Here is a 512,166-nt window from a genome sequence, read left to right on the forward strand (position 1 = left end):
TCTTAGGAAGGACCTAAGGAACCCCACCAGATTCTCACAGTGAAGATCAGAGAAACCTCCCCCACGCCCATCTCCCAGCAAGAGGAGGGGGAAATAGCCATTTTGAAATATGTCTTAAGCCTTCTGTTTTCCTTAACAAAGGCCTGCTCTCAAGGAAAACTATTTTGCCAGAGCCTACCTGGCCGAGGGAAGGAAAATATTCAACTGTAGCCCCCTCCCGCTTTCCCGTCCCTCCTGAGGTAGGAGTGGGGGAAGAGCTGAGAAACACATGTGAAGGTCACAGGCCAGGGGCACAGGTTAACTGAGACCAAGACCAGTTAGCAGGGTGCTCCCCTCCCTGCCCCTCACACCTCACCACATCAATAGGGCGCCTGTAAAGTAAGAGGGGATTACTCCTGAAAGAACTGCAAGCTTCAGGACCTATTTAAGGAAGAATCTCTAGGGAAACCCAAAGACAAAAGCAAGGACATGAAAGGAAATTTTAGCCTCTGACACCACAGCTGCTGGAAGGAGTAAACACAGCCTGACCCCTAACCAGACAAGTATAAAACCTCACACTGAAGGCCTGTCTACCTCAGTTCCTCTGTCTCATTCATGTCACCTGGCTTTCAGCAAAAAACTACAAGGTATGATGAAAGGTGAAACATACATTCTGAAGAGACAGAGCAAGCATCAGAACCAGACTCGGACATGGCAGAGAGGTTGGAATTACCAGACTGGGAATTTAAAACAACCTTGATAAACAGGCTAAGGGCTCTAGTGGAAAAGGTGGACATCATGCAAGAACACATGGGTAACGTAAGTAGGGAGATGGGAACCCCAAGAAAGAATCAGAAGGAAATGCCAGAAATAAGAAACACTGAAAATAGAAATGAAGAATGCCTTTGATGGGCTCATCTGCAGACTAGACATGGACAAGGAAACAGTCAATGAGGTTTAATAAATGTCAGTAGGGTGGCTTCCCTGGTGGCGCAGTGGTTGAGAGTCTGCCTGCCGATGCAGGGGACACGGGTTCGTGCCCCGGTCCGGGAGGATCCCGCATGCCACGGAGCCGCTGGGCCCGTGAGCCATGGCCACTGAGCCTGCGCATCTGGAGCCTATGCTCCGCAGCAGGAGAGGCCACGGCAGTGAGAGGCCTGCACCGCAAAAAAAATAAAAAAAGAAATGTCAGTAGGAATTTTCCAAATGGAAAAGCAAAGAGAAAAAAAAAAGAATGAAAAGAAGTGGAAGAGAATATGCAAGAACTGTTGAACAATTATAAAAGGTGTATCATTTGAGTAATGGAAATACCAGGAAAGAAACAAAAAGAACAGAAAAAATATTTCAGGTAATAACAGTTGAGAATTTTCCAAAATTAATGACAGACCCCAAACAACAAATCCAGGAAGCTCAGAACACCAAGCATGATAAACACCAAAATATCTACACCTGAACATACATTCAAACTGCAGAAAATCAAACACACCAAAAAAAAAAAATCTTGAAAGCTGGGGTGGGGGGACCTTACCCAGAGAAGAGCAGGATAAAAACACATCCAACTTCCCTTCAGAAACCATGCCAGCAAGAAGAGAGTGGAGCAAAATATTCAAAGTGTTGGGGTGTGGGGGGAAACCCTAGACTTCTGTATTCTTCAAAGCTGGCCTTCAGAATGAAATGGAAATACTTTCTCAGACAAAGTAAACTGTTGCCAGCAGACCTGCCTTGCAAGAAATGTTAACAGTTCTTCAGGAGGAAACAGGATGTAGGTCAGAAACATGGGTCTACATAAGGAAAGGGAGTGCTCTAGAGGAGAAGTAAATGAACATAAAATAACTGAGTGAAACAGACATGCCACACCTCCCCCAGGAAGTCCTCCTGCCCCAGCACAGCCCTGCACCTAACACCCCAGGAGCCCCAGCACAGCCTGCTTCACACAATGGTAGGGGCCTGTCAGCTGTCTCCCCGCAAGGCTGAGAGCCTGTGTCCCCAGAGGCAAGCCCGTGAGGTGCTCAGGGTCCAATGAATGAACAATGGCAAAGCACTCACACCAGAGGCCGGGATGGTGGTTAAATAGTGCATCTCTTTATCAGCAGTTCAGCAAGAAGACTCCAGTGCTGCCACTGTCACAAGGAAGGCTCACCCGCTGGATTCTCTCTGCCCAGGTGTGGTCGCTCCTCAGGTCAAGGGCGGGTGGACAACCTTCCGACACAGGCTGCTCCGTGACCCTGAAGGGTATCAGCCTGGGAGGCAGGGAAATGCCCAGGGGCGCATCACGGAAATGTGCGAAGGCTGACAGGCAGGGCTGGCAATGCCTCCTTAAGCCCGCGGCTCGCGACGCTCGCAGAGCAGGATGCGGCAGGAGTGGGAAGACCCACGAGGAGGGGGGGGGGGTGTCAGGCAGAGCTGGTGTGGGAGCCCCCGGCTCTGCTCCTTCAAACACAGAGGTGCCGGCAGGCACCCCGACTCCTCGTCCCTGCTGACGTTAGCAAACCACTGACACGGCGCCTGTCACGTGCTGGACCCCACGGTGCACAAGGCAACGTCCTGAAGTCAGGAAGCAGGCACCAGGGCATGAGGCAATCGCCCACGCTGGAGCTGGATGAAAGCCAGCACCTGCGCCCCAGGGTGGCCTCATCTCTGCTGTGAGTGCAGCTGCACCACCACAGCCTCTTACAGTCAGCTGGGTCAGATGAGAAACCTAGGCAAAGTGCCTCGTGCAGAGCTGGCATACAGTCAGCGCTCAATAAATGCCAGTACACACCCCCACGGCCCTCCTCTAAGCGCGCTGGTGGCCCCACCGTCAGCCGCCATGACAATCAGCATGGTCTCTCCTGTGCGGCAGGGGTACAGCAACCTTTCCCGGACAGATGCCTCCCGGCCTCGGCACACCACCTTCCAGAGCAGCACAAACGGCCACTGCCATGACCGCTGGTACCGTGTGCAGGCCGAGAGGACACACGACCCAAGGTCACGGCCCTGATCGGGGGCTGGGCCAAGACCTGTGCGCCCTCACTCCCACCCCAGTGCTGTGTGACCCTGTGACTCAGAGAGGGGTCAGCAGACCAGCAGCGGCTACGCCCAGCAGCTCTAGCAACTCAGAGCTGCAGGTGCCAGGGCGGCCTCGACCGCCCGGCCCCTGAGACCCCTGGGCCCATGGACAACTGAGAAGCACTGGTCTGCAACCCCACAGTGAGGAGTCAGAGACGCAAATGTGACGTGACTCCAAGTCCTTCGGGAAATCTGACAGGTGTGGCAGAAGCCTCAGGCAGCTGCCTGCTCCCCGACCCCCAGTGGCCCAGGTGCAGGCCCCTCGCTCTTATTCTCAAGCCCCACCCAGTACGCTGGCTCCCTGCCCAGGGAGGCCGTCCTGTCGGCCCGGCCCCTCGTCTGTCAGCCCTCTCACCTGCTGCTCTCAGCAGTCTGAGTAGGAATTTCTCTCGTGAAGCTCCTGAGACGCCTCATCCGTAAGATGGCATATGCTGCAGGGGACAGAGGAGAGGAGGGGAGAGGCAGTGGGGAGACCACAGGGCGGCAGAGCCCCCACCCCCACCCCAAGCACACACCCAGACCGCCACACAGGGCCGGTGGGCCGGCAGCCCGAGCCTGGGCCCAGGAGCTGAGTCCCGGGAAGAGGCGCTCAGCCCAGAAGGGCCCCTGGCTTGGCCGGGTCCAGGGCTGGAGCTAAGGGAGACCCACGGAGAGGCCAGCAGCGCTCCACCCACCTGCTCCCAGTTAGGACACGAATCAACTCATCTCGAACGCTTACCTTCGTCTCACCTGCTCTATCCGTTCTCGCGTGGCGGCATTTCTCACCTCGCTTGGCACTTGGAAGATACGGGTATGGCTGCAAAACACCATCAGACATTGGGGTTCCCAGGTTCCTTCTCTACTAACCAGTCACCGTGGAACCCCCAGTGTTGGAATCACGGGGGACCATAGCTCTGACCGTGTCGCCACGAGCTTTTGAGCTGCACCTTCACCCTCCTTGTACCAGTAACGTGAAGCGTTCTTTTTACTAACCAAGTACCCCTGAGCCCCCCAGCGATCCTGGGCAGGTAGCAAATGATCCTAAGGAGAGTCAAGGAGACGGAGAGGTTACGCGCCTTTGCTAGAGTTACAGAGCAGGTCTGAATTCCTCTCCAGCTTCGTCACCAGCTCTCTATCATCAGCACTGTGCCACAGTCACTATGGTTTAGAGATCCTTCTAGAACATTCTTTCACAAAGAAGCTGCAGGCTCCTCTTTGCTGCTGTTGTTTTTGCTTTATTTCACTGTTCTGGACTTGCCTTCCTCACCACGGTCCACTTCATGCCCTTCCCAACTCCACACCCCAACAAACCCTCACATACCCTCTACTCCAGGAAAAGCAGCCTGCCCACTGGACCACCGTCCTTGTGCCCACCGGACCACCCCATTCTTGACAGTGCCTTCTGGGTAATGCCTTGCTCTAGGTGCTTTGGGGTTTTCCCCGTGAATTCAGCTTTGATACCGCCTAGGAGGACCCGCAGCCCAAACATGCTCCGGAATATGGCTCATATAAAATGGAGCTGATCAGTGCCCAGAGAGAGAGAGAAGAAAGGACAGAGGGCCTGAGGGGACAGGGGGATGCCTCCAAGAAGAAGGGGACACAGAGGCTGGACGGGGTTGGCCAAGGTGCCAGGCTCCTGCCCGTGTGGAAGGCCCCACCTGGCTCGGGCTCCTGTGTGTCCAGTCCCTGCCCAGACACGGGTCAGCCCAGGTGAACGTCCTGCTAGGAACCCTTCTGAAGCCTAGGCAGCAAAGCCGAGAACCTGTGCAGCCCGGCCCTCTACTGTGCCCTCCTAGTGGTGTCCCCAACACGTCCTTCAGTGCTCACATGCTTCTCCACCCAGGTCACTTGTATCCTTTCAAATGGGGAACTTGGTTTATGTTGTTCTCGCTTCCAGAGGCCCTAGCAAACATCAGGTGGCCAGTACACATCTATCATATAAATGAGCATTCAGTGGTGTTTAATAAAGGGATATGCAGCCCTGACTACGTACTTAATGAAACTAACAGGAGGATACCAAAATCAGTGGATCGGAGGGAGAACCAGGCTGAGTGTACTGGTTTAAAATCTCCACAGAATACCGAGTGGAAAACTTGTATGTACATAACTGACTGATTTCTGTCCCATGTCTCCAAAGCTTTAACCTACTTACACTACACAGCCAAGCTCTAAAAAATACCAGAGGGTGATGCTCATACCGTCCAAACCAGGGAACTGCAACGGCTGGAGCCGGAAGCGCAGCCAGGTCAGAGGCGGACAAGCCTCCCACAGGCAGGGCGGTGGACAGGGGACAGTCACCAATGCTCAGGATTTGGGCGACCTTGGCCGGCTTCCTATCCAAAAAAAACCTTTCCCGGGGAGGCCTCAAATTAGACCATTCCTCTTATGCAATTCTTGAGCACTTGAATCCTCTTTTAAAATGCTAATGCCACTGGAAGGGGTAAACACAGGGAAACTGTACATCCTGAAGCAAAAACAAATATCTTGAGAAATGTATCTTCCTTGATAGGAGAGAGCAAAGCTGGTGATGGGGGCACAGGAAGAAAGCCAAGTCCAGAGATGAGAGAGGGCTCCTTCACAGCGGGGGGAAGCCCAGCGGAATCCCACCATGACTCTACTGGAAAGAGAGACCCAAGTGAACACGCATCCCAGAAGGAGGCAGGGAAGTGCCTGCCGAGGCAGTGAGCCAGGTTCCAGGCCCAGCTCCCCTGCCTGGAGTCTTGCTCTTCAGAGCCAGGAGAGGCCGTGTAGATGGTCTGTGCAGGCTGGGGCTGACAAAGCAGCTACTGTGGAGCGCAGAATTCTAGCCTCGGGGCTGAGAAACCTCCTCTCACCTCCACCCAAGATGAGGGCTTTGGCTTTTGCACTTTACGAGCTTATTTTCTTTTATCTCTTTAAAGTGCAGCCACTTCTGAACAAATCAAGTGCAAAAACAACAGAAATCTGAAATTTATTCAGAAGCATTTAAGAAATGGTAAGCAAGTCCAGTTTTCCAACCCCTCTAGTCATTTTAAAATTTAGCAATGAGCTGGGTTTTCAAGATAGCAAAAATATTCCCTTAAGACCCCAAAGTAAGGGCTTCCCTGGAGGCGCAGGTTCCAGCCCTGGTCTGGGAAGATCCCACATGCCGCGGAACAACTGAACCCATGTGCCACAACTACTGAGCCTGCGCTCTAGGGCCCACGAGCCACAACTACTGAGCCCGGGCGCCACAACTACTGAAGCCTCCACGCCTAGAGCCCATGCTCCGCAACGAGAAGCCACCGCAAAGAGAAATGAGAAGCCCGCACACCGCAACGAAGACTCAACGCAGACCAAAAAAAAAAAAAAAAAAATAGACCCCAAAGTAAGGGTGAAAAACTCAGTCAAAGGAGTCGACGTCTCTAGAGAAGGAGAGCCGTGGGTTGGTGTTGGCCAGTAATCCCGAAGAGGGGGCTTTGTGCTTTCTCTGCTTCCCCCGCCCCACAGCGTGCCCAGCTCAGGGCAGGTGAGATGCTTTACCTCCATCTTATGAACTGGATTCTTGTTCTTTCCTCCAGGACCTCCTGACTCTGGTTTGTTAACAAAGCAGACTTAGAGAGGTGGTGCTTCACCTAGGAAATCCGGGTGGAGTCCAGTGGTTACTGCCCAGCAAGGACCCCACGGCCAGGGTGGAGCCCAGCCTGGACAAGCTCTGCCCACTTGCCCAGGACCCTCTGCGGTAGGACCCGCCTCCCCCTGCCCCACCCCCTGCCCCCAGGATGGGCGGCTCAAAGGTTCCATTACCGCGTCTCTGGTCACATGTACATCTTGGCCATGCGTGGGAGGGCCGCTGGTGGACATCTTCTCCTTTATGTCCTGGGAAGCCTCTTCTTCAGTCTGAAAGGCAAGCAATTTCCCTCAGAAAGTATCACTCTATCTGGCCCCGATTCTCCCTCCTCTTCCTTTTCCCTTTTCTTCTTCCCCATCACGACACACACATGCGTGCCCACACAAACACGCTGTATCACACAGTTCCTGCAGTTAGCTTGTCTACTGCTCCCTTCCTGTGGAATTCCAGGGACTCAGTAAGTCATGGGCCCAAGGTCCTCCTGAGACACCCTGCAGCGGGGGGCCACGCATCCGAAACCCCCTCCCCTCCCGTGTGCCTGACAAGCAGGGCGGGGCTGGTGGTGACGCCAGCCCGTCTCTGGCGAGGGGACGGCCCAGGTCCTTCCGGACATGTGGTGGATCAGACACAGCTCTAGGCAGGTGGTGGTGGGCAATGAGCTTGGGTTTCCTGGTTGTAGGGGGAGGGACGTCCAGCTCCCTGCACCCACTGAGGCCAGCTCTCTACAATCTGTGGTACCCTGAGTCCCAGAGGAATCTCACTCACCTTTCTCAACCAGTGCTGTACTACAGACACAGCCTCGCTCTCCACAACTTCCACGTCCTGCAACAAAGTGGTAAGTCGATGCCCTCAGAATACAGAGAGACCCAACCCCTCCTCCATTATCCACAGTGAGCACTGTGAGATCTTCTCTCCAGAACTGCAGCAGGGGCTCAGAGGGGAAACGACACCTGACACACTTTCCACCTGGCTACCAGCAGCCCCACTTACCGAACTGACTTTTGGTGGGAAGGGGAACCCGGCACCTTTCCGGGCGAGAATGTACATAATCCATGTTGTAATGATCATCTGCGGACTTACGCCAGGCCTCCTTCGTGGCTCCCTTCTTCCACTGAGGCAGGCGGAGGGCTCCTCAGGCCCAAGGCGGTCCTCCGAGGGAGACGCCCACCTGATTGGCTGGCCAATGATGACGTGACAATGGCCTCCTCTAATCCCCAGGGTCAGAGTGGAGGCAGGAAAGAAAGGTGAGGGAGTGTCCACAGTAGTGACGGCCACGGCTCAGAAATGGAGGTGGGACGCGGGCAGTCAGGGTGCGAGCCTGAAGAAGATACAAGGGGGGAGTTACTGAATCGAAGATAGAAATGATGGAGGGGAGGGGCGGCTTATGGCTGGTCACCCACTCCTGAGCACTGCCGAAGCAGAAAGAGGTTTTCTAGTCAAGAGAATAAATTTGTAACGAAATAACCTGGGCCCTCTAGACATTGGTTCAGACCATGCCACAGCATTTCTTATTCTTCCTCTTACAGATGGGGAGAAAGGGCCTGTCCACCCAGAAAACATCAAAGACGGAGGAGCAAAACTCTCAACAGGGACGTTTTACTTTTGCGTCTACTTCGTTTACACAAGTGATTCAAATCACAAAAAATAATCCAAACAATAAGAGGTAAAGGGTAAAAAGTGCAAGTGCATTTCTTGTAAAGCATATTTGCTGATTTTCCCAAGTCACCCATGGTGGGCTGCCTAGGTGGAAGGACAGTTAAAATGTGGAAATGAAAGGCCGATTCTGCTGTGACTTCATAGCTGGGGGCAAACAGCTGACAGGGGCTCAGATAGCCACTGTTCCCGTCTAGAACCTTCACCAGGGAAGGTCCTAAAGCAAATGTTTAGCTGCTCTCGAAAGTAGTTGTAGCCTAACCCTGAGACTATTCTCAAGGCCTCAGAAATGAGGGTTGTAATCCTGTCTCCACCACTAACCTGTTATATGTGATGTTGACCAAATCATTAGTCCCTCTGGTCCTAGTTTCTTTGCCTTCAAAATGAAAGGAAAAGGATAATGTCTCTAGTTTTCTTCCAGCTCTAATAGTCTATAAACGTTCTATTCTGATTCTTCTGAAGAGGATAGAAAACCTTTACCTCACTCTCCCCAACTTCCCTAAAATAGCCACTATATCTCCTCACTCTCAACAAATCATCTCAATTTTACATCGTCTCTAGGCTATGCCAAGGCAACAAGCAAGCGCCCAAATGAAAGCCGAGACTCACTCTCACTCTCAGAACACAAGTTCAGGGTAGCTGTGCTCCATGTGGTGACTTAGAGATACAGGGATGAATCCGTCCTCTGGCTCCACGCTGTCAGGATGTGACCTCTGTGACTGCCAAGCAAAGGAAGAGAACCCATGGAGGAATAAAATCACCTCTTCTGTTCCAGCCCAAAGGCTTCTTCTTAAAGCTTTTTGGCCAGTATTAGTCATATGACCCCAAACCAATGCCAAGGGAGACTGGAAGCTGTAAACCAGAAGATGAAATTACTCATCAAGACCTCTGTTGCTGCTACTATCTCCTAAAAACCGTTTCCAGCCTCACTGATGTAACTGTATTGTTTCAATACTTAACACATCAATATTATTCAAAAATTAAAACTACATGAAAAGACAAACTCAGGGAAGTTCCATCTCCTTCCCTGTCTCTTCAACTTTGCTCTTCAGAAGGATTTTCATAAGTTTCTAGGCTGTGCATCTGTGTTTATGTTTCCAAAATGAAACACATACATAAATCTATTCTCACATTTTATTACTATGTTATGAAATGCATAAGTAAAATATATAAATACATTCACAGCTCAGAAAAAAATTTTAAGCATGTGTGCACACACACATACGTGTTTATATACACACACGCACATACATACACATGTTTAACCACCACCCAGATCAAGATATAGAACATTTCCAGCACCCCAACAGGCCCCCAGACCCACAAGGGGACCGACATTTTGACATCTATCACCAAAAGTGTTTTGCCTAGTATCCCACTGTATTACCATAACACAAATTATCTATCAAATTTACAACTGACGGACATATGTGTTATATCTAAAAGTTTGACGCTTTTTAAAGTAACGCTGCTACGAACATTCTTTTACCTATCTTTTCCTTGACATAAGCACTAAATCTTCTGTACATATACATAACAAAGAGCAGAGCTGCTAGGTCATAGGCTTTACATATATTTAGTACTAGTATATAACAAAGAGTACTGGGGACTTCCCTGGTGGCGCCGTGGATAAGACTCTGCACTCCCAACACAGAGGGTCCAGGTTCGATCCCTGGTCCGGGAACTAGATCCCACATGCGTGCCACAACTAAGAGTTCACATGCCACACGAAGGAGCCTGCCCGCCGCAACTAAGGAGCCAGCGAGCTGCAACTAAGGAGCCCACCTGCTGCAACTAAGACCTGGTGCAACCAAATAAATAAATAAACAAAATATTTAAAGAATAAAAATTAAAACAAATTCTCACAAAATGTTAAAAAAAAAAAAACAAAAACGTACTGCAAGGCGGTTGTACCAACTACTGCCTGTAATAGTTACTTCACGTTTCTGCCAACACTTGTTATTGTCACTCTTTTGAAGTTTAGACAGATGATTGGAGTTACAATGCTAATCAGGAGGCATCGGAGCTATACGGTAACTCCATTTTTGAGGAACTGTCAAAATCTTTCCTAAATGGCAGCATCATTTCACATTCCCTCCATAAACACACGAGAGTTCCAATTTCTCCACATCTTTGCCAACATTGTTAGCATCTGTCACTCTGATACGAGACATTCTAGTGACTATGAAGTAGTATCCCACCGTGGTTTTGATTTGTATTTCCCTAATGATTAATGATGCCACGCATCTTTTCATGGCCGCACCACACGGCATGTGTGGGATCTTAGTTCCCCGACCAGGGATTGAACCTGCGTCCCCTGCACTGGATGACCAGGGAAGTCCCTACATATACTTCAGTTGGTGTAATATCTATTCAATTTTTTAAATTAGGTTTGTCTTTTTGTTGTTGAGTTTTAAGTTCTTTATATATTCTGAATGAAAGTCTTTTATCAAATATATGATTTACAAATGTTTTCTCCCAATCTGTAGCTAGTCTTTTCATTTTCTTAATAGTTTCTCTTTTTTTTTTTTTTTTGAAAGGAAAAAGCTTTTACTTTTGATAAAATCAAATTCTACGTTTTTGATGGAGTATGCTTCTGGTGTCATATCTAAGAACTACAAGGTCATGAGGACTTTTTCCCTATGTTTTTTTCCAGAAGTTTTATAATTTTAACTCTTATATTTAGGCCTATGATCCACTTTGAGCTATTTTTTGTGTGTACAACATGAGGAAGGATCTGAATATATCATTTTGCATATAAATATATAATTATACCAGCATCATTTGTTGAAAAGACTATCCTTTCCTCCCACTAAACTGCCTTGGCAGCTTTGCTGGAAATTCAGTTGACCATAAGAGCTTATTTCTGTATCTCAATTTTGTTCCATTGACCTACATGCCTAGCCTTACACCAGTACCACACTGTCTAGATAATTATAGCTTTATAGTAAATTTTCAGACAAAGTAATATAAGTTCTCTTTTTTTTTTCTGACTATCCTAGGTCCTTTGAATTTCCATGTAGAATTTAAAATTAGCTTGCCAATTACTGTTTTTAAAAATACTGTTGGAATTTCGATAGGCATTGTTTTGAAGGTATAAATCAATTTTTTCTAAGTTGTCTAGTTTGTGGGCACAAAGCTGTTCATAGTATTCCCACAGAGCCTTTTTAATACCATGGGGTCAATGGTAATGTTCCCTCTTTCAATTCTGATTTTGGCAATTTGTGTCTTCTCTCTTTTTTCCTGCTCATCTTAGCTAAATATTTGTGTTTACTATTGTTAATCTCCTTGAAGACCACCTTTTGCTTACATTGCTTTTCCCTATTTTTCTTCCTCAGTTATTTTTTGGTTTTCTATTTCACTGATGTCTAATGCAATCTTCACTTTTACCCCCTTGCGTTTGCTTTGGGAATAAATTCTGCTTCAAGAATGCAATGGAGAAATTCTGCCTGAGTTTCCAAACTGTGGGCCTGCCCTGCAGATCGTGGACTTGCCAGCCTCCACAATCACGAGTCAATTCCTTAAAATAAGTCCCGAAGGTAGAGAGACAGGTAAATAGATGATGTAGGTACAAAGATGACATAACTATCCTATTGACTGTTTCTCTAAAGAAGCCTGAATAATACAGACTTTAGTACCAAGAATAGTTCTAGAAGAACAGAATTCTAAGGATGTTTTCTGAATTTGCTCTGGGGTTTCTGGAATTGGTTCTCCAGAGAGCATTTTCCATGACAAGATGTGATAATAGAGATATTCATAATATAACTATTGGATCCTCCTAATCAAATACTTATGAGAGGTAAGTTTCTAGGTGACTTTGAATTCGATACTTTAGAACATTTCTGTCTTACAAGTATATTAAGTTTGACTGGCTGCTCCTAATTACAGGATACAAAGTGGGGAAAGAAAAGGATGAGCTTAGGGATTCAGAGTCCCACTTTAAGTACTGCATAAATGACCTGAAAGTTTCAATAGCTTCCCTGAAAGAAACCTTTATCTCCTGTCACAGTGTTGAGATTACCTTAAACCAAACCCCCAGTCTCATCCTGCAAGTGGCTAAATTACAACCCAAGTTGAATTTCCAACCTCATGTGTCTGCTGGTACCGTGAAGGTATTGATTGAGAAGTAACGGGACCCTGCAGATTGGAATGGGGACGTATGGGCAGATCCTGATGAAGCTGAGGATACGGAACCCTGACATTCCGCTGAGTCTTCTTTGCCAGCAGAAGCAGTCCTTTCGCCAAGTTTGAAGAGATTAATCCTGCTTTGCCTCAGGAAACTGTAATGGCCGAACCCAAGATATTTGCCTTGCAAGACACCGTTGATTCTCCACAGCACCCATCCCCACTTCCCCTCTTGGCTTTTACATTTATAATTGCACTCAGTGGTCCTTAACAGGTGAGAGATAAAGTGTGTCCCACGAGGAGCTGCACTACGCTCCAAAAGAACAACGTGAATTTTTCCAACTTCTACATACATAAACCTGGGGAAAGTGTGTGGGTGGATATTAAGGGTCTAAGATAATGGTGGAAGAAACCTAAAGTCAGATCTGGACCAATTTATTGATGTGGGTCCGCTGAGCAGATTCTCATTTAATATTACAGCTTGAGGAGTTAGAAAGCATTCTAACAGTTTGTTTGGTTGAAACATGGACCAGCAGGCGACCTGCACTCAATGAACTTGAAACGCCAGAATTGCTTTGGTGTGCTTTAGAGAAAGGTATCCAAAGGTTTAGGGAGGCTGGAATGCTAGGGTGTACTTATCACGTAAGGCATGCTCAGCCATCCTCGGGGATCCAGAGGACACACCTTTCACCATGACTGTGAGGAATAAATCTGAGGGGAGCTCCAGCATCCTCGAAGAGCTCAGAGGTCACACTTCTCTGTAGGTCAGAAATTACAGTGGCAACTCCTGCCACCGGATTGGGGGGATCTAAATGCAATGGGGTACCTGGATCCTGAGTAGCAGGGGCCAAGTGGCAACACTTAATCATCAGAGGCAAGGTGGGCATGATTACTGTACTGGACAGCTGAGTGGAAGCAGTAATAAAAAGTCTGACTTACAGAGACCTATGGTGTTGGCTAGTTGCTCATGGTATCCTTAGATGTGAAATAGATGGGCGGTCCACTAAATTCTTGCTTGATCTATTTAAGTGGGAGAATTTTAGGTCAAGTGAACAGAAGTCGACTTGAATCATAAAAAGGGCCGTGGCCCTTTGACCAATTCTGATTTGAGCCAGTGTACAGACCCAGAACTCCTTGAACAAGGGAGAGGCCAGATCCCCTCGAGGAAGGACCCTCCTACACTACAAAACACGCCTACTGTTAACCTTTCTCCTGGCCCCCGCTCAAAGGGACTGACAGCCTTTTACCAGGGTGACTGTGCCTGGATGGAAAGAAGTTAAACTTTTCAGGGATTACTGGACACTGACTCTGAACTAATACTAATTCCAGGAGACCCAAAAAGTTACTGTGGTCCCTAAGTCAGAGTCACGGCTTATGCAGGTCAGGTGGAGATTCAGCTCACGTCTATTTCACAGTGGGTCCAGTGAGTCCCTGAACCCATTCTGTGGTTATTTCTCTACTTCCAAGACGCAGAATTAAAACAGACATAATGAGCAACTGGAACAATCCCCACACCGCTTCCCTAACCTGCAGAATGAAAGCTATTACGGTAGGACAGGCGAAGTGGAAGGCACGAGAACTGCCTCTACCTAGGAAAACAGTAAACCAAAAGCAACGCCACATTCCTGGAGGAACTGCAGAGATCAATGCCGCCCCGAAAGACCTGAAAGGTGCAGGAGCAGTGACTCCCACCACATCCCCATTCAACTTGCCTATTTGGCCTGTGAAGAAGACAGATGGACCTTGGAGGTTGGCAGTGGATTACTGTCAACTTAACCAGGTGGGGGCTCCAACTCAGTTGCTGTTCCAGATGCAGTTTCACTGCTTGAGCAAATTAACACATTCCCTTGTACCAGATATGTAGAAATTTATCTGGCAAGCACTTTTTTCCCAATGCCTGTTAGTGAAAACCCCCAGAAGTAGCTCTGCCACTTAGGCCTGTGACCCAGTAGTTCAACGGTGCTTGAACTATCAGTGGTACACAGGGATGCTATCTGGAACCTTTGGCAGTGATGACTTAGAATCAGACAGCGCTACCACAGAACGTGTCTACCGAAAACCCATGACGTGAGTGGACCCGTACACTTTGCACCCAAGCTGCTCAGGGTCAACTGCACGTACACACAGCAGTGCCACGGAGCCGGGCAGGGGGTGAGCGTGGTGCCCGCCCACCCAGGGCCCCGCGAAGGGTTACCTTCAGCTTCCGGTTCCCTCGCCCTCAGGGACAGCTGTGACCAGACGCGGGGAGCCCTCTCGCCCAGGAAGACCAGGCTCCTGCACCCTAGAGCCGATGGTCGCTGAAAGACTCTCCACTGGTTACCCTCCTGGGCGTAAGAGCGGGGCCAACAGAGCCAGGTGGTAGAGAGGTGGCCGCTGGTAGCAGTCATGAAACCGGGGCCAGACTAAACGGCCCAGTCGTAACACCACCGATGTCGTAAACCTGGGGTCCAACGTAAACACCCTCAGTTTTAAACCAGGCCCAGACATAAACCCAGGGCCCAGATTCACCACCACCCCCAGTCGTAAACCTGGGGCCCAGACGTAAACCACCCCCAGTCATAAGCCGGGCCCAGACGTAAACCTGGGGCCCAGAGGCAACATCCCTGAGTCATAAACCCGGCCCAGCGGCAAACCTGTGGCCCTGCCCTAAACCTGGGGCCCAGACGTAAACCGCCCCCAGTCGTAAACCCGGCCCAGCAGTAACCCTGGGGCCCTGCCGTAAACCTGGGGCCCAGACGTAAACCGCACCCAGTCGTAAGCCTGAGGCCCAGATGCACACACCCCCCGCACCCCCCGCCCCGAGTCGTAAACCCGGCCCTGCCGTAAACCTGGGGCCCTGACGTAAACCGCCCCCAGTCGTAAGCCGGTCCCAGACGTAAACGTGGAGCCCAGAGGCAAACCTGGGGCCCAGGTGTAACCTCCCCACCCCCACTTAACTCAGAAGCCGGACACCGGCCAAAGCCCCCACCCCGTCCCTGGAGCTGCGCTCCTCTCTTGTGAGGGGACCGCGCCGTTATATCCAGAGCGCCCAGCGACCCCTGGGTCAGACCCATCGCCAGCCCCTCAGGCTACTCCGTTACCCTGAGGAGCCTCTGACAGGACGCCGGGCCATCATGCGACTCCGTGACAGGACGGCCGCCTGATGGGGAATGTGCACCGCCCACAGGTGGGGTCTGCGGTTGGAACCCTCGCTCCTCGGGTACGGTCCCTCCCAACGGGGGCGGGGAGGCGGGTGTTGATGGCGAGACCGCCGCCCTCGCTCCCGACCTGGGCCGCTCGGCCAGGTGCCTGGGAGGCCTCGCAGGGTCCGGGCAGCTCCAGGGGCTGGTCCGCTGCACCGGAAGCCCCGTGACCATTTCATGGTGTCTCTGGTTTTGGGGGTTTGGTTTTTTTGGTGCTGAAGATTTTCTGTGTGTGTGTCATCTAGCTTTTTTCTTACGCTGAATTATGAAATATGTTTAGGAGGATGTTTTTTAATCTGAGATTACAGCACACTTTCTGCTAGTTCTTTTATGATTTTATTTACCTCATAGGTTGTTTCTAGACTCAGAATTATTTTGGTTAAACATATGAATTATCCAAATTTAGGTTTTTCTAGGTGGCTGTACAGCCCTAGTTCCTGAAGTATCAATTGTTTCCCGCTGGTTGGTCCATCTGTTTGCGTCTCAGCTGACTAACAGTTATTTGGGGTGTACACAGAGCAGTGAACTGCTAGGTCGTTTTCTGATTCTGCATTATACGTTTCGAAGGGCTGCTTTCTGCAGTGGCCGCACTGTTTGATATTCCCCGACGCAGTGCATGAAGGGTCCAGTTTCTCCTCATCCTCACGGACACCTTATTCTATACTTATTTCCTTAGATTTTTATCTTTGTTGTTATAGCTGTCTTACTGACGTGGTATGTCATTGTGGCTTTGAATTGCATTTCTCTAATGACTAACCATATTGAGCATCTTTTTCATGTATTTATTGGCCATTTGTACATCTTTGGGTAAGTGCTTATTATAGTCCAAATTTTAACTGGGTCATCTCTCTTTGTTATTGAAGTGTAAGAGTTCTTTATATATTCAGAGTACAAACCCCTTTTACATACGCTATTTGCAAAAAAATAGTCTTCCATTCTGTGATTGTCTTTTCACTTTTTTGATCGTGTCCTTCAAAGCACAGAGGTTTTCAAGTTTAAAGTCCAAATTCCTGTTTTTTTCTTTTGTTACTCACGCTTTGGGTGTCATATCTAGGAATTCATTGCCAAACCTAAAGTCTTGACGATTTACTCCTAAGTTTCTTCCAAAAGTTCAGTAGTTTTAGCTCTTATATTTAGGTTATTGGTCCATTTTAAGATGATTTTTGTACGTCGTTGACGCAGGGGGCCCACTGTCGTTCTTTAGCATGTGGATATCCAGTTATCCCAACACTCTCTCTCAAAGAGACTATTCATACCCGTTGACCGGTATTGCCATACTTGTCAAGAATCAATTGGCCATGGATGTATGGGTTTATTTTTGAAACCTCAATTCTATTTCATTGGACTAGAGTATCTATTCTTATGGCAATACCATATCATTTTTTATTACTGTAGCCAGGCTTTGATTAATTACCAGAGTTCTGGAAGTGTTGATTATGAAAATGTTTGCCATTTTTTTGTTGCTTTTTTGAAGGTGCAAATTTTCAGAGGTCATTATACTCCCATCCTCTTGGATGACAGGTTTGTGTTCGTTTTTGCAAATATGTGCAAAATTGTTCAATAGTCATTATGCATTTCAAACTCCATCATTATAAGAGTATTCATTTCTCTCTCTCTCTCATTTTCTTTTTCCATCCCTAAATAAAAGTTTGTCTGATATTCAAGTAGTAACGTAGTAACTCTGGCTTTTTTTTTTTTTTTTTTTTTTTGGTTGCAGTGATTTGTGATGTGTTTTAACATCATTTTATTTTATTTTAATTTAGAACTTGGAAACTAACTGCAATTGGAGACATCTCATCCTATTTGTAAAACATTTTATTTTGCAGTATAATGTACAGAGAAGAGCAAATATCCTAGAAGTATGCCTTTCAAAGAACTTTCACAATCTTGACACATCTGTGTAAATAGCATCCAGCTCAAGGAAAATAACATTACCCAAACCTCAAAAATCTGCTCACATTTCCCTTCAGTTGTTTCTACCCTTTAAGGGTAACCTTTATCTTGACTTCTAATAGCATAGGTTAGTTTTGTGGGTTTTTTTCTTTTTTTGTGTACTGTATGTAAATTATGTATTTACTCTGTGTTTTCTTTTGTGTGACTTATTTTGCTAAACTTTATGTTTGGATATTTCTCTCATTGCTGTGTGATGTTGTAGACCGTTCATTCACATTCTGAATATTATTCTGTTACGTTAACTATACCATGATTATCCGGTCTTCTGTTGAAGGGCACTTGAGCAGCTGACATTTTATGGATATGAGGAATGGTGCTGCTAGGAACATGCTGGTCTGTCTCATGGTGCATATATGTTTGGGTACATATTTATTAAGTGTAATCTAAGAGTGAGATTACTGTGTATGAGTATGGGTATGTTCAATTTTAGTAGGAGCGGGCAAAGAGTTTTCCAGCAGTATTTCCAGTTCATTCATATGAACTCTATAATACTTAGCATTTTAATCTTTTTATAAACTTTAGCCACTCTGGTGGTCTTATGGGTCATTGTGTTTTTCATTTGCATCGCTCTAATCCAGTTGAGCACCTTTCATGTGCATATCTTCCGTTTGCATACATTTTTTCAATTGCCTTTACAAGTCTTCTGCCCAGTGTACTACTGAATTTTCTGTTTCCCGTAGTGATTTCTAGGAATTCTTTATGTATTGCGGATGTGAGTCTTTTGTTGGTTGTATGTATATATTACAAATGTCTTCTCAGACTTTGGGTGTTACGTTCTAATAAACGAAAGTTCTTAACTTAGAAAAAAAGATTCATTTATCTTTTCCATTCATATAATCCTTATCCACTGAATTGGAGTAATGCTTTTGTCATAAACAGATGGCAGTGCATTGTAGAGCTATTTCTGGGTTCTCTTTTCTATTCTATTAATCTGTCTCCTTTTTTTTGGCATCAATAGCACTCTTCCTTAATTTTTATTTTATCTTTGGTCTTGGTATCTAGTTATGTAAATCCTCCTGCTTTTTTATTCTTTTTCATGATCATCGTAGCTATTCTAGGTCTTTTGCATTTCCATGTATATATTTAGAATCAAATTGGCAGTTACCATAAAAAAAAACTTCTGGAATTCCGATTAGTATTTTATTGATTCTGTAGCTCAACTTGGAGAGAAATGATATATTTTTAAAGAGATTCCCATTCTTAAACATGCCATATCTTTCCATTTTTTTTCATTCTACCAATGTTTTATAGTTTTCAGTGTACAGAGTTTGCATCTCACTAGATTTATCCCTAGATAGTTGATATTTTAGTGCTACTTTCAACTTATTTTCTTATTTCAGTTCCATTCTATTTCAACTGCTTAGTCAATAATAAACAGATTTTTTATATTGTCCATGTATCCAGTAACCTTGTGAAATTCACTTATTAATAATGGTTATTTATAAATTCTTTTGGATTTTCTACATATGCAGTCATGTCATAGGTGAATAATGATCATTTTTCTTCCTTTCCAATTATTATAGTGTTTCTTTTCCTTGTCCTTGTGCCCTAGATAGTATCTTCAGTGAAATGTTGAATGGAAATGGTATAAACAATCTTTGCCTTGTTTCTAAACTTAGAGGGAGGGTGTTCACTATTTCACCACTGAATGGGTACTAGGTTTTGAGCAGATTCCCTTAAGTATAGTTTCCTCTATTCCTAGTTTGCTGAGAGTTTTTGTCCAGAAATGGTGTTGAATTTTACCACTTTTCTTCTGCATCTGTTGAGATGATTGTAAGGGCTTTCTTTTATTCTGTTATTATGGTGAATTACATGGACTGATTTTCAGATGTTAAACCAACTTTGAAATTCTGTGATAAACCTACTTGTTTAGTGCTTATATAAATATACACACATACATATTTTATATATATGTATATATATTCTCATTAGATCTTTTGCATCTGTGATAATAAGAGATAATTAGCCTGTGAGGTTTTTTTGTATTTCCTTATCAGTTATTGGTATCAGTATTATGCTGAACTCATAAAATAAATTTAGCAGTGTTCACTATTTCTCTTCTCTGAAAGAATAAATGCATGATTTATATTATTTCTTCCTTATGTGTGTGGAGGAATTCATCTGTGAATCCATGTATCTGGACCTGGAGTTTTCTTTATCAGATAGTTTTAAATTACAGAATTAACTTCTTTAATATATATATAGGAGTATTCAGATTTGCTCTTCTGCTGCGTAAGTTTTCATATTGTGTTTATCAAGGAATGTATCCATTTTATCGAAGTAGTCGAAATTATTGGCATAAAGTTGTTCACAATACCCTTTTGATATCTTTCTAATATTTGTAGAATTTGATGTGATTCTACTTGTTTATTCCTAAGAATGCTAATTTATGATTTCTGTGTTTTTATCTTCATTAGTTTTGCTAGAGGTTTGTCAATGTTATTAATCTTTTCAAATAACTATCCTTTGTTGATTGTCATGTGTGTGTGTGTTCAATCTCAGTAATGTCTACCCTTATTACTTGTTTCCTTCTATGTTCTTTGGATTTAGTTTATTGTTTTAGTTTTTTGAGATGGTATTATCACTGATTGTCAGCTATTTTTGTTTTCTAATATATGCATTTAGAACTAAAAATTGTCCTCAGAACATTGCTTTAGTTGACAATAATGATATTTTCAATAACAACCAACCCAAAATATTTTCTGACTTACATTGAGGTTTCTCCTTTGACCTTTATGTTATGTAGAATTGTGTTCCTTAACTGAAAAGCTTTTGGTGATATTCTAGTTATTAATTTATAATTTAATTCCACTGTATTCAGAAAACTACTCTGACTTTGGTCTTTTGAAATGAACTGAGGTTGGTGTTCTGGCCCAATGTATAGTTTATTTTGGTAGCACATAAAAGAACAAGTACATGGAAGATGTTGAAGGTCTACATATGTCAGTCACTTGAAGTTAATTGATCATGTTGTTCCCTTCTATATCTTTAGTAATTTTTACCTTACTTGTTTTATAAGTTATTGAGAAAAATATGCTAAAATCTTGAACTGTGATTGTACATTTGTCTATTTTTTCTTTTAATTCTGTCAATTTCGATTTCATAAATTTTGAAAGTATGTATTAAGAACATACGAATTTAGCATTCATGTGGCTTGCTGTTAAACTGCTACTTTATCATCATTACATAGCCCTATTGATCAAAAATATTTCTTACCTTAAAGTTGACTTTAATGTAGCTATAGCAGCTCTCTTTTTGTTAGGACTCTTTATATTTTTTAATTTTATTATTTCCCATCTTTTTATTTACTTATATAATATGCTCCTACAAAGGGTATACAGTTCTGGGTTTTTATCCAGTCTGACAGTATTTATCTATTAATTGGATTATTTAGTTCTTTTTAAGTCAATGTAATTACTAATACATTTTAGATAGTTTTAGGATTAATATCTTATGTTTTTCTATTTATATAATCTGTTCTTTCCTATCCTTTCCTTATTTTATTTTAGATCACATATTTAAATTATTTCATTGTTTACTTAGAGGTTGGCTGTTCCTTTCAGCACTTTAAAGATTTCTCCACTGTCTTCTGTCTTCCATTGTCTACGTGGAAAACGTTGTCATAAGTCTTATTGTTGCTTGTTTGAATTTAATGATTATTTTTTCTGAACATTTTAAGATTTTTCTCTTTATCTTTGGTTTTCAACAGGCTATGATGTGCCTGGTGTGTTTTGCTTTGTATTTATCTTCCTTGTGATTCATTGAGCATCTCGAATCTGTGGGATAGCTTTCACCAGTTTAGGAAATTTCTCATACAAGATCTCCTCCATGCTTCTGCCCACTTTTTTTGCTTCTCTGTCAGGGACTCCACTTATATGTATATTAGACCTTCTGGTTTGTGTCCCACAAACCAGAAGGTCTCTTTTGCTCCATCCCTTTTTTTTTCTTTTCTTTTCTTTTTTGTCTCTGCACTTTGGTTTGGATATTTATTATTATCCTAGCTTCCAGTCACCCAACCCTATCTTCTGTCATGTGTAGTCTGCTCTTAAATATATTTTTCTGCTAAACATTTAGTTGTTCCTTTTAAGATTTTAAGTTTAGCTTTTTAGGCTACCTCCCCCATGCAGTTTCAAAATCAGGCAAATATCTTGAGGAAAAGGCAGGTTGAGTATTTGAAGAGGCTCCTCTTTCTAGCAGGACTTGGTCTCCTTAGTGCCACGAAATTACAGGATAGTTTATTCTGCCTTTTCCAAGTCCTTGGCCTAGCTCTCCAGCTATTCACAGCCCCAATCTCAGGAAAACATCCTATGGGAAAAATTTACCATACATGTGGAGTCCCTTGAGTTTCCAGTCTGTCACACCAGCTCTGTGTGATCCCTAAAGCTTCCTGATTTCTGTTCTTCCAGTAAAGTTCTTCTGAGGGGGCCAAGACTAAATGTAAAGCTGGGCCTGGAATCAATAAATGCCTCCAGAGAAGAAACTCACTGGCAATGGTCAGCTTTCCTCAGAAGGGCTCCATTCTCTCTGGAATTTCAATTCTCTCCTTCATGTTTGCTTACATGATCTCCAAAGTCTTTTAAAATACACTTTTGTAATATATCTGGCTTTTTAAAGTTGGGCTGCTGTCATCCAACCCAGAAGAAAACCTACTCTTATTTTCTCTTCCTCTTACTAAGAAAAGAGCACGCACACACACCAACCTTGAAATACACCCCACACACACAATCACTGTCTCCTGGTATTCATGCCCTCGTCCATTCGCCTCCCACTTTGAATATGGCTGGACTCTGTGTACACAAGGCGAGTTTAAAAGACATTGAAGCCTCTGCTTTGGTCTTTCCAACTGCTTGATTTGGGGGACGTTGGAGGACTTCATGTGGAGAGTCACTGGCCTCCACCAGCAGCCAGAGTCAACTTACCAGTCACGTTGAAAGCAGATATTCCAGCCCCAGGAAAGTCTTCATGTTTGTAGCCCCAGCTAAGAGCTTGGCAGGCACTCCATGAGAGACCCTAACCCAGAACCACCCAGGGAAGCTGCTCCCAAATTCCTGATTGCATAGGTGCAGAGAACAGAACGGTAGTTACAAGCGGTGGGGGGGGGGGGGGGGAGTTGTTCGGTTGGTGGAGTTTCAGTTCTGCAAGATGAGATCTGCTGGATGACAGAGTTGCAGTGCTGTGTTGTGTGCCCAACAGTGTGTTATAGGGTAGATTTCATGTTAAGTGTTCTTAGCACCCAAAAAAGGGACACAAGGAAACTTTTGGAGGTGATGGAGTCACAGGTGTATACATATGTCCAAACTCATCAAATTGTATACATTAAGTATATTACTGAACACAAGTCCATGTGCCCGACACACAGTGAGGCCAAACAATACCAAACCGTTGGAGTTTGGAGCAGAAAAATGTTTATTACAGGGCCATGCAAGAAGATGGATGTCTCATGCCTTAAAAACCCCAAACTCCCTGAAAGCTTTCAGTAAAGCCCTTTTATACAAAGGGTGAGGGAGGGGAGTGGTTAGTTGTTGCAAGCTTCTTGGTGTGAGATCCTTCGTTCCTGAGGTCAGGTCATGGTCAGGTAATGATGTTCCTGTAAATCTCCACCAAAACAAGTGTTATTCTCGGTTCTGACAAGCAAGGGCAAGGTCCCAAGTCACAGCTTTCACCCTCCGAGGTCCAGGTCCTGGCTAAGAGACGGGTGTCCCTGTTCGAGCCAGTTACCCTGTCCGGGAGCATTTGTCCAGCACGCAGTCTGGGTCCTCCCACCAGTGCCCAGCACCAGCTGAAGAGGCAAATCCTAGCTGATGGTGCCCTCAGGGCCAGGTCCCGAGACCCTGCCCAGACGTCATCACTGAGGGAGCCAGGCACCCAGGACCCAACTGGCCCTCAGCAGGCTCTGCAGGCCGTCCAAACGGGGGTTGGCGGGGGCGGGTCCTGTGGACTGCAACCCATGCAGACTTACACTGCTACTAGGTCGCGGAGGCGGGGATGGGGGAGAGGTTCGCTGCTGCCTCAAGGCCTGGGCCCAGCCAGTGGGCGGCCGCGGCCAGGGCTCCGGAGCTCTGCGGGGCACAGGCCCCAGCCTTCTCCCGGGGCTCCATCTCACACGCCGGCCCCAGGGAGAAGGCCACAACCCACCTCTGACCGCACTCTCGCAGCCAGGACCACAACCCCGCCAACCACTGGCCCAGCGGGGCCTCTAAACCCAGCACTGTGGTCTCTCATAATGGTTGCCTGGTAACGGCTGTGCACCACCCCACTGCTATTACAAGTATGTGCACGTTTTTGTACATCAATTATACCTCAGTAAGGTTATTTTAAAAAAGAATTGAGATAATAAGTATTTACTGTTGCTTAAAACCATTAAGTTTAGGAGTAATTTGTTATGAAGCAACAGATATAAATGGATATATATGCATTTTTTGCACCTTTTTTCAATTTAATAATATAGCCTAGAAATTATTCCAAGTGATTTCATAAAGATCTTTCTCATTCTTTTTGTAGTTTTTAATAGTACATTGTGTACCTGATTGAATCTGCCTCTTGTGAACGTGCCTTCCAATATTTTGCTACTGAGATAACACATTAATAACCCTGTGTACGTTTCTGTCGTCATTGTCGTTGGAGGTGGGGCTTCGGGGTAAATCTGTAGAGGTAGGCTTGCTGCTTCCATGTGTGATGTCTGTGTAGTTTTGTCAGATGTTGCTAGATTTCCCTCCACGGGGTTGTACCGTTTTTACTCCCACTGGCAGGATGTGAGCATACCTACTTCACCAGGGCCTCACCAACAGAGTGCTTTAACAAGTTTTTGAACTTTTGCCAACCTGATAGATGAGAAATGGCATCTCTGTGTAGTCTGATTTGCCTTTCTGTAATTATGAGGAAAATTGAGCATGTATTCATTTGTTCAAGAGCCATTTACATTCTTTGCAAAGTCTTCACGTGTTTTACCCATTTATCTATTGAACACTTAGTTTTTACTTTTATTCTTAAAAGTTCTTTATACATTAGGTACATTAGTCCTCTGTTTATGCTATATGTTGCGAATATTTCCTCCCAGTTTATCATTTTCATTTTGACCACGCTTTGCATGGCCTTTTTTTTTTTTTTTGCAGTACGCAGGCCTCTCCCGTTGCGGAGCACAGGCTCCGGACGCGCAGGCTCAGCGGCCATGGTTCACGGGCCCAGCCGCTCTGCGGCATGTGGGATCTTCCCGGACCGGAGCACGAACCCGCGTCCCCTGCATCGGCAGGCGGACTCTCAACCACTGCGCCACCAGGGAAGCCCTGCATGGCCTTTTTGCCATGTAAAAATTTTCCTAGCTTTTACATGGTCAAATTTATTAATTTTTTAATTGCATCTGGATTTTGAGTCATAGTGAATTATATAGGAATTCACCCATGTTTTCATCTAGTGCTTGTGAGAGTACATGTTTTTACATTTATGTCTCCAATTTGTGGGGCGTTTATTAAGAATATAAGTTTTCCTTGTTCATCAGTTATTGATTGCTCAATAATGCTACATTAAAAAATCAACTATAAAATGTTGTGGCATATAAGTGTTTATTCCCTGTCCTTCTGGAGTCAGCTAGGTGTCAGCTAGGTATCTCTCCTGACCCTGGCTAGGCTCGTCCGCGTGTGTGGGGATCAGCTGGTCTACCCTGGCTCCCTGTGCCGGCTGCCTCAAACTGGAGCAGTTAGAGCCGTGTGGCCCCGCTCCATGTCCCGGTAGTCTTCCAGCAGCTACCACGGGTGTGTTCTCGAAGCAATGGCAGAAGCACAGTAGAGCAAGCCTTAAAGCACAGGCTCACTCAAACTTTTGCCTGTGTAACGGCTGCTGAAATCCCAGTGGCCAAAGTAAGATACCTGATCAGGTCCAAAGTCAAAGAGGGAAGGCTAAAAAGCTACACAGCAAAGGATTTGAATACAAGAAGGGGTAGAGAATTGAGGGCATCCACTACATCCTGCAGTCTCCTAGACCTAGTTCATCCTAGATCTTTCCTTAGCATCTCAGGCTTCTTGAAAGTCTTTCTTGCTCACTGTCTCTATTGCCTCATCTCCCCTTCCACTGTATTTTGGCTTCATCTCTTCACTTTTCTGCTAGAACTCTTGTCAACACGGTTGCCAATGGACTCAAAATTGCCAAATCCAACATGCATTTTTGGTCCTCATTTATGGGACAGAACATGTTAGTTGAGCATTCATCTGAGTCCTGATTCTGCAGGCAGATGTCTGTGCCATACTCTTCCAGCTGCCCCTCAGGACCATTCTCCACCCTGTTCTCCCTGCTCTCTTCCACTGTGGGTTACATCAGTGTACTCCTGTACTAGCTGGCTGCGTCTGTGGAATCCTTGTCAGGAGATTGGAGGGAGAAAGGAGAATAAGATCAATGTATTTGTTCCCTTGGTCCCATACCTGCGGTTATCTGGGGCTGGCTATGTCCTTTGTCACTGCTCCTCTCAAGGTGGCCTGCTCTGTGACTCCTTCTCCTTCCCAATTATGGTGACCTCTCCTTCTCCTCTTGCCTCCAGGCCTAGGATGGTGTCAGTCAGCCACTAATTGCCCTCAGCGCCTGCGCTGCCCACGTCGTCTTCCTACGCCCCTCCCACACCTGTGAGGTAGTTCCTTTATAAATAAGCCTTCCTCTCATCACCTGCTTCCTGGTGGAACCCTGGCGGACGCAGCGTGGCGTCATTCACCACCCCCCTCTCCGTCTCACCATAGCCATTTACATATGGACTTGGGTGGCGCTCCTTCTCCTCACCTCATCACACCCAGTGATTTACACTGAGTCAGAGAGGGAGAGGATGGAGACAGTCCCTGATCCCTTTGAGATTCTAGGAACTGAGGTGTCCTCACAGGAAACAAAAACAAGCACATAAAATAGAAGGAGCTGGCACTTCACGAATGCAGTGTGTGGCTCTCTCCAGGCTGTGGAGCTCAGCACTAACATGCATCCTTCCGGTCTACTTGGCAAATAAGATATGGAGTCATTGAAATGTACGGTTTCAAGAAAAGCTAACATGATTTTCACCCCAGCTGGTGAAGACGTGCAGGTGATATTTACATGACCTTTCTGTTATCCTTGACCGTACTGACCACTTCCTCCTTATTGAGACTCTCCACCACCTGGTTCTCCTTCCCTTTCTGACCTATCCTGCTAGGTCTGCTTCTTAGACCCCCTTTTCTCTGCCTGCCCCTTAAACATTGATGTTTCCCAGGATTCTGTTTTTGGCCCCCTGCTCACCCCTCTCGCCATGTTTGCATAAGGAATCTCAACCACTTCCATGATCTAACATGAGGCTCCATTTGTTCTTCCTCTGCAACACATTGACTTAGGGGCGTGTTGGAAAAAGCCAGGGTCAGGTGAGGAACCTGGTGGATCCCAGGGAGAGCTTGGTGTGCAGAGATTCTGAGCCCCAGGGCGTGGGTAATAACAGCCATGGGACTATGCCTAGTCTCTCTGTCCTCCAAGGAACGGAGGGAGAGCTGAACACGTGAGCAGAGTCTTCCCTTGTCCCAAGCCTAGAAGGGTAAGAGATGATCAGGGAACCGAGAGCTTCATCTTGGTGCCTTGAAAGAGGGTTGGAAACTCCATGCTCCAATATTGCTTTCACAAGGAGCCAAAAAATGATCTTTGCAGATATGCAAGGTCCAGAGACTGTATCACCTATGAATCTGTCTGAGAAAAGAACTTGAGGAAAGACTTTACTCTCAAAAAATTTTTTCAAGTCAAAGACTTTAAGATAGAGGATGATGGAAAAGAAACAGTGGTAGGTAATAAACACATACAAATTCTTATATGTGTATATAGATACATTCATAGATATCATTGTATTACATATGTAGTCAAATATATTGAAAATGAACATTGAGAATGTGTAATTTAAGAAATAAAAATTCTTAAAATTTATCTATTGCAAGATAAATTCTAATAATAGCTTAAAATAAATATACTAAGCTATCTCAGCAAAACCTAGATATTAGGTGGGGAGGTAGAAATGTTCAACGATGTCATTTCAGATCAGGAAAGACAAAAGTAGGGATGTGAAAATGTTCTAAAGCCTTATCATGTGCAGGGTATGGGAAGCAGTCAGATAACAGGTGGGGAAGGACATATGGACTTAATAATTAGGAAAGGGAATATAATCATTAATGGAATGGGAAACAATAGGTAATTTAATAAAGGGGTAAAATAGCAGCTGAAAAATAAATAGCAAACCTGCAAAAATAAGGAAAAGGAAAATCAGGAAACCACAAAATAAAAAGAATAAAAAATATTAAATAAATTAGAATGCTATATAGTGTAACAGTTGTTATTCAATGTGAATAAACTGAATGTTCCTTGGAAAAACAGACCCTGTTAGACTGAGTTAAGAGACATATTTATAGGGCTTCCCTGGTGGCGCAGTGGTTAAGAATCCACCTGCCAGTGCAGAGGACAGGGGTTCAAAGCCCTGGTCCGGGAAGATCCCACATCCTGCGGAGCAGCTAAGCCTGTATGCCATAACTGCTGAACCTGCGCTCTAGAGCCTGCGAGCCACAACTACTGAGCCCGCATGCCTAGAGCCTGTGCTCTACAAGAGAAGCCACTGCAATGAGAAGCCCACACATTGCAACAAAGAGTAGCCCCTGCTCACTGCAACTAGAGAAAGCCACGCACAGCAACGAAGAACCAAAAGCAGCCATAAATAAATATATTTTTTTTAAAAAGAAACATATTGGGCTTCCCTGGTGGCGCAGTGGTTGAGAATCCGCCTGCCGATGCAGGGGACACGGGTTCGTGCCCCGGTCTGGGAAGATCCCACATGCCGCAGAGCGGCTGGGCCCGTGAGCCACGGCTGCTGAGCCTGCGCGTCCGGAGCCTGTGCTCCGCAAGGGGAGAGGCCACAGCAGTGAGAGGCCCGCCTACCACAAAAAAAAAAAAAAAAAAGAAAAAAAGAAACATATTTATAAATATGCTATTTAGAAAAGAAAAAAGACAGCATGCTTTAAACAAAGATAAAGGTAAAAGATAAAGGTGGAAGACTTACAGTGTTGGTAAGAAGGCCAACCAGATAACCTAAAAGCTTCCTGCCGCAAGGTCCTAGAATGCTGGATAAAATAAAACAAGCATACTCCTGAATGCATAGCCGAGTTTATAAGAAAGCATGGGTTATTGTCAGTAACCAAAAAAGTGAATTGGAAACCAGAGTCCTAAGCTTGAGCCGATGCCATAGTTGACCTAAATGGGGGTGCCTGTGGACGGGTTGGGGGAGGGTCCAAACCTGTAAGTAAAGAGCTGAGGTTTTAACACTGAGTGGCAAGGTATGAGTTGTATGCCTGCATAAGGCAGAGTGTTGCCCTGACATGCATGTAAATCCAGGACCCCTGAAAGACCACATCCTCTTGGCAAGGAGGCTCATGTCAATCAAGAGCACTTCTCTGGCAATGGGGAACCTATGAGCCATTAGCTACCAACACTCAAAGAAGCTGAGGATGGATGTGCACTTGTCCAGTGTAGGGGATCTGGGTGGGACACTAAAGCACCGCCTGCTGTGCTCCCAAACCTTTAATTGGTGTCCTGGGAGACTTGCACTCAGCAGTCATCAAATTCTGCCATATGCTATCAGGAAGTTCCTGCCTCCTAGGCCAGGATTCATCAGTGGTCAGTGTCCGACTTTCTCAGCCACTCTGTCCCCACCGTTCCACTGAGGCTACCCTCGTCAACATCATCAGCCACCTCCCTCTATGCTGCCCAAACCTCAAGTCACGTCTCTGTACTTACCTGAATTTTCTTCACTCAGTGGCTTTTAGTACCTCTCTTGCGCACCCCTTCTCTTCTCTTTCGACCCTCTTCCTAGGATTCATATGCCACCTCTCTGAGGATGACCCCCCGATCCCTATCTGCAGCCCCACTCTCCCTCTGGGATTCCAGACTCATATATCCGGTTACCTACTTGGCATCTCAAAAACGTTGTCTCATAATCATTTCAGATGTTACAAACTCTTGACTTGCCTCCCCTTCCATATGTCCTCTTCCTTCAGTCTTCTCCTTCTCAGTCACCCAGGTAAAAATGTAGGAGTCATCCTTGACCCCTCTGTCTCCCTCACCACTCACATCGCCTCTTTCAGCAAGCCCGTGAACTCTCCTTGCAGGCATGTCCCAAACTGACTTCTCTGCATCTGGCCTAGGAGCGCCCCGGTCTAACATGCCATCTTCTCAACGCCGACTACGCTAGTGGCCTCTCGCCAGCTGCCCGCTTCCGCTGTTGCTGTCCTGCTCTCACCACAGCAGTCACAGGGCTCATGCCTCCTCCCAGTCTAACAGTCTCCAGTGGCTTCGCGTCACACTAAAATAAAGCCTGACCCTTGTGCTGGTTTACAGAACCCTGGCTTACCACTCCAGCCTTACCTCCTTCTCCTCTTTCCCTGCACACTCAGCATCTCACGGCCTTTTCTGTTCTTCAGACGTACCAACCTCAGTCCTGCTCTACCGGCTCTGCGTTCACTGCACCCTCTACCCGCATGATCTTCCCTGAAGAACTTTACCTGGCTGGTCTATCGGTATCACCAGTGAGACAAGGCTTAAATGTTACTTTGGAGAAGCCTTCCCCAACCACCCAGTTTAAAGCAGCCAACCAGTTGCTCTCTCTGTGTAATGCCCATTACAATTTAATATGGATGGGTTGATTGATTGATGGATTGATTGGCTGGCTCCCTACACCAGAAAGTAGGCTGTGGGAAAGCAGAGACTCTATCTGCTGGCTCCAGGTCATTCTCCTCCCCTCTTCAGCCTGTTCCTTCAAGGTGTGAGCCTTTCAAATCTACCGCCTTTCCCCTCTCCTCGTTGCCGACATCTCCCATGCTCACGACTCCCTTTCATTCATTGATGGCTTTAGCCCCTGCCTCGGCCTTCCTCTCCTTCCAACCCTGCCATCCCCCTCAGTGATGGCTTACCTAGGTGATCTAGCCTCCACCCTGGCCTCTTAGCTCTTCGAGCTCCTCATCTTCAGTGAACTTTTCTCTCACCCTGTCTGAGCCATCCACTCCCACAGTCACGCTATGGACCTGGTCATTGCCAGAAATTCTTCTTCCTTTAAATTATGAACATGTCTTACCAAGATCTCACCACAGGCTCCTATTCTTCGAGCACGGTGGCTCAGCACTGCCCCTCCCCCAAAAAACAGGTGTTGATCAAGACTCCAAACCACTGGACCCATCATCTTATATTTGTGCATATGAGTCTTGTTCTCTTATTTACTTATCAACTTTAGATTCCATGGTTTATTATGGTTATTATTTTATAATCTCCCTAAACGACCTTGTCCCTCTACCTCCATCACATATGATTTTATATATATATTTTTATATTTTTTTCTGAGAAAATCCACTAGTCTGGATAAACCCCAATGTATTATCACAAACCTCAGATTGACACAGAAAACAGCCCAGCAATTCTCAGCAATTCTCAAGTGAGCTCATTTACTCTTCATAGTTTTTCCACCACCATGGCCCCTCAGACTCTTCATCTGATAACCTCGTCTCTCACTTCATAGGAAAACACAAGTCATCAAAGGAGAATCCACCCCACCAATTCCCATGACATCTGGCATCTTCCTCCTTCCTGTCCCAAACAATAAAATAGCTCAGCTTTTCTCAGTGGCTGGTTCATCCGTGTGTCGTCTGGGTCCCCTTTACTGTGGTTGTATCAAGGACCTTGTTACTTTTGTTATCACCTCTCTCTTGTCATTAGTTTCTTCCTCTGTTGGTTCATTCCAGCAGCATAAAAACATACTTTATTTTGTTGTTGTTGAAATGTAAAAACATACTTTAATATCTCCTGACATAAAAGTGAGTAAAGCTCTCCTTGTGACATCATGTCCTCATTGGTAACCATCCCATTTCTCTGTTCCCCTTTGCTACAAGGTGTATTAGCTCTGTCTTTTATTTTCTGTATTCTGATGCTCTTTTTATTCTGGAGGCTTGACGACCCTGGAGGGACTGCCCCTCCCAAGATTAGCCACTTTCCAGAGAGAGCAGATAACTCGCCCATAAGTGCACTTTTCAGATACAGGCCAACCAATCCAGTGCCTACACCACAGCCACCTCCTTTGTCAGACCCTCACACTCCAGGCCATTATTCCTCACCCTAACCACCCCAGGGCCAGGTACCAAACAACCAGTGGCAGCCCCTATGCCCTGTTGAAATTACTCAAATCAGCCCATCCTAAGCCTGCCACCCTGCCTCGCCCATTCCTTCCCCCTGGAGACCACAATAAAGTCTCCTACCCACAGTCTCCCCCAGCCCCCAGCTCCTGACCAGCCCGCTGCTTCCCCCCGTGGCCCGTTACGGCATGCTCTGTCCCCCTGTCCTGGCACTGTAACAGACTATTTTCTTAAAGGCAATTGTCTCTTGATCTGTTGGCCTTACTATATATACACAAATGTCCTATATTTTCAAACACCAGGCTTCTCAAAAGTGTCGTCTGCAGTGTCTCTAACTGCTCGCTTCCCGCGCCTCGCCTCACTCCAGCCTGGTGTCCGTTCCATCGTGCCTCTGGGGCTGCTCTTACAGGGGTTACCAATAACCTCCTCGTCCAGTGAGGCCAAATAGAATACGTGTTTTCCGACTAATCATTCATTCTTTCAGGAAGTTTTTAAGAAGTCCCTCTTTTGTGATAGGCACTCGGGCCCCAACAGTGACCAGTACAGACAGGGCCTAACCCCCAAGGAGCTTACACACTAGTGAGGCAGACACACCATGAGCAAGTGTATCAGATATTAAGGGCACTTAACCGGCAACACTCCTGCTGCCTTCAGATTGGCAACCCAGACTGAGGGCGAACAGGAGCTGTGTGCCTCTCCTTCTCAGGAGGGCCGGCTACCGCCAGCACACCCTCCCAAGGAGCAGCCTGGTCGGCCCTAGCACCACGCACCAGGCCTCTGCAGCCTGGGGAGGCTCCAGTGCAGAGCGGCTGCCTGGCAAGGAGGGACTGTAAAGGCTCTAGCACATCCTCTCCTCGCTGTGCGGGTTCAGAAAGGGTGTGCTTCCCCTCAGGGCCAAATGAAACAAGGGCTCCAGGACAACCTGTCCCAGCAGGAAAGCGCGTCCCCTCTCTCATTGGAATGGCCAGTGGCTGAGCCGCAGAGCCTGTGACTCAACCTAGGGCCTAAGGGGGGCCCTGAGGGACTGCCCAGCGCCCCTGACCCCTGACGTTTGAGCCTGTATGGCACCCCGCACCCCGCCATGTTTCTAAAGGAGGGAACCTGGCAAGACCAGCTTCCTCAGGAAGGTTAAACTGTCTGCCCGCGTTCATCAGTTACTAAATGGGGAGCGGACATTGTAAATGCAGATGGTTTAGGGGCTGGGGCTGAGGCATCGAGGAGAAAGGCATGGTTTCTCAAGAGCAGAGTGATCCGGAGCTGAGATCTCAGGGTCCTGGGGAAAGGACCCTGTCCCCAGCTGGTGAAGAAACCAAAGCATCTTGAAATCCTTCTTTGACAACATGTTTGTAGACAAAGGGCCTGAGACCCCTGACCACAGAGGAAAAGGTTTCAGTGGAAATAGGGGAAAGGGCCCCAAAAGGGGAGGCTGGGGACACAAAAGGAGCTTTGGCTGGTTTATAGATCTGACCCGGCCACACCCTGTACCATGCCATCCACAAGGTGACAAAGGGTCCCTTCCTGCCCCGGAACCAGCCCGGTCTGTCCCGCAACCTAAAGACAAAGGGTCTGGATCCCTGAAATCAGCATTCTTGAAGTTTATAAAGTCCATGAAGTTTTCTTGGCACATGGTCTCTCCCACCTTTTTTTGTCACTGTAATCTACCTGAATTCCCATTAATAGGTGTATGGACATTGCTCAGTAGGACTCCAGAGTCTCAGTCCCCTACACGATCTCACTGGGGGACACAGATAGCCTGGGGCTGGCTTGTGTCCGTCTGAAAGTTAGCCTAAAGAAAAAAGTACTGGGCCAGGACTCAAGACTGAGGCCTCTTCCTGCTTTCTAGGCAATTTATTGCTGCCTTAAAGCCTTTGTGGGACAAAGAGGGTATGGAAGGAGGAAAGGAAAGGAGGGAGGGAGGGAAGGAGGGAGGGATGGTATAGGCAGTGGTGGGGAGGGGGAAGAAGGGACATTGGTTGGTTGGCTCTAAAGGGTCTCACTGCCCACTCCTGTCTCTAAAAAAGAGAGACCACCACCTGTTTTACTTAATCCATAAGGTCACCATGGGCACCAAATGAAATACATGTAAAAGAGTGTTCTAAAGTGTGGAGCACTGGGTTAGCATGAAGTTAGAGACAATTTAAAAATAGATTAAAGGCCCTTAAGTAACACAGTTTAACACAGAGGAGGGCCTCCTGACCTAAACTATTTACTTCTCCTCACTACTTAATTTTTTTAAAACTTAGCTTTGACACAGAGCTGACAGATCTAAACAAAAAGGTTCATTTCTGTCCATATTCTCAGCCATCCAGGGGTCTGTCCCGGCTCACAGCCTGGTGCAGAGGAGTTTGAAGGGTTGGCACTTCTGTGTGAAAATGGGAGACTACAGAACACTTTAAGTATCTGCTTTCAAAAATTAAGACCAGGGTATATATGAAGTACCAAAAAGATTTTCATTAAGGCTCAAAAAGAAAAAGGACCGAGGAAACAGGAAACAGACACTAGAAGAATTGTGACAGTTCATTGAGGCAGAGAAAGCCAGATAGACACTAGGAGGCGCTCTCCCGGCACAGCAGCCCCGGGCCGCGCAGCTTTTTAAATTTGTAGATGGACCTGTTTTTTTTTGTTTGTTTTTTTGTTTTGGCTGGTGGGTTGGCTGTTTTCTTCACTCGGAACCATGAGCATAAATAGACATATCATATTTTGGTATTTGCCCTCCACCTAAAGACTAAATGAAACTAAAAGTAAGCATAGTAGGAGCTGATGGATTACCAGAGTATTGCCGAGACAGAACATAAGGAAGAGAGGCTGTTAAGGAAGAGGAGGGGTGCCGGTGTGGTGGGGGAAGGTGAGCTGATCTCGCAGTCGGTCCCGCAGATCCACCCCAGGGACGGCAGCCCCTCCGAGTGGGAGGAAGCGCGTTCCTCACGGAGCAGGCGCTGCACCGCTGACTTGTACGTGAATGTGGCCGCGGGCCCGTTAGAGCTTGGGACCCGCTTGGACAGGTGGAGTCAGGCCCCAAGACTGTCTTCATCACACAACTGAAGAGTCAGCTGTCTTCTCCCTGTTCTTAAAGATGTCAGGCATTGTGAAGTCTGCAAGTTAAAAACTTTGAGTGGTCCATTCAGCTTTTGCTCAGGGGCTGACTTCTGTCCCTAAAGGCCCCCCCACCCCACCGTCAGCACTGATTCAAACTGCAGCCCATGCCTCCTCCTCACTCCACCTGCCCCCATCCTGCCCTAGTTTCTCCCAAAGCTCTTATCACCTTATTCTACAACATGTGATTTTCTTATTGCGATAATTGCTTGCTGTCTCCCTACCACTAGAATGTAGGCCTAGAAGGGTAGGAGCCTTGCCTACTTGTTCATGATGGATCCCGAGTGAATTGTACAGTGACCCACACATGATCTGCCCTCAGTGCACGTCTGCTCGGTGAATGAAGAGTATTTCCTTCACCTCCAGCCTCAAATCCTTTCACAATCATGTTGAGCCATGAGTTTAAAATCTGGGGTTGATTAAGGACACCAGAAGCCAGAGGTGAGATTAGATGTCATCAGAAAGTACCTCCTAGGTATAAATAAAAGTTAGAAAATGAACTTTTTTAGCAAATGTTTATTTATATCAAAATACAAAACATTTCTGAAGCAGAGTAATGTTACATGAGAAGCAGTTAAATCCTAAACTTCTTTAACTTTAACTTGCAACACTCCCGGCATTCCTTCACTGGCTACACATCTTGTCTCCCATTGTGCCCTTTCTTTTCCCTTTGCTTGTTTGCCCATGTCTGTGTTTGTTTTGCTCTTTAACTCACTATATGAACATGCAGTGTTACTGGCGATGCATTGGTTAGTATCCAGCAAGCCTGGAAATGCCAGCGAGGGGAGCCCGGCCCAGTGAGCTGAGCTGAGGCTAGCCACAGGTCCTCTCCTAACTGAGTCTGGGGTGTCACTCAGCTTTCACCTGGCAAGAGCCTAAGGCCAAAGGTCACTGTCTGTGGTAGGCAGGGCAGGCTTTATTGCTTAGGCCACAGAGCAGGCGTGGCCAAGGGGCACCACTGGCCGGGTCTTCTTTGTGGATTGGGAAGAAGGGGTTGGGCAGCCTGAGGGGGCGGCAGCTGGAACAGGCCCAGGCCCAGGACGAGAGGTCAGGGGACCCTGCAGGAGGAACCCCTTCTCCAAGAAAGCAAGCCGGAGCTGGGAAGGAGAAAGGTTCCTGCCCGTCCTGACAGTCTGGGATTTGGTGGTTGGAGGTGCCTGCCTCTTGGACGGGCCCTTTGTAAATGCTCAGACTTTGGAGATTTTGAAGAAAAAGCACCTGGTCGAGAGTGTAGCTATTTCCATAAACCTCCATTCCCCGACAGAGAGGAAAGGGAAGGAGACAGGAAACGGGGGAGGACACCCTACCCCTCTCATTACAACCAGCCCACTCCCAGAGCCAGCCTGGGTCTCCCCTTCAGGCCCCCAGTTGACGCATTCACTTTGGCATTGTGCACCTGTAGCACACCTACACACATATGCACACACACACCCCAGCCCCCTGACATGCTGCACACACATGCACACACACACAAATGCCTGGTGTCTTTCCAGAGTCTACTCAGGAAGCAGAATGGTGTCCCATCTTCACCATCATCCTCCGCTCCAAGGAGTCTCCTTGGCCCACAGGTCCCCAAGACCCGGCCCCAGGCTTGGCACACACTGGCATTCCCAGGCTTTGAGAAGAGGGTGACAGAACAGGGCACTCACCAGAGACAGGTTGTACAGAGTGTAGAATATGTTCATATAAGGCTTTGGTACAGCACCGATTAAATGTTCTTATCATTTGATTTCTAAGTTGTCTCTTAGAAGAAAAAAAAAGCTTACTGAAAAAATAGTGTTTTTATTTACTTTTGAGTTACATACCTGAAGTTCAAAAAGTAAGCCTCTAGTTGCCATTCAGATTCACACTCAAAGGTGTTCTGTGTGCATCTGTACAATTTGTTGGTTTGTCTTTAATGGTTAACCAAAGTCAGCCAACCAATACCATGAAGTCAGCTGCCCACGATAACTGACTTTTTCCAGTGCATACATACAGAAAAGAGAGAGAGAGTGAGAACACAAAAGCCACCCCTACGTCTCCCACCCCAAACCCCTAGGGGAAAAATCAAATAGAGGACAAAATACAGCAAAATTTAAGGAACCAGTTGGATGAAGGAGGTTCAGTCCAGCTGGCCTCTTCAAGAACAGCACCGTAAAGCACCCTAGCGCAGTTACGTGGTAGGACTCAACATTCGAGAGATGGAAACGAGGTTTGAGGGATCTTCACGAGAAGACCTGGCATGGATGGGGGCAACCCCCAAAGAAAGCTGAAGAAGGAAGAAGCGTTTGCTACGAGAGCAGGACCTCCCATGACCAAACCGAGAGTCATACCCAGATTCCTCAGAAAAGAACTAATGCAAGAGGCCCCGGGCAGACGGAGGCGCAGGGCTGTTGCGGTGTGGTGAGGTGGCCGCGGGACCCCTCCCCGCCCCCCTCTGTGTCTACAAGCCACTGGGTGAAATGGGGAAAAGAAATCCACACACATGCTTCCAGGTGCACGATGGAAGGATCATACCCAGGGTGATAAAGTCTCTCCTGGTGAAAGAGAAAAAGCTGGAGACGAGAGGAACCCGGCATCACTGACATGAAGCCGGTAAGAGTCCCTTCGGAGCAGTGGCTGTGAAAAGGAGGAGCAACTGGTGAGCACACACCCACCTGCGCCCCGACCTCCGGCCCCGCAGGTGGCGGTTCGGAAGTGAAATCTGAACGAGGCACGGAGACCTCTGGAGACTGATGTATACGACTTGGCGAGGGGGGCTTTCAACTGCTATTCTTCCCTAAACCAGCCATTCCGTCTGAAGTCCCAGCAATCAAAAGCCCTGCACACAGCGACCCCTCCCAGGCCCTGGGCACGGCAGCACAGAAGAGACCCCTACATGCCAACACCGGGGCCGGGCCCTCAGGGACAGGGAATGTGCCGTGTGGCTTCTCCTGTTCTCCCACCTTCTGCCTTGACGTTGCGCAAAGCGGGTCAGCGTGAACACCTACAGCAAAGAGGAGCGGAAGGGCCGGAGCGCAGTGGGCAAAGCCCGCTTCCCCAAAAGCTCCTACTCGATGACCGACGGCCGAGGAGAAAGCATACGGCCCACGCTGATCCTTGGGTGAGCAACGCCCAGTGAATGTGTCTACTCCAAACCCTGTTCCATCGAGCGGACAGAGGTAGCGAAACTAAAACAACTCTGTAGATGGCCCCACCACCTACCAACAGGGAGAAGCACCAACATTCAGTATCCCTTCCACCACACGGGGACCGCAGAGTATGGCACAAGCACGTGGGGCGGCGCGCGGCTCCAGCCCCCAAAGACCTAACCAGAGCACCCATCCCACCCGCCTGTCTTATCAGCTGAGGTTCAAGGACAGAAAACTTTGCTTACTGCACATATAGTCAAATCTCAGTCCGTTTTGCCCCACCTGCCTTTGTGAAAGGCTGGTTCTTCAGAGAAACTGGAGATCTCAGCTGGGCTACCTATCCTTTCCCCACCAATGTCTACCCTTTCGTCATCTTTCTGAGGGTCAGGGCCAGGATCACAGACCAGGTAGAGATAAACGTCACATCCCCTCCAAGCTCTGAAATCTCAAGGTAGGGCTGTGTCCCTTGTCTTCACTTTTCTTCCCATAAATGAAGACTCCAGTTGGAGGTGGAGGGAGGGACGGGATGGGAATGCACGGGTCAGTGACTCCTTGATGCTAAGGACCACATCCAGGCTTTCATATGGAAAGAAGCAAGAGTTTGAGAGTAACCCCAGACCCAGCGGGGTACTAACCCTCTGAGGGGCCTGTGATGCCGAGGTGATTTGTTTCGCTGGTTGCGTGGTACCGGAAGTGGGACAGGGTCTGCGGAGAAAGAGAGAGGATCACTCTAAGAGCCAAAAGAACGGTAATGGAAAGCCCTCTTGGTGTGGAGGTTTTGGCAGGTTGGAAAAGGGTGCAAGCTGGGAAGGGACATAGCATGTGCTGCTTTTCCTCTTGATCAACTTCCCTGAAAAACCTTATAAGAAACATCTGGCCATATCCTCCTTTGGCCTCCTGAGAAGACTGCAGGAAGGATTAGTTACCTGCCAAGGATGGACACACAGCCAGTGGGACCCAGTGTTGGAGCTCCCCCGGTATTGCATGGACAGAGCCCATTTCCTTCAGTATCCTTGGGAAATGAGAATGTCTTGAGCAGGAATGCAGGGGACTAAGGACAGTGCCTGACTGAACGCCAGGGCCCCGTAAGTCTACACTATGGTGGGAGAAGGGTCAGGGGTCAGACTCGAACTCCGCCCCTACCTACTCTTCCCATTAATATCCCAAATGTAAAAAAATGCCCTTCCCATGGCTGAGGCATCTGAATTCCTCTAATGACCAGACTCCATAAGACAAAAGCTCTTGGCTAGCACGACACTCTAGTTGGGGAGGAGGGGTTAGTATTGCATTTTTTTAGTTGACCAGCAGGCTGTGGGCAGAGAGAATTCCTCCACAGGTCTCTCCTGGCTGTCTGCACCATTTGGCCCTGCACCAGCTTCAAACACATCTCTCTGAGCTCTTGGCAAGACAACAAAAAAGCTAGCACCCAGAGACGATTGCTGAGGCTGCAGGGTGCGTGGTCCTTGCAGCGTATTTGAGGTCTTGAGTTCTCAGCGAGGTATTCTTCAGGGCACGCAAAGTTTCTTGCTCAAGTGCCACTGAGTGCCTACTCCCCAGAATCTCCAGTTCTGGGTCAGACTCTACTGATACCTTGTTCAGTTCCGGGAGTCCCAGGCCAGGTGCCAGAAGGAGGGTCCAGCGGCCCCATCCTCCCCATTACGCCCCAAGTTCTCCTCCCACTTCTCCTCCTCCACTCAGTGTCCCAGGATTGGACCATTCTGTTTCCAATGCCACCTATTTTCCAATTAAAATAATAACTGGAAAAAGCGTCTATGATGTATTTAGACTGGACACTACACCCACACTGGTTCCAAGAATCTGCAGCAAGAACGACCAGGGTGTTCGCCTCCAAGACCGAGCCCATGCCATCGGCCTCACAGAACTCTCCTGAGATGCCACACCCTGCAGGGGTGCTTGCGTCAAAGTGCTGCAAACCAGGATAGGTACTGCTGTCAGCCCCCAGGTAACCTCGATGAGGGCACCACCCCCAGCAATATGGGGACGGACTCAGAGTCTCCCCCTCTCCACACTCACTGTGCCAAAGCTTTCAGGCCACAGTGTCTCCTCCCAGTAACAAGAGACACTGTGGATCCTGGCTCTCCAGGACTCTCAGATCCAGTAGCTTCCCACAACTCAGCTCACTTGTCCTCTCTGCAGGAGCACTGTTTGTTTTGTTATTTTTTAAACTTTTACGTACACATTTCCATCAGAAAGACCCAAGCAACTCTGAACAGAGAGGGTCTCAAAAGACAAGGCATGGAAGACGGATGGCGAGGGGAGGGGGGCACCAAGGCATGAGCTAGAATCCCAGGTCACCCCAGGTGGTCCTGCTCCACACAACTCTAAGCACAGGTACAAAAATAGAGCCAACTATGACTGCATATAGATATATAGACAAGCTAGAGAGATAGACTTTATATACGTTTTCTGTCCATTTATACATGTGTGCCGAGGGCATGAATGCCCGATCCTCCGGCCCGGCGTTAGTCTCTTGCCCTCTCATTTCCCACTCCCCAGATGTCCCACTACCTGAAGCCCCCCAGTCGTGACTATTGCATTCTGTCCCTGCACCACCCCCCCTACATAAGCTCCCCTCTCTCCTGAAAATAGAACAAATTATATATATTTCTATAATTTTATATACAATCTCCATAAAAAAGACACTAAACATGGTATATTACTAATTTCACCCTCCTACCAAAGTAGGAGTTGCCTCGCAAAGAAAGAGTCAACCAAAAAGAGGATCTCCTAGGCCTGAGGCTACTCAGGCCAATTAGTGTGTCCCTACAAGTCTCTTCTACACAGACACACTCAAATACATACCACAAACACACCACACATACACACCACACCACAAACATACCATACACACCACACAACACACCACATGCATAGGTACACACACATACACACTACACCACACACACCCCACCCCACACCACACACACACACCATACAAACGTCACATACCACATGCATGCGTGCAGGGACTCCTCCCTCCCTCCCTCTCTCTCCCTCTCCTCTCTCTCCCTCTCTCTCCCTCTCTCTCCCTCTCTCTCCCTCTCCCTCGCTCTCTCTCTTTCTTCCTTCCTGAGCCCAGGAAAGGAACATGGACAACACAGCTGGCTGGGGCTAGAGTCCAGGGAGATAGCCTGGTGACCACAGAGAGACAGGTGAGGCAATCCCACCTCTCTGCCCCGGCCTGGACCCTGTCTGCTTACAACAGACCCCTCCTGGTTCGCAGTAGGCAACAGAAATATTCGTTGAGAGTGACCGACAATTTCCCTTCCACAGACTGCAAGACGGCTGTCAGGAGGTCTACTCCCCACACCAGAAACAAGGTCTCTTAGACGCCATAAGCCAAAAGGGACCAAAAAGCCCCTAAGCCCTCATCAACCTATAGGAGGAAAGTCGGCATTTGCCCCTTCCCTCTGCGTATGTGGCACATCATCAGAAGCATGCTCGCAGTGTTTGTAAGGCTGAAAACGCAAATCCCCCTCCCCAGCCCAAACCTTCTCCCCTCTCAGATTCCCTCCCACACCCAACCACTTCCCCATCGTAAACCATGCACAAGGTCAGGATCCCTGGAGCCATGAAGAAGGGGGATAGGAAGGAAAAGGAAGTAACTGGTGTGTATATGGGGCGGAAGGGAGACTGTGGCCTGGGTCCTAAAATAAAGCCAGGGAATCCAGTGCCAGGGAGGGGAGGGATTGGTAGAGCATATTCCTTCAAGCTCCAAAAGAAGAGGCCCAGCAGCCATTCATGTCACCATCAAGTGGGATGGGAAAGACAGATGGCAAAGGACCGGGGACAGGAACTAAGACGTCGTACCGCTTCTCCCGAACCCCCCAGTCCAGCTCTCCCAGCCAGTGATCTGAAGCTAGTAACTGCTTCGTCAGCCTTCTTCAGAAACCCTAACTACCGCTGCTGGTCCACCACGGAGGAGACTGTCCAAGTGATTTTATTAATGGCTGCTGTTCTACCAGAGTATCTAGCAGTCAAGATGCACCAGCTCTTCTAGAAGGTACAGGCAGCCAGCAGTGATGTTTGCACTTATGCCTCACTTTTCCTCATCCTACACAGAAACCCCTGGGGTGTGCGAATGTCTTTGGATAAGAGTCAACCGATTGATTTATTCCTCTAGCTTAAAATGGGTCATAGAAACACTTCTATCCGCTCAGTAACCCAACAAACAAAATATTATACTTGCTCATGAAAAGTTATTTGAAAGCACAGACAGGGGGCCCAGAAATAAAGCACTGGACCAGTATGGATTCACTGTCAGTCAGAGGGGGTGGTAATGGACACCCCTAACCAAACATACAGTTGCTAAAGCGCTGAAGTCCAATCTGGGCATTGATCCTTGGTTTATCAACTTTTAAAATTCTGCCTCTTGATGTGAAAGGAGGCAGATTTGGAGACATCAAAGAGAGGACAGAGGAATGGCTGGTCTGATTTCAGGGTGAACCCTTTCACCCTCCTACGTCCACCGGACTGGTAGCTTTCATCTCACAGAAGAGGAGGAGGTGAGGACGAAAGCTGTAGGAACACAGCCTCTGTGTAGCTCTGTGATCTGGAGCAGTCTTGCCCCCTCAGGAGGAAAAGTGTAACCCAGCCTCAGTCCCTCCTCTCCATCCCCAGCGACAGTGTCTCAGGACCAGTTTCAGATCATGGAAGAGGCCACCTGCCCTTCTCCTTATGAGAACAGATGCAAATCCGTAAGAACAGTTCTTCCTTCTCCACTAACACAGAGCTGGTGGTAGCATGGGGACCTCAAGACAAGTCTCCCAGCTTTGGGCCTGAGGAGTCCCCACAAACTGACATCACAGAGAATACGTCCATGCTTGGTTTGGGCACTCAGTGTCATAGGCTGACTCTAGAGGGAGCAAGGAGGTCCAGCCAAGAAGCAAGACCTCTTCGGGATCCAAGACTCACCCCCAGGCTGCTTTCAATGACTGCATCGCTCCCCCACCACAAAGGTCTTCACTGCCTCCACCCGCAGCCCACCCCACCCCAGGGCAGCCTCTCTCTTTCTCTTCCTGGGACCACCCCCAACCTGTACACAGCACCCTGAATGGTAACTAAGTTACCATGTGCCCAGAGAGAAAGGTAAGCTCGATGTCCCTGGCTTTGGTCTTACTGTCACATCCATCCCCGCCTCCCACTCCAGGGCCGGGCCGACCCGGCTGTCTACTCCCCTTCCGGCCTTACAGACGCACGGCAGAGAGCCGACCTCCTCGCCACACTCCAGCTCTCTAACGCCCTTCCCAAAACACTCCTGGGCCCTCTCCTCAAAGCAACAATGCAGCCCCACGGGGCTCCGAGCCTCCAGCCTCCCTTTATTTTGATATGATAGAAAGGCAGAACTGAGCCATGGAGGCCTGCTTCCCAGAGGGGGTGGGGGATGAACTCAGGGGAGCCCCCAGGCACCTGCCTACCTCTACCTTCCTGCTGTTCCCCAACAATCCCTGTGATGCTCCCCCGAAAGCTCTGTCACATGCAAGCAAAGCAAGCCTCGGATTAACCATGAGCTTTTCCTTCCCTATGTTTCTCTACATAGTAATAAAATGTACTTTATGTACAGTTCCTCCCCCCAGCCCACCCCAATCCCCCAAAAGGCTTTTTCTAATAAAATTGGAAGAAACAGCTCCGGCTATGCACACCTTGGCCCCGAATTCTAATCCTGGTGAGTGACAAAGTCACCCTGATGCTCTGTCAAGTCTGTTTCCTCCCTGAAGCTATCTTGTCAACCTTTAAAAAAAAAAAAAAAAAAAAACCCTAGTCAGGAAATTTCACCTACCTGTGAATCCTACCAGGTTTCCTCTGCATGAAAAGGGCAAAGGAAAACAGCTGAAATCAGTTTAACCTCAAATATTCTAGATCTCAAATCAAAAATAGAGTATTGAAAAATATTAATAATGACTCCAATCCACCCCTGCTTGAGACACCCCCTGCACACGATCATGGGACACGGGCCCCTCCTCAAAGGGGGCGCAGACCCTGCCCGCCCTGTGGGATGAAGCCTCCTTCCCCTGCAGAAAGCGGAGTCTCAGAAGGCCTCTCAGACCCGTGTCTCTGAGGAAAGCTGAGGGAGACAGGCTGCGAGCTCACAGACAAAGTTGACCACCACGTGCTGGGTGGGGTCCACACTCAACCCCACCTGGTCAGCCAGCAAATCAAGAAACAGGAAAGCCACTTTCCTTACTGCTGTTTCTTCCCCAAACAACTTATGGCATCACTTTACCCTTTCCCTGGTCTCCGAGTCACCTAACCTGAGACAGCTGCAGTCTCCCAGCAAGATGCAGGATGAAGGGGCAGATTACTTCTATGCAAGGCTACCAGATCACTCAAGGGGCAGTTTGGAAGACACCTGACCTCCCATGGACTGGAGCGTGAACGTCAGAGGAAGCTTCGGAGTCGTCACTGCAGTTGTTCAAGGGCAGAGTGCAAAGGACACGTGGTCCTTAGAAATGGCCACACCTTACTTACCATGCAGACATCCACAAGCACACCCTCGCGCACATGCACACAATCAGCACGTCAGCGTGCGCCTGTGACATCCCTGTCTCCGTCTCATGGACGGAGGAAACTGTATTCTGCCCGTTTCCATCGCAATCCTTACGGGAAGTACTGAACCAGCTCCCCAAGGTGCAGGAAGGCTGCCGGTCTCCATGCACACTGTCAAAGAAGGAAGCCCACTTGGGAGGAGAAATGAGTCCAAAGCTGTTGAGAGATAGGTTGGCCTTATGTCTGTCCTTCCCCAGCTTTGGGGACACCCAGCACAGCTGCCACCCAGCGGCCAGCAAAAAGCACAGCTCCAACCATTTGGTCTTATCTGCTGAGGTACAGGGCACAGCCAGAGGAAGGAAGGGAGGAAGGAAGGAGGGAGGGAGGGAGGAAGGAAGGAAAGGAAGGAAGGCAGGAAGGAGGGAGGGAGGGAGGAAGGAAGAAAGGAAGGAAGGAAGGAAGGAAGGGAGGAGTCAGCACCTTTGTCACCACTGGGGACGGCTCACGGGCGGGGCCCTGTATACCACTGTAAAGCAGCAGAGCCTTCCCCCATCTCCTCTTCTGTGGTAACCTTGGGGCCTACAGTCCCAGCACGAGGCTCAGAAAGGGTGGCCTAGTTCACCCTGAATACACACACAGCCCTGATGTCCCACACACAGTCCAGCAGGATCTGCTCTGCTCGAGAAACAGCCACCATGAGAGTGCAGACAAAGGCCACAACCGACCCCAGGGCCCAGAGGAGGTGCCCATGCCTCCCCCGTCGGGCACGGTGGCAGAGGTAGTGCTGCCTCAGGAAAGAAGCAGAGTCGCTGCTTCGCTGGAGCTGCCGCCCCGAGGGTGGCTTGGACTTGGACTTGGTGCCCAGTGAAGTGCATTGGCCAGAAGGCGCAGGTTCCACCCAGGGGCTGGGCAGTGGACACGGCGAGGCCACAGATGCTGCCCCTGTCACTTCTTTCTCCACGATGTGTCGCGTTTGGAAAGAAACTGTGGTTTTTGTGACTTCTGAGGCAGAGCCTCAAGGGTGGCATTGGTCCCCACTTGCTGGGCAAGAGAAGGAAGCACGGGGCGGGTCTGCGTGGCAGCAGATTCACCCGTAGGATGGAAGCTCCCAGGGATGTGCAGCCGCCCACTCTCGGGCCACCTCGCCTGGGTCACCGGGCTGAGAGCCACAGAAGTCTCCAGTGCTTTGACTGGGCCAACATCCAAGCAGGTATCTGGGGACAAGGGATGTGCCCAAACCCACCAAGACAGCAGCACCAAGAAGGAAGTACCTGGCGGAACCCGGCAGCTCCCTCGATTCTCGGGTGGCCAGAAGAGCAGGCTTCCACACGAGAGGAGGAGCAAGAGGCCAGACGCACCCCCTCCACACTCAGGCCTTCTGCCCTGTCGAGGGCAGCGTCGTTACCTTACTAGAAGAGAGAGAGACATCTGTAGTCGCTGTAAGATGACCTCGCAGAAGCTTCTGGGTGCTAAGAGTCTGAGTTAGGACAAGAATTCGGCAGGGAAAGGATGTAGCCTGGCTCCTGCCTCCCACCCCGTCCAGCTTGACTCCCGGGCCTCAGCCAGTTCTATATAAACAGACCTGGGGGAATAGGGGGCCTGAGCACCCCCCGGAACCCGGAATCTGAGGCCCCCAGCTTTATCTGATCCCATCCTGTGGGAGCCCAGGTCTGCGGCGGGGTGCACGTGGGGAGCATGCAGAGGAGTGCAGGCGGGCTCCCTGCACGTGGCAATTAATCAATCTGGGGAATTAGCTCCCACAAAAGGAAAGGAGGAATCCAATCAGGGCTTTGGAACGGCGCTCTGGAGGGTGCGGAGCCAGGCTGGGATATAAATAGAGCCGCGGCGCCTGGCGCTCGGCACAGATGGCTCCCGAGTGGGAGGCCCTCGGCCACGGGGCGCCCAGCCTGGCTGGACCAAGGGGCTGACGATGAGTTTGAGTCTCAGCACAGGGCCACCTCCCGGCCCCGCTGCTAAGCAGCTTCTACTTCTGAGCCAAACCATGAAACGAAGAGAGATGCCTGTCTGGCCGTTCACCAGCCACCCTTCTTCACCCAGAACCAAGAAATAAAGGCTGTGTTTAGTTCTGTGGTAACTCACTGCTGAACCCCCCAAGCAGGCAGCAGGAACCATGGCAAGCCCCTCCTTCCACTCTGAATGGGAGAAGGTCAAGACAAATTGGGAATTCAGCTGAGAAGGCATGAAACCCATCTCAGAAGGACTCATTCCCGAGATACAGACACCAGGGCCCCCGCCAGCCCCTCTCACAAAGCCCACAGGCCAGCTGCCCTCTCCCTCCTCCTTCCACTGACCACAGAAGTAAACAGCATTTGCTTCCACGTACATATATATACATAAAGAAACCCACAAACTACACACATACGCATTTGCATCTATATCTATATATATGTAGAGTCTGGAAGATGGCAGGAAGTCCAGCCCTCTTTCAGGAATTGAGAAACTGAACAGAAGCAGACAGCAGTGAGAGCCATTGCTTCGTCTTTTGCACTCCAGAGATATTTGAGGAGGTGGGAAAAATCCATCCAGTGAAGAGGGGAAGGCGGGGGAGGAGGCATATCTCTCCCCGTCCCCAGTTCACTTCCCGAGCTCTACACACAGCCACGCGGCCAGTCTGCCCTCAGCCCTCTCTCCTGGACACGAGGCCAGCAGGCCAGGATGCGGAGGAGACACCCGCTCAGGCCCGAGAGAGAACAAGCAGATCCAGGGTCTGAGCAGCCCCGGAAACTAACGGCCAGGCCACCCCTCCGCTGGCAGGAGAGGACGAAGCCCCGCACACCCATCGCCCGTGCCCACCCTCGCACCCTCGCCCAGGGGACGCTTAAGTTGCGGCATCACAGCAAAGTGGCGTGGCCGGGGTCATCATGCTCCACGCTGCTGAGAATTGCCGTCTGGTCTTCTGGAAGCTGGCGGTGGCACAAGTCTGAGAGTCGGGCAAAGGGGTCGGGCCGGGAATGTCTCTTCTTCCTCCGGAGGCAGACAGCTTCGTCGGGCCACAGGACCTGAGAGTTTGGAAGGTTCTGAGCCTGGGAGGCAGAACCATCTGGGGAGGAGCAGGTGCACACACACAGGAAAAGAGAAGACACTGGTGAAAGGGAGAAGGCAGCCTCTCACACCCCGCCGTCCTCCGCAGGGCACGGTGCCCGGCCTCGAGGGCCACACGCCGCAATCGCCCAAGTGCAGAACACGCGGCAGGGAAAGCACGACGGGCCGGCGCCCGGGGCTGCCCCAAGGCTGTCCCAGTGAGCGCCAGGAAGCAGGGTGGCTGTGGCTGTACTGCCTGCAGATTCACAGATCTAGTCAAGCAACATCTCTTTTTCTTCTTGTATTTAATATTGAATATATTCAGTACCTTTTATCTAATCTTTCTCGTATTTATCGATATTAAAGAAATATTCATACGTCTCTTTTAGTGCCTCCTGGGTGCCAGGCGTCATTCTAGGTACTGGATTGGGACTCAGCACACGTTTCCCCCCACCGCCTCCCCCGGGCAGTGACGGACGTCACACAGATTTTATCCATACGCATTAGAGTCAGGTCTGGCCCATCCCGGACTGCCAGGGCCATCCCGCTGCCTCATGGTCCTTCTGGGGACACAGAGGTAAAGCCCTTGCATTCTAGAAGATTATACTTCAATGTAGCAATGGAAAGGAAGAGACAAACTATAAAGACTTAAAAACTACAGATATAAAACCGTCAGATGCTGCAAGTGCCACCAAGAAAGATAAAATAGGATCACTAGGCAGCAAGTGAGTGAGGCACTGCTTCTACTCTGAAGGAGTAACACCGAGGCGAGTCTTGAATTATGAACCTTCCACAGACCTGGGGGAGAAGTGTTCCGCCAGTGTGAAAGCCCCAGGCTAAAAGCAAACGTGACCTGTTCTGGAGACTGAAGGAAGGCCATCCCGGCCACGCAGAGCGAGCAGAGTCGGTGAGGCAGGAAGGGCAGGCAGAAGCCTGTTCTGATTGCAGCGGGAAGCCTCTGGGGGGTTTTCATCAGCAGTGTGTGTGTACGTGTGCACGCGTGTATGTGTGTGCACACCCCCGTGACTTTCTAAAAATCACTCTGGTCGCTGTGTGTTGAATACACCGCAGGAGCCAGGACAGAGGCAGGAGGGCCAGAGAGGAGGCCGCTGCTCTGGGCCAGGTGAGAGATGCAGTGACTCATAATTTAGCTTTAGCATTTGAGACAGAAAAAAGTGGTCAGATTTTAGGACGTGTTTTAAAAGTTAAGTCAACAGACGTTACCAGATGGACTGGATGTAAGACGTGAAAGGAAGAGGGTCAAGGATGAAGTACCCTGAGCAACTGGGCAGGTAGCAGTGCCTTTTATGAAACTGGGGAACAACCAAGGAGAAGCACAGCTGGATAATCAGTAACTCTATTTTGGACATGGTAAAGGCTTACAGAACATCCAGCTGCGTGTGCAGCAGACACCTGGAAATATGAGACTTGAGCTCATGGACAAGATCTGGGCTAAAGACGGGGGGCACTTGGGAGCTGTGAACATATGACGGGGAACAGGACCACTGCAAGCAGAACAACAGAGAAAACAGGCATTTCGTGGGACTTTTTGCAAAAAAAAAAAAAAAAAGATAATAGATAAATGATAGGTAGGTATGTAGATGGGTCTTAACCTGAATTGAGCTTAAATGGGTTGAAAATTCAGCTTTGGGCTCTAATTTCTCTCCCAAAACCTAAAAAATTCACTTTCTTTCTCTCCACCTCAGTATTCCAACCTGTAAACTAACAGGATAATAGGACCACCTGAAGGCTAAGTGAGAACTAAGGGCTCACTGCCTCCCAAAGTATCAATCACTCTTCCATGACCCAGCCTCTGCAGAAAGTTACACTCTGGTAGATAAGAAAGACTGGCAAGGAAGCTGTGCAGTGGTCTTCTTGGACGGGCTGTCACAGCACTTCTAAAACCACTGGTAAAAAGAGAGCACGTGATAAATATTAAGGAATTTTCTAAGTCTGAAAAAGGGCTGAATTATTTTTGCACTATATTAGAAGCTACCTATCGCTGATGGATAAACATCACACATTTCAGTAGTGGTGTCCTCTTCATGAAATAAGGCAGTTTCACTCTATCTCATGGAGAAAAGTCTGGCCAGACCGCAGAGACTGAGTCCATGCCACAGTGACCCCTTAACACTGAGTAGGACCCCAGAATTTCATGTCCAACCAGAGGCCTGAAATGATAAAGAGGAAATATTTAAGGAGATGGGGATATGCCCAAGGCATATGACAGAATGAGAAAAAAAAGTACTATTTATGTTGTTAAAAAATACAGGGGACTTCCCTGGTAGCGCAGTGGTTGAGAATCTGCCTGCCAATGCAGGGGACACGGGTTCGATCCCTGGTCCAGGAAGATCCCACATGCCGCGGAGCAACTAAGCCTGTTTGCCACAACTACTGAGCCTGCGCTCTAGAGCCCGGGAGCCACAACTACTAAGCCCGTATGCCACAACTACTGAAGCCCGCGTGCCTAGAGTCCGTGCTCCACAACGAGAAGCAACCGCAATGAGAAGCCCGCGCACCGCAACGAAGAGTAGCCCCTGCTCGCCGCAACTAGAGAAAGCCCGCGCACAGCAACGAAGACCCAACGCAGCCAAAAAAAAAACCTGAAACAATGCCATGTACTTTCTAAAGGCATATGCACAGAAAGGTTCTCAACACACATACCCCCAAGAAGGATGGCTCCCAGGTTGGATGAAACAGAACTGGGAGTATGATCAGAGACTTTTAACCTTACTTTTCTCATTTTTTCATAAGAAAATTCTATTTGTGTATTCCTTGACAATTAGTATTAAAGAGAAGCAAAGAACGAGATAAGCTGGAGGAGTCGACTGCGCAGAGAACCCAGGGCCGGGATCCTGAGCCAGACAAGCCCGTAGCGGCAGGTCAGGGTGCGAGGAGAGGAGCAGGGTGCTTCTCGACATTTACCGGATCGTCTCTTTGACTTCGAGGAGCCCTTGGATGACTTTTTGGGCTTCTTTATCCGTTGGTATTTCAGAGCCTCCAGCCTCTCAGGTACAGCAGCATTCCCAGGAGCAGGTGGCTGTGTCCTGGAAGGGACAATTGGAGAGGCACAGGTCAGCTCCCGGACGAGAGAGCTTTGGAAGAGGAGCTGGAAGAAAGCCAAGTAGCTGACCCAGAGGAGACAGAGCACAGCTCTGCGGAGTCCCAGGTGCCCATGACGGCTCCTTGACACCTGCCTTCCTGCTACTCCTGGAAGAGAGAACCCCAATGGAGAGCTCCAGCAGTGGGAGGCCTGCTGAAGGTAGACACCCATCTGTAGAGCCATCAGATGACCTAGGAAAGGGAGAGACAGGCTTTAATGGCGAACCCATCACATGGCACTCAAGCTGGGGCAAGGAAGTCGGAGGAGGAAGCAGCTTTGATGTCTGAAGTTTGTGGATCGTCACAATCAAGACCTTGAAATGAAAGGTAAAGGGGCAGATGAAAGGAGGGGGAGAACGACCCCACCCCACTGACTGTCCTCCTCCGGGAAGGACAAGGCCGGGCCAGATGGGGACCCAATGCCCAGTGACATCATCCCCTCCATCGCCAAGATTCAGGCAGAAGCCCGGCAGCCAATAGCAACTAACAGTTGTCGCCCACCGACATTTCAGCAGCAGACTGGGCTCAGACTCCATCAGTCCTGTGAGAGAGCAGAAGAGGACAGAAGCGGGCTGTGGCGGCGAGAGTGTCCAAACCAGGCGGGCTTGCAAAGCCCCCGACATCCGCAGCAGGTCACCAGTGGGTCCATATTTTAAGACTCGACAGCAAAACCAAGGTTATGGGAGAGGAGACCACCTACGTCAGCGTCTCTTCCTGCCCCGGTTGTCGAGTGGGCGTAGCCATTTGCCTAACAGAGGAACTACACGGTTAGGACAACAGCAACAACTTAACTGGAGCCTGTGCTGCCCAGGTGACAAAGGGGCCCAAAGAGAGCCGAGAGGATGGACTGTCTGGGATAGTCTGCACTTACTGGAGAGAACTGTTCAAGGGTCATAAAAGAAGACAATCTAGAAGACATGGATCAGTGCCAAAAGTAAGCCAAACTTGGACCCTGAGGAGTAAGCGGGGGGAAGAGAGAGACAGGTCGCTCTTTCTTTCCCTCCCGGGCTGGCATTAGCACGCCATCAGGGAAGCAGGGGCGGGGGCGAGTCATCTCCCTCCATCCCCACACCACCCTCACAATCCGTGGTGGGTAAAGTCTGATCGGAAGGAGTAGGACAGCCAAACCTGGGAGGGGTAAAAAGTCCCCAGTGGTGAGCAAGCAATCTAAGGTTTTTTTTAAAAAAAAAAAAAAAGGGTGGGAAGCCTACAGCCGCATCCCCCCACCATCAGATATCTCTGCAGGGACGAGAAAGAAAAACATACAGACTAATTGTAGATAAGCCTCTGGTTCCTGGGGTTTCTTGCACTAACTGACACTGAAGCAACCTACATCTTCTTTGATGGATGCCATCATTCCATCGTCCTTTAGTAGATAAAACATGGAGAAGCTCCTCCCAACTTCAGGTCAGAGTCGTATTAATTTTCAACAGCTCCCTAAGAGCACAGAACTAAGACTCCAGCTACATGCGCACACAGTCTCAGAGAGGAGGAGCCCAGCTCACCACTGGAGGTCGGGTCTTCACCCCGAAGACCTGACTGCCAACTCCCCTCCCCTTCCTCTCTCACAAGCCCCACAGCCTACCCATGGAGACCCTGCACAGCAGCAGCTGGAAGGAAACTTGGGAGGCAGACAAAGGCTGGAGATGGCCAGGGCACGAGGGGGCATGACTTCCCAGAGCTGATGCAACGTCCCCACCCGCCGCTCATCCTGGACTAAGGCTTCTCCGTGCTGCCTAAAAGGAAAAAGACACGAATCCACAGCTCAGCTCATCTGCCTCCCGGTCCCGGCCAGAGTCTTCCAAAAGGCCACACGGATGAATGGTGTACAGTCTGAGGAGGCGCATGACAACCAAGTGGCCCCAGCAAACGACGCAATTCAGGGTGACCCTCTGGGCATGAGAGAAATGGGTACAGGGTGCCCCCGAAAACTCCTAGGGGTTCTCCAAGCCAGCTGAAACTTCCAGGGACAACGTGATTATTACAAGCAACATATTACTACTATTACCACTTTTGTCACCCAGCAGCATTTACTTACCACGCCAGGCACTGATCTATGTTCCCTGCAATAATTTTCTTCAACCCTTACAACATCCCTAAGAGGCAAATACTGTATTGACCCCACTTTTCAGATGGAGACACTGAAAGGCTAGGCAGTTTGTCTTATAATCCAGTTATCACGGGACAAGAGCCAGGACTCTCAACATCAGATAAACTGCGTGTCCAACCTCTTCCTAAGGGAAACGGGTACAGAAGCTACGTGGAAGGAAAACACTGCTTTCGCCTTCACCTGAACAATCGGCCTGCCCTGCACGCACTCGCTGCCAGAGTCACTGACGTTCTCTGCTTCATTGGCAGAGCCGGAGCAGGCAGACCAGAGCGGGGGAGAGCTGGCTGAAGTGATGCCCTCAGGCAGTGATTCCCACGATCCGCTGAGGGAGGGGGGGCGCAATTTTCCCTTGTGAAGCAGCCAAGCTCCAGCTCTTCCAAGACACCTGCTGTCCACCTGTCTTCGCGTTTGGCTTGGGGCTCAGGCTCAGATGCACGACAGGAGAAGGCTCCCCAGGGCACTGGAACACTCTCCCGGTACAGGAGGCAAAAAATAAAAGCAAGGGTCTGGAAGGACGGGAGGTACAGGGGAGGGGGCAAAATGGGTCTTTATACTCAGCTAATTATGTAGGAAAGTCACATGAAACGTGTCCCAGCAGACTGGAATCAAACCACGTCCCTTCTCTGCGAAGGGGGAAGGGGGACCATGTCCCCTATCAACGCCAAGCCCCCCAGGGGACTTCCAGGTAATGGACTTTTGATGCCGATGGCGTTCAGACAGTAGGAGGCTGGGTGAAGCAGCTCCATCCCATCCCTGGAACAAGGGCAGCAGGTAGTCCAGGGCTGACCAGTGGGGTGCCCTCCAGGGAGGTGAGGCCGGAGTTCTCTTTCCAGTCAGCCCCAGTTCTTCCAGAACACACAAGAATTCAGCAAACTTGGACCCCATCCCCCAGAAAGTACAAGCATTACTGCAAGGTGAAGGCCTGAAATTAAGGCCTTAATTTCAGGGGCTTCTCCGGACCGTGTTCCCCATGAACCCCAGTTCTCTGTCCCACAGGTGTTTCTTTGTGGTTCATACCTACCAAAGACAGCCGGAAATTGACCTTAACACTCTCTTTTTCTCTCTCTCACCTGTTATAAAATCCATACAAAATCCAAGTCACAACCAGATAGCCCCAGAGGCCTTAGTGCGTATCTCTGTGCTCACCCAGAGCAATGGAAGAAAGACACAGCCAGGTTCAAAAAGGCAACCCACAGGGCAGGACAGTCGAAATCCTCTGGACTTTTCCTGCCCTCCTGCCCCAAGAGCTGGCCGTCACCCCAGCGGCTGCCGTGCCTGGTGACAGGCAGGGAGTGACGCAGAAGCACTTCCTTCACTTCCACCTCTCCTGAGCGCACACTCTGACGCCTGACTACAGGACTGGGGTGGAGACCGAGGACACCCACTCACCCACGGTGTAGCCAGGACATGGGTGAACCCACCCTCTGTCACAGCACAGCCAGCCAGGAGTCCGGAGATCAGTGCCCACCAGCTGCACCCACAGACAGCCCCCCTCTGGGGGCCAAGTGTGTGGCCTCCGAACTCGGAAGAGGCTTTTACCAACGGGACCTCCTTCCCAAGGTTCACCCAGTCCAAGGGGCCCAGGCACGCTCCCAACCCACCTGCCTCGTGGAGGCCAAGGTCAGTATGAACAGGAAAGGGGATCAGAGGGGACGCAAGAACAGGGCCGCTACTGGTGTCAGACAGGGAACTGAGCGCCCCATCCACAAAGGGACAGGTCCGAGAAGGGAGCTGGGGGGAGGAGGAGAGGGGAGAGGAGGAGGAGCGGGGACAGGGGAGAGCAGAGGAAGTGGGGACAGAGCAAGGACACACGTAGACGAGACGAGTCACACCACCTTCAGCGAGACCCAGCGGGGACACATGCAAAGGCAGTGTGAGGGTGGCGTCCGAGGAGGAGCCTGGCTCCTGCCAGGGCCCAGCAGCTTCCACCCAGAGCTCTCGGCAGGCAGCACGGTGAGGGCCTGACTCCCCAAGGCTGCAGAGCTGGCCGGGCCGGGCGGAAGCCATCCCGCATCGCACCCCTGGTTTCTGGGTTTACCACAGCAGTGAGAGGACACTCAGCCCCCGGGTCTGGCGAGTGGGGACACTGGGGAGGGGGTCACAAAAGAGAACGGGGCCCAGGCCCAGGCACTTTCCTGGAGTGGAGCGAGAGCTGGGCCTGGAGCCATCGCTCCTCTGGGGGCAGCAGGGGGGGTCACAACTGGGGACAGGGAGGACAGCAGGAAGGAGGAGGGCGGTCCCATCACCGTCACCCCGTTGGCCGCTCATAACTACGCTGTCCCTGGTCTCCCCGAGCTCATGGCTGCGGCGTGGCACCCGGCCAGCCTCACACAGTCCCACGACCTCTGGCTGAGGACACTCTCATAGCTGCAGATGGTGAGGAGATGCCACGGCCGTCCCGTCTACGGGAGGCCATCCTTACGACCAGAGGAGACTGGTGGTCCTGAGTTAAGACCGCTAGCCCTCCTGCCATCTCCAGGTGGGGAAGGGATGCAGAGACTTCAACCCGGGAAGCCAGAAGCGCCCAGAGGAGGCTCCCACTCCCGTGTGAGTGCCCGGTGCCTGCATTTGCTCGTTGCCACAAGCACGGGACTGGCATCCACGGCAAAAGGAAGATCTTGTCAGCTGCCGTGAGACTGAGCAGGCCTCAGGTGACCACAAAAACCTCTCAGACAGACTTGGCACCCCTCTGCTGTCAAGTTCCTGAGACCTCCACCTGGAAGAGGAGTAGCCCACATGGAGAGCAGAGCTGCCTTCTGCCTGGGGGCCTGTCCTCTCCTCCGGCGGAGCTCCTCCAAGACCCCTTCCCGGAGCTGTGGCCCAGGGACATCAGGAGTGGCTACTGGAGGGGCCTTGAGAGCAACGTGAGCCCGCGGACAAGGTCCACGCCTCAGTCCTGTGGCAGCCAACAGGCTGCAGAGCAGGCTCAGGAGTGGTGACCTCTCCCTGCCCCTGCCCCTGCCCTCAGAGGACGACAGGTGGCCTGGTCCTGAGAAAGACCCGGCTGGTGAGGAAAGCAGCAGGGCCATAGCCCAGCCCCGCGCTCCTGGGAGGACCGATCATCAGTCGGGTCCCAAGAGGACAGTGAGGGAGCGGCCACCCCAGGGGAAGATCTGCGCCCGGGGGGCTTAGGGAGGAAGGGGGTGTCTATGCCTGCTGCTGGGGCAACCGGGCAGAAAGGGGCCGGTGCTCCGAGACACCACGTGCTAGCCAGGTTTCCATGGTGCAGAGGTGCAAAGCGCTCGTAGGCATTCTAGGCCCCTGAGGGTGCATGCAGGCAGGGCCCCGAGGGCTTCTGTGGGAAGCTCTGGGCAGCAGGATGGCGAGGTGTCTGAGTGCAAAAACTGCAGGGAGGCTCTGGGAGGGGCTCGGAAGCTGCAGCGAGGCAGTGCGAGCGAGGCCCGGCAGCTGTGGCAGCAGCAGGGCGTGGGGACCCAGGAGCCACGGGCCATCGGAGCGGAGGCTGCCGCCCCCACAGAGGGGTGAGGGCTGTGGTCTGGACTGCCCTGTGGAGGAAGCGCTGGCCCTGCGGAAGCCCGTCCGCTGGTCCGCCCCCTGCCCGCCCACCCAGCCGGAGCTCCCTTACCTATTGAGCTGAAGAGAGGCTTGTCTCGACAACACTGCCCAGATAGCTGAGATCAATCAGAAACAAAGCGGTTATCAACATGGGTGCGGGGGAACCACCCACGCACACCCAGAGGGAAGGGAAGGAGCACGGGGACCAGAGAACCGACAAGCGAGGCCAGAGAATGGGGTGAGGAGCAGTAAGGAGAGAGACAGAGACCCAGACGGCACGATGGGACGAAGCAGATGAGGGCTGCACAAAGCACAGACGACAGGGCACAGCCCCCCGCATCTCCTGCACAGACAGCACGCAGCTCTCCTCCACCTCCCGAGCTGCTCCCCACCTGAGCCGGGGTGGGAGGTGAGGCTTGTGCTTCCAGGTACCAGAGTTGGGGGGAGTGAAGGGGGCAAGGGAAGGCGCTGGGCTCCCTCCTCTCGACCTCCTCCCGTCTGCCTACCACCAGGCCAGCCTCCTCTGGACTCTGCTCCCCTGCACAGGCGGCCACATCAAGAAGAGACCAAAGGACGGAACCAGGGCAGGGGGCAGGAGGGATGGGGGACTACGGACGGTGCAGGCTCTTCCCAGCAAGTCGGGCCAACCCAGAGAAGATGGAGAAGGAAGAGAGACGGACAGAAGGACGGACTTGGGGAGGAAGTAGTGGGAGGAGGAGGGAGGACAGCAGAAGAAAGACCAGAGAGAAAGAACACGGGCAGGCGTCCAGGCTGACTGGTACCTGGCACACCAGCTGCTACAGTTTACAGTGGGCTCCCCCAGGCCGGCTGATCGCAGGGGCTTGTCTGTCTGTCTGTCTGTCTGCAGCTCCCTGCGAGGCACACAGGTTGGGGTGGGGGGTGTGGCTCAGGCACAAGGTTCAGAGGCCTGAGATTTTGCTCCCAGCCTCCAGGACACAGCCTCCAGGGAGGCTGGGGGGCCAGGTGGAGGCAGGAGGCGGCACTCGCTAGGCGGCTAAAGGCAGGAGGTTGGGGACGGGAGCCTGGTGGTCCAGGGAAGTCAGGCCCCAGGGCCCTGCTTTCGAGGAGAAGAGGCTGAGGAAAAGGAGGCTGATACAAGGTCTCTGGGCCAAGCCTGGAACCGCCCAAAGCCAGGCTCACGGGGACGTGGTGGGCTCTCCACTCCAGAAGGCCCCAGGGGACCACTCATGGGGACACACCACACACACCCCCGGCCACGTCCTCTCCCCCGGCCCCCGGATGGCCTCCTGAGAGCTCTGGGCTGGGTGGGGAAGATCCCTCATGCCCCTGGCAGGGTACCTGGGCAGGTAAGCCACACCCCCCCCCCAGTGACCACTCCCTGCCACTGCCAAGACCAGCGCTCCTCTCCCGAAGGGATGCTGCAGCGTGTTCCGACCAGCCCTGTCAGTCGGTGGATGGAAGGGCGAGGGCGGGGGAGGAAGGGGGAGGAAGATGACTAGGCGGCAGTGGGCAGGAGAGACGGCTCGCACTCACCCTGCAGTAGGTAACGGTGGCGGCGGGGGCTCCGGTCTGAGCAGCTCCTCCCCCACCCTCCGAGGGGAAGGCGTCTGTCCAAACACACCCAAGCGGTCCGCAGGCCCCGCAGGGCCCGGCGGAGGGGAGGGGTAGCCCGTGGCCAGAGTGGTGAAGCCCACGGTGGGCCGGTAGCCGGGGCTGTCGCTGCGGCTGCTCTGGGACGGGGAGCCTGTGGACGGCGTGGGCTTGTGCGAGAAGCTGACGGCCGCCGGCGGCTGCAGGGTGGTCTCCGACGCCTCGGCGGGCTGCAGGAGGCTGGGGCGCGGCCGGGCCCGCGCGGCAAGCTCGGGAGAGCTGGTGCGCGAGCCGAGGGGGCTCTGGGTCAGAGGCGAGAGCCGGGAGGGCTGTAGCACCACTTGATGTAAACTGGGCTCGGCGCGCCTGGCCTGCCGGGGGCTGGGCCGGGGCCGGGGCTGAGGCTCGTACCACGGGGTGTCCAGGCCCAGCGCGCTGGGGCCGCCGTGCGCCCCCGGCTCGGCCGGCTCGGGGTAAGGCAACACGGGTATGCCCATGCCTTGGCTGGTGTGTCTCAGCTGCCCTTGGCTCACCAGAGGTTGCACAGGCCTGTCCTGCCACTTGGCGGCGGCGGGGGGCACTGGGGCAGGGCCTCTGCCCGGCGCCTTGCCAGCCCAGCCCTTGGGTGCCTCCAAAGACAGGATGCCCGGGTAGGCTGCGGGCACCTGCAGGGAGGAGGGCGGCAGTCCTCGGGGGAGGCCGGCCGCAGGCTGCAGACTCTCGGCCACATCACACGGGTGCAGCTGGTGGGGGAACACCACGGCCGGGGTCTCCAGTCCCCCAAAGGGGAACTCCGGCCGGCCCCAGGGCTCTGGGGAGCGCCCGCCAGTGGGCGTCTGAGTCAAGGGCAGCGTGCTGTTGGAAGCGTTCTCTCCGTTCTCCTCGGGGATGGCGGGGTGGCCGAAAGGCCCCTCGGCGTGCAGAGGTGGCGAGGACATGACAGAGCTCAGGGGGCTGCCCACCTCCGGCATGTAGAAGGGCGGCGGCTCCACCTCCCCAGGGCTACTGCTGCTGAGGTACCCGTAATACTGGCCGTGCTGGAAGGGCCGGGGGGCGGGCGGCCTGGCTTGGCCAGTGGCCTGGAGCCGGCCCTCCAGGCCGCCGGGGCCCTCCAGGCTGCGGGGCTGGAACCGAGGGCTGTATGCTGGTGGTGGCAGGTAGGACTCCTGGCTGGATGACAGAGGGGTCAGCTGGGACTTGAGGGCGGCCACAGACGCGGGCACTAGCGGGTCTTCGTTCTCCTCGTCCGACTGGCGGAACTCAGGGTACATGTCGGTCTCCTCCGCAAAGGGGAAGCCCTCGATGCGCCGAGCCTTCGCAGAGGGCTCCACCTCGGAGGGGTCCATCACAAAGCGGCCGTCGGGGCCCCTGCTGATGAGCTCGATGGGCGTGGTGGCCTCCGCCTCGGCCTCCGCCTTGGCCACGCTGTACTTCTTGCTGCTGATGGCCCTCTTGGTCTTCTTGTACAAGGACAGCTCCTTCTCCCGCACGGGGCTCAGCATCCTCTTGGCTGCCGGCTGGCCCTGGTCGTCGGAGGACTCGGACGGGGCGCGGAGTGTGCGGATGCTCTCGGGGCTGACCTTGCCGGAGGACAAGCTGGGGACAGGGAGAGAGCAGGAGGCGTGAGGAAGCTCAGAGGACACGACTTCTTTCTGTTCTCCCCGCAAAGTACCACACGCGCCTAGGAGGGATGCTGGTGGGTGGCGTGTGCCAGCGTGAAATACTCTGGCCAACTCTCAACTCTCAACTGTCCAGGCGTGCGCTGCCCACTTTCCAAATAGACACCTCGTTTCCACGTTTATTCTGCCTGCTCCTATGTTTGCTACCTCTCTCCAGTCACACCTGCAGCTTCACTCCCAGGTGGCTCAAGGAATGCAAGCTCATTTTAAGAGTAACTTAAGCAAGGCATATTAAGAAGGTACATCTGCTAGGATGGAAAAAAAATCAAAGAAGTAAACAGCTCATCTACTATTTTGGGTCATCGACACTACTGCTCCCCCTGAGAGTGCGGACAACTTAACATTACCATGCAGATCAATTAAGGGAAAACAGCTTAGAAACACTGTCATGGAGCGGAGCGAGCCCTCCACCCTCCACCCCAGATGGCCGTACCCTGTCTCTCTGGGGCTAGACCACTTACGGAGACTCCAGGCTCTTCCTGCAGTGCGTGATGGAGAGTGGAGGGTCTGCAGGGAGAAAGAGGGGAGCCCGCTGAGGCCTGACGCCACACAGCCCTCCCCAGCTGTCAGCAGGGCCCAGAGCAAAGCCCCGCAGGGAAGCAGCGCCCTAGCATCTGGCACGTCTGTGTCCGGGACCACCTGCCCCCACCGGGTCCGCCTCCACCCTTGTTTCGGTCCCAGCCGACTCTCCCACCATCAAAGCAAGTCCCGTCGGCAGCTCTGCCCACGAGGTCTCAGTTTCCCTGTTTTCAAGGCGACACCTACCTTTCTTGCGCTTGAGCTTCCGCTTGCGCTGCCTGTTGACAAAGCAGGCGGCCAGGGTGCTGAACAGGATGGCCGCAGCCAGAAAGCATATGGTGGCCACGATTCCAGCCAGTACCGGCCGAGCCAGGCCGTCGTCGGTCAGGTCCGGCTGCGGGAAGATGTCTGGGGGGACAGGGGGAGAGCACGGGTTAGACCCTCCCTCCCCAGGGCCCCAGGTGGTTCCCCACCTGTGTAGGACAGACATCACTAAGGCTCCGCCCTAAAAACGAAGAGGTGGCGTGGCGGGAAGACGGAGAAGAGGGCGTTTACAGAGCCGAGGAATCGCTACCTTGCTTGTGGAGAGGAAACACCATCTGTTATCTCTTCCCTGTGGGACGCCAGCTCTGTGATGGTCTGCGCCGGCCCAGCACCTCGCCAGCCACCCTCACCTACCGGCACGCTCTACACGGAACCCGTGACTAGCTGACTGGACACTGCAGGGGCCTAAGCATCATGACTCCCACCAGCCCCTCTACAGGACCAGGGCCCAGAGGGTGAAACCCCGCAGCAGCAGCAGTAGGGCTGCTGCTCCAGAACGCAGGTGCCCCTTTCTAACCATCACAGTGGAGGCAGGCAACTTCTGCAGGGGGTCAGCATGTCCTGGTCACCACAGGCACGTGCTGGCACGGATAGGGGCTCAAACAACGTCCTTGTTCTACAGGCAGAAGTGGGCGTCACTTGGTGCCCAGGTTCGTTCGCAGAGCTCAGAGTGACAGCCAGGACTGGACCAGTCCACTGTGTTACATGTCACCCGACAGTCGTGTTCGTAAGTGCTGCTCTACAGGCTCATCAAAGGGGAAGCCTATGTATCTTGATACATTTGGCCAGAATCCATTGCCATGTGGACGACAGTGATGGATTGAAACAATCCAGATCACGCTGACTGGGCGAGTAGAGAATGAGGGCTCAGCCTTTGGAAGTGGGAGGCTTCAAGACAGGGAACGCCGAGGTAGCTGCATCCTCGTTTACCACGGGAACCTCCCGGCTGCCGGGAACCAGACGTCAAGCCACCGAATGCAGAACAGCTCACGAGAGGTACCCCCAAACCCTCAAGTCCTCTCTTCTAGCTTGGCTGCAGCTCTCTTCCCTGGAGGGAAGCCAAGACAGTACGCTTGTCTCTGCTGCTACAGCAGGCACCTCCGTGTAGAAAAAAACAGCCCCACAGTGCCTAGTACACACGACAGAAGTCACAGCCGCTCCCCCCCACCCGGGCTTTCTCGCCCACCCATCCCCTGCCCCCCCCCCGCTGCCCCCGAATCTCTACCAGGCCCGAGCGTGAGCTTCTTGGCCCAGCTCTTGCCCGCTGGCTCCGAGGGTCTCTGCGAGCGCTCCCCGAGGGAGGACGTGAGCCACTGCTGGATCGCTAAAGCAAAACCTCTTCCCAAACCAAGGGAACCACTTCTGGGGGAGGGACCTGCTACATGTGAGGGAGTGTAGCTGGAGAAAGATGTATAGAAATGGGACCAGGGCCAAGAGAAAGAAAGATAAATGGAGAAGATGCTGGGGAGTTGGCTTTATTTAGCCTGAAAATATCTACGGAGAGGAAGGAATGGAGGAAAACAACACGAAACAGCAATTTTCCAAATGAAACACCCTAATTATGAAGCCGCCTTAACGAGAGGCATCAGTAAGTACTGCTGACCTGTTTCTGTCTCTTTGCTCCAATTCGCCCCCCACCCCACAAGAGGATGACACCGGAGGAACAGAAATGTTAGAGCAAAAGGGCTTACGTCCTTTTTGACTATTCTAACAAGAACCTTAACTGGATTTCTTTCTGTGGTTACCTTATAGAAACGGTCATGAACGCAGCTCTTTGGGTGGAGAAATCCTACCCACCTGGCAGGCTTCAGCTGGCGCTCTCCCTCTACTTCCAGCTCAGCCTCTTCCCATAAGAGCTGTTCCACAGACGCCGCCCCTCCCCCAAGTACCTGTGCTGGAGACGCCGGCGATGTTGCTGGGCTCGCTGATCAGATCCTGCATGACAGCCAGGACCCGGAACTCGTACCACATGTCCTACAGCCCCAGGGAGGACACCCCGTCGTCAGCCAAGCGACCTGGACCTGCGACAGCCGCCCACCCTCCCCCCCACCCCGGCTCTGCGACTCGGAGTATCTGCCGATTTCCGTGGGGTAAACACTCCCACCGTGGCCGATTTCAAGCTACCAACGTGAGGTCACTGGAAGCAGAGCTGGGCAGAGATGCCACGCGGGCTCTCAGGAGCCGATCCCAGCTCCAGAGTATGCCAGGAAGGGAGACAGGAAGATAGGTGGGACAGTGAGCATCTGAGAAATAAGCTGCTGCCTCTCCAACCAGAGAGACATCCCGGCTTAAGGGGAGCCCGCTGGGAAAAAATACCGTCTTCTCCTCCAGGGGCTCGGAATTGTTAAAGGAGGGACCCTACTCTGGGCAAGTGGAAGACCAGCGTTCTGGGAAGCCTCTGCCCACGTCAGACTCCAGCAGGGAGCTGAGCCCCCAGCCCACCCTGGCTCGTGTCGGCACCTGGAGACCCCTCAAGCAGGAACAGCGCTCCCCGCGGCCACAGGGCAGGCCCTGCACCTGCGGACCTCAGCTGCAGTGATCTGAGGATCCCAAACCCTGGCGGGAGACCTGGGAGCACAGGAGTGCAGGTGTGGGACGGTATGCAGCGGCCCACACACACCTGAGCTGGGTCGCTCAAAGCTTCCGGTGATTCTAGGAAGTCACGTCACTTCCGGAATTGAGAAAAGCATCAGGAAGAACGCTAGGCACCTCACCTGGGACAGGTCCCTGGCGAAGAAGTCCCCGTCGGTGCCAGGTATGGCGTCATCCAGCGTCTCCCAGCGCTCTCCGACGCGGAACTCCAAGACGTAGCGGTCGATGGGGAAGCTGTGGTTGGCAGGTGGGAGCCAGGACAGGAGCACACCCTGCTGGGTCCGGTTAGCTGTGAGGCACCTCGGTGGGGTAACCAGCACCAGGGGTTCTGGAGTTGTGACAGGGAATGCTGCGGGGGAGGGAGAGGTGATGGCGGGGGTGCCAAGGCTGCTGCAACCCCTCCACCCACACGTCCCCGTGGGGGCGGTGACCCCAGGGCGATGAGGGCCACATCCTCAGGGTGCAGGCATCAATTCAGGACACGTATCCCATGAAGAGCCCTCCTGACCCAAGGGAAGCGGGCAGGGCAGGTGGGCCCGAACCTCCTGACTCCATTTCCAGAGCACTTCTAACGACACACACCAAGGCATCAGGTCCCGTGAAAGGAGAAGAGTCAGGAACTTCAGGGAAGAAGGAAATGTAATTATCTTTTGAATAAGACAGTATCTTTGAAAAGATACTACAGGGACTTCCCTGGCGGTCCAGTGGTTAAGACTTCGCCTTCCAATGCAGGGGGTGTGGGTTCGATCCCTGGTCAGGGAGCTAAGATCCCACATGCCTTGGGGCCAAAAAACCAAAACATAAAAAACAGAAGCAATGATATAACAAATTCAACAAAGACTTTAAAAATCCACATCAGGGCTTCCCTGGTGGCGCGGCGGTTGGCCTGCCGATGCAGGGGACGCGGGTTCGTGCCCCGGTCCGGGAGGATCCCACGTGCCGCGGAGCGGCTGGGCCCGTGAGCCGTGGCCGCTGCGCGTGCGCGTCCGGAGCCTGTGCTCCGCAACGGGAGAGGCCACAGCAGTGAGAGGCCCGCGTACAAAAAAAAAAAAAGGTCCACATCAAATATATCTTAAAAAAGAAAAGAAGATACTACAAAACGTATCTTTCATTCTCTTCCAAGGAAGGAGGAACATCTTCCCTCGGCACTGCTCACTCCATCCGTTCCCCTCTGGCCCGGGTGGAAAAACAGGCCCCAGGGCACGGGGCTCCGGGGCAGCGGGAGCCACAGCAAGGAAATGTGGGACGAGGCTGCTGTGGGGCTGCCTGGTCACAGCCGAGCTCTCTGGCCACAGACAGGGGCCAAATGCAACAGCAGGTGGGCGAGGTGAGCCGCTGGGTCAGGGAGGAAGAGGCGGCCCTACGCCTGCCACCACACGAGGCCGGGGGCCAGAGAAAGGGAGCAGCAGGAGTGCAAAAGGAGGAGGAAGGACCCCCAGACCCCCGGAAGGCCACGGAACGATGCAAACATGGGGCCAACAAGCAACGACGGAACTGAAGCTCTTCCATCCATCTGAGGACACGTCAGGGCAGCCCACAGCACTCAGACGGGGCACGAGGCACCCTGGCCCGGACAAACCCCGCGGGACGGTAGGACAGACCCTTACTGGTAGGTCAGTGTTGGTCGTATAAGGCACTTAGCAAGGCGCCCGCATACAGCGGGCAGGAAAGGTCTGCTCTCCATCCCAGCTCCTCCAGGAGCATCCCGGCCCGGCCTCACCTAAAGTGTTCACAGTGACCACCTCACTGAAGGCGCTGGCGCCCAGCCTGTTCTGGGCCAGGACGCTGAACTGGTATGCTGTCTCGGGCTCCAGGGCATCCACCAGCAGCCAGCTGGGTCCCGGAGGCACAGGCAGGGACAGCCAGTCGTGGGGCCCAAACTGTGCCCGCTTCGTCCTGCCCGAGAGAGAGAGGGTCGGGGACAAGGGCGCGGGGTGGGTTACACCGGAGACTCGAGAGGGCACACAGGTGCTGGAGTTGGGGGCACTGCCCCAGCCTCCCCAGGCTAGAGGTCGGGAGCAGGTCACGACCCCGCAGCTCTGGCTATGCCAGTCCCCATGAAGTCACGTCCCCACTTACTGGTGCCTGTTCCCTGAAAAGGGACCCTTGGCGTTACTGATGCTCGAGATACTGGTCAGATTACCCATTGCATTCTGGGAGAATGTCACCCTGGTCAGAGCCCTAAGAGCGGTGCAGCCCTGGGAGTGAGGACGCTGGCAACAAGGCAGGTGCCAAAGTGGGAGAGTGGGGATGAGCAGGACCGGGAGAGGCCGGCACCCTTGGCCACCCGGCCTCCCAGGGACAGCCTGAGTGGGACCTGCGTGACCCCGAGGGCTCAGTCTGTCCAGGCAGGCTTGAGTCACTGAGGAGGAGCTGGGCACAAGACAGAAATGACCAGTGCTTCCCCACCGCTGAGGCTTTCTGGGTTAGAAGTCACCAAGGAAGGCTGCACTGTGGCTACAGAACGCTGGAACCAGGGGTGAGGGTCGACCCTTGCTCTGCGGCCCACTTGACTCCCTGCCGGCCATGAAGCCAGCGCCCAGGCGCAGTGTCCGGCACCCCCCCGGGAGGACACATCGTCCCGTGGGATTGGCCGCGCAACCCCGCAGCAGCCCAAGGACCCCCGCAGAGGCCAGGCCCCTGCAGGCTAGGGGCTCACGTCTCACGGCTCACAGCTCGAGCCTCTGCCCAGGAATCAGAGCAGAGGCAGCCAAAAGCACAGCAAAGAGAAACCAGCGCAGGAAGGAGGCCTCCCCAGCCCGGTGACCGCCCTGCCCCCGCCGGCACCACAGCAGGCAGCAGAGTGACAGCAAAGCAGAGCCGCGGGCAGCGAGGGAGCCAGTCCACGCCAGACCTTCAGCTCGGGCCTCCCCAAAGGCGGCCACGCGCCCTGCCCTGGCCACGCGGCCACCTGGCAGCGTCCCGCCTGCCCTGGGGAACAGGTGGGGATGGGACGGGGCTCCGTTTCAACTCCGAACCCTCCAAGCTCACCACCCAGGTCCAGTTGGCATCCAGAACTCAGAACGCCTAGGCAGTCAGAGTCTGGGAAGCAGGCCAGGTCCCTCTTAACCTCCCTGCCGCTGAGAAGTATACAGAGGGCTCTCCCTGAATCTCCAGGCACCCCCGACTATGCTTCCTCCTCCCCCCGACCTGGTGAGCCTGGCTGGGGCTACACACCCACATGAGACAGGTCTGGAAAGGAGGAGGTGAGGGCTCACCCTCCCCACTCGAGGATGTCACCCATGATGCAGGTGGCCAGTGCTCGGCTCAGGACAGGGATGTGGGGAGAGAAAACCCTGAGGGGAGGGGTGGACCTCAGCCGAGGCCTCTCTTCCCAGCTTTTCTACACCTCCTGTCTTCAGCCTGCTTCATGCATTATTAAGATGTCTGTCTACCCCGAGGTTTGGGAAGGATCTCAAATCTCTGCACTTCACTAAATGAACGTATAACCAAGTACAAAGACGACAGACACACAGTTCTAGAGAGAAAATACACGTGTGCAGAAAAGGCCAGGAAGGTGAGGGCCACTTCACACTGGTTTCTGGAACCCCTGGTGCAGGGCCAGGATAAAAGTTAGATCTATGCTTGTGGCTGGCTGTCTTACGACGCCCTTGAACATCAGCAGTCTCTTCCAGGCTCCAGAGAACAGAGGAAGCTGGAGGAGCGAGCCAAGGACAGGGAGGGGCCGCGAGATCAGCTGGGGACGCGCAGCCCAGGGTGATGGACCATCCAGGCCCCAGCCCCGTCGTCATCCCAGACACCCCACCCCCCCTGGAGCCTGGTCACCGGGCCACACACCCCACCATCCGGAGAGAGGGAGGGCAGGTGGAGAGAGCCACACCCTTCTCATAACCTGCCCCCTGACCCCTGGGACCGATGGCGTTGGGGGGGATGGGGGCGGATAAGCAGAGAGCAAGGCGTGCGGGGGTGACTCACAGAGGTCCGTACCAAACAGAGAATGTCTGCTCAAATCCTCCATCGTAGCCTGGCTCCCAGGACACGTTGGCAGTTGTCATGGAGACCTGGACCCGGACACTGCCCGGGGCATGGGGGCTGGTGCCTGCAGGCCAAGCAGACACCTCAGGCGGGAGGAACCGAGCCCGCGGAGCCGGGCTGTGACCTCGTGCACCTGGCGAAAGCGGTGCCCCGGGGGGAGAGATGGGGACAAGGACGCTCCGACGAGCTGCACCCAGCCCTGCTGGGTCACGGGGCTGGAGAAGGAAGACCGTCCGGCAGGCAGGCTTGTCCTTCCAGCAAGAGATGCGTGAGCATCAGGAATAAGGGCCGGAGGGAAAGCAGCCCCTGGTCATCAGCCCCGACCAGGCCGGCGCTCTTATGCAGAGCATGGAAGCGCTGCCGACGGCCTCAGGCAAAGCCCAAAAGCCCCCGTCCCACACAGCTCTCTGGCCTGAGACCCAAACACCAACATGAGAGCCGCCCACCAGCCCGGCACGGCAGTCAACACCTCCGGCAGGGGCCTGAGGCCTGGGCCCACCGCTCAGCGCAGTAACGCCAGGCAGGGTGTCCCACCCAGACCAGCCTCGGTCTCAATGAACGGGCGTCGGGGGAACACCAGCTCCCACCTCACACACATGTGTGTTGAGGCACCACTAGGTACTGAGCCTAAAGCTGGTGGTAAGTGCTCAAAAAGCACTGGCTGTTGTTACGACCGTGGCTGTGTGTCCCCAGAGGGGCAGGGAGAACGTCCAGGCCGAGGTCCTGGGCACGAGGTCTCAGGCAGAGGAAGCGGACACACGTGCCCGGCGCCCCAGGTAAGGGCACACGTGTGCCAGGCCCAGCGGACCTGGGAGCAGGGAGCCGCGCACCCAGAGCCCGGCCCGCCTTCCCACAGCCGTACCGATGACGGTCAGGTGGGTGCTGGCAGTGACGCTGGCGACCACATTGGTGGCGGTGCACTCCCACTCCCCGTGGTCTGCCTTGCTCAGCGCGCGGAACTGCAGGCTCCCGCTGGGCAGGGCACTGTGCTTGCTTCTGCTGGGCTTCCCTACCTTGGCCAGACACGGGGCGGGGGGGAGGGCGGGAGGAGGGCCAGGGAAGAAGAGAAGCCACCCACACTCAGGGGTCCAGGAGGGACAGGGGCGGCACCGGGGCCCAGCCCGCAGCCCTCCCTCCCTGCCCCGGCCCCCGCACCAGGAGTCACGGTCGCTACTCGGCCCCCGCCCCGTCGGAACAGCGCCATCCCCAGGCCGTGCCCCTGCCGCGCTCCCCGGGAGCCCCGGAGCCCAGAGGTACCTTCCTCCACGTGATGACAGGGAAGGGGTCCCCAGCGGCGGCGCAGGGGATGAGCAGCTCCCGGCCGGCCTCTTGCCTGTACTCCCAGCCTGGTAGCACCGTAAAGTACGGGGGGTCCTAGGAGAGCACGGCGAGGCCGTGACGCCGGGCGTTTCAGGCGCCCGCCACCCGCATGGAGGCCGCCCACAGCCCCGGTCTCACCTTCAGGACGAGCCTCGCGGGGGAGGACTGGCCCATGGTCCCCAGGGTGTTGTAAGGCACACAGGTGTAAGTGCCAAGAGCCTCCTCTGTGGCCTCCTCGATTCGGATGGAGCCGTCCTCCATCAGGGTCCAGCCCAGGTTCTGCTGGGGCACAGACAGCGCAGGGGAGCTGGGGTCAGGAGCCGGTGCTCGGCCCAGGCCCCTCAGCCGGACCTGGGCTGCTCCTCCGTGCGCAGGCGGGGTGCGGCGTCTCGCGATGCGAGAACAGCCAGGCCCTGCTGGACTCGGCCCACGGGAAACAGGTCCTCGCTCTCCCAAAGTCCTGGGGGGAGGGGAGGGGCCCTGGCGGGAACCAGACCCCCAGAGGTAGCACCTCGGGGCCGGGGGCCTCCCGCGACCGGCACACGGCCCTCCGGCACCTTCTCAACCTGCAGGGGGCGGCCGTCCTTGTTCCACTTGACCACGGTGGCCGGTGGCTCTGCGTCCACGGGGCAGCGGATGTAGCCGTGAATTCCCACAGGCACGTAGATCACGGGGGGCATGTTGAGGACGCGGGCTGGGTCTGCAGGGCCGGGGGTGTGGGGAGGGAAGCGGAGGTGAGAAGGCCGGTGGTGGGGAGCGAGCCACCCCACAGCCCAGGGCCCCCCACTCGGCGCAGTGCCAGGTGTCGGCCCAGCGGGGACCACGAGATGGCAAAGCCCGCCCCCCAGGCTGACCGCCCAGAGGCCGCAGCAGCCGTCCTGCCTGTCCAGCCCTACATCCTTAAGAACACCCGTCTGAATGCACGGAGGCACCTCCGCTCCCGCCCGCCTGCAGCTCCCCCCAAACTCCTCTGCCCGGAGACTCAACAGCCGCCGGGACTCAGAAGACAGCGGCGTCCCTCCCAAGTCTCTGCAGGGCCCCGAGCCCTTCCTCGCCCCACATCCTCTGCGGACGGCGACCAGAGGCGGAACCACAAGGCTGCTTTTCTGCTCCGCCTCGGTTTCCCCTCTGTGCGGGTGGGGTGCAGAGTCAGCCACGGAGCCGCTGGAAGTTTCTCGGGAGAGAAGCAGCAGCCCTGTGACGTGGGTGAGTCATCCTCTCCGAGGCTCCCCGGGTTCCCCCTGAGGGCCACGGAGGAGAAGGATCCAGAACTCCCCGGGAGGCGGTGGGGAGAAATGGGCGGCTCTGTTAGCGTCTGGAGCCCTTCAGAGCAGACGTTACATAAATACCAGGCCGAAGTATATATTTAGACATAGCTTCCTACTTTTGTAGGGTAGATTTTTTTTTTCTTCTCCAAGGTTTTCAAAGGGTTTATGAATGGGAAATACTCTGAACACTGCTTTTTAGCAGAAATAAAGATCCTTGTCCCACCCACCTGAAAATCTCACCCCCCAGGTTCTCTCTGAAGGCAGGAAAGAGGTAAAAAATGACAAGTGGGGGTGGATTATAGTGCCAGAGGGAGACAGGGAAACGCTTCCCTCAGCAGACAGGGCCACAGCCTGGAGGATGGGAGCCTTGGTCCTGGTGGACCATCGTCCTTTGCAGACCACCACTGCCCCCTCCGTGCCCGGGTGACACAGGCAGAGGGGTTCTGCTCCGCAAGGAGCCTGCCCTGCCCTTGGCACCTTCACAGCCTGGGCACACAGTAAGTAACTTATCAAAGCTTTTTCTCTTCTGGGTGGGACAGGGCTGGGGTTCAGGGCCTCACAGCTCTTAAGAACTCGGGACTCACAAGACAGCAGCTGAGAGTCGTCCTCGGCTGTGGACAGCAGAGAGGAGGGCTCTGCCCCCACCAGCAGCATCACTACGTGAGGGCGTGAGGTCGGGACTCGGGGAGCCCACCACCAGGCCCATGCTCAGCCCGCCTCCCGGGGTCACCAGCCGTTCTAATGTCCTCAGCTCAGATGCCACCTCTGGGCCACGCCTCTCCAGAGGGTCACACTCTCACCCGCCCCTCCGTGCTGTGGGAGGGGGTGGTTCTTGCACATGAGCCCTTGTGTGATGGAGAGCCTGTCACCTACCACGTCAAGAGGGGCCTTTATTGTCAAAGTGACGGAGCCATCCTCCAATAAGGAGGATCGGCCCTCGGCACCCATCCTCTCCCCCACTCGAGACCAGCAAGCTGAATGCTGCTGCACAGAAGCCCTCGGTCGCTCCGGCCCAAGAGCAGCCCCTTCCCCTGGGTCTCGGGCAGCCCTGGAAGGCGCAGCAGGGAAGCCGCCAGGCGCCCGGTGCTGGGGAAGGGGATTAGTCTCCCCAGAGAGGATCTGTCCCCCTTGCCCACCCAGCAGGGGAGCAGAGCGGCAGGAGAGCTGCCCCACTGGGTCTGAGCTACCTGCCCTCAGATACTGAGAAAAAAACACCTCGTTCAAGGTGCGGACAGCGGAGCTAGCTGGCCAGCACCGGCACGAGGACGGTGTCCAGAAGGCCCACCTGTCCGAGCCCAACCGGGGCGAGGCTGATGGAATGGATTAGTGGACACGGGCGGCCGTGCGGCCCGGAGAAGAGCCTGGCGGGGGCTCGATTCACCTCCGCTGACCAGCCCAGGCCAGGCCTCCTCCCGCGCTGTCCCACCCCCGCCCCGGCCCCTCCTCCACCCACACTGCCTCCACGCAGCCCTTCAGCCCCCCGTGTGGCCAGCGTGGCCTGAGCCTGCCCCACTCACACTGCACAGTCAGGTACGCTGAGGCTGAGGGCGAGCGCCCCAGGCTGTTGCTGGGGACGCAGGTGTACTTCCCCGCGTCCTCGGGCTTCACCCTGAAGATAATCAGGGTCCCGTCGATCAGGATCCGCACCCTCAGCTTCAGATCGCTGCAGGGACACAGAACACAGGACACAATGGGGCGGGGGGCAGGCGTCTTCCATTCAACGCTGGGACAACGTGCCAGTGAGTCCTCCACACGGCCGAGGAGGGGGACAGGCGCCCGCTGCACACACACTGGCCTCAGCATGAGGGACACACGGACCAGATGCCCCCAACCCCTGCCAGCTCCCAGAGCCCAAGGGCAGCCCCTGTTCGGAAGTTTCACCCCGGGGGGGCCTGGCTGGGCCCCAAGGGAAGGGCAGGCACTCACTTCTGGAAGTAGACGTTCTCGTCCTGCCAGTACCAGGTGTAGGTAAGGTTGCCGGGATAGGCCTCTGCCCGGCAGGTGAGCAGAGCATCCTGGGATATGTTGACGGTGATGTTCTCGGGAGGGGAGACGATGAAGGGAGGCCCTGGGGGGACAGGAACAAGCATGACCTCTCCTGGCGGGGGGGTGGGGGGACCACAGCGCTGGGCTCCCAGGAGGCTCCAACCCTCAGGCAGGGGCACCCCAAGCCCTGGGAGGGGCAGCGGGGGAGGCACCGGTCCAGGAGCTGGCAGCACAGCCAAGCAGTTGTCATGGAGACGCGTCCAGCTGCTGCCTGTGCTCAGGTTCTTCCTCCCCCCACAGGTCCCAGGGATGCAAGGGGTCCGGAGGTGTGGCGTGTGCTCCCAGCCCGCTGTAGACACCCGCCCCACGCACAGCCCCTCTGTAAACCCAGCTTCCGAGCAGCCAGCTAACCCCTACGCAGGCACACACACGCGCACCCCCCCACCCACACACACACTCACATACACACACGCACACGGCCCTCCCTGCCCCTCCTTCTTCTCTGCAGCGGAGCCCAGGCAGCACACGTGCAGGAAGGAGAGGGGTGGAGCTCCAGCAGCCCCTGCGTGTGCGCCTTCCAGACAGGCCCCAGTCGTGGAAGCAGCGGCGTGCAGCCACCACCCCACCCCCTCAAGCAGGACGGAGGCCGCCCCTTCTGGGGGCTTCGGGGCCCCAGGCAAGGCAGGCTGGCATCTCAGGTGCTGACCCCACAGACACCAGCCCCACCAAATGCCCTCCGTGTTATTTGACCCTCTGGGGCTGGACGGAATTCCTATCTTTGTTTACTGATGCCATCATCAGAGGGTGGAGGCCTGAGAGAGGGCTCCTCCCCTGGGGAAGGAGGAGGCCCAGTGGGACGCCCTCCGCACATTCAGAGAAGGCATGGCGCCTCCCACCACCTCACGAGAGGGCTGCCGCAGGCCACCAAGGAGCCCCATGATATGGAGAGGAGCTCCCACCAGCCCCAGCTGAGCCACCCACGCCCTGGGAAGAACCCCACAAGCTCAGTGGAGCCGGAACTCCCTGCCAGAGGCCCAGGGCGTAGAGGCCAGATCGCCCTCACCTTGGACGAGCAGGTGGGTGGTGTGGATGGCCTCCCCCTGGATGCTGTAGGCGCGACAGGTGTAGGCACCTCTGTCCTCCCGACTGACCGACGTCACGGTCAGGCTGCCGTCACTCACCTGGGGCCAGAGAGAGTCAGGCTCAGCTCCCAGCCCTGGGCCGGCCAACTCCACCCCACGCGGCGGTGGCCTGGGGCCCATATGCTCCTGGGGACACGGAAGCAGGCTTCTCCCTCCGAGGGGGGGGCGGGTGCCAGCCGCTCTGCCGGCCGCCTCCAGCCCCACCTGCGCCTCCGAAAGCGTGAACTGTCACGGGGACGGAGGCGCAGGGCAAGGAGGAGTGGGCGCGGCGGCCGCGGCAGACCCACACTCACCTGGTACTTGCCACTGGCGCCTAGCAGCATCCCCTCCTTCAGCCAGGTGACAATGGGCTTAGGGTTCCCAAAAGCTGTGCAGGTCATGGTGACACTGCTGCCCTCCTTGGCCTCGATGTACTGGGGGGGGGTTTCTGTAAAGGTGGGAGGAGCTGCAAGAGACCCAAGGTACGGGGTGGGGGTCAGCCAGCGGCCCTGCACGCAGCGAGGGCCCTGCACTGGGCCACCCCACGAGGCCGGCGCCCTCCAGGAGGTGAGAGGTGACACAGGTGACAGGCTGTGCCTTGTTGGGGGGGGACCTGGAACTCAGAGTCAGTGTGGCTGAACCCCAAGTCTAAACTTTCCCCATTGCATACACCTAATTCCCAATAAAGGACTGTTTGTCCAGCACCCACAGGGAGGCCCCCCCATGCTCAGCACCAGGGGTGCGGCAGTAAACGAGGCACCCGTCACCCCACGATCATCCAGACACCCCTCCTTCTGTAACCCCAGCCCAGCCAGGCCCACGGTTCTGGGACATTTGCCGTCTGAGCCCTGTCAGGCCTAGTGCGGATCACAAGCCAGGTGACAAAGAATGGCCCAGGCTCTGCAGCGACAATGCCCCACCTTCCCCGCAGCTGCCTTGGGGACCAGGCAGACAGCCCAGTCCACGGGTTACTCGCTTCCGAATTCTCGACCACTGTGCCCGACTGTCCCCCAGCACCTGCCTCGGAGTTCTGACTAAACTCCCGTCCGGCATGAACAACACACTCTGTCTGACCTGTCTGAGCTGCCTACAGAAGCCACCTGATCAACCCCAACTCCCTGGGCGATCATTCGGGGTCTTCTGGAGCGGGGGCACTGCTGACACCAGCCTAGGGTCCGCGGCACCGGGCTCACGGCTCCAAGTTCAAGTCCAGCCGACACTCGCTCTGTAACCCTGGGCTCAGCAGCTCTGGGCTCTACCTAAGATCCCACCCTCCACACCAGTGGCAGGAATTAGCGCCGTAAAGTCCGTGAAAGGAGCTGGTAAAACGTAAACATGTGAAACGGTGGTCATTCTGTCATCACTGTCGGCTGCCCAGCGGGAGCCGCCCAGGGCTCCTGAGGCCCCGACGAGAAGCTGTGACCGGGGTCTCCTCGGAGGCTGCCCTGCCCCAGGCCCAGGACACGCTGGGGGTCGCGGCCACCCCCCACCTGCCACCAGCCTCACCTCCCACTGCACACCCCTCAGCTCTGCTCCGACACAACAGCCTTCCCGTCTTCCTACACGTGCCAAGGACTTGCATTCCTGGCGGCTTGGCGTTCGCCATCCCCCCTCCCGGGCTGCACCCACATCTCACCCTTTCGGTGCCTGCTCGCCTTTGCTAAAATGCCACCTCTGCCTCACCTGGTCAGCCGGTCTCGGAAGGCACCTGCTGCATTCCTGTCTCCTCAGACTGTTTAAAGCACTTAACGGCCAAGTCTCCTGAGAGCAGAGATTTCCAAGAATCCCACTATGTGCCCAGCTTTTAGCACAGTTCCTGGCATGTAGTAGAGTCTCAACAAACACTGGTTGAACAGACAGATGAATGCGATGAAAGAGCCACACACGTGCGCGCACACGCACACACACGCGCACGCGCACATGCACACGCAAGAGACCAACACAAATGCAAACTCAAGACCGAAGACAAGACCATGGCGAGACGGCTTTCTTCGACGATCTCCCCACCCCTCCGCTAAGTGTGGCCACAAAGGGGGCACAGGAGTGAGGGCTGGTGACCAGGAAGCAGGCTTCATCACGCACGACACGTCCTTGAGAAAGTCCGCCCTCACCCAACGTCTAATACACCAAAAGTGATGGTAAAAAACTCATTCCAAGTCCTTGCAGAGGGAACCTGTCATCCGAACCCCAGGCCCCTCATGGCCTGGCCGTGCGCTCACCCCAGCAGAGCCCTCCCTCCATGCCTGCCCTTGAACTCCAGCTCACACAGCCGTGGCCTCTGTTACCTCTGTGTCACACATAAAGAAAAGATAATATGGTAAATTACATCCTGAAGTGACAAATTAATTACTAATTACATAATTACTTTACTATTTAGGTGCTAATCCGGAAAGCACTTTGAACGACTTCGAGTTTTCCGGAAAATAATGGTTTGACTCCTGATTATTTACTGGATTAGGTGTGAGCTTACCAGCTGCATTTCTAGGCTTAATTCTTTTTTACAAATGCCCTATAATTAATCGTGCACGTTAGAAATAGACTGGTCTCTCCTCCAAGCAATTCATCAACCTAAAGCAAGGCTTGACTCTGGCTCTCCAGGTATTTTATATGCAATAAAGAAATAATTGGGTTTGTTTCCTCCCAACTGGTCTTCGAGAAAACACAGAAGGAGAATAAGACAATCTGTGATTCTAATTTTTCATTTTCCAAAGGTGATCCCCGTCAGAAATGCCTGACATTAAATATTCTAGTTTGGAAGCAAGGGAATGTTGGTGCTCCAAACTCCTTCCTTCGATAATGGAAGTATTTACGTGGCAAGGAGCCTCAGAACGCAGGAGGAGGAAAGGGGGAGAGAGCTCACCTTGGGAGGTGAGCGCGGTGTCCGCCCTTTGAGAGGGAGGCCCCTGGCGAGGGAAAGCATCCGATGATGAGCCCCAGTGCTAAAGCCTGACCCTTCCTGACGAACAACCTGCCAGGTTGCCTAAATGTGCCGGCTCTCCTTGCTCTAGGCCTCCAGGCATACTGTTCCCTCTGCCTTGGAACACCCTTCCCGCCTCCTGCCCCCCCACACCTGACAGCCTCCTCCTCCCCGAAGGATCTCTGCCCAGGGCTCGTTGCCTCAGAGAAGCCCTCCACCCCTCACGTTCCCAAAGCCCATACTGCAATCCTCTCTGGACCTGACTGCCTCTTGGCGTGTCCTGCAGAGCTGGGTCTGGGTCACACCCACTGCGTTTCCCTATAGCCTGCCAAGTGGATGTTCAGAAATGTGTGTCGAATGGGTGATCATGGGTGTATTCCCAAGGGCTCTCCGACCACCAAAGGCCACCTCTCCCAGCCTGAGGCGCCTCCTGTGCTACCCGACTTCATCTTTTTCTCCCTTAAGGAGGAGGATAACCAGCATCCCGCACACAATGGCCCCGCGCAGCCAACCTTCCAGTCGCGGAGCCAGACATCTTCACCCACAGCGCTTCCCTTAATCTTCACAACAGCCCTACAAACAGGCTCTGTTCTTGGAGACACAAAAGGGAAGCTCAGAGAAGTGACATGGGTGCCAGGGATCAGACAGCTAACGCGGTGGATTCGTGAAATAAGCCGAGTCTCATCGGGCCGCGTTCCGTGCCGGTCCATCCGAGCAATGAGGAATTCCCAGCCATGAACTCCCCCTGGTGCGGACGGAGCCCGGGCTCTAACAGGACACACGACTCCAGACGAAGCTCTGCGTCCCGGCTCGGAGTGTCTGCGCATGCCTGCTGCTCTGCTCGCTGGACCGGACCCAGCAGTGACGTGAGGGGAGGAGGTGGGGCTGCAGGAGGCGTCGGCCCGCCTCGGGAAAGGGCACGAGAAAGCAGGCAGCGTGGGGCTCTTGGCTCGGTGCTCGTCAGTGACGCTGTCAGCGACGCTGTCAGCAGCAGGTTTACCTTCCTAATTATGTTTTGCTTGGGCTAATATTAAGCCGAGTTTTCATTCTGGGCACACACAACAGCTGGCATCGAAAAGGGATGACTCAAAAACTCGCGGGTGGTGGGGACAGCCCAACTAAGATTTAAAATAAGCCTCCAATCGGTCTCTGGGGACTGACCAGCAGGAGCCGCCTGCATCCAGGGGCTCAGGCAGCCTGGACCACTGACCCAGGGCCACCGTCCCTAAGTTTGCTCTCCAGAGACCAGTGCTCTGGCTAAAATACTTTGTTCTTCCAGGGCCCTGTATGGGTTTTCAAGGCGGAAGGAGCACGGCCTGACCCGACCCCACGAGGCAGGGACCCTCGAGGCTCAGAAAAACTTGCAACCCAGGCAAGCGCCCACTGCTCTCTCCCGACCGCGGCACCCAGGGTCACAGACATCACACCCAGAAAGATGCAAGCAGTGGGCGGCGCGTCCAAAGCACACGCACCGTTGACACCTCAGTAACCAGCGCAGCGTCTGCAACACGCGGCGGCCGAACACGTCGGCTCATAAACTGAAGCAAGAGTAACTTATGGTCAGAAAAACAAATCAAAGCAAAAACCCTGCTCCCCTCCACCGTGGGGACCACCTCTCCTTCCACTTTCTCCCGGTTCCGGCGCCCCCTGGCTCCTCCAGAATGTCCCCTCCCAAGGGCACAGGGGACCCTCGGTCCAGGGAAACCCCGCCCCCCTGGGAAGCACGGCACAGCACGAGGTCTGTGGCGCTAAGTACCCGCGGGCATCAGAAGGCTACCCTCCGGACCGGGAGCAGCAGGATCCCCGCCCGGCCCTGGGTTTGCTCTGCTGCTGCCAATCATCCAGCGTCGAGACTGGCGCCCAACGGTTACTGAGGCGAATGGACTAAAGGAAGGCTGTAACGGGGAGATGCCCGGAGACGGTCTTCCTGCGGCTGCTCCCGAGTCCGCCCCGCAGAGCCTCAACCCTACCGGTTTCGCAGGCCGGTTTCCACCTCCCTGCGCCGGGCTCTGACGACCCCGCCCGCGGCAAACGGGTGCCGGGAGCTGCCAGGCCTCTGCGCCCACGGCCCCCAGGGGCTCCAGGACGAGCGAGGGGCCTGGGGACCCCAAACTGGGGGCGTGGGGAGGAGGCGCACACGCACGCACCACATACGCAGGCTCTCACGCAGGCGCACACGCACGCACCACGCACGTCTACCCGCTCACTCGCACGCACGCACCACGCACAGGCCCACGTGCGCGCATGCACGCACGCACCGTGGATGGTGAGGTGCACCCAGCTGCCGTTGTGGAAGGTGTCGTATTGCTGGTCCAGCAGGAGCACCTTGCACTCGTACCAGCCCTGGTCCTCGGCGCGCACCTGCTCCAGCCGCAGGGACGCCTTGTCGTGGAGGCTCGCGCGGCCTGTGAAGAGGGGACAAAGTTAGTCAGGGCCGCACAGAGCACCCTTTTGACCCCAGCCCGCCGCCGGGCAGGCCCAGAGTAGGGCGGCCCCGAGAGCCCCAGCCTCGCTGCCCGCCAGCTGCACCGAGAAAGCCTCAGTCCCCTGCAACTTCCTGTTCTCTTGGGGCCAAGGAAAGGCAGAAGGGATACGGAGCTGGCGGGAAGGGGGCCAGAGAGCCCAGAAGAAGAGGAGCGGGACCCCGCCGCAGCAGGTCCCCGTGGCTGCCACGCCAAGCACCCTGTCTGCCCAGCACTCCTATGGGGGGCAGAGAAGCGGCCGCTGGGGACAGGGTGCCGGCGTCCCCTTCTAGTCCTGTCGTGGAGGCCAGAGAGCAAAGCATTCATCCAGCCAGAGCCCAGGTTCCGAGCTTGGCCGCAGGGCCTGTAGCCCGAGAATGAGGAGCGGCTGGCAGGCAAGCAAAGACCCGAGCCACCTTCCCTAACTCCATTCCCTTCCCCAGAGCAGCCATCGGGGTCCCCCCCTCCGCTCACTCTCCACTCAGGCCCACTCCTCGCCCCAGTGTCACGACCTCCTGTGCTTTCCTCGTCTCCTCGGTAATGGCAATCTGCCTACAAACCAGCCAGTCATAACCAACCAGGGCCGAAGAGACATAGACACAGGAGGGAGAGGGACAGAGAAAAATAGAAGCTGAGAAAAATGCAATGCAGACCTCAGACATCAGAGGTAAAGATAAAAGCTGTGTCCCACCAGTTTCCTCTCTTCCTTTAAACCCCAGCACACGCGCATGCGTACATACACTCAGACATGCATGCAGACACACACGCCCACGTGCAACCCTCGCACAGGCACACACGCCCCTCACTCACACCGCCCCACGCCCTCCTCCCTGGTGGGCAGGCCCTGACAGTGACTCAGTGAGGCCACCGCTGGCAGGAGTCATTGCAGAGCAAGACAGCACTGGGGCCAGGAGGAGGGAGGGAGGCCGCAGGATGAGGCAGCGAGTAGAGCAGGCGCCCAGACACTTCCTCACACTCAGGACGGGATGAGGCCCCAACTTCAGGGCCAGAGGGAGGGAGTGGGCAAAGCCAGACAGAGCAAACCCCGCGGCCGCCATCCATGGCGGCCATGACGCAGCCGCTCCTGCCGAGCCAGCCGCCCTCCCACCGGACTCCTCTCCCACACATCGGGCTCCTGGCCTCCCTTCTCCTCCTCCGGCCTCGGGCCCTGCGGCCCAGCGGGGCTGTGCAGGAAGCTCCGTGTCTGCCCCACCTCCGTGTCCCTCTCCTCACGCCACTTAATTAAAACCTACCAGAGTGCAAAGGATGGGAGGGCAGAGACAGCGACTGGAAAACAGAGATAAGAGGCCCATCGGAAAAGACAAGAGGCCACGAGACACAGGCAGGAGGGACGGTGCAGGGGCCCCGGAGGCAGGCGGGAAGGCCTTACCTGCATACTCAGGGTCCACATGGGGCGGGTAGTAGCCAAACTTGATGAAGATGGGGATGGGCACCCCGAACTTGAACCACTCGACGACATAGGGCGGGGGCTGCCCCGTCACCGGGTGGACCACGTCGCATCGCAGGACCACGCTCTCTCCAGCCCTCGCGGTCACAAACTCGGGCTCCTCTCTCAGGCCGTGGGCACCTATCAGGTCAGCCACACGGGGACACAGGGAAGGAGGTGAAAGGAGATCCTGCCCGGGCCCCCAGAGGCCACCCCTGCCCTGCCAACCCCAAAGAGTGGATCCCGACCACGCCCTCCCCCATGACACCCCCGCCCACTCTGAGGAGCGTGGCCACTGAGAAGGTGGAGGGGCCTTGGCCCCTCTGTGGACAGGGCGTGTCCCGGGCGCTGCAGCAGGTGAACATGGGACGTCTTCCTGCACCAGGATGCTTCCCACTGGAGCCTGGCAGAAGCTGCAGAGCCAGCCCTCCTCCCACGCCCCGCCCCCAGCTCAGCCTGATGTTCACAGCACAAAACAAGAGTGCTCCACGAAGGAGCGGGGAATCCCTAACAGGCTGAGCAGAGGCTGCTCATGGCATCACCAGAGGGAAAACCCCGGGGGCCGGAGCTGGCCTTTCCGCCCCTCCTCCCTGTCCGCTGCGCGCGCCGCAGAACAGAGAGCCGGAGGGGCCTCCAGCCGGCCAGTTTCCACGCCCCAAGCCTATCAGGCTGCGAAGCCCCACAGACACCACCATGAAGACCGCAGTAGGCTAGGGACGCAGGAGGGGGACCCTGGGGCCGCTAACCTCCGCCAGCTAAGGGGAACATCCCCACCTCTGGCAGCGGACAAGGAGCACGGCTGGACGGGGCTCGGCCACCCTCCCGAAAGGGGCTGGAAGGGACGGGAGGTGAGGCGGGAGAGGCTCCCCAGCAGCCCCACCCCCAGCCGCAGAGAGAAGCGGTTAACCCAGGCTCCGCCCCGAGGCCTGCAACCCCACCTCCAGCCCAAAGGCACCTTGTCCAGCTCCCTTCCAAGTAAAAGAGGCCCCTCCCCGCTGCCTTCCCTCCAGTACCCACACTACCCCCCAGACCCCAGCCCCTCCACGCCGCCCCTCCCCTCCAGTCCCGGCTGGACCCCTGCAGGCAGCACCAGGGACAGCAGCTGCTCCGCGGAGGCTCCCAGCCGGGGACGCCCAGGAGGGCAGCCCCCGTCCTCCGCGGGCCTCTGGGCCTGATTCTGACCACACCTCCCAGCCCTGGGGGCTCCTGCCCCGCTCCTCTCGTCCGTCTCTCCTTCGTGTCTCTGTGTCTTTCTGACTCTGTTTGGCTCTGGCTCCTCCTCCGACGTCTGTCTCGCTGTGTCTCTGTCACTTTCTCTCTAGCTCCCCGCTACATGGGTGATTCTGTCTACCTGCCTGTCTCTCCCCACCTCCCTGTCTGTATGTCTCTATCAGACGTGTGTGTGTGTGTGTGTGTGTGTGTGTGTGTGTGTGTGTGTGTGTTGGGGAAACTGTGGGGTTCCGTTCGCCTGTGCCGGGGAAGGGGTTTTGCTTTTCCACTGCCCGGTCTCCGTGGTGCGCTCTGCCTCCATCTCTCTGGGTCTGTGTCTCCGTCTCTCCTTTTCTCCCTCCCGCTCCAGCTCCCTCTCCTACTGCAAATTGCGGAAGGAGGAGGCAACCCTTCCAGAAGCTGATTGGCTACCGGTGACATCACTGTTTTCTAGAGAAAGAGCTAAGATCACAGAGTATTTTTGGAGCAGAGCAGAGTGTTGCCCTCACCTGCCTGAGGCCCCAGCCGGTTTCCCAACCCTCCCAGCCCTGCTTTAGGCGAAGTTTGAATTCCAGCCCCTCAGGGAAAGCGCAGCAGGCACCCCCCACCCCCACCCCAGGGGCACCAGGTGGGGACAGAGCCCGCCTCACAGCACCCGGGCACAAAGGCTGATCCTGACCCCTGCAGGGATGGGCAAGGAGCAGGCCTCCCGAGCAAGCAGGGAAGGCAGCGCGTGTGCACGCGTGTGTGCGTGTGTGTACGTGTGCGCATGCACACGTGAGTGTGTAGACTTTGGAGGAGAAGAGAGGAAATACAGGAACCAGGGTAAGAGGAGGGGGCTCCTCCCAGGGGCCATCACCTGGGGGGCAGAGACCTCCACAGAAGGGGCTCCTTCCCAGGCTCTGGCCCCAGCGCCTGGGGCACGGGGCAGGGTCGCTTGCCCCCCTCCCACAGCGAAGGCTCTGGAGGCTCTGGCGGGGTGAGGGTCTGCACCTGGGCTGCCTCATTCTCACCGCGCAGCAGCAAGGCAGCCTCTTCCACACCGGCCCCCGCCAGCCTGGACTCAGGGCTACGCACCCACCCCACCAAGGCCCACCGGGGCCTCGGCCCCGCCTCCACGGTTCTTCCCAAGGACCCTTCCACCAGCGGCCGGCAGCTGGGAGAGGACACGGTGAGGCCAGCAGTGCAGAGACGGGAAGCAAAGCCAAAAGAGACCCGCTTCCCAGGAAGAAGGCCGGGTGGGGGTGAGGGAGGCCCTGCCTCAGCTCCCACACTCAGACCAGCCCTCCTGGCTTTCTGAGTCCTAAAATATTTATCAGCTTCCCTCATCTCCTCAACACACACCCACACACCCACACATACACACAGCGTGTGCTCTCACTCCATCACCCACGAGCACTTCCCCCTCAGCCTGAGCCTTTCTGAGCCAAGCATGTCTAATAAAACATTTTCTCCAGAGAAGCTCACTGCAAAAAAAAAAAGTAAACATTGCTGGCAGCAGAGACAGGAGAGGGGCTTGATGGAGGAGAGAGATGACCTCAACTCTAGGAGGACACGACCCAAGTCAAAGAGTGAAAGAGTCCAGGGGCAAGAACAGAGACAGAGAGACAGACAGAGAGAGCTCAGAGGCACACAGGACTCAGCATAGGACACAGAGACACAGGCCTTCAGAGGACCCAGAGCCAAGAGGGGACAGAAGAGAGGCCGTTAGTCCAGGAGCAGCGGGCTGCTCACGGCTGGCTCGCTCAGAAGGGAGCAGGAAGGAGGGGGGGAGGGGAAGACAGGGATGGGTGGTGACCTGAGGGGGAGGGCTGCAGGAGGGGGAGGCCCCAGACCCCTCCCCACCACAGAAGCCTGCAGAAGCCGAGGGCCCTGAGGGACAAGGCCGCGAGCCTCAAAGGGACGCTGGTGACCCTGCAGGGGTGGGAGGTGTCTTGGATGCCCCACACCCCTTTCAGAGAAGGCAGGACACAGCTGTACCCGGAGGAGCAGAGCAAATTTGCAACTTGGGGACACACCCTGGTGGGCAGAGAGGGCAGAGGAAGACGCGGTGCCCCTGTGGTCTGGCTGGCCTTTCCGAAAGCCCACTGGGGACAAACCTGCTGCTCTCTGGGCCAGGTGGTGCCCGGCGGGTAGCCGGGTCCAGGGCTGCCACTGGATCCCTCATGAGCACAGGACCACGGGGCATCCAGGGCCTGGCACGCCCCCCCACCAAGCTGGGGCTCTTCCACAGGTGGGGCTGGGGGAGGAGAGGTGCCAGGACCGGAAGGTCTGACTGCGGGGAGAGCCGGCCACCAGGCAAACCCGGCTTCCTCTAGGCTGCCCCTACATACCAGGCCTGTGCTGGGTCGCAGCGCTGGTACTACCATCTCCATTTCACAGGTGAGCAGGCTGGGGGCCCCCTGGCTGGCTCAGCCGCCCGCCGGGCAGCAGGTCGGAGCAAGTTCCAGCTGCCGTGTCTCCCCTCGGCCCCCGCTCACCTGGCCACAGGCCCAGAGACCAAGGACGAAGGCCCCTCCTGTGCCAACCCAAGGAGCAGCCCCCTCCCCTCCGCTGAGTCAGGCCAGCCCCTCCACACCGCACACTCTGGACCGGTTCTCCCAGCCAGAGCTCCGCAGCCCCGGACTCAAGCAGGACAGCGGGTGCACCTGGGTTAGAAGGCAGCTGCCGGCACTGGGCTGAGCCCCCTCCACCTGGGACCCGGGAGCTCCCGACGGGTGTGGCGGCAGCGCCAGCCTCCTCCTCTGCGAGTACAAGTCCTCAGGGAGCCTCCCCTCCCCCACCCACCCCCTCCCCCTCCCCCTCGGGCACCAGGCTCCCAAACCACAGGCCTGTTGTCTAATAATACCAGCGCCAGCCACCACCTCCATCTGCCAGCCTAAAAATAATCCCTGCTGAGTCCAAAAAAGGCACAGCCCCCAACAGTCCCCCAGTCCCTCCCTGATACGCCAGGGGGTTCCAGGAGATTCCAGGGAGCTTGTGATCGGGCTCCACCAGAACAGCACCCACCCCCTACCTGGGGGGTGCAGAGCCAGAGGCTTGCACGAGGAAAGCGGAGGACAGACGTATCACCCAAAGCCGAGAGTGAGATGGAGGAATGGCCGTGTCCACGTCAGGCCGCACCCTGGTTGTCCTTCCCAGAAGGCAGGTGGGACAGAGGGCACCAGGACAGCCTGCCTCGGGCCAGGACCTCCACCCCTGCCCGGGCAGATCCTCGGAGAGGTCCCCACCTTCTGCGGTCTCCCCGGCGCTGTCCTCACGGCCCTTCGGCCCCCGCTCCCCATCAGACTTTCAGGGCCCAAGTCAAAGGTCAGTTGAGCCCACCCTGGCCCTGGCTGGGAACCTTCCCATTTCCTCTCGAGGCCCTGGGGGAGGGGCAGGATCTGCAGGCCCCCTCCTCCGTGGGCTCCCCTCCATCCTAACCCTCCTGACCCAGGCAGCCCAGAGAAGCAGCAACAACGCTATTAGCCGCCTTAATTTGCTCTGGGCTAGATTGTATTCCCAAGAGCCTTTCCCCAGGAGCCACCGGCAGGAAGCAGTCAGCAACCCAACCTCCACTCTGCTCCTGCAGCAGCTCCCCGTGAACAGACCCAGCGACACCCACCCTGCCCGCCTGCCGGGCAGGTGCAGGCCTGGTCCAAGTGCCCGCGAGCCGGGGAAGCCCTCGGGTGAGGCACCAGGGGGACACAAGTAAGCGAGGGAGCGAAGACCGTGTCTGCTCGTAGTGAAGCGTCAGCACTCACTCCCTACTCAGAAGCCAGAAAACAGGACAGCGGCTCCCCTCGTATAGTGTGTGCAAGTTACCCGCCACAGCCTGTGGCCCCAAGCCCGGCGCCTGGACCGGGAGGGAGCTCAGGGGCGGGGCGGGGTAGAGGGTCGGGCTGAGAGCAGCACCCAGTCCCCTCCCTTCCAGGAGGACAGGCAGGCTGGCTGAGACCTCGCTCACAGTCTGGCCCACGAGGAATTGCTCTCCAAAACCTTCATGAGGGCCCCGACTCTGCTCGCCAGTCTTCTGCTTATTCACGCAAGAACAGAAAAGCAGGAATATTCCTAAGAAAAATAGGTCAGCTGCCTCGGGCAGGCTGGGCTCACCCCCACGGGCAGGGCCAGGCTACAAGCTGCCTGTGCGCCCGGCCCCCCAGGCCCCCAGCCCCTCCTGCACTCAGGAGTCTGGGCTACTGGGCAGCCGAGGCCAGAGCCCACCTTACAAGACAGACCCGTCTTCTGCGTCCCCGGGGCTCTGCCCGTGTGTGTCCCCACTGAGGCTTTCTCTCGGGGAGTTCAGGCATCCTTCGAGCAGCCCCTGGGCTGAGCCTCCAACTTGGGGAGCTTCTGGGCGGCCCAGACTCGGGTGTGGAGCAGGGGGCAGGGAAAATCAGGCGTCTGCTCCAAATCTAGCCTTACTGCCACCCACGGCCATCGACACACAGACGGGAGCGACGCCCCACCTCGTTCCTAGAGACTCTGGGTCGCCTGTCTGCTGCATTCACGTGCACACGCAAACACACAGCACGCACACACGCGCGCGTGCAGTCACCTCCAGCAGCCTGCACCGGGGACGGCTCTTTGCACAATTCAGATCCACTCTCACACAAGCTGCTTTACCCATCCTCGGGCGCAGACAGGAGAGAGCTGCTCCCCGAGACCCGAGCCCCGAGCCCAGCCTGAGGAGGCATGGGACGTGCAGGGGGACAGGGAGCCTTTCAGAGAGAAGAGAGTTCGTCCCTCTCGGGCCTCATCCCCTCACGCCCAGGTCCGCCCTCACTCCCTCAGCGCAGCAAGGCTGTGGCAGCCAGGCCCGAGGAAGGGAGATCTGAGGGAGGAGAGCACAGGGCCAGGAGCCAAGACAGAGGGCAGCCAGAGCAAGGCTGGAGTTCAGCATCTCCCGGCCAGGCAGCATCTGCTCCTTGGGTAACCAGATCCCAGCTTTCTGTCTCAGAGCCTCAAACCTGAAACCACCGGCCCTGGGACCCGGCAGCTCCGGGTCCAGCACATGCCGATCTTGGGGCCAGCAGCTGAAAGCTGATTCTTCCCACGCACCCCCTGCTCAGCTTCTCCTGAGTGCAGCCTGGCAGACACACCCCTGCCTCTAGCGTATGTGCTGGGGACACACACACATGCCACTTGGCCACGTCCTGAGCCAAGTCCTGCTCAGCTGAGAGGCTGCCCGTGGGTCTCACTAGCAGCCTCCAGGCCTAAACCTCCTCCCTCCCACCTTTGCTGCCAAAGGGAGGGAGGAGGGTCAGGGCCAGGCCAAGAGTACAGGGCACTGGTCCAGCTGCCAGCAGGATCTGAGTCAGAACCCACTTTATTTGGGGACACTAGTCATGCAGGATTTGTAGTCAACAGGAGGAGGCAGCCTTGGCGGTAAAGGCCCGGGTCCTCCCCCCGGGCTTGCTCAGCAAACATCTGGGATGCAGACTCTAGTAGCCATCTTCTAGGCTCTTCTGCACACCCTCCCCAACCTCTCCACTGCCCCCCGGACACACGTGACTCAAGCCCATCCCTCCCTCTGTCCCAATCCTTTCGCCCCTCTGCTGGAGCAGCTCCTGCTCAGCCGAACCCTAAGGCTGGCACCGCAAAGTCCCTCCCCTCAGGAATCTCCCGGAAGTCACCTCTGCCAGTTGGAGAACAGCTGAGCTCACACAGCGGCATCTGAATGCTGGCAGTATGCAGGCAGCAGCCTCACAGGCCCATCTCCGGCCCCCGGAGGCTGCGCGTGATGAGCTGCTTGCCTCCTGGGCTCCCTGCATCCTTCCCACAAGGCTCCGGCCACCGACAAGACTCCAGTTTTGCAGATCTTTCAAAGGATTTCCGAGCAGCCCTCCACATCTCCCCGGGCAAGGTCCGCCTGGGAAACCAAACTTGGTTCCCGACAGAGGCAGCATCTGAACTTTACCCCAAGGCATTCCCAGCTCCCAGTGCCCTGAATGGCTCAAGGGAAAGAAACTGAGAGGGGCGCCTGGAAGCCCCAGACAGTGAAACCATCATCATCATCACTGACTTACTTACTCCGGAACGCTAATGTTCACAAAAACCCTACAGGCTCAGGCTGTTAGCCCCCCAATGAGGCAAGTGACAATCAGAGAAGAGAAGCAACGTGTCCAAGGTCACAGGCCAGCACGTGGCCGAGCCGGACTTGAGTCCGGGTCCTGTGACTGGACCTAGGTCCTTCACCGCCACACGCAGAGCCCCTTTGGCTAAAAAGACCCCCAAGACCCACAGGGGTGGCAGGCAGGGGTTCATGTCCAGCCACCTCAGACAGAAGAAGGCAAAAGCTTCATAACCAACAACCTTCAATGCTGGGAAGTCCTTCCTTCTGTCTAAACGCTTTGTGTGCTGCTGTACTAAAGCCCATTTTCCTTTCTTCTGTGCTTAAACTTGCAAAAAGTCCATCCACCTCCCCTGAAGTCTCAGGCTTGGAGTCTATTTCAGAGCCTCCCTTCGGAGTCTCTTTTTTATTCAACGATCCCAGCACATCCTTTTGTGCTTTCAGCCACAGTCCCATAGCAGGAACATACCAAAAACTGGAGGGGAGGAAGCTGCGGGCATCGGAAGACTACAAGGGAATGGGGGGGAGGGAGGGGGGCTGAGGCTGGAGACAGTTTCTCAAGCGCAGCTCGAACAACCTCACACCCCACTCCACGAGCTTCTGCGGTCACTCTGGCCTCAGTTTCCCCACCCGACAAAGGGAGAGTTTTAAAACCATCCAGGTCACACACCATTTAACAAAATCACCCTTCCCTTCGCCCTCCTCTGTTTGTATTCACACACACACCCCCAAACAGCGCAGAGACCTATTCCATTCCAGAAACTTTCCCAAATCACCTCCCCTCCCCCTACACAGCCCCAGACACGGTGAGGAGAGGACGCTCCTGCGCGAGCGCGGCAGGACGCGGGGTAGCCCGCTGCGGGTCCTCCCTGCTGCCGCCCACTGCCGGCGGCTCTCCCCGGAAGCCATCCCTCCCGGCCCTAGGAACCTGTCCGCAGCCGGGTCGTGTCTGCGCGCTGGGCACCGTGAGCTCAGAGACCCGGCACCTCCAGTCTCCTCTCCCACCTCCATACAAGGGCCCAGAGTCGGGGTGTCACACAGAGGCGGGCAGGTGGCTCTGCCGTCTCCAGAGCACAAGCCCGCGCGCTCACGAGCGCATCACCCAACGCGCGGGCTTCCCTCTGGCCTCTTTCCAGCTCAGACCGGAAAAACGGAAAGAGGAAAACCTCCCTCCGCCCGGAGACGCGGCAGTGGAGACCCCCTTCCGCCGCCCTCGCCCCCGGCCAGCCGTGCTCGGCTGCGGCGCGCTCCCGGGGAACTTTTGCCCGGCCAGTCTCAGGTGCGGCGGAGCGGGGCGCGGGCAGGGCCAGCCGAAGGCAGCCGCTCCTCGCAGCCGGCTAGGGACCCCGCGCGGAACCAACTCTTCTCCTCTCGTGGGGCTCCGTGCGCCCCGCCCTGCGAGGGGACCCGACCTCCAGCTGCCAAGACGTGTGGTCCGGAGAGACGCGAGCCGGAGCCAAGCCCCACAGCGGCTCTCCTGCGGAGCGGTGGCGCTGCGCGGGGTCCAGCGTGCCGCAGCCGCCCGAGGACCCGCAAACTCCCCGGCGGCAGAGTTCAGAAAGCCGCCGCCGCCCCAGCGCTCGCGGCGGCGGCTGCGCCCGCGAAGGGCACCGGGCGCGGCACCAGCTGTGAAGCCCCGGGGCCAAGGGTGGCGAAGTGGACCGAAGCCCGAGGCGTCCTCTCCCGAGCGCTGGCAGCCCGGGCTCAGGCCCTTCCCGCCGGCCGCGGCCTCGGCCCCCGCCCTCCCCGCGGTGCTCGCAGCGCGCCCGCCGGGAGGGCGCGGGCTCGGCAGGAGGACGGGGCCGAGAGCGCCGGGAGGCGCAGGGGAGGGACGCTGCACTTCAACTCACCTTGAGCCGCAAGACCTCGGGCGCTGATCACACTTGCTATCAAAGTGGCCACATACCAAATCATAGTACTACCGCGCGCCAGCCAGGAGCCTCATCCTATCGCAAAGTGCCCCGCGCCGCCTACGCCCCGTGCCGGTGCTCCCGCGGCTCCTGCGGCTCTTGCAGTCCGGGCGGCCCGCTCCCCATCCCTCCGCGGCCCCGCTCGGCTCGGCGCGTAGCCTCCCGCCCGGCGCAGCGGCACCTGCACTAGAGCCGGAGCGGAGCGCAGCCAGCGCCGAGGAGAAGCCCGGCCGCAACGCCCCAGGCCCGCCCCCGCCGTCCTCCCATTGGGCGTGGCTCGCGAACCCGGAGCCCGATTGGCTGGGACGCCTGCCCGTCGCGGCGAGGGGGGAGAGCCCATTCAAGGTGCGTTGACGTGTGGCCAGCCCAGAGCCGCAGAATCATGCGCATTGCCGGGGAGAAGGCGCTACCGCGTCTCCGCTTGGTTCTGCTCCCTGCTCCCGCCGCCTGGCAAGTTTCTGGGGGAGGGAATGTGGCTGCCGGGCCGGCTAACGGGACCCTGGAGTCTCGGGTACCCTGCAGGTCTGAGGGGTCGGCGCCCCCGCCCACCTAGTGAACCCAGCATCCAGTTTCCATCCAGCAAAAAGGCGTCCCGGGAGGACGGTGCTGATTCAGTGATGGGGAAACCCGGGAACGGCGGCCTGGGGAAGCTGGGAACGTCCTTCGCCGGAGATCTTTTCAAAGGGGTCACGCGCTACCGCCACCACCCCCTTCCCTTCCACACACGGCCACTCTTTTCTCCCCAACGCACCCCCTCCCACCCAAACGTGAGATTGCGTTAAGCTCCATCCAGCCCGAAGGCAGGGGGATGACTAAAATGACCTCTAAAAGTCGCTAAGATTTGGGGTGATTCATTGGCTCAGCTGAGGGAGAGTCACGGGCCCCGTCGGGAACACACGTGTGCACACTGCCACCCCCAGTGCGGGTCATAGTTGCTCATCACCACGAAATCTCGACTTTGAGCAGTGAAAGTGTTTGTTCTTCTCCTAAAAAGGCTGTCTCCTCAAGCACAAGGTTCCTCCCCCCTCCCCACCCGCCTGGGAGCCTGGCCCCATCTCAGCAGCATGAAGCCAAATGGATTTGGGGAGCAGGGTAGGGGTCTGGGATGGAGGGACTCAGGGAAAGTGGACTTCTTATTCCTACAGTAGGGGACAGGGAGGAAACTGGAAGGTGTTCATGTTTCGCAATCTCATCCCCTCCCCCAGTGCAGTTGTATTTGCAGAAGAAATAAACGAGTGTCATGGAAACATATACTACAAACAATCCCCTCACACGGGCGTTCTGAGGCTGCAGTGAAGATGCCTGTTCTTTCAAGGAGTGAGAGCAGTGGTGATAGGGGCACAGCTCCCCAGGATGGGCTGCTGCCACAGAGGGGAGACAGAGGGGCAGCAAAGGGGAGCTCACTGGCTCTAGGACATGAACCTCAAAGAAAAAAAAACAAACAAACAAGAGGGAAACTTGCTTCTAAGAAAACACACACACAGACCATGCATCAAAAGTGGCCTAGGGGCTTCCCTGGTGGCGCAGTTGTTGAGAGTCCGCCTGCTGATGCAGGGGGCACGGGTTCGTGCCCCGGTCCGGGAGGATCCCGTGTGCCAGGGAGCGGCTGGGCCCGTGAGCCATGGCCACTGAGCCTGCGCGTCGCTCCGCAACGGGAGAGGCTGCAGCGGTGAGAGGCCCGCGTACCGAAAAAAAAAAAAAAAAAGTGGCCTGAAGACTGGAGAAACGGCCTTCCCTGGAAGGTGAACCCTCTTAGCTCACCGCCAGCCAGGAGATGGAAAGCTGGGACCCCCTCCCCAGCAGAGCAGCAAATACAGTGGTAAAGTTTAGCATTTGGATATAACCTGGAGAACCAAAATCCTGCCCTGCCCAACTGCTCCAGTCCTGAGACATAACTCTGGTGATGCAGGGACAGTTCTCCCTGAGCCATCACTTTAGGGTCTCTTTCTCTGCCAAGATGCCTTTCTTAGGGATGTGAAATGAGTTGGAAGCTCTGGTCTCCCACTGAAGGGCTGATTCCCAGCCAGCGTGTCCAGGAACTAGAGCTCTGCCCTCAACATATACACGTGACCAGGGTCCTAGGGCTATGAGCCTTAAGGGATCCCTTTGCAGAACTAACGATAACAGGATTCTCTTTCTAAAGCCCCTAAGCAGCCAGCTGGCCTAAAGAGAAATGCTGGGTCTCCCAGGGATGCCCCAGTTTATGCCTTTGTAGGCATCAACACGGCAGAGGGGTGGGAAACATTCTTCTAGGGGCCTGAAGGGTAAGGAAAGGGGTGGAGCCACTCTTACCATCATCTTCACTGTATTTGCTTGGTCATTGACTTTGTCCTACTCAGCATGGTAGTTTCTGCTAGGGAACTAAAACTGTCTGTCAGATTGAAAGGAAAAAAAATAACATACAGAGCTTAAGAGTGTGAGTTCGGCTGGGAAGGGTTTCAAAAGATCTATCTGAAAAGGGGACTAAATTTCTTCTGGATAAATCTACCGGAAATGCAGCAGAACAGGGGAGTAAAGGAGGCAGAGAGAAAAGGGAGGAAAGTTGAGATTCAAAGGGAAAAGTTAGCGTCATCCTCGGACATGTCTCAGTTTGGTTTCAAATCAACTCAAAAGAGATGTACAATATCAGGTCCCAGTGAGGAATGAGACAATTAAGTCTTTCCCTCTTGGCACGTGGCTAATCTCGGGACCCAGGAAGGATGGGACACGTCCAGTAATGGACTCAAGGTGAGCATGGACCCCAGCATCCAAGACGGACGTGAGGGAAGGATGTAAGCCGCTCCTGGGAGCAGCTGCCGGGTGTACCTGGTTAGTCATCAGTGTCTCTAATAACGCAGGTGTGCACATCAGGTAAGGGAGTAGATGTCATCCCTCCTACATTTTGGAAATACAAAATGCTAGTCTTATCAGTTCCTCCATGTAAAACCATCTAGCTACCTACCCACACATGCCCCTGGAGCCCTGAAGGACAGGTGTCTGCGGAAGCTTCAACTCTAGAAGAGGAGGGGGTACTCACTTCCTCCTCACATCCACTGAGCACATGGGACTCAAAACCAGTTGTTCACTCACTGTCATTCTCCCTTCCTCAGTGGTCCCAGACCTCTTTGTAGAATCTAGGTGAGGATGGCCGTCAGAACAGCTGCTTGTGAGGAAGAGAGGCATCTGCAAGTCCAAGTAATTTACCCCAATCAGCACCAGAGAGGGTGTTTAATGTTTCTACAGTCAGGAACTGTATTGGTTATCTTGTCATATTAAAAAAAAAAAAAAACATCCCAAAATGTAGCGACTTAAAGCAACAAGAGTCACTTATTAGCTCACAAATCTGCAATTTGGGCAGGGCATGGTGGGGACAGCTCTTCTCTGCTTCATACAACATCTGACCAACCTGGGGAGGGGAGCTGTGCGCTGTAGGTGCCTCACTCACGCGGTCAGCAAGTGATGCTGGCTGGCAGCCAGGGCTACAGGCAAAGAACTGCAGTTATTCTCCAGGTGGGCTTCTCCGCGAGATGCTTGGGCTTCCTTACAGCATGGTGGCCGGGTTCCAAGAGCTGGCATCCCAGTAGAACCAGGTAGAAGATAGACTTCTCTTTATGTCCTAGCCCTGGAAGACACATAGCACCACTTCCAGTAGAGTCAAAACCCTGCCCCGATTCCAAGGCAGAGAATGTAGATCCCTACCTCTTGATAGGAGCGGTGTCCATATCCCAAAGCTCATGAGATGGGACGTCGTGCTGCAGCCACTGGGGAAATGATACAATTTGCCAGGAAAACAGTCTCCAAAATTCAGCCAAAAATGAACTCTAGAGGAAATCCCTAGAAAGAAAGCATTTGTAGACAGACAGTATCTAGATCTTAGAATTTTCTCGCTTGAATTCAAGCTGCCACCACCAGTCCCAGGCACACAGGGATGTGAGCGTGACCATTACAGAAGCCTAGCCCATTTATGAAGCAACTTCTTTCACCTTGTTTTCTCTCAACATGCCAGAGACCAGTCAGCATGTTTAAAAGAACTTGGAAGGAGAGAAGAAAATAAACAAAGGAAATTGGATTTCCGAAGTATAAATATCTCATCTTAAGATCTGATGCAGGAGAAGTGGGGAAAATCTTTGCAGGATTCTAAACCTTCTTATAATAAGAATTTTCCATCTCAGCTCAAAATGCTCACAGATCTTTGCAGGCACCTGCAGCCTCTGGCCATACGTTGTTTTTCTGGACCTGAATAGCTATTCTAACAGTCCACTTTGTCCTCTCCAAAAATAAATTCCTGGAGACTTTTCTTTTTAAAACTCAAACTTCATTATGATTCTAATTTCCCAGAATATCCAGTATTCTCCTGCTCAAGTTATAGTTTCCCTGAAGGCCACATCTTGGTGAGATGGAGGTGGTGACTGGCCCAGAGACAGATCCAGGCCTTCCTGGCTTAAGACACCTGTTCCCACCACATAGGATCATTTTATGATGTCTCATCCAGATGGGTCCCCAAACATGGGAGGGGGTCTACCAGGACCCCACCTGTTACAGAGCATGATACTGCAGAACCGTGTGTATGGTGGGATACAGCAGAACCGTGTGTATGGTGGGATACAGCAGGTGGGTGCCAGTTCTTGGAATTTTAGCCAAACTGTATTTGTTTCTTGTCTGGCTGAAAAGAGATCAAGTTTTTGCCCAAGGAAGAAAGTAGAGCCATAATTTAGGATGATTCTATCTGAAAACCAGATGATAACCCTCTCAGCCTTACTAACCACGCTCCTCTTCCTTCGTGGCTTTCCAGGCCAGCTCTGAACAGTCTCAGAGAAGACACGTTTCATGTTTTTGGGCCTTAATGTAAGAATGCAGAGGTTCTCTGCTTTGCATCAGATCTGTCCTACAGAGCTCAGGAGCCCTAATGACAGCCCTCCCTGTGAAGTACCCCCAGGAATACGCAGCCGTCACTCTTCAGAAACCCCTCACCTTGCCAAGGGCTGCATCACAGAAAACGTGATTCACAGGACTCCGCCTGAGCCTTCCCTTGCCTGCCCGGAACTAAAGGCCCAGCAGCGAGGCACTGGAGCAGGTGGAAAGCTGTGGCCTCACTTACACGCTCTGGCTTCCAGGTGTCTAAAGGGGCCATCCAGCTGTGGCCCTCGCAAGCTGGGGGTCTGGGTCATTCTTTTGTCTGAGCCATACTCTCTCCATCCACAGAGGGGACAGGAGCAGGTAATGGGGACGAGGGTCTGCAGGAGAGGAATCTGAAAGGACGTATGTGCTATTTCTCTGTCTCCGGTTCTGTGCCCCTGCTACATTACATCGGAGAAAACCTGGGCCCGGCCTCATCCCAAGACTGTTGACTGACCAGGGATTCTAGTATAGTGTGGAAGCTTCTGCAGAGGCACATGGAGCCATGGATTGGAGCTCCTGGCATCACTGAAACTGGCCACAGATTGATGTCAGCGGAGGATCAGGAATTTATGGGAAATCCGCCAAAGAACGAGTCATGCCAACACACAGGAAATGGAGAAATCAAGGAGCAGGGCTCAAGGAGCGTCCAGAAGGAATTCTCCAACCTACAGGCAGCCTCAGAACCAGCTTGCGGTCAGCACTGTGCCAGGCGCCGAGGAGGAGGACAGAAGAGTGACAAGCCGGCATCCCTGCCCCCGGGAGCTTAGCATCCATTTGGAAGGATGAGGCTGAGCGCTTGAGCAACACTTATTGCTCGGTCAGCGGGGGCCTGCGGAGAGACTGTGGTCCAGGCTCGAACCTCCAGAAGGTGGAGACAGGTGAGAGCTGAGTGGAGGGCGTGAGGAATGAGCTAAACCTGCAGTGAAGGAGCAAAGGAGGCAGGATGGGGAACAGGCGCTGCTGCCAGGGAACCTGCTGCTCTGGGAGCCCCGAGGGCAGAGCTGGCCTGCCGCACTCTCTGCTCTCCGTGCCCTGGTGCCTGCCAGGCGGCGGCGTTCAGTGGGCGTGCGTGGGCACGGACCTACAGGTGGGGTGGTGCGGTGACACGGGGACAGCAGAGACTGCACTGGAGGACTGAGGAACCGGCGGGCCAGGAACGGTGAGGAGGAGGAGCAGGCAGATAGGAGAGAGGGAAGCGGGGGGGGGGGGGGGAGGCGGGAAACAGGCTGAAGAGAAGCATCTCTATCGGCTCAAGTAAAACCAAGGGGCCAAGGAGGTGGGGGGGGGAGGGAACGAGGGGCCCAGGCAGTGAAAGGGGAGGGTCTGCGCTTCTGCTTTGGACCCACAGATGGACGGGCGGGGGTGGGGTGCAGCCACAGCTGGAGGGCTCGAGCGGGTCTATTCCTGGCACACATTCAGCCCCCAGCCCTCTCTTTCTCGGGCCCCTCCACACTTGGTTCTCAGCCCCCACACAAAAGGGCCTTGTGCGGGAGTGCTAGGACATGCCCGGGGCATCTTTATTCCGTGCCCCCCCCTCCCCCAGAGCCTTGGCATGAGCATTGCTCTACCAGGTGCAGGAAACAGGAGGGGGGCGCTGGGGACCAGACAGGAGCCAGAGGTCGGGTGCAGATGCAGCCCTGCCTTCCCGTCCCCGGGCTCCTCTGCCCCCAGCGGCTCCACTCTCACCCCCCGCCCCTTTGCCCCTGCCCCCCTCCTTCTTTCACTGCCCCCTCTATCACGAGCCCTCACTGCCCAATTTTCTCTCCTTCTTTTCCTCTCTGTTCCCCCCCTCGCTGGGTTTCAGAGTCGTATGGGGAGCCTGGAGACAGAACCGCATTTATTCTTGGAAAAAGCATCCATGGCAGAGGGTACCACAGCAACAAGTTGCCATGGTTCTTGGACACAAGGTAAATATGGTGTAAAGAACCGGTTGCTGGACCCAGAGTCAGGACACCTGAGTCCCCTCCCTGCCTTGTCTCACCAACAGTGCGTCCTTAAGAAAGTTGTGCGACTTCCCTAAGCCTCGCTGGGAATTCCAGAAACGTCCAACCATGTAATCAGCAGCTGGCACTCACAAATGTGTACTGAGCACCTACTGTGAGCCAAACACCCCGCGAGGTGCAGGATGAGCAAGGCAGACGCATCCTTGTTGTCACAGAACTTACAGCTAACAGCCGATAGGGTTGTTCAGAAGAATACAGAGAGCTACAGGGCCAGCGCAGTGGCCGGTCCGTAGCTGGAGAAGGAGACGTACCAGAAGCCCCTGTGGGACGCAGCTGCTTTGGCGCCGGTTAAAGTTAGAAGATGGTGCTGAACCTCTAACCTTGCTTGCAGCCCAGTGTCTGTTTCTAGGTGGTTAGAAACTAGGAAACAACGTGACAGAGTGAAGATTTATCTGCGCAGGAGAGGATTGCCAGCCCAACCCGGGAAGCACCAGCTATAGGGAGATTCTGGCGTGTGTTCTGAGAAGGGTGTGTTCCCTGGGCTGGGGTGGGAGAAAGACTTAAACGCTGATGAGCGCCTTTCTGGAAAGGAGGAGAAGTCTTCCAGAGCCTCAACTTCTGAGGGCTTTGAAGCTGAGCTCCCTCCCCACTCCCTTTCTAGGAAACCCACTTGGAAAAGCCCATGGCCTTGCGGGGCAGGGGGCGGGGGGCAGCAGTCATGGCTGCCAGGGAAGCCCAGGGCAGGAGGGTTTGTGGGAGAGGCCAGCTGAGGCGCTGAGAAGATCCCATGGGGGACCCAGGACAATGAACCCATAGAAGGAGGGCTGTGCAGAGAGAGGGCGGGGGCGGGGGCGGGGCAGGCTGTCATGACGGCTGCTCTCCTGGCAGCCTCCCAAGGTTAACTGAGGGGCACCAAGACGACGCTGCTCCTTTCCAACAGGACGGGGGCTGGTTTGGAAAGGGCATTTGCTGTGGGAGAAAAGGCCTTTCTGTGCCCGGGGCTGCTGTCCTTTGTGGAGGCTCTCTGAGGCATGAGCCCTGCAAAAAAAGGCGCAGGGCACGGGGCCGGGTGGATGGTCTGCAGTCTCAGCAGCAAATGGTCCTCCCTGGTGGACAAGAAGGGGGTCAATGGCTGGTTCCGCTGCCTTCACTCCCCCGAGAGGTTGTTCTCTCTATGCAGAATTCCAGCGTCTGACTGTCCCCCATGAACGACGGGTATTTACGGGGGGCAGAAAGGGAGAGAAGGGAAGAAGCAGCTGGAAATCGGGCAGCACGTTTAGAGGGTGGGGTCAGGGGTTCACAGCCCAGGAAAATATGTGGACCCGTCCCAGGTCCCTGCCTAGGTTGAAGGCTTTGGCATGATAATGCCAAGGCTTTACCGTGTGGCGTGTTTGTACCACTGGAACCCACCTCTCTCCACAAACGCACACAGTGCACACACACCTTTGCAGGGACTCAACATGAAAAATCACACCCGGGACGCGGGACACGCCTGTGCCCACCTCCATAAGCAGGATCTCTTCTGACAGCCACGCACGTGTCACGTCCACCTCTGTACACGCCTGCGGAGTGCACATCCTCCCGAGCTCTCGCACGGCAGGGGGGTGCCTCAGCCTCCGCCCCCGAGCGTCCCACGTGCACGTTCCTCCCGCCTTCCCAGCCAGGACGCCCAGCATGGCACCCGGTCTTCCTGCCTAAGTCAGGCCCCAAGGAGCCTTGTCCGGTGACGTCCACCTTCCTCAGACTCGCCCTGAGCCCCGCGTCCAGGCGGCTCTGGGCTTCGGCCCAATTCTTGTCTCCGGGGGGGGCCCAGCTCCCCCCACCCCGACCTGTGCAGACACTGGGGAGTGGCCACCAGCAGGTGGCGCCAGCAGGAGCCGCCTGTGACCCCGTCTGGAGGAAAAGCGGCCGCGCAGGGGCCGAGCCCCGTGAGTGGATCTGCCCCGAGCACCAGGCCAGGGAGCGCCGCTGCCGAGGGGCCGGAGGGGAGCACGAAGAGCAGGGGCTCGGGGAAGAGGGGCTGAAGGTCAGGACGGGGATGCGCAGGGCGGCAGCCGAGTGGACGCGCGTGCCCGCGCTGTGTGCGTGTGCCCTGCACCACTGCCGGGCTGCCTGTGCCCGTGGGTGTGGAAGACGCAGGTGTGGACAGGCTTGAGGGCGCAGGTGTGTGTGTGCATCTGCGTGAGCGGCTCGGGGCGGGGGCGGAGCTGAAGCCCAGCGCGCGGGGCTCCTCACCACGCCGCACCGGCAGCACCCCACGCTGCAGTCGTTCAGCCCCGTCCACACTCTCCACACCACACACTCCAGGGACACACGCTCTCACCGCCCACGCGGACAGGTGCTGTGGCACCGCGTTCGGACCTGCCCGCCCACGCGCTTTCACACATACATGTGCCCCTGCGCGGAGCCACGGGGATACGGATAGATGCCTCCTCCAAGACGCTCGCCGGCGCCCGGCACCCGCGTCACGTGTGTGCACACTTGCACATTCCGTGCCGTGTCCGGGAGCTCTCGGTGCCCCCACTCCCAGGAGAGACGGCTCTCCGAGCTACACAGCGTCCCAATTTCTGAGCGACGAGAGGCCCTGGTCTGAGGACTGTGAGAAGAGAGCCAGCGCTGCGGACGGCGCCTCCACCTGCCGGGGACCCCGGGCCGTTCCGGAGGGGGGGACCCTGGGGCTCCCTGATCTGCACCCAGAACAGCACCGGCATCAGAGACGTTCACGTCCCGATCCTTGGACTTTGGGGTCTTCTAAACGGGGGCTGGTGTGAGGATCACACGAGCTGAAGACCGCAAGGCCTCCAGCACCGTGCCTGGCAGGATGGCAAGGTTCTGGGTTCCAGCCCATGACCCTCTAGCCCGGGAGCTCACTAGTCTGTGCAGAGAATATTGATTTGATTGGTAAGAGGGACTGAGAGCTGGTGATCTGTGTTTGAGCTCCAGCCTTGCCAAATTTTAGCTCTGAAACCAGGCAGCTTGCTTACCCCGCTCAGTCTCGGGCTCTCCTGTTACTGACACGAAGCAGCTAACACTCACCGAGCCTCCTACGCACGGGCCCTGTTCCCAGCACTTTCCAAAGAGCAGATCACTGAATCCTCGAGACGCCAGGTGGGACACTCGTTACATCCCCATTCTACACAAGCGGTAGGAGCTGAGGCAGGGCCGGGACCCAGGCAGCTGCCTCCAGAACCCGTGCTCGTAACCGTGATGCTGCACCACCTCCTCCTCAGTGTCCTGTGCACCGGTGACGTCACGGGCATAGTTTGTAGTTTGCAGACCACAAGGCTTGTCACACACGTGAGGGCCAGTTGCTACGCCTCCCAGCCTGGTTCGTGCTCCAAGTAACTCCACGGACGCAAGGACGGGGATCGGTGCCGGACACGGGATGGGCTCGGCGCCACGTGGGCCTGGCACGTCACTCTGAGAAGAGAGGGGGTCCACGCCACAGCCGTGAGCATCTTTCACTGGGCTTGCACTCTCCTCAGGCCATGATGGCCTGGCGCTCAGACGGCTTTATGGAGCATTAAGATCATTCTCAAGTCTCCCGGGAAGTGCCCCTCAATTCTAACTGCGGTCTCCCCAGCTCCCTTCCCGCCAGCAGCCTCAGCCGCAGCCCTAGCGTAGACTGTGTCACCTGCGGTGGCGTATTTGGGAGTTGCTGTGATGGGACAGCCGCTGCTGCAGCCCAGAGCGTCCTAGGAGGGTCTCAGAGCAGAGCCAGGGTGAGCGTGTATCAGGCCCCCCTGCCACCTCAAAAAGCAGGACGTGGAGACTAGGAACTCTGTTTGCAACTCACTTCGGGGAAAGGAGACCCCTGAACAGTCCTTGAACCCCAACCTGACTCATCCTGGAGAAGATTCTCTGATTCTCAGAAATGAATTGCTCCACACACGTGGGGAAAAGCCCCATCTTTTTGGAAGTTCCCTGCCCCCCGACCTCACTTGCTCCACGTAAGACAGACTAGTCACTGGCCGGGGACAGAGGGTCCCTTAAACCCCTCACACCACCCCAACTCCTGCTTTTCCCAACACTCCTTTCCAGAATCTTCCCCAGCCTGGTCCTTCCTGCCTTCCTCTCCTGGCTGATGACCCATCAGGACAGAGTCCTTTTCTTCTGGCCCTCAAGCTGGCAGCATGAACCCAGGCGTTCACTGGGAGTGGCTGTGAGCCTGAAGCTATTAGCAGAGCCACGAAGGTGCACAAGCCTCCCAGCTGTCTTGTTCCCGCCCCTTTCCCATCTCCTATCGTGACCCCCTCCACTCAGTCTGGATCCCCCTCCTGCATAAGAAAGGCACAGATATACAATGGACTATTACTCAGCCATAAAAAGAAACGAAACTGAGTTATTTGTAATGAGGTGGATAGACCTGGAGTCTGTCATACAGAGTGAAGTAAGTCAGAAGGAGAAAAACAAATACCGTATGCTAACACATATATATGGAATCTAAGAAAAAAAAATGTCATGAAGAGATTAGTGGTAGGACGGGAATAAAACACAGACCTACTAGAGCATGAACTTGAGGATATGGGGAGGGGGAAGGGGAAGCTGTGACAAAGTGAGAGAGTGCCATGGACATATACACACTACGTAAGTTAGATAGCTGGTGGGAAGCTGCCGCATAGCACAGGGAGATCAGCTCGGTGGTTTGTGACCACCTAGAGGGGTGGGATAGGGAGGGTGGGAGGGAGGGTGACGCAAGAGGGAAGAGATATGGGAACATATGTATATGTATAACTGATTCACTTTGTTATAAAGGAGAAACTAACACACTATTGTAAAACAGTTATACTCCAATAAAGATGTTAAAAAAAAAAAGAAAGACACAGCAGCTCCTCCTCTAAATTCCAAAGAATGGGGTTCTTCAGGAGCACGCGCTGAACTGGGGAGGCTGGAAACCCTGTGAAGGGGTTGCCGTGAACCCCAGACATCCTGGCTCTAAAGGGTCGTTGTCCCGCCCCCTCTTTATTCGTGGCTTGGACCGCCCCCCGCCAGCACCTTCCCTTCTCTTTCCACCTCCCGCAGGCCCACACGGTGCCCACCCCTCACTTCCTCTCCTGACCGTCCTCGCCCTGAGCTGGAACAAGCTCTTCCAGATGTCCTCCTTCGCCTCTTCTCAGCTCCTAGACTCTGCTTGTCCACAAACAGCTCCTGGTCCACCTGCGTTAGGAGCGCCTGGGGCGTCAGTGAACATCTCAGGTCTGCGCCCGGCCCTCCTGAGAAGCCGGCGAGGCCTGAGGACTGGCCCTGCAGAGCCCCCTGTGGCTGAGGCCCACACTTTGAGGACCTGCTGCCCCAATGTGCAGGAACCAGCCTCCAAGGCCACCCTTACTCACAAGCCTTCACCCCGGACACTTGCATGTCTGTGCTGCACTGGAGAATTGCTGGTGCAGCCCCAGGCTGGGCTGGGACGGTGCACAGCTCCACCCCGACTGTCCACGGTGACTCGACTGTCCCCGTGCACCTGGCCTGTGCCTCCTCGGCTGTAAGATGAGGTGAGGCTTGTTCTCTCACCTTAGAACTATGCTCTAAGGTTCAAACGAGGAAAGAAAAGTGAAAGCTTGTGGAGAAGCTTGAAGTCCTGACTAAATTACATGTGTTTTTATTATTATGTAAGCGATGCATGGGAGGGGGCGACGGGGCATCTGTCAAGGGATCCGTGCCCGTGCCCCGGCAGCAAGGCCAAAGCCAGGAAGCGTGGCCCCCAGCCCTCACCCTGAGCCCATCCCAAGCCCAGCGAGGAAGGAAGGCTCGTTGGCAGGAGGGCTCGAGGCAGAATCACTTGGACCCCCTTGAATGAGTCTCCTTTCCCCGGCGCCCCAGCTGCCCCCAGGCCCCCAGCCAGTCAGGCGCACGCCCGGCCCTCTGCAACTCTAATCACCCTGGCGCCAGCCCTGCAACCAAATTACAATGGATCCTTCACTCGTCCTGGGTCAATGCCATCGACCCGGAACAGGGGGACGATTACAGACTCCCCTCGAGGAAACCAACGGCCCGAGGTCAAGCCCAGCACAGACCTGCCCACCGAAACTGTGCACGTGAGCACAGGCGCCCACAAACACGCACGTGCACTCGGGCACATACGCACACACGCGCGCGCACGTGCCCAGGAAGGCACACGGATGAGCATGTGCCCAGAGGTCACCGGCCGCACGTACGTGTTCAAGTGGAGACACGTACTCTGATGCCCATTCCTGGATACTCTCGCGCCTGTGTGCACAAGTGCCCACAGACACGCACGCACACGTGGGGGCACGCACCTGCCGTTAGCACAAAGAAGAGGCCCTTTGGAGCCACAGAAAGAGCGTCCCGGCCGAGCGGAGAGCAGAGCCCTAGTCCTCCACAGCCCCTCCCGCCCGCTCCCCGGCTGCACACTCAGGGCCCGCAGGCTTGATCCACAGCCACGCGCTCCTGACATGCCCGGGCAGAAGCCTCTGTGGCTGCGTCGGGCTGCGGTGCCCACACCCCTGGGACGTGCCCTGTCCGCTAACCTCAGCGGGCGCTGGAGCAACACCCCGCGACTTCCTCACCCGGCAGCTCCCACTGCAGCTCAGGCGGGCTCCCGCTACACCGCCATGCGAAGAGAAGCCTGGTGCGCGTCTGCACCGGGGCCCCAAACGGCGGGCAGTGAGGTGCCCAGCCACCCAGAAGCCAAAGCACAGGGACAGCCACCAGGGTGCTCCCGTCGGCTGCGGCGTGGGGACCAAGAGAGAACATCAAGTGTAGAGCAGAGAGAAGGCAGGATGGAACCCCACTCGGTACGGCCCGTGCTGAAGCCCAGGGCCTCAGGCTGCGTGGCCCCCTGCCCTCGAGGTCGAGTGCATCCACTCAGCCTCACACCCACACCCAGGCCACTGACCTCACGCCAGGTCCCCCTCTGGGTCGAGTCACAGAAGCACAGAATGTCAGAAATAGAAAAGGCCTGAGTATCATCGGGGACACACACCCCCCATCCTTTCAATGCCCACCTTTCCTTGAGGACTTTCTGGATAAGTGACCGTCCGTTATGTAAACATGTTCACTGGACGCTTGGGAAATGCAGAACCGTCATCCAGTCCCAGGATGAACAGCTCTCAAATTCTCTCCAAATAGAGTCAAAACCTGCCTCCCGACAGCATCCACCACGTACATGACGCAGAAGGAAAGCCATTTTCATCATAAATGGCCAGTTCTACTACTGCGGCTACTTCCAGAGAGGGTCACCGTTTCACAGCCCTTCTGCTCACTGCTCCCAATAGGAGGCGCTGTGCAGAGGCGGACGACCGGGCCCCGGGTGGTCTGCCCCTCGGAAGGACGTGCAGGTGACTTTGACCTCCATCGTGCAAGACGAGACGTTGGAAAAGTCCAAGATGCTTTCAGCATTTGCAGGAAGCCTGACTTGGCTTCCGGCTCTCATTCTGTAGACTGATCTTCCTAAGCGACAGTGGGGGTCCCCCGGGCTCACAGGATCGTAGCAGACGCCGCGTCCAAGGTCTGAGGCGAGCATGCGGGCTGCCGGGCGCACCTGCACGTGGACGCCCAGCCTCGGCCCGGCTGTAGACTCAGGCCCTCAGCCCAGGAAGCAGGATGCCTGAAGTCACCTTCTCCGCTTTGTTTGAACCTCCTCCGCGTGACCCAGCACCCCTCGCTCACGCAGAGCCTTCCCAGCCCCTCCCTCTGGGGCCTGAGGACCCTCAGCCCCGCCCCCGCCCCCGCCCCCGCCCCGCCCCCGCCCAGGCTGTAATTGCTACTCAATCCCTCCGTCACTCCAGGCAAAACAACAGAGGGTCCGTCTGGGGCAGAGAAGCCTGCGGGGGACCCTGGGCCGGCTCTGCCACCCCATGTCACTCCCCTCCCCACCGTCTCTATGGAGAGGTTGGAAGCCGCCCCCCACCCCGATCGATGCCGTGATTCCAGGCGTGAGCCAGACCCCGTCCTCGACACGCACCCACACAGGATCTGGATGCCCCGCGGGTGGAGGTGATGTGCCGGCAGCCTTGGCTGTCGGGGGCCTCAGGGTCGCCTGCCGGAGCTTCCGTGTTTACGCTTCATCTTCTGCATTCGGTCAACAGCAGGCTCTCCATCCGACTGTCCGACCCCCGGAGTCTGCGGTCTGGGGCCAGTGGCAGCTCCAGCCTCCCCGGGCTCGGCTCCCCGGCAGCCTCAGTGCTTCAGCAGCCCGGATTCTGCCCTGGTCTGGGAGGTTCTAGCCGTCCCAGCACTGCGCCTGCCTCTCCCGCCCTCCAAGAGCGCAAGCCCCTGCGACCCCGTAGCACAGCCCTCTCCGCTCGGATCTCTAGAGGGGAGACGTCGTCCTCCTCTGGACCTGCACAAACACGGTGACGCTGGGTCAGGGGCAGCCTGGGAGTCGACTCAGCGTAGCAGGTTCTTGATGAGCGCAGGCTGTTCGTTTACCCTGGCCCGGTGCCCACGCAGACACGCACACATCGAGAGCAGGGGGAGCAGAGTCTCACACGCCCAGCCGCCGGAGCTCAAGGGAGAGAGGCGTGTGGAAGGAAGCGGGCCTTGGGCGGCGGGCAGACGGGCTGGGGCCTGGCTCCAGCGCTCACCGCTGCGGAGCCTGGGCACGCTGCCTGCGCTCTGTCCAGGGCTCGGCTCCTTTGCTTCGCCCCTGCTGCCCCTCCTCTCCTTTGTCTCCAGCATTCATCTGCCCAGACGCTGGGCGGTGTCCTCTCCCCGAGATCCCCTGCATCTCCTCCATCAGTGCCTCGGTTCTACACTAACCTCTCCCATAACCTCTCTGCATGGTCCATACAAAGTGCTCAGTAGACTGAGGGCTTCCCTGGTGGCGCAGTGGTTAAGAATCCACTTGCCGATGCCGGGGACACGGGTTCGAGTCCCGGTCCGGGAAGATCCCACGTGCCGCGGAGCAACTAAGCCTGTGCGCCACAACTACTGAGCCTGCGCTCTAGAGCCCGTGCACCGCAACTACTGAGCCCATGAGCCACAGCTACTGAAGCCCGCACACCTAGAGCCCGTGCTCCGCAACAAGAGAAGCCACCGCAATGAGAAGCCCGCGCACCGCGACCAAGAGTAGCCTCCGCTCGCCACTACTAGAGAAAGCCCGCGCGCAGCAACGAAGATGCAACGCAGCCACAAATAAATACATTTTTAAAAAACCAAAGTGCTCAGTAGATTGAATCCATATGATCCCCATTCCAATATTTCTTCTTTCACACACACACACACACACACACACACACACACACACACACAGAGGAAGAAACTATTTGTCTTAGGTCGAGTTCCCTAGACACAGAACCTGAGATGGGGATTCTTGTGCAAGGGACTTATTGGGGTGGGAGCTCCCAGGAGGAAGCTAAGAGGCTAGGGAGGAAGCCAGGAAAGGTGGGGTTTCATGTGAAGTCGTGCTCTCCCCTGGAGTCCCCAAGCCCCTGCAGGTCACCCAGGCGGGGACACGACCTCCCCAGTGTTTCCCTGCAGGGCAGCTGCGGCAGGTACGGCAGCCAGATAAAGGGCCTGGGAGAAGCGCCTCCTGTGAGAGGTATGGAACAGCAAGTGCACTACGGGATGCCTGGAGAGTAACAGCTGGACAGACGGGGTCAGGCTCCTAGTCCAGTTGCCTTCCTCCCCCGCCAGCTGAGCCAGAGCGGGTGGAGCAGATTCTGGCCAAGATGGCAAGATGGTCACAGCAAAGACTTGGTTGTGCTTGCAGGAATGTGGGGATTAATTAGGCAGCATAGAGCTGCAGGGTGTGACTCCTCTCACCTGCCACAGGCAGACCTGTTGTTTGGGTTGCAGTGAATTTTGAACAGTGTGGTGGGACCCGTGGGCCACCAAAGGGCACAGCAGGTGGAAGAGGCCTTACTTTCCAAGGCCACCTCATCTTAGCATCTTCCCAGGAGGCAAGGGGATGTCTGGCACCCCCTCTTTCTGAGCAGCCTGTAGAGAGCTCTGTTCCATCCATAAGCCGGGGAGGGACAGAAAAACTTAGTGCTGGGAATGCAAGGGCGGCCCTGCAAAGACACAGCAAGCAGGGGCTGTGCGGCCTGAGTCCGTCATTAGTATTCCCTTAGCCCAGAAAGAGAAAGAGCAGAGCTGGCCAGAGCTGGCCTTTCCCAGAGAGAAGACACAGCCCAGGAGCCCGCAGGGTGCCCTGGGCCCTTGGGCTTTGGCCAGGAGGGACAATGCCAGAGTGACCTGATGCCTGGACTTCCCCTTCCAGGGGACTGACGTCAGAGCTGCGTGCTGCCTGCCTTAAGGAATCTCCGATCCTGGCTCGTTTGGTTCCTCACCTCTAAGCCAGGAATCCTGAGTCCCACGCGCCCTACAACAGACTCCCAGGAGGCCAGAGTCACCAGAGCCAGGAGCGCAGCGCTCTGGGGGCCTCCGGTCCCCCTGGCCTCAACCGCACTGCCTTCCCTTCTCCCATCCACCCCCTGCCTGAAAGAAGCAGGTGGTGATTCCTCTCGGAGCAAATTTGCCCCAAGGGCTGTCTGCTCTGGCCAAGAAGAGAAAGTGACAGCAGCAGGTCCCGGAGAATCCGTCTGGAGACTGTGGATGCCGGAGCAGTGACGGCCTCACGTGCCCCTCCGGCCCCGGGTCCCCGGCAGGCACCACTCTGCCTCCCAAGGATGCAAGGCGGACGGTGGCTCCCTGCTCCCAGGGCCACGTCGTACGGGCAACAACAAGGTCGGCTCTGGTCTACAGGGCGGCACGGCGCCGGGCACTGAAGACGGGGTCGTGCTTAACAATAGTTCGAGTCCTTCCCACGTGGTGAGAAACTGCTGGACGTTCAGGTGTAGCCAAGAAGATGGGACTCAGGCTCCAGGGGAGGTGGGGAGGTGGGTGACACAGGTGGGGCGAGGAGGGGCATGGGGGACAGAGCGGGTGCACACGTACGGTCTGGCTGGGTCAGCGCGGCCCTGGCGGTCTCCAGGCGAGAGCCTGCCCTCGCTCCCTCTTGTATCCCCCAAGCCCTCCGGCAAGCGTCACCCACTCACCTCTCCAACCTCTGAATGCCACTTCTGGTGGAAACACCGCACTGGCTCCGCTCCGGAAACTCTTCCTTCTCACTTGAGCCCTTGTCTTGAGCAATAGCTGGAGCTGGGAATGCAGAAGACGGCGTGGGGGGGTGCGGGGTGGATTCTGAGATCATTCCGAGGTCAAGCGCCCCTCCCGCTGTCACGCTGCACAGACCACGGTAACTCAGAAGACAATGCTCAGCCGGGCCACGGAGCCCACACGCCTAAATGCCTCCCCAGCCCCGTGGTGCCCCTGCGTGGGGGACAAAGCCGGCCTGGCGTGGTCTTGAGGTCCGGGCCGCAACCCCCCTGTGGAGGAAGCAAAACCCAGAGCGGCCGGGGTCTCCTTCTCCCTCCGTCTACACTCACTTCACCAGAGCGGACAGGGAAGCAGAGGTCAGAGCACTTCTCCCTAAGGCGCCTGCCAGGAGCCCCCAGGTCAGGACAGGTCCCCAGTGGGAGAGAAAGGAAGTCCAGGGCAGAGGCCACACCTGCAGCGCCTGGGCCCCAAACCGTCCGCGCCCGTGGCGCATGGAAAGCCACCTCCTTCCCGCTTGTGCGTGAAACGCGCGGAGGACTGACTGCGGGAGCCTCCCCGGCGGCCAGCGGGTCCCGTTAGGAAGCCAGATGCGCCGCCTGCCCTCAGGGTCCTCTCACCCTCACCTGAGCTAACGGTGCGGGAAGCCGAATCGTTGATGCAGTGGACGACGTCAAATGGTACTTCCTGGAGGTATCGTCTCCCGCCTAATGTCGTATCCACATAGCTCTGCCTGGTGATTACCGTAGTATCATACGTTAATCATAGGAGAACGAGGCACGCTCACCTGCCTCCCTCCACAGTCCGGGACAAGGCGCCTGCATCCTGAGCTCCACACCTGCCCTCCCGTACCTGTGCCTCCACCCCCCGTGGGGGCCGGCCGCGGGCTCAGCACCCCTTCCTGCAGGTGAAGACAGGGGGTCATCTTCTGTCCGTCTTCCAAGCTGACAACGTCCAAAGGCAGAGTTTGGAGCCCACACATCCCTGCCACCCACTGGCCTGTCTTTCATACCCTCAGGTGGAGAAAAGCTAGCAGGCAAACTAAGATCCAAAAGAGATGAAAGAAAGTTCTGCTGGTTTGCTGGGATCCAGAAGAAGGCAGGAGAGGCTGGAGCCGAGCTTAGCCGGGCCTGGGCCCCCTCGTCCGCCGCTGACTCGGCTCTGCTTTGTCAGGCGCTCACTCGTTCCCTTAGCAAGTAGCTGTTAAGCCTCTGCTAGGCAGGCTCCGCTCCAACCCTGGAACTTCATTCCTGACGGAGGGACCATGTCAGGCCACGGGGACGCAGCATGAGAGGTCCCGGTCCGTGACCCCTCCCGAGGACACTGACCGACGACGCAGGATACCGGGGAGCATTGTGACCTCACGAGCACAAGAGCCAGGGCGGGCAGAGCGGGAAGAGACAGCACGTAGGAACAGCTCCCAGCCCCCCAGGGACGGCTGACTTCCACCAAAGGGCACCGCACGCGCGAGGGAGGGACCTGCGCTTCTCGTCATGGGACCGCCACTTGCCAGCGGCGACGGACACAGCGACTCTGGGGCCACGAGAGCCGTCAGGACACAGAGGCGGTGCGGCCGCAGCAGCACAGGCGAGGAGAGGAGAGTAGAGAGCTGAAATCCGTTAGCAGCAGGAAATCCATAAGTGGGTCTGAGGCCAGGAAAGGGACTTGCAAAGAAAAGTCTATTCGTGGTGTATTTCCTTCTTATCGCAGCAAATGGTCAGCCAAAGAGGCCTTGCTCTGGGTTAAAACCCTGCTGTCCTTTCAAAAGTGCACGCAGACACCCTGCACGGCATCTGCCGTGTGTACGTGGGGGCGGGGGGAACGCACCCCTCCCACTCACAAGCGCAGGGCCTGTGGTGTCTGAGGACTCACACTCCAGTGATGGTAATCCTAGGACTTGTGCCTCGGGATAAACGCCACCCTTTCCTCTTTTAAAGATATTTTTATTTATCATGTAATTATTATACAGCAGCAAACGCAGCTCTTTTTTCCTTTGGTGAATAGTTTTAACGGGTTCCTACCCACATACAGGTCCCTATAACCACGATCCTGATCAGCTCACGTGACAGCTCCGTCACCCCCACCCCTTCGTACTCAAGCCCTCGCCCACCCCGCTGACTCGCTCCCCACCACCCCCGCGTGTGTCTAACAGATGGAAGCACGTGGTCCGAAGCCTTTCCCACTGGCTTTCTCACCAGCACGGCTGGGTGAGTCGCTGACCTGTTTCCTCTACCGGCAGCTCACGCTCCGGCTGTTGAGCGGTGTCCCCGGGGAATGGACCCGAGTTTGCTCCCCTGCCCTTTAGGCCCGCCTCATAAATCCTTCGTTCCTTCCTCACGTCGTGGGCAGAGGAAGAGAAGGGACGCCGTGGCCTTCCCCGTCTCTCCCTGAGTGGGTGCGGGCTGAGGTCCCCCACGGGTGAGCGCGCCCTGTGACTGGGGGTGCACGTCGACCGAACCGTAACGCTGACGAGCGGACGGTGTGGGGCGTTAGGAGGTGCTGGGTGCTTTGGAGCAGGACAAGGGGAGTCAGCACTGCGGGCAGGGGGCGGGCTTAGGGACGGAGAAGGAGACATGTGGGCCAAGACTTGAAGGAGAGAGTGGAGCCCCTTGATTCCTGGAGCCGAGCAGCCTGGCGAGGAGAGCCTTCGAGGAGGGGAGGTCCCGCTGGAGCAAAGCTCCCGACGCACGCACGACGGCTTGGGGGGGGGCAGGTCCTGCAGGCCTGGGGCTCAGCCTCCACCTGGGACTGCGACATCCCCGAAAATCCCGGGGAGTCAAGCCTGGAAGGGCACCGAAGCCTACGGGGGCACGTGCCCACGGAGGGAGCAGCCTCCCTAACCCACCACAGCTACACCCAGCCCCCCAAGCAGCCCCAAGCCAGAGACCCTCGGGTCCTGACCCAAGAGTCTATTCTGCTCCCAGGAAAGTGGCATTCTGGTCAAACTCTGCCCACGCATCTGGGAGCAGGACAGGACATCCGAGTGGCCAGACTCAATTCAACTGGACGGGGACACAGGGGAGCCCCAGAGGGGACCTAGAGGCCCAACCCCTAGCTCCCCTGTTAGGACTGCCCGCAGCCGCTGGGAGCAGTTCTGCTCCACCTTCATCGCAAGCAAGTTGGAAATAAGCATCAATAACCAACAGCTGGCAGAGAGGAGGGGACGTTTTGAGAAGCAGACGAAGTGGGGCGTCCCAAAACCAGGCAAGGAGGTGCAGCCCCTGACCCCGCAGCAAGCCTGGCCCAGAACCCTTGGGAGGCTGCCCCTTGGCCGCACCTCTCAGGACCCAGCCCAGAACGGAGCTGCTGTTTCTCCAGGCTGGAGCTGTGGTGGCCAGCGCACCAGCGCCTTCGCGGTCACGACGGTGCCGCGGACAGGCCTGGCGCGGGACGATGCGGCTCCGGCCTGAGCTCGGGCTCACCCCAGCGGTGGGAGCCGGACGCCTTGCAGGCCACGGGGCCTGGGTTACGGTGTGTCACAGGTATACCGGGAGGCAAGGGCCTGCAGGGCGCAGGTCTCACCAAGCCTCACCCATTCCGTCATGTTCTGTTTCCCTCAGAAGACAAGATCCACTGGGTAGAGAAACTGGTTTAAATTATAGAAGATAAAACACTTGATTAGACATCTCATTTAAATCAGGGGCCAGGGATTCTGCAGGAATATATGGGGTCCTTGGAATATATATTAAATTCCCAACTCTTACCCACACAGGGCTTAGAGACCAAGCCGGGCTGTTAGAGGCACGGAGGCAGCGGAAGGCAGACCCTCCTCCACGTCCACACAGACATCAGTGCTCGGCTCAGACTCCGTTCTGCCAGGAGCAGGGGCAGGACGACGGGAGGCTGGAGGCTGCCGTCTTGCATCTTCTGCCCGTGACACCGTGTTCCGTCCTCGCAGGTCTGCAGAGGAGGAAACCGGAACTCAGGTGAGCCGCGTGAGTTAGAACCCGGCTGGGGCTCTAAGCGTGTCTGTCACTGTCGGCCCGGGGCCCTGGCGGCTGCTCCTCCACCCGAATGCAGAGTGGGGGGACCTCAGGCCAACAAAGAGTCGGGACCAGTGGACTCACCAAGCCAGCCGCCAGCCGGGCCCGTCCCGACCGTGCTCCCGGCTCCAGCTCCGGCGTCTCCGAGTGCAGCTGAGGCCCCTGACCGGCCCGTTAGCACAGACTCCAGCCCCCTCCTCCCCTGCCCCCCTTCTTCAGCCCCAGGCCGGGCAAGCTCCGGGGAGGGCAGGGCCCGGTCATCCCCGGGGACAGAGACCTTTCTCCACGGAGAAATCGTCACCTCTCTCTCGCTCCTGGCACCGAGACCATCTGATTGGGAAGGCTGCATTAACCTCCAGTCAAAACCGCTCTGTAATACGAGCTGTGACAAAATTGTCACATTAGATGGAGCCGAATAAAGTCAGCCGGGCGGCCGGCAGAGCACAATTTTACATCATTTTGACAGCCTGCGTTAAGAAGCTGCAGGCGCCATTGGGAAATTACCTCCAAGCTCAGCCCAAATTACAGCCACTGCGGCACACGCAGCCTTCGTGGGGTGGGAGGCTGCCTGGGGAGGGCTCTTCCTCTCCTGTCCTCCCGCAGCCGGAAGGGGACGAAAACGGCCTTTAGTGCATTTCGGGGTGTTTAAAATGCAAAATTCTACCGGGAAGATGTCAAAGCTCTTCCTGGCTTCATTCAAATGTTCATGAATCGGGCTGCGTCCGTCCAGCAGACAGAAAGGGGCTCCAAGGAGCAAAATGAAGGACTTCCACAGGCAGGGCGGGGGGCGGGGGGGGCAGTTACTAGCAGCACGCCGGTAAGGGGGCAAAGTCACCCTCCCTCAGCGGCCGGGTGGCAGGGGTCTGCCCGGCAGACCGCCTCCCTAGCGAGGACCAGGTCATTCCACATGGGCTGGTTCCAGAGTCCACTCCGGAAAGGCTGGAACTGTGATTAGGTGAGGTCCGAAGTCTCGTTTGGTGACGGGGCTTAAGCACACGACTACACTTCAGGCCCACTGTCCCCTTTCTGACGGGGAGACCGGCTTCCTTCCATCTGACCAGGAGCCCCTGGGCTTGCACTTCTGTATGGTCTCCCAGGTGAGCCATCCGGAAACACACTGGATGAGGGAGGGAGGCAGAGAGGGAGGGAAGGAAGGAAGGCAGGCGAGAGGGAGGGAGGAAACCACCAACAGCCAGGAGCAACCAGATTTATTAATTATTAGAACAGCCTGTGCTTAAAGGTCCAGGGTGGCCTTCTCCAGAAGTAACCATCCTCACAGGCTTCGTGGCAAGTAAGGAAATCTGTGCCTTTTGCATTTTCCCAGTGGGGAGCTCGGATGGCCAGAGACTTCTTGCCCGTGAAAGGAGGAGGTAGTGAGAGCTAGGACCTCAGGGGCCCTGCCCACGCCCAGCCTTGCAGAGGCAGAGGAGGCCTGAGCTCTGCGGGGCTCCACCTCCCACCCCAGGTGTCTCAAGTAGAGTCTGGTGGAGCAGGCTGGGCTGGGAGAGATTGAGGGGGGGAGGATGCAAAAGGGCGTGAGGCTCTGAATATTCATGATACTAATTAAGTAACGGCTAATTGGAAAATGTTGGATTTTATTAAGACCTCACACTTATATCGCTGCAACATAATAACAGCCATCTAATGGGCACTTTGGGTTCCTTCCAGAGTTTCTTTCCTCTCTCCCTGGCAGTGAGCAGACCAGGCCGAGGGGGCCGGCTTCACAGCTGGGCTTGGGGCCCTGGAGCAGGACGTGAGACCAGAGGACCTGGGGGCGCTGCCCACATCATCAGGGGCGGGGCTGCTGAGAAGGCTGGTCTTCCCCCCCACCCCTCGGGGGGTCCTGAGATGGGGGAGGCAGGGAGATACACAGAAGGAAGAGGGCGGGGGGAGGCGTACAGACCTAGTGTGAGCTTTGCACTCAGCAGACAGTGGGTGCTGATGGCCGAACAAAATGGCCTCGGGGTGGGGTCATGCTGGTCACCCTCCCAAGAGCTGGGACCCAGCCACTTCTGGAATCCCGGGAGGACGCTCCTCACAGCCTGTGTCAGCCTGAGGCCCAGAAAACAGCTTGGAATTGGGGGCAAACTCCCGTCTACTAGTTTAATTTCCCTACCCTGCAGACAGAGAGAGACACCCCTCGGAAGGAAACTGCATAAACAGGAGAGAGTGCCCTGGAGCCTCTGGGTGGTGCGACGCTGGGGACAGGGTGCAGTCGCACCTGCTCTACTTGAGACTTTCGGGGACCGGGCAGCGTGTGGAGCAGACCAGCGGGCGCGGTCCCGGAAGCCCCTTCCCGGTTGTTTATGCGGGTATCGCAGCTCAAACGCGCTCCGAGGTCACATCCCACTTGACCGTGGAAAGGACGGAGAGGCAGCCGCAATAAATGTCTAGTGAGACAATCAAAGCTGAGCATCAGAATCAGCGGAAACGGCCACCGACACCCTGATGAACAGGACTGGATTAATCCTCTGCAGAGCAGCCCTGGTCACCAGCGGCCGGCAGCCCCTTCCCTGGCACCGAAGACGCAGTGAGCCGCCCGCGGACCCTGGGATGAGGAGCAGGGAGCGGAGCCATTCCTGAGGCGATTTCATTGCCCTGCATCCTGCCAGGGACCCCGCCCACCACCCAGCCAGGCCGCAGGCCCCTTGGTGACCCTCTTGGGGTGGGAGTTCTGCCCCAGGCAGGGGGGCAGGCCCACTGAGGAGGAGGTGGCCCCTGGCCCCCCTCTCAGGCAAGGCGCTCCTGACCAAGGGACGGAAGTCAGGCAGGACGATGAGCGTCTCAGGGAGGGGACACTCTCTGGGGACTTGTTCGTGGGAAAAGGAAGACCGGAGGCCTGAACTCTGCTAACATCCCAGTGGTTTGCCTTTTTAAAAAACTGGTAAGAAAGGTTTTTTTATTGACAAGAAAACAATGTTTGTTATGTTTAATCAAAAAAGGCAAGTTGGGGGCTTCCCTGGTGGCGCAGTGGTTGAGAATCCGCCTGCCGATGCAGGAGACACGGGTTCGTGCCCTGGTCCGGGAAGATCCCACATGCCGCGGAGCAACTAAGCCCGTGAGCCATGGCCGCTGGGCCTGCGCGTCCGGAGCCTGTGCTCCGCAACGGGAGAGGCCACAACAGTGAGAGGCCCGCATACTGCAAAAAAAAAAAAAAAAAAAAAAAGGCAAGTTGGAGAGCAGCATTTGTTGTGCAGATTGAAAGCAAACAATATATTCGTTTAAGTTTTCTCCCATCGGTTTGCTACTAGGAAGCTCTTCCTTCCCCGTTTTGCGGGAGCACATTACATCTGTCCTGGGAACCTAGATTCAGGCGCACTGTCACCTTTGGCCGCGGCTCACCCACCCTCTAGCACCAAAATGAGCTTGCTGGCGGGGGTGTGGAGGAAGGGAGCCCTCGCGCACTGCTGGTGGGCATGCAAGCTGGTGCAGCCACCGTGGAGAACAGCATGGAGGCTCCTCGGAAAACTGAAAATGAAACTGCCACCTGATCCAGCAATTCCGCTTCTGGGTATCTGTCCAGAGAAAACAGAAACACTAATTGGAAAAAATATGTGCACTCCCATGTTCACTGCAGCACTATTTACAATAGCCAAGACATGGAAGCAATCCGAGTGTCCATCTATGGGTGAATGGATAGAGAAGATGTGGTACATATGTAAATAAAAAGAAGTAAATCTTGCCATCTGCAGCAACATGGGTGGTCCTTGAGGTCATTATGCTCAGTGAAATAAGTCAGACAGAGAAAGACAAACACTGTATGATCTCACTTATATGTGGAATCTAAAAACCAAACAAGTCGGGGGAGGGGGAGGGGCGGCGTGAAATGGGCGAAGGGGGTCAAAAGGTACAAACTTCAGTTATACAATAAATAAGTCATGGGGATGTACAGCGTGGCAACTACAGTAACAAATACTATTTTACATATTTGAAAGTTGCTCAAAGAGTAAAGCTTTAAAGTTCTCATCACAGGAAAGAAGTTTTTTGTAGCAATGCATGGTGACAGCTGTGATCGACTCATTTTGCAGTGTACACAAATATCAAATCACTATGCTGTACACCTGAAACCAATATAATGTTAGAGGTCAATCATACCTGGATAAAATAACTTTAAAAAAGGAAAACAGATGATGGCTAGATGCGTCGATGGATGGATGGGTGTAGGATAGCCATGAATAGAGGTGATGGATGCAGATACGCAAAGCAAGGCAAAGCTCGGGGATTAACAGCTCTGTGCTGTGTGGCGGAAAAGGCGGGCCCGGCTTCAGCGAGAACTCGGGCTGTGCACCCAGCAGCCGGGTGGGTGACACTGGCCCAGAAACGAGGGGGCTTCCGTGCCTGTGAGCAGAGGGCCAGAAAGATGGGTGGGGCAGAGGTCCCAGCAGCCTGGACCTCGCACAGAGGGAGGGACCAGCCCCGGCCCCCAGCAGGGCCTGTGTGTGTCCAGCCCGAGGGGGCACCAGGTCCACATCCACACTGTCCGTTCTCCAGGCCATGACCCAAAGCCGGTGCCTCCACCCACGAGGCCGCCTCCGAGGACTCCGCGGGGAGAAAGGCCGTTGTTTTCCAGACTTCCAGGTCTTCTCCCCTCCGTTCTCTACGTGACCGCGCTTCTCTGGGGGTCCAGGACCCCCGTGGCCCCGCCTCCCCGCAGCCTCGCTCCCGGCCTCCCCGCCCAGACTCTGCTGGGGCCGTGGAGCCGCTCCTGAGACACAGGAAGGTCTGCCCACGGGACAGCTCACCGTGGTCCCCGGGGGGCTCGGGCCCGTGAGTCAGCCACCCCCCCGCCGCGGTGAGGAGACCCCCAGGACAGGTTCCCGCCTCCTCTCTCCCTTGCCCCGCCCTCTCCCTGCGGCAGGCAGGTACTGTGCACCGCGTCCACGCCGGGCTCCAGCTTGAAACAACCCCCAAATGCGCCGGGGGGCGGGTGGGAGCGCGCAAGGCCTCGGCCTGCCCGCCTCTCTGCACCTTCCCCAGGCCCGGGCAGCCTCCTCCAGACCTTCCCGAGCCCCAGCCTTCCGGGAAGGAAAGCGGGGCGGGCAGCAGCCCCAGCTCGTCTCCGGGAAGGGGCTGCAGAGACACTGCTGCCCACCACGCTGTCTTCTGTCTCCCCGGCCTCTCCCTCTGAGGCTTTAGGTGACAGGTTTGGCTGTTCCTCACTCCACCGCCGGGCCACCTCCCTGCCAGCCCCGGTCTCCGCTCCCTGAGTCACCCTGACCCCGGCTGCCCCTGCCGGCAGCCTCCGTCCCCACAGCCGTCTCTGCCTGTGAGCGACAGCTCTGCTACATCACCCTGTGTGGCTCGGGCAGCACTCTGTGTCCCTGAAGACCTTCTCCTGCCTGCAGTGCACGCGTGGCTGCCCCCCGCCCTCTGCAGCTTCCTCCAGACACTGCGGCCATCCTGTTCTCCCACCTCGACCTCCCCCGCCTCGGGACACGTTGTCACAGCAGCCCTGATTCACCAAGCGTACAACCCTGGCAAACTTCTGACCCTTTCTGAGGCTGTTCTCTCTGTAAAACAGCGATGATAGTGCATCTTCCTTAGCCAGCCTCACGAGACGACTGGGAGGTGCAGTAAGATCCTGTGTGGGGGTTTGCTGAGCACCGTTAAAAACGGTTCTTACTCTTCTTATTCGTACAAGACAACACACCCCAAACCTGATTCACCACCAGGCGGGGCCGGGGCAGTTTTAGTGCCTCGGGACTGTCACCTCCCACTTTCCCCACGACTTACCCCAGCAAGCTCACTCCACCCGGGTCTCAACACACGGGAAGAGTATCAGGGCCCTACGTGACTGTGATGCTTAATTTTGTGTCAACTTGACTGGCCACAGGATGCCCAGGTATTCGGACAATGTTATTTTGGGTGTGTCCGTGAGATTTTCGGAATGAGATGAACGTGTGAATCTGCAGACTGAGAAAAGCAGATTGCCCTCTCCCGTGTGGGTGGGCCTCACCCAATCAGCTGAAGGTGTGAGTAGAATAAAAGGGCTGACACTCCCGCAAGTCAGAGGCAGCTCCTCCTGCCTGACAGCCTTGAGCCGGGACAGCAGTCTTTTCCTGTCTTCGGACTCAAACTGAAACATCCGCTCTTCCTGGGTCTTGAAGCTGCCGGCCTTCAGACTGGACCTCACACCACCTTCTCTCCCGGGTCCAGCTTGCTGGCTGCAGCTCTTGGGACTCGTCAGCCTCCATAATTGCATAAGCCAGTTCCTTATGATAAACATCTTCCTATACACGTGTCCTGTGTATAGTGGCCCCTGTTAGGCAGTGTGTAGGAGTGCAAATGCATTGGGGGATTTTTGGTTATCAGAACGACTTGGGAGATGAGGTGCTACTAACAATTAACAGGCTAAACGCCACCTAACACCCACGCCCGGCTCACCCCAAATGCCCGCAGCGCTCCTTTTAGAAACTCTGGATCAATGCCCACCGGTCTCTCCAAGCTCGTGCCCTCTGCCAAAGCCACACTGGCCTCCTTTCTGCATCCCAGATGCAGACACGGCCAGATCATTGCTGCCCAGGGGTTTTGCCCTCGGCACCTCCTCGGCCTGGAGCTGCCTCCCCGTCCCCTGACGGTTGCGTGGCTGCTTCTTTCTCGTCCTTCGGGTACCACCACCCAGTGCTAGGTGGTCGGTCCACCCAGACACGCTCCAGTCCCCCATTCTACTCGCCAGAGCCCTCAGAGCTGACCGCGGCTGTCGCACCCCGCTTCACCGCTGCCCATCTACTCGCACGGGGGCGGGATCATCCTGTCACCCAGCCCCATGTTCCCAGAGCAGCGGGAGCTCAGTGAGTGTTGATTAGACCTAGATCGGGCGTTCACAGTGAGCCAGACGCTGTGCTGGGCACGGAAAGTGCAAAGTAGAGCAAGCCCTCTCCCCTGACGCGGCGGTCCTGGGGGAAGGCCCAGCTCCTGCATGTTCACCGAGGTGTTGGTACGACCAGGTTTTGGCCCCAGTCCACGGGACTGCTGGCGCCGCTTTACTCTAAACTGCTTGACCTCAGATACCCCTCCACTTCCTCGGGGTCCACCAGCCTTGCCCCCAGGCCCTCCAGAAGTTGACTCACAGGGTGCCAACCACCCACCAGGGCCCACTTGCCCCAGGGACCCCCTCACACCTGCCAGTCCAGAGCTGCCCCTCGGAAAATCCCTCGAGGGCCAGCTGTTGACCCAGGAAGCAGCCTCGGCACACGGTTCCCACAGCCCCTGCTCTGTGCAGACCTGATTTCTCTCAGTCTTCCTCCAACTCAGGTTTCCGGAACCCCAGCCTGCCTTGTGCATAAAAACCTGCTCAGGTCCAGACCAGCAGACCACCTGCCCAGGACGGGGTGACGACTGACCTTTGACCTGGTCGTCACTGGCCCCCTGCACTTGGGGTCGGCGGAGTCTCGGGGGTGCGTTGGCAAACCTCTTACCCGACAGCACCTCTAGAAGCCAAATTCCAGGGCTGTGCGCAGACAACGGCAGCTGAAACAGGACAGATGTTGTGAGAGACCTCAGCGCTGCCGGCGACGCTGGCCAGCTCCTCAGCCAGACGCCCTCCCCACCCCGCGCCCCGCTGCCTGTAGTTCAGCGCTGCCTCCGGAAGCTTTTTCTTAAAAACGTAAATGTTATTCTTAATGTACAAACCGGGAGACGTGGAACAGCAGTATTACCAGGTTCTCATTGTATCATAAGAACAGATCAAACAGGAGCCAGAAAAGCGCACGGGAAAGGAAGGGGGAGGAGGTCCTGAGACAAAGGCTTTTGTTTCAGAATTTCGCCTCGGGTCACCCCTTGGAGCCGGTCTCCCGGGAAGGGAGCGCCCCAGGCAGGTGGGGATCAGCAGGTGTCCCCGGGGCACAGCCTGCTCTCCAGTGACAGCAGCCCTGCATTCCCACCCCAGGGGTGCTGATCTGACCTCTGCCCTGTCCCTACAGTGGGAAAAGTCACCTGTTTGCCTTAGGTTGGTTGAAATTATTCTGGAAGTGTAAGAGGAGAAAAGCAAAAGGGGAAATCAGAAAACACAGCCACTGCTTTCTCCCAGGGCATCTGTTTGTGCAGGTGGGAATGACCTTCTTCGAGACAGAGTTTCCAAGTGTCCTCAGGATTTGAGATTTCTGTCCATTCAAAATAATATCAAATCTATAAATGCCCCATTTTCCTTCAAACTGAATAAGTTACGTTATGATATAACAGCAGCGCACTCTAATAAATAACATAATTTGCAATATAGATTGTAGTCAGACTTTCTAATAGTATGTCTTTTCATTGGATCTATAAATTTGTAACAAGCATATCTAACATATTTGTTGAAACCACCTGACAGCTGGGAAACAGAGGCCTCACCTGGGCCTCCAACCGGAAGGAGCTCCTGGCTGAGTCCTGCAGGACAGCCCTGGTCTAGGCAGGGCTGGCCCTCTGCCCGCAGCCCAGCTGCCAACCCCACGCCTTGCTCTTCACCCCGGAACTGAGGGAGGGATCCTTCCCACAGGCGTTTCAACCCCCAATTTAACCGTGAGGAGTCTTCGGCCTTCTCTGGGTCACTAGCCCGCTGTGTTGAGGTATTTGGGACCAGTCTCCCCACTTCAGTGCTGTCTGATAGGACTTGGTGCCGTGGTGGACGCGGTCAACATGGTGACCTCTTGCCAGCCACAGGTGGTCTTTCCTCAGGGTAACACAACTGGAGAACTGAGGCTTTAATTCTATTTAATCGCAGTTCATTTTAAAAATAATTTTTACTGGAGTCTAGTTGATTTACAATGCTGTATTAGTTTCTGCTGTGCAACAACGTGAATCCGTCATACAAATACGTATATCCACTCCTTTTTTAGATTCTTTTCCCATATACGTCATTACAGAGTATTGAGTAGAGCTCCCTGTGCAGTACAATAAGTTTCAATCCATTGGATTGGTCAAAAGGTTAGTTCGTTTTTTTCCATAAGGTGGCTCTAGTAGCGCTTTGCTGTCTTTAACTTCATTCAAAACAATTTTGCTAGACTGTATTGTGACAGCTGTCATATCAGTGTGCACTTTTAAAAGACTTATTAAAATTAGTGAATTTTTCTGTAGCCATTTTAATATTGAAGTTGGAAGAAAAGCAACATTTTTGGCACATTATGCTTTATTATTTCAAGAAAGGTAAAAATGCAACTGAAACACACAAAAAAGATTTGCGCAGTGTATGGAGAAGGTGCTGTGACTGATGGAACGTGTCAAAAGTGGTTTGCGAAGTTTCGCGCTGGAGATTTCTCGCTGGACGGTGCTCCGCGGTCGGGTAGACCAGTTGAAGTTGATAGCGATCAGTGTTATACCACGCGGGAGAGAGCCGACATACTCAAAATATCCAAATCGAGCGTTGAAAATCATTTGCACCAGCTTGGTGATGTGAATTGTTCGGATGTTTGGGTTCCACTTAAGTTAAGCGAAAAAAACCTCTTGACCCTATTTCCGTATGCGATTCTCTACTTAAACGTAGCAAAAACGTTCTGTTTTCAAAACCAATTGTGACGGGTGATGAAAAGTGGATACTGTACAACAATGTGGAACAGGAGAGATCGTGGGGCAAGCGAAATGAACCACCACCAACCACAGCAAAGGCCGGTCTTCATCCAAAGAAGGTGGTATCGTGTATATGGTGGGATTGGAAGGGAGTCCTCTATTACGAGCTCCTTACAGAAAACCAAACAATTAATTCCAGCAAGTACTAACTTGTTGGAACAGTTAGACCAACTGAAAGCAGCACTCAACGGAAAGCTTCCGGAATTAGTTAACAGAATACACATAATCTTCCATCAGGATAACGAAAGACCACATGTTTCTTTGATGACCAGACAAAAAGTGCTACAGCTTGGCTGGGAAGTTCTGATTCATCTGCCAGGATGAATATTCACCAGACATTGCACTTTTGGATTTCCATTTATTTCAGTCTTTGCAAAATTCTCTTAATGGAAAAAATTTCAATTCCCTGGAAGACTGTAAAAGGCATATGGAACAGTTCTTTGCTCAAAAAGATAAAAAGTTTTGGGAAGGTGGAATTATGAAGTTGCCTGAAAAATGGCAGAAGGTAGTAGAACAAAACAGTGAATATGTTGTTCCATAAAGTTCTTGGTGAAAGGAAAAATGTGTCTTTTATTTTTACTTAAAAACCGAAGGCACTTTTTGGCCAGCCCAATATTTTATATACAGTAGTGTGTATATGTCAATCCCAACCTCCCAATGTATCCCTCCCCCAATCATAGTTATTTTAAATTTAAAGAGCCAGATGTGGCTTGCCCCAGACACCACTGTCAGCCTGGCGTTGTCTGGCTCCAATCAATGGCCAGCCCATCCTTCCCTGTCGGTTACAAGACCACTGACATTGGAACTTATGTTTAAACCCCTATTTAGTCCAAGAAGAGATGCCTTACTTTCGTCGTAGTTGCGAAGCAGATTTATATCTTTAGTTTTTCATTATACCTTTAACCTGCTGGATGACCTGTGTCTCTGCAGTTTAGAGGGTAAGTTCTGCCTCTGCCCCAGGAGTTGCTCCCCCAGGGGTGCCTGAGAAGCTGAGACAAACCGCCTGACAGGAAGGGAGACAATAAAGTTACATCATGAAGACCCTCAACATCGAGAAGGAATTTAGACACGATGCCCTAAGATAAGAAAAATTGTTGACAATTTCAGAGCTGAAAGGGACAAAGGGGGCAGGCATTTAGGGAAAACCTGGTAGATTGAAAGCCTAGCAGAGCTGAATGCGAGTCCTTTAACCAGCTATGAATAAGTGACTTAACCTTTCTGAGCCTCAATTTCTTTGTCTGTAAAAAGGGGATAATTCTCACCTGTACTTGTCAGGGCTCTCCAGAGAAACAGAACCAACAGGTGTGTATGGAGAGAAGTTTATTTTAAGGAACTGGCTCACATGATTATGCAGGCTGGAAGTTGCAACACCTGCAGGCTGGAGGCCCAGGGGAGCAACGTTGCAGCTCAAGTCCAAAGTCTGTCTGCTGCAGAATTCCTTTGCTCAGGGGATGTCAGGCTTTTGTTGCATTTGGGCCTTCAGCTGATTGGAGGAGGCCCACCCACATCGTGGAGGACACTCTGCTTTATGCTAAGTCCACCGATTTAAACGTTAATCTCATCCAAAGCTACCCTCGTGGAACGATCGGACACACTGCAGAACTACGTCTGACTTGCACCTGCACACCTTGGCCCAGCCAGGTGGACACGCAAAGCTGCCCGTCACTGCCCTGTAGTGAGGGTCACAGTCGCTCATGTATTTGGCAGTGTTTTATCGGATGCTGGAAGAACGCCGTCATGGGGGGAAGAGCGTCCGTGGTCTGGAGGCCGCGTGCGGAACTGAGTGAGAGGGTGCACGGGGTCCTCGCTGGCAGCGGGTACGTCAGTGCGGAGACAGCTGGGCTCTCGGGGCCCTGGATGCGTGTGGAGCGGGGGAGAAGTGAGCGTGGGTGGCGCCTCAGGACACGAGAGGACGCCGAAGACACACCCCAGAGGTGGTCCTGTGGCTGGGTCCCGGGGGCCGCAGGCACTAAAGCCGGAACTTCCATTTGCTCACAGGGGCAGGAAGCCCACCCCGGGCCGGCCTCCTCGCCTAAGCAGGTCACTGTGGCTGCGTCGGCACGTGCTGTGTGCTCACTGGAACCTCTTCCCTCAGCTTCCACGCAGTCCCTGCTTCGCACCGCTCAGGTGTCTGCTAAACATAAATAAGCGTCTGGGGAAACGTCCCTCATCACTCTGCATCTAAGCTCCGCGCCTGAGGCCCGACCTCGGGTTTTTTTTTTTTTTTTTGTAAAGCAAGTGCCTGACAGGCTGTGACTGCAAGGCATCCAATGCTGAGCAGCAGGGGTAGGGGTCATCTCACGTCAACACATGGCCAGACCCCCCCGCCAGGCCCCTTTGCTTTAGAGACCCTGGTTGATTTCAGTGACTGCCGGCTTGGGCCACTTGTTTTCTCTCTTTGCGCTTTACATCCCGGCTCCGCTGTTTGAAATTCACCACTAAAGCCTGAGCCTGTGAGACCCCGGGCCCCCACCCTCGACCCCAGTGAAAGCAGAGCGCCGGGCCCTGCTCGCTCACTCACGCCCCACCCCACAGCCCCTCCCAACTCGCCGCGTGGCCCCAGGTGTGCCGTGTAATTTCCAGGACGCCATGGTTGCTGCTGAGGGCACCTTGCAATCAACAAGAACAACAGGGCCTGTCCTGCCACAGTGCTGGCTACAGAGAGGCCAAGACCAGCAGGCCACAACCACACACAACACAACCACACACACAACGACCACACGCGCAGCAACCACCCACACACCACCACCCACAGAACAACCACACATGCAACGACCATACACAACCACACACATAATCACACAACCACACACTAAGATCACACACACAACCACCACACACGCCCCATCTCTAACCACCCCCCCGGCCTTGCCCTCCCCCTGGTTTCCCTCGTCACTTCCAGGCAGCTTGTGTACCTGCTCCCCGCCCGGCTTCCCAATAGCAGCACGGCTCCAAGAGGGGAGAACATCCCTGTCTCCACCGTGTCTCTGATGCCCAGAGCCGCATCTGGCACGTATCAGAGACACCGATAACCGGCTGAGTGAACAAGTTAGTGGACAGATGAAACTGTGAGGAGGACGGGGGAGGCCAGAGCCAACGCTCCGGCCCATCCCGCCCCCCCCCCCCCCCAGGCTGCGGTGGACCTTCCCAGTGTCACTCGAGGCCCTGGGCGAGCCCGGCCTCCCAGCACCGCTGGGTCTCCCGGCAGAGCAGACGTGGACATTGGGAGCTTTGTCTCCAGGAGCGAAGTGCGAGGTGCTCTCACGTCCTGGCCTCCAGACGGCGGGTCCTGACCCAGAAGGAGGGGCAGGGACGCCCCCTGGTGCCCGGCTCCCCCGGGACTCCCTTCAGGGACAGTCACCGCCCTCCTCCCCCCAGCAGACCCATCCCCACGACCCCGTGGGAGGAAGAGGCCTGTGAGACGGGCTGGGGGGCCTCCACCTCCCTCCTTTCTCCCATCCAAAGGGAAGTAGCTTCCCACAGGAGTGATTTTAAAGAAAAAAAAAAAAACTTACTTCATCAGCAGTATTTCCAGATAAAAAGTGCCAGGCACGTAGGAGGAACTTATTATACATGTTTGAAAGGAAAGGATAAGGACACTTTGCCAGCCTCCGGGTGGGGTGGGGAGCCCGGTGACCACGCCAGACCACAGCTGAGAACCACGGCGGGCTCTCAGCGTGGCATCGCGGCGCCTCCCTCAACGTGCTCCTTGCCGCCCACCTGTGAGGACGGGGTTGCTGTCTGCACACGGGACCTCCAACAGGAAACCGGTGCGGCGCCCCCGGGGCTGAGAAGGCGTAATTGCGGCTTCTGCGGACCATTCACCACCGACAGCGCGAGCTCTGGGCACTGGCTGGGAGGGCTCTCTTCCAAAGCGGGGAGTCCGCCGCGGTGCCGGCCGAGGCAAGGCCCCGGGTCAGCCGTGGGGGGCAGGCCAGCCATCCCGCCCCTCTGGGCGGGGCCGAGGCAGGCCGTGGCCACCCCTAGAGCCCCGCACGGTGCACACTCGCCGCCGAAACAGAGGCCACCGTGGAGGCCCCTGGGGACCGAGGGCCTGGGCCAGAGTCAGAGGACCCGCTTCCGGTTTCGGCTCTGCCTTGACCTCGGCGTGTGCCCCGCGCACGGGTTTTCATCTGTCTTCCGGAAGGGGGCGGCGACACATCCCGAGGCTCGGGAGGACTGGGGGAGGGTTTCGCGAGGTGCTGCGTGCGAAGGCTGAGCACAGGGCCGGGCCAGTCCGCGGCCCCCTCTGGCCCTGCCCCGAAGGCCCTGCCTCACTGAGCGCCGTGCCTCTGTGACCCGGCTGGGTGTCTTCCCCCAGCTCTGTCTCTGAGTCTCTGGCCATGAATCTCACCCTTCACACGTCACCTAATGAAAACAAGAGGCCTTGTGCAGGAGGAGCTCAGGAAGCTGTGTCCGCTGTGGGCGGACCCCCCGCCAGGCCGCTTTGCTTTAGAGACCCTGGTTGATTTCAGTGACTGCCAGCTTGGGCCACTTGTTGTCTCTCTTTGCGCTTTACATCTCGGCTCTGCTGTTTGAAATTCACCACTAAAGCCTGAGCCTGTGAGACCCCAGGCCCCCACCCTCGACCCCAGTGAAAGCAGAGCGCCGGGCCCTGCTCGCTCACTCACGCCCCACCCCACAGCCCCTCACAACTCGCCGCGTGGCCCCAGGTGTGCCGTGTAATTTCCAGGACGCCATGGTTGCTGCTGAGGGCACCTTGCAATCAACAAGAACAACAGGGCCTGTCCTCCGGAGGGAGCAGGACGGGGCCGGGCGGGCACGCACTGGGGAGGAGGCCGGGGGTCTCCAGATGCTCTCCAGGTCTGCGCGTTTGTTTGCTTGCCTGGTGAGCCGTCGAAGCAGGGGCTGAGGGGACACGGGGACACTGGTGGTGACGTCCCAAGACACCACGCTTGCACTTGACATCTCCTCTTGTCCCAGAGCCCAGAAGATCCTGGTCGGATGTGACACCTCTACCAGGAAAGGCTTTGTGACAAGGCCGGTCTGCTGTCTGGAGGCCTGTGCTGGCATCATTAGTACCTTCCCCGGGCGACCAGCCATCTCAGCTTGCCGGGGACCAAAGTGTTCCCAGGACGTGGGACCTGGGTGAGTGTGACACCCAAGACATCCCTGAGCACTGCAGTGGGCTGGTCCCCATCCTCCCCGTCCCAGAGAGACCCCCCGCCACCAGTCATTCCAAACCAGCCTTCCTACTCAAGCCCTCCAGCCTGTACCTCCATCCACCCCTGCCTGCAGGAGAGAGACAGGTGGGCAAGGCTGTGCCCGTCTGTGTCTTGGGCGCTTGCAGGGCAGGACTAGTCTTTCTAGAAGCTGAGCTGGGTTAAGGACTGAAGGTGGACTCCAGAGGTGGGTGAGAAACCAGAGGCCTGAGCCATTTTATTAATGAAAAACCACCCACTTTGTTTACAAAGCTGGGCCCAGCCCTTCAAAGTCTCCCCCTCGGGCCTGCAGGTTCCTACTTCCTGGCTGTACTTGAGAAGGCGGTGACATGCTGCTAACAGATCTGACGAAAACATGTGTAACTTAGACACAGCAGCAAGGCGGTGGTCTCCCCCCTGGGCCTGCGTCCCGGGGGTCTCCTCTGTCCCCTCACCAAAGGAGCTGAGGGCCAGGACCAGGGCTTAGCGGCCAGGGCCAGAGCCTTGGGTCTAAGGATCTAAGACGTTTCCTACTTTCAGAGCATTTACGCCTTTCTAACTGCGACAGTCCTTACCTCACCTCATTTTTTTTCCAGAAGAGTCTTGTTTGTTTATTTTTCCAGCTTCACTGAGACGTGATTGGCAGAGAACATTGTGTAAATCAGCTCATCACTTCGTACACCTTGAACACATCGCCCCTTGACCGCGCCGGGCCTCCTGAGCTCCAGCCCCCTTGCGAGCTGCACCAGGTCCAGCCTGTCTGTTTGCGGCTCAACAAGCGTCGTCCAACAAGCCCACCAGGCTCCGCGGCGGCCCAGGCAGGGGAGGAGAGTCACTGCCACATCCTGATGGGTAAAGCCACAGGCTCCAGTGACCTGAGACACGGCCCAGATGTCCCCGCCCCCAGGGGCCTCACTTTATCAATCTCAGCCAGGCCTGAAGCCAGAGGAAATACCTTTCAGGACAGACTGTACTTGCAGAGCTGTCGGCGAGAGCTCTGTGGGTCTCTAAATGCTGCGCTCCTTCAGACAGATACCAAAATATAACAGAGGTGTCAGCTTTTTAAAACTGCATCTTTTATAGTTTTCTCAAGTTAAAGGAGCAACGTCATGTCCTCTGGGTGATTGCCTGCGAAGCCCACACACGCGCACACACACCAGTGCTGAGGTTCTTCCCACAGCCCTTCTAAGTTATCAGCACTGATGGAGAGACAGATGTTGGAGAGGCAAGTGCAAAGGACAAGGACCCCCCCCAATCAATTGCTGTGACCTTCTTTGAATCATCATGAGAGAACAATTCTTATTGCAAACAGGAAGCGTAACTCTTTTTTTTTTTTTTTTGCAGTACACGGGCCTCTCACTGTTGTGGCCTCTCCCGCTGCGGAGCACAGGCTCCGGACGCGCAGGCGCAGCGGCCGTGGCTCACGGGCCCAGCCGCTCCGTGGCATGTGGGATCTTCCCGGACCGGGTCACGAACCCGCATCCCCTGCATCGGCAGGCGGACTCTCAACCACTGCGCCACCAGGGAAGCCCAGGAAGCGTAACCCTTGATGGCAAACCGAAGGATCTGGTCTGTGGGACTCGAGCCACACAGTCCCTAGCATCGTCCGTTGCGATTTCTCTGCACGCAGGCCACCGAGAAGGGCGCTCACGGGAACTTGACATGTGTCACTTTGTCACTTACTTTTTTAAAAAAAGCCTTGAAACATAGGTATTAACACCTGTTTTAACAGATGTTTTAACAGGTATTAACACCTGTTTTACAGATGACGGGGTAGTGGCTTAGAGAGGTTGCGGGGAGATTAGAGGTGTAGGCCCTGCGGAAAGGCTGAAGACGGAGATTGCTTTCAAAAATACAAACGCTGCTTGAAGCTTCTACAGCTTCTCACGCACTGAGACTGAGTCCCGAGGCTGCGTGTGGCTGGCGAGGCCCCGCCCCAAGCCCGTCCATGCCACCCTCCTGTCACCCTGCCGCACCTGGCTGGCGCCTGCTCGGGGCCACCCACCCCCCCCAAGGTGACTGAGAGAATGAGGAAGGGTCTAAGGATCACGCGTCCACCCTGGGCGGTGCCGGCCATGCAGGCCCTCAGCCCGGAGAACAGGCTGGACGCGGCTGCCATCCTTCCCACAGCAATCCCCAGGCCGTACAGAGCGGCGCCCAAGCTCAGATATTCCTCAGAGAGGCCCCCCGCCCCTAGTACTTGCTAAGTCATGATTGTATTTTTTACCTGTTTGTTGGTTCATATTTGTCATCACCCTCTTGGCTCAATGAGCACAGGAACTGTACCTGACTGAGGTCCATGGTACCTACTAGGTACTAAATAAATATGAATTACATAAATAGTGGAATGACTGAACGAAACAGCAAGGTGTGCTTAGATTAACTAGGTCACCTATCGGATTCCAAGAGCATCTCCGATTAGGGTAAAAGACTGATGAGGTGGACGGAATGGCCCCAAGCAGACCGTCCGGACCTTCTCTTTGTGCTCAGTGTCACACTCTGAGTTTCCAGAACAGCCCTCCTTGCTCACGATTATGTCCCCAGCGGGGACCACAGTCCTTAACACACGGTAGGGACTTAATACATTTTTGTTAAATGAACAAACGTTTCTGGCAAGCGTGGTTTCAAAGCAGTCACATTTCTGCGTTTAAGCCAGAGTCCTATCTCCTGGATCAAATATTAACAGAAAATCATATTTTCTGGAAATTATCAGAACGATCCCTAGAAAATTCAGGGTCTGAGCATCCAAACATCAGGATGTTAAATGAGTAGATCTTGCTGTCCTGGTCTCTTTACAAATAACAGTAATACAATGCACACAGTAAATGCAAATAATCTCCAACCAAAGCCAGTCTCCACCATTTTCCATCATATGCCCTTTGGAGAAGCATCTTCCCTGAGCCTCAGTTTACACACCTATAAATGCAGGTAGTAAGAATGCCTACCACTTAGGGGACCTCTGAGGACTAGACTAGGTTTCTCCCGGTACATGTAAGCAGCTACTATTATGATTGCTTGCACAGAAGGCATCACTTCAGAAGGAAGCCGTATACAGCTCTGAGAAAATATTGTAGAAAAGTTTTCCTGACATCATTCTATACACAGAAAAAAGTCAGGCAATTCCTTGAAATGTGCTGCCCTAATGAGAGTATTCTCTCCTGAGGCCACTTCTCTGGCAATCAACAATCCAGTTTGAGGTGGATTCTGATTGAAATTACCAAAAAAAAAAAAAAAAATTGGCAACAAGAATGTATATTGCAAAACAAAATGTGTTGCTTTTAAAGTGATTTTGGAGCCTCAGTAATTAGTCTAGCAAGTTCCAAAGATACATTCTGTAGCTGTCATTCAGTATTTGTTTCCTTTGGTTATCTGCCTTTCTTTTAAAATGAATACATAAATAAAAATAAGCTGGGGAAACATGTGTTCTGAAGCTGCCTGGGATGGCAGGGCCCCGGCCCTGGCAGGCTCTGTTTTAGGAGGAGCCCCCTTGGATCCCACACTCTTGTCTTCCTGGCAGGCTGCTCTTGGGTCACTTCTCAGCTCTGGTGGATGCTGAAACAAGACAGATGCTGCTGTACAAAATCACTTGAGAACATACCAGAGCCTGTTGCTTCCAGCACTTGGAAAATCTTGACATTCAAATATGCAAATATTTTATGGCACGAAGCGAAAAAAAGGAGAGAGAAGGAGCTGGAAAGTCACATTTGAAATGAAACATACTCGAGATGTAAGCAAACTAGAATTTACACTCTGGATTATAATTAAACTGGTGCTATTATCAGAGAAGACCTCGGAATCGGCCACGATCCGCCCAGGGGGTCTCCTGTGTCTGCGAAGCCACCCAGTGGGTCCTCAGCCCCTCCAGGATGGCCGGCACGGCACACACGGAGCCGGGTGCCCCTCCTTCTCCGCCGGGCCCCAGCCCTGTTGGCTCAAAGGGCAGCCGGCAAGTGAGAACACTGTCTTCCTCCATTTTCAACAGTGTGATATTTATGTTTATTTTAAAAAGCAGGATGTCTTCAAGGATGTGGATTAAAACTCTGTCACGCATCCAAGTCCTCATAAACTCTAAGTGCTCTTCTAGGAGCTGTGGAGATACACACGGTGGATCTTACCCTCAAACGGTGGCGTGCAAAGAAAAACAAACCGCAAGTCCCAAACCGATCTGGTCACACCATTAACAGCTGAGCTAATTAGAACAGTCTCGTGACTTTTTTTTTTTTTTTTTTTTTTTGCGCAGTACACGGGCCTCTCACTGCCGTGGCCTCTCTCGTTGCAGAGCACGGGCTCCGGACACGCAGGCCCAGCGGCCATGGCTCACGGGCCCAGCCACTCTGTGGCACGTGGAATCCTCCCGGACCGGGGCACGAACCCGCGCCCCCTCTCATGATTTCCTCGCTTATGTGAAGTTGGCATGTTGCTTAAGAGAATGGACCCTGGTTCTCATCTGTAAACAGGGATAACAGCTCCCATCTCACAGGGTCACCATAAAGTTGAAATGTAACTTTGTAAGTAATGCATTTGCCGTAGAGTAAATTCTGGTTTTGAGACAGGCTGGGCCCTGGGCCCTTTGCTGCAGGACCTGCACCTGGACAAACATCTCCTCGAGCAACAGATACAAGGAAACTATAAGGGACTAAAAATAACTGCAGGCCTGCACAGGGGGGCAAATGATCAACAAGATACAAAAAGGCCACAAACCAACAGCCACTTCTGAGGCGCTGGGGGCAAGAGCAGGGTTCCCGTGTGCGATCCCTGCACTCAGCACCGCCAAGGGGGCGGGCAGACCACCTAAGCCCCGCCTCTGACGGGCCCTTGGATCCATCCCCACCCTCACCCCATTTAAGGGAGCAGCCCGCCCTCCTTGGGAGCAGTAAGGGTACCTGTTACTTGTTCTCACTCCCGCCTGCTGCAGCAGGAGCCCCCAGTAAAGCCCTGCCTGAATCTCCTGTCTGGCCTGTGGTCAATTGCTATTGATTGATGAGTCCAAGGACCAAGGTCATTAACAGTTTCAGTCCCTCTTTCTTAGGATTTCTTCTCCTTTGTCACAGAAGCCGCAGAATTCAGCTAGATGAGAGAAATGAGAGCTTGTGGCTGGGAACCTGCAACACTGACCCCCTGGGTGCCATGTTCCAGACACCCGAGGTAGCTGTGAAGGTCTAGGCTCAGATCCTGTCATGGGACTAGTCACTTAACTGAAACACCCCCCTCGGCACTTTTTGTATATAATTTGCCGTCCTCTGATGCCAACTGTGCTTTCAGTGCCTCACCATCACCAGGTGGTGTGTATTTAGCAAATAGCAGTAATTTTTATTATCGATCTAGCAGAGCAGTAAGAGGTAAACTCTACCACCTGACTTCCCCTCCCCCATAAATCACATGAAGATATCCAGAAATGAGTTTCATTGTGGGTTTTTCTGAAGCGTTAAAATTTTTATTTTATATACAGAGTTAGTATTGTTTCTGAGGAAGGTAGGTATGCTTGATGACCCATTCAAGAAGTTCACACTTAGTCCAACCTCATGAAGCTGATGTCCTTCGCGTACTCGCAGAAACACAGGTGGCGTATATTGAGGCCATATTCCCGGATCACACCGTGCCGGTTTGAGCGAGAACCCCGGCCGAATTTTCCCAGATGGCTCCAGTAGAGCTGCTGGTGACCCATGTTGCTTTCTCAGCTGCAATGAGGCAAAAGCTCATTGCGGTTTTCTTGGTTTTGTTTTTTAAATAACTTTATTTATTTATTTTTGGCTGCGTTGGGTCCTCATTGCTAACCGCAGGCTTTCTCTGGTTGCGGCGAGCGGGGGCTACTCTTCATTGCGGTGCGCGGGCCTCTCATTGCGGTGGCTTCTCTTGTTGCGGATCACGGGCTCTAGGCACGTGGGCTTCAGTAGTTGTGGCACACGGGCTCAGTAGCTGTGGCTCACAGGCTCTAGAGCGCAGGCTCAGTAATTGTGGTGCACGGGCTTAGTTGCTCCACAGCATGTGGGATCTTCCGGGACCAGGGCTTGAACCCCTTCGCCCTGCATTGGCAGGCAGATTCTTAACCACTGTGCCACCAGGGAAGCCCCTCATTGTGTTTTAACTTTATCAGTAACACTTATTTGACAGATACTGAAATTTATTGATTTAATTAATTCGCCTGGTTCCTCTGGCATTTGCTCCATTTTTTTTTTTTTTTTTTTTTTTTTTTTTGCGGTACGCCGGCCTCTCCCCGCCGCGGCCTCTCCCGTCGTGGAGCACAGGCTCCGGATGCGCAGGCGCAGCGGCCATGGCTCACGGGCCCAGCCGCTCTGCGGCACGTGGGATCCTCCCGGACCGGGGCACGAACCCGCGCCCCCCGCATCGGCAGGCGGACCCCCAACCACTGCACCACCAGGGAAGCCCTGCTCCATATTTTTAAATACTGAGACAAGCTATTTACCAGGCACTACGCTAAGCCCACAAAATAAATGAGAGGAACATTCTTCAGTTTGATTGGATAAAGGGAGGCTGATTTATCAACAGGCTCGGCTCCAGTAAAAGACATTATTGGGAAGGGCATGGTGAAAGAAACCTCGTCATAGAGAAACACACCGTATCAATAATCTACTGCTGTTTAACAAACCACTCCGAGAAAGAAACGGTGGCTGAAAACAATAAACATTTATCCTTCCGCACAGACTGTGGAACCCAGGAGGAAGCCGACAGCAGCTCTGCCGGATGCTCCCGGCTCAGGGAGTCTCCTGAGGCTGCAGGCAGGTATCAGCCGGGGCTGCGTCACCTACAGGCTTGACCGGGGCTGGAGGACCCACCTCCCGGCGGCTCAGTCACACTCCAGGAAGTTCCCCTGGTTTTCGGCAGGAGCTCGTCCCTGGTAGACCCCTCCCCGGGGCTGCTGGGCTGCCTCCTGACGAGGCAGACGGCTTCCCACGGCTTCTCCCTTCTGTGCCTCTACAGCTTCCGGCGGGGCACCCAGGTGTGGACGGCGACCTCGAAGGCTGTGGGTCCCAGCAGGTGAGGGTCATAGGGGGCCATGCTGGAGACTGGCCAGCACATGGATGATTGGAGAGAGAGAATGGACTTTAGGCCACGGAGGGGGACAGGGGACAGCTATTCTAACCAAAGGCAAGGAGAGGGAGGAACAAAGGCACCCACTTCGTTGGATGGGATAGGGATAGAGATCAGAGAGCACGCAGAAGGCACCAGTGTTCCTCCCCTGTTAGGAAGGTGGGTGGTGGTCTGGCCACCGGGAGCCTAACCCGGCCACAGGGAGTGAAGGCAAGACAGAGGCCAGGGAGGGGTCAGAGGCAGTGGGTGGGCTGATGCTGCCTTGGGGGAGGGGTGGCGAGCAGAGAGAGGGGGTGCTGGGGGGGGAGCGTGTGAGCAATGCAGCCAAAGCTCTGGGACACAAAGGGGCGGCGGGCAGGCCTGGGGAGGGATACGCCATCCTCCTGGACGCTCAGCTGCCATGCTCTTTCCATCAAAGGAAACCATCCAACCGGTGCTCGAAGCCCACCCCCGGCTGGGGCTCCGGTCTTCTCTCGTTCCACAGTCCAGGCCTCACAGGCTTTCTTTCCTCATGTGGTCCTAGGGCAATCCCAAGAAAGAAGCATTTATAAAGACCTCAGGGCTTCCCTGGTGGCGCAGCGGTCGGGAGTCCGCCTGCCGATGCAGGGGACGCGGGTTCGTGCCCCGGTCCGGGAGGGTCCCACATGCCGCGGAGCACCTGGGCCCGTGAGCCGTGGCCGCTGCGCCTGCGCGTCCGGAGCCTGTGCTCCGCAACGGGAGAGGCCACAGCGGTGAGAGGCCCGCGTACCGCCAAAATAAATAAATAAATAAAGACCTCGAACTAGGAATTTTCACCAGGACATCAGCCTCCATGAGGCCCACCAGCTTGGACACTGAAACTGGGTCTGGCTGGGATTTTTTTCCCTTTAGTGATTTATGTGGTCGGTGTTGTAACTGAGCAATTACCATGAGTTACATTTAAAAGCTTGACCCTGTGAGGCTCCACACGAATCGGGTAAGTGTGTTTCCTGAGGCTCTGTGTCCTCGCCTGGGACGCATCCCCTGGGAGTGCTTCCAGACTGGCAGGCCAGGTCCGGAAGGCTGGGCACAGGACTAGCCAGGCGGCCTGCAAGCACTGAGCGGCCCTGTGGCCCCGGCCCAAAGTTATGCCCCTGGAGGCTGCACCCAAGCCCGCAAGCAGAGGTGGCAGCATCTCGGCTGCACCTTTGAGAGGCTGCCAGAGAGGAAGCTGGCCTCCCGGAGGGAAGGCAGGCAAGGAAGGTGCAGGGAAACTGTCCAGCAGTGCTTCACTCGCTGTCTGGGCCACCGCACAGAGTGGCTGTGACCCCGGCCCCCAGCTCCGTGGGGGCAGTGAGTCAGAGCTCAGAGATCATGGCTTGTGATGACCCCATTTACCCCGGTGAGTAATAAAATCAGGGCCCATCTGCTCAGGTGCTTTGTCCCTCGAGGGAGGACCAGAGGCAGGACAGGCCGACGGAGAGATGGAAGGGCAGCCGGGACCTTGTCGCCCAGGAAATGACGCATCTGACAGGAGAAGCCAGCAGAGACCGACCTCGGAACTCCTGGTGGAGAGCTTCTCCACCAGCTCCCACACTCTTCAGGGCTCGACGTAGGTGAAGTAGGTGTCGGGATCCCTGCCAGGATGCAAAAAATCTGGCCAAGACCACATTCTGCAAACGGAACTGCCAGAAGAAGAGCTGAGACACAGATCCCCAGTTCCCAAGGGCAGAGAAAAGAGCATCTTCCCGAGCCCTCAGTTCAGCACAAGGACGTTCACCATCCCCATCTTATTTGCCTGGGAGAGCCCCGCACCTCACCCACACGGTCATGGTAGACCCCCAGGAGGGGCTTAGCTTCTGGGTCCCTCCCCTCCAGCAATGCCCCACGGCAGAGCCCCCGCTCCACTTCCTCGAAGAGGCTGCCGTGGTCAGGCCCTCGCGCCTCTGTCCTCTAAGTCTTTGAAAATAATTTAGGATACAAGGGAAGGAGCGTTTCCTGAGGGAACAGCCAGGAACAGATTAACCAAATTATATCAGTGTGCAAACCCACTTACCTTAATGTATGCATGATATAAATGCTTAATGTCTCGTGTTACTTTTTTAAAGTTTGCTCTTTTTGTCCTGTGGATGGCTGCCCATATCAAGATGTCTGTCTTTAGACTTCTGATTCCTCAAAGACAAGTCTTTGTCTGGAATAATGATTGTTATTTTAAAACATGAAAAAGTACATGATTCTGAGTGGTTTTCACCAACATGGAGAACAGGGCCCTCAGGAAGAAAGCAGGACTGGCCCCCTACTCACCATTGCTCCCCCACTACCCCCTGCTCCTCAAGTTAAGAGAACCTTGAGGGGAGGCCTTTGAGATCTGACAATGTATCGAGCAGAAAGGTTGAGGGGAGTGGGTCCTGCTGCCCGGAGACCATTAAGCTGCTGATGGAACCCCTGGAGGTTAGGGGTGGGAGGGTGTGACCATGGTAAAATGTTCCCAATAATCAGGAACAGACGGTTCGTAAAAGCAGACTAGAGAAGACATTTGTCAGGGACACATGATTAAGTGTTAGAAGAAGTACGATCCTGAAACTGGGGTGGACAGAGAGCCAGAAGCCACTAAAGCCAAGTTACCCCCGTCACCAAGGGCAAGGAGAGTAGCAGCAGGTTTTGCAGTTTGCGTCCCCAAAGGAGCGGTGTGTCCTCCCCTGTTAGTTCCAGGCACGTGGTCGGGGCTCATGAGACACTTGTGCACAACTGGACTGGAGGATTCAAAAATAAAGGGGTCTAAAGCCAGAAACATCCACTCCTCCCACCCGTGTCAGACTGACTCGGGCTTCGGCCCGAGGTGTGCACGGCAGGCTGGCCCCCGTGCCCAAGTCTCACACCTTCCAGGGGGAGCTCACGCCCGGCTCTGCATTTCTCCTTGACTGCGCTGTTCCCTGGTATTTTTAGCTTGGCTTCTTAGCAGTTCCTCAGATGCTTCAAGATGCTCACGGGTACGTCTCGAGAACTACATAGTACCAAACCGGGGAGCTCTCCCAAGACCCGCCCACCGCATCTTTATTTCCACAGTCCCACCTACGAAGGTCTCTGTCTTGTTCTCCTGCCAGTTTTCCTCTCTGACGGGCTTGGGTGCCAGAAGCCCAGGCTGGATCTACCCTATAAATCAACCTGAACTTGGGCATGAAATAAAAGAGAAAGCTTTTAAAGATATTACTTTTCTGTCATTAGGCAAAGAGTCAGTTCTCCAATGGGCTGACAACCTTCGTTTGACTTTCAGGGGCTAAGCAGATGGCTTGTGAGCAAGGAAGCTCTCCTATGTCCACTTCAACAAGGGAAGCAAGGCCACGGGAGGGCAGACTTGGCTATCTGACACCCAGTGAAAAATACATAAGGGTATGTATAAGGCGGGACCCCCTTTCTCTCTTTACTGAAAAGGTTTAGGAAAGATGGCACCAAACCAATGAAAGTTAGACGGAAAGACTTCTACTGATGTTAGGATGGCACATGCTGTCTCAGAGATTTAGAGGCGTCTGGATCACCTTCCGCATACCAAGCTTAAAAACACTTTCCCTTATAAGAAGCTTAGGAAGAGGAGAGCTGACTTTAAAGCAATTGCATCTAAAGGCGAGGGCAGGGTGAACTACAGGTGAGTTGGGGTAGGGGGAGAACACTGAGGAAGCCCTTGGTCACCTCTGGATTTCAGGTTCCTCTTCTGGTCAAGGAGTCAAGGTGAAGATCGTGAAGACCTCTTCAGCCTCTAACACTGCATCATTCTGGAGATCTCACCCAGCTTGAAAAGAATTTGATTCTAAATGGTGAGTCCTGGGGTTTATAAGTTTCCACCACTGGTAACTGGCAAGTCAGTTCCTCAGTCATTCGTAGTGGAATCTTGGATGCGTCTGATGCCACAAAGAAGAGAGAATGGTGGCCAGGCAGAATCCAGCTCTCAGAAAACCCGCACGCACAGGGGCTGCGGGGCCAGTAGTCTTCTAATTAAATGAAGACCTTTTCACTTGGCCGGGGTTAGCGAGGAGGATGGGGGCTGCGGAGACTGAGGCAAGAAACTAGGGGAGGAGAGCCAAGACCTTCCTTTGAGAAAGCTGCCCCCTTTGGGGACTTGGAGGGGAGGGGAGGGGACCAAGGAAGAGAAAAGATTATGTCAGAGGAGAACATGCAATATTTATTCCTGCTCCTGGACAAATCGCAGGTGACCCTATCATGACACCCCCGCCCGGATGGTCACCGCGCACTTAGACACGGGGCAGGTGACAGAGAGGGCGGACCCACCACTCCTGCTCTCAGCAGCAGTCACTCGGGCTAGAAGCGTGGCAGGGTCTTAAGACAACTGTTCTCTAGCCAAGCCTTTGTGCCAAGTGCCGGCTCTGCGTTGCCCTCATCATCTGGAAAACCCACCTCTGTGTTCTTGGAGCAGATCCATCGGTCCTGGCTGAGCGGACAGCCTGGTCAGAGAGCACAGTGGTTGGCTTCTACACAGGCGTCTGCCCTGACTTACGAGAACTCCCACTCTTCCCCTCTGTGAAATCATAGGCGTCCAACAGGCAAATGTGCCCTCCCTGTGGCCCCTTCTCCTTCCTCTGGTCAAGCCTTCTCTTGCTGAAGTTAAGGAAGAAGAACTGCTAAGCTCGTAAGCCATCTGGCTGGCCCCCGAGGTCACGTGATGGGGTAAGTACCTCTCGATGAGCTGCTGGCCCCCGAGGTCACGTGATGGGGTAAGTACCTCTCGATGAGCTGCTCCCTGCTGACGGAGGCTGCTCTCACCACATGCTCTTTGCTCATCTTCGTCATCTTAGACTAAGTTGCCACAGAAAAGACATCCCCGCCTCTCGCCACCTGGAACAGACATGTTGCTTCTGTCTGTTTTATTGGTTGCTGTCTTATTCCCTTCCTTGCTGAAAAAAAAAATCTTTCCTCCCTTGCTGGTGTCTTAATTCCCCTCTCCTTTGACTGTAATTTCGGCAGCTCTGCTATTTAGCTCCGTGGTGTCATAGCAGACAGTTGGTGGGGAAGGAACTGTGCTAAGTGACAGAACGTCAAAATCCAGCACTGGCTCTGGGTGGTTAGAAAGGCTTCTTCAAAGCTCGCTGCCATTTCATAGCTGTGCAGGGACTTCCCTTTGGCGAGAGAAGAGAAAGCAGCCTTAATCCACTACTTTCCACTCCTACACGTCTAACACCCCCCCAGGCGGTGTCCAGTGGGCCTTTACTGCCCGCAGGACGTGGCCGTGACCATATTCCTCCCCTGGTGGAAGGAGACATGGCCGCGGCGGGGGGGAGGTGGAGGGTATGGGGGTTTGCGTGTGGCCGTCCTGCTCCAGAGCCCAGAGGGCCCAGCACTGCACTTTGGAACTTGGAGAGGCTGCCTTCTCCTCTGTAGCCTCAACCTTCTGACCCATAGCTGAGCTCACAGAACCGTCCAAAAACCACTGCCTTGGTCCACACACCAAAAAGACTCAGGATGTGGTAGAAAAAAAAATGAGCCTGGAGTCAGCGTTGCAGCCCGACTCTGTCGCTGCTGACGGACGGCGGGCAAGATGCAAAGTGAGAGCCAAATGATGAGCGGTGTCGGCCTTCCAGTCACACACACCTGCTAGAGGATTCTAAAGAGAAATATTAGAGCTTCTGCTGTGCAGGTCTGTAAGGAAGTTGGCCTGGGACTTTAAGACCCCTATGTTTTGACAGTTCACAATTCCAATTCTTTACTAAACTCATAAACCCGGAAACTGGGGTTATAATCATCAGCAATTAGAAAACCCGTCATTTATTGAACACCTACTGTGTATGACCCTGCTCTTTCCGTTGAAAGGCTTGAAATGCAGACGGGCTATATTTTTTTAAAGTCACTGAAATACACGCTGAGGGACAAACGACAGCCTTGTGAAAGCAAATGGTCCCCCTGGGTCCCGAGGAGGAAGCAATTACCCAGAATGCCCCAGTGACACGTCTGCCCAGCCCAGCCCCCCTATACAACCTTCACCAATTTCCATCTCAGCCAGGAGAAGCCAAGCACGATGGATGATTGGGAGGATGTTTTAAACTCCAGGTTTTCCGTCTCAAGAACACAGCGGGTGGTCCCAGGCCCTGCCTTCCATGACAGCGTCTCTCTCGCCAGCCCTGCGGTTTGGGGGCAGAGCTAACAGGAGGTGCCCATGATGGCCCCTGGAGAAGGGGCACTGCTTGGAGCTGTGTTCATCCTTCTCGGATGGGGAACACCCGCCAACGGGAGACATGGCACCGTTTGGATCTAATCTGTCACCTGGCCAGGACCCAATTCTTTGCATTTCCCTGGGTTCGTAAACTGTCAAGAACTGTCCTCCGCATTTCAGAGGTGAGGAAACTGCAGCTCGGGGTGCAGGATGGCGTTCGCCCGGGTTTCAAATCCATTAGAGCGGCGCCTGCTGACAGTGCTGCGTGGTGAGGCCCAGTGTCCGGGCAGACTCTGAGATGAGCCCCCCCCCACCCCCCACCCCCGGCAGCCCTGCTGTCATCCCCCGCCCCCTGCCGCCCGAGAGTGGGACGGAGCCCAAGCACATCAGCCACACTGAGCTGAGGCGGCGGCTTGCAGGGGAGAGACCTCTCCCTAGGGAGCCAGTTACTCTTTTGCTGCTTGGTTTGTGTTTTTGGAATAAATCACTGGTGTAATAATAGAAATGAAGGCGCCGGAGTGAAACGTCGTGACAGAAGAGCTCCCACTGGTATCTTGATCAGTTGTGGGTTTCTTGCCCTGACGTTCTCCTGCTCGTAGAGGGGTCCTGCCCAACAAGGAGGGGCAAGCTCCCTTCTTCCCCTCCAGCCCCGTCTCCCACCAGGGAGGGGTGGGCTCTCTCCCCACCGCTAACCTGCCGTCTCAGGAGGAGGTCTTGACGCCCACGGACCGTATTTGTTCCTGTTTGGGTTTCTAGAGTGGTCTAGGGGGAGAGGGCAGTTCTGGGGCTGGAAGGGACTTGAGAGACCATCGTGTCCAATTTCCCATGGGGTCAGGGTCAGTGACTTGCCCCGGGTCCACACCTGTATCTGACTTTCCTGCTGGGGGGAAATTTCCACCATGACACCCTCCCCTCGGTGAGGAGAGGAGAGATTTCCAGTGAGTTCCAGGCAGCTGGACACGTGCCTGGCGCTGTCCCTGTTGCGCTTTCCCTTCCCTCACGCCCTCCCCCTGGTCGACGCCCAGTGGCCCAGCCAAACACCACCTTCTCTGGGAGCTTCCTGCTCCCCAGGTTGACTTGACTATCTCTCTTTTTTGTTTCTAAACGCCTTTTGCCTGTGTCCGTTATGGCCACGCATGGGTCATCACGCTGCAGTGAAGCCCTTGATCTACCTGGTGGCTGCCTCACTCGCCCGAGCACTGCTCGAGGGCAGAGACCCGGCTGTAGCGTGGTGGTGCCCAGCGCACTTGCTGAGCGTGTGCGGAAGAGCTCACGCGGCCAGCAGGAGTCTGGCCTGCAGAGGGGTGGGCGCCCCTCCCGGGGCAGGAGCGAGGCTTGGAGAGCGCGTCTCTCCGAGCAGCTGCTCCCGGAGCAGCACGTGGGGAGGAGCTGGGGGGCGAGCTCGGGAGACCATGCGAGTCCAAGTGTAAGGAAGTGATGGCATCGCCAGGAAAGCCACGAGCCCCCCGGAAGCGGGAGAGACCAAGGAGACGGGAGGCGCCGAGGCTGCAGCAGAGACCGTGGGACTTGCACAGAGCACTGATTCCTGCAGAGTCAGGAGGCTTATCCAGACTGAAACCCCAAAGGGTCCAGCGCCCCCCGCGCTCCGCCGCCGAGGCCGACAGGCCAGGCAGACCTCAGGACTCCCGTGACACTTGGTGCCAGGCACGGGGTGCCTGAAAGGGGTCGAGGTTACACGGGGTTGCCCCTCCCCCCCCAGAGCGCTGCCGCCACGGCGTGCTGGATGGGACGGCCTCTGCGGTGGCGGGAACGCCCAGGCATCCGATGACCCGAGCGTAGTCGTGTTCTCCCGCCGACGAGCAGGAGCTCCTACACAAACCGATTCGTCTCGCCTCACCTGGACTCCCAAGCGTCTACCCTGAAGCTCCCTGCCCCTCTGGCTCCCCACGGAGCGTCATCCGGGGCCCCAACCCTCCGTCCTGTCCCCTCCCCCCACCCCGAGGGGACAAACTCTGCATCGTAAATGCCTTGTGGTCACAGACTCGGCAAAGTTTTGCTTGTGGCAGAAATTCACAGGAGGACCAAGACCCAATATCGAGCTAGAGGATGGACAGGAGAGAGCCCCTAGCGTGGGGGACGTGTCCGGAGTGGTGGCCTGGGACCGACAGCTGGAGCGGACAGGGACAAGCCCGCTTGTCTTCTGCCCCTTCCTTCCGCTCCTGTGGGGGGCGGGCACTTTGATAAGCCCCCGTCCGGGCCCCTCCCCTTCTCCCTGGCACAGTGGCAGGAGCGGCCGGTTGAGCCCTCGTCTGAGAAGCCACCTTCCCCCTGGAAGAGCCCACCTCAGCCCACCTCAGATGCCTTTTCACTCTGATCTTCTGTATCAGCAGCTCAGTCTATACGCTGATGGCTGTTGCCCGGGCCTTCGATGGCAAGAGGCTGCGGCCCACACGTGCCAAGTGAGGAGGAAGTTTCCCAGGAGCGCTTTCTGCTGCTCTGAGGCCAGTGGAGGCCAGGGCGTGCGTGAGGAGCTGGGCTTTGGGAGAAGGACGGGGCTGCTGGGGCCAGAGACCGACGCTTCACGGGTGCCAGGCCCCTCCCACCGGCAGGTACAAGAACCAGGATCTTGGTGACTTGGCTCCCAGTCGGATGGTTAAGTCGCCCTGATTGTAGGGCCCTTGTGTCTGTGGGGGCTGTTCTGGATGCATTCTGCATCCAGAATTCAGACAGGCCCGAAGCCCAGGCCTGCCAAGGAAAAATGGCCTTTGCTCTTCCCAAGGTCATAATAAACGCTGGGAAACAGAAGGAAAGCTGTGCGTGAGTGGCTCACACTGGCCGAACAGGCCGGCTCATGGCAACGGTGCCCAGAGCAGTCAGGCAGTGGGGGTGGTCGGGGCAGGAGGGAGCCCACGGACACCAGGATGGAGGCAGCATCTCGGCGGGAGCCCCAGCAGAGCCCTGGGCCCCTCGGGTGGGTGTCCTCAGCTCTGATCTTACAGGGGCGCTGGGGCTGCCGGGTGGTCCGCTGGTCTGGGATCTGGGATCGCCCTGCAGGCTCTGGCCGATGCCTCCTAGAGGTTAACGTGGTGACATCCCTAACTTTGTACCTTTGCGCCTCATGTCAACCATCCCGTGTTTGCATCCTGGCAGCCACTTGAGTCCTATCCTTGTTCTTCTCACTGGTCAAGGATTCTTGCTTCTCCTTTGGGATAAAGAAAAGTTGGCAGGCCTTCCCTGGTGGCACAGTGGATAAGACTCTGCGCTCCCAATACAGGGGGCCTGGGTTCGATTCCTGGTCAGGGAACTAGATCTCTCGTGCACGTGGCAACTGAGAGTTCACGTGCCACATCTAAGGAGCCTGCAAGCCACAACTAAGGAGCCTGCGAGCCGCAACTAAGACCCGGTACAACCATAAATAAATAAACAAATATTAAAAGCTTATTAAAAAACAAAGGAAAGAAAAGAAAAGTTGGAAAAGAATTAGACTCTCTTTCAAGGCATATGTTTGGTGTCGCCCTGGCCTGAGATGGAGCATTTGACGAACCCTCCAAAGGTCTAGAATCTTGATTATTTATGAAAATGGTATCTTGATCATTCTACACTGAATGTTCACACTTCCCCAACTTCTCGTTTCTAAGACTCCGAACCCAAGACAGAAGGGGTACCATCTAGGTCTCCTCAGAAGCCAATCAGGCATTTTCAAGATATGCGCACTTTGGTACCTTCTCAAAGGCGGTTGCCGACAATAAAACGGCCTCTTTCGTTAAATATTGATTGTGTTTTGGGGGCAACTTGCATCACTGTGTCACCCAACTTCGTGTGCCACTGTGACCACAGTGCACTGTCAACCTGGTCCCCTTGGTCAGCATTTCTGCCTTGTCTTTGGAACAGAGGCGAGAAACTGATGAAAAGTTCCCTCCTTCGTTTAGGGCAGATGCTTGGTGCCACCCTGCCCGCCTCCGCTGCTACAGTCTGGGCCCCACGACCCCTATGGGCAGGAATTCCATGCTCTTCTTACGGGTGAGGAGACCCCACCTCAGAGAGGTGGGGTCGCCTGAGCAGAGCTAGGGAGTCCAAACTGGGTTCATAGCCAGGTACCTTAACTGGACAGCCTGCCAGCCTCTCCCATCAGGGCCGCCCCCAAACCCCTCACTTTTCTGGTGCGGGCATATCACTGCTTCACCTGTCCGGGGCCCTGGCAGTGTCCACCCTGGGCTCCGCCCCTCATTCTCAGAAAAGACCCCAACCTCCTCACATTACCATTGGAAAATTAAAGAAACAAATAAAAAAACCTTTGATTCGGAATCAGAAGCTCATCAGCTTAAGAAACGCTGCTTTTTAAAGTGCCGCTGAATCACTCACCTTTTCAACAAGCCTCCCCCTCCAGCCTGCAAGCTGGGCAGGTGAGGCGGGGAACAGAGCAGCCACGAGGAAGCTTCAGCCCTGAGTCAGCGATGACTCCCAGGCCTTCTCCTCCGTGGATTAATCACCTCCGATTACGGCTCCTGACTGGGCGCGAGTCACTCACGGCGTCACCTCCTTTGTCTGACCCTCGCCTCCCTGCCATCCGGCTGCTTGTTTGTCCAAGATGCTGGAGCGCGCTGTACTTGCTGGCACCCCCAAAAGGAAGCCCTACAGACAAGTGACTCAGGAATCAGGACCCACCAGCCTCTCTCTCACCGTCTGCTCTCAACACCGTGCGCCTCTGGGGCAAGAAGAGGGGCCGTGACATTGCTCCCCCCAGAGCCTGCAGGTGACTAACGCCTTTGCCTGCGGATCGGATGGTACCCTGTGCTTCTCCCCAGCAGTGACAAATAAAGCCATCATTTCCCCATCATCCTCTGCGAGGATGCCAACAGCCCACTCGGCCTGGGGGAGTTCCAGGGCTCACCCGCAGCTCCCCTCACCTCCCTCTCCAGCCCCCCTACCACCTGCCAACGAAGCCTGGGGCGGCTGGGCCCCTGCTGCCTTCCTGCTCCCTTGGAGTCACCGAGCTTCCTTGCTCTGGCTGCTGACCCAGGCACGTGGTACCCAGAGGCACCGTGCCGTCTGCCTGCCCAGGGGCACCCGCCCAGGGACACCAGCCCGGGCTCTCTGCCGTGAGCCACAGGCATGGACGCATCTCTGTAGCACAGCTCAGTCTACGAGGACCCCCTGAGGTCCCTTCCTCTGACCGGCGCATAGCCAACGGTGACTCTACACAGTCGCCCAAGGAAATAGGGTACACTGTAAGCCCTGCTCCTGGGAGACAGGGAAACCCAGCTCCAGGAGCCCACGCACCTGTCCCCCCCCCGGTGATGTGCCACCAGGTGTGGAGCGGTGACTCGGCATGTCGTGGTCCGGCCCTGGCAAGATGGCACGGGACGCCCCGAACACCTTCTCGGGGCGCCTGAGCGCCAGGACCGGACAGAATGTGGCTGGACCCTGCCCTGCCTCTGCTTCGTTTGGCGGGAGGGGCTGTTCTGAGCGCTTTTCAAATGTCGTGCTGCCTCTTTTAACTCCTTTGGGGTGGGACTCGTCAGGATCCCCGGTGTGTGGCTGGGAGAGCAGAGACCGGGCCCCGAGCTCACAGGCCGGGGTCGGGCCGGGGCGCCCTGGTCCACGGCCCCTCGCTCCTCCGGCGCCCAACTGCATCGACTTGGCAGATGGCTTACTTTTTTGTGGCTTCAGTGTCCTCAGCTCTAAACAGCGGTGGTGAGGGAGCGTCCTCCCCCGGCGTGAGGGTTGATGGGACCCTGCGGACAGGGTGTGTAAGACGCGGGGCTCAGGGCCTGGGCACAGCAAACACGCATGGTTTACACGGCTGACCTCGGGGCGGAGCTGCAAGGCGGAGGAGGGCGGGAAGGACGGAACATTCTGGGTGATCAGGAGGGACACCCCACCCCCTATTCCCCGAGGTCCCCAGTGGGGCAGCTGGTAGGTTTCAGGCCCTGTGGGGGTCCCCGGGTAGCACGCCGTCTGTCCCTACCCTGCCGCGCTGCACCCCTTCCTCTGTGCGCACCTCCCAAGCCTGTGGGTCAACCAGTCCCTGAGATACTTCTGACCCTGAAAGCAAAGGGCTCCGTAACTGCGGCTCTTACCTACTGGGGATCTTAGTCTTCTTTGAGAGTTGGATAAAGACTATAAACTCTTTCTCAGAAAAATCCACTTACACAGAGATACACAAACATGTTCTTAGAAATCAGGGGTGATCACCTGACCCCAAGATTACCAGCTGCTTTTCCGTGTCGTCAGGAAGGATCCCGGGGCGGTGGCAGCAAAGCTGGCCCGGGCTTTCCCCTCCCAACCTCATAAGCACCTCAGCTCTGCCGGACCTGCCCTCCCTGCCTCCCCCGAGAGCATCCCTGGACAGTGCCCCACTCCCACGCCCAGCCGCCAGTGCAGAAGCTGCAGCGGTGGTTGCGATGGCGCTGGTGACGGCAGTTGCTAAGGAGCCAGGAGGCTGGGTGGGGGAGGTGAGTGGGCAGCAGCCTAGCAGAGCTGCCCCTTACGCAGGTCTGAGCGCCTCGGGCCCTGGAAACGGTGCTCCCAGCTGGCTGCCATGGCAACTGGCAGGCTTGGGGAACTATTCCACAGGGTCTGGACAGATTTCTCCAGCCCCCCCTGCTTTTTCTTCTTCCTAAGTGGCTAACTGAGGTGTGAACGGGTCTGCTGGATGCAGGCCAGGGGCACAGAGGGCCAAGGGCTGGTCACACACCCACCCCACAGGGCAGGCTCCCCGGGAGGCGGAGCGACGGGTGACGGGCCTGAGCCAGCTCCCAGGCGGAGGCCCAACCCCAGGAGCGGGATGCTCTTGCCTCCTCCAGGGGCCCCGGCCCCCTCCTGCCAGGGACCGCTGGCTCCTGGCCCAAGGAGTCACCCCAGGAGGGAGGCCTACCTGCTGTGCCCCAGGTGAGCCAGCGGCCAGGCGGGATGGGTCTCTTCCGGCAGGGCCACTCGGAACACGCGGGGACCACGGCGGGTCAGGCTGACGGGAGACATCAGGAGATCGGGACTTGATGGCACTGGGTCTGATTTAAGCGAGGCAAAGGGACCGATGAGGTCAGAGGTCAGTGAAGTACAGTGTCTAAGGCCACCAGTCACCGGTCTGCTTGTCGGGCCACTTAACGCCACCATCACCTGAAGCCCTGTGCAGTCACCTCCCCTGGGTGGAGATTAAACGGTGCGCCTCTCGCAGCTTCGCTCTGGGAGGCTCTGCCTTCTGAGCGAGCCGTCGTCCTCCTTTTGAGACAAGAGAGCTGGCCTTAGGGAGATCAAGCCCCTTGCCCACGTCGCGCAGCCAGAAGGCAATAAAGCTGAGATTTGAACCGACGTCTGTCTGCCTGCAAACCCGCCTCTTACTGGTGTGCCGGCAGGTGGCGGAGGGCCAAGGCTGCGAGGCTATGACCTGTTCACCTCTCCAGACAAGGGCAGGCCCCTCCGAGCCGGTCTGGGGTTCAGGGCCCTCGCGGTCCAAGTGCCCCCTCGCTGTGCATTGGTGACCTGTGGCTTTAGACCAACAGTTAGGTTTCTCCTGAACCCCGGGATCTGCTGTGCGATCTCTTTGCATCATTGTCTTTAAGACACGTGCCCGAGAGTCTGTGACCAGGGCTCTGGTGCCTGGCGGTGACTCCAGGAAGCGTCATAGGAAGAAGGCCCTGGACAGGAATCACTGGGCCCTCCGCTGCCAGAACCGCTGGGGCACCCGGAGGACGTCCCCTGGCCTCTGCTCTCAGAAGCTTGGAGGGCAAAGCGAGGGGGCTGGGCCAGCTGGCGTCGTGAGAGGAAGGGAACTAGCAGTTAGAAGCACCTACTATGCTCCAGGGATTCTAGTACATTTACTGCTGAATCTTTCTTCTTTTTTCTGCAGGTATGATTAAAGCTTTACTGGGGTTCAGACAGGGCTGGGCCGGAACCACAGCGGGAAGCAGGGCCTGCACACTAGGCCAATTCTGGTGTGCAGGGCAGGGCTGGGAGCTCAGAGCGAGCTCTATGGGCCAGGGGTCTGGCTGGGCTCCCCATAGCGGACGCCACCGTGGAAGGGAAGGGTCGTCTGGTCGTCTTTAGTGCAGAAGGGACGATGTGGAATGGGGAGGAGTTTTGCTGGAGAAAAGTGGGGACTGAAGCTTTAAAGGACAGATGAAAAGGGAGTTGGGAGGGAGATAAGGGGGCCAGGAAGGCATCTAGAGTGAATAGAGGGAGAAAGAAACAGACAGATGGTTCTGGGTGCAGGGAGATCCAGCTGTTTCCAGGGTACCAGATCCTGGTTACAGGGCACTACCTGTTGCCCCACATAGCAATCTTTAGAAACAGAGGGCCTGGAAGCAAGTGAGTGGACTTCATGTAGGCAGAGATCTTCTTCAGGCCCTCAAAATAGGAAATGAAGTCTTTCAGGTTTGGGAATTCATCCAGGCACTCGGGCTTCCATGTGCAGTGCACATCAGGATGTCAGAGCCAGGAAGGCCACATAGGTGAGCCTGTTGCCTGCAAAGCAAGGCCTCTTCCCCAGAAAATCCAAGAAGAGCCTCATCTTTTCAGGGCTCTCCTTCAAGTATGCAGGCTTGAGTTTCTCCAAGTCAGAGCTGTAGCAGATCCTGGCCACGTACGAGCGGACACCCGTGAGCGGGTTCTCCACTACGTCCTCGTGAATCTTCTCTTGCTCTGTCTCGCCGCAGGCTGTGCTTGCGGAGGATGGCGTTGCTCTGGGTGAGCTCCTGAGCCGCGTCAACTGAGTAGGGCAGACAGGGGGAGTCCAGGCCCAGCTTGGATTTTCCACTCAGCCACCGGCTTCTGTCATAGTGGGGAGCATCCCATCGTGCCCTTCTTCTCCTCACGGTTCGAGTCTGTGTACTCTGGGAGCAGGGGGGCGGCGCGCACCAGCCGCGTATGTCCCAGTGACCCAGGATCATGGGCATGGTGCTGGGTTCTGTGCTCTGCGTGGAGACGCTTCACAGGAGCTGGGCTGGAACTTTATTGTTGAATCCTCACTCGAACCCTTTAAGGTTCGTAGCGCTACCCGTGTTACGGAGTGAGCTCAGAGAGGTTGGCGATTTGACCCAGAACAGCAGGACTTCAGCCCAGATTTCACTGGCTCCAAGTCTGTCAGGTTTCTGTTCTATTCTCTGACCTCCCACAAGCACGGGCTGCTCCTCGGGCCTCTGGACGCCAGGGAGCCCCGAGTCAGCCTCTTAGCTGGGAGCCTACATAGCCTTCTTCCTCCTCAGGCCCCGTCGCCACACGGCAGACGAGCATCCTTCACCCTCCAGCTACTTTTATTTCTCTTTCCGTTCTTCTTACCCTCCTGGCTCTATCCAAGCAGGAGACCAGGAGGCACAGCCAACGAGCCGAAGCCAGAGCGAGGCTCTCACCCCATTCCCCGCTCCGACCACAGCAGAGGTGGAGCCTGGGGTCCTCACCAACCCTGAGCACAAAGGAGGGTCATCGGGAAAGCCTGGAGACAGGGTCTCTGCCCCAAGCTGCAGGCTGTGCATCTCCAAACTTTCCTCCATGTCTCTGCTTCCTTGGGAAGCCCTCACATCTGCAGGCCACAGCAGAATCTCAGGGTGTCCTCAGTACTCCGCTCTCTGGGATGGACGCCTTCTGTGCCAGAAGCTGACCAAGTTCAGCCTGTCTCTGGAGTCATGCCCCCTTTTGGAATTGTTTCTTAGGGGGCAGCTTGCAATCCTGGGAAGCGCTCAAGATCGAGGGTCAGAAGATCTTTGTGCAGTTCCCACTTCTGCCACCAACAAGCTGGGTGATCTTGAGCGTCTGGGCCTCGGCTTCCACTCCTGCAGTCTCTGGACTAGCTGGCCCATCCTAACACCCTGCACTGTCCTCCAGGCTCTGCAGTTCCTCGGCCCCCTCCCAACCCGGCGATGCCTCCGCCCCCCGCAGCCAGGTGCCCCTGTGCTATGCAAACCTGCCAAAATGCAAAGTGTGCAAGGCATTTGGTTCGTTGGTGCTATGATTTCTTTTGAGGCAGGAAGTCGCATTTAAATTGTGCCCCAATCAGCACAAAAGCCGGGAAGCTCAGGCCTTCCACACAACGGATTACATAAAACAGCTCAGCTCTTCTTCCCTTTATTTCCCTCTCTTGGTTCCTGCTCTTTCTCAGTCACTCAGTCAAGTAACGTGTATTGAGTGGATGTGTCCGCGAGGCTGGGTGCAGTCGCGTGATCCAAGCCGACAAGGGCTGTCGGCAGGACTCGTGGTTCCCCAAGAATACGGCACAGACCGCGGAAGGACAAAGAGTTCCTCGGTGCCTCTGCTGTTTCCCGCACCAATGGTATTTGGCAATTTTATAGTGAGATCATGTTTTGCGTGCCCGCCTCCTGCCTTCTCATCCAGGCAGGAGATCAGGCTGCTCTCTTGCTGGGGCCTCACCTCCAACCTGGATGGGCTGACCTAGTTCCCGCATCTCTGGCACCAAAGGCGAGGATCTGAAGATGGTGATGTGCTGGCCGCGCCCATCCAGGCAGATGACGGGACGCTGACGGGGCTGGTGTAGGCAGTGAGGTCGCCGCCGGCCTCTCCGGAGGCCCCGGACATTCCGTGCTCCTCGCTGAGCCTCCCTGAGGGCAGGGGATGCCCATCTTCCCCGTGCAGCGCTGACGCCTCGGCACTCCACGCCTGCTTCTCTAGAGCTCTGTGCATATGCACCCGGTGCTTGCACTCCTGCTTCTTCTTTTAACCTTCTCGGCAACGCGGCGATGCAGGATTATTACTGCTGCTTCCTCACAGATAAGGACCAGAACTCAGAGAGGCTCATGAGTGCCCCAGACCTCACAGCTGGACCGGCCGGGCCGAGCTGGGCTCACTGAGATCTCGCGGCACCAGCTGCGCCCTCGGGAATCTCCCGGGGGAAGCCGAGGGGCCCCAGCTCGCTGCTCTCCTAGAACTGGCACCGCCTGCAGCCCCAGGGCAGGGGGCCCAGAGACCCCGAGCCCAAGCTCTCCCTCCACCGCCTCACACTGCACGGGAGGCCGGCGCTCGGGACCCGAGAGAGCCGGCGGGGTCAGCAAGGAAGGAGGTGCTGATGAGAGGGAGCCGCGGGGCACGGCTGCCCCTCCCCACCTGAGGACCACACCCATGGAACCTCTTCGGTGGGACAGAGTGTTTGAAGCAGAGTGGCTGTTGAAGGGTTTGTTAGATTTGTTTTTCTTTTCCAGACAGAAATAAAAGAAAGTTTAAGAAAATATTAGGACATTGGCCCAGGAGTCCCATGTAAAACCGAGGTAGGCGTCTCGGGGCGGAACCGTCCTCTTTGGGTACCGGAGGCTGGCTGTGCGGGCAGGAGGGGGTGGCGGGAGCCTTCCCTGGAGAAAAGGAGGTCTGCCTGCACCGCAGCTGCCCGAGGCCCCGTGACCGGCCGCGAGGCGAGTGCGTGTGGCCGGGTGCCCGTCAGCTGGGTGCCGGGGCTCATAAAGAAGGGGTGCATGGGGCCCACCCCGGGCGTTTAGACCAGGGTCAGGAGCTGTGGAGGAGGGATGTGGTCACTCCGACAGCCCACGGGGTTCATAAAGGGGGGTCGGTCCAGCCACCTTGAGGCTGCACTGGCCACCTTGTCACGGAGGGACGAAGGCCGGGCAGCTTACGAGGAGGTGGTCAGGGGGCAAGGAGGGGTGAGGAAGGGGAAAGACGGAAGAGAAAGGGAGCAGAGGTGGGGGCCGGACCCCAAGGATGGGGGAGGAAGGGCAGGTGCCCTGAAGGTTGGGCAAAGCAGAGAAGGAATCCCAGGGCCACCAGGGGATAAAAAGGCAGAGAAAGGAGCTGGAAACCAGGGGGGCTGGGGGACCGTGAGCCCCGCCCCGCCTCCCAGGCTTGTGGCCCCGCGGGCCTGCTTCCCCCGCCCCCCTGTCCTCCCCTCCCCTCCCTCTCCCCGGGGTGGGGGGGGCCGGGGTGCAGCATCTCAGGCCCTCCGCCCTCAACTGCGGCTCCCCACATCTTTCTGGATCTCTCTGTTCATTCACCGGCCGCGGCCAAGGACCAGAATCCCAAGCCCAGCTGTTGGTCCAGCGCTGCAGGTGCTGGTGGAGCAAGTCCAGGCCCGAAGCCACAGTTCCTTCGCTTCTGAACCTCCCACACGAGTCGCAAGGGGGGGTGCAATAGGGCAGGTGTAGAAGGATTGTCAATCACCAGAGGGTCAGATGCTTGGAGCCTACGTTAATTTCTAGGACTGAACTCCCCCAATCCCTTGCACGGGAACCTGTCCCCGAGGTGGGGGGCTTCGTGTCCCCTGACCGCTCTGTCCCGCTGGCCCTCGCCGTGCAGCACAGGCCTCACACCGGACGAGGCACCGAGAGGACAGGCAGCCTCGCCAACACGTACCAGGCAGTTCATCCAGGCCGGGGTCGGAGACAGGGACGCAGACTTACAGGGTGAGGAGTTTTATTCTTTATTCCTGAAGCAGATCCAGGCTGTTAGCACTGAGAATAATCTAGGTGGATTTTTAAGGAGCCGCTGAATATGTATGACGGAGAGAATCTAAACACGGGAGAAGCAGCAGAGACGCGAGAAGAAACCGGATGGATGGAGGCCGAGGGGAGGAAGGCTGGGGCTGCGGCACAGATGGACGCGGCTGGACAGGGAGGGGAGAGGCAGGAAGAAGGGGGCTCGGGAGGAAGGAAGGGGAAGAGGAACAGAGGCCAAGGGGTGGGCCAGGAGCCGGCGAAGCAGGGCAGACAGAGCGGCACGCGGCAAGGCCTGGCCGCCAAGCCCCGCGGCTTCCGAGGGAAGCAGATGCTCCCAGGCGGCGTGCGGGGGATCCTTGTTGACTCGGGCCCAGCGCAGCCGGAGGAGCGACCCAGTCCCTGCCCTGCGGGGTTCCGTTTCCCCCTCTCCACCCTCCTTCAGGCTCCGCCAGCCCCTCGCGGGTCCCGGTGGAGCCAGAAGCCACCGCATCTCACCCGGCAGGCGCACTCTGGGGGTGAGTGTGTGCAGCGCGTGCGCGGGTGTGCGAGCAGGCGGGACGCCAGGGGCGGGGCAGTGGCTCGGGGGTGAGGAGCCGGGGCGGGACGGACCCGCTGGCCGGGGGGAGGCCATCCCATCCCCTCGTGCCCACCGGGAGCACCCTGCAGCTTCTCGCTGCCACCGATTTCCCTTTCACCCAGACCACCAGACGGCCACGGCCCCGCTCGGCAGGAGGGGCTGGGGTCCACCCCGGGCTCTGGGTCAGAAGGACCTTGGGACTTCCCTGGCCTCGTTCTCTCCTGCTGCTATACTCACGGTCACTTTCCTAGCCCTGCTTCATTCGGGACGAGGGCAGTATCTACACGGTGTCCCCCCCGCACCCCGGCCCCTCCGCAGCCCGGCAAAGCCCTGGACGGGAAGGGCGCTCAGGATGACCGGGGAAGGCGGGGTTCCCGCCGGCCCCAGCCCCCTCCCCAGTCCAGGCCCCTCCCATGCCACCCTCCACCGCCCACCTCAACTTCCCTTCCCAAGGGCAGCCTGAGCACTGCAGGGACACCGACGGCCCTCACTGCCCCTCCACCCGAGGTCAAGGGCTCCCTCGGTGGCCCAGGGGGGAGAGCCAGGCCCCGGGAGGGAAGTGGCGGAGGAGGACGGCGGGGCAGGGGGGCACCCGCGGGAAAGACAGGTACCAGGGAGCCAGATGGGCCTGGCGGGAACAGAAGTTCAGTGGGAAGAGACGGATAAACAGCAGACACCAAGCAAGCAGCCTAGCATATGCTCCGCAAGCAGGCGCCACCAGCACCCGTTGGGCTGCGGAGGTGCGGCCCCACTGCAGGGGGATGGTGGATTTGCTGCGGCTGTGACCGTCGCCTGGCAGGAACCGGGGGTCGAGTCCCCCTCCGTGGAGCCTCAGAACCACGGAGCAGCCTGTGTGGGCTGGGTGGGGAGGAACGCCCGGCCGCCTGGCCCAGGGATGGATGGTCACTGGTGGAAGAACCGAGCCCCAGACTTGGACGTCTGAATATCCAGGTGCCGGCTCCAGGACCCCAAGGCGGTGACCCAGGGGCCCGAGCAGGATTCAGGAGATGAGCAGAGCAGCAGGCCTGGCCTACCCAGGAAGTCCTGGGGCCCCGCGGTGCCAGCTTCCAGATAGCAGCCCAAGCAGGCCGGAGCCCTCACTCGGGTGATGTCATCCCTTTGAGCTGCGGGAGGGAAGGGGTGGAGCCAGGCTGGAGCTCTGCGGACTTCACAGGCTCCACCCCCAGACCAGCTCGGCTCCAGGCCCTGTCTGCCCAGCTCCAGCCAGGCCTCCAGGCCAGCCTGCCTTCGGGAAACTGCAGAGCCAGAGGAGGGAGAAGGGAGGAGGGTCTCCGCACGCTCACCCCTGCAGAAGGCTTGCCTGGGGCCCTCGTCCACCCCATCCCCGTCCACCTAGGGGAGCCCCAAGCTTCCAAGGCCCTGAGCCTGCTGGCAGGAGGCCCTTTTCCTGGTATCCCAGCTTCAGCCTCCCTCTCCCCCCAGAAAGTCCAGAAATGTTCGTCTGCTCTGCAAAGTACCAGGTGTCCCAGTGGAATGTCTTCTCTAAATAGTGCTGCCGGAGGACTACCAGGGAGACAGGCCCTATCCTGGGCTCATTAGCGCTGAGCTAAAGGAATAAAAGCTCTGAGCTGAATCTGAGACTGTTCTGAGCCCCAAAGCCAGACAGCCCTCCTACAGAATGGCCCCATCACCTCTCACATGCTTCTGTGGACAAAAGCCAGCTAGAGGCCAGCTGCTGGCCTCCTTCCATAGCTGGCCCTGGCCCCAGCGTGCTGCCCGCCCTCCTTGTGCTACCCCGGCCTGTACCAGCCACCAGGGCACAGCTCACTGAGGACTCAGCCTCGGCAAAACCTGGCCTTCCCACGCCCGGCTCAGGGTGCTGGTGGGGGCTGCCTCGGGGCAGTGGAGCCAGGGTAGCGCAGATTCAAGAGCAGCCCATCTGCACCACAGGGCCTCCCGTTCTGGCAGCCGCTTGGCACGGCTCCGGGGCCCAGGAGCAGAGAGGAGCTCTCCCAGGCACAAGCCCACGGGAGCCTGGGAGCCAGGCCCACGTGAGCCCACACGCCCAGGGCAGATGCTGGACCCCGTGCCGGCGCTCCTGGCTCTTCCTAAGCCCTTGGCTCTGTAGCCAGGACGTGTCTGAGGCAGACGAGAGGGAAGATGAGGGTGAAACCAGCAGGAAGGAAGGGTGACGGGGAGTGAAATTTCTGCTTTGGTTCACTGAGCCCTGGACCAGGAACCCTGGCAAGAGCAGCTCCGGGACCCACTCACACCGGGAAAATGCTGCCCCTACCTTTGCTGGCTCTCGGACTGGACATCACACATGGGACCAATGGCCCTAATAGCCCATGTGTCATGCGTGTTACACTTCCCAGGCCGCTTCCTTATATATCAGGGTTGGTTCCCATAACATTGCCATGATGGAGATAAAGCGATGGGATTTTCATTTACTCTATGGATGAGGAAAGTGAGGCTGGATTTGAGTATCTGTTTATTGATGGCCTCGCAAGGCAAGTGAGGTTATGCAAGGATAAATGAGCCAAGGAACTTATTACGAGCCGGGCTGAGCAGACAGCGCAGGCTCCTAGCCTCCTTCCCCCGTGACCTTGCTGCCCATATACTCAGCTCTGAGGGAAGAGACGCGGCTGTGAACACGTGTCCACCCAGGGATGCTGCTTGAGGGAGGAGGGGGTGCGTGACGGGGTGGGGGCTGTCGCCCTGCACGGGGCCTGGGACAGAGGGGCCCGGGGCGTGTGAGCACGCCCTGCACGGCACGTTTTCAAGGTGAGCGGGGAAAGGCACGGGAGCGTGCTGGAGGTCACCGCGCAGCGCGCATGTCGGCCGCCGAGCCGTGACAAAGGCGGGACGGGACGATGCCCAGGGAAGGGCAGGACGTCCTCCTGCGGGGACGTGAGCAGGGTCTGCGTGTGTGTGTCTGGGTGACGGTAAGAAGGAAGTTCTGCGGACGGGTTCGCGCACGTGTCCACGATCGCGGCCTTTGCGTCAGGTGTGCGCACTTGTGCCTGTGCGTGGGCGCCGGTGAGCAAGTGTGTAAAGAAAACTAACACACCAGGGCCAGACGCTTCCTGGTGCTGCTGCTCAGACGCTGAGTCAGGCGCCTCTGCTCTCCTCTCCCAGGGGCCTCAGGGGGCCTTCCTCCCCGGACAAAAAGGTGAGTGAGCCTGGCCCCCCCCTGCAGCAGCACCTCCCCTCGCCGCCCTCCACATCTGCAGTCTACAGAGGACCTGAGTGGTCAGTTAGAGACATTTAAATTCCAGGAGTGCTGAGGAGGCCCAGGAAGAGGGAGGAAAAGGCGGCACGGATTCCGAAGGAGGGACTGGAGTTTGCAGATCTTTATCACTCGGCACCTGGAGCCCCTGAGTCCTGTTGAAGCCACGCTGGGCCAGAAGCGCAAAGGCCAGGCGGTGCCAGGACCTGCCGCTTTCCACGCCCAGAGCCGCAGCCCAAAGGGCCTGGAGCAGAGGGGCTGCATCTCCCCCGCCCACCCCGTCCGCTCCCAGAAGGTGCCCCAGGCTGAGGACGCAGGGCACACCCTGTGCAGGGCACCCAGCTGCCCAGGAAGCCGACCCTGTCGCCACTGAGAAGCCCACCTACCTCCATCTCCAGGTGACTGGGCTGCACTGATCTGTGAGGCTGTTACCTCTGTCAGAGCAGGCGACCTCGGCCTCAGGCCCAAAGCAGGTGGGGGGCGGGGGGGGGGGCGCTAAACCCTAATTCCAGCAGCAGGGCGGGGGTGGGTGGCGTGTGACTGGTGAAGGAGGCGGGCCTGCAGGGCCCGGGGGGCCGGGAGCACAGCGTGGGTGGACCAGCTGCTGGAGACTCCTCCCCAGCACTCGGGTCTGGGCGCAGGTCCCAGCCCCACTGAGGTGTCAGCACGTGGAGGCTCGTCTCCCCGTCCCCTCAGTGGAGGACACACACCTGTAGGGACCACGGCAGAGATTCTGGGCACATCTGTGCTGGGAGGAACCTCAGCTCTACTTCGGTGTCCAGCCCCCTCATTCCACAGATGAGAAAGCTGAGACCCCCAAAGCGGGGGCCGGGGGGGCTTGGCCAAGGTCACAGAGCTTGTTAGGCCACACCAAGATTTTAATGTGTTAGGATGTTTGCAGATGGGTTTTCTATAGTTTGGTAGGACTTAGAAATGTTTCCATAGCCTGGACTGTCTGGGCCCTAATCTGCACTGTGATTAAAATTCAGCCGCACACCTCTTGCTGGGAAACGCAGTGATGGAGCCCTCAGCACAGGCCAGGCAGCTGCTTCCTGCTCTTCAAACAGGGCCTCTAAGCACAAGGCCCTTGCGTCAGCTTCCCGGGCTTGTGAGCCCTTCCAAGCCTAGGCAGACTTCTGAATGTCTGTGCTCTGAACATTTTTCTGGAGAGAAGCTTACAGCCTTAATTGATTTACAAAGAGATGCAGGATGTGAAAGGTTGAGAAGTGTTGCCTGAAAGCATCAGGAATCCAGACTCCAGAGAAATCAGACCTTCGCAACCAGTTGCTAAGCGCCTTTGCGGCATTTACAGACCTAAAAGCGTTGGGCTCCTGTTCCCCGGGTTTATGCGTGTATGTTTTTCAATATGAAAGAGCTTCTAAGCTCTAGGATGTAAGTTCCTCAAGGGTAAGTTTCTGGCCCACTTATTCACTCTCTAAGCCATCCTTAGAGCCTGGGTCAGGGCCTGGGGCAGATGAAATTGTGATTAATGTATTGATCTAGGCACTTCTCTTCCATGCCCACCACTACCTGGTCTGCAGTGATGACAAGAATCACAGTCACACGGAGGCAGTGACTCAAGAATCGCGAGAATTATTTTATGATTCAATGCCGATTTGTCAGCGCCCTTGTCATCTCCTGTGAAAGCCTGATCACCTTGGGGAGAGCAAGGCAAACCCAGACCTCCTGACGCATCTCGGGAGGCGTTCCGCCTCTGCCCGAGACCCTTTGGTGGGGTAGGGGGGGAGGTTGCTCGTGCAGACAGGAGGGCAGAGCTTCCAGAAGCAGGGCAGCTGTGCCTGGCATGTCTCCGAGCCTGGACCTGGGGAGTCTGAGTCCTCAGCTGCAAAGAGAGAAGAATTCTGAGTCCACCGAGGACCAGTGTGCCTGGCTTCAGGACACAGGCCGCAACCCCCAGCCTCTCCACCTTGCCTCTGCCCCTACTTTCCTGTCCCACTTTGCAGCCTCGGCAGCCAGCCACTAAGCCCCCCGGGGATTAAGACACTGGGGGAGGGGGCCGGAGGGCAGCTCATCTGGGGGCGGGGCCACCTCCCCAGGAGGGAGGACAAGGAGCTGGGGTCCCAGGCCCCCTGGACCGGCCCTCCCCTCCTTTCTCAGGCTTGCCCGGGGGCTGGACCCTCCTTTGGAGAGCGGAGCTCTATGCAGTGGCTGCACAGCTGCTGCTTCTGTCTGGGGCTAAAAATAGCCTCCTCTCTGCCCTGGTCCAGCTCAGGCTGGGCCAGGGCTGAGAGGGGGACTCACGGGCAGGAGGGGACACAGGAGGGCAACACGCAAGTGCTGCCGGAACGGGCACAGCCTAGGGGACACAGGGGACCCCCCGGGGGGGACAGAGACCCCCCGGGGGCGACGGGGAACCCCCCTGGCCCCACGGGAGACCCCCTGTGGGAGACAGGAGACTCAGGTCCTGCATATTGACACTGACGCCCCAGAAACTCCCGCAGGGAAGGGATGGGGTTCCTTGGGGCAGTGCTTCTGAGGGGAAGGAACCGTGCAAAGACTCAGCCAGCTGACCTGGCCCTCATGAGGTACTTGCCAGGTGCCTGCTTTCACTGTGTGAAGCACCACAGACATAAAAGGACCCTATGATGTAGGTGGTGGTATTATTATTCGCTTTTGACAGTTGAAGAAACAAAGGCCCAGAGACACGAACTCGCCGAAGCCACAGAGCCATCAGGTGGAGGCCGCAGCCCGAATGCAGAGCCCACCCCAAGCACGGCGAGGCCCAGCTGGCCTGGGTACAACCGTCTGGGAAGAGGACACAGGGTCCCAGAGCTGCCCCGAGGAGACGGGCGTGGTGGCCCCAGCACCACCCTCCAAAGGGCTCCTCGTAATCCTGGACACAGGACACGTCCCAAGGCCCAGAGCCACTGCCTCAGATTTGCTCCGAATTTTCAGGTAGATCCTCTCTGGCCACCACATCCCCGTTTCCTGAAAAGGCCCAGGGACATGATGTCCAGCTAAGTCCCGGTGAGTAGGGACCCCAGAGGCTCAGGGGGACGGCAGGTCACCAGAGGCTCGTGTGCTCCTGGGAGCAGGTGGGAGGGGCCGCTCGGGACCTGAGCTCTTTAAACGCCTGGAATGAAGCTGACTTGGGCTTCACACACAGGGGTGGCGGTGGAGAGAGGACGGAGGGAAGGAGGTGAGGGAAAGAGAGAGAGAAAAGGAAGGCGAGGAGGAGGGGGAAGAGGGGAGAGAAAGAATGACAGAGGCAGCGGGGTCCAGAAGACAGGCTGCCGTCCAGGCTGCCGTCTGCACCAGAGGAGCCTGGAGGAGTCCAGGAGGGCAGGGCTGGTCCTGCCCAGCTGATGACAAGAGCTGTGCAGAGACACCGCTCAGTGTCTGCAGGAGGCTGGGGAAGGTAGGGAGGGGCCGCGGTGGCCCAGGATCGCAGGGAGCCCTGTCTCTGCTAGGATGCCTCTGCTGGCCTCGCCTTGTGGAAGGCCAGCCATGCCACCGATGCAATTCCCGGAGCATGCTCACCGATCCTGCCTGGCCCAGAGGGCCTGGCGGGGGGCGGGGGCCTGCCTGCCCACTCCAGCCTCGGATGCTCCCGCCTGACCACCCTCTCCTGCGGGTGCCCCGCTGCAGGGGGGACCGGGAAATGCAGGGGAGTCAAAGAAGCTGAGCGCAGGGGGCGAGGGGCAGGGGACACGGTGGGGACTTTGCCTGTCAAGCTCCCCAAAGCCCACAGGACCCCCCTTGGAGGGCAGTTTTACCTCTGAGGACAGAGTGTGAGACCGAGGGTCTGTGCAAGGACTTGTGCATGACTCGGAGGCAGGATCGTGTACATGTGTGTGCGTGTGTGCTCAGTCTGGAAAACTGGTGACTCACTGAAAAAGGGAGCTTTCTGACCCAAAGAGCTTATTTTCAGCTATTTTTATCTCCTTTTGTATCTTGGCCCTTTTTCCCCTTGTCTTTTTCGGAAGTGGAGGAATTTGGGGGCAGTGAAAGCTGTGTGTACGCATGTGAGGCAAAGTCTGGGCTGAGAGGGGACCCCTGGGGGTGCAGGGACGGTGCACACAGGGGTCTGCGGGTGCACACTGGTCCCCTGCTCTGGTGCGTGCACGTGTGGGCGTACAAGCAAGGTCCCTTCCCTTACCCCACCTGCAGGAACGCTCTGACGGGGCTGGGCTTTATCTCTGCGTTTTCCTGTTGACCTCTGCCCCCTCCCAGGCCACAGCCCCTCACACCCACCCACGTGGGTGCCCTCATCTGAATATGTGGACACAGACACAGTCCTGGGCCCCTGTCTCGGGGGTGGCCCTGGACCCTGAATTTTCTCTATTCTCTGCCCCACCATCCTCACCCCCAAAACACTGACATCTTCTCAGGAAGGCCTTTCTCTGCTCCGATTGTCACTAGGAAACAAGAACTGGGCTTCTCTGGAGACTCACCCATCCCTCCCACCCACACACACACCCGCCTTGGCCCTGAGAGCCAGCAGTGGTCCAGCTAGCTGGGGCCAGCTTGTGCAGGGGTTTGGGTGCCTGGCCGCTGCTCAGAGAGGCTGCTCAGAAAGAGGGATAGGAGGAGGGGAGGTGTTCTCTGATTTCTCCGCCTCGGGACCTGCCCCTGCAGAGGCCAGAGCGGCCTCCTCTCCCCGCCGCCCCACAGGGACAGTGCAGGGTGCAGATTGCATCCTTCAGGGATCTAGAAGGCCTGCGTGTCCCTTACCCAGGGTCTATGTTGACGTGACCATATATGAGCACGTGTCCTGGTGTCACAAGGCACACGTGCACACGTGCAGATTCTGCACAGCGTGTGACAGACACTCTCGGTGTCACTGCGCGTGGGTGGGACCACCTCCGCTGGGGTTCTTGCAGGTGTGTGCCCACTATGTGTATGTGTGGGCAGACAAACCGGACACATGGCGGTGCCCTGCGCTGCTCCCTGAGGAGCAGAGGGAGAGGAGGACGCTCCGGAAGGCCTTCACCGGAAGCCGCTCTGGTCTCTGCAGGGGCGGGATGGAGGGGGGGACAGATGGCCAGCCCCTCCGAGGGCCGATGCCCAGTGTCCATTGCACACCAGGAGCTACAGAGCCTCTGGGCGTCCTGAGCTCCGCTAGGCCCCGCTGAGCCTGGCTATAGTTCACACCCGGCTCAAAGGCCCCGGCCCGGCCCACGGAGGGGCCCGAACCCAGCCCATGTGCCTGGAGCGGGCATGTGTCCGGTCTGTCCGCCCAGAGGCTCTGTAGCTCCTGGTGTGCAATGGACACTGGGCATCGGCCCTCGGAGGGGCTGACCGTCTGTGCCCACGCTCCATCCCGCTCCACAGGCATCTGGGGAGCGCGCACCCCTTCACTGCAACGGAGAGCAAAGCGGAGCCCCGGACCATCACAGCCCTGTGCGGTCACCCGATGCCAAGGCTGTGTCCCAGGCTGCATCGCCCCGGGGCGGGGGTGGGTCCCTGCCCCTTCCTGCAGAGGAGAGGGCAGAGGGTCTGCCTGGGCCTGAGTGCTGCGGAGACCTCCCTGGGAAGGTGTGGGCTCGGGGAGGGCAGACGGTGCCTGGGCCTGGGGCGGGGGTGGGGAGAGGCTGGGTGGGGAAGGGGGAGGGGGAGGGGTGGGTGGAGGCAGGCCCCGCCCACAGGCGGTCCCGTTTCAGATCCTGCCTTGACTCTGGCTCAGCAGCCTGCCTCAAGAAGAGGTATTGAATTATAATCCTCTCTTGTCACCCTACATGGAAGGGGAAATCTTTGGCTTTCTTGAGAGATCTGAATCCCTTCCAAGGGGTGCCTTCCAAGCATCTACAGAATGGGGATCCTGCTAGGGCTCCCCCACGGGGAGGTTCTGAAGATTCGTTCAGGGGAAGGGTGAGATACGCACTAACTTATCAGTCATTACTATGGGCCTGATCTGTGAGCAAAGACGGTGGCTCTCAATCGATGGTGTCCCAGAGGACATTTTGCAGTGTCTGGACACGTGCTGGCTGGTGAAAGCTGCTGGGCTGGGGGAACTGGCCTCTAGCTGACAGAGACCAGGGGTGCTGCCAACGTCCTGCCGGGCACAGGATGCCCCGACAGTGGAGCGCGCAACCCGAGAGGCAAACAGTGCGGAGGCTGTGGGAACCAGGGCCGGGGGCTCGCCTTCCTCCCGACGGCGGCGCGCTGATGCCGAGCTGAAGCAGAGAGTGACACGAGGAGATCTAGGTTCTAGAGAGGAACGGCCAGCGAAGCTGTGACTTGACTACAGAGCTCAATTAGGGGCCCTGCAGGCCTGCAGATCAGCAAGGTGCCATGAGAGGGGCCCAGGGTGGCAGGGGGACCAGGAGGGGGGTACCCGGAGAACTGGCCGGGGCCGGGGTGGGAGGACGGTGGGGCCGGGGCTGTGCTGAGGCTTCTAGCTTGTGGGACCGGGCAGGGAAAGACTGTCTGGCCTCCAGGAGTTGGGGCGAAAGCACCTCCAGCAACCTGGACGTCAGCCGTGTCCCCTCCACTGCCCCCACCCTTCCCCCAGGACACAGGACCCCCTTCAGGAGACCCTGCCGCATGCCCTCGGGGCCCCGAGAGACGGGCGTCGGCTCTCGTCCTCCTCTCCTTTGGATGGGTGGAGACAGAGGCCCCTCCGCAGACCAGCCGCACACAGAAGAGGACACTCCGGCCCCGAGGCCAGCACCCTCTGCAGCTTCCCAGGGACCGGAGCTGCTGGGGGCAAAGGGGAGGATGTGGAGCCGGGTGGGCTTGACCAGCACGCAGACTGAGCCTCCTTTAGTCCCGGTTCCCCTGCCCCTTCGCACGGGTTCTGAAGACAAGTCACAGGACGTGGGGAGAAAGCCCAGGCGGCCACGCCATCAGCAGGTGAACAGGTGGAGGCCTGACCTGACGCCGGAGCGGTTTGAGACATCAGCTCACGGGGAGGGCAGAGGACAGCGCGGCCCCGGCCTGGTCCAAGGAGCACCGGCTGAGGACTAGACCCGAGCTCCGGCCCGCACTGTGCGGCCCCAAGCGGCTTCCTCACCCGTGCAGGTGACCTCCGACTGTGTGGGTTCAGGATGGCGGTAGCACTTCCGCCTGCAGCACCGGGTCGACCAGGACTCAGGGGCTGGGGTAAATTTGTGACACCTGTGGGGGATGCCAGAGGATGCTAGTCAATACGTCGCTACTTCTCTACCGTCCTGATTAAGAGCAACGGACAGGGCTCATTCGCGAGGGCTCTTCCCGCCCGCAAACTCTAAACTCATTCTATGATTTCGACGTTAAATTTCCAGGCACTGGCTGGAAACACAGTAAGTCGGAGGAGGAAGGGATTGAGTGGGTTAGAACCCTCAGCGGGGGCTTTGGGAAGGAGGCGGCGCTGCAAGAAGCCGTGCGGCTGCCTAGTGCGTTCTCTGTACCGGAGGTGGTAGGACGTTTATGGGCAAGAAAAGGGGGCTGAGCAGGGGCTGTTCCCAGCGCAGGAGGAGGAGGCCGGCGCCACGGGAACACGCAGTCCCCATCTGGGACAAACAGGATCACATGTGTGAGGTCGGTGGCGCGTGAAAACCAGAGCCAACTCCGTGGGGAGCCAAGGGGCCAGATGTCTCCGCGCACGCCTGCCTCGCCCAGGCCCCCAGGTGAGTCCCGTCAGCAGCCTCCCCTTGAGAAGGGGACACAGGTCAGGGCCGGGGGTGACTGGCTCGGGGAGAGCCTGGGGGTCCGCCAGGCTCGGGTTCCCATGTGCAGGCGTGACCTCTGCTCTGTGGCTCCCTCCTCTTCAGAGCAGCGGAGAGTCTCTGAGGTCTGGAAGGAGGGCAGGGACAGCTGCATCCCAGGAAGGAGGACCTGCCCGAGGAAGTGCACTGCCCGGCAGAGCCCAGCCAGGGACGCCCGCGTGGGCGCTGACCACAGTGAGGGCCTCAGGCTTGGGTCTGGGCTCCTGGCCGCTTTCCCCAGGCCCTACCTAACCAGCTCGATTATGTCCTCAAACTGCAGATAAGGCACGAGGGCCTGCAATTCCAGGGCCGGTGAGGGTGAAACAGATCCTGCCCCCGGCCCCACCACAGCCCCAAATGAAATGAGAGCTCACTTCAGAAATCCTGGCTCGGCTTGGCCCCCGCCCAGGGCCGCAGCTCCCTCCCCTGCTCTGTCACCCGCCCCCGCCCCCCGCACCAGCCCTGCTGGTCTTCTGTCCTTTCTCCCTCTCATCTGCCTCTCCGGTTCCTGCCTTCCCTCCCAGGTCCCCCCAGCTTCTGCTCCATGGGACCCGGGAAGGTCTGCTCTGCTTCTCCTGCCGCCAGGTGCCCAGGCAGAGGGAACGCTGGTGTCCTCTCCTCTGATTCTCGTCCGCACCCACCTGGGCCATCCGGGCCCGGCTCACCGCCTGCCTCCCTCCCTGCTGTCGGGGCTCAGGGCCACCCGGGCCCCTATGCAACGTCCTCGCATTGAGGGAGGGGCAGAGGGTCGCGATGGGAGTGGGGCTCCCGCTGCTCCGCCTGCGCCCCCCACCCCCGCTCTCCTTCTCGTCTACAACACGTTCCCTGCCAGGCCGCGGGGCCCGCGGGGCCACCCTCACCGCCGGGGAGTCCATCCTCAGCTCCCAGCCTGTGTCACTCCCTCTCGTTCTGGGGAGTAGCCGGCAGGATGCTGCAGTGGTGTCGCCCCCCAAAACACACGTCCTTACCTTCCCCACTTTTCCAGAGCTTCCAGTCCCAGCCCCCTGAACTTGAGGCAGAAGCAAAAGCGCTTTCCTTCCAGCAAGTCGTAAAGGGCAGCCATGCTAGGCGTCCCCTGGGGCCTCCGGCTGCCTCGTAGAAGCCTGTGGAAGCCCCTCAACTCTCCCCGGACTCCCGAGCCCTGCTGTCGCCCGGGGCCCCAGGGCCTGCGCCCCTTGGCCAAGCCTCTCCCCAGTCTGTCTACAAAATCACTCTGGGCCTTATCTGGGCTCCCTGACAGGACCATGTTGTGACAGGCAAATGGGCTCTGGTGTCAGAGACAGGAAGCCCAAAGCTGCATCTCCGTCTGTCTGGAGAGTGAGGTGATAAGAGAGCAGAGAGAGGGCGGTCCTGCAGCAGCCGGGCCCTGGGAGCCGGCCCTCACCTCACCTGCTGCTGGGCTGGGGCGGATGCAGGAGTCACAGGGCGCTGTGGGCGCCCTATCTTCCCATGACCCCCGCCTGGGGCTGGACGGACAGGAGGGAAAGGAAGGCATCCCCTCGGGGCCTGTGAGGATGACCCAAACCCCTTTCCAGTGCGGACGAACGTCAAAGTGCTGCTTCTGAAGGGGGCCGCCACCTGGCTGGGCAGGTAGGAGGGGCTGGAGAAGGCAGGTCCCGCTGGGGGTGCAGCAGCCATCCTGGCCCATCAGGTCCTGTCGTCTTTAGAACAGAGGCCCCGTTACATAAGCTCCAGCTGACTTGGTAGAAGCTGTGACTAAGAAAACTTTCCAAAGACAGTTGGTGGCCCTCCACCCCCTCTGAGTGGTGAGAACCCTCCCATGGAGAGGGGGGCAGAGATTAGGCCTCCAAGGCCCTGACTCACCACACACACAAACACTCCCCAACACTCTCCCAAAACGGTTCCCGCCCACCCGTCCGCCCTCCTACCCGGGCTGGTGACAAAAAGAACACCCCAGAGATCTTGCCAAGTTCTGGGCCAGGCTGAGCCCAGGGAACACGAAATTCCCCGTGGAGTGGGAGGCCAGGTCCCCACAGAAGCAAACAACGCCCGTTCAGGGGACCACAACGTCTAGCAGCCCACCAAGAGCCCCATGTGGCTTCTCAAATAGCCGGGGCTACTCCCCCTCAAAGAAGAGCTCCCGGCTCTGCGAGCATAAATAGTAGCTTGTAAAGGGGTCTTTTTTTTTTTTTTTGGTGGTACGCGGGCCTCTCACTGCTGTGGCCTCTCCCTCTGCGGAGCACAGGCTCCAGACGCGCAGGCTCAGCGGCCATGGCTCACAGGCCCAGCCGCTCCGCGGTATGTGGGATCCTCCCAGACAGGGGCACGAACCCGCGTCCCCTGCATCCGCAGGCGGATTCTCAACCACTGCGCCACAAGGGAAGCCCTGTAAAGGGGTCTTAAAGCCCACCCTCAGCCCGTCCGCAGCCTCCCCATTTCCAGGCACCTACCCATCCACGCACGTATCCATCCATTCCATCCCCAGACAGTTACTGAGCTCCCACCATGTGTCATGAACAGTCCAGGCAATGGTGACCCAAAGACTAGCCTTTCCTCAAGGAGCTAATCGCCGTGTAGGTGAGAAAGGCAAGGAGGCAGCTGCAGCCCAGTGCACTAAGTAGGGGACAGGAAGAGGGCTCGTTCTAGAAGCAGCAGGAGTGGGGTGGGGTGGGAGGTGCACGGAGACTTACTGGGAGAAATGAGACCTAAGCTGAGATACGAAAGAGAAGGACACTCCCCTTTATTCACTAAGGGGTCTGCTCAGCACGCAGCGTGGCCAGAGCAGTGCCGGGCAGGCTCCACAAAGACGGGCTAGGATGGTATCCACTGGTGGAGCTGGCCACCTGGCGAGGGTGTAAGATAGAGGCCCAGACGACCGGGATGCACTGTGAAGCATCACCCAAGGGAAGGGTCCATGAGTGCCCGGGTGGGTCCAGGAGAGGACGAGGGGATGGATATGCATTTGGGAAGCTCAGGAGAAGCTCCAGGGAAGGAGTGGAATTTGGGTTCACTGTGGGGATGGACGGAATTTAGAGGCACAGATGGGAGGGGGCACCCCAAGCAAACGGAATGACACCAGCAGACTCTAAGAGCCAGCGATGTCTGTTTGGGAGGAGGAGAACAGACCGGTGTGGCTGCAGCACGAAAGAGGACGTGATGGTGGCTGCGGCTTGAACACAGACCGAGGCCTTACGACGGGTGGTTCTGAAATTTCAGGCGAGGCCCAGAGAGTCTAAGCAGTTTTCTCAAGGTCACAGAGTTAGCAGAGAAGCAGAGTTCACCTCCAGTGCTCCTTATGCCGGCCACGGATTCCCCTCCCGGGCTTGGGGCCCCTCCCTGTGGCCCATTCCCCTCTCCCCGCCCAGAGGGGTCTCGCCCTCACAGCTGGTAGACCCCAAGCTGCCACTGCAGGCTGCCCGGCTCCCAATCCTGCCTTTTTAGATGAACACGGAAATGCTCTTAAAGAGGGTAGAAAAGTCATCTCTCAGCCTGGGTTAGGGGCTCGCCCCGGCCCAGCCCAGACTGAAATACCTGGAATTTCCCTAGCTGGCCCCTCTCCTCTTCCTCAGCCCACCCAGGTCGCTGACCCGTGGGTTTCAGGGCTATAGCCCTTTCTGGTTCTGTGCCCCGTGCACGTCAGTCCACAGAAGTCCCTCTGAACAGTGGGCACAGAACAAACAAACAGCTCTGGGGTTGGAAGCGAGCGCGGCCTGCGTTAGGGCTGGGTCGGCGGGGAAGGAGCCGTGGTGGCAGGAGCGGCCGCCAGGTGGCGCCATGCGCCTGGCGCCCGGCCAGCCCGCTGGGGGCCGACACCTGCTGTCTGCGCGGCCGGGCCACGGTGGGCTCTGCAGGGGGATCGGAGCGCGGGGGAGGCCCAGGCCGGGGCTGCTCTCCGCGCCCTCCTCTCCTTTGTCAGCCGTTGGGGACCACGCGGTTGGATCCTGCTCAGGTGGGAGGGCCAGCGTGGGGGGGGGGGAGCTGGAGGAGGGGTGTGTGTGTGTGTGTGTGTCCTTCGAGGTTTTTTTTTTTTTGGCTGCGTTGGGTCTTCGTTGCTGCGCGCGGGCTTTCTCTAGTTGCGGCGAGCGGGGGCTACTCTGCATTGCGGTGCGCGGGCTTCTCATTGCGGTGGCTTCTCTTGTTGTGGAGCACGGGTTCTAGGCGCGCAGGCTTCAGTAGTTGTGGCGCATGGGCTCAGTAGTTGTGGCGCACGGGCTTAGGTGCTCCGCGGCCTGTGGGATCTTCCCGGACCAGGGCTCGAGCCCGTGTCCCCTGCATTGGCGGGCGGATTCTTACCACTGAGCCACCAGGGAAACCCCTGTCCTTGGAGTTTGAGAGTGGCGGTGGGACAAGGTCAAAGATGCTTTTTTCTTAGCCTAACAAGCTTCTTGGAAACAAAGCCAGTTATTGGAGGGAAGCCAAACCCTGGATGTTTGCTGCTGCCCCAGAATCGGACATTTTAAGGGGTTTATCCGTGAGATAACGGTAAAAGGTAGTCAACTTCCGTTTGGATGCTTCTAAGAAGCTTCCTCTCTGTTTTTCATCCAAAACCCAACCTTCGCAAAGTCCACACAATCAAACACTTTTCCCACCTCAGTTCATTTCTGTGGTTAAATATGCATTTCTACAAATGTCATTTTACACACACACACACACACACACACACCCCAACAGCTTTCTGCAACACACAGCTCAGACACGCATCTGCGCACACGGGTTCCTCCCCACGCCAGCCCACGTCCCCCCCACTCCACCTCCCCACACTTCTCACACGGGGGCTCCACAGAGTCCGTGCATATTATCTCATAGGCACTGCTCCGTGCAGACAGGTAGATGCACACCCCTGTGCACACACACGCACGCACGCACACACACGCACGCACGCACGCACGCACCGAGACAGCAGACACAGGGCGATGCAGAGACAATAACAACCCCGCGCAGGGTGAGGCCTGATCACCGTTTGACCTTGGGTGGGAAGTTTGTTTCCCTCTCAGCACAGGCTGGCTCTGAGCTCAGCTTGAGGAGGTAGACGTGGAGGTGGAGGAGGAGAAACAGGACAGTCTGTCCTTGGCAGTGAGGAGAGGGAGCCCCCGCTTTGGAATCTTCTGTGAGGTCAGGGATGAGGGAGACGCGGCCGGCTCCGCAGGAGCCAGGAAGGGTTGCCTTTGAACTTGGCCTTCGCAGGTCAGCCAAGGGTCAGGGAGTTTGTTGATGCAAGGACAGAAGTCACAAGAGCGTGGGGCTGCGTGTGTTCAAAACAAGGGGGAACCTGCAGGAGGAGGGAAGGACCACACCACGGAGATGGGACCGGAAGCTGGGACGGTGGGGACCAAGGAGCCAGTCGGAGAAAAAAAAGGCCCCGACGCGGGAGAGGGGATGGAAGCTGAGAGGGGCCGGAGGAGGACCAGCCTGGGACTGGGGCGATGGGGGTGCGGCGGCGGGGAGCCCGGGGCGGCCGCTTGGCAGCTCAGCCGCTACTTAGGAGCACACGCGCCCCTCAATCCTGATTAACAGGAATTAGCGGCGTGCGTTTAATCCTCGCGCACTCCGTTAGCGCTCCCAGGCCTGCAGAGGGACCGGGCGGCCCTCCCCACCCGGACCCGGCCTCCCTGCATCCAGGGACGGGGCGTCCAGGCAGGGGGAGGAGGAGGAGGACGTGGTGGCTGGAAAACTTTCTCTACCGACCCGCACAGAACACCCATCCACCGTACGTGTGCCCTTTCCTTTTCCTTCTTCCCAAGTTCGTGTCCCTTGTTTCCCGTGGATCATCACAGCGCGGGAGACCACGCGATCCATCCCCGTGAAACAATTAGGGAAACAAACCCAGAGAGCTGGGAGAATTTACCCCAGGACTGCCTGCTCAGTGGGCGGCTCTGGGCATCCTTGCTTCCCGCCTGGCCCAGCCCGCGAAGATGGTGGCTGATTGGCTCCTGGAGGAAGGAAAAGAGGAGATGGGGTGGGGGGAGGGGGGGAGGCGGGGGAGGTGACGGAGGCGGGGCGAGGGGGAGGGGAGGAAAGAAAAGAGCTGGAGAGACTTGAACTTGCGAAGGTGGCTGGGTCAGAGCCAGCAGGCCCTGAGCCCAGACCCAGTGCTTTGTGACTGAGGACCCCGGCCTCCGTCCGGGTAGCGTGAGAAGCAGACCCAAGGTGATGAGGATTTGTGTGGAAGACAGTGCCCCCCCCCGGGGGGGGGAAACAGTCAGAGGGTGGGGAGTGGGTCAGGGAGGGGAGAGAAAGGGTGCGTTTCAGGCAAAGCCTCAGCCCCAGCGCATCCTTAGGGGAGCCTGGAGGGAAAGCCAGGGAGCTGGGCCTCATCCTAGCAGAAGCAGCCCCTCCCCACCTGAGACACTGACTCCCAGGCACTGGGCTCCCTGAGCAGGGTGCAGACTGCTCCGGGGGCCCCAGGCGGTGCACCGAAGAGGGGTGGGCCGGCCACCCAAGGGAAGGAACAGAAGCTGGAGGAGCATAGAGCCGGCGCCCTCTCTGCTACTCAGAGAGCTTGCTGGTGTCAGACCCTCACCATTCCCACAAAAGGCAGCTAACTTAGATTTCCGAAATGTTTCTTCCCTTTAGGAGTTCACAGACCAGAAGAAAGACAGTTGCATGCCATCTTCACGGGTACATAAATAATGACATGCTGTGATAGATGCTATCTCAGAGATACACTCCAAGAGGCTTTGGAACATGGAGTAAGTGCTTTATTCTGCCCAGGGTGTGTCGGGAGGGTGAGGTGGGGCTCGGTCACCTGTTCAGAAGCCTTCCGTAATTCCCGTCTCCTGTGGGACGTGGTACAAAGCCCAGCCTGGCATCCAGGGACCTTTGCTGGAGACCCCTTCACCTGCTCCACTGATCGGGAAGTTGAGCACTTCTTTCCTCTTAAGGAGCACCCCCTAAATGTTCCAACTCCATGCTCTAATTTTAAGTCTAATTTAAACATTACCTGTCCTCCCTATGCTCTAAGTGTCTTCCAACGCTAGTTTTTAATGTTATTCGTGTCTAGTAGTTTGGCTTTATTTTTCAAAAGTCGCAGGATAGGTTAGTGTTATTATTATTATATTATTATGTGTTTTTAGAGCCAGTGCTTACTTGCAGATGCCCACCTGCTTACCAAAGTTTTTGCTCATCTTTGCTTCTTTCATCCCATCACTTCCTTCTGGATTCTCACACGAGGTGAGAGCTGATCTGCTCTCACATTTTTTACCCTTACTCTTGAGTCCTACTTTGCTGGGAGATAGAATCCTGGACTGACTTCTCATTTCCCTCAGCTCTTTGGGGCAGTTATTTCCTTTTGTTCCAGCCTCTACTATTGCTGCTGTTATTCCCTTGTAAATAGCCCATCTTTTCAACGTAGCTAATTTGGGGATGTTTCTTCTAGTTTTGGGTTCTGATACTTCACCCTGTTATGTCTAGGGATGGTCCATGTGGCTGGGTGACTAAACAAACAGGAGACATTTCTTTATCCTGGGCTATCATGTGGGATACTCCTCAAACTAAGGATTCATGTCTTTCATCAGTTCTGGAATTTCTGAGCCGTTATCTCTTCAGTTACTGCTTTTTCCTTGTCCTTATCTTATTCCTCTACAATTCTTATCCTCTATGGCACATCCGTAACATCTTTTTCACGTTTTCTTGTCTTTATTTCTCTGTGCCTCATCCTGAGTAATTTCCTAAGATCTCTCACTTCGCTAATTTTCTTTCAGTCAACTGTCAATTCATCCACTGAGTTCTTTTTTTCCCTCCTAAATGTTTCATTCCTAGACATGTGAGCAGGACCCCATGGGGGCCTTCCAGGGACAGGCCCTCCCCCAGATCCTCTGCTTTGCTCCTCTCTGAAGTACCTAGATAATAGTGTTTGATGCACATTTCCTGAGTTGTTTTGTAGATGTAAAAAACCCCCCTCTCCAACAAATGGAGGATGTTAACTCCTTGAGGACCATGAGCACATAGCCCCAGGCCTCCTGATAACGTGAACCCCTGTGACACCACCCAGCTACCTCACCATCAGCCAATCAGAGAATTGTGCACAAGCTGATCACATACCCTGCGTCACCTCCCCACCCCCCCCACCCCCACCCCAAGCTTTTAAAAGTGCTTTGCCAAAACCCTTCAGGGAGCTCGGGGCTTTTTAGGGCATGAGCTGCCTTGTCCTTGCAATAAACCTTTCTCTGCTCCAAACTCTGACTTTTCAGTTCGTTTGGCCTCGCTGTTCGTAATTGGGCACACGGACTCGCGTTAACAGAAACTCTCTGTGGCTCTTTTTCTCCTTAGTCCTTCCGGTGCCGTTTTATTCCTCCATATTTTTCCAGTCCTCTTATCTCTGTGTACTTTGTAGGGCAACTTATTTTGTTGTCTCTTTTGGAGTATTTCCTTTTCTCAAGATTTGGGAGGTGAGTCTCCCGCTGGTCATGGTAGCTTGTAAATTATGCTTAGCGTCCTTGCGGGGTTGTTTATTCTGTGGGGCCTTTACAGGAAGAGTTGTGGGTTTGCTTCAACTGGTTGCCCCGAGGTTTCCCCACTATGAGAACAAGTTTTACATTAATTGGGGGGTTTGGGGATTCCCACACCCTGAGAGATGATGTAAGTTCACATCCCACACCTGGAAATTTGAGTTTCTCACAGGAAACTGTTTTCTTTTTCTTACCCAGAGCCTAGGGCAGAAAATGATGGATGGAGATTTTTCCTAGCCAAATTCCCCTGGGGGAGCCGGGATTTCCATCCGAAGTCCTGCTTCACATGGGTCCTAAGGCCTGTCCCCTTTGCCAGTGTGGTGATGAACTGCTCCCCTGGTTCTGCACACCCTCCTCCTCCCGTTAGCTTTGCCATGGCTTCACTTTGCGGACTTCCTATTTTGGCTTTAAATCCCTTCCTTGTTTCTGTTGCTTACGGATTTCTTTATTTCGAACTCAACATGCATTTGAGTTTTTCCTTGTTTCTGTTGCTTATGGATTTCTTTATTTCGAACTCAACATGCATTTGAGTTTTTCCTTGTTTCTGTTGCTTATGGATTTCTTTATTTCAAACGCAATATGCATTTGAATTTTTCTGTCCTATTTTATTGAGAATCTCCCTGTGTGATGCAACAGAGCAGTGGAGATCCATGTTGGCTCATTCTGTGAGTTACCTGATGCCGAGGGCAAGATTATTTTTCCTCCTCTCTCTCCTACCGGACCGTGGGCTCCATGAAGAAGGAAACCGTGCCCATATTATTTCTGGTTCTTCGCTCGGTACCAGGCACAAACACAACACGCATGGCGTTTGCCGGGGGGATAGCTCAGTGATGGAAGGTGATTATCAGAGGTTATACAGCTCTCTCCACATCTCCATCAAGAAGATTTCCTCAATCATTCCAAACACAAACATACTCTTTTATTCTGAAAACTCTTTTACAGGTGATTCTGTAGCAGATGTCATCATGATGACATCTATGTGCATGTGTTTCTCAGCATTCTGACGTGGTCATCAAGCAAGCACCGCGTGGCAGGCCCTCAGAAGACGGGACACAAGGCCAGCCCTGAGCCGCGGTCCTCCAGCCGGAGGCCGTGACTTGGAAAGCATGGCTATCACGTGATCGTTTGCCATGATTTCACTTATGGAGAGGACTCTGTTTGTTTGGAGGAAAACGTTCACCAGGCCTACTTGGGAGAGCAGCTAAGGCTTCAGGGAACTTGACAGGGAGAGGCTGCTGAGGCCTGAGGCTGGCAAGGGCAGCCTTTTCCTGCTTGAGGCGGGGGCAGAGGGGGAGGGGAGGAGCGGAGGCCAGGAGGGTGAAAGCCGCAAGCTTGCCCCACGGCGCCCTCGGGATGGCACGGTGTTCGCGAACCTGTGCACGTGTAGCAAACACGGAAACGCAACGATGAGAAATCCATAATCACAGCCTGATAGCTCACCAAGCTTCCCCAGATATTAATAACTAAAGTAAAAAAGGAAGGCAAGGATATTGACCTTTCAAGTGGCACAATAAATAAATTTAACTGAATGTATATCCAGAAGTGTGTACCTAACTGAGGCAGGAGACAGACGGGCCCCAGGCTGAGCATCTGGAGGACAGAGACCCCAAGATAAATATAATAGCAGGAGCAGGGAGGAGCTCCTTCCCCTAACCCCAAACCCTGGAGGAGGGGTTGACCCCCTGAGGGACGCCAAGGCAGACAGGCTTCCTGCAGCAGAAGAGGACACCCTGGTCTCTCTCTGCGGTGCCTTCCGGAAGTAAACACTCCGTCCTACCGTTTGTGCGAAGAGAAAATTAGCTCTCATTGGAGGGTTGGGATAAAAATATCTCCAGTCTGTAAACACGTCGGTTGGGGCATCCTGGAGGCAGACGACTGGAGCACACGGGCTGCAGGTCCCTGTCTGCCCTGCGTTTTCCCACCCTCACGGGCGCTCCTGGCTTTGCTCCAGGACAACTGGGTCGCACACGAGTCCCCAGCCCCGGAGCATAGATTAGGAAAAGTTTCTCACTTTTCTCCAGGTCAATGGAAATGTTCCTGAGGCCCAGGGGAGAGAAAGAAAGAGCTGGTCTGTTTCACGTCTCAGCAGATGTCCTTCCGGAAGGCGATGGGGAGTGTTGTTTACCAGCATCCCTGACCCCTCTTCCCTGGCGTCTTGGCACTCAGCCGAGCCCTGTTTCTCTGCTTCGTCAGAGAGGGTGCTGAGGCTGACGCCCTGAGAGGGAGCTGGGATTCCTGGTTCTTAGGGCTCTCAGGCCCGGGAGAAGCCACTCCTGTGTCAGGCTTCCTCGTGGCCACGTTACTGTCCACCCCTGGTGGCGGTGCCATGGCTGCCTGCACGCTGGTGAGTAAAGAGGTCCTGGCTGATGCTGACCCTGGACAGAGGGGAGGGCCTCTTTCTTTCACCCGCAGCACGTATGATACCTTTACTGAAACACACACGCACACTGACACACTCTAGCACACGACAACGAGCCTCCTTCGGGTGAGACGTGTAAGGCCTGCTCCGTCGCTTCTTACAAAAGTTTCTCTCTAGGAAGCCACTGTAAGCTCAAACTTTAGCATTAATGTGACCTTTATTGAGTGAACCCCTACAAAGGAGAGGAATGTGCAAATAAATCCAAGTGCAGACTTTGCTTCTTAATCCAGCATAAGCAGCATGTCTGGTTGTTACCCTAGAAAAACTGGGTCCACCTCTTGGTGGCTGTGGAGCCAAAAGACACAGCCAAGCCAAAGAGGGGGAGAAGGAAGGATTTATTACTTGCAGCAAGTGAGGAGAACACAGGGGAGCTCTCCCGAAGCGGTGTCTCCCCGAAGAGCAAAACTGGGGAGGTTTCACCCTAAGGGTCACATGCATCTTCATGAAGGGGCTCGAGCAGAGGCAAACCCGGCATAGAATTGGAGCAAAGGTCAACCGAGTCCACACTTGAGGGTCCACAGCATTGCTCCGTCCTCCTCCTGGGTGGGGGCCTTAGTTCCTGCAGAACTCAGAGACTGGATCACATGTTATATGCAGCCCTTGAAGAGGAAATGGGACTCTGTTCTCCTTCTGAGCTGCTGTTGTTTCTTGACCGCTTTTCCTGTGTTCCCACATTCCCTTACTTCCCTGAAAGCATTGATTACTGAGACCTGCTCAAGGGCAAGCAATGTGGCCAAGATCCGATCACGAAATGGCTTAGGCCCCAAATGCCTTCTCTTATGTCTAGAAAGCCATGCCTGGTTCTCTCTCTCTCTGGGCCCCCCCCTCCCCTATCGTTAAAGGGGACGTCTGCTACTTGTGCACAAAAATACTCGTTGCCTGCCCTATCAGTAAACAAAGAATGCTGCCTGCCATTCTGGTAAACAGAGAATGTTGCCCACCAGCAAGCCATCAGACACTGCAGCCCACCCTGCTGTGAGCCCTGCGAGGAGCTCAGGATGGAGGAGAAAAGGACACAGGCCCTGATGGCTGAGGTGCACATCAAAGGGCTGATTTCCGTGAGCCCAGACTCTTGCATCCTCCCATACATAGAAAAGCACTAAAGTCGTTAATTTGAGATGTCTGTTTCTTTGTGTGATTAGCAGCCATCTTTTTTTTTTTTTTTTTTTTTTTTTTTTGCGGTATGCGGGCCTCTCACTGTTGTGGCCTCTCCCGTTGCGGAGCACAGGCTCCAGACGCGCAGGCTCAGCGGCCATGGCTCACGGGCTTAGTCGCTCCGCGGCATGTGGGATCTTCCCGGACCAGGGCACGAACCCGTGTCTCCTGCATCGGCAGGCGGATTCTCAACCACTGCGCCACCAGGGAAGCCCAGCAGCCATCTTTTGATGTTTGACTACATGTGATTTTTTTTTCAGCAAAAACTTCTATACATCCTGGCTCTCCCCTACCTCTTTGGAGCAGTCCCTCAGAGCTATCTGCGAGGCTGTCTCCCCAGCTGTTGACCTCAGTAAGGTCCCGGATAAAACATAACTTTCAACTTCCAGGTTGTGTGGTTTTTTTCAGTCCACATACTGTTTCCTTAGGTTATGGAGAGGTGTCCTCCTATTCAAAAAAAAAAAAAAAAACGAAGGAAAGACATTGAAGAGAAAGAGAATTTGATAGATGAGACAAATGTGCAAGAACAGAGTTGGAAATGTTGCAAGAAGTTGGGACTTGAAGAGAGGGAACCTGGAGCCACAGAACCTTGGATCAAACCAGCGGGGGCGCTTTAATGGGAGGCTCTGGGGTCAGTGACTTCCCTGTCAGTGGATTTTACTCTCTCCTGCCGGGAGGCTGACTTCAGGTCATTGCTCTGGTGTAGCATGCACAGCAAAGGAACAGAAGCACAGTCCTGTTACTTTTTTCAGAAGTTAGTCACACTGAAACGGAGCAGGACACTGTGGGGCTCCAGGGCACAAAAGCCTTCCTGTGTCCCCCATTTCTTGTTTGCCGGAAATAGGCTTCATTCAGCCTCCAAGACCTTCCCAGAGTTCCAAAGGGCAGATTCAAACAGATGCTAATCAGGGAAGGGAGGGGCTGCAGAGACAGGGGAGGAGCAGCCAAGAAACAATAGTGCAGCCTTGGGGCAGGTCCTGGTGCCCCCTCAGGGGATGCATATTTCAATATCTTTGAGCTGTTTTGCAGATACTGAAACTCCCACCAGGTGGGAGAAGTTAACTGTCTGCTGCCCAGAGCACGTAGACCCCAGACCAGTTAGAACCAGGTTGATGATGTTGACCCCTGATTACCTCACCACCAATTCTTCTGATTGCAGAAGAACCTCCACCGGCTGATCACACCCTCCTGCTTGAACCATCACTATAAAACTCCTCACCACCCCCTCCAGGTCGGGACACACAGTTTTGAGGGCATTGGCCCGCTGTGGCCCCCTTTGCCTGGCAAAGCAATAAAGCTATGCTTTTCTGCTTCCCCCAAAACTCTGTCTCCGATATTTAATTCAGTGTTGGGGTACAGAGGCTGGATTCGGCATCAACACCAAGAGAATAAACACACTTTGATGTAAAACTCCCTCTCTGCTTCTCATTCCTTCTGACCCACCTGCAGGCTTAAGTTTCTTTTCTTTATCAAGACTTTCCAGGAATGTTATACCATTTTGCCCAACCTGAACCAAAATAGTAGGAAAGGGAAGGGTCCAGGCAACAAACATGTATTGAGCACCTGGTATGCTCCAAATCTTTATCTCACGTGATCTTCAGAATGACCATTAGAGGTGGGTATTGTTATCCCTATTTTACAGACAAGGAATCCAAGGCTTAGAGAAGTCAAGCAACTTTCCCAAGTTTACAAAAACCGAGAATTTGAATCCTTGTCCTTCAGACTCCAGAGCCCATGTTCCCCCATGTTGCTTCCAGCATCTCTCCAGCCTGTTTGGAGGCGAGTTTGTTTTTGAACCCAAGTTCACCCAAGGTCGTGTGCTCGATGCACAGTGAGGCCAAACAAACTGAAACATTGAAGTGTGGAGCAGAGAAAGGCTTATTGCGGGGCCACGCAAGGAGACACACGGCTCGTGCTCAAAACCCCCATACTCCCAGGTGGGTTTGGGGGAACAGTTTTTAAAGGCCAAATTGGGGGTGAGGGCTTCACGGTGTGTGACTTCCTTCTGTTTGGTCGGTGGGGACGTCACGGGGCAGTGCCCCAGGAGTCTCGTGCTCAGCCTGAAATTACCATCCTCCACCTGGTGGGGGCCCTGGTTCCTGCTGAAGAACTCAAAGACATTGTTATGTAAATCCCTTAAGGAGGAAACAGGACCCCTCTCTATGCAAGCACTGTGGTTTCTCAACTGCTCCTCCCTGGTCTCTGCAGCCCCTCTCTTCTCTAATTAGTAACCATTTGCATCTGCCCTTTGGAATTCAGGGAAGGTCTAGGAGGCTGAAGCCTTTTCCCTGCTGTGGATGAAGAATGTCTGCCCACCCTATCTGTAAACAAAGCATGTTTCGGCCATCAAGCCCTCAGCCACTGCGGCCGCCCCCAACTGTATACCCTGAAGGGACTCAGGAGGGAGAAAAACAGGATACTGGCCCTAGATAGTTAAGGAGCAAATCAAAGGAATGATTTCAGTAAGTCCAGACCCTTGCATCTTCCTATATGTAGAAAAGCACTTAATTCATTAATTTGAGATGTCTGGGTTTTCTTTAATTAACAGTAATCTCTTGCTGTTCTGACCACCTGGTTTTTGTTGCAAAAATTCCTATATATCCTGGCTCTTCCCTCACCTCTTTGGAGCAGTGCCTCAGAGCTGTCGGAGAGGCTGCCAGCAGGCTTAAGTCCTCAGCAAGTCTGCCAAATGAAACCCAATTGTCAACTTTTAGGTTGTGCATTTTTTTTCAGTCAACACTACAAATAAGAAACGGGGGACACGGAAAGGCTTTTGTACCTGGGGGTACCCCACAGGGTCCTGCTTGATTTCAAGCCTCGAAGGAAAATTCCACTCCCCATTTGGTACTCGATTCGCACTTTGTGTTGTTTTGAAAAGCATTGCAAATGCTTTTGTTCAAGTTTAGCACAAATATATTTAGTTCCCTGAGCTCTTTTAAGACATGTATCTCTCCTCAGTAAGCCACCATTAGAAACAAGCATAGTTAGTTGGATAACGTGGTGATAGAAGCACAGACTCCACAGCCTTGCTCACTGAATGCGTCCAGCGCTCTGCTGCCTCTCTGCACAGGGCCAGAGCTCTCCAGAGAACAGTGAAATCGTAAGGAGGAGCAGATCACTTGACAGCCAAGTGCCTCCTGCCATGTCACTAGTTAGGCTCCATTCCAGGATCCTGTCTCAGCCGCTGGTCATGACATGTGTACTCCATCTGTGGAGGAAAATCAATGTTTTACAACGAAGCACCTGCATTCACCCTCATAGGAACCTCTGCTTCACATAGAATATTCATGGAGCCTTTCTCTGTGATCTTGTTCTGAGCTGCAAAAGATTCCCTCGCAGAAAAGACCAGTTAACAGACAGAACAATTTCACAATGCAAACACAGGAAATTCAGCAGGAGAAAAGAGGCGCTGATTCTGAAAACTGCTCTTTCCACAATCAGACACCACTTCATATTTCCCAGGTCACCACAATGGCACACATGCCTGAGCATATAACTAGGAGCTAAAGGGAATGACAGAGCAAAGAGAGAGTAGAAGGAAAAAAAGTCAGTGAGCCTAAGTAGAATTCTACTGTTTTTAATTTCTCTATTGTGTTTAGTGATGGGACAGACCATCACCATAAAATAATTTTTACTTGTGACTTGGGAACATGGTAAACTAGAGCAGAAGGAAGGTTTAGTAAAGGAAAGACAATAGAAACACAATAGGTGATGGAGTTATTTCAATATTTTTATTCTGTCTTTATGAGATTTGGAGGAATGTAATTAATTCACACTTACAAAAGTGTGAGCAGTTACAAAGACTTATAGAGTAGATCATATAGGGATGGCAGTTGAAGCATATCCTTGTCAACAACTTCAATCTATTTCACATTTCTTGGCATTCATAATTTAGTATAGTAAATTATATATGTGTATACATACTTATTTTTTAAATTAATTATTTAATTAATTAATTTTTGGCTGCGTTGGGTCTTCGTTGCTGCGCGCGGGCTTTCTCTAGTTGTGTCCAGCGGGGGCTACTCTTCATTGCAGTGCACGGGCTTCTCATTGCAGTGGCTTCTCTTGTTGCAGAGCACGGGCTCTAGAGCACGGGCTCAGTGGTTGTGGTGCACAGGCTTAGTTGCTCCATGGCATGTGGGATCTTACCAGGGCAGGGCTTGAACCCGTTTCCCCTGCACTGGCAGGTGGATTCTTAACCACTGTGCCACCAGGGAAGTCCCTGTATATACATACATATATACACACTTACAAAATTCTACTTTGTAAAAACTAAAAATACTAAAAAAACAAAAAGCAAAACAAAAAAACCTAGGGTGACTGTATAAAAAATGAAGTCCCTAAGTTAAACATTAAAAAATATTCGTCATTGGAAAGAAACTCTGTCATATTTTACTAATAACTATACTGAGAATTCTGTTTTGACTCTGTTGCTTCCTGGAGCATTAGGGATGTACTTTCTACGTTGGATGTAAAACAAGCTATTTCAAGAATTTCCCACAGTGAGACTTCCCTGGTGGTCCAGTGGTTAAGACTCAGCGCTCCCAATGCAGGGGGCCCGGTTCGATCCCTGGTCAGGGAACTAGATCCCACATGCCGCAACTAAAGATCCTATACGCCACAACAAAGATCCTGTGTGCTGTTACTAAGACCCCACGCAGCCAAATAAATAAATAAATAATAATAAAAGAATTTCCCACAGTATTAAATGTATCAAGATCTCCTGCATCCTTGAGTCCAATTTCCAGTATGTTTAATCTTTCTCTTCATCTTGTGTTCTGGTCCTCAAAAGATTCTGTTCCATTTTTCCTCCCTAACCTTAACATTTCCCAATATTCAGAAATCAGAGCAAAGAATTATCTTGCTTTTCTGCATAACAAACGATTTGGTATACCATCATGCTTTTGATCTGACACAGAAACGAAGGATTATGTTTATTTTAGAAATACATCACTTTTATGTACTGTATAATGCACGTCTTGCTTATGTTTTATACAGATTTCAGCGCTTTTCCCTCTCATCACATTTAGAATCTGGGCCCCAAAAGAGGCGCAGGCAATAATGCTTCCACGGTAACTGGGCTCCCTCCATCCTTATTTGTAAAATAAGAAGTTCTGCATTTCTCAAATTTTAATGGAGCGTTCCTTCCTGGATGTGTAGTGACGGATTCATTTTATAGATGTGGAAATTAACCCCGCCCACTCTTGAACGCGCTCCTTCACCTCCTTCCACCAAATTCTTGGAAAGAGACCCCGGGGTCCCGGTCCAGAGCATCCCTGCCTCCATAGCAACCAGACTCGTCTCGGGCTTCCCGTGCACCATGGCGACGGCGCGCCGCCGTGGTCGCTATGGTGACCGGGGCGGGCGCAGGGCCGCGGGCAGGGCGCCTGCGCCGGGAGCGGGCCCTCGGCCCCTCAGCTGCTCTCGACATGGCGCTGAGGCGGCGGCCCGCGCTCGCCTTGCTGCTGCTCCTGCGGGGTGAGTCCGCGGGCCTCCGCCGGGTACGGCCGGGGGGTCCGGGCGGAGTGGGGTGCGGGCGCGGGGGCCCGGGGGTGGGCGGTGCGGGGGTTCCTGGGTTCAGAGAGGGGAATCCCGGGGATGCGGGGGTCCGGTCCATGTACGGGGTCAGGGATGCGGGGGTCCCGGGGTCCGGGAGGGGCGGGGAGCGGCCCCGAAGGTGCGGGGGGGCCCAGAGGTGCGGGTCCCGGGTCGGGGTAGGGGGTGCGTGCCGGGGAAGAGGTGCGGGCGTCGGGGGTTCCGGAGGTAGCGAGTCCCGGGTGTCTGAGGGTCTGGGTGCAGGGCGTCCGGGGGTGCGGGGTCCTGCCCGGGGCCCTGCGCTCCATCACTCCTCGAACAAAGCCGACCCGTACCCGGTCCCCTTTGTCCCGCCGGCGCCCAGCCCTGCAGCCCGCCCTGGAGCGGCCCGGGGGCCGCCCGGACGGGGCGTTGGTCTGTCCTTCCTCCCCCCCAGCCCCCGCCAGCCCCCGGCTGGAGGCCCCGAGCAGCCGGACGGCGAGACCACACGCTGGGGGCCGTGGGCGCGCGCTAGGCGCTCGAGACCGCGGTTCCACGTAGTCCTCAGAGCAGAGTCCAGAGAGAGCCCTGAGCCCGAAGTCTGGCCCCAGAAGCAAGGGACGCTCAGACCCGGGGTCCCGAGCGCCGCGCCAGCCTCGCCCGCGGCATCAGCAGTTCCCCCCCCCCACCGTTCTCGGGTCGGTCTGTGGTCTGCTTAGTTGCCGTCGTCCTCCCATGATGTTTGCCAGAGTATATACTCAGCGAAGCCCCAAGTGACTGTTTGGGGGTGGGGTGGGCGTACTAGGCAAACAAAGGCTCCTGTGTTGGAGGTTCATCGCGGGGTGGTCCTCAGGGGTGGCGTGCACAGTGAGGTCCGGGCAGAAGCCGGGGAGCAGGGCTCTGTGATGAGGGCGAAGTTCAGGGAGTAGATGTTGTCCCTATGCTGTGCTTGAAAGTCGTTTCCATAAACGTGTGGTTGGGAGAGATGAACGATCAAAGGCTAGCCGGGGGACAGGGGTGTCAGGAATGTCCCCTCCCGGCTTTGTTGGTCACACTGACACTGTCCTATTCACAGACTGGAACAACTCCCTATTGTTGAGAAGATCTGCTCACGTGAGAGTTTGCAGTTTTTATTGCAGAAACATTTGGCAGTTTCGTTCAGGAATGAGTTTCAAGTTGGTGGTTTGTTAGTAAAGCTAGTGGATGCTAAGGCCTTCACATCCCCTTAACTTCTTATTAAAAAAAATTTTTTTTAAGTTAAATTAAATTATTAATTTTTTTTTTTTTTTTGGCCACACTGTGTGGCATGCGACATCTTAGTTCTCCCACTAGGATTGGAACCCGTCCCCCCTGCATTGGGCGCGGGAGTCTTAACCACTGGACCTCCAGGAAAGTCCCCGTTAACTTCTTATTTTGGTATCCCGAAGGGGCTGCTTGTGTGCCTTTCTTAACGCTAAAGATTGGGATTCACCTGTAGAACGTAGGAGGAATAATCACAATTTTGCAAAATAGCACTAATGACAAAGAATAGAGGTGATAGGATGTATTAATACACTTTGAAGGGATGTAGCTATCATTTTTAGTAGGGAACTCTTTTCTATTATTTGCTTATGCTCTAAATATACAGTAATATCTTGAAAACTGTATTCGGTCACAGGGCATCCCAGCTGTGTCTCTTTTATTTTCATGATTACACTTTTCAATTGCTATTATTTATGCGTGTTCTCATTTAAAAAAAATCTGGTTCCTGATATAATACAAACAGTTTTTATTAGCGACCCTTTGCCAGGCTCTGTTATAAAAATTTAATATGTGTTCATTGAATATTGATAACTAAAAGGTTGTTAGTATCATTTTGCCCATTTTGTGGACTAAGAAACAAGTACGGAGAGATTCAGTAACTTGCTCAGGGTGACGTCGCATGTGTTTCAGATGTGGAAATCAACCATTTGTGTTCATCCATGTTTTTGGTTACTTGTATCATTCCGTTTGACGTGGAGTTCTTGTTATGGATCATTTTAACCAGATTATTAAATGTTCAACGCTGCGTGGTTTGTAGATAAAGGATTCTTTTGTTGAATTGGTGACAAGTGCAATTCCTCTTTGCAAATGTTATATACCACATGTCTTTTTTGAATGATTATGTGGTAATTATTGTTGGGTTTCCAAATCTTTTGATGTCCTAGAGGAGTGCTTCATTTAGAGTTAAAACAGTTACAGTTTGTATTCTTGGGGTAAGACAATTTGTGTGTGAAAGTTTAGCAAAATCTGAAAATCATAATTTCCAGGAAATTTTTGAAAAAAAATTGTAAATTTTCCATTTGCATATGTTTGGACCTCTGAAACATTTTAAAATGACCTATTTCGTGTTGTTTTCAGTCTTTTGAATTAATTATATCGGACTGATATAAGCGTTATCAGACCCACGTGTGCATGTGTGTGTGTTCAGAAAAACAAGGACCACCTGCCCTGAAGCATGCACTGCTTCAGATCAGCTGTTCATTCCTGAAGGGCCTGTTGAAGGCATTTGTTCTGAGTGCTTCAGGCTGGGGAGACTGAATGGGCAGCTATTAGAGATTCTTAATCACAAGTAATTGCAGCGTTACATACAGACAAAATGTTCACACACCCAACCCCAAGCTCTGGGAAACTTGCTGTTAAGGCAGCCTGGCTGGGTAGGCTTAAACCAATTCTTTTGAAAGAAACCAGATTTGTATTAATAGCCCACTTTTTGAGATGGCCATTTAATGTGACTGAAGAGGCTGTGGATTTAGTAGAATCCAACCAGCAGCTGTTAGCGATGTAATATTAGCAAATTCCTTCTCTACAAATTCTTTGCATTTTTTCACAAGCACAAGTGGAGTAAAACAAAGGAAAATTTGTGTGTGGATGAAGTTAGGATGTATGGAGTCTGCTGAGTGATACGCTAGTCATGAAGCTGGATTCTCTTTAAGACAAGTTTACAATCAGGTGGTGAATGTGATGCTGTTAGGGCTGAAGGAGATTTCGGATCTCCTGTGTTTACCCTCTGGATGCTCACAGTATATGCAGATAGCTTCAGTGGAGTCTAAAGGGTTCCCGAAAGAAAGTTTTGGTGAGCACATTCTTTTACACCTAGTTTCGTAAGGACAGCATCCGCTGTGGGGTTCTCTATATGGAGATCTGAGGCCTTAATTTTCTGCCCTTTCCCACATGTCATGACACACACAAAGCTTCCTGAGAATTAGCCCTTGTTTCTGATGTCTAGGAATGCTCTAGTACTTTGTGTTGGTGTGTTTGCTTTGCTTTTAAGTAATATCTACTATGTGTTCTATATATATTATTTTTCCCATGAATAGTTAATATGTACAGCTGAGGTTTCAAAACTGTGTAGAAACATCTAACTTGTTAATAGGTTAGGACTATACAAACATTTTTTTGATGCCATCTTTCATTTTCACAGCATCCCAAGGCTTCTATGGTTCAGCTTTCTTTCTGCAAAATATTGCTTAAATCAAGTTCTGCCCTGTTCACGGTGTCTGCTTTGCCCAACTTAACCTCAGCTCACAGGGATCTTTACTGCCTCTAAAGTATAGCTTGTAGTTTGTAGTTCTGTTCAGTACAACAGACATTTACTGAGTATCTGTAAAAGGTCCTTCATGCTAGGGGTGCAGAAAGGAATAAGGCATCCCAAGCCTTTGAAGAGCCAGGATTGTTGCCTGCTGAATTACGCTGCACTTTAGTTGTTGGGTGTAAATGCATTTTATCTTCTCAGTGTTATTAAAAATTCATTGGGAACAGAGGCTGAATTTAATTTCTTTTCTATCTTTCCAGGGACTATAGTAAATATTGTCTTTGTCACTTGAAAGTCAGTTAACATTTCTTAAACACTTCCTATGCGTCCAAGCATTTTTTTATGTATCTTATCTCCAGTGACCCCAGAAACTTTTGGAAATTCTTGGTTTTTACTACAGTAAAAACAGGAGTTTTTGTGGAAGAACGAGAATGGTAAGTATTTCTTCACTTGGTTTACTTTAAACATCTTTCTCTCATCTACTCTATGTAGTTATATGAGGTTAAGAAGAAGAAAAACATGGGGAAATGCTTGTGAAGTCAATTAAGTAACACAGTCATATACCATAGGATTCCAATTACACAAAACATCTTACCCTTAGAGGAAAAACATCTGGAAGATAGTGAACCAAAATGTTGATAGGTACTGTCTTTGAGTAGCAGGTCTTACGGCTGATTTAAAAAAAAAAAAAAAAATTATTTTTTATTTATTTTGGCTGTGCTGTGCAGCACGTGGGATCTTAGTCCCCCGAACAGGGATCGAACCTGTGCCCCCTGCAGCGGAAGCACGGAGTCCTAACCACTGGGCCGCCAGCTCTTATGGCTGATTGTTTTCTACTTTTCTCTTGTTTTTCTGGCTGATTCTTTTGGTTTTTTTTCCCCCAAGCTTTCTTTGATAAGTATTTTTTTATATATATAATGAAAACAATTGCATTTTGGGGGGCCTCCTAGACAAAAGAGTGGAATTTTAAATTTGACACTTAGTAGGGATTTTCTTTTAAAGTGGGAAAACTTAGCTAAAAGTGATAGCATGTGATTGTGGCTTTTTCTAGCTCCTGAATTAATGTCAGCTGCAGTGCAAGAAGGACGGGTGGCCTTGCAGTTAGGTTTGATCGCGCATTCTTTGTGACTCATTTGAGAGATTGGCTGGTACTGACTCTCGGGTGGGGCGGCCAGGTGTGGCGTCCTCAGCAAGTGCTTAGCTGGAAAACTGAAGGAGGGTTGATGAGAATACCTGCCTCTTCCTTTTTTTTGAACAAACAAACGGAATCATCTGAGTAGCTGCTTTGGTCTGCCTTTTCGGCATCAGCCCGTGTTTACTGGACCCCTCGTTCGTGCCAGCCGGGCAGCTCCTGGGGGACTGTTTTCTTTGTCTTGGGTGATACAAATACCAGGTCAAATTGACTTCCTTGGGAAACAGACTCTGAAAGATGTTTCCTGAAGTAAGCCGACAGCTGAAGTTCCCTTATCACTTCTTCCTGCCCACCAGGACTTCCTCGTGGGATGTCTTTCTCTAAGGAAAATATTTGACGTCTTTAGAATGAAGTGCAGCTGTCGGGAGGATTACAAGGAATGCAGCACATCCGAAGACAACTGCCTTTTCTTTCCTTTTTTCTTTTTTTTAAAAATTTGGTGCCATGTTTATCCTCTAAAATGTCTCTACCAGGGTGCTGGAGCTCAATCAGCCAATCCATCATTATTAGGCAAAAATCTCCATTTTCATGGCAGTAGAGCTTTCCACAGGCAGAACAGGGACAGCTGAGATAAGCGCTTCCCCAGACCAGAAACATCACACAGTTTAGGTAGTTAATGAACAGAGTAGCACTTTGGATAAATGTTTTACGTGTTTAGGAGCGAGAGCACTTACTTTGGGCTGGCCTGGTAGAGGAACATTTCAAGAAGCAGCTGGACTTTTGGCAATAATTTGGTTGACTTAGTGCAGACTTTTGGGGAACGGACGTGTTATGGGCCAGTGAAGTGGAGGAAATACCGTGAGCAAAGGCGTGGCATTGGGAATGCATATGTTGTATTTTGGGACCATTGAGTTATCATAATGATAACTAATAACAGCTGCCAGTTGCTGAAAGTCTGCGCGAGGCACTGCGGAGAACGCTGCATTATGGGGGTCTTAGCCCATGTCAGCGGTCAGTGCGTCTGGGGCTCACTTTGCAGGTGCTGAACCTGAGGCTCAGGCAGGTTAGTTACCTGGCCCAGGTCACAGCTGGTAAGTTGAGGAGCCAGATAGATGGTCATGGACCTTATTATGTAGGTTCTAGAAATTCATGTGGCAGTTTGAAGCAGGAAGTGATCTGATCAAATGACTTTAGATGTGTTGGACTGATATTATATTCAAGATGGCGGGAGAGGGAAGGTCAGTTAGGAAGCTTCTAGAATAGTTCACAGTCACTCCCTTTAGGGTAGGTCTCTCGATGTTGAATTCATTTTTGTTTATATCTGAAAATATATTAATTTTCATCTTGTTCTTGAAGTATAGATTTGCTGGGTATGTAATTTTAGGTTGACAGTTATTTTGACTTGGAGCCTGGACTCCATTACACGGATGCTTTCTGGTTTCCATCGTTCCTGTTGTGAAATCTGCAGTCACGTCATCAGCCTGTCTTTCTCCAGCTACTTTAAAGATCTTGTCTTCTCTTTGGCATTCTGAAATGTTACTATGTGTGTCTAGGATGCATTTCTTTTTAATTATTCTACTTGTTAATTTGTTATACTTTGTGTATCTGTGACTTTATATCTTTCTGGAGAATTCTCAGGTAGTGTGAGTTCAAATACTGCCCAGCTTCTATTTTCGTAACTCTTTCCTTTAGGAACTCTGATTAGATATATTCAGTCTTCCATCTTCTAAGACTGTTAACCTTTCTGTTGTAATTTCATGTTCTTCTTTCTTTGTGCTGTTCTGGGTTATTTATTTAGTTTTGTTTTACAACTGTTTCTTTTGCCAGCCATGTCTAATCTGTTATTTGACCAATGTATGAAGTTTTTTTTTTTAACTCATTATATTCATTTCTAAAAGTTTACTTGGTTCTTTTTTTTTTTTTTTTTTTTTTTGCGGTATGCGGGCCTCTCACTGCTGTGGCCTCTCCCGTTGCGGAGCACAGGCTCCAGATGCACAGGCCTAGCGGCCATGGCTCACGGGCTTAGTTGCTCCGTGGCATGTGGGATCTTCCCGGACCAGGGCACGAACCCGTGTCCCCTGCATCAGCAGGTGGATTCTCAACCACTGCGCCACCAGGGAAGCCCTACTTGGTTCTTTTTATAATCTGGTTTCTTTTACCTGCTCATTTTTCACTCCTTTTTTATTTTATTTATCTATTTTTTAAAAAATAAGTTTATTTTATTCATTTATTTATTTTTGGCTGCGTTGGGTCTTCTTTGCTTCATACAGGCTTTCTCTGGTTGTGGCGAGCGGGAGCTACTCTTCGTTGTGTTGCACAGGCTTCTCATTGTGGTGGCTTCTCTTGTGGAACATGGGCTCTAGGTGTGCAGGCTTCAGTAGTTGTGGCTTGTGGGCTTCAGCAGTTGTGGCTCACAGGCTCTAGAGCACAGGCTCAGTAGTTGCGGTGCACGGGCTTAGTTGTTCTGCGGCATGAGGGATCTTCCCGGACCAGGGCTCGAACCCGTGTCCCCTGCGTTGGCAGGTGGGTTCTCCACTGCGCCACCAAGGAAGCCCTTAGTTTTTCATTTTTAAACATTTCACGCACCTCTGTTTTATATTCTGCATGTGAGACTTCAAATATCTGAAGTTCTTGGGGGTCTAAATCTAATGTTTGTTGTTTCTTATGACTCTTACTTGCAGTGACTTGTTTTTCTTTACTCGTAAATGACGTTTGGTTGATCGCAATCTGTGCAGATCTGGGGACGCTTTGTGTGAGAGACGCTGGTCATCTGGGATGGCTTTCAGGGCCTGGCAGTGTTTGGAAGTCTCAGGCTCAGCTCTGCCTTCCTGCTGGCCCATTGGCACAGTGTCCCTGATGACCCCCAGGGTCATGCCCTACCCATCCTATTATTTTCTGGGTTCAGCCTACAGCTATTTTACTTGCTGCGTTAAAGATCGCCCACTTCCCAAGAGCCCAGAGGTGCAGTAAAAACTGCAGCTTGCTTGCGTGGGCTCTCCGAAGTTGGAGTGCCGAGGCCTTTTGGAGAGGCTAACCTGTGGCTGGAGCTGGAAACAAGAACCTCGGCTTCACCTAACGGAGGCCCCCTTCTGTATAACCTAAGGGTCACACACCTTCCTTTAAAAGTTTATATTCTGAAGGTAATGCTTTTGTTTTCATTTTTCAAGTATAAAATGAAATTAAAATACTGGCTCTGTTTTTTCAGAGCACATATACACCCACGAAGGTCTGAAAGGGTTGGGGGAAGGGGTTGAGTGAGTCTTGGTAAGCATCACGGCTGTCAGGATGGGGCTGTCCTGTTATGAAGACATGTATACATATACCCAACTGCACAGCTGCCCTCCCCGTCCTCGGGTGGGTTTATCTGAAGAGTAATGAGCATTGATCATTTGAGACACAGCAACGTAAAATTGGGAGAATTACTGCTGTCCCATACTAGACAGGTGTCTGGGACAGCAGCTCCTCTCTCTGCTGGTAACAGGGCAGGTGAAGAGCTCTCCAGATTTTCAGATTCAGATTCCTACAGGGTGAGGTGAGCGGACCACCCATCCCAGGCTCCGCTGTCCAGTGCCTCTGAGATACTCCTCTGGGTGGAGGAGGAAGCACACGTGGGTGTCAGGAATTCTGGACCCACTTCCCAGCTTTGCACGTGATTCGTTTGGGGACCTTGGGGAAATAATATTGGTTTTAATCCAAGTCGCTTGCAAGTAAGTTAAGCAGCATTCCTCTTCCCCTACCACCAACACGTTCACATTTCTTTCCCCTGTTAGATAACTCACAGTGTGAGTTTCAGATCCAGAGAAGTGGTTTTATGGGCATACAAGAGATTTTTTAACTGATTCGTTGAATTACTTTGTTAATTAAAAGTGCATTTGAAGGTTTTGAAAGCCCAGTTCATAGAAATGTCTTCCTCTTCTGAAAGTTTGGAAGTTTTTAGAGCTGGGTAACCTTGATTTGAAGCCCTCTTCTACTCCAAGAGTTTAGGAAATTACATCTTTCAGAACCTCAGGTTTTGTGTTTGTTTTGTGTTTTTAAATCTGCTACAACCTTACTTACTAGGTCTAGTGTTTTAAGAGTTCCTGTGTTTGTTTACCAGGAAGAAAAAAATAGACCACTGTGTTGGTTGGGTTGGTAATCTGTTGTTTGATATCTAGTGTCAGATGTGGAGTTTTCGCTCTGACCATGTTTGGTCTAGCTTTTAAGTCCGCTGCCGGTAGAGAACGTTAGCCGTGAATCTCTAGAGCAGTGGTTCAGTAAGAACAAATGATTGTGTCTTTAATTCACCAGGTCCTGTTTCAGACCTTCATCTGCGGAGTAGTTTATGTCAGGAACACTGTGTAGATGATGGAAATTATGGCCCTTTTTTCCAAATAGTACTTTCATGTACATATGTGGAAATTTTATACACTATTTTGGGGGTTACAACCCCCAGAAGATCATTTATGACATCCGGTTGAGAGGCCTCCTCGAAGGCCCAGGGTCGCTGGAGTGTGTGTCTTCTGAAGTAGATGCTGACTGCATGCAGAGCTCAGGACTGGTGTACAAGTGTGTTATTTTATTATTCTGTTATTTCTTCTTTCCCTTGACTCCGTCCCAGCCTGACTTTTCTGTGAGGCTGTGTAATGGATGGTGCTGGTCTGTGTGAAGCATCTGGTCGTAATTTCCGTACATTTCCAGTTTAGCTCACTCTGTGGGTGGGTCAGAGGGAAGACTTTGATTTAAATGGAAAACAAAGTATGCATGTGGCTTCAGAGATGCTTCATTCTGTGACTCTGCAATGCTCTGTTGTGTTAGCACAGCTCCAGGAGGAGGTGTGCAGGGTGAAGCCCCAGGAAAAACAGAGAAACCCTTGCTGGAGTTGCCTTTCCATCTCCCTCGGTGTCCGTGTCTGTCTGTCTGTCTGTCGGTCTCTACCCTAGGCATGGTGATGAGAGGACAGGCCTGAAGGACGTCTCGTGACACTGGATGAGGGATCTGGCCCTTGCTGAAGCCAGCACAAATACCCTCCCGGTGGCCTCGTGGCGGGCCCTCCTCCGCTGTCCCCCACATGTGGTTTACAGCACAAAGGGCTGCTCCCCCGGGCATCCTCAGGCTGGTGACTTTCTCTGGGATGAGTGTGTTTTCGTGTTTTGTTCCCTCTTCCACTAACAAATTGGCTTTCTGTGCTGTTCTCGGCAGGTTCGTTTTCTATGTGCAGAGTAAATAAAACGTGTTAGGACTTTGGTGCTTCTGTCCTTGTGCGAGCAGCGCCTTTCAGCTCCCAGTTTTGAAGCTACTTCTCACGAAACTTGGAGGAAGACTCTTTAACTGACGCTCAGAGGCTCCAGCTTGGGGGACCCGTCTTGGCTCTCCTGCCCTGCCCCGCAGGACTGGGTTGTGCAGTCCTGGGCTCCAGCAGGGGCGCTGCCTTCACGGGAGGATCGCCAGGTTTGGGCTTCGGGTGGCGGAGACGAGGCGCTCTGGTGTCCACACCAGCCCTCTCCGTAGAGGAGTTGGGCTCTAGAGAGACGTAGCCTTTTCCTTTTCTTTTACAAGATAATGGCTATGCCATAACGAGAAAATGGACCCTACGGGTGTATTCTCTTCGTGCCGTTTTGTCGGGAAGGTCACATGATTTGGAGCGTGGTCTTGGGCTCTGGAGAAGTGCTCCGTCACGGTCCCCTGAGTCCCCCGTGCGTGTCGCCACTTCCATGTGATTGTCGTGGCCCATCTGCCCCGGTGCAGATCACCCCCTCTCTGTTCAGCTCCACGCACTCCCCAGTATCCAGCTCAACACACTTCTCTGGAAAGGCTTTTTTAGGCCTCTAGCCGGCAGCCATCTCTTCCTTTCTGAATTCCTGTTCATCAGGAAGAACGCAAGCTAGAGCAGGGTTGGAATCTCAGCTCCACTGTAGGACTTGTCCAAGTCAATCTCCTTATCTATACCAAAGTAGAAAAACGTATAACTTTGTAGGATTGTTTTGCAAACCAGTGACTGTATATAGTGTTCCTATCAAAGTTATCTATATGAGTGGTAACAAAAATTACACTAATTGATATAGTAAAATTAAAATTAATTACACAAGTGCTTAGCAGAGGGCCTGGTGTAATAACAAGCTCTCAGTGCTGGGTTTTAGGATTTACTGTCACTACTAATTGTTGATGCTGCTGCTAATACTCCTATTACTACTTTACTACAATTCATTTAATCCTCAATTAATCAGAGGCAAATTGAAAATGAACCTTATCAAGCGTAGGCTTTTGGACTCCTCCATTACAAGGAGGCCCCTTCCAAGGCCCCAGGTTTCATCCTAGCAGTGTCCTCAGATGTACAGAACTTAGACGCCTTACCTATAATCAGGTAAGACGACATGTTCTCTTCTTCTCCTCTGCTGCCTTCGTGGCCTTGCACTGGCCCACCATAGGGAGGTGAGTGTCTGTTCTTAGTTGTGGTTTGGGAAAGGGGCAGCGGGTTCACTAGCCATTTTAGACGGGGGCCGACACGTATTTCTATTCAAATGAATTACAACCTGGACAAATGAGAAACCAAGGCCTAATTTGTATGTTTCTTAATTGTTATTTTAAATAATTTCAAGTCAGAAGACCTGGTTTCTACTTTGGTCTCTGATACTTTCAAGTTTTGAGGCTGTAATTGTCTCCTAATATATCCGAGCCCTCTTCTCTTTATCTATAGATAAATACCCACTTTACAGGACTCTTAGATGCATCAAGTGAGACTGTACGTGAAAGTGGTCCTGTACATTATAAAATGCTATGCGAATGTAAACAGTATCATTCTTGGCTTTATTCCCCTTGGGTTCTAGAATTTCATTAGTCCTCTGGTTCTTTTTTTTTTTTTTTTAATTTTTATTGGAGTATAGTTGATTAACAATGTTGTGTTAGTTTCTGCTGTACAGCAAAGTGAATCAGTTATACGTATACATATATCCGTTCTTCTTTAGATTCTTTTCTCATATAGGCCATTGCACATTATTGAGTAGAGTTCCCTGTGCTATACAGCAGGTCCTTATGAGTTATCTATTTTATATATAGTCCTCTGGTTGTTTAGGTTACAAAGCTAATTTAGAGGAACTTTCTCCTATTAAAGCTTCCCTGATGGCTTATTTTGATGAGATAGCAAGTTTTTACCTTTATTTTTTCTGTGTAGGAAAGACATTTCATCTAAAGTACATATTGGTGTCCTGACTTTTTCTTAGAAAAACAAAAATCCAGTTTTAAGTTTCAAGAGTAAAGAAGAAATTATCTGACATTCTTGGATTTAAAAAGTGGTTCAGTGTTATTTGTAGAAAAGCTTAGACCTCTTTTGCTTGGGGACATTTTCAGGGCTGCACTAGCAAACTTTGAATAATAAAAAGTTTCAGTGGAAATTCCAGCATATCTTTAAGTAGAGGAGCTGCCAGTATAAATCAGTGTGTTTACATTAAAAATAAGCATCTTTTTAGATAAATAGCTATGAAGAATGGATGAGTTCAGGACAAGAAAATGTCACGTGAGTATACAGGCCTCAGTATCCACAGGAATCCCGTGTCCTGGGACCAGGGTGCCTCAATGCTGGTGGGCGCCCTCAGCTGCGGGTGTGTCCGGAGAAAGTAGGGGAGAGAATGAAGGAAAGCCCTCAGGAACTCAGCAAGTCACATGCCTCTGTTTAGACCCAAGGGGTGTGTAGTTTCCAAAAAGTGCTAAAACAGACCATGCATTAGGCATGGAGTCTGGCCTCCCAGCTCTCCTGGGTTCTGTTCATGCTCAGTTCAGGGCATCAGCTGAAGAGCCGAGTCCTGCAATCCACCTCGTTCCAGACCCGTGAGATAAGATACTTAAAACCACTCCCTCTTCCTACGAGGGATGTTGTGGACTTCTCTGAAGGAGGGAACCCTCTTCCAGGCCTCATTTCTCACTACCTGTCTGGTTACAGGAGACCTGAGTTCCCCTTGGTTTACGCTTGGTCTCAGCAAGTTCTTCGATCCTCTTGTTAGCTTTATACCCAAAGAAGTAGTATTTACCCCTCAACTCAACAGACATGTAGGTTATAGAATTTTAGAGCTGCAAGAGACTGTGAGACAGGGTTTCTCAAGCTTGGCGCCGTTGACGTTTTGGGCTGGTTAATCCTTTGTTATGGGGGCGCTGCCCTGTGCGTTGTGGATGTTTAGCAGCACCCCTGGCCTCTCAGTGCCACTAGCAGCACCCCCAGCTATGACACCCAGAGACGACTCCAGGTGATTCCGGGTGACCCGGGTGGCAGGGTCTCTGCAGTGGAAACCCTCTGCCGTGAGAGGCCCAGAGATGCACGGTGCCCAGCTTGGGTCATGACTCCCGCCTGAGTGGGAGTGTGGAGCTACACCCACTTCCCAGTTTCCCCTACGTTAACACAGAGTGGAAATACCTCCTAAAGTCTATCTGCAGTTGCTGCTCTGCATTTCAGGGCGTTCTTTTGCACGTTGGATAGAGTCCTGGCTGGTCACCTGCTCCCTACCTCATGTGTGAGAACAGGGTCCTTAGCGACACTGTCACCTTAGATTAGTGACATTCTCAACTCACACTGCTGGGGTCTCTTTCGGGCATCAGTGACAAGCTCAGTGTCTGTTGCAGAGACACCTCGTGGCCTGGGCTGGCCTTGAGCCGGGAGCAGGCTGACTTGTGCTTGGGAGTCAGCGCTACAGGTTTTTTTTCTACTAGCGGAGAAGGAAGCATTGTTAGGAACGCAGAATCCAAACTACAAAGAATTAAAAACAATTTAAAACTGTATTTTACTTTAAATAATATTTCTTATATTTCTGACCAAAGAATGTTTACTTCAGGTTTATGTTTTCTTGCTTTCTTTTGCTATTACAAGATGCCACTTTAAAAATCCCCCAAATCGGGCTTCCTTGGTGGTGCAGTGGTTGAGAATCCGCCTGCCGATGCAGGGGACACGGGTTCGTGCCCCGGTCCGGGAGGAGCCCACGTGCCGCGGAGCGGCTGGGCCCGTGAGCCACGGCCGCTGAGCCTGTGCGTCCGGAGCCTGTGCTCCGCAACGGGAGAGGCCACGACAGTGAGAGGCCCGCGTACCACAAAAAAAAAAAAAAAAAAAAAAAAAAAAATCCCCCAAATCATGGAAAGTCATTTTAAGGTGTGATCTTCAGGTTTTTAAATTTAAAACCTATTCTTAATTTTCCTCTTCCAGATCTGTGCCCTTCTTGGTACTGTAGGATGGATACTGAGTTCATGCCTTTATTAAGGGCTCTAGCCCTGAGTTCCTGAACATTTCATGCTTTCGCAATTGTGAGCACAGTTCGTCTTTTCCGGTCATTTCCAGTCCGTGACAAACCTGTCCACTTTGTAGGGCGCACGGGAAACATCCCCCTTGAGCTTCGCCACTTTATTCCCCAAACCTTAGGGTCCCCCACCCCCACCCCCTGGGTCCAGTCCGTATTTATTGAGTGACTGCTGTATGCACAGGGCATCGCGATGAGGCGTGGCCAAGGCCGTGCCCCACCCCCCGGGAGGAGACAGCGCTGGCCGCTCCTTCCACGCCCCCGTGGGCCTCTGCCTGCCTGCGCACGTGGAGGGTGTAGACTGCGGCGTAGATGGCTGTTGTCTAAGGAGAGAGCCAGAAAGTTCACCTTCAGAGAGGAAGGCTCAGCGCTTACAAGCTAACAAAAGTCTTCCTTTGGAAAGAGGTCTGTTAAGTGAAGCAAGCTAGTTCTTACAAAAAGCACAATAACCAAAGCCAGGTAAAGTGAGATATTCGGAATTTGCAAAATTAAATTTGCTTTAATGAGCCGGGAAAGGTGCGAACTGTTTCTTCCAGGGCAAGATCTGCTTTTCCCGGGCATGTGAAGCCAGAACTAGTGGCACCTGAGCCGAAAGACTCCCAGGCCGCGTTCCCTGTGCGGTGGGTCAGTGTCACCTGTCACAGGTGGGAAGCCTTCCGCTGCATCCGTCACCCCAGGGTGCCCTCAGGGCCCTCAGCTGACCACTGGCTGTGAATTAGACCAATAGCACTGCCTTCTCTTGTATTTTCAGGCCTGATTTTATTTTATTTTATTTTATTTTATTTTTGGTATGCGGGCCTCTCCCTGTTGTGGCCTCTCCCGTTGCGGAGCGCAGGCTCCGGACGCGCAGGCTCAGCGGCCATGGCTCACGGGCCCAGCCGCTCCGCGGCACGTGGGATCCTCCCGGACCGGGGCACGAACCCGCGTCCCCTGCATCGGCAGGCGGATTCTCAACCACTGCGCCACCAGGGAAGCCCCAGGCCTGATTTTTATGGTCTTCTGAACAGCCAGCGCGGGCCCCCTCCTCCGACCTCCTGCAGAGTCTGCTCGGGGCTGGGGGGCCGGTTACAGCAGCACCGGCCTGGAGGGCGCCGAGGCCGCTCCTGGTCTAGATGTTCTTTTCTTCACCCCCGCCCTCTACATGGTGGAGGGTCCAGTGCGCGCGGTGGAACGTGATGCAGCCGGCCGGGTGAACTGTCCCCAAGCTTGTGCTTCCGTTAAGAGGGGGCTTTGAGGTGACCCCCTGTCCCCCTTTCAGTGCCTTTCTCTGCACCTTCCGTGGAGTGACCACTTTTCTGATCCAGACGAGTTTCCGGGACTTAACTGCAAGGCCCCGCATTTCCGGAGGCATGGCTGCCCCCCGCCCCTGCACCAGCCCCCCCAGGGCCCAAGGTCCACCCACACAGCCTTTCCTGATGAGGAGGGGGCGCGACGCAGGGGAAGCACCGTGCTTTTCAGGCCCAGATGACGAGGAAGATCGCTCAGGAAGCTGCACGTTGAACGGCGGGGGGAGGGGGGGCGCGGGGGCGAGTAGCAGGATGAAAAGTCCTGTCATCAGGCTCCCGTTAGCTCTATAAGACCACCTTGTGGTCCCGCTCTTCGTTTATGTGTCTCAGCTGGCGGCGAGCTGGCACTCGTTGGCGGCAGCCTGCGTGGTACTGTGCGCGGCAGGACAGCAGCCCGGGCGAGAGCGCACGTCGGGGGCCGCGCTGACCCTCTCCCCGCGGGGCCTCTCCGCGGGCCTCTCCGCGGGCCCTCCGCTCTGTTTGGGGGGCAGTCATCACAGTGCTGCCTCACGGGGCTGCCCGGAGGACTGTGAGAGCCCAGGGCCTGCAGGGGCCAGTGCTTGGCGCGCAGGCGTGCTCCTGAGGACGTGGGTGTGCGTGCGTGCGTGCGTGAGAGATGGCGCACAGCCCTGTATCTGGGTGGACGTCTGTAATTCATGTCATGTACACACATACACACTGCATTCTTGTTTAGTGTATGGCTGTAGTTTGACTTGGCACCTGCGTGTCATTCCTGTTCCCGAGCGTACAGCTCATTTTAAATTGCTTTCCTGTGTTAAATGTTGCCACATGAGAGGGCTGCTTGTCACGTACAAGCTATTTTCTGTTTTTAGAGAGACCTGCTATCTTCCTTGGTTCTGAAACCGCCTTCGCCCTCGTGTGATAAGGAGGCTGGGGAGGAGGGAGGGGAGGCTGGACCCCGATCGCTGAGTTGCTTAGTTCAGAGAATACGCTGGGCCTGAGTTATAACAGTGGGAGATTGGGCATGTGGGTATCCTGTTAATTTATGGATCTACAGAAATGAAAAAAATGAAACACTTCTCTGCTGAGACAAATTATCTAAAAAGAACACAGATTCCTGCTTTATTATTTATCTGAAATGAGAACAACACATTTTTTTCGAAGCTCCAGTTTGCTTTTTCCATTTCATTTTGCAAAATGAAATTTTCATTTTGAGAAATGAAATTTTCATTTTGAGAAATGAAAATCAAATACATTTTAGGTGCATGTATATGTGCCATGTAATTTTTTTAAATTGGAGTATAGTTGTTTTACAATGTGTTAGTTTCAGGTATACAGCACAGTGATTCAGTTATATTTTTTTTCAGATATTTTTCCCTTATAGGTTATTACAAAATATTGAGTGTAATTCCCTGTGCTGTACAGTAGGACCTTGTTGTTTATTTTATATAGTTTGCGTTTTTAAAAATTTTATTTTTTTGGCTGCATTGGGCCTTCGTTGCTGCACGTGGTCTTTCTCTAGTTGCAGCGAGCGGGGGCTACTCTTTTGTTGCAGTGCGTGGGCTTCTCATTGCGGTGGCTTCTCTTGTTGTGGAGCACAGGCTCTAGGCACGTGGGCTTCAGTAGTTGCGGCACTCGGGCTCAGTAGTTGTGGCTCATGGGCTCTAGAGTGCAGGCTCAGTAGTTGTGGTGCATGGGCTTTTAGTTGCTCCGCAGCATGTGGGATCTTCCCAGACCGGGGCTCGAACCTGTATCCGCTGCATTGGCAGGTGAATTCTTAACCACTGCGCCACCAGGCAGCCACTTGCTATTTTCTGTCACTGCGTGTGCTGGTTTGGATTCCGCAGCACTGTGTGTGAATGGGGTCACACCACAGGTCCTCTTTCTCACCTCGCTGATCGCACTTGGTGTAGTTATGCTGAGATTCATCCGTGCTGTAGTGGCTTCAGTAATTCACCTCTTTTTACTGGTGAACGGAAATAACTGCAGTCTGTTCATCTGTCCATTGTTCATGGTTGTTTGTGTTGTTTCCAGTTTTTAGCTATTATAAATAAAGTTGCTGTGAATATTTGTGTACAAGTATTTCTTTGAACATCATTCTCTTTGGTAGGTATCTAGGAGTAGAATGATATACAGATAAATAAAATGAATCAAATGATAGGTATGTGTTTAAATTTTTTTTTTTTTTTTTTTTTTTTTTTTGCTATACGTGGGCCTCTCACCGCCAGGGCCCCTCCCGTTGCGGAGCACAGGCTCCAGACGCGCAGGCCCAGCGGCCATGGCTCATGGGCCCTGCCGCTCCGCGGCACGCGGGATCCTCCCAGACCGGGGCACGAACCCGTGTCCCCCACATCGGCAGGCGGACTCCCAACCACTGCGCCACCAGGGAAGCCCCTATGTGTTTAAATTTTAAAGAAACTGCCAAACTCACTTCCAAAGTGATTGTGCCATTTTACACTCCCACCTGCAGTGGATGAGAAATCCAGTTTTTCACATCCTTGTTGTGAAAAGACTTGACCTAGTCAGTCTTTTTAGTTTTAACCATCCTAATAGGTGTGTAGTAGTGTCTCATTACTTTAACTTAATTTCAGTAATGGCTAAAGATGGGGAGCATCTTTTCTTGTGTTTGCTTTCCATAACGCCTCTGTCTCAGTTACTGTACTCTGCCGCTTTGGGGTGAGAGCAGTATGTAGATGAATGGGTGGGGCTGTTTTCCAGTGAAACTTTATTTATCCAAATAAACAAACAACAGCAAGAGAAACAGGGAGCAGGATGTATATGGCCTTTGCATCATAGTTTGCTGACTCCTGACATAGATGATCCTGATGTCTGCAAATAAAGATGGATTTACTTCTTTTCCAATCTGGAAGCATTTTAAAATTCTTTTCATGCCTGATTGCACTGGCTAAACTGTCCAATACAATATTGACTGGAAATGGTGAGAGCAGATATCCTTGTCCTGTTCCTGATCTTAGGGGGAAAGCAGTTTTTTATCATTAATTATAATCAATCTTAGCTGTAGATTTGTTGTGGATACTGTTTATCAAGATTAGGAAATTCTCTCAAGCTGGTTTGTTGATTTTTTTTTTTTTCTATTATCTATCTCAGGAAGTTCTTTTCTATTACAAAAATTTTTATCAGGAATGGTAGATAATGGTTAGATGGTTAATGGATAATGGTTAGATTTTGTCATATTATTTTTGGATATATTGAGAATGTCATATAGTTTTTCTTTTTTAGTTTGATAGTATGATGAATTATATTAATTGGTTTTCAAATGCTTAGGCAAGCATCTATGTTCATGAGATATATTGGTCTGTGTTTTCTTTTCTTATAATGTGTCTAGTTTTGATATTGGGGTAATGCTGCCCTCAGAATGAATAAGTTGGGAACTATTTCCTTTTCTTCACATTTCTGGAGCAGTTTGTTCAGAATTGATATTATTTTTCCTTAAGATGTTTTGTAGAATTTACCATGAAGCTGTCTAGGCCTGGAGTTTTGGGGTTTTTTGCGGTACGCGGGCCTCTCACCGCTGTGGCCTCTCCCGTTGCGGAGCACAGGCTCCGGACGCGCAGGCCCAGCGGCCATGGCTCACGGGCCCAGCCGCTCCGCGGCATGTGGGATCTTCCCAGACCGGGGCACGAACCCATGTCCCCTGCATCAGCAGGCGGATTCTCAACTACTGCGCCACCAGGGAAGCCCCTGGAGTTTGTTTTTTTGTGGGGAGGTTTTTAACCTATAAATTCTTCTTTTAAAAAAAAATTAATTTATTTACTTTTGGCTGTGTTGGGTCTTCGTTGCTCCACACGGGCTTTCTCTAGTTGCGGCAAGCAGGAGCTACTCTTCATTGTGGTGCGCGGACTTCTCATTGTGGTGGCTTCTCTTTGTTGCAGAGCACAGACTCTAGGTGCACGGGCTTCAGTAGTTGCAGCAGGCGGGCTCAGTAGTTGTGGCTCGCGGGCTGTAGAGCGCACGCTCAGTAGTTGGGGTGCGCAGGCTTAGTTGCTCCGCGGCATGTGCGATCTTCCCAGACCAGGGCTCGAACCCATGTCTCCTGCATTAGCAGGTGGTTTCTTAACCACTGCGCCACCAGGAAAGTCCCTAAGTTCTTTTTTTAAAAAATAGACATATAGATGTTCATCTCTTTATTAAAGAGTAAAGGAGAGTAAAAGTACTCATAAAGTAAAACTCTGAGTGCAAGTTACTCATTTCTTCTTGAGTGAGCTTTGGTGGTTTGTGTCATTCAAGGAATTTATTTACTCTACGTTGTCAGATTTATAAGCATAAACTTGCTCATAATGTTGTCTCAATGTTCTTTTAATGTCTGTGCAGTTGTAGTCACCCCTGCCTGTCAATTCTGACAGTGTTACTCTGTGTCTTCTATTTTTCCTGACCAGTCTAGGTAGAAGCTTATTAATTTTGTTATCTTTCCAAAGGGCCACCTTTTGGTTTTATTAGTTTTTCTCTATTTGTCTGTTTTCTTTCTTGTGACCTTTGCTTTGATCTCTGTTATTTACTCTATTCTGCTTATTTTGGATACAATTTGCTTCTCTCTTTCTGCTGTCATAATGTAGAAGTTGAGATCGTTGATTTGAGACCTTCTTTTCTAATATAGGCCTTTACTGGTATAAATTTCACTCTAATTACTGCTTTAGTGGCCTACCACAAATTCTTGTTTTCATCTTCATTCAGTTTAAAATACTTTCTAATTTTCTTTTGATTTCTTCTTTGATCTATGGGTTATTGAAAATTATGTTATTCAGTCTACAAATATTAGGGATTTTTCAGATACGTTTCTGTAATTGATTTCTAGTTTAATTTTGTGGCTAGAGAACAGACTTTGTATGACTTAAATTTAAAAAAAATTTTTGTGGTTTGTTTTATCTCCCAGAATATGATCTACTTTGGTAAATATTCCATGTGCACTTGAAAAGAATGTATATTTTACTGTCTTTGGGTAAAATGTTCTATAAATGTCAACTAAGTCACATTGACAGTGCTTTTTAAAATCTTCAATATCCTTACTGATTTTCTTTCTACTTGTTCTGTTAATTACTGAGAGAAGTGTATTGAAATGTACCCAATAGGGCTTCCCTGGTGGCGCAGTGGTTGAGAATCCGCCTGCCGATGCAGGAGACACGGGTTCGTGCCCTGGTCCGGGAAGATCCCACATGCTGCGGAGCAACTAAGCCCGTGAGCCATGGCTGCTGAGCCTGTGCGTCCGGAGCCTGTGCTCCGCAACGGGAGAGACCACAGCAGTGAGAGGCCCGCATACCGCAAAAAAAAAAAAAAAAAAAAAAAAAAAGAAATGTACCCAATAATAACTGGATTTATATATCATATATTTTGTAGCTTTGTTAGGTGCATAATTGTTTAACATTGTTATGTCCTATTAACAAATTGAAGAATAAAAATCATATGGTAATCTCAATATACACAGAAAAAGCTTGTGACAACATTCAACATCCATTTATGATAAAAACTCTCAACACAGTGGGTATAGAGGGAACATACCTCAACATAATTAAGGCCATATATGACAGGCCCACAACTAACATCGTATTCAGTGGTGGAAAGCCAGAAGCATTTTCTCTAAGATCAAGAACAAGACAAGGATGCCGACTCTCACCACTTTTATTCAACATGGTATTGGAAATCCTAGCCACATCAGACAAGAAAAAGAAAAGGAATCCAAACTGGCAAGGAAGAAGTAAAACTGTCACTGTTTGCAGATGACATGATACTATACACAGAAAGTCCTCAAGATGCCACCAAAAAACTACTAGAGCTCATCAATGAATTTGGTAAAGTTGCAGGATACAGAATTAATATAGAGAAATCTGTTGCACTTCTATATATGAACAGTAAGCAATCAGAAAGAGAAATTAAGAAAAAAATCCCATTTACAATCACATCAGAAAAGAATAAAATACCTAGGAATAAATCTATGGAGGCAAATGACTGGTACTCAGAAAACTATAAGACACTGATTAAAGAAAGTAAAGATGACACAAACAGATGGAAAGATATACCAAGTTCATGGATTGGAAGAATGAATGTTGTTAAAATGACTATACTACCCAAGACAATCTCCAGATTCATTGCAATCCCTATCAAAATACCAGTGGCATTTTCCACAGAACTAGAACAAATAACCTTAAAACTTGTTTAGAAACACAAAAGATCCCAAAGAGCCAAAAACAGTCTTGAGAAAGAAGAGCAAAGCTGGAGGTATCATGCTTCCTGATTTCAAACTATACTGCAAAGCTACGGTAATCAAGACAGTGTGGTGCTGGCACAAAGACAGATGCACAGATCAATGGAACAGAATAGAGAGCCCAGAAATGAACCCACACATATATGGGCAATTAATCTATGACAAAGGAGGCCAGAATATACCTAATCAGTAAATAGTGTTGGGAAAACTGGATAGCTACACACAACAGAATCAAACTGGACTACTTTCTCACCATATACAAAAATAAACTCAAAATGGATTAAAGACTTAAATGTAAGACCTGAAACCATAAAACTTCTAGAAGAAAACATAGGCAGTACACTCTTTGACATCAGTCTTAGCAATATATATTTTTTGATCTGTCTCTTCAGGCAAAGGAAACCAAAGCAAAAATAAACATGGGACTACATCAAACTAAAAAGCTTTTGCACAGCGAAGCTTATCAGCAAAGTGAAAAGGCCACCCAGTGAGTGGGAGAAGATATTTGCAAACGATATGTCTGATAAAAGGTTACTATCCAAAATATAGAAAAAGCTCACACAACTCAACATCAAAAAAACCCCAAACAACATGATTAAAAAATGGGCAGAGGAGCTGAACATGTTCCCAAAGAAGACATACTAATGGTCAGCATGAAAGGTGATCACCATCACTAGTCATCAGGGAAATACAAACCAAAACCACAATGAGATGTCACCTCACAACTGTCAGAATGGCTGTTATCAAAAAGACAACAAATAACAGTGTTGGTGAGGATGTGGAGAGAAGGGAACCCTCATGCACTTTTGGTGGAACGTAAATTGGTGCAGCCACTGTGGAAAACAGTATGGAATTCCTCAAAAAATTAAGAATGGAACTACCATGTGATCAGCAATTTCACTCCTGGATATTTATTTGAAGAAAACAATAATACTTATTAGAAAAGGTTTGTGCACTTCTGTGTTCATTGTAGCACTGTTTACAGTAGTGAAGACATAGAAGCAACCTAAGTGCCCATCAGTAGGCGAATGGGTAAAGAAGGTGTAATACATACACACACACACACACACACACACACACACACACACACACACACACCGTGGAATATTACTTGGCTATAAAAAAGGAATTAAATCTTACCATTGGCAACAACATGCATGGACCTAGAGGGTATTATGCTAAGTGAAATGAGTCAAAGAAAGACAAACATTGTGTGATTTCACTTATGTTTGAAATCTAAAACACAAAACAAATGAAGAAACATAACAGAGACAAGGTCATAGATACAGAAAACACATAGGTGGTTGCCAGATGGGAGGGGGTAGGGGGGAGGAAAGAAATAGGTGTATGGGTATGAAATGTGCAGTGTAGGGAATGTAGTTAATTACTATGTAGTATCTTTGTATGGTGATGTTACTAGACTTGTGATCATTTTGAAATGTATAGAAATATCAAATCACTATGTTGTGTAGGGAACTAACAGTGTTGTAGGTCAATTATACTTCAGTGAACAAACAAACTCGTAGAAAAAGACATCAGATTTGTGGTGTCCACCAGAGGTGAGGGCTAGGGGGAGGGGGAATTGGATGAAGGCAGACAAAAGGTACAGACTTCCAGTTATAAGATAAATAAGTCCTAGGGATGGAATGTACAACATGAAAAATGTAATTAACACTCGTATGCTATATATGAATGATGTCAAGAGAGTAAATCCTAAGAGCTCTCATCACATGAAAAAAAATTTTCCATTTCTTTAATTTTGTATCTGTATGAGGTAATAGATGTTTACTAAACTTACTGTGATAATCATTTCATGACGTATGTAAATCAAATTATTATGCTGTACACCTTAAACATACAGTACTATATGTCAGTAATATCTCAAGAAGACTGGAAGAAAAATAAAAATAAATTGTAATTATGTTCTCTTGATGAATCGACCCCTTTAATATGAGTGACCTTTCTAAAAATCTGTTAATAATTTTTGCTCTAAAGTTTACTTTGATATTAATATAGGTACCCCACTTTTTTGTTGACTAGTGTTAGCATAGTATTAGGTGGGCCGAAAAGTGCCTTTGGTTTTTTTAAGTAAAAATAAAAGACACATTTTTCATTTTCACCAAGAACTTTCATATTCACTGTTTTGTTCCACTGCTTTCTGCCATTTTTCAGGCAACTTCATAATTCCATCTTCCCAAAACTTTTTATCTTTTTGAGCAAAGAACTGTTTCAGGTGTCTTTTCAATTCCAGAGAATTGAAATTTTTTCCACTAAGAGAATTTTGTAAAGACCGAAATAAATGAAAATCCGAAGGTACAATGTCTGGTGAATATGGCAGTTGAATCAGAACTTCCCAGCCAAGCTGTAACAGTTTTTGCCTGGTCATCAAAGAAACGTGCGGTCTTGCATTATCCTGATGGAAGATTATGCGTTTTCTTTTGTCTAATTCTGAACACTTTTCATGGAGTGCTGCTTTCAGTTGGTCTAACTGGGAGCAGTACTTGTTGGAATTAATGGTTTGGTTTTCCATAAGTAGCTCATAATAGAGGACTCCCTTTCCAATCCCACCATATATATAACATCACCTTCTTTGGATGAAGACCGGCCTTTGGTGTGGTTGGTGGTGGTTCATTTCACTTGCCCCGTGATCTCTTCTGTCCCACATTATTGTACGGTATCCACTTTTTATTGCTCGTCACAATTTGTTTTAAAAATGGAACGTTTTTGTTACATTTAAGCAGAGAATTGCATGTGGAAATATGGTCAAGAAGCGGGTTTTTTGCTTAACTTAAGTGGAACCCAAACATCAAAGTGATTCACATAACCAAGCTGGTGCAAATGATTTTCAACGCTTAATTTGGATACTTTGAGTATGTTGGCTATCTCCTGTGTGGTATGATGTTGATTGTTCTCGGTTATTGTCTCAATTTGATCGCTATCAACTTCAACTGGTCTACCTGACTGTGGAGCATTGTCCAGCGAGAAGTCTCCAGCATGAGACTTAGCAAATCACTTTTGACATGTTCGATCAGTCACAGAACCTTCTCCATATGCTGAACAAATCTTTTTGTGCGTTTCAGTTGCGTTTTTACCTTTCTTGAAATTATAAAGCATAATATGCTGAAAATGTTGCTTTTTTTCTTCCATCTTCAGTATTAAAATGGCTACACAAAAATACACCAATTTTGATAAGTTTTTTTTTTTAAATGCATGCTGATATGACAGCTGTCACATACAATCTAACAAAATTGTTTCAAATGAAGTTAAAGACAACTAAGTGCTACTAGAGCCATCTTATGGAAAAAAATGAACGAAACTTTTGGCCCACCCAATATATCCTCTTATTTCTAATCTTTTTGTATCTTTATACTTAAAGATGTCTTGCATTTTAAAGAACTCTGACAATTTCTGCCTTTTAATTGGGATGGTTAGGCCATTTACATTTAATGTGATTATTTTTATAGTTAGGTTTACATCTATTATTTTGCTATTTGTTTTTTACATGTCTCATCTGTTCTTTGTTCCTCTTTTCCTCTTTTCTCACTTCTTTCAGATTATTATTTTATTTTATCTCCTTTGTTAGTTTCTTAGCTATTACTCATGAGCTTGACACATTTAAAGAATAGTGGTTGGGTATTTTGTAGAATGTCCCTCAGTTTGAGTTTTTTTGATGTCTTCTCATGATTGGCCTTGGGTTATAGATTTTGAGGGGGTAGGTGGGAGAATTCCATAGAGGTGTAGTACCCTTCTTATCATCGTATTACCATGACATTTCACTGATGATGTTGCCTTGATCTCTGGGTTTAGGTGGTGGCTTCTGGGTTTCTCCCCTGTGAAGTTACTGTATTTCCTTTTTGAACACTCTTAGAGGTTCAGCCATCCTACTTCAAGGGGAGGGCAGAGTATCAAATAATTTGTGGACATATGAGAAACCACCACAATAGCTAATAAATATTTGGTGGGATCAGGTATTCTGAAGCTGTCCAAATATTCTGTTTCTCTTTAAAGTTTTTCAACTAGGTTTGGCAATCATCAGTGTATCTTGCCTCAAGCAACTATTACTTTGTTGTTCTAAAGGTGGTTTTCTGTTTCCCTCATTCATTCTACATTATTAATTGGGATTCTTCCATAAAGAAAGTTCTCTGTCTCCCTTCCATTTGCTTATTCATGCGCTTATTCATATATTATGGACTCATGGATATTTATTTTATTCTTTGTGTTATAATAGTCTATCATTTTTTGCTCAGATCTTCCAGCTTTAGCCTTTGGAAGCTCTTTCAGTTGGGCTTCTGGTCCTTTGATATTTTTGTTTAACACTTCCTCACTTTCTGGCACTACAAGATGCTCCAGGCTTATCTTGTATTTTCCCTGCCCCAGCCTTTGAATTACCATTTTTCCAAGTAGCCCGAGTTCCCTTTACCAGAGAATGGTATGTAGAAATCAAGATCCGGGCACTGAGTGTGCTCTTTGTTATGGAGGTGTCAATACTTCTAGGCTCTTGGTAGACAGGGCTAGGAGATGTATGTATTTATACTAACCCGTGTATGCACACATGTCTGTACTTATTTCTCTATTTGTGTATATTTGAAATAAACATTGATTAGTACTAGTGTCTCTGACTGGTCCAGCACTACAGGGCTACTTCTATCTTCCCTCTTTCATATTCATAACTTCTTTCTTTGAAAGTGAGAAACGTGGCTCTCATTATTGATGACATCTTTATAGTTCTTATTTATTCAACCCTGTTATACATGTAAAGTATTTTCAGAGTTGCTAACCCATGCTGCTATGAGAAGTAAATTTATCAGCTAGAGTGCAGTGTTTGTGCAGAATTCTTCTCTTGGTAGCCTTGTTATATCCAGTCAAAACGCTGTTTCCCAAAGTCATTTATGTCAACTCCTTTCTTCCCCATCTCCTTAAGTGAGGTTATTTTACCTGTAATACAGTTAGTTTCATTTCTCAGAGGCCGCATTCCATCCTGTTTCCCTGGACATTTTGTATGATACATATTTTTAAAACGTTCTTGCCGTATAAAGTTCACTCGTTGTGGTGTAGAGTTCTGCAGGGTTTGGTGAATGCTTGGCCGTGGATTCGCCATCACGGTACTACACCCTAATATGTCTATCAGGCAGCCCCTTGCCTCTTTTTTAAAATGAAGTTACTTATTAAAATAAGTTATTACATGGATCCTTATAGTGTATTTTGATATTAAAATAAACCATATAATGCTGAAGTCATTTCTTCAGAGCAGCTTTTGACATGAAATACTGTGCAGGTCAACCAGAGCTGGAGTTCTTGTTAGGTTGAAATCGGCAGAGAAACGAGCAAAGACAATGTGGCTTTGCTCGCTTTTTGCCCCAGAGTGTGTGGTAGAGTCTTGGATGTGGCTTCCCAGGGAAGAATGTCGGAAAATCAGGCATCTCTGATCTTCCTGTCCACAGTGGAGCTGGTGAAGACCAGGTTAAAAAAATCAGACTGAAGCTGCCGTGGCAGATGTTTGAGCAAACCTCTAGTGCCGACTGTGGGTCTGTATTCCATTTCCTCTTCTATCTCCTTTCTTAACACTGATACACTTTCTCCCTTTTCCTATGTTCGTTTGTTTATGCTATTTCTTTCCTTCTTTTATTTTTATTTTTATTTTTATTTTTTTTAGCCATGCTGCTTGTGGGATCTTAGTTCCCCGACCAGGAATCAAAACCATGCCCTTGGCAGTGAATGTGTGGAGTCCTAACCACTGGACTGCCAGGGATTCCCTCCCTGAATTCATTCATATGTGCATTTATTCATTAAACTTTATGTATTTCGTTGTGACTGTGCCTGTGTCACTAAACTCTAGGTTTTCCTCTCATATTTCCTTGTTTCTTTGTTTCCTTACAACTAGCTTTAATGTAAAATTAAAATTTTTTTAGCATTAGTTATTTTTGAATATATATGTTTGATTTGGTCTGAATTTAAAATATAAGTGGATTGAATGTTTCACTCTTTCTTGAGACAAGAAAAAGCAAATTAAATTGCTTTATGATGATTTATTTAGTCTGTGTATGACTCAGTGGCCATCCCCCTATGTTAGAGAAGGAATAGAATCTACTCTTCCACCTCAGGTGGGACGGTGCTAAAACCAGTGTGTATAGACCCCCTCCACCTCCCCACCCCAGCGCCTCAGTCCCCACTGGAGTATTTCATAGCTTTTCCAACATGCTGACCCTAAAACCCACTTACTGTAGCTCGAATTTGTTTCCTTTTGTTGATGGATCAGTGGAATAAAACAGGAACAGTAACAGCACCAGCACCAACAGGAGGCTTCCCTGGTGGTCCAGTGGTTAAGAATCTGCCTTCCAATGCAGGGGACACAGGTTCTATCCCTGGTAGGGGAACTAAGATCCCACATGCCACAGGGCAACTAAGCCTGCATGCCACAATTACTGAGCCCGTGCGCTCTAGAGCCCAGGTGCCACAAGTAGAGAGCCTGCATGCTGTAACTACTGGGCCCGCGCACTCTAGAGTCCAAGCGCCACAACTAGAGAGCCCACGTGCTGCAGCTACTGGGCTCGCACACTCTAGAGCCCAAGCGCCACAACTAGAGAGAAGCCTGCATGCCACAAGGACAGTCCCGCGTGCGGCAGCTAAGACCCGACACAGCCAAAAGAAACAGCACCATCGGGAGCCCTGCCTCCACTGTGGTCCTCGGCAGTGACACACCCCTTGGGCCTTTGACCCAAGCGGCAGGCGAGCCCCAGCGCCTCTGGGATGGGCTGCACAGACGCACTTGGAGGGCTTCTCTGCGGCTGCGAGCGTCTGTCCTCTCACCCGCGGCATCCTCTGACCCCAGAATCTGTGACAGCAGAACGGGGCTCATGCTCAGGGCCAGGTTTGGGGGACTTATTTCCTGAGGAGGCATTTTACAGAATGACGTGCTTGACACATGGTCTGTGATGGTCACACATACTTGTCAGACCCCAGTGCCTCTGAGGCTTTTGTGTGTTGATCTGGGCTTTAGAGCCAGGGCTGGTGTACGGTTGGTCCGACTGGTCTGCGGTGCTGGGTTCATGTGACAATGGTGCCCGCCGTCCACCAGGCCCACTGGAGCCCATGCAACTGGTACCCATTTCAGCACAAGCCCAGCTCATGGGGAGAACAGGGCCCTGCAGCGGCTCTGTCCCTGCACAGACATGCCTGGAGCCGCTGCAGACACCGAGGACCACTGCACTGGCGCCGCAGGCATGCTGCCTGCCTGGGTGTCCTTTCCCTTCCTCTCCCTCCACTCTGCTTGGCTGTACCCCCCTTCCTCTGCCCTTCTGGGCCGACCCCCCAAGGTTTACTGAATGGTTTGATGCCAACGGGCGTGTAGGACCCAGCCCTTCCCCGTTTCCCCCCGCTTGTCCCCTCCGGCTTCCTTTAGTGACAGGGACTCCTCCCTCGGTAACCCTGGATGGTCTCCCTGGACCGTGCCTGAGATGAAAGAAGGAGGGGGGGGTCCCTCCAGAGCGTTAGCTCTTCAGACACTCTGTCCAGGGGACCGCTTGATGGACTTTTATCTGCTTTGACCTGGCCCAGTTGGTCCGACTTACGGTCAGAAATCTACCCCGGCTTTGGCTTGGAGATAGAATTGAGTGAACTCACGTCAGTAGTGCCTCAGCTGACGTCTTGCTGCTGAGCTGAGCCCGGGAGCAGGATGTTGACGGTGCTGAGACTGTCTAGTGCCGCCACTGAGCCTTCTTCATGAGGCACGTGTGCAGTTTCCGATAAACTCGGGATTCAGAACAAGACAGCCGTGGCCAGGGTGTGAGTCAGGGCTCTCCAGAGAAACACAACAAACAGGATGTGTGTGTGTGTGAATAGAACACAGTAGAATTTATTTACCCTATGTAAATATCTCTGTACAGATAAAGACTTTGATGATAAAGAACTGGCTTGTGTGATTATGGAGGCTGGTGAGTTGACACTCTGCAGGGTGGGCTTGCTGGCTGGAGACCCAGGAGGTCTGAGGGTGCCGTCTGGTGAAGAAACACCCTCCAGCCTGGGGAGACGGGTCTTTTTGATTTGTTCATGCCCCTCAAGTGCTTGGATGAGGCCTCTTCCCCCACCCCCATTACGGAGGGCAGTGCACTAAAAGTTCACAATTTAATGTTAATCACATCCAAAAACACCCTCCAAGCTGACACTTGGACCATCACAGCCAGATTTATTTGGAATTCCATGATGTTTGGTTGGGTCTCTTTATACTTTAGTATGTATGTATGTATGTATTTTGGGCTGCACTGGGTCTTCATTACTGTGCGGGCTTTCTCTAGTTGTGGTGAGCGGGGGCTACTCTTTGTTGCAGCGCGTGGGCTTCTCATTGCAGTGGCTTCTCTTGTTGCGGAGCACGGGCTCTAGGCGTGCGGGCTTCAGTAGTTGTGGCACACGGGCTCTAGAGCGCAGGCTTAGTAGTTGTGGCGCACGGGCTTAGTTGCTCCGCGGCATGTGGGATCTTCCCGGACCAGGGCTCAAACCCGTGTCCCCTGCACTGGCAGGTGGATTCTTAACCACTGCGCCACCAGGGAAGCCCTATACTTGAGTTTTAAGGGTCTCTTTGGATAACAATGTAGTTTAGCCAGAGTAACAACGGGCCATCTTTAACCAGAGCTTCAGCTGCCTGTGTTCTCGTCAGAGCCCATATTTGATGGGTTTACTGTGGATTCTTTGCTGTGTGTCTGGAAAATATCACTGACATGGACTTCTCCCCCTGCTCTTAAATTCCTCTAAAAATTGGTTAAGGAACCAGAACAGTGTTGAAAACATGCTGTGATGGGGTATTTTCTTCTCCAGGACGGGTTCCGCTAAGCAAGCACACAGAAGTTGTCTTGAGGATGGCCATGCAGCATTCTCACTGGAGAGCCTGCACTGCCGTTTATATTTAGCCTGGAGCCCCGGGGGAGCAGCGAGGCCCGCAGTGGAGCCACCATGCGCCCGCAGTGCTCCAGGCCTGGTCGAGAGAGGCGGACATGCTGGATGGAATGTCAGAGGCTAAATATAACTCTCTACAGAGCCAGACACACATCTGACGTGGAGTGGAAACATTTTCTAAAAGAGCTGCTTTTTGCTCTCGGTTTACAGTAATGAATAGAAACCCAAATCAGTTTGACTTCTTGTTGGGAGCTGTCTCTGCAGTTAAATGATCACAGGTGCTGTTGAAGGTAGAGGAAGGCCCTCACCCCGTGCCCATCCAGGAGCCAGCAGGCCTGTCTTGCTGTGTTCAGATTGGTTTTGTTTCCACGGGAGGAAAAGACGGGTAGTTTCCACTTCACATCTTGATGTGTCTGGATGTGGGTTGAGTGGTCGATGTCGGCGCTTCGTTTTCCCTTGGTCTCACTCTGCGCCAGGGCGCGAGCACGGGTGTGGGCTCCCGGGAGAGCCGACCGCAGCAAGGCAGCTCTGCTGCGTCAGGGAGCCTGGGGCCGAGGCCGCCTTGCCTCCACAGCCGTTCCGGCTTAAATGTACTTTTTTACGGTAGTATTTTCTGTTGTTATTAGTTCCTTTGCCTGAGGACTCACAAGCACTTCGTGGCTAGTAGTTTCTTGAGAAAGTAAAGGGGCGCAGGCAGCGTCCCCAAGCCCAGCCACAGGGCTGTGCCTCTGTGGGCCCGGCTCTCGATTTGGGGTGGCCCTGACTTCACGCAGGGCTCAGTGGGGTTGCCAGATGGGCCGCACATGAGCATCACGTGAGAGGCTTGGAGAGACACAGATTCGGGCCGGGGAGGGGTTGGGAAGCGGGCTTTTAAACGGGCCCCCTGAGGTGATCCCCCTACAGCCTGCCTGGCACCAGGCCCCCAGGCCCTGGCAGGATTTCTGAAGGGTCTCCCGCAACCGAAGTAAGAAACTGTCCTTGTTGCTAAGAGCTGCTGAGATGGCCCCAGACCAGGAGAGAGGCGGGCAGACGGGGGGCCAGGAGCCGCCGGGCGCAGCATGGCCTCCTCCCCCTCTGTCTCTCCTCCACTCCCCCAGCTTCCTGGCGGGAAAGGGTGGCTGCTGGAGATGCCGTCGGCCGTTGTTCCGAGGCTTTCTCAAGGCCGCTTCCCTCGCGCCTCGGCTAAGGGAGGTCCGGAAGAACAGTGGGATATGAGCTGGGCCTCCGGGTCTGACCCGGGCTTCCTCAAGCCCGGATCCTCCCCACACACCCTTGTTGCTGTCTCTTCTAGCCCTGGGCGTGCTCCTTCTTGGAAGAGGCTCGGTGAGCTGGAGCAGGGAAGTAGGGACTGGGCGTGGGCACTCCTGGCTTCTGGTTTTCGCTCTGTGCTCACAGACGTGGGCCAGCGGGGCTCGGTTGGCCCCTGCCCCGCGACGGGAGCGTGGCCGGAGCCGACGCACAGGATGAGACCCCCGCAGCAGCCGCGCCTTCCCTCTCCCTCCTGCTTGGTCCCTCTCTCTGTCAGGCCGTCCCGCAAGCTGGGCGTCGGTCCCGTTCCGAGAAAAGGCCCCAGCGGTTCAGTTCCCCTTTTTCGCCTCATCGTGGCTGAGCCACAGGTAGCGGCGCCCCGCGCACTCCCGCCGGCTCCGTGTGTGCGCCGGGGCCCCGCGTCCCCCAGCCCCTCTCCCGAGCCCTGCTGATGCTGAGGTTTATTCTCCATCCGGCACCCCTGCCCCAGCCCACCCTGGTCGCCTCAGGAAGAGCATATTTCCCTTGCAGACCACTGTCCAGAGGGGTGGGCTCCTTGACATCCCGGAGCCCAGTTGCTTAGCCAGATGATACTGGAATCTAGAGGCGGACCCCGGTCCTCTGGCTCTTACTCCGCATCTGCCGCGCCGGGCACCCCAGCCAAGGGGCACAGGCTGGCGTCCAGGGCGCTGATGTGTGCAGACGATGCCTCCGTGTGCCTGCCCTGCCGCCCTCGCTGTTCCTTCCAGCTGAGCCCGCGCTGCAGGGCCCTTGGGTCCCTCTTCGTGCGTGCCTCTGTCGCCTGTGTCTGAGTGCAGGCCTCGTGGCCCGGGGGGCTGTCTCTGAGTCCTCCAGGCCGGATTCCCAGCTGGGGCCCCCCCTCACAGCAGTCCTTGTCCCTCGGGCTTGGCGAACAGCTACAGGAAGGGGCACTGCTGGGTGGTCTGGGGACGAGCAGTGGAGGCGGCTCAGGACCGCTTAGACGAGCCACGACAGCCGTCAGCCTTGGTCAGCCTTAGTTTCCTGCTAGAAAACTTGTGCCGGACGCTGCTGTTCAGGGCCTGGGCGTGTCCCACGTGTCACCTTTCTGAACCTTGGCTTTGCCTCTTCCTCCCCACGTCCTGCCGCTTGTACCGCTGTTGGGCCTGAAGAAGAGTGGGTAGGTCCTCCCTGGCTCTCTAGTAACTTGGTGTGGTTGGCATCCATAGAGCAGAGGTAACCTGGCCCTGACGTGTCGTGGAATAGCCTTGCCTTGGGGCCATTTTAGTCTCGTTTCGCATTGGGGAAATAAGGGGTTAGATTGTAGAGGAAGAATGCTCAGACTTCTGTCATCTGCCACATTTCTTGTCACGTGTTCATCACATATAAAACCAACCGCGTTTTTTTTTTTTTTTTTTGGCTGCATTGTGTCTTTGTTGCCGTGCACGGGCTTCTCACTGCGGTGGCTTCTCTGGTTGTGGAGCATGGGCTCTAGGCCCGTGGGCTCGGTAGTTGTGGCTCACGGGCTCCAAAGCGCAGGCTCAGTAGTTGTGGCGTGTGGGCCCAGCCGCTCCGCGGCACGTGGGATCCTCCCGGACCGGGGCACGAACCCGCGTCCCCCGCATCGGCAGGCGGACTCCCGACCACTGCGCCACCCGGGAAGCCCCCAACCGCATTTTAATGAATTCTTTCATGGAGTCACAGGGCAAAGAAGGAACTGTAGACAATACAGTGAAATGGGAAGAGTGTTGGACTGATTCTAAGGATGAGCTAGAGGCCAAGCTGCCTCCTCCACTGAGGCCAGTCCCTTAGCTGCTGCTTCGTAACCTGGAAATGCCACTGACCCTCACCATCTTGAAAGGTGAGCTGAGGAAGGAGTCGGAATCATCCTCACCTCTGTCCCCAGCCCTGGACTGTGCCACTGCTGATGGACGTGGTTTCAAGAATAAATAACGCCACTGTAATAAGCCGCTTCAAAGCATGATGCCTCTGGAGATATGACTTAGTTTAATATTTTTCAAACAAGTAGGCCCAGTGGAGAATAGAGTGACCGCTGCTGCTCCTAGAATAACATGAAGAAAGGCGCAGAGGACAATAACAGGAAGAGAGACCCACGAGGCCGGCCATCCTGTCCCCGCATGCGTCCTCGGCTCCTGACCCTGCCCTCCCTGCCCCGGTGTGTGGCCGCGTGGCTGTTCGGTTGGTATGAGGTACCTCCAGGCAGAAAGCACATATCAATTCTCACAGTGAGCCAAGTGGTGGTATTTTCTGCTTGTAAAAATAAAATCAGAGCCTTTTGGGTATTATTTACAAGAAAAGAAAAAAGAAAGGAAAAAAAAAGATTTCCCTCCTGGCTTTTAGCCTTGGCTCAGCACTGAGCTGGTATATTTTTGTAATTATTAATCAGCTGGAGAACACACCAGCTTGAGGTCAGATTTTCTCCTTAACATAGCTGGAAATGCCATTCTGTGTGGTTTCATAAATCCTTTGTCATCTCTGCTCACTTGCAGAGATGGGCCTCCCAGGAGTGGACCCCAGTGTCTGCATCCTCAGAACTGATCTGTACCCCAGTTGGGATTAAACACCATCGAGCCAGAAGACCAACAGCCTTTGCCAGCTATGAATTTGAGCATATTTTGATGCTCAAAAGTTTAGAATTTCTGGATTTGGTGTAAAGTCAGGAATCATCAGTTTGATGTTTCCTCTTTTTTTTTTCTTTTTCACTGCCTTTCAGTCCTCTCCTTTTCAGTTCCTCTTGTTCCCCTTCTTTCTTTCCTTTCTTTTTTATCCTGTCTCTCCCTCTCGTGTCTTAGACACTGTATTGAATTTTCTTGGAATTCTCATTTGTATTATTCCACTCATGGTATCAAGGGTTAATATGTTTTCTGGCCTCAGGCCTAAAGCCATTAAGTATGAAACTTACTGTTCCTTGGGCCACTAGAAGAATCTTGGTTCCTGTAAAGCAAATATAATAATAACAATGATAATAAATGACCCCTCTTCTAAATGTTTATTTATCATCAATTATTGGTGAAAGAAGGGTAAAGAGTTTCTAATAATATTTTATAGTTGGAAAAAATGAGGGGTACAAAATCACACTGCAAGTCAATAGGAATATTAAAAATAGGACCCAGATTCTTGACAGTAGTTCATAGCTTTAGCATATAGAAGAGCTTTGAAAATGAAATTACAAGCCCAAGACTGATTGGATCAGTCCTCTGTCCTGGATTGGACCACCTAGTTCTTCTGTGTTGAAAACACACTTGTCAGTCCTACTTGAAGCAGTGAATCCTGGGAAATCATGGAAACCAAATCTGCCAGTTTCCCAACTTACAGTGAGAGGTGCACTGTCAGAAGTGACACCAAAAGAGCAAAGATGGTGAGTTGGACAGTCCTGGGCTTGGATCCTGGTTCTCTGGCCAGCTTCATTGTGCTCTGCAGGCTTCTTTGTGATATTTATCATATTCTATTGAAATTGTGTCTCTCTTCCTCATGGTCAATAACATTTCCAGAAACTCTTGCGTCTCAGGTATGGTGGTAGGGAATTGGAGATGCATAAGAATGGCTGAAATAAAAAAGAAAAAAAGCAGCAATTTTCACCTGAAGTGAAATCAGGAAGAGGTAGAATAGGAGACTCCAGGCCCTTGTTCCCCAACAGAAACATTGGAGAAACAAACAGGAGCTGAACCAACTGTGTAGGAGATCTGGAAACAGTCGAAGGTTTATAGCAACCACGTAAATGCCTGATCAAGGAAAAAAGATCTTCAGAGTGGTAGGAAAGTTTCATGAGACATTTTCTCAACCTTGCCCCACCCTCTACCCAGCAGAGCCTCCTCCCCTCCTCCCACCAAATTGGAGGGAGCAGAGCAAACCCTATTTGCAAATTATTGTGTCCATCATTCTCACCTGCCTGGGGATACCTGAAGGACCGAGACGTGGGGCTTGTCTTTGTCTCCATGACTTGGGATGTAGGTGGGAAAGGCAGCAGGCACTGCTTGTAAGAACTACAAGGGGATGACAAACCCATGACTGCCTGAAGAGATTCTGGTGGAGGCACACAGTAGGCCATCTGAGGCTCAGGAGAGAAACTGTGGTGAGACGGGGAAGGTAGGACAAAAGCAACCACATCGCATCTCAAGATGACCCCTACACTCTGAGCAAGCCTAGCTGAGAGGTGAAGGAGTACCTACAGAGCCAGTTTGCAAAGACTTGGGAGAGGGGGCTCCTCCCTGCCTCTCTCCCTCTCTCCCTTCCGGTGTTTTTGTTTGTTTTAGCTCTTGATATTCAAGGGAATCTTAATCAGAACGTTATTTGAAGATGAGGTAAAGGAACCTCAGTGATCATGCTTGAAAGGAAATAGTGTTTGAGAAAAAAGTTTGGAACTCAAAACAAATGGACTCCTACAGCCTTCAACAATAATAATTTTGAATACACACATGCATGTGCGCACACACACACACACACACACACACACACACACACGGCAAACCCTGGGTAGGGAGGATCTGATTTCCAGAGAAACTGCTTTATAATAGTCAGATGCCCAGTTTTCAAGAAAAACAAATCACAAAGCATACAAAGAAACAGGAAAACGTGGTTCATTCAAAAGAGCAAAATGAATGAACAGAAACTGTCCCAGTTTCTGAGGAGGCCCAGATATTGGACTTACGAGACAAAGACAAATTGTCTTAAATATGCTCAGACTAAGGGAAGACATTATATGAGCAACAAAGTATCAATAAGGAGAGAAGTTATAAAAAGGAATCAAAAAGAAATTTTGGAGCTGAAAAGTGTAGTAACTGAAGTGAAAAATTTACTGGAGGGGGTAAACAGCTTATTTGAGCAGGCAAAAGAATCCGTGAACTAGAAGATAAGAAAATTGAAATTATCATGTCTGGGAGAAGAGAGGAAAAATAATGGAGAAATGTGAACAGAGCCTGTATCAGTTTGCTAGGCTGCCATAACAATATCACAGACTGAATGGCTTAAACAATAGAAATTTATTTTCTTACAGTTCTGGAGGGTAGATGTTCAAGATCAAGATATTGGCAGAGTTGATTTCTTCTGAGGCTTCTCTTTGGCTTGCATATGGCAACATTCTTGCTGTGTCCTCACATGGTCTTTCCTCTGCACACACATCATTCTATGTGTCCTAATCTCCTATTTTTATAAGAACACTAGTCAGATTGGATTAGGGCCCCTAACAGCCTCACTTTAACTTATTACCTCTTTAAGGACCCTATCTCCACATATAGTCACATTCTGGGTTGCTGGGGATGAAGGCTTCAATATATGAGTTTGGGTGGCAGGGGGACACAATTCACTCCATAACAGAGCCTAAGGGAATTGTGGGGTGCTGTCAAGCTGACCAAGATATGTTTCATGGGAGTCCCAGGAGTAGACAGAGAGAGAGAGGCAGAAAGATTATGTGAAGAAATAATGGCTGAAAACTCCCCCAATTTGACATATGGCATTTATCTACAAATCCAAGAAGCTTGGTGAACTCTAAGTAGGATAAACCCAAGAGGACCCACCCTGAGACACATTATAATCAAACAGTCAAAAGCTAAAGACAAAGAGAGAATCTTGAAAACAGCAAGGGAGAAGTGTCTCATTACATACAGGGGATACTCAACAAGATTTTTAGCTGATTTCTCATCAGAAATGTTGGATGCCAGAAGACAGTGGGATGAAAGCTTTAATGTGTTGAAAGAAAAAAACCAACAACAAGTCTGTAAACAGAAGATTTTATATCTGGCAACACTGACTTTCAAAAATGAGGGAGAAATTAGGACATTCCTAGAAGAACAAAAGCTGAGGGAGTTCATGACCGCTAGCCCTGCTCTACAAAAAGTGCTAAAGGAAATCCTTCAAGTTGAAATGAAGCAACACTAGATAGTAACTCAAAGCTGTATGAAGATCTAGAGATCTCCAGTAGCGGTAATTAATGGATAAATATAAATGGTAGTCTTATTATAATTTTGGTTTGTAACTGCACTTTTTATTTCTGTAGAATTTAAAAGATAAATCCGTTATTGGTAAGGCACACAATGTATAAAGATGTAATTTGTGTCTTTAATAACATAAAGGGTAGGACAGTAGAGTTTTTGTATACAGTTAAAGTTAAATTGGTATCAATTCAAGTTTGTTATAATTTTAGGATGTTATGATAATCCTCATGATAACCACAAAGTTTGGTTATCATGAGTATACACTAAAGGATATGAGAAGGGAATCAAAATGTGTCAGTACAAAAAAAAATCAACAAAATACAAAAGAAGGCAGTAATTGATGAAATGAGGGTCAAAAGAATAATATACACAGAAGACAAGTAGCAAAATAGCAAAAGTAAGCCTTTATCAGTTAATTAAATGAAAATGGATCAAACTGTCCAGTCAAAAGGCAGAGATTGGCAAAATGGATAAAATAATGTGATCCAACTTTAGGCTGTCTACAAGACACTCACTTTAGACCTAAACACAAATAGGTTGGTAAAGTGAAAGGATAGAAAAAGACATTCTATGCAAATAATAACCAAAAGAGAGCTGAGGTAGCTATACTCATATCAGACAAAATAGACTTTAAGTCAGAAAACTTACAAGAGATAAAGAATTACAATGTATATTGATTCACCAAGAAAACATAACAATTATAAACATATGCATGAAATATCTAAGCCCCATAATATATGAAGCAAACATTGAGAGGATTGAAGCAAGAAACAGATTGTTTTACAATAATAATCGGACATTTCAGTGCCCTACTTTCAATAACAGATAGACAAGATAGAAGATTAATAAGGAAATAATAGGACTTGAAGAACAATATGGACCAGTCAGACCTAACATATACAGAACACTACACCCCAAAACAGCAAAATACACATTTTCCACATGTGCAGATGGAACATTCTCTAGGATCGATCATATGTTAGGTCAAAGCACAAGTCTTAATTTAAAAAAATTTTAAGCATATAAAGTATCTTTTCTAATCACAGTGGAATGAAGTTAGAAGTAAATAACTGAAGGAAACTAGAATATTTACAAATACGTGGAAATCAACATACTCTTAACCAATGGGTCAAAGAAGTTAAAAAGGAAGTTAGAAAATACCTGAAGAAAATGGAAATGAAAACACAACATACCAAAACTTAATGGGATTCAGCAAAAGCAGTACTAAGACATGTAAATTTCAAAAGAAAAAAAAAAAAATCAAATCAATGACATTCTTACACCTTAAGGAACTGGACAAAGGAGAACAAACTAAACCCAAAATTAGCAGAAGGAAGGAGTTAATAAAGATTAGAGCAGAGGTTAATGAAAAAAAGAAAAAAAAACAGGGAAAAATCAGTGAAAACAAAAGTTGCTTTTTTGAAAAGAACAGGAAAATTGACAAGCCTTTAACTAGATTCAGTAAGGAAAAAAGACTTGAATTACTAAAATCAGCAAAGAAAGTGGGGCTATAACTACTGATTTTATGGAAATAGGATTATAAGACAGTGCTATGAACAAGTTTATATCAACAAGTTGGATAACCTAGATGAAATGGACAAATTCCTAAAAACATAAAATCTAGCAAAATGTAGTCATTAAGAAGTAGAAAATCTGAATAGAACTACAGTAATTAGAAACAGAAAAGCTTGGACCTGGTGGTTTCACTGATGGATTCTACCAAACATTTAAAGAATTAATACCAGTCCTTCTCAAACTCTTCCCAAAGATTGAAGAGAATACTTGCTAACTCATTCTATAAGGCCATCATTACCCTGATACTAACACCAGGCAAAGCCACTACAAGAAAGCTATAGACCAATATTCCTTAACATTGATGCAAAATTCTTCCAAAACATACTAGCGGATGGAATTCCACAACACACTAAAAGGATTATACACTGTGAATGAATGGGATTTGTTCCCAGAATGCAAGAATGGTTTAACATATGAAAATTACAGTAATACACCACATTAATAGAATATAGGAAAAGAACCACATGAATATCTCAATTGATGCAGAAAAATATTTGACATATTCAACACTTTCATAATAAAAACAATAGGAGTAGATGAGATCTCCTTCAACATAATAAAAGATATATAAAAAACCTTATAGCCAGTGTCATAATTAATGGTGAAAAACTGAAAGGTTTTTCCCTAAGATCAGGAAGAACAGTAGGATACCACAGCTCACCACTTTTATTCTACATAACATTGGAATTTCTAGCCAGAGCAATTAGGCAACAAAAAGAAATTTAAAAGTTATCCAAATTGGAAAAGAAACATAAAATTATCCCTATTCATGGATGATTTAATTTTATACGTGGAAAGCCCTAAAGATTACACCAAAAACAAAACAAACAAAAAACCCTGTTAGAGCTAATAACAGGAAAATAGAAAACAAAACCAACATACAAATATCAGTTTCATTTCTATACACTAACAAAGAACAATCAGAAAAGGAAATTAAGAAGTATCTAAATGAATACAATACTTAGGAATAAATTTAATCAAGGAGGTAAAAGACATAGTACACTGAAATCTACAAAACACTGCTGAAAGAAAGGAGATACAAATAAATGGAAGATACTCCATGTTTATGGATTAGAAAACCTAATATTGTTAAAACTATGGAAAGCGATCTACAGATTCAATACATTATCAAAATCCTAGTGGTTTTTTTTTTCAGAAATAGAAAATCCCATCCTAAGGTTTTATATGGAATCTCAAGGGAACCCGAATAGCCGAAGTCATCTTGAAAAAAAAAAAAAGAACAAAGTTGGATGACTCACTTGCTGATTACAAAACTTACTATGAAGCTACAGTAATCAAAACAGTATGGTACTGGCATAAAGAGAGACGTATGGACCAATGGAACAGAACAGAGAGCCCTGAAATAAACTATTGTGTATATAGTCAAATAATTTCTGACAAGGGTGCCAAGACCATTGAATGGAGCACAGTTTTTTCACCAAATGATGTTAGAAAAACTGGATATACACATTCTAAATAATGAAGTTGGATCCTTCCCTTATAAAAAATTAAAATGGACCAAAGACCTAAACATTACAATTTAAAACTATAAAATTTTTAGAAGAAAACAGTGGAAGATACTCATGACACTGGATTTGGCAATGATTTCTTGGATGTGACATCAAAAGCACAGGCAGGCAGCAAAAGAAAAAAATAGTTAAATTGGACTTCATTGAAATTAAACACTTTTGTACATGAAAGGATACTATCAAAAGAGTAAAAATACAACTTAGAGTGGGAGGAGGTATTTGCAAAGCACATATATAACAAGGGATTAATATCCAGAATATATAAAGAGCTCCTACAACTCAACAACAAAAACCCCAAACAATCCAATTTAAAAAATGGCAAAGGATTTGAATAAACATTTCTCCAAAGAAGATATGCAAATGGTCAATAAACAAATGAAAGGATGTGCATTATTAGCCTTTATGGAAATGCAAATAAAAACCACAATGAGACACCACTTCACACCCATTAGGATGAATATTATTGCAAAAAAAAAAAAAAAGAAAAAAGGAAAATTACGAATGTTGGTGAGGATGTGGAGAAATTCGAATCTGTCTGCATTGCTAATGGGATCATACATAAAATGGTGCAGCCACTGTGGAAAAGTTTGGGAGTTCTTCAAACAGTTACACGTAGGATTGCAATATGATCCAGTAATTAAGCTTCTAGGTGCATACCGCGAATAGATGAAAGCGGGGACTCAGATAGATATTTGTACACCACTGTTCACAGCAGCATTATTCACAATGGCCAAAAGGTAGAAACAACCTAATGTCCATCAACAGATGAATGGATAAACAAGACATGGTATAAAGTCAGCACTCCGTATCTATGGGTTCCATATCCATGGATTTAACAAATGCAGATCCAAAATACTTGAAAAAAGATTCCAGAAAGTTACAAAAAGCCACACTTGAATTTGCCTCGCCCTGGCTACTTTTTATATAGCGTTGGCATTGTATTAGGCATTATAAGTAACCTAGAGATGACTTAAAGTACCTGAGAGGTTGTGTAGGTTATATGCAAACACTGGGCCACTTCATATGAAGGACTTGAGCATTCATGGATTTTGCTAGCCGAGGGGTGTCCTGGAACCAATCCGCTGCAGATACTGAGGGATGATTGCATACGTACAGTGGAATATCATTCAGCCTTAAAAGGAACGGGATGCTGCTACATGTTACATGGATGCACCTTGGAAACATCATCCTGCATGAAATAAGCCAGACATAAAAGGACAAATATTGTGTGATTCCGCTTGTGAGGTCTGTCGAGTAGGCAAGTCCAGAGACAGTGGCCTGGAGGTTGCCCGGGGCCGGGGTTCCGAAGAAGTGGGGAGCTGCTGTTCAATGGGGGTGGGGCTTCTGTTTGGTACGATGAGCAAGTTGTGGAGACAGACGGTGGTGTCGGCCACACACACTGTGCAGGTACCTAATGCCACTGACGTTTTACACGTAGAAGTGGTTAAAATGGTAAATTTTTTTTTTTTTTTTTTTTTTTTTTTTTGCGGTATGCGGGCCTCTCACTGTTGTGGCCTCTCCCGTTGCGGAGCACAGGCTCCGGACGCGCAGGCCTAGCGGCCATGGCTCACGGGCTTAGTTGCTCCGCGGCATGTGGGATCTTCCCGGACCGGGGCACGAACCCGTGTCCCCTGCATCGGCAGGCGGATTCTCAACCACTGCGCCACCAGGGAAGCCCTAAAATGGTAAATTTTATGTGTGTATGTTGTACCAGAACAAAAAACATTGTTAAATAGTCATGATGGTGAGACAGTGGGAAAAGTGGAAAACGCAGTGAGAGTACAAAGGGCGGAGCCCCACGTCTCACATTCAGTTGTAAGAATCTCCTGAGATAAAAATACCACATTTGATAAAGGGGGAATCTTTTTTTTTTTTTTTTTTTTTTTTTTTTTTTTTGCGGTACGCGGGCCTCTCACTGTTGTGGCCTCTCCCGTTGCGGAGCACAGGCTCCGGACGCGCAGGCTCAGCGGCCATGGCTCACGGGCCCAGCCGCTCTGCGGCATGTGGGATCTTCCCAGACCGGGGCTCGAACCCGTGTCCCCTGCATCGGCAGGCGGATTCTCAACCACTGCGCCACCAGGGAAGCCCGATAAAGGGGGAATCTTGATGTCACCCTGACTCCTATTTTCTCTGTTCACTAACCTTCAGCTGGGTAGGAACAGCAGACTTTCTACCTGCTGCTGCTGTTTTTTAGAGAGTCCAAAGGCAAAACCTCAGACATCACTGTTCGGTGAAATGCACTGCAGATTATTCATGACCACATGAGTATTCCTTTTATATACTTTGGTCATGAATACGTTACGCCAGTCGATTTTTTTTAATTAAAAAAAATACATTTATTTATGTGGCTGCGTCAGGTCTTAGTTGCAGCACACAGGCTCTTTGTTGCAGCGCGTGGGCGTCTCTCTAGTTGTGGCGCATGAAGTGCGCAAGCTCAGTAGTCGTGGTTTGCAGGCTTAGTTGCCCCCGCGGCATTCGGGATCTTAGCTCCCTGACCAGGGATCGAACCCATGTCCCCTGCATTGGAAGGCGGATTCTTAACCACTGGACCACCAGGGAAGTCCCATGCCAGTTGATTTTTTAACTGATGTATTCACTGAAAGAATTCAGGAGACCTTACATAAAAATTTTTATGTAAGTTTAAAGAGTTGTTAAGTATATATATGATTTCTGGTGTATTGTGAATATCAGTGCTTTAAAACTGTTAGTTCAGTTTTTTGCATACCCAGCCGATTCCAAATGCCATACTGATTTCACTATCATCATTTTAGAAATAGAGAAGTGTTCTACGATTTAATGTTGAAGTAATTATAGATCCACAGGAAGTTGCAAAGGTAGTACAGAGTGGTCCAGTGTACCCTGCTAAGTTTAAAAACCAAAATTTAGAAAGAAAACTTTCCTACAATGAATTTTTGGTCCAGCCCAACTCTGGAAAACAGTTATTAGTTTCTTTAAAAAACTAACCATGCCACAACATATGATGAGGGTTTGTGCTCTTGGGCATTTGTCCCAGAGAAAAGTTCATACGAAAGTCTGTGCACAAATGCCACAGCAGTTTTATTCATCATATAGCCCCAAACTGGAAACAACCCAGACGCCTTCAGTGCGGTGCCTCCCGGGTGCGGAGCGCTGCCTGGCTGTAGAAAGAAACAAACTGTCACTACACACAAGGTGGATGGATCTAAAGGGCTTTATTCTGAACGAAAAAGTCAGCCTCAAAAGGCCACCGACTGTGTATCTCCTGTTATATAGCATTCTCCAAATGACAGAATTACAGCCGCGGAGGACAGATTAACAGCTGCGGTGCTGGGGGATGGCGAGGGCCTGCAGGAGGGAGGTCTTTGGCGGCGGAAGAGGTCTGTGTCTTGACTGCAGCGGTGGTTACGGGAATCTTCACACGTGATAAATGATGTGCAACCGTCCACACACACTGTTCACGCGTCAGTTTTCTGGTTTTGATATTGTGCCGTAATTATGTAACAGTGGGGGAGGCTGGGTCATGGTCACATTAAATGAACACAATATACTTGGAACTTACCACACCTGCCTCCAGAGGACAGTCTTACATTTCTTTCGGAGGATTTGAATAGAAACAGACAACTACACATGTCTTAGATTCCTTGTAAGTCCAAGATTTAATAATGGATTCCTGGGCAAGAGGAAAAAGAGAGTAGCCACATTACAGCTCTGTGAGCCAACTGAATTCAACTAAATGATTTTCTGGAAAACTCAAGGAGATCCAGTCTAGAACATACAAAATGCACATTGATTTATTCGGTAAACACTTTTGGAGTCCCTGCTAAATACCATTCCACACTAGATTTGAAGCTATAAAGATGAGTGCGTATGATAATTGTTTCTTTGTACTGTTTGATAGAATGTAAGCTCCACGAGGGCGTAGATTTTTATCTTTTATTCATGTATCGTCCCTCATGTTTAGGCCAGTATCTGGCTTATAAAAGGCAATAAATAAATAAATTGCTGAACGACTGGATGGTCCCAAAGAGCTGAGTCTGGTAGGCAAGCCAAGGTTGGTATGAAATTAAAGAGGAACAGCTGCATGTGACGGATGCTGTCACGGACTTTCCCCTTTTTTCTCCTCCTGCCAAAAACCCTTTGCTCAGTGTTACATCACGCAGCCTCGGTGTGTTGCGACAGCGCCGGGAGGCTGCCCTGTGTCAGAACCTCACGCCCAGGCACTGGCCCTCATCCAGAGGAGCTACCTACGACGTCTTCAGGCGTTTGGCCTGGGGCTTCCGGTCCTCACAAACACCGTTCTGATACACGAGTTACTTGTGTATTTTGAAGCGGGACCCTGGGCTGTTGGAGGCGGGCAGAGTAAGCCGGTTTCACATCCAAGAGCGGTTTGGTAGCAGAAGGAAACGCTGAGCAGAGACTCAGCGTGGCAGAGCCAGGGCCCGGCCGCCGTGAGCCGCCGCCTCGTCCAGCTCTGCCCTCGCTCGCGTGGTTGGGCAGGACAGAGTCAGGCCTCGGGGCGCATTCACCTTGGCCACAGTGCGGCGGGGAGAGGAGAGGTGATTACCTGCATCATCTGGGGCTGTGTTACCTTAGCTTCTTTTAGGTTATAAGAAACAAGTGGTCTCGGTTTCCCTAAGCGGTTTATTGTGAAGTCGGCCCCCGTGACAACCTGACCTTTGTGGACACTAGAGTAACCTCGGTGTCCCCTTCTTGTCCCCTGGCTCATCTGTCGCCAGCTCTGCGTCCTCAGGCTGTGCTTCAGCTGTTTCTCTCGTGACTGTAAACTCTCTAGTTTATTCTCTTATTTCCCTCAGCTTCGTACTTCTCCAGAGAAAGCCTCAGATTGGGTTGTCCTGTCATTATCCGGTCAGGCAAAGATCTCGTGACTTACCTCTAAGGCCCCTTAGATGGCCTTTGGGTCGGAAGCTGATCCCCGGTCATAGTCTTCTGGGACCGCAGTTTCGGTGTCTCGTCGCCTAAATTACAGTGATCGCACTGAAAGGACTGTCTGAGGTCACTTTCCTTAGAGGGAACCTGTGTGGCCTTGGTAGACGCTCAGAGCGTCTCGGGTTCCTCTCTGTTAGTGGGTCCCTGGGGGCTTCTGGGTGGAAGGAGGAGTGGAAAGGGCTGCATTAGTGTGGGTGGGTTTCCCCGAAAGGAGTATCGCATGGTTACAGCAGGCACTACCTGTCCTGGCTCTGAAATCTAAAGCGGAAGTGACTGTTTGAGCAACTAATGACAGTTCAGGTATATTATACTTCTTCTTTTTTTTTTTAATTTTAAAGTTTATTTATTTATTTAGGCTCTGTTGGGTCTTCGTTGCTGTGCGTGGGCTTTCTCTAGTTGCGGCGAGCAGGGGCTACTCCTTGTTGCGGTGCGCGGGCTTCTCATTGCGGTGGCTTCTCTTGTTGTGGAGCACGGGCTCTAGAGCGCAGGCTCAGTAGTTGTGGTGCACAGGCTTAGTTGCTCCGCGGCACGTGGGATCCTCCCGGACCGGGGCACGAACCCGCGTCCCCTGCATCGGCAGGCGGATTCTTAAGCACTGCACCACCAGGGAAGCCACTATACTTCTGATTTTCATCCCTATTATTACATTCTTTAAGGGTTCTGCTGTAATTAATGAAGTCTTACTAAATAAGACAGAAAGCTTCAAAACACATACTTGGAATGTATACATGTAGCCGAACCATTAAATAAGATTTAAAAATAAAAGAATGGATTGTTGTGACCTGCAGCTCAGAGTACAAGTCTTCACATTTTCTTACCTGGTGTGGTAAGCTGCGGTCCAGGGACCTTAATGAGGGTTAACATAGGAAGGCCTTCTCTGGGGATGGCATATTCTCCTAGAGGCCAAGGAGCTGAAGAATGACACTTTGTATGTGGTCAATGTACCTAGTTGATCTTGTCTCCAAGAAATCAGCTAAGACATTTTGAGACCATGATAACTGATTTCAATGTTCTTTAAACACGTGGATAGTCAGGTGCTAATTTTGAAAGAGATCACCATGCAAATAGCATATTTTGATTTCAGTGATAGCTTCACTCAGCTATCTAAGCTTCATGAAAATCACCATGTTGTTATTTTTCTTATTTTACCAAAGACTGGTGCAAACTTTTTAATGGATGGAAATCACGGGTTAGATAAACAGCTAATCCAGCAAGGTGGTCTCTTACTTGGTTGGTAACTGTACCCAGAATGTCCATGCCATCCTGCAGGGGAAGGTACCAGGCAGGAGGGAGGAATGACAAGAAGGCCCATGTGGGTCTGGGAGATGATGGAAAGATTAACAATGACTCTAAGCAAGAGAAAATTCTTAAAAATTTTTTTATTGAGGTAACATTGATTTATAACATTACATAAGCTTCGTGTGCACAGCATTATACTTCTACTTCTGTATCCACTACAGCAGCTTACCACCAAGAGTTCACTTTCCATGCATCACCATATTGACCCCCTTTACCCATCCGCACCCCCTCTGGTAACCATTACTCTCTTCTCTATATCTACATGTTTGTTATAGTTTGGTTTGGTTCGTTTATTTTGTCATTTTGTTTGTTTTTTATATTCCACGTATGAGTGAAATCATATGGTATTTGTCTTTCTTCACCTGATATTTCACTTAGCATAATATCCTCAAGGTTCATCCATGTTGCTGCAAATGGCAAGGTTCCATCCTTTTTTATGGCTGAGTAATATTCCATTCCACACACACACACACACACACACACACACACACACACACACACACACACACACACACACACGCCACATCTTTATCCACTTTTCCATTGATGGCCACTTAGGTTGCTTCCATATCTTGGCTACTATAAATAATGCTGCAATGAACATAGGGGTGCATATATCTTTTATAATTAGTGTTTTTGTTTTTTTTCGATAAATACCCAGGAGTGGAATTGCTCAGTCATATGGTAGTTCTAGTGTTAGTTTTTTGAGGATCTCCATACTGTTTTCCACAGTGGCTGCACCAATTTACATTATCCACATGCACTGTGGTTTCCTTTTCTCCACATCCTTGCCAACACTTGTTATTTCTTGCCTTTTTGATAACAGCCATTCTGACAGATATAATGTGATACCTCATTGTGGTTTTGATTTGCGTTTCCCTGATGATTAGTGATGTTGAACATCTTTTCATGTCTGTTGGCCATCTGTATGTCTTCTTTGGAAAAATGTTCAGTTCCTCTGCCCATTTTTTAATCAGGTTATTTGGGGGCTTTTTATTGTTCTTTATATATTTTGAGTATTAATGCCTTATTGGATATATGATTTGCAAATATCTTCTATTTGGTAGCTTGTGTTTTCATTTTGTTGATTTCTTTGCTGTGCAAAAGGTTTTTAGTTTGATGTGGTCCCATTTGTTTTTTTTTGCTTTTGTTTCCCTTGCTGAGGAGGCATATCTAGAAAGATATTGCTAAGACTGATGTCAAAGGCGTACTGCCTGTGTTTTCTTTTAGAGTTTTATGGTTTCATGGCTTACATTCAATCTTTAATCCATTTGGGGTTGATTTTTGTGTATGGCATATGATAGTCATCTAGTTTCAATTTTGGTTTTTTTTGCATGTGGCTGTGCAGTTTTCCCAACACCATTTATTGAAGACTATCCTTTCTCCATTGTATGCTGTTTGCTCCTTTGTCATAAATTAATTGTCTGTATATGTGTGGGTTTATTTCTGGACTTTCAATGCTGTTCCATTGAGCTATATCTGTTTTTCTGCCAATATCATGCTTTTTTGAGTTCTAAAGCTTTATAATATAGTTTGAAACCAGGGAGTGTGTTATCTCCAGCTTTGTTCTTTTTTTCTCAGGATTGCTTTGGTTATTCAGGGTCTTTTGTGGTTGTATATAAATTTTAGAATTTTTTGTCCTATTTCTGTGGAAAAATAAAAATGCCCTTGGGATGTTGATAGGGATTGCATTGAATCTGTGGTTGCTTTAGGTAATATGGACATTTTAACAGTGTTAATTCTTTCAGTCCATGAGCACAGAATGTCTTTCCATTTCTTTGTGTCTTCTTCAGTTTCTTTGAACAATGTCTTATAGATTTCTGTGTACAGGTCTTTCACCTCCTTCATAAAATTTATTCTTGGGTTATTTAATTCTTTTTGTTTGTTGCAGTTGTAAATGGGATTGTTTTCTTAATTTCTCTTTCTGCTAGCTTGTTAATGTTTAGAAATAGAACATATTTCTGTATGTTGATTTTGTACCCTTCAACTTTACTGAATTCATTTATTATATCTAATAGTTTTTTGGTGGAGTCTTTAGGATTTTCTGTATATAAAATCATGTCATCTACAAATAGTGATAATTTCACTTCTTCCTTTCCAATTTGGATGTTCTTTTTTTTGTTAATTCTTTTTCTTTTTAAAAAAATTTATTTATTTTTTGGCTGTGTTGGGTCTTTGTTGCTGCACACGGGCTTTCTCTAGTTGTGGTGAGTGGGGGCTACTCTTTGTTGTGGTGTGTGGGCTTCTCATCGCGGTGGCTTCTCTGGTTGCAGAGCATGGGCCCTAGAGCACGTGGGCTCCAGCACTTGCGGCGCATGGGCTCAGTAGTTGTGACTCGTGGGCTCTAGAGCGCAGGCTTGGTAATTGTGGCGCATGGGCTTAGTTGCTCCATGGCATGTGGATCTTCCCGGACCAGGGATCAAACCTGCGTCCCCTGCATTGGCAGGCGGATTCTTAACCACTGGGCCACCAGGGAAGTCCCCAGATGTTTTAATTTTCTTTTCATGGCTAATTGCTCTGGCTAGGACTTCCTGTGTTGAATAGGAGTGGTGAGAGTGGGCATCCTTGTTCCCGATTTTAAAGGAAAGCTTGGGGGCTTCCCTGGTGGTGCAGTGGTTGGGAGTCCGCCTGCCAATGCGGGGGATACAGGTTCGTCCCCCGGTCCGGGAGGATCCCACATGCCGCGGAGCGGCTGGGCCCGTGGGCCGTGGCCGCTGGGCCTGTGCGCCCGGAGCCTGTGCCCCGCAGCGGGAGAGGCCACGGCAGTGAGAGGCCCGTGTACCACAAAAAAAAAAAAAAAAGGAAAGCTTGGGCTTCCCTGGTGGCGCAGTGGTTGAGAGTCCACCTGCCGATGCAGGGGACACGGGTTCGTGCCCCAGTCGGGGAAGATCCCACATGCCGCGGAGCAGCTGGGCCCGTGAGCCATGGCCACTGAGCCTGTGTGTTCGGAGCCTGTGCTCCGCAATGGGAGAGGCCACAACAGTGAGAGGCCCGCGTACTGAAAAAAATAAAAAAATAAAGGAAAGCTTTTAGTTTTTCACTGTAGAGCAGCGGCCCCCAACCTTTTTGGCACCAGGGACCGGTTTCATGGAAGACAGTTTTTCCTCGGACTGGGGGAGGTGGGGGATGGTTTAGGCGGTAATGTGAGAGATGGTCAGGCAGTGATGTGAGCAACAGGGAGTGGAAGATGAAGCTTCGGTTGCTTGCCCGCCGTTTATCTCCTGCTATGTGGCCTGGTTCCTAACAGGCCTACTGGTCCGCAGCCCGGAGGTTGGGGACCCTTGCTGTAGAGTGTGATGTTAGCTGTGGGTTTGTCATTTGTGGCTTTTATTATGTTGAGCTTCCTTCTATACCCATTTTTTTGAGAGTTTTGTCATAAATAGGTGTTGAATCTTGTGAAATGTTCTTTCTGCATCTACTGAGATGCTCATGTGGTTTTTATCCTTCATTTTGTTAATGTGGTGTATCATGTTCGTTGATTTGTGGATGTTGAACCATCCTTGCATCCCTGGGATAAGTCCCATTTGTTCATGGTGTATGATCTTTTTAATGTATTGTTGTGTTCAGTTTGCTAATATTTTGTTGAGAATTTTTGCATCTATGTTCATCAGAGATATTGGCCTGTAACTTTCTTTTCGTGTGTTATCTTTGTCTGGTTTTGGTATCAGGGTAATGTTGGCCTTGAAAAATGAGTTAGGAAGTATTCTCTCCTCTTCAGTTTTTGGGGATAGTTTGAGAAGGACAGGTATAAAATCTTTGAATGTTTGGTAAGGATTTACCAGTGAAGCTGACTGGTCCTGGACTTTTGTTTGGGGGGAGCTTTTTTTGTTGTTGTTGTGGTACGTGGGCTTCTCACTGTTGTGGCCTCTCCCGCTGCGGAGCACAGGCTCCGGACGCGCAGGCTCAGCGGCCACGGCTCACGGGCCCAGCCGCTCTGCGGCATGTGGGATCTTCCCAGACCGGGGCACGAACCTGTGTCCCCTGCATCGGCAGGCAGACTCTCAACCACTGCGCCACCAGGGAAGCCCTGGGGGGAGCTTTTGATTACTGTTTCAGTCTCCTTACTAGTGATCTAGTTAGATTTTCTTTCTTCATGATTCACTCTTAGAAAGTTGTATGATTCTAAGAATTTGTCCATTTCTTCTAGGTTGTCCAGTCTGTTGTTGTGTAGCTCTCTTACAATCCTTTTTTAAACAGTGCATTCTTAGAGGAAGGTCTTGAAAGTGCTAGGGGCTTTGTTCAGGGACTAAGAAGGGAAGTGCACTCTGAGAATTCTCTTTCTCCTGGGTTCCTTCCAGGGAAGCTCAGACTGAGAGAAAGCAGTCACCCTGCTGTACCTAAGAGACATTGTTTTGGAATATGACATTTTACATCCTCTGTGGTTAGTGATTGTAGCCTCCATGAAGGGAAAGTCTGATCTCAAGTGTGGGTTCTCTGCTCTTTTAGTGTTGCATTGTCTCTGATTTTACTTTTCTTTTTTCCTTCAGGCTGCTTGATAGGGGCTGTGAATCTCAAATCCAGCAACCGAAACCCAGTGGTACAGGAATTTGAAAGTAAGTACAAGGCAGGGTTTAGGCAAAGGGGCACCACTTGGTGGTGTGGCAGCCGACGCAGGATAGACACACACGGATGTGTCCTGCCCGAGAGGCTTGTGGGCGGCTGGCTCGCCAGCAGGCATCTGATGTGCACGTGTGAGTGAAGCACTGCTTCAGCAGCCCACGGGCAACTCCGCAGGCTTTCTGTTGGCTGAAACCTGATTCCTGGCCTGGCTTTGCGTTTACGCAACCAAGAACATTCTTATATACAAGCAGAGTATTAGGGGGAACGTGTACTCTCTTCAATAAAAGTCTTTGCTAATCATCTATATTGTTTTTCTGGCTGAAACTAAAGTCTCTTGGAGCCTGGAGCTAGCGAGATTTTTAATCTACATGACAGACCTAAATATACATAGAGCTTGCAGGGTCTGGGTATACAAGTGAACCTAAAATTGTTCCACATTCACTGACAGTTCTCTTTTTTCCCTTGCTCATTAGGTGTGGAACTATCTTGTATCATTACGGACTCACAGACAAATGACCCCAGGATTGAGTGGAAGAAAATCCAAGATGAACAAACCACATATGTGTTTTTTGACAACAAAATTCAGGGTATGATCTTGTGGTCCTCTCATTTGTACAGAAGGCCCAGGCATGCGCTTGTGGCCAAGACTTTGCTCTAGCTAGACCTGCATCTGTAGCCAGGATTGGTGTTCTGTCTTGTTTTACGTGTGGAAAAGTCAACATGCAAAAGTAGTGAGAATAGTGTATGGAACTCCCTGCACCTGTGACCCTGCTTCAATAAATATCACTTCATCAGTTAGGATTTTAGTCCACACGCAGCTGTAGCTTTGAGGTATCTAAGTGAACATTCTCCGAGGCCATCTCCCCATTGTGACCCACGACTTTATAAGTTAAGTGACTTCATTAGTAGGACAGTATGGAACAGCAGGGGGACAGCAGCGCCCACCGCACACACTTGGGTGCCGAGCGCACGGCGCAGGAGGGCAGGGTAGGGGCTGCAGAGACGCGCTGGGCCAGGATCACGTGGGGCAGAAAGACAGGGAAGCGCAGGGAGCTTCTTGGAGGGACCACCGGGTCTCGGCCCAGCAGGGGAGGGTGGACACGAGGTGGATGGCGCTTGGAAGGCCTCAGAAGGGGCGTGACGTGGTCCCACTGATGCTTTAGAGACGGGGGGGGGGGGGGTGTGTGTGTGGTTGCTTTGCAGACAGGGGGCTGGTGGTGGGCACAGCTGAGAGCAGGGCCCAGTTCAGGATTCTTCTGCAGAGGCCAGGAGAGGAACAGCAGGCGGATGGAAGAGTCAGCGCAGCTGCAGAGGCGGGCAGCCCTGATCCCTCTGAGAACATGACAGTGGGGGTTTCAGGGAAGGGGTGGAGGCTTTGCGGATCAACCTGAAGCCACCGCCTTTCTGCCTCAGGTCCTCCACATCATCAGGGGTCATGGGCTCTTAAAAACAGTTCGGGGGCTTCCCTGGTGGCGCGGTGGTTGAGAGTCCGCCTGCCGATGCAGGGGACGCGGGTTCGTGCCCCGGTCTGGGAAGATCCCACGTGCCGCGGAGCGGCTGGGCCCGTGAGCCATGGCCACTGAGCCTGCGCGTCTGGAGCCTGTGCTCCGGAACGGGAGAGGCCGCAACAGTGAGAGGCCCACGTACCGCAAAAAAAAAAAAAAAACCCAGTTCGGTCCCCACCAGTATCCTCCCACCTCTGATTTAGGAAGAGATGGCAATGTTATTCTCAGGAAACAAATGGGTTTTCTCTGGGAGCTTCATCAGGCTGTTCTTGATAAGCCCTGATGGAGTGGGAATTTCTTAAGCAACTTTGTTTCTTCCCAGAAATTGCCACACAAAATAGAGGCCTGGAGGGAGACCTTGCCTTAGGGCAGGGCTGTGCCAGCAGCGCCTGATGGGTTTGCATTTACTTGTTTCCCACACGGTGGAGGTTCTGACCCCTGCTGATGCCTGATGACAACCTTCCCACTAGAAAACGCCTTCGGAAATGTTCGTTCTCTTATCAAAAGCATTTCGCTGTTTTCCATCGCATGTGGTAAATCCTTCCTAGACTTGTCACCAATTGGCAGGTTTAGTAAATTCGTTTCTAATTTTCATGTCATTTTCTTTTCTAACTCTTTCCCCATTTGTCAGTGCCCGGGTTCTTTGTGCTGCTTTGAAAAAGTTACTGTGTCCTTTATGCTCTAAAAATGTTTTAATTGACGGTCTTCCCTGGTGGCGCAGGGGTTGGGAGTCTGCCTGCCGATGCAGGGGACGCGGGTTCGGGACGCGGGTTCGTGCCCTGGGCCGGGAGGATCCCACGTGCCGCGGAGCGGCTGGGCCCGTGAGCCGTGGCCGCTGAGCCTGCGCGTCCGGAGCCTGTGCTCCGCAACGGGAGAGGCCACAACAGTGAGAGGCCCGCGTAACACACACACACACGTTTTAATTGAGACACGGTAACTCACATAACATGAAACTTACTGTTTTGAAGCGTGTAGTTCGTGGTTACTATATTCAGCAAAGATGTGTGGCCATCACTGTCAGATTCCAGCACATCCCCACCCCCAAAAGAAACCGTGTCCATCCCTTCTTCCCGGACCTGGCAGCCACTAATCCACTTTGTCTCTGTGGATTTGCCTGTTCTAGACGCTTCCTATAAATGGGATCATACAATATTTGGTCCTGGCTTCTTTCACTTAATGTATCGTTTTCAAGGTTCATCCATGTTGTAGCAAGTGTCTGTACTTTGTTGTTCTTTAAAAAAAAAAATGTATTTGGCCTTGTCGGGTCTGAGTTGCAGCACGTGGGATATTCATTGCGGCATGTGGCATCTTTAGTTGTGGCACACGGGCTCTAGAGTGCGCAGGCTTAATTGCCCCGTGGCATGTGGGATCTTAGTTCCCTGACCAGAGATTGAACCCCCGTCCCCTGCATTGGAAGGTGGATTCTTAACCACTGGACCACCAGGGAAGTCCCTGTTCTTGTTTATATCGATGAATAATATTCCATTATAGATATGCCACATTTTTAATGCATTTCATCAACTGCTGTACATTTGGGTTGTTTCCATTTTCTATTATCAATAATGCTCATAAACACTGTACAGGTTTTTGTGCAAACGTAATTTTTCACTTCTTGGGGATAATGAGCAGGAGTACAATTGTGGGGTCATATGGTGACACGTTTAGTATTTTAAGAAACTGCCAAACTTTTCCACAGTGGCTGGACAATTTTACGTTCCCTTGGCTGTGTGTTTCCCCATATCCTCGGTAACGCTTGCGATTATCCATTGTTTTGATCCCAGTCATCCTAGGGGGTGTGAAGTGGTATCTCGTGGTTCTGATTTGCCTTTCCCTGACAGCTAATGATGTTGAGAATCTTTTCGTGTGCTTATTGGCTATTTGTGTATCTTTCTGGAGACATGTCTATTCAAATCCTTTGTCCATTTTTAATTAGGTTGTTTATTTGTTGAATTGTGAATTTTCATACATTCTGTATACTAGTCCTTTGTCAGATATATGATTTTCTCCCAGTCAGCGGATTGTCTTCTTACTTGCTTCTGTCCTTTGAAGCACAAAAGTTTTAAATTTTTTATGAAAGGCTCGTGAGGGCTGATATAACTTTGTGTGTGGGGGGGGGGGGGGCTTGTGTTTCTGGTGACCTAAGAGATCACTGTCTAATCCAAGGTCATGGTTATTCGTGTCTCTGTTTTTTCCTAAGGGTTTCACAGTTGCAGCTTGTGCAGTAAGGTTTGTGTTGTGTGTGGCGTGTGGTGTGAGGTACGGGTCCGTGTCGCTCTCTTGCACGGGGGTACCCAGTTGTCCCAGCACCATTTGTGGAACGCTGCTTGTCTTTTAATGTTGTTTGACTTGTTTTCTCTTTCGATGGGGAACCCTTTCTGGGAATGATGAACAGGAAAGGAGGCCCTTGCCTTAACAACAGACACACACGGCCGAGTCCTCTTACGGCCCAGGCGCTCCCTTGGTGCTCGGCGTTCTCACAGGAACGGAGACGAGCCAGTTGCAGTTTTCCTGCCGAGGCACCAGAGATGGCCCCGGAACCTCCTCCTTCAAGCGGCAGAGCTGTCTGTAAAGAGCCCCTCAGTGCCCTGTCTCCTCCTGTACAGGAGACCTGGCCGGCCGTGCAGAACTGCTGGGGAAAACCTCTCTGAAGATCTGGAATGTGACCCGGACGGACTCGGCCCTTTACCGCTGTGAGGTGGTTGCCCGGCACGACCGCAAGGAGATTGATGAGATTGTCATCGAGTTAACTGTGCAAGGTGCGGTGCACGTGGGGTGGCGGCCCCTGCCCTCGGCTCACACGCCTTCCTGTGGGGAGAAGGACCACCAGCTTCCTTCCTTCCTTCCTTCGCGTCTCCCGTCACGTCCCCCAGGGTGTGGCGCGGGGCGGGGCGGGGCAGGGGGAGCTCAGGCTGCCTGCGCTGGGTTGGAGGTGAGAGAAGGGGAGCTTCTGCCTATTCTGTCCACCTGCTAGAGGGGGCGGAGGCACCGGGAACGCTGGGGGGTCACCAAGGGGGGCAGCCACAGGCGGCGCAAGCTGCGGGGGAGCGGGCCTTCCCGCGCCGCGGTGTCTGGCGCCTGGCGGGCGCGCTTGTTCTTGGAGCAGGTCCCTCGTGGGCTGCGGTAGGAACAGGGCCCTGTTGCTGACCGTCATCCCCGCCATGCTTCTCCTGCAGTGAAGCCGGTGCCCCCAGCGTGCAGGGTGCCGAGGGCTGTGCCTGTGGGCAAGGCGGCCACGCTGACCTGCCAGGAGGGCGAGGGCTACCCCCGGCCTCACTACAGCTGGTACCGCAACGACGTGCCGCTGCCCACAGATTCCAGGGCCAACCCCCGGTTCCGCAACTCCTCCTTCCTCTTCAATCCCGACACGGGCACTCTGGTAAGGTCTCTCCAAAGAGGGGCGGGTGCGCACGTCTGTCTAATGGGAAGAGCGGCTATTAAGAGACAGTAAACTTCACGAGACGGCAGCTTCGAACCCCGCACGTCGGGGACCCTGCCCTCCCTTTAGAGACAGAAAAGTTGTAAGGGGGCCAAGGAAAGGGGGCAGAGTCCCGAGGCAGCTGGGACTTGCTCCTTGGCCGCACGTCTGATGTTAAGGAACTGCTGGCTGCGTTCAGCACGGTTGTGGTGTCGCGGGCACGACTTTAAAAAGTCCTTCTAGAGACGCACGGATGCTCGTGGACGACCCTGTGGCGGGCAGTGAGGAGGCAGCGGGTGGGAGTCGTGTGCGCATGAAGCCCGGCTGCTGCCGGCTGTGGCGCCCCTGGCACGGAGGGGACTCACCGTGCACCGAGCCCTGCTGGCGGGTCCCCGTTCACTCCCAGTCCCCAAACAGGTGTTCAGCGCCATCCACAAGGAGGACTCGGGCCAGTACTACTGCATCGCGTCCAACGACGCGGGCTCGGCCCGCTGCGAGGAGCAGGACATGGAAGTGTGTGAGTATCTCTGCCGAGCCTCGCCCTGTGGGCCGGCGGGTGGACGGCACGGTCGCGCCTGCCGGGGCCCCTCAGCCGTGGCCCCTGTGTGCAGCACACGGGCTCCGCCAGGTCCGGAGGGAGGAGCACCGGGAGCGGCTGAGGGACTGACACGCAGGTCCTCTCCGCATCATGGAACTCTTAACGACGTTTCATGAACTCCGTTTCTTTGGTAACTGATAGAATTATCGAGACACAAGGTTCTCCGGAAATGTATCAAGTTTAACCGTTTTGCAGTAAGCTGAAACCCAGGGTTTAGCCCCGGTAATTCTACCCTGTTCGGGTGCTTCTTTCTCTGGGGGTGTTGGCTCTCGGGGGAGAGGGGGGGTTGAGGGCAGGACGGGGTTAGATTTCAGGGCCCACCCTCCCCTGTGGAGTCAGCCTCGAGGCGACTCTTCTGGCTGCTGTCCGATTTGGGAAGCTGCTCTCGGCAGGAGGAAGACTGCTGGGCTTTGCCCCAGACCTCTGGACTCGACGGATAAGAGCTTGGGAACTGACATTATGAAATCAAAATTTCAAATGGACTTATTTTTAAATAACAGTGCACTCACATTCAAGAACACTGTACTAGACGAGGGAGAATTTCAGCAGCTTCCGAGTTAGATGGCTTTGGTCACTACACCCCGTGTAGTTGCTGTTGCATTTTTAGGGCCCCATACTGAAACGAGAGAACGCAGCTGAGGGTCTCCCATGGGATGGCTGGTGGCCGCGAGGCCACGTTTGCACCTCGTATTTGCCCCTTTAAAAACAATCCGCAGCGAAGGGCAGCCCTAGAAGCTTCGGAACTTTTTCTTCCTTAGCACTCTGGTTCCTAGCTGTCGTGCAACCATGTCGTTCAGCAGTAATGTCTCCAGAGGACTGTTATGCCCCGCGGGCAGTGCCACGCGGCTTTGGTGCAGCGGGTGGGTGTCATGGCCTATGGGCAGAGGTGCTCCAGGCCGGGAGGGGCAGGGGCAGCAGGCCGCGTCTTCTGGCCCCTCCTCTTCTCCAGATGACCTCAACATCGGCGGGATTATTGGGGGCGTCCTGGTCGTCCTGACTGTACTCGCCCTGATCACAGTGGGCCTCTGCTGTGCCTACAGACGTGGCTACTTCATCAACAATGAGCACAACGGGGAAAGGTGAGCCTGTCCTACATGAGCAAAGTTCCAGTGGGCATTTCTGTGGGCCACCGGTGGCCACTCGGCTCTCCCTCCTCTGTTTCAGCTACAAGAACCCAGGGAAGCCGGATGGAGTTAACTACATCCGGACGGACGAGGAGGTAAGGCAGCCTGGAGGCTGCAGTGTCCCGAGCAGGGAAGATGACATTCCCCTGAGAACCAAGCAGGTCCCTAGAAGAGATTTCTGAGTCACGTCCAAAGCGCGAGCCCTCAGCCCTTCCTCTGGCTGTGCGCTCGTGGGGCACTCAGTCCACAGGCCTCGCGGCCTCTCCTCAGGGCACACTGTGGAGAACCGGTGTCAGGCTCCCTTCCCACCGCAAGCTGGGCCCTGCGTGGCCGCGGGTCACCCTCTAACCCGGTGTTGGCCTTGCAGGGCGACTTCAGACACAAGTCCTCGTTCGTGATCTAGACGGCAGTACGGCCGCACACACACGTGGATACCTCCACGGGGGACCCTGCTGGGAGCAGCCCCGCGAGGGGAGCCAGACGGGGCTGGACACGCGCACGAAAGCTTTTTGTTTTGGCCAAAGTTGACCGCTACTCCTTTCTTACTTTTTAACAAGCCACATGAATAAGAGTTTTCCTCAAGATGGGCACAGTCACAAGGCCAAAAAGTGACCAGGTTCTTGAGGCCGACCCCATCGGGGTCTGGGTGGCCTCAGGGCGGGCGCCAAGGGCCTGGGAGGCGCGGTGATCTGCCCCGTGGCAGGCGGTGCCGGCAGAGGGGTCAAGGCGTGAGCCTCAGCTGCAGTGACCTGGCTTCACGGTGGCCCGTAAGCCGGCGGCCCGGTGGTCAGGCCACCTCGTCCTGGGGCTTTGCTATCACTGTCCATCTTGGGGAATCTTTTGGGGTCAGCATTTTATAACAACAGTCCAAATCAGGAAGGTAAATTGCTCGTCAGGAGGAGGGTATCTTCTTACCTGTACGAACCCTGCTCATCCATGGAGGGTCCCAGTGTTGAAGGAAGACCTTCATCTTATGCTAAATCTGAAATGGTACTGATACAATGTTCTGCTTTTCTATGGGTATTTTATAAAATTTTACATTCTAAATTTTTGCTAAAGATGTATTTTGATTATTGAAAATTTCTATTTAAACTGTAAATAAGTTGTCATACAATGTTAAATAACCTCTTTTTTTTTTTGAAGTTCAACTTAAGGCAGGAGCCCAAGCTGCTCCTGTTCAATTGGAAACACCACTGAGTGTTCCTTGTGCTTAGGAAACCTTTAAGAAAATTCCAGTTGAGCATTGTCTTGGTCTGTTTGCATCTCTCCAGAAGAGACACGAGGGGCTTTCGAGTTCGCTTCAGGCTGCCTCTTCCTGGGGCTACTCAGACCACCTGAGCCCCAGACCCACAGACACGGCGTGCAGACTGTGCTGGTTGGGGCCCGGGGTCGGGCCGCACACCTGCTCCGAGGGGTGTTGGCTCCTGACTCCAGGCCAGCCCGCCCACCCTCGTCCGACGCCCCGACGCTGGCCGTGCATGGGTCAGCCCTACCTAAGGGTGCCATTCACATACCACGTGGGTCAACCCAGGATGGCAGCAAGGGCGGGGTCCTCGGTGTGGCACCCCAGACTGGCTTCCCTGGGACAGAGGTTTTTGGCGAGGTTTTTGGCTGAAGGTGGCTCAGGAAACAGCAGCCCTGCTGTCTGGCTTTTAAATTCATTTTACTTACTTGTGTAGTTCATACGACGGTCCAGGGCCAAAGGCAGTTTTGAAATCAGATCTGTTAACTACATTTTATATTTTTTTAAAGACAATGAAGCCTACTGTCCCTCTTTGCCATGAAGACAGCGCAGGCTCTGCCTCGCCTCGCAGGAGGCTGTTCTGCAGGGCCACGAGGCCAGCCTCTGAAGAACAGCAGGCGGGGTGGCCGGGCGACGGTCCGACTGACGACGGGCAAAGTGTGTGCCCGAGTCAAAGGCAACTTCCTGACCGTGCCCCACAGGCTGCCTGCTTGGTGGGGGCATCAGGAACAGCACGCTTTGTTCGTAGCCTCAGACACGCCGCTGTGTTAACTCGGTGTGAAGCGCCTGGGAGCAAGGAGCCTCTCGGAAGGATGCCTCCGGCTCTGTGGTGCAGGATGATGGTTTTTATGTAGAAGGACGTAGTCATCTTGGGATGACACTTTCAGTGTCTTACTTGAATACTCGAGACTTCCGTTGCCCTTTCTTTTCTGAGTCGTGTGAATGCTCTGTCACGGAGTATTTGCAGCAGCAGAGGGCAGCACCTCGTCACGCTGGGGCGCCGGACTCCTTCCATCTGTGTCTTGAGAGCGTAGGCCTAAGGCTGTCCCTCCACCCTCAGCTCCTCTGGGTGGAGCAGGGCGGGGCCCTTCCGCCTGTGGGGGCGGCTCCAGCCTCCTCCTCGGTTGTCATAGTGATGGGGTATCTTCTTGTACCCTAAAACCTCCGCCCTGGTGCCGCGTGACCTGGCTCTGATGGAGGAGAGAGGAGTGAATGTGGGGTCTGGGAGGTTGCTGCCCAGTCACTGTAAAAACGCAGACAGAAAAGGAGCATCGAGTGATTTTAAGATGTAAACGTTGCTGGAGACGCGAGGCCACATGGGCTTCTGGGGCCTTTGTGTGGCTGCAGCTGTACACAGTGCCACAGACCTGTGCTACTAACAAACACACCTGTGAGCTGGTATTTCTTAAACTTCATTTATAAAACCTTCTAAAAAAAAAAAAAAAGCAGCTCAGTCTCTTCATTTCTCTCCTTCCTGTGTTGCGTCAGGCACGGCCCTAGGTTTGAAGCACTGGATGGAGGTGAGGGTGTTCGCTTAGGGGCAGCCCTGTGACTGACTCCATGCATGCGTGTCAACTCACACGCGGGAGCTGGGGGGTCATGACGACATCCACCCTCTCATCCAACCACCCTGTCACGTGCAGGACATGCAAAGAGCAACCCTGTTCTTTTACTTCTGTAGAACTGGGATTAAGACGTGAACCAACCAAATTTCTTTCTGGTCGTTCTTGGACAAAACATGCACGTACAAATGTTTTAAGGTTACCTGATGGCGCCAACAGAGGAACCTAAGGCCACTCTCCCGCGGAAACAGCCCTTAGCGGACTACACGCATATCATCAGCGCTGCTGTTGCTCCAGGTAAGGAACACAGAGGGTTTTCTTAAGCAGAGACTTGTAGTCTATGCTAAGATGTCTGCTGTGAGGAGACAGACAGAGGCAGGGGCAGAGGACCTGGACGTTAAAGACAGATTGAGTCCTTTTTCCCTAAAGGGGAAGATTTGGGTTCTTAAACACTATTTCAATTAAGTGACTACCGATAAAAGCCCTGTGCTAAAAATACTTGAAGGCTGTACTCATACTTAACTTTTTTTTCATTTGAAAAAGCTTTAAAAGTCTGCAATTTATAAAAAAGAATAAAAAATACTACAATCAAGATTTTGGCATCAGATACGGAAAACTATGTACTTAGTATAAGGAACTGAAACCAGCTAACAGAAGCTTGACTTACAGAAGAGAAAGCTCAAGGATTGTGTTCTTTAAGGACCAGAACAGCGCTTATGAGAAGGGACTGGATATTTTCAAAGTTTTTTTTTTTTTTTTTTAAATTCACGAATCTCTCGGTTTATTGCACACAATTAGCACATGACACAGGCTGGCTGAAGTCGGGAAAAGAGGGTCACAAACCACGGTGGGGAGAAGCCGGGGAAGGAGGCCTTTCTGCAAGAGCAGGACCTCCAGTCCAGCAAGGGTCCCTGGAGAAGCAGAGTGGGAAGCCGCCCTCTGGCAGCCTCCTTCCGCCTGGAGTGAAGCTACAGTATTAAATACCTGAGGCATTTCTCTAGTATTTTACACTTTTTAACCAGGTATTTCATAAGGAGAAACTGAAAAGGCTGACCAACCACATAGGTGAGAAACTGGGCGGCGCTGGACTCACAGCCGAGCCCTTTGCTCACAGTGGAAGCGTCTGGGGCCAGGGGCACAGTGGTCAGTTGGCTGTTTTCAGCGGGGCCTTGCGGCGTGACCTCCTGGGGGCTGTGCTGTTCTTTCCTCTGGCCGGAGACGTCACGTTCCACTGCGGGGGCTGCGGGGGCCTGAGGGGAACAGGTGTGTCACCTGGGGTGGGACAGCCCCCCGGTCTCCCAATGGGAACGCCTCTGGGCAGGGGCTGGGGAACTTACGGCATGTCGGGCAGCGACAAACAAAGAACGTTGTCCCCCTGGCCCGGGGCCTCCGACACCCCCCAACTTCCTGGGGTGCCGGCACAGCTCGTGGACCTGGCCGGGGTGGAGTGGCCTCTGACGGGAAAGGGTGTCCGGGGTGAGCTGATGTAGCTGAGTCCCACTCCAAATGTGACATTCTGGATGGTCCCTGGGTGGAGGGGAGAGTCAGTGGAGGGTTAGCGAAGGCCTTCAGGGAGAGAAACTGAGCAAGGTCAGATGCAGGTCTTGCTGCGGGTCCACCCAGGCCCACGTAGTGCCCGAGCCTGGCCTCCGTCATCGGGCCACCCTGCAGGACCACACCGCTGGCCAGACCGCCCTCCGAGCACCGCGCTGGCCACTTGTCGTGCCTGAGGCCCCACCCGCAGCTCAGATCCACCTGCAGAGCCCCCCGCTCTTCCTGTCTCTGCAGCCCTGCTGCTACCGCGGATGTCCCCTCGCCTGCCACCTCCCCTCCCACCTTGGTCAGACTCGGGCTCTGTGTCCCACCGGTTGTGTGAGCTACTCTGGGAACCTCGAGTTTCTTAATCTCTAAAGGGGAGACACATGCACCTCCCCGAGAAGAACTGCCAGGTTTGAATGAGATCACTTGGGTTAAGTCCTTAACACAATACTCGGTGCAAGGTAAGTGCGGGAAACACTGAACCCTGACTGTTGTTGACTACCTGGGTCCCCCCCATCCCCAGAGGCAAATCTGTGCCCAGATCCACGTGTGCACCCTGGTGGCTCCGTGCTCAGGGGGCCTGGCCCCCACTGCCCCCACCTCGTACCCAGTAGGCACGCTGTCACCACACACGCCAGGACGGCCATGCTCTGGGCATCCCCTGCGCTGTGGCTGGCTAGCGTCTGTCAGTGCATCCGTGGTGTTGTGGGCCCAGGAGCCTCTCGTGCCCCCGTAACAGGCAGCAGCAGGGCTTGTTTCCACCGCTGCTGTCCAGACCCTGGGCCCCCAAGGGCTCTGAGCCCCCTCCCCACACAGCCTGGCGCGTCCAGGCAGCAGCACCTTCGCCACCGACTTACGGCCTAAGAGGGACTTGCTACCCCCCACCTGCCCCCATTTTCAGTTAAAACCTGGCTCTGAAAATCCCTCATTTCCACTCGGCAGAAATGCCATGTCCACACCGAGTGCAGCCGAAACCACTTCCCCATGGGTCACCCCACCTGAGAAGTGGTGACGGAACCGGTATATCAACCAGAGAAGGCAGAACGTGGGCTTCTTAAGTTAGCTGATAATTCTCAGAGGAGGGAGAGCTAGGAGGAAACCGTCCAGCATTTCCTTCTGGTTCAGTGTGAGGAGAGAGCCCCAGGAATTTTACATTCAAGAGACTCAAGAAGTCGTCTCACTTCCAGTGCAAATCCGCATGGCAGCAGCCGGGCCTCCTGTGAGGGGCACGTGCGGCCAGGACAGAGCAGGGACGGGGGGACAAGCAGAGGACGGGACATGCACTCCCTCCCACAGCGTCTGGCACCAAACCGCCAGGACAGGAGCACAGAGCATACACCGCACTCTGCTGCTTGAAAAAGGGTGACTTTTTACATATATAACATTAGACCCGTTCGACACACAGGAGCCCAGGTTACCCCCGCTCTTCATGACAAGAGCTGTCACGACTCAGGCGTCATCTGGGGAGGGGCGGGGTAGGAGTTCTGTTCATCCATTCATCTCCCTTGGAAGGACGACTTGGATGAAAATCATCTCTAGCCCGTTCAGAATTCTAAGAGCTCACAGGTAGCAGAAGCACCAGGCAAGGTGCAAGAACGCAGCAGGTGCCCGGTAAGCGCTCGCTGAGGGAGCACGACTGCACCACGGCCCAATGCCCTGAGGCCTCAACATCGCAGGGACGGCTCCTTCCGTTCCTCCTGGAACAACGCCTACAGGACCAGTGCTGAGAGCAGTGGGGCAGGAGTGCCCAGGTCCTTGCCCAGCTCGGCCACCCACCTACTCTCCTGTCCCGCCGGCTTGCAGCCCTTGCCGTCCAGGACCGGACAGACCCCCGGACATGGTGGAGAGCAAACAGTTACAAACCAAAGCCAGACGGATAGTGAAGGACTTGCAGGTGTGGTGCCAGGGGCCCCTCATCCACTCTGAGGGTCAAACGGGGCTGCTTCTGCAAGTGAAGGGGTGACGGCCAGGGGAGGGGCCCCAGGACGTGGACGCCAGGAGAGCGGGGCTCCTGCACCCTTGGGAGGACTGCCCACCCTGGGGTGCAGAGCCAGGGGCAGGTGGGGGGAGATGGGCAGAGGCCCATGGCCACGCCAGGCGGGGCCTTGCCAACATACTACAGACTCTGCACAGGCAGAGTTTCTTCATACTGCAGCAATTTTCTCAAAATAATGGTTTTTATGGGTTCTGAGATAATAGGCTATGTAAAACAAGTGATAAGAATAAACACACTTCTAACTCACCTCTATTTTTGAATAGAAGGAAAGCACGGGACGTTAGAAAAACCTCCCAGTGGGAGAGAGAGGACACAGGCTCTCCTCACAGCCGGCGGGGGCGGCCGCAGCCCGCTCGGTCAGGCCGCAGTAACGCGCCTGGCCCCTGAAGCGGGTGGCCTGAGGTGTTGGCCACCTGAGGAGTCACCGGGTGTAAAAGCACCTGGAAGAGGTCGGCGGTCGGCTGTGCCCAGTTCTGAGCCGATGCCCCACGAGGCGGCTGAAGCGGCTCTTGCTGCGACCCCTGCACACGCGCCACCCGCCGCAGAGACAGGAGGACGGCTCGTCCCTGCAAACCACTTACGGTCAGGGGTGCTGATCGCCCGTTTAGTCACGAGGTCAAGAGCTCCGCTGGACTCCTGCTCCAAGCCCTGCGAGGACACTGCGATGAAATGGGAGAGCGTTACCTCTTCGAAAACCCAAACAGCCCCAGAGACAAAACATTCCAATGAGAAAAAACACTTGCAAGCTACATGATACACTTAATGTCCCACATGAAGTGTTCTTTTAAAGAGGTAATTCAGGGCTTCCCTGGTGGCGCAGTGGTTGGGAGTCCGCCTGCCGATGCAGGGGACACGGGTTCGTGCCCCGGTCCGGGAAGATCCCACGTGCCGCGGAGCGGCTGGGCCTGTGAGCCATGGCCGCTGAGCCTGTGCGTCCGGAGCCTGCGCTCCGCAATGGGAGAGGCCACAACAGTGAGAGGCCCGCGTACCACCAAAAAAAATAAAAAAAAAATAAAAAAAAAATAAAAAAAAAAAAATAAAGAGGTAATTCAGAAAGATACAAATAAATGTCAAACACGAGAAACAATGGCCTTTCTCACTGGGATTCAAACAAGTGGAAACGAAAACGAAAATTTTTGGTCTATAGATAAAGCTCAGCAGAGAAAGAGGAAAATTACGAAACCAGTGTTTCTCTGTAGGACCTGGGCTCTCATGGGCCACGGCAGGGGTGTCACTGAGGGGAACTGGAGACAACAGTTTGACCATCAAAAGGTTAAAGACATTCAGGGGGGTTAATCCTAAAGATCACACACACATACAAGACTGCATGTTCCAGGATGTTCTTTGTGATGTGATGTGTTTCAAAACACTGAGAAAACCTACATTTCCAGGAACGGGCAGGTGAGCAACACGTCACGGCTGCCAAGGCGCTGCAGGAGGGTGGCGAGCAGCCCTCCCCGTGTTGCTGCGGTCGCGGGATTGTGTGCAGGACAGTTACAAAGCCACGCAACCTCCACCGCAACTGCATACACAAGACCACACACACACCTCACCGCTGTGGCTGGATCTCCACATTACCCCGTTCTCCAGATCCTCCATCATAAACAGGATTGTTTTACTCCCTGTGACCCCAAGTCCCCAAAGTCCCTTGTTTAAAGACGACAAACAGAAACGCTTCGATGGGGAAGAAGGGGGCCCGGGTCTCCGAGAGCCCTGGAGCCGCCCGGTGGACTCACCGCGCTCACTGGGCTCGCCTGGGCTCTTGGGACACACGGTGAAGGGTGGCAGCCCCACGCTCTGGCTGCGATGCCGGCCGCTCGACTCCACGGCCTTCTTGACGGAATTCAGGATGGCGACGGTGCTCGGCGACATGGGCCTGTTGTCGCAAAGACAACAGTGAAGCACAGAGGCGAGACGCGCCCTCATCCTCCCTCGGGCCCAATCTGCGCCAACACGCCAACAACGCTCAGGGTGACCTGGGAGGTGCCTCTGGGGACGTGGTGACTTGGCCCTGCACACCTGGCTTTGGGCACCAGCCTCTTCAGTGGCCTGGTGTCCAGGGACAGAGGTGCAGGCGTGTGGGCAGCATGGGGCCTGGATGTGGACGGCTGGCTGGTGGCAGTGCCCACGGTGCCGTTTTCTCGGCCGGCAGGAGCTGGCATTTCCAAACTTGGAACAACCTGTCGCAGAAGAGAAATTAAGACTATGTACCTTCCAACACTTGACGTCAAGAAATGTTTACACCCTCTGAGCAGTTCCGTGTCAGACCGGTGCCTCTGGCAGCTGCCTGGCACCGCACTCACAGGGCTGTCAGGGACTCTGGGAGAGCAGCTCACCCCAAGGGGGCTGCGGGGGAGATCAGGTTCTCTGCCGTCAAAGAGCAAGGACCCTCAGCAGGGTCCCCACTCTCCGGGGACTTGCACGCTCCCCACACTGGGACTCAGTGACTTTCCAGATGGGCGGGGGTGACGGAGAGAAGGCCCTTGGCGATGCTGTCCACAGGACACGGGAACACTGAGCCACGCTCAGGCCTCCACCCACCCCAGGGCCTCACTCAGATGACCACGCTCACATGTGCATGCTGGGACACGCTGGGGAGGCGGGTGGCAGGGAGCAGACTGGAGAGGGGCCGCCCACCCACCTGCCCGGCCTGTGCCCCCTCAGCGCTCGCGGCCGCCCTGTCCGCATCGGCCTGCCTCGCCAGCTCCTGCTCCTGAGCCAGCTGCTCCTGGTACCGTTTCATGTCGTACTCAAGCTCTGAGGCCAGCTGCTTGTCAACCGCGAAGAAATCCTTGATTTCATCTCGGTAGTCCTGCATCACCTCCTAAAACAGACCCAAGGCATCCGTGAGCATTCTCTTGAATAAGTGAATGAGCTCTCCCACATGATGTCATCAATAACAGGAACGGCACCGAGGACACGTGCCGAGACCAGGAGGTTTCCACTATGTCGACCGATGAGTGAACTTGACGGTATTTCCCCAGGAAGTGCCGGCTGCACTGTACTGACCACACGAGCAGGGACCTGAGCCCCTAGACGCTTCCCGCATATCTGCCAGGTAACCCGGAATGCCACAATCTCAGCCTAAAGCAGCCCTTCACAGGGCACAGAACTGCCCTGACAGCTGGATGGGGGTGGAGGTGTATCTGGGCAGCCTGGCTCGGCTCTGGGTCACCACCACTTCAGAGGGTCTTGTGGTGCCACGAGGCGGCCCCTGAGGAATCCCAGCCAGAGGCTGGGGAGCGGGCAATACACAGTGTCCTGGCTGGAGCCAGCCACGGGGAGCTGTGCACACTGGCTTTCTCAGGGGATGTAGCTGCAGCGTGGAGTCATCTGTACATCCTGACAGGCTGTGAGCACATCAGGGCAAGGATGCTCTCAGGTCTTAAGGATGGATGCCAGGACCCAGCCTCTCTGCCATAAGGAAGAAACCATTTTTCCTAACATGTTGGAGGGAGAAAAGATCTACCGTGGCCCCAACCACTAGGGGATGAGACCCGCCCAGTCCTCCAGCCACTCCAGGGCTCCCAGGTGGAGGAGGGGACTGTGGGAGCTGCTCCAATGGGGTCCACACGAAGCCGTGCCACCCTCCTCGGTTAAAGCCGTGTGGCCATGCTCGGTGTGTGCTCAGAAACGGGGACTTACTTTCCTCACATGTTTAAGGAGTCTACCTAGGACCTAAGCTCTTTTTATTCCTCTCTGAGGTTTATTAGCAGGGCAAGAAAAACATGAGAGACCTGAAGTCCTCATTTTCTCCACAGTCAGCCTGTCTTTCCCACCTTCACTTCTGTAAGATAAAGAGATATTTGAAAAATCATTATTCAATCTAATTCTTTCAGAGCTCTTTTTGGAAAAAAACGATGCTTAGCATTTTCTGAGGAAGAAAATAGCCCAGTGTAAACAAAAAGGAAAAAAATGCTGCATTTCGTTCTAACTGAAAGATTCTGCAGAGAGGCCTGAGGCCTCATTTATGTACACTCTGCATGTACACGTGCCCCACTGCATAGACCAGGGTCAGGACGCCCCGAAGCCACTGCTCTGGGCAGCATCTCCCGACTGGGAACCCAGAGAAAGCATTGGAGGTAAGAGTCCTGAATTAAACGATGAGCATTTCCACTTTATCTCACACGAGTGAACTAAGACGAGGGCTCTGCTTGTGGCCGCAGCTGAGAAGCTTCAAAACTGAATGTAATTGTCAGCAAGGACACAGACTCAACTGCCCGAAAAAGGCAGGACCAGCTTCCGAGGAACCTGCGGAGTTAATCTGTCTTCCCCTCAGTCAAAGGCCGGCCTGGGGCACAGCTTCGAGCCCGGATGGACCCACGGTCAGGACTGCGGGACACCCTGAGTGACCAGCGGGGGCGTGGCACCAACCACAAATCCCAAGGCCGTCTTTACCCTGAGATAGTGCATGAGTTCCCGCAGAGCTGGGATCTTATTCTTCTCTAGTACAGACTTCAGGGAGATGATAATTGGAATAATATTTTCTATGAAATTCCTCTTCTGAACCTGTGGTAACACAAACAAAGACTGAGATGCACAAAGTTCTGAAAGACAAGGACTTTCCCTCAGCCTAGTTCTGCCTGCGTGGACGATCCCGTACACGACCTAAGTTTACTCTTTATTTTTGATATGATTCTGGGGATTGGAGAGGAACGCCACCTCAGCGGGGGAGACTGTAAAACCATTATCTCAAAATGCTCAGAGGGCTTTGTAAAGCAGGATGCAGACAAGTACTATTCTTATTTCTAAACAAGAAAAAGAAACTAGAAATACAGTTAACCCTTGAACAACCCCAGTCTGTAAGTTATAGAGATTTTCAACTACGTGGGAAGAGGGGTGTGTCGGTGCCCCAGCCCCTGCACTGCTCAAGGGACAACTGAATGAAGAACTTGACACAAGCTCGAAACCTCCCCACAACACACCACGGACCCCTGGCTCCTCGCCGGGTCCCTCCTTTCAACATCCTCCCTGGGACTGGGGACATCCACGTCCCTGCAGGTGGGAGGGCGACGCGGGAGGGGCCAGGCCTGGAAACGGTTTGTGTGTCCCCCCCTCTGTAACTCTGCACACATTTAGAATGTGCTGGGTATTTACACAGTGCCTTCGCAGTCTTCACCAAGAACAATCACTAACCACAAAGGTCTGCACTAAATCTCTTAGAATTAAAAATAACTCATTACAGTAGCCCACATATGCAAGACTATCATTCTGAATCTGAAGATTATTCTTTTCCTCATTTAAAGTCACTAGTACATGTTCCTTACTTGTAATCCACTCATTTCTCAAAAGTCTTATCAGAGATCTTGAAACAGCAGGGCAAAGACTAAAGGAATAAATAATTTAATAAAGATGAGTCTGAGCAGAGGCTAAGTATAGGGATAGCCTTAAAAAACAGCTTAGGGCTTCCCTGGTGGCGCAGTGGTGGAGAGTCCGCCTGCCGATGCGGAGGACGCGGGTTCGTGCCCCGGTCCGGGAAGATCCCACGTGCCGCGGAGCGGCTGGGCCCGTGAGCCGTGGCCGCTGCGCCTGCGCGTCTGGAGCCTGTGCTCCGCAACGGGAGAGGCCGCGACAGTGAGAGGCCCGTGCACCGCAAAAAAAAAAAAAGCAAAAAACTGCTTAAATGCATTCACTCCACAAATATCATCCAACGCCTCCTCTCTACCAGACACAAGGCTAACCTCCAGGGCTACCGAAATGAGGCCAAGGACTCTTGCCTCCAAGTTACTTCTAGGCCAGGCTGTGCGTTACAGTGTGTGGCCAGGTGATGAGTGGCAGGTGTCAAGGGACTTTGGAAGGGGGATGCCTCAGAGGGAAGGAGCAGGGCGGGATGCGTGTCAGGGCAGACCTTTGGGATGTGCAGGGACTGCGTGGCAGCAGGGGAGGACGGGGTGGGACCGGGCACCTTGGGCAGAAACGGCAGCATGCAAAGGCACAGAGCAGGAGAGCACATCTCCACGGAGGCTAAGAGTCAGTGGACTGGAGGGACGGGAGGGGGCGTGGGGGGAAGGGCACGCCGTGCACACCGAAGTTCTGTGTGCCTTGAAGAACTGGGGTTTTATCCAGAAGGTGACAGGAAGCCACCAACCCACTTATTAAAGATATCATTGATGAGGTGTGACTTACATACCGTAACATTTACCCGTGTTAAGTGAACAGATGAATGAGTTTTGGCACAAGTATATGCTGAGTAACCAACACCGCATCTAGATAATCACTCATGATCCACGGCCCCAAAGTCCCCTGCTCCCCCTCTGCCTCGGTCTATTTTAAGCAGGAGAATAAAATGATCAAATCTGCACTTAAGAAAGATTGCCCTGGCAGCAAGGCGGTGCACAGCCCAGAACAAAAAGAAACAAGAGATGGAAATGGTGCAGGTTAAATAAATGCGGAGCTAGTGGGAACGTGAGACAGACTCGTGGGATGAATGGACAGGACCTGGGGACACACTGGATGTGACCAAAGTCCACTCCTTTGGGCTCAGAAGCCTTCAGGGCTCAGGTGGCAATGCAGGCTCGGTACCAGAACCTGGGCCTGGTGAGGACCACAGCTGTTGTTTGAATCCCAATCCTCACATGCACTGGCCAAGCAAGCAGCGCTCTGTGCCTGACCTGCCAGACTCAGGCTCCCTTTACCTTTAGGGTAACTTGGCAGATAAAGGTGCCCTTCTCCACAACAGAGCCCCTGGGAACCACGATGAGAGAGACACGTCAGAAGAAGGAGAGACGACCGATTCTGCCTGAGATGCCCGCAGCACAGCCAGGCCACAGGCTCGCAGGTCCAGGCTCATGGGAGCCACTGGAGCCATGGGCGCAGGTGGAGAACAGCGCCCCGCCCGCCCCCCCCCCCCACCGGTAAGCGTTGAGGCCGCTGGGAAGAATGAGGCGGGGCCTTGGCAGACACCCAGGACTTGGGGCAGGGAGTGCACAGGCCCCTTTAGGGAGCAGCACACTCACCTGGGAGATGAGCTTCTTCTGCGCCTCCTGCATGACCACATTGGCCAGGGCCAGGTCCTCCTCCTCCATGAGCTGGTCCTTATCCAGTTTGGCCCTCATCGCCAGCAGCTTGATCTCCTTTGAGCTGAGCACCTCGAACGCGTCCGAAAGCAGCTCGCTGGCTTCCATGTCCAGGGGCAGGACGCCGTCGGCAAAGCACGCTGGAGGAAGCAGAGATGGGCTTCTGAGAGACGCTGCCGGGGGCGGGGCAAGGGGGGCTGCACAGCCGGTGGTCCACAGGCCTGCACGGGACAGCTGACGGCCAAGGACCTAAGGGGCCCCCAGCTGCAGGGCAGCTGTGGGTCCTTCACACACGTCTCATCCCCCATGCCGGCCGGTCCTACCCAGGATGCTCAGGCAGATCTTGGACGTGATGTTGAACCGCTGCTCATCTGTGAAGTGCTCCAGGAGGAACTTGTAGATCTTCATCCGCTTCTCCTTGTTTGTCTTCCCCTTCAGTGAGAAGAGCCGCTTCTCTCTAGGGCAGAACAGGACCCTCTGAGCACTGCCCGTGGGCGAGGCCGAGAGGAATTCACTTCCAACGGCAGCCGGAGCCACCCGCACGCCCAGGAGGTGATGCTGCCCGTCTCCCCGCACCCCGCCCCAGCGGCTCTGACCTCTCTGACTGGGGGAACCTGTTGTACTTCTCATGCTTCTCGTAGCTGCTGAAATGGAAGATGCACTCGATGAAGTGCTGGAAAAACATGGCAGGGTTCCTCTTCAGCAGGAGGTGGGCCAGGCAGAACTTCCCAGTGCTGCAGAGAAGGGGACAGGGGACCGTGTGCTACCGGGAGACAGCCTCTAAGTCACACCAAGACCCTGCAACAGAGGGGACCGTGGAGAGGGTGGGTGACAGCTGCACTCCCGTCACTCGGCTCCTCGGCCCGTCCTGCCCTGTGAACCCAGGTCTCACCCCCAGCTCTCCCTGCAAAGCTCACAGGCCGCCGTCACTCAGCTACACCTCACACGCAGGACTCCCCCAGGCCCCGCCAAAACCGCTCCTTCAGGCAGACCTGCCGGCCACGACCACCGGGAGTGAACCTCACCCTCCCACCCCAACTTGAACTCTGAACCTTCTCGAGCACCATTAAGCACTAGAGCAGGTTAGTTTGGGTCAGCAGAACTAGGACCTGCCACAGGCAGCAACCGCTCGACCCAGGCTGCAGAGAGACACACAGGGCCCAGCGCCCACGACCCCAAAGCAGGCACACGCGGACAGGGGAGCGAACGCCCAGGCCTGGCCTCCGCTCGGGGCTCAACCCGAGGCAGTGGAGGCTGGCTCTGATCCGGTCACAGCGGCCAGAGCAATCTGTTCCAGCTCAATGGAACATCCACGCGACAGGATCCCCGCCCCTGTGGGGGAGGAGTAGCAGCAAGCCCAGTCTGAGCACTTTGCTCTTAGCCTTGGGACGCACGGACCCCAGGAGAGCCCCTTCCCCCGATGCTCTCCTTCAAGCTAAGGATAAGATCAGTCAGGCCACAGCACACACACGCACTACAAGTCAGAGGAGGCAGGCCAGAGATCTCGACAGTGAAGTGACCTGCTGCCAGCAGAAACCCTCCGACTTTCACCCTGACGCACCTGCAACCACAGAACAGCGAACTCTCTACCTACCAAAGGGAATTCCCTGGGGAGGAGGCCTGAGCCCCCTTAAATCGCCCTCGGTCCACTCCACACAAACCTGCTCAGCCTCTTAAAGCAGGCTGGAGGCGGAGGCCACAGGATCAGAGGAGGGGCCTTCCTGACAAGGTTACTCTGCTAAACCAGCAGTGACCACGATTGGAGAAAACCACTAAAAAAGCAAAAACATCCCCAAGAAACAAGCTGATTTCACCCCTGAGGTATCTGATGACAGTTAACCCTTCACAGGTTAACTTCAAGGGTTTTCACAGCTGCCAGACTTGGAAGTCATTCCTATATGTACAACCAGACAGAATCCAGTGATGCTTCTGCAAGAAGACGGGCTGCTTTAGGCTTCCATTTGATGTCAAATGCTCACCTACTCACTTTAGGTCAAGAGCACGTACAGGTGGGTGACTGACGGGCGAGCACCCTGGTGAATAACCAGCTCAAGTACCTGGACAAATAAACTCCACAGTTTAGGGACTTCCCTGGTGGTACAGTGGTTAAGAATCCACCTGCCAATGCAGGGGACATGGGTTCAAGCCCTGATCTGGGAAGATCCCACATCCCACGGAACTAAGCCCGTGCGCTGCAACTACTGAGCCTGCGCTCTAGAGCCCACGAGCCACAACTACTGAGCCCGAGTGCCACAACTTCTGAAGCCAATACGCCTAGAGCCCATGCTCCACAACAAGAGAAGCCACCACAATGAGAAGCCTGCGCATGGCAATGAAAAGTAGCCCCTGCTCGCCACAACTAGAGAAAGCCCGCGGGCAGCAACGAAGACACAATGCAACCATTAAAAAAAAAAAAAAAATCCACAGTTTAACATAAATTATGCAAAGGAGAATTTGGATGCTGGAGCTGAAATCAAGTCTAGGAGCTAGGTGTCACGAGAACAGGTGCACGGTCAGTGGTAAAATCCAGCACTAATCCTGCTGCTGCATATCGACTGGGACCCACAAGACAAGATTCAGCCTTGACTGGATTAAGACTCACAGATTCCCCCACCAGCGTGACCAACTGGGCAAGAGGGACGGTTTTTTTTAGTTTGTCAGCTGACAAAAGAAACCAGCATCCTAATGATGCCTCCTGGGGCCGGCACCCTTTCTCACTCTCCTCGCCCTGCAGGACAGTTAACGGGGACCACACACAACAAACCACCAAGTCAGGGACACTGCAGATTCCACACGGCAGGAACTGTCTCATACGTAAAACAGAAGAAAGGCCAGCTAATCCCGAGTAATACTAAGAATCCAATTCTCGGTTTCAATCAGGCCAATGAGGCCACACGAGAAGAGTCATCTGGTCACTTCCTTTTTTAGATTTTTTAAAAAATATATTTATTTATTTGGCTGTGCCGCCGGGTCTTAGTTGCGGCACGTGGGATCTTTTCGTTGCGGCATGCGAACTCTTAGTTTCGACATGCATGTGGGATCCGGTTCTCTGACCAGGGATCAAACCCGGGCCCTCTGCATTGTGAGCTCGGAGTCTTACCCAGTGGACCACCAGGGAAGTCTCTCCTCTTTTAGATTTAGCAGGAATCATAAAAACCCCACTTCTTTCAGATGTCTTCCCGAGCAAATGCTACTCTGAAGCAGGTTCTGCTCAGCAAAGGCCGCTGTGGATGGACTCACAGTCCTGATTCGGCCGCTCTCAGACGGACGGGGGCCCAGACCCATCCACACCAGGATCAATTCCCTGCACCCAGGCTGACTTTGACCCACGCCCCCTCGCTCCCGGGCCCTCATCGCTGTCACCCTGGGCTCGCTTCCCAGATCTTTTCCCACCTGCCATCTTCCCGTTGTATGCTCTGTGGTCCTGGTTCCACGTGTCGGCTGCTTCCCACCCTGTCTCTCCTCTTCATGAACAAGCACACTGTCCTCCAAGGACCCACGGTCCAGGCACGAGGACCACACTCCCCCCGCCCATCCTTTCATTCATTCACTCACCAAATGTCCACTGAGTGTCTCCTCAGTTTCAGATGTGAGGGATACAGCAGTAAACAAAACCACCCCTGCCTCTCCAGGAGGCCTGTGTTCTACCAGGTGCACAGATGTTATGGAAACCGTACAGAACGTGCTGCCAAAAGTGATCTGAAGCAAAAGCTGGCTGCGGGAGGGCGTGCGGGAGGGGGAGAGGGCAGGCTGCTGGTGAGAAACCACGTCCTCCACGAGGCTCACGTGAGGCTCGGCCTTTCCTCTGGACGCTCCTGCCACGCGCCTGTTTTGACCGCTCGGTAAGTACTTCCTGGTTTTCTCCATTCCAAACCCCAACATCGCGGCTATGGTGTGAATCACAGTTTGTATCCCCCCAAATTCCTATGCTGAAACCGAGCCCCCGAGGGGCTGGTATTAGGAGGAGGGCTTTTGGGAGGTGACTGGGTCATAAGGGCAGAGCTCTCACCGACGGGGTGAGCGTCTTATAAACGAAGCCCGAGTCCCTCCTTCCCTTCCGCCGTGGAAGGACACGGTGCCATGAGGACAGGGTGGGTGAGAGGTCTGCTCTCTGGAAGCACCTCACCTCACACTCTCCACCTCCAAACGTGGAGGGGCAGTTCCTGCTGTTTATCAGCTGCCCAGAGTCCATGGGACTTGTTCCAACAGCCCAGAAGGCCTGGGACAATCTCTCAGAGCCCTTTGGGTGTCCATACAGCCTCCTGGCCCCCTGGCTTCATCGACTCAGGGACTGCCCCCCCAGGACTGTGTGTCACAACACCGGAGCCCCCACTTCTGAGGCCGGACAACCCACCCTCACCTGCCAACCCGTGCAGCTTTCTGACTCCCTCACCCCTCCCGTGTCCTGCACAGAGCCCCCTGGATCCTCAGTCCCTCCTCCGTCTCCCAAACCAAGCCATCTCCGCCTTACTTCCTCCTCTATCTCCACGGCCCATCGCTGTAGTCACCATCTTGCCCCGAACCCCTCTGGCCCCTGCCTTCTTGCACGCCCAGAGAATCTGCCCAGCTCCCCTGAAACAGCCCACCTGCCTCCTGGCCATCACCCAGACTGCGGTGCTACACGGGCACCACCTAGTGGACAGACGAGGAAACAGGTCATACAATTTTGTAGCCCTGATATTGGGGGTTTACAGGACCAATTAAAAATGTTGTGCAAGAAAACCATAATTCGAAAAGATACATGCACCCCAATGTTCACTGCAGCACTAGTCACAATAGCCAAGACATGGAAGCAACCTAGATGTCCGTGGACAGAGCAATGGACAAAGAAGATGTGGTACATATATACAATGGAATATTACTCAGCCACGAAAAAGAATGAAATGATGCTATTTGCAGCAACATGGATGGACCTAGAGATTGTCATACTGATTGAAGTAAGCCAGAGAAAGACAAATATCATGATATCACTTACAGGTGGAACCAAAAAAAAATGGTACAAATGAATTTATTTACAAAACAGAAAGAGTCACAGACGTAGAAAACAAACTTATGGTTACCAAGGGGGGAAACGAGAGGAGGGGTAAACTGGGAGATTGGGCTTGACATACACATACTACTATATATAAAACAGATAACTATTAAGGATCTGTATAGCACAGGAACTCCGCTCAATACTCTCTAATGACCTATAGGGGAAAAGAATCTAAAAAAGAGTGGATATACGTATATGTATAACTGATTCGCTTGGCTGTACAGCAGAAACTAACACAACATTGTAAATCAACTATACTCCAATAAAAATTAATTTTAAAAGATGTCATGCAATTTTGTTCATGCCAGAATTGCCAGGAAATCCACCACCTGGACCAAAAGTAAATTCACAGGGCTCTGCCACTATAGTCTCTTGGGAAGAGCTATCTTAGCAGATACATATGGAAAAATTAATGTGTTTAAAGTAAGCAGATAGGTAGGCCTGACCTTTGCCCTAAAAATAAAGGACAGATTTAGTTTTTCAAAGCTTTTCAAATTGTGCTCCACATTTTTACCATGGTTCAAACAAATCCAGAATGCAGGGATAAAATGGAAAGATTTAAGGGGGAGGGAAAAAATGCTACCAGAAGTACTGGTTTTCTCACTACAGTGAAGATGTCTGCCTGTCCTAGTTTCCTTCTGACTCATGCTCTCATCACCTGTGGAACAGGCCCTGCATGTGGTCTACCGAGCGAACAAGGCCGTACCATCCACGTGGAGGAGCTGATGCAAGGGGAGGACACTGATGTGCAGGTTAAACACCCACCCTCCCCTGCCGGGTGTGTCCTCCCAAGGCCCCCCAGCACTGGTGCTCCTGCCTGCTCCTGGGCCACACGTGGCACACGGGTTGCAGGGCTGGCCTGGGGCAGAGGAGGAAGGTGAGAGGGCATGGCACTGCTGCCCCATCCCTTTCCCAATTATACACAGAAAAAGAAAGCACAGCAGCCTTAGCTTTCCTCTCTGACTCTAGACGTGCTAATTAGGATGTTAACCTTCTACCAGTTTACTATGTAAAATGCTTCTCCTTGGAAAAATATACCCAAAGGAAACCGAACAGAAATCCTTCCATGGAACTAGAGTAAACCACTGGTGACCATATTTAGAACCAGAGGAACCCATTACTATATGCTATTTATAGTTAATGAATCTGTAAAGACCTCTTCCCAACTGTGGTAGCTTCTGCCATGCATTCAACATTGTTTTCCAACTGCAAACTTGCTTTAAAAAGAATTACTCATATAATATAATCAAGGTTAGCAAATTCTGGTGAGATCATTTCTAAACCCCTTGAAAATAAATCTTTAATTATAGAAGGGGAAGAATTAACAGTGGCAAGGCAGTCCCCCTGCCTTCCAATTCTTGGGAAATACCCGTTTTCAAGCAGCCTTGTAAACTATACACCATGATTTCACACGGAGCAATTCTGCGTTAATCCCTAGAATCTCCTCCTTACAGTTTCTGCACTTAGGAGAAAGTCTGCACTCCTACCATGCTGGCCTCGAAGTCAGCAGTTAGCGGCTGCGGCTCCGGACAGCCGACCACGCCAGGCTCACACTGCTCTTCACTCCTCCGCTTGGAAGAGCAAAGTGTCAGCAAATGTGGTCAGTGCTGGGATTATTCGACAGTCAATCTGGACAAGGGCTTCTTTGTTTTTTGTTTTTAAACTTATGTGAAAACCAAAGCTTTGTTACACAGCTTAGTATTTTAAATATCAGCTAATTTTCTGGCAACTGCCAAAATCTCACTAAATCCTAAATAACGCAACTCTAAACCAATTTTAAAGAAAAAGAGATCTTTTCCAGAAACTAGGCCAATCACTTGGCTGGCTGGCGTGAGGAAAACGACTCACCTGGCGATGTCTGGGTGCGGGTCCACCAGTGTGCTGACGAACCGGAAGAAAAGGGAGCCCTTCCACTTCACGAAGTCCTCCTGCTCGAGAGAATGAAGGCTCACGCTTACAGGGGCCTCAGCACACAGCCCTCTGTCCCTGGGGCCGTGGGCGCTCACATGGGAGAGTGTGGGCAGGAGAGCCCAACCGTGACTCAGCGCCCCTGCCTGCAGGGAGGCGGCTGCACCCCGCACGACACAGTGAGGGCATGGACGGGTCAGAGGTCAGAACAGACACACAACTCACTTAAGATCAAATGGCATTTTCCCCTCACATCAGGCTACACACGCGCTCTCGAGCCCTGTCCGTGCAGATGTGTCTCTGCAGGCTCTCGGAGCATGTCTGCAAGGTCACCCGGGCAAGCCAGGGTCCTCACTGTACAAACGATGACGGTCCGTCTGGGAACAACGACCATTCACAGAATTGGAACCAGACCTACTCGTCTATACGTGCTTTTCTCTATGTGCTGTTTACTTGTGAGAACAAACTTCCCCCTGCACGACGGGATCTCTGAACCAACGCCCAGAAGGACTACTAGGAAGTAATCTGTTTAAACGTCTGTCCAGAATGTCAGAAGAGTGGTATGTGGAACTGCACGTAAGCAAATGCCTGTGCCTCTACTACAGTGCAGCCCGCCCCCTACGCTGCTCAGAGCGACCCCCAGCAGGAGCGGCCGGCCAGGCGAGCCCGCGTGCGCACCTGCAGGAGGTTAGTGAGCAAGAAGAGTGTCTGCTTGCGGACGAAGGGGTCCGAGTCCTTCAGGCACACAGAGATGTTGGGGATGTACTTGTCCACCATGGCCGTGTACCGGACGCAGAGGTCGCACAGGACGATGACGGCGTTGTTGCGGACGGCCACGTCCCCGCACACCTCCAGCTCCCGCACCAGGGCCGGGATGCTCTTCTTTGCTAGATCCTCGTGCTGCAAGCACAGCTTCCCTGCCACCGAGAAAGAGAGACACCCTGACTCTACTCTCATCCTCTGCCTCACATTTTCTCCAGCTGTATCCTGCTATGGATTTTATTTAATCAAAGTTAAAACATCACACCAACAATCACAAACAAAAAACCTAAGGCAGACAGACCCATACTAAATATTAAGAAGCGCCAAATACCCCAGGGTTTCATGACACAGACACTCTGAGATGTTCCTTCACTTCCTTTTAAAGTCAACATCTGAATTTTGGAGTTATCAACTTACCTGGAAAATGACCAATAAAATGTAACCAATGATACTTTTAACTTTTGATTATACACATAACTGATAGAAGATGAAAAGTTTAACAATGAACTTGAAATCTGAGCTAGGTGAATACATAATCGTGTCATTTATTTCATTTCTTGTTCATAGTTAGGAGAAGGAAGGCTGTTGAGTTTTGTGTTTGTGGTTTTTTTTCTGGCCTGGGGAACATTTTGCTCTTATTTACATTTCTGAGATTTTTGAAAAATAACCATTATTACCAAAAAATTCGTAACTTGTGTTGAGCATACACAATCACAAAAAAAATTCAAATTTTTTTTGTGAATACTGACAGAAGTCAGTCTTCTTAAGATAAACAACAGTATGAGGTCATGGAAAGTATCAAATAAACTGTCTTTTTGTGTGTCTGTGTGTTAGTTTCTGCTTTATAACAAAGTGAATCAGCTATACATATACATATATCCCCTCCCTCTTGCATCTCGCTCCCTCCCACCCCCCCACCACCCCTCTAGGTGGTCACAAAGCACAGAGCTGATCTCCCTGTGCTATATGGCCGCTTCCCACTAGCTATCTATTTTACATTTGGTAGTGTATATACGTCCATGCCACTCTCTCATCTCATCCCAGCTTACCCTTTCCCCTCCCTGTGTCCTCAAGTCCATTCTCTATGCCTGTATCTTTATCTCTGTCCTGCTCCTAGGTTCTTTAGAACCATTTTTTTTTTTTAAGATTCCATATATATGTGTTAGCATACGCTATTTGTTTTTCTCTTTCTGACTTACTTCACTTTGTATGACAGACTCTAGGTCCATCCACCTCACTACAAATAACTCAATTTCGTTCCTTTTTATGGCTGAGTAATATTCCACTGTATATATGTGCCACATCTTCTTTATCCATTCATCTGTCAATGGACACTTAAGTTCCTTCCATGTCCTGGCTATTGTAAATAGAGCTGCAATGAACATTGGGGTGCATGTGTCTTTTTCTCAGGGTATATGCCCAGTAGTGGGACTGCTGAGTGGTATGGTAGTTCTATTTTTAGATTTTTAAGGAACCTCCATACTGGCTGTATCAATTTACATTCCCACCAACAGTGCAAGAGGAACCCTTTTCTCCACACCCTCTCCAGCATTTATTGTTTCTAGATTTTTTGATGATGGCCATTCTGACTGGTGTGAGGAGATACCTCATTGTAGTTTTGATTTGCATTTCTCTCATGATGAGTGATGTTGAACATCCTTTCATGTGTTTGTTGGCAATCTGTATATCTTCTTTGGAAAAATGTCTATTTAGGTCTTCTGCCCATTTTTGGATTGGGTTATCTGTTTTTTTGATATTGAGCTGCATGAGTTGCTTGTAAAGTTTGGAGATTAATCCTTTGTCAGTTGTTTCATTTGCAAATATTTTCTGCCATTCTGAGGGTTGTCTTTTCGTGTTGTTTATGGTTTCCTTTGCTGTGCAAAAGCTTCTAAGTTTCATTAGGTCCCATTTGTTTATTTTTGTTTTTATTTCCATTTCTCTAGCAGGTGGGTCAAAAAGAATCTTACTGTGATTTATGTCATAAAGTGTTCTGTCTATGCTTTCCTCTAAGATAAACCATCTCTTTATGATGTGAACTGCAAACTTATTTCTTCATTCCCAGAACTCAGTGCAGTGCCTGGCATACAGCTCTTGAAGAACAGACTTCATAGTGCTTCATTATGAGTATAAAAAAAAATCACAGGTTTGATGGTAATAAATTAAACAGGGAGTGTCCTGCAGAGCTGGGCACTCCTACAGTTACCTCCCGAGCTTACAAGCTTATAAATCACAAAGCACACGTGGAGAGGCTGCCCCGTGTCTCCTTACTCACCCAACGTGATGACGGCATGTGCTCTGATTACAGAGGGCATGACAGAGCCCTGGAACTGGGAGATGGGCTGGGAGGATGCGGCCTCATTGCTGCCTGGGTCCGACGTGGTCACTACGGGAGGGAAGGGAAGGGAGGAGAGGTCTTGCTGCACTGCTACAGGGCAAACCCAGCCCCGAGGCAGCAGGCGCGGAAGGCACGCCAAGGGCCTTACAATGCTCCGCGCTGGCAGAAGCAGCCAGGATGGACTGCATCAGCAGGAAGGCCCTCTTGTCCACTCTGGCTGGACAGAGCTGGGCTACGTCTCCTAAGGTGAAAATGTACTTCACCTGCAAAGAGAATTGGTTCTGCAGTAAGAATAAGGCAAAAGAAAAACGAACTCTAGCTAGGTTAAGGCCATGCCAGTGGAGTACTTTTTCTGTCCCCCAAATTAAATGGCTGGTTTTTTTCCCCACAACAACACACAGCTATTGTAAAAATCCAGTCACTGCTTCAACTAGGGTGACTGTATAGGTTTATCATCTATATCTAGATACTCCTGCAAGTCAAAGGGGTGCTATGACAACAGAGTGGACCTCGGTGCTTCCGGGTTAGTGGCGACACCGAACAGCTGACTTACAATCCCGCCACCCACAGACACCATCCTTGTTTTTCTGTATGACTTTCTTTTCAAAGTATTTTTATAGTCACAGGGCTTCATGTTTGCTTTCCTCACACACTTGCCAATCACACTAGGTTGAAGTTTGTGATTCTAAATTTCAGTATCAGGCATCCTTTCATGTCAATATATACGATCAATATGTTTAATGACTACATAAGTATGTTAAAAACTCTGAATGTCATCAAGGTTGACCGCACTATTACTATACATTTATGTTGACCTAATCCCTTCCTGTTTGCGTCAGCTCTGATGGACACCTTTGCGTCCTGGGACAGTGTTCTGCCTCCTCAGAGGGGACGTGTGGGGTGAGAGGGCATATAGCCTGTTGCACGCTTTAAACTCACTTCCAAACTGTCCTCCTGCTTAGCTTACTAGTAAGACTCTTAGCAAAACTTGTGAGAACTTGCTTCCTCAAGCCACCACTGCTGTGTCTTTATTAAGGACCTTCAGCTGAACAGTTAATACTTATTTTTTTAATTGTAAAAATACAAGGGTGATGCTAAATAAACAGTAAAATGTTGAATAAAGGCTTTTTAACAGTAAAACAGGATGTGTGTGTTTAAAGAGAACTGAACACACTGTATCTCAGTGGATTAGTGGCACATTTGAATTATATTTAAAGAAGAGTGAAGTAAACAATATATATAGGGCAAACTTCTCCATATATTTTGACCAAAGGATAAATTTTGGTGACATATTTAACAGAAAAAAAAAATCTTAGCGGGGAAAACTCACTGGTCATAATAAGCGTTTTTCTTAGATTGGGTAGGGAATCCCAGACAAATTAGCGGAGCAAGACCCTCCAGAGAAACCCTGGGTCGGGACCACTCTAAACACTCTGGCCTCTGACCCAAAACATCTGGGTTCTCGTTGATCAGGGTATTTTTATTACTGAACTGGCTTCTCGGCCTTTTGGCTAAGATCAAGTGTATTACTGAACTGGGTGCGTATTAATGCCTTGGCACAAAGGGTCTTTTCCTCCAACAAATCTAAACATGGCCATCAATCCCCAGGTCCAAGTGCGAGGGGGCAAAGCAGGAATTGAACACAGAAGGGAAGCACTCTACTCATTTTCAAACAGACGAGGAAAATGACCAGTTTTGGCAAAAAGATGGCCTAGTCTGAAGGGCATCAAAAAGCAGCTCATTTTTGCCCTTATGGGACAGTGTCAGATGCTGGAATCAGAATCACCATGTTTTGTTGACAGCTACTTGAACCAGAAAACGGGCCCCGCGTTCACTGGCTCAAAGGCACCTCTTCACGGCACAATTTCTAAAGCAGGGTTTATGCCACACAATCTCACTGCTCCCAGGGCAGCAGCTTCTCCAGCTTTCAAATATCTCATTTGTCTTAGACATGATCTGGGAGCTGTTCTACAGTCTGATATTCAAACAGCTTGCCAGACACATTAGACAATTAAAAAAAAAATCAAACCAACAAGCCAAAAGAACAAAGAGGATACTCACTTTACTCTTTTCTCACCTTATTACTTCTGAGCTCACAACAGGCACTGTTTTCCCTGTTGGATCAGCAATCTCACAGGACCCAAATGGGAGAAGGGTTTACCATCATTTTCCCCCAGATGATACGTATGGGAGAGAAAAATGAATAGGTCACCAATAAAAAATTCTTCTAAAAAAAGAGTAAGCCCCAGGCTAGGAAAATCCTTTTCTTGCTAAGAGTATTGAAAATGCACCTCACACGGCCGTCCACAGGCCCAGCCGACACGAGGAGGAGAGGAGGACGCTAAGAGCAGCAGCTACTCACCGCCAGGTCTTCGTTCATCTTCCCAGTCCCGTCCTCCTTCAGAACTATGTCGGAGAGGCAGCGCACACAGGCGGAGAGCACGTCCCCGCACGCCTGCACCAGTAATCCCTGCGGCAAGTCAAAGGCCATCTCTGAAGGGCACCGCGCATCCATCACACTGCCCGCGACACACAACTTGCTCACAAGAAACTCTACGGGCCTTCAAATGCATAAACCGCAAGCCATGGAAACCCCAGCCATCGTGCTTTTACGTCTTTGCTCTTTTAGCAATCTGGCAATGCGAACTGGCTGAGTGGAATTCACGGAGAGCACCTACGTATGCTCTTTGTAATATGCTATGTTTACCACAAACGTATATATTTACGTATTATCTTTCTTTCTATCGTTACACTTGCCCTATAAGAGGAAAAGACATCTATTTAGGAAGATCTACTGCCCTAATTTATAAGAGATCTGTAATAGCAGTGCTCCTCCAATAGAGAAAAACATTGCAATTCTTCTGGCATATGTAGATGGTGAATTAACTACTGTAAAAGAGTATACTTTAAAAAGACATAGAATAAAAAAGAACAGCTTTTACCCTCCTGAAATGTATTCATTAGAGACAAGTTTTCAGAGTCTCTTATTAGTTAAAGTGACCTCCAGGGGGTCCCACCTCCGGCCCACACATCTCACCACGCTTATGGGCCAAGTGAGGAGCTCGGTCACACCCTATAACCCAGAAGCCACTTTCCCCAGGAGGCCGTCCCTACACACCCAGGCTGAGCTGAGTGGCTCCGCCCCAGGACCACCACGTTACCAGACACTCACTTCTGTTTCAGGAACTATTCTAAGACGCTGGGATTACAGGTTAACATGCAGGTCTCCCACACTACGCAGCAGGTGCCTTAGGAAGGGGCGTTGTGAAGCACACCCCAGGGAGTGCCCAGCAGCAATAACACAAGACAGCACTCTAAGTTTGCCAAATTGCTGGCAAACCATCATCACGATCCAGACATTTGTAGTCTGACTCGGCCTAAAATCTGTCAAAGCTATTGTCTTTATTAACGTCTTACAAAATGACTGCACTTAAGATGTTAACAGAGTGCACAACCTGGAGCTTCTGAAATGCACGTGCTCTGTCCCAGCCTGGCTGAGTCCTTTAGGCCCAGCACCCGGCTGCTCGTGAGAGGAAGACCTCAGAGTCTGGGCGAGCTGCCAGCCAGCCAGCCAACCCTGGGCTCTCTCCATGCAGGGGCTCCTGTCACGCTTCCGGTGTGACTCCCACTGACCAGAGAGACGTGTCCAGAGGCAAGTGTGTCCTACAGTTTCTCTTCAGTTGGGCAAAATCTGTCTCCTTGCAATTTCCACCCACTGGTCGAAATCAGTGCTCTGTGATGCCAAATAAATCCAGTTCTCTGTCCTTTGGGTCCTTCATTCATGTGTATTTAGCCAGGCAGCCGGCCTCACCACACTTCCTTCTCCAGCTAAACAAACCAGGCCCTCAGCGCTCCAGGGCAGCCTGCTCTGTCACCCTGCTGACTGCTCTCCTTGGATACATCCATCTGGTGTCATCCACGCTCTCCGAACGGCTGTCACTGAGACAGAATGGCAGCACGTGGCCTTAGACTCGCACGTACAGACAGCAGGACGAGCACCTGTTCCAGACACGATCTCTACTTCCACAGTCCACACCTGCACCCACTTCTTCCACAACAGCCTCAGAGTGCTATCAGCTCACACCAAGCTTGCAGAGAGTAACGATGCCCAAAGACCAAGCCTCTCACACGTGCTGCCATTGGGCTACATCTGGATGGTCCCTTCTTTGGGTAACTTGTTTTTCTCCGTAAAATACAGGACACTCACTTACAGAGAAAAGCAGCACAAGCATGTCTGTGGTCCCTTGGATGTAAAGTGCCCTGAGATCCGGGAGGTCTCAGGGCCTCAGTCCACTACCCACCACCAAGGGAGGTGGTCTTGGCAAAGCTAATCCCCTGCTCTTCTAACACAGCACTGAGCTCCTCTCCCTTCTGGGTCTCAGTTTCGACGTTTGATGAAAACTCAGCCTTCCCCACAGACTAACGATGACACGACTTACTGTTCTAATGACTGTGGCCGGTGGTGGGCAGTCTTTATGGCCCTGGCCACCCCCAGTGCAGACCCCCTCCAGCCAGTGCTGGGGAGCACACCGGCCCGGGAGGCGGGGCCCGTGGCGCAGGCCTGGCTCTGCACTAACAAGCGACGCGCCGCAGACACTTCGGGGACAGCGCCCCACATTCTGCCACAGAACCGCCATTCTCTCCTACAGCATTTGTTCCTCATCATCAGCTTTTTGTTTTGTTTTTATCTGTTTTCTGCTATTCAAATATGCTCCCTATTTCGGTAATGTTCCTTATTTAAAAGTTTTTCACACACTTTCTTAGATCAGAGATAAACAGGAAATCAAATACAGCCAAGTATCCCCTTCACCAAACAGTGCCAAAAGGTTTATGCCAGGAAAACACCAGACACAGAAAGAGCTGGGCATTTTTAATTAACTAAATTTCAACCTGTTTTAAGTCCTAAGCAAAAAAGTTACAGTATATTGTCTTACTACAATGGTTAACTTATCAAGAAAGGACTTTTTAAAAAGAACTTATACAAGAAAATGAAGCTTAGGAAGGTGGCAGGTAGCTCAGATGAAGCAATGTTTTTATTCTGGGAGATTTAAATATATTTCAGCAATTATTTAATTTTTGACTTCTAAAATCATTGTTAATAACCCCCAGTCCTAAAATTTTTCATCATGATTAGCACTGTCTAGGAGTATATTTCATGATAAAAACTGAATACATGGTAGTAAGATAATTTATCATTAGAGATACTTAAAGGGATAGCTCTTGGGGAGTCACACACAACGCCGGTTTGGAGTTGTGATGATGAGTCCACAGGGAACGTGAGCAGGAGGCTCTGGGAACTCCGGGGACCAGAGGTACTGCGGGGACAGGATGACGACTAATCAGAAGGCTTCTGGTCTGCAGGGAAGCCGTGACTAGCAGGAAACTGCTTACGCGTCCTTGAAGTGAGGGAGGAGGGTCTAACAGGCTACTGTGGGCACCGAGGTTACGATGATTAAAAGACAACCTTGTACATCCGATCCTGCAAACAGGTGTCCGGCAGGTGTGCTTCCTAGAAGACACTGGTACCCAGAACCAAGGAGGTGACCTCCTAAGGGAGCTCTGTGTCTTCAGCAGCCAAGATGTTCTTGGCGAATGTCAACTGCTTGTCATGTAGGTGCTTCCTTGGAGAACTAACTGCTGGGGACCACCCACCCTTCCAGGTTCTCCGTGGAGAACACACCCCCAGCGTCAAGGCAGAGCATTATGTCTATGTACAGAAAAATGACAGACACACCCGGGAGAGTCTGTAGCATACCTGCTCCTCTGCTGGCGTCTCCGCAGATGCTCTACAGAGTCTTTGCAAAGTATCAACAGCTGGGCTGATCAACTGTGGTGACCACCAGAATCCGTTCAGCTTACTTTTGATAACATCTAAAAAAGAGATTCAATTCCCTTGAAGTTTTAACTCTTAAAAATATATATAAAGTGAGAGGCAAAGCCTCTTCATGATTCTCCAGTAGACACTCACCTGTCACCTTGTTCCGGGTGCTCTGAGGAAGATGCTTTGCAATATGCCCGATAACACAGAGGATGTGCCCTAAGGTGTCTGCATTGGGGTCTTGCTGCCTGTGCAAAGGGCAGAAGAAATATCAGTATAGAACCAAAGTAAAAATTGCTGCCAACAAAATACTTTTCTTCTGGATTATCAGTATTGGAGGAAGCAGAGTAGCACGGTTTAGGAGTCAAGTTGGGGAGCATTAAGGCACTTAATGTACTTGGACAATGAAAGCCTAAAAGTGATTCTTTTTCTCATGTTTGTTTTTACGCCAGAATTTAAAGAAAAGACCTGTGTATATTAATAGCTAGGAAAGAGCCCACTTCCTGAAGACATGAGCTTTGTTTCCAAGACTCTCTAGTGTCTGGTGGCAGCTAAATTACAAGCATGCAAACCTGCTTATTTTCTCCCAGGACTTTATGATTTGGGTGTAGTCCAGCGTGGGTGACGAGCCAGCAACCTTGGAGAGCAGCATCCAGGCCGGGGCCGAGTACTCCTTGTCAGTGTGGGAGAGCACATTGTTTACAAAAGTGGAGGAGAACTTATCTTTCTTGGACCAGACGTGAAAAGCCTTATCTAAATAGCGGCTGGAAAAAAGATGAGAAAGCAGAATTATAACTAAATACACAAAACTGTTCAGACCTGCCCCTCGGTGAAGGGTATCAACTTCTGCTCCAGGATTCTGGCACATAAAACATGCAAACAGAGGTTCCGAGCTAGTGGCTCATCTGATAGCAAACTAGGTATCTTTCTAATTATTATTACACTGAATAAGGTATATTTACCCCTCCCCTGTCTTTATTTTAAAAGAAAATAATAAAATTTCTTAATTCACTGGAGACCCTCTAAAATTTCTATGCAAACATATGGGGTAAGTTACCAATAACAGGTACATCCAGAGTCTACAGGGTTTTAGTGACCAAAAAAAATGTAGACATTGTCCTTTTTTCAATGGAAGGATTGGAGAGGAATGACATCTTAGCATTTAAATATGGTGATATTAAATGAGCTCGACTTTGCTACGACCTGCCAATACCGCTCAGAAATACATATATCAAACTTTTCTAAAATGAAAAATGCTTCTGATGTATTAAAGTGTTTGTGTGATGTCACTGCTATTTTTAAACCATTTCTTATTTTACTTTTTCCTATAGCACTGAATGACATCATGACTCATGAGACAAATGCAGTATTATATATTTAAGGGGAGAGAAAAATTACATTCCTCCCCCCAATTAATTTCTTCTACTGCTAGGCACACACACACACACACACACTCAGATTAGCAAGACTTTCTCATTAAACGAAAAAAAGAATTCTCAAAGCACACAGTAGGCAACTATAAGAAAATAAACACATCTACACACAATAAGCATATGCATATAAATGAATGGTTTCATTAATAACTTAGCTTTTGGTTAAAAATCTATCTAGAGTTTTACTGCAAATGAGTAACGTAATTTATATCTGACTGCTATCCAAAAGCAAGATACATGAAATCAGCAGATATTTAAAAGGTTATGTACAAGCATCACACAGAATAGTAACTGAAGTTTACTGCAGGAAGCCAAAAGAATGACAAAACACGCTCTGAATTTCCAGCTTTGAGATCTCAAACCTGGCTCCCCTCTGGCCACACACGCCCTCCACACGGGCTGCGCCGTCCCCCCAGCCTCCCAGCTGGATCCTCCGGTGGCCACGCTGCCCCTCACAAGCAGGGGATGCCAGCACCACTCAGAATGCGGTTCAGCAACCACCACCTGGTTTCCTGAAAAGCACTGCCGACCTCTATCCTAATACCAGACCAAAGCAACCCGCCTCCAGTGCCCATCTCAGTGCCCCCTGCTGGACAGAACGGACCACGCTCTCCCTTACACTCCAATCGACTTGTTTGACCTTTTCACTAATTCCTTTCCTTCTAATCACACCACCTGCTGATTTTGAAGACGTCTGTTCTTAGTCATCTTCTCTAACCTACAACCTAATAACTCTGAAACTGGGACTCCATCCCCAGCCCTCCCTCCACCCCCTGCCCTGCCCCACCTCTGCCTTCCGGGCCTGGTTCAACAGCAGCCCCACCCAGAAGCCCTTTCAGTTAGGATTCCTGGAGCGGCAGGCCTCTTAGCCTTTGCGTTGCTATTTCCTGCCTGGAGACCCTCACCATTAGGCCTGCCTGGTTACTCTCAACTCTTCCCACCTCTAGGGATGATTGAGGTCACACCACCATCAAAAGGAAGCTACCCTAAGCTAAAAAAAAGAAAAAAAGGTAAAACCCCATACTGCTCCACATGCTCCCTCCTGGCTGCCGTGACTCCCTTTCCACTGGACTGGGGGCAACCAGAGTGGACGGTGCAGGGCATCCTCAGCCCTCACAGCTGGCCCCCCCTCCCCGGCTTCCCACCGCTGGACAGCTCCTCTGGAGCCAGCTGCTTCCCCTGGACCCGGTCGCCACACCTTGAGCTCGAGTCATTCACCGGTGGCGAGTGTCCTCAGACTCTGGTCACAGACACAGCCGATCTGTGACACCTCCTGTGCTATGAACTCCCGGGGCCCCTGCAGCACACACCACGCATGCGCCCATGGCCCTGCACTGGCTGCATCCTCCACAAGAGCACCTCCTGCCCCTTGTTAACCGCCAAGGTCCAAACTCGAAGCTCACCTGTTCTGTGAAGTCTCCTGTCCTGAGCAGATCCTGGAATCCTAGTTACTTTGTTTATTAAAGAACTTATCACAAGAGTTTATTTATAGAACTCTATTCCACTGGCCCTACTGTTCTCAATCCTTTTTTAAAGTTGATTCCCTTGTTCAGTGGCTCTCACACTTTTTCTGCTCAGGGCCCTTTTAAACTCTTAAAAATTACCGACTGCCTCGAAGACCTTTTTTGTCCACGTGGGTTATATACCTATCAATATTTGCCATACTAGAAGTTAAAACAAATTTTAAAATACTTATCTATTAGTTCATCAGAAATAAGCCAATTACGTGTTAACATAAATAATGCAATTCTTTCCCTCAAGAAACCTGGTATCTTTCTCAAAACAAATAAAAACTTGGTAAGAACAGTGGCATTACTTTATACTTTTGTAGATCTCCTTATGGCCTGGCTTAAACAAAAGACGTGCATTCTTACATCTGATTCTCCATTCAATTTGTTTCAATACCACATGGCTTCAGGAAACTCTAGTACTGTCAAAGGGTAAAAGTGGCAATGGCACATGACATCTTAATATTACGATAAAGGCTGCCAACTAAAAACTGCCGCTTGCCATCTGCCTCTACAAGGATGAGGTCACTGGCCATTGCAGTCCCTTGACCTTCCACACCTCCTGAGAGGAGTCCTGCGCCAAGACCAGGAATGAGGCCCTCTGTGCTCTGGGAAAACTGGCAGAACAGGCCTTCAGATAAGATATTTTCAGAAGATTTTATGAGCCCAAATTCTTGCATCTTCTCATACCTAGAAAAGCACTAAAATCCATGAACAGGGACATCTGCTCCTCGTGACCAGCAGCAACCTTCTACCAAGATGTGTGCTTGACTGCATGTACGCCCCTCACCAAAATCACATATATACTGACCTCCCCCCCGCTACCTCTTTGGAGCAGTTCCTCAGAGCTACTGAGAGGCTGCCTCCCAGGCTATAGTCCTCAGTAAGCCCCAAATAAAACTGAACTCACAGCTGTTACACTGTGTGGGTTTTTTTTGTTGTTGACAGTTTTGGTAACCACAAAGGGATCCAGAGCAGTTCCCTGGCGGTCCAGTGGTTAGGACTTTGCCTTCCAATGGAGGGGGTGTGGGTTCAATTCCTGGTCAGGGGGCTAAGATTCCACATGCCTTGAGGCCAAAAAACCAAAACATAAAACGGAAGCAGTGTTGTAACACATTCAATACAGACTTTAAAATTGGACCACATCCAAAAAAAAAAATTTGGGGGAAAAAAAAAAAAAGGACCCAGAGCAGACTTCTCTCCATCTGAACTCTATAAGAACCAGAGCCTGGTACCAGCAGAGGCCTCTTGCACCCGTCCGCCTCCTCAGAGAGTCCAGACGAATTTTGGGTGAGTCTCTCCTGGTTCTCAGATCTGCCGTATTAGTTGATAACCTTGAGCTTTATTTCCAAGTATAAAACAGGGACCCGGCCCCCCTCGCTCAGCTGAGACACTGGGCACTCTGAGCTGAGTGGTTAGGTAGGAGACTGACCTGAAACCTTTCCCCAGCTCAGCTGCCTGAACAGAATTTGTCAGGGTAAAAATGAAGATATTACGTGAGAGCGCTGCTCTAAAGAAAAGGGACAAGGGTCCTCACGGTCAGTTACGGCTTTCTCAGGCAACTGAGAAACTTACGGGGATGGTAGAGGCAAGAGTCTTCACATTGCACAGTGGTCCCAGAGGGAAACCCACTCATTAATTAGAACACTTGCTCATCCAGGGATCACATATAAGAACTGGCCATTCAGTGATCCGAGCAGCCATGCTGGTCTTACACTGTAATACCTGATTCATGACTAAGTTTTAAAATGAAGCGATGAGATCTCTGGTTGTGTCTGTCTATCTGTGCATTTTTTATATATATATATTTTTATCTTTGGATGGTATTATCAAAATTAATTTGTAAATGAGCTCTACTTAATTGGCTTAAAGGAAATTAAGCACTTATATAAACTCTTAGAAATATAAAAGAAACTAACCCAAATGAATTTCAGGTTCATGTGAATTGGGAAATATTAACACCTGGTGTTAAAGTTTGTTGGTTTAATTAATACAGACATGTCCTTAGAGCCAACAACATGAAGTTTAATACTTACAGTGCAGCCAGGTTTAACAGAAGTCAAATAAGATCTTATTAAGTCTGTTGCAAATCTGTCAGCAAGAAAAATAACTTGGTATTGTGAAATTCTTTAAAGTAGATTAAATGTAAATGAAATAAGAACTTTTGAGTGAACTCTTGAGGACTAATTATGTTTTAAGAATGTCTACTTAAAAATAATCTCTCCAGATATTTGGGAACTTGAAATTTTAGAATTATGAAAGGAGTTCAGGGTAGAGATCAGGAATGAGGCCCTCTGTGCTCTGGGAAAACTGGCAGAACAGGCCTTCAGATAGGTAGGTATTTTCAGGAAGATTTTATGAGCCCAACTTCTTGCATCTTCTCATACCTAGAAAAGCACTAAAATCCATGAACAGAGACATCTGCTCCTCGTGACCAGCAGCAACCTTCTACCAAGATGTGTGCCTGACTGCCCATACCCCCTTCACCAAAATCACATATATACGGATCCGCCCCCCACCACAGCTCTTCAGAGCAATTCCTCAGTTACAGAGAGGCTGTCTCCTGGACTACAGTCCTCAGTAAGCCCCAAATAAAACTGAACTCTCAGCTCTCTGTGTGTATGTGTGCTTTTAAGACGACAAGAGAGTCTAAGCTCCTGAATCCACCACACTTTGAGAACTGCTGACCCTAATTCTACCCGCTCCTTGCTAACTTCGGCAAATACATTGTTTTCTAAATCGTGGTAACGTACATAACAAAACTTATTTTTAACCATTTTAAAGTACAGAGATCAGTGGCATTAAACCCATTCGCACTGTTGTGCAACCATCCACCCCCAGAGCTTTTTCTCACCCCACACTGAGACTCCGTACCCCTTAAGCAGTTCCTCCCCACCGCCCCTTTCTGCCTCCCGGAGTCTAACTATTCTAGGGATCTCACATAAGAGGAACCATCCAATAGTTGTCCTTTCATGTCTGGCTTATTTCACTTAGCGTGTTTTCAAGGTTCATCCATGTTATAGCATCTGTCAGAATTTTGTGACTTCTTAAGGCTGACTAATATTTCATTGTGTGTACAGACCACATCTTATTTATCTCTTCACCAGTGCATGGACACCTGGGTTGTTTCCATCTTTGAGCTGTTGTGGATCATGCTGCTGTGAACATGCTGTACTGGGCAAACACTGAGCATCACTTTATGGAGAAGAAAAAGGCTAAAAGCTCTGGTGCTCATATTATGTCCTCTTGTGTTTCTCTCTCCCTGTTCTCTGTTTCCTTTTATTTCTGGAGCTCTCTCCTCCTACTGTATAAAGTGTATCCTTTCACATATTATTCTTTTTCAGAAACTTTATCCCTTTCAATCATCCTCGATATTTTCTACATACTGGTCTTCTGACTTCAAATATGCACAGGTGTTTCCCCCATCTTAAAATGAAAACAGAGCCTATGAAGGAAGCTATGACACATCTTAATTGCAGGTAAGTTAAAGACCTAACTATAAAAGGGAAAGAAAAAAAAATCAAACTTCTAGGAGATTATATGGGAAAATATGCATATGATCCTGAGGTAGGAAAAGATTTCTTTAAAAAAACATTGACCGGGCTTCCCCGGTGGTGCAGTGGTTGAGAGTCCACCCGCCGATGCGGGAGACGCAGGTTCGTGCCCTGGTCTGGGAGGATCCCGCATGCTGCGGAGGAGCGGCTGGGCCCGTGAGCCGTGGCCGCTGAGCCTGCACATCCGGAGCCTGTGCTCCGCAACGGGAGGGGCCACAACAGTGAGAGGCCCGGGTACCACACACACACACACAAAAAAAACATTAACCATAAAGAAAACCACTGACAAACTGAACTCATCAAAACACATCATTAAGAGAGTAAAGAGGCAAATCATGGGATGGGAGAGATATCTGTAATACGTACAACAATGTTTGTACATAAATATATAATGAACACTTCCGGGTGAACAAGCAAAAGAGTGACAGCCTAATTAAAAAAAAAAAAAAAAAAAGGGCCGGAGACCTGGGCAGGTAATTCACAATGTGAATATCTAAATGCTAATCCACCTATGAAAAGAGGCTCAACTGCATTAGTCAACATGGCAGTGCAAATTAAAACCACCAAGAAATACCAGTATTGGTCTAAAATGGACCAAAATGGAGAAAAAGGAAGACGGACAACACGAAATGCAGGCCAAAATATGGAGCAACTGGAACTCTCATTAAGTGCTGCAAGGAAATGTAACTTGGTCCCACCACTCTGGAAAGCTGTCTGGCAGTAACCATGAAAGATGAATAAAAGCATACTCAACAGCACTGCTCTTAGGTGTACAGCCAAGAGAAATGTGTGCCAAAGATACGCATGGGAATATTCACAACAGCATTATAAACTCGTAATAAAAAACTGGAAACGACTCATAATCTATTAACAGTTGACTGAATACACTGCAGCTTATTCACAAATATCATACACACACACACACAGCAATGAAAGTGAATGAGCTACAGCTGCAAACAATAACTTGAATGAATCTTGTATTCCTTTGAGTAAAAGGAGTCGGACACACAAAGAAGACATACCACATAATTCCACTTACATGAAGGTGAAGAGTAGAGAAAACTCACACAATGGTGTTAAAATCACAGTGGTCGTTCCCTTTGAGGAGGGAAGGAGAGAGATTGGAAAAAAGAGTTTTCTCAGGCCCAGCAATGTTCTATTTCTGGACCTGGGTGGTGGTTACATGGCTACATTTTCTTTTATGATATTTACTGATCTTACAGTTTGATCTTACCGTTTGAACGTACAGTTTGTACGTTTTTCTATACATGTTATATTTTAATATAAAAGTTAAAAAAAGAAATGAAATAAACCTCCCAACCGTTTCTCATGAGCTAGTTAGTATACACTGGGTGTGCACAGTAAGATATCCCTAAGAAAAGCAAAAAAGTAGTCGATTCTACTGCTGGCTAAATTCCTCTCCCTTCCAGGAATTTCAGCAAAGCATAAAGTTGGTACTGATAAAATATGTAATGAATGAATGCATTTTCAGTCAGATTTTTAACAACAAAAGGGACCTTAAGAGATCGTGTAGTGTAACTGACTCTTCTTCCAAATGAGAAAACTAAGGCCCAGAGAGATGGGGTGATTTGCCAGGGCCACAGATGGTATACTAAATCTATTACTATCTATCAGTATCTATTTTTAAAAAATTTTTTATTTTATACTGGAGCATGGTTAACAATTATTAGTATCTCTTATGATACTAAATCTATTATTCTTTCCACTGGATGATAACTCCTCCATAAGTACATGTAAACAAGCAGGGAGGTGCTTCTTGTATGATAAAGAAAGAAAGGAAAGGAAAAGACAGTCGAGGGAGCACAAACACAAGCCAGCTGCAAGATTACTGCAGTAATCCTGAGATTAAAACTGATCGGTGCCGGTGCTAACTCTTCACTGCATTGCTCACTGCCGGTGAACACCCAGCAAATGCTATCAAATGGAAAAAACGCTGCAGTGTGGTTAGGTCAACCAACCCAATAAGATGTCAGAAAAAGTCTAACTTGTCGTACCCAGGAAGTCATCAATCATAATAACTAGTATTGTGGAAAGTTAATACAGCAAATCCATTCATGCTTTCTACTACATATGAAGACATCAATTCAAAGCTGGAAAACACTCAGAGAAAAGCAAAGGAAGCCTTCACAAAAACTGTCACCACAAAAATGCTAAGAGATTTGAACTAGGTCAAGGGAAAAAGATCAAGATTGAGTCTTCGTATATTAAACAATTTGGAGAGCTGCTTTTCCGAGATCAACGCATGAATTTATAATAAAAGCCCTTCCATAAGGACAAGCAGTTGCACACGAACGTACCCCAGTTCCTGGCTCTCTGTGCTCAGCAGTGTCAGCAGCGTCCAGGCGAGCACCTGGCTGTTGTCCCTGCCGTGGAACTGACCATGATGCCTGATGTTCTGCAGCAGGAGCTGGTCCAGACACTCCAGGGCCTTGTCCTGCACGGTGCTCTCACCATCCATCACAGCCCGGACAACCCCCCCCAGCCAGGTCTTCTGCACCTGGACACACTGAGGCTGTGCCTGAGGAGTTGAAAGTCAGGAAGTCGTAAAGACGCCGACGCTATCACAAATCCCCGATTTGAACACAAATCCCCGATTTGAACACAAATCGGGGAAGCTGGGATTGATGTTTTAGGATATGTTACAAACAGTTGCTCACATAATTACAAATAAGACATACAGTGGAAAAAATAATCAACATTCCAAATATATGTTAAAACCAAATTCAAGCTCCAGTAACTGTAAATCAGTGCATACTGAAATTTTGGATTTATTTATTTATTTATTTTTGGCTGCATTGGGTCTTCGTTGCTGCACACAGCCTTCTCATTGCTGTGGCTTCTCTTGTTGCGGAGCATGGGCTCTAGAGCACAGGCCCAGTAGTTGTGACACACGGGCCTAGCTGCTCCGTGGCATGTGGTACCTTCCTGGACCAGGGATCGAACCCGTGTACCCCGCATTGGCAGGCAGATTCTTAACCACTGCACCACCAGGGAAGTCCCATACTGGAATTTTAGACTTGCACAGTGATTATCTCATTACAGGTAGTGAAGCAGCACTTTTTCGTAATTCTAGATCGAGAGCAAATAGTAAATTTTTATCCTAAGGAGTAATTAGAATAGATGCTAACAGAGAAAGTCAAAACATGCATTGCTTAATGCTTTCTATCATTAAATAAAGAAAAAAACTCACTTTAAAAATTCTTCAAAAACTAATTATTTGGCAAAAGTACATTACATATAGGATTAGTGGATCTGCTCTTTTGGCAATATCACCTATATAGGTTTTAATGGGCAAAAATTAATCTAGGCCTCTTGCCTAACCAAATTAATTTTAAAATTCACATTTCTATATGAGATGTAACCTGAAGTCAACAGAATGCTAACCATTAACATTCTCTAGCATTAGTCATATTATATTTAATATGAAATGCAATCTACCAGAGGTAATGGACACATTCCTTTCTCTTACACTGTAGAATCCTACAGTGGACTTAGGAGAGGTTCTAACAGGTACTTCATCAAGCTGAATTATCTGTAATGTAAAATACCACCCATCAGACACATGATGGCTGCGTCTCACCATAAGAAGCTCGGTGAGAGACTGCAAGGCCTGCTTGCGGACAGACACAGCAAGGTCCCGACATCGGTCCTGCAGGATAGACAGCTCTTCTTTCATACCCGAGACGTCACAGTGCTTCAAAATACTCACTAAGACCTAGAAGGTCATGTGTAACATGAAGGGGTGACTTAGGCATAACGTCAATACAAAAAGCAAAACTGCCGACAAAATACTGCCTTTTATGTTTGTGAGTCTTTCATTTGAGATCACAGATCCATCCCTCCTCCCAGTAACATCCCACCTTTTAGAATCTGATGAAATTTAACACCTTTCTGGAGAAAACTTGACATACATTTTATACAAACAAGTACTCTGAAACAATTTCAGGGGTTTCATGAACCCTATCAAAATCCATCCATGGTCCCCAGGTTAAGAATCCTTATTCTAAAAAATAAAATTAAGGATATAAAATTGTGATTCCTAAAAAGCCAGCAACCCAGTAGGAACACTTAAGAACAGATGATCCTTCAGTTCATCTATGTAATTTACATTTAACGGGAACAAGGTGAACTAACATTAAGGGAAAAGTGAGTGATGAATACGGCCAAAGGGTTTTAAAAAGTCTCTTGCATGTTCAAGTTGGTAGTGCTTAAAAAGAGTACGCGAAAAGAATGTCCAGAAAAACTCACACCTGGAGCGCAGACTTCCTGACGTTGGTCTTCTCATCTCCGACCCTGCTCCGCAACATCATCATGAGACCCCTTCCTGTTGAGCAAACATCACAGTCATCCCAGCCTAAGAACACCACATAATCCTAAGAACATGCTGTAATCTAAGACTGACTCGTTAGCTGGTCTTAAATCATAAGAAATTAGAGCATGAAAGGACACACAAAAAGAAGAAAATCCGAATAATTAGCTATTCACAATAATGAAAAAGGCAGAGTAGTAAAATTTTAGAAGGGCATAAATTCTGGAAAATTTAGTTTTAAATCCAGGCTGCTAAGTCTAAAATTCTGAATGAATTATTTAGATCTCTATTCTGTTTACTACATCCGGTTTTTTAAAGACTAAGTAAAATAATACATAACAGTAGCTTTAAAACCTTTCCATTAATGGTCCCTTTACACTATTAGAAATTACTGAAGACTCCTAAGAGCTTTTTTAATGTGAATTATATCTTTTAACATGAATTAGAAATTTAAACTGAGAATTGTAAAAAGATTTAATAATTCATTTTAAAATAACAAGGCACGTCACTTATAAACGGTATATTTTTTAACTAAAATATAACTATTGTCCAAAACAAAAAAAGTTTAGTGAAAAGAATACCACTGATTTACATTTCTGCAAACTCTTTAATGTCTGGCTTAATAAAAAACAACTGGATTCTCATCTCTGCTTCTATCTGCTTCTGCCTGTCTGGGACCTCTGCAATACTCCAAATTACACTTGTGAGAAAATCAGAGTGTAGAAGGTAAATGACATCTAAATATTATTATGAAAACTGTATTAACTTCAAGGACCCACTGAAGGAGGCTTAGGGACCCAAAACCACACTTAAGAACTGCTGAGGTACAAGAAAGAACATTAAAAAATGAAACAATACGGAAAGCAATAAAGAAAATCAATGAAACCAAAGTAGGTTCCTTGAAAAATATCAACAAAATTAACAACATTTTCCTAGACTAAGAAAATGAGAGAAGAGTCAAATTGCTAAAATCAGGAATGAACGAGAGAACATTACTACTGACTTCACAGAAATAAAAAGGTTACGAACACTACAAACAATTTTATGCTAACAAATTAAGTAACACAGATGAAATTTCTACAAAGTTAAGAATTAGGGAAACTAACTCAAGAAGAAACAAAGACACACTTCCCCCTAATACACAAAGGGCCAGGACCGGATGGCTTTACTGGAAAAGTCTGCCAAATGTTAACAAAATCGCCAATTAACAAAAATTAATACCAATGCCTCATAAACTCTTTCAAAAAAACAGAATCTCTTCAGTTTCACTTTCCACCTCCCTCTGTGAAGCCAGTATTATCGTGAGAGCAAAACCAGACAAAACACCTCAAGAGTACAACAGACCCAAATCCCTTCTGAATATAGACATAAAATCCTCGGCAAAATATTAGCAAATTAAACCTAGCAAGATACAAAAAGGATTACACGCCATGCTTGGGATTTATCCCAGGACATAGGAAAATCACTCACTGTGATATATCACCATAGGACAAAGGACAAAGGCCACGTGATCATCTCCATAGACACTCCATAGATCATCTCCATAGAAAAAGTATTTGCAAAATCCTACACCTATTCATGATAAAAACTCAACAAACTCAGAACAGAAGGAAACTCCTACACACCGATAAAGGCCATCCTGAAAAAACTCACAGCTAACCACTCAATGGTGAAAGACGAAAAGCTTTCCCTCTAAGAACAGAAGAAAGACAAAGACCTCTGCTTTCCCCACTTCTTTTCAACACCACTAGAGGTCCTAGCTGGGGAAAATGGGAAAGAAAAAGAAATAAAGGTATTCAGGCTAGATAAAACAAATAACTCTATTCACAGATGGCATGATTTGATATGTAGAAAATCCTAAGAAATCTCTCTCTCTCTCACACACACACACACAAAACCTTTTAAGGCTAGTAACAAATTTAATAGTGTCGCAGGACACAAGATCAACCATCAAAAATCAGTTGTAAAACCTAGCAATAAATTCAAAAATGAAATTAAGAAAACAATTTCATTTACAACAGTATCAAAGAGAATAAAATACTTAGGAATATGTTCAAAGAGCAAGAGTTATACACTGAAAACTATAAAACATCATTGAAACAAATTAAAGGAGACCTAAATATAGAAAGGCACCCCTTGTTCAGGACTGGAAAGCTTAGTATTTTTAAGATGGCAATACACCCCACATTGATTAAGAGGTCAATCCCTATCAAAACGCAAGGTGGCTTTTTTGCAGACATTGACAGCTGAACCTAAAATTCATATGGAAATACAAGAGACACAAAATAGCCAAACCAATCTTGAAAAGCAAGAACAAGGATGCAGAGTGCACACTTTCTGATTTCAAAATTACTGTAAAGCAACAGTAATCAACACAGAGTGGTACTGGCATACAGATGGACAATGAAATATCAATGGAATAGAATTGAGAGTACAGAAATAAGCACACATGCCTATGGTCAACTGATTTTTGACAAGAGTGCCAAGAGCATTCAAAGGTGAAAAAACAGTCCTTTAAACAAAGGGTGCTCCATCAATCTGATATTCACTTGTGAAAGCTGGACCCCTACCTCACACCATATGCAAAAATTAACTCAAAATTGAACCAAGACAAAAATGTAAAAGCTAAAACTATAAAACTCTTAGAACACCATCAAGAAAGTGAAAAGATAACCCACAGAATGAGAAAAAGATATGTGCAAATTATATCTGATGAGGAACTTGGATGCACAATAGACGAAGAACTTTCATCTCAAAAGATAAGTGGACATTTGGGTTGTTCCCACCTTTTTGGCTATTATGAACGATGCTCTTATGAACATTCTTGTACCAGTCTTGGGTATGAATATATTTTCATTCCTTGTGGGTGCACACTCAGGAATCATATCAGATCATGCCATCTGTAAACTGCTGGGTCATGTGGTAAACTCTATGTCTAACGTTCTGAGGAACTGCCAGACTGAATGAACACACAAAATGTGGTCTATCCATACAATGGACTATATGCAGCCATAAAAAGGAACAGAGTACTGATACATGCTACAACACGGATGAACCTTGAAAACGAGTGGTAGAGGAAAGAAGCTATCCACAGAAGGTCACATGTTGTAGGATTCCATTTATATGGAATGTCCAAAACAGGTGAATCCACAGAGACAGAGGCAGGGGGAAGGGGAGAATGGAGAGTGACTGCTCACAGGTATGGGGTTTCTTTATCAGCTATTTAAAAGTTTCTGGAAGTTGATAACACAATTTCATGAATATACTAAAAACCACTGAATTCAATACACTTTAAATGGTGAATTTTACGATACGTGAATTCTCTCTCAAAACAAAACCAAAAAACACCAACAAAGGTACTTATTAGCACAGTGACTGGCATGTAGTAACTATACAAATTTTTTAAAGTATAGTTAATGCTAATAATATGTCTCTTTAGGGACTTCCCTGGTGCTGTAGTGGTTAAGAATCTGCCTGCCAATGCAGGGGACACGGGTACAATCCCTGGTCCGGGAAGATCTCACATGCCGTGGAACAACTAAGCCCATGCACCACAACTACTGAGCCTGCGCTCTGGAGCCCACACACCACAACTACTGAGCCCACACACCACAACTACTGAAGCCTGCACACTCTAGGGCCTGTGTGCTTAGAGCCTCTACTCTGCAACGAGAAGCCACTGAAACAAAAAGCCCGCGCACCGCAACGAAGAGTAGCCCCCGCTCGACACAACTAGAGAAAGCCAGCGTGCAACAACGAAGACCCAACGCAGCCCACCCCGCCAAAAAAAAAGTCACTTTAGTTTATCAAAAGTAAGATAGGGGACTTCCCTGGTGGTGCAGTGGTTAAGAATCCACCTACCAATGCAGGGGACACAGGCTCGAGCCCTGGTCTGGGAAGATCCCACATGCTGTGGAGCAACTAAGCCTGTGTGCCACAACTACTGAGCCTGCGCTCCAGAGCCCACGAGCCACAACTACTGAAGCCCATGCACCTAGAGCCCATGCTCTACAACAACAGAAACCACCGCAAAGAGAAGCCCATGCACCGCAACAAAGAGTAGCCCCCGCTCACTACAACTAGAGAAAGCCCGCATGCAGCAACGAAGATCCAATGCAGCCAAAAATAAATATATAAATAAATACATTTATTTAAAAAAAAACAAACAGTAAGATGGGAACACGGTCGCTATACATCTGGCAAATTTTTATACTTACGAAGCATCATTAAATCAGTACAACTCAATAGTGTTTGGAAGTGTCTGTGCAACAGTGAATCTGTAACTTGCTCAGACTGGAATTAAACCAGACATTTTTCCAGATTAAATTTCTTTACATATTTTAGGGAATCTGTTTATACATACTAAGTTATTGCTCTGAATTTGAGTAACACATGCTATCTAGCCATTTAAATGTAATCTTCCAGGGTGCAATGATAAGTAATGATCCTCATGGCACGCTACATGTGCTTCAGCATCCATCTCACAAAATTACGATTTTATGTACACACATACCTGCCTCTCCCACTGCTCCTTAAGAGATGGAACTATATTTTGTTAGTCTGTACCTGCAATGCCTTGCACAGACTGGGAGGGACCACATAGATGTTTATCGAATAAACTAATAAATCTAATTATATCACTTATCCTCTACAAATGTTTTTTCTTTGAAAGTCACTTCTCTAAACATAATTTCTATGAACCTGACAACAGCCCTTTGTGAAAGACAGGGAAGGTGTTAGGATCAGAAGTGACAAGCAGGCGGCGCGTTCTGCCGACTCCCATGTCTTGGGTCTGCAGCTCTTTAGTAGCAGTGTTGGGATACGATTTCAGATTGCCTCTCATTTCTAATGTAGTTTTTCCCCTACTACATTATGCTATGTCATAGCATAAGTGAAAGAAAAGCCCAGAAAAGTGACTTTCTCAAGACCATACAGCTAGATAGAAACAGAATCTGAGAGTAGCTCCAGGTCTATCTACTACCTAGCCCAGGTGTGTTTCTTCCCTCCTGAATCACACTGACGCTTTACCATCCCAGATTATTCTGGCTTCAGTAAGTCACTGAAAGAGAACAGGCATCACTTGTGTTCAGAAACTTGTGCTGGGATCCATGGGAGAGAGCACCCTATAATCACTCCTATTAAAGAATGGTTCATACTGTTGGTGAAGAGAAATTATCTAAATTCCGAACTTTTTCAATGGAAGCTTGGGCTCACAGTTCCCTACCATGTATTAAAAATGGATTCTGGGGGCTTCCCTGGTGGCGCAGTGATTGGGAGTCCGCCTGCCGATGCAGGGGACGCGGGTTTGTGCTCCGGCCCGGGAAGATCCCATGTGCCGTGGAGTGGCTGGGCCCGTGAGCCACGGCCGCTGAGCCTGCGCGTCCGGAGCCTGTGCTCCGCAATGGGAGAGGCCACAACAGTGAGAGGCCCGCGTACCGCAAAAAAAAGGATTCTGGGATAGCTTAATCAGAGTCAAGACGCCAGGTGAAAAAAGTAATAAGGAATAAAAAACACACACAAGGGAGACAGCTTAAAGATGGCGGAAGAGTAAGATGCGGAGATCTCCTTCCTCCTCACAGAGAATCAGAACTACATCTACACGTGGAACTTCTCCTATAGAACACCCACCGAACGCTGGCAGAAGACCTCAGACCTCCCAAAAGGCAAGAAACTCCCCACATTCCTGGGTAGGGCAAAAGAAAAAAGAACAAACAGAGACAAAGAATAGGAACGGGACCTACACGAGTGGGAGGGAGCCGTGAAGGAGGAAAGACTCCCACACACTAGGAGCCCCTTCACGGGCGGAGACTGCGGGTGGCGGAGGGGGGAGCTCCGGAGCCGCGGAGGAGAGCGCAGCCACAGGGTGCGGAGGGGATAGCGGAGAGATTCCCGCAGAGGATCGGTGCCGACCGGCACTCACCAGCCCGAGAGGCTTGTCTCCTCCCCCGCCGGAGTGGGTGGGGGCCGGGAGCTAAGGCTCCGGCTTCAGTCGGATCCCAGGGAAAGGTCTGGAGTTGGCAGAGTGAAAACAGCCTGAAGGGGTTAGTGCGCCACGGCTGGCTGGGAGGGTGTCCAGTTGAAGTCTGGAGCTGCCGAAGAGGCAAGAGACCTTTTCTTGCCTCTTTGCTTCCTCGGGCGTGAGGAGAGGGGATTAAGAGCACAGCGTAAAGGAGCTCCAGAAACGGGCGCGAGCTGCGGCTGTCGGCAGGGACAGTGGAGACGGGTGTGGGACGCTAGGGTTGCTGCTGCCGCCACCAAGAGGCCTGTGTGTGAGCGCGGGTCACTCTCCACACCGGCCCTTCCCAGAGCCCGTGCAGCCCGCCACTGCCGGGGTCCCGGGATCCAGGGACAGCTTCCCCGGGAGAATGGGAAAGGCGCCGCGCACGCGCCTTGGGCCTGTGCGGCATCACGTCGGCCTCTGCCGCCGCGGACTCGCCCCGCACCCGTGCCACTCCCTCCCCCCAGCCTGAGTGAGCCGGAGCCCCCGAATCAACTGCTCCTTTAACCCCGTCCAGTCTGAGCGAAGGGCAGATGCCCTCGGACGACCTACATGCAGAGGCGGGGCCAAGTCCAAAGCTGAACCCCAGGAGCTGTGCGAACAAAGAGGAGAGGGAGAGGTCTCTCCCAGCAGCCTCAGAAGCGGCGGATTAAAGCTCCACAATCAACTTGAAGTGCCCTGCATCTGTGGAAAACCTGAACAGACAATGAATCATCCCAAGTTGAGGAGGTGGACTTTGGGAACAAGATATACTATTATTTTCCCCTTTTTTTCTTTTTGTATGTGTGTGCTGCTGTGTGAGATTTTGTCTTATAGCTTTGCTTTCACCATTTGTCCTAGGGTTAGACCGACCCGTTTTTTGTTTTTTTCAATAGAAATTTTTTTCTTAATAATTATTTTTTATTTTAATAACTATACTTTATCCTACTTTATTTTGTCTTCTCCCTTTCTTTCTTGCTTTCTTCCTTCCTTCCTCCCTTCTTTCCTCCCTTCCTTCCTTTCTTCCTCTCCACCTTCCTTCCTTCCTTTCTTGCTTTCTTCCTTCCTTTCTTCCTTCTTCCCTCCCTCCTTCCTTCCTTCCTTCTTTCCCTCCTACCTTTTCTTTCCTTTCTATTTTTTCTCCCTTTTATTTTGAGCCATGTGGATTAAAGGCTCTTGGCGCCCCAGCCAGGCACCAGGGCTGTGTCTCTGAGGTGGGAGAATCAACCTCAAGACACTAGTCCACAAGAGACCTCCCAGCTCCACGCAATATCAAATGGCGCAAATCTCCCAGAGATCTCCATCTCAACACCAAGACCCAGCTTCACTCAAGGACCAGCAACGAACAGTGCTGGACACCCTATCCCCAACAAAGAGCAAGACAGGTCTACAGCCCCATCCATTAGCAGAGAGGCTGCCTAAAATCATAATAAGGCTACCAACATCCCCAATCACACCACCAGACGTGGACCTGCCCACCAGAAAGACAAGATCCAGCCTCATCCACCAGAACAGAGGCACTAGTCCCCCCAGCCAGGGTACCTACTCAACCCACTGAACCAACCTTAGCCACTGGGGACAGCCACCTAAAACAACGGGAACGACGAACCTGCAACCTACAAAAAGGAGACTCCAAACACAGTAAGATAAGTGAAATGAGAAGACAGAAAACCACACAACAGATGAAGGAGCAAGATAAAAACACACCAGACCTAACAAATGAAGAGGAAATAGGCAGTCTACCTGAAAAAGAATTCAGAATAATGATGGTAAAGATGATTCAAAATCTTGGAAATAGAATAGACAAATTGCAAGAAACAGTTAACAAGGACCAAGAAGAAATAAAGAGGAAGCAAGCAACGATGAGCAACACAATAAATGAAATGAAAAATACTCTAGATGGGATCAATAGCAGAATAACTGAGGCAGAAGGATGGATAAGTGACCTGGAAGATAAAATAGTGGAAATAACTACTGCAGAGCAGAATAAAGAAAAAAGAATGAAAAGAACTGAGGACAGTCTCAGAGACCTCTGGGACAACATTAAACGCACCAACATTTGAATCATAGGGGTCCCAGAAGAAGAAGAGAAAAAGAAAGGGAATGAGAAAATATTTGAAGAGATTATAGTTGAAAACTTCCCTAATATAGGAAAGGAAATAGTCAACCAAGTCCAGGAAGCACAGAGAGTCCCATACAGGATAAACCCAAGGAGAAACACGCCAAGACACATAGTAATCAAACTGTCAGAAATTAAATACAAAGAAAACATATTAAAAGCAGCAAGGGAAAAACAACAAATAACACACAAGGGAATCCCCATAAGATTAACATCTGATCTTTCAGCAGAAACTCTACAAGCCAGAAGGGAGTGGCAGGACATATTTAAAGTGATGAAGGAAAAAACCCTACAACCAAGATTACTCTACCCAGCAAGGATCTCATTCAGATTTGATGGAGAAATTAAAACCTTTACAGACAAGCAAAAGCTGAGAGAGTTCAGCACCACCAAACCAGCTCTACAACAAATGCTAAAGGAACTTTTCTAGGCAAGAAACACAAGAGAAGGAAAAGATCTAGAAGAACCACCCAAAACAGTTAAGTAAATGGTAATAGGAACATACATATCAATAATTACCTTAAATGTAAATGGATTAACTGCTCCCACCAAAAGACACAGACTGGCTGAATGGATACAAAAACAAGACCCATATATATGCTGTCTACAAGAGACCCACTTCAAACCTAGGGACACATACGGACTGAAAGTAAGGGGATGGAAAAAGATATTCCATGCAAATGGAAATCAGAAGAAAGCTGGAGTAGCAATTCTCATATCAGACAAAATAGACTTTAAAATAAAAACTATTACAAGAGACAAAGAAGGACACTACATAATGATCAAGGGATCGATCCATGAAGAAGATAGAACAATTGTAAATATTTATGCACCCAACATAGGAGCACCTCAATACATAAGGCAAATACTAACAGCCTTAAAAGGGGAAATCGACAGTAACACAATTATAGGGGACTTTAACACCCCACTTTCACCAATGGACAGATCATCCAAAATGAAAATAAATAAGGAAACACAAGCTTTAAATGATACATTACACAAGATGGACTTAATTGATATTTATAGGACATTCCATCCAAAAACAACAGAATACACATTTTTCTCAAGTGCTCATGGAACATTCTCCAGGATCGATCATATATTGGGTCACAAATCTAGCCTTGACAAATTTAAGAAAATTGAAATCGTATCAAGTATCTTTTCCTACCACAACGCTATGAGACTACATATCAATTACAGGAAAAGATCTGTAAAAAATACAAACACATGGAGGCTAAACAATACACTACTTAATAATGAAGTGATCACTGAAGAAATCAAAGAGGAAATCAAAAAATACTTAGAAACAAATGACAATGGAGACACGACGACCCAAAACCTATGGGATACAGCAAAAGCAGTTCTAAGAGGCAAGTTTATAGCAATACAATCATACCTTAAGAAACAGGAAACATCTCGAATAAACAACCTAACTTTGCACTTAAAGCAATTAGAGAAAGAACAAAAAAACGCCAAATTTAGCAGAAGGAAAGAAATCCTAAAGATCAGATCAGAAATAAATGAAAAAGAAATGAAGGAAACAATAGCAAAGATCAATAAAAGTAAAAGCTGGTTCTTTGAGAAGATAAATAAAATTGATAAACCATTAGCCAGACTCATCAAGAATAAAAGGGTCAGAAGACTCAAATCAATAGAATTAGAAATGAAAAAGGATATGTAGCAACTGACACTGCAGAAATACAAAAGATTATTAGAAATTACTACAAGCAACTGTATGGCAATAAAATGGACAACCTGGAAGAAATGGACAAATTCTTAGAAATGCACAACCTGCTGAGTCTGAACCAGGAAGAAATAGAAAATATGAACAGACCAATCACAAGCACTGAAATTGAAACTGTGATTAAAAATCTTCCAACAAACAAAAGCCCAGGACCAGATGGCTTCACAGGCGAATTCTATCAAACATTTAGAGAAGAGCTAACACCTATCCTTCTCAAACTCTTCCAAAAGATAGCAGAGGGAGGAACACTCCCAAACTCATTCTATGAGGCCAACATCACCCTGATACCAAAACCAGACAAAGACGTCACAAAGAAAGAAAACTACAGGCCAATATCACTGATGAACATAGATGCAAAAATCCTCAACAAAATATTAGCAAACAGAATCCAACAGCACATTAAAAGGATCATACACCATGATCAAGTGGGGTTTATCGCAGGAATGCAAGGATTCTTCAATATACGCAAATCAATCAACGTGATACACCATATCAACAAACTGAAGGAGAAAAACCATATGATCATCTCAATAGATGCAGAGAAAGCTTTTGACAAAATTCAACACTCATTTATGATAAAAAAACCCTGCAGAAAGTAGGCATACAGGGAAATTTCCTCAACAAAATAAAGGCCATATATGACAAACCCACAGCCAGCATTGTTCTCAATGGTGAAAAACTGAAACCATTTCCACTAAGATCAGGAACAAGATAAGGTTGCCCACTCTCACCACTCTTATTCAACATAGTTTTGGAAGTTCTAGACACAGCAATCAGAGAAGAAAAAGAAATAAAAGGAATCCAAATAGGAAAAGAAGAAGTAAAGCTCACTGTTTGCAGATGCCATGATAACTATACATAGAGAATACTAAGGATGCTACCAGAAAACTACTAGAGCTAATCAATGAATTTGGTAAAGTTGCAGGATATAAAATTAATGCACAGAAATCTCTGGCATTCTTATACACTAATGATGAAAAATCTGAGAGTGAAATTAAGAAAACACTCCCATTTACCATTGCAACAAAAAGAATAAAATATCTAGGAATAAACCTACCTAAGGAGACAAAAGACTTGTATGCAGAAAACTATAAGACACTTATGAAAGAAATTAAAGATGATACAAATAGGTGGAGAAATATACCATGTTCTTGGATTGGAAGAATCAACATTGTGAAAATGACTATACTACCCAAAGCAATCTACAGATTCAATGCAATCCCTATCAAATTACCACTGGCATTTTTTACAGAACTAGAACAAAAAATTTCACAATTTGTATGGAGACACCAAAGACCCCGAATAGCCAAAGCAATCTTGAGAACGAAAAATGGAGCTGGAGGAATCAGGCTCCCTGACTTCAGACTATACTACAAGGCTACAGTAATCAAGACAGTATGGTACTGGCACAAAAACAGAAATATAGATCAATGGAACAGGATAGAACGCCCAGAGATAAACCCACACACATATGGTCACCTTATCTTTGATAAAGGAGGGAAGGATACACAGTGGAGAAAAGACAGCCTCTTCAATAAGTGGTGCTGGGAAAACTGGACAGCTACCTGTAGAAGTATGAAATTAGAACACTCCTTAACACCACACACAAAAATAAACTCAAAATGGGTTAAAGACCTAAATGTAAGGCCAGACACTATCAAACTCTTAGAGGAAAACATAGGCAGAACACTATACGACATAAATCACAGCAAGATCCTTTTCGACCCATCTCCTAGAGAAATGGAAATAACAACAAAAATAAACAAATGGGACCTAATGAAACTTAAAAGCTTTTGCACAGCAAAGGATACCATAAACAAGACCAAAAGACAACCCTCAGAATGGGAGAAAATAGTTGCAAATGAAGCAACTGACAAAGGATTAATTTCCAAAATTTATAAGCAACTCATGCAGCTCAATAACAAAAAAACAAACAATCCAATCCAAAAATGGGCAGAAGAACTAAATAGACATTTCTCCAAAGAAGATATACAGATTGCTAACAAACACATGAAAGAATGCTCAACCTCATTAATCATTAGAGAAATGCAAATCAAAACTACAATGAGCGGAGACGGCTTAAAGATGGCGGAAGAGTAAGACACGGAGATCTCCTGCCTCCTCACAGAGACATCAGAAATACATCTACACGTGGAACTTCTCCTATAGAACACCCACCGAACGCTGGCAGAAGACCTCAGACCTCCAAAAAGGCAAGAAACTCCCCACATATCTGGGTAGGGCAAAAGAAAAAAGAATAAACAGGGACAAAAGAATAGGGACGGGACCTACGCCAGTGGGAGGGAGCTGTGAAGGAGGAAAGACTCCCACACACTAGAGGCCCCTTCGCGGGCGGAGACTGCGGGCGCCGGAGGGGGAAGCCCCGGAGCCACGGAGGACAGCTCAGCCACAGGGGTGCGGAGGGCAAAGCGGAGAGATTCCCGCAGAGGATCGGTTCCGACCGGCACTCACCAGCCCGAGAGGCTTGTCTGCTCGCCTGCCGGGGCGGGCGGGGCCGGGAGCTGAGGCTCGGGCTTCAGTCGGATCCCAGGGAAGGGTCTGGAGTTGGCAGAGTGAAGACAGCTTGAAGGGAGCTAGTGCGCCACGGCTGGCCGGGAGGGAGTTCGGGAGAAGTCTGGAGCTGCCGAAGAGGCAAGAGACCTTTTCCTCCCTCTTTGCTGCCTGGGCGCGAGGAGAGGGGATTAAGTGCGCCGCTTGAAGGAGCCCCAGGGGCGGGCGCGGAGCTGCCGAAGAGACAAGAGACTTTTTCTTGCCTCTTTGCTTCCTCGGGTGTGAGGTGAGGGGATTAAGAGCACCGCGTAGAGGAGCTCCAGAAACGGGCGCGAGCCGCGGCTGTCGGCACAGACAGTAGAGACGGGTGTCGGACGCTAAGGTTGCTGCTGCCACCACCAAGAGGCCTGTGTGCGAGCACAGGTCACTCTCCACACCGGCCCTCCCGGGAGCCCGTGCGGCCCGCCACTGCCGGGGTCCCGGGATCCAGGGACAGCTTCCCCAGGAGAACGCACAGCGCGCCTTGGGCCTGTGCAGCGTCACGCCGGCCTCTGCCGCTGCGGACTCGCCCCGCCCCCGTGCCACTCCCTCCCCCCAGCCTGAGTGAGCTGGAGCCCCCGAATCAACTGCTCCTTTAACATCGTCCTGTCTGAGCGAAGGGCAGTCGCACTCGGACAACCTACACGCAGAGGTGGGGCCAAGTCCAAAGCTGAACCCCAGGAGCTGTGCGAACAGAGAGGAGAGGGGGAGGTCTCTCCCAGCAGCCTCAGAAGCGGCGGATTAAAGCTCCACAATCAACTTGAAGTGCCCTGCAGCTGTTGAAAACCTGAATAGACAACGAATCATCCCAAGTTGAGGAGGTGGACTTTGGGAGCAAGATATACTATTATTTTCCCTTTTTTTTTCTTTTTGTGAGTGTGTATGTGTGTGCTGCTGTGTGAGGGTTGTCCTAGGGTTAGACCGACCCATTTTTCTGTTTTTTTTTTTTTCTTTTTTTTTTAAAGGAAATTTTTCTTCTTAATAATTATTTTTTATTTTAATAACTATACTTTATACTACTCTGTCTTCTCCCTTTCTTTCTTCCTTTCTTCCTTCCTTTCTTCCCTCCTTCCCTCCTTTCTCCCTTCCTTCCCCCCTTCTTTCCTCCCTTCCTCTCTTCCTTCCTCCCTTTCTTCCTCTGCACCTTCCTTCCTTCCTTTCTTGCTTCCTTCCTTCATTTCTTCCTTCCTTTCTTCCTTCCTTCCCTCCCTCCCTCCTTCCTTCCTTTTCTTTCCTTTCTATTTATTCTACCTTTTATTTTGAGCCGTGTGGATTAAAGGTTCTTGGCACCCCAGCCAGGCACCAGGGCGGTGTCCCTGAGGTGGGAGAACCAACCTCAAGACACTAGTCCACAAGAGACCTCCCAGCTCCACGTAATATCAGACGGCGAAAATCTCCCAGAGATCTCCATCTCAACACCAAGACCCAGCTTCAATCAAGGACCAGCAAAGAACAGTGCTGGACACCCTATCCCCAACTAAGAGCAAGACAGGTCTACAGCCCCATCCATTAGCAGAGAGGCTGCCTAAAATCATAATAAGGTAACCAACATCCCCAAACACACCACCAGACGAGGACCTGCCCATCAGAAAGACAAGATCCAGCCTCATCCACCAGAACAGAGGCACTAGTCCCCCCAACCAGGGAATCTACTCAACCCACTGAACCAACCTTAGCCACTGGGGACAGCCACCAAAAACAACAGGAACTACGAACCTGCAGCGTGCAAAAAGGAGACCCCAAACACAGTAAGATAAGCGAAATGAGAAGACAGAAAAACACACAACAGATGAAGGAGCAAGATAAAAACACACCAGACCTAACAGATGAAGAGGTAATAGCCAATCTACCTGAAAGAGAATTTAGAATAATGATGGTGAAGATGATGCAAAATCTTGGAAATAGAATAGACAATTTGCAAGAAACAGTTAACAGGGACCTAGAAGAAATAAAGAGGAAGCAAGAAATGATGAGCAACACAATAAATGAAATTAAAAATACTCTAGATGGGATCAATAGCAGAATAACTGAGGCAGAAGGATGGATAAGTGACCTGGAAGATAAAATAGTGGAAATAACTACTGCAGAGCAGAAGAAAGAAAAAAGAATGAAAAGAACTGAGGACAGTCTCAGAGACCTCTGGGACAACATTAAACGCACCAACATTTGAATCATAGGGGTCCCAGAAGAAGAAGAGAAAAAGAAAGGGAATGAGAAAATATTTGAAGAGATTATAGTTGAAAACTTCCCTAATATAGGAAAGGAAATAGTCAACCAAGTCCAGGAAGCACAGAGAGTCCCATACAGGATAAACCCAAGGAGAAACACGCCAAGACACATAGTAATCAAACTGTCAGAAATTAAATACAAAGAAAACATATTAAAAGCAGCAAGGGAAAAACAACAAATAACACACAAGGGAATCCCCATAAGATTAACATCTGATCTTTCAGCAGAAACTCTACAAGCCAGAAGGGAGTGGCAGGACATATTTAAAGTGATGAAGGAAAAAAACCTACAACCAAGATTACTCTACCCAGCAAGGATCTCATTCAGATTTGATGGAGAAATTAAAACCTTTACAGACAAGCAAAAGCTGAGAGAGTTCAGCACCACCAAACCAGCTCTACAACAAATCCTAAAGGAACTTCTCTAGGCAAGAAACACAAGAGAAGGAAAAGACCTACAAGAACAACCCGAAACAATTAAGTAAATGGTAATAGGAACATACATATCGATAATTACCTTAAATGTAAATGGATTAAATGCTCCCACCAAAAGACACAGACTGGCTGAATGGATACAAAAACAAGACCCATATATATGCTGTCTACAAGAGACCCACTTCAGACCTAGGGACACATACAGACTGAAAGTAAGGGGATGGAAAAAGATATTCCATGCAAATGGAAATCAGAAGAAAGCTGGAGTAGCAATTCTCATATCAGACAAAATAGACTTTAAAATAAAACTATTACAAGAGACAAAGAAGAACACTACATAATGATCAAGGGATCGATCCATGAAGAAGATAGAACAATTGTAAATATTTATGCACCCAACATAGGAGCACCTCAATACATAAGGCAAATACTAACAGCCTTAAAAGGGGAAATCAACAGTAACACAATTATAATGGGGGACTTTAACACCCCACTTTCACCAATGGACAGATCATCCAAAATGAAAATAAATAAGGAAACACAAGCTTTAAATGATACATTACACAAGATGGACTTAATTGATATTTATAGGACATTCCATCCAAAAACAACAGAATACACATTTTTCTCAAGTGCTCATGGAACATTCTCCAGGATTGATCATATATTGGGTCACAAATCTAGCCTTGGCAAATTTAAGAAAATTGAAATCGTATCAAGTATCTTTTCCGACCACAACGCTATGAGACTAGATATCAATTATAGGAAAAGATCTGTAAAAAATACAAACACATGGAGGCTAAACAATACACTACTTAATAACGAAGTGATCACTGAAGAAATCAAAGAGGAAATCAAAAAATACTTAGAAACAAATGACAATGGAGACACGACGACCCAAAACCTATGGGATACAGCAAAAGCAGTTCTAAGAGGCAAGTTTATAGCAATACAATCATACCTTAAGAAACAGGAAACATCTCGAATAAACAACCTAACTTTGCAATTAAAGCAATTAAAGAAGAACAAAAAAACCCCAAATTTAGCAGAAGGAAAGAAATCATTAAGATCAGATCAGAAATAAATGAAAAAGAAGTGAAGGAAACAATAGCAAAGATCAATAAAACTAAAAGCTGGTTCTTTGAGAAGATAAATAAAATTGATAAACCATTAGCCAGACTCATCAAGAATAAAAGGGAGAAGACTCAAATCAATAGAATTAGAAATGAAAAAGGAGATGTAACAACTGACACTGCAGAAATACAAATGATTATTAGAGATTACTACAAGCAACTGTATGGCAATAAAATGGACAACCTGGAAGAAATGGACAAATTCTTAGAAATGCACAACCTGCCGAGACTGAACCAGGAAGAAATAGAAAATTTGAACAGACCAATCACAAGCACTGAAATTGAAACTGTGATTCAAAATCTTCCAGCAAACAAAAGCCCAGGACCAGATGGCTTCACAGGCGAATTCTAACAAACATTTAGAGAAGAGCTAACACCTATCCTTCTCAAACTCTTCCAACAGATAGCAGAGGGAGGAACACTCCCAAACTCATTCTATGAGGCCAACATCACCCTGATACCAAAACCAGACAAAGACGTCACAAAGAAAGAAAACTACAGGCCAATATCACTGATGAACATAGATGCAAAAATCCTCAACAAAATATTAGCAAACAGAATCCAACAGCACATTAAAAGGATCATACACCATGATCAAGTGGGGTTTATCCCAGGAATGCAAGGATTCTTCAATATACGCAAATCAATCAACGTGATACACCATATCAACAAACTGAAGGAGAAAAACCATATGATCATCTCAATAGATGCAGAGAAAGCTTTTGACAAAATTCAACACTCATTTATGATAAAAACCTTGCAGAAAGTAGGCATACAGGGAACTTTCCTCAACATAATAAAGGCCATATATGACAAACCCACAGCTAGCATCGTTCTCAATGGTGAAAAACTGAAACCATTTCCACTAAGATCAGGAACAAGACAAGGTTGCCCACTCTCACCACTCTTATTCAACATAGTTTTGGAAGTTCTAGACACAGCAATCAGAGAAGAAAAAGAAATAAAAGGAATCCAAATAGGAAAAGAAGAAGTAAAGCTGTCACTGTTTGCAGATGACATGATACTATACATAGAGAATCCTAAGGATGCTACCAGAAAACTACTAGAGCTAATCAATGAATTTGGTAAAGTTGCAGGATACAAAATTAATGCACAGAAATCTCTGGCATTCTTATACACTAATGATGAAAAATCTGAGAGTGAAATTAAGAAAACGCTCCCATTTACCATTGCAACAAAAAGAATAAAATATCTAGGAATAAACCTACCTAAGGAGACAAAAGACTTGTATGCAGAAAACTATAAGACACTTATGAAAGAAATTAAAGATGATACAAATAGGTGGAGAAATATACCATGTTCTTGGATTGGAAGAATCAACATTGTGAAAATGACTATACTACCCAAAGCAATCTACAGATTCAATGCAATCCCTATCAAATTACCACTGGCATTTTTTACAGAACTAGAACAAAAAAGTTCACAATTTGTATGGAAACACAAAAGACCCCGAATAGCCAAAGCAATCTTGAGTACGAGAAATGGAGCTGGAGGAATTAGGCTCCCTGACTTCAGACTCTACTACAAGGCTACAGTAATCAAGACAATATGGTACTGGCACAAAAACAGAAATATAGATCAATGGAACAGGATAGAGAGCCCAGAGATAAACCCACACACATATGGTCACCTTATCTTTGATAAAGGAGGGAAGGATACACAGTGGAGAAAAGACAGCCTCTTCAATAAGTGGTGCTGGGAAAACTGGACAGCTACATGTAAAAGTATGAAATTAGAACACTCCCTAACACCACACACAAAAATAAACTCAAAATGGGTTAAAGACCTAAATGTAAGGCCAGACACTATCAAACTCTTAGAGGAAAACATAGGCAGAACACTATACGACATAAATCACAGCAAGATCCTTTTCGACCCATCTCCTAGAGAAATGGAAATAAAAACACAAATAAACAAATGGGACCTAATGAAACTTAAAAGCTTTTGCACAGCAAAGGATACCATAAACAAGACCAAAAGACAACCCTCAGAATGGGAGAAAATAGTTGCAAATGAAGCAACTGACAAAGGATTAATTTCCAAAATTTATAAGCAACTCATGCAGCTCAATAACAAAAAAACAAACAACCCAATCCAAAAATGGGCAGAAGAACTAAATAGACATTTCTCCAAAGAAGATATACAGATTGCTAACAAACACATGAAAGAATGCTCAACCTCATTAATCATTAGAGAAATGCAAATCAAAACTACAATGAGATATCATCTCACACCGGTCAGATTGGCCATCATCAAAAACTCTAGAAACAATAAATGCTGGAGAGGGTGTGGAGAAAAGGGAACCCTCTTGCACTGCTGGTGGGAATGTAAATTGATACAGCCGCTATGGAGAACAGTATGGAGGTTCCTTAAAAAACTACAAATAGAACTACCATACGACCCAGCAATCCCACTACTCGGCATATACCCTGAGAAAACCATAATTCAGAAAGACTCATGTACCAAAATGTTCATTGCAGCTCTATTTACAATAGCCAGGACATGGAAGCAACCTAAGTGTCCATCAACAGATGAATGGATAAAGAAGATGTGGCACATATATACAATGGAATATTACTCAGCCATAAAAAGAAATGAAACTGAGTTATTTATAATGAGGTGGATGGACCTGGAGTCTGTCATACAGAGTGAAATAAGTCAGAAGGAGAAAAACAAATACCGTATGCTAACACATATATATGGACCCTAAGGGAAAAAAATGTCATGAAGAGATTAGTGGTAGGACGGGAATAAAACACAGACTTACTCGAGCATGGACTTGAGGATATGGGGAGGGGGAAGGGTGGGCTGAGACGAAGTGAGAGAGTGGCAGGGACATATACACACTATCAAATGTAAATTAGATAGCTAGTGGGAAGCTGCTGCATAGCACAGGGAGATCACCTCTGTGCTTTGTGACCACCTAGAGGGGTGGGATAGGGAGGGTGGGAGAGAGGGTGATGCAAGAGGGAAGAGATATGGGAACATATGTATATGTATAACTGATTCAGTTTGTTGTAAAGGAAAAACTAACACACTATTGTAAAACAATTATACTCCAATAAAGATGTTAAAATATATATATATATATATTAATTTAAAAAATAAAAATTAAAAAAAATTTTAATTAAGGCAAAAAAGAAAGTAAATAAATTGAAATTTTGACATGGAATGAAAAAAATAAAAAAAATTAAAAAAATAAAAAAAAAAAACAAAAAAAAAAAACTACAATGAGATATCATCTCACACCGGTAGATTGGCCATCATCAAAAACTCTAGAAACAATAAATGCTGGAGAGGGTGTGGAGAAAAGGGAACCCTCTTGCACTGCTGGTGGGAATGTAAATTGATACAGCCACTATGGAGAACAGTATGGAGGTTCTTTAAAAAACTACAAATAGAACTACCATATGACCCAGCAATCCCACTACTGGGCATATACCCTGAGAAAACCATAATTCAAAAAGAGTCATGTACCAAAATGTTCACTGCAGCTCTATTTACGATAGCCAGGACATGGAAACAACCTAAGTGTCCATCAACAGATGAATGGATAAAGAAGATGTGGCACATATATACAATGGAATATTACTCAGCCATAAAAAGAAATGAAACTGAGTTATTTATAATGAGGTGGATGGACCTGGAGTCTGTCATACAGAGTGAAGTAAGTCAGAAGGAAAAAAACAAATACCGTATGCTAACACATATATATGGACTCTAAGGAAAAAAAAAATGTCATGAAGAGATTAGTGGTAGGACGGGAATAAAACAGACTTACTAGAGCATGGACTTGAGGATATGGGGAGGGGGAAGGGTAAGCTGTGATGAAGTGAGAGAGTGGCAGGGACATACATATACACACTATCAAATGTAAATTAGATAGCTATTGGGAAGCTGCCGCATAGCACAGGGAGATCACCTCTGTGCTTTGTGACCACCTAGAGGGGTGGGATAGGGAGGGTGGGAGAAAGGGTGATGCAAGAAGGAAGAGATATGGGAACATATGTGTATGTATAACTGATTCACTTTGTTGTAAAGGAAAAACTAACACACTATTGTAAAACAGTTATATTCCAATAAAGATGTTTAAAAAAAAAAAAAAAAAAAACACACACAAGGGTGAGTACCATAGTATCATTTATCTTTTCCCCTCTTCCGTTCTCCAAACACAAATTTAATTTCTACTGCACCTTTCCTAGTAACTGGTCCTTTCTGGCCAGCAAGCCCAAGTGTTCAGAACAACGGACTTCACTAAGGAAATAAAATATTTGCTAACATTCTCTTAAGTGTGACAGAAATACTGGGTTTCAATACACGACAAATGAAATATAGCTTGTTCTTTATCTTAAAATGAAATACAGTATAGTGCAAAGACATCGATCAAAGATATAAAATAAAAATTATTCTACTCTTAAGGGAAAAAAAGTTCCAATTCTTGAGGGTGAATTAGTCAGAAAAAAATTCCAAGGTTTTGAGACTCTACTTACAGTTGTCTGAATCCAATAGTTATTACTCATCTGATAGGGATAAAATCTGACATACCCCTATATTCAGCTGTTTCACCACTGTTGTCTATATTCATCACCTCTGAGCCTTCAGAAGGGTTAAATGTCTGCCTCTGATAGGAAAAAGCTTAAAAATAAATTTTAAAAAGGCCCAGTCAGTACAGTAAAAACTTGTTATACCTTTAAGTAATATAAGCATGGCATATTCCACATTTAAGTTACTACACATCATTACTGAAATGAATTTCAATTTCTTTGATGAAGAAAAAAAAGTGCAATATTAAAACAGGTAATATGAAGATAGAAAAAAACGTTCAAATATTCAGCAAGTCCTTTAACTAAAACGATAATTATTTAATATCTGACAATATATTGACCCATTTCATTACCTGATGAATTTCTCAGTGAAGCGTCATGGTGGCTCTCTATTCCTGAAACTGCAGGAGCTAAAAGTAAGCAGGTAGATAAGAGAGAAAAATCTTAGTATCAAAAACCATACATAAACTGATTTAGTTTGTTGTAGAGGGAAAACTAACACACTATTGTAAAACAATTATACTCCAATAAAGATGTTAAAAAAAAAAAAAAAAAAAGAGTAAAAGAGACCAGGAGAGTGGAAATGGCTTACAAAAAGGCAAGCTGTACACAAACACTAGTAACAATTCTTACAGCAGAGGTCCCGTGAGCACCTGTTTTGCTGCTGAGAGGAAATCGTATACCACCTGGAGGACCCAATTCTGGACAACTCTGAAATTCTCCTGCAGGCCCTTGCAGCCTGATGTCAGAGCAAGAGTCCTGGTTTCAGAGTCAAACCTGAATCTGTACCCCAGTTCCATCTCCTGTGAATGAGTGTTACACCTTGGACAAATCACTCAGCCTCTTTGGGTCTCAGATTGTCCATCTGCAAAGTGGAGACACACATCTACCTGCTGGGGACGTTATGAGGATTTGATGAGTCAGTGTAAATGAAAATACCTGTAACCATGACTGGCACTTAATAAGTGCTCAATAAACATTAGCTATTTTGTTCCTGTTCTTTGACAGTTAAAAAAAAAAAAAACAAAAACAAAAAACAAAAAAAAAAAACCATACATAGGGGTTCCCTGGTGGCGCAGTGGTTGTGAGTCCGCCTGCCGATGCAGGGGACGTGGGTTCGTGCCCCAGTCCGGGAAGATCCCACATGCCGCGGAGCGGCTGGGCCCGTGAGCCATGGCCACTGAGCCTGCGCATCTGGAGCCTGTGCTCCGCAACGGGAGAGGCCACAACAGTGAGAGGCCCGCGTACCACCACCAAAAAAAAAAAACCCATACATAAACATTTACAGAGGAATCAAAACCCAGATAATTAGGCCTGAAGACAAGACAGAGTCTAAATGCTGACAGTTCAGTGTTCTCCTTGGCTGTGCATTAAACTGGTCATCAGACCTGATACAGCCATTATCAACGACGCAAAGGAATAGTGACAGCGGCCAACCACCTCAGCCTGAGGTCGAGAATACGCGAACTGCTTAGAAAGGCTCATCTCAGAAGTCATTCGACAGTAAGACCCACTAAAAGGGCCTCTGAGGGTCCCAGTCTATCACAGCACATCTATTATTTTTGCCACCACAGTTTCTGGACCAGCAGGAGCCAGGCCCAGTCTCACGGTGCCGGGCACACTCACTGTTAGCTAGCAGTTCCAAGACGCTCTCTGATATGGCTGTAGCAGAGAACTCCAGGCAGTGCGCAAAACTGGACAGCGCCTTGCTGCGCACAGTGGGGGCCTTGTCTACACAGCGGGCAAACAAGATTTCCTGCACCAAGAACTTATGCTTCAGGAACTTCTGATGCTCCAGGGGCAGCGTGCCGTCCACCTCTCGTTCGGGCAGTTCCAGCAGAGCCAAGGCAACATCAAGTGTGAACACCCGGTACGGGATCTGGTAAAGCAAAACCACACGCATCTTCGTCAGAGACAAAGAAAACTAAGCTTCAGAAACAGATCTTCAGATCTGGCCGTCACTAGAAGGTTGCAGAGCCAGGAGCCACAATTTCACAAAGATGTAGCTCTTACCTTGGCATTTCGTGAATATCCGTAAAGCCAGGCCACGAAAGAAGCATATTCCGCACAAGGAAGCTTGCTGAGCAGCTGGACCAGGGACTGAGCTGCACAGGTCCGGTACTCGGATTTGTCGACCACCTGAAACACAGACCCTGAGAAGCTGCCCAGCCAGTACCCACAGCAGGATGACAGAGACGCATGTGGTAGTGCGAGCTGACGATCGCTGAGTGAGCCTGGCTCAGCGACAGTGCCGAGCGTTTCCATGTTACAGAAATGACTAACCAGTTCTAGGTCTCAGACCCCTTGGGAAACTAGCCTATAAGAAACCTGTAAGCCCACTCCTCAGTGCCTAATTTCAGAGAGTTTACGGACCCCTACGGTCCACAGAGTTCAGGTAAAGAATCATCTGTCCAAACTGTTATAAAAATTTATGAGACAATAGTAGAAATTCAAACACTGACCGGATACTGGACAATATTAAGGAATTACTGTGAATTTTTTAGGTGTGTTAATATTTTGTGGTTATGTTTTTAACGAGTTCTTATCCTTTAGAGAGAGACATGAAATATTTATGTCTGAAAGGGTATGATGAAATCTGCTTCAAAAGAAAAATCCAGTGTGCGTATGTGCTAGAGGAGTTACAGCTTATACAAAATCACTGAAGACAGTGTTCGTCACACTATTCTATTTCTATTTGAAATTTTCCAAAATAAAAAGTTGTTTTCCCCCGAAATCCACACCAGAGGGGAACATCTAGTGAATACACTGAATAAAACAACGTTTAGTAATGATGTAGACTCATTTCCAAGAACACACACACGTTTACCTTCATGTGTATTTATACACCCTCATTAAAGCAAACAGTACCTTGACACAGATGTGCTGGAGTAAGACACGAAGGACTGGAAACATACTTTCTTTTAGTTCATCCACAAGTGAGCTACAAAAGGAAAGAAACACAGCCACGGTTTGTAATACACCTGTAATGACAATAAAGTAGCAATTTTCCTTGAATCTGTTCTCAAAAATAGAGAAATTTCTACCTTTTCGAAATTCTAACTATTAAAAACATTCTACCCCTATACTGGAAGCATTTTGAGTGCAGGGATTGTAAAGACAGTGTCACAGCAGAACACCAGTCACCACGCCCCAGGCGCTCTCCGAGCTGCTGCGAGCAGCCAGCCAGTCGGGAAGGGGCAGGGGTGTGGTCCTCACAGGGCCCTCAGACTGCCTACCACGTTTCATATTAAGGCTGAAATATATCCTTTTGAGGTAGAGGATAGACTGAGACACAGTACCACCTAGTGGTAGCTCAGTGAAATGCATTTCTAACAGTACCTCTCCAAATTAACCCCAAAAGAAATTTTTATAATGCTCAGATTTGTTAAGTTTCCTTGTACCATTATAGGAATATTACTGCAATTGGTGACATCATGAACTCATGGAAGAACTAAAATGAGTGTTTCTACTTAAAACATCTCAGTTAATGTTTTAAAAAGTCCTTAACGAGACACTCGCTCAAGGATCAGACAGCAGCCTGCACCTGGATTCCAGCATCCACACCCCACACCTGCACCCACAGCACGCACCGCGGCTGCTTCCAGGTATGGACACACTCTCACATACACACCTTCCCCTTCTTCCCATCACCTCCATGCTGCTGCCGAGTAGCCAGTAACAGAAGAAAAGAAAAGCCGCGGACACAGCAAACATGTCTTCCCCAGTAAAGCCCAGACACAGGACTTCGCAGGTAAAGCTAAGTGACTCTTGAGGGGAGAATTAGTCTATCAATTATTGCTAAAGAAGTTAAAAAAAAAAAAAAGTGGCAAGGGACAAAAAGAAGGAGACTAAGAGGAGAGAGAAAAAGAAAAGGCGGAGGCAGACTTGGAGCGGCTAACACTAAGGCCGCTGTCAGAACTCAGAGCTGACCTCACGGGCTGGCCCACAAACTGCAGACCCCTCATCCCCGCAACAACACTGCAGGCCACACAGACCAGATGAGCTACCAAGAGCTTTATTTTGAACCCTGAACCACAAACAGCCCAGACATTTGTTATTTTCTAAAGGTGACAGAAATCCCGGTTAGTCCGGGCCCAGAAGACTGAGGGAGAGGGACAGAAAGTAAAGATCCAAGCTGTGTGTATTTCACCTGACAAACTGGACTGCCTGGTTTTTACCACTGATGGCCGGAGAAGTGATGGCAAGGGGGGCGTGACGGGAGCCTTTGCCCACTTCTAACATTAATATGACATAGAGCATTCGATGGAAGACACATCTGATAACCTGGAAGAGAAAAGAAAATTCAGTGTAAGGCATGGCAGAGAATCCCAGGGCCTTGGAGACCGTGATGCAGACCACAGTGAACCACTTCAAGGACCTGAAGTTAAGTGAGGCTGACACAGGTTTTGGTTCAACACTAAGGATGCACTTCCTGGACGATGACCAGGTTATCAATACATGCACAACGCAGCAGTGTGAAAGTGCTGCCTACGGATAATGATAGGAATTCCAGCTGGCTTCTCTGCTCACCCTCTCACACTCCAGCCCAGAAATGAGGGACTATAGAGAATTAGTTGTAAGTTACAAAGGGCAAAGGATGCTACTGATTACCCCTTACAGAAAAGAGGAAACCGATGATTCTTTACACCTGTATTACACCTGAAGCTTACAGAGCACCTTCCAATATACCATCACACATCACTTACTCAGCTACTTAATTCATTCATCCAGTAGATCAAACAATTTACTGGAAACCAAATATGTGGCAAGTATAGCATTAAGCACGTCCACGTGTTACTAGATCTGACCACACTTCCTCTGAAACCTCTCAACTCCACGAGGTCGGCAAGGCTTTTCCATTTTGTTCTTAATACTTTTACTATTCTCTCTACTTTATACATAATAAAAGACTCCCAAGGTGAGTTGTCCGAAGTCAAGCAATTAAAGGTCAGGCCACAACCAATATCGCCCAACATCAGGGCAACACTTTCACAATGAAAAACACCATGTCCTTAGAGACACTGTTGCCTGAAAGGATTATTTCCCAAACTCCTTATCTTCTAAAATGTTAAAAAGGGCACAGGAGTTAACTTTTACTGTGAATGCTATCACATCCATATTTCAGAGAAGTGACAATGACATAATAAATTAACGAAATATGGGACGTTTTCTAAACAGTAGACATTGTGCAGAGGCATTCTTCCCGGTAATCCTCCTGAGAAATCCACGAGGAAGGGAAGCCTTTCACCCTCTTTGTCCAGATGAGGACACTTGAGGCCTCACAGGAGGACACACAGGCAGTGAGGGGTGAGGCCCAAGTCTGGACAAAGTGCAGAGCCCCGAGTGCCCAGGGCCTTCTCATTCACACACTGTTGCCCCTGGAAACTAGGTGTATCGCAGGCACCAAAGGCACAGGACCTTGGTCCGTCACGTTTTTTGCAAACTCCTGTTTCATTAACAACATCCAGGTTTAGTAACACCCTACTGCTTAAAAAGCCGTTAGCTCCAGTGTCTAGAGCTGCAGGGCTTCGAAGGTCACTGGCGGCAAATCCATACATGAATGCTAACCAGGAGTGTGTTTGCACAATCATCCACTAAAACACAAATACTAACAGAAATACAGGGGCACAGGGGAAGTGCTGAGGGAAACTGGGAAGTCTGTGACTGTCTACTCTTCTTCTCAGAAGAGTTTGGTAGGGCTTCCCTGGTGGCGCAGTGGTTGAGAGTCCACCTGCCGATGCAGCGGCTGGGCCCGTGAGTCATGGCCGCTGAGCCTGCGCGTCGGGAGCCTGTGCTCCACAGCGGGAGAGGCCACAACAGTGAGAGGCCCGCGTACCGCAAAAAAAAAAAAAAAAAAAAGTTTGGTAAATACTTCTGTAAAAGTAATGCTCGGTAGCTTATCTTTTCCTCTACCCAGGTCACACTGGAACCATTCTTTATGCCTTAACCCAACAAGAACTTCACATGGCCACCAGGTACTTGGATATAAGCCTGGAATGAACAGTGGACACCACATAGTGACGGGGATGATTTTCATTATACAAACGTCCTCAAGTCATGACAGTGACCTAGCGAGTTCACAAGGCATCACATCAAATGCTTCCAGCGTTTTCCATCCCACGACCCACATGCTTTCACTTCAACCAGTAACTCAGTGGGGCCCTGTCTCCTTTACCTTATCTCCTTCTCTGTGAATTGGGGAGCACAGCAAATACAATCCATGATAGGCCAGTTCTGGTATGTATTTTGCTTGGTTAAGGTTTCTTAAAAAAAAAAAAGCAAAAGATTAGTTAATGGATGTGATTTCACTTGGAATAGCTCCTAACCCTATAAGCTATATTTAAATGAATAAATTCTACCTGTGTGCCAATTAGGGTAAAATGGCATTAAGGCTTCTGATGGAACAAAACTCATTGTACCATAATTAAATGTTAGCACTGGAAGAGTTAATGGCTCACCTGGCTTGTGTAACATGAAATTCGCGTAGAACTGGTTCAAAATTAGTCAATGAAACGAAGACCTGGAAAACAGAGACCAAGAAGAGGCCTGGTTTTTCCCACTCTTTAAGTATTAGCCCGTGTCCTCACTCTTTGAACTTGCCCAAGGTTCCTGTAATTCTCACTTACCTCTACACAATTCTGTATACACTGTGGCTTTTCTTTCAGGGAAAACTTGGGCAGAAGCCTTAAAAAATTCTTCAAGACGTGAAAGATGGCATTTCGAATTTGACAAAGGTCTCGGGAAGAAAAAAAAATATTCTCTTCATCCTCTTGTTCTTCAATCACTTCATCCATCTATAGATTATGAAGAAAGGTACAGCTGACTGTGTAGTACTGCCTAACAGTTTGTCCCATGGTTTCAATGTGCCCAGTCAAGGGTAGTGAAACTCGAGGTGGGCGCTGGGTCGCTGACCAGGTGCCTCGCCTGCTCGGGGTCTCCACAGCCGCAGCTGCTAGCCGCTGGGCCAGATGGACGCCACCAGAGTTTCTAGTTCCATACTTTCACGTCAGTGAGATTTCTTGGGTTTCTTAGAAGTTCTGGTGTCAATGAACCTCTACCACCCTACCTAGTCACACAAAAATTAGGAATGTTATTCTATTATGTTCTATGGACGAGAGTCCTCAGGATACTTCGACCACCGTCTCTAAGGACAATAAGATAATGCGGCAAACACACCTGTTGGCCTGTGGTGAGCACACCTGGGAACAAGGCGGGAGAGAGATGATGGGGAGGTTGGGAAGACGGTAAGGGGAACGTACGCTCAGCGGTACATGAGGCAACTGTAAGTCCTACGGGAGGGATGGTGGAGGCACGCTCGGGCTTTGGTATAATCGTGACCCATGAAACCCTACCTTAATATAAATTCTTAAATAAATCAGATACACTTCATGACTCCACTCCCTCTTACCTGCATCTCCTCTTTCCTGGGGGGCCTTCCTCTCTTCCTACTCTCTCTTGGATTGGCCTGAGCATTCTTCGGTTGTTCTTTCTTTCTTTTCTGATTCAAGCTGGATTCCTGAGGCCAGCTCTTCTTGAGAATCTGAATACATTTGTCAAACATCACTGGGTGGAAAACTTGGTTGGCTATACTGCCTATTCGTAAAGAATAAAGAGTAAGCAGGGTAGGTTTAATTGTCTTGAAATACGTCTGTAACAACAACAAAAAATTAAAAAACAAAACCAGACTTCTCCTTAACTTTGAATAACAGTGAACCTTTAGCAAAAAAGTTCCATTCAACTTCAGCCCTAGGCAGTGAGCAACAGGCCTCCTCATAAATAAACAATGAGATTTCCGTAGCTGGCCACAGAGTAACTGGTTTTACACTTTTCTTCCTGCCATAAACAACTATACAACTGGATAGAAATTTACAAAGTGACCATCTAAGACCCAGAGCAAGAGGTAGCCTAGCCACACAATCCCTGAGAAAAGGGAAACCAGTGAGATAAACCCTAAAATTGACCCAATTCTGTGTCTGGAGGCAATGTCTGGATAATAGCAGAAAAATGGTGAACCCAAGCACATTCTGATGGACTTACTTAAGTCAGGAATACAAGGATCAGTGTCAGGAAGGCAGGGTAGCTGGAATGTGTGGAGCAGAGCACTGGAAACGAGGAAGCCACATGGAGACAGGGCTGACCTTAGCTAGGACACATGGGGCAAAATCCAAGATGGTGGGCAAAGAAAACCTCCAAGCAGGTGGGAGATGGACAGTTTTCGGAACGCACACAGGGGAGAGATACGTCGGAGCCCCAGCCAGCCACAGCGACCTGGAACATTCTCGACACACTTGGAGAGAAACACACCTTAACAGCAGGGCTAAACTAGCTCCAGAGGAAAGGCTACTTTACATCTGCCCCAACAAAGCTTTCAAACAAGCCTCAAAAGGACCAAGTTAATGCACCAATAGCTGCCTATCAAAACATACTTAAAGGAAAACAACAAAATCAAGACACTGAAAAACTTCACATTCAGGGCTTCCCTGGTGGCGCAGTGGTTGAGAGTCCGCCTGCCGATGCAGGGGACGCGGGTTCGCGCCCCGGTCCGGGAGGATCCCACACGCCGCGGAACGGCTGGGCCTGTGAGCCATGGCCACTGAGCCTGCGCGTCCGGAGCCTGTGCTCGGCAACGGGAGAGGCCACAGCGGTGAGAGGCCCACGTACCAAAAACAAAAACAAACTTCACATTCAAAATGTCCAGCATCCAATAAAAATGTACTGGGCATCCAGAGAGAGGAAAACGTGCCCTTTGGTGAGAAGAGAATCATCACTAGAAACAGTCCGAGAAATGACAGGGCAAGCAGAGAAGAACCTTAGGGCAGATATCATAAATAAGCTCAAGAGTTAAACAGTAGCAAACAAAGCAAGAAATGAAAATATTTTAAAGAATCAAATGGAACTTCTGGATCTGAAAAAGAAAACTTCACTGGATGATCTCAACAGTTGATGAGATGCTACATGAACAAAGGCAGGTGAACTTTAAGAAACAGAAGCACAGAAACAAAAATAAAATTAATAAAGGCCCTGGGACCCATGGGAGAATATCAAGCAATCTAACATATGAGTAATTGGAATCCCATAAAAAAGAGAGGGGAAAAAAATACCTGAAGGAATAATAACTGGAAATTTTCCAAATATGTTGAAAACTACAAATTCACAGACCCAAGAAACTCAATGAACCTAACTATGATAAACACAAAGGAAATCACACCAAAGGGTAGATAATCTAATCAAATCAAAACTAATAATAATCTACTCAAATCAAAACAAACCAATAGAGAAAATCTTCAAGGTAACCATGCCAAAAAAAAAAAAAAAAGACACAAACATACAGAATAGCAATGATAAGAGTCATGCAGACTTCTCATCAGAAGTGAAGTAAACCAGAAGACAATGAAATAACACCCAAAAAGCACTGAAAGAAAAAAATCTGTCAACCTAGAATTCTATATTCAGCAAAAACATTCTTGAAGGTGAAAAGATACTTTCATGGAATCAAAATCCAAGACGGTCGATGGCTAACAGATGCAAAGCATGAGAAGAGTCAAAGAGTTCTTCAGGCCAAAAGAAAATTACATGAGATGAAATCTTTTAAAAAGAAAAGACATTTATTTTTTCATTTTCAAAAAAATTATTTAACAGATAATTCAGAGAAAAATGTTATGAATAAATTGTGTGGTTTACGACACACAGAAATTCAACGTATACCTACAACAGCACAAACAGGAGGGGAGAAAGGAAAGCACACTGTCTTAAGGTTTTATGTTATCTATAAATAAGTAGAATATTATCGGAAGATAGACTATTAAAGTACTTATTGTACACCCAAAGCAAGCACCAAGCACTTAAAACACACACACACACACACACACACACACACACACACACACACACACACACACACAGGGCTTCCCTGGTGGCGCAGTGGTTGAGGGTCCGCCTGCCGATGCAGGGGACACCGGTTCGTGCCCCAGTCTGGGAAGATCCCACATGCCGCGGAGCGGCTAGGCCCGTGAGCCATGGCCGCTGAGCCTGTGTGTCTGGAGCCTGTGCTCCACAACGGGAAAGGCCACAACAGTGAGGCCCACGTACCACAAAAACAAACAAACAAAACCCATACACACACACAAATAAGTATAGTTAATATGCCAAAAGGGGAGATAACATGGAATACTAAAAAAGTACCCAATCGAAAAAGGGCAGGAACAGGGGAAAATGGAACAAAAAACAGATGGAACAAACAGAAATAAATATCAAGATGGCAGGAACCCAACCATATTGATAATTAATTATCTAAACTGTCTAAATGTCCTGTAAAAGTCAAAGATTGTTGAGAGGATGAAACCCAGTGATGAGCAGTCTACAACACTGTGTAAATACAAACGTGCAGACATGTCACATGCAAATCATGAGAAAGGGTGTGCCAACAAAGGACAAGTCACATGATAACCAGAAAGGCCATCTTAAGATCACAGTAGATTTCAGCACGAGGAATACAACCAAAGAGGGACGTAACATAACACCAAAGGGGAGACACGCAATCACAAATATGTTTGTAATCAGCAGACTTTCAAAATACCTGCCGTTAAAATTGGCAGACTTGAAAGGAGAAACAGGTAAGTTAAAATTATACTTGGAGATTTCAATGCTCTTCTCAGTAACTGAGAGAACAAATAAACAAGACTATCAGAAAGGATACAAAAGACATCAACAACAGCAGCAACTGACTCAACTTTCACAGAAAAGAGGTCCCCCAAAGGCAGAATATACATTCTGTTCAAGGGCAAATACAAGATCCACCAAAGTCAAACCTTGTGCTGAGCCATTTAAAACAAAAACAAAAAGTCAGCAATTTAAAAGTACGTAGTCATATAAAGTATGTGCTCTGATCTCAACATAAATAAAATAGAAAGCAATTACAACATTTCAGGAAAGTCCTCAAATATTTGGAAATTAAACACACTACTAAATACCTCAGAGGTGTAAAAAGAAATCACAAGAAAAATCAGAAAACTGCTTTGGCCTAAATAGTAATGAACAGATTATCAAAATCTGTGGGATGCAGATAGAGCAGTATATATAGAAGGAAATTTACAATATTATGTATACTAGAAACAAAGAAAAGTGAGAAGATCTTAAGAAGTTAGAATAAGAACAAATTAAACCCTAAATAAGAAGGCAATAAAAGAGATAAGACCAAAATCACTGAAACAGAAAATGAACAATAGAGTATAATCAATAACAGCAAAAATGGGTTCTCTGAAATGATCAAGTCAATCAATAAATCTCTATCTAAACTGATAAAGGAAAAAAAGAAATGCAGATTACCAACATCAGGCATAAAAGAGGACATATCACTACAGATTCTACAAACAAAACACTTCTTTCAACGAAAACTCCAGGCCCAGATGGCTTCTCTAGTGAATTCCACCAAAAATGTAAGGAAGAAAAACAACCAATTCTTCAAATTTCCAAAATACAGAGTAGGCAAGGACACTACCCAACTCATCCCATGAGACTGGTATTGCCCTGAAACCCAAACCAGATGAAGACATAAAAAATTTTTTTTTAAAAATCCCTTATCAATATAGATGCAAAAATATTCAATAAAATATCTAACTGAGTCTGGCAACATATAAAAAGGATTAAACACTATGACCAAGGTCATGCAAAACCGGTTTAACATATGAAGAAATCAATGAATATATCACTAGAATGAAGAACAAAAACCACATGATCATCTTACAGATGCACAAAAGCAAATGACAAAATCTAATACCCATTCATAGTAAAACACTCAACAAACTAGCAATAACAACCTGATAAAGGTCATCCTCAAAACACCCCCAGCGGGCATCATACTTAAGGGCAAAAGACTGAAAGCTTTCCCCCTGAGATCAGGAAGAAGATGCCCAACTCCCCACTCCTATTCAACAGTGGACTGGAGCTGTTAGCCAGGGCAACGAGGCAAGAAAAAGAAAAAGCAACCAGACAGGAAAGGAATAAGGAAAATTATGTCTATTCACAGATGACATGATCTTATATACAGAAAATCCTATTGGAACCAGTATATGAGTTCCACAAAGTTTCAGGGTGCAAGATCAATAATCAAAAATCAGGGCTTCCCAGGTGGCGCAGTGGTTGAGAGTCCGCCTGCCGATGCAGGGGACACGGGTTCGGGCCCTGGTCTGGGAAGATCCCACATGCCGCGGAGCAACTGGGCCCGTGAGCCACAACTACAGAGCCTGTGCGTCTGGAGCCCGTGCTCCGCAACAAGAGAGACCGCGATAGTGAGAGGCCCGTGCACCGCCATGAAGAGTGGCCCCTGCTTGCCACAACTAGAGAAAGCCCTCGCACAGAAACGAAGACCCAACGCAGCCAAAATTAAATAAATAAATAAAATTTAAAAAAAAAAAAAAAAAAAAAAATCACAGCCAAGGGACTTCCCTGGTGGTCCAGTGAGTAAGATGCCATGCTCCCAATGCAGGGGGCCTGGGTTCAATCCCTGGTCAGGGAACTAGATCCCACATGCATGCCACAACTAAGAAGTCCACATGCCACAACTAAAGATCTTGCATGCCCCAACAAAGATCCCACGTGCCACGATGAAGACCCAGTGCAGCCAAAATAAATGAATATTTAAAAAAAAAAACCATAGCCAAGGCATGGAAACAACCTAAGTGTCCATCAACAGATGAATGGATAAAGGAGATGTTGTATATATACACAATGGAATACTACTCAGCCATAAAAAAGAATGAAATGAGGCCATTTGCAGCAACACAGATGGACCTGAAGATTATCACACTAAGTGAAGTAAGTCAGAAAGAGAAAGACAAATATCACATGATATTACTTATAGGTGCAATCTAAGATATGGCACAAATGTATATACCTATGAAACAGAAACAGACTCAAAGACACAGAGAACACACTTGTGGTTGCCGAGGAAGAGGGGGTGGGGGAAGGATGGATTGGGAGTTTGGGGGTAGGAAATGTAAACTATTATATACAGAATGGATAAACAACGATGTCCTAGTGTACAGCACAGGGAAATATATTCAATATCCTGTGATAAACCATAATGGAAAAGAAAATTAAAAAGAACACGTGTGTGTGTGTATAAAACTAAATCACTTTACCGAGAAAAAATTAACACAAAATTGGAAATCAACTACACTTCAATAAAAAAGATAAACTGTACTTCTATACACCACCAGTAAACAATTAGAAAATTAAATTAAGAAAACGTTCATCTACTATAGCACAAAGAATAAAATACTTAGGAGTAAATTTAACCAAGAACGTGCAAGAGTTGTACCCTGAAAACTACAAAACATCATCAAAACCAATGAAAGCTCTAAATAAATGGAAAGACGTCCATGTTCACAGATTGGAAGACTGAACACTCCTAAGACAGCAACACTCCCCACACTGATCTACAGAGTCAATGCAACCCGTCAAAACCCCAGCCGCCTTTTTGGAAAGAAGCTGACGCGCAAATCCTAAAATTCATACGGAAATGCAAGGGATCTTGAAAAAGAACCAACCGTGATCAAATATTAAGTATCAACCGCACCCAAACCATAATCCAGAAACATTTAAACACAGAAGGTAACTGGCAGAAGTACGACTTGCTGGAAAGCTGCAAGTGGCCCTACGAGTAACAGCCAGCCCTCAGCTCTGGGCTGATCTCAACCCTAATCAGAAGGCGCTGCGCCCAGCAAGGAAGAGAAGAGTGAAACTGGGTTTCCAAGGCCACCACTTAGCTAAGAGCCCAGTTACACCTGAGATATCGCTTAGCAAGTGAGTTCTTTGGGAGCTTATTTCATTATTTCAAGTCATGATGGGAGCATTAACAGTAAAACAAATCAGTGTTCCAGGCTTTACATATCTCTTCACTAATTCCCAAGTCACGTGGAATAGGCCCTTAACATCTACTATGAACGCGCTGACACAAGCAACGGCGAGATGCAAGGCGGCTGACCCTGATTTTCTCTTCCACGTGAACTCAAGGTCCTACAGCTGCAGCTCCCTGGGTGCCCCACCCTCTCCTTCCCTGGGCTGGGGTGAGTGGGGAGGAGGGACTCCCTCATGGCTCCCACCCGAAGGAAGTGGGGGAGCATCACAGACAGACCCCTCCCCCGTGCTTCCCTCCTCAGCCTTACTAGCTGTACTCTGGCCTATTGGATGAGAACGGTCCCAACTACTGTCCACACCCAAACTGGGGAGACAACAGTTCCCTCTCCCCACCCAGCACGTTTCTCAGCCTGGACAGGGTGTCAGAAGGCAGGGTGGTATCAGAATGGTATGCTGGGTGGGGTGGGTCAGAGTGGAGCTCTGAAACACCCCCTCCAGCCTTACCCCTCTTGGACTGTTTGTATTAGGTTACAAACCCAGCATAACAACATCAGAAAACACATTTACAGGAAAACAGGAGAGCTTTCTGGAACACCTATAACATGCCATGTGCCTCACAAATTCCCTCTCACCTAGCCTCCAAGTGAGGAAACAAAGTACAAGTACAAAACAATGTGGACAAATTAAAAGCTAAAAGCCCTGTCCTATCACACCAAACACACATACTGTACCTGGTACTTCCAGCAGCAGAAAATAAAGCCCAGCGGCATGAAGGCCAAATTCCCGCTGCTGGGCACTGACGTTTTTCTTAAGGACCGTCTGAACGAAGTGATGGAACAAGGCCATCAGCGCGTTGTGGGAAATGCTGTTCTCCACGAAGAAGGTCCAAATGCTCTGGGGGAGGGGCGAACCATAAGAGCCAATAATTAGAGAAAAGGGAAATCTCCTATTATCTGATTTTTCTGAGTACTTTTAGTGCCTTATAAAGAAAAAGGAACAGACCATTCTGGCTCCTAATTGTAAATGTTTGTCATCTTCACAGGGACTAAAACAAAATTTAAAATTGTATTATTCAAAATTACAAGGGGAATTCCCTGGCGGTCCAGGGGTGAGGACTCCACGCTTTCACTGCTGAGTGCCTGGGTTTGATTCCTGGTTGGGGAACTAAGATCTCGCAAGCGGCATGGTGTGACCAAAACAAGACAAAAAAATTACAAAGATAAATAACTATACAAGAAACTTAATTAACCTTTCAAAATAACTTTGGTTAAGTTTGAAGCACATATACTTCTGCAATTACTATACCTAAAAGCTACACCAAGACTATGGGGACACCCTATATCAGTAATTATGCAAACAAGTTACTCTCCATCTATGTCAAATGTACCCCAATTCATTTATCACTCAAATTACTAACTGAAGAAATCAGAGCAACATTTAAATTGAAATGTTCTATGGGCAATGGCAGCAGAAGAGGAGATACCGGAAAGTGTCTCCCTCAAGAGATTTCAGAACTAGCCTAGGTAAGACAGGAAATAACCCCTAGAGCATAAACCACAATCTTATTAATTTTCTCACTGTTCTATGCTTTCTCCTATTAAACATGTGAACAGAAAATAGGTTATTTGTATAAACCAAACATAGTAGGAACTGAATATGGTTTATTCTGGGCTACTTTAAAAAAAACATAAGCTCACAAAAGTTCAAGAAATCAGACCTTGTATATCCTGCTTCCCTGAAAAGACAGGGAAAACTCTTTCCTTCACCACGAAGCTTCTGGAAGAAATCAGTTACATCCTCATTCCTAAGGCCACCTCAGCTCCACTCCACTCGCCTGTAACTGTGACCCTGGGGGACCCAATCACCTCTGCAGCATTTTATACCTGATAAAAGCTAAGTTCACAAAACTCTATTAACTCCACCTGAAAAAAAGTCCCTAGTTGTTAGCCCTCCTCCCCAATTTCCACAACCGTAACTCCAGACCACACCATAACACACATTAAAAAAAAACAGATGAGTAAAACACAGTTGAACAGTTGGCTGTTGAACAACACGGGGCAAGTCGAAAGTCCTTGTGGAATTCATAGCCGGCCCTCTGCAGACACAGTTCCTCCACATCCATGGTTCTGCATCCACAGACTCAAACAACTGGAATCGTGGAGTCCTGTAGTTACTACTGAAAAACTCTGCATGTAAGTGGACATGTGCAGTTCAAACCCGTGTTGTTCAAGGGTCAGCTGTACTGTCCCCAGGGACCTCCCTGCGTATAGCATCTCCCACTTCAGTCCATCTTCGGTCAAGAACAGCCGTCTGAAACAGATCTCTTCAAGTACCTTAGTCTACTGCTCACTAGAACCTCTTCCTCAGAGAGCTGGACGTGAGAATGAGTGGGTTAATCTATGTATGAGGCTTAGACCTGAACCTTGTATACCACAAGCACCTCACCCTCAAACCCCACTGTGGACCCCACTTACAGCTCAGTCCTGTGTGCCCCGCCCTGCCCCCATTCCCCTCGGCACTCGCTGCACATCTGCACTGTGACTATCCCTCTGTAGGCTGCCTCAGGGCCCGCATTACTGCAATCAACATTCTGTCCATTTGTGAAGACTTGCCTCCAGCTAGCTACTTTCTTTCTGGGACCTTCCCAATCTCCCCACACTCCCTTTTCCATGCCCCTGTGAGATGGCATCTAACCTGTCCTAGAGCAGTTTTTACAATGCAGACTCTGGTGGCCTGGTGCTTCTCCACGCCTGCGGATGTCGTCGCTGGACATGCCTGGCCAGTACAACGTGAGTGGGCACCCCAAGAGCCAGTGCTTAGTTCTCCCCTCTCGCCCAGGTAGGGGGAGGCTCTTTACCTTAACCATCACGTTATCTGCCGAGGTACTTCATGCGGTACTCAGCATTACACTTAATGAATGTTTAACAGGATGATTTAATTTTTGAACAGCTACATGAAACCTCTAACTGAAATATTTTTGGTAATTTAGATCTTTCAGAGATGTTAATATCTAAGTATTCTTTGTTCTGCTTTTGAGTCCCTCAGTTTTTGAAAAGCAGTTAATGATCTAAATAGTAACAGGTAGAACTCAGTATTTAAAGGAACTCTTTTTTCCATTTTTAATTCAACTCATCACTTTTCAGTTTAATACCCAATTTTCCTAAATTTAAGGCATGCCTGAACTGTTATTGCATTGTCCTTGGCCATCTTTTCCTATTTGGTTTATCTGGTTTCCCTCCTTGCCTTGGCCTTTATTATTTAATTTGCTATTGTAAACAGTGGTCATAACTTGAAAAAGAAACAAAGATTCATACCTTGAATCTCTGGAAGGAAAGCTGAGGCTACCCCAATAAATGAACCACATTCTTTATGCCACTCTTTATCATACTCCTTCTGAACTATACACTAAAAAGACTAAGCTTTGGATGATTATAGGGACTTTAATCTCCCACTTCTTACAACTAAATGGCTAGCTTGATTTTTTTTTTTTTTTTTTTTTTTTTTTTACCTCTGTAGCTCCATGCTCTCCAGCAGCAAAAGTTAAAAGACTGTCATAGAGATTTGTGAATGCGCTCAGTCCGGTCTGCACGATCTCTGCTTCTATGGTGGGATCCAGAGGCTCAGTTTCCGTGAATTCCAGTTCCCATACTGTGCCCACCCATTCTAGTGGGAAAATGCAATGAAGTCAACAAATGTTCTATAATAAGAAAGACCAATAAGCTTCAGACTCTGAGTACATTCATGAAGAGAAAAGTTTACTAGTCACAACTCACATTTAACTATACCATAGAGATGAAGCTGAATTAGAAGGAAGAAGAGGTTAGAAAATCTTTTTTTTAATCATTAACTGACAGCTGGCTATTAGGTTGGTTATCATCTAAAAATATCACGAAGGAAAACACTTTTTAGATGTAACAGTTTTGGGGATGATCCAGCCTTCCCGTATGTTCAATCTGGAGAAGAGAAGAAAAGGTTGCCTCAGCTGTCCCTCTGTGAAAGTCTTATAATCAAGTTAATAAACCCAAATAAAGTGTAAGCACAAAGGCACAGCTGAGGCAAATGACTGTTTAACATACTTTAATTATTCATTCACTCTTCCCTAACTGATCTCCTAACAAACACAACCAGCTTCCTAAAAATGTTGTTGCATCTTTTGCCTTCTTCTCTCATACGTTCTCCCACTTATTTTATATGCATATTTTAAAATGCACACCCATATTTCTGACTTCATTTCTGAATCGAAACTACGAAGTCCCAGTGATAAAAGATCTGGAATCAGGAAATCAATATATTCAACAAATGAGAGCTATTATCACGTCTACAATGGATAGGGGGGCTTCCCTAGTGGCACAGTGGTTGAGAGTCTGCCTGCCCATGCAGGGGACACGGGTTCGTGCCCCGGTTCGGGAAGATCCCACATGCCGCGGAGCGGCTGGGCCCGTGAGCCATGGCCACTGAGCCTGCGCGCCCGGCGCCTGTGCTCCGCAACGAGAGAGGCCCGCGTACCGCAAAAAAAAAAAAAAAAAACAACAACCAAAAACCAACAATGGATAGGTGTTAAAGCAGTAGTAGACAGTACAACAGTAGACAGTACAACAGATGGAGACTATTCCTGGGGGAGGCAGAAGGCAGAGTTGGGAAGGAAAATGATCCTTCAGCTGCTCCAACACGTGGGGGTTACCAGGGAAAGAGACACCGAGAAGGGCATCCCAGGCAGAGAGGACCCCATAACATAGCACAAAAGGAAACAAAGTATCACCTGTTTAGAAACCAACACCACCTTAACAGCACTGAGCTCAGCTGTGAAGAGTGAGCTGTTATCAGCACTTACTCAGCAGGTAGTGTAATGAGGCCGGACTCCAGGGGCCCTCCCAGAACACCCCCTCCCCCCATGTGCTCCATCTGCCTTTGTCTGCAGAACAACTTGAGTCAAAGGATAAATTTAAGGAGAAAAGTGAGAAAATGCAGAAAGAGAGAAAAACAGTCAAACAAAGCAAAATAATAATAATTTAGCCAATAAACAAAGTCAAGGACCTTTAGTTCCTCCTCAAGGACTAGAGATACTAGTCTGAGCCATGTCCTTTGAGCTGTTTTGCAGACACTGAAACCCACCCCAGGTGGGAGAAGTCAACTGCTGCCCACAAACGCGGTAGACGGGTTGGAACCAGGCTGATGATGCTAACCCCTGACTACCTCACCACCAACCAATCAAAAGAATATTCACCAGCTGATCACACACCCCTCAACTCTCCTCCCTCACCCTGTCTTTAAACTCTTCCCCTGAAAGCCTTTGGGGAGTTGGGGTCTTTTAAGCACAACCTGCGTGGACGCCTTGTCGGTTCCTGCAATGAAGGCTGCACTTTGCTTCACCACAACCGGGAGTCAGTAGATTGGCCTTGCCGCGCACGGGCAAGTGGACCCAAGTTTGTTTTGTTAACAGCAGGTGCAGGTATTAAATCAATCTTCACGAACGCCCGCGAAGTAGATCTTAGAACCCCCATTTGACACAACCGACCGAGGCCCGCGAGGCTCGGGTGCTCAGAGGCGGACCAGCCACCGGCCCCAGGTCCGAGTCCGACTCCAGAGCTCAGCTCTGGGAAAAGGGCACCCGCAGGGACAGGTGAAGGCTCTCGCCGCAAAGAGAGGCGTAACTCTTAGGAAGCCGAGGGAACCACTGAAGGGTCAGGAGACCCGGCGGGTCACGCTGGCTTTTTCAAGGTGGTCCCGAAAGGGGTGTGGGGCCGGGTTGGGATGGAAGTACTGGCACCAGGAGGTGCCCCAAGCGCCGAGGCGGGCCACAGCGAGGGCGCGGCTTGGACCGCAGCCTCGGGAAGCGGCGGGCGAGACTGGGACGACGGGCCGCCGCCACCAGAGGCTGGAGGTGGGGGAGGGGGGCACCTCCTGCCCTTCAGGGAGGATGGGTGCCCGGGGACGCCAGCCGCACCCCTGGGCCTCAAGTTCAGGAGGTCGGCCCGGCCCAACAAACAGACGCGCTTGCCGAAACCTCGGCACCTGCGGGGCTGTCTGCGCAGACCCGGAGGCAAGGCCGAGAAGCAGTACCACATAGCGAAAGGAGCCCGCGGAGGAGCGCAAAAGCCGCTGCCCGGCGCGACCCCTCCCCAGCACCTCCCACAGCTCCCAGGCCCCGGTCGCGTCCTCACCTGGACTGAGGTCCAGCGGGCACCAAGGCTGCAGGGCTGTCGCCAGGTCCCGCGAAGCCGCCATGACCGCGGCTCTCCTCAACTTTCAAAGCTGCTCCGGCGCGCGCGCCGAGAAGACCCAGCAGGCTCAGGGGGACACGGAGTTCGCACCAACCAATTACCGTGCCTCGCCGGCCCGTCCGCTGGCCAATCAGCAGGGCCTTCCGCCGCATGCGCAAAGGGTGAGGCGGGCCCAAACCCACCCACGCAGCTGAGGTGGGGGCTGGTTTTCAGGTTTTCCTCGGAACTGGGGGTTAAGAAGAGAGCTGAATCTAATGTTGTCTTTCCCACCCCATCTCCCTAAATGGGGACACTCTGAAAAGAATCTGAGACAGGATACTTTTTTGTTGTAATTGTTACTCTGCCCGCTGTTAAGCGGCATTTCGCGTGCGTGTCAAAGGGCCGCGTTTACCCATCAGACAGCATCGAAGGTGTACACATTCGAGTGTGGGTGGCGGCCTACCGTTTACCGAACTAAATAAAGGAAAAGCAAAACAAGGCATTCAGAAAGTACATCTTTAGTTCTGAGTTTTACGGGACATCTGGCCGGAGCTCCGGAAGGAAGCCCTGGCCGCCATGTCAACTGTGGGAAAGCCGGGCTGCCCTCTCCCGGCGCGCATGCGCAGCGCGCACTCCGCGGGAGGCTCGGCGGCCGAAGCAGGAGAGGCGGGGGCGTGCGCATGCGCGCGGCGAGTCCGGCGCGTCCGGCTGAGCGGCGGAAGCGGCGGGCGCTGCTCCCGGGCCGGGCGGCTGGCTGGCTGGTCGGCGCCGCAAGCACCGGCGAGCGGGTGCCTCGCGCCTGTTCTGCGCTGCCCCCGGAACCGCGCCGGCCCGGCGAGCGCGGGCGTCGGCGCCGCGTCCAGCCCTCCGGCCTTCCCAGGCCCGGCCGGCCCGGCGGGGACATGAGCTTCTTCGGTTTCGGGCAGAGCGTGGATGTGGACATCCTGCTGAACGATGCAGACAGCAGGAAGCGGGCCGAGCACAAAACGGAGGATGGGAAGAAGGACAAGTACTTCCTCTTCTACGACGGGGAGACGGTGTCTGGGAAGGTGAGCCTGGCGCTCAAGAACCCCAACAAGCGGCTGGAGCACCAGGGCATCAAGGTCGAGTTCATCGGGCAGATTGGTGAGTGCGGGATCCACCCCACCCGGTCCCGCCCCTTGTCCCCGCCCCCGAGCCCCGGTCCCCGATCCTGTCCTGCACCCCCAACCCTGACCCCGACCCTCATCCCTGCCCTTGACCCCGACCGTGCCCCCAGCCCCGACCCCTGACCCTTGACCCCCTGACCTCGCCTCTGACCCCCCCCCACTCCCGCTCACTAACCCCTGGTCCCTGACACGACTCCCGACCTTTGAGTCTGCTCCCTAACCCTTGCTTCCTAACCCCCGCCCCCATTACTTCGACTCCGTATCCCCTTTCCCCCGCCCCAGGCCGCGCAGCCTTGTCGCTCACCTGGGGTCCGGGCTCCTTGTTCCTGCACGGCCTTCGGTGCTGCTGGGCCCGCCCGCAGGTCGTGGCCACTGGGTCCCGCGGCCAGTCCACCCCTTTCTAGTACTTGTGTCCCGCCCGCCTCTCACATCCCACCTTCACCGGGAGCTGTTTGAGAAAGCAGCCCCGCGGGCTCCAGCGTCAGCCCTCTGTCTACCCAGCCGGCGTCCCTAAGACTTCTTGATTAGAACCTAGCCTTCAGCAGACTCATCTTCTTAAAGAAATGATGCTCCTAAGACCCAAATTAAGTGGTCACAATTTCTCAGGCTCTAACAGTCTTCCAACATGAGTGTTAGCAATTACAACTAGACAATAAAAGGCAGTAGCAGTACCGAAGATCTGAGAGCTGCCAGTCAGCACAGGGTTGTTTCCAGTTCTCTTTGGACTCTGTGTTTATTAAAACTCGCAGGTGCTTCTGAAATAAATTGTCATTGTCATTCGTTCAGGAGTAGATCCACAGTAAATACCCATGTGGCCTGAAAAGACTCCTGGCAGAGGATTCATACCCCATACCAGGCGCTGCACATCTGGCCCTGTGGGGGGGTGGGATTTCCTGCGAAAGCTCGGTGAACGCTCACTGTCATTCCCTGAGAGCCCCGCACAGAATCTCGCTCCCCTTTTACAGAAGCAGGAAACACTGGAGCCCTGGGAAAAGGCCATGTGGTCTGCCTCTGCAGCCCAGTGCTCAGCCTGGAGTATTGGCTTCTGGTGTTTGAGAAAAGGAAGTCAGGTTGAAGGCTGGCTGATCCTGTAGGAACCTGTTGTTACTTTAAACCCAGAATACGAGTGGCCTGAAAGGGAGCTGAAGGGTGAGTTTCAGACCCTCTGCTCTCTTGCTTCCGGCTTGGATAGGGTTTCTCAACAGCAGTGCTGTCGACATTGTGGGCCTGATCATTCTTTGTTGTGGGTGAGTGTTTAACAGCCTCCTGGGCCTCTACCCGCCAGATACCAGAACCACAGAAATGTCTTATATCCGTGGAAGGTAAACTCACTCCTAGCAAAGAGCCACTGGGTAGACAGGATGAACCCACAGCGGTCTGTGCTAGGCATAAGATGTAAGAAGTGGAGAAGTCCTTGCCTACTTAGAATTAGTATTTTTACGTCGTAGCTTTAAGGTTATTGCTGGATTCTTTGGCCCTGCAATGCGAGTGCAGACAGGCGTGTCTAGCCAGTGTCTGTACCATCATTTCAGGGGGTGACACTTTGCCAATACATGAAAGGTAACCAGAGTGTCCCCTGCCCCCCTGTGCCCCAGCAGTTGTGAAATGAGCTGTTCAGGGGGACATTGGCAAGGCCTCCCTGCAGTCTGAAGGAAAGGAAGTTGACGAGGAGCCAGCCCTGCCCTGTCTGGCTTCTTGTCTGTCTCCTGGCATCCCAGGACAGCAGCCCTGCTCAGATTTCTCAGCAACTTTTGTTGCTTCCATTGCTACCTCTTCCTGGGCCCCTGAGCACTCTGGGCTGAGTCCACCCTTGGCTTTGGGGAAGCTGTACCCCTCTCTGGGCCTCAGCTTTCTCCCCTGTAAGGCAAGGATAGTAACAGAATCACCTTGTTGACGTGTCTAGGGACCAGGCTTTGTGCAGAGTGTGGTGTATTTGTGTCCTGTACCTGAGAGGCTCTATGAACTGACCTCAGGGCACTGGAGCGAGGCTGGTGAGTAAGTTCCCCGTGGTTGTGGTCGTGTGGTTTTCTCCTTCATTGCTTTCTTGATGCCGTATGAAGTGGGTGGAACTTCGGTCGGGCTCTAAGGTCTGGCTGTATAGATGACGCACAGGATGGTCCTACTGCTGGATGGGGGTAAGAACGGAGATGTCATTGTGCTCTGGACACCTTCCTCGTTGGTTTCACTCAGAACTTCTCTTCTTACAAACCGTAGTCTCTTGGATTTGGTTCTTTTTTCCTTCTTTCTTTGCTTCCTTCCCTGCTTCCTGGGAAGAGTTCCACAGCTTGAAAATGAAGCGGTTTCTGTAATTAACCTTCCTGTCCTTATGATTAATTTCTTTTGCCTGCTGATGAAAGTGTATGTGTCTTGCCTGTGCTTTCTGTAGAAAGACAGCCTGGTGCGTGATTGAGGGTCAAGCAGAGTGTTACTTAGGTTAGATAAGGCTCTGTCTATAAGGTACAGACTTTGCAAGGGTCTCGTGAGGACTAGAGACCATCAACGTACGTGAAGTGCAGGGTTTGGCACTCATCGCAAATACTCATAATCCCCGTTAAGCTGGATCCATCAGAAGTTTTCAGGGGCTGGACCTTTAAAACGTCAGCCCTGATTCCTCCGCCGACCGCCCACGGGACTGTTCATGCCAGGCCAGCCTCCCTGCACTTCCTGCCCGGTGTGTTCTCCCAGCAGGCGAGCTCGCCCGAGGGAAAACCTGTGGAAGGGTCTCCCCGGAGCCCAGGCAGAGACAGCTGTCTGGTGATCGCTGCATCGGTCCTCTTCAGACCCCATTCCTCACAGCAGCCCAGCCCCTGCTCAGAAAAGCTCCTGTGTCAGTCTTGGTTTGGGAGGTGGGCAGGAAGGGGGGCCCTTCTGTCTACCGGCCCTTCCCACACTGTCAACCTACTCTGGCAACCTCATCCGCACCCATCATTACAGCGTCCTCTTAGACTCCCATGACTCCCGATCCTTTGTCCTCACCTGAACTCTCCTCTGAGTTCCATGCTTGGGTTTCTAACCGTCTGCTAGAGTCTCCCTCTGGATACCCCTCAGGTCCCTCAAAGACACATCCAAACCAGAAACCTTTTTCTCTTCCTGCTCCAGCCCCAGCCCTGCTGCTTCTCCTGTTTTCTCCACTGTGGCCTGTCACCTGGGTCCATTCAGCCTCAGAAATCCAGGAGTCCTCGAGACCCCTCCCTCCCGCTCCTGCGCGTCCAGCCGGCGTCTCAGTTTGGGTCCTCTCCAGCGGCTCTGTAGGGTATCTCGAGTCTGTGCCTCCTCTCCGCTCTCGATGCTGCTAACTCTGATGCGTCTGTGTGTAGCAGCCTGACTGGCCCTCCTGCCTTTGTTTGCCTTTTCTTTCAGTTCATCTTTTGTAAGAGTGAACTTTCTAAACGTCGGTGCTGACTTGGTCAGTCACCTCCTTAAAATCCTCCTTGTTGACCCCCTGCTCGTTGAAGGGGAGAAGTCATCCAGCTCCTTCCCGAGCTGCCTCTGCCTTTCTCCGGCCGAGTCTCTGCGACCCTTCACTCCTTCCACGCGTGCTTTCCTCAGAGTATCATGTTCCTTCCACAGGGCTCTTGGTCTCTTCCCTTTGTATATGAACATCCTTCTGCAAGGAAGGGCCTTCCACCCAAGCTCTCACTCATTCTTAAAGCCCAGCAGGCATGACACCCGTCAGAAAGCCTTCCCTGACCTCCCCTGGCCGACCGAAGCCTTTCTTCCATCGTTATTCTAGAGGCCTTGTGATTTCTCCCTTAACGTAAGGAGATAAGAGTTGTCAGGTCCCCGTTCAGTTCTGCACCGACAGCTCAGGTGTTGCCCCCGATTCATCCACCTGTTGCGTGCATTTTTCTGTCCTCCTGCCCAAGGCTTTGAGCCATGTTGGGATTCTTCCTGCGTCTGCTGTGCGCTTCCCAGCGGCTTGGTCTGTGTTCCAGCAACACCAGCAAATGTGTGGTGAGGGCACCCCCCACGTCACTTGATGGCCCATGTTTTTAGAAGAACACCGTGTGGCACGTAAGGAGTGTTGAGGGAAGTTCGGGAAGCTCTGTAATTAGAAGATGGAGAGACCATGTTTCCGGTGGAATCGCTGGGGGAACGCTTGTGGAGGGTGTCAGGCTACCTTGGAGACTGATGGGGTTCAATAAAGCAAAGGTAATTAGATAGTCACACTTGCAGAGGAGGGAGGACCTGAATACCCCTGCACTCCAAAGCCAGAGAGAGAACTTCTGGATTATTTTTTGTTAAGTTTTTAAAAATAATGCCACTGGGTGACTCTAAACCCATCAACCCCAGTCGAGCCTGTGCTGGTAAGACTCTGGAGGCTTTCTGTATTTTAATTCATTAAGCCATGAGTACCCCGTGAGAGGCACACCGATTCTCACCTGCCGAGAGCCTGCGGCAGGGCTTGGAGCAGAGCGCTGGCTGGCTGGGCACGGGCGGCCCAGAAACGTTCCCGCTCCCGCAGGTTTACCGGGCCCGGGAGGTCCAAGGGGACGTGGCGAGCGTGAATCTTGACCAGGTTGCCAGTCAGCAGGTAGCAGCTGGGAAAATCAGGGTGAAGAGCAGGCTGTTTGAAAGAGCTCTTTTTGCCCTGCTTGGCTTAGGCTTCTTCCAAGACCAGCGTGAAGCCTAGAGCAGCAGCGAGTCTCGGGGCGCCTTTCACGGGATGACCCCATGGGGCAGAGCTGGCTCAATTTCCTTCCGAAGTGGCAGATTCACTCCTCAGCCACTGGTGGCAGGTTTCATGCTGAAAACATCCTGACTGCAGAAGTCATTTCCTCCTGTTGGACTGAGACGGGGAAGTTACCTTAAGAAAGAACCGGTCAGTTCCCCCTTCTGGCTTGAAATGACTGGTCCCTGTGGGCTTTGGAGGTTGGGGAGAGCTCGGGGTAACTTGGGAAGAAAGAGGCAGTTGACAGTCTCTTTAGGGCAGACCTCCTGCTAGAACAGTCTTGGGTTTTCTGTTTTAATTTATGCAAGAGGAAACCAAACTTTCTGGCACTTAGTGAAGTACGGCTGCTGTTTCTGCCCCTTTGACCCACAGTGTTTCCAGACGTCTTGCAAATGGCTTATGAAGTGTATGTTAAAAAGCCCAGTCAAGCCCCACTCAGACTATACTGGCCACTCTTTCATGATGTCTGGAGGGAGGCGGGGAAGCCCTGGCAGGACGTGCCGCCCGGCAGGAAGGCCCTGTACGCCCGGGGGTCCCAGCCCAGCCAGGCTTCTCTGTTGGGACCCCTGGTGCCCGCGGTCTGAGAGCCCCGTGAACGCTGTGGGTCCTTCTCTGGTTGGTTTCTCATGTCGCCTCTGCCTGTGAGCGCATTGTGTGGTTTTCCATCCTTCTCTTCCCATCTTTCTCTTGACTCCGGGATTTCCCACTTGAAGTCCACAGACGTTGGGGCTTTGTTGCGCCTGCTTCTGTCCCCTGAGACTATGGCAGAAGCCAGTGCTTGGGAACGGAGGCACCACTTTCCCCAGTTAAGGGGTCAGTGCCCATCAACAGAGACTCCAGTAGCAAAGGACCGGCAAGAGTGAGTGGATGAGGCCTTGTCACAGGCTGGCCGGTGGCTCGGTTCCTACCTGGTCACTGCACTTCCTTACCTTGGCTGGGGGCACGGTTGTTGGACTTCAAAGCGAGGGATGGCTGCTCACCTTTCCCCAGCACCCCCTGCCCGGAAGGTTTGAACTGCCCTCCCCCCTTGGGGTCTTTGTGGGTCATCACTCCCTACCCAGGGCGCTGCCTGCTGCCGACTCCACTTGGTGTTTGTAAGAGAAGGTGGATTGTTTGTAACGTGAGGTGGATCCAAGTGCAACTATCTAGGAAATCAGCACAAACCGTGCTCACGGGGTGCACTGGGTGTGCACACAGAAGCAGCAGCGCTGGCTGGGGACGGACCGCACTACTGCTTTCTTGTCGAGCTGGACACCTTAGGACAGAGCCCACCGTGCTTTCCGATGCCTCGCTGCCTGCGGAGAAGAGGCCCTGGGGGTGCTGCTCTCAGGGCCAGTGGCCAGGGCAGCAAGGCCGAAAGCACCCCTGGCACCACGTTCCCCTCCCGAGCGTCCCCACGGCAGGCCTGGACACTGTCGGCTCTGGGAGGCGAGAGCTCTGGTTTCTTGAGCCCGAGAAGGCTTTGATCCTGGGGGCTCAGACCTTTGCTGTCTGGGGTCTGCCCTAGCCCTGGATGCTCTGGCTGTGTCTGAGAGAGCTGGCGCGCTGTGCTCCGGAGAGGCGGGCCAGGCCGGGCGGGCGGTTGTCCCAGGGACGCCTCCCTGTGGACCTGTCTCTCCCCAGGCAGCCAATGGCAGAAGCGACGAGAGTACACTGCCTGCTGCCTGTCCTGCTGCGGGGTGCCCCCGGGTGGTCCCTTGACTGCAACGTGGCCACGCAGAGTCACAGTCGGTGTTCAGTGTCCCTGCTGCACAGCCGGGGACTGGGGGTGCCAGGAAGCTGGGGACGTAGATCTTCTCTCTAACAACCATGCCTGGAGCAAAAGTTAACACAGAGCAGAGTACAAACAGGCATATATAATCTAGGACAAAAAGGTGGCGTGACTCATAATAAACAGCAGAACTGTTTGCGGAGGAGGATGGGTGAAGAGCAGTGCTCCTCAGACCGTGGTCCCTGGACCAGCAGGAGGCACCTCGGGGAGGCTGTTAACAATGGCCACTCTCGGGCCCCGCCCCCGACCCCCGGAAGCAAAAACACTAGGGGTGGGGCCCAGCTGTCTGTGTCTTAAAACGGCCCCCGGTGATTCTGATGTTCACAGAAGTCTGGGGGCCCTGAGCTTAGACGTGGGGCGCCATTACAGCCCCTCTGTCCGGTCGGCCACGTGGACTCCTCTCTGAAGGGTAGAGGCAGCTAACACTTGCGGAGCATTTGCCGTCCCTTAAGTACCATTCCAAGTCCTTTACCTCCATCACCTCGTCCCGTGCTCACAACACCTGTAGTGCGTTATGTCGCTACCCCCATCTGGCCAGGTCCTAGAAGTAGACGCAGTCCAGTGGGAGACCTGGGACCCTAGGCCAGTCACCGACCCCACTGTGCCTCAGTTTCCTTGGCGGTTAAATGGGTGATGGGGCCGTCCTAGCTATCGCACAAGGTGGTTATGAGGATGCTGTGACTATGCTCTCCAAAGTTAGAAGTAGTTTTAAATATGTTTAAGGAGATGCGGCGTTTTGATCGCGGTCCCACTGGTGCGTCCCTCACGGGTGCTGCCCGGCGCCCTGGAGCCAGGAGCGTGTCGGGTTCTGGCTGTGCTCCAGGGACGGGGTCTCTACGCAGAGTGTTTGGAAGGGGCAGAAGAGGGTGTCCAGGGTTCTGGGCTGCAGTGCGGGGGCAGGGCAGGGAGCGGGGGAGCCATAAACCAGACTGGAGGCTGTGTGCGTTGGTGGGAGGCTCCTGCAGCTGGGAACCCCCTCGCTGGGCCGTGTAGCTCAGGGTCTGGTAGAGGTGGCCGATGCTCTCCCCGCAGAACTCTACTACGACCGCGGAAACCACCACGAATTCGTGTCCCTGGTGAAGGACCTGGCCCGGCCCGGAGAGGTCACCCAGTCGCAGGCCTTCGACTTTGAGTTCACCCACGTGGAGAAGCCCTATGAGTCCTACACTGGGCAGAACGTGAAGCTGCGGTAAGTGGCGCCCCCGTGTGGACGGGCCCTGACACCATCCCGTTTCTGAGGCTCTGTGTGGCTGTAGGGAAGGTGTGCTGTTGGGGGGGTTGCGCAGCGGGCCTCCCTCCAGGAGGAGTGCTCCTGGCTTGTCTGTCCGTTTCTGGAGTGTCGGTATCCCCACCCTGGCCACTTTGGAGCCACTGACCCAGCGCCCCTGAGTGCAGAGGTGAGAGATATTCACCTGCCCCTCGACAGCACGCTGCTGCACAGACACCAGACGTCAGCCCCCTGGCCCAGGAGCAGAGGGGACCGTGACACACCAGAATAGCCAGGATATTACCTTTGTTCTTAATGTAATTCATTCGATTGCAGGTGTCTATAACTTAATTTCAAATGTTGTGGTTAACAGCTGATTCTGAAAGTTCCCGAGAGTTGGACACTCGGCTCTCCCACACCCCTGGCTGGGTCTCAGGGCCACTGATCCTCATCCAGCTCTGCACGAGACGGCGGCGGGGTTCTGAGCTTATCACTTGAGAAGCGGGTCGTAGATGTGGATTCTAATCCTAGACCCGCCCTCTCCGTATTTTGGGACAAAGAGGGGATAAAACGTTACACAGTAGGACAAGTTTTAAAACATTAACACACACCTTTTAAGTACACGGGATTGTTTTCCTTGTTCCAGTCTTGGAAACTCTGCAGGTGGGGGCTGATTCCAGGGCCTCCGGGGTATGTGCCGTCACTCTGGATGCCTGGCTCCAGGTCCTGGGTGTCACCTGAAGCCTGCACGTGGCATGGTGTGGGCTACTGCAAGCTCTCCGCTCTCCCATCAGAAGAGGGGCTGCAGGCTCTCCTCTCCAGCCTGTGCGGAGAGGTCTAAGCCCCGGTGCTGCCCCGCTCCAGCGGCGTTGCGTGACTGCCCTCAGAGGCAGCAACAGCGCCGAGCGTCTGGTCATCACTGAAGCTGGGCTTGGGGCTTACTGCTCTTTAATTTGATGTTTTGCAGTGGACTTTTCATAAATGTTCTTATGTCGGAAAGAAAAGTGTTGAAAACGGTATGGCGGTTCTTCAAAATAGAACTACCATATGATTCATCAATTCCACTCCTGTGTATACATCCCAAAGAAGTGAAGCAAGAACTCAGACAGATTTATGTATACTCACGTCTGTAGCAGCATTCTTCACAATAGCCAAAGAGTGGATGCAACCCGGGCGTCTATGAGTAGATGAGTGGATGAACAACACGTGTATCCACACAGTGGAATAGTATTCGGCCTTGAAAAGGGGGGCGATCCCGACACCTGCTACAGCATGGATGAGGCTTGAGAACGTTGCTCTCAGCGACATAAGCCAGATGCAAAGAGACAAATACTGATTCCACTTTTTTAAGCAGTTAGATAGTCAAAGTCATAGAGGTAGAAAGTAGAATGGTGGTTGCCGGGGGCTGGGGAGTCAGTGGTTGATGGGGCAGAGTTTCCGTCGGGGAAGGTGAACACGTGGAGACGGATGGACGGTGGTGACCGCCGCCCGGCACCGTGAGTGTACGTAACGCCACTGAGCCACGCGCGTAACGATGGCTAAAGCTGCACCTTACGTGACGTATCTCGGAGGGGAGGGGAACACTCTTCCCTCCACCATGTTAGGTTCACTGGCGGGGGGCTCTGCAAATCGGGAGGACGGAAGACGGATTGGCCGGAGGCGAGCAAGCAGGTGTACTCCCGTGCGCGTTACGCTCCCACCTGAACTCTGCCCGGTGACCGAGGGGCAGTTGAACTTGGGCTTACGCAGCATCTTAACAGAGAAGTGAGGAGGCAGAGAAGGGACCCTGCGCCTCCAGGGGCTAGAGTTGCGGGAAGCACGGGGAGAGGCTTGCTTCGGCGAGGAACGCTCTGTGGGCGGCACCCCCAGCAGCTCCCAGGCTGTGCAGCTTCTCCCGGTGGAGAGGGCCCCGGAGTCTGTCTTGTGTGCACTGTTTCTCTGTTGCTTTCAGCTCAGTAGAATCCTCGTGCCAGGGTGGCATGTTTTTGGGGTGCATGCTCTGCACCCTGTATTTTGTATTTTATCACAATGAAAGAAAAGTGCTACTGTCTAAATTAGACAAAGACTTGGATTCATGCTGAGAAAGGAGGTAAAATCGGGAACGTTAGTTAATGGAAGGTGTACGTTCCAGATTAAGGGCTTGTGTCTTGTTACAGGCAGAGGGGAAACGTGAAAAGATTATTTTGGACTCCTTTTCCTTTGTTTTTAGGCAGGGCGGTGGTTCTGTTAGAAGACTGAAGTCACTATGTTGTATTTGATGGGTGGGTGGAGTGTTGGGTCAAGGCTGTGGGAAGCCTTGTGTGAGGTCCTGAGTTTTCCTTTAGTGGAACAGGCAGAAAACAAGCAATATAATAGATGCCAGCAGAATTGACCATTGAGTGGAGATGCAGACATAGGGCCATCAGGAGGAGGAGATGGCCTGTAGGTGAGACGATTCATCCAGTTACAGGGAGGAGTATGGAGCACTGGCAGAACAGACAATTGGAAATGCAAGCCCGTCGCTCAGGACAGAGGAATGCACTGTCGTCGGAAATCACCCGCTCAGAGGTGGTAACTGATAGGTTTTTCCAGGAGGGGATCTCTGGGAGAGGAGAGCCCGGGACCTCTTGGGACTCTTGGGGACCCTACTGGGCCTCGTGGGGACGGAGGAGGAGCGGGGTGATGCTTGAAGGAGGAGGGAGTGTTTTACGCTCTAATGCAGAGCTGATGCCAAAAAAAAAAAAAGCCCCTGGACTTGGCAGCTGGGAGCCGCGTGCTCCCTTTGGGAGGGCAGCTCCTGTTGGGTGGGAGAGACGGAAGCCGGGGCGAGGCATAGGGGCTGGGGACGGAGCTCCAGGGTTAGAACAGGACCCCCGGACAGCTGTCTCTGAGGAAAGGTAGAGCGTGGGCCCCGGGGATCATTGATGGCTTTGGGACTTACTGTAAACTCAGGAAGAAGCTTTAGCTGGAGAGAGATTGGATGTGTTGAGAAAGTTGGCGAGTTGAAGCATCAAGATGCCAGACAGTAGTTCTCTACCAAGGGTCCTGTCTTAGAATCATTGGGGGGTGGGGTGGGGGCTTTAAAAAATATAGGTCCCCGCGCCCCTCTCCAGAGCAGTTATGCAGCAGACGCGCCCCGGGGTGAGTCCCCCGCGCCTCCAGACTGCTGGCGCAGGAGAGGCGCCCGCGCAGCTGGAAGCTTCGTGGAGACTTCCCTTCTACACCGCTGCCAGGCCCCTGTCCACGGGGCGTGGGGGCTTGAGGGCCTGAGCCTTAGGGCAGGCTGGAGCCACGTCTGGGGCTGCGTGGGGGGAACAGGAGGAAGGAGAGGGCGGCCGGGGGGTGGTGAGGCTGCAGACGAGGGCCGCCAAGGTCCCCAGCAGAGCCTGCCATCCCAGCTTTGTTAGGGGCCCGCACAGAGTTCAGGGCACGAGGGGTGCTGGGGGCGCCACACTGAAGGGCCGCTGGCCGCCAGGCGTGGCTCACGGCCCTTCAGCGCTGCGTCTCTCCCTCTTTCTAATGTGTCCCAGCACCCTAGGCTCAGCCGGAGACCATCCTTGTTCAGACCTGGGGCTCTCCCACCTCTGTTGCTTTAGTTCTAAGGCCTGCTCCTCCTGAAGGCGCCCCTCTCTCCCCACAGCACTTGATTCCTGCCTCTGAGTGGACACTTTCCACATGTTCTACTTTTTCTGTTGATTTGCCCGTCTCCCCCAGGGGACGAGGAGTCCCCGTGAGACTCCATCTTATCCGTCCCAGGCCCGGCAATAAACGTGCGCGATGCATCGCTGACCTGATTTCTCCATCATCTTATTGTTGTCTAACTGTGAGGGACTTGAAAACTGCTCGTTGATCGGATATTGTTAAGTAAACAGCATGCAGACATCATAATATACGGCCCCTGTGCCCAGAGAGCCGGGAGTTAGTTGAAGAAATGGAAGCTGTACACAGTGCCTGGCAGGTGGCGGTGAGGCTGCTCTGGAGATGCAGAGAGAGGCGTCACCTCTTACCTCGGAGCTCAGGCTCACAGGAGGGTTGGGGAAAGGCCTTTGATCTCCCTGGAACTGTAACTGCAGGATTTTGTGTCTCAGTGCATTTTCCTGGGAAGGGGGTGCCCGGCGGTGAATGCTCAGCGGGGTCAGAGCCCCGGGGGGTGACCTCCACCGGGGGTCCTCTGCGGGGTGGGCTCCGGAGGCTGGGAGCGGCCCTTCACCGCACGTCTGCGTCCCTCAGGTATTTCCTTCGCGCCACCATCAGCCGCCGCCTCAACGATGTCGTCAAGGAGATGGACATCGTGGTCCACACGCTGAGCACGTACCCGGAGCTGAACTCCTCCATCAAGATGGAGGTTGGGATCGAGGACTGTCTGCACATCGAGTTTGAGTACAACAAATCCAAGTGAGTGCCGGGCCCGCCGCTTGGCGGGGGCCCGCGGGGGCGGCCGCAGGGGTGCCGCGGCGGGTGTGTGCGCGGGCCGGCCGAGGCCGCGGCTCAGGAGAGGGCAGCGTCTCACTACAGCTGAGCCGCCCTAACTTAAGAGGGCAAACGTCAGTTCCACACCCTACGAGGTCTTTCAAAGTCAAGCGAAACTAACTTTAAAGTATTTGTTTTGGATTCTAGGTACATCTGTTTCCTTCTACCGATGAGATTAACCTCAGAATACCATTCTATTATCATTTGTATCCTGTATACAGTGAGTCTTTAGAAACCAAAGTGAGGAAAGCCAAGTTGACTGCTTCCTCCTTGAATTAAAATGAATTGTAACAAAGAATATCTGATGCCTTTTTATAAAGGTCTTTTAAGTAATTTTATTTTAACTGGCCATATATGTTTTAAACTGTGCCTGCTATTACAACATCCAAAGACGTAAGTGCTTGTAAATCACAAAACTTACTGACAGTTCAAAAATGTCCTGCAAGCAGCTTTCTTGTTAATATGATACATTCCTGAAAATGTTCAGAAATCAAATATGCAAAAGTCAACGTGTATTCTACTTACAGAGAACTAACCCTCCGCCACCCCGCGAGTCTCTAATGAGGGTTCTCCCCACGGGGAGGCCTCACCTCAGACCCGCTGGCCTCCAGAGGCTCGGAGGGTGGAGGCCTGAGCGGCCGCTCTCCTGTAAAGGGCTGGGAACACACGTGCTTCCCAGGACAGGGGGAGGGAAGGGCGTCTCCCCCCGCCACCTGGCCTGGTGCTGAGCGTGGCCCCGATGGGCCCCTACAGGCCAGGCAGGGCGAGTCTGGAGCAGGCCCCTGCACTTCCTCCTCATGGTCTTGGGGCTCACGGGCCCTCCTGGGACAGAGCCCCCCAGAGTGCCTGCCCACCAGCGCCCCAGCCTCCTAGTGAAGGGGGTGCCACCTCGAAGGTGCTCCAGCAGCCGCAGCCAGCAGTGCACTCGAGACCAAGGTGCGCGTGAGACAGGTGTGTCACAGACTGGACAGGCTGCCCTGTGAGTGCCAGGCCGTCCGAACAGACAGGAAGAGCCCGGAGCTTAGGACAGCGTCCCATCCTGCCACTAAGGACTTGGGCTCAGGTTAGCAGGTACTAAGACTTCTGTACCTGGGGTTTCTCATCTGAAAAATGAGGGGTTTGGTCAGGTCAGTGCAAAGGTGCCATGAAGGAGGAGCGGGGCCCGGGCGCCATGCGCAGCTCCTTTGTGTTTCTTGTGTGTAAGATTTCCTTTAGAACAAAGGAACGTTCGATCTTTAAACGTTTGAATGCCCAGAGAATCTGTGCTCTGAGCATTCCTTCTAACACGCTGCAAGCAGCAGAGTTCTGCCCTCCTCAGTCCTTGTGCGTCTGCCATCTCCCCAGGCCGGCTGGAGGCAGGAAGGTGGCGTGAAGTGGTGGGGAGACCCCAGGCCTGCAGGTTGGGAACCTGGGTCCACACTGCGTCTGCCCCTCCTCGGATCCCACCACGTCATCTGTCTCCTTTGCGCTCCCTAGGGCCCCTCCCCTGTGATCCGGGAGCTCGAATCCTCAGGTCTCACGTCCTGAGCTTCAGGTTGAAGGTTTGCCTTCTGCGGCCACACCTGGTACAGAGCAGCCCTGCTGCCGGCTGGCCCCGGGGGGAAGGCCCGGTTCTTGGAAGCGGGAGGAAGAGCGGGACCTGGTCCCCGCACTTGCGGGTCAGCCTCTCATACCAGAGCCTCTAAAACACATGCACTCGTTAAAGCGCTGAGCAGAGGGTGACGGAACCGCGCTCTGAGGCGCAGGCGGGCAGCAGAGGGGAAGTGACGCAGGTTCAAGCGTAGAAGGTCATTGGCTCTCACCCTGCGGGGAGGCCTGTCACGTGGGGGGCCGCACCTCTCACCTTCCTCTCCGCAGGTACCACTTGAAAGATGTCATTGTGGGGAAGATCTATTTCCTGCTGGTGAGGATCAAGATCAAGCACATGGAGATAGACATCATCAAGCGGGAAACGACAGGCACGGGCCCCAATGTGTACCACGAGAACGACACCATTGCCAAGTACGAGATCATGGACGGCGCGCCCGTGAGAGGTGAGCTCCGGCCCCGTGGCCTCGGCCCGGGCCCAGTGTTGGAGGGGCTTCAGGGATCATCGTGTCAGAGTTAGGTGGCCCAGTAGCCTGTAATTTCTTAATCTCTAACTGTGCACTGTGGGTCCCGAGAAGGAGGAAAAGGAGGCTGGGGGTGTGGAGCTCAGGCCCCGCTCACCTTCACCCAGAAGACGTCCATGTGGACCTCGTTTACAGACTGAGCTTGTACTGAAGTTTAAATCTCAAGAGTTACGTCTGTTAAAAAAACAAAAGACGTTTGAAAAGCACCAGTTTAGCAGATAGAGTTTGAACGCTCTCTTTACACTTTCCTCTTGACATTTTGAATTTCTTTGCTGCTGGGGGGCAAGAGATTAAAGCAGAACCCTCATTTCTGTTACTTAGTTCCAACTCAGGTAAAACGAGTCACGCTCTGAGTTCGTTCGCCAAGTACAGACACCCTGACCGACCCTTGCTAGTGCTGCACGCAGTGCCGGCGTGACCCCTGGGACGAGTGGAGCCGAGAGCTGGGTGGGAAGCTGTGTGCTTATTGGGAGGAGCAGTCGTGTACGTTCTTCGTTGGCTCTGCAGCAGCTGTTGAAGTGTTTTCACCTAGCGGTGCTTGGTGCTGCTGAGGTTTCATTCAGTTTTTTCTCGTCTGCTCCACGTGGAAGGAGGGGTGTCATAGCTTCCTCGGGCCCTCGGGCGTCGCGAGCGGGGTCCTCGGGGCAGGGCCGAGCCATCCTGCCTGCTTGTTCCGTGTTTCCCGAGCCGAGCAGCTGGGCTGAGCTCCCCCTCCCTGTGGCACTGACAGGACACCGAGAGAAGCACAGAACAGTACGAAGTGAAACAGGGTTCGTGTTTGGCTTTAGGCTGCACTGTGGGTTTGGACTTCCTCAGCAGAATTCTGCCCTGATTCTGTTCCACTTATCTTAGGAGAGGCACAGTGTTAGAGCTGGAAGGGGTCTAAGATATTATGTAGCCTGATGTCATAATTTTCCCCATGAGAAGATGAAAGTCCACGGAAAGCACCAGACTTACTCAGAGTCATACCTCGGGTCAGTGGAGAGAACTGGGTCCAGAGAGAAGCCTTTCTGTTTTCCAGACCACCACAGCCTGCCAGCTCGTCTGAGAGGGGAGGCGTACGGGGTGGGCGCCGTGCTAATTGGGATGGAGGGAGGTGGCATCAGAATTGCTGGGTGACACGGTGGGTTAGCTGGGGTTTGACAGCGGCTCTTCAGCCCAACAACTGTACACACTGACTGAGTCAGAAGATGCGTACCTGGCACGCTTGTGCTGTTCACACTCACCAGGCGGCGGCAGGCGCCTCCCCGAGGGCAGAGGCGTCGCCTTGGGCGTCCAGCCCCCTCCCCAGGCGGCCCCTCCACCGCGGTGTACGGTGGGGCCCCCCTGCCCCCGCCCTGACTCCCGCCCGGCCCTGGCAGGAGAGTCCATCCCCATCCGCCTCTTCCTGGCGGGCTACGAGCTCACGCCCACCATGCGGGACATCAACAAGAAGTTCTCTGTGCGCTACTACCTCAACCTGGTGCTGATTGACGAGGAGGAGCGGCGCTACTTCAAGCAGCAGGTGAGCCGGCCGCCCCCCCCCCCCCCGAGCCCCGGCCGCCCCGACAGAATCAGAGGGCATCGTTCCCGCCGAGGCCAAGCGGACGGGACGGGGACGGGGGGCGAGCTGCTTAGTCCCTGTGCCACTTAGTTTACCCCGAGCCCCACAGCAAGGACGGGGGTTCCCAGTTGACACCCAGAGTCCTTCTCGGGCCCAGCCCCTGCGGCGGCTCTGCCCTCCCGGCCACACCGTCAGCAGGCACCCGGGGCCCAGAGGTGTGGATGGCTGCTGTCATCGGTGAGATACGAGCAGAGGCTTTTGCCTGAGATTTCCGGGAGAAGGCAGAGCCTCTGGGACCCTCCCCAGGCCTCCCTCTCACGTGTCGCCTGCCCCCCCACCCCGCCCGCCCATCCTGCAGGAGGTGGTGCTGTGGCGGAAGGGTGACATCGTTCGGAAGAGCATGTCCCACCAGGCAGCCATCGCCTCGCAGCGCTTCGAGGGCACGGCCCCCCTGGGGGAGGCGCGGACCCCCGGCCAGCTGTCCGACGGCAGCAGCAGACAGTAGGCCTGGGGCCAGGAAGCTGCTGGGCTCCCACCCCGGCTCCAGGCCCCCAGGCACCAGCGGCCGGGGCAGCAAGATGCTCAGCTGACCCACGACTCGCAACCTGAAAACAAATCATGTTCTTGATGTAAATTCTTTTTCCTGAAGAACCTAAGGGGTTGGGGTTGGGGTTGGGAGGGAGGGTCTCTGGGACGCTGTGGCTGGTGGGAGCATAGGGAGAGGGGGCGTCCCGGGGAGAGCCGTCTGCGAGGCTGCCTGGGCCACGGGAGCGCAGCGTGGCCGGGCTCTGAGCCTCCCGGGACAGGAGCTGGGGGGTGGGCGTCCCACGGGTGGTCCTGTCTCACACTCCCCTCCCCCGTCCCTTAGCGAGGGGCGGAGGGTGTGGTGCCCGCCCCGCTCTGACTGGTGGTGAGGGTTCAAGACCAGGAAGCTGCCTCCTTGGGAGTCTCGGATGTGGTGCTTTGGAGCCTCCACAAGCCACCCTCCTTCTGGCCCTTCTCTCACCGCTTGGCACCGGGCACCTCCCAGGGACTCTGGTCAGTCATGCCCTGGAGGGAACAGGAGCTTGTGGTAGGGCCTTTGGCTGATGTCCCTGGGCACAGAGACATCTGTGTCACCCGTGGATGGCAACCCGGTGGAGCTCGGCGGCTGTGCGTGGTGCAGGCAGCCCTGAGGGCCAGAGGTTCTCGGCCCCGGCCCCTGAATGAGGACATCTTTCCCCCAAGGAGAGGTCCGGGAAGGGCCCGTTCTCTCCGCCTCCCCAGGAGTGGACCCTCTTGGCTCCCTGCTGCCCACCTCACTCCTGGGAACCGGGGCTTGGTCTCAGACACGTAGAAGCTTTGTGGTCACCCTGTGAGCTGAGGGGAAGGGGAGGGCCTCCTGAGCTGCCGTCCTCCCCACCAGCCGGTTGACCAGAGCTTAGGACCATTGGTGTTCTGTGTATGTGGACGCTCTCGTCACGCTAGAGGGTCTCTCGCTGTTGCACTACACCACGCCTGTTAAGGGTGTGGCTGTCCCTTCTGTCTCCTGTTGGCCTCTCTTCCCTTCTAGAAAGACCAAGCAGAGCCCTGTGGCCAGCAGGTACAATAGTTGGTGGTCTGAGTTCTCTGTCGTTCGGGAAGCAGAGGGATTGGTTCTTGTGTCACCTTTCAGTTAGTGTGGAAAACGGGGACCCGTCTTTTCCTCCGAGACTGGTGCAGCAGTAAGCCTCGGACTGGGCAGGGCTCACGGATCAGAGCTGAGATGGGAGGGAAGGGCGTTCGGGGTGACGCTCAAGGTGGACCGGGACAGAAGAACCAAGCGAGGGCAGCTGGTTCCCCCAGGCCGGAGCCCGGGCTCAGGTGTGAAGGACAGTCCCCGCGGGGGCAGGACCGCCTGTGCAGGTGCCCCTGGGTTATCAGGGTGGGGGCCAAAGTGTGGGAGAGGCAGCTCCGGTCCCTCGCCTTCTCGGGAGCATGAGCTCCCGGCTCTGGCGTCTCCCGAGCAGCCGGCCCCGTAGCTACTAGGCGCCCGCCCGTCCGTCCCTCTGCTCCCGGCCGAGCACAGACTCGCTCTCCAACCTTCCCGACACCTGAAGCCTGTCTCCTGCGAGAACTAGAGGTAGAGTTTGCTTCTGTCCTCCCAGGAGCTTCTGTTCTTGCCCTGCTCCATTCTCTGCCTCTTTGTGCATCGGGGAAGGGGAGGCCCGTCCCTGGCACCCTGGCAGAGCATAGGGACCGAACCAAGCAGTGCGGCCTGGGGCTGAGCAGCTTCTCAACGTCTGTCTTTTCAATGGCTGTTTCACACGAAGCAGTCTGTTTCAGCTATCGTCCTGATTAAAGCGAGCCCCTGGGCTGCGAGGCATCGCGCCCACGGTCCACCGGCCTCTGTGGTCTCTTCTTACTGCCCTGCCGCACTCAAGGGGAGACGCCCCGCCCTGACCCCCGACACCCGCCCTCCTGGTGTCTGTGGCCCCTGGTGAACCATGACGCCCACTTTATTAATGCCTGTTTTAGACAAGCACATGGCTGAGAAAGGAATTCTGATTTTACTCCAGTCTGGCAACTTGTCCTGAAACCGCTGGTTTTACCCACTCTGGGACCAGATACTTCAGGGGTGGGTAAGGAAGGCTGGTGTAGAGACAGTCCATGTTAGTGGGTGTCACCAGGCCGGGCCCTGCATCTGGCCGAGGGGATGTAAACATGTGCAGTGGAGTATTCTACCCCCGATGCGGATTTAAAAGACACGCCTCCAACTCAGACACTCATGTTTTACTAAAAAGGACCCAAACCCGATGTCTACACACGACCCCAGGTGAACACAACCAGCATGTCCCCCACGCCGCCTTTTGTCTCGTGGAAGCTTGACTTTGGGGCAACATCTTGCCCACTTCAGCAGCCGTGTCTCCATTAACTCGGTTCCTTTTCCTCCAGGCTCAAAATAAAATCAAACTCCTCTGCCAAAAAGGGCAAGAAGAGGAAGAATTAGGTCTGTGTCTCCTCCAGAGCAGGGCAGCCATGGCAGGCGTTTCTCAAGTCGCGAGGCAGGCAGTCGTTCACTCGGAACCCTCGGGCGTTTTGACAGCTGCCAGGTGCCAGGTGCCGAGCACAGCTGCGCTGGGCAGCTGGGGGGGGGGGCTCCTCCCCCGTGGGAGTTACAGGTGGGGAGACAGACTCAGACCTTAACCACCGTGCTCAGGGTTCACCAGCTAATGCATGTGATCAAAAGGCAAGGGCCATTCTTACCTCGGGTCAGGGGCTGGACTGAGAGTCTCTGGCGAGTGAAGAGAGCCATGTTTTTTAAGGGACCGCCAGTGGCTCTGTGCGCTTGGTGGTAGGTTTTGAGCTCAGCCAGTGGGATGAAACGCTTCATCATCCGAACAAACTGTACGTCCACCTACATGGCAACAGTGTACGGGAGAGAAAGGCCTGTCCAGCTGGACTCTGCCTGCTGTGTTTTAGCTGCTTGCAGGAGGTCCTATGGGCCTGGCTGCCAGCGTTTGTCCTTCTCTCCAAAGGCAGGGTAACCTCATCGGACTGAGAGCAGGGCTCTGTGCCCTGATCTAAAGATACCCCAGACCTTCTTCCCCCCTCTCGGTCCACCCTTTCTCTTGTGAAATAGGAAGAACAGTAGCGTCTTTACCATGGACCATTTGGGGTTGTCTTCTCTGCTGGATGGATCGTAGTGGGGATTGTTTTTCTCAAACTGTGTGTGGTCTGGGTACGCCTCCTTCACGATCTGAAATTAAAGCCGAGTCTCCAATCATTTGTCTGTCCAGTCAGCTCCATGGCCAGGCTTTAGTCCAAATCCAACTGTCATTTCCTACCCTACGTATTCTTACCCCATCTGTCTCGCTGTTGAGCCACTGAGGGCTCAAATATCTGGAAGTAATACACAGTCTAAGGCAAGCAGAGGAAATCAACCCTATTTTGACAAAAATCTTAAAAGTATGTTCTAAAACCAAACATTAAAGGTTATTATTGGTGCCACTGTTTCTCCACCTGCAGTTAATTCTATCCTGGTAACCCCTGGCCTGGAAGAGCTACCATCAGGCCTGTTTTTGAGTGAAAGACCAAGGGGCAGAAATGGAGAGAGGTCCGTGCCAGCGGGGCCTGAAATGAAGGCCTGCCTTGTTGCAGTCCTGTCACATGTTCCTGAGACAGCAGGGACGGGGAGGAGGGTTACCTACCTAAGCTGTTTCCCTAACCTGCACGAAGGGAGATGGACTCAGACCTAAGCCTGTACAACCGACCTTCATGAGCCCCGCAATGCCTGGCTCTCTGCAGTTGCTGTGGTAGAAGAAGGCTTCCTCCTCCAGCTTCATGGCTCTCAGGAAGTTTCGGGCCTGTTCCAGCAGAGAAGAAACAAGAACTATCCTCCCACCGGCTAGAAAACACTAGGCCCCGGAAATCGAGTCTGCTTTTATTAGATGAGATTTTGTTTTTTGCAGCTTCCCCCCCCCCCCGCCCCCGCCCCCAGTTCAATTCAATTCTTGCCTTTTACCCAGAGTTGTATCAGGACACTGGCTGGAACACAGGCCATTTGAAAACTGTGTGCAGTCAGAGAAATCAAGGCATTTGTTAATATATTTTCATGTCTGGGTTCTGGGAAAAAAACCACCTTGGCCAAGAGAGTCTGCTACTGAACAAGTCAGAAGGAAGCAGGCTCTTCAGCCCCCCTGGGTCTCGAGGTCCTGTCTAACCCGCTTACCTGGTAGTTGCGAACACCATCCCAGCATGCTGTCTGCTTGGGCTGTGCTTTGAGATCCTCAATGCTGAACTAGGCAAGAAATAAGGTCATTCAGTAAACAATCCTGGCCCAATCGGTAAGGATATATGGAAGCAGACAGGCTCCTTCCCCTATAGCGTGTTGCCGGCTGGAGTGGCACGTGAGCTTTACTGGGAAGCTCGTCGCAGAGCCGCTCGTACTGCGCAAGTAGAAGTTAGCTTTGTGTTACCTTGTTAGCCTTGCTCACTAAGAGGATTAGCTGAGTGGATAATTAATCTGGTAATTGCTGATTATCTGTATTTCATTAATTAAAATATTATATATCCCTTCTATAGTATCTCTAATTTTATTTTCTCCAGGCTACTATGAAATTTGATTTACATTCGCCTCCTGTGTACCAACTGTTGGCAGGGAGATACCTAGGAGCATGGCAGGTAGCAAGAGAAAGGCAACCTAAGACTGAATGTTGCCTAGATCGGGGGTTGGAAAACTATAGCCTTCAGGCCAAATCTAGCCCATGCCTGATTTTGCAGATAGTTTTATTGGAACTCAGCCACACTATCTGTCTATGGCCACTTTCTTGTGATGCCAGCAGAGTTGCAACAGCACCACCCGGCCCTTTAGAGAAAATGTTTGCCAACACCTGCCCTAAGGAGAAGATTCACAGAACAGATAGTGGATGGCAATAAATCCTGCTGATTCTATTCTTTATCACCTTTTCCCTACCCTTCGAAGGTAAGAAGTGGGTGATGGGACCCTGTGGTGTCCCCCATGCACTTTGGAGACAGGTGTGGGACCTCACCTTCACGTCTATACCTTTCTCCAGTCGGCTTTCTGGCTCTGACTTCATCAGCCAGTAGCTGCTTAGATTCTTCCCACAGTCTTTAGAGGCTGAAGTCTCCTGGAGGCTGGAGTTCTCCACCTTAGCTGACGCCTCCCCTGGGTTCTCAGTTTTGGTTCGTTTTCCTTTTGGCCCCTTCTTGTCTGCAATAGGAGAAAAAAAAAGAAGAGAACTTTCTTCTTGTTGAGAGATAAAGTTCTGTTGCAGGAAAAGCACATGCTTTGGAATCAGAGCTGGACTCAAATTCTGGAGCTGTCGGTTACTAACAGTGGCAGCTTCGTTGTTGAACTTGTTCCTCATCTATAAAAATGGGACCAGAACGCCTACCTTACAGGACATCTTCTGGGTTACCCATTCAGTGGGATAAGGATACCTCCTGTGGCATCTATTAAGTAGTCAGTGAATGTTCTTTTCCTCACCCTGTCCTCTGCCTTTGCTGGGGCTGTTCTCTCCAACGAGGAAACCAGGCACCTACTCCAGGACTTGCTTTGATGATTAAATAAGATAATACTAACAATGGGCTGAGGCAGTGTCTGGTGTTACCGTAAATGCTCAGTATTAGCTATTATGTCACCTCGACTTCTTCCTTCGTGCTCAGTATGCTCTGTGGCCTGCCTCTTTTATACTCCTTGAAGGTGCCAAGAGAAGCTGGATAAAACAGCCACTCTGGACTTTGCAAACATGGTCAAGACAGGACTTTATCCTACAGAGTGAGGGAAATGTGCCTGGAGCAGAGTGGGTGCCCAGTAACCAACAGCTGTTAAATTCTTACCCTACACCCTGTGTGTTACCACCCTCACTGTAACCCAGTCTACACAATCTATGAGGTGTTCTGTCCATCTGTAAGATGTGTCCCAGATCACACGTCAGGGCCTGCCACGCTCGTCTATCTGAATCCACTTAACGACCATCCTACGCAGCCTCTGAACCAAGTCCAAGGTCCTACGTATGCCATCATGACGGACGTCTAACACGTGGAACCTTCCTTGGGTCCTGCTGGTCCCCCTGTACTTGATCCGCACACCGTAAACACCGTGTGTGCTGTTAAGTATGTGTTGTGGGCACCTCGGAACCCTCCCCAGTCTCGAAGAAGCACTTTCTCTGCCGTTCGTGGCTTTGCTGCCACTCCTCTTCCATTAAGAATGCCATTCATCCTTGTGAACACAACGGGGATATCCCGCGTTCCTACCCATTCTTTACGGCTAGACTCAAATCCCCTCCCTCTCAAGGCGTCCCCCCAACCCTTCCCTGCTCTCACAGCCCCAGTGACCCTTTCCTTTCCTCGTCTGGCTCCCCAGGGAGCGGGAACTGTAAGCGACCGGCCTCAGCGCCTACCAGCCCGTATCCCAGCTACTTTTCGTGCTTTCCAAACAGCTACCGCTCGGACGAGCAAGCAGCAGAGGGGCCCTGGGCATAAGCCTGGTGGGCGGCTCGGGACACCGGACCTCCAAACGACCCACTCGGGCCTTTCCCCACGCGCAGAGGCGGAAGGTGAGCGGCGCTGAGCAGCCGGGCGCGGCTCACCTGGCCTCGCGGCCCCCGCCGGCCTCTTCTGGACTCGCGGCATGGCGTCCCCGCGCGCCGAGGAGCGAAGGGTTCCGCCGTCGCCCAGGACGCCCGTGGAATCCTCCCGCGTTACCCACGCCCGTATGTCCGCCTAGCACAGACCGCCGCTGAGCGCCCCCGGTGGTCTTCTTTCTCAATTACCGCTACCCGCGCGGGCCCGCAGACCTTCGAAGCGCTACCCCAGCCCACCTCCCCGCGCGCCGCAGAGCGCTGCACAGCGTCCCCACGGCGCTTCCTAGTCTTGGCCCGCGCTCCGGGGGCCTCTGGGAGTTGTAGTCCCGGCTTCTCGCGCAGGCGCCCCGAGTCCGCACGCGGGGCCACGGCGCGCACTACAGCTCCCAGCGTGCAGTGCGGCGCGGCCCTTGTGGCCGGCCGGCCGGGGTCACCGGCGCTCAGACCTCAGTCGGAGCAGAAAGGAGTGGAGCAGGTGGTGGCTATGCTGTGGGTCCCGTGCTGGCGTGTCGGAGCGCGGCTGCGTGGCTTGCGCGGCGGGCTCCAGGCCCCCGCCGAAAGCGGCCGGCGGGGCGTGGTCTCCTGCATCGACCGTAAGGCTCGCCCGGGGGTAGGGGTCCGTCCACCTGGCCGGCCCGGCCGCCCTCATTTACCGCGTCGGCCCGTCCGGGCGCCCTGGGCCTAGCGGTCTCCCCGGCTTAGACGTGGTGCGGCCCCGGGGGCGAGCGACCCTCGGCGGCTCAGCCTGGTTCCGGTGGCCGATGCTGGTCCGTCCTTGTACAGACCGCCCTTACCGTGCTTTGCGTTATGAACCTGGCGGTTACGTTTCGCGAGGCCGCCCTTGTGACCTTTCCTCTCACAATTCGGAGCTACGTCGTTACCCGTCTGCTTTCGGATAACGAAGGGCTCCGCCGCGGAAGCTCGTGACTTTGTTTTTTAAAATCACAACCATCGGTTCTAAAGGCAGTAAGAATGTGAAAAGCCCGGGGCTGGTTGTGATTGGTGAACAAAATCTCCGGTGATACAAGGTTTGCTCCCATATATAAATTATAGAACACCACCTATAACCACAAAACACTTCAACTGTTGAAATTTCTGCCGAAAAATAACCTGTTGCAAATGGGAAACTACCAGAGCTTACAGATCTGAGTGTCTCCTGGCACCAGGCAAATAATTTCAATGCCAGTAATGGAGTGAGGGGGACCTAGACCGCCTAGGGGGTAACCAGACACTTGGTGACGTTGTCGGGCGTCTAACCACTTTTTTCTTTTGAAGTCTTTCTTTTTTAAAATTTTTAATAAATGACACTTCTGAAAACAGCGGAGTAGCTTCTGAGGGCCTTAGCTCGACATCCAGAACTGTAAAGGACGCCAAGGTATAGGACAGTTTTCTTCGGAATGTCCTAAAACACCTTCACGGGGTGCCACCCTATCCTAGCACTTAGAATTCGGTAAGCAAGGTCACCTTTGTTGATTGGCAGCAAATTGGTTAAATATAAATATTTCCGGTGGCTAGTGGTGTAACTTCAACCAGTGTTGAAGGTGCTTTTTAATCCTCTTTTAATTCGTAAAATGAAAGGAAACTGGCCTTTCAGTGTATCCTTCTGCATGTTAGAATATCAAGTTAATGGAAGTGATCAACAAATGTTTCTCATTGATTCATGGCATATTTTAATGTGAAAAGTAATTTTTAAGAGCGTTATGATTTTCATTATATCTGATATATCATTTTACAGATAAGGAAACTTGCTTCGTGTCTAGTGCAGCCCCCAGGAAACTTGCTTCGTGTCTAGTGCAGCCCCCTGGTTTTACAACGGGGCATCTGAGGCTGAGGGAGGAGTCTGGAGGCCTGACTTCCTGAGAATTGTATAATTAATAGTTGCAGACCCAGATCTTGAACGCCTGGTTCCTTGTCCAGTGCTCCCTCATTGTGATTTGCTTCAGCTTCGCAAGCATTCCTTGAGCACCAGCATTCTCAGAACTGTTGAGTCTCTGGCTAGGTTTGGCCTTTGGATGCATTCAAAGATTCTTTTTTTTAAAAAAATAAATTTATTTATTTTTGGCTGCGTTGGGTCTTCGTTGCTGCACGTGGGCTTTCTCTAGTTGCAGCGAGCAGGGCTACTCTTCATTGTGGTGCGCGGGCTTCTCATTGCGGTGACTTCTTGTTGTGGAGCATGGGCTCTAGGCATGCGGGCTTCAGTAGTTGTGGCACAGCAGTCTCAGTAGTTGTGGCTCGCGGGCTCTAGAGCCCAGTCTCAGTAGTTGTAGCATACAGGCTTAGTTGCTCCGCGGCATGTGGAATCTTCCTGGACCAAGGCTTGAACCCGTGTCCCCTGCATTGGCAGGCGGATTCTTAACCACTGCACTACCAGGGAAGTTCCTGGTTTTCGTCTTGTTTTGTTTTTCAGTGCATGTTTTCTGAGAACTTAGGTATTTTTACTCAGTAACCATGCTTTCCTGTGTATAATTTACTTTTTTTTTTTTTTTTTTTTTTTTTTTTTTTTGGCGATACGTGAGCCTCTCACTGCTGTGGCCTCTCCCGCTGCGGAGCACAGGCTCCGGACGCTCAGGCTCAACGGCCACGGCTCACAGGCCCAGCCACTCCGCAGCATGTGGGATCTTCCCGGACCGGGGCACAAACCCGTGTCCCTTGCATCGGCAGGCGGACTCTCACCCACTGTGCCACCAGGGAAGCCCTAATTTACTTTTTAACTTGCCTTTTCCACTTTTTTTCTCCAAGCAGTGTTCTCCTTTTGTTAGCATTCCATTATCTAGAATTGATTATTATCTATCTTAAATAAATATGTAATTATGTTGTATTTATACAGGTGCACCTCAGAGATACTGCAGGTTTGGTTCCATACCACTGTAATGAAGCAGATACTGCAATAACGACTTTGTTGTTTTCCCGGTACTTGTAAAAGCTATGTTTACACTGCACTGTAGTCTATGAAGTGTGCAGCAGCATCGTGTCTAAGAAAACAATGTCCATACCTTAATTTTAAAATACTTCATTGCTAAAAAAGGCTAACCATCATTTGACAACACAGGGTTGCTACAGACCTTCAGTTTGTAAAAAACACAGATTCTGCAGAGAGAAATGAAGGGCAGTGAAACAAGGTGTGCCTGTACATCTGATTTGTGTACACCCATTCCCTCTGATTTATTTTGTATGCAGTTCAGATCTACTTCTTAGACCTTTTATACTCTGAACTACTTGTTTTACTCTGTCAAATACTAATAATAATATTTGTAGACACGTATTGAGCTCTTGCTAGGATGGAAGTTTTGTAGCCCGTGTACAGCCAGATGTTTTCTTTCTCACCACTTATGTCATCCTTTGGGTGAATGGACCATTTTCATCTTTGACACCCCGGCACTGCTCCATGGTAGACGGTCAGTATTCTTTTGTGAATACAAAATGACCTGACTCTCAGGCAAGCAACCATGAATTGTTTATCCCTAAGCGCATTTCCGAGAGCAACACCCCACGTGGTTTTCTGCTTTGGAGTTCTCAAGGTAGCGTCATCACTAATCCTCACACCTCTTCACTTCTGAGTTTCCCATTTTGGTGAGGGTGCTGCTACAGACAGACAGCTTTGTCCTGCTTCACGCAGCAGCGACTCCGGAGGCCCAGGTCTACCCCAGAGACACATGCTGCCGCCTGCCCGTGTTCTCTGTGGGGAGGGCCGCGCAGGACAGCCGGGCACTGAAGGAAGTTGTGGTCGGGTGCTCCTCCCCACCTCTGGTGCCCTTTAGCATCACCCCAGGACCAAAAGGCTGAAAGCAGTGCAGAGCCCAGCACTTCCTCTTCCCCTGATGTTTTCTCAGCCACCACTGTGCCTCCAGCTGCAGCAGACACTCCGTTATCTCTTCCTGGCACACGTGAGGCAGGCAGTCCTTTCAAAACGGCAGTCCTACGAAAACAAAAGAAAGATACTGTGAGCAGCGTTAAGTCTGTCGCCCTGTGCAGGTTGCTGACCCTTCTGCATGGTGGCTCCCAGGATTCATGGTCCTTTCTTTTCTAGATTATCTGCACGGTCCCCAAAAGGTTGTGGCTTTTCACAGGAGCTTTGCTTAGGTTCTTCCCTTTTAGCTTCTGGCCTGTCTCTAGCTGAAAGTCTTATCACCTTGCAAAACGGGAAAAATATTTCAGGCCCACATGACCAGCTAGGTGGCCTGTCGCTCTGCTTTCCAGTTGAGTCCTATCTCATTCTGCACAGTGTTTGAAAAAAACCATAGAAAATAAATAATGTTCGTGTCGTTTGGGGAACTGGCTATTTAAAGAAAAGTTGTCAAGTAATGACACTGTGAATTGAGTGGTCACTATTTCACGTAGGCTGATGCAGATATCTTTCTTCTAAAGAGTATCACCTCTGATGAAATACTGGAATAGTATAGTCTTTTACAAAATGTTGAAGGTTCTAGAGAAGCTTGTCCTGATGAAGCTCCACTACCTGTCTCTTGGTATCGCTCAGTCAGTTCATTTCCTTAGCTTTTAAGTAGCTTAGACCTGGAAGTGAAGGAGTTACCCAAAGTCACGGCATTGACAGTTAGGAAAGAAAATATTCTAAAAATTCTGAATCCATTAGGGGAAGACGGACTTAGGAAGGCCTTAGCCGTGTTTTCAACACGGGAAGACTCGTTATCATTGTTTTCAGTGACTGTCAAATGCACAGCTTTGTTGCAGGATCTTTTCCTTAATTTGGAAGGTAAGCCAAAGTACACGTATCTTCCTTTCCTGACTGATCTTTTAAAATGAATATGTTGTAGCTGGTAGACAAACACGCACAGATTCCAATACAGAAAATGCAGGACATCCTGAAGGAAGAAAATGTTCATCCTAATTTGAGCATCAATGTGTGTTTATTATTCCTTTAATGTGGATTCGGGAGGAGGAAGAGATAAAGATGAGTACTGAAAGAATAACAAGGTGAATGAAGTCAGCCAGTCTATTTGGGAGTAAAGAAGGAAGGAGGCAGGTGATGCTGTATCAAGACACTGATTAACGGTGGGTGCTAGAGGTGGCGTGCTTTGTGCGAACGCTCTCGTAGGTCCACCGCCGGCCTGCGCTTCATGGTGCCTCTTGTTTGCAGTACGCTTCCCTGACCCCTGTCCTGCTTCTGAGTAAATGCCGCCTTGCCCACAGCTTCTACGGGACTAAACGAAGAGCAGAAAGAGTTCCAGAAAGTGGCCTTCAACTTTGCTGCCCGGGAGATGGCGCCAAACATGGCAGAGTGGGACCAGAAGGTGCGGGTTTTCCTCGTGCTGGATGTTCCCACAGATGCCTCATGCAGTGACCTTTATCTCCTCCTCATGATCCAGATTGTTCGGTATTTATTCTCCACTTAAAACTCTCACAGCGAGTGCAAGTTCCAGGAGTGGTGTGATTCCTTTCCTGGAAAGCATCTTCCGCATCCTGTAGATATCATTTTTTTTTAATTGTGCAAAGATTTGGGCACTCTTAAACCAAGGCTATGCTATTGATAATAAAAAGAAACTTTGGTGGCAGAAACCAGTCCTTATAGAATGCATTTTCACTGGTTCCACTATATAGATGACAAAAGGCATGTTGAGTTCAGAGACTCCCTACCCTCTCCCGAGTGCAAACATCTTGACCCTTCCTTGTGCCCTCTAAAGCAAAGGCCATCTGTGAATCACTTACTCGTGACCCTGCTCTCTTTGTACGCAGGAGCTGTTCCCAGTGGACGTGATGCGGAAGGCAGCCCAGCTGGGCTTCGGGGGGATTTACGTACGAACAGATGTAGGAGGGTCTGGACTGTCACGGCTCGACACCTCTGTCATCTTTGAAGCCTTGGCCACAGGCTGTACCAGCACCACGGCCTACATAAGCATCCACAAGTGAGCGGCCGAGATTGGGAAGCACAGTGACGTGCTCGTGCGGGATGACTGGGGAATTTTATGTAAACGGGGAAAAGGTTTCGCTTTGCAGGTTGGCTGTCCTTGAAGGACTAGGCAGTTAAAAGTGCACACTTGGGTCTGCTGCTCCCTGTTGGACTTGAATCTGTCACCTTGTATGTTGCTTAGAGAATGCTGGCCTTCTCCCAAATTCCAGATTGACCTGGTACCAAACAGACTTCTCCAGTAGAGTGGTTGGGACCTGCTCCCTTTTCCTCAACCCAAAGATGAAGCCTCCACTAATTTGGGACAGGACATACGACTCCTTGATTTTTAGGGAGCTCAGTTAACCTAGCTAGAAATAGTATGAACAGCACCCAGGTGAGAAATACCTCGGCTCTGGGTGCGTCTGGGTAGTATGTGCTCCAGGAATATGTGTTAATCCAGGCCTTTGCTTTAAAGATGAATCTTCTCAATTGTGACTTTTCCCTTCCCACTCTGTTCTGCTTAACTCTACTTTGCTGCCTTTGTTCTCTTTCCCCATTCCCCGCCCCCCTCAAATTCCCTTTTCTTTTCCACCTGTACCTCTGTCAATGTCTCTTCTTGGTGCACCTGTCAGCATGTGTGCCTGGATGATCGATACCTTTGGAAGTGAGGAGCAGAGGCACAGGTTTTGCCCTCCGCTCTGTACCATGGAGAAGTTTGCTTCCTACTGCCTCACTGAGCCAGGTGGGTTTGCCACGCTGCCGAGGAGGTGCGGCAGGGGGTGCGGCTCGTGGGAAGTCGCGGGGTGTGCCTTCTCAGCCCCCGGCACGCGGAGCCGTTGTTGACCAAGAGCACCTGATGGCCGTGACCTGCTGTCACAAGGCTAAGAGCTCTCTAGGGCAGAGTCTTCCCAGGCTGCAGGCCGGAACCCCCTCGTAGGAGGCTCCCTGCAGGCTAGTGTGATGGGAGATGGAAAAGGGTCTGGTTGCCCTATGCAGTTTTCACAAGTATAGAGAGCTTCTCGGCCGTGTGGATTTTAAAGTATCAAACTCTGAGGGTTTTTGTAAGGGAAGATTTCTCAGGTGGAGCCTTGCCGGGCTCCCTTACCTTCCCAAGCTCTCTCCCACCTCTCCGCTTCCCTCCTGTCCCCGCCATAGGCAGCGGGAGTGATGCCGCCTCCCTCCTGACCTCTGCCAAGCGACGAGGAGATCACTACGTGCTCAGTGGCTCCAAGGTACAAGCGCGCCGTCCTCGGTCCTCCTGGGCAGCTCGGAGGCTGTCCCCCTCCCGCCTCCACAGCCTGGACCCCAGGTCCGCGAGTGAACGTTCCTGGGGGTGGTGCGTGTGGGAGGGAACCTCAGGCCGACTTCCCCGCGTTCACTGTCACCTGTTTCTCTTCTGGTCTCAGTCCGCTTAGTTCCGTTCACTGTGTCTGTCCTTCTTGCAGCCTCGGTGCAGGCTCTTTGTAACCCTCCTTAGTTTCTCTGTGCCACCGTATCTCTCCCTGTCCCATCGTCGGGGCACTGCAGTGTTTCCCCTCTCCAACCCCGCAGGCCTTCATCAGCGGTGGAGGTGAGGCAGACATCTATGTGGTCATGTGCCGGACAGGGGGACCAGGCCCCAAAGGCATCTCGTGCATAGTTGTCGAGAAGGGGACCCCTGGCCTCAGCTTTGGCAAGAAGGAGAGAAAGGTGAGTGCAGTTGGACAGGGAGAGGCAGGTCGTGAGCCTCTTCTGAGCTTCTGCCAGGCCAGCCTCTGCTCTGTTTCGGGAAACGGGTTCCACACCGGCTCACTGGCCTTGGAGGCTGTTGCTTCACTTAGGGTTTCAACAGTGTATCAGGTGGGATAGGGTGTTGTTAGAGTGCGCTGGGCCGCTGGTGAAGTGGCAGCATTTGCCAGTAAGTTCATCAAGGGGAGGGATTTCTCTGTCATCTCTCCTGTAGCCACTTTTGGCCTGTATTTCTTATCTACCTTCTTATCTTGATGCCCTCTTGTTCCCCCAGGAGGAAATGCTTACAGAAAATTAAAGGTCTCAGGAATGAAAAGCATACGGGCCACTTTTCTTCTCCAAATAAAAATACAGTAAAACTCAGTGGAAGCGACTGTGGGTCTTTCAGTAATGTAAGAGGAAGGGTGTTTCCATAGGCTTCAAGAAGACGTCTTTAGGGTTAAGCAGTAGCCAGGCCATGAGCAGTAGGCCTGTGGTGATGTCACTGTCGTTGGTGACGAGGGTGGGATCTGGTCAGGTGGGCCAGGCCGGGTGACCGGCCTCCGCCTCCAGCAGGCACTGTTAGCGTTGGGGCTTCTGGAGGGAAGTCAGGAATGAAATGGCCCCTAATCTACCACCTCTCCTGGCTCCCCGGTTCCCCGTCTGTCCCTTCATGACCTTCCTGATCCCTGTAGCTGCTAGGAGTTCAGAGGCTCAGTGCCCCTTCTCTTGTACAGGAAGGCAGGACCTGCTAGACACTGGCTGTGCAAAGCCTCACACTCGCTCCTGGGGGTACAAGAATCACCACAGCTTGTCTGGGATTATAAGACGTCGTCTTACCTTTATAAGCTGTGTAAGCTGTGTACACGTGGTGTATGAGACGGGTAGCTCTAAGGCTTCTTAATCCCAGGAATGTCTGTTTGGGATTATAAGACAGACTGACATGGAGCCTGACATAATTTTACAGGACCAAGTTGTACTGATTCTGGTGTTTGTGCTTATAAAGATAGCGATGATTATTTCAACACATCAACGTTTCTGGTATCGGTTGATAGCATACCGAAGCTGGCAAGGTTAGGGCCTGGAGCATAACTGTAAATAAATTCCATAAACAAAAAGTGTCTCTTTCCCTTTGCTTTTCTGTCTCCTCTCGCTTTTAAGCATATGTATCATATCACTTTTTGCTTGTTTTCTTCTTAATTATTCGTCTTGCTTTACGTGTCCTGTAATGTGTGGGGAATTTGGAAGGGCGTCTCATTCATTGAGCAGCTAGCAGGGGTCCATTGTACCGAGTGGCGGGACGGAGCAGGGGCCGCCCAGACGTGCCCTGCCCTGTAGAACTGGCCTGTTAGCAGCAGGGCGGAGAGCGGGCACAGGAACAAACGCGGTGCCTTCCGTCAGCGCTCAGGGCGTGGGAGGAAGGCGGGCAGGAGGCTGCAACGGGGACGGAGGAGAGCTGCCCAGGGTGGGGACAGATGACTCTCTGAAGATGAGGTGTCCTTTGAGATGAGGTCTGCAGTGTGACCGGGGCTGGCCGTGGGGAGGGTTCTGGGCAGAGACGGCAGTGGGACAGAGGGCCCGCGGGGGGACAGGATGAGCCTGTTTGGAGAAGCCACAGCCTCTCCGTGTGGCCGGGGGTCGTGAGCAAAGGGAGCGGTGTGAGATGAAGCTGGAGAGGCAGGCAGGGCCGTGCAGGCCGGGTGCAGGGTCACCCGCTGATCGCCGTGGCTGATTTAGCTGCCGTGGTGGCCTGAGCAGCCGGTCTTTCTCTCCAGCCCATGGCCGTCTTTCCTGCAAGCACATGCTTTGACTTGGTGTACTGAGCACGTTTTGTAGCTGAGAGCTTTAAACAACCAGTTTTGCACTGGCTTTATAGGAAAGTGGTGTGAGGAATTGCTTTATCTTGGATTTAATTGTTAAAAGGTTTCATACAGAAGAATGCATTTTCCCGTAGGAGGGGTGGCGGTGGGAAGGCAGTCTGTGGAAGGAAAGACAGACCGATGGGACAGGGTTCCCCTGGTCCCAGGCAGGCGGGGCTGCCGGAGGGGCAGGGAGGAGGGTCTTCTTTCTGGCTGCAGCTTCCCAGGGGCTCTGGGGGGTGAGGAGCAGGGTTCTCTGCCCAGGGGAGGAGGGAGACGTTTTCACAGGAAGGGGCTAGGAGGTAGCAGCTGTTTGTATGTGGTTCTCGTACGATCGGCTGTTGTTAAGGTCTGCCCGTCTGCCCCGTTCCAGGTGTGTATGTTCTGGATGGGAGGTAAGTTCCAGGGAGACCACACAGGCCAGTGCGGGAAGGTTTCAGACTTGGGGGCCTGAAAGACAACGAGGTCACTTCTGGCTTAGGCGACCGGAAGGGCCTCAGGAGGTTCCAGTGAAGCTGGACTTTGACGGAGGCTGGGGATGGGGAGTGTTCCCGGGGAGGGAGCAGGAGAAGCAAAAGTTGGTTTAAAACGCCCAGCCGCACAGTTCGCAGAACAGTTTGAGTGGACTTGAGGGTACAGCGTGACGGACAGAAGAGAAGGGCTGAGCCCACGTTGGAAGAAAAACCTTAAGTAAAAGGCTGTGGATGGAGCACCTCTTCCCGCAGCAGGGAGCCCTGAATGACGGCAGTGGGGCTCTCCGCCGTCGGGGACCCGGGGGCTTTGTCTGGTCTTGTGCTCTTCAGGATCTGCCTCACTGAGCCTCAGCTCCCTGGGAAAAGCAGACGCCAAGAAGCCCCTCACGTGCAGTGTGTGCCGTTTTCTGTGGTGGAAATACTCTCCCCGGACCGATTTCTGGCTTCTGGGGTGATGTCACCAGGATGATGTCGCCAGGGTGACGTCACCGGCAGCCAGGCTGGGAGAAGGTGTGTGTGATGGGCTCCCACGCGCCGGTGCCCGTGCCTCGCTGGGTCTGTGCAGCCGATGGCCGACGTGGTGGCTGTTACAGCACCACGTGCAGAAACGCCGAGCTCTTCAAAGGACAAGGGTGGCTGCTGGTCATTATTGTCCTTGTGCTGCCCTTATAAAAGGACACATACCCCGAGTAATCCTTATACTGTCAGTGTTTTTTATAAAAGAATATACTCATGGAGGTGCCACAAAGGAGGAGCGTTCTGCCCGACCCTGAAGAACGCCGTGAGAAATGTTGGGGGACAGGTTGGTCTGGTGGAGTGGGCACTAGAAAGTAGATGCTCTTGACGTGTTTAAGATGTTGAGCTGAAAGAGAAAAACCTGAGTCGACAGATACTTGTGTGACCTTTCTGTTTTTCCTCATTGAAGTTCTCGAGGGACTAAGTCCAGGGATAGGAGAGCCTGGTGGACAGGACGCTGCCCTGAGCGGTCAACTTCTGGGCAGCCACACAGCCCCTGATTTTTGCCAGGTGGGGTGGAACTCACAGCCGACGCGAGCGGTGATCTTTGAAGACTGTGCTGTCCCCGTGGCCAACAGGATCGGGGACGAGGGCCAGGGCTTCCTCATTGCCATGAGAGGCCTGAACGGGGGGAGGATCAATGTCGGTGAGGACCCCAGGGGGCAGGAGCGGCGGGCGGGCAGCACGCTCCCCTGGCTCACTTGACGTGTTGGTACCGTCCTTCCTAGCGTCCTGCTCTCTGGGCGCTGCTTACGCTTCGGTCATCCTCACCCGAGACCACCTCAAGGTCCGGAAGCAGTTTGGAGAGCCCTTGGCCAGTAACCAGGTAACTTCCCCGGTGTCCCAGCATTTGCTCTTGTCTCTAGAACATTCTCTACAACTGGGGGGTCCTGATGTCTCTTGTGGGTTCTGCCCCCATTTCAGCCAGAGCTTGTGCTCTATTTCTGTCAATAATTGTTTAATAATTTTTACTTATAGTCGTGAAAAGATTCGTGAAAAATTGACTGGCGAGAAAAAGCACGACATTTTAGAGGAGTATGCTTCTGCTTTGTTTACAGAATACATGAATATGTATAAGTTTTTTTAAAATTTATTTGTCTGTCTTTGGCTGCTTTTGTTTTTCATTGCTGTGCACAGCTTTCTGTAGTTGCGGCAAGCGGGGGCTTCTCATCGCGGTGGCTTCTCTTGTTGAGGAGCACGGGCTCTAGGTGCATGGGCTTCGGTAGTTGTGGCTCGCGGGCTCTAGAGCGCAGGCTCAGTAGTTGTGGCGCATGGGCTTAGTTGCTCCGCAGCATGTGGGATCTTCCCGGACCAGGGCTCGAACCCGTGTCCCCTGCATTGGCAGGCGGATTCTTAACCACTGCGCCACCAGGGAAGCCCTAAATTTCTTTTAAAAGATTTTTTTTTTTGATGTGGACCTTTTTTTTTTTTTCTTAAGTCTTTATTGAATTGTTACAATATTGCTTCTGTTTTATGTTTTGTTTTTTTTGGCAGCGAGGCAGGTGGGATCTTAGCTCCCTGACTGGGGATTGAACCCACAGCCCCTGAATTGAAAGGTGAAGTCTTAACCACCGGACCGCCAGGGAAGTCCCTGTATAAATATTAATAAAACATTTTCAGGGATACGTCTGAAAAATGCAAAAAGTAATTATTTCAGGGGGGTGGGATTAGATGATTTATCTCTTTTTTCTTTTGCTTGTGTTCCAGTTTTTCTTTTTTCTTTATTGAGGTAATGCTGGTTTATAACATTATATGTTACATGTGTACATTATAATTTGATTTCTATATACACTACAGTTGAGCTCACCACTGAAAGTCTGATTTCCATCAGTCACCATACAGTTGATCTCCTTTACCCGTTTCACCCTCCCCCCACCCCCTTCTTCTCTGGTAACCACCAGTCTGTCCTCTGTGGTTTGGTTTTGTTTTGTGCATTCGTTTATTGTGTGTTTTTTAGACTCTTTGTGTGAGTGAGATCATACGGTGCTTGTCTTTCTCTGTCTGACTGACTTCACTTCGCACGATGCCCTCAAGGCCCATCCATGTTGTTGCAAATGGCAGGGTTCCATTCTTTTTTATGGCTGAGTAGTATTCCATTGTATGCGTCTACCCCATCTTCTTTGTCCATTTATCTACTGATGGGCACTTAGGTTGCTTCCATATCTTGGCTGTTGTAAATAGTGCTGCAGTGAACATAGGGGTGCGTGTATCTTTTTGAATTAGTGTTTTCATATTCTTTGGAAAAATACCGTAAGTGGAACAGCTGGATTGTAAGGTAGTTCTGTTCGGCTCTTAGCCTAATGGGGTTCCTTTGTAGGTTATTGTCCTTTTTTCTGACTGCCTTTAAAATTCTTTCTTTGTCATTGACTTTGGACAGTTTTAATATTATGTGTCTTGGAGAAGATCTTTTTGCGTTGAGATAATTAGGTGTTCTCTTAATTTCATGGACTTGTGTATCCAGTTCCTTCCCCAGGTTTGGGACGTTCTCAGCTTTTACTTCTTTTTTTATTTTATTTTATTTTATTTTTGGCTGCGTTGGGTCTTTGTCGCTGCCCGTGGGCTTTTCTCTAGTTGCAGTGAGCGGGGGCTACTCTTCCTTGCGGTGTGCGGGCTTCTCATTGCGGTGGCTTCTCTTGTGGCGGAGCACAGGCTCTAGGTGCGCGGGCTTCAGTAGTTGTGGCACGTGGGCTCAGTAGCTGTGGCGCACGGGCTTAGTTGCTCCGCGGCATGTGGGTTCTTCCCGGACCAGGGCTGGAACCCGTGTCCCCTGCATTCGCAGGCAGATTCTTAACCACTGTGCCGCCAGGGAAGCCCTCAGCTCTTTCTTCTGTAAACAAGCTCTGTGCTCCCTTCCCCTGTCTTTTCCTTCTGGGATGCCCACTATCTTTCGGTTGCTCTTCCTGATGGAGTGGGATAGCTCTCGTAGGATTTCCTGTTTTTAATCTTAGCTCTCTCTCCTCTCCTACCTGAATCATTTCTAGATTTCCGTCTTGGGGCTCACTCATTCTCTCTTCCTGTGGTCGGCTCTATCCCCATAGCTTTCTAATGCATTTTCCATCTCATTCATTGCGTTCTTCAGCTCCAGGATTTTGGTTTCATTCTTTCTTAGGGTTTCAGTCTCCTTGGTAAAGTGTTCCTTCTGTTCATTGGTTTTATTCCTGAGCTCATGGAACTGCCCGTCCGACTTTTCTCATAGCTCATCGAGTGTCCTCGTGCAGCTGTTCTGAATTCTCCGTCAGTTAGGTCCCAGTATTCCATGATTTTAAGTCTGGTTTCTGGAGAAGTGTCGTCTTTCTGTGGCCCCATGCGCTACCGTGCTCTGCATGGCGCTTGGTGAGTTGTTCCTCTGCTGGCCCATTTGAAGTAGCCAGTACCTTCTTGGGTAGAGCTTTTTTTACTCGATTCTAACTTTCCTTTGGTTTCCAGCAGGTGGCGCTGCAGTGTGGGCTTTGGTTTCTCTCGCCTGTGCCGCCGCCGCCGCCAGAGGCACTGCACTGGGCGTGCTGGTGCTTGCCGTGCCCAGGGCTGTGCCTGTGGCTGACGGCGCCTCAAGGGGCGCCGGATGGTGGGCCCCTCTGCCACATCCGGGGTTGCCTGGGTCACGGGCACTGCCGCCACAGCAGGCGGGGGGTGGGGGGGGCGCGGGGGGCTGCTGGAGCTGGGGGGTCGCGGGCGCCCTGCTGTGTCTGGCTTGTTGCTATGACCTGTGTTGCTGCTGCCGGGGCAGGGGTCTCGGGCACCACGTCCACTGCCTCCTGGCCCTGCCCACGCTGGGTCCCAGCCCACCCTTCGTGAGGTGTGCAGGGGCGCGGGGCCCCAGGGCATGCTGGGCAGAGCTGTGGGCGTTTGGCTGGCTGTAGGCGGAAGGGACACAGACAGAGGGAGCGTCTTCCTAAGGACGCGAGAGATTCCGAAGTGCAGGGCATGCCGTGGACTTAGGGCTTGCGAGGCGCGTTCTTCGTGGAGCCTGGGGCCCTTAGCAGCGGCCCACGGTTGGAGGCGGCTCTCTGAGCCTGTCTGTGTGTCTGCTTCTCTTCTCTCCTCTCACTGCAGTACCTGCAGTTCAAACTGGCAGATATGGTGGCCAGGCTGGTGGCCTCACGGCTGATGATCCGCAACGCAGCCGTGGCTCTACAGGAGGAACGGGAGGATGCGGTGGCCCTGTGCTCCATGGCCAAGCTCTTCGCTACAGACGAGTGCTTTGCGGTGAGTGGAGACGCGCTCTGCCTCTCCCGGGTGGCCGGCCTGTGGCGGGCCATCCGTCCGCTCCTGGAACGCTGCGTAAGGCACCAGTCACTCAGGAGAGGCCCACCTGGGCGCTCTGGGCCGGCACTGCGCCTGCTCCACGCCGCTGCACATCATGTTTTGTCTCTGCCACTTGGCTGTGCGCTGGGCGAGATGCTGCCTTTGGAAGAAGGGTCAGACCGCAGCGCTGTGCCGTGTTTAAATGTCAGGGGCAGAGCCATTTCCACAGTGAGGCTGCATCTGCCGCTTGCCAGAACTCCCCCTGGTGTGGGGCAGGCAGCCTCTCCCTGCAGACAGCGGGTGAGAAGGGCAGAGGCCTCTGAGTCCCTCGTGGGTGGGGAGTGACTCGCTCAGGAGGCAGACTTCCCTCGCTGTCCCCGTGCACACGGAACCGGAGCCCGTCTGGCCTGGCTGGCACCTTTACCTTCCTCGCGTTGGCTCAGGGCAGGCGGCCAGATCAAGGCTGGGGCGGAGAGAGGAGCCCCTGTTCCAGAGCCTTCCCAGGATCCGGGGTATCTAATCCCTGTGTCCCTGCAGATCTGCAACCAGGCCCTGCAGATGCACGGGGGCTACGGCTACCTGAAGGACTGCGCGGTCCAGCAGTACATGCGGGACTCCAGGGTCCATCAGATCCTCGAAGGTGAGAGTGGCCAAGGTGGTTCTGTCCCTTCGGAGCCGTCACCCCTGCTGTCTGTCCCCCTCCTCCGTCCTTGCTCCTGGCCCCCTCTGGAGGGGCCTGCTGTGCCGTGCTGACCTGGCCTGGGGGCCAGGAGGCCCTGCTCTGTCCCCGCGGAAGTCACCAAGTCACCCCCCTCCTGCTCTTTGCCTCTGTCGTTTATAGAGACAGCGCAAACGAAGATAACATCCGAGAAAGCATTTTGAAAATTGCAGCAGGGGCTGTTCTTCACTGTTGTAAGATACTTGGTTCTCAGGGATCCCAGGACTTCTCCACAGTAACTTCCAGGGCAGATGTGGGCTAGTTTGATCTCCAGCCTCTACACACTGGTCATGATCATCCGTGTTGCTAGTGGAGCTTTCAGTAAATTAGTTGTCACACATGGGCATCTTCTTGCTGATCACAGGCCCACGGGCAGGAGATGGGTAAACTGCTGGCTTCGGGCTCTGCACGGCCTTCTCCACTCCACGCTGGTTTGGAAGTCTTGAAATTACATGACTGTTGTTTAGCCAGTAGGTAGCTGAGGTTGTTACATTGTAGCAAAGGCAGCAGGTGAGGCAAAGGCTTGTGGAAGTGACTTTGAGTGAAGGAACGTGAAGGAAGCACCAGCCTCCCTGTGGCTTCTGAAGCATCCTTCTCAGACCCAGCCAGCATCAGGACCACCGGGAGGGTTTGTGAGCGCAGAGCTTCTGACTCCATGGGTCGTGAGTGGGCCCGGAGATCTGCATCTCTAACGAGGGTTCAGTGAGGTGGTTTCTCCTGCCTGTCTGGGAGCCACACTGGGAGCCACCACGGGGTGTCACGTCCAAGTCACAGGCTTCAGTACCCGCTTTCTGCTGCAAACCTTGTCCCTAAAGCGTGTTTATGAGCACGGTTGCTAGTGCACAGGCCAAACCCCGTGGCTTCATTCCTTCTGTGGCTCCAGTTGTACGTAGCTGTTGCTTTCCAGCCTTGGTGAGTGCAGGAGACTTCCCTTCATTCTGACTCTGTCTTTCAACCCCGTTAGAATAACTGAGAAACGCCAGATATGCTTATCTCAGGCCACAGCATCATCCACTTGCAGGAAAATGTGCGCACCGGTCTTTGTCATTTGTTTCACCCCAGACTTCGTTATTGGATAGATAGGAAATTTCAGCTTTTATTTTATTCGAGATGTGCCTCGTGGTGGTTAATATCTCTTTCTGCGTTAAAAAGAGTGGGAAAATGAAGCAAGCAACTGACGCCCCCTTCTTCCGGGGAAAATGTTTTTGTTCTCTTAAAATTCAGTTTTTTGATTACCAATGATGTTGGTATATTTATTGTTGAAGACATACAAAATATAGGAAAAGTTTAAAAAGAAGAAAGATCATTCATGTTTTGACATCAGAACTAATACTTTGGGCTCCTTTTATATTTAAGACCAAAAAATATCTTCTTTTGGACCTTTTTCTGTGCTTGTATAGATACATTTTTTAAAGTTAATTTTTATTGGAGGATAGTTGCTTTACAGTGTTATAGTTTCTGCTGTACAGCAAAGTGAATCAGCTATACATATGCATATATCTATCCCCTTTTTTGGATTTCCTTCCCATGTAGGTCACCACTGAGCATTGAGTAGAGTTCCCTGTGCTGTACAGTAGGTTCTCATTAGTTACCTGTTTTATACATAGTGTGTATATGTCAGTCCCAATCTCCCAATTCATCTCACCCCCCATAGATATATTTTTTTAAAATAGAATTATACTATGTATACTATGGTATGTTCTGCTGTTTTATTTTGTTTGTTTTTTACCTAATAAAATCACTTTTACTATCAGGAGAGGTTAGGTTTGTTGTTTTTTTCTTTTTTAACATCTTTATTGGAGTATAATTGCTTTACAATGGTGTGTTAGTTTCTGCTGTATAGCAAAGTGAATCAGCTATACGTATACGTATGTCCCCATATCTCCTCCCTCTTGCGTCTCCCTCCCTCCCCGCCTCCCTATCCCAGCCCTCTAGGTGGTCACAAAGCACCCAGCTGATCTTCCTGTGCCATGCGGCTGCTTCCCACTCGCTGTCTATTCTACATTTGGTAGCGTATATATGTCCCTGCCACTCAGGAGAGGTTTTTTGAAAAGTAAATTTTTTCCTCCCTTCCTGACATCTTTCAAGATAAGAAGCGACGTTGCCCTTTACACCCCTAGTCAGAGCTTCGCTGACTCTCAGGCCCGGCAGCTCCTAAGCCCCTCCGTCCTCTCTCGCTCTTGCAGGCAGCAACGAAGTGATGCGGATACTGATCTCAAGAAGCCTGCTGCAGGAGTAGCCCCGGGACTGAGGCTTCGATGGGAGGGTCAGTGTCGAGTGCTTCCACGTGGACGGCGCTGTCACAGTGAGTCCAGGACGCGCTGGAGGGGCTGTGCTTGTCCAGGGCACCATCACAGCGTCAGCTGGAGGGCGGCACCTGGAGGACGGCAGGAGCTGCCCTGGCTGGAACGTTACAAGAAGACGTGCCGCCTTGTTTTCCTGACGCAGAGGGTGACCGGTAAACACTGACCACCAAACCACTGTCCTTTCCTGGGTCCACAGGGTCTTGATTTGTCTGCATTTCGCTGGTTCACCAGATCCCTCTTCTGGGAATCTGGGTACTTCTGCTGAGGGTTTTTCCTGACTGTAAAGCAAAGGTGTGGGAAAGGAGAAATGGAGAGAAAGTGTCTTCCTGTCATTCTCTGTTCTTTGTGCCTCAGCTAAAGAGGCAGAAGGTTTCGTGGGCTGCTCCTCCTCTGCAGCAGCTCCTCCTCTGAATGCAAATCATGATGAAATGAGAGTTTGGAAATCCTTCTAAGCTGAGATTTAGGGCGTCTCTGCACTTCTGGACTATCTGAATATCAAGGGCTGAGATTATTTGGAACTGTGAATACTTGTTGTTTTAGAAGCATGTGGTCTGGGAATGGTATTCAAAGTTCCTGTAACATTTCCTTATAAGTGCTTTGAGTATATTGTTTTTCTGAGTTTTTGCTTTTTGCTCCTCTTTTTAAATGTTTTTAATCACTACATTAATAAATAAAATCTACCCCTCTCTGTACCATTTTCAGGTCTACTGGGTTTTATTGTATCTTTCTAAATAAGCCTTCACGACTAGTTTTTAAAATTTTATTACATTTAATTAAACATTTAACTAGACTTTGGGATAATGAACAAAAATCTCTCCTTGACCGAGTTGACTTTTTAAAAATAGGTTCCTTAAATTATTAATAGCCTTGTAAAGCAAGTAGTGTTTATGATTTATGAAAGCAGATTTAAATGCCCAAAGATGTAGACTTTTTAGAGGACCTTGTTATAAACGATCATTGCATTATTTCATCTCATCTGTATAAAAGAAATATCCAAGGTATTTTTTTAACTGTAAGTCAGTGTTTAGAGAGACCAACATATGTGCCCTTAGCTACGACAGGTGTTTTCTGTTTTGACCTCGAAGTCTAAGGCACTGTACTGGGTAGTGCAGGGGGACAGGCTGTGGGTCTACCGTGAAGTTGAAGTTAAATTTCCACCTTCAGAAGCCTAACTCCACAGCTGCAGTGCAAGATAATGATGGGTCTACAGAAGAGAGAATGATGCGGCATAAGTGTTATAGGAAGGGATTCATGAAGGAAGTAGGAATTCAGATAAAGCGTTTATGATGATGTGTGGTATTTAAAGATAACCAAGAAAGTCAGCTTCAGACAGGAAAGAGCCAGGAGCAGGAAAAGTGCAGGCTCACGAGCGAGAGCCGTTTACACTTTGCTTCAGCGGGGCGGTCCCGGGATGGAAAGATTTAAGTTGAATCTGGATGCAGCCTTACGAAGGCCGAGGTGTGGGTCTCACTTTGCGAGCAGTGGAGAGCCACAGAAGGCTTTTAATGAGGAAGACGTGATGAGATTAATCCACTGAGAGGAACATTCTGGGATGCCTGTGGGGGAGGAATTTGAGAGGCGAAAGACGGGGCATGAGGCCGGCCAGTCAGTAGGTTCTTGAAGCCGGCAAGATGAGGCTGTTGGAGCCTGAAACTGCCAGGTAGCAGGAGAGTGAGTGTGGTGCCGCCCCGGGGCCTGGACGGCCTCCCGGTCCTCGGGATGCTTCCAGCACCCAGTTCTGACCCAAGGCCAGAGCAGCTACGCTGTTTGTAACCTTGAGAGCTCGGTGAGCCGCCGGGATCACGCACCCACGTGCTTTCGCCTTTGGTTATTTATTAGAGCTCAGCTTCCCAGCAGCCTGAATTCGGGTCCTGTGGCAAGAACACGGTGAACTTGGAGCTCATCTCTGTCATCGACCATTCAGCTGGTCCGTAAACGAAACCAGCAGGAGCAGAGCAGACAGGTCCTGAGGAAATCCACTGCCAGAAATCCACTGGTGGGCGCAGGACGCGCACAGGTGACCAGATGCGGCCCAACGTGGCTGGATCTGACGGGCTGGAAGGCTGCTCGGGGTGTGGCATCGAGGACCAGGCCTGCACAGAGCGCTGGGCTGGGGGGTGGGGCTGTGGGGGGTGGGGGGCTTGAGCCGGGGATGCGGTGCCTCAGTTACAACTGCGCCTCCAAGGGGTCTGAACTCCTCCAGGTCTCCTCGGGCTCTTCCTCTACTCTGACTCTGTCACGGGGGAGGGGAAATTAACCACTCCAGTGTATGGATGTTTAAACAGAGGAGGGTTTCGGTCACCTGTTAAAAATGTCTTTATCCCTTACAGATTTGAGAAATTAGAAGTACTGTCTGTGCTCACAGTTATTTTAAAAACAGCAGGGGGCTTCCCTGGTGGCACAACAGGCAACGAGAAAGCAACAAATAGGACTCAATGTAACCACAAGGAGACACTTAATTTACTTAAATCTTAATTTTAACAAATCTTCATTCAAATCTTTAATTTACTCAAATCTCAGATTGAAGTAAAGTCGTGATTTTAGCTGTGTGAGGGGCTAGGGTTAGAGCTCTGGTCTCTGGATTCCCTTTCTGGACCCTTTCTTCTCTGCAAACCTTCTCTCCTTGGGTCCCAGCTGTCTGCTCACCTTTTGATGTGTTTCCCCTCTGTCACCTGTAGGCTTGTTCAGTTTTCCGCTTATTCCAGCCACTGTTCTATTTTTAAAGGGAACTTTGTTTCTCCCTTTTTAACCAGCCCAAGGTCTCTCAGAGCTGCTTGCGGGGTTTGTTTCTGTAGCAGGTACATTAAGGACCCTTGTAACGTCAGGAGCAAAATTTGCCACCCAAAATGTGTCTCTTTGGCATGAGGCGTAATTTAGGCTGATTATTTCTAAGAAACAGAAGACTCAGGAAGTCTTTCTTTTTACCTCCCCCTTTGATGCCTAAAGAATTTGGATAAAGGGTCTGTTTCCGGAATAGAGATATCTGCACAGAATCTGGGCTCAGGGGACCTGGAGATCAGAGTCCACTCCGTCCCATTGATTGTTTACCACACATGTGCTTTTCAGACTCCACGTGAAGTGCCTTCCTCCTCTTCAAAGTCCCAAACCTCTACCCCCAACATCCTCCTTTGTCTTTAGCTGAAGATGGTATTTAGGGTGAGGGTTTTGGCCATTTTGGTGAGTTACTTTTTTCCTGGGTTTCTCCCACGTGTACATGTTATTCAATTTTTGTTTGATTTTCTCCTCTTCATCTGTCTCCTGTCTAATTCTTAGACCGGCTAGAAGCTCCCAGAAAGGCAGAGGACAATTCCTTCCCCCCCAGTAATTTTACTGAAACGTTTTAGAACAATGTTGGAGGATCTTAAAATACCATATTCTAAAGCAATGCAAGCACTGCAAATGGTATATTCCTGAATCTAGCTGGTGTCATAGCCAACTAAGGAAAGTTATGGTATGAATATCTGGTAGTCCTAGTGGGCTAATGTAATTTAAGTTAGAGGGTGAATAATTTTGGTATATGCATCTTTCTCTGGCTCCCCTTTATGGCTACACATTCTCCAAGTCTAGCCCATTCCCCATTCTTCGGAGCTGAAAGAATGTTTTTGGTGGTCTCCCTTAAAAGTCTCCACGCAGAGCAGCAAGGATGCAAGACTCCTGGGATTAACATACAGCACTCTGTGTCACAGCTGACTTTACCAGGCTCAATATCATTCTTTCTCAAAAGCCATTTTAAGATGCAAGAAAATGCTAGTTTCTGTAACAGCTAAAGCGACGCTTCTCTGCTGTGGTGAAGTTTGAAATCTTAAAGATTGCTGCTCAAGTGTGTGAATGACTTAGATCTGATTTTCCACCTACAGAATTTAGATCAGAGAATTTATTCGCTACAAGGTTTAAGATTCAGCAGAAGGGAGAGATTGTTGTTTATCATTCTAGGCTTTGTCTACACTCTCTGGAGCTGCAGAATTCAGCTAGTTGTCCTCCAATGTGCAGATAATAAAACACAATCAATGCTCGACTTCTGCCCTGGGCCAGTGAGACACCCAGTGGGGAGAGTGTCGCAAAGGACCACTCTGGGAGTAATAAGGTCAGTCCTCCGTGAATTCCCCTCCAGGAGCACTTGGGGATACTTTTTGCATATTCTTCTAAAGGAGCAACCAAAGTTTACTTATCTGTAATTTTTGGCATAGGCTTCTCCTACCCACATTCTTCTTGTAACAATTTGAGTTAAAGTAATCTATTGCCGTGAAACTTGCTACTTCCGACTGCAAAGGCAAAAGAACATTTCATCAAAACTAATGAAATAATGTTTCAATATGCATTCAGTAGCACTCATAAAAATTCACCTTTTTATTTATTTCAAACGCAAATAACGATCAGACTAGTAAATGCGAGAGGGTTTACGGGAGTCTTTATTTTGATGGAAATCAACAATAAGAAATTATTAGGAAAAAGTGCAAAGTAAAAGCTATAGCTAAGGGCTTCCCTGGTGGCGCAGTGGTTGAGAGTCCGCCTGCCGACGCAGGGGACGTGGGTTCGTGCCCCGATCCAGGAAGATCCCACGTGCCGCGGAGCGGCTGTGCCCGTGAGCCATGGCCGCTGAGCCTGCGCGTTCAGAGCTTGTACTCCGCAACGGGAGAGGCCCGCATAACGCAAAAAAAAAAAAAAAAAAAAAAGCTATAGCTAAAAACACGCGACGTGTAAGGTGACAGGACATGAGTTGCATCTCAAAGGACGGTCCATCCGGGATGGGCAGGGGAGAGCATCAGTGTGGCACTGCACTCAGAGACTGTATCTCAGAACGGTTTCTAAATGAGATCTTTTGCTGAACATAATTTTGGAATTTTAGGACCTGGTATTTCAGGTAAGTGATAGTTGTCTGCGTGAATAATCAATAACCATCTATAATAAGGAATAGAAGAGAGCTTTTTTTTTTTTTTTTTTTCTTCGGTACGCGGGCCTCTCACCGCCGCGGCCTCTCCCGTCGCGGAGCACAGGCTCCGGACGCGCAGGCTCAGCGGCCACGGCTCACGGGCCCAGCCGCTCCGCGGCACGTGGGATCCTCCCGGACCGGGGCACGAACCCGCGTCCCCTGCATTGGCAGGCGGACTCTCAACCACAGCGCCACCAGGGAAGCCCTGGAAGAGAGCTTTTATTCGAGCCAAGCTGAGGACCAGCCCAGGAGTACAGTCTCCATCCAGGAGGAAAGCGATTGGAGAAGCATGGTTTTCAGCACAGTTTTATACCTCTTCAGGACAAAGAATACACACCAAGCACAACAGGGGTACGTTCTTTCAAGGTTTCAGTAGAGATGAGCACATCCACTGCGAGTCAGCACGATCCTGGCATCTGGGAAAAGAACCTTATCTTTGAAGGAGTGCTAGCATTGGCATCATAGGAAGGGAGCCTTATACAGTTAGTTACATGCGTTGTTTACCAAGAGTGATAATTGGAGCTGCAAGAAATAAGCATGCTTGTTAAGTAAGGATTGTTTGAGGTCTGAAATGGTTGCATAGTCACAAGGGGAGACCTTGAGACCATAAGGTTGCAGCGGGCAGGTGCTGTTCTGAATATGGCGGGTCCAGCTTGGGTCTTGTACTAGCTGGGTCCCTGGGTCTGGTGCAGCTCAAAGAAGGTTCGAGTTCTCAGTGGGGTAGGGATGGGTCTGAGACCAGGTCCTTAATGGACATGATGAAAACAATAGTTCACAAGCCGGACTTCATTAAAATTAAAAGTTTCTGCTCTGTGGAAGACAATATCAAGAGAATGAGAAAATAAGCCATAGACTGGGAGAAAATATTTGCAAAAGACGCATCTCATAATAAGACTCTTATCCAAAATATAGAGAGATCTCTCAAACTCAAAAATAAGAAAACAGGGGCTTCCCTGGTGGCACAGTGGTTAAGAATCCGCCTGCCAATGCAGGGGACGCGGGTTCGAGCCCTGGTCCAGGAAGATCCCACATGCCACGGAGCAACTAAGCCCGTGCGCCACAACTACTGAGCTTATGCTCTAGAGCCCGCGCGACACAACTACTGAAGCCCGTGTGCCACAACTACTGAAACCCACGCGCCTAGAGCCCGTGCTCTGCAACAAGAGAAGCCACCACAATGAGAAGCCTGTGCCCCGCAACAAAGAGTAGCCCCGGCTCGCTGCAACTAGAGAAAGCCCGCGTGCAGCAGGGAAGACCCAATGTAGCCAAAAATTAAATAAATGAATAAATAAATAAATTTATATTAAAAAAATAAGAAAACAACTCAATTAAAAAATAGGCCAAAGACCTTAACAGACACCTCCCTGAAGAAGATGTACAGATGGCAAATAAGCATATGAAACAATTCTCCACATCATATGTCATCAGGGGAGTGCAATGTAAGACAACAATGAAATACCACCACACACCTTCTAGAATGGCCCAAATCCACAACACTGACCACACAAAATGCTTGTGAGGATGTGGAGCAGCAGGAACTCTCACTCGTTGCTGGTGGGATGCAGAATGGCCCAGCCACTCTGGAGGACAGTTTGGTGGTTTCTAACAAAACTAAACATATTCTAACCATATGATCCAGAAATCATGCTCCTTGATGTCTACCCACAGGAGCTGAAAATGTGTTTCCACACAAACATTTGATAAAATCCATCACCATTCATGCCCTTCGGTCCTCCTACTTCTCCCCGCCTTTCTGTTGGTCGGTGAAACACAGTTTCTCGGAAATTCAAGGTCAGGGCGGGCGATAACCCGACACCCTCCCGCCTTCCTTCCGCCGCTGAGAGGCGTTTGCGCCCAGGGGCGGTTCGACACCCTCGGTCCGAGGCGGGGCTGCTGTTCCCGCCGCCCGGAGCCCGACTCTCCGCCTCCGTCCCCGCGTCCCCGCAGCGCGTGCCTGAGCCGGCCCGTGTCCCCGCGTCCCCGTGTCCCCGCGTCCCCGCGCGGCGTCTGGACAGCGGCGAGGCGGCGAGAGCAGCGCGGGACGTGGGCTCCTCGGCCTAGCGGGGATGGGCTCCCCGCAGCGTTCCAGGTGCAGGTCCCCCAGCGCCCAGCCCATCTGCCCTTCCAGGCGCGGGCTCGCTCACGCCCCACCCCGGTCCCCCATCGCCCCGAGGGCAGCTTACCTGGGAGCCTCCTAGACCCACTCCGCGTTCTGTCAGGCACTTACTGCGTTGAGCCCTGGGACCATTACCTGGGGCGAGGGCCACTTTGCACTGGGACGCCCTCCTGGGCCCTCGGATCCGCCCGAGACGCTCCTCATCACCGCCCCCCCCCCCCGCGCACCAAGCCTTCTCTCCTCCAGTGCTACTCCTGCCCCCCTGCTGGGGGTCTGTCCATCACCTCCGATGGAAGAAAGCCAGGGTGTGGGTGCAGAAAAGGCGCTCCTGCCGCCGGACGCCGAGCCCTGCCCCAGCCTGTTGGATGCAACGCTCCCGCCTGGCACCGAGCCCCGTTCCCCCTCCCCCACCTTTCCCAGGACCCTTCCCCCGCGCCCAGCCCCGCCCTGTCCCTGGCTGTAGGCGTTCGGGACGCAAAGCCCGCCCCCAGCTCTCTGTCCACGACGAGGTGGGCCGTGGAGCAGCGCCGGTGGCCCAGGACCCTGGGCGGACCCAGGTGGGGCGCAGAGACGCGCGGAGTCGTGAGCCGCCTCCGCTCCTGCCTTTCCCCTGCCTCCGACCTGCCACCTGGTCCCTCCAGCATCCCTGCACCTTCCGTGGGTCACTGTTACTTCCTCCTCTTTTCAGCCCCTGTCTCTGCTGGAGAGGAGTCCTGTGCATCTTTTGCCTGCCATTTATTTCATCAGGTTTTGCTCCTCGGGTGAAAAACAGAGATGACTTTATATCTGAAAACGACCAGCTGAAGCCAGACCAGCACAGGTGCGCCTGAGCCGGGAGGGAGGTGGCCCTCCTCCTTTCTGGGAGGAAGGAACCTCAGCGCTGGGCCACTACCACGCCTTCTCTTTCTGCTAGGGCTCCCACGGCCTCCGTCTCCCCCACCCCTCTCTCCCTCTCGCCCCTCCACAGGTTTAACTGGGCGCACCTGACCCCTCTCAAGCTGAAGGACCGCTCGGTGGGGCTTCAGACTGAAGAGGGAGCAGGAAGGAACCCGTACTTCACGCTGGAGGGTCACGAGTTCCTCATCTCCGGGGGCTCCATCCGCTACTTCCGGGTGCCCAGGAACTGCTGGGGGGACCGGCTGCGCAAGCTCAGAGCCTGCGGCTTCACCACGGTCACCGCGTGAGTGCGGCCCAGGGGGCGCTCGAGCCTCACGTGCCTCGCGCGCTTAGTTTGCTGTGGTCCGTCCTTGGGTGACACAGGGCTTCGCTCAGGAGCCTCTCCAATGGGAGAGTCACTGTGCCCCATAGGAGAAGTCAGTTTTACGACAGATGCTCAAAGTATATTTCCAGTTAAATACATGGTGGGTTTTTAAAAATATATATATATATTTATTATTTTTTTTTTTTGGCTGCTTTGGGTCTTTGTTGTTGCGCGCAGGCTTTCTCTAGTTGCAGCGAGCAGGGGCTACTCTTCGCTGCGGTGCGTGGGCTTCTCATTGCGGTGGTTTCTCTTGTTGCGGGGCACGGGCTCTAGGCGCACGGGCTCAGTAGTTGTGGCTCGCAGGCTCTAGAGCGCAGGCTCAGTAGTTGTGGTGCACGGGCTTAGTTGCTCCGCCGGCATGTGGGATCTTCCCGGACCGGGGCACGAACCCGTGTCCCCTGCATCGGCAGGCGGACTCTCAACCACTGTGCCACCAGGGAAGCCCCTCCTGAGTATTTATGATCCTCAGTGGTTGAACCATGGATGTGGCAGCTGTGCATGTGGAGGACCAAATATAATCCAAAATATAGCGCCCGGCTTAAATGCAAACCATTGCAGAAAAACAAAGCCGTATCACTTTGTTATAGTGTGCAGAGGTTTCAAGATATTTAGCAAATAATCTGATGTCCAAAGGGAGGAAGGAAACTTCCCGTCTGGCCCGAGGAGGAGTCAGACTACCTTCTATCACGCTGCTGGGAACAGCTGGCTTGCTGAGGGAGAATTCTACCATGAACCACACAACTTCTATGAAACACTTTACTCTCTGGGACTTCAGGCTCAAACCCATAGAGTCTGTGGATATACTATAGACTAAGGGAGAAAAGGAGAAAACCAGAAATCAGAATCATGAAGATCATGAGAAAGTATATTTCCGATGTAATATATACATCATTTCTAAACATAAGCAATATGCCCATTTTGTAGATGGAAAAACCAAGGCTCAAAGAGCTGTGAGGATGTGTGTATGTGTGTGTGTGTGTGTGTGTGTGTGTGTGTGTGTGTGCGTCTTTGATTCACACTCTTCTTTTGCCAGCCTTTCCCAAGTACAAATACAACAACACAATCCAGAAGATGTAATACTTTCAGGGTGCTTAGAGAGAAATGCTCACAGCTTGGATTTCTTTACCCAGCAAAACTGCCTTTAAGAAAAACAAAACAAAAGAAAACAAAATACCGACCTTTCAGACAAAGGCCAAAGATTTTATCATCAATGGATCCACACACTACAGGGATTTCTGAAGCTGCCTTTCTCAAATGGGCTTCCTTAAGAGAATGAAATCTTACAGAAAATGTTTTCAGTGATTAGTTCCTTATTGTATCATTCTAGATGGTATGAGGGAAGGTGATTCATGACAGACCATGGATGCCTTAGGGCATTACAGCTTAAGTCTCTTAGGAAACTCTAGTTAAGAAAAGATGTCCTGAAGAGTATACTGTCAGCAGAAAGAAAATGACCCCAGCGGGAAGGCCTGAGATTCAGGAAGGAACGTGGGGCAAAGAAAGGATGCTGACAGTTGTGAGCCTTATCTCAGTAAAAATATACTAATGTCTATTTTGAGGGTAAAATCAGTATAAAATTCAAGACTAGGGGAAAAAGTCATGTAAGGTGAGAGGAATGTGATAGCAAAACCAGTGACCCCAGGTTAGTGCCATGCTCAGATACTAACTTCAGGAGAGTAACTGTTAAAGAATGTGCGTGATGCTTGAACTTAAAAAACTAAAGGGGATAAACGGAAGGCGAAAACACGGACATCTAAGAACTAGGCAATAAAAGGGACAAGGGAGCAGAAGACAAAGAAGTAGGAAAACGAGCACGTTAAGTTTGAAATAAATGCAGTACCTCCGTGACCCCAGGTGAATTTTGTAAATGGACTAAACCCTCTAATTGAAAGGTAAAAGTTGGTGTTGGCCTCTGGGTGAGTGGGGCTGGATCCACTCACCGGCTGGCCAATGCCAGCTTTGGGACAGCCTGGCTCCCACAGCCATATAGGGACTGGTCCAGCCCACCAGAGGCAGGGCCTACCAGCGGCCAGCCAGCCACTGTACAAGGCAGGGCCTGGCACCAAACCAGATTAGGGGCCAGCCACACCTACCAGACCACCCACATAGTCAGCCCACACAACAGAAGGTCCCTGAAGCCCAAATAAGGGGCACCCCTTGAGCATACAACTCTGGAGACCAGAGGGGGGTGTGCCCCTGGGACCCATAGGATGCCTCCTACAGAAGGCCACTTCTCTAAGGTCAGGAAACATAACCAACCTACAGACACATAGAAAAAAAAAAAAAAAAAAGAATGAAAAGAAATGAAGATAGTATGAGAGACTTCTAGGACAACATCAAGTGCACTACTATTCACATTATAGGGGTCCCAGAAGGAGAAGAAAGAAGAGGGGCAGAGAACTAATTTGAAGACATAATAGCAGAAACATTCCCCAACCTGGGAAAGGAAACAGACATCCAAGTCCAGGAAACACAGTCCCAACCAGGATCAAACCAAAGAGGAACACACCAAGACACAGTATAATTAAAATGGCAAAAATTAAAGGTAAAGAGAGAATATTAAAAGCAACAAGGTTAAAGCAATAGATAACATACAAGGGAACTCCCATAATGCTATCAGCTGACTTTTCAGCCGAAACTCTGCAGACCAGAAGGGAGAGGCATGATAATATTTAAAGGATGAAAGGAAAAACCTGCAAGCAAGAATACTCTACACAGCAAGGCTCGAAATCAGATCTGATGGAGAGACCAAAAGTTTACAGACAAACGCTAAAAGAGTTCAGGACCACCAAGCCAGCTTCACAAGAAAGTTTTTGCTGTTGTTGGCTGTGTTGGGTCTTCGTTGCTGCGCGCGGGCTTTCTCTAGTTGCGGCGAGTGGGGGCTGTTCTTTGTTGCGGTGCACGGGCTTCTCATTGCGGTGGCTTCTCTTGTCGTGGAGCACGGGCTCTAGGCGTGCGGACTTCAGTAGTTGTGGCGCACGGGCTTAGGTGCTCTGCGGCATGTGGGATCTTCCCGGACCAGGGCTCAAACCCGTGTCCCCTGCATTGGCAGGCGGATTCTTAACCACTGCGCCACCAGGGAAGCCCCAATACAATTTTTATGTTTCACTTTACGTCACATCTCAGATGCAAACATTCCGATATTAACAACAAATTCAAATGACAAGGCTAGTTTTCATTTCTGATAGTGTCACACTGTTTATCTTTGAAATCTGTCTGTCGCTGAGAAAGCATGACGTCTTGAGTGACCCTGTCTGCTCACCCCAGAGCCTGCCCTTCACAGGCCACTAACCTGTCCCTGGCACCTACTCAGGATGTAGCTCCAGAAATTCCCCACGGTCTCTCCTGCTTCGGTGATTTTCACTCTCTTTGATCAGGATCGTGTCAGTGTACCATGCTGTGGTTTCTCCCACCTGGAAGTGAAAACAGGGCAGTGCCCTCGACTCAGGGTCATGAGCCACCAGCCACATTCCCATTTATTTATTCCTTCTTCCAGCGAACATCCATGAACGAGACTCATCTGTACCCACCGAGCCTCCTCCACCTCCTCTCACCGGTTCCAGTCTCCCCCCCACCCCCCCCCCACCCGCCTGCATCACAGTCCCCAAAGTCTCCCGTGGTGTCTACACCTGCACGTCTCCTCGATGGCTCAGCACCCCCAGCCCAGCTGGGCTTCTGGGGCCCCAACAGGGAAGAGCAAACTAGGGCGCCATGTTGGATCGGTTTCTTTGACGTTAACCTTTGCTTTCCGGGGCTTTTGTTATTATAATCATACATAATGGCCTGCCTCAGGGAACCCTGCCCCGCTGCCTGAAGGTTAAACTAAAGTGCCTTTGTTCAGCTCACAGGGAGACGATCTGACCCTGCCCATCTGTGAATGGCTGCAGAAAAGAGAATTAACCCATCCCCTCCTGGAGGCTGGCCAAGCCAGGCAAAACCAATGGCCTTTTTACTTTACTTCCTCACCTCCTCCCCCTCTCTGTTCTATAAAAGAAACTGGCATCCCAACGTGATGGAGTCCTTCTTGAATCCTCTTGATTTCCCTCACCCCACAAACGAGCCAGGAATCCAGACTCCTCTCCACGCCAGCTGCCACTTGTCTGAGCAGCCGCTGGTAGGCGACCCCTGCGGTAACCCCGGCCTGGTCTCGTTTTCTCGACCGCTGCCCGCTCCTGGCACCTGAGTGACCTTTATCAAGCGTAAGGGATGCCACGCCCAGAGCCTGCCCAGGTTCCGTTTCTTTGAGTCAAAGCTCTGCCCCCGAAGGCCTGCCTGATCTGGCCCTGCTTCCTCTGCCTCCCCCCACCCCCTGCAGTCCTGGACGCCGGGCATCACCCCTGCCCGAGGGCTTCGCGCTCGAGGTCCTCTCTGCTTGGCTGGCTGCCCCTTCCTGGGCACCTGCATGCAGGTAATGCGCCTCGCTCGGATCTTTGCTCAGCGATGCCTTCTCTGTGAGACCTGCTCTGCGCACCCCTCCTCCCCAGTCTTCCTTCCTTTGTCCGCTTCCTTTATGCTCTGGATTTACTACCTTTGAGACAGGCTGGGCCCTGGGCCCTTTCCTGCAGGACGTGCACCTGGACAGACGTCTCCTCCAACAACAGATACAAAGACACTATAAGGGATGAAAAATAACTGCAGGCCTGCACAGGGGGGCAAATGATCAACCACAAGGTACAAAAAGGCCACAAACCCAAGTGCCACTTCTGGGGTGTTGGGGGCAAAAGCAGAGTCTGGTGCACGATCCCTGCACACACAGCACCAAGGGGGCGGGGAGACCGCCTAAGCCGCCCCTCCGGCCGGACCCCTGGACCTGCCCCACCCTCACCCCATCTAAGGGAGCAGCCGGGCCCCCTCCCGGAGCAGCGAGGGCACCTGTTACTTGTTCTCGCTCCCTGTGCTACAGAACGAGTCCCAGTCAAGCCTTGCCTGAGTTCCTCGTGTGGCCCCTTCTCAATTTCTGTTGATTAAAGAGTCTGGGGTCAGTATCACCTTTGGACACACTTTATGATTTACCAATTCATTTGTTGATTTTTGTTATCCTTCTTCCTCAGCTGGAACAGAAGTTTCAGAGGGAGGAGATCTTTGTCTGTTTTGTGCACTGATACCCCCCAAGCACCTCAAACAGTGTTCAGCACACAGTGGACATTAAACGTTGTCGATTCCTTCTTAATGAATGAAATGCTGTTGAATCAGATCTTGGCTTTTCAGCCTTCCAAAGGCTGAGATGAAAAGTGGCATTTTGGCGGCTCCAAAGGCCAGCACTGAAGGCAGTGCATCCCTCGCAAACACACAGGCCCCTTCCAGCCCCAGTGACGTGCCTTTGGGGTGAGAGGCCTTGACTACCCATCTGAACTTGGATCTGTTTTCCTTTTTCTTTTTCCAAGGACAAGGACTTTCTACTTTTTTTTCATCCAGGGTTGAAATTGCACTCGTTTAGTCCCAGGAATTCCCCCGTTCTTAGTTTCTTGGCTCAAGACTCTTCGGCAACTTGAGTAAAGGAGCTGGAGGGGGTGAGGGCCCAGGGCCCCCAGAACTGAAGCCACATCCTGAATCTTGTCCTAGTGACTTTAAGGGAGATTTTGTCAAGTGTTTTCCTACAATTCGGATACACTATATTTAAGGCACTAACACAGTGTGCTCAAAAATAAGATATGCCAATGAATGAATATCTGATCTATAAACCTGTCTGTTACCTTTAAAAATAAAAAGTGAAACAGCCGATGCTGTTAGTTTGACGTGACTGTTTCGACTATTTTCCTGGAGAGTCGCCACGTGCTGACTCCAAGTGAGCAGCTCTTCCTCTCCCGGCTCCTTGTTCACACCTGCTTCCCACCGGCTCCTTGTTCACACCTGCTTCCCACCAGCAATGCTGCTACGGGTATGCTCAGGGTGGGTCTGCGAGCTCTGGGTCTGTTGGAGTTCTGACTCAGAGTGGTGGCCTGAGGATATCAACAGGACTTCCATTTTTTTAAGAAAACATTTTTTTTTCTATTTTCTGCACCCCCCGGCATCAGAAAGGCAGCCTGTGTGGGTTATGATCGTCCTGTATCCGGTACGATCTTCCCACACACCCAGCCAGACCACTTTGTTTACAGCCCCATTAGACAGTTCACTGAACTGTAGCCTCCATGCCCAGTGATTTGAGTATTTCACAGTCTGCCTGGGGTCAAGATCAATCAAGCATTTTGCAAAGGACTATCTTGAAGGTGTATCTTGCTACAATTTTAAAAACGCAGTCTTGTCTCCTCAGCAAACACATCTGGGTTAGAGCTACCTCTGCAGCACCATCCAGCTATCACGAAGTCCAGATAAAGTAAAACTGTTCTTAAATCCTGAGTAGGGTGTGTCTACAGGTCTGCACTTCCCAGCGGGTTAAGGGATAGTGATTTTTTCTTTAGCACTGAGTTATTTTCATTTATCTCCCATAAGTAAAAACAAAGGACACAGGGCTGGGCTAAGGATTTCAGGGTTTTTCTAGCCCATGTTAACAAGTTTAAGCTAATATCTGAAAAAAAGAGGAGATGCCGGTACTGTTTAAATAACTTAAGGATGCCCTGGTGTTTAATGGACTGTGCTGTTCAGTGCTCAGCAATATCACCAGGAACCAGGGCCGACCGGGGTGTGTGTGTGTGGCTGGGGTGCGCCTCCGTAGGTGGAAAGGGGACGAACCTTTGACACCTTCCCCATACGTCTCATGGGCCACCTTTTATCCCAATTACACCAGAATACCGTCATCATAGTCTTAACAACTATCAGGCGGTTATGGCTTAAAGCGTGGATGGAAGGTCCTGACTTTGGAGCGTTGGCCAAGGGGCAGAGACTGCTCTCTGGGTCCCCAGGGGCGGCTCTGGCCCTGCTGTCAGCCCCAAGTGAGCCCCTGCCACTGCGCTAGGCCTTTCCCTCCTTTGTTTATTCATTTGTTTTTTATCTCTCCTGGGTTTAACTTTTGCTACCTGACTAAATATTTGCTTAATGCTACAAAAAGAACCCTTCGCACTAAACTCCCCTTGTTTTGTTCCAGAGGTACAATCTCATTGTATTCCTAGTAGCTTTACAAGTCTAAAGCTGTGTACATGCGCAGGATATGGTTTGAAAACATGCAGCGGGGTGTGTGTGTGTGTGTGTGTGTGTGTGTGTGTGTGTATTTTCTAGAAACTCTGATGCTGTGAAGAAACATCAGCCTCCCTAGAAAATGTTTCAGATTTTCTTTCAGTAAAATCTGAATTTTGTTCTTGGGATTAGGTGGGTTTGTGATTGCTAGAAAGCATACATTTTTCCCACATATTACACAGCCTCCTCTGTGACATAATTCTGTGCCAGAATAAGAATTTTATTCATCCTGGGGGAGGTTATGGCTGGAAACGGCAAGGGCCACCGTCCGCACTCCCCCGCGCGTCCTCGGGCTGCAGGTAATGAGCACTGGGGGGCGGGGCGAGCGGCGGCCTGTTGCCCCGGCGACCAGCGCGCGGCCCCGCCCCCGCGCCGAGTTTGCGCGCAGAGTCAGGGTTGGAAAGCAAGCGGGTCCAGGGGCTGCGGGCGCGCGATGCCTAAGTGGAACGTCCGGCGGAGGCCCGTCCGCATGCTCGGACTGCTGCTGCTGGTGATATTGAGCTTCCTGGTGCTCCGCAGGTGAGCACACGCCCTGTCCTGCACCCCTGCTTTCTCGCCTCCCCTCGCGCCGGGGGAGCCGGCCCGGGAGCGCGCGCACAGCCGCCCGCGGAGCCCGACTCCCCACGGGGACGGCCTTCCGGTCCCGTCTGATCTGGAGCGCCGGCGCCCGGTTCTCTGCGCCCCCAGCGCCCTGGGTGACGCCCGGCGCTGCTCTCCCGGTCCCCGGGCGTCTGTACCCAGGGCTCCCCATCCTTTTCCGCGGGAGGTCCGCAGAACTGGCCTTGAGACCCCTCTCCGACAGTCCCAGCTCTGTGTGCCCCAGCCCTCCTGAGCCCCAGATCCCCAGCTCTTCTCCCAGGTCCCCACATTTCCTGCCAAGCCTGCTGCGAGGCTTCTCTGTTCGGCAGAGGCCAGAGCTCCAGGGGCTCCCAGCTACGGTCACGAGGGCGCCGTCCCACGGGACCTCCAAGCCTCTGGCTTTGGGTGTAGTTGCCCCGTTCTCGGATTGATGTGTCTTCTCTCTCCGCCCTCCCTCCAGTCACCAGCTCACCCCTCTTCCCATTCTCCCCCCTCCCTTACAAAGAGTGATCTGGGAGTGCGTTTAGTGATAGAATGATTTACCCCACTGCCTGTGTGGGTGCCTGAGCCTAGAATTTTCCTAAACTGTGTCTGTCTACAGGATGCTGCAGCTTCCGTGACCCTATTTTTCAGGTCGATGCCTGGCACTTTCCATATTCAAAACCTCCAGTGTTGCTGGGAAGGCAGGCCAGCAGCATCAGGGGCTTTAGTAACTTCCCCAGCAGGGAAGTTAGTGTGGAAGCTGAAGGCTGAGCCCCTGGACCTGCGGCAGGCAGGCACGCCACCCTCAGCTTTATCTTCTGCTTCCTCTGCCCCCCTCGGGGCTCCTCTGGACTTCCTCTGGGAGATAGGGGCGTTTGGGAGGGAGAGAACTCTTTCCGTTTACGCCTTTCCAAGACTTGGGCGTCATCTTTGTTTTGGAGATAGGGAGGGTATCACAGGGTTGTTGGGAGAAGGAAATGGTGCTCTTCTCCCTCTGGGCTCAGAAAACTTAGGAGGCATCTTGTTTGCCCAGTTGTTCCCAAGACTCTTCCATGCTATGATCCCAGCCCTTCCTCTTTGAGGACTGGCCCTGGCTCATGTAGACACAAACTGGGGCACACCCCAGAGGGATTCCTCCGAGGAGACACAGCAGGAGCGTCTGGCATACAGCCAGGTATCCAGGAGCCCACACCCCCAGGGAGACAGGCCCGAGGTGTGTGAGGAGCATGTGCCTTGCTGTTGGAGGTCAGGGATTGTAGCAGCGCATGCAGGGAACCCAGAAAGGTCGCCATGAAGGGTGGCTCCTAGGGGCTTCAGATGGGCCAGCTAGTACACCCTGACGGTCTGCAGGAGCGGGTGCGGGAAGGAGGCTGGTACTTGTTGGTGTCTGGAGGGACAGAGGTGCAGAAGCACGGGCTCTCGCAGGTGAGCGAATGTGTCCCCACCTGGTGCAGTGGCCGCAGGAAGGGTAGGTTGCGGGGGGCTTGTGGGGCCGCCCGGGAACAGCAGCAGAGAGGGTGAATGGCTGGGACTCACGCCCTGGAAGAGTTTTGGCATGTTTAGGGAAGACGTGGCTTTTCCTGCTGTGCTGTCTTTCTCAGCAGGTAAGATAGAGGCCAGACAAGCTCTGGATTAGTTCAGGGCCACCTCTCAGGGTCCTCTGGAATACTTGTCTTCCGGGCACCGTTTGGACTGTATCACGTCACGGATGCCTTTCGCCCAGTTCCTGCTGTCCAGCTTGCCTGGGCACCAAGGCCTGTGTGCGGAGGCCCCAGAGCCAGCACCTTCTTTGTGGCTCCCTCTTTCCTGCCTTACGCTAAGGTGACCGGGGCATCAGCTGAGAGGGGGCCCAGCTCCCAGCTGTTGTAGGGACCGTGGGTGTAGCCAGTGCCATGGAGGTCACGCGGGGACGGCTGCTCAGCCTGTGCCTTGCCCCCGAGCTGTCAGGGTCAGAAGGCAGGCGTTTGGGTGGGGGAGGGGCTGCTGGGTTGCAGCTTTTGCTTTTCTCGTGAACTTTACCTTGGGCTGGTTCACGGTCAGTCACAGCTGTTTGATTACATCATATCCAAGAAACAGGAGGGCCAAGATGACTTTTGAGGAAGACTTCAACTTTCGGTTTTTTTAGTTTGAACAATGGTCTTAAAAAAATTACCTTCACTGCAGTATAGTCTCCAGGCAATAAACTGCATGTTTAGCAGGTGGAGTCTGCTGGGGTCTTTGTGTGTGCGTCTGTGTTTTCCACATCTGAAATAGTTTTTTCTTCTTTTTTTAAATTTTATTTTATTATTTGTTTATACAGCAGGTTCTTATGAGTTATCTATTTTACACCTATTAGTGTATATATGTCGCGCTGGGTTTTTTTTTTTTTTTTTTTTTTTTTTTTTTGTGGTACACGGGCCTTTCCCTGTTGTGGCCTCTCCCGTTGCAGAGCACAGGCTCTGGACGCGCAGGCTCAGCGGCCATGGCTCACGGGCCCAGCCGCTCCGCGGCATGTGGGATCCTCCCGGACGGGGGCACGAACCCGTGTCCCCTGCATCGGCAGGCGGACTCTCAACCACTGCACCACCAGGGAAGCCCTCGCGCTGGGTTTTGATGAACGTACCCACCCACCTGTGGAACTACCACCGCGGTTACCATAGTGACGGTATCCATCAGCCGCAGAAATGTGCATGTGCCTCTCGCATCTCTGCTGCCGCCTCCCCACGAACGCTGATGTGTTGCTTTCGGCCACGGGATGTTCGTTGGCGTTTTCTGGAGTTTACAGAAGTGTAATCCTCTGTCTTGGTTGGCCTCCCCCTCTAGCGTGTTACTTGGGATCCAGGAACCTCGGCTCTGAGCCTGTCATTCTCCACTAGCACGAGAATGCCTGCTGGGCATGGTTCCCACTCGGGACTTTTCCTCTCAGCATCAGCGCGTCACCGAGCAGCGATCCGGGAGCTCTGCGTCTCTCCAACGCTAGACGTTGGCTGGCAGAGTCAGCAGCTGGGAGAGCCCGCCACGTGGGCGCCGGCATCCTGCCTCCCGCCTCCCTTGGAAGGCCTGCCTCTTAGCTGTTCCTGCCCTGCCTTCTCTGGGTTCCAGACCCCCGTTCCTCCCGTGCCTCTCAGGCTCCTCGGTGAGGGCAGGTCACTTAGCCACGGAAGCAGGCCACTTTCTCTGGTCCCGATCACGGCCGGTCCCGTCCTCCGGGGGCATGTGCACAAGGTCCCTTCCTGGGCGTCTGTGAAGTCACTGATTTTATGAGCTTTGCCTGTCCTGGGTGCTGCTCTGCGTGGGGTCTGAGTCATCGCCCCTGGAACACTCCAGCTCTTTGAGCGCCATCCCTCTTGTGTTCTGGCAGTGGAGCTTGCAGCCTCTGGAAATGTCACCCCTGACAGGCGTGGGGAAGCGGGGAGGGCCAGGTATCTGAGCCCCTGTGCCGGAGGAGAGGGTGGGCGTTGAGAGTCGGAAGGGGACCCAGTGTCTCAGTGAACGCACGGACAGTGGAGGTGTATTTGTGATCAAGGGACCGGGGTGCCCAGGAGACCAGCGCTAAGAGCTCCAGAGCCTCGGTCCCCCAAGCATCAGGACATGGGCCAAGGAGTCCTCTCCCCCTTGGGGTGAGGAAGGAGCCACCAGTGAAGTAAAAGCACTTCATCTTCAATGATGTGACCCTGACTCCCATCGTATCGCCTGGAATGCTCTTCTGATGAAGAGGCAGGAGATGCCGGGGCTGAGAGAGACCGTCTCAGAACGCGTGGGGCCTGCAGAGGACCCTGGAGCCCAGGCCCTGCCCTGGCACCCAGCAGCGGGGTGTTTGCAGCCCCCTCTCCACTCGGTTTTACCTTTTGCTTAAATCGATTGCTCTGGATGTTAAAGGCCACTGAGAAGGAGGCCCCTTATGTGGTGCCTCCCCTGGGATGGAAGGGCCGGGGATCCTTAGAGGCCCACGGTAACGAAGCAGACGTTTCTCAGCAGGGTTCCGTGGACGGAGACCCTTGGTGGGTGCCCGGTGCTTCCACCCTCACCCTCCGAGGGCCGGTTAGCAGGGCTGTGCCTTTCAAGAGCACATTGCATTGTTCTTGCAAAGGCTATTTTGTGGGTAGGTAATCTAGGAAGAGGATCAAATCTTCAAATAATATAAAGGGACAGATAAGGCCCCCCAGTTCTGGCCCCTGGGCACCCCTCTCCCTGCCCAGAGGCTTCCCGGATCACAGTCTCTCTCCGGAGTGTTCCGTGCACACAGAGACAGCTGGAGACGTTACCCTGTTGGTTCATTGGGCTCATGAGTTATTTAAACTTCCCCCTTCTGAAGGGCACCCGTGGCTGCAAACCAAGTCACAGTGAGTATCTGTTGGAGATATTTCTGTACATAGAATTGCTGACCGTATGAGATCCTCATTTTAAATCTTGATCGACATTTATAATAAGTAAGTAAATAGCACATTCTATTTCTGTTGGATAAGCCTGAGCTCTGTAGGCTCAGGAGCAAATTCCATTTAATCTGTGTGGGTAGAGTCTTTGTGGCCTGTAAGAACTAGCCCAGCTCTCGTCTGTCTCGGTGGGTAAGTCCCACGTGTTGCATTTTAAAAACCATTTATTTACAATACGTCGTGCCCTGTTTAATGAAATCCTTTTATTCTGATTCCATGAGTGTCTCTGAGATCAGAGGCTTGTCATCAGGGGCGCCCGGGGGTTAGCTAACAGAGCTTTCCTCTCTTGGCACTTTTTCCATTTATGATGCTGTCAGTGGAAATTTTCCCCAAAGTGAGAGCACAGTGTCACGTGACATCCGATCACTTTTTGTTGTTGGTATGTGGCTGATTTCGAATGAGGAGTTTTTGTTGCTGCCCGATTGGGTCTCAGGGTTTCCTCTAGTAAACGCTTGTTCACATACAAACTCCTGCGGGCTTTAGGAGATGCTGCCTGGCTTGGCCTGCTGGAGCCCGGGTGCGTGACCCATTCTTGACCTACCAGAGCCTTCTTGGAGGGAAGGGCAGGCTGCAGGGTGCTGCACGATGGCCAGGCATCTCTGCAGCATGAGCGACTTGCTTTTGGATGGAAGGCCCCAGCCCTTCGGAAATATTAAGGCCTCTCCCAGCAAATCAGGAGCCAGAGCCTTGGGCCCAGGCCAAGGAGCACATGCAGGAAGCCAGGCCAGACCTGGGGACAGCGTTTCATTTCCTGGGGGCTGAAGCTCGTGGGGCTCCAGGGTTGGTGCAAGAGGCGCTCTTCTGGGTTGGGGACCTTAGGGTGCGCTGGCTGGGACCGGAGAGTGGGCGGGCCCCTCCTTGGGCCCCCAAACCTCCCAGCTGAGGGAGGCATGCACAGGGCTGAAGGCTGGTGAGACCTAAATACCCCCAAGGGGGCAGTTCATGGGGTCCAGCCGAGGACGCTGGACCTCATGGGAGCCTGTAGCCACATCAGAATCTTGAAAGTGATGAGGAGAAATTTGTATTTTAGACCCAAGTGAGGAGGTTTCTATGTGTGATGATGTCTCCTGGGCAGTTTAACACGTCTGTCTGGATGATGGTCTCCGGCATGGCCACGTGGACGGGCGGAGTGTTTTCTTGGTCAGCATCTTTAGTATGAAGCCCTGGACCCAGATTCAGCTGAACATTTGCTTAGGGCCCGAGTGGGGTCACAGCACACATTACGTGTGGAACTAAACTACTGATGCCTGGGACCAGTGAGGACTCATGTCCTGAAGATGCAAGGACTGTTTCTGCAGGTTCCCACCTCGAGTACCAGCTTGTCCACACCCTTGTTAACTGCCTGAAATTGTGTGAGCCTGGCCTGGTCGCCGCTGGAGGCCACGTGTCCCGGGAGTTGACGATGCTACCTCTGCCGTGTCTGGTTGCGGCGATGCTGTCCTGTCTGGATCTGGACACACGCGTACGTAGGACGGAAGACAAGGAGGTGGCTGTGACCCAGCGTGAGGCCTGCCGGTCCCACCGTGACCTCAGTTCCAGCCAGTGTCTGCAGCGCTCACAGGGACGCCCTCTGGCTCAGCTGGGACGTTTCAGACCGGCGCTCATCAGCCTCGTTCAGGGAGCTGGCGGGATCTGGCCCTTCTACCTGCCGCTGCCCTGGGAGACCCTCTCCGAAAGCGGAGGACCACTTCCCGGGCTCACCTCACAGGAAGGAGGTGGTACGCTTGTCACCTGCGCACCTGTCCGTTTTCACCCAGATGCGTCCACTCGGCACTCGTGACCATGTCCGGCGACATGCAGCCTGGGCCCCGGCCTCGGGATCTGCACAGGGATGGGGTAAAGGTGCGGGCAGGCTCCTTCCTCACCCCCGCCCCGCCCCCGTCCCCACCTGACGACCGAGCCAGAGCCCCATCTCTGCTTCACGTTTTCCTGACAACCCGCGCCTGTGTCCCTAGAAGGGACGGCGGCGGCAGGGTGGTGGGGGCCCCGCCGGGGGTCCTGACACGCTGCCTTCTCCCAGGAGCCCCTCCGCAGCCACGTCAGTTGGGGCCAAGGCCAGCTGTCCAGGTCATTCCAGGACCAAAAGGCTGCTCATCCTACAATGAATCGAAGACACAAAGGTGACAGGAATTAGAAGAAAGTGTAAATATGAGCTCCAGCTGGAAAGAAGGCAGGGGCCCCTGGTCTTACCAGAAAAGCTCACCAGGAATGAACTGCTCACAGGAAGAGCAGCAGAAAGTAGGGGTCCCCGGGGCTAGGTGGGCTCCGTGCTAACAGGCCTCCATCGGAAGGAAGGGCCTCACCTGATCCGGCTGCACGGCTCATGGTGGTTTTATTGTGACTAGTTAGCTACTCAGGAAGCTGGAGGTTGTTACTAGTGTTTGGAGCACCGGTACTGATGGTTGTTTTCTGTGTTAATAACCATTTACGTTGCTGTTTACGAAGCTCTAACGTGTATTACCTCGTTTTCTCACAGTGAATTCTTGGGAGAACCCCAGCATTTGTCACCCTCGTTTTCTCAGTGAATTCATCCCTTTTATTAATGTATCAAGAACTTGCCTAGTTACCTACAAGAAAATCCTCAGAAGCAGCTGAGTTCTCCAGAATTTGGAATTTGATGACAGCTCTAGCTTTTGTGGCTTGCAGTGTTAATTTCATGCCTCTTAATAAGCACCGAGAGGAAAACATTTTTTTAATCTAGACAATGATAGGATATTAAAAAAACCGGCAAAGGGAAGCTCCATCCCGGAGGAGACTGTATATACACGTATATCAAAGGAGGAGATGCAGGCTACTGCTTCTCAGACTTTACCCCCGGGGTCAGGTTAAAATGCAGACTCTGATTCAGTAGGTCTCAGGTAAGGCCTGAGTGTCCGCATTTCTAACGAGTTCCAGGTGCAGGTACCGAACCAGGAGGCAGAGGCGCCTAATGGCTAGTCGTCCACTGGGGGACAGGCCATGAGTGTGTGTCACCAGCAGGGACTGTGTTGGAATGAGGGGGTCCCAGAGAGCCCCCTCCCCGCCTGCACCTTTGCACCTGCCGGGTGTGGGGAGGGAGGCTCTCACAGCTTCTGGGGAGACACAGAAGTTAGGTCAGCGACTTGGTGAATGGGAGCTTGTTCCTTTGGAGTTCTGGCCGGCGATTAGGGATGGTGGAGAGGGGGTGTGTGTGTGCGCGTGCGCGCCGGAGAAGATACGGTCAAAATCCAGGGAGAGCACACTCCGCTATGCGTGAGCTGTGGGTGCCTCAGACACAGCTGGAATAGTCAGGGGCTTGTGCAGAGGAAGGCGCAGGTCGGGGGGCCAGGCAAGGGGCGGACACGGAGCTCCTAGGTCTCCTTTTGCCATCCAGGGCCTCGTCCTCCAGGGATGGGTGGTAAACGTCTCCAGCTTTGCAGACCCTGCTGTCCGTCGCAGCGTCTTCGCTGAGCCCCAAAGCAGCACGCTAGACAATACATAGACGCGTGGCGGGTTATCCTTGAAACTACTTATGGACGTTGAAATGTCAAGTTCATACAATTGTTTTATGTCCCAAAGTACTCTTCTTTTGATTTTGTTTCAACCGTTTAAAATGTGAAAACCATTCTCAGCTTGCAGGCTGCACACAGGCACGAGGCCACGGCTGCAGTTTGCAGACCCCTGGCTTCTGACCGCATCCCAGTGGACAGAGCTTTCACCGTGAAATTTACAAATTGGAGTAAGATGGCTTGGCACGAAGTCCAGCACGTTAAATAAAATTAGACGCTGAATTAAACGGGAAAGAAGGGAAAGATTGGGATTATTTCGTATTAGGGACATTTAAAAAAATCCACCGAAGTTATTCTAATTGCAAAGTGTGTTAAAATAAATTTATTTCAAGTAGTGAGAGATGCTTTTTTTTTTTTTGGCTTGTGAGAAACGTCTTTTGTAACCTGTCTCGTTAAGCCCCTCACCATATGCCTCACAGAACGTGCTGGACACAGCTGGTGAGGAGGAGCATGTCACAGGCCCTTCTATTGCATTTCTCTGGTGTCTGATGCTCATGCAGCCCTTGCGAGCAGTCAGGACAGGTGATGGCCCCGTGTTACAGGGGAAGATATGCCCTCGGAGCCAGCGTCCGTAACCCATGGGGACGGCGCTACCAAGGGGCGGGCCAGGGCTCCCGTCTAGACCCTCCTCTCAAAGATCCTGAATTTGTTTTCACTTCCCCACGTCTGTGGTCCTTTGGGAGGACTGTATTCTGAATTGTCATTGTAAGTCACTTGGAAGGTGGAACTTTCTGGAGAAAGAAACCGGAGCTAGGTTGCCAGGTAACCACAGACGACCATTCCTGCGATGATGCAGCAGAGCTGGCGTCCGCAGCTGCGGTTGAGGGTGTTGGGTGCTGGGGCTGAGAAGGAGAGTAGGTGGAAACAGTTTCCTTTGTCCCGGACTGGCTCTCGACAAATTCCCAAGTGGCCAGTGATGTCTGTGGCACCTTCCGCCCTCTTGGCATACTGCGGTCCTGTGTCTGGCCACCCGGGGCCCCCGGCCCCCCTGAAAAACTCAACCCCAGCCAGCGGCTCTCAGCCTTGCCCTGAGGATCTTTCTAGGACCAGTGCCTGTGCCCACCTCCAGAGGGAGTTCATTGGTCTGCGGTGCAGCCTGGGCTTCAGTTGTTTCTAAAAGTTTACCAGGGATTCAGGTACGCTGCCAGCTTTGAGAACCATCGTGGCCGCACGCAAACCCCCCTACCTCTGGTGTAGCTGAGTCTAGCTGGGCGCCAGGGAGGCCACAGTGGAGACTGCACGTGCTCTGGCCACTCCCACATCTGCATCCGCTTGGGCCCCACGCTGGTACATTGCACTGGTCAGTGCGCGGCCCATTGTTCCTGTCTGGAGCTACCGCTTCTCAGCTTTTCAACCTGTTACTTGGTGAAATACAATAAAAACAAATTGCTAGGAAAAGAAAGTGGAGAGAAAAAATATACAAAAAACTGCCCCAGCCTTTCTTTCTTTAGTTTTTGGCCGCACCCCATGGCATGTGGGATCTTAGTTCTCTAACCAGGGATGGAACCCGCACCTCCTGTGTTGGAAGGCAGTCTTAACCACTGGACTGCTGGGGAAGTCCCCACCCCGAGCTATGGCGAGCTGCGTCTGACCAGCAGAATAACAGTCGCCACACGCTAGATTCTTCTCGTATCACACTTTATTGGAGTACAGCTTGGTTAAGGAAAGATGGAAGGAAGACCCCGCAGCCGTAACGGCAGCTGCCTATATAAGATTCGGGATACTGTGCAAGTCTCTGATTGGTTCATATCGAAGGCATAATTACACGTCGCCTTCGGACTGGTTACTGCTCTAAAACCTTGTTAGCATATCTCAACGCATGCGCACTGGCTACAGGATGGATGACTCAGCTTTTTCTACCCTGCTTTGCGGCAACGCTTTGCCGCGCCCCACATCTCCCCCTTATTTATTTACTATAGCACAGTGAAGTTTTGCCGGTACACATGCTCACACCATGGTGTGCTCACGGTTCAACGGCAGTTCTCCACTGGCACATCCATGACACCCTCCTGCGTGCAATGCCATCACAGGGCGGCAGGGTGCAAGGGCTGTCGATGGCACATCTACGACACCCTCCTGCGTGCAATGCCATCATAGGGCGGCAGGGTGCAAGGGCTGTCGAGACCTAAAACAGAGCTCCCTATGGAGGTGCAATGGCAGCAAGGCCTCTCCGTGCAAGGGCAGTCATCTGGGATTATTCAGGGCAGAGAGCCAGGCAGCAGGGGAATCACCTTCACCGATAGCCAAAAGCGCTTGAGTGAGCAGAACCTTATCTCGACGCGCTCAGACACGAATTCGACAGACCAACCAGAGACATAGCACAATCCCAAACAGGCAGCAGGCTGCAAACGTAGCTACTCCCACCCACTCTTTGAAAAAGGAGAAAGCAGAGGAGAGCCAAGAGGTAAAGTCCCCGAAAGTAACTGGCTCCAGTTTGGTAGCATTAAGCCGCAATATTTGAATCTTCCGTTTCAGTATCATCCGTTCCGCCTCTCGGGACCAATTTCCCGCTAGGAATCTTCCGATCACTCTGCTTTTATTGAGTGCATGATCATCCATTGTTGCATCATCCGTGCGACACTCGGCATCCCTTTCGAGTTTCTCTTCCACGCTCCGTGTCAATCTTGACGGCACCCAAATCGGGTCCTGATCCTGTGGAGAAACACAAAGAGATCCCCTGGATCGAGCAATAACGCGATCCGGGCCTTTCCATTGGTTGGATAACACATCTTTCCACATCACTGTACTATATTCTTTATGAGTCAATGCCACATGACGCTCTGCAGCAGTTTTATCATCATCATGCACATTCAAAAAATTTATAGTAAATAAGGCAAGTGATACAAGCGCGGAAGCTCGTGCCGCAGCGGGGGCATATAATGGCGGACGAGCACACGGGGAACTCCCATACTGTCCCCGTTCATACTCTGCAGCTGCCTCTTCTAAAGCTGCCTCCTCTTTGGGATTCAATTCTTCCTGAGATAAATGTAAAGCTTTAAACTCATCTAAGAGCGGATACAATCTTGGCGCCGGCCCTTGTTTTTCTGCTTGTTTTTCTTTTCTTCTTCTTGGATTTTTAGGCCTATTTACAGTAGTCCCTACATTTTCGCCTTCTGACGCACTATCTTGACACATACTGGACTACTCACCGACGGTTCACTCCGACGGTTCACTCCGTGTGTCGAGTTCTGAATCGGTCCTCCATGCGAGGTGCAACGATTCCCGGGTTTCGGCACCACTTATGGCGAGCTGCGTCTGACCAGCAGAATAACAGTCGCCACACGCTAGATTCTTCTCGTATCACACTTTATTGGAGTACAGCTTGGTTAAGGAAAGATGGAAGGAAGACCCCGCAGCCGTAACGGCAGCTGCCTATATAAGATTCGGGATACTGTGCAAGTCTCTGATTGGTTCATATCGAAGGCATAATTACACGTCGCCTTCGGACTGGTTACTGCTCTAAAACCTTGTTAGCATATCTCAACGCATGCGCACTGGCTACAGGATGGATGACTCAGCTTTTTCTACCCTGCTTTGCGGCAACGCTTTGCCGCGCCCCACACCGAGCCTTTAAAAAAAATGTTCTTTTCAATTAAAAAAACCTTTTTATTGGAGTATAGTTGATTTACAATGCTGTGTTAGTTTCAGGTGTACAGCAAAGTGAATCAATTATACATATACATACATCCACTTTTTTTTTTGATTCTTTTCTCATATAGGCCATTACAGAGTATTGAGTAGAGTTCCCTGTACTATACAGCAGGTTCTTACTAGTTATCTATTTTATATACAGTAGTGTGTATATGTCCATCCCAATCTCCCAATTTATCCCTCCCTCCCGTTATCCCCTGGTAACCATACGTTTGTTTTCTACATCCATGACTTTACTTCTGCTTTGTAAATAAGTTCATTTGTACTGTTTTTTTAAGATTCGTCATATAAGCAATATCATGATATTTGTCTTTCTGTGTCTGACTTACTTCACTCAGAATGATAATCTCTAGGTCCATCCATGTTGCTGTAAGTGGCATTATTTCATTCTTTTTCATGGCTGAGTAGTATTCCATTGTATGCATGTACCACATCTTCTTTATCCGTTCATCTGTCGGACATTTAGGCTGCTTCCATGTCCTGGCTATTGTAAGTAGTGCTATGATGAACATTGGGGTGCATATGTCTTTTTTTTTTTTTTTGCGGTACACGGGCCTCTCACTGTTGTGGCCCCTCCCGTTGCAGAGCACAGGCTCCGGACGTTTTTTAAGGAACCTCCATACTGTTCTCCATAGTGGCTGTAGCTGCCCCAGCCCTTGATGATTCGCTTCTGCAGACGTGCAGTTGCTCTCATCACTGGGGAGGCATCTGAGTTTCTGTCCCGACCTCAGCGAGGACCAGGCAGTGACACCACCCCGGCCTGCACAGCTGAGGAGCACGGGCTGGGGTGGGCCGCGCACACTCCCTCTCCCGTGGACGGTCAGAGCTGAAGCCCTTGGTGTGTGGGCAGAGGAGAAGCCGGTGCTGGTGGCGGAGGTGGGGAGAGAGCCGGAGGACGGCGCATCTGCATGGTGCACGTGGCCGGCGAGGCTCGAGTGGTCCCTTTGAACACTGCCTCAGCCCATGTCTGGTTCTCCCGTGTCTCTTTCAGTCAGCATGTGGTTTTAGCTTTTGTTTCAAAATGAATGGAAAGAACAGAAGGGATGCAGGGGCCTTTTAATTTTAATTAATTAATTAATTAATTTTGGGGGCTGCCTTGGGTCTTCGTTGCTGCGCGCGGACTTTCTCTAGTTGCAGCGAGCGGGGGCTACTCTTCGTTGTGGTGCGCGGGCTTCTCACTGCGGTGGCTTCTCTTGTTGCGAAGCACAGGCTCCAGGTGCGCGGGCTTCAGTAGTCGTGGCTCACGAGCTCTAGAGCGCAGGCTCAGTAGTTGTGGCACATGGGATTAGTTGCTCCGTGGCATGTGGGATCTTCCTGGACCAGGGATCGAACTCGAGTCCCTTGCACTGGCAGGCGGATTCTTAACCACTGCGTCACCTTTTTAAAGCAGAGGAAAAGGTACCAACTGAAATTTGCTTTTGCCCCAACTCACTTTTGGTTTTCTGTCCAACTTTCCTAAATTTCCAGCTTCTCTTGCTGCTTCTCTCTGGGCTGTCAGGAGATGGGGTGGAGAAGAGAGGGAGAGGTTCTCGGAGCCCCGAGTCACAGGAATCATGTGAGGGCCTCCCCCTGGCCAACCCACAAGATACCAAGAGGCGCTTTTTGGGGACTCACACCTCCTGGCAGCCCTCCCGGGTCGGGGGCTCCCTGTCCTGCTCGGGCGCCCCTCGGCCAGCACTCCTTCTCCAGGTGTAACAATTAAGACCTGGAAATTCGGTCAATGAGCAGACACCGTTTCTAACCGGTAACTCTTTCCAGGTATCTGCACCTCCAGCCCGGTGGCTGTGACCTTGAGGTGACTCAGAGGTACTGTGTCAGGTAGCTGCTGCTTTGATGTGTGTCAGATAGACTAGCCGCGCGGGCCATTGTAGGCACCCGCACCTGCCCCCGAGTCCCCCCAGCCCTGGCACCTGAAGGCAGCTTTTCGGCCCCAAGAACCTCCTCCCTGTGCTGTGTGTGCCCTGATTTCCCTCCTGTAAGCACGGCCTCCATGTTGAAGGCTGAGTCTGTCGTGTTCCTGGCCGACCACATGGGCTGGGGGTATGGGTGGTGCCGAGTCCGGGTGGTGCCGAGTCTGCGTGATGCCGAGTCCGGGTGGTGCCGAGTCCGGGTGGTGCCAAGTGCGTGGTGCCGAGTCCGCGTGGTGCCGAGTCCGGGTGGTGCCGAGGCTGCGTGCTGCCGAGTCTGCGTGCTGCCGAGTCCGGGTGGTGCGGAGTCTGCGTGCTGCCGAGTCTGCGTGCTGCCGAGTCTGCGTGGTGCCGAGTCCGGGTGGTGCCGAGGCTGCGTGGTGCCGAGTCCGCGTGGTGCCGAGTCCGGGTGGTGCCGAGGCTGTGTGGTGCCGAGTCCGGGTGGTGCCGAGGCTGCGTGGTGCCGAGTCCGGGTGGTGCCGAGTCTGCGTGCTGCCGAGGCTGCGTGGTGCCGAGTCCGGGTGGTGCCGAGTCCGCGTGGTGCCGAGTCCGGGTGGTGCCGAGTCCGGGTGGTGCCGAGGCTGCGTGCTGCCGAGTCCGCGTGCTGCCGAGTCCGGGTGGTGCCGAGGCTGCGTGGTGCCGAGTCCGGGTGGTGCCGAGGCTGCGTGCTGCCGAGTCCGCGTGCTGCCGAGTCCGGGTGGTGCCGAGGCTGCGTGGTGCCGAGTCCGGGTGGTGCCGAGGCTGCGTGGTGCCGAGTCCGGGTGGTGCCGAGTCTGCGTGGTGCCGAGTCTGCGTGGTGCCGAGTCCGGGTGGTGCCGAGTCTGCGTGGTGCCGAGTCCGGGTGGTGCCGAGGCTGCGTGGTGCCGAGTCCGGGTGGTGCCGAGTCTGCGTGCTGCCGAGTCTGCGTGGTGCCGAGTCGCTGCCGAGTCTGCGTGCTGCCGAGTCTGCGTGCTGCCGAGTCTGCGTGCTGCCGAGTCTGCGTGGTGCCGAGTCCGGGTGCTGCCGAGTCTGCGTGCTGCCGAGTCTGCGTGCTGCCGAGTCTGCGTGCTGCCGAGTCTGCGTGCTGCCGAGTCTGCGTGCTGCCGAGTCTGGCTGCCCGGCACAGGCCCGCTCGGGAAGGGATGCCAGGGGCTGGAGAAGGAGGTGGGGAAGCCTGGCTCCGAGGCGCCCCCTCAAGGCCCAGGCTGGCAAGGATGGGCACTGAGGCTGCCCGTGCTCCCTGCAGGGTGAACTGGCACAGGCTGACGCCCTTGTGGCTGCGGCATCGGCGCTTGGGGCTGCAGGCCAAAGGGCAGAACTTCATGCTGGAGGACTCGGCCTTCTGGATCTTCGGGGGCTCCATGCACTACTTCCGGGTGCCCCGAGAGTACTGGAGGGACCGGCTGCTGAAGATGAAGGCCTGCGGCCTGAACACCCTGACCACGTGAGTGCGCCCCGACACCCCGGCCAGCACGCCGCGTCACCGAGGGGGGATCCTGGGCCTGCGTGCAGGCTTCTCCGTCATGTCGGGAGGGTGAGCTCTGCTTGGTCCTCTGCCTGAGCCGCCTGGAGGGGCGTCTTCGGGCTGAGCTTTGTGAGGAAAGGTTAGCGGGAGCCCGGCCCCTGAGTGGGTCTGAATGGGGGCAGCCTCCCCGCCACCCTGTCAGGGGGCCGAGGCGGTGGGGACTGGGCATGGGCTGGGGTCAGAAGGAGTGACACTGGCTGAAGGAACCCAGTGGGGGGGTGTACACGCAGCAGGTGGTTAAGGAATCACAAATAGTCTTTCAACCGGCTCTCCGCCTCGCGTCTGTACGGTAGGTGTGTGTACACCTCTCTAGCAGAGCCCGCGCGGTTTGCAACCTTCCTTTCCTTATCCTTTCTTCAGAGTAAGAACCTCTGTCCTGTTCCAAGGTTTGGAATTCTGGAGTCTTCCTTAAAAACAAGACTGATGATTAGGGTTTCTTCTTACCCTACTTTTGTTACCGACCAGGGTTCTTGGACTCTTTAATCAATAGAATTCGACAGGAGGCCACACGAGGAACCCAGGCAAGGCTTGACTGGGACTCGTTCTGTAGCACAGGGAGCGAGAACAAGTAACAGGTGCCCTCGCTGCTCCCGGAGGGGGCCCGGCTGCTCCCTTAGATGGGGTGAGGGTGGGGCAGGTCCAGGGGTCCGGCCGGAGGGGCGGCTTAGGCAGCCTGCCCGTCCCCTTGGTGCTGTGTGTGCAGGGATCGTGAACCAGACTCTGCTTTTGCCCCCAACACCCCAGAAGTGGCACTTGGGTTTGTGGCCTTTTTGTACCTTGTGGTTGATCATTTGCCCCCCTGTGCAGGCCTGCAGTTATTTTTCATCCCTTATAGTGTCTTTGTATCTGTTGTTGGAGGAGACGTCTGTCCAGGTGCATGTCCTGCAGCAAAGGGCCCAGCCTGTCCCACGTGTAACTGATCTTCCTATAAAATGATTTCTTTTTCTTTGAGGAGGAGAGAGGATGACGGGAGGGGTGGGGGAAGGAGTCACCAGGCCTCCTGGGCCTTCTCTCCCTCCTTCCAGGGGGACGGCCTGCCTGGCTTCTCCGAGGGCCCAGGTCTCTTCAGTGTGTTCTCGGTTCAAGCCTGACACCGCTAAGACAATGTACCTAAGAAATACATCTTCAACCAGCGTGAGGGGTTTTAGGGACGAAGGTGCTCATTTGGGAGACAGAGTGGGATGAGTGGAGAACTCATGCCTGTGATGATCATTTCTACCACAGCTACGTTCCGTGGAACCTCCACGAGCCGGAAAGAGGCAAATTCGACTTCTCTGGGAACCTGGACCTGGAGTAGGTGCTCCTGCTGCTACGGCCCAGCCCGGGGCAGGGCGGTGCGGGGGCTCCTGGGGTGGCTGGGATTCCCAGGGGCACCTGGGCTCTGCCGTGAGATCATAGGGAGCCTGGGGTCTGCAGCCGGTTCTCAGGACCCGAGCGCTCTCCAGCCATGACCCCCTGACTCCTGGGGACCCGGCCTGCCTGCCCCGCGCGCCCAGACCTGTTCGCTGCAGCCCAGAGGGGCCCCATTCCCCAGGTGGGCCCTGCTCTGCGGGGTGGTCCTGCCAGCGCCGGGGTGGGGGGCCGGCAGGGTCAGGCTCCCCGTCGGGATCCCGGTGCCCCGTCTGAGGCCCGTTGTCCCCGTGCCCCCCGAGGTGCTGTGCAGACGTCCTAGGCTGGGGGCCACTGCTGTGACCCGGCTGGGCATTCCCTGCGCTGCTGGGGGTCGCATCCTGCCCTCAGAGCCCCCAGCCCCCCGGGGGAGGGGAGGGGGCGGCAGCTCTGCCCTGCGGTGGTGCTGGGCCGTCCCCCCTCGGCTCCGAGGCCTGAGAGTCGGTGACAATGACACCACCCCCCCCAGGGCCTTCGTCCTGTTGGCCGCAGAGGTGGGGCTATGGGTGATCCTGCGTCCGGGCCCCTACATCTGCAGTGAGATGGACCTCGGGGGCCTGCCCAGGTGAGCGGGGCCGGGGGCCGCGGCTGTGTCCGGGGTGGAGCGCTGCTGACGCCGTGGTGCAGTCCAGCGATAGCAGCGCCTGTCCTGCGTTGTCCGTCCCGGGGAACGGGGCTGGTGGTGACGCGCTGAGGGGCCGGTGCTGCCCCAGCGCCCCAGTCCCTGGTTCACCGACGAGATGGGGGTCTTGGTCGTGCAGCCAGGAGTGTGTGGCGGAGGGAAAGCGTCAGCTGCTCGTGTTCTTTTCCGGGAGGGAGCAGGGCCGGGGGCCTCAGCTGGGGCCGGAGTGGTCCTGTGCGCTTGTGCAAAATGCTAAGCACCAACGTAGGTTTAATTTTGCTGTTAACCTGTGTTTTTTTTCATTCTGTGCTGGAGTTCCTTTTCAGAATGAGTGGCAGCCGGAGGGCGTCACTGTAAGCGATGGCAAAGTTACTGTCCTCCTCACATTCCACATGGCTTCTCTGCGCGGGCGCGGGGCTGGCCCTCTGTCAGCTCACGTCTGCTCAGATGGGCCTGCCTTTCTGAAAAACCGGGAAGACTCAGATCCGTCCTTCTGTTTCTTAGGGATGTTGCCAAGCATTTTTTAAAAGGGCAAGCGTTTTGACAAAGTAGAAGAGAAACAATTGTTTTAGTTCTAGCTTTCATCTTCAGCGCTCAGGCCCTGGTGAATTACCTTGGGGTGTGGTCTCCAGGGGGTCAGTAGCGTGTCTGTGGTCAGGTCAGGAGTTGGGAGGGATCAACTGGCACCACGGCCGGCCCCCGTCCTAGTCGTTACTACCGCTGGTGGCCAGCAGAAGGGTTTTCTGTTGACAGGCGCGGGCTCCTGTCCTCCCAGCCTCCGGCCCTTGGCTTCCCCTCCCCCGGCCCCACCGCCCCGGAGGGAAAGATGGTGCTTTGCCTCCTCCGGCCAGCCTCGCTCTCATCTCCAGGGCGACGTGGGCCCTCCCTGGGCTCGGGCCGGCCCCCTCCACTGCCTCGCCACCCAGGACCCCTTCTCTGTCGCTGGGCCGTCCTGCTCGGAGAGGGGCCCCCGACAAGGCTCACGCAGCCACAGCGGCCTCACCACCCCTGCGGATTAGAAACCCGTGTGTCAGCGATGTCCCCGGGCTCGGGCCCGGAACGAGGACGGATTAAGTCGGAGCTGAGAAGCAGCTCAGACCCCCCTGCGCCCACCTGTCCACTCAGGTCCGGTTGCGGGAGGGAGGGGCTCGTGGGTGGGCACCCCCGGGGGGCCGAGCTGGGCGCACTGGAAACGGGCAGAATCCCGGCGGGGACGGGAAACCCGAGCTGTCTGCGTGCGCTGGACGTGAGGTGTCAGGCCAGAGGAGACTGCGCGCTCCTTGCCCACGGTTACCTGACACGGACTGGTAGTTTTCTGAGCCTGTTCGCTTCTTGCGGATCAGGACGACAGAAGCCTCAGGCCTTTTGTAAGAAATATAAGTGTTTCTCAGAATTGGGAAGCAGAAGGGAGAACACCTTGGCCGCAGTCCTGGGAGTCGCGCTCTGTGTTTACCTGGCGAGTGTGATCGCTACAGACAGGTTGCAGGAGCTCCTCCCCTGAGCTGAGCTCTGAATCCTGATGAGGCTGATGGAAATGGGGGCAGCTTGACCAGCGCGGGGAGGCCGGGGCTAGCTTCTCAGCTGCCGGTTCAGCCTCCTTTTTCTGGGTGACCCTGGAAGGTGGCACCTGTGTCCTCCAGTCCCAGTGATTCCTGACCCCTTTGTGATGAGACTCTAGTGTCAGTGCTTGAAAAATGGGCCTTGGGTTCAATGAAGAGCTTTTCTCCCTCTGACTGGCAGCCAGACCTATAGCCATGAATCGGAACGAGAATGGCCACCGGCGCTGGTGTCCCCGGGTGGGAAGCAGGCCCAGACCCATGCCCGTGTCTGCCCCGAGGCCTGGCTGAGCGGACGTGAGGGGAGACTGGTCTCCACACTCACTCCTGGGCTCTCTGAAGCTGGCTCCTCTCACCCATCACCCTGCCCAGAGCAAAGCCCCAGACGGTGAAACTAAACATCCCTCCACTTTTCATTCAAGCTGGTTACTCCAGGACCCCGACATGAGGCTGAGAACAACTTACAAGGGCTTCACCGAAGCAGTGGACCTTTATTTTGACCACCTGATGGTAAGGGTGGTACCACTCCAGGTAAAAACGAGCAGCCCCCTCTTGGCCCTCTCCGTCCTCCCGCTGCTGGTAAAGAGTCCAGGTGAAGCTCTCAGACCAGGGCTCGCAGCCCTTTGCACACGGGACACCTTCCCCCCAATGCCTGGGACGTGCATTTGGAGGGCCTCGAATGGTGGTCTTTGCGGAGGTCCGTCTAGTGCAGTGTTGCCTTAGGTGGGATGCCGACGTTGCTGGCGCGGTGCCGGGGCCGCAGCACTTGATGCCTTGGTGACTGGAACACCCACCCGTCTGCATCCCAGGAGCACGGTGGTCCGGCTCAGGTAGAGGGGAGCTTGTGTGCATAGGCCCTCGCCTGTGAGATGGCAGGACATCTTGTCGTTACAGTTACCACTACAGTGACCGAAGCACATCCTTCTGCCACCAAAAAGGTGCTGCACGGTACAAGATTATTATTCGAAACATATGTCTTAGAATGCATTTTGGGGGAGAAAGTATCTTATCTTGGCATCTAATAATTGGAAGCAATGAAAAAGCAGGAATGGGAATAATTAACTCAATTGCTTCTGTAAGTGTGACACTGAGAAATTTGTACATCAGTAAAATATTAGTTCATCAATAAAAATTGTTTTTGAGTCAGTGGTTTGGGATATTCACAGCACACATAGATCAAGGGAACTGTTGGTCATTTGTAGGGTAGGCAAATAAAACACGGGATACCCAGTTCAATGTGAACTTCAGATAAGCAAGGAATAATTTTTTAAATTAACATATATCCTAAATATTGCATGGGACATACTTACATTAAAAAAATTCATCGCTTATTTTAAAATTATTCATTGTAAATTCAAGTAGTATAACTGGGTGTCTTGTATTTTTATTTACTAAATCTGGCAGCCCCAATCATGAAAGAAGCAAGAAGCTAGGAAAAGTATTAGTCTAGGCTTTTACAAGGAAGATGGGATTACCGAGGTGATTCAGTGAGTTGTAGTAGGTTGGGTGGGCGTGGGCGTGCAGGCTGTGTCAGGAGTATGGCCCAGAAGCATTCCTTTTTTTTTTTTGTGGTACACGGGCCTCTCACCGTTGTGGCCTCTTCCGTTGCGGAGCACAGGCACCGGACGCGCAGGCTCAGCGGCCGTGGCTCACGGGCCCAGCCGCTCCGCGGCACGTGGGATCCTCCCGGACCGGGGCACGAACCCGCGTCCCCCGCATCGGCAGGCGGACTCGCAACCAGTGCGCCACCAGGGAAGCCTTCCCAGAAGCATTATTAAGCATGGAAAGGGCATCCCCAATCCATTAAAAAAAGTTTTTTTCTGGGTATAACAATTATTTTTTTATTACAGTTAAATATACATAACAAAATTTACCATTTTAGGCATTTTTAAGTGTCCAGTTCAGTGGCATTAAGTGCATTCACATTGTTGTGCAGCTGTCGCCACCATCATCTCCAGAACTGAAACTGTCCCCATTAATACATTATTGACCCCTAGGTTCTTCATGACATTTTTTTTTCTTAGATTCCATGTGTATGTGTTAGCATACGGTATTTGTTTTTCTCTTTCTGACTTACCTCACTCTGTATGACAGACTCCAGGTCCATCCACCTCATTACAAATAACTCAGTTTCATTTCTTTTTATGGCTGAGTAATATTCCATTGTATATATGTGCCACATCTTCTTTATCCATTCATCTGTCGGTGGACACTTAGGTTGCTTCCATGTCCTGGCTATTGTAGATAGAGCTGCAATGAACATTGTGGTACATGACTCTTTTTGAATTATGGTTTTCTCAGGGTATATGCCCAGTAGTGGGATTGCTGGATCATATGGTAGTTCTATTTGTAGTTTTTTAAGGAACCTCCATACTGTTCTCCATAGTGGCTGTATCAATTTACATTCCCACCAACAGTGCAAGAGGGTTCCCTTTTCTCCACACCCTCTCCAGCATTTATTGTTTCTAGATTTTTTGATGATGGCCATTCTGACGGGTGTGAGGTGATACCTCATTGTAGTTTTGATTTGCATTTCTCTAATGATTAATGATGTTGAGCATTCTTTCATGTGTTTGTTGGCCATTTGTATGTCTTCTTTGGAGAAATGTCTATTTAGGTCTTCTGCCCATTTTTGGATTGGGTTGTTTGCTTTTTTGTTATTGAGCTGCATGAGCTGCTTAGGTGTTTTTGCTCATTGTGAATAAAGCTGCTCTAAGCGGGGTGTATGGATATCTGTTTCAGTCTGTTTTCACTTCCTTTGGAGAGATACCCAGAGTGGTATTGCTGGATTAGACGGTGATTCTGTGTTTAAGTTTTTGAGGAACAGCTACATGTTTTCCACAGTGCACCATTTTACATCCTCAGGGGCAATGCACAAAATTCCAGTTTCTTGACATCCTGGCCAACAGTTGTTGTTTTCTGTTTATTTTATAAAAACAATCCTAATGGGTGTCAAGTGGTATCTTGTTGGTTTTTATTTGAATTTCCTAATAATTAGTGATGTGGAGTATTTTTTCATGTGCTTACTGGCCATTTATATATCTTCTTTGGAGAATTATCTATTCAAATTTTTTGCTCATTTTTTATTGGGTTGTTTGTTTTTGTTGTAGGAGTTCTTTATATCTTCAGTGTCTGTCAGTATCTTGTCAGATGTATGAGTTGCAAATATTTTCTTCCATTCTGAGGGCTGCCCTTTCACCCTTGTTGATTGTGTCCTTCCATGCACAGAACTTTTTAATGTTAAGTCCAGTGTATCTTGTTTTTCCTTTTGTTGCCTGTGCTTTTGGTTCCACCTCCCAGAAATCATTGCCAAATCCAGTGTCATGAAACTTCTCCCCTGTGTTTCCTTCGAAGAGTTTCAAGCTGTTAGCTCTTACATTTAGGTTTATGATGTCCTTTGAGTTAAGTTTTGTGGATGGTGTAAAGTAAGGGCCCAGGTTCGTTTTTTGCACGTGGATATCCAGTTCTCTCACAACCATTTGTTGAAAAGATGGCTGTCCTTTCTCCATTGAATGGTCTTGTCATCCTTGTAGAAAATCTTTTGGCCATACGTGTGAGAGTTTATTTCTGGGCCCTCTATTCTATTCCATTGGTTTGTATGTTGGTCTTTTTTAAAAAAAAATAAATTTATTTATTTATTTATTTATATTTTTGGCTGCATCGGATCTTTGTTGCTGCGCATGGGCTTTCTCTAGTTGCAGTGAGCGGGGGCTACTCTTCGTTGTGGTGCGCGGGCTTCTCATTGCAGTGGCTTCTCGTTGCAGAGCATGGGCTCTAGGTGCATGGGCTTCAGTAGTTGTGGCACTTGGGCTCAGTAGTTGTGGCTCATGGGCTCTAGAGTGCAGGCTCAGTAGTTGTGGCACATGGGCTTACTTGTTCCATGGCATGTGGAATCTTCCTGGACCAGGGCTCAAACCTGTGTCCCCTGCATTGACAGGCGGATTCTTAACCACTGCACCACCAGGGAAGTCCTGTATGTTTTTCTTGAGGCCAGCACGACACTGTTTTGATTACCATAGTTGTGTAGTAAGTTTTGAAATCAGCAAGTGTGAGACCTCTAACTTTGTTCTTTTTTTTTTTTCCAACATTGCTTTGGGTATTCAGAGTCTCTTGAGATTCCATGTGGATTTTAGGATGGCTTTTTCTGTTTCTTCAAAAACATTGGAGTTTTGACAGGGATTACACTGAATTTGTAGATCACTTTGGGTAGTATTGACATCTTAACAATATCAGGTCTTTCAGTCTACGGACACAGGATGTCTTTCCATTTATTGGCATCTTCTTTAATTTCTTTTTGCAACATTTTGTAGTTTTAAGTGTATAAGTATTTTGCCTCCTTGATTACATTTATTCCTAAATATTTAAATCTGTCTGATGCTATCGTAAGTAGCTTTCATTGGTAGTGTATAGAAACAACTGATTTTTTTTTGTGCATTGATTTTGTATCCTGCAGGTTTGCTGAATTTGTTTATTAGAACTAACAGGATTTTTTTTATTCCAGTCTGAAAATCTGTTTTTGGTTGGGGAGTTTAATCCATTTACATTTAAAGTAATTACTGATAGGGAAGCACTTAATTTTGTTGTTTGTTTTCTGTATGCCTTATAGCTTTTTTTCTCCCTCATCTCCTCCATTACTTCCTTCCTTTGTATTTAGTTGATTTTTTTTTTATTTTTTATTTTTATTTTTTTGCGGTATGCGGGCCTGTCACTGTTGTGTCCTCTCCCGTTGCGGAGCACAGGCTCCAGATGCACAGGCTCAGCGGCCATGGCTCACGGGCCCAGCCGCTTGGCGGCATGTGGGATCTTCCCGGACCGGGGCACGAACCCGTGTCCCCTGCATTGGCAGGCGGACTCTCAACCACTGTGCCACCAGGGAAGCCCTAGTTGATTTTTTTAATGACAAGTTTTGATTCCCTTTCTTTTCCCTTTTGTGTATAGTCTACAGATATTTTGGTTGTGGTTACCATGGGGATTATATACTCTGTCCTGAAGTTAAGACGTTCTATTTTATATCTATACCAACTTACCTTCAATCACATACAAAAACTCTACTTTTTTACAGCTCTGCCCCCTTTATATTATTGTTGTTACAAATTATATTTTTGTATATCAAGTACCAATAAATATAGATTCATAATTATTTTTATGCACTTATTTTAAATCCTGTAAAAAATAAGAAGTGGAGTTATAAGCTGAAATTACAATAATAGTGGATTTTACACTTTTTCACATATTTACCTTTACCAGAGAACTTTATATTTTCATTTGGCTTTGAGTTCTCATCTAGCATCCTTTCATTTCAGCTTGAGGAACTCTGTGTAGCATTTCTTGTAAGGCAAGTCTAGTGGTAATGAATTCCCTCAGCTTTTATTTGTCTTAGAATGTCTTAGTTTCTTCTACTTTTGAAGGACAGTTTTGCTGGATATAGAATTCTTAGGTGATATTTTTTTTCCTTCAGCACTTTGATATAGTATCCCACTGCCTCTGTCCTACAAGATTTCTGATGAGATATCTACTGATAGTTTTATTAGGGATGGTTAGCAGACATTTGGTCCTGTCCAAAATGTTCATAAGACATTTGGTCCACACTAACAGGGCTTTGATGTTTGGTTCTGTCCAAAACCATTTGGCATGGACCAAATATGCTCATGAACATTTTGGATAGAACCAGATTTCAAGGACCTTTTGGCATGAACCAAATATCTTATGGACTGAAGGTCTTATGGACGTTTTGGACAGGACCAAATGTCCTACAAGGTTGGGGATCCTTTGTACATGTCTTGTTGCTTTTCTCTTGCTCCTTTTAAGAATCCCTTTTTGTCTTCTGACAGTTTGATAATGTGTACTGATGCGGGTCTCTGGTTTAATGCTACTTGGAGTTCACTGAAGCTTCTTGGATTTGTATATCCATGTCTCCTCCATTATGTCCTCAAATAATCTCTCTGCCCCTTTCTTCTCCTTTTGGGGTTCCCATAATGAGGATATTTGTCTGTTTACTGATTTGCATAAGTCTCTCAGGCTCTGTTCACTTTTCTTCATTCTTTTTTCTTTTTGCCCATCAGACTCAGTAATTCAGAATGACTTGTCAAGTTTGCACACTCTTTCTTCTGCCTGTTCAAATCTGCTGTTGAACTCCTATGGTGAATTTTTCTATTTAGATAATGTACTTTTCAGCTTCAGAATTTTTGTATAGTTCTTTTTAAAAATCATTTCTGTCTCTTTATCGATATTCTCACTTTGTCCGTAAGTCCTTTTCCTGATTTCTGTCCATGTTTTTCTTTAGCTCTTTGAGCATATTTATGACAGTTGTTTTAAAGTCTTTGTCTAGTAAGTTAAGTGCGTGTGTTTCTTTAGAGACTGTTTCTAGAGATTTATTTTGTTCCTTTGAATGAGCTACGTTTTCCTGTTTCTTTGTATGTCTTGTGTTTTTTGGGCAAAAATTGGGCATCTATAAAAAACAGTGCTCTCTCCCAGTGTTTGCTGTCTTCTGGGGACACCTTTACTATTTAGTGGGCTCCTGAGCCTTGAGATCAGCCTGGGATGCAGGCTTAAGATCTTCTCAGATATTTTCTTGGCATGTGTCCTGTCTGGCCTGTGTATGTGCTTTTCTTTCTTTCTTTCTTTGTTTTTTAAAAATCTCTCCCAGCTGTTTTTACATCTTGATTTCTCAAAGAGTGTCTCCCTGCCTTCTTCTTGTGACTTTAGATGTTCTGTCGTATTCCTCTGCCTGTAATCCTTTGCCCCCAGGCATCCATGGGTTTGTAGTCCCCCTGAAATGTTTACATGCTGTGACCCATCACTGCCTTCTGCAGCTTCCAGCCTGAGGTCCAAACTATGCCAACATTTTCTGTCTGATCTCCAAGTCAGATGAGACAGAAACTAGTCCCCTGGGGAGCCTACAGACAGCCCAGAACATTGCAAACAAGTTCCATCTTGCTCCTTCTGTCCTCAGGGAGGGAACTGGAAATTGGGATGCGTCCTTTTGACTGCACCATGCTATGCTAGGGAGGGGGTGGGACAAAGGTGATCAAAACCATGGAATCTCCTACCATTTTTTTTTTTTTTTTTTTTTGGCGGTACGCGGGCCTCTCACTGTTGTGGCCTCTCCCGTTGCGGAGCACAGGCTCCGGACGCGCAGGCCCAGTGGCCATGGCTCACGGGCCCAGCCGCTCCGCGGCACGCGGGATCTTCCCGGACAGGGGCACGAACCCATGTCCCCTGCATCGGCAGGCAGACTCTCAACCACTGCGCCACCAGGGAAGCCCTCTCCTACTGTTTTGAACATGTCTTTTTCTTGATGGCGTAGTCACTCATTTGCTTAAACATTTGACTGGTTTCCAGAGCTCCTATAAAGTTATTTCAGTCAGTGTGCAGCTGTTTGTTTGATGTTTCCATAGGGGAACAAGGGCCTGGCGCTTCCTACTCCCTGTCTTACTGACACCACTCAATTATATACCAGACCTTTTGAGACTTGCACTTTCTAATGGGTTGTTTTGCTATAATTGGCAATAAGTGTGGTGCCGTTAGCTATTACGGTTCCCACTACACACTCAGCTTCTGATTGTTCTCTCTTTTCCCAGTACAAGCACAGAGGACCCATCATTGCTGTGCAGGTGGAGAACGAGTATGGTTCCTACAACAAAGACCCTGCCTACATGCCTTACGTCAAGAAGGTAAGAGTCAACTTGGGTCACCTCTTTGTGGGGTGTCCTGGGCTCTGGTGCGATGTGAGGGTCTGGTGTCACCCGGCGCCATTTATTAATTGGTGAATCTTTTCTCCAGACCTTTATTCCAACAGTGTCCTCACTTATTTGCCCTCTGTTGGCTGAGTTTAATGGGGATCGCAGTACACATGGGGCTGAGGGTAATGGAACTACCTTGATTGAGGCCGATGGTTGGAGGCCTTCCTGGAGGGGTGGGTTGCTGCTCTCACTCCAGCACCCAAAGCAGCGGCCCCACTGTCGGCTGCACATTGGCTTCACCTGGGGGATCGTTTAAACTCACTGTGCCCAGGCCATATGCCATCCCATTAACTACGGGTCTTGGGGCTGGAGCTCAGACGTCTGATCCCAGCGTGTGGGTGGCTGGGAGCCGCTGACTGAGTGTGTGTCAGAGCGGGGAAGGGCAGCACTTAGAAGAACAGGCTTCTGCCCACAGGCGGTTCCTGTCACTTGCTGAATGAGACCTGGAATAAGTGCATTCATTTTTCTAAACCCCCACTTCCTCTTCTGTGCAGTTGGGCTAACGAGAGGGTCTGCCTCTCCACATTGTGCGTGTAGTGAGGTTGCAGACGCGGTGCCGTTCCAGCATCCAGTGAGCAGTCAGTAAACAGGACCGTGATGTTATCAGCAACACCGGTGTTTTGTTCTTGGAAGGGTCAGCCCCCGTGTGAGGCGAGGAAGCTTTAAGTGGCCTCAGTGACTCGGCTGATTTAATCAGAGCTGCTCCGGCCCCTGGTGTCCTGGGTAGCACCCCTTCTGCTGTCACAGGCAGAGCTGTGTCCATATGGAATTCCTTTAGTCCCTGCGGATGGCTTGTAGGTTCTTACCCACTCTCCCCTGCCCCCCGGCCCCCCACAGAAGCCCCCTGTGTAGGGGCAAGGCTGTCTCTGGGGAGGGTGGTGTTCCTGAAGCTGGATCGGGAGAGATCAGTCCTGACGGTCAGGCCCGGTCACACTCTGGCCTCCTGCTTGGGGTTGGCTGGAAGGAGCCTGGCCAGGGCTCAGGCCAGGAGGGCATCGACTGCCCCAGCACAGCCCCCGAGACTCTCCTGGGCTGGGCTTCCCCGGCAGGTGCTCCCTGGATCTCTGGGCTACAGAGAAGGAAGCTGCCCTGCTGGGGACGGGGGCAGCCCCACAGAGACCTCCCCTGCCCAGTTGTGGCCCTGGTGTCTGGGAAGGGGTGCATGTGAGACAGGAGGACAAAGGGACGCCTCTGTGGTCCCGGATGGACGGCCCGTCAGAGCCACGTGGCAAGGCCGCCGGGCAGAAGACTGCAGGGCTCCGGATGGAGGGGCCGGGGCCCCCAGGGCAGCCCACCCCTCCCTGCGTTGGGCCTCGCTGCAGCCACGCGCCCGGGGAGACGGGAGGGGCGCCTTGGAGGGTGCGGATCACACGAGGAAACTGCAGTGGGAATGCGCGTGGTGCTGGGGCCGACCGGCGTCCTTCCCCGGGAGCGGCGGCCGCGGCTCAGGAGTGATCACCTTCATCACTGAAGCCCCCGGGAGGATGTGCTCCTGAGCCGTGGGCAGCTTCTTCGGGGCCCTGCAGGCGTGGGACTGTGTGGGATGGCCGCGGGCAGGTCACTTTGCCCTCTGGGCCTTGGGGTCACCACGTGCACAGCAGAGGCGGGAGCCCCCTTGTCTTGGCCTTGTGGGGGGGCGGTGAGGGGGTCGACACAGCCCAGCTCTGCCTGGCGGGTGGGGGACAGTGGGTGCTCGGGGGCAGCGACTGTCCCTCGTGGTGCAGGCGGTCAGCCTGTGCCTCTAGGAGACGGACACTGTCAAGTCGTGTCCCCCTCACCCCCCAGTGCCGTGCACGGGGGGCCTGAGCAGGGTCTCCTGGGCATCGGGGACGGGCCGGCTGCTTCGATCCTGCGCTTGCCCACCCGCCCCACCCGGCTGAAGTCCTGAGAACGAAGGCCGCTCTGCTGCGTCCTCACGGGCTCCGGGCAGATGGGAGCCTTAGCCACTGCTCACGGCCTCACCTCTTTCCAAAGGAGTTTGGTTGAAATAAGCAGTCTTGCCATAATTCCCGAGGAAGAAGTGTCGGGAAGGTGCCCTTGCTGGGGTTTCTGGTCCGCAGGCCCCAGGCCCCACGCGGAGCCTGGCAGGGGTGGACCGGCCCAGGTGCGCACCTGCCCGCCAGCTCTGGACGCGGCAGCCCTCGTCTCTGAGGCTCCTCACCCTGCAGTGAAATGTGAGGTGCGAGGCTGGCCAGGGCGGTCTGTGCAAGGCGCTCGCAGGGGCGCCCGCCTGATAGTGAGCCGCGGCCGCCGCTCCCGGGGAAGGACGCCGGTCGGCCCCAGCACCACGCGCATTCCCGCCGCGGTTTCCTCGTGTGATCCGCACCCTCCAAGGCGCCCTTCCCGTCTCCCCGGGCGCGTGGCTGCAGCGAGGCCCAACGCAGGGAGGGGTGGGCTGCCCTGGGGGTCCCGGCCCCTCCATCCGGAGCCCTGCAGTCTTCTGCCCGGCGGCCTTGCCACGTGGCTCTGACGGGCCGTCCATCCGGGACCAGCAGCCGGCTGCCCAGCGCCCCTCGGGCCTGACCGCCGGCCGTGCGGTGGGAATTCAGCGTGTGACGTGGCAGGAGGTTGGAGGGACGACAGGTCGACTCCCTGCACTCCCCCACAGGCCTTGGAGGACCGGGGAATCGTGGAGCTGCTCTTGACCTCGGACAACAGGGACGGCCTCAGCAAGGGGACTGTGGATGGAGGTACCTGCCTGGAGGCTGTGGGCTGGGATGGGGGCAGGGGGCGGGGCGGCGGCCTGGCCTGGCTGTGCTCCCTGGATGGCCTTAGCCACAAAGGAGCCTCTGATGCCTGTTCTCCTGTGCGCGTGGGGCTGGGCCCCAAAGGTCAGGGCCTCGGGGCTGGAGGGGCCGCGGGGCTGGTGGGGCTCACGTAGCATAGTCGCTGAGCACCGGGGACGCTCAGGGCTCCGCAGGACACGGGACAGCGGAGTGGGCATCGGACACGGTCCTACAGAGAGGCCCGGGCAGACCAAGTGCCGGGTGTCCCGTGGGGACGGCTCACTCAAGTCCTGCGCGGCCCACAGCGCCCGCCGGTCATCTGGGCGGCGGTGTCCGGGGCTGAGCGCGTCCCGCGCCCCGGCTCCGCCTCTCTCCCTGGTACTGCGGACGCCCCACCTGGCACCGCTTCCAGGCCAGACGCTCCCACCTGGAGCGAAGCCCTTTCTCCCCCTGCCCTGCCCACGTCACCCGAGTCCCCTGCCCTGGGTCCTTCCCGCCCGCACACGCCTGTGTAGCCGTTTCCTCCTGAGAAGCCCCCCGACCCGTTCCCCGCAGAGCCGTCCCTCTGCCCCCCTTGTAGCCACTCTCCCCGCGTCCACGCTCACTGGCTCCCCGGCCCCTTTCCTTAGGGTCCTGTGATCATCTCTCTGCCGACACCACCCTTTGCAGGGTCGCAGTGACCTCCACCTGGCACGCTTAAGTTGTCGTGCTCGTCACCTCTGACCCATCCGATGGGGCCTTTGGTCTCTTTTCTTCTCACTGGCCGTCCGGGGCGCGGTCTCTCCGACCTTGACCTCAGGCAGCTCGGTCCCGTTCTCCTCCCGACAAGGTTCCCGTCGCGTCCACGCGGTGGCGCTGTGTCCCCGTGGCGGCTCCCCGCGGTCTGCCTGTCGGGGTCGGGTCGGGGCCTGGGAGGGGCTGTGGGGCCTTGAGTCCTGCGGGCGGGACCCTCTGCGGGCGGGGGCGGCGGCGGCGTCCGCAGAGGGGGCCTCCTGGGCTGCCGGTCCCCACGCCCCGTCCCCCGCAGGCCCTGCCTCTCACCCCGATTGACTTTGTTCGATTAGTTAAAAATGTGATTCCAGGAAGGCTTTCCCAAGGTGTGAAAGTAAAACCTTAGAGATGCTTATGAAGAAGCACCGCATAGCCTCCACCTCCCCTGCCCAGGAGTGACCATTCTGAGCCGTTTAGCGTTCCCTTCTGGCTCTTCCTCCGTGACTGTAAATGCCACGCACAGAGAGCTCTGTACTTGGGGACGTAAAACCCTTGTTGCGGTTGAGGGCTCAGGTCTCCTGCCACCCTCGCCCCATGGCTTTCCTGGGGCGGACCCCCCCTCACGCCCCCCGCCCTCCCTGGCCCTCATGGACGCGACGCCCGGGGCCCGCATCTGGACACGCAAACGCGGCCGGGCGGCGCGCCCTGTATTCTGCACGGTGTTTGTGGTCAACTCGCTTCCAGTGTAATCATCTCATTGGCTTTCCTTTCCTTTTTTTTTTTTTTTTTTGCGTTATGCGGGCTTCTCACTGCTGTGGCCTCTCCCATTGCGGAGCACAGGCTCCAGACACGCAGGCGCAGCGGCCACGGCTCATGGGCCCAGCCGCTCCGCGGCACGTGGGATCCTCCCGGACCGGGGCACAAACCCGCGTCCCCCGCATCGGCAGGCGGACTCTCAACCACTGCGCCACCAGGGAAGCCCCTTTCCTTTCCTTTTAAGTTCTTCTCTGTCCCTCCTTCTCCAGGTCTCTCTCTTAAACACTTGACCAGCAGCTTCCAAACCCCCATCATGGTGTTTGCGGGCGCCTCTGCGTGTCGGATTCTGATCCAGTACGATGGCACCGGCGCCCCCACTGTCCCCAGCCTGATGGCAGCCCGGGTCCCTTTGGGAGTCCCACGTCCTGGGACGTTGAAGCCGTCGTCCTGTCGTTTTCTTTGATCCGCTGTCGCTGCCAGAGGACGGGCACGTCCTGTCGTGGGATTCGGGTTCGGGGTGTCTCTGAGGGACTCGCCCCTTCGCGGATCCGACTTGGACAGTGTGATCCTTGCGGCGGCCTCTCCCTGCTGTGCTGTCCTGTCTCTTCTCCGGTTTGGTGTCTGTGGTTCCGACGTGCGTGTTGCCCCCATGAGCTGCGTAGCGCTTGAGCTTTGTTCTGTCTTCGCCGTTGCCTTCTACTTTCTGGGTGACTGCCTCAACTTTCTTCGCCCAGTCTTCTGTTTCCTGCCTCCCGTTCTTCTTGGATACGTTTCTTTTCTCCCCGCGTCCTTGCTAACAGCTGTGACCATTGCTGCCCGCCGGGGGGAACCAGAAGTGGGGTTTGGAGGGCTGTCTTTCGCGGGATTGAGTCCGGAGGGGAGTCCTTTGGGCCGTCATGGCGGGTATCTGGGGGCAGGAAGGGGCAGGAACTGCCTCCTGAGCTGTCCTCGTCCCGCAGGCCCTGGTGCCCGGGGCCGCCGTGCTTGGCTTTCCGGGGGGGCTGGCCATGGCGCGGTGGGGAGGCTGGAGGGGGGCGTGAGGCAGGGTCCGCGGGAGGCCTTGGGCTGGGGTGGGTGGGCCACCTCCGCTCTCGCAGGCTGGTTACGGACCCCCAGACCCTTTTCAAGCTCCCGAGGTGAACCGTGGCCTCTGCTGTGTCTCCCGGCCCGTTCTTTCTCCCTGTGGCCGCCCCCTCCTCGTCCTTCACCTGTATCCGCCGGGCTGTCGGTGGGGGGGATGGGAACAGGTGCACTGGGCTCCGAGGTTTCTGCCGGCTTGGCTCAGACCGGCCCCCTGTCTTCGGGGGCCTCCACTTGAGGTGAGGAGGGTCTGGGTGTGGGGTCGCGCCCACGTCGGGCGGGCCTGCTCCCCAGCGCTGTGACCTTGAGGCAAGTTGTTTGGTCTCCCGGAGCCCCCGCTGTCGTTTGTTTGTCTCTAATCACTGGCGATCGGGGCTCGGCTCCGACAGGAGGGCCTCAGGGTGGCTGGGCGGCCAGGCTGCGCCAGCGACCCTCCCGCCTTCCCGGGTGCGGGAGAGCTCAGGCCGGGCATGCGGGACCCCCGTCCGGGGACAGGAAGCAGGCAAGGGGCCTCACAGCCAACTTCTGCTCCGGGCTCGGCCACGTCCATGGCCGCGGGCAAAACATAGCACATCTTTCTCGGGCGTACCTCTCCCTGGTGGAAAGCCATGGAAAATATTGCTGGGGTGGGACGGAAAACTAGCTCTCATCTGGGATGTAAAAGGGGAATCTTCACTCAGATCGTCCCCCAGTGCCGGAGGCCGGAGCTGCAAGGTAAAGATCAGACTCCGAGCTCCTGCAAGGAGTAATGAACAGAAATGCACACTCTGGTTGTAAAAATTCCATAAATCGAGCACAGAGGCTTAGCAGGTGGCTCTCTGTGAGGTCTGTGCCGAGTGGTGGAATTTCCAAGACGAACCGGCTAAGTCTCCTGGTGTCAGAGGAACTAAACTCTGGTCGGAGGTGGAAGGTGGTGTCAAGGTTAGATTATTTGCAGGTGAGTTGAGAACGGTCAGGGGAATTCTGAGTCCTCCTGGCTTTTGGGTGATGGCCGTTCTCTCTTCTCCTTTCCACCTGCAGTGCTAGCCACCATCAACTTACACTCACGAGACGAGCTGCCGTTTTTAACCACCTTTCTGCTGAGCGTCCAGGTAAGTCAGGAGGTGGGCTGAGCCGAGCCTCGGTGTCAGGAGCTTAGCTGAGGCCTAGCTTAGCTGGGCCTCTGGGTCCAGCCTCGCAGCTCTCAGCGCCCCTTCCCCCTGCACGGCCCACGCCACACCCGGGTGGCCTGCCCCTGGCGACGGAAGCGGTGTGACGGTTGCTCTGAGGGGTCGCTGTGTCAGCTGGTGCTTGGAGGTGGTTTCCAGCCTCCTGAGAAGGGGCCCTTTCTGAAGCTCTAGGCGGGTGTGCTCACAGAGGCCTCTTGCCTGGAGTTCTGTGGACTCAGCTGGCCCCAGACGGGCTCAGTGTGGGCCTTGGGGATCGAGGGGAGAGACACGTCCCTGCCCTGTGTCTGACCTTCCCTGGTCAGGCTGCTCTGGGCCCAGAAAGGCTGCTGTCGTCTGCCAGATGGGGGCCTGGTCCGCCCAGGCCAGAGGAGAGAGGAGCGTCGGGGTGTATCTCAGCATCCGTGGGGCCGATGGGAACTTGCACCGAAGCCCTGTTTTGTGGATTAGGGGAGAGGAGATCCAGCTGAGGCAGCCCATTGGCGGCATGGAGACCGCCTTTGCCCTGTGTTACGTGCGGGGCCTGGATGCTGCCCTGAGGCCTGTACCCGGCGGGGCCGTCGGAGGCTTCGCTCCTCCCACCCCGAGAAGAGACGCTGGCGGGGGTGCCGGGGTGCCTCCCGTTCCAGCTACTCCTTTTTTAGAGCAGAGGCGGTGTCCCGAGGCTCGGCCGCAGGAGGCTCCCAGGGCAATGTGAAGCCCCCAGGGCTGAGGGCCACCGCGCGCTGCTGTTCGGAGGGACGGGCAGGGGGTGCCCAGGAGGAAGCGGGATGGGGGGGCCCGGCGGGCTGCCCAGCAGATTGGGGGCGACAGCGTGCAGGCGGGTACAGGCCTAGCCCCCTCCCTCCCTCCCGCGCCCTGTCCCGTGCTTGCTGGGCGTGGGTCCGCGACCGCAGGGGCTCTGCCCTCGGGGAGTCGGTGACCCGCTTGGAAGAGGCGTGTTAGGTACGTGGTTGCCCAGGATCTGAGTAGGGTCGTCCTTGATGTCCAGGACAGGGACGGTGCTGTGACCCTCAGCTTCTCTTCCCTCTTCTGTGAAGTGGGGATCGTGCTGCGCCTACTCATAGGGCCGTACGAGGGCCAAAGGGATGATGTTTGCAGAGCCCCCAGAACAGCCATGCCCCCCGCGGGCGCCTGCAGAGGCGTCCGTGGAGAGGTGGCCCCAGGCCGGCCGGCCTATCCATAGTGCCCGTGGCCACCGGCCTCTCACCCGCTGCTCAGCCACGTGTTTTCCTCCAAGAAGGGGCCGCGGACTTGTCCCTGTCAGGTCAGAGGCCCCTGCAGACGGTCACGGGTGGCCCTGCTCCGCTTCCCTCAGGGGGTCCGGCTGCGCCTTGCCGGCCCGGCCCGTGTCCCATGACGGGAGCCTGGGTGCGGGTGTCTCTGGGCGCTTCCCGGGGCCAGGCAGCGTGTGCTGAGGGCTCCAACTGCCTCATCTCACGTGATTGTCCCAGTAGCCACGTGACTGGCCACCGTGTAGCCGTCTTACAGTCGAGGACACAGATTGCAGGACGGTGTCCCCCGGCAGCGGCAGGTCTGGGCATGTAGCACAGGCGGTGCCGAGCCAGCCCCGAGCCACGGTGACCTGGGCCGTTCGGTGGACGGCTCAGCCCAGCCCTCAGGTGGGCCCCTCCTGGCACTGGAGACTGCTGACCTGTGTGACTTAGTGACCCTCTTTTGTGACCCAAATGCGGTGCGAGTGTCCCCTCGGGAGGTAGGCAGCCCTAAGAGAACCAAGCCCCGGGCCTTGCTAGAAAGTTGTCGTGACTTAATGTGGCCTCTCGCATGGCGGGGTCGGGACCTTCTACTCAACAGAGCCCGAATCTGCCGCCCCCTGGGTGGGGCGGCGATGCTCTGCGTGCCTCGGCCCCAGACGCCAGGCCGACAGTCACGGGGTGCTCGGGGCGGGAGGAAGGCTCTGTGGCGCGGAAGCTGCGGGGCCGCCGTCGGGCAGCACCTCCCCTGCTGCTTCTGTGCACGTGGGCAGAGCGGAGCTGGGCCCGGCCATGGCCGCTGCGTCCCGCGGGCCGTCCTGTGCAGCCTCAGGGTGTCGAAGCGGCGTCAGACGCTCGAGTGTCCTGGCCGAAGCGGGGTGGGGCGGGGTGGGGCGGGGCTGCAGAGCCTGCGCTGCGGTAGCTGGACCGCCCTCACGTTCCGGTCCAGTTTTGCATACTTCTGTTGAAACCAAACTAGACCTGGGAGAGGCGCCGCTCCACAGCCCCCTGACCCCTGCGGCCAGAGGGCCGCAGCATCTGAGGGTCTGTGTCCACGGTGTGGCTCTCAGAGATGGGGTTTCCCCGATAGAACGTCCCCCTGCCCTGAGGAGGACACACGGGGCTGGATCAGCAAGCCGCTGTCAGGACTGCCGGTCAGCTGCTGCGTTCTTGAGAAAGCTCACCTCGAGCAGGTCCCCGGGTTCCACGCCAGCGGCGCATGCGGCACCGAAACCACGTTAAGGCCCCGGGCCTGCTGTGCCCACTTTGGTAGTAGCTCCATCCACCCCCTGCCACGGGGCGGCCGCGCGTGGAGGACGAGCCAGGTGCACTGGGGGCCCGCCGTGCTCTGCGGGCAGCGGCCTCGGAGGCCAGGTGTGCGGCCAGGGAAGGGTTGGGAGGACGGAGGTGCCGGCTGACTTCTCCCTTTGTGGTGCGCAGGGCGTCCAGCCCAGGATGGTGATGGAGTGCTGGACGGGCTGGTTTGACTCGTGGGGCGGTCCCCACAGCATCCTGGATTCCTCAGGTGGGTGTTTGTGGGACCCCCGTCCAGCACGTGTGCTGGCCTCAGACGCAGGAATAAGTTCCAGATAAGCTGCTAACGCATGTGAATTAGCTGAGGGTGTGGGGCTCCGGGAGTCTCTGCGTGTACACTCAGCCCTGAGCGTCCAGAGCTGTTTGTCCTGACGGGTGACACGAGCGGTCAGACACGGCTTTGGGGTGTCTCTGTAATTGCTCCGGAGTAATGCATGCCAATCGCAAACGTCTAGCCAATACGGGACGTGCATAAAGGAGAAGTAAAAACCCCGGAGCCCAGAGCCGACGTTGCGATGTGTGTCGTGCAGGCACCCTCTGTCTGTCTGTCTGTCTGTCTGCCGCCCCGGGTGCACACGCAGGTAGAGGTGTGGACAGGTGTGGGCAGGTGAGGGGGTGTCTGCTCCTCCTCCTGCCTGTTCCAGTGAGACAGCACAGAAGCCCAGCAGCCTACACTGTGAGCTGTGGATTCCACCCCTGTTCTAGGGGACGCAGAGAAGCCCGTCAGGCTGCCGTCGTGCCCACGATCTCCTGACGAGGACCCGGGTGCTTCCAGGGTCTGTGCTCATGGACCCCGTGCAGCGGGCGGTCCTGCGCGTCAGTTGGGCTCACCTGGCGTGTTTCCCTGCGATAAGTGCTGGCAGTAGCCCTTCTTCCTTCACGCGGGTTTGATCTGCGTTAACTAAACTGCCCTCCAGGAAGAGGACAATCCTCCCTCCCCCGTTAAACGAGATCCCCGTTCCCCACAGATTGATCGACACCGAGTGTTAAATCACGTCAGCCTTTGCTGTCTGATAGGTCCTTGTTTAGGTCTCATTTCTTTGACCAATGCCAGGGTTTTAAACTCTATGTAGATGTTTATTAACCATTCATATTCTTCCTCCGCTGTTTCTGTGTCATGGGCTCATTTTCCGGTCCAGGTGGGGCGGGGAGGTGGTCAGAACCGTGTCTCTAATTAGGTCTCGCTAACTCAGGCAGGGGGGCCTGAGCTGCAGCCCTCGTGAGGTGCAGACTCGCCTGGGACTTGAAAGCAGCTGGAAGCCGGGCTCTGGGGCCGGGGTCCCGTCCTCCCGCCGGGGACCGCGGTTGGGTTTAGGGAGACCTAAGGACAGAGCTGTGCGGCGGACCCTGAGCGGGGACCGGGCTCACGGCGGCCCAGGCGCCAGCTCTGTGCACCCTTTTCCTCCCACAGAAGTTTTGAGAACCGTGTCCGCCATCGTCAATGCTGGCTCATCCATCAACCTGTACATGTTCCACGGTGGCACCAACTTTGGCTTCCTCGGTGGCGCCGTGCACTTCCAGGACTACAAGTCCGACGTCACCAGCTACGGCAAGTACCCCCGACATGGAGCCCCACCACCCGTGCCTGGGCTCTCGCGGGGCACCCCTCGGGGTTAGCGGCCGGCACCTCTAATGTGAAGGCAAGGTTTTGTCCGGACGGTCACTTGTACGCTGCCAGGGCCGTAGGAGACAAGCCAGCAGACGCGCCCGGGCCTTCGGATGCCAGCTGGGGAGGGGAGGGGGGCCCAGGCCGGGAGGAAGGCCCTCACGTGGGGGTGGCCCCTCCCCTCCTCGGGGCCTTGGGATGAGGTGACCCTGGCCCCTTGCCTGGAATGTGGGGTCTGGGCAGTTTGGGGGCATTCGGCTGTGTCCAGCGCGTATGGTATCTTGACCGACGGCTCACATCGAGTGTTCTGCCTCCCAACTCGCCGGGGCCCGCCAGCTCCTCCTGTCTCTGTTTGCCTCCACAATGCTGTCCTGGGAGCTGAGGCCCGTGACACGGCTAGTGTCTTGCAGACTATGACGCGGTGCTGACGGAGGCCGGGGATTACACGGCCAAGTACACAGGGCTCCGGGAGTTCTTCGGCTCCGTCTCAGGTACCTGCACGCACGCTCAGGTGCGGGCCCCGCTGGGCGCCGGCTGGCTGTTGCTCTGAGACCGCGGGAGACTTGCTTCCTCTCCCCCCGCTACCCCTCACCCCCCGCCTCAGCCCCAGGTGGTGCGTGTGCAGGAACGAGGACAGGCAAGTCTGAGCGACTGTTCTCTTCCGAGTTGGGGTCTTGCCGGCTTCACCCTCTCCTAGGTGTCGAGGTTCCCGAGGATGTGAGCAAGCCCCTGCCCACCTGCCTCCTGGCCTCGCCTTGGAAGGCGGGGTCTCGGCGGGCTGGGAGGGGCCTGTTCTGCTGGGCCGGGGCAGGAGCTGGGGCGGGGCGCGCTGAAAGTGCAACGACTCTTGGGGTCCTTTTGGGAAGGCCCTGCCGTCTGCTTGTGTTGCAGGGGCCCCTCTTCCTGCCCCACCTGACCTTCTTCCCAAGACGGCGTATGAGCCAGTGGTGCCAGCTTTATACCTGTCCCTGTGGGACGCCCTGCCCTACCTGGAGGAGGTGCGTGTGCTGGCAGGACGGGCTGGCCCGGAGGAAGCGGAAACCGGGTCTCCACTGCCTTGGGCTCCACTCCCCAACCTTAGAGCTCAGAGGAAAGAGGGCAGACGCACGTGGAGGAGAAGCAGGAGGCACGGAAGGAGCCAGAGGCGGGGCTGGTAGCACAGCGGGAAGTAGGCAGAGGGGAGGGAGGAGGCGGGGCGCATCCCCCAGCGCCAACTCAGGGCTGCCGTGGTGCAGAGATGACGCTGGTCACAAAGCGCCGAGGCCACCGTGCAGAGCCTGCCTTCTGTCCTTATCACATGCCCTCCGTCCCTGTCCCCGAGAGCCTGGAGAGCCTTGCAGACTGTGACGAGAAACCAAACTCAGGATTGTGGAGCTTGATTGTGTAATAGTCAAATAGGGCTTTCCTGGTGGCGCAGTGGTTGGGAGTCCGCCTGCCGATGCAGGGGACACGGGTTTGTGCCCCGGTCTGGGAAGATCCCACGTGCCGCGGAGCGGCTGGGCCCGTGAGCCATGGCCGCTGAGCCTGCACGTCCGGAGCCTGTGCTCCACAACAGGAGAGGCCACAGCAGTGAGAGCCCCGCGTACCGCAAAAAAAAAAAAAGTCGTCAAATAGAAAAAACGTTCCACCCCTGCCCCTTCCCCCCGCGTGCTGACCCCCGTGGGGGCTGCCGGCTCCCCGCGCCCCCAGAAGGCAAGGCCGCCTCTCTGTGCTGAGCCTCTGCCTCCTGTCTTGTGTCTGTGCAGCCGGTCACCTCGGAGAAGCCGGTCAACATGGAGAACCTCCCGATAAACGGGGGGAACGGGCAGTCTTTTGGGTACACGCTGTACGAGACCACCATCACCTCTTCTGGCATCCTCAGTGCCTGTGTGCGGGACCGGGGACAGGTAGGGGCGACCCTCTGAACTGCCGTGGCCCACCGCACGGCAGACCCCTCTCCTGAGGCTCTCACGCGCAGCACCCGTGTGCGGAGATGGCCCATCCTCGCCAGCCGTGCTGCCCACTGGAACCTGGGGCCTTCGCTTACTCCGGCCCCTGTGTCATCACCTCTGAGCGCTCGGCAGGGACCCCCACGCCTCCCCCCTGCTGACACGGGTGGGTCTTGTCTGCTCCTTTGGCAGGTGTTTGTGAACACGGTCTCCATAGGGTTCCTGGACTATAAGAGGAAGAAGATTGTCATCCCCTTGGTCCAGGTTAGTCCCGGGGTTGGGACAACACCTGCTAGTGCCAGGCATCTCGCGGGCAGGTGCGGTGGGAGGCCTGGAGGGAGGCCTGGATGAGGGGGCTGCTCCGCCACAGAGCTGGGGGTGGGCATGGCTTTCTGATGAGCAGGGACCCTCATCCCGTCCTCAGAGTTTAGGGAGAACTGGGGCCCCACAGAGAAACCCCAAGGGGCAGCTGTGACCCAGTGGTCAGAATCAGGCTTCGTCAGCACCCTCTGTGCTCCCAGCAGGGGTTCACGATGCTGAGGATCTTGGTGGAGAATCGCGGGCGAGTCAACTATGGGAGTAATATCGACGACCAGCGCAAAGGTGGGTCACAGCACACGCGTGGCTGTCCCTTCTCCACAGCAACACCTGCAGGTCATGGAGGCTGGTGCCGTAGGTGGGGCCATGGGGGCCCATCGGCGGGAGGTGGGTCCCGGAGGCCACTGGAGGGAGGTGGGGTCACGGAGGCCACGGGAGGGAGGTGGGGTCATGGAGGCCACTGGAGGGAGGTGGGTCATGGAGGCCACTGGACGGAGGTGGGTCATGGAGGCCACGGGAGGGAGGTGGGGTCACGGAGGCCACGGGAGGGAGGTGGGGTCACGGTGGCCACGGGAGGGAGGTGGGGTCACGGCGGCCACGGGATGGAGGTGGGGTCACGGAGGCCACGGGAGGGAGGTGGGGTCATGGAGGCCACGGGAGGGAGGTGGCATAGGACCCGTGCCTTCTTGGTTCTTCACACTGAATGTTTTTTGATCCACCTTGGAAACGTCTTGGTGACCTCATCTGTGGTGGGGAGGAGGATACAGGATGTACATGAACAACATGCTCTTGGTGGCCCTCCCCGCTGGGGATGTCCCGCCGGGCTCTCTAAACCTCCTCTGCTTGAACTTGCCTCTTTCTTATCATTTACCAAAATATGGGTGGTTTTATGTAAGTTATGAAATAGGACCTCGGGCAGTAAATCCTACCCTGGAGGAAGCCTGATGGCCTCCTAGCTCTCGTGGCTGTTTGCTTTTGTCCCCTCGGGGAAGTGATTTGGCCCAGCCCTGGGGACTTCCTGTGTCCTGGGAACGTGCCCTTCCAGAAGGACCTCAGTGTGCTTCCCCTCCCCTCCGCCCCCCTCCCCTGAAAGCCCCCTGGTTCCTCCCTGGGTCTCAGCTTCTTCCCCAAGGAGCTCGTGGCCCTGGCCGCCCTCGCTTCCTCTGTTCTGGGGGCAGAGGGGATGGCGGCCTGCCCTGTCGCAGGCCCTGCCGGGGGTGTGCACTCCTGTCCTCTGGAAGGGTTCAGGGTTCACAAGTCACAGACCTCGTCTCCAGAGCCGTGTGCACCCCCTACACCTGCACCTGCAGTTCAGGAGGGTCTGCAGCCCTCTGAACGCACCCAGCCTGTCCGGGTTCCCAATCTGGCGACTCAGCAGCTCTGTGACCGAGAGGACGCAGCACATCCAGTGGGTCCCACCCTGAGGTGCTGGGAAGTCACTGTTCAGGTGTGTGCAGTGCCTTAGCCTTGGGTGTCCTGGCTATGGTGCTGTGTGTTCACAGTTTAAATAGTTGAAAAAAAAACCTTTAATGCTGGCTTGTGTAGAAGATTTCTGGCTGAGTTACTAGTCTGTTTTGTCTGGGACTCCACTGAACAGACCTCGAAGCTAGGCTGGAGCCGCTGTGACCTCTTGATCACACGTGTCCTCTTGGCCTCCTTTCATGGTGTTGGAATTCTCAGCCCCCAAAAGGGAGCGTCCCCCTCTCAGGGGCCAGAGGCCGACACTGCCCTCGGGCGCCTCCTTCCCTGCACACTTTCCAGAAACGTTCCGTGTATGCGCCCAGCCGGCGAATCCGCCGTCCCCCCCACCGTCGGCCTCGCTCAGCGTCTCTGCCTCGTCCCCACAGGTTTAATCGGAAATATCTATCTGAATGATTCTCCCCTGAAAAATTTCAAAATCTACAGCCTGGATATGAAGAAGAGCTTCTTTCAGAGGTGGGTCCTGCCCTGTGCAGCGTGGGAGCAGCTGACGGCCTGCAGGGGAGCCAGGAGGCCGGGGCTGCCCCAGGCTTGGTGCCCGCCCCGCGCCCTTCCTGCACGGCCCGAGAGCCGGAGCCCGAGCGCTCCCCCACCCCCGCCCCCGGCTGCCGCCGCTGTGCCGGTTCACAGGGCGGGGAGGGCCCACGAAGGCGCCCCCCCCACCCTCATCTTCTGTCCTGCCCATAGGTTCCACGCAGACAAGTGGAACCCTGTCCCCGACGCGCCCGAGCTCCCTGCTTTCTTCTTGGGGCCGCTGTGGGTCTCCCTCTCCCCCTGTGACACCTTTGTGAAGCTGGAGGTTTGTAGCCCCGCCTGCCAGGTGCTCTGGGCTCCGCTCCTTGGGCCCCAGCCTGGTGCTTGGCCTCCTGGAGCCCCCCCACGCCACGTGTGCCCCGGGGGTCTCCGTCGTGGCCACCCTGGGTGGGGGAGGGGTCAGAGCAGAGGGGCCGCCTGGTGGGCTTCCCGGGTCCCGGCTCTGGCGGTCCAGTCTGAGCCTGGGGGCCCTGCCGGGGCTCAGCGCTAAAGGGAACGGGATCCGGAGCTCCCCGGCCGTTATCCGGCAGCTGTTGGAACCAGCCTGGTCCCCGGGAAGCTGAGAGGAGAGCTCAGGGCCTGCGTGCGCCGCTGCCTCCCGTGTGACTCTGTGTTCGGTGGCTTATGTGGTCAACTGACACCTCCCTTCCTCTGCTTAAAGGGCTGGGAGAAGGGGGTTGTATTCATCAACGGCCAAAACCTTGGACGCTACTGGAACATCGGGCCCCAGGAGACCCTCTACCTCCCAGGTGTCTGGTTGGACCAAGGCCTCAACCAGGTGGGAGCACTTTTCCTGGGGCCCCTTCTTACCCCTGCCCTCCCTGTATCACGGTGTCTCTCCGGGGGCCCCTGGCGGGCCGGAGAGGACAGAAGTTCTGAGCGGGCCCGATCTGGCTCCGAGACAGACTGGCCGTTTCCCCCAGGTCATCGTCTTCGAGGAGGGGATGGCGGGTCCGGCGATACAGTTCACGGAAACGCCCTCCCTGGGCCGGCTCGGTACATGAACTGAGCAGCCCCCAGGCCTCCTGGCGCGGCAGCAGCAGGCCCTCCCGACTGACCGCGGGCCGGCCTGGGGCTGCTTCCTCTGTCCCGCCCCTCGGGAGCCAGGCCCTGGCCCTGCCCTCGGCTGCAGTCCGGACCCTCCCCTGCAGAACCGGAGAAGCGAGTTGGGGGCGAGGGAGGGCCCCTCCCCGAAGAGCTGCCCGGCTCTGTGGCTGCTGCCGTCCGACTTCGCTGCTCCCGCGGGTGGGATGGAGGGTCTGGCTGGGACCCGTCCCCCCGTGGGGGTGAGTGGGGCACAGCTCCTGGACAGCCTGCTCCTCTGAGTGTCTCTGTGGGCCCTGTTTCTGAGCCCGGGGGGGGGGCGCATGACCATTTGTGGAGGGTGGGGGCACCTTGGCCAGCCTTCTCCACCATCCAGGGAGGAAGTCGGTCCGGTGGAGGGACCCCGGCCCTCTTCCACACCACTCGGATCGTCTCTGACGGTCAGGAACGCTGGGCCCTACCTCCCGAGACAGCGTGTTTCCCTCATTCCGCGAGGGGCAGTGTCAGCCCGGGAGAGAGGCAGCTGCTCCGGAGGGTCCGGGAGGCCCTGGGCCAGGCGGCGGGAGGGGTCAGCCTTCCTTCCAGTTGTCCGTCCAGACCCCGGACGAGCCCCCACGGGATGAGTCCCGTGTTTGGGCTCAGGTTCGCTGCCTTGAATTGCGGTAAAGCCACAGAGTTGCAGCTGATCCTCCTCGGTGGTGTTTCTCCGACGTCGCCCGGGCCGGGCTCTCGGTTAGCCCGGCTGTCGCCGCGTCGACAGAAACTCGGCCGTTCGGGTGCGGTGGGCAGGGTGGGGCCGTGTTGGGTGGCCAGGAGCGGCACGTGCGCCGAGTGTGCCTCCGCAGCGGCGTCTGGGTCCTCCTGCCGCATGCGGACGATCTCCAATCACAGCCCCAGTGCAAGAGCAGATCCCGCCGGGAGTGGGGACCGTTTGGGGGAACAGCAGGCTGAGAGCCTCCCAGCAGCGCCGCGAGCCCGTGCTTGGCTTGGGAGGGGTCTGCACGGGGGCAGTGGTGCGCAGCTCCTGGGCCGAAGAGCGGAGCCGGGTAAAGGGCAGACGGTCACGGGGGGCTGGGCCCGAGGGTCCCGCTGGGGACAGAGAAGTGGAGCTTGTTGACGCGAACCTGGTGGACCATGGCTGGGGGTCCCAGTCCCTGATCTCGTCCAAACTCACCAGCTCTTCCTGTGCCGCCTTGAACGGGGAGCCCGCGGCTCAGCGGTGAGAGCGGGCTGTGTGGACGGGGCCAGCCTGGGCGCCGAGCCACCCTGCCCGGCTTATGCCGCGTCCCACGAAGCGCCATGGGGGGCTTCCGCTGGGGAGCGTGCACGGAGCTGGGGTTTCAAAGACTCAGGGTGACGCCACCTGTGTGATGACGAGTCCCCCGGCGTTGCTTTTCCGCACCCACCTGCTCGCAGACGCACGGCCCTTCCTGGGTGAGGTCCGTGGGCCAACCTGCCTGCCCAGTGACCCCAGCTTCCTGTCCAAGCACCTTGGCAGGGAGTGCCCTCCTCATCACCCCGGACTCTTAAGTGCTGGGCGTCTCAGGCTGCTCCCAGGCCGCCTCCGCCCTCACTTGGCGTGGAGGCCTCGCTCACGGGCCTTGGCAGCAGTCTCCACGCTCGTCCTCTCTCACGTTCGTCCCTCGGGGCTCCAGGCACCACCGTCCACTCACCTCTCCTGTGAGTGTAACAAGCACATGACCCCAAGCTCACTGTCGCGTTGTCCCCTGCAGTCTGCCCGGAGCGGCGGACACAGTTCTGCTCTGTCTTGGTTACTCGTGGCTGTACTCGCACCTCACGTCCAGCCCATCAGCAAACCCCTGACCCGCGTCCAGAGCCTACCCGCTGCCCTCTCGTCAGGGCTGCACCTCGGGCCGCCCGCCCGTGTCCTGTTTGTTGGCAACACAGGAAGCGAGCGATTCTTCTAAAAGGCCGGTTAGACCGGGTCCGTCCTCTGCTCCAGACGCTCCCTGCGACAGCCTGCCTCTCTTTCACTCCCTAGCTGCAAGCTTCGCCCTGGTTCCAGAGCAGAGTGTCTGTGCCCCCTGCTCCCACGTGTGACCCCCCCCCCGCCCCCAGGGGCCTGTTAGCTAAGCGCCCTCCCGCGGGGGGAGCTGCTCTTTCCCGGACCCAGTTCTCTGCGCGTCTGCTCGGAGGCCACCTGGCCAGGGAGGCCTTTCTGACGGCCCAGGTGGGGCGCCAGCACCTCCCGAGCTGCACTCGGCCCCGCTTGCCTCCTCCGTCACCTGGGAACTGACGACGGCTCCCCGGAGCGCCCTGGCTCCGTGCATCTGCGTCCTCCCCGGAGAAGGCGGCCCCGGGCAGGCAGAGCTTCGGCTTCCAGGGCCCTGTGCTGTGCCGGGAACAATGCGTGTCCCCCCAAGGCACCTGAGAGTACAGGTTGGACGGTTAAATGAATGAGGAAAAACAAGGCAGGGCTGAGGAGGATTAGGACTGTTAAAAACCATATTTGACTTTTAATCTCAAAAAAAATTAAATACAGTTAAATTAAAACAGACCCGACAGTGCAGCCTGGGGGCTCCACCCTCCCCGTCTCTGTCCTCCGGACTCCGGCCCCCACCTCGCTCCCGTGCAGGGGGGAGCGGGGAACAGACTGCGTTTGGAAAACAAACTAGCCACGGACCCAATTCTGATTCATAGCAAACTCATTCCCAATGAAGGTGAAAGCTGCAGCCCATCAGGGTTATAATTACAAATAAATACACATGCAGCTAAGAGAGGATATTAGGTGAAAACAATAGAACTAGCATCTGCCAAAAAAAAAAAAAAAGAGGAACCCATGTTGTCGTTCATTATCAAATTTCCTGAAAACGAGCCCTGGGTTTCGGGCCAAGGTGGCCCAAGCCCGGCCAAGCGGACCCCGCGTTTGGGGCTGGTCCCGGCGAGCGAGGCCGTGCAGTACCCCGCGGGAGTTCACTCGCTTGATGGCGCCCGTCCTCGCCCACCCTCCCCTCCCCGCCACCTACTTGGTTCCCAGGCAACCGTGCGTGTGGGACGTCCTGCGGGGCCCTCAGGGACGTGCGCCCTCCCTCGAAGGTTTCGTCCCAACGGTGAGGAGTTAAACGCACGTCAAAACGGGCCGCCGATACTCCTCCGTGGACGTCAGGTCGCCGGGCTGCGGCCCGCTGCCCACGCACCCAGGAGTGGTCGCTCTGTGACCCGCAGGCCCGTCCCGTGAGTCTACGCGGAGGGGGGCTGTTAGCGGTTAAAAGTAAACACCTGTTCAGCGGGCTCAGGCCCCTCCTCTGCCTCCACGGGGGAGGAAAATTGTGCTTCCAAGGCTCAGGAGCGTGAGTGGAGAGCGGCGGAGGGCCAGCCCCGTCGAGAAGCCAGGGAGACCTCAGGCACCTCTCCTCCTGGCTGAGGGCCGCGCACGGTTCCTTCTCTGGGGCGGAGGGGCGGCGGCTGGACGTGAGGCCGGCTTGCTCTTCGGGCCCCCGGTTCAGGGAGAAGGGAGGTTCTCCTTCCCACTGGTGTGTGGATCGCATGATCTCCAACGCAGTGTGTGCTCAGGCATCCTGCCCTCAGGGTCCAGGTCATCTCTGCCCCTTCTGTAAATCCCTTTGCTAAATCGGGGGGAGCCCTGGGACCGCCCGGGCCTCTCCTCTCTCTTCCTGGCCCACCTGCTCCCTCGAGCCCCCGAGGCCTGTGGTTCTCACGGCTCTGGGTCGGGGGCTCCTGCGTCCCCAGTCCCAGCCCAGGCGAGGGGCCCGGGGCCCAGTGGGCGTTGGGGAGGTGCCGTGCGGCCTATACCCTGTGCTGGGTCGAGGGCCCAGCTCCTTCCTCGCGCTGGGACGAGAGCCGGGGAAGGCGCTCTGCTCCCTCCGGGAGGTTGAGGTATGGGGGGTGGGCGGCCCGCCGGCAGCCTGACTCCCCGCACACAGGGCTGGCCGCCTGCCGGGAGCACAGACGGCCTTACGCGGACTCCGAGCGGGAGCCAGAGGAAAGCCGGCCCCGGAGGGGCTGCATCTCCCGGAGCAGCTCGTTCCTGACGCCGGGGGCGGGGGCCGCTTGCTGTCTTCCGCAGTCCCTGGCCAGGTGTCCTGTGTGGTCACGGGGCCTCGAGGGGGAGCCGGGGAGCCCTCTGCCGGACTGCCGGGGTCTTTCGCCCCCTCCCAGCCTGGCATCGCTCCCGGGCTCGGGGCCCATGGTGTCTGGCCCGGCCGGCCCTGCCAGGGCAAATGGAACAGAACAGGTCTGGGGTATCTGTGCTTTAGGGTCTCTGTCCTTTGTCCTGGCATCAGGCTGGTCTCTCTGAAGGCCCCAGAGTAGAAGGAGGATGACGGCGATTCCACAGGAGTCCGCCTTGGGGGGACCACCGCGTGGGGAGCACAGGTGGCCAGGAGCAGGTCTGAGAAGGGGGCTCCTGTGAGGGGGGGGAGAATACAGGAGGCGTGAGGGAGCCGCTGGATCCTGGGCCCCCGAAGCGTCACCCAGGGGCTCCGCAGAGCCCACCCCCAGGTCCCCACCGAGGGAGCAGGAGAGGCAGGGAGTGATGCTCTGTCCCGACACAGTCTCAGCGGCAGCGACTGAGGTGATTTTCTACGTTCGGGGAACAAGATAAGCAGACCCCCTGTGGTCCCCTGTGGGCAGGGCCATTGCCCAGGTGATACAGAAGCTGCAGCCTGACTCCAAGGCCAGAGGACAGAGGTGTGTCCCACTGTCTTGAGCTCCCACCTCTGATGAGGTCACAGAGAAGCTCATAGAAAATTCCTGGCTTTGCCAATCACCTGGCACAATTCACTTCAGCTTTACTCAGCCTCATTCCTTTGCCTCTAAGACATAGGTGGAGCCTGTGACCTACTTCAATACAGGGTTTTAACCAAATAAAGGGACTTCCCTGGCGGTCCAGTGGTTAGGACTCTGTGCTTTCACTGCAGTGGGCATAGGTTCGATCCCTGGTTGGGGAACTAAGATCTTGCATGCTGCATGGCTCGGCCAAAAAAAATCAAATAAAAATAGCAACACGTAGGCAGGACTTCTTATGTGCCAGACTGTTCCTGGTGCCTCAACAACCCATTCTGCAGACGGAGAAACTGAGGCCTGCAGAAAGAAACGTCAAACTGAGGAAAGTGGTAGCTTGAGTGTCAGGCCAGGCTCCTGGGTCCACGCTTTCACCAGGACAGAGGAACGTGCAGGAGACAGAGCCTGGGCGGCGCCACGCAGCAGCGCCTCATAAGGGGACCGGCTGGTAGCCAGGGTAACAGTGGTGATGACAGAGAGCTGTCACCAGGCGGTGCCTGGAAGGTGAGGCCTTGCAAGCAGCTGGTGGTAGAACCACCCAGCCATGGGGGGAGGCTGGCTCCTGTCAACTTCAGCTATGCCTCCTCCACTCCACGGGGCATTTGCTCTGACCTTCACAATTAAAGACTAAGAGGAAAAGCCTTGGCAGATTTACTCTGCATCCAAGCTTGGGTGGCCCGCCCGGTGTGTCACCTGCCTGCATGCCCCTACCTGTGTCCTGGGGCTCAGATCTCCACCATGGGGTCAGTGAAGCCTTTTTTCCCCTCATTCACCAGCACCGGCTTCTCAGTCCGTGTGTGCCAGACCAGGATCTGTGTGTTTAGAGACATGAGACCACATGGGGCAGAGGCCCCTGACCTTGCCCTCCCACCCCTGCCCCCTCCCCTTCTGCCCTTGTTCCAGCAAGATTTTCTCCATTGTTCTTTATTTCTACCTACCCCCTCATTCTTGCCTTTTGTACATAGGCTGCATTCAAAATATCAGTTGGAAACAAAGTCTACAGCTACAGAAAAGAGACAAACAGGTCTCAAAATTTCCTCTTGCTTCTCATTCTCCCCGGCATTTCCTGATGGGTCCAGAGGGAGAGAGTTCTGGGACCTTCAGCTCAGCTAAGTGACAGCCCAGGCCCTGGCTGGAGAAGTCCAAACTAGAAGCAGCATGTATATGTATGTGTGTGTGTGTGTGTGTGTGTGTGTGTGTGTGTACATGTACGTGCATTTGCATGCACGAACACATGTATACGTGTGCCTGTGTTGTGCATATGCATGCCCATGTATGTTCCATGCATGTGTGCACATGCATATGTATATGTGTGCCCGTGTGTGTGCACACATGGAGGTGTGTCTGGCAGGAGGGTCATGGAGCCCAGCTGCTTTGAGGTGAGGGAGGGATTCAGTCCTGGGCTCCGTCTCGCCGGTCGCCCCTCTCAGGTCCCCCACCTGCCATCAGCGTGGCTCCTGAAGGGCGATAAACTGCCATCTTGGGCTTCCCTGGCGGCGCAGTGGTTGAGAGTCCGCCTGCCGATGCGGGGGACACGGGTTCGTGCCCCGGTCCGGGAGGATCCCACGTGCCGCGGAGCGGCTGGGCCCGTGAGCCATGGCCGCTGAGCCTGCGCGTCCGGAGCCTGTGCTCCGCAACGGGAGAGGCCACGACAGTGAGAGGCCCGCGTACCGGAAAAACAAAAAACAAACAAAAAAACCCTGCTGTCTTGGGAGGCTGGTTCTCCTTCGCAGGCTGTTTGGGGCCCTATTTCCTTCTCCCTGATCTAGAGGGAGGGCTCTGTGGGCTGGAGAAAGCTTGCATTACAGCTGTCAGCTCTGCTGAGGGTCTTACCTTGGTGCAGTTGGCTGCCTTGGGCTCCAGGTCACTGAGGGTGACAAGTTCTCTCAGGAGGCTGCTTTCCTGGTAGCCTCCCTTCACGCCGCGAAGCTTGAAGTAGGCCTGGCTTCGCTGCAGGATGAGCCGCAGGTTGACCGCAAATCCCGCCATGTCTATTGCAAACGGCCGGTGGGGGTCGAACACAGTCTTCCAGCCGACCACCTTCCCGGCCCCATTGACCCTCGGGGCCTCGTACCGAAGGCCGCCGACGAAGGCTACAGGCCACACGGACACGCGCCTGGTGCTGCGCATCTACGGGAGGAGAAGAGTCAGGGCGCCCGGGCCGCGCGGGGTGGGCGTCCGCGGAGGAGCGTGCGTGGGCTGTGCGCAAGGCCACGCCCCCAACCAGCTGATACTCGCCTTGTCACGTGACCTGCCCTCCGCCCCTTGCTGCGAAACTTCTGTCTCCCCTGTTTAGAGTCTGAAATGACTCCTTCCCTTCCCCCACTGTCGTGACTCCCAGACCCGAGGACACTCGCAGCGTCGACAGGGAACCCCCTTTGCCTGTCCCCCCACTGGAAGCCCTCGTGCAGACAGTGCCCGGAGGCCAGGGCTACGGTCGCCGCCGATCTCCTCCCCCTTCGCCAGTGGGGGCTGCAGGCCGCGCCAGGTTCCCCGCGCTCCCTGGGTCCCCACGCTTGCACGGAGCGCACCTCCTCGAAGAGCTCCAGGCTGTAGGTGTTGTCGTCGTCCGCGAAGTACACGACGCCGGGCTGGCTGGCGTTGCGCGGGAAGGTCTCACGCAGCCAGCGCAGGGCCAGGTTGCGCTGCATGGTGCCGCGCGGGATGCGCGGGTCGCGCGCGTCCCCGCGCAGCTTGTAGTTGCGCGGCGTCTCCACGTGCAGGTGCGTGTAGTTGAGGCCGGTGTCGCGCAGGAGGCGCGCGGTCAGCGGCGTGCGGCGCGGCGCATCCTCCACCACCAGCCAGTGCAGGTTGGGCACGTGCAGCAGCGTGTTGGCCAAGCGCGTGAGCTCAGCCTTCTGCACCGGGCGGCTGTAGGTGGGCGTCACCACGTGGATGGTGGGCAGCGTGTCGGACCAGGGCGGGGGCCGCGTGTACACGTACTCGGTGCGCACCACCTCCACGATGTCGCGGTCTGACATGCAGTACTCCCTGGGGTCCGCGCCGGGTGGCGCCTCGCGCCGGGGGTCGCTGCCGTCATCTGCGGGTTGGAGGGGGGTGTGGGCAGCTCCGCTGCAGGTACCTCGGCACCCCCGCCCCGTGCAGCTCTCCTCCGCTCCGCCCGCGGAACGTCAGCGCATCCCTGCCTGGGGCCCTGTGGGCTGAAGCTGGCGGCCAAGGCCGCTTGCCTGACATCCTCCCCCTGGGTTCTGCTACTTCTGACTCCCGAGATGACAACAGAAATAACCTCTCCCTCCTCCTCGCATTTGACAGCTCTGTAGCTATTAGAGGGCAGCTGGCCAAATTTCCAAGATTGCATCCGCGGTTCCCAACCGCGTTGGGTTTTATATGACAAAGTGTCCTGTCCTCACCACCCTATGCCCTTCTCACCCGGCCAGAGCTGACTGCACTGCCCCGCGCAGGCTGAGGCTGCAGAGCCCCGGGCACCGCCTCCCATGCCCGAGGGCACCGTTACTGCTGTCGTGGCTACAGCTACAGCTCGCTGTGGAGCCGGGAGTCTGCGGTTACCTCGCCCCGATTTTTCACAAACCCTGGAGTCAAGCGGGGCTTACTTAATCCAGCTTCTGCATCTTGGTGCAGTATTTGATACTTTACTGCATTTTGTTCTAGGGTGTCGCCCATAGCTGGCAAGATAATTTTGAACCCTGTGCCTGTCGTTTCTGACTTTATTCCCACATTTGGGCAAAGGGACAGGGTGGAGACCCATCTCAGCTCTTCTGGGGTTTGGTGTCTGTCTCCTAATCTGCACTTTCCGGTCACATTCTTTCAGCCACCGGGGACCCTACCTGCTCCACACCCAGCTGTCTGTGCCCATGTGTCCCCAAGGACCCCAGGAGAGGCGTGTGTGAAACCTGGCAGAGGCCTGGCCTCTGTGACACACTCACAGGGATGAGAGCCCCTCTCTCCGGAAGGCACCCTGTGCCCGCTGGGGCAGCTCTAATGACCAAGCTCTCTCTTGCATCCTGGACGTTCTCCCCATGGGCAAAGCCAGCAGTCCTCTCATGAGGGGAAACCAGCCTATGGGTATTCTTTTTTTTTTTTTAAATGGTCTTGATTCATATCTTAAAAAAAATTTTAAAATTTACTTTAAAACAATTATTTATTTATTTATTTAGGCTGCATTGGGTCTTTGTTGCTGGGTGTGGGCTTTCTCTAGTTGCAGTGAACGGGGGGCTACCCTTAATTGCGGTATGCGGGCTTCTCACTGTGGTGGCTTCTCTTGTTGCAGAGCGTGGGCTCTAGGGTGCTCGGGCTTCACTAGTTGTGGCATGCGGGCTCAGTGGTTGTGGCTCATGGGCTCCAGAGCACAGGCTCAGTGGTTGTGGCGCACGGGCTTAGTTGCTCCGCGGAATGTGGGATCTTCCCAGACCAGGGCTCGAACCCGTGTCCCCTGCATTGGCAGGAGGATTCGTAACCACTGTGCCACCAGGGAAGCCCCCACGGGTATGCTTGTTCTGAAAGAGTTCCTTCTCTCTGAGGTGTGTCTTCCTGTTTGAAGGACTGTGGGCTCCTCACTGCTCTCACACCATCTCGGCAGGAGGTGGCAAGCGTCGGAGGACAGACCTAGGGATCTGAGTGCCTGGGCTCAGACCCCGCGCCACTCTGTACGAACCATACGGCCGTGAGCAGAGTGCTTCGCTTCTGGTGCCTCAGTTTTAGAAACTGCAAAATGGAGCCAATACCTGCATCTCCTTTATCGAGTTGCATGTGGGTTAAAGGGCTCGGAACTCTGCCCCGAAGCTCACCATCTCTGGCAAGCGGCCCTGTTCCTCGTGGTTTCTTGCGACTACGGAAAGGATGGCGTGAGTGGTTACCTGCAGGGGGCGAAGTGGGGTCCAGCCAGCTGCCGCCCCCTCCCTCCTTCCCACGGTTCTTGTTAGCCCGTGGTGTGGGTGCCGGCGTGGGGTCGGACGCTGGGCGCCGAGGGGGGGCATGCACGTGCCGCCGGCTCTCAGGGAGCTCCCAAAGGCCAGCAAGACACCCACGACGAGACCCACAGTGGTAGTGGGGGCCTGCGCCCGGGCCGTGGGTGCGGCATCGGGAGACGAGCGCAGATGCAGGCAGCCGAGGGCACTTTCAGGAGGAGTTTGGGGTCAGACTGTGAAAGACGAGAAGCTTGAGGAGAGCAGCTTCTGACCGGGGTGTAAGTAAAGATTAGTTCATCCTGCCGGGGGTAAAGTTTTGGAAACCAAGGCCCGGGGAGGACACTGAGGGTCACTCCCCGTCCCTGTTCCTTCCTGCTGCTCAAATCACCCCCGCCTGCGGCTCTGTGCCTACGACAGGGCTGGGTCAGGGCTTCTGCCGCCTTTGGGTCCTAAGGCCTCCCGAACTTCCTTTGCTGCTGCCTTCGTTCTGTCTTGGCTGCTCTGGGGAGAGCGGATGCCAGTTCCCTGTCCTCAGGCAGGAAGGGTGGTGCTGAGCGAAGCAGCCTGGCGTCTCTGACCCCAGAGCCCTGCCTAGAGTGGAAGCCACGTGGTATTACGTCCCTTTACGTGTGGTAAACGTAGTGATGTGTTGCTAGGTGACAACTCTACAACGATAAGCGCCAGGGACTTCCCTGGCGGTCCAGGGGTTAGGACTCGGCACTTTCACTGCCAGGCCCCGGGTTCAATCCCTGGTAGGGGAACTAAGATCCCACAGGCCCAGCAGCATGGCCAAAAAAAAAAAAAAAAGTAAGCACCAAGGAGAGGTGCTGGATTGGGAGGAAAGGATCAACGTCAGGAGGACAGCTCCAGGAGCTCCAGCAGGCAGCGGGCGTTCAGCCACCTTCAGCCTGGCCCTTCCTCACAGAAGCCTCAGGGCCCACCGGGGCTGAGCAGGCCCCGACGTGTAACTGTGGAGCAGCCCAGCTTCAGACTGAGGCTCCTGGCCCTGTCTGCACCCAAAATCAGCGACGCCCAGCACCTACCCAGCCACCCCAGCCCTGTCGGCTTTCTCCCTGCGATGGGCCTGGGCACCTCTGTGTTTCATCAGGCTCCCCGGGCCCCCCCGGGAGAAGGGCTCGAGCAGAGAGGGGAGCGTGGGGCTGGAGACCGGCAGTGAGGGGCCGGCGCGGGGGCAGGGGCACGTGTATGGGTTTGGGGCCTAGGGGGCCCTGGCGTGAGAGGGAAAAGCTCTGGGCTGGGAGCCAGGAGAAGCCACTTCTAACCCGGCTTCAGGGGACTTGCCTCTGTCCAGCCTATTTGCAGCAGGTGGCACTGGATCAGGGCTTCCCGAGCAGGAAAAGAGGAGCGAACAACACACTCGCGCTGAAAGGTTTTACACAACGCAGGCTGGGAATCCCGGCCGCCCACCCCCGAGCCGTCCCGGGGAGCACGTCCCGGGAGCAGGTGCACAGCTGGCCCGTGAGTCTGTGCCTGTGGGCGTGGCGTCATCAGGGCCCCAAACGGGCCGAGCCGCCCCCCACCCCCCGAGGGTACGGTCATCAGCCTGGCTCGTCCTCGGCTCCGCAGCTACCGAGCGGGTGAGAGTCGGGACTCCGGCAGCCCTGGCTGTGGTCACCCCATCAGCGAAGCCCGCGGGCGGGGCCGGGCGGGGGCTCACCCTTGTGCGCGGCGAGCAGGGGCGCGATGGTGCTCTGGTGCCACACGGTGACCAGCAGCGTCCACGGCAGCACGATGAGGACAATCGCGAGGATGTCCCGTCTCTTCGGCATCTCCAAGGCTGGCTGGGCCCACAGCTCCTCGTTACCTGAGCGACGGCAGCGGACGGCGGCGAGCACAGGGGAGAAAAGAACAGGAATGGGCCGGGGGGGCCGGGCACGGGGCAGCGGGAAGCTGAATGCTGGCCAGCAGGCCTGGCCACGCTCACAACCCACCCATTGCCGAAGCAGGTCTGCGGGGTCCGGCCCTACCGGAGTCTGCTGGGCGGTGCCTTCTGGGGTGGGTCAGGAACCCTGCGGGTGGACACCTGCAACAGAGAGCAAAGGTGGCGGCCAGAGACCTGGGCACGACGGGCCCCCGCTGGCCGGCTCGGGACGCACAGCTGCGTGTTTTCAGGGTGGAGCCTGGCTTCTGCCTCTGTCCTCACAGGTGGCGGTGGGTGCCGCCCACTCAGGGTTCAGACACACCTGCCCGGGTTTAACCCCAACTCGCTTCTGTTGCCTCAGTTTTCTCATCCATGAAATGGGCGCCTTCGCACCTACTTCCCAAGGCTTCTGGGAATTAAACGCGTTAACGCCCGTGGAGCCCGCGGGTGGGCACCAGACGGACACAGCAGGCACTCGGAACGAGTCAGCAGCTGTGACGGTCACAGGCTTGTGCCCAGATGGTTATTTCACAGCCTGGATTAAGGAGTCGGTGCTGGGGTGGACCCGGGCAGGATCTATGCTTGCGAAGCCCCCGCGGAGGTAGGGCAGAGGCCGGGCGCTGCAGCTGGGCGTCAGCCAGGAGACGTGCTCCCGGTGGGGCTGCCACGTCCCGGGGAGACAGCACTCAGACGGCAGCAGCAGGGGCTCCAAGAGAGGTGCCCTGTGGGGAGAGTCCCCCGCCGGCCCGGCTGCCCACACGCCAGGAGGCAGGCGCCCAGCCTCCGCACCGCCACGGAAACCGTCACATCCCAACGTTCACCTTCCTCCGCGCTTCTGAGCTGAGTGCCGTGCAAGATGCAGCTGCGGTCCACAGGGGGAGGCGTGAGGGAGGACAGCCATGGGCGGCCCTGGCCTGTCCCGGTGTGTGGGCCACCCCAGGGCCCAGCACCAGCACACCGAGCCCCCGAGGCCGCTCGCTGCCCACCCAGCCCCGGGCAGGAGGGCATCCATCTCCGCGGAGCTGAGAGCCAGGGCTGAGCGGGATCTGGGCTCCCGTTTTGGAAGCAGTGCGTCCTCCTCCTCGCCTGGTCCTCTCTGCCAGCAGTCCCCACGCCTGGTGCAAGAACCGTGCTGTCTTCCAGTGACGGTGCCCCTGCCACCCATGGCTCCACAGCCTCCTTGGAGGCCGACGGTGCACGGCCCGCCCCCCTGCCACCGGGGTTAAACGGTGCAGGCACAGGGCAGGGAATGATCCAGGGGTGCGAGCTGTGTCCTCCACACTCCTTGTGGCCCGAGCAGGTGGGAGCCCAGAGTCCCACCCAGGATGCCTCTCTGGGTCTCCGGTGCTGTGTGAGCTCGTGCTACATCCCCGCCCAGCACCTGCCCTGCTCCGAGGCCACAGGCAGGGCTGCGAAGGGCTGAGCTGGGGCCTCGGTTTGGCGGGGCCGTCTCGGGCCACGTGACGGGGGTAAGAGGCGCTTCCAGCAGGGCTGGCTGGGAGGTCTCCTCTGGTCCTGTGATCACCCTGGAGCTTTTCCACGCATCCTGGTCTTGGGGAGGCTCTGGTTCCGGGGCGGGGGGAAGCCGTGGGGAGCTGGCCTGCCCTGGCACTCGAGCAGCTGCGCTGGGGCAGCCTCCAGCCTCCGGCACCTGCCCCTCCCTCGGCCGCGTGGGCTGCAGTCTGAGCAAAGAACAGCTGGTGGGGAGCATTTGTGGGGCCAGAGACGCACTTGACACTCCACGTTCAGTCTTCCCAACACCTGGGCCGCAGGCGCTGACCTCGACCCCTTCCACCTGGAGTTTGCAGAGGCCGTGAGGGGCAGCATCTTGGCCAAGTCACCGTCGGCATGCAGTGGAGCCAGATGTGAATCCAGGCTCTTGGGGCGTGAGCTGCATCAGGAGCTGGGAAGGAGGCTCAGGTCCCAGAGCCCCTTCCGGGAGGCCCCCCTGCAGGCCCCAGCGCCTCCCTGGGGGGGGGTGTGTGCAGAAGCAGGAGGGGGACGAGGAGGGGAGGAGGGGCAATGGAAGCAAGGGCCCTGGAGGGAGGCTCTGATCCCATCCGGGCTATCTGGTCAAAACGGCTATGAAAGGAAGGGGGTGGGGTAGGCAGAAGAGCTCTAAAAATAAACTTAGCCACAAACCGAGTTGTGCATTAATTACTCTGGAAGCCATTGCGGCTTGAAAACCCCATAACTTTAATGGAGGCTATTATAAGCATAGCAGCAAAATCATGGAGCCAATTACCAGGCGGTTATTAAGCAGAGCAGGGAGAGCCCCCAGCCTTGGAGAGCACCAGCCGGCCGGCAGGGGGCGGGCCTGAGGGAACTGGGGCCTGGGGTTGAGGGCCGGGGGGGCGGGGGGGGGACCTGGGGTGGGGGCAGAGGAAGCTACCCCAGACCCAGAGGCCCAAGTCTGAGATGGGGCTGCAAGGATGACCACTGGCCACAGCCCACTTTTCCTGCCCGGCCCTGGAGGGGTGCTGGGCAGCCTGCCTGTGGCCCAGGCTCAAGCAGCCGCAGACCCAGAGCTGCCCTGGCCCTCGGTGGGCATGCACGGGCAGAGGAGTCGGCGCGGAGACGGGGGAGGGGCTCGGCCGCACCCAGAGCCAGGGGGAGGGGTGCAGCAGGGAGGCTGCGGTCGGTGCCGGAAGCAAGGTCCTGCCGGCCGGAGAGAGGGTGCGGCCCGGGCTCCGCTGAGGCCAGGACGCCCCACCAGCCGCCGCGGTTCGTGTCCGTGACTGGCCCGCGCCGCCCAGCCCCTCAGCGAGTGCAGACGGGGGGCCTCGGCTGGACACAGACAAGGCTGTGCTGAGGGGCGTGTGAGCCCAATGGGACGGCAGAGGGGACGTGAGGGGGCAGGACAGTGCTCGGGTGCTCCCCTCTCATCTCCACACACAGGGCTGGACTGGGAGGTACTAATGAAGCTTCAGTTCTGCCATTTTAGCACCTTGAGGTTAAGGCAGGGCTCTGGTGAGAAAATGGGGTTGGGTCGCATTCAAGGCCAAAGTCAAAGCAAGAGGCCAGCATAACAGCTTTCCAAGGAGCCCGGTCATGATTCATGGGCCAAGCAGCCCTGGAGATCGGCCACGTCTGGGGAGACCTAGTTATAGGAATTTGCCTCTGGGTTTTAGGGTGTCATGGGTTGTGAGAACCAGGGGGTGTCTGGGACCCAGACAGGGGGGGGCCCGATGTGTCCAAGGCTGGGCTGCAGCCGGGCAGGCTAGACAGGAGAGGCTGGACCTGGGGAGGCAGGGCCAGGGCAAGGTTGGCTTCAAGGCTGGACGATTCCAAATGCACAGATAGGCTGCCTCCTGAGCTGCAGGATTCAGACGAAAACCTCACCTGTGTCCCAGCACCTGCGGAGGAGGCTGGTTTAATTCCATTCGGCAAATATTAGTTCGGCATCGGTGGCGGGCAAGGCCCTGCTGGACGCCCCGGGCCACACGGCGGCAGGGAAAGCGGCTCCACGCGGCTCCGTCCCATCCCTCGGGGAGGTGCTGCGGAGGCAGCACGTGCATGTGTGTGGCGGAGGTCAGTGTCACACAGACCACCCCAGCCCTCGTCTCTGGAGCAGGGTAGGGGCCGTGGTGCCCATAAGCCCGGGACGGTGGCGGTCACAGGAGACCGCGGGGTGAAGGATCCTTCGAGGCGAGGAGGACACACTGCACGATCAGCGGTCCTGTCCCCGACCACACGCTCTTCACTGGCCAGCGTGGCACCGCCCGCTTGGGAAGTGGGGCTGGGGCCCGTCCCGGGAGCTCGCCACCCTCCGGGAGTCGCCCCGCTGGGCACACCGCCTCCGGCCTCAGCGACGACTTCTCGGAAGTGACCCGAGACCTTGGGGCACTCGGTGAGCGACCCGTGCTGCCGCATCCTTTAGAATTGTTACGATGCTTCCCACCAATCTTCACCTCGTTTGGAGAACTTTTTCCCTAGACTCGCCTCATGGAATCTTCTGGGAGCATTCAACTCAGGTTTCCTAGAAACGACAACGTTTCTTTCTTTCCAGCTCACGTTTCTTGGTTTATGTCCGTTCTGTGACGATGAGGACAAGCAGAACTGTTGCAAAAAGGCTGGGAACCAACGTTATGGACTCTTGGATCACTGACCGCCAGAGGGGACCCCCAGGCCCCTGAGGACATCGGTCCTGAGTCACTGGAGCAGAGGTGGTGAGGAAAGCACTGCCGTGCCCGCGAGGAAAGAAACGGGCCCGACGCCGGGAGCCTGAGTCCCGCTGGGGCCGAGCAGCTGTCAGGGCCCGGGGGGTGGTGTGAGAGGCCGGCGGGGGTGCCAGGGGCTGCAGGAAGCGGGACATGGGGAGGGGTTGACAGCAGGCGGACGCGGTTAGGGCTCCAGTTGTACCCTCCAGCCCCAGACAGTGCCTGGGAGGGAGGCTGGACGCTGTCCCTGAGAGCTGCAGGGGCCCTAATGGGATCAAGGGATTAGTATCGATCCTGCGGGTCGCTGCTCAGGACCAGCCAGATGCCAGAGCTAATCAGCTCCCGTCCCGTCAATCCACACTCCATTAACCGGCCCCAGGCCTCTCCTCCCTGGCCACTGCACCCACACCGGCCCCACGGGGGAGGGGGCAGGACGCGGAGGCTTCTCCACCCACCACCTCCGTCCTCTTCCTGCTCCTGTCCCCACCACCCGCAGGGGACTGGACACAGAGGGGTCCACAGCTCCCTCCACCCACGAGGAAGGCCTGACGCCCAGGAGGGCTCAGCGCTGGCCCTGCAGCTCACAGCCCTGCCCGGGGCAGGTGGGATTCCTTTCTTCGTAAAGCCCGTCCCGCATCTCCACAGCAGCCCGTGAGGCAGGCAGGGAGGTTTCGTCCCCATTGTACGCGTGAGGAGGCCGAGGCTTGGAAAGGCCCAAGGTCCTGGAGTCGGCGGAGCTGCTCGCACCCAGGTGCCCCACGCACAGCGCTCCCTGCCCGCAGGCCGGCCCCCTAGGGCCACCCCCCAGGAAGGGGCTTCCCAGCGGGCTTTGACGGTGGGGGCCGCGGAGGAGGGGTGGCCGGGCCCTGGGGGTTCTGCATCCTGGACCCCAGGCCTCGTGCCGTGTCGTTCCCTTCTTGCCAGGAGACCAGGCCCCGGCTGGGGCCGAAGGACGTCAGCTCAGCTCAGCCTCGTGCAAACCACACGGAACAGCTTCGGGTTTCTTCTGCCCAAGAGTCAGGAAACACAGCGCGTGGGTTGTCTGCTTGAGGTGGTTCCCTCGTTTTCTTTCTTGGTTTTTCAGATAGAGCCTTGGGATCAGGCTTGGATTCTTAGTAAAGAGTGAAGATGGGGGGGTCTGCTCTGCGCGGTCCCCCCGCGTCACTGCAGGAATTTGAACGGAACAAGCTACCGGCCCCAGTGGGTTTGCTGGAGTTCCTAAATCAGCGGCGTGGTCTTCGGGCAGAAGGGTGTCCACCCGTCCCACAGCCTCCTTGCAGGAGGGCCTCACCTGGGGGTTCCCTGCTGCTGCTCTGGGCTGGGCCCGGAGCACACGGGTGACCCGCGCTTGGCTCCAGGTGGGGACACAGACCGGACGGAGAACTGGGCCGTCGGACAGTGGCCGGCTGGGCCGAACAGCCCCTGTGAAGAGCCACCACACGGACGGTCCACGGGTGGCCGTGCAGGGCTGGCGGGGAGGGCCCCCAGCAGGGAGGTGCCGACGGGAGCCCCGGGCAGGCGGGCAGAGAGTGGCGTGGCCGCAGGCCTCCCCTGCTTGGTGGGGGGGCGGTGAGGGCGGGCCCGGCTCTGCCCCCTGTGCACTGGGGAGAGGCCCCTGCGTGGAGCCCAGCTTCTGGCCCTCGGCTTGGCGTGGGGTTGGGGGAGGCTTGATCTTGGCAGGAGCCGCCTCCCCGACCCCCTCTTCCCCCTTCCTCCCTGTATCTCGGTCCCTGCCCCCTTCTGGCAACCGCGTCCGCTTTTAAGAGAACGTCACTGTCCCCAAGACGAGTGGCCCCGTGTCCCCCTGCGGCCGGCCTGTGGTCACGGGCTTACAGCTCTAACCACCCAGTTCTCCTCCATCTCCACCTTCTGGGGGTCAGGAGCCCAGCCGACGTACGGGGTCCCCCGCGCAGGGGCCCCTGGAGGGCTGAACGGGGTGCCCTTGCTTCCACGCCCGGGGTAGGGGGGCGGCAGAGGCCACTGCCCCAGGGTCACAGGACTGTGGGCGGCACTGCCCTCGGCTCCCTGCCCCGTGTCCTCGGCCAACACGGCCACCCATGCCCTGGGACCAGCAGGGAGGGCACCCGGGGCAAGTGTGCCGCCGGGACGCGTCCTCCAGGACACTGTGAGCCTGCAGGAGGGACAGCCCATCACCCCGGCCACGTTCTCCTGGTCACAGGCGTCTCCGCACTGAAGGCGTGGACAGCGGCCGTCAGAGGTCTCGGGGACTCCTTAGGGCCTGTCCAGCACAGCAGGGAGGCCAGGTCACTTCCCGACCTCAGCTCCCATCTGGCCCCGCAGCCGGCACAGCCGAGGGGTCCCCGTGGCCTCCCCCTTCCCCTGCCTGCTCTGGCCTCAGCCTCCTCCTCCAGCCTGGAGCTGTTCTGTGTCTGGAATGTTCCATGACACCTCAAACACAGCAGAGACCCCACCGTCGTCTTTCTTCCCAGAGCAGCTCCGTCTTCCTCCCCGTCTCGGCGGCCAGCACAGGACTCCCGGGCTGTTCCCAATGCTCCCGGCATCCGCAGCCTCCCATTGAGATCTGTCTGCTCAGTCGGCCCCACTGCCTGGCCCACCCCCCTGACGTGCTCTCCCCAAGACCTCCTGAGTCCCCCTCCGTGGCATCCGAGGCGCGCGGCTGTGCTGTCTCACCCACCAGCCGCGTCCTCTCTGCTTCCCTTCTACCTCTTGCCACCACTGTCCCTGACCCCATGCCCAGCCCGGCGCCTTCCCTCCCTGCAGCGCTCGTGAGAGCTCTGGAAGCTGGCGGACCTGCCTCAGTCCATCGGACGGTAACTCCCCTCCCACCCCGAGGTCTGGGCTAGCCCCGGGGGCACAGGTCTCAGGCCGCGTCCAGAGACCCAAAGAGCAAGCCGGCCCAGCCCTCACGGCCAGCATCCCCCCATGTCCTTCCTCCCTGTGGCCTCTGACCCCCGCTGCCCCCTTGCCTCTGCCATGGCCCAGCGTGGGGGCCTGTGTGTCCCTGGGCCCGCTGGCTGCCACGGGGCCCTTGCCCTGTGGTGCCCCGAGTACCAGCTTCGTCACCGTGCCCCCACCCCCTGCCCGCTTGACTCCATCGGACTGGCCCGACGGCAGCGGCCATGGCACCTGCTGTCCCTCCTCTGGACGTGGAATTTGTAGTTTCCCTAGGAGAGCGGCCGGGGCCGAGTCCACTCTGCGGGCTCCACGGGGCCACCCTCTCCGGGTGGCTTCACAGGGCTGCCCGTTCACGCCTTCGCACACGTGTGCACGTGTGTGTGCTCGTGGCGGGCACCCTACCTGAGTGAGTGCACGTGTATCCGTGGGCCCACGCGTGGGTCTCCGTTCAGCGGAAGACGAGCTCTCGAGCAGACCAAGGCCAGCTTTTTGTGCCCGCGGCACGATCCCGGAGAGCACGGGGCTCCACTCGCGGCTCCGAGGACCGTCGCCCTGCACCCTCCGCCTGCGCCCCCGCCCCCCCTCGCCACAGGCTGAGCAGCCCCGGCGGGCGGGTCACCCTGGCACGGGCCGAGGTCCCGCCGGGACACGGTCCTGCCCGATTCCAATACGGTCGCGGTCAACTCCCTGGACCGAACACGCCAACCTTTCCCTCCAGCGCCCAGCTCGCTGCACCGGCCGGCATCCTGCGAGGTGCGGGGCAGCTTGGGACACAGTGACACCCACCGGATCAGGCCAGTGCCTGCGGGGCAGGAGCCGAGGGCCCCGCAGATCCTGATACGAGATGGACGGCGGGGCCGGGGGACCGGATGAGCAAAGCCAACAGCTTCTAGCGGACCAGGGCAGCAAGAGCCACCGGGCGGCCAGGCGGGCCTCCCCTCCCGCCAGGCTGCCCAGCGTGGGTGGGCGCGGTGCGCTCCCTGCAGAGGCTGAGGACACCAGCGCTCAGAAGGCTGTGGGACCCTTGCCCCCTGGACTCCGGGAGCTGGGGTGGTGCGACCAGGTCTCCTTGACCCCCCTCCACTGGGGCGGCCCGGGGAGGCTGAGAAGGGCCCAGGGCTGCACTGCCTGGTGGGTAGGCAGTGCTGGCTGCAAGGACAGTCCACAGTGTGGAGCCTGGCACAGGTCCCGGTGACCCTGGCTGGCCAGTGAGCCGGGCATGTGGTCTCAGCAAGGCCAGGGGACCAGCACTAAGCCGGCTGGGTAACCTGGAGGTTCTGGCCCTGGAGCTGAGGGTCTGACGCCCGGCTGGCCGGGGACGGCTGTGCAGGGCCCTGGGAGAGGCTGGATTCGGATGCCCTGGGGGGGGTGTGAGCGGCCAAGGGCGGTGTGTCCCCACTGCACCGGCCCCAGCCCTCGGGCTCTGCAGCCACCACTTCCTCTGGTGCTGACGGCGTGTGGTTTGGGGTGGGGTGCTGACAGGGGGAGACCACCTGGAGCTCTACGCCCTCGGCCTTATCCCTCCCCGTTCTCAAGCTCTCCCAGGCCTGAGCGTTCGGCGTCCGCACAGCGCACGGCCAGCCCGCGTCCTGCGTGAGCTGGTCGGTTTTCATGTCTGTCCACAGCCCCCAAGCCATGGACTCCTCTGGATCCACCCCAGGCCCGGGCCGGACACGCAGCAGGCTGCACCGGTGTCCCTGTGACTCAGTCCCTTCTCGGTGACTCTTACCAGGCCACTCTGGGATCAAATGAGGGGTCCATGGAAAACACTGTCACAGCGCCTGGCCCACAGAGAGCGCTGCGAATGCTGGGCGACGTCAACTGCAATAGAAAGTATAGCAGCAACCACGCTGTTTGAATGCAGCCGAGTCCAAGCGTCTGGGAGCGAAGGGGAGGCCAGGGCACCTCAGCTCCCCTCCTGGGTCAGCACTGACCGGCCTCTGGGCGGTTCTTCTAGCGGATCCCTCCCTCCCAGGGGCGAGGCCGTGCCGAGGAGGGGGGTCCACGGGGTGTGGGCTCCGAGGCGGTGTGATGGACAGGGTGTCCAGGCTCCTGGCCGCGGGCTGCCTGCCGCGGGCTCACGCAGCTCCCTGTGCGGGCACCGCTTTTGCCGTTCCTCTTTTACAGATTCAGAAACTGAGCTGGGCCTGCCCTGCCCCCATTAGTCCTGTGTCCCTGCCCAGCCTCCAAGATTCGCACCCAGGGCAGGACTGGGGATTTCGGAAGGTCAGGGGTCCGCCGTCTCTCCTCCTGTCTCCAGAGCTGTCAGAGCTGCGGTTCTCCTCCTTCGGGCTGAGCCTGGGGTGGGGGGCCATCGACCCCGGGCCGCTCGTTTCCTGCCCTTTGCCCCTGGAAGCAGGCGAGGGCTCCCCGGAAAGCTGCTCTCTCCACCTCTGCTTCCTGTTACTCCGGCCGGGTCCCCCGTCCCCTCCCCTGCGTGTCAGCGGCTCGCGCTGCCGGGTGAGAGACAGTCCAGGGAAAGTGTTGCAGGAGGTCCAGCCCAAGAAGGCCTGTGAGCCCGCGTGGCAGCACGCGCTCCCCTGGAGAGGCGTGACGGATAGGAGGGTCCCTAAACTCAGCCCCCAGACGGTCGATCCCGCCGACACTCTGTTTTACAGGCCGTGCATCACACAGCCGGCAGCAGGGCAGCACGACGGCTGAGATGGGCTGAGCGCCGCGGAGCTGCGTGCAGAGGGGCCGGCCCTGCGCACAGGGCTGCTGGGTCAGCGGGGCTCCCGGCCCGGGGACAGGCTCTGCGAGGAAGGCTCCCGGGTGGGGGTTCTGGAGGGAGCAGGGCAGGCGACCTGTCCCCACACCGGCCCTACCTGGAGCCTCTGCCTGGCATGCTCTCCCCTGGCCGAGCTCCCGCCGCACCTCTGGGCTGGCCAGGAACACTCTCCCGGGGACTGTCATGAGGGCTGGGCCCTGGGGACATGCGGCTGGCACTGGACAGGCGGGGGAAAGCGGGGCTCCATCCTCCCTGCTCCTCGTGGCACCCGGTACTCAGAGCACAGAGGCGTCTGCGGCCTCCCGGAGAGAAGGGCGGCGGGGAGACACCATCGTTGACCATTGCTGCCCCACGGTCCGGCATCAGGCGACCCGCCAGCCTGATGACCAGGCGGACAAAACGCATCCACACGGTGCGACCCAGCCCGAGCGAGGACGGAGCCCTGCGCCCTGCCCCCCGACGTGACGACCCCGGAGGGCGCTGCACTCAGGGAGGGGCAGGCGCAGCAGGGCCAAGCCCATGTGACCCACTTACAGAGGCGGGAAAGCGGTCGGACTCACAGGGACAGAAGGCAGAAAGGTGGCGGTCAGGGCTGGCGACGGGGGGTTTCAAGGGCGCGGAGCCTCCGGTCGGCAAGATGAAAAAGTTCTGGGGACGGATGGTGGCACGACACCGCAAACGTACTTAATGCCCGGAGGCACTTAAAAGCGGTTAAGATGGTACATTTCCATTTTACTTTACGTGTTTGTTTGTTTTTTCTTAACTACACAAACGAACCTGTCATCCAGAAGTTCTGGTTAGATGGGTCAGCGATGACACATCCAGACGCTGGGGGGCGCTTAACAGGGCTTTCCTTGCAGCGGGGCTGGGTGGGCACCTGTGTGTGGTCCCAGTGCGCGACCCTCCTGCTGGCTGTCACCTGGGTGCGTTACCATGAGGAAATACGCACAGGGCACGCCTGGGGGACGCAACCCCAGGGGTTCCAGCTGAGCTGCTAGGAGTGAGCAAGGCGTGGCCAGAGGATGGGATGCACACACACACACACACACGTGCACACACTGGAACACACGGGCGCGCACACGCAGGGCAGCCTGCTGGGTCTCCAGTCTTGGGGGTGGGGGTGGTGGAGGCTGGAATGCTGGTTCTCAGAGGGAGATTTACAGGAGGGAGAGGAATTTAATATCGGCAGGTGATGAGTTAGGTGAGAAATGCTTCGGCTTTAGTACAGAAGCTTCCTGAGGAAAAAAGAAAAGAAGCTGCTCTGCTCCGCCCTCCTGCTCCGCACTGTGCAGGGAGGGCTTCCCCGGGGGGCCTGGTGTGGCCACTCCACGGGCCGCACCTTCCAGTAACTGGGCCTCCAGGGATGCAGCCTGACACCCCGGGTCCACTCTGACCTCCAAGGGCATCGGGTCAGCGACGGGGGAGGGGGCTGAGGACGAGCCTGGATTTCCTCAGGCTGCAGAGGCCACCCGGGGGGACCCCAATCAGCTAATGGGGACCCAGGGCTTCAGGTCTGGGCTGCGTGGAGCTGGGAGCCCCCAGGATCGGTCTCGGGCCAGCGAGGGCCCCGACAGCTCACCCGGCCTGAGGAGTTCCAGGCTGGCCTCCGCCCTCTGGTCAGGGTGTGCAAACACACACCATGCAGGCTGGTGATTCACTGGTTTAATGAAGGTTTCGTGTGCATTTTTAATGCGTCGCCTGTGGCCTGAACCCGCTGACCTTCCCTGGGGCCCTGGCAGGGTAGTTTAGCTGGGTCCTCCTGGGCCAGCTACCACGGGAGGAGAGCCAAGGCCCGTGCCGGCTGGTGGGGAAGGGGCCCGGCTCCCAGTGTGGGCCTCTGACCCCGAGCCCGGGGGCTGCTCCCGTGGCCCCGCTGCCTGTCTCTGTCCTGCAAGAGCACAGCGGGCCTGAGAGAGGGAGGGGTGGGTGTCAGGAGACGCAGGTCACAGTCTGGGACCAGGCACCAAAGTGCTGTGTGACCTGAAACAGGAGTGGACCCTCCCTGGGCACCGGCTTCCTTACGGGTAGAAAGAAGGAGGCACCTACGGCCACAGAATCCTAATCCCAGGCAGACGGTCTGCTGGCCTTACCACCGCTAGTCCATGGCTATGGATGCGAATTCCTGCTCCCCGAGCCGTCCCCTCCTCCCTTTGCCTTCTCGGCTGGTAGGCTCCCCACCCCTGCCTCCTGCTCCTGGGCCATCCGTCATGGACAGCTTACCAAGGGAAGCGGTGTAATCGCGGTGGGAAATGTTCACATGCTTCATGCTCCTTTCATTTCAGATGAGGAGATAGAGGCTCCTGAGATTCTGTCACCCAGAGAGCGGCCGACACAGCTGGGCCTGGAGCCGGGCTCAGCCAGCTGACCGCTAATCCCGTCTGGCCCAGGGCCCCTCTCGCTCCGCTGGACCGGGGCTCCTTCCCTTAGGTCCAGGGCTGGGAGCCCGGGCAGAGCCCTCACGTCCCCACCGAGACGCTGGCGGAGGCCGGAACCTCATTTGCTCCTTTTACTCTGAACACACGGGGGCTAAGGGAACGCTCTTCGGTGGGAGGTGCGTCTGCTTCCCCGTGGACCTGGCAGTGTTCATCGGCAAAGGCAGACACACACCCCACCTCATTTTCTGTCCCTGGAGAGCGGTGCAGGGCTTATTAACCGGCCACGTCCCCGTCACAGGGGAGGAGACTGAGCCTCTGGGTGGCTGGGAGGCGGAAGCAACGCCACGCACCGGGCCCCTCCGCACACCTGGCACAAAGTAGGCTGTTCCCTAAGAGTCTGTTAGGTGAAATCTTCACTAAATGAGTAATTTAAAAAATTGCTAAGCAAAGCACTATTCACGTTCTAAGTGAGCAACTTGATTAACTGTAAGCCTCATTCCTGCCTCACAAACGTCCTGTTATCCCTGCTTAGAGACAAGACACGTGGGGCACAGAGAGGTTAAGCGCTGGCCCAAAGCCACACAGCTGTGCACGGCAGAGCCAGGCTGTGAGTCCAGCAGCCCATGCTCTAGGCGCCTCACTAAACCAGCTGTGCAGAGCCCAGGACGGCACTTGCCGGGAGAACTTGGGGGCGCTGGGCACATCCTACGTGCATCCATGCCACCCAATATGGTGGCCACAGGCCACGTGTGCTACTGCGCTCTTGAAATGCGGCTGGTGTGGCTGCGGGGTGCCCACCAGGGACGGCGAGCAGCCCGCCCCACGTCCAGCGCTGGGCTCTAAGGCTTCCGAGGGCTGGTGAGATGAACAGCCCAGAGTCCTGAGCCTAAAGACACTCACGGCCTCAGAGGACAGATCGTTCAACTAGTTCGTGCAGAAGGAAGCCAGACGGGGAGGAGTGAGGGGGAGGTGACCGCACGCGCCCAGCCTTACACGGGGGTCGGCGAGGACCCGCAGACCAGCTCCCCCCCTAATACCCACAGCCCTGCCCTCTGGGCTCTGCTCCCCTGCTTCCCTCCCCCCTCCTCACGAAGCAATAATAACGGCTCACGTCTTCTACCTGCGGGACAGGAGAAACACTGCTGACGGCTCGAATTCTGCAGGCAAAGGCTCATCCCCAATCCAGCCAACTCTCGAGGTCCAGACTAAGACTCCCCACTTTTGGGCTTATCGGTGGCAAAGCCCTAATCCCTGCCAGGCGCTTGGCTGGAAGGCCGCTATCCTGCTGTCAGCTGGCGTGCTCAGGGAGTACAGATTCATTTTAATATTGGCTGGAGCTAAACCTCATTAGAAAAGTAAATTTGCTGTAGCTGCGGGGAAAAAAAAAAAAAAAAAAAGCAACCCACACAGTCCTTCCTCCTAAAGCTAAACAGAAAACCTGATTTGATTTTGGATTGTCTGATGCTTTACGTCCCCAGCACTGGCCCAGAGCCTGGAACACGGTAGGTGCTCAGTGAATGTGTGTGGAAGGGGGCCTTTGAGCGACTTCTGCCCGCCCTGCTGGCTTCTAGCACCGATACCAAGAGGCCACCGGCCTGGGGTTCTCATCAGTTGTGTGGATTTTTTTGGACAACCGCCGTCTGAGACGTGCAGTGACCACACTGACCACCGATTAGACACGGGACCCGTGCTGCTGCCGCTCGGCAAGGGGACGCCAGGCATGCTCGATGCAGAGGCACGGCAGCGGCTGGACAAGGCCCAGAGCCTGGAGGCGTGGGAGTCTTTTTTTTTTTTTCCTTTTGCGGTACGCGGGCCTCTCACTGCTGTGGCCTCTCCCGTTGCGGAGCACAGGCTCCGGACGCGCAGGTGCAGCGGCCATGGCTCACGGGCCCAGCCGCTCCGCGGCACGTGGGATCCTCCCGGACCGGGGCACGAACCCGCGTCCCCCGCATCGGCCGGCGGACTCTCAACCACTGCGCCACCAGGGAAGCCCAGGCGTGGGAGTCTTGAGGGGAGAACCGGCAACAGGCCAATGTGACCGGCCCCAGAGTGGGCCAGTGACTTGCTACTCCAAATTCTAGAGCCATCCAGATCCCAGAAGAAGGTGGGGAGGTGAGCGAAATGCAGACGTTACAGTAACATCCACCGAGCACTTCACCTACAAACAGCCTGGTGGGAGAGGCTCCTGGATTCGTGGGCCTTCGGGAAACCAGGGCTTAGAGGGCTCCACTTTTCCCGAAGTCCACCCAGCCGGTCACAGAGGGGTTGAGGCTGCCCCGGCCTGGCCAAGCCTTTGCCCTGCACGGCACTGCCTCCCTGCCCCCCACCCCATGCTCGCAGCAGGGTCCCCAAAGGCCTTCCGGCCTGGAGGTGCAGGAAGGGGGTTTTCACTTTCCTTCTCCCAGGTGCTGGATCCCCCAGAGCCCACTGTACCCCGGGGCCGGGAAGGGTGGGGGGCAGGCACCAAGAGGTGGGTCTCCCTGAGCGTCCCAGATCTCACGGCCTGTCCCCCTTCTGCCTGAGGACCCACCTCTGAACCCCACATTCGTCGGAGCCTCGGGAAGAGCCCTCCTCAGTAGGCCGTCCCTCCTGCTCCACGGAGGGCCTCCTGCCCTGGCTGATGGCCACCGCCAGCGCGTCCTGGAAGGAGGCCCGAGGCTGGCCCACCCGTGCCACTGGGGCCCTGTCGTCCGTGCCTCCGTGTCTTTGTCTGCTGTCTCTCGCGCTTCCCTGCCTGCCTCAGACTCTCAGATTCTCCCTCTCCCCGAGCCCTGCCTCTCCCCACCTTCAGTTCTCAGGAGAGGGGAGCGCTCAGGCCCCTCCGCGCCCACTCAGGCCCTCCTCCAGCCAACGCTGAACCAACACGCCCCCTGATCCTAGAGCCTGGCTCCGGGCAGCTCACCCTGCCGTACCCGCCATGCTTGCAACGCTCCTGCCCTGCCTCATATGCTGTACCACGACCAGAGAGGTACAGCCGCCCGGGGCCCCTCCGCCCTCGCCCATCAAAACCACGGTGGAAAAACGCAGGTCCGTCCGGAGGCCCGATGCCGGGGACAGGGCGGGCCCCGCCGGCATCTTCCTCTGAAGCCCCCGGTCTCTGCCCGTCCCCATGCTTCAGGTGGACGGTCAGTGCCTGCTGGTCCAGAAGCCTCTGTGCACGTACCCAACCCAGCACCCGTGAGCCTCCAACAGGCGTGAACAAGGAGGGATTCCCCAGCGTCTGTGGGTCAGGTACAGAAATGTGCACAGCAAGCCACTCGGCGCCGGTGCTGAATGGGGCACAAGTCCATCAACCCTCCCTGTTCCATAACCTGGGCAAGCCTTCCCGCTCCCACCCCAAGGGGAGAGGGGAGTGCATGCAGCTCCAGAACCTTTGGGGGTGATGGGCATGGACTGGGCACAATGGATAGTCTCTTTGAAGGTCTCACGGGGAAGGGTCTTTGTTCCAAACAAAGGAAGGGGGGGACTTGACGTTTGGCCCACTACGGGCAGTAGCAGTCACCAGCTAAACAGGTTTGGGAGGAAATGTCTCAATCTCTGTGGTGAGGCAGGGAGACACGAGGAACAGAAGGCAAATCGCAGAGGACCCTGGAGCCACCGTCCTGTGAAGCCACCCGCCCCACGACGCCAGTAACTTATGCAGCTGCGCCCCGTTTCCACACAACCACGTCGGAGGCGCCACAGGCTCTGTACTGGGACATCCGCGCCCAGTCCTTTGAACTGGTACATGTCACACAGCCCAAGCTCCCGATGGGTACCCGACCCAGACTGGTACCCACGCAGGTAGAGCCGGCCCCACCAGCCTGGGGCAACCAACCGTCCGCAAGGCCAGCTTCAGCGTCTAGGGCAGAGAGCTCCCCGGAGCCACTGAGACCCAGTTTCTACAAGAATCCAGGCAAATGGTGCCCAGCTGAGACTAGGCCTGGCCAGGGGAGGACGGGGCAGGGGGGGCGGTTAGGGCCTTGTTTACGCATCTGTGTCTGGGTGGGTGCGGTCTCTCCGACCTCAGCTGCTGGGTCCCAGGCTGTCCCCAAGCACAGTTACATCCCTGGCCTCCTACTCCAGTCCCTCCTGCCTCACCTCTCTGTTCCTTCTCGGAAGTTGCGGGCTCTGGCTTGGAAGGGACCAGGACCCCAGGCCGGAGCCCGGCGGCGGAGGGCGGGTGGTGAACTTGGTCACGCCTCCCCGGCCCCCTGCACTGAACGTCCTCAGGACGCTGGGTCCCCTCGCCACCGCTCAGCCCCTCAGGCTCCCGGCAGAGCTTCAGAGACTTAACTTATCAGTGGCTGGAGCCCCAGAGCTTGGGGACGACGCCGGGGAGCCGCTGCGGCGGGTGCTGGCCCCCGACTCCCGGCCACCGGGAACCACCTGCTAAGGTGGGGAGGGAGGAACCAATGAGCTAAGAGCCTGGCCGGTTGTTGGAAGCTGCCGAGAACCAGCTTCCCCTTCCCGCCGGCCCGAGGAGGACAGGCATCGCCCAGGTTTGGTTTCGCAGCCCCTCGGCGGCGGCAGTGCCTTCCGCCCCGGCCGGGTCCCCAGCTGGCTCTCCAGCCACCCCACTGCACGCACAGCCACACACGCGCGCGCGCGCGCGCACACACACACGGGCGCGCGCATACGCGCCCGGGAGGACATGGCGCGGGGACCGATGCGGAGGCATAAAGGGGCTCTGTGCGCGACAGCGGGGGCACTGACCTGCGGCGGCGAGTCCGGATGGTCCCCGGCGCGCTCCATCGCGGCGGCGGCCCCTACGCGCCGGCCCCAGCGCACCCAGGCTGTTGGCCCGGGCCGCGCGCGCCTCCAGCCCCGGGGGCTCTCGGGTTGCGGGCCCCCGGGGGGCCCTTCATCGCTGTGGGGTCCGCGCTGCCCCGGCCCGGCCCGGCCCTTCTGCGCTCGGCGAGGCGGCGGCCGAGCCCGGGAGCGCGCGGGGGGCGCGGGGCGGAGAGCCGGGAGGGGAGGCCGGGGGCGCAGAGAAGAGCGGGGCGGGCGGGCCCGGGCGCAGGGCGAAGGCGCGGGCACCGGGGCGCGCGGTCGGAGCCCAGCCGACCGGGCCGGCGCGGAGTCCCCTCGGCGGCGGCGGCGGATGCGCCCAGGCTGCCGCTTCTGTGACAGCGCCGCCAGCCCCGCCCCCGCCCCGCGCCCGCGCCCGCGCCCGCGCCCGCGCCCGCCCCGCCCCGCCTCCGCTCCCCGCCCCGCCCCCGCGCCCGCCCCCGCCCCGAGCGAGCGCAAGCAGCTGGCTGGACCCGCACAGCGGATGGTCGCTACCACCCTCGCGGGCTGAGGCGGGGCGCGAGGAGGGAAGGACCCCGGAGTGGTACCACCCTCGCGCCCTCCCCGGCCAAGGCGGCCCCGGCCCCTCGCGCTGGAGCTGGGTTGCGGGCGGGGCGACACCGCCAGGCCTCGCTCTCGGGAGTTAAAGCCCTCCAGCCCCCACCCCGCCTCCATCCAGGCCGTTCCTGGCGCCCAGCTTGGCAGCCTTTCTCAAAGGGTGATTGTTTCCGGACTGGGCAGTTGGGGGGCGGTTCGCTGGGACCAGGAGGCAGAGCGGGAGAGTGGGGAGGGTGCGGCCCCCCCTTGGCTTCAGGCACCCGGAGAGGGAGATGGCTGGTGGGGGCGGGTGGTACCTGCCCGGATACAGGGGTGCCTGTGGGGTGGAGCTGGCGGGGGGGGGGTCCTCGGCTGTCGGGGCACTGCTGCCTTGTCGAAGGCACGCCAAGCTGCTGTGGGTCAGCCTCCCCACCTCCCCCCATCAAAGGACCCTGGACTTTCCAAAGAGAAGGCAGCAGGCCGTGTGGGGGATTGGAGAGGCTGGAAAGGGATAACAGGAGCAGAGAGGAGCAAAGGGCCAGCAGGTATCCGGAAATATCAAAGACTCCTTGGGCCAAGAAGCCCCTGCATGTCCCTTGCCTGTCTGTGCCCGGTGGGCTAGGGGTGTGAGTCCTCTGCGTGTGCATGAGAATGTGTGGGGTGCAGCTGTAGCCCTCCGTGGAGATACTCCCAAATGCTCTTTTGTCAAGTTGCCAGAGGCTTAGAGGCCATCCTTGTATATGTTTTAAGGGTTTGCACTGCCAGCGGCCCTTCTCCCGGACATCTGTAGTCAGGGCCGCCCTGGTCCTCCTCGCAGCCCCAGGGAGGCCAGCTCCGGTAGGTGGGGTTCTGGCCCCAGGGGGACCGGAAAGATGTCAGTGCTTTCTAGTTGCTCAGAGGCCTCCTCCGCTCACTCGGTGACTGACTCTCGACCCTCTGTCAGGTGTTTCTGGATCAAAGTGGTACCCCTGGGCAGTGTGTCTCTGTGCACTGGGGGACCCCTTCCCCTGTCACCTTCTCTGGCCTGGTCAGTACGGAGCCACGCCCTGCTTCTTGTGCTGAGTGTGTGAGGCAGGTGGGGCTCGGGTAGAAGCAGGGGGAGGGGCTTTACAATCAGCTGCTTTGGTCAAGATCTTGAAGTGAGGAAAAGGGTCCCACAGAGCATACCGTCGCAGGGACATTTGGAAATAAGAGTTAATTACTGCCTCTCGGGACATCTGTCCCTGCCCCCACTCCCTCCTCCATCCTTGTGCTTAACGGCCCTCGATGCCATCAGGGAAGTTCTGCCAAATCTAACCTGAGTACCTCCTGCTGCAGTGCAGGATCCTTTCTTCAGTCTTGTAATGAGGCAGGAATTACAGCCAGTCCTACTCTGCTTTTCCCTTCCCCTGTTGGAATAATCCTTGCTCCCTGAGACTGCTGAGAGGCCCTCTCCTTGCCTCCTCGTGGACAGTGGGGGTGGGGGGAAGAGGACCGCGCAGAAAAGCCCGGTGCGGGGCGGGGGGGCCTGGCCTTCACTTTGCCTGGATACCCACTGCCTCCCTCCCCATTGAGTCATGTGGTACAGAGGGCCGGGCAGAAACCCCCCGGAGACCTTTAGTTCTCCCCTCGTCTTACAGACGGGGAAGAGAGAGTGTGGAGAGTGGCTGCGAGGCCGTGACGGGGTCACCCCATCCCTCCATCAGTTCCCGCGGGGTGAGGCACGGCCCCCAGCTGCTGAGCTCGGGAGGAGGCCCGGCTTTCAGGCCGATTCTGAAGGCCCTGCCTGAGTGACCCCCTCCCTGGCCGCCAGTGTCTTCGGGAGCAGTCAGTCGAGAGGTTGGACTAAGTGTTCTGGTCCTGACTGCCACGGCCAGGCCAGCGGGCCGTCTCTGCAGCTGTTCCCGCCTGCCCTCCCTTTTTTCGAGCAGGAGGGGAGCCAGATGGGCCCGGGGCGGGGGGGTGGGGTGGGAGGGGGGTGACGGGATGTACCCTCACCATTGTTGGAAGAGCAACAGTGACAGTGAACCCTTTTCTAGGGACCTATCTTGCAGCGTAGCCCCAGGCTCTGTTGATGGAATTTTTAAATTTTAATTTTTAGAGCCAACGTAACACAATAAAGTAGTATTAAAATTAGCGCGATAAGGTTCGGTGGGGAGAGGACAGCTGCCGATCGTTTCGGTGGGAAGTTTTGGCAACACCCCGAGTGTGTGGACACACAGATGCGCCCACAGCTACGTGGACACAAAACACGCACACGCGGACACATGCACCTACGCCCCCTGATACCCCGCGGGCACATGCGCGTGCTTGGACGCCCCCCCCCCACAGGCAGACACACCTGTGCACACCCACCAGCCGCCACAAAGTGGTCGCTGAACGCCTGCCTTCCTGCCGTTCCCCGTCTTCCTGTTGGCCTGTCAGGTCTGTGGAAATCTCTCCCTGCCACATCTGGATTTAGAGCCCTGGCTCCAGACATCTGGCGCAGCCCCTGGGTCTCCCGAATGACTGATCATCCTCTCCGACCTCTTCCCCTGCCAGGACTGAGCCCCGCTTCTCAGAGGCCGCCGGGGCCTAGCGCTGAAGTGTTTAGTATGCAAAGCCGAGTCTGTCCTCAGGGACAAGGCTTTATGTGTTTATTGTGTAGTTAAGCCGGACGGGAGCCCTGCCCCGCTCTGGTCCTGGCCCAGCTCCTACAACCTGCCTCCCAGCAGGGTCCCATAAAGCCATCAGCTGCAATGCAAAACCCGTAAAACATCTGGGGGGGGGTCTGTGGGTTTTCTCCAAATCACCTGTGCCCTCATTTAGTATGAATAGCAGTTAGTTTGCTCTTATCAGCTACTTGTCCCCCTTGCGGGCTCCCTCTGTGCCTTGGCCCTCTTGCTGCAGGAGCTCGGTTTGCTCCTGATTTCTAAAGGTGCTTCCTTTGCAGACAGCCCTTTCTGCTCCCCTGCCCCCTCCCCCCCCGCCCCCACCCCCAGAGATGCAGAAAAGCAGCTGAGCCGCTCCCTGCTGGGCGGCTGGGATCCAGTGCCCCCCTTAGCTGTCTCATTGCTGGGACCCCCATTTCTAGGAGCCAGCCCCCCACCCGGAATCTACAGCAGTGGTGTTGCCGATGTGAGCGTGAAGGTCCAGGGAGAGCCCTCACCACGTGCTACGGGGGCACAGGCCTCCCTCTTGGAGGGGCGGGGAGGAGGGGAGGCACAGCTGCCCCCTACCCAACCAGGGAGGAGGGGCGAGCTCCCCAGGCCCAGCTGTGCCTTGTGGCATCTGGCGGGCACACGTGAAACGCCCCGCGGTGGCTCTGGCTGGCCGTGCACCTGTTATGTTGGGTGGTTGAGCTCAGGACCCAGAGGGAAAGGGAAGGAGGCCTTTAAACTCTTCTCCTTCACTGGGTTCCGGTCAGAGCCCTGGACCCTGAACATTCTTGTTTCCTGTGACAAATTGGAAGTCATCCTTTGGTCACCAGGCAGCTCAGCCGCCCTCCCCTCTCCCTCCCCTCCTGGCCATGGAGCTGGCATTCTTCCTGAGCTGAAGCGAACTTCTGCGTCCACAGGAAGAGACCGTCCATGGCTTCAGACTGCTTCAGTGATGGAATTTTTGTCTCGCTTTGTTTCCCGAGGCGGAGGGAGGTGCGAGAGGCTGCAGGAGGGCCCCGGACTTGGAGGGGCGTCTCCCTGAGGTGAACGTGGGAAGAGAAAGCAACCCAGGTAGGCCCTTGACCTGCCCGCTGCTCCCTGACGGCTCCCCAGAGCCCGTTACCCCCAGTCCCTCTGAAGGCCCTTATGATCCGGGCTGGGCTCAGCCACAGAGCAAGGCCTAGGTCCCCCAGATCCCCCCGCTCTGGCCCTGTGCTCTCTTCCTGCAACCTCTCCGGATGCCCAGGCCCGTCACACTTCTTCCGGTCTAACCCGGAGGCTCTTCTTGATGTGTGCATGCCCTCGTGTGCCCAGCGGACGCTACCTGCCCGTCATGAGCTCCTGTGGGTCGCCAGGCGCTGTTCCGGGCACCAGGATGTAGCAGGAAGTACAGCCGCTGGCAGAGTTAACTTGGAGTGGGCGCTCTGTGTGTGCCCGCTGCTTTGGGGTCTTCACGGGCAGTAACTACTTCCATGACGTAAGGTACTGTTTGTGACGTGCTGCTTATGCTCAGGTTCTGTTATAAACTTTATCTTATGGGTCAGGGGTCTGGGGCGCGGTATTCAGGCGACGTACGTAATCAAGGTCGCGTGTGCAGTAAGGGACAAAGTCGTCATTTGATGCCGGCAGGCTCGGTCCAGGACTCCGGCCGCTCACCACCCAGACCCGCAGGTGGAGAGCTGGGAAGAACCCCTGGAGGGGCTCTTCGCGGCCGAGGGCCAGGGAGGCCCCCGAGAGAGGTCATGGTCCGGCCGGGCCCCGCAGCTGCATGTGGAAGCTGGAGGCCGGGGCAGGACTGGGGATGGCGGCCGGCAAAGCTGGGGGGAGGGGGCTCCCCGCGTTTGAGAAACAAAACCGAGCAAGTGCGGGGCGTGGAGAGCAGGGGCGGCGCGGCGGGGGCTGGGGTTTGAGGACCCGTGTGTGCGCCTGACCCCCCCCACCCCCCCGCACTCCTGTCTTCCGGGGAGGGGCCGCTCAGGAACGCGATGGGTGTGGTCCTGACTCCCCGGCGGGCCCCCCAGAGGCCAGGCGGGGATGGAGGTGCACATCCCAGACCTTCGGGTCGGCCTGCCCTGGAGCCCGCAGCCGACACTCACCCTCCGCTCTGGGGTTTGGAAAAGCCGAGGGAACAGCCGGATCTCCCCTCTGGGAACCCCTTCATGCCGTCGGCCGCCTGCTGGCAGCTCTGATCGGTGCTGGAAAGAGGGAGGCGGAGGCCCAGCTCCAGCTTTCAGCCCGATGGGCCCCTCCCTCAAGCCCGAGGTGTCTGGGTTTCGGCTTCACTGTCTGCTTCTCCCCGCGTGAATCCCCTGGACCCTTGGGAAGGAAGGAAGAGAAATACGGAGGGACGGCTTCTGTGGTGTGTGTGTGTGTGTGTGTGTGTGAGAGAGAGACAGGGGCAGACCGCCGAGGCCTGGGCAAGGGCTGCTGCGGACAGCGCGCGTAGGAGCAGAGCAGGGGCAGCCGTGGGCAGAGGCCTCCACTGTCTCTTTGTCGTTACCCAAGATGCTGGGTGTGATGATGTTTCGGGTGGGAGAGGAGGAAGGGGAGACTAAGACGGTCGCAGGTGAGTTTCAGACTTAGAGGAGTGATTTTTTTTTTTACCCGGCACATTCTGAAAGAGAAGTTTTGCATTAAAAGGTTTGAGAAATCTTTATGCGCTCAGGGTATCAGAAGCAGGTCTCTCTCCTCCCTCTCAGGATTCCTCAGGCCTGTGAATTCCCCTCTCCCTCCCTCCCTCCCTGCCTGCTTTCCTTCCTTCCCTCCTCTTTCTCTCCCTGGAGCCCAGAGAATGTCACACACTGGGCGAGGGGTGCTCAGAATTTGCTGGCTCTTTGTCACCCTGCAAGTGGCCTGACCTAGTTTGGGCGAGTAGGAAAGAGAACTCACACTTGGGGCTTCCCGAAGCCTCGTTGATCTTGGGCAGCTGAAGGGCTTGATGAGGCAGTCGAGGGCGTCAGGAGTTCTGGGAGGCAGGAAAGAGGAAGCGCGGGCGGACGCACGCAAAGGCTGTGACCGTCGAGGGTCAGGATCTTCCTCGATGTTGGGAAGAAGCGATGGGCCGAGGCGACCGGAAGCCTGGACACCGGCCAGCATCAGGCCCTTCCGTGAGAGCCCAGGGCCACCAGTCCTGAGCCTCCTGCCCAGACACGGAGCCCCCAGGCCAGGTGGCTGCTCCCCGGGGCCGTGCCCAGGGATGGCTGCACCTGGGCCTTCACCTAGGGCCGCTCCTGCCTGTGCACACTTGGGGTCTCTGCAGGCGAGTGGGTGACCTGTCTTCAAGCAGCCCGTGAAGGACGAAGGGCAGGAGTCAGGGAGGCCTCTTATGGGGCCCTCGGGGTCACGGCACACGTCTGCCAGTGTGTGGGACACACACAGCCCCGCTTTCTGCAGACGGGTGGTCATTTTGGACTTTCCGATCTCTCATTCCTCCTTCAGCAGAGCAAGAACCCTGAATTCCCGGCAGTGTAGGTTTTACAGCCTCCCACGTACATATGTGCGCTTCAGCACCAAGGCCAGCGCCACTCGCCCCACGTGTGCTCTCGCATCTGGACGCCAGCAGTATCGAGGCTCAGGAAGCCCCTTGGGCTTGGCAGGAGGGCCACATGTCCGTGGGGGCCGGGCTCACAGCCCCAGACGGCGCCGTCCCCAGGCCCCGTAGCTGCGTTTCTTTGAAAAGGACAGGACCTTCCTTAAAGTGACAGGCAAGGCGCCGAGTAGGACAAAGTATTTGGGGGAGGGCCAGAGACGGTCGGGGGACCCGTATTCCAGGCGAGGGGACGAGGGGAGCTCCAGGAGGCCCATCAGCCGGTCCAGCAGTTGGTCGTGGTGTCGGGATGGGGTGTGAAGAGTCTGAGCCGCCTGGGGTGAGCAGGGCACGTGTCACCGGCCGCGGTGGCGTTTGCCGTGAGTGGGCGGGAGGATAGTAGTGGCTGTTTCCGCCGACTGGGTACCGTCTCAGGTCCTTGAACCCCCAGGATTATTTTAGCCACTCAAGGACTGGTGGCTCTGGGTGTTCTCTTCTTTCCGTTCTTCCTTTGAAAAATGTCACCCCCATTTGTGCACTCGTTCAGCTGCCGTTTGCGGAGCACCTGCTGGTCTCTGGGCAGCGTGGTGACTTACCCTCCATGAGCTTACAGCCCAACGTGGAAGGGGGCCACCAAAGACACACGACACGTGGGACAAGGACGCTGCCGTGAAACCCGCGACGTGTTCTTGGTGCAGTGGAGACGGGGTGTGGTCCCGGCTCGGGGCTCTCTCCACGTCAGGTTCCAGCACCGTCTGCACGCTGGAGCCCACCTGGCGGAACCTGGAGGGGGCCTTCCACGGCTCAGCTGCAAAGGGTCAGCAAAGAGGGCCCCGGCGGGCCTTCGGGTTGCTGGAAACCCACCTCGAAAAGTGCCTCCTTTTAACTCTTTGGGCTGTGTCCTCAAGGACACACCTCGAGGGCGGTGCCTCTCAGACCCCAAGGTTCTTACTTTGGAACCTCCCGATTCTGATTAGAGGCTGATGAGGAGGTAGATGCTGATGGGTAGGCCCGAGATCCCGCCTTTCTAAAAGGTTCTGAGGCGAGGCTGCTGCCCTGGGTCCCTGAGGTTCACCTTGAGGAGCGAAGGCTCGTGGGCGCAGGACAGGGTAAGAGTTTGGAGGCAGTGATAACACCCATCTTTCGATTTCTTTTCACCAACATAAACTCCTACATTCCACTGAATTCATAGCAAACAAGTTTCATCAGTTCGTAGATTGTTGAGTCTGGAGGAGACCTCCTTCTAAGGAAAACGCGCTTAAATGTTTTCGTCTTGCAAATGAGGAACCTGAGGCCCAAGAGGGTCGAGAGATTCGCCTAAGTCACGAGGCTGGCGGAGCCAGGAAGGCTGGGCTGAGCCGGGGTCTTTTCTCCTCGGCTGTACTGCCTTCAGGTGTCGGGGGTCCGACGAGCGGGTGAGAGAAGGCATGGGATGTGGTCCCCAGCCTCTGTGTGTGGGGTCCCCTCACTGGTGGGCCACAGGAGTCAGGATGCTGGGGCTTAGCTGGTCCTGCCGGGGAGAAAGGGATGGAGACGGGTGAGTGAGAGGAAGGAGGAGGGGTCGGGAGAGGCGGGAAGGGCTGTGCAGCGTGAAAGCAGGAAGAGGGCGAGGTGATCAGGAAGAGGTGCTGACGGTGGATAGGGGGGTCGAGGGCACCGGATCCCTTCACACGTGCTGCAGAGAGGGGGCCGGTGCTTCCGGTCCCGCAGCGCACCCGGCCCCGCGGGGTCCTCGCCTCGGAGCAGCGTTTCCTGGTTACTTACCTGCTTCCCCGCCTGTGTGCAATGAGCGTCTTGACGGTGGGACCACAGTGGGTCCAGCATTACCTTCCCAGCCTAACTCAGGGCCTGGCATACAGCAGGTACTTAATACGTATTTTTCGAATGCTTGAATCCCTAAATAAATACATAGAAGTAGAGGGCAAAATCTAGGACCGTACAGCCTAATCAGGAGAATTGGATTACTGTCGACATAAGAAAAATACCTTGATAGGAAAGTGCGGTGAAAAGGTGACAATTAGACCTGGGGTAACCGGGAAGACTCATGGGTTTTGGACATACAGGATGAGGGAGGTTGCAGACTTGACGATAACGCCGAAGTTTGTGGATCAAAGGTTTAGGGGAAGTAGGGGAGAGTCAGATCTCTTAGGAGAAACCAAGGGTTCTCTTCTGGGCATTAAGTTTGAGATGAATGTTAGATATTTGGGGGAAGGTCTGAGGAAGCTGTTGGTTGCAGCTGGTCTCCCTGGGTCCAGAGATGCTCTGGAGCCTGCAGGGGTGGCCCGAGTCCCTGCCCAGCCCTGCGGCTGACAGCTTGCGGCCCCAGGCCACGGGGTACGAGCGGGGAGCCTCCCTCGTGGAGCCGTGCTGGGGGCTGACAGCGCGCCCCCGGGGCTCACGGGAGTTTGCCGTGGCTCAAGGGACCTCAACGGCTTGAAAGGCCCCGCGAGGCAAGTACAGGGCAGCATCGGAAAACGGAAACACACCCGAGGGTGACCACGACCAAAGCACCCAGAGCAGGTGGCTCTGCCAGAGGACCCGGGGAAACTTCCGGCACTGAAAGTCCTGTGTTCCGAGTCGTAAGACTCAGTGGCTGGAGTGAAGAGGAAGGTGGCACCTCCTGAGAAGTGAATTAGTGCCTCCGGAGGTCAGGTGGAAGAACTATGTCAAATACGGAGCAAAAAGAATGAGCTGGGAGCTGGGAGGAGAAAGGAAATAAGACATTTGGGGGGCAGCTTCCAGAGACTTCACATGTAAACAGGAGAAGTTCCCGAAGGAGAAAGGGACAGATGGAGACGCAACACATAAAGAAATAACGCAGGGAAATTTTCTTGGTTTGTCAAAAGCCTTGAATCTGGAGATTGGAAAAGCTGGCTGAGTCCTAGATGACGCTGGCGAAAACCCACCCGCTGCCCCCGTCCCCCGGCGATGCTGGGGGACGGAAAGCTCGTCTCACCGCCCCGCGCCCAGTCCCCTCAGAGCTGCAGAGAGGAGTGGCTTTAGCACGTTGCCGCCCCGTACGCTGACCTGGGAGGAGCTTGGGCGTCTCTGGTCTGATGGGGCCCGTGGTCGGGGTGAGGGTGATGGGAAAGCCAGCGGCTTTAGACCACACCCAGCCATGGGGGCAAGACCCAGGCCTGGGGGCCCTGGACGTCAGGCCACGTGCCACAGAGCGGGTAAGGGACCAAATCCCAGCTGCTTGTGGAGGCAGGGGGTCGAGGAGCCCGGGCTCGGAGGGCGTATTCCAGATGCTGCGGGCTCTCCCTCGAGGCTGCCCTCCCACTTCGGGGGCCTGGGACCAGCGTCTCTAGGCTGCGCGCGAGGCTTGGTGATGTGGAGCCGTGCTCCATCCCGCGCGCCTAGCAGGATCCGTGCACCGGGGCAGAGACGCCTCAGCGTCACTTGGTGTCTCCCCGGGGACCAAGGGACCAGGCAGAGCTCCTCGGAAGAAAACGTGTGGAAGCCACAACAAATTCACCCGACAGAACAGGAAGTGCCGGAGCTCTGAACGACCCGGAGCACCGCGACCTCCGGCCCCCTCAGCCTGGACCCCAGAATCGCCGCGTGTGGAGTGGACCCCCAGCACCTGCCCGCCTGCAGCTGATCTGTGAGGACAACTGGCGGAGGTGTTGACCACAGAGGATTTTCGGGAAACTCCCGTGAGACCCGGGGGCGCGCTGTCAGCCCACAGCACGGCTCCACAAGGGGGGCTCCCCGCTCCTACCGTGTGGCCTGGGGCCGCAAGCTCTCAGCCGCAGGGCTGGGCAGGGACTCGGGCCACCCCTGCAGCCTCCGGAGCATCTCTGGACCCAGGGAGACCCGCCGCAAGCAACAGCTTCTGCAGGGTGAGCGCGGCAACGGCTAACGGATGCTCTTAGAGAAGGTGTGTCACTGAGTCCTTCACCCACTACTGTGAGCAGAAGAGTCCCTGAGGCTGTTGTGAAGACAGACTCTCGGGACCCCAGGGGGCTCTGATCTGCTACCTCGGGAGGGGCCCAGGAATCTCCATTTTAGATCCGTGCTTCCTGCTGCGGGGCCAGATGTCTGCCTGCTGCACACTGACTGGGGACATGTTCCCAGCCAAGGACTTTGCCTCTCAGGGTCCAGGTGTTTCCCCTGCAGCCTGGGTTCCACAGGGCAGTGTGTGTGTGCGTGTGCGTGTGTGTGCGCGCGCGGGGGGGCACGTGTGCGTGCGTGTGTGTGTGTGTGCGCACGCGCGCGCACGTGTGTCTCAGGGGCGCGTGTGCGTGGTGGGGGACGTGTATGGGGTGCGGCTTGGGCCTCCACCTGCGTGCTGTGCCTGGTGTAGTTCTAATCGGGCTAATTGTTCCAGGAACCTGGGTAATGCCGTGCTCTGCGCTGCTTGCAGCTGCAGCTTCTTGAAGGCACCGCCCCTCCCGAGTACACACACACACGCACACGCACGCACGCACGCACGCACATGGGAGATGGCACTTTTCTGTCTGCAAAGATGAAATTGGCCTCCTTGTTGCTAACTCGAAGCAGCTGTTTATTTGTTGTTTTCATGTTTTCAACTGTTGTGATGAGGTTTGCTTCCTTCTCCTCTAACTGAATTACGCGTCATTCAGCTCCACACAGGCTGCAGAGGAGCTGGATGCTCCCGTCGGGTGGGCCTCAGGCTCCTTCTCGGTGCTGCAGCCCGACTAGACCAGCGCAGCCGCGTGCCTGGGCGCCGAGGGAGGGGTCAGAGCATACGGCTGCTCCGCTGAGTCTGCTGTCCTGCGGCGTCTCACCCCGCTGCGAGGGCAGCTCGGACCGAAGGCTGAGGAGCGTGTGGTCCCCATACCTGTCCTCACGCCCACGTGGGGTGAGTGTCAGGGGTGTGGGACCCACGTCTGCTTGGCCTCGGGTTCTGGGTCCACTGGCCACGTTGTCCTGGAGCTCCCCTGGAGCGTTCATTAGCTGATGTTCCCTCCGTTTTCCCACTGCTGAGCCCTGGCCTCCAGCCCAGCCATTTGGTCCGATCTCCACATAGATACACTCAGACCCTCTCCATTGCCCCGCTGGGTCCAGAGGGACCGTTTGTACCTTCACAAGTGACTGGGTTGCTGTGTGACCCGAGTCATCGTTTCCCCTCTCTGAGCCTGTCTCTCTTTAACCGTGGAATGGGGTGGCTGGGCTAGATGAGCCATGTCTAAGGTTTCTGCTAACTCTAAATGTCTTTGATTGGCACGTATGGCTCTGTCTAAACTTAGTGACTTCTTAGTAATTCTGCAGTGAAAGGGTTTGGCGTTGTCAGTTTAGCGTCGTGGTGATAAAGCTCCTTGATCCTCAGGTACGTTAGGAATGGCAGCCGGCTTGATAATATTCAAAGGGAGCTGGGTAGACTCCGAACCAAGGTCTCTAAGATCCGAAGTTGACTGGGCATCAGGTACACTGGGGGTGGTGAGGTCAACAGATCGTGTGAAGCAAGGCAGCCCAGGGCGGGTGTTAGCCGCAGGGAAGCTGGGAGGACAGATCCCGGAGGCCGGGGGCCGTGGAGGTGGGCTAAGAACATGAGAAAACTGGATATCATGATATCAGTTCTTCCCATATTCAGTCACAGGTTTAATTTTTCTGCAAACTCTGATTTTTCAGGGGGAGGGGAAGAAGGCACAATAATTTTTAAGTTCATTTGAAAAAATGTACAGGTGAAAATAGCTAAGAATTATGACAGAGAAGTTGACTGAGGGGCGGTTTGTTTTACCGGCTATTAGAACAAACCATAAATCACTACTAAGGAGGACAGCACAATAGTTAAGGAAGAGGAGAGAGATTTACAGCCCAGGATCGCCTGCATGAGGGCCCTCAATGTGGGATGGCGTGGGTGATGGAATAAATACTGCCGGGAAATATAAGCAGTTTAGAACCTCACTGTATACCACATATCAAAACTGATATATGTTAATGGGGAAAAATCAAACCATAGTGATATGAGAAGAAAATTTAAGTCAGTGCTTACCTCCAAGTGAAAAAAAGATATTCTAGGCATAAAAGTGCTTATGGAATAAATAACTATGCATTTGATTATATTAAGAAATCCTATATATCAAAAGGATTCTACAATGAAAAGGCAAAACAATGGAAAACGTACAGCTTTCAAAACCAAAGAATGAATTATGCTGACACTGGTTTAAAAAAATTACTAAAACCCCAATAGGAAAATAGGCAAAGAGTATAAATGGGCAGTTTGAAATACCAATGACTAAGAAAGTGTTGTATCAAAAATGTTAATTCTTCTTAGAAATCAAATGCAAATGAACAACGATGAGATACTATTTTCACTTACCAGATGAGCAAAGATTTTAAAAGTATACTTTTGTTGTGCTTCCGTGAGTTGAGGACATCCTGATACCCGTGCTGTTTGCTGGCGGGGGATCACTGGTAATATCTTTACCTAAACGGTACGGATACACGTGTTTAGAAACCTCTATACGTGTACAAGTGATCTGATTAAATAATTCTCCTTTGTGTTTGAGAGTCACGCACAGAGGTTCGGTCACAGTGCTGTTTGTAATCACAGCCCAGGTGTTCATTCATTCTTTAAGCCGTTGATTCAGTAAATATCAAGGTTATGTTCTAAATCTGGATCAGATGTTGCGGACACGCTGGTGAGTAGAAAGCACATGGTTTCTGCATTTTGTGGAACTTAACCATTTAGTGGGAGGCAAGCAACAAAGGAGTTAACAAACAGCTGAGAATTGCTCAGCAATTATGGTAGAATTATGGTGACTCCTTACAATGAAGTTTCATGTGACCGTAAATGTGATGTGCGTGTAGAATGGCTCCATCCATCTGTCCATCCAACAAGCAGGGTCTGAAGACCTAATGTACACCGGGAACTCTGCTAGACTTGAAGGACACAGTCGTCAAAACGGACACAGTCCTGCCCTCAGGGCCTCACACAACCAGGAGCTTCTACGACTGTTGATGGGGGCCCCGTAGAAGAGGTACAGGACCCAGGTGGCCGCTGGGAGAGGCCATTCCCCGAGAGGTGGGTGGTCAGGGAAATCTTCCTGGAAGAAATGCCATCCGAGCTGGGACACCCCAGATGATAAGGAATGGGAAGAGAACCGTGTCACAGTCAGACCTCAGGGAGGGTTAAGATAAGGCAGGACACAGGACGTACGTGTAACATGATGCCAAGGGCATAGAGATCTGTGAGCCGGACCAGGGGGAAGTCTGCTGAAATGTTACAGAGCTGGTTGGGGGGGGGCCTTCCCTGCCCTCTCCTCTCTGTGGAGTACAGCCCAGGCCTGACCACTGCCCCCTTTCCCCAGGTGTCCCCTGGGAACCGCTGGCCAGCCCTCAGGCACGGCCGAGTGGCACCCAGCCCAAGAGGTGGTCCTCTGCGCTCCAAATGCTCCTCTCGTTAGGAAAGTGCCCAGAGCAGCAGGGGAAGAAGAGACCTCCCGCCCCACCGCAGAGAGAAGGTGGGGAATCTATTTCTCAAGATGAGCTGTGCTCAGGCGACCTCGATGTTTCCGTGTTGTTTGTGATAGAAAAGCATCTCTTGGAATAAAGAGCAGGAAGGTCCACGTGCAGTGTGAGATGGGCTGAAGGCCAGGAGCGGGGTAGGGGGGACCCGGCAGGGAGGTGGGCGACGGACGTGTTGCGCCTTCCCTGTGTCCCTGCAGCCCCAGACCTGCTTCTGATGGGGGAACTCTCCTCCCCGCCCAAGCCACTCCCTGGACCTGACATGTCACGGCTGCCTGTTTCCAGGCGCGACCCCAGCTCTGCAGCCGCGTGTACCAGGTGTCCTGCAGCTTGGCCCTTCTGACCTGTCCTCCATCTGGAATACCCTCCCCTTTCCCCAGCTGTGCCAGGAAAGCCAACTCGTGTTGTAGGATCCTGTGAGAAACCTCACTTCTCTGTGTGGTCCTTCCTGATCGCCCCAATTCAAACAGGCATTTTCCTCTGTCTGGCGTTCACTGTCAGAAACACTCATTTGACGTTTATCACATTCTGCCTTTTCTTGCCACTTATTTGTTACTGTTGGAACTCTGCCCCCGCCTCCCGCTGTGCAATGCTTTTTCTCTCTGCTTAGGAGGTGACCCGTTCCTCTTCTGTCCACTGAACCTCCCAGGCCCAGCTCACAAGCCCCCCACCCTGGGCTTCCCCTCTGGCTTTTGGTGAATCACAGTCTATTTTTATTCACCAGGATGAATTCCCCGCAAGGCTAGCAACCATATCTGACTTATCGTAGCGTTTCCAGAGGTTCCCAGCTCAGCGACTGTGTGATGAGTGCTGAGTCAGCACTGGGAGTTTTTGAGGACCGTCTGATGTGTCCTAGGTTATAGGTTGGCTGCATCGTGCTTTTTTTCCTACTGCGTAGAAAGTACTGTGCACGTAACAGGTGCTTAATGAACAGGAAACACTACTAGTTGTGACGCCTGTGTTGATAACGCCATTACCCACATTCTCGTTCAATGCTGTGGCAGAGGCTGTCAGGAAGAGGCAGGTGCTAGGTCCATATCTCATCCTGGCCAGGGGAACCCCGTCTGGGGTCGTCCCTGTTCACAGGGAAGGTGCCAAGGCAGCTGCATTCCAGCACAGCCCTGGTCTGCGTCTGGGGGTTGGTGCTCCGGCCGGCGTCCAGCTGCCTCACCAGACAGGGTGCTTTTATGAAGCACCCTGACCCTAACCTCCATCCGGGCTGTCCCGCCCTGTGAGGGCCTCAGGGTGCAGGAGCAGAGGCTGGGTCTGCTTCCTGTCTGCCCGCCGGCCCGGGTGCACGTTTAACTATGGGCCGTGGAGGTGGGATTCCGGGAGCCACCAAAGTGGCCGAACAAGTCTAGGGGGTGTAGAGCCCCTCTTTACCTTTCTGGCTTGACTGTTAAGACAGGTCTGAGCTCTGGGCCTGGCACCAGCCCGGTGGCTTATGTGACACTTTCCAAGCCCGCGGCTCCACCCTCCCGTCCCCCGTGAGAATCTTGGTGCAGGGAGCCGGCCGTACCCGCGGCCGTTCCACCGAACATCTCAGCAAAAGGAGAAAGGAAAACAAACCAAACCAAACCCCCTCAACTCCAGCTCGGCAGAGCCACGCCGCTGGCTGACTGTATTTATCCTGACAATTCTGTTCCTTGTCTTTCTCCCTGAGGAAAGCTGCTCTTTTGATCCCAAGATTCTCGGAGAGAAGCGAGGCACAGAGATAATTATTTTTTTAAGTTGCTGAGGCGTCATAGCCATAGAGAGTCGCGCCTCCATAGGAGGGCAGATTCTCCGGGAGAAGGTCCCCAAGCCGTCTCCCGGGCCCTCGGCTGTGAGTCTAGTTGTGGGCAGAGGTGAGATGGCACGGGTGCCTGCAGGGTGGTCCTGGCCCCTGCCCGCTGCTCGGGCCCCGGCCTGCCCTGGCTCTCGGGAAAGCCCTCACGTGATGCGTTTGGGTCCTGCTGTCCTGGCAGAAGGCTTTGTTGGGTGACAGTTGTAAAAGGACCTGGGGGTGGCCCCCTCGGAGAAGGCAGAGGACAGGCAGCAGCTGTCACCGGGTGATGGGAGAGCAGAGGAGGAAGACAGATGGAGACGCGTGTGACTCCATAAGAAGCGAGCCGGCTGGGGGCGGGTGGAATGGGAATCGGGTTTCTCAACCCACACGGTCTCTTCTACCGAACCCACCGTCCTGGAGAGAGAAATGGGGGACATGACGTCCGTTGTATGTCAGGGAAGATTCTGGAAAGCATGGTGGAGTATGGAACCCGTTCGTTCTTGGGCTTGCCAGCCTGACCCCTGAGCCCAGGGGGGACTTGGCTGGGAAGGGCTGTCTCTGGCTGGGCCCAGCTCTGCAGCCTGTACCGCAGTTCTGAGGCCATGCGAACTCTTCTGGATCCCTTTGGCCGGACCCCCTTCTTTATTCCTGGCCACCCCCCTTCCACGCGGGTTCAAGGGTCACACAGCTCTGGGTGATATCATGGGCTGCCCTGCTTCCTGGAAAGCTCATTGGACCTCCTGGAGCATCTGTTTCCCTGAGGGTCCAGTCAGGTAACGTGGGTGAAGCCCCCGAAGTCCCTTTCCCCCAGGGGTCATCCTGCTCGGAGGGGTGCAGTGTCCTCTGGGCCCTGCTGCCCACTGGTGGGCCTGGTACCCGGGTTCCGGGGAAGCCAGTGTGGCGCTGGAGAGACGTCTCTACCTGGCACGTTCTGAACCACTTCTGTGATTCCAGAAAGCACAAAAAACAGAAGCCGGCCCTTGGTGACTGGGGCAGGCTGGGCCCTGCACTGTGGGCCCGCGGGGCGGGCCATGGAGGGCCAGCATCGCACAGCCGGGTGGGGAGGACTTCCCGTGCATGTGGGTCGGGAAGTCCGGACTCTACCACCCCGGAATGTGAAGTCTGGACTGTGAGCCAGCCCTCTGGGTACCAGTGGCTTCTCAAATCATCCAGAGAGAAGAAAGCAGGGTCTCATCTCTCCCTGCACTTTCCGCGAGGCTTCTGCTGCTCTTTGCTGCGGCATCAAAGCCACATTAGTGAGCCCAAAGCCCCTTTGTAAATCGTCTGACTCTAGCGTCTGCTCCCTGGGGGAGCTGTCCTGTTTGGGGGCTTGTGGTGGCTGGGAGGACTGGAAGCTTCTGGAAAACGCCCAGAAGTGGGCTGGGTGTGTTCCAGCCTCTGTGTTCCCATCCGAGAACGAGTGGAAAGTTGCCCAGTTTTCTGGGAGGGTCCTAACACCCTCAGAGTCAAGTCACTGGGAAGAACGGGGCCAGCGCTGGGGAAGCCGGGTCTCCTCCCCGCGCTAACGGAGGAAGCAGGGAGCGAGGTCGCCAGGTGGGTTCCAGAGAGCGGCCTGGAGGGAGGTTCTTACGCAGACCTGCCAGGCGTGGAAGCAGAGGAGCCTGCCCGGTGGAGGGTCCCACCCGGGCCAGTCATCTGAGGGGCTGCGTCTCCCGGGGCAGCCCTGGTGACAGAAGAGAAGGGGGCCCCGGGGCTGGGCGGGAATCAGCTGCTGGAACCAAGCCACGGGTGGGCGGCCCCATCCGTGCAGGCTTCAGAGGGAGGGGCGGCTCCTCGGGCTCCCGGCTCGGTGGAGGGCCCGGAGCAGAGCTCGGGAGAAGAGCCGAGGCTGCAGCGCGCTGCCTCGGCTCCAAGCCAAGAGCTGCCTCCCCGGCCCCACCGGTCTGGGCCTCCGATCCACCTCCAGAGCTTCTGCAGCGCAGCTGGCCCACTCTTTCCCTCCACCTGGCGCTGAGTCTCATCCTCCAGGCGGGGTTTGTACACCTTCCCCTTCCAGAAACTTTCCAAGAGGAGTGAAGGGAGAATCAACAGCTTCTCTGGCCCCACCGTCTGGGAATCCTGACCTCGCGGTATTCTTTGCCCAGCGTGCTTTTGATATGAAATATGCTGCGATCAACTTACTTTGGTCCATTGTGGGCTAATTCCCCAAGCCCTACTCAGTTTTGGTGTTTTTTTTTTTTCCGAATGAGTGGCCTTTACAAGGTCTTTAACAAAGCCTTTGAATCCAGGAGATTCCTAGAAATCATATGCCTCTCTCCCTCCCTCTCTCCATCCAGTTTCATTGAGCCCCTACCGTAGGCCCAGATCTGTTCTCAGCACCGGGGCATGGCCGTGAACAATGCACGTCTAGTTGTTGTCAAGGGGACTGCGTTCCAGTGATTCTGATCCAATGATATGAACCAACACTTCATTAAGCCTTTTGGACGTTGGTTACCTCAGAAACGGAAAATGTCAGGGCCGGAAGGCACCTTAGAGATCACCTAGTAAAACCTTCTCATTTTACAAACGAGGGATCTGAGGCCAGAAAAGGAATGCGGGGGCCAGAGGCCCCTCAGCAGCTAGAGCGTTGGCCTGGCATAGCGCGGCCCACCTGCCCACGGCCCCGGGCTTGCTTTGTGTCCGAGTGGCTGGTTTTCAAGGCAGAGGAGAGCGCACAGTGGTCCCAGCCAGAACAAGGAACACGGCGACATTTCAGGCGACTGGAATCCAGCGGCAACACTTGTAGAATGGAAACGCCTCCTGTCTGCGGGACGCGTGGTAACGTGTCCAGAGGGTGGGGGGGTCCCTCTGGAGCTTCCCGGAACGACTTCCAGACGGGGCGGAGGAGACAGGTAAATGCAGTTGGCCCTGCATCCTCCTGTCCCCTCCTGCCTCCCAGGGTCCCCTTTAACCTCTGCAGAGATCAGCCCAGGGACGGGAGATGGCTGGGGGCAGGACTGAGCCCGAGGGGAGGGGGCCGGAGCCACCGTACAGCCGGCTCCACGGACTTCTGCTTGGCTGCCTTAGGTCTTCGGTTTTTATCTCCTGGCACGACAGGTAGGAGCAACCTCAGCAGCGGAAATGTGCTTTGTGTCTGTTTAAGAAACAGCAGGGAGCAGGCCAGTGACCGGATCCCCTTTTCCAGATCGGCTGTGTGGCTGAAACGCCAGTGTCTGGAGGGGGCTGTCCGTCCAGCCTCCCAGCGGGGAAGCTGCACTCCCCACCCGGCACTCGCAGCCCCGGCGCCTCCGGGGAGGGGGGAGGTCGTCCGTCCGTCGCACCATCAGCGCCGGCGCCGCCCCTTCCTCTGCTGCCCTGAGTCAGCGTGAGCCCCTGTCTCCGCCCTCCGCGCCTTCTCTCCGACATCTCACCCGTTCCAACGGCTTGAGCTTCTCTGGCGGTTGGAGTCTAGATACAGAGTGCTGTAGGCTTTGTCCTACCGAGGTTTCCCCCGGAGGCCAGGCCTGAGGGGAGGGCTTGGAAGCTGTTTGTTTGGACAGTGATGCGGGGCTGGGGGAGGGAGACCGGCGAGGAGGTGCACTGCTGAGCCAGCCGTCTCCTGGGAACGCTGCGCTCCATCCTCCTGGCCGGTGTGTAGGACGAGCATCACCACCCCCCGAGGGGTGGGGAGGGCCTTAATGTACCCACCTCCCAGGGCGGCGCGTGCAGAGGGCAGGCCGGCCCCAGTCCCAGGTCCTTAGGGAGGCCTGCCTCCGTGATGAGAGGTGCCTTCCCTGGGAAAAAGTGACGGGGGGGTGGGGGCAGCAGGAGCCCAGGAGGGAGGGAACCGCAGGTGTGGGTGGTGTGCTCAGTGCGGGGGGGCGGAGCTGCGCGTGCGCAGGGAGGGCTGGCCGGGCCTCAGAGAGGCGTCGGGGGAAGCCACGGCACCTGGATCCGCGGGGATCAGGGCCTGTCCTGCAAGATGCGGCCCTCAGAGACTCGAAGGACCACGGAAGGAGCACAGCGTGTGCGGTGTCCGCACAGCGGGTGGGGCTGCCGAGCGGCCTCTGCCTGGTTTCACCGCAGAACGCGGGCCGTGCGTCCTCAGCGAGCCCTGTGCTGCCTAAGGTCCCGAGTCAAGCATCCCTCTAGTGACAATTTCCCCCGACACCCGGGCTCCAGACCCCACCTGATGACAGGTTACTGGCCAGGGAACAGCACGCTCCTAGGATGCTGTCATCAGCGAGAGCCGCATTGCGGAAGGGAGCAGGGCGTGCCCACCACACGCGCGCACACCCTCTCGTCACGGGTTCTGCGCCTGTAAACGGCCGAGCTGACCTCCCTCTGGGTGTTCCCGGTGGTCGTGCAGGTGCGAGAGGGCGACCTCGTGGGGTTGAGCCGGTGAGCGGAGGGCAAACGTTGTGCCTGATTCTACAGTCTGAGCAAACTTCTGAAAGGCCGCTTTTCAGAAGATGTATTTGTCCAGTAGCACATTTAAGATCGATAAGGATTTCCTCGAGTCTATCCAGGGGAGTAAAACGTTAGTGATCTTTCTGTTGGTTGAGACGCTGACTTTCTTTCTCTCCTACCGACATAAAGAACTCCCTTATTTGGGGAGGGGCTGATCTCGTCAGAGGCCTCCTGTGTCCAGAGAAGGAAAAGCAGAGACGCGACCTCAGAAATCCGCCAGTGCGTGTTAACGGGGCTGGTGTCCGGCGCGTGGGGGGATACCCCTCCTGTGCTAGCCCCGGGGGGGGGCCGCCCGCTGTGGCCTCCGTCCCCGCCCCCGGCGCCAGCCCCTCCCTGCGCAGGCCTGCCGTCCCCGAGTTCTTCGTGTGGCCCCATCGACTTTAGCGGGATCATCAGGGCCTCGCAGAGGCGGGCCAGGCGCTGCAGACCACTGTGCTCTTCCCGAGGGGCTCCGTGAGAGCAGCCCCCTTCCCTTGTCGCTCACTCCCGTCGGTGACGCGGAGTCAACTGGGAAAGTCGTTAACCTCTCCGACCCTTGCCTGTCACCTGTACAGTGGGGAAGGGGCAGAGGCACCGGACGGGAGGCGTGTGGGTTACAGGGGCAGCTGTCAGAGAGAGCTCAGTGATTACCCGATGCGGCGGGTTTCGTTTGCCTCCGGATTTCACTCCCGCGCAGGTGGTGTCACAACTCCCCACGGGGGCTTCCACGGGGTGGGAACCACCCCAGCACTCGCCGTTGGCACAGATGCCCGGGGCTCCAGCCTCCAAACCTGCGGCCTGGCCGAGAAAAGCGCCCAGAGGACAATGCAGGTGGGTTTTTCTAACCCACAGCAATCAAACTGCCGTGGGGGAAGGAGGACCAGGCGTGTGTGGTAACCTTCCCAAAGCAAGAGCCAAAGCTGGTCGGCTCTGCGGGACTGCAGACGTGCTCGGGCTTCCGGGGTGTTTAGTTCGAATGTAGTTTCCTTTAGAAATGTTGCGCCAGCCGAGCTTGTGACAGCACAGATGACGTCGTGCAGAAAAACCTGAACGTCGCTGGCCCTGAATCAGGAGACTTGGATTCCGAACGGGAAGAAGTTTTAAGAACATCTTAGGGCTTCCCTGGTGGCGCAGTGGTTGAGAATCCGCCTGCCGATGCCGGGGACACGGGTTCGTGCCCCGGTCCGGGAGGATACCACATGCCCTGGAGCGGCTGGGCCCGTGAGCCATGGCCGCTGAGCCTGCGCGTCCAAAGCCTGTGCTCCGCAACGGGAGAGGCCACAACAGTGAGAGGCCCGCATACCGCAAAAAAAAAAAAAAAAAAGAACATCTTAGCCAATTTATCAAACGGATAGTTTTCGTCTTGCATGTGTAAAAGAGTAATAGATAATAAAAAATTTGCCAAAATAGGCCTAAACAGCTCTCTGAACAAATATAGAGAACAAATCATGTCATAAGAATGCATTGCATCTAGTTTAGTTGGCAGTCTTTTCTTTCCTTTTTTTTTTTTTTTTTTTTTTGACTGCTTGGCTCACGGGATCTTAGTTCCCCAACCAGGGATTGAACCCTGGCCCTCGGCAGTGAGAGCGCCGAGTCCTAACCACTGGACCGCCACGGGATTCCCTTCTTTCTTAATAAATAGTACATAAAATAAAAGATACAATGCAATTGTTAGTGTCTTAGAGTCGGTGAGATACAGTATTAGGAGAGTGACCAGCATCTGAGGTTCCTTTAAGTAATTTCCACAGGACATGGTCCAGTGAGTGTGTTTTCCCTCTCCTGATTGAGTTTGGGCTGCTTTGCCCATGTTTTCTTCGTGGCGGTGAATTTTTGTGCCAACTACGGTGTCTGTTGCTCGGTCAGATGCTAGTGCAGATGCCGGGGAGGTGTTTTGTAGATGTGATTAGCATTTACAATCAGTGGACCTTCCGTAACGTGGGGAGGGGCTGACCCATTTGGCTGGGGGCCTTCAGACCAGAAGAAGACAGGGTTCTGCTTCAGGACGGCAGCACCAGCTCTCCCCTGAATTTCCATCCTGCCCTGAGGATTTGGGACTTGCCAGCTCCTGCAATGCCGAGGGCCAGTCCCTTAGAAGAATCCTCTCTCCTCTTGGTTCTGCGTCCCTGGAGAACCCCGACGCGCGTAACCTTTTGACACGTGTTGGTTAGAATTGAACGGTGTGACCCACGTAAAGCAAAGAAGAGCCTTAGAGGTCAGTGTAGAGAGACGATTTCTGCACCCGTGGCTCTCGCTGCAAGCCCCGCGCCCCACCTCGCGCACGTGGTGTGACGCCGCCACCGCAGACCCCGCGTCTGCGCCGAGCCGCCCCGTCTCCCTGCGTTCGGCCCGGGCTTCGGGCTACGGGTGCCCTCGCCGCCCAGGACCGGCACCGAGCCGCCCCAGGAGGCCGCGCCCCTGTCCCGTGGGGCAGGTGGGGCGGCGCTGACACCATCCTCCCAGCGGCCGGCGTGGAGTGGCTGCCCCGGGCTGCCCAGCGCCACCAGAGCCGCCTGCTCTGGGCCCGGCTGCACGTAGGCAGAAGGGAACGGTTATGTTAATAGTTTCCCCAGGATAATCCGTCATCCCTCAACAATGCGTTTCTGACAGTTAATTAGAATCCACACGGCGGAGTAACGAACACCGTGTTTAGAATGACAACCACTGCTGAACAGCAGGGCAGCCGGCCTGTGCTCTCCGGTCCCGGACGCCTCCCGAGCTCACCTTCCAGACCCTGTTCAGCCCGTCTTCGGCCACTGATCCCGCCGAGGGGGCTCGGGTGCCTTCACCACATGGAGGGCCCGACCTCCCTGGCCACGGGCAGGGGTCCAGGCACGGACGGAAGGGAAACCGCCGGGCTGAAGGCAGCAAAGCCTTGCCTTTCCTGGGGCCGCAGTGATGGGGGGACAGGAGATGGGAAAGCTTGAGTTCGAGGGACCTCAGAGGAAGAGGATGCAAACACCCCCCCACGTCCCCGTGGCCGTGCTTTCCCGTTTGTCCACCTGGGTCGGGACCCTGCGGCTGGCCGGGGAGGTGCCTGGCCTCCTGCAAGGGCGCCCAGCTGCTCAGCAAGTCGAGAGCCTTCCTGGCCGGTTGCCCCTCCGTCTCAGCCCCACCTGCTGCACCCGCCGGAGAAGCGTCCCTGGCTCACCTGGTGGTGGTGACTTCTGTTCTGCCGTCACCTTGTGGGGGTCCGGTCCCACCCTAGAGACCAAGAGGATTGTGACCAGGCTGGGGCCTATGAAGAGCCAGCATCGTTCGATAACCTTCGGTCTGTGCCCCTCCCCGCAAGGAAGTGTCCTGCTGTATTCTTTGGGGGCGCACCCACCTTCACCGGGCACCCCGTGCAGGGCCCTCGGTGGTTCCCAGGGATTAGAACCCACATCCGGGCTCTAGTCTGGGACCAGGTCCGCACGCTGAGGCTGTCTGAGATTCAGTTCCCTCCTTTGTGTAACGGGCATAAAACTGTTTCTTAAATTCTAAAAGGAATAAACACTGTAATCGTGTAAAGTGTTCAATGAGTACAAGAGAGAGCCACCACGGCCCTTTATTCTCGGTCTCCGAAATGGCGGGAGCTGCATCCTCTGGGGAGAGGGCGCCTCCCTGCCCTGCCTTGCTGGGGTGGGGTGGGGGGCACATTTCCAGACCCTTCTGACCCAATGGAAGCCTTTGCTGGTCCAGGGACGGGACGTGTCAGAACCACTGTAGGAGTAGTTTAGAGACGACCAGAGGTCACTTTGTCTTGGCCCCTGGGCTGCGTGCTGCGAGCTGTGGGGAGGACGTTATCGCCTGCAGGCCTGGAGGTCCGGTGTGTGGACTCCGTGGCTCAGAACTCCTGCCGTGGCTGCCTTGGAGCTTCTGGTCCGGCGTCGGAGCTGGAGGGGTGAGGGCCTTTGGCTCTGACCGCCAGGGAGGGCGGGTCCAGTGAGGTGGATATGGGACTGCTGGCTGGTCTAACCCCTTGTTATCACCCCCCTCCTCACACCGCCAGAGGCTGAGAACGCCCCTTCGCCTGGTTCTTCCCAAGCGCCCACAGCCCGTCTGGGACGGCGGTGGCGCTGGCTGGTTTTCGGGCCGAGCCGCGGCCCACAATCTCCTAGAGCCGGGGGCCTTTCACCCCCTGTGTCACTGCGTCCCTTCTGAAGCCCACAGCCGGCTGTGGATCGTGGCCCAGTGTTCACGACAGACGCTGTCAATCACGAGTCACACCGGGCACGGCCGAGGAAAATTAAGGAGCCTGTGAAGATCCCATTGCGCGAGGCCCGGGGCCCGTGGGGGCCTGCGTCTCTCCTGTGCCTCCGAGAGCTGCACCCAGGAGCTTGGCGCCCTTCTGCTTGTAACAGCAGAGGGTGGGCGGCCCATACCTTAGTGCTCCTGGCCAGCTGGGTCTCAAGTGGTCTGTGCTGACCTGGGGCTGCGTTCAGGCCCCTCCCCAATCCTCTAGACCAGCCAACCTGGGAGGCCTGCCCATGGGGAGGCTTCACTCCCTGCCCCCGCCCTGCCAAGTCGGGGGGAGATGCAACCCAGTGACACAGGTGGAAATGCCTCTTTACAGCTCCATGAATCAATCAGGTGCCTTGCGGGAAGATCACGGTATCTCGGGTGCAAACCCCCACAAGATAATAAATATAGATTCCTTGGTAGTAATCACAGCGGCATCTTCGTCTGCCTGCAGTGATTAAAGGGTAACCAAACTGCCATGTAATTTCATTCCAGGCCATTTCCACATTGTGCTGTGTAAAGACGGCTGGACACAGAGACACTCCCTGCGGCCCAGGCCGGGTGTGAGGGGATGCTGGCCTGGAAGGCGCAGCTTGGGCAGGTGTCCTGCCCCTCATCTTGGACTGTCTCTGCGGGGGGCGTCCCTGTCCTTCATTTGGAAGCCCCCTCCATCCTCCCATCTGCTTGTAGCAGATGCCTGCCCTGCAGCTCAGAGAGGCTGAGACCCTCCAGGCCCGCTGACCAAGTGCCAAAAGAGCTGTTTCCAGAGAAGCTCCGCCCACACCTTCCCTGGGGGTGAATGCACTTGGCCGCAAACGGTTGCCCCACCTCTGCAGGGAGGGCGGCCTGTCTGCACCGAAGGCCTTACCTGAGCCGGAGGGAAGAGGGCAGAGACCTCTTGTTCCCTCAGCGGTGTTTGAGGCCTGGGCTGGGAGACGTGAAGAGGTAGCCATGGAGGAGGCCAAAGTCCCAGGTGAGCCAGGGACTTGGTCCAGCCGGGCCAGCGGGGTTGTCTGGCATCTTTGCTGCAGCCCCTGCGGCCGATAGCTGGCCCACTTGCTCCGGTGGGTCTTCGAAGGCTGGGGTGCCCGTCTGTCTGCACGGGGCTCTCAGGAACTGAAGCGGGGCTGTGTAGGCTGATTCACGTGATGAGCAGAGACCCCCAGGAATGCCTTTCCGCCTTGTCAGCATCCAGAGAGAGAGGGGAGGGAACAGAGTGTCTCGGGTGAGCAGGGACGGTGGCCGGGGTCCCAGGGCTTGGGGGTGGGGCCGGGACTTGTAGGAGCTTCTGCTTGCTCCCCTGCAGAAGGAGGAGGTGGCTTTAGCTCACGCAGGTCCTGACGAGTCCGGGATCCCATTGTTTTAAGAGGGCACCTTGGAGGTTCCAAACCAGAGCGAGGGAAGAGGGTGCTGAGTAGACCGGGAAACACGTGTGTGTCTTTGCGTGTGCTTGTGTGTGTGCGTGCGCGCACACGTGTAAATGTGTGTGCACGCGCGCACACACCCGCGGGTGAGCTCTCAGCTCTCTGTCCGCGGCACGGACAGAGCAGGGGAGGAGAGGGTGGCGGCCATGGTCTGGGACTCCTGGAGCAGCCTTTCAGGAATCGCTGCCTGGAGGGAGGGCCTGGGGACTCTGAGGGCATTACTTACGGGGCCGCAGAGGCCTCCTCTCAGAGCCCGCACCCAAGGCCTGGAAGCTCTCAGCACGAGCAGGCTGACCTGAGGGGGGCCGGGGAGGGCCCTGGACGCAGGGCAGCAGGGTGCAGGGCCACAGCGGCGGTCAGCTGAGGCCAGCCTGGCAGGGAAGGCGGAGCCCATGGGCTGCGTTTCCTGGACCCTGAGAGCTCCTCCGGGCGCCGTGTCCTCCCTCCCATGACCGGCTGGGCCCAGCACACGGGCGCTGGTCCGTGGATGGCGTCCCAACCCCGGGGCCGACAGAGAGCAGCTGGAACGTGGCCCGTCGGGCCCTGTTCCTCCTCGTCTTGGAGACCGGCCCGCCCTGTCCTGAGCCCCAGGGTCCCTCCCTCTCGCCCCCCCCCCCCCCGCCCGCGGCTTCGCCTCCCGTGTCCTCCACTGCACTCACGGCTCTCCGGTCCTGCTCGGGCTCCAGAAGCTCCACAGCGGGGTGGTACCGATGGTGGTCCACGGCCTCCGTTCTCCAGGAGCTTCTCACCCAAGGAGACAAAGAGCTCAACGTTGGCGGCGCTGGGGGCCGGGGGCCGGGGGAGCGCTTCTGGGCTCCGGGGCCTGGGGCCAGACGGCCTCCTTCAGCTCACCTCTATTCACTTGAATTCAGACACCTGTGCTGATCACCCATTTCCGGGGAAGCACGCGGCGGACGGGCTAGGGCGGTGGTGGGAAAGCAGAGTCTGGAGCCCACCTTCCGCTCTCTCCTCCATGTGTCTGTCTGTCTGTCTCTTCCTCTCTGAACGGACACCTGTGTGGCTCCCAGCGCACGCCAGGCCCTGCGCTTGGAAACGGCGGAAGCATGAGGAGCTGGAGCGACCTCATCCTCGTCCTCGTGGAACCTCCCCACGTGGGCGGGCGCGTCCGGCACCGACCAGATGGGCGCCCGGTGTGCCGGGAGGGGGGTGTGGGGGGCCCGAGGGTCGGGCCCGCTGACGGGCCGCCCCCTGGGCCTGCGCCACGGCGCCGGGGCAGCTGAAGCCCCTTGGTGCTTTGCTGTTGGTGGGTTTATGTAACATGAGATATATAATATTATACACGCACATGAATATGTGTTATATCTTACATATACAATATATTATAGAATAGACATTACATTATGTACACATATATGTATATTTTAAATTGCAGCCCGTAGGGTATGGTTCCTGCAATAAAAAGGAGTCTGTTTAAAAAACTAAACAGCAACAGAAAATGTTAATTCACTCAAAGATTTTACGTGTTAAAAGAGGACAGAAAACAAGGGAGAATATGTGTATAATCCTTGGGTGGGTGAGGCCTTTCAAAAGCACGAAGGCAAAGGTTGATACTTCTGATCACATAACCTTTTAAAGCTTTAGAAACCGTGGGCAAAACCGAGCATCAGGTGAGAAGTCTCACAGGTGGCAGGGTGCTGACGTCCCCTGGCCTGCAAGGGCGGTGCAGCTGGACCACAGGCCAGGATGCTGCTCGGCTTCCAGACCAGCTGGCAAAGAGCTGCTTCCCTGGGCACCGAGTGACCTCTCCCCTGTCGCCAGCTCCCCTAGGACCCGCATCCCCTGCCGCCCACACGGGAAAATGCAGATTTGCGCCCGAAGGGTGCTGCCCAAGGGCACAGCCGATGCTCATCCTAATTGGTAGATGCTTGTGCTACACGATTGTCAAAACGTTTTGCATTTCACCCCGGCTTTAACATGTCACCGAATGCTTATTCTGTGCCAGGCGCGGGCTTATCCGTTTCAGACTCACTAACTTACGTGATCCTCACAGAGCCTCCAGGAGGACGCGGACGTTATCACTATGCCAGGTAAGGATGCAGACACAGAGGGAGGTCTGCTCTTGCCCACGGTTATACAGGGTGGAAGAGGTGGAGCCGGGACTCATAACCACTGGGCACCACTGCCTTTTCAGATCAGCAAGAACAAGGACAAAACCCAATAGAAAAATGGGCCAAGTGTTTGAACAGGAGATTCTCATGTACAACATACATGAGACACTGATGCACGATAAACCTACAGAAAGCTCTCCATCTCCAGTAAAAGTCAAATAAATGCAAATAGCAACAATAATGAGACATTTTTCATGATCATATTGGAATTTAAATCATATTCTCTTCCTTTATGGTTTATCACAGGATATTGAATATAGTTCCCTGTGCTGTACAGTAGGACCTCGTTGTTTATCCATCCTGTATATAACAGTTTGCATCTGCTGACCCCAAACTCCCAATCCATCCTTCCCCCACCCCCTCCTCCTCGGCAGCCACAAGTCTGTTCTCTGGGTCTGTGAGTCTGTTTCCGTTTTGTAGGTATGTTCATTTGTGTCATATTTTAGGTTCCACATATAAGCAATATCATAGTGTATCTGTCTTCCTCTTTCTGACTTGGCTTAATATGATAATCCCTGGGTCCATCCATGTTGCTGCAAATGGCATTATTTCATTCTTCTTTATGGCTGAGTAATATTCCATTGTATCTATGTACCACACCTTCTTTATCCATTCATCCACCTGTCAGTGGACATTTAGGTCGCTTCCGTGTCTTGGCTTTTGTGAATAGTGCTGCTGTGAACACTGGGACGCGTGTATCTCTTAGAATTACAGTTTTGTCAGGGTGTATGCCCACGAGTGGTATGGTAGTTCTATTTTTAGTGTTTTGAGGAACTTCCATACCGTTTTCCATAGTGGCTGCACCAATTTACATTGCCACCAGCAAGACACTGTAACTCTTAAAAGTGGTGATTCAGGTGAAATCCCTGAATGACATCTTGCATGAAACAAGATGGTAGAACAGCTTGTATAGAATGATGCCATTTGTAGAAAATTATATGCACACGTCTATCAAGGGGCTGCTCTGGAAGGAGGGTCACTGCAGAGTCAGTGGTTGGCATCTGCAGGCCAGGAAGGGTTTTCCTCTCCTTTGTGGGGGGCAATTTTCATGGTGTTTGAATTTTTATACTTGAAAGGTGTCATCCAAATGTCCAATCCTTGGCCTGCCCAGCTGCCTCACCCGTTCCTCCCCCGACAGCCACAAGCAAGGGTTTTGCTCGGGTTTCCTCTGCTCTTTTTTTGGATCCTGGAGCTCCCCTGGGCACCGTCCTCCTGGGAACCGTGAGTAACAATCTACCTTTGGGGACAGTCGCCTCCTGATCTGCCGGCCTCACTGTGCCTGATTAGGACTAATCTTGGGTCCTTGTCAAACAAGGGTCCATCAGCCCCAAGTAACGCAGGCGCTTAAAATCCCCAGCTTATTCCGAATTATTCCCAGTGGGCTCAAGCCCTCGGAAGATCTACACGCTCGCTTTGCTGATGGATTAAGGACTGCAGCAGAGGAGCCCCTGGAGGGCGAGTGCACTTATGATCCGATCGGTCAGAAAGATGCCCGGGGGCTGGCTTAGTCCTGACCTTTACGCTCCCACCCACTGCGCTGGCTCAGGACGTCTGGATAAGGATGCATTTCAGCGCTGAGGATTTGGACGTTTGCAGGAGCACTCATTCATTCATTCCGAAGGTGGGAATCATGTCTGTTCGAGACGTGACAACAATTAAGGCAGCGCTTTTCTGAATCTTCTCTCAAAGGTCTCTTGCTGGAGGTGTTAAGCCGCCTGACACCCTCCCCCATCACAGCGAGATGCACCTGCAAGTGCGGATGTGGACCAGCATAGCTCTCTCTCTCTCTCTCTCTCACATCCTTCTTGCTAAAAGACCGCGTGAAAGCTCTCAGGCCAGTTCACACCAGGGAGACATCGTGCTGCAGGCACTCAGGCTGCTACAGGAGGTTGTCCGCCAATCTCTTAAGCTCCTGGGAGCTTCCAAGGGCAGAGCAGGATCTTTCCTCCTGGATTCGGACACAACACCAATTCACTTATGGAAGAGAATTCTTCTAGGAGAGCAGAGGCTCCGAGCTCCTCCACGCTGGGGTGTGGTCCCGGTGGCTCTTGGTCAGGGGCCCTGAGTGCCCTGCAGGGCTGTTCTGTTTTCCATTCTCTCAGTCCTGCCCAGGCAGGAGGGGAGGCTAGGGGGATGGTGAGAGAAGCTGCAGGGGGAGACCTCGCGGGTGCCACGTCCACCAATAGAATTTCTACAGACCCCGGTCTCCTGCTCTGGGGGGAGGGAGCCCCATTTCAGTGGTGTCCTGGTGCCGGATGAAGTGTGGTGGTTACAGGGGAGGGATGAGAGCCCAGCAGACAGACGGCCTCCCTACACCCCATGCTAGCAGGACCCTGGCCTGAGTGTGCTGCAACTCCTCACACGCCCCGGGGCCTGTGAGGCCCACGGTCCTCCCGGCGGTGGTGACCTCTTCACTCCTTACGGTGACCGTGTAGGGCTGTGATTACACCCGTGGACACGGAGCCCGAGGCTGGGGGTGAACGTCTTGCCTGAAGCAACGGACAGTGAGGGTCAGGTGTGGACCTGAGCCTGTGTCTGACACTGATGCCTGGCCTGTAGCCTGTGCTGCGGGGGGACCGTGTGGCCCGATTCGCCGCGTCTGCTCTGGAGGGCAGCTGGTCCTGCACACGGAGGCAGGCGTCCCCGGCCCTCCCCGTGGAGCCCCTGGAGGGGCCCTGAGGCCGGGCGACCCCGTCACAGGTGCTCAGGCAGGTCACAGAGCTGCAGCGACTGGGTGGAGAGTGGAAAGCTGCTTTCGGCGCCGGATGCTCCTCCAGTGGGGCAGGCAGTGTGCTGGGCGGGGGTCCTGATGGCCCCGCGGACCCCCGGCTGCCCATCCTCCCGGGGACCGGGCCACATTCACAGAAGCTCCTGTGAGCCCCCGGGCCCTCTCTGGAGCCCCCTGCTTCTCCTTGAGTACAGGGACCCTTTGCCTGGGCTCCAGGGGGGTCTGAGCAGCAGGCATGGGGAGGGCGGGTGTGCGGGGCAGGGGGCCGTGAGGGCAGATGGCACAGGCCTCCCTTGGAGTCTCACGCTTTCTGACTTCACCTGCCTCCCTGACACTCAGATTCTCCTTCTGCAAAGTGGAGGAAATCACTCCGGTCTCAGGGGATTGTTGCAAAATTTAAATAAGATTAAATAGGTAAAGCCCTTAATGTGCTTAGCTCATGGTCGGCTCTCAGAGATGCTACTTAGGCCCGTTCCCCCACCCCTCCCTCTCCCCTCCCCCTCCTTCTCCCCTCCCTTCCCCCCTCCCTTCTCCTCCCCCTCCTTTCCCCTTCCCCCTCCTCACCCCTTCCCCTCCCTCCCCCTCCCCTCCTTGCCCCCCCTCCCCTCCCCCTCCCTCTCCCCTCCCTCCTCCCCCTCCCTCTCCCTTACTCCTCCCCTTGCCCCTCCTCCCTTCTTTTCTGCCTTCTTCTCTATCTTCCTCCCCCGGCTCCACTTGCCAAGGCTCAGCCTCCAGAACCAGGTGCTGCTGGCAGGTTAGGACACGAAGAGGAAAGCTGACCTCTTGGGCTGCACAGATGCTCCACGGCCTCGCCCTCAGCTCCCTGACCCTGGAGGCAGGACCGGCCCCACAGTAGGGAGGGAAAGAGCCGGGTGGAGGGTAAAGCAAAACGAGGGCTGGTGGCCTCTCTTTCTCCTCTGGAGAAAAATGAAATTTCTGGGACTGTAAAGCTATGCTTCCCCTACAAAAGAGAAGACAATGAAAACTTACTTCTGGGGCTTCCCTGGTGGTGCAGTGGTTGAGAATCTGCCTGCTAATGCAGGGGACGCGGGTTCGAGCCCTGGTCTGGGAGGATCCCACATGCCGCGGAGCAACTGGGCCCGTGAGCCGCAACTACTGAGCCTGCGCGTCTGGAGCCTGTGCTCCGAAACGAGAGAGGCCGCGACAGTGACAGGCCCGCGCACCACGATGAAGAGTGGCCCCCGCTCGCCGCAACTGGAGAAAGCCCTCGCGCAGCAACGAAGACCCAACACAGGAAAAATAAATTAATTAATTTATAAAACTCCTACCCCCAACATCTTCTTTAAAAACAAACAAACAAAAAAACTTACTTCTGCTCTGATGTAGTAAAGACAGAAGTAACCGTCAACATCAGGAAATGGCCTGGCCTTTTCTTCATGTCTGAAACCAGAGGTCCTCTCTGCAGCTGACTCACTCATCCCAGCATTAATTTTCTATTAAGAATAAAACTCATGAGTTTAGCCAATTTCTGGTGCCCATAGAGTCATGCTTTTCATTGCCAAGTTTAAAAGCCTGCTGGAGACACCAGCTCCTGGAGGGGCACCAGAGCCAGGGCTGGCAGGTGCCCCCCGCTGGAGCCCAGGGCTGACCCCCACCTGTCCTGTCCTTCCCTGGGGCCCCAGAGGCCCGCTTCCTCTCCCTCCCACCCCACCAGCCCCCGTCTTATCCAACTTCCAGCCCGAAGCTCCCGCTCCCGGGACCCTCCCTGATTAACCCTGAGCATTTTGACCGTGACCTCGGCCTCCCAACACCTGGGCAGAGTGTGTGAGAGGCGGGGCTCCTCCTGGGGTGTGAGGTCAGGAAGGCTTTCTGAGGATGTGCCCTCTAAGTACCAAGGCTGGGAACCAAAGTGCGGGTAGGAGCTCTGGGGTGAAGCGGGCAGGTGGAAGGCAGGGGGCCACGAGCTGGACTTGACTGGCTCTAAGAGCCCCAGGACGGGCCAGGGAGACAGGTGGGGGGCAGGCCGGCACGCGCGGCTCAGAACTGGGGACCCCTCGTCCTGTCGTGTGTCTCTCCTCACGGTGCATTGTCCCTGCAGGCCGGAGGCCAGCAGATCGTGGCCCTCTGGCCACATCCAGCCCGCTGCCTGTTTTGTGAATAAAGCTTTATCAGAAGACAGCCGCATTCACCCGTGGCCACCTATGGCTGCTCCTGTGCTGCCCGGGCCAGGAGCTGTGCCAGGGCTGGCGGCCCCAAGGCCACAGCACGCACTCTGTCCCCCTGCAGAAGGGGCCTGGCCTTGCCCCGAGCTCTTTCTGCCGCTGGCACTAAACCTTCCCGGTGCCGGGCCTCAAACAAGACCTCTCCGTCCTCTGCTCGGGCGCCTTGAGTACACGCAGCAATGTGAGGGGTTAAGAACTAACGTGCCGATAGGACGCAGATGCGGGGCCGCGGCGGTCAGAGCGCCTACGCTGGGATCCGGCTCCGACCAGTCACGGATGCTGTGTAATAATAATAACGAGGAAGTGAGCGTAGTCAGTGCGGTAACAGTTTCTATTAGCTCAGCAATTGTCACGTGATAGGCTGGACTTTAAAAATATTTTATTCCACTTAAATTCTCATAAAAAGCCCTGGACGTAGGTACTTTTTGTCCCCATTTTACAGAGTCTTGAAACGAAGACTCATAGAATATAAGCGATGAGCCTGAGCCAGTTAAGAATTATGTTCCGCGTCAGCAAAACCAGCTCCTTAAACAAACTGCAGGGCGTGCCTCGTCCCGGGACGGAGACCGGGAGGCCGCACGCCTGCGCGACGGGGCAGCCCCGCCCCCACGCCTGCGCGACGGGGCAGCCCCGCCCCCACTCGGGCTCTGCTCCTCACACCACCTTCCGTCCCAGGATGACGGGGCGGGAACCGGGCAGGACAGTCGTCTCCCTACACGCTTCACCCAAAGTCTGCTGCTGGCATCTCAGGGGTCAGAAGTCAGCCCCCCGGCCGTACCCACTGCCCGGGACTGGGCACGGCGTCCGCCGCACGCTGCCACTGTGAGCCCGGCAGGGACACGCCGCTCGCCACGCAGACGTGCAGAAGGGCTGTTGGAGGCGACTCACAGGCCAGCTGTCTCTGCCACTCTGCCCCCACCCCCCCCCGACAGGACACACGCCCGACTCCCACGGCAGCCCCCAAATCCCGCCCAGTCACCGCTGCCAGGCCCCTCAGTGCCGGGTGACTGGCAAGGCCTCGCCCCCGCCCCAGGCCGGCTCCGCCATGCAGAAAAGCTACCATAACCACCAGCGGAGATGATCCCCCCCTCCATCCGGGAAAGGGGATGAGGAAGCGATGACCCGTCCATGGCGACGGTCAGCCCTGCCGGGCAGGGATGGGGGAAGCCGCTCCTCGGCCGCAGGGGAAGCTCCTCGGACACGTCCCCTGTGTCTCTAGCTCTGGCCCGGGAGGGTCCCTGCCTCCTTGGCGGGGCTGGGGACCCGGGCTTTCCAGCCTCAGGCGGCTGCAGGGCGAACTCTGCAGAGACACGGTTCCCTCGAACCCGATCGGCTGCTGGTCTGTTTGCTCCTCAGCATCTCAGTGAGCAGATCACCGCAGCCGCATTTCTTCACGTCTGGACGTAGCTTTTAAGCGGAATATTTGTGTGTCTGACTCACTAGCCCCTGAAGCTTGACCCGCCCCCTTAGCTGGTAAATTAACGGTGACTGTGGTGATAACACCGTTATCTGATCTCTGTGGGGCGCAGACTCCTGCTGTCCGCCAGGACTCTTAATAAAAGGGCTTGATAAATGCTGGGGTCACGGTTTTCTCTTCCACCAGAGCTCTGGCTCACAGCTGCCATTTATAACCCTCAGTTTGGGGGGCGGCGGCTTGCTGGGGTCTCAGCTTTGGAAGAGCTCTCCTCCAGCAGCCGCATGGGCCGTAAGGGGGGACGCGGCACCCCTCCCCTTCTCCACACACAGCCAGCTCTGCTTGGGCCCAGCCCGCTCCTGCAGCATTTTGCTGAAAGTGACAAGAGCGGGACAGTCTCTTTATTTCTACCCTTTCCCAGGGCTGTGGCTCAGAAGGCCTGCAGCCGCACTTCCCAGGGAGCGACACGCGGGCTGGACTGGGCGCTGTGCCCGCCTCCCAGCCCAAGGCTTCCCCGCGTGCTGCCCGGTTCCCAGGGCCGAGCTCCGCTGCCTCCAGCTCTGCCGGGGCAGCCCCGCCTCTGACCGCCAGTCCTCGCTAGAAACGGCCTCCGGCTCTTATCAGGCTCTTACCGGGGCCTGACCATATAGGCAGCTTAAACACGTGAGGGTGTACGGATGGTGCGGACGCTCTTTCCGAGGTCAGGAAGTGGGGTCGGTCGCTGCCGCCCAGCGCAGGGGCCACCCTCCGTGTCACCGGCTGCGGTCCCTCTACCTGAGAAAGAGGTGCCCCCATTCTCCTGCCTCGCGGGGCTGCTTGAGATGATGAGGTATGGTGTAAAGGTACTTTTTACCATATGTCGTCCTAAGGGCATTCAGCCCTAGGAATATGCGATGTTACCCTTGAAGTGTTTACACTTCTGAGAAGCTGATTTGCACCTAAGAGGAACTTTCAAAGTCAGACCCAAAGGAGTGATGCTCTTGGGAAACTTCCGGCATCAGGCCGGCCAGTGTTACAAGGTCACAGGACACTGGTGACAGCTTCCAGCCTCTTCCCTGTCATCCTTCACCATCTCCTCCTTCCTACGTTCCTCCCCGACCCCAAACCCTTTCCTCAGCTCCGTCCCTGCCCGGCCGTGACACTGAGCAGGGGCCTGGTGAGGGAGGATGTCCCAAGCACAGCATCATTTGAGAGGAGCCAGGAGGTCAGGAGGGGACCGGCAGCCCGTGGCTCGGGGACCAGGAGGGTTTCTCACGGAAGTTAGCACCAAACTGGAGAAGCCCCATGGCGCCCACGGGAAACACAGTGCAGGGTGGCCGAGCTCTAGTGGGCTGCGCGGGCAGCAGGGGGGACCCGGACATGCGTATGGAGACATTTGGGGACGTCCTCTGTGGGCTTGGAAGGCCGTGGTTCTGGCTGTGGGAGGGGAGGAGGCTGGGAGTCATGCAGGTGGCGGGGGGTGCGGGGTGGGGGTGGGGGAGGGCAGGGCGTGGCCCCCAGCAGGCTGTGCTGTCCCGGGCAACCCCAGGGGCCGGGGCGGGGGGGCTTGCTTTCCACACAGCTGGCACGGCGTTCCCCACCACGCCCGCATTTCAGGGGCTGGCGCTAGGACACGGGCTGGAATCCAGACCTCTGATGTCCCCTGGCAGTCACTGCCCGGAGCATCCTGACGTCCGGGGACTGCATTCCCGATCAATCAACAATTCATCCTCCTCTGTTGCCAAAGTAATTCAGCTAAAACCAGATCCGAGCCAGGCCGTTCCCCTGCGTAGAAGCCTTCGGTAGCTCCCCGTCACCTAGAGACAAAACCGCTGTTCTGAAAGGGGCTTGTGGGGTCACTGTGCCAGGTCTGTGACTCCTGCCTCCCTGGGAGGGATGCCCCAGGCCACGTGTTTCTCACCTCCGTGCCCTCTACTGCCTGGGCCCTCTCAGCCTCCTCTGCTCAGCGCCCAGCCGCCCCTGCAGGCCTGGCTCAGGTAGGCCTCCCGGGTGCCTTCCCGGCCCCTCCCCCGGCCTCTGACCTTGTGGGTCCTGCCCTCTGCCCCTGCACTGCACGCGGCCGGCTGTGTGTCTGTGCCCCCCAGGGCCGGGCCCCTCACTGTGGCTCTGACTAGGCAGCTTGCTGCTTAGGGGGCCGGAGGAGAAGGGACAGGACGGCCCTCTCTCTAGCCTTTGGTCTGGGAGCTGTGTCAGTGGGCGCAGAGGAGCGTTCGGGCTGGGGACGCGTCAGGGCGCCTGTCCCTACCTGCCCTCTGGGGGAGTCTCCCAGGCCGGCAGCTCCGGGGCCCCGGGCGGTCAGGACGGTGCTGAGCCTGGGCCGCACTTGGCGTGGGTTGTGCGCGGCCAGAGCTCAGCCCCTTGGCCTCAGATCCGAGCTCTGCTTTGGCCGCGTGTCCAGATGGTGTGTGCGGCCTTGGGAAAGTCACGAGGCTTTCCTGGGCCTCAGGGTCCCCGGCCCTAAAACCAGCAAGGAGGCCCCACGTTCCTTCCATGTCTCCCAGCCCTGGTGCTCTGGGGCTCCGAGCTCCTTTTGCTGGAGAATCGCCTAAGAGCAGGGGCTCGTGGAGAGGAAAGGGGGCAGGGAAGAGATGCCCCCGCTCCCCTAGCTTGGGGACCACGGCTGCGAGTCACAGCCGGGCGTCCCGCAAGGCTCGGACAAAGGCTGAAACCACCATTTCTTTGCTTTCCCCGTAAAGAGCATCCATCTGGGGGGGCAGAAGGAGGGAGTGAGGCCACCCGCGTCAGAGCCCTGTGCCTCCCGCCATGGCACAGCCAAGCATCAGGGTCAAGGGCCTGAGCCTTCCCGGGGGCCCCCACCACAGGGTCCGGACGCCCTCTGGCCTTTCACAGCAGTGGGAATTCTGGAATCTCTTGTAATATTTCACAAGAGTCTAATAAGAAGTGTGCTTAGACCCACCTGAAAGCTGCGAGGGCAACGGAAACGTGAGAGCCTTTGGTTTTGGCTTGAATTACAGCAGCTAGGCAAGTGTACCCAGGCCCATCACCTCTGACGGGTTCTTGTAACATGCGCTGACTTGTTGAAAAAAAGGGAGACGAGGCAGCAGAGAGAGTCCAGCACGCCCTTCTTGGCCACATCCGGCAGCCACGGTAAAAAGGAAGGGCCTGGAAGCGGCAGGCTGCTCCCTGGGCTGGTAAGCGGCGGGTGGCTGGGCTTCCCTCTTGGAGGGGCTGGCGCTCCTGGCAGGGGGCCCTCGGGTGAGGATGAGGAGAGAGGGGTCCAGACTGTCCAGGCCCCGTGTTCTTCGGCCGCTTGTCCCTCCCGCTCCTGCCCCTGCAGAGTCGTGGGGAGCCAGGATGGGATATGACCGGGGCTCTGGCTGGAGCCCCTTCCTCAGCCTCAGAGGGGAGGGATCTCTGGGCGCGAGGGCACGCCCTGGGCTCGGCGGCTGCTCAGCTGGGCAGGGATGTCGCCAGACGGGGCTGCGTGGGGCCAGTGTGCAGCGAGCTGGGAAGCCTGGAGCCTGCCTGCCGGCTGGGAAGTGACCGGGGGCGGCATCGTCCTCTGCAGGAGGAAGGGGGGAGCCTCCACCGAGCCAGCACTGGCTGCGCGGGGAAGTGGGCATTTCACGTTGAGGCCGACAGCAAACGCCTGGTGGCTGGCCCTGTTTTCTCACGTGGCAGCCGAGGCGTGGGGTGGGTGCCAAGCCCCCGGCCCTAAGTCCTGTTATTCATAAGGGAAGGAGCTGGGGCGGGACCTGGGGAGCCACTGGCGGTGCAGTGCCCCTCCTGCCCTGTTCCCCCCACCCCGCCCCCAACCCGTGGCTGAATCTCACGTCGGCCTGAGAGCTCAGCGGAGGCGGCTCTGGGTCGCGTGTAACTTCAGGAGATTCACCCAGGTAGCCCTCCCTCCTGTCCCGTGTCGCAGCCGGGGGGGACCATCTTCCCAAGGACCACACTGGGGGAGCTGGGCCCGGCTGCTGCTGCCCTCTCCCCTCCACCAAACGGGACCGCAGGCCCGGGACGACACCCCTGTTCTGTGTGCAGCTTGGTTGTGTCTTGCTCAGCCCTGGGGAGTGACTGCTGGGGATGTCCCGAGTACACAGGGCCGGCGGTGAGCAGGCAGAGACGATCTGGGGGCCCCATCGCCTCTGTGGATCGGCTCTGGAGCCGGTGCTGGCTGTTGTGTGGGCTCCTCCAGGGGCTGCTCCTCCTGCTCAGGTGGGATCGACCCCCGCCCCCCAGCACCTACTGGGCTCTGTGCAGAGGCTCCAGGACGGGAACAGGAGCCGGGCGGGTGGGGGAGGCCGGGTGCCTCCACCCTGTGGGGCCTCTTGCGGAGAGGTAAGCAGTCTGCAGCTCCTCAGCCGCCGTGGAGGTGGCTGACACATTCCTGCGATTGCAGCGGCTTCCTGTTCCCCCAGAGCCCGGGGTCTCGCAGCCTCAGTGCTCAGGGAATCACAGCCACAGTTTCCCCGTCCGTTCACTGGAGAAGGAGGCCGAGGGCGCCCAGTATGGACCTGCAACACACGATCCAACACGTGCCTCTGTGCTGTGACGAAGTGCAACCGAGCAAGGGCTCCCCTGCAGGACAGGAGCCGAGGGCTGCAGCTTCAGGCTGGCCAAGGAAGTGTCTGCCTGCGTTGGAACCTGGCTCCTGGAGAGGGGCCGCTGCTCCCCGTAATAGGCTTCGTGAGACTGAAGACACACCGTGCTCATCACGTGGCCACGGCTGGGAAGGAAGAGTGGCAGCCAGGGAGAGGCGGGGAGCCGGCGGGGCAGAGCTTCCCCAGGAGGGCGCAGAGAGGGCCCCGGGGCCGGGACCCCTGGCTGCGTCAGGACGGCTCTGACCCGCCGCTGGCCGCTCTCGGGTGGCTTTCGGGCACGCTGGGCCTCAGCCCCCTCGCCCGTAAATTGTGGGTTTGGGACTAGCTTGTTTCTCCAGATTCCCCCAGTCCTGACGTCCTGGTTCCTAGAAGCCTCCGGGGAGAAGAGACCTTCATCGTCATTTCCTCATATTTGGTCTGCGCTCTTCCTTGGTTGGGAGACTAGAGGTGGTTAGTGGCCCCGAGAGGCTGGTGGGGAGTCAGTGAAATCGGTGCCTGTGACCCCGGGGACCCGGGAGACGTGCACTGCACTCTCTGACTGTGGACCTGTCCTCTCAGAGAGACGTGCCAGGGACCTCCAAGGGACGATGCCGGTGACAAACGGGCAGGAGGGGCAGGAACTGTCCAGCGAGGGAGCTCCTGAAACCCGGAGGGCTTGTCCATCCCAGAGAACCCGGTCCTTACAGCGTGGGTGTTGTGCCAGATGCCGGGAGGGAGGCCCCTGACCCCACCCCAGCCCCGAGGAGCTTACACCCGGGGAGGGAGGTGCACACCAGCACTGCAGCTTCCGTCGCTCCGCCATCAGAGAAAGACCACCAAGAGGGAGGGGTTCAGAGGACAGGCAAGGACGTGAGCGGCGAGCGCTCGCCCAGAGGGGCTGCGGATTGAAGTGGGCGTGAGTCGTGCGTGGGGACCATTTAGCGGCACATCGGTGGAATTTCACGCGCAAGGGGTGGCACCAGCACAAAGAGGTTTGCAAGCTTTGTAACGGGGAGGGGGGGCTGGGGGAGTGGCGAGGAAGAAACACAGAGGAGGAAGAGAGGAGACTATGGGAGCAGAGGAGGGCAGGAGGGGACGGGAAAAGGCAGATGCAGAGAAACCCGAGGACAAGCCTGTGTGAGGCCCACGTGTTGGCTGGATCTGCTCCGGCTGCGGGCCTGGAATCCAGTCTGCGAGGAGAGAGCTGAGTGCAGGGGGGGTGGGGACGGGAGGAGCAAGAGGAGGGACAGGGAAGGGGGCGTCCTAATGGAGATACCCCTGCCCCCAACCACGGGTCCAAGGTCCAGGAGGCTGAGCCACAGGAGCTGCAGGGGAAGGGTGGCACCTGCCCTGCTGTTCCCTCCTCCCTGACCACCTCCCACTTGCTGGATCACTTATCCCTCGGTAGAAGCTCTGTGGCCCACGGCCCCAAGAGGAATGCTGCACAAAGGGCATTCTTGCTGCACTGGGGTGTCAGCTGCGTCTAGGAATGTCCACGCTTCAGGGTAAATGAGGGGTACCTCCCCACCACCGGAGCCTGTGGTTAGACTCCCCCGTCCCTCCTTCCCTCTGTGGGGACCCCCTTGGAGCCCACGGTTCCAAGAAGTCATTATGACCTAAGCTCCCAGGCCAGCATCATCTTTACTCAAAGCTTAACTATTGAATTTTCCACTCAATAGATTAGAATTGACTTTCTTTCTTTCTTTTTTTTTTTTAATTCCTTAACCCCTTTAAACAGGCCTGCACCTGCAGGGCTGCCTTCCTGCCGGTCTAAGCTGGTCCAAGAGGAGGGCTTTGTGCTAAATGAGATTTCGTTAATATCCCCACCAGCAGAACACACTAGGTTATTTCTGTGCCCGAGCTTCCTTTCCCCACAATGCTCTCCTTATTCCCCTCCCACCTAGAAATCGAGGCAGGCGGTGGGGTGGGAGATAGGCTTTTAGAAAGATATTCTTCCGTGAAGACAAAGGCCTCTCACAGCAGTTATGGCTATTGGAATTGTTTCCTTTGTAATTTATTGCTGGGGCTTCACATGGGAGTTCAGCCCACGCTTTCAAGTGTTCAGTATCAAATAACCGTTGGGGCCAGGCTCCCTCCCGATGAAATGCAAGAACAATAACCTTTCACAGAGAGGGAGGTTTAGGTTATATTCCATAAGAACTTACCAGGCGTCAAGCATTGACTTCCTTGGGTGCGTTTTATTGGGGAGAGGGTCCCCGGTGATCCTAAGTGGACAGGGATGGGTGATCTAACATAGATCGAGAAGAGGACAGGCTGAAAGTTCTGGTCACCTGGCCTAGGTCTCAGATTTTGTGACATCTCCACTCTCTGGCTGAGCTCAGCCGCCCCCTGCCCCTCTCTCCGTGCTACCGTGGGGACCTGAGCTATTTTCTCCTCTCCGAAAGAGAAGGAAACATCCATAATGAAAATCAATTGCTATCGTTTGAACCTGCATGCATTTAAACACTAAATTAAGCAGGCTCATAAAATCTGAGCTCCTGGTATAACAAGCTTGGCTCTGGAAGTGTCTGCTCAGACCAGGAGTGGACACGGGAGACGCACAGCTGTCGAGGGGGGCGGGACTTGCTGCTGTCCTCTGCCCTTTCCATCCAGGTGGGTTTCTGGCGCTGGCCCAGGGCTCCTGCAGTGCGGGCAGGGGGTGCACTGTGCTCCTAAGAGGGGCCTCCTGCACCCTTGCAGGTCATGGCAGGCTGCTCAGGCCTGGGCCTGGGTGGAGGGGCCACACCTGCAGCAGCTCCAGCAGTGGGTTCCCAGCCCTCCTGCCCCCTCCCCGCCTGGCCATCACTGCCCACCATGGACTGGGCACCAGGCCCGTTACAGTTACAGGCTTCCATCTTCTTCCTTCTGCCTGTGTATGTAGGAAAAAAAGGATTCTTACAAATGGAAGAACCCACCCTGACTTCTCTGAGAGTTGGATGGAGTTGAGGGGCTGGCAGCATCAGAGTATATATTTTCAACGATAGATTCTGAACTCATTTTGGAAAGATTTGAGGAAGCCAACAGAGCGGGGCTGAGGGAGGACAGCCCTCACCTGAGAGGGAAGCTGTCCTTCCAGCATTCAGGGAAACCCAGGAACAAGCAAATCCAAAGTGACGGAAAAAGGGGTGGAGAACCGCAAGGCTGTCTCTCTAATTAGAGGAAGTGAGACTCAGCTCCAAGAAGCTGACAGCGCTGGTGGCTGGGAGCCCGGCCTGCAGCCCAGACAAGCGGGGAGACGTGGGATTCCAGGCAGGCTGGGAAGGAGGGCTGATTCTTGTAGATAGGAATTTGGTTACCTTACTCCAGAGGGCAGAAGCTGAAAACTGGTATGATTCGTATCTAAATGTACTTATATGTCTAAGTTCTTTTAAATAATTCTTTAAACTATAAATCTAGTGTCAGTGTAGTTTTCTGCAATTGTATTTAATCAACTGCCTGAATTCAGTTTGGGAATAAATAACGTAAATCCACAATAGGATTCTTCAGCATTCTGCTTACCTGTTGGGAAATGTGCTTTTTACGAGGCAAGTGTGCTCTCTAGAAGCGCTTGCTGGGGCTCTGGGGTGCTTGAGGCAGGCCATCACGTCTGCCGAGGCCTGGCATTCATGTCGTGACGTTTCCGTTCAGATGTGAACGCCAAGCACCCGACGTTTAGCTGGTGCTGTGCCCGCTGCAGCCCGCGGAGGGGGAGGGGGAGGGGCCGTGGCTGGTGGGCTCCCACACAAGCCTGGCATCCTTCCTTCCAGCTTGGGGACCATGTGGTCGTGTGTTTCATGGAATCTGACCTCACCCAGGGGGCAAGCGGGTGAGGGTCACGTTTCCCTGGTAAGGCCTTGGCTCACCTCCTTGGGCTAAGTAGGGCTCTGGGACATGATCTTGGCCGATGAGATAACAAGGAAGGGAGGTGAGAGGCTCTGAGGAGGGTTCTTCGAAACGAGACACGAGGCAGAGGGCACATCCCTTTTTCCTCTGGGTGTGTCATTCCCAGCTGTGATGCCGGAACAGTGGCAGCCTCTCTGTGACCATGGGCACCTAGCATGAGGACAGAACCCCAACAGAATGAGGGTGGAAGAATGAAAAGACGTAAAGAACCTAGGTTCTTGATGACATTGCTGAGTCATTCAATTAAGAAACCCTGGAATTTCCCTCCCTATGACAGTGTGTTTTGTGGGATAATAAATTGCCTTATTGGGGTTGGCCTGTGAGTTGGGTTACTTGGACCCATGGGTATCCGTGCATGTATTTCTTAAACCAACAATCTTATGAAGCAGGTATTACTATTACATGCATTTTGCAGGTGAGGAAATTGATGTTCAGATTGGCTAAGTGACTTGCCCAAAGCCACACAGCACGGGAGTGCAGAGGTGAGCTCAGGCCACGGCAGAGCCATTGCTCCTTTGACGCTGACGGCTACTCTACACTAGCTGAGTCCTCCGGAAGGCCAGCCAGCCAGACCGGAGGCTGCGGGGTGGGTCCCCTCACGCAGCAGCCGGGCTCAGCCCTGCACCCCGTCCTCTTCCTCCAGGCAGAAGGTAACTGCAGCAGTGACAGCAGCTTTGCTGGCAAAGGGTGACAATCTCTCTCTCTCATTTCATCACGCTATCAGCAGTCAGGCTCTGAAAAATCAATCCTGCACTGACTCATCCCCCCGAGATGCGGCTGACAACAGACACCGTCTCCAACTGCAGGCTGGCCGCGGGCAGCGCGTCTCCAGAGGGCCTGTGCGGTTTTATCCTGCTCTTTACCTTGAGACTCAGCCAAACTCCCGCCCCCTCGCTGGTGAGTCGGCCCCTTTGCCCGGGGCTTGGCGGAGGTGTGAGCGGATGACCTGGTCCTGCCTGTCCCCCTGGCCTGCAGCTGGCCTGGGCTCCCCCAAGGGGACCACACGGTCACACTGATGTTTGAGCCCATCAGGACCCAGCAGCAGTCAGGACACAGCTGCTTTATGGGTCACCTTGTCAAGATGGTCCACCCGCCCCTGTCCCTTCCCTGCAGCCAGGAGGACACGGCTACGGAAAGTACCAGGGGCACTGGGGGTGGGGGGGCAGCTCCCAGGATTTGGGACTAGGGCCAAGGGGAAGAGTCTCAGGAAAGACGGGGACAGAAGGTGGAGAGGACGGCAGACGGAGGGGGCATCTGACCTCAGGGACCGGGAAAGGCGGGCTCGGGGGCGACACGATGACAGTGCCACACCCGCCCTCCACGTGCCTGGAGCGCCAGCCGGGACTCGTGACGCCTAGGACGAGGGCTGAGTCCGCACGACCGTGAACCTGTCGCGTGTCAGAATTTATCTTCTGCCATCATTTCACTAATGACACAGATCATTTCATTTGATCCTTGTAACAACCCTGTGAAAGGGGTACTGTTATCGTTGCCAGATGAGGGAACCGAGACCCACAGGGTTAAGTGGGTTTTACAGGGTCACATGGCTGGTGGGCATGAGAGCCTGGGATAGAACCCGGGTCTTCTGACTCCAAATTTCAGGAGCCCCCGGGCAGCCGAGAGAGAGACGCCCTGTTCCGGAGCCTTTAGGTAAAGGGGCCCAGGGTAGACCTGGTAGAGATGTGGGCGAGTGGTACCTTCATCTGGAGACATCTGCGTCCTCTGCAGGGTCTGCGCGTGGCCGTTTATGAACTTCCTGCGCCTTTTGCTGACAGTGCGATTTGCAGCCCTGTTAACAGTAACAAGCCCGTGAGTGTCCGGACACCCGGGGAGCTGGGAGGGAGAGGAGGCCGCCAGCCACCCGGGGAGCCGTGCCTGGTGGGGATTAACGAACACCGCGTGTCCCCCTGGTGTCGACAGCCCGCCCCAAAACGACAGGAGCCGCCCACCCGTCCTCCCCTCCTACTGACATGAGTCACTGCGGCACGATTGTCGTGCTTTCCTCCCGTGGCTGACGGTGAGCTCTGATGGCCACTCAGGCACACGTGCGGTGACTCTGGACCCAAAGCTGAGTTCCTCTGCTGGAGCCCTGAGCCTGTGTTTCCGTGGCCATGTTACTTTGTACGGGAAACGAGGTGGTGAGCTGCACACCATGAGGGAACCTGGATTCCCGTCATTTAACCCCGTGGAAGAGTCATCACGGGCTACTACTTAAGGGTGTTTTCAGAAGAGAAACGAGGAAGAATGCGCGGAACTGCCCGGCCGGCGGCCTGGGTCCTGGTTCTCACGGGCCCGGGTGGGCAGAGGCCAAGCACAGCACCTGGGCTCCATCTCCGCGGCCAGGGCGGCAGAGGAGAACCAGGGAAGGAGCTGGAAGAGGACGAAGCCCGCGAGGACGCTCCACGTGCCGCCCCGGGGGCAGGTCTGTGAGCACCGTTCACGGTCGGCCAGGGTGGGGACAGAGCTGCATTTAGGACACAGGACCCACGTCCAGGAGCTCTGTCTGGTGGACACGTGGGTTCAGATGAGGAGGAAAAGGCCGGACAGAGGCCGAGAGCGCCTGCCGGGAGGGGAGGGCGGCGGGGTGCAGGGGCGGCTCAGGGCACGGTGTGACGGGAGGAGGGGCTCCGACCATCCCGTGGGGCGTTGCCGCGAGGCCTTGGCGCCCAACTGACCCGCCCCAGCCTCCGTCTCCTTATCCAGGAACCGTGGCCCTTGAGGCCCATTTCACAGCACTGTGGTCCTGACCTCAAGGGGACCGGGTTACTCTCCCTGAGGTCCTTCCCGTGAGTGCCGTCTGTCCTCTAAACTTCAGGGGCTGCAGGCGTGGGGAGAAGGGCAGGCGTGTCTGGAAAAGGCTGTGAACGTGGCCATCTGCTGGGGGGTGCTTGCGGAGCGGCTGGAAGGTCTTGGTCTGGGGTGGGCTGCTCCGTGTCTGGCTCCCCAGACAGCACCCTGCCCCACGGCCCTGCACGCCGTCCTGGGCCAGGGCGGACCGCGACCTCGGAGATAAGATCACGTCCAGAAGTTCAGACTCTCCGGAGATGGCAGTTGCAGAAGCTGTGGTCAAGGACCATCGCACGGGAGGGGGTGTCCCACTCTGGTGTGCCCCACTGGCACAGCTGCTGGAATCAGCCGGAGCCAGAAAGCAGGCTCCCCTCGGACCCCATCCCAAGAGTAGGGGAGCAGGTTTGCGGGCCCAGGACTCCGAATCCACAAGGGACCCCGGGGACTCCGACGCGGGCAGCCCCGAGTCGGGGGCAAAGTTCACATTGGCGACCTTGGCCGCGCCGTCCCCCCTGGGTAAAGCTGCCTCTCCAGCTGAGACCCTGGCCTGGGGGCTCCAGGTGGTCCTGCCGGGGAGACAGTTCAGGGGGCCACCGGGCACCGCTCCCTCTGGGCAGACGTCTGTGGTGAACAGAGCAGCAAGGTAGCCCCCCCGAGACCAGCTCCCGGGGCTCCTTCCGGACTTGGACGCCCCCCCCCTCCCTGCTGCCTGCCCCAGCAGGACTCGCCTCAAAGGAAACAGCCGTGGGGAAAGGTGAAGCTGCTTTAAATATAAACGGTGGGGGCCCAGTAGGACCTTATGAAAATACAGAGATTAACAAGGTCTCACTCCCCTAAATTATTAACAACGTACTTGTTCTTCAGAAAAGTACCCATGAAAAATTAAAACACGTGAAAATGGTTGTTCGCGTAAAACCGCTCAGTTAATCTGTGCATGATGTTTTATTCAGAGCATTTAATGAACGGGGGCCTTTGGACACCTGCTGTCCCCCGCCCCCCTCCCCGGGCACCTTCATCCTGGAGGGAGAGGCAGGAGGGTGGGCCTGACGGCAGGACCCCTGGACCCGGGTTCCCGGGAGCCGTGGGCCGGAGTCCTGAGGCCCGCGCGGAGCCAGGGAAGCCGCCGCCGGAGGGCAGAGGGGGCGCGTGGCGAGGAGGTGGGGACCCCGGTGGGCCCTCTGCAGTCCGTGTGGCCGTGTGCTCTGCTCACCCAACGGCGGCCCCCCTCGACCTCTTCACCGCCAGGAGGGGGCGGCTTTCGACCCGGAGGGCGGGGCCTGGGCCCCCTGACCAGGCGGGGCTGGGCAGACGGGAGGGCCGGGCAGCGTCCCGGGGGAACCCTGGCCGGGCGCCCCGCTGCACAGGCGGCCAGGCTGCTTTCTGCTGACTGTTCCCTTTCCTGCTCCTGGGCCTGACCCCGGCCGAGGTGGGAGCCGAACGCGCATCTGCTGAACGGACCAGAGAGGAGTAAGTAAATGAACAGGGAAGAGGGGCCCACGCCTTGCTGGGGGCCCCCCGGGGGGGGGGCTCGGCCTGGCTGTGACCCTGGGACCTGTGGGCCTGGAAAAACAAGCACGTGAGTCCTGGCCCCCCGGGGGTCACAGGAACGGGCTCCATGCGCACGGGCGCCCCAGCGTCTGCAGGGCCCCGGGCGGGGGCTGCGCTGAGCACGGGGCCTGGTGCCGAGGACGCCGGGCCCAGCGGTTTTCCGCACGGCAGCGTCCTCCCGAGCCTGCGCCCTTTCTTTCACGACACCCCTGGCAATGAGCGGAGGGGTGGCCGCGACAGTCAGGCTGGGGGGCTGTGGACGTGGCTCAGAGAGGCGCAGCGTGTGCCGCTGAGCGGGGGCTGCATGGGCAGCAGGGACGGCAGGGTGGCGGCCGGACAGAGGGTGCCAGGCGTCTGCCTTAATGGTCACGGGTGGGGCTGTGCTTGTGAAGGAGGAGGGTGGGGACAGGGAGGGGCTCCCTGACGGACGTGCCGTCCTCGGGAAGGATGCCCAGCGGGGGTCCCGCACACTCACCCCGAAGCACAGGGCTTTACGGTCGGCGGCGGAGACAACGGAGCCCGGGGGCCCTCGGTCGCTTGTGCGTTCGACAGAGCTCGTCACAGACGCGCCCCCGTGCTGGTGGGGGCTGACCCAGCGGATGTGAACCCGAGCGAGTCGGGTTGGGGGCCCAGGGGCTTTGCCAGGAAGACCCCCGACCTCACGTGCTGACCACGTGACGTGACGTTCGACCCTTGCGTTTGTCCTGAGACACAGGGATGCCAGCTTCACTTTGCAGACGAGGAGGCTAAGGCTCTAGGCACGGGCGGGGGGGGTCACTGGGGGCCGGCGGAAGCAACTCAGGCCTTGTGCCCACCGTCTTGCTCTCCTTCTGCAGAGAAACACCAAGCCCCCGATCGGCGCCCGCGGGCTCCCGGCTGGTCCCACACAGGTCTGCAGGCTGGGGCCGAGCCCCCGGAGACAGTGGGGCCCCCTGCCTGGATGTGAGCAGAATCCGGAGGTGTTTGCCCCTCCCTCTGCCTGCTGCCCTGGGAACCAGGCTGCTGCCCCTCTACCGGAGCGGAAGAGTGGTGCTGAGAAACAGACCCGTAAACGGGCGAGTCCTGGAGGCCCCGCCCCCGAGGGGTCGTCCATGTGTCAGGGCGGGAGGCTTGAGGCTGAGGCCGCGGTCCTGGTCCTGGTCCACCTGCTGTTCGGGTGCTGCCCTTTCGGCCCCACCATTCAATGGGGGAAGTTCTCTTCCAGAGAGTGGGGTTGAGTAAATGGTCCTGGCAGGAAAGGGTAGAACTCGACAACCGGGGGACTAAGAGGCCGCCCATCAGAAGTCAGTCCTGGAGGGCGAAGGGCCAGGGACAGGGAGGCCCTGCCCGGCCCTCGGGGGGGCCAGCTCAGCCGCTCTGCTCCTCCAGGCCAGAGGAGGCCTTGGGCGGGACGGGAGAACTCACCGGGAGGGCGTGTGTGCGTGTGTCTCGTGTGTGCGTGTGTCCGCGTGTGTGCGTGTGTCCGCGTGTGTGCGTGTGTCCGCGGGCGTGTGCACACGTGGATGCGTGAGCGGGTCGCACGTGGTGAGGGGCGAAGACCCAGGATTACAAGGACCTGAGAGAAGGGCCAGCTCGTACCCTCCGCTCTGTACGTGGTGAGGCCTGTATTGGCACTTTCCCATCTTCCACTGAGCGAACCTCGGTTTCCTTCAGCTTTTCTATTATCAGAAATACTTATGGTCCTTATACTTATGGCCAGAGTCCTGGGAGGTGGGCAGGGCGGGTCTCACCTTTTCCTTGTCACAGGAAAGTGGGTGGAGACCCGAGAATAAAGAGCCGTGTCCGGGTGAACACGGGCTGAGGTTCCACCCAAATCTGTTCCATCACGAGAGAGAAATGAATGGTGTTCTGTGCCTAGAACAGCACACGTTACACCTGCTGAGAAGGAGAGTGAAATGCTCGGAGCTACTGCTTTGGAATAGCTTCCAAGGCTGCTGAGAACAGCATGGGGCGCCCTCGGCCGAGCTCCGCCCGCGCTCCAGCGCACCTGGGGGGGGGGCAGGGTGTACAGGGCCCAGCACAGAGGACGAGGTGGGGGGGTAGCAGGGGGGCCACCAGCCCTACTGGGAAGGAGGGGAACAGTCTTGAGGAAAACCAATTACACCTAATTCAATCTATGGAAATATTTGATTACATCAATCGATGTAATTTATTATGCAAAGTTGCCCTTTCCAACAAATGGAAGCGGCTCGGGTAAGTGGAATTGTGGCTTCAGTGGGCAAACAGAGCCAGCTGGGAACCCGGGTGGGTGCCGTGCTCAGGCACGGAGCTGGGGAGGATGCCCGAGGGGTGCCAGACTTGCCAGAGCTGTGTCTGGCCTCCCCTCTTCTGGTAGAGACGCCAGTGGAAGGAGTGAAGCTGTGAAAGTAATGGGACAGCTCCACCAAAGCGGAGGTTTTGGACGTGGCATTTTTGGATGGTTCCATGGATAACGCCATCCAGGATCACACCCTCAGGTCAAGGCTTGGGGCTCTCAGCCCCTTAAAGCACCCCACGCCCCCTCCTCTGGGATCCTGCAGTGGGGCCAGGCCCGACTCCCCAGACAAGCGACAGCCCCGAGATAGCCGCGTGAGCTGGACAGAGGGAGGAAGGCAGATCCCGGGAAAGGAGCCGCTCGCCCTTGCGGGGAAACAGGACGGGGACCGTCTTGAGAAGCTGGGGACAAGCTGCACCCCTGGACTCAGTTGTCTTCCTTTGTCTGCAGGGGCTGACTTGTTCCTCGGCTTATCGTCTGATGGTTATTTAATCTGCATCTCTAGTCACTTCCCTTCCGTCCTTCGTCTCTGAAGCCCTGACCTGCATTTCTCAGGCACAGAAGCCAGCTGCGCGGCCAGCGCTTCTGCGGGGATCAGTGACGGCCAGAGTGGTCTGGGGGCCTTGTCCTGCTGGCGGTTCTCCTAGCCTGAGTTCTCTCCCTGCTCCTGGTGGGCTGGGAGCCTGGGAAGCTTCCCCGGAGCCCCTGGTCCTCGGGATGGTGGTCTCAGCCTGGGGTGGGGCTGCAGGGGGGCGCATGGTGGGGTGCCAGCGGGTGACTCGGTGGTCACTCTGAGTGACCTCACACCACACGCTGCGTCTGTCAGGCTGCACTTTGGACAGATGGAGACCACACCTAACAACTAAATGATTGAATGAATAAATGCGTTATGAGCTTGAGCCCTACAATAGAGAGGAAAGGCCTTGCTCATCCGTGGACCAGTTATAACCTTGGGAAGTGTTGGGCCAAGCATCCGCTTCTGTAAAGCTCAGGTTCAGGGTGGGGAGTCCAGGCAGACAGGCTAGAATTGGCGTGTGCCTTAGAGGGCCTTGTCCTACACAGTTGGCCTCGTGTCCACTTTTAAAGCCTTTTTGGAAGAATTCAGAGTTCCCAGGATATCCTGTTCCGCGATTTAATAACCTCTCTTCTCTGAAAGCTGGCATGTCTGTCTATCTATCAGTCTATCTAGCATGACCCAAATCTCCCTAAAGCTGACTTTGCTGTGCAGCTCTGGGAACCGTGCTTAACCTCTCTGTGCTCACTGTGGGTTTCAAAGCCATGGCTTTGCTCTTTATATACCACGTCTGTCTGTCTGTTGTGCTGCAGCCAGCAGGGTCTACTAACATAGATGGCAGACTTCCTGCAGCCCACGGCAGAGGCAACAGGGGCAGCTGAGCGCCTTGTACAAGCTAACACAGTGAGGTTGGCCTTTCCTTGTGGGGGGATGGGCAGGGGGCAGCCCAGGGCTCCCAGGAGCAGGGCTGCAGTTTGCCCGTCAAGTGTCCATCACAGCACACGGAGTCTCCCGCCCTGGGTCCTTGCCCTGCATGCCTGCTCTTGCCTGCAAGCGCCGGCCGTGTTCACACGCCCTCCAGGCCCAGGCCCGGGAGTGGTGCCCATGCACCTGTCCTTGTGCTTTGATTGCCAGTGGGACCCCCAGCGGAGAGAACGGACCCTAGGTGAGACAGAGGAGGAGGCAGGTGGGGGTACCGAGTTCCTCCCTCTCCCTTCCTGGGCTGGCTAGCTGCCTCCCTAACGGGTGCTATTAGGTGGCTCTCTCTCCAGTGCCAAATGAGAAACGCCCAAATACTCGCCAATAGTAGAATAAATTGTAATATATTCACACAATGGAAAAGCGTGCAGCAATGAGGAGAAACTGCTGCTACACCCAGCAACACGGATGCTCATCACAAACAAAATGCTGAGCAAAAAAGCCAGACACGGGGTGTGTTTACGGCTCTACTTCCAGACAAAAACAGCCAGCGTGAATCTGGCATCAGAAACCAGGACAGTGTTACCTTTGCGGGGGATGTGAACAGTGCCGAGAACAGGACGGTGAGTCCACTTTGCAGAACTCGTGAGACAAACTCAGATGTGAGTACTTTTATGTAGATATGTTTTTCATTAATTTAAAAGTTTATGTAAAAATCTATATCTCTGTGAATTTTCTTTAATTGTATGTCGTATCATGGGTAAGGTTTCTAGCAGAAATCACAAGTGCTTTCCCTGAGGATTTTTACCACCACAATTGCACTTACTCATTTAAATTGCATTCTTCTTCATCCTCTGACTCTGCTGCTTATTGTAAACTGGCAAACGGGGTTCCACCTTAAAAAGCAGCCCAAGCAAGTCTCCTAGGGTTCTACTATCAATCCCCTTCGGAATTGAAGCCTGCATCAGTCAGGTATCCATTAAGAAAGGTTTTAGAGGAAAACTTCAAGGTGTTAATTGATCCCTCCGGGGCATTTATGTTCCTTTCCTTCTGTAGTTTCTTTGAAGCTTTGACTGGCTTCAGGGAAGAGGCGTCAGCTGAGCGCCCATCTAATTGTTTGAGCACATAAAAGATCTTAGCGCACATGCCCCAAATGAGAGTCACCTGCATTTCCTGGACTTTACAAAGTTTCCTTCTCTATAAGATTTATAAATTTCCTTCACTCTGTGGGATATTTGCTCGCGTCTATTTTGGAGATGCCAGTGCATCAGACAACAGAAGTTCCCAGCGACCTTCGCAGTGGGGGCCAGCACAGCCTGGGTGAGGAGGCCACGGCCTCGGGTTGGAGGTGGAGAGTTCGCTCCAGGGCTGACGCCGCATGTGGGCAGCGTGGGACGTGTAACGGGCTCCATAGCTGGGTACCTGTCACGGGTGATTTCCCAAGGCCCTGTGACTACGAAGCCGGAAAGGCAGTTAATTCCATATTCCGCTCTCAGAAGTGATAAGTAAGTTACACATATTCAGTGGTCACGAACACCTGCAATGCCCTTTTATCAGCCAAATCTTTGCCAGGTGCTCTTAGCCTCCCAAGGCAAAAGCAATAAAAGCAAAAACAAACAAATGGAACCGAATCAAACTTGCATGCTTTTGCACAGCAAAGGAAACCGTCAACAAAATGAAAAGATAACCCACAGAATGGGAGAAAAATCTTTGCAAATGATATGACCAGCAAGGGGTTAATATCCAAAATATACAAAACAGCTCATGCAGCTCAATATTAAAAAAACAAACAACCCAATCCAAAAATGGGCAGAAGACCTAAATAGACATTTCTCCAAAGAAGACATACAGATGGCCAAGAAGAGCATGAAAAGCTGCTCAACATCACTAATCATGAGAGAAATGCAAATCAAAAACTACAATGAGGTATCTCCTCACACCGGTCAGAATGGCCATCATCAAAAAATCTAGAAACAATAAATGCTGGAGAGGGTGTGGAGAAAAGGGACCCCTCCTGCCCTGTTGGTGGGAATGTAAATTGATACAGCCACTGTGGAGAACGGTAAGGAAGTTCCTCAGAAAACTAAAAATAGAGCTACCAGATGATCCAGAAATCCTGCTCCTGGAACTGACACGTTCTGAGTGAGGGTATGTCTTTTCACTTACAGTGTCTCAGCCAGCACTGTTTGAGGGCTGGGTCCTGCATTTATCACATTCATTTAAGACCTGCTCAGGACTCCTCGTGTCAAGAAGCCAGGAACAGGGGCGCCTTCCTGGCAGGGGTAATGGAGCCTCGTTACAGGAAACACAGGCTACAAGATAAGGGCGGAGAGCACATATGACATTGCGGTGACCATCTGGGGGGCGGGGTCTCTTGACATACCCCTGATGGTCTCGGCAGCAAGTGGACAGACACACTGGCCGTGGACGAAGGAGGACACGTGATTAGAGGCTGAGGTCCCTCGAGACTGCGGTCTGGGTCACCCCTCCACCCCAGGGGGAGCCTCTGAGACCAACAGAGGAGCTGGCAGAAAAGGAGGGCAGGAGAGGGAAGGGACGAGCGTCAGGGCAGCCCCACGTCCAGCCGTGGTGCTGGGGAGGGGCCCCCGTCATCCGAACCTCCCGATGGGATCCCTGAAAGACACCAGCCAGACCCCGAGCAGCCACACACGCCGAGGGGCAGGCCGACCTGCGGACGCTGCGGAATGATGCCGGGGCCCGAGCCAGGACCCGCAAGCCTATCCAGCTGCTGCCCCGTGGCTGGGCCCCTGGGACTGGCCAGCGGCTGGAGGAGGAGGCTCTGCCTGAATCAGAGCACCCTCACCCGGTGATGGGCCAGCTCGGCTCCCGAGTGACAAGCCGTCTCGGTCTTCTGGGTGTGGGTGGGGGATTTGAGGGTGAAAACCAGGCAAGTCCCAGGAAAGCTGGGTGCGTTGGTCACTCGCTCTAGAGCTGCCGCTGGCCCTAAGGAGGCCGCTGCTGTGACGGCCTCGGGTCACCTCCCTCCTGCCCAGCCGTGCGCCCCTCCCCCTCCCAGACGCTGCTCCGGATCAATCTCCCGGTAGGGGGTCACTTCAGGGTCATTTCTGGGGGATCCGACCTGTGCTCCGTCCTTTCTCAGCTGCGCTCAGCACGGGTCCACAGACAGGTGCTGAGTGGCCGGACCTCCTTAGGGACAACGCAGCCCTGGGGACAGGAGAGTCCGCCGGCCACACTGGACAGACTTCCCGGGCCGCCTGGCACGTGACAAGTTTGGGTGGTTTGTTTCCGAAGCTAAGCGAGCCTTGCTCCTTTCCCCGCTTTCTGTCATCATGGGCTGTGCAGGCAGTCTTCGGGGACGGGACGGGGAGAGCTGGCCTGAAGACGGTGGCTTCTGATGTCGCAGAGGCTTGAGCAAAGAGGCTGAGGAGGGGCTTCCCTGGTGGCGCAGTGGTTGAGAATCCGCCTGCCGATGCGGGGGACGCGGGTTCGTGCCCCGGTCCGGGAGGATCCCACGTGCCATGGAGCGTCTGGGGCCCGTGAGCCGTGGCCGCTGAGCCTGCGCGTCCGGAGCCTGTGCTCCGCAACGGGAGAGGCCGCAACAGTGAGAGGCCCGCGTACCGCAAAAAACAAAACAAAACAAAACAAAGAGGCTGAGGATGAAGAACAGGCAAAAGCCAACACTTAGGGCTCCTCCGCTGTGCAAACCATGTGTGTATCTTGACTTAAACGTGCCAACAGGAAGACGCCTTCTTTGGAGAAAATCACGGAATCTGAGCATAAGCCAAGTATTAGTTGATATTATAGAATTGTTAGAAATCTTGTTAGGTAGAATTGTAGCAGTGCGGCTATGGGCTAAACGTATTTATTATTACAAATGCACACTGAAGTCCTTCCAGGTAAGATTATCATAAGGCCTGTGGTTTGCTTTAAAATCTCTGGGGTGGTGGGGAGGGAGGGAGGTGTGAAATAAGATGAACACGAGTAGATAATTTGAAGCTCAGGATGGGTACCTAAGACTTACAGTGAGTATTGTTTAGTATTCTTTCTACTTTCCTGCATGTGTGAAAATCTCTATAATGAAATCAGCATAAACGCCAGCAAAACTCCCCTTGGCCTGTGCCCTGGGGAGGGACCCCTTTTCCACACCCCGGAGTCAGAGGGTGCTGGCTCCACACGGTTACCACCCCTGCCCCACAGGAGCTGCCGTCCGGACCTCTGGCGACTCCTATCCAGGCGTGGCGTCTCAGCCGTGTGCTGGACACGCGTGACCTCCGGCCAGTGACCTCACCTCTCGGAGCCTCGGAACCGGGATTGGTGGTGTCAGCCTCCCAGTTTGAGCCGTTACTGTTTCCTCCCCTCCCCATCCTGGTTTCTCCTGGTTCAGCTGAGCCTCCGACGGCTGGGACGGCCAAGCCCTCGGGAGCCTCACAAGCCTGGAGGCATCTCAGGGCCCAGCTGCCGCCCCCGTCCCCGCATCTCCGTGGATCAGAGCTTCAAGATGTTAGACTAAAATGCATCTTTCACCGTCAAGAAGCAGTTCCACGTAAATCCGTGAGTTCTTGGCTGTGCAGGTTTGCTATCTTGGCCCAGAAACGGGAAATCTGAGCCACCTCGATACCTCCGTTCAAGAAAGTGTGGGCTTTGCTGCCGAAAGTGTCTCGCCAGCCACCTGCAGCCGCGTTGGCCCGCTGAGGACTCAGGTCACCACCGGTGTGGGCTCGGGTGACGGGCATATGGTTGGGGGTGAGGGCTGGCTCGTCGTCGGCCTCTGTCCCAGCAGAGGCGACGGCCCAGGCCAGGAGGCGTGGGGCTGGGGCAAGGGCAGGGATTTGATTTATACTTGAAGAAATGGGGAGATTTTGGAGAGTCGTGGAGTCGGATTTTCATCTATAAAATGACCAGAACGGAACTCCTGTCTTTAATTAGTTACAATTAGGTCATCACAAAATTAACAGAATGAACATCGCTTTTGGATCAAGTGATGTTCTGTAATGAACTTGCACCTGAGCACTGTGTCAAGACCCCAGACACCAGCGGAGTCCCCAGGACGGGGCAGTCACAGCGCCCGGCCGCTCCTCAGAGCCGTCCCCGACCGACACCCTGGTGGGAGGACGCAGGCCTCCTGTGTCGCCCAGCAGACAGACAGTCGCTTGGTAGATCTGGACCCTGCTTGGAAGTCGCCTCGCCCTCTTTCCGGCGGCTGCAAGGGGCGGTTAGTTTGTGTTTCCAGGGGTCCAGAGGCTTCTGACAGCTGGGAAGTCCCATCCCTCCGCCAGGGCCTGAGACAGACCAGCCGCGATGCCCTCTCCTCTCCTCCGGCCCCTCCCCTCTACCGAGTCCTGGTTGGGCCTCAGCCTGGCAGGATCTGCCTCTCCCCCCCGCCCCCCCCAGTTTCCATGCTGCAGGAGGTCTTCTCGGGGTCAGGAAGACCCCTTCTCAGCCGCCTGTACCAACAGCCTGCTGTTCTGTCCTCCAGGGTCGGGGAACGGCTGGTCACCCCGCCTGCCCAGACCACCCATCACCCTTCTCATGTATATGTGCCCTCACGCTGGTCTGTTTCTGTGGCCTGTGTCCCCTCACTGAGGGCCCCCCAACCCTCCCACCGGGGGGCATCTTCTCCAGCTGAACTGTCTGGAGCCTGGCCACGGGCCTGTGTAAAAAGCCAGCACCCGATCCGGCTTTAGTATCATCACCAATTAAGTAAAACTCCTTGGTATCCTCAGAGGAAACATTTTATTATAAATCCTTAAGAACGTATTTAGAAAAATCAGCATGATCATTATAATGCATTATTCAGTTAGTTAAATGTGCTTTAAAAAAAACCATGAAATATATCTTCATTGTAAGAGCATCTGCTGTTTTTTTGCAAATGATTAGCTGTCACTGAATCATCAGTTTTTTATTTTATTGTGTGTCTCAGGCTGTTTGTTCTAATTAACGGCCACGCGTGGGTGGGGCTAAGCAAACGAGCCTCCTTCTGTAGAAACGGGGCTTTCGGTCCTGCTCTGTGTAATAATCCCACGTGGGCCGGACGAGCAGCCCCCAGGAGGCACGAGTCTCAGGCTGCGGACGGGGATGTGGGGGTCCCGACCTCAGCCCCAGCCCGGCAGGACCGCCGAGGCCTCGCAGGGCGAGCGAGTCCAGCCCGAGTCCCCCTCCTGCCCGGAGCAGCTCTGACCCGCAGAGGACGGGCTGCAGAGGCGGCCCTGGCGGCCCGCGGCTGCCGGCTCAGCTCCCCCGGCGACGCAGGGCCACGGTGACGGGTCCGTGGGCTCTGGGCCGGGAGGGAGGCCGGGGCTGCGGGAGACCCCGAGTCTGGGAGGAGGCGGGGAGTCCTCCCTGAGGCCTGACCTCAGTGACAGAACCCCTCCCCCACCCCGTGTCTCCGCCTCTTGTCTGCAGAAAAGCTTTAGCCTCCTAGGCTTTCCCCACGTTCCAAAGAGCAAATGTAAACAGGGAGGTGAGAAAATGCGAAAACAAAGGAAAACAGTCAAGCAAGACAAAATAATAATAGTTTGGCCATTAAACAAAGTCAAGCACCTTTACTTCCTCCTCAAGGGCTACAGATGATATTCTGAGCCATGTCCTTGAATTCTCTTGCAGACACTAAAACCCCCTCCAGGTGGAAGAAGTTAACCGCACGCTGACCGCCGTAGACCCCAGACCGGTTGGAACCAGAAAACTGATACTTGAGATTCTTGAAACCTCACCTTGTTACCTCACCACCACCCAATCAGAAGAAGGTTCACAAGCTGGCCACGTAGCCCACGACCCTCTCCCTCACACTGTCTTTAAAAACCTTTGCCTGAAAGCCACGGGGAGTTTGGCTGTTCTGAGCACGAGCTGTCCGTTCTCCTTGCTTGGCCGCATGTTGGATACCGGGCAGTAAATGCTGCATTTTCCTTCCATCACCCGGGGTCGGTAAGTCAGCTTTACTGTGTGTGGGTGAGGGGACGCGAGTTTGGTTCGGTAATGAGGAGGGGGTGGTACTGAGAGGCAGTAGGGGAGAGGGGTGGGCTTGCGGAGCAGAGGAGGAGGTAATGTGCACTGAGAGCCGCTGTGTGGGGAAGCAGTCCAATGGCTCCAGCACCATTTTTTTTTAAATTAATGTTTATTGGAGTATGGTTGATTTACAATGTCGTGGTAGTTTCAGGTGTACAGCAAAGTGAATCAGTTATACATACACATATATCCACTGTTTTTTAGATCATTTTCCCATATAGGTCATTACAGAGTGTTGAGTAGAATTCCCTGTGCTGTACAGTAGGTTCTTATTAGTTACCTATTTTATAAATCCAGTGCCATGTGTTGAAAAGACTTTCCTTCTTTCATTGAATTCCTTCTGCCCCTTGATCAAAACCAGCTGGACATATTAAGGGGATTCATTTCTGGGCTTCTTTTTCTGTTCCTTCAATCTGTGTGCTGTTTCTCCACCAGCACCAGGCAATCTTGATGACTATAGTTATCTAGTACTTTCTGAACTCTGGGAAAGTGATTCTTCTGCTGTCTTCTTCTTTTTCAAAATTGTTTTTGCTTTTCTAGCTAAATTTCAGAAAAATGTTGCTTGTATCTATAGAAAAAAGTCTCGCTGAGACTTTTGATAAGAATTGCCTTAAACCTGCCTACCAGTTTGGGAGAGAATTGACATATTTACTATGATGAGTCTTCTACCCCTTCTAACTCGTGAACATGGCATGTCTCTCCATTTATTTAGATCTCCTCTTATTTCTTTGATGAGGACTTTGTATTTTTCAGCATACAAGTCCTGTATATGTTTTGTTAGATTTACAGATGAGTATTTCACATTCTTTTGAGTGATTACAAATGGCACTGTAATTTTAATTCTGGTATCCATGTGTTCATTGCATACAGACAGGACTGAGTTTTGTAGGTTTATCTTGTACGTTACAATGTTGTTTTACTCACTTATTAGTTCTAGACTTTTTTTTTTGTACATCTCTAGAAATTTTCTACATAGGCATCATGCAATCTGCAAATAGGGGCACTTTATGTATATATATATATTTATTAGTTTGATCATTTATGTATTTATTTCTAATCTGCATGCCTTTCATTTCCTTTTATTGCCTTATGATGCAGACTAAAACTTCTAGCATTGTGTTGAAAAAGAATTGCAGGAATGGACATTCTTTTACCACATAAAAGAGGGAAAGCATTTATTCTTTATTCATTAAATATAATGCTGTAGATTTTCTGTAGATAATCTTTATTACATTGAGAAATTTACCTTCTATCCTTTGTTTTCAGAGAATTCACTTTTTTGATACTGTCTTTTATGTATAAAGGTTTTCAGTTGTGATGAAGCCCATCTTTTCTGTGTTTTCTTTGGTTTTACGTGGTTTAGATGCCACGTCCAAGAAACCATGGCTTCATCTAATGTGACAAAACTTTACTATGTTTTCTTCTGAGAGATTATTTTAGTTTTAACTCTTATGCTTAGTTGTTTTGTCTATTTTGAGGTAATTTTTGCATGTGGTGTGAGGTAAGGGTCTAAATTCTGTCTCTCATGTATGGAAATCTAACTGTATCAGCAGCTTTTGTTGAAAAAAAATATTCTTTGTCCATTGAATTGTCTTGTAATTCTTGTTGAAAATCAATTGTCCATAAATGTATGGGCTTCTCCGGGGACTCTCAGTTCTCTTCCATTGATTAATACCTCAAGGCCAATAGCACACAATATTGATTACCATTGTTTGTAATAAGTTTTGAAAATGTGATGTGTGAGTCCTCAAACTTTGTTATTCTTTTTCAAGATTCTTCTGGCTATTCTGGGTACCTTGATTTTCCATATGAATTTTAGGATCATCTTTTCTATTTCTCCATCTGCAGAGACGTGGATGGACCTAGAGACTGTCATAGAGAGTGAAGTAAGTCAGAAAGAGAAAAACAAATACTGTATGCTAACACATATATATGGAATTAAAAAAAAAAAGGTTCTGAAGAACCTAGAGGCAGGACAGGAATAAAGACGCAGACATAGAGAATGGACATATATACATATTTGTATATATTCACATATATACACTAGCAAATGTAAATTAGATAGCTAGTGGGAAGCAGCTGCATAGCACAGGGAGATCAGCTCAGTGCTTTTTGTCCAACTAGAGGGGTGGGATAGGGAGGGTGTGAGGGACACACAAGAGGGAGGAGATATGAGGATATATGTATACATATCGTTGATTCACTTTGTTATACAGCAGAAGCTGATACACCATTGTAAAGCAATTATACTCCAATAATGATGTGCATGCATTGAAGTGCTATAAAAGTCCCATGGGTTTTGACAAATGCATAGTATTATGGTTCTACCTTTCCAGTATTGTACAAATAGTTTCACTGCCCCAAAAAGTCCCCAGTGATTTACCTATTCATGGACTCATGGGTATTTATTCTCTACTTTGGACTATAATCCAATACTGCTTCATTGATTCTGTTACATAAATGAGTCTAGCTTTGAGCATCAGGGGCTGCCTCTGTTGGCCCTACTGTCCATTTCATATACTGTGTGCATGTGTGTGTGCTGCACATGAAGCACTTCTTTAAGGTGACTGGTTCCTTGTACTGGAGAGTGGTATTAGACACCAAAATGTGGTTGCTGCTTGTGCTCATTGCTACTGGGGTGTCATTGCTTCTAGACCCTCTTAATGATCAAGAAATGTACACACGGCCATGTATGCACACACACACACACACACACACACACACACACACACACATATCCATATGCATCTATATTAAGCTAAAGATAACTTCACACCAACGTCTTTAACTCTAATCCGTACCAAACCTACCGTCCTAGCCGTCTCTTCATGCTGGTCTGCATCCTCTCCCTCAGTCGGTGAGAAACCAGCTCGCACCACCCACCATCAATTTACCCCGTTGTTCAGTTTCAGTGTGTGGACACGGGGTGTTCAAACCACCATATGTGCTGTGAGGTGTGACCTCATACCCTTGGGGAAAACAGCTTTACCAGCCGGGGTACAGTACCTATGTACTCCAGTTTTACAGGCCCCACCCAATTCCAAAGTTATTTCAATTGGCACCTCCCACCTCCCGATCTCCTTCTTTTAGGTTATTTTAAACATTTGTAATATAGCTAAATTCTTTTGCCACAGTCTGCAAATCCTGTGACCGCTCAGCCTCCTAATGATATTTAAAATTTGCATACATTAAGGTGTTACCATGTTCTTTGGGTTTTGACAAATGTGTAACGTTCTATATCCACCATTTTTCAGTATCAGTGCAATTTCACTGCCCCAAAGATCCCCAATTCTTCATGTATTCAACCCTTTCCCTCCATGAATCTCTGGCAACCATTGATCTGTTCAGTGACTCTACTCTGTAGTTTTGCCTTTTCCAGACTGGCACATAGTTGGAATAACATGGTATGTAGTCTATTCCTACTAGTTTCTTTCACTTAGAAAATATGCATTTAAGATTCATCCATATGTTTGCGTGTCATGATAGCTCATTTCTATTCATCACTGAACACTATTCCACTGTACGAATGTATCACATTTTTAAAAATTCATTCACCTATTTAAGGGCCTTGTGGTTGCTTTCATTTTTTGACAATTGTGAATCAATCTTGTATAGACGTTTGTGTGCAGGTTTTTGTGTGGACATGATTTTTCAGATTCGTTGGCTAAATTCCTAACAGCATGATTTCTAGATCTTATGGGAAGGCTGCTGAGCTTTGTAAGAAACTCAAACTGTCTTCCAAAGGAGCTGAACCGTTTTACATTCTTGCCAGCAGTGAATGAGAGTTCCTGTTGCTTCACATTCTTGCCAACATTTGACATTTCAGATTTTGTAAGGCCATTTATAATAATTTGTAGTGCTATCACATTAGTGATATCATGTAATTTGCAAGTCCCTAATAACAAATGACGTTGAGCATCTCTTTGTATGCTTTGTGTCATATGTATGTTTTCTTTGGTGAGGTGTCTGTTTAGATATTTTGCTCATTTTAAAATTGGGTTGTTTGCTTTCTTATAATTGTTTTAAGTTTTAAGATTCTTTGCATAGTTTGGATACAAGTCTTTTATGAGATATGTATTCTGCAAATAGCTTCTCCTAGTGTGGGGCTTGTCTTCTTGTTCTCTGGACAGTATCTTTCACGGGGTAAACTTTTTAATTTCAATAAGGTCCAGTCTGTCAATTTTTTTCTTTCATGGATCATGTTTTTGGTGTCGTATCTGATCCTTCATTACCAAATCCAAGGTCATGTAGATTTTCACACTATTTTCTTCTAGAAGTTTTATCGTTTTGCATTTTACATTGAGTACTATGATCGTTTTGAGTTAATTTTGGGGTAAGACATAAGATCTGTGTCTAGATTTATTCTTTTAATTAAAATTTTTTTGTGTGGTTTACTGATAAATACCAATGCTTAACATAAATTGACCATTTAGCCATTTCTAAGTGCACAGTTCAGTAGGTGCATTCTTTTTTTCTGTACCATTTGTTGAAATCCCTGTCTTTTCTCCAATGAATTGCCTTGTGCCTTTGTCAAAGATCAGGATAATAAGCGTTCTTAATCAGCATTCTGACCTCCAAACTCCATCACAGCATGAGCTTCCAGAGGAACCCACCCTGTGACACGGAACTTTATATAGAATTGTTGCCAGGATTAAGAGAAATAAAATATACAGTATGTTTCACGATTGCCAGACAGTGTATTTCCTTACAACATCACAAGCTAAATCTTTTTGGGGTTACTCCCGCACATACTCTGTGTCTTCTACCTGAAACATGGCTCCCATGACGAACACACATCAAAAAATGCTTGCTTATGCGAAGCTAGATCCACTGTGTTCTGGTTCAGATAGAGCTTGACAGTCAGCCCCAAGTGATAGGAGGACACGAGTCCTGCTGGTTGGATGAAATCTGCTTCCTCCTGTCCCTACATGAGGCTGCAGCTGGAGGTGGGGACCGCGTGTCTCCAGCAATGTCTGTGCCCTCATTGCAGAGTCTCTGCTTCCTTTTGTTCTGGTCTCCTCATCCCCGCTTGAGCCCACGAGTTTACCCATGACTCCAGCCATTGCTTTTCCAGGAACCGTGCTTAAGGGCATTAGACAAGGCACTGATTTGCATAGAGACCGTCAAGGCCTCGGCAAAGCCAAGAAATGCACACTGTTAAACATTTACAGTAACATTGACTGCAACCGTGAAAACAATTTTACTGCAGATTAGACACAGTTGGTGCAGAAGCCGTCCCAGCCCTGGAGCTTGGTCAGCAGCTAGCACGGCCTGGGAAGCTATGACCAGCCGCCGCCCGCCATTCTCCCAGTAATCATCTTCAGCGGACGGATGGGGGGCTCTTCTCTCATTTGGGAAGATTTCCCTCCTGAGATGAGAGATCACAGTACAACGAGGGAGAGGAGGGGCGGGAGTAGCCAAGTCAGAGGAAGTGGAGGAAAGACACAGGATGGGACATCTGCTCGAGCCGTGGGGAACATGCTGTCAGACAAGGGGAAAAAGGCCAGCGTGCGGAGGACGGAGGACGGTCTCTTACCCCGCGGCAATAATAGGTCTGAGAATAATGGATTCATACTTGGATGCGAGCCAAGAAAGCAATCGAAATTGCTAGAAGACCCTCTGATTGCTCTCCTTCTCCAGCCCCTTTTATTTTGTCCACCTTCTTCCCACGCAAGCAAGGCCTTCTCTGCTCTGCATCTGTCTCATCGAGTCCCTCCTTCCCCAGCAGCCAGGCGCCACTGACGAGCGCTGAGAATGGCCGTCCACCCGGCCCAGATCACCAGTCTCTTTGTGTGTGTGTTGCCTGCGAAAATCTCAGCCAGCGAATCCTGCTCTTAACTTCACACTTGATTTTCTTTGTGGCACAAAGCCAGGGCCATTTGGGCACTTATAAAGGAGAAAAATAAATGACACTTGAAAGAGGTGAGGCTTTCAACGTCATTTACAGTCTCCCCATTGTGGGTTGACAAGTAATCACAGGGCCTGGTCTAGAGAAGTGAGTCTTGAAAAAGAGACAGAGGAAAGCGTTGTGTTGGGAGTTCGTCACCATGAGCATGAAACAGAGAAGCACGGTGTGTGCTTGAGTGGTGATTCTTCAGACCAGGTCAGGCCCCTGGGAATGCAAAGCACATGCCCCCATTAAGCTTTGTATTTTACTCACCATCTGTCAGAGGACCTAGAGCTTTCTGGATTAAATAATCTCCCATTCACTGGTAAATACTCTTGGGGAAAAGAGAATTATAATCACACTCATATTAAACCTAAAAATACAGGGACAAGAGGAAGAAGACAAAACCGTGCTATCTAGCTGAACGCAAGTTTCTCCTTGATTGAAGTAATATGAAGATGCCACCAGGCAAGGGCTACAGAACAGTGCATAAAGGGTGTTATGGGTTGAATTACATCCTCCAAAGAAGACACAATAAAGCCCTAAATCCCAACACCTCGGCACCTGACCTTAGTTGGAAATAGAGTTTTTTCAGATGTAACCAAGTTAGGATGAAGTCACTATGCTGGGTGCTAATCCCATGTCACTTATGGTCTCAGAGAACAGGGAAACATATTTCTCCACAGATCAAGTAAAAACTAAAATGGGCAAAAAGAGTTTCCCTGTTCTTCATACATATATCTATCAGAAAGGAAAATTCTAAGGAAGTAGCAAGAAGTCGATGATGCCTAACGCCACAGCAAAGTGTTTGCGGGGAAACATTTATAACAGATTCCAGGATCATGAAATATATACAGATTGTACCTCAAAGAAAAGCTTTGATAACGGGTCTCAGAGAAACGTGCTAATCTTGACAGGAGGTGCCGTATTGTAAAAGGAGGGTCTGGGGGTTTCTCTGTCCTGAGGACTTCTGTTGGGGACACCGGGGCATCTCTTTTATTACCAATTCATGATGCTGCCTGGTGCAGAAACCTAGTTCCAAAATACCAGTTTCCACCACCGTCTGAGACTGTCCTTTTTGTCAGAGGTAAATACCCACTTTCTCTGTGTTTTCCTCCACCCTCCTCTCGCCTCGACCTCTCCCCGCTTGTCCTCTTCTTGGCCCCCGCCCTCCGCTGGCACCTCTCCATCCTCCTCTGCCTCTGCCCTCACCCTCGAAGGTCCTGTCCTCGGCCCGTGACAGAGCCGGTCACGGGGCTCCTATTTTTCTCCGGGGGCAGCTCTTCGTTGGAGGCTTGTGAGCAGGGCTGCTAGAGTTTGCAATACTTCAAGGGTAAGAAAAGGTTAGAAATAAAATTCAAGAGTTGATTCTTTCGAGGCACGCTGGGATTCTCCGTGCTGGCAGATTCGTTATTTTGTGAGGTGACCACTGATCGTGTCTGGACGGGCAGGAGGCGTGATTTAGATCGTGCCCTCAGCTGTCAGCAGACGGTATCTCAGGCCGAAGCGTAAAATGAACCCCTGCAGCTGTGCCGCTGGTAATCATCCAGTTTTTCCAGTTCATCTTGGGCAGAAGTGGGTTAGGGCCAATGTTAGATAATGCTCCGCATTTAACACGTACTGTTTATTTATTAAGGTCATAACTTATCTTAACTGTGAGATAAATTGGGGGGATTACATATGCCATAAAACTACAGCAAATTATAAAGCAGAAACTAACACACCATTGTAAAGTAATTATACTCCAGCAAAGGCGTTAAAAAAAAAAAACTACAGCAAAAACATGACACAGAATATTTGCATCCCCCCAGAAAGCTTGCTTGTGCTGTTTTATATAACCCTTCCCCCTCCCAACAAGAAACCAATATTCTGAGTTTTATCCCCAAAGATTGTATTGGATTGTCTTTCAACTTCATGTCAGTGGGATC

At 53.5% G+C, this 512,166-nt stretch overlaps 12 protein-coding genes, 3 long non-coding RNA genes and 1 pseudogene across 31 annotated transcripts; 7 read left to right on the plus strand and 9 right to left on the minus strand.

The window, feature by feature from the left end:
• Positions 1-2,144: 2,144 nt before the first annotated feature.
• SPATA19 (spermatogenesis associated 19) lies at positions 2,145-7,663 on the minus strand. The gene is made up of 7 exons (XM_059070654.2): positions 7,586-7,663; positions 7,361-7,417; positions 6,772-6,864; positions 6,508-6,599; positions 3,746-3,823; positions 3,383-3,458; positions 2,145-2,219 (listed from the first exon to the last, which is right to left on the minus strand). Exons 1-6 carry the CDS (start codon positions 7,661-7,663, stop codon positions 3,392-3,394), a joined length of 465 nt encoding a protein of 154 aa, XP_058926637.1. The 3' UTR covers positions 2,145-2,219; positions 3,383-3,391.
• A 36,669-nt stretch (positions 7,664-44,332) lies between these two features.
• Positions 44,333-88,685, minus strand: IGSF9B (immunoglobulin superfamily member 9B). 8 transcript variants are annotated; one of them, XM_059070634.2, is made up of 21 exons: positions 88,447-88,685; positions 79,279-79,476; positions 77,685-77,831; positions 72,824-72,975; positions 72,452-72,569; positions 71,329-71,470; positions 70,920-71,065; positions 68,692-68,834; positions 68,273-68,416; positions 68,072-68,188; positions 67,677-67,827; positions 66,755-66,878; positions 64,539-64,714; positions 62,941-63,167; positions 62,116-62,200; positions 60,149-60,310; positions 59,845-59,890; positions 57,648-59,300; positions 56,915-57,004; positions 56,203-56,248; positions 50,372-50,451 (listed from the first exon to the last, which is right to left on the minus strand). In XM_059070634.2, the coding sequence occupies exons 1-20, from the start codon at positions 88,508-88,510 to the stop codon at positions 56,203-56,205; spliced, it is 4,131 nt and encodes a 1,376-aa protein (XP_058926617.1). In that variant the 5' UTR covers positions 88,511-88,685; the 3' UTR covers positions 50,372-50,451. The 8 variants fall into 8 exon arrangements, with proteins under 8 accessions (XP_058926614.1, XP_066895455.1, XP_066895456.1 ...); XM_059070631.2 differs by lacking the exons at positions 56,203-56,248; positions 56,915-57,004 and adding an exon at positions 44,333-47,423 and having other exon boundaries at positions 50,330-50,451; positions 66,767-66,878; positions 68,273-68,413; XM_067039354.1 differs by lacking the exons at positions 56,203-56,248; positions 56,915-57,004 and adding an exon at positions 44,333-47,423 and having other exon boundaries at positions 50,330-50,451; positions 68,273-68,413.
• Positions 88,686-130,487: 41,802 nt separating this feature from the next.
• On the minus strand, positions 130,488-131,129 carry LOC131760551 (small ribosomal subunit protein uS14-like). The gene has a single exon (XM_059070657.2). It carries the CDS (start codon positions 130,697-130,699, stop codon positions 130,544-130,546), a length of 156 nt encoding a protein of 51 aa, XP_058926640.1. The 5' UTR covers positions 130,700-131,129; the 3' UTR covers positions 130,488-130,543.
• A 379-nt stretch (positions 131,130-131,508) lies between these two features.
• LOC136794548 (uncharacterized) lies at positions 131,509-142,955 on the minus strand. Its single transcript, XR_010841532.1, has 4 exons — positions 142,526-142,955; positions 136,453-136,890; positions 134,099-134,233; positions 131,509-133,727 (listed from the first exon to the last, which is right to left on the minus strand). It is a non-coding gene; the product is annotated as an uncharacterized lncRNA (long non-coding RNA).
• A 3,464-nt stretch (positions 142,956-146,419) lies between these two features.
• On the minus strand, positions 146,420-147,057 carry LOC131760549 (glutathione S-transferase Mu 1 pseudogene; annotated as a pseudogene).
• A 13,640-nt stretch (positions 147,058-160,697) lies between these two features.
• LOC136794549 (uncharacterized) lies at positions 160,698-171,885 on the plus strand. Of its 2 annotated transcripts, XR_010841533.1 has the most exons (5): positions 160,698-161,563; positions 161,735-161,890; positions 162,035-163,558; positions 168,503-168,618; positions 171,319-171,885. It is a non-coding gene; the product is annotated as an uncharacterized lncRNA (long non-coding RNA). The 2 variants fall into 2 exon arrangements; XR_010841534.1 differs by lacking the exon at positions 162,035-163,558 and having other exon boundaries at positions 171,319-171,879.
• Positions 171,886-179,217: 7,332 nt separating this feature from the next.
• JAM3 (junctional adhesion molecule 3) lies at positions 179,218-238,506 on the plus strand. 2 transcript variants are annotated; one of them, XR_010841535.1, is made up of 9 exons: positions 179,218-179,428; positions 230,745-230,810; positions 231,291-231,404; positions 234,926-235,078; positions 235,496-235,698; positions 236,155-236,254; positions 237,094-237,414; positions 237,500-237,554; positions 237,827-238,506. XR_010841535.1 is itself a non-coding variant. In XM_059070650.2 (9 exons), exons 1-9 carry the CDS (start codon positions 179,299-179,301, stop codon positions 237,860-237,862), a joined length of 987 nt encoding a protein of 328 aa, XP_058926633.2. In that variant the 5' UTR covers positions 179,218-179,298; the 3' UTR covers positions 237,863-238,506. The 2 variants fall into 2 exon arrangements, 1 of the variants encoding a protein (XP_058926633.2); XM_059070650.2 differs by having other exon boundaries at positions 237,285-237,414.
• Positions 238,507-241,024: 2,518 nt separating this feature from the next.
• Positions 241,025-318,412, minus strand: NCAPD3 (non-SMC condensin II complex subunit D3). 3 transcript variants are annotated; one of them, XM_067039357.1, is made up of 35 exons: positions 318,268-318,385; positions 315,615-315,769; positions 312,838-313,000; positions 305,658-305,842; positions 304,876-305,043; positions 304,708-304,769; positions 304,425-304,512; positions 302,400-302,533; positions 301,118-301,190; positions 300,263-300,388; positions 299,876-300,128; positions 298,603-298,659; positions 298,251-298,340; positions 277,440-277,513; positions 276,770-276,904; positions 275,687-275,707; positions 275,487-275,539; positions 267,246-267,437; positions 266,824-266,921; positions 266,611-266,726; positions 263,218-263,325; positions 261,004-261,118; positions 260,793-260,903; positions 258,437-258,675; positions 257,699-257,778; positions 251,412-251,549; positions 251,139-251,272; positions 250,756-250,955; positions 248,198-248,308; positions 246,441-246,623; positions 245,819-245,979; positions 245,536-245,675; positions 244,381-244,458; positions 241,602-241,791; positions 241,026-241,514 (listed from the first exon to the last, which is right to left on the minus strand). In XM_067039357.1, the coding sequence occupies exons 1-35, from the start codon at positions 318,329-318,331 to the stop codon at positions 241,409-241,411; spliced, it is 4,401 nt and encodes a 1,466-aa protein (XP_066895458.1). In that variant the 5' UTR covers positions 318,332-318,385; the 3' UTR covers positions 241,026-241,408. The 3 variants fall into 3 exon arrangements, with proteins under 3 accessions (XP_058926606.1, XP_066895458.1, XP_066895457.1); XM_059070623.2 differs by having other exon boundaries at positions 241,025-241,514; positions 275,487-275,707; positions 318,268-318,412; XM_067039356.1 differs by lacking the exon at positions 298,251-298,340 and having other exon boundaries at positions 275,487-275,707; positions 318,268-318,371.
• A 590-nt stretch (positions 318,413-319,002) lies between these two features.
• On the plus strand, positions 319,003-340,245 carry VPS26B (VPS26 retromer complex component B). Its single transcript, XM_059070642.2, has 6 exons — positions 319,003-319,431; positions 326,930-327,086; positions 331,314-331,478; positions 333,411-333,586; positions 335,026-335,168; positions 335,566-340,245. The coding sequence occupies exons 1-6, from the start codon at positions 319,209-319,211 to the stop codon at positions 335,710-335,712; spliced, it is 1,011 nt and encodes a 336-aa protein (XP_058926625.1). The 5' UTR covers positions 319,003-319,208; the 3' UTR covers positions 335,713-340,245.
• Positions 337,944-343,071, minus strand: THYN1 (thymocyte nuclear protein 1). Its single transcript, XM_059070651.2, has 7 exons — positions 342,281-343,071; positions 340,718-340,899; positions 339,898-339,966; positions 339,440-339,532; positions 338,830-338,925; positions 338,433-338,583; positions 337,944-338,143 (listed from the first exon to the last, which is right to left on the minus strand). Exons 1-7 carry the CDS (start codon positions 342,321-342,323, stop codon positions 338,097-338,099), a joined length of 681 nt encoding a protein of 226 aa, XP_058926634.1. The 5' UTR covers positions 342,324-343,071; the 3' UTR covers positions 337,944-338,096.
• Positions 342,625-360,640, plus strand: ACAD8 (acyl-CoA dehydrogenase family member 8). Of its 2 annotated transcripts, XM_059070640.2 has the most exons (11): positions 342,625-342,867; positions 347,423-347,523; positions 347,966-348,135; positions 348,752-348,861; positions 349,275-349,351; positions 349,671-349,808; positions 353,185-353,320; positions 353,403-353,500; positions 356,728-356,880; positions 357,457-357,559; positions 359,824-360,640. In XM_059070640.2, the coding sequence occupies exons 1-11, from the start codon at positions 342,759-342,761 to the stop codon at positions 359,874-359,876; spliced, it is 1,248 nt and encodes a 415-aa protein (XP_058926623.1). In that variant the 5' UTR covers positions 342,625-342,758; the 3' UTR covers positions 359,877-360,640. The 2 variants fall into 2 exon arrangements, with proteins under 2 accessions (XP_058926623.1, XP_066895461.1); XM_067039360.1 differs by lacking the exons at positions 353,185-353,320; positions 353,403-353,500 and having other exon boundaries at positions 342,674-342,867.
• A 6,211-nt stretch (positions 360,641-366,851) lies between these two features.
• On the plus strand, positions 366,852-373,969 carry LOC136794551 (beta-galactosidase-1-like protein 3). The gene is made up of 4 exons (XM_067039365.1): positions 366,852-366,962; positions 367,678-367,809; positions 367,957-368,169; positions 371,747-373,969. Exons 1-4 carry the CDS (start codon positions 366,940-366,942, stop codon positions 371,757-371,759), a joined length of 381 nt encoding a protein of 126 aa, XP_066895466.1. The 5' UTR covers positions 366,852-366,939; the 3' UTR covers positions 371,760-373,969.
• A 1,774-nt stretch (positions 373,970-375,743) lies between these two features.
• Positions 375,744-418,788, plus strand: LOC131760389 (beta-galactosidase-1-like protein 2). 2 transcript variants are annotated; one of them, XM_067039358.1, is made up of 20 exons: positions 375,779-375,879; positions 389,270-389,329; positions 390,644-390,841; positions 392,147-392,215; positions 392,781-392,876; positions 394,912-395,020; positions 402,070-402,162; positions 404,840-404,921; positions 408,525-408,595; positions 411,325-411,409; positions 412,610-412,747; positions 413,215-413,295; positions 413,696-413,802; positions 414,550-414,690; positions 414,925-414,996; positions 415,257-415,335; positions 416,898-416,985; positions 417,217-417,328; positions 417,725-417,841; positions 417,987-418,393. In XM_067039358.1, exons 1-20 carry the CDS (start codon positions 375,794-375,796, stop codon positions 418,065-418,067), a joined length of 1,965 nt encoding a protein of 654 aa, XP_066895459.1. In that variant the 5' UTR covers positions 375,779-375,793; the 3' UTR covers positions 418,068-418,393. The 2 variants fall into 2 exon arrangements, with proteins under 2 accessions (XP_066895460.1, XP_066895459.1); XM_067039359.1 differs by lacking the exon at positions 389,270-389,329 and having other exon boundaries at positions 375,744-375,879; positions 417,987-418,788.
• Positions 418,789-419,803: 1,015 nt separating this feature from the next.
• LOC136794550 (uncharacterized) lies at positions 419,804-421,616 on the minus strand. The gene is made up of 2 exons (XM_067039364.1): positions 421,095-421,616; positions 419,804-420,495 (listed from the first exon to the last, which is right to left on the minus strand). Exons 1-2 carry the CDS (start codon positions 421,614-421,616, stop codon positions 420,106-420,108), a joined length of 912 nt encoding a protein of 303 aa, XP_066895465.1. The 3' UTR covers positions 419,804-420,105.
• B3GAT1 (beta-1,3-glucuronyltransferase 1) lies at positions 420,556-449,610 on the minus strand. Of its 4 annotated transcripts, none has more exons than XM_067039361.1 (7): positions 449,407-449,610; positions 429,710-429,801; positions 429,436-429,582; positions 425,403-425,911; positions 424,705-425,001; positions 423,583-423,683; positions 420,556-422,494 (listed from the first exon to the last, which is right to left on the minus strand). In XM_067039361.1, the coding sequence occupies exons 1-6, from the start codon at positions 449,514-449,516 to the stop codon at positions 423,597-423,599; spliced, it is 1,242 nt and encodes a 413-aa protein (XP_066895462.1). In that variant the 5' UTR covers positions 449,517-449,610; the 3' UTR covers positions 420,556-422,494; positions 423,583-423,596. The 4 variants fall into 4 exon arrangements, with proteins under 4 accessions (XP_066895462.1, XP_066895464.1, XP_058926627.1 ...); XM_067039363.1 differs by lacking the exon at positions 449,407-449,610 and adding an exon at positions 446,475-446,681 and having other exon boundaries at positions 429,746-429,801; XM_059070644.2 differs by lacking the exon at positions 449,407-449,610 and adding an exon at positions 446,475-446,679.
• LOC136794552 (uncharacterized) lies at positions 447,013-471,793 on the plus strand. Its single transcript, XR_010841537.1, has 3 exons — positions 447,013-447,267; positions 450,622-450,775; positions 471,538-471,793. It is a non-coding gene; the product is annotated as an uncharacterized lncRNA (long non-coding RNA).
• The last annotated feature ends 40,373 nt before the right edge of the window (positions 471,794-512,166 follow it).

This window comes from Kogia breviceps, chromosome 7 (genome assembly GCF_026419965.1).
Source record: "Kogia breviceps isolate mKogBre1 chromosome 7, mKogBre1 haplotype 1, whole genome shotgun sequence".
NCBI lineage: Eukaryota > Metazoa > Chordata > Mammalia > Artiodactyla > Physeteridae > Kogia > Kogia breviceps.

Bases quoted from the DNA above. Each gene is read 5' to 3' on its own strand.
- SPATA19 (XM_059070654.2), bottom strand. From the start codon at position 7,663: ATGATCATTACAACATGGATTATGTACATTCTCGCCCGGAAAGGTGCC. The intron at 7,418-7,585 runs GTAAGTGGGGCT...ACTTTGTTGCAG, and splicing joins TCCCACCAAAAGTCAGTTCG to GACGTGGAAGTTGTGGAGAG. The intron at 3,824-6,507 runs GTAAAGCATCTC...GGTGTTTTGCAG, and splicing joins ATCCAGTTCATAAGATGGAG to CCATACCCGTATCTTCCAAG.
- IGSF9B (XM_059070624.2), bottom strand. From the start codon at position 88,510: ATGATTTGGTATGTGGCCACTTTGATAGCAAGTGTGATCAGCGCCCGA. The intron at 79,477-88,446 runs GTGAGTTGAAGT...CTGACCTGATAG, and splicing joins CCGAGGTCTTGCGGCTCAAG to GTGCCCACGGCCTGAGAGAG. The intron at 71,471-72,451 runs GTGAGGGCGATC...CTGTCCCCCCAG, and splicing joins CACCCACCTGCTCGTCCAAG to GGCCTCCCTTCATCGTCTCC.
- LOC131760551 (XM_059070657.2), bottom strand. From the start codon at position 130,699: ATGGGTCACCAGCAGCTCTACTGGAGCCATCTGGGAAAATTCGGCCGG.
- JAM3 (XM_059070650.2), top strand. From the start codon at position 179,299: ATGGTGACCGGGGCGGGCGCAGGGCCGCGGGCAGGGCGCCTGCGCCGG. The intron at 235,699-236,154 runs GTAAGGTCTCTC...GTCCCCAAACAG, and splicing joins ATCCCGACACGGGCACTCTG to GTGTTCAGCGCCATCCACAA. The intron at 236,255-237,284 runs GTGAGTATCTCT...CCTCTTCTCCAG, and splicing joins GGAGCAGGACATGGAAGTGT to ATGACCTCAACATCGGCGGG.
- NCAPD3 (XM_059070623.2), bottom strand. From the start codon at position 318,331: ATGGCGGCTTCGCGGGACCTGGCGACAGCCCTGCAGCCTTGGTGCCCG. The intron at 313,001-315,614 runs GTAAAAAAAAAA...CCCCTCCCCCAG, and splicing joins GAGAGCATGGAGCTACAGAG to AGCATTTGGACCTTCTTCGT. The intron at 300,389-301,117 runs GTACTGTTTGCT...TCTGTGTTTCAG, and splicing joins TCCAGCACATCTGTGTCAAG to GTGGTCGACAAATCCGAGTA.
- VPS26B (XM_059070642.2), top strand. From the start codon at position 319,209: ATGAGCTTCTTCGGTTTCGGGCAGAGCGTGGATGTGGACATCCTGCTG. The intron at 319,432-326,929 runs GTGAGTGCGGGA...CTCTCCCCGCAG, and splicing joins CGAGTTCATCGGGCAGATTG to AACTCTACTACGACCGCGGA. The intron at 333,587-335,025 runs GTGAGCTCCGGC...CGGCCCTGGCAG, and splicing joins GGACGGCGCGCCCGTGAGAG to GAGAGTCCATCCCCATCCGC.
- THYN1 (XM_059070651.2), bottom strand. From the start codon at position 342,323: ATGCCGCGAGTCCAGAAGAGGCCGGCGGGGGCCGCGAGGCCAG. The intron at 340,900-342,280 runs GTGAGCCGCGCC...CTCCTATTGCAG, and splicing joins GGCGGGGGCCGCGAGGCCAG to ACAAGAAGGGGCCAAAAGGA. The intron at 339,967-340,717 runs GTGAGGTCCCAC...TTTCTTGCCTAG, and splicing joins AGAAAGGTATAGACGTGAAG to TTCAGCATTGAGGATCTCAA.
- ACAD8 (XM_059070640.2), top strand. From the start codon at position 342,759: ATGCTGTGGGTCCCGTGCTGGCGTGTCGGAGCGCGGCTGCGTGGCTTG. The intron at 349,809-353,184 runs GTGAGTGCAGTT...GATTTTTGCCAG, and splicing joins TTGGCAAGAAGGAGAGAAAG to GTGGGGTGGAACTCACAGCC. The intron at 357,560-359,823 runs GTGAGAGTGGCC...TCGCTCTTGCAG, and splicing joins GGTCCATCAGATCCTCGAAG to GCAGCAACGAAGTGATGCGG.
- LOC136794551 (XM_067039365.1), top strand. From the start codon at position 366,940: ATGGGCTCCCCGCAGCGTTCCAG. The intron at 366,963-367,677 runs GTGCAGGTCCCC...TCCTCTTTTCAG, and splicing joins GGCTCCCCGCAGCGTTCCAG to CCCCTGTCTCTGCTGGAGAG. The intron at 367,810-367,956 runs GTGCGCCTGAGC...GCCCCTCCACAG, and splicing joins CTGAAGCCAGACCAGCACAG to GTTTAACTGGGCGCACCTGA.
- LOC131760389 (XM_067039358.1), top strand. From the start codon at position 375,794: ATGCCTAAGTGGAACGTCCGGCGGAGGCCCGTCCGCATGCTCGGACTG. The intron at 404,922-408,524 runs GTACCTGCCTGG...TTCCACCTGCAG, and splicing joins CAAGGGGACTGTGGATGGAG to TGCTAGCCACCATCAACTTA. The intron at 414,691-414,924 runs GTAGGGGCGACC...CTCCTTTGGCAG, and splicing joins GTGTGCGGGACCGGGGACAG to GTGTTTGTGAACACGGTCTC.
- LOC136794550 (XM_067039364.1), bottom strand. From the start codon at position 421,616: ATGCGATCCACACACCAGTGGGAAGGAGAACCTCCCTTCTCCCTGAAC. The intron at 420,496-421,094 runs GTAGGTGGCGGG...CTGTACTCTCAG, and splicing joins CACGGTTGCCTGGGAACCAA to GTGCCTTGGGGGGACACGCA.
- B3GAT1 (XM_067039361.1), bottom strand. From the start codon at position 449,516: ATGTGGCAGGGAGAGATTTCCACAGACCTGACAGGCCAACAGGAAGAC. The intron at 429,802-449,406 runs GTGTGTCTGCCT...TCTCTGTTGCAG, and splicing joins CGGCTGGTGGGTGTGCACAG to GTGTCCACCCGCAGGGTTCC. The intron at 429,583-429,709 runs GTGGGTTGTGAG...GCCGTCGCTCAG, and splicing joins CAGACCTGCTTCGGCAATGG to GTAACGAGGAGCTGTGGGCC.